Genomic DNA, 576,716 nt, shown 5'->3' on the forward strand with positions numbered 1-576,716 from the left:
GTTGTGAAACATGGGAGGGCAGGAAAAAAGAGGAACAGATGATAGAAAGAACAAAAGGACCCTGTTGAGGATTTAGATTTTGGAGGATTAGGATTTCAAATGTCTATTGTTATTAAAATGGTTCGACCCTTTTATTCTGAAGATGTGATATTGATTTCCAATATACTTGTTTTTTTACATCAGACTTGGACTCTTAATAGTACACTTAAACCGTTATGCTTTTTAAAGAACATACCCTGGTTTTATTTTACACCAAATATACTATTTATATTTTTCATTATTATTTACATTTTGTATTTAGAAAAAGAAATCCACAGTTTTATTTTATTTTTGCATGCAAAGTTTCCTATGGTTGTTTTAATATATATATATTATTTGCTAGTTACCATTTGCTTTGAAAAATGTATGTGCATGTTGAGCAAAAGCATTGGGAAAAGCTACATGGGTCCTAATCCCTATGAATAATGAATTAATCAGGCGGACAGAGATAGCAATAATTGCTGAGTGTGCACTAAATCCTGGCCATATGTCAATCCATGACACAAACTCAGCATACCATCACCATCAATAACGATGGAGCAGAAGGAAAAATCAAACTGCATTTAGAGCGTTGCAGGACTTTTTGCTTTGCTGTATTCTGCAGCTAATCTCTCCCATATTATTCAGCCAAGCTTTGACATGCAGATCATTACAGACTGATACAAAGAGAGAAACTTCACAGTTTATGCAGCCATGGCTTATGCTAATGCCTGATGCTCAATGTGTAGCTCATTGATCGCTCATGTAGCCTACCTCCCGGGGTGTTGAGGAGACATCTAGTCTTTACATAGAGGACTAGAAGAGACAACAGGCCAGAGATTAGTTATGCGCATAGGACAGAAGTTAGTGAGCAGTTACTCCTGACGAGTCTTAGCATGCCTCGGCTGCTGGGACATCTGTTACTACAGCTCCATCATTCACTGTCAAACACACACCCTTTCAAATGCCCATCCATCTTTTTTTGAGCAATATCGATTACAACCCAACTGAATATTGTCTGTTGAGTTGATAAGTGGGGATCATGAAACCTACATTCTGAAATTACAAAACAAATAAGAGTCTTTGTGATCCCCCAACTGTAAAGTCTAAAAGTTACTGATGAGGATGAATTGCTTCCGCCATAGAATAAAAAATAAAAAGGCAATTGTGACTTTTTTTATTCAGACTTTCTTCTCAGGATTTTGTGCATTTCTGAAACAAGGAAGTCAGAATTGCAAGAAATAAATGTGAGATACAAAACTCATAATTGTGAGGAGGAAAAGTCAAAATTGTTTTGAAGTCACAAGTACCTTAAATTTTTATTTTGCGGTGGATACTAGCTTCCATAATTTTGCATTCTTTCCTAATTTAATAGAGATTTTTATTGTGTATTATATTATTAGCATAACAGCTTGAGTGAAAATTCAGATTTTTTTTTTTTTTTTTTTTACTATATTTTACGTTTTAGCAAGACACCACAGGTGAGTAGGGTACAGATCCCACCAAACTTATCTAGGTGTTTAATCCCAGAGTATTAAATATGCACCAATTTGCATACATTTCTAGTGCAATGGATAAAGTCAGTTTCATTGTATTTTATTTATTTATGCACTGTGAGATACACAAGGTTTTCTACATAGATAAAGTGCAGCAAATAAATAAAGTATAATAAAGTAGACATTTAAATGTGTATTTTGGATGTTTTCTTTCCAGTAGTCTGAGAAAAGCTAAATAGTCTAAAATATTAAAAATGTCCAATGCATGAAAAACTGTTGTGACTGACAGCAACATCTTGAAGAACATCTTGTGCTTTGTTGGAAGCAAGAGCATCTGACCATCTGTACAAAGAGTCGCATTATCAATGTCAAATTAGCATTTTTGATTAGTGACCTTGAAACAGTGCAGAAATTATTTATTATTCAAAAATGATGTGATGTCAAACATATGGCATAGCTAGCTTTAGAGCATGGGTATGGGAAGGGCATGATGATAGCCATGCTAAATTTAGTTCTTTTTCCAAGGAACAGTTAAAAGGTATCCTGCATGTGAATGTGACTGTAAGTTGCTTTGAATATGTGTGCCTATATAATATATGTCATGTCCTACAGCAAGTTAAATGAAGGAATAGAGGACACCAGTCCTATAGGCCTCACTCATTAGTCAGCATGTTATAATCTAGGGAAGAAGTGAGACAGTTATGTAAGTCACAGAGGGAGCTGAACATGAGAAGAGCTTGTGAACACTGCTAGACATTATGACGCAATCCAATTAATGTCAATTATGGATTTTTTTTTTTTTTTTTACCAGATTGTAATTTGGTGTTATGTACAGGTATATTGTAATTTTAATCATTTACATTTTTGAGTAAGTCATGCAAACTTTCAGTATGAATGTTAATGTGTCAGGTTCGTTAAAAAAGAATGTCTGTAAGACTATATTGTTTAGGAAAAAAATTAAGGAATGATTTGAAGGGAACGCAAATGGTCAGCATGTACTGAAATATAAACATTTTCTCTCAAATTTATCAAAATGAAGTAAGCTTTGTATCTCAAGAAAGTGTTTTAAAGGGCAGCTTGGACTACTATAAATATCATTGTGTTCCACAAAATGATGACAGAAATGTGAACTGTTCCTTTCCATTTCTTTCCATTGAATGTAGCATGAGCAGTCTTGTGATTTTAAGAATCAGGTATTTGGAACAACACCAAGTTTACCATAGAGACAGCGGACAGTGAGACATTGTTCTTGAGAAGTCGCTTCGGATGCCTACGATGAATGGAGGTTGACTGGCATGTGTGGCGTCAGGTTGCGGGTCAGTTGTGGTCACCAACTGCTATAGGGGCATGTGTGCCAACTCTTTGCCCTACATGGCCAGGAGGAACGGATGTGCTTTGCAATGTTCTGCTGATACAGGACCTCTCTGGCATCTGCTGTGGCTTCGCAGTGTCGGTTGTACTCTGTGGTACTCTTTCTGAGTATAGTCTAAATTTGGAGGTACTATGGTGATGCCCTCTCTCATTCTCCCTCTCTCATTTCACTCTGCTTTAAATCGAATTCCCTCCCGCTGCATATTTCCTCTTGCTGCACCACTTTCCTCCACACAGTCTAGCTTTATGTCCCAAGTTCCTAGAAAACATACTGGTGTTAAGTTCAAGGAAGAGACTGAAAAACAGATCATCCCCTGTACGTTCCCCTCACGTGGGAGCCATGTGAGGCTCGGTTTTACTGCTTTGCTGGTCCTTTTGGTCACGATAGGACATCTGTACTGTTTGATATCTTTAATGACAAATGGTCAGGTTCTGTGGATAAACCTTGAAAGAATGTTATAATTGTCAGGGAATTAATGTGGGAATGGCTCCAGCCGGGGTGACCTTGGTTTGGACTGTCGGATTGGGACATAGTTTCAGGGCTTGCATTAGTACACTGTCAGATGGGGAGACTCGCTGCTAACAAAACAGATGTTTCTTATGGTGATGTGTGTGTGTGTGTGTGTGCATCTGTTTCGCATTCAAAACTGAGCTCCTTCTGTTCTTCTGATCGTCTTCTTACTGGATGGATGTGAGTGTGTGACATTTTGCATTCTAATTGTTTGCACAAGAAACCGCTCCTGCTGACGCTCATGTGTTTCCAAACAAATCAATGATTGATTGTGAGATCTGATTTATTTCTGTCAGATTCTGTGTTTATTTCATCTCTATTTTCCACATCATATTTGGCTGGGTGTGATGACTTGTGGTTGCTAAGACAATATTGTTCATATTTAGGGTAAATGATTTGATATATAAAACTTTGGTACGCAACTATTTTTCTACATGGTCAGGCTTTTAAATGTGCAATTTTGTGTTGTGGTCAATAAAATGGAAGAAAATAAATGATGTAACAAAAATGTTTATACTTTTTTAATAAGATCAATATTTTAACTATATTTGTAGTTATCCGCCTATATTATGGCTACACAACTAGCCATAATATCCAATTTGATTTTCCAAAAGCAATTTTCAAAATTGATAAATATATATATATATATATATTATTTTAAATTAATGTATATATTCACACACATTACCAGTCAAAACTTTTTAAACAGTATTTTTAATGTTTTTTTTTTTTTTTTTTTTTTTAAGAATTCTCTCCTGCACCAAGCCTGCATTTATTTTATCTAAAATACAAATATTTTTATTATTTAAAATAACAAATATTATAATATATTTGTAAATGTGATTTCAAATCTGATTTTTCAGCATCATTATTCCAGTCTTCAGTCACAAGATCCTTCGGAAATAATTCTAATATTCTAATTTGCTGCTCAAAAAAAATAAAATAAATAATAATAATAATAAATAATAAACATTTAATCAAATGCAGGCTTGGTGAGCTGATGAGACTTCTTTGTAAAAAAAACATTAAAAAATCTTACTGTTCAAATACTTTATGTATAATCTAATATTTTCAGAGTTTTCTTTTTTAATTTATTTTAAAAGCAACACTGTTACTTTAAAACAGCAAATTCACACTGATTTGTAGTTTTGCCTATACCTGTTCACTTTACATAACATCATTTTGAGTACAAAGACTCCAAGAGGAAGGAAAATGTCAATTCAAATATATATATATATAAAAAAAAATGAATTGCAAAAGTAACGTTCATAGCTGTTTTACTGACTGATTCCTCCCCACTTGAGGGGCCCAGTAAAGGCTAACTGTTGGTGGTATGTGGTCAGATCGACAGAGCATCAAAAGCAGAAGTGAAACCTGTCATGTGTACTCGGAGTGTAACAGTAAAGAGAGGCCACTTCTCTGACACAACCTCTTGTATAATTTTCTAAGGTTTAAATCTTATTGATAGCACTATATTAACATCTGAGATAAAATCAATCTGGGAACTCAAAATATTAAAAATTGGTTTTATAGTATATATATTAAGTTTATATAATAGTTAACATTAGCTATGAATAAAGAGCAATTTTACAGCATTTAGTAATCTTGGTTAATGTTCTGTCTACATACGAAAGCATGTTCAGTATAGTATTTTTGTCGTTTTGTAAATAACATTCACCAGGGAAAGCATGACCTGATGAAATGTCTACACCTTAAAAGCAAAGTAAGTGACTTTGGATTAAAAATAAATAAATAAATAAACATTTGTCAAATGCATAAATATAAATATAGAAATATAAACCAAGACAAATAAATAAATTGTTGATGTATTTAAACTTACAGAAATGTGCATGTCTATAACTATTTTTATATATATTTATGTTTATGTTCCATGAATTAATGCAATGGAAAACGGCAAAGAAAAATAGATATAAACCAACTAAATGACTAAAAACCAATTCTTGATTATTGTTACCTGCAGTTAATCATGCCTAAATGCATTAATTAATGGTGATGTATTTGAAATGTATAGTAAAGCGCATATTTGGATACAGTCTTATGGTAAAATTTATGACCATTTTTCTTCATGCATCAATGGTCTGAAAGAAAGTAAAAAGTACTTATACCCTGCTTTCTGACCCAGATGGTGACATGACTGACATACTCTTATTTCCTTAGTTTTCTGTAAGAAAGAAGGATGAAGGTAAGTCAGTAACAGTCTTACAGGAAGATGATTCTATCTGCTTCTGGTGAATTGGTCTTTTCCAGTGAGCTATCAGTTACAGTCTGTGACTCCAGATATGCCAGAGCATCATGTTCTCTTGTTCTCTAGGACCCCTGAGGAGCAGCATTTTCACAGTTCAGAACTGTTACTATCACCGATTTACAGGCAACCCCCCCCCCCCACACACACACACACACACCACGCGCTTCTAAGGAAAGTTGTGGCTGCTTGTGTTGCAACGCTTGATTGCCTGCAGAGAACAGTGTTAGGTGCTGTTTCTTGTTATCTTCTTTCTCTTCCTGCCCTTGCTGAAGATGACAATATTATCAGCGGGAACCGTAAAACCACAATATGCCATCTTAAACCCCACTTTCAACACCTTGTAACTGGGCTTGAAAAGCTTCTGCTCATCCGGAGTCAAGCTATCCTGAGGTAAAATTCACAAGATGCAAGAATAGCTGAAGTCGGAATGGCTTATAGGCTACCCTATTTCTGCCAAAAATATTATGAATAGTAGGCTATTCTACTCCCAATTCAGGATGCTATTTTAAAACCAGTAAAAATTTGCCACAAATAGGTCGAACTTGTTGTTAAAATTTATATATAAAAAAAGCATTTGCTAAGAAATGTAAATACTTTAGTTAGTGACACAATCAAGATGGATAGAGTTTCCAATCTTCTATCACTAAAAGCTATATAAACGGTCATATTTTAAATGCACTAACAAAAAGAAATAAAGCCAAAACATTGTCAATTAAAAAATGTTGCTTTTATACTGTGTCATTCTTTCATTCACAAAATCAAAAGTGTGCAGTTATCTGTCATCAATTGATGATTCATTTATTTGAGCTCACTACATTTCATGAGCATATTTTTTTAAAAAGTAAACATTTTTAATTTGTGAATTTTTTATTGACATACTCTTATGGGGAAGTTTGAATTCTAACCCTAAGGTTGTGGGTTCGAGTTTCGGGTCAGTAATACCACAACTGAGGTACCCTTGAGCAAGGCACCGAACCCCCAACTGCTCCCTGGGTGCCGCAGCATAAATGGCTGCCCACTGCTCTGGGTGTGTGTGTGTGTGTGTGTGTGTGTGTGTGTGTGTGTGTGTTCACTGCTGTGTGTGAGCACTTTGGATGTGTTAAATGCAGAGCATGAATTCTGAGTATGGGTCACCATACTCGGCTGAATGTCACTTCACTTAATTGATTATTAGAAGTTTCAAGCTGCCATCAAGAAGAAAATAAAATATAAGGGAAAGTAAACTTTGCTTGTTAACAAGATGACAGTGTGTGGACGTGGTCTTTGCAAACCTTATGCTTATCTTTGAATGTCTGTCTAGACAGGTTCTCTTTTATACAGTCTTGATAAGAGAAAAAATAAAACCTCATTGGAAGCGTGGCTTTAAAATTGCAACATTTGCATAAGCAGTGCTGATGAGGCAATCTACCAAACAATGGGATTCTTTGTTGAATGAACAAAAGCCATTTAAATTCCACATCTAAAACATGTAGCTGGACAACATATAGAAGCTGTTTTAGAGATGGCTAGTAGCAGTATGAATGAGTGATGTAAGACATTTAAACAGTCTTGGACTTTAAAATGCCTCCAATTGAGTTTAACAACCACATTACCACCACAAACCGGTCAAACGATAAGATTTCTCTAGAAGGTCTTTCCCAGACAAATCTGACATGACGGATTACAGTCTAAATTTAAACATTAATCAAATAAAATAAAAAAATTGTGTAATGTAGGTTGGGATGAGGTAGCAGACTGAATTAGTGTATAGATAACTGATATGGCTATGTTGCATCTCATGTGCATTAACTTAATACTAATTATACAATTACTGAGCACTGCTCTCGAGTCTTTGTCCATTGTGCAATATTCATGTCATGAAAAAAAAATTAAAAAGCAATCTGGCTCAAAGTGTGAAAGATACACTAAAGGCCTGGTTCATATACACAAGGTTAGCTCAGGGGCTGGCAGCTGAGAAGTGAACTGAGCAATGTCGTAATGCTGTACATGTGTTTGGAGTTCACTAGGTCTTGGTGCACTAACCTCATTCAGTGGCCTCTAGGTGGCAACATTTATAGGACATTCGAAAAAAAATCATTTTTTTCCATTTAAGCAGTTTGATTTACTTATGAGCTCATTTATCTAATGTGTTGTGTATTCTGAATTATCAATACATTCAAAGTCAATCAAAATTGCTGCATATAATTTTTCAACATATATTTTTGGGTAGGCCTTTATATATCTATTTATAGGCTACATAGCCTAATTTGATAATTTAATTAAATACTGCTTAAATGATCGTAGGTGTTTTGGAATGCCCTGAAAATCAAGTTACATTAGAATAGTCTGATAAATTAGTTTTTAAAAGTGCAAAACTCCTACATTGTCTCTTTAATACGACAATATGAAAACTGCATACATACGAATTATGTATAATAAATGCAGTTTAATCAAGTTTAAGAAGAAGTAGAGCATATCAAATTGTACAAATAACGTGTGAGAACTCTATTTTCCCTCTCGTTGTTGCATTCTGAGGTCAGCAGTTGTAAGGAATGCAGGATTCCGCCCATATGCTGAATTCACGGGAGACTCATAAATCATTCCCACCTGAGAAGAGGGGGTTACCCTGCACGTGTTGAGCCGGATGCGATTCTTTTGTTATGTAACCAACGCCTATATCTTCCTCACATGCCTTACAGTACCTCTAAAGTTAATATTTTTATCCTTTAAGTCGCGCGAGATCAGTTGTAATTGTGTATATAAGGAGTGTCTGTTTGAGAACAGTATGTCCTTGTTTACATACATTACCGGCCAAAACAGACCACAGCACAACGTGATCGCAGAATTCGTTCTCCTTTTTTTCTTTTTCTTTTTTTTTGTAGACACTATCGCTTTAGCAAACCAGAACCGGCATTTGTGAACACACCACACGTGTGTGTGAGTTACAACCCCCCTTCTTTTTCTTGGTATTGCACGGTTCATTGAGTACGAGCGCTCCGCGAGGACTCTAGATCCGTCCTATATTCCCTTCATTCCTCCACGGCTATTCAGTCGGTTTTCCGTCATGTTTTTTATTGCATATAAAGCTACAGACTATAATAAGACATAATTACAATAAGTGTTTTCATTCAACATTTGTCGAATTATATTTGGCGCGAGTTTTCTAAGCGGAGGAATTAAAAGGCAGTACATCGTATCCGTCGCCACACCCCCACACTATGTGAGTTTCTGTCGCGTGGCCACTGACATGCAGAAAAGAGGATCTGCGGTTTTTTCAACGTTCTTTAAAAATCATTTTATAAAGTTATTTTAGATTGCCAGACGGTTTCCATAGATTTTATTCGCCGTAGTGTTTGTGAAAAAAGGTAAGACTTTACTTCTTTTTTTTTTTTGTTCGTGCATGTGGTGTGTCTACCGGCTTCCTCCATATGATTTTGCTAGCGTTACGTGAACCTCTCGCTTACTTTTGCAGTGCATTCCTCGTGGAGAAATTAGTTAAAGCGTGTTGGAAAGTTGACTGTCTCAAACTTCAATTATTTTGTGCAATGTGTATATATCATAAACTGTATAAAACCCCGTATATATACACAAGTATCAGCTTAATTATTTTTAAATAATACAATTTTAACAGTTTGATAATTCCTGCAAATACGAACATTGATTTTTTTTTATGTCTGTTTTTTATCATGGCAAAACTTTGAAACTCGTGTGGGTAAAATCACTTTAATCAATCCCACAGGAATATAGAAAAGAAGCTTTTGAAGATATTAACGCTAGTAGTGTCGATGACATTGTCAGGCAAAATAGTTGCATGAACTGGAAATTCTTTATAACATAAACATGTTTTAGCTCGGTTTGGGTTATTAGCTTTCAAAAAGTAAAATGTAAGATTAAAAAAAAAAAAAAAAAGTGAGACATTTGGCGTGGAACAGAACAGAGCTCTCGTGCGGGACCTTTTCAGCTGTTCTGTGACATCACTGCACTGGTCGGACAGCCCCGCCCACCTGGGTGGAGCCACATAGTAAACATGAATAAAAAAAGAACGCGCGAGCCGAGCAACTTTATAATCGGCAGTGCATAAGGACAACACTTCGCAGGCCGTTTAGAAACGAGCCGCTTTTTACTCGCTAGCTGAAAGCAAGATTGGACTTGTACTTTTGGATGCACACGTTCTCTCATAATAAAGGATTCGTTTCTCGTGCGCTTTTCTGACAGGTTCCGCGAAGATGTTGCAGGCTTGCTCTCCATCGCACGATTGGTTCTGCGACTCCGAGCCGCTGCTGTTTGACGACGAGTTCTGCTCGAGTCTCATGAAGGACTTGCAGTCCATCCCCACGCCGCCCCAATCCCCTCCGATGAAAGCCGGGCTCGCAAAGAGGTTATCTACGGTGGATCAGTTGGAGTTAGTATCTGAACTTTTAATGGAGGACAGCGACTTTCTCCAACTGGACTGGAACTTTACCGGCAGCGCTACAGCAGCGGATTTGGATCCGCTCTCGGAGGACTGCCTGTGGCAAACAGACAAACCAAACGAGGATAAACTCTCAGCGGTGCTCTCCACGAGTCCCTTGCTCTCCAATATTGACACTGAGATTTTTGCCGAGATCGCCGGCTCTATGCTGGACTGCCACAGTGTGGCGCTCGCCTGTCAGGCTCTGGAGAGCGAGGACTTACCGCTGGACAGCCAGGAGCAGGTCGAGTCCACATCTGATTATGGCTCACTGTCCACTGTAGAAGAATCCTCCACAAGCGATTCTGGTAAGTCTTTTATTCGCATACATTTTTTTTTTTATGTTATGATGGGAAGTGTTTTTTCTTGTAACCAATTTAAACCATTTTAAGTGTGCTTTAACATACTTTCAACTGTTTGTGTTCCACAGAGGAGGAGATTGATGTTGTGACCGTCCGGCGGTCAAGCACGCTGACTCGCTCTCAACACCAGCAGCAGTTGGAGGACAGCAGGCGTGAGCAGCAGCGTGCTCTCAAGCGCTGTCACTTTGAAATCCAACAACAGCACAACTATGCCGCCCCAAGGCCCGCCTCTCCTCCGCCCCCTCCCTCCCCTTGTTCTGCACCCACTCTCAAACGCTCTCGAGGGTCTGGAGACTCCCACCGAAGCACGCAGAGTACGGGACGCTCTCGCAGTCTGGCCTCCCGACAGGGGGTGGACACTGAGGACGAAGAAGAGAGACGGAGGTCACACAATGTGATGGAGAGGCAAAGGCGCAACGAGTTAAAGAACTGCTTCCTTAGGCTGCGGGACAACGTCCCCGAACTGTCCAAAAACGACAAGGCGTCTAAGGTGGTAATTTTAAAGCGGGCTAAAGAAAGTATCAGAAATCTGGAAACAGAGAACCGTAGACTGATGCAGAAGACAGAGAAACTTCTAGAACGACAAGAACAGTTGAAAGCCAGACTGAAACGACTCAAGAGGTTGTGAAGGTCTGGGACTAAAAAAAAAAATAACACCGGTTTGGTAGCTAGATATTGGTTTAGGACCCTGCTGGTTTGAGGACTGTAACACTTGTGACTGACTGCAAAGACTTCAATGTCTCTGAGGAGATTCTGGATTTTTTCCCCGTCTGGAAACATGCATGGTCAATGCAAAAGAACGTTCTCAGTGTTGTGACTTTACATTGTGTAAAAGTCATTTAGTTCTTGAGTCTTAATATGAAGCAGTTTCATATACTGTATGTTGGATGTATAATCAGTTAAAAGCATTGTTTGCCTTGAAAAAGAAACCCTAGAAGATCCTCACACATTCTACCTTTTTGTTCTTGGCATACACTTGTAATATTTTGGGCTGGATCCAAAGGTTGTGAAAAATAAGGGGTTGAATGTAATTTGCAGATGATTACGTTTTTATAGACTAAAGTTTGCATTTGTTGATGTTCAGACTGGAAAGATAAACTATATTGGATTCATGTTCATGCATAGCTTTTATGGTTGAGGTCTGGAGTTTGGAGTGTATTCATACTAGAATCTCACTCTGTTTTGACTCCACGTGTCTTTACTCTGTCAGTTATTGTATGTTCCACATTTCTATGTTTATCTACCTCTATCAGGAAGAAACCTGGCTATTTTATTGCCTTCATAATGGCAACTGTATAGATTTTTTTTCATGTAAACACCACCTGTTAAATGTGTATGATAAATTATTTAGGCTTTTTCTTCTTGGTTTATTTGCAAGTAAAAAAAAAAAAGGTTCTGTTCATCTTCAACTGCACTTTGTTTTATAAAGTAATAAAGACTGAGCAAGATGACTTCTTGTTAGGATCTTTTTTTTTTTCACTGGGACCATGCAGAAAAAAGATTTCAAGGTGTGGTTTCTTCACAGGTGAAATTGCAGGCACACAGTTGCACAAGAATAAAATCTTTAAAGAAAAGCAGGAATGTCTGAGTGATGGAATGTGGGTCAAGGTGAGGGGGTGGCAGGGTTGACATTTGTTGAAAGTCTAAAGGCCCTGATTGCAGTGGGTCAATAAAACACTAAAGCGTAGGAGTTGCCACATTGAAACACTGAGCACAAACTTCTCAAATGGTCTACCGATATCAGCTTTTTGACAGCTGATGCTGATGCAATATCTTTGAAAGCAGGGGGGCAGATAGGCAATATAAAGCCAATAAAATTGAATTATTATTATTTAAGAAATTTGAAATAATTTGACAATGGATTAAAAAGCAAATGTGTAAAAAAACATACTTATACTTTAGATGGCAAAGTATTTCTCACATTTAAAAAGGAAGAAACCACTGTAACCAGGGCACTCAGTATTCTGGAAAGATTGCGTGCACTGGGAATCATATTTTCAAATAAAGCTAAGGGTAACACTCATTTTAGATACAGCACACATTAATATGACAGTGGGCAAATGCATAAAGCACTACATAATTTAAAATCATGAGTGATTGAAGCATTCAATTAACATGGACTGACTATCACACAGAGAACAAGCGATCATGCAGGATAACAATGCAAACATCACAGCTGGATTCTACTAAGTTTGCAAGGTTGTGAAATGAGATGTTAATTTGTCCTTCAAAGATTTGTTTAAATGATATAAATGGGTATTTGCTTAATGCTGGTGGCAAACGAGAAAGTATTATACTGTTTGCCTTTCTATTACGAATAATATAAAAGCATTTGTTATAATACTTTCTGTATACAACTATTCCTTTGTTTAACCGTTCTATCTGATTATTAGATATACTTCTATTTGTATTGGCAGACTCTCAGCGCTGTCAAAATAAAAGTCCTGCCTTGAACACATCTGCCAATTAGAGAAACTTAACTTAAATAATATAATACCGGCCTTGGCGATATATCGGTTGACCATTAATTAGAATGATTTCTGAAGTAATAAGTAATAATAATAATAATGTAGTAATGTTGAAAAATAAGCTTTGTCATGACAGAAATAGAAGTACATTTCAAATACATTTAAATTGATATAATACATCATTTGCACTTCTAGTGACCTTTATCGCTTCCCTCAGAAAAAGAAGCAAGTTGAGGCTGAGCACTGACGGTTTTGCAACATGTGTCAGAACGGGTTTTTAACCTCCATTGCTTACTCTGTTTTCATCTTTTGTGCTTAAACCTGTTGGGTCATGGATGCTTTGCAAAGAATTTAAGCAAAGTCTCCTGACAAACTGCATTGTGAATTTGTCATTCAGTCTAAGATGTAAATGTGCTGTCATCTACACAACTGGCCCCTGAACTGTTCTGAAGTTGTAGACGAAAGTGGACAAAGTGAGATCATTACGAAAAAGACGAGATCTGGAAAAAGAAACAGTTTCACATTTAAGTTTCAGTCATACACCTTGATAATTCTTAAGGGTCTGTGGCTGAAACAGATCACATTTCACATAAAAAATTAAAGTTTCAATAAGCAAATATGCATCAACCATTCGATTTAACACACAATGTTATAAATGCTAATATCAAAAGTTGCAACATCTGTAGGAGGGTTGAACACACACGTCAGTGCATGTTTAGCTTGTGTCCCGAGGCTGTTCAGTAGGAAGCAAGAAAACATCCTGACAAGGATTCCAGAGTGTTTCAAAGGCTCATCTTTAAACCAAAGCCCTCCAAGAACACAGGGAATCACCTCAGGTCTGATCCTAAATAAGAGAAAAAGATAAAGAGATGAATATCTATTTACTTTAGCGATCACACCCATCTTTCTTTGAAAACTGGTGCTTCTACCAATCCACTTAAATACATGACCAGAGGAATCATCTTTATCAATCTTGCCATATTGTGCCTTGTGTGAAAGTGATTTTATCATTGTTTGGGCTTTAGCCTGTTGGTCTGATGTGGATTGACACTGTTGGGTTTGCTTTCATCACACTAAAGTGTCTATGGCCATATGTTCCCTCGCAGGAAGGTGACAAGAGACGGGAGCCATGTCTGTGTTGGGACATTTCACTACCTTCCTGCTGTCATTAAGACATGAAAGCAGATTTTAGAGCTGAAACAGCCTCTTTAAAGAATATTGACCATAAAGGTCACAAAGACATTCATTCATTAATAATTAATTCCTAAGAGGTCAGCATCCTCCCAAAACATTAAAATGCAACCATTACGTCATGCAAAAGGACCTGGAAATGCCGAACTTGTATTACTTAAGGGCTGAAATGTGATTTATGAAAGTATTTTACATGCACAACCTACAAGGAGTTATTTCAGCAATGCACTTTCAGAATTATATAAGTGACACATAAATTCGATTTTCAGACATGAATGACCGCTGGCTGTTTTTGGAGAAATTACTTTTTGAGAGGTAGCAGTCACGGAAGCACACAAAACTGCCAAATAGCCAGTGAGATCCACACGCTACACTGACATGTGAGGCTTTTCGGAGTGGTAGACAAGGACAGGTGTGAGATCTGTTTGAGGCCGGGAGACATCCTCTGGGGTATAAGGAAGGGGACCGTCCTGGATGCATGTGTGGAGCTGGGAAAGTATTTTGAAAACAGGTTCAGATCAATGCATCTGTGTGTTCAGCGCATGATTTATGAAGACACACCACGCACCAACCAGAGGGCTAAAGTAAGTCAATTCCATAGCAACATCTTCCCGCCAGTAGAAAACAGCCCCCAAATGGAGTTTTTAATAGAGAGCGTCTTTAAGAGGCCATTTGGAAAAAAAAAAAAAAACATTAAGTTAAGGCTTGGGAATAATGGTAATGGTTTACTTATGTTTGGAATACACTACACAAACTTTGAACAGATTTTTGCCCTGATTTGCAGTCTGGATGATTCAATCCAGTCAGAGGGTATCAAACATGTTTGATATTTTGAGCCAATTATAAGAACATCTCCTAGCAACGAGGCACATATTTCTGCGTATTCTGAGTTTGTGGTATTTGGAATGACCTGAATGTCTGGTAACATGTGATCCTCAGGATTTTAGCATACAATGTCTCGTTTTTTCATCTGTAACAATTCATAAAGTTGGTGAATGTGTGATGCTCAGTGTTTTTAAATCTTTTTCAAATTTTAAAAGCTGTCTAATGCATTTCAACCTTTAAAAGAGCTCAGCCAAAAAATAAAATGATATCATCATATACCTACCTCCATGTTGTAAAAAAAATGATTTTCATTCTACAGAACATAAAATATGTTTTAAAGAATGTTTCTACTGAATTATGTTCATACAAAAAACGTCTTTCACCCTAATGAGACTTTTAATTAATAGAAATAAAAATTTGTCAAGTATATATATAAAATTTTTATTTTGTGTTACTGCAGAAGAAAGGTAGGTTTGGAATGTAATGCAAGCGAGTAAATCCTAACAATTTGAACCATTCCTTTAACTTAAGAAGTGCAGGGCAATATAACTTACATGAATGTAATATGAAATCAAAATTTACCCTGTTAATACACTTCATCGAGCATGATTCATTAGTTGCACGTCTTTACAATCTCATCAAAAAGTAATCAACTTTTCCATCTTCTCCCTTCCAACTGCCTGCCATAACAAACCACTTTTCACAATCAAATAAAAACCTTAAGGTCTCATTCAACATTTTTTTCCCCCACTGATTATCTTATTTCACTCTGAAACACACTATACATTGTGAAAGTACACTGGGATTTGAACACGGTTTCGTGTTGACTTTAACACATCTATGGTACTCGATGTCTTTGGACTTCAGTGGCCATCAGACAACTTTATGTTTTTCAAGAACTGATGTTGTTATTGCCATGTAAGCAGTTATAGATGTTGCAGATATGGACCATTCACTGAGTCTTTTACAGATCGAGTTTGTAGTCAAATGAGCATAATTTTAGCTTTAAGCACAGCCTAAAACACTTAATCTTATCAACTCAACTAAACCTCACTTTCACAACAATTAATGGTTTTAAGGAATTGACAGAAACTTCCCTGCAATTTCAAAACAAAGTGGCTTAATCTTAAACCCATTTTAAGTACATAATGAATTACACTCAACAAATCTCAGATCCATGTCCTTCTTTGCTTTGTTTTGGTGATGAAATAAAAAAAACATCGTTTTTGACATTTCACATAAATTTCTTTACAAACTGGTGCATAAGGATATACAGAACTAACTAACCAGCATATCTAAACTAGGTAATCATAAAGCAATTAAAATAGCCTTGACAAGATACTCTAAGTATCATATAAATGATTTTAACGCTGAAGCTAAATAGTTTGCAATCACTATTTATGACTTTCTTTACAATCAATATAGTAGAAAAAGAGACACTACACATCGATAACCTGCTTTTAAATGTCCTTGGAACTTTTGGTCAAAGATCTCTAATCCCAGAGAGAAGAGCATACGGGCGAACAGAGGTTTTAGGGTCACCCCCTAATGAAGCCTAATCCCCCAAAGGTTAAAGGTCACTGTGTATCCACTTTCCTGGGCATAAGAAGGTTCTTTCTTTTGTGGACGTTAAACCTCCTTTTTGTCTTGCCTTCAGAGCATAATGAGAGTCCAGTCACAGTGAAAGAAACACAGGGGTAATTAGGCGTAGAAGCCAACAGGGTTTCATTAAACATTAATGGAATTTATGTGGATTATTTCAAGTATGTCAAATTGTGTCAGAAAGATTATTTCACATAAAGGCTTTTAAACTGACAAAGGAATGATAAAAGCTTGGGGTGACATGTTAGCCGCTTTGCACAATATATTTCTTTTTATTTTCTAAGGGCGCCAAAATGCCGCTCGACTGGTTGGGTCACACGGGTATCACACACTCACATGCAAGCAAAGAAACACACGTTTTGAGAAACTGCTCTGTTTTAAAGCGAAAAGAATGTGAAGTGGGGTTCATGCTGCCTATCAAGAAAATGATGAATCATAAATCACAGGACCTTCCTAGAATCTTCCAAGAACTTCCATTGTTGAGGGAGCTGCCGGGCCCCTCTCCCTCCAGCATGAGGCCTTTCTTCAGGCCGTTTCCTTCGCCATGGGGGGGCTTCACCCCTGAGATCCTGTAGGTGTGCATGTCTGTCATCTCAAGAATGTCATGCAGCACATGTATGTACGCACGCAGAGAGATTAGGGCACACATAAAACCTTATATTAAGCATAAATCTGAAAACAGAAACAAAGTATTCAAGTGTATTCTTTGAGTGTATTGCCAAAGAAAAAACCTTAATGTAGTGTAAAAGTATGTAATGTAGTGTAGTGTATTTGTTTTACAATATTTTAAGGTATTTTTTTTTGTAACTAATGTGTGTGTGTGTGTAAACCTAAGTACATATTTTTTTTAACATTTATTAATATAGTTTAAATTAGTATAACATGAACTTGTATATATTTTAATATATTTGCAATCAAAATATATTGTTCAAAATATATCTTAAAAGTACATTTATTCAATATAATGTATATAAAAAATTCCACAACTGAAGATACAATACAAAATACAATTCTTTTATTTATTTATTATTTATATAATTGTTTTTCCCTGTGAGTTTTACTGAAAAAAAGCACTGATTTAGTATTCTACTCTATAATTATAGTATAAATAATAAAGGTTGTCTGCTCTAATGCCATCTATAATTTGTTTACAGAAAAAAAAGTGGTAGATCCTTCACTAAGTTTAGTTGCGTACACAGGCTTAAATATGAGGATTTATTGGCTAAATTCCTGCACACCTGCATTTTTTCTCTTCATTTCTCTGAATGAAACACATCTGTGGGCAAAACTGGCACAATGAGAGCTGAATATGAACATGATAAGATTGCAAACATGTGAGTTTTGTTTTATATTTATGAATTTGGAATTTAAAAAGAGGAAGTAATGTACAGATAAGAAAAGAGAAGTAATGAGAAGGTGTGACAGCGGGGGGGTGGGGGGATGGGGGGTGGAATGCTAGTTTGTAGCTGTGGTGATGTGTTTTGATGCTGTAGAAAGTCCAATGTTAAAAATAATGCAAAGCATCATGTATTTCTGCTCATTAACAAGGGAAGTTGTTACGGTACAAGCATGTTAGCATGTGCAAGTGTTGAAGAGATGAAGTTTTGCATCATTCTGTTGACACAAACACACCCAGTATATTTGTTCAAAGGTTGGTCATTCTTTAAGTGAAGTGACATTCAGCCAAGTATGGTGACCCATACTCAGAATTTGTGCTCTGCATTTAACCCATCCGAAATGCACACACACAGAGCAGTGAACACACACACACACACTGTGAGCACACACCCGGAGCAGTGGGCAGCCATTTATGCTGCGGCGCCCGGGGAGCAGTTGGGGGTTCAATGCCTTGCTCAAAGGCACCTAAGTCGTGGTATTGAAGGTGGAGAGAGCTGATCATGCACTACCGCCACCCACAATTCCGCTTGGTTGGAAGGGTTGTGACTAGAACTCACAACCCTTCGATTGGGAGTCCAACCCTCTAACCATTAGGCCACTACTTCCCCACAGAGTCAAAGTTTAAGAGTCAAAGTCCACATTTAGCCTGAACTATTAGCATGGTTTAAAGACATGTTGTTCCATCTCTCTTTCCAAATCATTAACAGGCCTCTCTCTATAAAAAATGGAATGGAAGAATATATATCTCACTGTATAGACATAATATTATTGTAATTTTTGTAAACTACATAGCAATATTTAGTTTCACTGTTTGCCTTTATATGACAATAAACACTCTATAGGATGCATTTGAATACAACATTATTGTCACTTTTCTTAACAGTTTCAATTTAGTGTCGTCAAGTTACCAAGATGTGAGAAAATATATGTATATATATTAATTTTACACAATTTTGTGTATAATGGCTTGAATATTGGCAGGTCGACAAGAAGGATGTATTAAACGTCACAGCTGATATTTTGGTTTACTTTGTCATGTTGTAAATGGAAAGTGAAATAAAGGGCATTGTGTTCAGAAATAGGCTATATTTATTTATTAATCAATTACTTGAAATGTACAAAATCTGCAGCCCCTAAGCAGGAAAAAATCTACATACACTGTAATTAAAACATCCATTAATTAACATACATAAAACATCATGCCTAATGCAAAAAAAAAAAAAAAAGAAAAAGAAAAGAAAAGAAAAGAAAAAAGAAAATTGTAAAAAAGAAAATTACAAGCAAGCTGCACTATAATAAATGCTAATACACCTAAAATAAATGAAATGTTAATGAATAATGATTAAAAAAGTTTTTCAACAATCACATTTTTGGCTCATCATTAGTCATATTTTTAGTCATAACTTAAATTAATCAAGGGTGGATTACTGTCTAATGTTATTTTGTAGTGTTTCCTAAATAGTGACAGCTCTTACAGAGAAGTCTGTGGCCCTATAGTGTACTTCACAATAATACCCTGTTAAATATAGTATGCATGTAGAATGTAGTCCATACTGCACTTACAACAACACACAGAAGAAACAATACAAATAGTATGCTGAACATAGCCTAGTCCAGCAGAAAAAGCTATTCCAAGTATAGTCGCTCCATCTGAGTGTGTGTTCTCTGGCCATCTCTGTCTAGCTAATAGCTCATGACAGCCTGAGGCCTCGCCCTGTCAGCTCCACCTGCAGGGGTCTGGCCCAACACCTCTTCAGGGTAATTGTTCTGCCCCTTCTCAGGCTTTAATCCCTTCCCCCAAGAATGCTACTGAGGGCCAAGGTGTGTGAGGGGGGGAGAGAAAGAGGAAGAGAGAAAGTGTGTGTGAGAGAATGCAAGAGCAGTTGCTGTTTCAAACTAATTATAACTGCATGTCAGTTCTCCACAGCAGCTCGGGGACACATCTACACTTTATCATGACACCAGCTGAAGAACTGCGAGAATGAACTATTACATAACACGAGTGTGTAGCATTTATATGTAAGATTTAAAACCTCTTTTACCAGATAAAAATGACAGTTAATGCACAAAGCTGATGTTCAGCAGTTCTTTTCAATACGCTCCATCCTCACAAAATTAGTTATAAAATTAAAATATTTCAAATATATATATTTTTTTATATAATGCCAATTTAATTTAACAGCATATTATAAGATAATTCCAAAGCATCAATAAAAAGAACGTAAATAAATAAAAGTGCTGTATTTTTTCTTTGATGATATGTGGTCTATAAGTTATTCTTGGCGTTTCAGTGTATGTAGCTGCTAGTTCATTTTTTACTAGATAAAACCAAAAAAATCCCAACCAAGTGTCTATATTCTTGTCACTAGATATGTGTCATGTTTCACTTTCATTATTAGTCTATAGTTTTTTTTTTCTAGCCCCATCAGGTTGCTTTATGATTAAACAAATAATTAAAATAAATATATAGAATAAAATAAACAAATATAGCTAAATATAAAATATAAATAATATACAGGTGCATCTCAATCAATTAGAATGTCGTGGGAAAAGTTAATTTATTTTAGTAATTTAGCTCAGATTGTGAAACTCTTGTATCAAATAAATTCAATGCACATAGACTGAAGTAGTTTAAGTTTTTCGTTCTTTTAATTGTGATGATTTTGGATCACATTTAACAAAAACACATTAGAACAAATTAGAATATGATGAGATGCCAATCAGTTAATCAAGACAAAACACCTGCAAAGGTTTCCTGAGCCTTCAAAATGGTCTCTCAGTTTAGTTCACTAGGATACACAATCCAGAAGACAATCATTGACCCCCTTCACAAGGAGGGTAAGCCACAAACATTCATTGCTAAAGAAGCTGGCTGTTACAGAGTGCTGTATCCAAGCATGTTAACAGAAAGTTGAGTGGAAGGAAAAAGTGTGGACGAAAAAAAATGCACAACTGTCAGAGAGAACCGAAGGCCTCATGAGGGCTGTCAAGCAAAATCGATGCAAGAATTTGATTGAACTCACAAGGAATGGACTGAGGCTGGAGTCAAGGCATCAAGATCCACCACACACAGACGTGTCAAGGAATTTGCTGAACCACAGACAACGTCAGAGGCGTCTTACCTGGGCTAAGGAGAAGAAGAACTGGACTGTTGCCCAGTCGTCCAAAGTCCACTATTCAGATGAGAGCAAGTTTTGTGTTTCATTTGGAAACCAAGGTCCTAGAGTCTGGAGGAAGGGTGGAGAAGCTCATAGCCCAAGTTGATTGAAATCCAGTGCTAAATTTCTACAGTCTGTGATGATTTGGGGTGCAATGTCATCTGCTGGTGTTGGTCCACTGTGTTTTTTGAAAACCAAAGTCACTGCACCCGTATACCAAGAAATTTTGGAGCACTTCATGCTTCTGTCTGCTGACCAGCTTTTTTAAGATGCTGATTTCATTTTCCAGCAGGATTTGGCACCTGTCCACACTGCCAAATGCACCAAAAGTTGGTTAAATGACGCACGTCCTGATTTTGCCAAGTTCGCAGTGTTCCTAGGTCAACATATTTTGTTGACCCTGGAACAACATTTTACTCCAAAAATATATTCTTAACCATATCCCTACACCTAAACCTAACCTTAACCATGAGTAATCCCTAAAATCAGAGGAAATGATAGATGAATGACACTGATGTACAAGCACCAAACACTGATTTTAAGCGTAAACTTCACAAAATCTAAAAACTGGTTCTTCAAATCTGATTGGTTAATCACAATGTTGTTCCAGGGTCAACAACGATGTTGTCCCAGGAACATGTCTCACTTGGTAAAATCAGGTTCTGCTTAAATGACCATGGTGTTAGTGTGCTTGACTGGCCAGTAAACTCACCAAGCCTGAACCCAATAGAGAATCTACGGAGTATTGTCTAGAGGAAAATGAGAAACAGAGACTAAACAATGCAGATGAGCTGAAGGCCACTGTAAAAGAAACCTGGGCTTCCATACCACCACAGCAGTGCCACAAACTGATCACCTCCATGCCACAGCGAATTGAGGCAGAAATTAAAGCAAAAGAAGCCCCTACCATTTATTGAATACATGTACAGTAAATTAACATACTTTCCAGAAGGCCAACAGTTCACTAAAAAAGTTTTTTTTTTATTGGTCTTATGAAGTATTCCAATTTGTTGAGATGTGAGCCAAAATCATCACAATTAAAAGAACCAAAGACTTAAATTACTTCAGAATTCATCAAGTTTCACAATTTGAGTTGAATTACTGAAATAAATGAAAGAAAAAATGAAATTAAATGAAACTGAGATGTACCTGTAGATATAGAAATTATGAAAAAAATTAAATTAAATAGAAAATATTAATATGTGGCTAAAAATAAACTAAACTAAATAATAAAATAAAATACAATTTAAATGCATTCAAGTGGACACTGTGTGACTGAACACAGGGGGTGGAGAAAAGCCTGCCAGATGGGAGGGTGTGATCCCAGACACGTGGAACACAGCCCAGGAAAATTCATAGAAGCACAGAGACATACTGTACATACTGTACATGAAGACACATGGAAAATAACCCCTCAGAGGCAGGAGGGATCAAAGTGTCCTCATCATACAAAGAATCACAACTGTGAGGCCAAACCAAAGTCTGAACATGTGTTTACTGTTGAATAACAGTCTGAATGTGAAAAAATCTTACATGCTTTATAGAAATAATTCATCTTAAACTGAAAATTGTCATACTTTACTCACCCTCACGCTGTATTACTTTTTATTCTGCAAGAGTTCACTGTAAGGAGTGCAAAAACAAAGGGAGAAAAAAAACCCCACAAAAAATGCATGTTTTGCATATTTCATTTTCGCACTTTGCTGTAACTATACATTCCCATACCTCTCATTAGGAAACTACATGGCTATATAATGAAGCTCTTATGTGACATTTTTAATTACCTCAAGGAAAAACTGCTTGCACAAGACACTCAGCCCTTGTTTGGTGAAATATCAGTATTCTCCAGCATGTGTGGTCTGTGGAAAACCAACAAGCCTGAAGATGGAAGCCTTGAGAAAAGCTCTGTGAAATCTGGGTGACCAAAAACGGCAGTTTGGATGAAAATAGTAACCTCTACTAACCAAGCCGAGTTACTCTGCAATCATAAAGTTATGGTTACAAAGCAGAAAAGTCCATTTACATCAGCCACACCATTGCAATGCACGTAGCAACACACATAATAGTAGTATAAAGAGCTTTTTTTGTATTTTCTGACATTTTTCTTCTACATATTATTCCAGGCCATTGCTATGCAATTGCTAAGGTGTTTTAATTTTCTTTTAGTGCATGGCTGCTCATCAGGGCAGAACTACCCATTTGTCTATATGACTCTCCCATCAGCACAAATCTTGTTTTTTTTAGCCGTTTTATTGCAGTGCAAAATGTTATATACTATTATATAAGTAATTGACATAAGTTTTATTATAATACTTGGGATTTGCTCAAATCAAACCTTAAGCATGTACAATAATAATACCGATACTTGTCTTGCATGAGTGAAGGAAAAGAACTAAGAGAGAACACATTTACACCCCAGTAAAGGCTCACTTTCAGTCTATCAGAAATGAGTCCTAAATTTGACCCGGGCCCCTCCTGGGTGGGTGTTTTTTAGTCAAAAACTTCCATTTTTGTCATGTGTGTCAGATGACGAGTCTTGTTTTTCTTAGGGGCTTCCCCTTTTATGAGTGTTGGTGTCTGACAGCTAATCTCTATCTTATGTATGATCCGACTGACACAGTAAGTGATCTATAACTGTGCTTCTGCGGAAGCACAGGAATCATAAGACACAACAGCATGATAAATGATCTTATTGAAAGTCTCAGAGGTTTACAGATTATTCATATTCAGACCAGATGTACTGGTGGTGGTTGATATTTTTAGTTAGATGTTCTTGTCATGCACAGTCAGACTTGGTTAGATGATTGAACTGATGGTAGATGAGAACACTCTCAGACATGCATGGGAAGATAAACTCTTCTGGTAAAAGGGTAGGAGCTTCACTTGGTTTACTTGATTACTCACAATCTTCTGCTTCCAGCAAAAGAATATAGAACATCAGTGTATAACGTCAGCGTCAGAGTATAAAACAGTGTGCTTTTCTCATAAAATACCCGTTAATACATCTTTATGTCAAGACTTCTGCTGATTAAATCAAACATCCCACACTTGAAACTTTGATCTATAAATGCAGCAACCTCATCCTGCATGTGAAATTTAAAGGAATAGTTCAATAAAAAAATTACAATTCTGCCGTCAATTACTCACCCTCACGTCATTCCAAACCCATAAGACCTTCGTTCATATTCAGAAAATTAAATTATGATTATGAATTATGAAGCTTTTTGACCCTGCATAGACATCAACGCAACTGAAACATGAAGAAATTGTTGAATAAAGTCATTCTTTTTCTTTTCATTGCACACAAAACCTTTTCTTGTAGCTTCATAGCATTACGGTTGAACCACTGATGTCACATGGACTATTTTATCAATATCCTTACTTCTCGGGGCCATAAAACATTTCAGTTGCATTACTGTCTATGCGGGGTCCAGAAGCTCTTGGATTTCATCAAAAAAATCTTAATTTGTACTCTGAGGATGAATGGGTTTGCAATGACATGAGAGGGAGTAATTAATGACAGAATTTTAATTTTTGGGTGAAATATCCCTTTAAATGGACAAAAGGCTAAGCGCAAACATTTCAGCTTAACATTTTATACTCTTCTTAGGCAACATCAAACAGTTCAAATAAATACAAAGAGTAATCTATTTAAAGAGAGAAGATGATACAGATAAAATACTGTAGGTTACAATCAGTGTTGGGTGTAACACGTTATTGAGTAACGTGTTATTGCAACTAAATTACTTATCCACTGAAAAAGTAAAGTAAGTGATTACAGTTACTTATAAAGTACTTGTGCAAAATACAGTAGATAAAATCTATACAGTTCTAAAATCAATATTGAATCTGAAGTCTATATTTACTGTTTAAAGATAGCATTGAATGCAGCGTCTTTAACCCTCTGCGCACCAGTGCATTCACTTTCAGTTTTTCCTGATCCACAAAAACACCTTAAATACTCAGATACAGATAAGACTAAAATCAATCGAATAACTGAATATTACAACAAAACATTGTGCTTTTGTAAAATAAACAAAACAAACAGGGTGCACTTTCTGCCGTCTAGGTCTCTGTGAGCAACTTTCTACACGTCACATGAGAAATGTGTCTATAGAAAGCTTGGGTCTACTTTTAAATGAACAAATTCAAATCGAAAACGAATATTTTCTGATTATGTAATCCAAATGAAACTAAAGCTACAGGTACAGTCTTTCCCGGATCTGAGCTTGAAGTGTCAACTTGTTAATGAACAAATTCAAATCGAAAACGAATATTCTCTGATTATGTAATCCATATGAACCTAAACCGAGACACATCTTTCCCGTGTCTGAAAGCTTGAAGTGTCTACTTTTAAATTGAATGAATTCAAATTGAAAACAAATATTCTCTGATTGTGTGATCTGTATGAAACTACAAGTTTCCCGTATCTGAGCTCATTATATGCAGTCATCTGCGCGCAAACACCCCCATCTAGATTAAAAAAAATTATCAAATAAATAAATAAATACAAATTCAAGATTCATCTCATTTTCATAATTTTTGAAAAAAGTCCTGCTATGAGGAGTTTACCTCAGAAGAACAGCGCGATCTGACGGCTTTATTCACCAGAGAAGATAATTTATGTAATTTATCTTACCTACATTAGTTAACGTGTATTTTTTACATGAACCTGTATAGATTTTACTAGTTGGGCTTTTCCTGAACATCTTGCCAAACTGAAATGTATTGTTTCACTTTTCTTAAGCTTTTTTATTGTTATCCAGATATGTTTGTTATTCAGAGTATTTCTATTGTTAATCAAAGGTGGTATTAAAAAGTATTACAATTGTTGTAAAGCTAAAAGGCTAAATTATTTGACTCAAATTGAAAGAATAAAGAGTTTAATTTCTACTAAGGTTTATAGGGATTTTAAGATGTAGCCTAATTAGGGATTTGAATTAATTAGTAATTAATACATTTTTGAAAGTAATTTAACCAACACTGGTTACAAATTTGATAATAAATACTAATGTAATATGTACAGCCAAACCTTACAGATTTGGATATGCATATATGGATATGTGCTATCTGTCTTTCAAAAATACTACTTGGTTTCATAAATGTATTATCTAATACAATAACATTCAGACATATAAATGTCTAAACATTACTAAGTTTAACAGCACAGCGAATGGCTCTTTTATTCATAATATAGCTCATATTCTTGAACTTCCTGTTTTCAGCCAGTGCAACAGAAGCCCACAAGGCCATTGAGATCTGATTTGATTTTGACCTTGAGCCAGCTGTAAATTGATGTCATTTCATTATTTTGGTACAGGATGTAAACATCTTAGAGGTTTCCTTAAACTACTGCTGTGCCAAATAATAATCCTATGCTGAAAATGGCCGCTATGAATCACATTTGATCAAACATATTCATGATTTCTCAGAATTCTTTAACTTTTTTAACACGTTCATGCATGAAATCAGTATACACTACAGGAATCTGTGATTTTATCTACAATTAAGGTAAATTAAATGTATAATCATTATCAACAGATTTATTCATCATTAACATTTCTTCACCTCTCTGCATACTAACAGTCAATGGAGTTGCATTGCAGTATATAGTTAATTTGCCAACATAATTATTTAAATCAGTGGTCTCATAATGCCTAAAGAACACACACAAACACACACACACGTATATATATAGTTCATCCCCTTTTCAGCCATTCAAGTACATGCACACTTTCTGTTCTGTTCATCTTTATATTGATTTCTGTTAAACCAGGACAAAAGTCTCAAAATGATATGATGTAACTGACTCTTGGGGCTCTACAAACCCTGATTTTTAACATGGGTAACAGGGTGGAAATTATGCAAATGAGAACAATGTGAACAGGAAACGTTTCTTTTTCATGTTAAACCCAGATGGGTAGCTCCCCCTGAGTTTCACATGCGTAAAGTGCTAACTCAAGTGCTGCAAAAGTACACGGTGAATACTTGCATATGACATTCACGTGAAATTTCCCTAAATAGCTAAAAAAATAAGTTTTTAAGTATGAAAAACCACAAATCTAAATCACTCCAAGAAGACACTTTTTACAAGAACATGCATATTAATCAGATCGATCAAGAGCACTATGTACAGTTCATGTACTTTGAACGCCATATAGTTTCTATAAAACAGCAAAAATCCTTTTAGAATATTAAAACGTTTATGAAATGAAGTTTGCATTGCTAACGCATCACTACAGTTTGCTAATGTTTTGCATGACACAACATCAAGACTCCAAATAAATGGCTAAAAGTTTTAGTTTGTGTGTGGCCTCTGTTCCATTACCTCTATGAGTGATGCATATTTCCACAGCACATGCCTCTCAATAGAAGGATTTCCCCTTGTTGTTTAAAGCTGCACACATGACTCACTGTTTCGCTAGCTCTCTTTCTCATTCCATCCCTCTCTCTCTCTCTCTCCGACCGAGGGGCTTTTCATTGTTTTGCCTGTGGAGAAACAAATAAATGGTGTGTTTCAAGAACAATATGAGTAAACTGCAAAGGTGCAAATGTCTCACTGCAGACAGGTGGTTCGACACACTTCAGTGGTCTCATATGTGTGATATTTCAACCCCCACACATCTTACTGCAAAGTTAGGTGACGTTTGAATAATGGGAATCATTTAAAAAACTTCCAGATGCATTACATCATGAAGCTTATGATTTCTCCATAATTTCTTAAGCATGAGATTCACCTGTTAAATCTTCATTCCAGTGGCAATTTCTCAATTTCTTCAGCTTGTTCTTACAAGTCAAGTCAAGTCACATTTATTGTCACATCACCAAAGCACATGTGCCTTGGTGAGTGAAATTCTTGGGAGCTTGCTCCAGAAATGGCAAAAACAATTAAAATGTAAACATACAGACTTCAACAGGTGAAAATGTGCAATATGCACATACATAGTCAGTCAGTACACACAGTGAATTATAGGGACCAAGAAGTCCTATTAAATACCGGGACAAAGTTCAGCCGTACATGATCATAGTACTCCGCAAAGCTTGGTTTACATTCCCTGGTGATGATATGCATGTGCGCGTATGGGTGCTTGTTTGGTCGCTGACGTATCACTATGATTTCAAGGCCAGATGAATTTCTGTGAAGAGGACAAATGAGAGATTGAATGGGTGCATGCATATGTGAAGTGAATTGGATTGATCAGGTCACCGCATGAATGCCAACTCGATAAAAGCGCAGGAATACAAAGATAGCAGTAAGTCTTGGCTCTGCATTATATGGAATCTGTTCTATTCCAGGGAGCTCTTTCTGAGAAGTTGGATTGCTCTGTATTCACCATGTGGCACACTGAACTCTACCATAGAGGTTAGGCAGAACAAGTCCTGATGTGACACCAGCACATTCTCTCTATATATGCGTTATAATTTGGTCAGATAAAAATATCTTGATGTCCAGATAATTCCTCGAATGCTGAGTGCTGAATTTCAAGCATGTTGCAGGAAATGCAGTTTTCAGGCAATAAATAACAACTCATTTGTCTAAATTCATGAATTGCATTTCTCTTACCCACCGGCAAATAGTTTAGTTTTTTTCCCCTTTCTCTTTTAAAGGTGCTGTAGGGAACTTTTGTAAAAAAAAAAAAATATTTTTTACATATTTTTTAAACCTGTCATTATGTCCTGACAGTAGAATATGAGACAGATAATCTGTGAAAAAATCAAGCTCCTCCGGCTCCTCAAAGTGGTCCTATTGCCATTTGCAGAAAGTCATGCGCTCCCGGTAAGAAACAACCAATCAGAGCTGCGCTCCGTAACTTTGTTTGTGTTCAAAATGTAGAAAAATGAACATAATAAGCGAGTACACCATGAATCCATTTTCCAAACCGTGTTTTTAGCTTGTCCTGAATCACTAGGGTGCACCTATAATAAGTGTTTATAATCTGACTATTTTAGATTGCTTCGGGGGTACCGCAGCGGAGTAACCCAGTACCTTTGTGATTCTTCATAGACATAAACAGAGAGAAGTAGTTCCGGCTACGATGTTCTTCCGCAAGACTCAAGCAGTTCTGTTTATTAACCGCTAGAGCGTCAAACGTTCCCTACCGCAGCTTTAAGCACAAGTTACACTAAATTTATTGAGATTTATGCTTAATATTATTAATAATAAGCCAACGGGATAAGAAAAATAGAGTTAATTCTATTTCTCATCTTTGATTTTCATGCAAATTTGCCTTGTTTTAATGGTGTTTAGTCCATTTTAGCGGAAAACAAGACAAAAGGTATTGATTAAATTTTTTTTTGTGTGAATTCACATATGGAAATTTAATTACTAATTTAACTTTAGTTAATTAATTTTCATAATGTCTGATTACACGAGTTAAATCAATTCAATTTTAATATTCAAAATATTTATTGTTATTTCTTCTGGCTTTTTTTTCCAGTTTAAATATTAAATGAAAATAATATATATATATATATATATATATATATATATATATATATATATATATATATATATATATATATATATATATATATATATATATATATATATATATATATTACATATATTATATTGCAAATCATAATCAAATCATCCTATGCTGTTTTAGAAACTGAAGTTTTGTCATACATTTCCTGTGTTAATAGTAAAATTTGCTGTAAACTCAATGTACTTCTGCAGTATGATGCATTTCTAAGTCAAATAAATATTAATTAATAGAAGACTTCATTGACTGGATCATAAAAAAAACTTTTAGCACTTGATTAAGACTTTTCTAAAACATTAAATAGTTATTTGGCTAATGGTTAACATTATGTGACATCAACCTCAAAAGGAGAGTCAATTGAGAGGCCGAGTGAGATTATGAAGATTTGGAATAATGTTCACCAATTAATTATTCACAGTAAGACCAGAAATGTATAGTAGATAGTGAAAGAGGTCAATTTAGATTTTATGTCGACTTCAGAGTTGAATGTGTGTGCTGTGTGTTTCTGGCATGTGTGTGAACTGTCAGAGGGAACATGTGTGTGGGAGATTTGTGGGAAAATGTCCTGTGACAGCAGCATGAAATGGGGTGAGTGACAGCGGACAGCTGAGGGATGTGAAACGAGACAAAAGGACATTATATATGTACTGGAGTGCATGAGTGTGTAAGAGGAGAGAAAGTGTGTGTGTGTGTGTGTGTTTGTGCTCAAGCATCTGTGTATCTGTCTGAGTCTGCAGTGGGGCAAACCATTACACATTCTTCAGACGCGGTTGTGTTTTGAGTGATTTATAGCTCGTCTGAATCAAAGTAAAAGGCATAATTAACAGAACATTCTCTACAGGATTTTTACATATGGAGATACAAATAATCACGTCTGTGGATGAAAACAGATCATTCACTTAATGACTGGCTACAAAAGACATCTTATTTACAGAACATCAAACTAAACTTTATACTATAAACCAGCTAGCCCTCATGAACCCATCTGAGCCCAACTCACTCTCATGTCACATTATACTATAGAACGTCTAGGCTGCTCTTTTCCATTAAATATAAGGGAGAGAAGCTGCTATATATATATATATAAAATAAAAAAATAAAAGGTTTTAGCAATGCCTAGAAGCACAGTGAAGTCTATTATTAAAAAGAGGAAGGTATTTACAACACAGACCCTCCCCGGATCAGGACGGTGCTCCAAACTGAATGAAAGAGCCCGGAGGAAACCGGTCAGAGAGGTGACCAAGAGGCCTACAGCAACTCTGAAGCAGCTGCAGGAATTTATGACAAAGAGTGGTCATTGTGTGCATGTGGCAACAATATCATAAATTCTCTACAAATGTAGCTTGTATGGAAGAGTTTAAGGGAAAAAGCTACTCCTCAAGAAAGGTCACATGCATTCATACTGACCTTTGACAAAACACAAAACGCACCTTGAAGATTTTGAGGTAGATGAGACTAAAATTTAATTATTTGGCCTCTACACCAAATGATATGTCTGGTGAAAATCCAATACAGATCACCATTCAAATAACAGCATTCCTCCAGTAAAGCATGGAGGTGGTCATATTCTGTTCCAGGGGTGTCTCTCTGCAGCAGGGACTGGAGCACTTGTCAGGATAGAATTGATGGGGCAAAATACAGTCTAATTCTCTAGGAAAATCTGCTGCCGTCTGCCAGAACGTTTTCAATGGGAAGAAGGTTTACCTTCCAAAACGGAGCACACAGTGGTTAAAGAAGTATAAGGTGTGAATGTCCTTGCATGACCTAGTCAAAGCCCAGACTTAAACCCAATTGCAAATCTGTGGAATGACTTGAAGACTGCAGTCCACTAACGTTCACCTGAACTCAAGCAGTTCTGCACAGAAGATCTGGCAAATATTGCAAAGTCTAGATGTTCAAAGTTAGTAGAGAGAAATCCCAACAGACTAAAGGCTGTAACTGAAGCAAAAGGTGGTTCATCAAAATACTGACACAGGGGTGGGATCCTTTTTCCAGCTCCGTGATTCCAACTCTTTAGTCTGTTGGGATTCTGCTTCTTGTTTGTTTGTTTTGTTTTTTTCTGACATGCTGGTGTTCCGTCTTTCACTTGGATGTTACAAGCTGCACTGAGTAAATACAGCTGGATAAAACAAAAACTGCGTCCATCTTCATTTCAGGCTGCAGGGCAACAAAATGTGATTATTTTAAAGGGGGTAATTATTTTCTAAACCCACTGCATGTGTGTGTGTGTGTGTGTGTGTGTGTGCAAATGAGCATCCAGGGTTTTCTTTTAGGATTCTCCATTTTAAAATAAAAACAGAAGTTTGGAAGGACGGGGATGGAATGAATGAATTATTTTTGGGTTAACAATAAGAGAGAACAAATGACGGTTTTCATATGACATGAGTTCAGCAAGATTCCAGCTCTTTTACAAACTCAAAAGGAATGATTCATCTTATGAGTCTAGATGTCATCGGTGTGGTCCTGAATCAGGGTTTACAAACAGTTTACTGATTATCAGCCGACTGCCAGCTGAGATACGTCAGGAATCTGAAGTTCCCTGAACCCTCTTTGTGCAGTATTGAGGATCCATTAGCACGTAACTGGACACTGTTCCTCGATTAGAGGCAGCAGATGCGGATGTCTTTACATGGCTATTAGCAGGAGGCGTAATCTCCACTCTCAACATTAAATTAAATTAAGAAGAGCTGAAAACTGCACAACTTGCAAACAGAGCAAGTTTCTTAAAAAACAACATATGTTATGTTTTAGACGTTGGTATAACTTCATAACTAACTATCCAGCATGACTTCCTTGGTCAACCAGGCTGATGGACAATGTTTGTTGACCAGCTTCACCAACTGGTGAAGAGCATAACCATGGTCAACTAGCCACTGTAGATCAGCACCAATCAAGCATGGGCCAGTATGGAAATTTCAATTGAGTAGTGCTAACCGTTTTAATTTAATTTTACATTTTAATTTCAATTTGAAGAGAACGACAGATACCATAAGAACGAAATTAAGCATTCCTAAAATGCAGCATGACAAGTTTATTAAAATTAATTGTAATAAATAAACTAAATAATTTAAATTAAATATAAATAAATAAACAGACAAACAAATAAAATTAAATAAACATTATAATAAATATGTGAAAAATACTATTATATTATTTAAAGTAATATTTATTCAGTAGTGGACAGTAGCAATACAAAATAGTTTTATGTAAATAAACTATTTTAATAAAGAACGAAAAAAGGACGAAATGAGCAGTTGGTCTCTTTGAGGATTTATTTCAACCTGATGACCAATATTAAACACTTTTTGACATAACCCAATTTAGTCACATTGATTTAAACATTAAATTATATATAAGACTTTAATATATATAGAAGTTACCTGATTAAACATTTTCACAGCATATCAGAGAAATGCTTAAATACTTGGTAATAAAAATAAACTATTTGGTAAAAAAAAAAAAAAAAAAAAAAAAACATACTACCACTCCTAAATTTAAAAATGAACCAGAGCAATCAGTTTATCTCTTTCCACTGACTGTATAATAGTAATAATAAAAAAATCCCCATCTGTACACAGCAGTGCATTTGCCACTTTCTAAGTTTTGACCTCCCCCTGTTGGAGAAGTGTATACTGGAGCACGTCTCTCAGGACTGGGGTCAGGAGGTGAGGAACTCCTTAAAGAACCAACCAAAGAGCAAAGACAAGGAGCCTCCTCTTCTGAAAGACCAAAGGAAAGGAGACGAGAGCCAGACAGATGCCCTATTTGAGGTCTGAACTCATTTCTAAAAAAAGAAAGTGCAACCTTTATCTAGTGTACCTAAAACACTATTTGTCCTTCTCAAACAAAAATAGTTTTGGGATGAAGTATCGCATGAATCAAAAGGCTTGAAGCTGGTGGCATCTTTCCTTATCTTTTAAACCCCCCTGAATTGGGTTTTTAGCAATATCTAAAGGTAAATGTTGTTGTTGCCCAATGTTTTCCTCTCTGTTTAAATGAGCATGAATGTGGTTTTGTTTGCGCAAGTATATATTCTAAACACATGAGGTAGGCTGTCATTTGAGGGTTTAAAAGCGTATGCATGTACAGTACTAAAATATCAGGTGAATTTGGTTAGAGCTGCAGTCTGGTTATCAACATCAACTCAAGGTTGGGTGGATGAATCATCAGAACCACAAAGAAAGTTCTCCATGTGGTTCATTCTTAGAATCCTTCAGAGCGTTTCACTTCAGAGAATCTGCATTGAGGTCAGACATTATTTTACCTTCAATAGAACAAATGAATCAATATTATTGTCAACAACACACAGATCAAACTCACATTCACATATCAGGATCATGACAAAAATAAATTACATTTTAAATAAAGATATTTAAAAACCATTATGGTTATTATTTATGGTTACAGAACTAGTAGAATAAAAAAAAAATTCTCTTTTTCAGTTTTTTTTTTTTTTTTTTTTAGTTTCAGATGAAGGTAAACTCTAATAAGGCTACTAGGCACTTCCTATTGTCTTTTGGGTGGTTGCTAAGGTATTCGGATGATTTTAAACATGTTGCTATGCATTTTAGTTGCTAGGGTGCTTTAAATGGATGCTAGGTGGTTGCTAAGGTATTATAAGCAATTTAAGAATGTTGCTGTGCTGTTTAGTTACTAGGGTGTATTGAATGGTTGCTAGGTGGATGCTAAGGTATTATGAGTGATTTAACGTTACTCTGCAGTTGCTATGAGGATTTGAGTGGTTGCTAAGGTATTATGTGTGATTTTAAGCATGTTTCACTGCCACAAATAAATTTTATGTCAACAATATGTAAGTGAAACTCTCATTACATCAATAAATTTTAGATAGAAGTTACATAAAGATATGAAATCCTATTTTGCATTAATAAAGGAAATTTAAAGACAGTTAAGCATTATTCACACAATTTCTCTTTATTTATTTATTTATCATTATAATTTTTTTTTTAATTTTCATTATTTTATATATATATATATATATATATATATATATATATATATATATATAAAATAATGAAAATTATAATGTAATATAATATAATATATATAAATGTATGTAGGTATATATATTAAAACAGTTATGTACAATTATTTTCAGAATTATGGTTACTAGAATTTGTTACTAGAAAAAAAAACAAGTAATAAGTTACATCAATATTTAAAGATTAACACTGTAGAAGTTTAGATCTCCATTTTATTTCATAAGCATGTTAATTGCACTTAACTTGAATTTCTGAGGAAACAATTTGACTGATTCCTCCCTCATCTGGTCCTTTTGTCCAGTCTATTAATACACAAGTAAAATCTATAGAAGAGATGTGATGAGAGCCTCTCAGTAAACAAGTTATGAAACAGTTCCAACATGCGTCTGTCATACCTGTCTCAAAATAACATGCTGTGGTTCAGACGTCGTCACTACAGAGGGAGGATCTGAGACACTATCAACCTTTGTGTGCAAGCAAGGTTTGGCCATTGAAACTGAATAACATTAACATTCCCAGATCTTAGCTTGTGTCACATTAAGTGTGCTTGAGCTGATGAACTGTCACCTTGTTCCCTGCGGAGAGAAGCTCCTGTCCAAACACAAACCTGTTACCGCAGCTCATCTGGACAAATGTTTGTCTGCGTCCCTCTCGGATGTCATTTCTCTTAACACTGTTGAGATAAACAGGAGAGAGAGTGAGAGTGATGGCGACAGAAGGGAAAGTCGAGCATGAGCGCTTCAGGAGTGACCCTTCAATGAAGCAGCTCTGATCACCATCACAGACACCATGAACACAATGACACACTGAACATTTACTGCATACACATGCAAAACTCACCAACATATGGAAGCCTGTTTCAGTCACAGAGCAAAAAATAAATAAAACTTTATTGCGACTTTTTATCTCACAATTCAGATTTTTTTTTATCTCGCAACTGCATTATATAAACTAGCAATTCTGAAAATAAATGCATGATAAGGACTTGATATTTAACTATAATTTAGAGTTATAAAGTCATGATTGTAAGATATGAACTCGCAATTTTTTTTCACAGAATTGCACTTTTCACAGTTGCGAGATTATGTCTCACAATTCTGAGAAAAGATTGTCAAAATTGCAAGATAGTAACTCACGAATTTCAGAATTGAAATATGAAAAGTCGCAATTATTAAAAATATTTTAATATCAGAGGTAGAAACTTGAGGCTATTTCAACATGAAGACAAAGATTTCCCCATCCAATCTTTTTTTCCCCCCTCGTCTCAAGAAATATCTTCGTCCACACGAAACCACAAAACAATGTATACATGCCAGACCAGTATGTGGCGCTGTAATTCTGCCACAGAGACACACTAAAAACGTAGAAGGCTTGGACTACACGCGGTATACAAATGAACATGGAACAATACTTTTTAAAATCTTTATTAACTAAAATTAATACAAAGACAATCGTTCAGTGTTGGTTCATATGTTTGTTGCTGTTAAGTGATGTAGCCGTGTCTGACTAGGGGTGAGACGTGGGCTGATGTAGTCATCGTTTCAGAAAATATATGAATTCGCTTTCTACATGAAGATGGAAGGGTGGCGTTTTCAGATTTATCCACTCTGGGTCCCAGTTTAAAAATATATAGTTTTCACTCTCCCAAAACGCCAGATCTGTGTGGACGAAATGCCTATACAATACAAAACGTATGCATATACAGCTAAAAGTGTCTCCTTGTGGACGGGGCCTGAGTTTCACATCAAATATAAATTCAATGGCTAATTGAATTGCTTATAATAATACCTTAGGTTTAAGTAAAGATACTATGACAAACACCATTAAACTCCCATATAAATGAAAATACCAGATTTTTTTTTTTTTTACTTCCTACCTGAACTTCCTGGACTCCAAGACCCTCGTCATGGTAACCGCACTGGAAACTTCCTCTCAGGCCTGTAGTGCAGTGGGAGAGCGGCCCACAATGGCAACACAAATAAACATCTCCGCATATAAGTGCGCGATTTCCTTTTAGCGTAGGCTTTTGCTGTAATACATAGACCTTTTGATTTTTGTTGCGTAGGTTCTCAGCCATAAACCACAGACCGATGCTCAATATATATTCATGTCTTGGCTTTTTCTTGTCAAGACTGTGCAGGAGGACAAATTGAGCTCCTGAAAGAAAGATGGAGACCATGTTATGAGTATGTACACCTACTTATTGTTCTTTTGTAAAATGCAGTATGATTAAAGGATGGTTGTAATGAGTCTTCACACCAAATGCCATTTTTAGAGAGGACTGCCATTTCTGTCTCATGCTTTATAACAGCTATTTGTGAATAGAGAGAGACACATGTAGCCAAGATGAAAGAGAGTTTCTGTGAATTGTGGGCTTATGTTATGTGCATTAAATATGGCAGAAAAAAATGTCTGTGCTAAAGAATTTCCCCCATTTAAACTTACAATCATTATGTAACTTTCTCACACAACTTTTAAAAGTGATCCACAGCATTTCTGCCGCTTTTACAGTGACTAATGCTGTAACAGGTAACCCACATTATACCTTGCCCTTATCAAGTAGTGCAGAGTAGGATGGGTGTCCTTTTTCAAGCCATTGTTCCTCCTACGGTTTCTTCACAACACTGTGTTTTCCCTATAAAGGCCGCTACACGGCAAAATGAAACAAAAGGTTAAACAGACAGCGTGAAAAAGCCATCTAGTCGATCTCAACATATTAAATGCAAAACAAAACCCATCTAATTATACAGTTTTCACTCACTTTAATGCAAAATACATCTTATATAGAAAAACAGCATTTTATTTGGACTTGCAGTGCATGCATTTAGACTTGAAATGGAGTTACATTAACATACACTATAGCCCAACATTAAAATTACATTTTGTCTCTAATATTTTTTTCTTCTGGTAGATTTGAGCTCTGAGTTTCCTGCTGTTTCATGTACATCTGCAGATAAAACTGATGAGTCTGTTCATCAGCTCTTTGCACAGAGCTGATAAACATAGTGTTGATCTACGCCAGAGAGAGGTCACATATAGTAAAACTAAATTCATCCAGAATTAACGTGTAACCGCAGAAGCCACATCAAAACAGGAAGTACTGACAGGAAGTGGGTGAAAAACACACGTATAAACACTGCTGCATATATATATACGGCTGTGTTTTGTTGCAATCATCTTTTAAAATCGAAGCTGTATAATACTACTTGTGTTGCAAAGTAAATCTGAGAAGCTTTGAGCCACATCCCACATCCTGATACACCTCTCCCTGCAGCATAACATGCTGTGAGCACAGTAGTTTTACACACTTTTTGTTCAGTATTACATTACACAGTAACTACACAGCAAAGAGTAGCGATTTATAACCTTCCTCAGACCATAACTCATCTTGAGAAGAAGTATGCTGCCATTTTCCTAAGTGCTCAATCTTATGATTTCATCATGTAGTTGCTATAATTGTAAAAAAAAAAAAAAAAAAATGCCTATCAACCATCCAGAACACTCTGCTAACTGCAACTGAGCAAAGACACCCTAAACACCCTAGGATTGTGGCATGGGCAAACCTGATCACCACCCCTTTTTTCTCAGAACATGTAGAAATCTTGTTGCAAATGATACACACAAATGGACAACACAATTACAAACGAAAACCGAAACACATATAAACAGTCCAGACTTCAATGTGAAATGGTATGATTACCACTCCAATCTGTAAACTCAATATTTTCATTTATTTATGATACAGCTCCATCAAGACTCTACCATCATGAAAGTAGGTCAATTTTCTTCCCCTTTGCCAACACATTTGTCCTTGCTGCTCCTTGTTTAAACAGAAGGGAGATTTTCAATGTGCTTTGGTTTTGTTCATTATGTTTACACATTGAGTCATATTAGTCACAGTTCTTTTCAACTTTATGAGTCACTATGGCGAAGGCATATGACTAGCGCTCAAGCGTTACAAGATACAAGGATCCTGTTCTGACCTCCCATTAGCCGGCTGTTGAGTGGGGGGGCTCGTCTCTCAGGGACTACACTTCACCTGTGGCACAGAGATCTCTGTTATTACTGAACGTCAACGCCTTAGCATTGGATATCTTTACCTATTGTGTATGAAAGTCCTTAGGTGCAAGAAATAACTATTTCCTCTTATTTCTCTATTGTTGCTCACATAGGGTGCCTGAACCTTTTCTATTTACCTTTTCTAATCATATTTTATACCCTGTGCTGTTGTTGTGAGAACAATGAGTCATCTACCTTCCAGACACTTGTTGTTTTCTGTTTTCCTATTTTATATTAGCCTCTTGTTAATGCTGCATTGTAAATGACTGTGTCATATTGCTCTATGCTTACATGATAGTGTTACAGATGCCTCTGGCCAGTCGGGATACAGATAACTAAAAACCTTTGTCCTTAACTGAATTTTTAAAGGAACAGTCATACGAAAATGTTACCAAAATTCCAATATTTTGGAATTGGCATAAAAATCGACACATTGGTTTATCAAGACAGTTTTAATGACAACTAGTTCCCCTAAATGCATCAGTTTGATTATGCAAAAGATCAAAAATAGGATTTGAAGGGGTAGACACATAGTAACACGAAGTAGTAATTAGTAACACTTTGCAAAACAGTTTTATAAGTTAACTTGAACTGTCATGAACAAAATGTCTCATTGTGCATTTCACGTTAAAAAACGGTAATAAGTAAAAATGCAGGTTTGAAAAATGATGACAAATCTGAATCTGATCATTAATCGGTGATGACAGAAGATACGAATCTGTTCAGTAATCAGTGTGTGTGTTTTGAAGCATGTGGCTGCTGGATTACTCAAGGAGTTGAGCTGCAGGTGGTTTCAACTGAGGTTTATAGAGTGAAAAACAAACACATGATGGGCTCGTGAACACCCCAGCAAGTGTAACCTGGGACACGTGAGAACATCACAGATCACAGACTGCCTTTACTGCCCCCCTGCGATTGTAAATGAGGCAATGACACATATTAAAAACACCAAATGACACTCAAAGAGAGAAACACTCAAACCCACACTCTCTCTCTCTCTCTCTCCTGCCAGCAAACTAAGGTGTGAACTGACAGAATTTGAGAGGAAACAGCTCAGAAATAATGGGTCTAAGTGTGTGTGCTGCTGTGGGTGTGTGTGAGAAAATCGTATTTGCCATGTACATAAAACAATAAACACCTGATAAACAGACCAGCTCTTGTCTTGTTCCTGATTTTGCAAGATTACGACTAGTGGCAAGACATTCAGTTCTGTTATTCCAAACGTGCATTACCCAACAGTCACAAAACAACAAACAGCTTTATCAGCAAGCACATCCTTCAAAGTTACTCAATCCAAAATCCATTCCCTCTAGAACTTAATTAACCTGTTTCAGACCAAACCCTAGTAGGCTGAATACAAGTTGGTACTGCTCACACCAATCAAACACACTCCCACACAGGCCTGAATTTTGCAAAGCGAAAAACAAAGCATCAAAGTTCTGTTCGTACATGTTTTGAATGCCTCCAAGCACAATTTTCCTGTCCTCTTTAATGTCTTTCTCACTTTTGTTTGATTTGGGGGTCTGAATGATTCATGGTTTCGGTGAGGATTTTGTGCATGCTGTACATTCAGATCCCATAAAAACATATAATGGAAGTGTAGTGTGATATCTTCTCAGGATATCTCCTTAAAAACATATGTAGGTGGAAGTTTGTTCTCATCTCTTACCTCCCTGGTTATAAAACAGACACGGTGCACTTATATATCTTTCCCCAGCTCCTATTTAACGGTAATCTGACCTTATACTTCAGCAACTTAATTATTATCATGGGTGGGCATTGCCTCTTATATTTAATGCTGCATTTCAATATTTATTTAATATTTAAGCTACTCTGTTCAGTTATTAAATTTCAGTGATTAAATCTGTCAAATACACATTCTATTTATTTGATATTTTAGTTCAGTTGCAAACTCTATGCAACTTAACATTTCATGTCATTAATAACATTTTGCTTCAATAACCAGATTTTACATTTAACATCAAATTGTTATTAAAAAATTGAATCAAAAGCATTCATCAGAATAATGTCCATACTATCACACACAAGTGTTATCAGTATTGGACCATTCTTTAGAGTTTTAAATATGTTTTGAACTTAATTCAGCATTATAATTCTGTGTTTAACTGTTTAAATATTTGTACTTGAATATGCACTAGGAGATTATTTGGTTTGTTGCGGTTATGTTTATGCTATGATGTCCAGTGGCTGATATGAAAGTAGTCTTGGACTTTTATATGCACATCTCTCATAGATGCAGCATAAAGCAAAGTAATGCATGTTTTCTTTATACCTGTAGTCAACAGTTTTATATTACGTTTTATTTTATGATTCAACGACATAATTCACAATGTAGGGCAAAGAGAAAAAGAACCTGTGATTTTGGAGAAAGAGAGACAGAAAAACTCACTCTCTCACTCATAGCATAAGTGAAAAAAAAATTAGGAGACATTGCTGCCGAGATTCGAATGGTTTAACTGAAAAATGAAGATTAGCGGTCACTTCCATCCTGTTAGCATTCAAAAGAAAATAATTCAGTTGCTTAAGGAATTAAATCATCATTCATGGCACCTCTGCAGAAAATGACACTCATTCAGTTCTGTAATTGCGCTTTAAGCTGTGATGTTGACTCATGAAACCACAAATGCTGCATTCATCCCAGCACCTCAAACTTCAACATGCACTCCACCTGAAAGTGTTTATCGGTTAAACCACTCATACTCAAATCTTTAGTCACCCCGGTCAGAATCTGTCACACTGTGATCACTGAGGTGTCATGATGCTTGCTCGATTATGGCTATTCTAAAGGAAAGTAATGTTTCTTTGTTAACTAGAGCTCTGTTCCAAAACCACATGAGATTCACAAGATTGAGTTTCCACAGAACAAGAGTGATGTCTACAACTATCATAGGATTCCATAAAAGACTAATGCTCTATATAGGAAAAAACATATACATCATACAAACTAGAGATGCAGAAGCAGTTTGACATAACATGTTTCTAAGCTATCAGATACTTTAATGATCATAAAATGCATAACACAATCAAATATTTGTAATGAATTTTTTTCCCCATAATGCAATCTGCATTTTCTGGTAAAATTACAATACTCTTAGATTTTAGCCTCAATGAAGAATCTTCCACAAAAGGTTGTTTGACAATCCAATCCATCAAAACTCAGTTTTTTGTTTTATCCAGTGCACACGTTCCATCGGTTTAGTGAGTTTACTCAAAAAAAAAAAAAAAAAAAAAAAAAAACCTTCTTTAGGTGTGCTTTTTAACTGATAAATATCAAGTCAAACACCACTTATGACTAATACTGTATACTATATTCAGTTATTAATTTGTTTCTATGTGTCCCACTGTGTTTACCAATGTTGCATTAAATATGATATTGTATTATCATAAAAAAAATAAAAAAGCACATAAAAGTACTAGAAATTACATTAAAATAATATATGTAAAAAATAAAAGCCAATTCAAATATAATAAAAAGTTGTAATTATAAAAAGGAGAAATTATAAATAAAGTGAAAGAGTTTTATAAATGATGATGTTTAAAACATTACAACCACACCTTGAGAAATGCAAATATTGCCCACCTTTACCACAGGATTCGCTCTCTCTCTCTCTCTCTCTCTCTCTCTCTCTCTCTCTATCTCTCCCTCTCTCTCTCTCTCTCTCTCTCTCTCAATTTTCTCTCTCACTCTCTCCCATTTGGAAAAAAATCATCATCTATTTTAACGCCCTCACATCTTTCCTATGGGAAAGAATGTGCTCATTTAAGTTCTACCAAGGATATCAGTTAATTCAATTGAATGTAATCCAACTAAGTCATCTGTGCTTTGCTATTATCCAACATACAACTGGGTGAGGCGGCGGTTCATTTGTTTACCAAGGCCTAAGGGGTTAGTTATTTCATAACTGACATTAAATAACAGTAAGAGTAACCAAAGAATACACTGTGTGCAGAACATGATGGGGTTTGACATCTACAGGACGCTACTGGTAAAACAAGCCCGTACAGCTCAACACTGAATCACACATTCCTTGATCTGTGAGAATAAACTTTCACTTACTTTCTCACTTCCTGTACACCAAACCCCATCCTCGATTTCTATGTATCATCATCTAGAGTTATGCATTTAATTCAAAAAAGGCGCGGTAATATTTTGGCACACTATAGGATTAGTAAACAGGGCAAATCAGTGTCTCATAAATCTCATAAAATCACTAATGGGAGTGGAACATTTTGTGGGTGATCTACTGATAATGTGTCAATTATAGAACACAGACACAGTGAGATAATTTCTATAATGACCAGCGCAATCTACCAAATTGGAGGATTGCAAACAAGCAGAGCCGACAGTAATCAGGTGTGAAGACTACCAACAAAGGCTCCAAATGGCTTAAGCTTATTAAATAATGGTGCAGATATCAGTAAATTCACTATGGCAAACCTTAGTAATCTGCATTATTCATTTAAATACTCTCTTCCTATAATTTTTGCATCTGGAAGGGAAAATCCTATGAATGTATATTCAATCAAGTCAGTCACAAAAATAACTGTTTTCATAGCTAATGTTTCATGTGTCTGTAGTAAATCCTGTGGTAGTTTTGTAATGCCAAATGAGAGATTGTGCTTGTGCAAGCTGTAAGTAAATCTGGATTTACAAAAGATTTGCAGGTTTATTATGATCAAATAAATGCAGGCTTTGTAAGCATTAACAGATATCTAGCGCCATTGCACTTCAGGTGTCCTGAGTTCAAGGCCCGGCTCGTGGACCTTTCCCAATCCCACCACGCTCTCTCTGTATGAATAATTTGGCTATAGAATTTTTTAATATGTTATCATGTTATTGGCACACTGTTTTGGATATTACAGACTTCTCCATTCAGGCAAAGAGGAGCTGTACTTCCTTGACTACAAAACAGCACTCAAGGATGTAACCAAACCAAGATGACCCAAACTTTAACTCCAGTTCTTCAACTCCAGTTTAGTGGCATGAAGAATTGTTTACTTAAGCAAAACAATGGAAGCTGTCATATTAAGACTGATATGGATGTAATTAATATCCAGGACATTCAAAGCACTTACTCAGCACTGTTGACATATGATTGTTTGCATACTCGCTAAACCACATACATTGGACATGTGTAGAAAAACAAGTACTGCAGGACCACTACATTAACCACTACAGAAGACTTTTGCTGATATTCTTAATGTTAATTGAAACTAAAACTTTTTTCAGCAATTGAAATAAAGCAGAAAAATAAAGTAAATATAAAAATACTAGCATGCAAAACTAATGTGTGTGTGTGTGTGTGTGTTTACATAAGACTGACAAATAAAAATGACTAAAACTTAAAATGAATAAATAAATACATAAATAAATGAAAACAACAGTATAAACGTAATACTAAAATAAAACGGCTTGATACTATATCAAACTAAAAATACAAAAATATAAAAATATGCATGCTTTTTTTATCCATATTGCTAATTATTAATTCTAAAGACTACTATGAGCTCTTTTGAATTGAGCCAGTAACTACCTAAAATATCCAAGCAACCATTAAAGCCACTCGTTTATTTATTTATTTTTTGTAATACAGCATAGATCAAATCACATTTGATTTATGAACTTTATGATTAACCACACAACTAATGATTGATGGGACACCCCCATACTCTGTGAGAGAGGGAAGGTGTCAGTTTGGCGTCTCCAACAGAGCTCTGGACTTTGATGAAGCTGCCAACCAATCAACTACACAGGCCGCTCAGAATCGTCATCTGGCCTATGTTGCAACACTACTCAGAATAGCTTTGGTACACTGGGAAATATGTCCTCATACACATATGTAAAAGTGAGTGACTGAGAGACAGAGACACTCCATGTTTAGTGAACAAATCTCGAGTGAACCAACAGCATGTAATATACACCCAATGACCCACTTCTGCCACCATTTATCTTATCTGTAGAGTTAAATTACTCTGGAGTTAAAGAAACACCAGACAACATTCACTAGATCCCTATTCAGGTCTGATTGTGCCCAGTGTTTCAAGGGACATAAAAACATGTTTTTTTTTTTTTTTTGAAATAATTAAAATACTGTCATTTACTTATCCTCACGTGGCTTCCAAATCCATTTGACTTTTTTTTTTCTCTGCAAAACACAAAAGACAAATAAAATTATTAACTGAAGCTTTCAAGCTTCAAAAATGACATGAAAATAGCACAATATATTCTGAGCATTATAACAAAAATATAATTATGTTCATGAGAACTCATTTGAGACACAGCGATGGCTGATTTGCGAACAAATCTTTTGAGTTCAATCTTATCAGTTAATTGGTTCATCTAGTTAAAGCTGCAGTCGGTAACTTTTGACGCTCTAGCGGTTAATAAACAGAAATGCTTGCGTCTTGCGAGTACACCCTGAATCCATTTTCCAAACCGTGTTTTTAGCTTGTCCTGAATCATTAGGGTGCACCTATAATAAGTGTTTATATTCGGACTATTTTAGATTGCTTCGGGGGTACCGCGGCGGAGTAACCCAGTACCTTTGTGATTCTTCATAGACATAAACAGAAAGAAGTAGCTTCGGCTACAATGTCCTTCTGCAACACGCAAGCAGTTCTGTTTATTAACCGCTAGAGCGTCAACAGTTACCGACTGCAGCTTTAATACGCTCTAATTGATTCATTCTCAAATCAGACTGGTTCAGTTCTTGAGTTCAACTCACTGATTCAGTGATTCAGTACAGCAGTCAACAGCTCACTGGATGATTATCACCGAATAGTGATTTTAATTACGGTCAATTATGTTATGACTTCAGACGACTTGAAATATTGTGCCAGAGTCATATGAACTACTTTTTATTGAATTTGAAACCTCAATTCCTGTTCTTGTTCTTTAAATTATGACATCATTTTCATGTTTGGATGACCTAATCATCATATGATTCTATGAGAAAAAAAAAATTTAATCAAATTGGCCATAATAAATATGGCAGCGTTTTTTTTTTACCAGCTCTCTGACTAGATAACCGGTCGTTAAGGGCTAGAATGTGATTGTGAGTGATGTCATTGGCTAATATTTGGTATCTGCTGAACTGACCACCTCTCTCACATGTTGGCAAACGGTAGTGCTGTAATAGTAACTAACCAGCGTGTATTATTACAGCAGTAACCTCAGTGCATTACCCTTCCATTTAAGCTAGCGGTTATCACATGAGCAAACACTACCTGGTACTCTCTGTTTTTAACTCGGATTTGTTCTCATAAAGGTTCATTTTCAGCAAACAGCTCATGTCTCCAGCCGTGTCACTCTGACATTAGTGTGGCTGTCAATCTTGTTCTTTGTACATGACATTTCATTAAAACACGGTGCAAAGTCAGGGCAGAATGACCATTAAACATTGACCTAATGATCGTACTCTTATGTTTATTTGTTTTAGCATTGCATAGAAATAGGGGTAAAAACTGTATATTTTTATTTTAATGATACAGTCAATAAGACTTTTCTTTGGACTAAATTAATATGAATAATATTTCACAATATTACTGTTTTACAAAATTTTAAATCAAATAGATGGTAAGCAGTAGACTTTATTATACTACATTTTCATTATAGCAAGTAAAATTTACATAAACGCTTAAATTCACTACACGTTGAAAAAAGTGCATTCATTTTGTCACAAGGATTTTGGATAATCAATAACTGGCCAATTAATCAGCATGGTCGATCATATGAATCTCTCCCTAATTACAAAGAAATCCAAATGTAACATTCTTTGCTTTCAACTTCATAAAAAGAACAAAGAAACCTCATTTTCCACTGAGCTCTGACAGGAAGAGCTGTATTGAGGTCTAGCATTACAAAGTTGAAAGCAAAGAAAGAAACTGCATCAGCACAATGCTTTTTTGACAGTCTGAAATTCTTTAATAATGATCCCAGCTCTTTGCGAGATCGAAATGTAAACCCAAGCTCATGATTCAGGAAGGAAACCACTATGCTATGCTGCGGTAACACATGCAGAGGAGTAGGGTGTACAAAGTCTTTCAACCGCCCATAAAGTTTTCACTGCCTTTGCTTTAAATTCCTGTGTGAGAGTATGCTTGCGTGTGGCATACATGTTTGTGTGGAACGGCTGTGTGGCCTGCGAGCGACAGCTTTTCCATTCTTTCACCGAGTGAGGGAGGAGTGTGTGTCAGCGCGATTACAGACTACGCAGTATCCTTCCTCCACCTCGCTTCACATACTGTGGTTTTCACTAACTCTGTTCCATCACGACCCTTCGAGACAGGACTTAGACGAGCATGCACACACACGACAAACACATGTGTATTATGCGAATGCACACACACAGTGCACAGCAAGCGTCTTGAGTTCCCCGGTGAACAAGTACGCCTGTATACTTTTAAAAATAAAGTTTCTCACAGAGTTCCCATAGAAGATCTTTGGTTCCCCAAACAGCCTTTCAGTGAACCATTACGATTTACATGTTTTGAAAAACATCCAAAAGTTACTTTTCCAGGTGGTTTCTTACTAGCTCACTTTAGGGTCTCCTTAATATTTTGGGGCCGGATACACTAAACATTAAGAATAAAATTCCTCTTAACTGATATTTTCAAAAAGAAAAAAAGCTAATAATATTGGTGTAAAAAAAAAAATCATCATTAACGATACATTTAGAACTGAAGATAGATAGATAGAACTGCCATTCATTTAACCAGTTAAAGCTAAAATACTTTTCTTCTTAAGAGGATATTTCAAGAACTGCATTTAGGAACATTCTTTTGGCATTAATCTTAAGAAACTTTTAATCTTAATAAATTTCTTATGAAGACTTGAATCTGGCCCGTGGTCTCTGGATATGGCTCAACTTCCTTCAGTATCAGTTGAAGTGACTTTATCTCTCAGACAAAAAATGCAATACATTTAAAACACACACACACACACACACACTGCCCAACTATTTAGTGTTTAAAGAACAAAAGTCTCTAGGATTATGACTCAGTATGACAAGAATTATTCAGAGAGGAAGAAAAGTGAGTGAAAACTGAAGGTAAATGATTGGGACTGCAAAACCCTAAGAAGGATTGTGTCCAAACAACACAGATCGACTGCAGCACAAGTGACCCCAAATTTCATTATTCATCATGAAGACCCTGGTTTCTTAAAAATCAACCACAAAGAGCTTCACAAAGCCATCCAAGAAAGAGCTGCAACTGCTAAAACATTGCTAAAACATAAAACAATCACAGATACCAATGCTAAAATGTGAAAAAAAGAGCACCAAGATGAACTTCAACATGTGTCCTGGCCAGACAAATACATTTATTAGAATATCATCAAACCACTGCAGACAGTTTAGAGAGAAGGCAGAGAAACAGGTTATCTACTTCAACATCTCTGAAGCAACTGGCAGATGGTCCGATAAGACAACAGTCCACTGTACAGTAGACGCTGTATGAAGTTGTATTCATTTAAGAAGGTACAAAGCTGTAATTAAATTGGATTGAGATCTAGTGACTGTGAAGGCCAATTGAGTAAAGTGAATTCATTGTCATGTTCAAGAAACCAGTCTGAGATGATTTGAGCTTTGTGACATGGTGCATTATCCTGCTGGAAGTAGACATCAGAGGATGGGTACATTATAGTCATAAAGGGATGGACATGGTCAGCAACAATACTCAGGTAGGCTGTGGCGTTTAAACAATGCTCAGTTGGCACTAAGGGGTCCAAAGTGTGCCACGAAAATATCCCCCACACCATGACACCACCAGCAGCCTGAACCGTTGAGACAAAGCAGGAAGGATCCATGCTTTCATGTTCTTTACGCCAAATACTGACCCTACCATCTGAATGTTGCAGCAGAAATCCAGACTCATCAGACCAGGCAACGTTTTTCCAATCTTCTTTTGTCCAATTTTGTTGAGCCTGTGTGAATTGTAGCCTCTGTTTCCTGTTCTTAGCTGACAGGAGTGTCACGCGGTGTGGTCTTCTGCTGCTGTAACCCATCTGCTTCAGGGTTCGATGTGTTGTGCGTTCAGAGATGGTATTCTGCATACATTGAAAGTAACGAGTGGTTATTTGAGTTACTGTTGCGTTTCCATCATCTCTAACCATTCTCTGGATTTTTTCCCTTTTTCGGACCATTCTCTGTAAACCCTATAGATAGTTGTGCATAAAAATCTCAGTAGATCAGCAGTTTTTGAAATACTCAGACCAGCCCGTCTGACACCAACAACCATTCCACATTCAAAGTCACTTAAATTCCCTTTCTTCACCATTCTGATGCTTAGTTTGAACTTCAGCAAGCCGACTTTACCACATCTAAATGCCTAAATGCATTGAGGTGCTGCCATGTGATTGGCTGATTAGCAATTGTGTTACCAAGCAATTGAACGGGTTTACCCAATAAAGTGGCCGGTGAGCGTGTGTGTGTGTGTATATATATATAAAAAAAATTGTGTCCAAAAAAATCCTCTGTTGTGTGGTGTCGATTATTTACGATTATTTAACTGATCCCAATTGAGACAGAGCATCGCCAAACTCAAATCATAAATATCTATGGGATATTTACGACTATTGTTCAGGCTGACATGATAGTCATGATAGCCTACCGGATTTTGCGTGCTTCTATAGCAGAAACCTGGCAGCCACAAACGTGCCATGAAAGCGGTAAACATCACCCATATTCTTTTAGGATTAGGATTATAAGGCTTAAAATCAGTTGAACTGTCTTCTTGTCTGTAGTCTCCCATGGTTTTAAAATCAGTTAAGATTTGAAAATCGTCAAGTGTGCAGCCAGCTTAAGGCTAAATTCACACTACAGGATTTTAAGCCCAATTTGCAAGTTAACGAGCTCGCCGACAGGTCAGGTTGTGATCGGGGGAAAATCAGCAATTGATCAGCAGATCAGAGTAAAAATTTTCATAGAGCAAGCAGCTTGCAGTGTTAATTTCTTCCAGACATTCATTTTCAAATATTAAACTCCTGTTTCACATGTTGTTTCGCATAATTCCCGTTCCAGTTCTCATGTGTTTTCATGACAAAACGTGTGTTATAGAGTCATAGGGTGACAAAGTTGTCGTCAGCTCATGTACAGTAGTGTGTAACCCCCAGTTGTGGATCATTTACATAGAGTCACGTAGTGTGAACAACACAACGACTTAAAGACAGACAATCAAGTCACGTAATCTGAACAGCACAGTTCTCTTTAGTTGTCATCTCGCCACCACCATTCGCACCACAAAGTCCTTATATGGGTGTCTCTGTAGGCCACGGTAATGACAACTGTTAGAAAGATTCAAACGTCTCAGCCACGTTGCATTACACTGTGAGAGAGAGAGAGAGGAAGAGAATGAAATAAATAATAAAAACGGGTTAGTTAGAGATACAGTTTTTTTCTAAAGACCGGTGACGTTACTTATGGGAAGAAAGAGGGTCTATAAAGGCAAATGTTTAAAGACACACCTGGGAGTTCACACGTGCACAGCACACAGCAAGAGCACGGTGGGAGTATTGACTGAGCTGTCTGTTATAAATGGGTGGGATCAAGCCGAGGATCTTGGAAAGGGGCTGTAAAGGCATCTTTCGATTTGCATTCGTAATGTGAGAAGGGGGAGGTGGGGTTTTCTGGGTAAACGTAAAGACTACTCGAGTTCTTCCATGGAAATGTGACACGTTGACTGTTGATAGTGCCAACGGTACCGCAGTTTGCTAAAGCTGATTGGTTTTGAAGATACAGCCAAAGCTGCAACCCCATTCATACTGTCTCGCGCCTGGATTTACTACATAGTGAGCGAGAGGCCCCCGCTGCCAGACTGAATGCAGCCTGTTTCTAAATCTCTAGTCTAAACACTTCTTCTGGAATTCAAAAGCACACACAGCTCTCAACTCAGTTAAGCTTTAGGCTGTAGCACACTCAATAAAAAAAATTCTTTTTAAGAAAAAGTTAAAGACAAAGTTGCAAACTAATCGTCTGACTGAATGTGCGGTAAACCACTGCTGATGAAACACTTAACTGTCCAACTTAGTTTTCAAACGGAAAGGAAGAAAAAGAACCCCCAGCACAATGCAGCCGGCACGCTTCCTCATTCTAAGCTCGCGCTTCTCGCTTTCTCAACTCTCCTCAGTCTTTCTGTGAGGAATGCATTTTGGAAGACTGCCAGTGTTTTTTGCATAGTGCGGGAACAGGCCCTCTCTTTGTCAGAACTCTATACCATTGTAGTATTCTCTGCCAGCTGCCACGCCGCGACCTGATTGGCTGTCGTTTCGCGCGCTTCCCCTTCTCTCACAGCCGAGCAGAAAAGAACAAAAGGTCAATGAGTCCACTACGCTGAGGGGAGGAACCTCATGTGATACTCCATCTCTCTCTCTCTCTTGCATGCTCACTAACACTTGTTCCAGAAGCATCTACAAATAAGCCTACTCTGTCTTACAAAAACATACAGGTTCAATTTGCTACCGTTTATGGAAAAGGAAATTTATAGAAATGTATTGAAAGAATGAGATAGATAGATAGATAGATAGATAGATAGATAGATAGATAGATAGATAGATAGATAGATAGATAACAATAGACTGACAGATACAACGGCAGATAGAAACGCAGAATGTAGGAACAACAAAATGATATAACAAAGCAAGAAAATAGGATGGAATGTTAGGACGGTATATAAAACAAAGAAACAAACGGATAGGTTGATGGATGGATGGATGGATGGATATAATAATAGAGTAACAAAAATAACAATTTATAGAACTGTAGATAGAATGATAGACAAGAATGATAGGTATGATAATGGAATGATAGGTATAACATTAGAAAGGTGGATAAAAGATAGATATATATTAAATAAGAAAAAAAGAATGACAGATAGATGGGTGTATGAATAGAATAATCAACTGACAGAAAGAATGATATATAGAACCGTAGACAGACAGATAGAACGATAGAATAACAAACAGACAGACAGACGGTTATTGGACTGACTGCCAGGTGAGAGCCAAAGGCAGACAGACAGACAGACAAACAGACAGGGGACTGACAGACAGACAGACAGGCACACAGACAGACAGACAAGACAGGCACACAGACAGACAGACAAGACAGACAGACAGACAGACAAACAGGCAGGTGACTGACAGACAGACAGACAGACAGACAGACAGGCACACAGACAGACAGACAAGACAGACAGACAGACAGACAGGCACACAGACAGACAGACAAGACAGGCACACAGACAGACAGACAAGACAGGCACACAGACAGACAGACAAGACAGACAGACAGACAGACAGACAGACAGGCAGGCAGGCACACAGACAGACAGACAGACAGGCAGGCAGGCACACAGACAGACAGGCACACAGACAGACAGACAAGACAGACAGACAGACAAGACAGACAGACAGACAGACAGGCAGACAGACAGACAGGCAGGCAGGCAGACAGGTAACTGTTAGGAGGAACGCCTGACCATCTATGAATGAGTTCTCAGTAAGATCAACTAGAGTTGAACTAACTAGAGCAGCACAGCTGGAGTTTCTACCTGTGTGGGAGTCTGGATTTTGGTATCGAGGAAACACAATAGGCTCCTGACTAACATTACAGGGGCCTCTAGTGGTTAAGTGGCACCATGACGAATGCATAACTATTATTTTACAGCAAATTCACTAACCGCCAGCATCGATTAAAGGACCTTTATTTTCCAGGCTTCATTGTGAAGATGTTGTTTGAAGTCTGAGAGGGAACATGTAACTCAAGGAGCACAGAGAGGTGGTGAGAGCTCCTGGGGATCTGCCAAACTTCATTACCTCAGCATGACACACACACACACACACATGCCCATGTGGCACTGACTAGCACCATCAGAGTGTGTGGCACTGTAACTGAACACACAGAATGGCTTCCTCATTCACGTGGCACAGAGTTGCAATGGGCACGGTTACCAAGGTTACCACAAGGCCAGCTGCGTTTTGGCGGGAAAATTCCCTCTGAAAAAAAAAAAGCTTTTGTGTAATTTAATATTCTTTATAATGAAAGGAGGCGAAGAGAAGATCTCATTTCAACTGTGAGGGGGAAGCAAACAGGGACGTTCTTTACTCTTCAGTGTTGTTTGTAATATTCACAAATTGTTTGTGATAAGCAAAGTTTTCTTTTTACCATGGTAATACTATGGTCTTCTGGACATACACATGATATTTTGGAAATGTATCATAATAGTACTATGATATTCATGTTAATAAAATGAACTACATTATATACTGTAAACCATGGTATATGTATTTCATTACCATGTACCATATGTATAATTTAAAATACTCTAGCGCTGTTATCTGATACCATCACTGTACAGTGATATAAAAACATAGTGGTATCAGATCGTAACACCATGGTACTTTGATGTATACTATATGCACTTGCAAAACAGTACCAAAACGTACATTGGAAATACCATGGTATTTTAGACATTTACAATTACAGTACTATGTTATTGTTGGACAAACCATAAGGTACAGTATATATATATACTACCACTGCACGATGGTATATATAAATATAAATAGGTATATATATTTTTTTTCAAGTGACAAATGAATGGTAATACTATTGAAAGTGAAAAGAGTGACGTGACATTCAGCCAAGTATGGTGACCCATACTCAGAATTCGTGCTCTGCATTTAACCCATCCGAAGTGCACACACACAGAGCAGTGAACACACACACACACGCTGTGAACACACACCCGAAACAGTGGGCAGCCATTTATGCTGCGGCGCCCGGGGAGCAGTTGGAGGTGCTTGCTCAAGGGAACCTAAGTCGTGGTATTGAAGGTGGAGAGAGAACTGCACATGCACTCCTCCACCTACAATTCCTGCCGGCCCGAGACTAGAACTCACAACCCTTCGATTGCAAATCCAACTCTCTAACCATTAGGCCACAACTTCCCTATTGTACTTTCAAATGGCATTTAAAATCATATATCATTATAAAGTACACCATAATGCTATTTTGTAAGCATGATAAGCTAAATATTTTGCAATGCAACTGTGTAAGAACAATCTTACAGAGAGTCATATTTGTCAATCTGCTAATTTAATTAAACATAATTTATGGTCACATTTTGTCACAATGAGAAACACATGAAATGTGTCACTCTTTCAGGCATTAACGCAACTTGAGGAATTGTTAACGCAGTTTTAGGAAGGGTGTAATAAAACACACACTATCGACAAACAGACAAACCGCCTTTTTCAACCTGGGATGAAGTCCAAGAGCTGTTAATTATATGACATCGCTTCCTAACAATGACTGCAGGACATTTAACCGATTCACACTTCAAACATAACTGGCTACATATTAACACGTTTATTGTACAGTAAGTATAATAGCCAAGTCATAGTTTGTGCTGAATAGGTTGGCAAAGAGTAAACTTACACAAGGCTCAAAGAGTTAGTTAATCTAATGGTTAGGGTCGTAAAATGCATTTCCTCCCCTTAGATGTGGATTGCAACAGATGCTTCAGGGGGTAAACTCTCATTCATACAGATAGAATGCTCAGATTATGAGTAAGGGATCTTTACAAAGACTTAAAGGGACAGTCTACCAAAAAAAAAAAAAAAAAAGAAAAAGAAAGAAAAGAAAAGAAAGATTTGTCATCATTTATGGACCCATTTGTCATTCCAAACCCATCCGTCTTTCTCCTGTGGAAAACAAATAAAGAAAATATGAAAGTTTGACTTTTCAGTGCAATTATAAATCAACTGGTGCTTAAACTTTCAAGTTTTGAAAAACCACCAAAGCATCATAAAACAGGTTAAGAAAGTTACATTTCGGTAACTCGAGTGATGTCAAACACTCAACAGCTTTCTAAAATCAAGTATGCATAACATGCTTGCATAACAATTTTTTTTTTTTAATTAATAAAGAAAAAAAGAATACTCTTATTCAGCAAGGATACATTGAAATGGATCAAATAAGACTGAAAAACATTATATTGTCACAAAAAAATAAATAAATCTATTTCAGATAAATGCTGTTCTTTTGAACTTTATATTAATAAAAAAAATCCTTATAAAATGGTTTCTGCAAAAATATTAAGCAGCTCAACCGGTTTTAACAACACTATGTAAAGGATTGTTACTTGCTTGTGGTAGGGGAAAATACAATCTGTTGTAAAAACCATCAGACGTGTACTTTCTAAAGCATAACCGAAGTGCGTGCAGTCATTTCTGAGATTGAATCACAAGTCGTTTGGTCTCCTCATCAGTCATGAGAAAGTGTTTTGTGCAGCAGACACTGGTGTGATGCTCGATCAGGAGGGAAGTGAGGGCAGCATCACATGCTGCATCAGAGATCATGGCCGTGACCAATCACAGATGCTGGCACAACTACAGAAGACACAACCAGACACAAGTTTATTAAGAACTTTAGCTCTGGCACAACTTAAAGGGATAGATGAGCCAAAAATGTAAATTCTTCTATTCGAGTTCATCTTGTTCTGTAGGAGATTCTATGTTCCATGGAAACAAAAGGGAGATGTTTTGAAGAATGCCCAAGCTGCTGTTTTACATATAGTGAAAGTGAATAGCTAATAAAATAAAAAGTACAATAAAAAGTAAAGCATAAGAGCAGCATGATTTTATATACTATTATCAATATTTTTAATTAGCTTTTTTCATTCCTATTTTAATTTGTGCTTTTTTTTTGACGTTCATTCATTTTTGTTAAATATTTCCTATTAATTGTATGATAACACTTTACTTAAGTTATACTTTAATAAGGTTTCAGATGTTAACATTGGTTAATTAGATTACATGAACTAACAATAAAAAGTACATATAAATAATTGTAATGTTAATTTCAACATTTACTATTACACAATTCAAATAAAAATGAAGTATAAATGGAACAGTAGTATTTTTCTATTAACTAAAGTTATTTTTATTAATTAATAAACACTGTAAAAAATTTACTGTTCATGCCAGTTAATGCATTAAGTAACGGGATCTCAATGCAAAGTGTGCCTCATTTTTATTTTAGTTTAAAGACTTATTTATTGTTTTTATTTTATTTTATGTTAAAACAACTTACAATATTGCATGGCTTCAGACTTTTTTATTTTTTATTTTAGGGTTCTTGACATTCCCTTGTCACTATATATTTTCTAAAACAAAGCAGCATGAACATTCATCAAAACACCTCCTTTTAAGTTCCACTGAAGAAAGCATATCATATGGGTTTGTAATGACATGAGGATGAATAAATGACAAAACCTTGAATCAGTCTACAGAGTCAACATTAATGAAAGTTATTGTTAATAGTTACAAAAGACATAAAAAAAAATCTGAGTGAATGTGTCATAGCCTGATCCTCTCATGGAGAAACCTGAACACAGTCCGAGGTCACAGACGCATGAATTCACTTAAACGTTGGGGGTGGGGGAAATCCAAGGGAAGGCGGGTGTTTTTAGTTTACTGTAAAACATACAAAATATACATGAAAAGATAAGGAAGTTTTATAACTGGAGTAAAGTTCAAGTCCAGGGCTGTTTGAGGCATGTGTGTGTGCATATGCTTTGTGGTTTTACTTTAGGAAGCTGTTGCCAGTGGATAATAACGTTACGGAAGTGAGTCAGTCTCAGTAATGGGATGAAATCTCTCTGACTCACTCTCCCTTTTAAACACACATGCTGGAGGACTCACCTCTTAACTCGTTTCAAATGGAGAAAGAATACAGGATTACATAAAGGGTCAACAGATGGGAGTAACAGCAACAACAACAACAAAAAGGACGAATTGACCTTGGTTACTTTTATCTTTAGTCAGGTGTGACTCATTTAACTGTGGTCAACGACCCTTCCTCTGCGGTCCAATGCAATCTATTAAAATATTAATGTTACCATGACATTACTATGGCACCAAAACATATTTTGATCGTCAAAAATGTCTGCATGTCAAAACATAAATTATTTGTGTCAAAAAACTACAGACCTTTTCTAATTACTAACTACCTGGAGAAAACCTTATTTTATTATTGAGATTATTATATTTGTTAAATTGTGCATTTCTTTTTCTTGACATTATGTGCCTTGGCAATATTGTAAGCACAACCAGGTCAATAAATTACTTTAAACTGAATAGATTTATTAAAAAAAAATTGTGATATAAAACGCATCCAACTAATATTATAGTTATGTATTAAAGTATATTTACATTGATATATACAGCGTATTATTCTTTGTAGGTCTCTGATTTAGTGCATTTTGGATATTTATAAGCGTGGTGTAACTTAAGTGTCTAAATTCACATTTGGGGGGGCACTGTAACTTTCCAACATTATGATATTAAATAAACACACTGGTGATTGTTCATCTCCATTTCCCTCTCATTCTAAAAGCGGACAGGACATGTCGGAAGAAAATAAATAGTTTTCACATGACCACTTACACTGGCTTCATGTTTACAGACCCCCTTCGCCACTTTAGATTGCCTCCCGGGAGAACAGACTCTCCTCCCGCTATTTTGGGCAGTGCCTGCTAAAAGCGGCGGCGTTCCTGGAAGTGATGACGGATGGAAGCTTTCGCGGCGGTTCGCGGCGCCACCTTGCGTTCACCGCCTGAACTGCTGAAGGTGAGTCAGCAACATGCTGCAATCACTCAGCAATAGCCTACAGAGCGGCATTCAGGTCAGATGAGATCACCGAATTACCGTGACCGCTAAAGTCACACGGCTTCGATAAAATGCTTAGTCACAGTGACACAGAAGCGTCTTGTGTGTGTGTGAGAGAGTGACGGATCTGTATCATCCAGGCCTCAGATTTACTAAAGGACCCGGACAAAACATGGACAACATCAGCAGCATTTTTAGTGCACAGAATTCAACAATTTCTCCTTATATATCTTAAATGTATAAATGAGTTGGCAGCATGAAATTCTTATCCTCGCAAAAATCTATTTTTTTAAATAAACAAAAGGTTTGATACAAACCAACACGATACAAAGGCTGAATAGATCAACTGAGATAAATGCACAAATTATTGTGTAAAATGAGTTTAGTACGCTGCACAAAATTATAAACACTTTTGTTTTTGCCCCCACTTTTCATGAGCTAACTTCAAAGATCTAAGACTTTTTCTATGTACACAAAAGGCCTATTTCTCTCAAACATTGTTCACATATCTGTGTAAATCTGTTTTAGTGAGCACTTCTCCTTTGCCGAGATAATCCATCCACTTCACAGGTGTGGCATATCAAGATGCTGATGATGCCTTAGGCTGGCCACAATAACAGGCCACTCTAAAATGTGCAGTTTTATCACAATGCACAATGCCACAGATGTCGCAAGTTTTAAGGGAGCGTGCACCCCAGACAGCAAGCAGTTTCGGCCCAGATTTGGCCCGCATGGATTTCACGCGGGCCAGATGTGGGCCGGTTCTGGATTGAAACTGCTTGCTGTCTGGGAATTGGCATGCTGACTGCAGGAATGTCCACCAGAGCTGTTGCCCGTGAATTGAATGTTTATTTCTCTACCATAAGCCATCTCCAAAGGCGTTTCAGAGAATTTGCCAGTACATCCAACTGGCCTCACAACCACAGACCATGTGTAACCACACCAGCCCAGGACCTCCACATCCAGCATCTTCACCTCCAAGATCATCTGAGATCAGCCACCCGGACAGCTGCTGCAACAGTCGGTTTGCATAACCAAAGAATTTCGGCCCAAACTGTCAGAAACCGTCTCAGGGAAGCTCATCTGCATGCTTGTCATCCTCATCGGGGTCTCGATCTGACTGCATTTTCTCATTGTAACCAACTTGAGTGGGCAAATGCTCACATTCGTTGGCATCAGGCACTTTGAAGAGGTGTTCTCTTCACAGATGAATCCCAGTTTTCACTGTACAGGGCAGATGGCAGGCCATGTGTATGCATTGTGTGGGTGAGCGGTTTGTTGATGTCAGCATTGTGGATCGAGTGGCCCATGGTGACGGTAGGGTTAGACATATGTTATGGACAACGAACACAAGTGCCTTTTATTGATGGCATTTTGAATGCACAGAGATACCATGGCGAGATCCTGAGGCGTATTGTTGTGCCCTTCATCAACGACCATCACTTCATTTTGCAGCATGATAATGCATGGCCCCATGATGCAAAGATCTGTACATAATTCCTGGAAACTGAAAACATCCTAGTTCTTGCATGGCCAGCATACTCACCGGACACCCATTGAGCATGTTTGGGATCAACGTATACGACAGTGTGTTCCAGTTCCTGCCAATATCCAGCAACTTCACACAGCCACTGAAGAGGAGTGGACCAACATTCCACAAGCCACAATCAACAACCTGATCAACTCTATGCGAAGGACATGTGTTGAATTGCGTGAAGCAAATACTGACTGGTTTTCAGACCCTCCAATACAGTAAAACTGAACATTTTAGAGTGGCCTTTTAATGTGGCATGCCTAAGGCACACCTGTGCAATAATCATCTTGAGGTGGGTGAATTATCTCGGCAAAGGAGAAGTGCTCACTAACACAGATTTAGACACAAACACAATATTTGAGAGAATAAGGCCTTTTGTGTACATAGAAAAAGTCTTAGATCTTTGAGTCTCATGACAAATGGGAGCAAAAACAAGTGTTGGGTTTATAATTTTGTTTGGATTTGTTCAGTAAATGAAGATTCAGCCTTTTATTTCTAAATCACATATTCCAAGTTGTTTGAGACTTCAGCATGACTTGCAGACGAGGACTGTAGTGGAAGATAATGATAACAACGATGAGATCTAAACATTGAGAGATGTTTAACACACACACACTCACAGCTCAGTCACCTCTGAATCCACACACACTTGACCTCAACACTGCAGCTTGTTCTGATTTCAAATCCAGCACTAATCAGTTCCTGTTCATTACAAGTCTTACCTCAACCTCACTCCACTGTAGGAGAGAAGTGTATCAGCTTGAGAGGAACCTAAAATAAAAACATAAAAAGACTGTTTTGTTGGAAAAGGATTTGGTAGTGACATTACTTTTTATATTAATACTCCTAGTGGTGTTGTTTGATAACTGATTGCTAATACTATTGCTCATTGTTTGTTGAGGAGAGATTGTTTGTGATAGTAATCTTCAAAGTTTTCAGAATCATACTTAATAAAAAAAAATGGTATCTGTAAGATTTTTAAATGTTTCTGAAAGAAGTCAGTTCTGCTCATTAAGACTGCATTTATTTGATCAAAAATGCAGAAAAAAAACATTAATATTGGGAACCCCGGCACCCATATTACCATCATTAAAATCACAAACCGCTTTCTTGTGGCTTATTGCTTTAATGACCACTAAAATCCCAGAAGAGACTGGTTCACAATGATTCAGTTTTCTTCACTTTAATTTGACATTCACCCCTTTCCACTGATGCTTACATGAAATGATCACATGAAATGGTATAGATACAAAATGCATTAAATCAAATGTGAGAATGCTAATAAAAAATATCAAAAACAAACAAAAAAATCTTGGGCATATTACATTCCACCTTCTGATCTTCCAAGTTTATTCCTGCCCTGAGCAGCAATAATAACAATGCAGATTAGTAGAGAAACACCTCGGTCAGCTCAAATTTCAGAGTAAACCGATATTCTTTTTCACTCTAGGAGCGCCGTACAGCAGCTGCAAGCTAAAGAGCCTGAGGAGCATTGTGTCAGCAGTGAACATCTCTGGTCACGTCCAAATTACAGAAGAGAGACAAAACAATTGAGCATTCAGATGAAGAGAAGGTCAAGAAATCCTAGACACGGCTCAGACAGGTGTGAAGTAACCCTAGATTGAGAATAACCTGAAAAGTATACAAAAAACAGGGCAGTAAAAAAAAGAAAAGAAAAAGAGAATGCAGTAAGATATAAAGAAATGACTTTTACAGCAGGAGGGAAAGTTCAAAGCGCACGTGACGGATGTGATTCATTATAAGATGTCAAAGAGAGTACAGGTGCAAGAGATTCTGTCAGACCGCAGAAGTGCTTATTTTAGGAGGTACTAAAAATGATGTTCTATTCAAAAAACCTTATATTAAACACATTCAAGGCATTGGTGATGCACTTCAAGCTTGAAAGCAAATGTCCAGCATTGGCTTTCAGTTAAAAAAGAAAAAAAAACAGAAAGAAGAAAGCTTTTATAACAAGATGTCAGTGATGTTAACTTCTCATTGCAATCTTTCTGGTAAAAAATTATACTGTGATCTAAAATCTCCAGATTTTAGGTCCAGATTTCCTGCGCTTGTTTGAAGGGCTGTACAATTTGGCCAAAAGTGTTATAATTACATCAATATGACAATAAAATATTAATTGTACTGTTTTTTTTTCTTCAGTGCAACTATACAATTGAATCAAATTAGCTCTTTTTCAAAACTGCAGGGCTTTTTCTTTTGTTGACAAAGGTCAACAAGACTGGGAAGATGGATGGTGCATGGTGTGTTTCCAAAAACAGGTTTATAAGCGTCCCAAACTTACAAGTTCATGTGGATCAGATGAGCAGATTTAGAGATACTGAAAACACTGGATCATGGCCTGCTCACGTGTAAAAGAACACAGTGCTGCACTTCACACTGAAACACACAGTGCCTATATATTCATTTAATTCAAATCAAAGCTATTGTGATTTGATAATATCACAAAGCCAAATCAGATCTCAGTTTTATTCTGCCTCCCTCCGCCCTAAGATGCACTTAACGTTTAAAAAAAAAAAAAAAAATCAAGGGTTTCAAAGTGAAAGTATATTCTAGCAACAGAATGAATTCATTCTATAAACCTAATGCAACCATTCACTTTCTTTTCAGGTAATAATAAATGAGTTTAAAGAAGTTTTTTTTTTTTTTTTTTTTTTAATTCAAAGACAAAAAGAAAATGCTCAAAGTCATGGGTCACAAATTTGAGGTTTTATGAAATAAGTCATTATAAATCTTCCAGGAGAGCATGTTTTATGTGTATCTACGGCTACAGCATCAAAGCTTTGGTAAACAAACAATTAAAAATGATTCAGAATCAAACAGGTTGAATAAATAAGCACAGTGATGCCTTCGTAAGCTCTCACAGTCAAAAGCAACACAGATAATATCCACTATTCTGGTCCTTCGTTCATCCACCCAATCACCTCGCTCCTTCCCTCCCTCCATTTCTCTCATTGGCTGCATTTGCATCCAGTCATTGGGTGGATTAAAGGCAGTGGTGCAGTTTTCTGTTACCCTAAACTGTACAAAAATAGACGCCTAGTGCTGCTTTATCTAATTTCAGAAAACAAAATGTATAATAATGCAACAGTCTTTCAATTAATTCTCTTATATATACAGAAGTTTTTGATCTCTAACCAGAAGGCTGAGTGCTTTATACTTGCGAATACAACATAAACAAATAACTTTAATATATCTTAAGCTCCAATGCTCAATCTAGATCTCTAAATACATATATATCCGTGTATACATGTAAAGCACACAGCCTGAAGAATTAACTTTAATTTATTTAGAGGCAACATTCGCACGACACTGCAATACGTTTGTTCTTCTAGCACAGAGTAATTTAATCAAACGTCTTTTCTTGTGACTCGCACGCTAGTCAACGGTTTTGCCTCCACTTAAAAACAAAACAAATAATATTTAAACCGCAACATTAAAGGGAATGACAAAAGTCACTAAACGAAAAGACGGAAAAGGCAACCGTAAAAAGTCAGATGAATTCAAAGCACAGGAAAACTAAAGCTGAGATCAGTTTAGATGGTCGGGGGTGATTAAAGGCGCCGAACGATCGTTGGTGATTGTGCGTCGTAGTCTGACTCTGCGGATCATACTCAACATGTCACCTCCGCTGCCTGGATCAGGAACGCCGTCGACATGATCCACGCCAGGCTCGGCCGAATTGATCTGCCCGCTTTCAGTGGGCATGCTAGAATTGTGAGCGGACATGTTCTGAATCTGCTGATTTTTATGTTGCTGTCGTTCGAGTTTCTGCTGGAGCTCTTTCTGATGTGTCTGTTGATATTGCGGCTCCTGCGGTTGGTTATATTGTTGTTGGTGATTGTACTGTTGTTGATTATATTGTTGTTGCAGCTGTTGTTGTTGTTGATGATGATGATATTGCCTCTGCTGCTGTTGGTGCAGTGCATACTGCTGTTGCTTGCTCATTTGATACAGCAGCTCTGTGCCGCCCACTGGTGGCTGCCCAGGAAACATGGAATAGTATGGAGGTGGCATTGCACTCAAACTCTGAGTGGATGTACAGAGATTATGTCTGGTGTGAACCAGATCAGAGCCAGGAACCCTGTTGCTCTGCATCCCTCCAGGAAGGCACATGGTCTCCTCACTGCCGCTCAGGCCGGCTGTAGAAACGGATGCCTTCAGTGGCACCTAAGAGCAGGAAGAAAGTGGCTTTCTTGGTTAATTTTATAAGAACATCAATAGAACACAATACAGGGATGTAGAAAAACACAACCTCTTTCTGTGAGCATGATACTGTTAAAACAAAAATTAAAAAAGCTAAGCAAATACATCCAAAATATTGTGAACAAACAAAAAAATTGTGCAATATCAAATTTGGAATTTCTTTCACAACTTGAAACAACGGAATTTCCTTAAGAATCAAATAAAGATTCCCATTTAAATTCATACAGGATTTGTTATTTTAGTCCTAATGGATCAGAGCCCTGTATTTAATTATTTTAATGCATACATATATTTAAATATTAATACTAATATACTGGATATATACTACAATTCAAAGGTTTGGTATCAGCAAGAAGATTATATATATATATATATATATCATGCTCACCAAGGCTGCACTGATTTGATCCAAAAATACAGTAAAAACAGTAATATTGTTGAAATGTATTTACATTAAAATTAAACATTTCTGATTATCATCAATGGTGGAAACAGTTGCTTACTATCTTTGTGGAAACTTTCTGAATAGAAAGCTCAAAATAACAGAATTCAAATAAAATAGAAATGTACTTTTGTAAAGTAATAAATGTCTTTAATGTTAACTTTGATAAATTTAATGCATCCTTGCTGCATAAAAATAAGAATACAATTTAAAACTACGGACCCAAACTTTTAAATTGTAAGTTTGTAAGCGTATTTAAATCCTGAAAGAAATTAATTTTGTATTCTACAGGGGCATTCATCCTATTTGTAGTTGTAAAAGATTTTTTAAGAATTATGTGTTTGAAAATAATACTGTATTGGAATTCTTTATGTAAATTCACAATCCTTCATGACTGGTTCCAAATAATGACCGATATTCCAGCAAGTCTAAGAATGTTCTGACTAGAGTCTGAGTAGATGAAGGACCTGTGGTGTGGAGATGGGGATAGGGACTCCTCCACTGATGGTCCCACGGCGGATGTTGGGCTTGCTGGAGGGTTTACGGCGGATGGTGGCCGTGTGGGGTCCTATAGGCTCCGGATCCATCAGCAGACTGACGGTAGACGCCGGCCTCTTGCTTTGAAACATTTTGCGGTAATTGAGACTCAAGTCACTGTTGCGAGGAATTGTGGAAGATTTATCAAATTCAGACTGGCTGTGGGTGTCCTCTCCTCCATGCAGCGAGATGTAGTCATAGTCTGAAAGAGAGAGAAACACAAAAAGAGAAGAGTCACACACTGTGTTAAGGTTAAATGATAGCACTTCTATATTATTTAAAAGGAGGAAAATAATGAAATTCAAGCAGAAATTACATATGCAGGGAATGAGAGTGGAAGAAAACACAACAGCTGTTCATCAGGTCTCAAAATTTGATGTCAGGGTTTAACAATAAAGATGGCCCAACATTGTGAGAATGTTTCGGACAGGACAGTGCATGGGTTTTTATACGTTGCAAAATCAGCTTGGCTTGTGTGATGTTTTTAACATTGTTGAAAGGCAGCATTATCTAGTTGTTCAAATTATAAATTACTTGTATTTCATGTATTTTAAATAGTTGGCATGTACATATAATGAAAATTAAAAATCTAAAACAAAATGATAAATAAGATATACATTTTTTTTCTTTTGAACTAATGGTCAAATGCAAACTGCAAAGCAAAAATTATACTAATTTAAGATGCATATACAATTTTACATTTTAAATTAAAATTAATCTAAACATTTTTATTTTAAATCATATTATTGTCTTATTCATATTATTAATTAATTGCACTAAATTGACAGCCTTAAAAAAATGACATGCATAAAGAAAATGATACTAGATTACCTCCTAGAACATGAATAAAACAGACAAAACAAAAGCTCTTTCTGAGTGTATCTTTTGGTTATACTCAGGGCAACATGAGAAGATGGACAACAGAGCAACGAGATGCCACCAGTTATATCTCATGTTTGCACACATTCGTATCTTACCCATACAGATAACACTCTTTCAACAAAGGCAAGCCTGCAATATGATATGGATTCCCAGAAATAAAGACATTTAATGTTGTTTATTATTGGTATATGATCACAATGAGAATAATTAAGTCTATGCAATGACAGTCAGAAACCTACCATATAGAGGAGGTTCTTTCTTTACCACTGTAAAAGAACAATAAAGTACATTTAACATGTATACAAAGGCCCAGAAACATGCACTTTGGACAGCAATCTAAGCCTGTGATTTGTGGAAACACATCAGATTTAGTCTAAAATTGGACCATAAAAAACATATGATGTGCACACAAACCACAAATCAGATTACCGTGTTGAGGGTATAAAAAAGGGGGTAAAAATGGAGAAAAAGAAATCTAGACTGAGCACTGTTTATAATCTCTCCAAGTTGTCTGCACTGAAGATTTAAAAGGAACATTTTAGAACAGAAAAAAAAAGTTCATGCATGTGAGTGTACATACACACATACTGACCATTCTGTGAGGGAATAGTGTCTTCTGAGCAGGATGGTGTAGTCGTCTGTGTGCTGTATCCGCTGGAGCAGTGGAGGGAATCACGGCTGGTCCGAGGAGCTTCTGAATTAAGCCCACCTCCAAGAGTAAGAGCCAGCTGCTCCCGGGCTGACTGTGGCTACAGACACCAATGAGAGCCAATCAGAGATCAGAAAATGAGGCTATCACAATGATTCCACTAGAATCAAGAAGTGTAAAAAAAAAAAAAAAGTCACTTTTTGCTTAGAAATCATTCCTGCATTTAAATGAGCATGCACCTTGCCCGAGGTGGACAGTGTCCTGGCTCTCTCCTCATGCCCGCTGTAAGCTTTGTGCAGTGGTGGCATGGAGGTCCCGTTCTCTGTGCCAGGAGAGTTCTGACCTTTCTCCTACACAAAAATATATTCTGTTACTCCACCTCAACTTAATAAGTCACCACCAACCAACCTATGACAAACTGTAGTTATAAGGTAATAAGGATTTAAAACCAACATGAAATTGTGTTTCACCAAAATAATGAAGGATTGTGAAGATGTGCACAGAAGAACTGCCCACAAGATGACCAGAAATATATATATATATATATATATATATATATATATATATATATATATATATATATATATATATATATATATATATATATAACAGTTTTGATTTCATGTTGACTTTAACGACAGTTTGGTAAGTGTAGAAAAGTTCAGATGGGCCTGTCAGAGCATGCAGGTTTTTAGTTGTAGATATGCAAACTGGTTAGTGTGTTTGTTTCAAGACATGGGACTGATATTATATTTAAAAACAGACACTAAAAGCAGAAAATTATTTAAAATCTTTCTCCCTGTGTATAATTATCAGAAGGCGTTCCTCTCACTGGCCTGCAGAGGCCGCTGTTTACCCTCACATAGACACAACCTCCACTCATGCACAATGACAAACACAGGAGAAAACCATCAGAGGTGAGTGTCCAGGAGTACATGCAACAGTAATGAATCCATCCACAGTCACACACAGCACTACACTGAGTCTATGCTCACAGTGCTCCTGTGCCGCAGGTGTTGGCCACGGTGGCCCGTGCGAGGGATTGTGGGAGAATTCCCCTCACTGAGAGAGCGAGCGCCTTCCTCCCCTCCGACCAAGAGGAGAGGACTGCATGAGCGCTGAGAGATGGAGGTGAGGGGCAGAGAGGAGTGGAACAAGAGAAAGATGAGATTAGATGAATCCAAACCCCCTTAGATCCCTAAACAAATGTCTTGGTTGAAAGTGAATGCTTTTGGGTATTCTATTCAGAAAATAGTAAAATGTCAACTATTAATCCGTCTTTTAAATTATGAGTGTCACATAATATAGCTACTAATGGTCAAACTGCTTTTTCATGCATGGCTGATTCTGACAGATACTTTTTATTTTTTTTCAACATGCATACTTTCTCCTTCACTGAGCCAAAAATCACTTCAGCAGTACAATACACCCAACTTAAAAGTGCTAAAAAATATACATCCCAAATCTTCCCTGTAAAACCCAAATCTATGCAAATGAATGAATTTAATTAGATTTGCTTAACTGACTATTTAAACAACATTTCAGAAAACTGGCAATATAACGTTTTAATGTCTTAATGTACTGTGATTAATGACCTGGGAATGTATGGTGATATCTGTGAATTACAAATGTCACCCTATTCACCAGTGGTATTTTACCATAATATTTCTTGTCGTCTCCACATTATGGTTAACTTGGCTAATACATCAGACTGATAAACTAGCATACTACACATAATCATAGCAAACTTGAATTTGGTGTTCTCACAGCATTAACCTATGTAACTTTTTTGTAAAACACAACTGTATAATTTTGTCAAATTTATAATTTATCATGCATTTTATATGTTACTATTTTAAGCATCGCAACAGTGATATACTACCTTCTTTGCAATACACTTACACTGGAATACCCAGACAAACTACATTAAATATTTGATATTATTTGCACTGAAGTACTGTCGAATTATGATTGTGTACTGACAATCAATCTGCTGATTTGATCTTGGGGTCCAAACACTGTTGGATTTTGAGGAGGTTTGGATTAGGCTTTGATTGTGTTCGCAGCTGGACGTGTTTCTTTGGGCTGAATGAGGCTGCATGTGTGTGTTCTGGCTGAAAAATTATTTAAACTGTTTGGGTTTCTTAAGGTTTCTAGGTACCTTTTGGACCCATTGTTTCGTGTTGTGGCGTGTGTATCCATGATACCTGTGTGGTGTCTGGTGCTCGCAGATGAAGCCCATCCACTGCACTGGAGATGGAGTCCAGAGATGGGACATGACGCACAGAGGCGTAGTTACTAAAAGAGAACATTTATACTGTTTATTTAAAATAACACGCAATTGTTTATTACATGTGCTCCTCTTTTTCCAATCATTTTCAAGGAAAAATTATATTATATATATATATATATATATATATATATATATATATATATATATATATATATATATATATATATATATATATATATATATATATATATATATATATATATATACATACATACACATAAGGCAGTGTGCAGTTAGCGGATCACTGTTTATTATATCTTACTGTACAAAGCTTAAAGGTTAACTCCAAGGTATTTTTTTTATTTTTATATAAAATTGCCCTAGCAACAAAAACACTACAATATAAATATAATAATCATCAGTTAGCTGGCAGTTCTTGCACCAAACACTTCTTCCTGACACTGAACTCACCTGCTGATGCTGCTCTTGCGTGATAACGTGTTGCTAGGAGACGCGGGTGGAGTCTGATATGTGTAGCTGTAGTCGGAGCCTTTCAGATCAAGAATAACCTGCATAAACAAAACCAGAGCAGGACGTCAGAGTGTGAGAACATGTACAGCTCTACAGATCAAAACAGACATTATGTGCCTGATTAGAGTCCATGCAGCACCTGTTCGCTAGCAGGAGGCAGTGTGTTGGGATCAGCCGTCAGATTGCCAAGATCTTCTAGAATTGTCTGCAAGTGGGTGACTTCACCAAGCATGCTAATCTCTTCGTCCTGACAATTAAAAAATAAAATAAAATAAAAACAACAACAATGGTGTGACTATATTTAAGAAGAATCAAATAAAAATACAGCAAATTTTCATGGCAATCAAGTACTTTTTAACTCAAATGCATTCTGATGTAATAATCTTCCTGTTTAATGAAAAACAGCATCAATTAAAGGCATTAAACCAAATACTCTCACAACATTCAGGTATTTTACAGTTCAAAATGCTCAAATATTACAAAAATGTTAATGTAATGTAAATTGCTGACAAAGTGTTGTGGTCTTAAGCCAAGCATTTTCTTTTTGCAAAAAATAGTGCCTTATCAGTGTCTGCTCAGACACTCACCAGGAACGGTTTGAGCATTGTGACGAATGAGCAGAATCTTCCTCTTTCCTCGATAAGTGCTCGACACACGGCTCTCTTCTCGGTCTCCTCTAAAACCGCGTAGCGTGTGTTGACGTCCTGAAGAGCGCTGTCTAGCTGCATCCGCACCTCACCTTTACCTATGCAAACACAATGACATTTCATGAAGCACTGACAGGATCGAAAAGACTTTGTAATAAAATAACTAAAATTATGAAAGCAAAAAAGCAAGACAGAAATATAAAACTTTATAATAATTGCAAAAGCTATGCAAAACATGATTATTGTTTGCAAAACAGCTCTGTGTTGCTAATATTTCAAGCAAGGAATAACTTTGCCTTGCAGTTTGATGCTAAAACTCATGTTGTTTGCAACCACCAGGAGGCAGTACAGTTGCTATAAACACTTAATACATCATGCAAATATTTGCTGCAATGCTAATAGCTGTTCTAAGAGCCTGGCTGTGCAGTTTTTCAGTGACCAGGCGTCATGATATATCTGGGGTCTCTGGTAATGGCACACAGGTGGACTGTATGGTGCGCATGTGTTCTTGTGTTGCATTTAAAGCCCAGCTGCCACTGAGATCCCCTCACATTCCATAGTAGCTACTAGTTACACTACTATATAGCAGTGGTCGACCAATACAGCTGTATTTAATGACTGACCTCAATATCTGGATTCTATAGTGCTAGGAATGATAGAAAATAAGACATAAGATAAACTGGATTCACTAAAACACTTTTAAAATTCACTGAAAAACATGAATTGGCAAACATAACGATATAATATATCAAAGTATTTACCATAGGAGCATAACAGTTTAATATGATATGATACATTTTTGTCTCCTGGTGCTTTAACTGTGCTGATGCAGTGCAATGGGAGATATGTGAGGTTAATCACATTTAGAGGTTTGTTTAGCTCATGCCAGCACACACCACGTGAGGAGCTTTGAACACATGACCTGGCCTTTTCATCTCTTAGCAGATGCATCATCCCCAACACAAATCATCTAAATGAACTGTTTCTTTCCTTTTTCAATCACATTAATGCATTTTTCGACTGTATGCTTGAGTGCATCAGGGCCAGGAAATAACTTATCCATTAGGGGAATTAATTTCACTTTAATGGTGGCAGCCGTCTATCTTAATAGTCCAGGTACATTTTTTTCTTCTTCATTTGGTAGCATTTCTGCCTGGCATGCATAATAGGGATGAGCAATACCTTTTATATTTAACCCAAATTTGATATTGTCAGATAACACATCACATAAATATCATGCAAATCGTCCCCATTGCTGACAATAACCTCAGGTGTCCTTCTGCACTCCAAGCTGGCATGCAAGACAGATGTACGCTTGCTTTCACCGGCATTACAAGTTTCTTCAGACATGTTAATGATGATAATAATGTACACTCACATTAAAGACTATAAATGATATGCTGGCGAGGTGAGATCTCATGACCTGATGAATACTATTTCATCTCAGTGAGCCACTAATTAGACACCTTTAAATTGTAAAAGGAAAAAAAAAAATTCACTGTGACAAATACGTCTGAGAAGGAGACGTTTCTACAATTTAAATTAACAATATTTTAGTTAAGAAAACCAAATCCTCACAATAAGGCTCATTAGCATTTAGAAAACACCTCTTGAGTCTAGATAACGTTTTAATTGAATAACAGAATCAGATCCACAAGCGTTGCACAAGCTCCATAGCACAGGAAATCTAAACAACCCCTGCGAATCCATTTAAGTGCTGCGTATGCATTTTTTGGGATTTAAGCAATCCTCAGTGTTGCGGAACTCAGTTAAGTCCTTTGACCTTCCAGGCAGAGATGTGACCCCTGGTGCTTGAGTGCATTGACCTTGTGCTGGATTGTGTGGCCGTATGTGTGTTTAGATGCTCTTAGACCATTACACCTTCAAACACAGTCTGAACTGAAGGCTAAAATGAACCTGGTTGGGTAGGACAACTTAGGGCGGGGGTTGTCTTCAGTTTAAAGGGCAAAGGTCAGTAGGTCTCTTGATAAATCCCACAGCCTGTCTGCAAGACAAATGGCTTAGGAAACATGCAGCTATATCTGAAATATGTTACAGGAACCTGTTTTTTGTTAACAGAATACAACCCAAGACAGAAATGTGAAAGAGTTATAATTAGTGTGGCCATACGTGCCATTTTTATGGGACACATCCTGGCCAGGACTTCTATATTGAGCTTTGCTTGACTGAAAAGTAGCTTGACCAATAACATGCAGCACTGAACAATCATGGTGTGTGAGAAGGTGGACTCTACAGATAACGGTCAAGGCAGTGCAAACATGCATACAGATTAGATGTGTTCATTCGACTTGAAGCAGCGTTGCGTAGATCGATGGGTGTTTGACATCAAAGTGCTGCGAGAGTGATTCGAGAGCCAAAACCTGGATATTTTAGGCAATATAGAACTCCTGGCCAGGACGTGTCCAGTAAAAATGGCACATATGGTCACCCTAGTGATAATCTAAAACCTATCCTCATAGCAACCCCTTAGAACACCTTAAGATCACCCTAGAAACAGCATAGCAACACCCTGGCAACCACCTAAAACACACTAGCAACACAAAGGAGTTTTTTTTATAAAGCAATGGGCCACTAGAGTAGCACTAGAGGGCACTTAGCATGTGTAAAGAGATGCTAAAATGCTAGTAATTAAATGTAGCATTTATATACATTTTTAATGAAATAAGAATTATGAATAATGAAAATAAGTTTTTGTCTGCTTATTCTATTAATTTTCCATTAGTTTAATTAATTTCCATTAATTTCTAGGTTAAAAAAGGAAAAATTAATGGATGCAAATGTACATGGAACATTATCAAAAATCTATGGGAAATTATGCATTTTATATAAAGCAGAATCAAGTGGAATGACCCATGCACATTTTAGAAAAGTAACACAGCTCTAGTGTTTTGTGCACTTGGGCCTTTTAAAAACAAAAACAAAAACAAACCTCATTTAAAAACAGAAAAGGGAGGTGATGGGAAAATAACCCATAGCCATTCAGACATAGGTGTGTACACCACAGAGACATTCCCTCAGGTCTAGAAATGCTGAGCGGTTGGAAGCTATGATGTCATGAGCAGACACCTCTCCATAAACACATGCAGGAGGCAAGTGTGCAGGTCTTCTGATGATGATGATGATGATTGTTAGCCTCCACCCAGTAGGCGGTACTACATTGCATCTGTGACTTAGGGCCCTCAAGGATTTCATTTATAAATAATGAGTGCATGAATTTACATGGACTGTGTGTCATGTAGCAAACTAGGTCTAAATAACGTGAATAAAATGAGAAAATTGATTATTAATGCATTAAATCTGAGATCAATTATAGTTAATTCAGACACCAATGAAAGAGCAGAATGTCCAGAGCTCTGGTTCCTCATTCCATCTCAAACACGGCATCAACGGCATTGGAATACTAATGTGCACGAGTTTTAATAATTCAGATCCAATGCTCTTTTTCTTCACAATCCCCACACAGATGGATCCAAGTCTTCTGAGCGGTCTGCCCCCTAGACCTCGGAGTAACACAAACGTAAGATATAAAGATGAATGTGCACTCCAAGACACATCATACAGTAGGTCTAGACGCCATATTTCCCTCTGAGAGTTGTGGCAGTAAATCAAACAGTGCTAGGATGGGGTTATGGGTGTGCTGTGGTGATACAAAAGCACTAGCCTCTGAATCACTTTTGCTAACACTTCATTCAGCCCCATCTTATGATTCAGACTGTGTCAGGCAAGGCCAGCTGCAGATGACTAACATCATAGTAAAGGACTCTCCTAGTAGGAGGTACTACAGATTAAAGTAATGATTGTTCAGGGTATTTTTCATGAAATTACCTCTTTTGCATGTGGTAAAAATTCCAAGTAAAAATGATCTTTGGCGAGTATATGAAACTAGGCTACTAGCTATTTGGAAATGTAAAATAATACAAAGTAGAAAATGCAAATATAGAACAACACCGATCGAATCAAAACATGGAGATACAAAAAGTCTCCCGGAGAATTACTAATGAATCTGATGTAAATATTCCCAAAGAAATATGTTCAGCCTAATTATACAGGTTTCACTTTGGTTAAGTTTTCAGATTCAGTAAGTTAGTAATAAACCACTGGTCACACTGCTCCTAAATTACAAGACGAGAAAGATCGTGCTGAAGCAGAAGAACAACCCTTCCATGTGAAAGGGAGTGTTTCCCAGTGTTGGGAAAGATGACACACCAATGGAAGGAAGGACGGGAGATCTCTTTCCTCTTTGAGAGTTTGTGTGGCCTTGAGATATGAGCTATTCTGGTCACAATGTTCTATCAAAAACTGCTCATTTCCTCAAATGCTAGTTTTCCCTCCTAAAAAAACCCTCCATCCAGTCCCTCCAGTGCCACATGATTCTTCAGAAATCATTCTAATATGCTGATGTAATGCTCAAGATCAATTTCTTACTATTATCAATGTTAAAAACAGAAGTGCTGCTTGATATTTTGGTGGAAACAGTGAAAATTATTTTTTCAGAATTCTTTGAGCAGAGTCTAAAAACAACATTTTATTTGAAATATCAATCTTTTTGTGACAATTTAAAGTTTTGCTGCTACTTCTGAACAATTTAATCCATCCTTATCGAATAAAAGGCTTTATTTCTTTAATCTCACTAATCCCAAACTTTGTATATAGAGCTATATTTATATCTCTGTCTTTATATATTAGAAAGGGGCTCCTCGGAAAGCAGATTATAATACTCAAGGATCTTTCGCACCAGAAAGACCGATCAGGGGTTTTATGTATGCGCATACAGAATATGCAAAAGTAATTTTTATAATATCCTCTGGAAATGTTGAGTAAGCATTTGCATGAGGGTGGATGCAGAATATAGAGCAGCGGGAGTGTTGACCCCTCAAACAGACCAGAGCAGAAGTGAAGAGTCAGTCTCTAACTGCTGCCCACACACACAGCTGAAGCAGACGACACCCACCATAATGACAGAACACATCTGCATATGCATTTATCTCTCTCGCCGCATCTATTCCATGTATTCTATTCATCACGTCTCTTCCTCCATCTTAAACTCGTTTCATGCCACATGCCAACAGTATTCAAATCTTATTTAAAGTCTTTGTTAACCATTTCATACAATAACCTTGAAGTCACATCTAAACCATTTCACACTAAAATCAAAAGTATTTATATTTTATAAAAAATAAAATAAATATTATCTATGCACTATTGTTTGCATTGCATTATTATTCTTTAATGAGAGTTACACGTACTCCCACCTCCCCAAATTCTCATTACCGTAACTCAGCATTTTTATTAATTAAAACCAAACCTATTAAAAATACTTCTCATTAATTGAAACAAAGCTGAAATTAAATACAAATATTAGATAAAAAAAAAAAAAAAATTTTTTACAGAAATTTGAATAAAATAAAACAAGAGTAGGTACTAAATCACTAACTAAATTAGAACTGAAATAAATAAATGAATAAAAGTTAAATATAAATATATTTAGAAAAAAAAGAAGAAAAAAAATCAACACGCATTAATTTGTTAAAACTAAAAACATTCATCAAAAATTTAAAAGTTGATTCAAAATATTAATAAATACTATGATACTATACAAGTGATCCAAAAATAACTTCACTCTTTATTTTTTTGGTATTTCTTGTATTTTTTGCAATACAATTTTTATTTTAAACAATATAAAAACTGTACAAAATCAATACTTACATGTTGTATAAATACAATTGGATTGTTGGATAACTGATATATAAAATATATAAATAATGAGAATTTGGGGATGAATTTTTATTATAAAAATAATGTCACAATGGATCTTAATTTTACCAACAAGCTTTATTGTCTTAATGCATTAATGCATGGTTAAATATGACCTAGACATGTTCTTTATAGGTGTTGTGAGATTCTCCCGAAAAGTGTATACGGTTCTGTTGGTAAAACTACTGCCTCATCATTCAGTTAATTTACTTGCTTAGATTTTGGCTAGATGTACTTTGTCAAGCTGTAAAAACAGAAGTTCAAGCGAACATTCAGTTAAGCACCTTATGACCAGGGGCAAGATGGCCGAGGTTAATGCCATGACAACACAGGGTGTGGTATAATGACAACACAGGGTGCGCCGCACACAGAAGTCATGGGTATGTCCTATTGTGTTTAGACAAAGACATCTGATGCTGTAATTTGAGAAAGAGTGTGTAACAAGACAACAGGACCTCATATGTTTCAGGATCTCAATAAAACACTATTTACCCAAGGTGTTCACCCTCAGTGACTTTCATTCAAAGATGTCTTATCTAAGCATCAAGAGCTTACCTTTTTTAACTTTCTTCTGCAGTTTAATCGTATCGGAAGATTTCTTCTTGATCTCTGCACGTGCTTTCTTGTATTCTAAAAACAAAAACAAAGGCAGGGAAAGAGGAACATTAGCCTCTTCAGTGGAAGCAAAAGCTAAATATGAATAAGTTCAGTGGTGATGTCAAATGAAACCTCAGACAGACATTTACTGGCAAACTGCAAGCTAACTGATTGAATGCCTAATCTTTTATATGATATAATGGATTGTTCTTATGAATAAATGATCCATTGTGAGCTGTAATATAACTGTCTGAGGGACTCCCACAGACTTAAGAGCCATTTAATAATTAACAGTGTGCAGCTAAGAGGACAGGTTTTCCGACAGTGATATTCTTAAAGGAGTGCTGATATACTTTTTCGTTTTTGCACTAAGGTCAACAAGTTTTTGTGCCTTTAACAATCATAACTTATGTAAACTATATGTAAACGGTTTCATAGTATAATAAACTCTTATCTCAAAGGATAAAGAAATACTGGATTCTATTACCATTTTAAATCACAATTTAATTGTTTGTGTACATTATTAATATATAGTGTCTGAACATGCTGTATGAAACAGCCTGGATATTCTTCTAGGTATTGTTTTTATTCTGCTTGCTTTACCAGCTTTTAATTTTTAGGTTAACTCTGCCTATAAATTCAAGTCACTTAGCTTGAAAAACCTCCTTTAAAGGATCAAAATGATACTTTACCTCCTTCTGTTACTTTGTGTTCTTTTTCCAACACAAAGATTAAATACTAAACCTGTTGAATTCTGATTATATCATGTAGGGAAGGAGGCTGATACCTTTGGCGTGATCTTTATCCAGCTGACTGGCAACCTTCTTCCACTCTTCAATTTTCAGTTCTAGAGGAGTGATCAAGTTATCCATGAGAGCCCTGCACACACACACACACACACACACACACACAGTTAATGCTTTGTATAATACATAATCTTTATTACCAATTCAACTAATGAGCTTATAAATAACAAAAGGGAATTAAATAGTCGTACGTGGTGAACAGTTTGAGCTTGTTCTCAATGCTTCTGTGTCTCATACACATCCTGGTCAAAGCCGATCCGATCTCTTTCGTCGCTCCTGGAGGGAAAAAAAGAGAATGGAAATTAATATCAGTGTCCTTAATCTCAAAATCTTCCATTGTGAGCTCCATCAGAAACTCTGAAATGCCAAGAGGAAAAACATGTTGCTCATGAGTCCTGAAAGAACGGTTTCATCACATTGTTCTCCTCTTCAGTCCTTTCTTTCCCCATCTTTCTCTAAAGTGGCTGAATGGGCTTCATTTTGTAACATGTCTCAGACAGCTTGCAACATAACTCATGTTATCTTTCACAGGAATGTGTGCTTCAAATGAAGCAACGCAGATTTCTCATTAATGAGGATTAAAGGAATCGTTTGCCCAAAAAGTCTAATGCAGGAGAGGCGAGGACGGGACACATACACACATAGCATTTCCTCTCTAAATACAAAAATTTATAGAATTATTTAAAGAATTGAAAAAGGAGGAATAGAACTGGGAACTGAAAAACAATGTTAAATTCTTCATTCTGTAAAGTTAACAAGTTATATATGACATAATAAACTACTGTTCAAAAGTTTCAGTAAGATTTTTTGTAAGAAATTCATATTTTTTACACACTGATCAAATCTGACAGTAAAGATAATCATAATATTACAAAAGAGTTGTATTTCAAATACATGCTTTTGAACTTTCTATTCATCAGAGAATCCTGAAGAAAAAAAAAAAGATGTTTAAAAAAAAAAAAAAAAACAGAGCGGTATAACTGATTTCAACATTGGTATTAAGAAACATTTATGAAGCACCAAATCAGTATATTAGAGTCTCTGATGGATCATGTGACACTGAAGACTGGAGAAATTATTCTGAAAATAATAATAATAATAATAATAATAAAAACAGGTCAATTACTTAGCTTCTGCATAATCACACTAATGCATCACTGCAGCAACACATTCATCAAGAGACCGCTCACACAGACAGCGTGACAGAGAAAGCAGCTCTTCCACAACCCCTCAAGCCCATGAGCTCATTATCACTGGTTACTACAGCAAGCTTGATGCACAAAACTAGATCACAGATTCAGTACAAAGCCATGTACTCAGGAAGCTTCTCACGTTTTATTTTCTTCATCTAGCTAAAATGAATTAATCATCCCAATACAGTGTGTTTGAAATGATTGCTATGAATTGTATTCATTATAACCCATTGACTCTTTTTCAAATGATAAGGTAAGGAAAACCATCAAAAACAATCACTCTCTCACTATCAGGAAAGGCAGCCCATTTTTAGGGCCCCACACACACAGCTGGACTTTGTTTGAATTTTTTCCAACCTAACATCAGCTGAGGAAAGAAAAACATAAGATGCTACATTTTGGGGCTAGAGAAGCACAGTTAAAAAAAGCTTTATTTAATCAATCACTTGGGGCCCTATCTTGCACCCAGCACAATTGACTTTGTACACCGACGCATGTGTCATTCCTATTTTGCACCCGCGCAAAACGCGCTTTTCCCTCCACAGAAGCACGTCGCTAAACTAGTGAATGAACTTGCACTCCCTGGGCGGTTCAGCGCAAAAAAGGAGGCGTGTTCCGGCGCAAACAATCCCTGGTGCTATTTTGCTGTTCCATTAAACAATTGCGCCACTGACCAGAAAAAACCTAGTCTAAAGTCAGTGGCGCGTTGCGCGTTGTTCATTATGCTATTTTAAGGGCGCATGCTTGACCATAATGTATAGCGTGCACAACGCGCATACACTTTGCTCATGTAATCTACACAGATGCAACAGTTATTTTTGCAAATCATAAATTGTTACACTAAAAAAATATTAACACATGAGATGACGGAAATCATTGTGGTGTGCCACGAAGATGTGAACAAAATAGGCATAAATCTAGCTTACAAATTATTCAGGCTAATTATTCTCCCATCCACATAAAACACAACTTCTCTGTCTTTCACTGCTCTTACAAGAACATCGGTCTCCTTGGCTTCTGGCGTGCGCCTGGTAAATACGCCATAATAATAGCAATCCATAATGGAGCTTGCGCACCTGCTTTTAAAGGGAATGTTGGATGATGCTCTGATTGGTTTATTTCACGATACGCCCAAACCACACCTATGAATAATGAAGCTGCTTCAGACCAACCCACTTTAGATTTGCGCCGAGCGCAAGAGCCATTTATCCCGCCGGGAAAATAGCAACAGCGCCGAGACCCGCCCACAAACTTACTTGCGCTTCGCGCTTTGACACTTGAGACTGGCTTACTAACAGCATCGATGATAAATTATTATCTAAATTCTGATTATAAAAGCTGATAAATTAGTTAGATTATGTATTACACTGCAATGATACATCCATTAACACGCCCACCCATAAACACATAAAAGGTCAAATTATCTGTTGAGTCAAAACTAATTATCTAAAGAAACTCTGAAATAATTTCTATTAACAATCTATTCTGTGAATCAGAGTGACTGAAATATTGAAATAAATTGTGTTAAGACTGTGCAAACAGTCACAATGCTGGCATTAAACCGTCTAATCAGATACGCTTTATACTGGACTGCTGCATGTAGCTGATGCAATATGCTAATTATGCACAGAACGGTTTCTCTTATTGGCTGAAGACCTGCCCTTCACACTCGCTTCTCTTTCAGTTTCATTCTTCCATTATCCTCTATTAGTCCTCTTCAAAATAAGCAAACATTTAAGTGAACCATTAAAGTGTAAAGCAACAATTCTGTCAGCATTCACATTGTCCCATCTTTAGGGAGAAAAGAGTCTCAGTCCACATTTCATTTACATTAACTTAATAATTTAATTCAATGTTAAAATACGATTTAACAGTAATATATTTCAATAATAATAATAATTATAATAAAATACTTTGTTATTTTCATTTAAAATATTTTACAACATTTTCAATTTCGGTATAATTGCTCCTCATTCCAGATTTGAAGAAATGCTCTCAACTGAATTTTCCCAAAAAACCTGATTTTCTGCACCAGTTATCATTTAGCTACATCTTACGTAAATATATATTATATAAAATCCAATAAAACAAAAATAAAGTGATGCATATTGCAAGTTAAAAGTCTAATGCTCTGATTCCAAATTTACCATTAAAATCCATTACTATCACTGAAGTTAATTCTATAATCCTCCTAACTGAAGTCGATTCTTAATACTGTTCTCTTTTTTCCATTGAAGTTCATCATGAAACTACATCTGTGTCACAGTACTTCCTGGTGAGTGTTCCCCAGGTCTCTAGCCGGGGGCAGTAAATGTGTACGCTCTAGAATCTGACTGTTCCTCCTGCAAGACTAGACATGTCATGTCATATGCACTTCACTGTTTTTTTTTATGCTGTTTGCGTGATGCTTGATCTTAAGAGCAGTGACTACTGTCACCAACTGGTCTCTGTTGAGGTTTTGAAGTCAAATGATTCGGGGAGGTGGGTCGACACACCCTGACGCCTCGGGCTGATGCTCAATAAGTCTCATTACTGCCAAGACATTTCACACGCAAGATCTCAACACGTTACCTGCTGGGGGGTTAAGACATTAAACTTTCAAATGTCTCTGGTGTCAATCAACAAATAAAGAGCTCTCAAACAATTCAAACGTTGTAAGAACAGTTCTCTAGCTCCATAATTACAGGTGTTTGAGTGTAAACCCCAGACAAACCAATGTAAAAACAGTCTGAAACTCATCTTTCCCTTCTTTAATTCCTCTTAAAAGTAACCGATCAAGCTGATTGCGTCATTCTGTGTATTCTTGTGACTTCACCACTGTGCCAATTTTCCAGCCACTTTAAAAATGCTTGGTGGAAACCACAATAGTTCGTTACTGTCGGAATCAGATTAATCTACTGTTAGTGGCTATGTACTCAAATTACTAAAAGCATATTACTTTTTAGACCAGTTAGGTTGGAGTTATCGCGGCCTAGCGATAAGCACACAAATTCATTAAGTGAGTTTTGTAGGTTCGAATCTAGCGCCAAAATGATGGAGATAAAAAGGTGGGTTCAACTGGAAGGTAGTTTGTGTTTTACCTGAAGAAAACAAGTAATTGTTAATAAAAAAGTTATTTATAAAACCGATACAATATTAAATAAAAATCTAGTCTCTCTGAAACCAGATTAAAACATTCAAGCACACTCACATCTGTGTGTCTAATACAAAAAGGTTCTTCACTGTTCTTGCCAATATGATGTATGATCACCATTAAGCCTCTTAATCACACAAAGACGGTCTTTATCACTGATGGAGAGACTGTATGTTACTGTCAGCACTCGAATACTTTCCACTCGCTTGTGTCGTTAGAAAAAGAGTCCATAACCCAACATAAAACCAAGCCTTTGCTCACAACCTCAGAGGAACAACACCTAGCTGGCATCCTCATCACCTTAAATGTTTGCTCAAGAGCCATAAACTTTTCCACGTTTTCCTCAATGGAAAAGCTTTCGCTTAGCCACAATTTAATTTCCCTGCACGTAAGCTGGTTGTATGAAGAGAGCTAAAGAGGAGAGAATGCTCATTGGAGCAGGATTCGCAGTGCTCCGTTTCGATCTCAGATTCTCTATTGAGGTTTTCTGACCGCAGGTTAGTCACAATATATTCATTCAGATTGAGAGAGAGGCCCGAAGAATGAAACCTTAGTTAACAAGCACTCACTGCTGTCTGTGATATGATGCTTAAAAGAGGCCATTCTGTGGACAAAGAAGTCCATTCACACAGATGCAGCACACCTTGATCACACTCGCACATACAAAATGACATGTGCTAGAGACAGGCTAAAGCTTTGTGACTTCGGTACAAAGTCAAAACTAAGATAAAACATAAGTGTTCAGAAGCATATTCGTTTTTCCTGTAATACCAAAAAAAAAAAAAAAAACATTGAAAGATGAATTATATATATATATATATATATATATATATATTTTTTTTTTAAGTACACTGAATAAAAGTATTACTTTCCATTTGTAAAAAATATGTATATTTTTTACATTAGGTACAGAGTAGGGTATTACAGACCAATAATGTGAGCATTGAGCTTGCGGACGTACTTAAACATTAAACCAGTTCAACCAAATTCATTTGAAGATCAATAGTTTTCAGGAAAAGGTTTTGCAAACCGTGCTTGTTCTCACAAACCAACCGCATGAGAATGTCGCACCTGAATTTCATCCAACTAAACTTTACTACTGGGAGAAGATTGTTTCAATAATAAAACATTTTGTGTCTCTCCTAAGGGTTCTCACAATGCAAAATTACAAAAATGTATTTCACTACACTGACATCAGCCAGAGGACAACACTCCCAGCTGGTTTCACACCAGAAAAATACTGAAAGAAATGTCCTTGAAAGACTGTTGAACCTTAATGACCCCAATTGAGGAAGTGAAACATTAAGAGTGTTTTAATTAAACAGGTTATGTAAGCAAATCTGATTAGCATTATTGCATGAATCCGTTAAGTACGTTTGACCATACATAATAGTGCACTTTTCTCAGCAGTTTGCATGAACTCTAATGTGAACATGACACCAAAAAAAAATAAAATAAAAAATACTGTAAACTTAGATATATTACAAAATCTTTATTAATATGAATTTTTATGCAAAATTATATATATATATATATATATATATATATATATATATATATATATATATATATATATATATATTAGTGCTGTCAATCGATTAAAAAAAATTAACTAATTAATCGCACAATTTTTTAAAATTAATCGCGATTAATCGCAATTAAAAGACTGAAACTTTTTGGATATGTAAATGTAAAATGTAAATAATTAATGTAAACTCAAGACAAAGAAACTATTTAAATTCAAAATATGATTGTTTATTGGAATTTTTGTTTAACTTGTAACAGATTTTCTCATGTAAACAACATACCTGCAATAAACCATCAATATCCTCCAAATTAACTGTTGGCTTGAAAGCCATATTTATTACAGAAATAAAAACACAGGCATGTAAGTACCATTTGAATTTCAAAACAATCAATGCCAATAAAAAACAAAAATGATTTCCATGTTGAATTCTAAGTGGACTGCAAAAAAAATTCCAAAGTATAGTCATTGCCAGTGCTTTAAGTGGGCCAGTATGCACCCATACTCAGTACTGCCACTTCCAAATATAGCTCTTGAGCTTACCGCCACCTCTCCGTGCGCCCAGAACGTGCTTGTAGCGTACCGGTACGCTCATTTGGACATCAGTTTTAATAGAGGTTTTAATCGTTTACCTGCACTGCCGATTTTCAGAGCGCCCTTCACAATGCAAGCTTCCTAATTCATCCCACCCAGAGCAGAAACTACATTACCCATTCACCCTTAAGTTATACAAGTGAATAGCGCATGTGTCGCTTTCCCACTGTTAAGTGTCAACAACTCAACGTGGCCGGAGAAGGTGTGTGAAACTCGTTGTGAGTTATACTAAAGCAAAATCTTGAGTATTTATTGTCTGATAAACATTAAAAACTGTCTGCGGAGGTTGAGTCGTCCTGCAGCCCCCGCTGGCTGTTCATTAGCTGCAGCATCTTTTTTCTAAGTTCTAAAAAAATACCATAGACGGCAAGGCACAAATTTAGATATTCATTTATCTAATTAATCTATAGCCTATGCACAAAGACAATATGATCTTTTTGTCCCCTTTTTGTTTTAAAGCTTGATGAAGAGAGAGAGCGCAAGTTGCTGCAGCTGCGAGGAGGACAGTGATGCACGCGTACAGGAGTGATTGACAGTTCGCGGCACTGTGTACAAAAAATACTCCGCTACACAATTATTTCGTTATTTTCATTTAAGCTTATTAACGTTAGCGTTATAGAAAGGTCTGATTTACGCACTGTTACAGTCATTGTTTTTTTTTTTTTTTTAAACAATGACATTTGAGTTCATGATTTTAATGTTGCTGTTTCTTGTGGCAGACTAAATGAAGAGTAATGTTTCTTGTGGCAGACTGAAGAGTAATCCGGCAGAGTTTTATACTGAAACTTTCCGTCTAAAAGTCCTTCCTTGGTCTTATCCATATTTCTTTGCACGTTGAACACACATAGGCCACAACTGGAAATAAAAAAAAAACTGCAACCGCGTTAATTGCGTTATTTTTTTTTAACGCATTAATTATTTCAAATTAATCGAATGCGTTAACGCGCTAATTTTGACAGCACTAATATATATATATATATATATATATATATATATATATATATATATATATATATATATATATATATATATATATATATATATATATATATATATATATATATACACATACATACATACATACATACATACATACATACACGCGCGCGCACACACACACACGTTTTTAAACTATAATTAAATACAAAAACAGCCTGCTTAAAGAACAGAGTTCATAGGACAATGCTTTATTTAGTTTTTCCATGACTTGGTGTGAACAAGTTTTAAAATGTCAAGAAAGGTTAACAAATTCTGGCAAACACTGAAATATTCCCTATAGGAATCAATTATCTTGTATAAACCACATCTCTCTGGTGCAGAAGGAAAATATTGCCATTCAGCACAATACCTTTATTTATAGTCAAAGAGAGAGAGAGAGAAAAAAAGGATATACAAGTTTTGCTTTAAAATCATATATTAGTAAGAAATTCAGATATAAATCACATTCAAGGATAAATTTCTCCCTATACTGCAAGATTTGATCAGCTCTGAGTTGAGAATCATGTGATGTCAGATGAAGGAGCAATACAAGGAAAAGCTCTTGTCTATATAAGGCAGCTTTGTCAATGAAGGCTGACCCTAACAGATCAGCTAGAGGCAATGTCAGCAGAATCGCCAGCCGTCCTACATGGACTTCAGGAAGGAGTGAACTGAAGGGCTGCCAATTCAGCTTCATTCAGGTCATGTGTGCCCTTCAGGGGATAATGAATTGCAAATGTCTTCACGAAAACATGTACATGCATCTGTGAGGGTGATAAAAAAAAGAAACACACACAAAAAAAGAAAAAAGAAACAGCAACCAAACTGTTCTACAGAATGTAATGTGTAATTTTTCAACCCCCAAAACCTGAAACAAAGCCCAAGTCAAACTATATTCCTAGCGACATCATACCATATAATTAATTTCAATGAAGTGTCGCCAAACTGTGACCGTGATGACTGCTTTCTGTGTTATGTTCAAATTCAAACCAAAAATAGTTAAAGGCCGAGACAGAGAGGTCACAGGTCATTTCACTGAGGGGGGGGCGTGCGTGTTTCCAAAGGAAACGGTCAAAGGCTTGTCTTCCTCACCAAGGTCGGGATACTCTCGTAAACCACGGTTTCCTCCCTAAGCTGACTTTAAATGATCTGTAACTGCATACCAAGGCGTCCTCAGTCCTTCCTGACCTTTAGGCATTGTCTGTATTATCATTCTTTAATTTATAGCACAATACGTGCACAAACTCATGCACACACAACAACGAGATTCATCAAACTACAGTGTGCTAGGACTGTGGAACATACCCTCTTACCTACAAAGGTTGTCATTCAACAAATCTGAAAATAACTAGAGTTGTCATAAATTGGGCAGGAGATTTTTAAACACATACCACCATATCAGTCAGCTGAGAGCTGCCTAGTGCCTTGAACTGAGTCAAACACTAAAAAAGAGCCCGGCTAAAGGTCGCTTTTGTTTTGGGAGCAAGGTCATGTTGTAGAAAGGCAGGCAGAGTCAAACTCATTGAACTTCATGTGGTGCCCATGTTTAATGGAAACCATATTGGGAAGAGATTATTTCAAGAATTTAGTATTTAGAACAGACATGAACAGAATGGACTTCAAGGACACTCAAATAAGAAAAGTCTTAATTAGCTTAATGCCAGCTAAGATGCCAATTATGATATTCTTCTCACTAAACTTTCCATTTCAAATAAATGCTATTCTTGTGAAGTGTAATTCATTAGGGCTGGACAATTAATCAAAAAATAATCAAAACCGAAATTCATAACCTCTTACCGACGTAATTTTCCCATGTTGTTCATTTCGGTTTTTTAATCCTGTTAACACTTCCCCCTTAAAGGAACACTCCACCGTTTTTTTAAATAGGGCTTATTCACATTATTTCCTACATTTAGATAGGTGGGCAAATGCATTTTTGTGTCAGTGCATGCATTGTTTTAGTTTGACTGGGTCGGCGTTAGCTTAGCTTAGCACAATGAATGGAATCCTTTGTTGCCAGCTAGCATGGCCTGAGTAAAAGTGATCAAAAAAAGAAAAAAAACCACCTAATTACTTCTTGTGGCCTGCGTATTCACAACGAGTACAAATAGCGATCCAGATTAACACTAGGCGATTTCCTAGGCAGATATTGGCTTGGGACTATATTATGGGGAAGCACAGGCGAAGCACTGCTGCTTAGGCGAAGCACTGCTACTTCGGCGCAGAGATATCACGCAACACATGAAATCCCACGACTTCCGTCAACATACCGGCGTGAATAGTAGCTGCCTGGCTATTTTCCTTACAGTACACGAATGGCGATGAACATGGCTGATTTTGAGAGAGACGAAGAGGGTGACTTCTCAGACAGTCAAGAACCAGAACCATACCTATTTGAACCAGAGTTTACAGAAGACGAGCTGCGTGCTTTGGAAATAGAACGACAGGAGGAGACTGCGGTCAAGCCAGCCGCACTTCAGAAAAACACCGTCAAGCCAGCCGCGAGTGAAATTTATATGCGCGTGTATTAGTTGCGATCGCTCAACAGCCTGAGGACGTGAGGATGAGAGCCAACATGAACTGGTGGTGTGAATGTGGGGGAATATGCCAATCTATAACCGACGGAAATAGAGTGTCTGTGCTGTAGAGAGTGGGACATGTTTTTGCCATTGATGACCAGGCTCAACACGTCAGATCAAGATGAGCGTGCCCGAAGTTGTGTCACATCTACAGAGAATTTCACGGCGCTGATCCATTCTGCAGTACTCGACTTTTTTTTCCGGTGTGACAAAGTGAACTGGAAAAAACGCCCCACGCCGAATGGACCAAATGGACAGCTGTCCACAGAGTAAGTGATTATTTTAATCATGACGCATGTATAGATCGACCCATATTATACCTGTATTCACATAGAGTTGATGTTTTCATGTGTTGCGTGATATCTCTGCGCCGAAGTAGCAGTTCTTTCTTCTGTGCTTCCCCATAATATAGTCCCAAGTCAATATCTGCCTAGGAAATCGCCTAGTGTTAATCTGGATCGCTATTTGTACTCGTTGTGAATACGCAGGCCACAAGAAGTAATTAGGTGGGTTTTTTTTATTTTTTTGATCACTTTTACTCAGGCCATGCTAGCTGGCAACAAAGGATTCCATTCATTGTGCTAAGCTAAGCTAACGCCGACCCAGTCAAACTAAAACAATGCATGCACTGACACAAAAATGCATTTGCCCACCTATCTAAATGTAGGAAATAATGTGAATAAGCCCTATTTCAAAAAACGGTGGAGTGTTCCTTTAAAAGCATACTAACGCGTGTGTAGCCACATGACTCTGTGCTCTCCAGTCAGTGGCATAAAAGAAAACCCGGAGCTGAACGCCGGTTCAACACATACTGATACCTTGCGTCTTCATTAAACTTTGTCAGTTGTATTTGTTTCATGGTTTGCACATTCAAGCGATTAGATGAACGTATGTGTATTCTTATATCGAGCTACCGTGTTAACGCAGCTGCACTGGGACATGAACACTCATATAAACAGTAGCTGTGAAGATCACGTGCACAGAGGAACGCAGAAACTAGTTGTCAGCGCTGTCCTGTGATTTATCCAAGGGGCAAGGAACTCGACCGGAAGCTGAAGTCGGGTGGGGGCTGCCATCTTTTAGCAGAACTTCACTTGCGTTAGCATTCCCATTGACTCCCATTCATTTTGGCGTCACTTTGACAGCGAATAACTTTACATCTGAGGCGTTTAAAGACTCTGTTTGTCCATTATTTATTTCTAAAGATACACGACAATGTATAAAGGGCTCCATTACCTTCTATGTTACATTATGGCCCCGTATAAATAGTTTTTGTAAAAAATAGGCTAACGATTGCGTCATAACCACTCGGCTCTCTGTCGCATTACCGTACAGACAGGAGGAGAAGCTCGCAGGCAATTAACTTAATATGGCGTACTGGCGTTACATTTTAAAATACTATACAAAATAATTAATCAGAATACTTACTCCTGCTCACTCACGACAAAGAACTCCCCGCTCAAGCTCGCCGTCTCTGCAAGATTAACGAAGGCAGTTTGCACGCACAGCTACTAGAAGATTTACATCTGTCAGACAGGTTGCTGACGTCGTCAAGCTTCGTTTGAGTCTGCGCGTCAGAAACGGAAGTGCTAAAAAACGCTAAAACTGGGCTTCATTTGTCTCAATTGAGTTCCAATGGGGTCGCTGTGTCCATTTCTTTTACTGTCTATGGATTTATCACTAAAGTAGCTTAGAATCTAAAAACTTATTATAGCATGTTTGTGTGCAGTGCACATGAAGCACAAGCGCGTGCATAGAGATCGGCGGTCGCGCTGCGGGTTCCCGATTTGTGTGGGTTCTCGGACTGTTCTGTGTATTTTAACTGTAGAAAAGGTTGTTCCGAGTCGAAACTACGATACAGAAAACTACATCAGTATATCATCATAAACACAGACGTTTTTGTCTTACGTGAATGTAAACAGATGAGAAAGAAAACACACATGTACAGTATTTTTGCTTAAAGAGACAACAGCCTAATAAACGCGCTGCCTGTCATTAATGTTAATCAAAGAACAAAAGAAAATCATTCACTGATCTTGACTGAATATATTTAAGAACTTTACTTGATTAATCTTTATTTTATTTATAAAAAGAAAACTATGCAGTGTTTTTAAACTTTTAATTTCAGTTTCTGTACCTGAAATTTAGTTTAGTTGTATTTATTATATTGCTAATTGATTTGTTTGTTCCTTTCTTATTACTGACCTATCCTATTTAACGCTTTAATATTTGAAATTTATATTAATCTAGTTGTTTTTGCTATGGTATTTTTTTTTTATCACAGGCAAAATTCCTCTTGCAGTGTTTTGTAGGCTGCTGATTTTTGCTCATGTTATTTAGCTGCAACAGAATGCTTTGTAAAATTGTTTGACTTAATTTTTTTTATATTGGATTTTTTTAATCAGATTTTTTACCTAGTAAGAAATGTTACGAACATAGATAAAATAACTGCTGATAGTCAATCATATTTACAGTACAAACCTTGTCATCTATCTATCTATCTATCTATCTATCTATCTATCTATCTATCTATCTATCTATCTATCTATCTATCTATCTAATTAATTTACACTACTTTAAATATTTCCATTTTCCTATTCTATAGTCAATGTATGCTGGCATTGTTACACGCACTAATCGTTAAGCAAAAAAATAAATTGCATCTAAAAGCTATGATAATATCCGCATCGTGTTCATTCTCCATTATTTCAAACTACATAAGCTTGCTTCTTGGCCAAATGATCTTATACATCGACTTGTGATTTTTTTTTTTTAAAGGCATGGACAGAAAGAGGATGTTCTCCACTGGATCACAGGGTTGGGTTTGTACCACTTGGTTCCCTTCTCCACGTGAGTCATGGGGGCCCACTTAGCCACAAGCCTCAAAACAAGATAAAAGCTGCAGGCAGATTGTGTTCCAAACGATCACTGGGTCATGCTAGGTTAAAAATGTCCACCACACATAGCCCTACAACGCAAATGTATTCTCCTGGTGAGACCTGACAGGCATCGCTGTGAAGTGTTATAGCGTAGGGTTCAGGGAACGGCACAAACAAGACACAAACCCAAGAGAAGTTCCTCTACAAGCAGATGATCTGTAGGCATAGATTGTGTAACATCTGGGTTTGGTTCAACACGTGTCTATAAAAACGAGAAGTGTACAAAAGTGGTCACCATGACAGTCTCTGTCCGTAGCCAACATGACCACTTCACACAATCCAAATCGATTTGCCACCACATATGCTACGATAAATTTCAGACAAAACCTCAAATTAACATAAGAAAAGAAAGCTTTGTAGCTCTATTGCATCTTTTTAGTGACAGCATGTGTTTAGCAAAAACAAGAATTTCAAAGATCTCACATTTTTCCGTCTAAACACAACCATACAAAGTCATCCCCATCCTTGCAACTGTACTCCCCGTCTGCCACTCTATTAGACAGTCCAAAATAAACTTCACTCTTTCCTTCGTTCCTTAAGCACTAGTTTAGCCAGTGCCCACTCATGCCGGTCCACATAAAAGCATCCAGTGTGTCTGTGTTACACAGTCCATCACTGTTCACACCTACTCACTCCACAGCACAGACTCCACATTCAACCCCTGCTCATGATTCAGAAGCCTGCGTTTTTATTGATATATTTATAAAAAGTTACAAAACGTGCTACGAAAAAGCTGTGGAATGAAAATGTCAGTTTTTTTTATGTCCCTGATGCATGACACTTTTTCCATGAAGCCATGACTCATAGTGTTCACAGTTTCTGCTTATCTGTAAGTTTCCGTCTCCTGCAGATAAACTTCTGCCTAACATCATCTAGTCCAAGTTGTAGCTTCTTCTGGCCAATAACTTCCCATTTAGACAGGAAGAAAATGCCTGATGGACATTAAATGAACAACCACAGTTTATGATGTTATGATGATGTTTGGGGGCAGGTAAATCTGAAACCAGCTATAATTTTGTTAACAAAAAATATATTTTTTTTACATGCCACACCATGATAGCTAGTAGCAGCCTAGACATTCTGTCTCCTAGAAACTGATCAAAACATAAGCACTCTGACTCCCAGAAAGTAAAAAAAAAACAGCCAATCAGACAGAAAACGGCAACTTTTACTGTCATTTTTTAGTGCAATTCAAGTAACAGTCTATTCAAGTAACAGCTCTGTTCATGATATAAACCTAAACCATTTATAAATCTGCATTTATTTTATCAAAAGTGAATGCAAAAACTTTTACAATTTTACAAAAGATCTGTATACATGCGGTTCTTTTAAACTTTCTTGAAAAAAATTATCAGTTTCCACAAAAATATGAAGCGGAACTGTTTTCAACATGTATAATAATCCGAAATTTTTCTTGAGTGCCAAATCAGCATATTTGAATGATTTCTGAAGGATCATGTGACACTGAAGACTGGAATGATGATGCTGAAAATAAATGAATAGGGAGAATAAATCCTAAGGATGTACATAGTGTTGGATTTCACACTCAAGTGTCATACTGTACTTCAACAAACTGTAAATGTTATTTGAATTCTTAAAACTCCAGAGGCAGTTTCACTTCAGATTAAACACTGGGTGTGCCAACCAATTATGTAATGTCTACCACTGTGGTAACTAGTCATGAGTTCCCTAAGAGACTAGAGAAAAACGTTTTTGTTCTTTTAAAAACCATCTGCTTCAAAAACGGCCCTAAGGGAACTCATCCACTGCATGTCACCAACCTTATGATTCACAAGGCAAGTTTTTGCAGGTCTTTTCAACAGAGAACGTACCATCACACACAGGGACTAAATAAATACGGTAGCATGGAAAATCACTGCTAAAGGTGAAGTCCATTATTCGTCCACGTCAGTGTGATTTATCAGTGAGAGTGAATCACAGGAAAGAACCATGTATGAAACACAAATTTAAATACTATACTTAAAGAGATAGCTCACTCAAACATAAATCCTTTACTGAAAAAATCCTTAAATCATTTACTGAATTGACTTTTCAGCTGATGGTTCGCAAAACCAGTCTGAATGATTTTACACAATTCACTGAATACACTATCCAGTCAAAATTGTGGAAAGCTCACTGCGGGGTTATCAGTAAAATTACTGAAGTCTTTTTTTTTTTTACACTGACTACCGGGTCAGTAAGATTTTTTTGAAAGAAGGCGGTTTTTACTGTATAAAACAATACAGTAATATTGTGAAACATCATTTCTGTTTAAATATATTATCAAATGTAATTCACTGCTGTTCCAGAGAAGCAAGCAAGCAAGCAATACAGGTTTGAATTGTCAATTTTCAGTTTTGGATGAACTCTCTCTTTAAAGGGCTCAGAAGAAAAGCTGGGAAGCCCTGCTTTAGACTTTTTGAGGTTTAGGACTTAATCTATATGGAACTAGTTTATAAAGAGTAAATAGGTCAGCAAGAAGTGAGAGGCTGTTATAATAATGCTGTATGGCATACATACATACATAGTCTCTACGTGGATGGGGCATTAGGACTTGCTCACCGTACACTCAGTCACTCTCAGCTGGGGCAGTGAGGGTCAGCTTTCTCAGTGGGTTAAATTCCCCACAAACAAATACAAAGCCTTCCTAGTGCACTTTGACCCTTCCTGTATCTAGAATGTTTGCAGTGGGGTCTTACGTTTGAGGGTCAGTAGGGGATCTAAACGCGCACACATATTTACAGACAACTGGGGCTGGTGAGGCCCCTTTGTGTAAGTGTGGCAGCTGTGAACCAGGCGCTGTCCCAAACAGGTGTGGGACCAAAACAGCACAGTGACGGTGCAATGGTGCTTTTGGTGACTCCAACTATACCTCCATATATTCATCAGTTCATCTGTTCTTCCCATTTCATCTTAATACAGCTGTCCATGGGTCTTTACACACATGGTATTCAAGAAGAGCAACTACCAAGATATTTGATTATTTCATCAGTAAGAACAAGAGCTAATGTTTAGTGCAAGAAATTGAAGAATTTACCTTGGAAGTGAACACTAGAATGTCCTGCTTTGAGATTTCTGTTCTATTCGCTAGGGCACAAGCTTGTGAGCAGCACATTTAGGCCACCAGCTGTCCTCTGAGGAGCTGCCTTAAATGTGCGGTCCAAGAAAAAGGATGGACGGAGAGAAAAACAAGGAAGTAGGGCGATTTCTTCCCTCATCTGTTATTGGTGAAAGGAATGAGGGTGGAAAAATGGAGGCGAAAATGCAAATCACAAACTGATGAAGAGCATACAAGGCAGTTTGGACCATAACCTCCAGTAAAACGCAACAGTGAACACAAAGAAATGCATCAATCAATGCAATCGGTGAATGAATGAGTGTTGGACAGATGAATGGATGGATTACAAAGATGGAGGATGGGGTAGTTATCTCATCCTGTCTTTAGCTGCTACATGGATTGTGCTTTGGGTTGAAAAAAAAGTGGAGAGACAAGGCTACGTTGGAGATCTGGTCTGGTCTGGTCTTCATCATTCATTAACATCATTGATCTTAGACTTGGATTGATTATGTCCAGTCACCTGTCATTACATTTCAAAATAAAGATCAATATGGTGACCAGGATATTGCACTAAAATATTTGCCCTCAGAATGCTGTGTATTGGTCCATATACACCTAATCCTAAATATCCAAAAACACGTACATACATAATATATGTATTAATAAATGTTAGGACATGTCTAACTGCCAAATAACTTTTCACAAGCAGCACATTACTGTAATTAAATCAAATTTGAATTACATTAAATAATTGTAGTTAGCATAAATTATACCCATCAGCATGTAGCTATAATTTAATTGTAAATGTAAATGAGTTCGTTAATTTACCACTGTAATTAAATGTGCTTTAATTGCATTTGAAATAAATATGCATTTAAATGAATTGCCTAGAAAAGTAGTTAACTTTTTTAACAGCAATTTTATCAAATGAAAGAAACCCAAAGCAGATGGTTTGGTTTTACAAAGCTGTCTTAGCTGCGATCAATAAGTCGATTGATCAGGTTTGGGGGATGTGGACGGATCAGCAGCTGATAGGACCGTCAACATAATCAATACTGAGACTCAAGTCAGGGGTCCTAGTGGAAATCAGATAACAGAGAGCAAGTAAGCATGTCAAACATGGAGACAGATCTATAATATAGGGCAGAAAAAAATTATTATCAGTTCAATTATTTCGAAGACTGCTTGTTTTTAAGCTACATTAAATATATTTGAAGTTACTGTTAACAAATTAGCATCAATGATCTTAAATTCTCACATCAGGGATAGACCATTCCTTTATTTTCTGCGAAAAAAAAAAAACCTCAACACAGTCAAGACCACCAAACAAAGTCCTTTCATGCAACCATTTCCATCAGAAGGCATGACACAGCAGGTCTGAATCATGACAGCTCTCTTGTGTTAAGGTTCAGCAGCACCACTGGCAGCTAAATCTTTAAACGCTCTTTCACTCCCTTTTTCTGGCATGTCAAGACCTCTTTTGTGTTTTGGGTAAATGAATTTCTCTTAGGCTATGAAAATATTTGCGTGTACAAATTGGGACGAAACGCAGAATAAGTTAATTCTACAGCTCTGTTCTAAAACCTAGTGAGCGGATATGCTGTCTACAGCCTACATAAATACCTTTCACATGACGTCATTGTTGTGGACTTCCTCACAAGATTCCAAGGTGGAAGTCTGACATCAATTGCTGTTCTACTGCATTTGTCCAAGTTGAAAACTGGAATTGGAAATTGGAATTGGAAATGCCATTTATTTATTTTTTCATAACGTCATTTAATGCAACTCACAACTGAACTAAGATATAACATTGTTTTGCTATTAGCCTATTCAGCTGTGGACTAGGACATTAGAAACAGATCCGGTTTCAGCTGCAAACAAAACAACTCACAAATGATTTACTATGGATGCAGTCTTTCTATGTCTAATTAGATCCAAGGCAAAAGAAGTATATCAACATAAGTATACAAGTCTAAAATGAAGCTTAAATAAAGAGGCTAAGATGGAAAAAGGGAAGTACACTTCCAATATTTATGCTACATCAATTAAATTCATTAAGTAGAATAAAAACAAAACAAAAAAACAACTCAAGACAGATTCAAAATGGCACATTGGCAGCAGTGTGCATGTTTATGTTATGCTAATCTCATTCAGAGTTCAGTGACATACGATCAAGGTAAAATTCTTAAACTATCAGCAAGATAAACAGTCAGGGGTAAATCACAGCGGCAGCACAAAGAACGCGGAGCGCAGACACACAGCAAAAAGACTTTAGAAAAGAACAGGTCACCTTAACAAGGAGTGGAACCATGTAACCCAGTACGGGCCATTATGAGATGGTCATGCCTTCCTCCAATTGTCTGAGCAGAGAACAATACATTGATGACCTTCTTTTGGCTCTGTGTGAATTTGGGTTAAACATTCGTTGCCTTGGGTGACAGGATTTTACAATGCTTATTTCAGGACATTAACCCTAAAGGTGAGACCTCATAGTGCAAACAAATAAATTACAAGTATAAACAAGTATACAAGTATAAATAGTATAAACAAGAAGATAATACACTACATATACAGCATAACAGGATAACCTGCATTTCTAGTTTTCCGTTTTGATTGCAAGAACGATAAGGAAAAGCTGATCTTGAAAGTGAAACACGGTTCCCTTAATCTCGCTCAAGAAGAATAAACAAAATAATACTACAAATGAGTTTGAAATTATAATATAGAAAGTGAAACTGCTTTAATCAAAATTCACATCTGGATGTATGATATGAACTTTTAATGTGTCTCATCAAACAAAATGTAAACATGTTTGTTTTCAACCAGAATTCCCAAACAAACCCCTATCTGCCATTGGTCACTTAAAAAGATAGCCCCGCCCCCAAAGGCATGCCATTGGTCCAGCCAACATTGCTGTGTTGGGTTGGCCGGAATGCTCTAACAAACAAAGCAATGTTTTGCTAACACTACATGGTTTACACTTTTCTGAGGGAGTCTTTCTAGAAATGCTTTACTGCACTTTAAACTGGCAGAAAGTGTTTTAACTCTGACAATTTTACACACACATCATCTTAAATATATTAGCTCAGGCAATACTTTTGAATCAATTTTTTTTTTTTTTTGCAGTATGCACTGTCAAATTCCAAAGCTTTCATGTGAATGTATTTCTCGATTTCATGTGAAGAAGTATCACCAGGAGAACTATCATTAGGAAGCTATAAAACACGCCGTCTTCACGCTTTTGTGTCATACGGCCCACATCTGCCTTCAAAAAGGAAAAGACATTTAGACAAGTCTTGAGGTGTTCCTAGTTAATGCTTCACATTTCTGATGAATAACCTTTCCTGTGAAATATGACTAGCCTGCTTTCCTCATTATCATCACGGGAGAGACAGACTGTTTGAGCGGTGAGACAGCAGAGAGAGAGACAAAGAAGGTAGATCTCATCTTACCTCGTGTTCCAGTTGCAATGTCTGCCACTTTCTGGAAAGCATCCAGGAATGAGCTAGTGACGATGATTGTTGTCCTGAACGACAGAAAGAGAAAGAGTTTATCTATAAGAAAAACCTACAAGCAAAGTGGTTTTGACTGGGTTCTTGCTAACAGTCGGTATATCACGACAAATATTTCCACTGACAGATTTTTGGAGCTTGCACCAGGTAGAGACGAATGAGCCAATTTTAACAGCACAGCAGTCCACAGTGCACAGTATCAGGATGTTTAAAATCAGCTGCAATTTTTTATTTTAGCAGTAATGAAATGGATAAATTACTGTCCAATTTTATTTCCAATGCCAATCCATTTGTATGAAAACTATGTTTGTAGCACTAAAACTGCATATACACGCTTGAAACTATCTATCTATCTATATATATTTATTTTATTTATACATCATTTTTAATCTATATCTGTATATATCTATATATATCTATATCTATATAGAAAGTATATTTGAGACAAAATATTATTTAAATGAATATGTATATATACTGTCACTACATCACTAGATAGTATTTAAATAACAGAAGTTTTTTAAATATTAATAGCAAAAATTACACAAGTTGCCACTGGGGTGTTATGAAAAAAATTAAACCTTAAAAAAAAAAAATAATAATTTGAAAGAGGCATTGAATTTTATAAATTGCACGCACTTAAATTGATGTAAAAAAAAAAAAAAAAAAAAAAAAACGAGAGAGAATGGTCTTGTTTAAAATTCCTAATCCAACTTGATTTGACATTCAACCAATGCACTTTAATTCCATTTTATATCTGAAAGCTTACATATACACTTGATCATTTGATTAGACATCTATAGCCTTCTCCCAGGTCAGACTATGGAAAACGGTCAAAGAAAAGAGCTCTGCTTGTTCAGCGGCTGGGACACGAGCACATACTGACAGGGTCAATGGTGCCATTGTAGGAATCCATTCAGAGCCTTCATTCTGAAGAGAGATCTCAGCTTATCAGAGAGAGCTCTGTGGTATCATCAGGTGATACAAACTACAAAGTACAGCCTTTCAGCAAATCTCCCACCTCCCCAGAGCGGCCCCCCAAGTCCTGCGAAAGCTTTTGTGCTTGATAGGTAGCCTCACAACAGTCATCTCTTTAAGAGCTACTCTGGCTCTAGGAACAGAGGTTGAAGTTAATGGTAGGGATACCCTGGAAAAACAAGTTACTTGGTTACTTTCTGTTTAAAGAGTATTATTAAACTGATGGTTCTGAATTCGGAATAAATTCAATCATTACAAAAAGACCAAACATTCTTAAGATATTTTAGTACCGGTATATCACTTTTTTTTTTTTTTTTTACTTTAAGCCCCAAGAAATGATAAGAATTATTTTGAATCCAGAAACTGTAACCCAGTTCATCTTAATAGGTGCATCAAAGGCATTGTATGCATGAATTCTTTTTAAAGTAACAAAACATGTTCGCCATTGACCTGCCTGTCTCATAAATGTAAAAAATTATTTTTTCATATGAAGTCAGTATGACTACACCTTAAATGCTGTAATTGTTGATAAGCTAGACATATGGTGAGATATACAGCAAAGGGTAAACATTACCCAACACTGTGTTTACAAAAACACTAGCAATGCCCAAAGTCATGAGGAACTTTTAAAAAGCAGACCATGATCAGCTCTTGGCAGACCAGACGGCGGAGCTGGCAGCGGTAATTGTGTGTGTGAGTGGAGTGTGTTTGATGTTTATCTGTAGGAATGGAGTGGACCTTTGGGAAGGTCATTAGCCTGTTTACTCTCCAAGGACAGAACAGAGAGGTCAGGCAGAGGGGATGCACTGTGAAAATGGAACCAACAGCTAACCTAAATGATCTTCTCTTCCTATTAGGGATGTCAAATTTCGATTATTTCCATGATCGATCGTCGTTTAAATTAACGATCAATTAATCGATTAATCGTTAACCATAATACTGCAAAATGCGTCTATTGTAGGCACGCAGTCAGCGGTATGACAGGATGTGCAAAAGCCACACACACACACACACAAAACGCTTTCTCACTTGAATTAAAGAGGTTTTAGTCTGAATAAAATGCTAGTAGCAGGATTATAAAATGAATAGATGCGATTATGATCATTTGATAAAATGAAGAGAGCGCGCCATACTTTTGAGGTCATTTTACTTTGTTGACAGTTTCCAATCCCGCACGGAGAACGCTGAACGCGCCTCTTGAAATGGTTTTGTGGTGCTCGTTGTTGTATTTTAAAGCACAATTGCAATGTTTTCAACTGACATTATTGTATAAAATTATCCGAAATGTGTAGCGCGTGTGACTGCGCTGCACATTAAGTGAACTACATCGGCGCTGCTGCACCAAAACACAGTTGCTCACATTAATTTGATCCTGCTGGATTCTGTCCTAGAAAATGTCAGATTTTTAAAAATCCGGCATACAGCGCATTAGATCGTGACAGTGCATGCGTGCAGACGAGGATGAGCGAGCGCGGCTTAGGCTAGATTTATTTGGAGGTTATTGCTCATGTCTCATTCGGCACAAATCGAAATGTTTCCATATTCGCAATGTATTTGAATGTTAAACTATTATTTTATAATGTAAACTAGGCTTGTACTTAACACGCATTCGCATATAGACGGAAAAGATGATCCTCTTCATATGAGCAAAAACGTCCTTGGCATCATATTTTGATAATGAACAGACTGCGATGTAAGTTTGAATCGCTAGAATATACGTGTGCAGCAGGCTCCGGGGCGATCGAAACAGCTGAGACATTTAAAAAAATATATATTTTCCGCAAAAGAGTTTACTTTCATTTGTGCACACTCACAATAAAAACAGAAGATTTGTGCTCTTGTAAAATAAAGCAAACAAACAGAATGCGTTGTCATCCTTTTTTTTTTTTTTTTTTTGTGAACTTATGGAGCGCCCACACTTCTGTTTTAAATCCGTTAATCTTAATTAGCCTATTTAAGTCGGATATATTTCGCATAGCCTATTTAAAAAAAAACAAAAAAACAAAAAAAAAAACATGAAAACAAATTGTTATTTTTATGTTGGGCCTATTACTTAGTAGGCTATAAATTTTCCTTAAAGCATCCCATTTTGTCCCAGGGCTTAGAACCTGTGCCCTAGTCAGGTCCATGCAGAAACTTGTGAACGATGCTCGGCGTCACCGTTTAGTGACAGCAGTGAATGCTCCAGGAAAGTGTCGGTAACAGCGCCTATTAATCGCTGTTTTGAATCCAGCAATTATTTATTTAGAAATGATAAGATCTGATTATGACAAGTGTGGTATAAAAGCTTTGTTTATTAGAGGAATAATAGGTTAACTGGAAAATGTTAGATCGCGACCATGCTTTTGGACCCCATAGTCTTCATTTACGCGGCTTTGTTCTGGTTTGCCGGTTGGTCACGAATTTCCACAAATTCAGTATATTTAGGCATTGTTTCTTTTCCTAAATCTTCATAGTCTAACCCTCTAATTTCCCAGGTTTATTTTATTATCTTTCGCTTTTAATAACTGTTTTCGCATCTCTTACTGTGGTAAACATGGGAAGGGAAATTAAAGATTTCATGAATTAAGAATTCGTTGGATTTATTAATTTGTTCCCTTATTTCACTTAAATCATGGGTTATTTAGGGAACAAAATTAATGAAACATGGACAATTGCCACATTAATAATTCGTAGGAATGAATTAACAAGTTGTAGGAATGAATAGACTACATGTCCTGTCACTGTGTCCCGCAGCCCTGCAAAGCGCACGATATAAAACAGTTATCTGATGAAATGATTAGTAACTACATTTCTATTGCATTAAATGTTGAAGAACTTTTATGTTGTTTCTATTTTAATGTACTTTAAAGTTTAAATCACATTAAAAGCTTAATTTGTACATTGTGAATGAATGATGATGCTTTTATATATCGTCACCGTCACTCACAGCCGCTCGCACGTGTTGAGTGCGCATGAGCCGCACGCAGCCCAACATTGAATCGGTTAACCGACCATCGATAGCCTTAATCGATTGCATCTCTTATCGACAATTAATCGATCATCGATTAATCGTTGACATCCCTACTTCCTATGATAAGTCTTTCTGTATTACGTTGATTTACCATTGGTCTGTGATGATTACGCATTCTTCGATTCCGCCTTCTTTGATATGGAAATGGATATTCGCTACAAGCATATCACTGCAAAGTATTTTGAACTTCTTTTTATCCCTAAGCACAAAATGAGAAACAACTTTGCCTTGAGTACAGTGGCATGCAAAAGTTTGGGAACACCTTGCAGAATCTGTGAAAATGTGTTTTTTGTTTTGTTTATTTCTTTACTACTGGCCCAGTACACAGGAACGTGGTTAATTTTAAAACCACAGCTGATTGGCCAACATGGATTTACAGTTGACAGTGCTTCTTGGCCTGCGTTTGCGATCTCATGTGAACATGTGGAATATATGCACCATCAAAATAAAAGTTTTGGCATCTGCCAAATAGAAAAACTTATCAGGCAATGCCGATAAAAGAATTAAAAAAATTGCAAATGTTGACCTATATATTGGTCAACCACTTATCTTGTTCAAATTATTATTATTATTATTATTATTATTTATTTTTATTTTTTAAGTATAAAGGCTTGCAAATGCCACATTCTGTTGAATTAAAGGCTGCATTTACACTGCAAGTCTTAAAAGGAACACTCCACTTTTTTTGAAAATAGAGTCATTTTCCAACTCCTTTAGAGTTAAAGTTTTACCATTTTCAAATCCATTAAGCCGATCTCCGGGTCCAGCGATATCACTTTTAGCTTAGCTAAGCACAGATCATTGAATCTGATAAGACCATTAGGATCTCACTCAAAAATGAAGGTAAAATTCATTAGTGAAACAAAGTAGCGCCAAGATGATAGTTATTGTAATGAATTCAAATGAATTAACAAGAAAGAGAGAGAGCGAGAGATAGAAAGAAAGAACAAAACCTGTTATCACCTCATTGCTGAGAAATTTAATGTAGCTTTTAGCTGTTGTATTTCTAAAATTGATGGGGCAGGGACTGAAAACCAACTCCTGAATAAAGTTTCCATATCAATAGATCTTTATGGGCAAATGTGTCGCCCTCGCATTGGGAGTTCTGGAGGGAATCAGATGTGTGTTTAGGCGTAGGTCAGTGTGGCGAGTGGGGCGGGGCCGAGAGACATGGGAACGAGAAGTGAGGCCAGGTGTAGTGATTGGAGATGAGCTACACCTGCGACCCACCACCAGTCTTGAGTCCCACGTAGGAGATGGAAGGATATAAAACTGGAGCGACGACCGTGAAGGATGAGAGAGGACCAGGCCTGGGATTTTAGTTTATGTTTTGCTTTTTATTTGCGTGCATCAGTCGTCCGTGAAGGGCTGATGCGCTGTTTTGTTTGTTTTGTGATTATTAAAGTTTCATTTTGATTGTGCGCCGGTTCCCGCCTCCTTCTTCCCGATGAATATGGAGATTATATTATTACAGTCAGATGTCCAGATATCGGATATGTATCTGATTTAAAACCACGTTTGGAAGTGGCTCAAATCCGGATTTTTGTGTTTACACTTGTGCAACTAATGACCATCTGTGTGAGATGAGTGTAAATGCAGTCTAAGACAGAACAACTCGTTGAATAAACTATACCATCTTATTTTAATTTGTGTCCATCTAAATTTGGCGCCTTTAGTAATTGTCTACATTTAAATTTTCCTACTTATTATTTCTTTATTATGAAGTGCCTTTCTTTCGTCATCACGGTCTCTTCACTGCATTCTTGCATCCTTTAAAAGACATTTCCCAAATGTTTCTTTATTAGCTCTCCTCTTACACTGGATGACAAATCATTCTAGAATGATGTAATAATCAAGCACTTCCTGCTTTCGAAACAAGATTATCATAATTACTCCCTATTCAGGGAAGCATGTAACGCAGGAGGCCTGCTCTTACCTTAACTGAGATTGCAGCTTAGCCCCTTTGGTGACAAAGTCCTCCCAGGCAGGATAACTCGCCTACAGAACAAACAATGAGAGAAGAAGAGAGGGTTAGTCAGGGCAAACCAGAGTAAATCATTATACTAGATTAATTACATAGCTAACAATTAAAAGAGATACAGAATGGATTGTTCATCTGAATGTCATGTAAACAAGGTACAACATTTCTAAACATTTAATCACAGTCACACAACAAGTTACCATTTCACTGAATCACAGAATGTCTTTTGGTTTTTCTGAGTAGTTTCCATCTCATTAGTGATCACAGTATGATTCAAATTTTTTTTTTTTTTGCTCCAATGCTTTTTTTTTTAAATCCAATCCAAATAAAGCTAATACTATTTGCAATAACAGGTATCAGTAACAGCTGATCCCACTTACAGAAAATCCCATAAAATGCTGACTGGTCTATTTTTACAGACAGGGTCCATATACTTTAGCCCTGTAGCCCTGTAGCCCCCCCCCCCCCCCCCCCAAAAAAAATATAATAAGAAAATTGTAATAATTATTATAAACTGAACCAGTGAAATGTTATCTGCCACATGATGTTTCAATTTTCTTGAAATTAATCCAATAATGAGGCAACTGAATAAGACAGGGTTAAAAAATGTGCAGAATCTAAATTACAGCTGATATTGTTACATGTCAGCCAAAGAATCACTGGTCTGATTAAATTATACATTTCAGTTATATAAATACAGTAACAAAATTATAAAATACAGTTATGTTATATATGCCCCTTCAAATACCTTTAATACTGATAGCTGCTTTCTTGCAATGAAACAAACTAGTTAAAACAAATAAATACATAAATACATTTTAACGCAGTGAAAAATAAACAGTGAAAAATAAACATTATTTTGGGATGGATTTTGTTCTTTAGGGTTAATACATTTCTGAAATAGGAACTACAGTCTGATTTGAATAAAATCTGCATAATTGTTTGCATTTCTCCCCACTACAGATGAAAAATATATCAAGTCTTCCAGTTAATTACTAAAAATACACCTACCTGGAAATGCTTTGTAAGGAGGCTATAAAACGTAATTGCTCTGACATGGTTTACAGTCTACTGACTTGCGGGTGTCAACCAGATCTCTCAGTTATTAAAGCACATGATCAGGGTAATGGCTCTTCCAGAACTAAATTTAAATGTGAGGTTATCATGCAAGACAAAAAGACTAGGCTATAACATTATAAAAGATTTCTTTTCTAATTCTTGAGAGTGCATGTAAGTACTCGATCGGATTGAACCTTGAAACTGAAAGGACTGCGCGTGTGCAATGCCACAGAAACAGTTTAATGACATATGAAGCGTGGAACGGGCGGTTCTTCATTTTGAATAAAGTGTTGTATAAAGTCATGTCCTGACATTATAAAACTCTCCTTTCACTGGAGCAGGACAACATCTGCCCAGTCCTAGTTTTGGATTCCCATGCACAGGAAACCTGTTTTAGGCATGTAGGAGGGGCATTTTTCATCTTTATATCTATTATTTAGTTTTACTTTCAACATTTAAAATATAAATAATCCCTTTTTAACCACTAATTAGTAAGTACATTAATCTTGGGTACATAGGTGATATACTTTCATATTGTTGGCGATAATAATAAGTAAAGATAAATTAAGGCATTTAAAATTGTAGCTAATCCTAAAACACTGCAAACAGTGCGCTAATGCTAACATGCAATACAAACTATTTATAATAATTTAGGTCTTGGTCAATGTCTTACACACTCAAAACATGATCAAAGTACTTTTAGTGTACAGTATGCGAATTGGGGCACAACCTAAACTTTACTAGCTCCTTTCGGTGGCAATAATTACAGCATGTGAGGTTATCACGAAGCATGCATCTCATGGGAAACTAGTGACCATGATTTGTACACACACCTCCAGGGCTTTCCTGGCTCTGTCAGAAACTTAAAAGGACGATCCACCCACAAGAACACTCCTACCAAATCTGTCCTGTGAACCATTTCCTTTTCAAACTGTCAGTTCATTCTCCCGCGTCTCTCAGAAGAGGACCACTCCTGTGACGTAACCCCCCAGAGCTTTGCTTTCAACTGCATGAAAGAAATATATTATCAGTTCCTGTCTTCGATCCTTCTCATCTTCGCCTGTTGCTGTGGTAAAGAGGTGGCGACAAAGAGCGGAGGACGAGGAGGAGGAAAGGCAGAAAACCTGTTAGTCAACTGTATCAAGTGACAAAACAGACACATGAAGCACATATAGTACACCAGGCAGAGGTGGCAATGATGATCAACCACTGAATTTCAAATATAAAAATGGCCAGATCAACATTCTGTCCAACGTTATATAACCAATCCAGGGGTTTTTCTGCATTGATCTTTTTTTTTTTGGCGGCTATGATGTAGAATACGTGCACTCGCGCACTCAAAGTCTTCAAACTACACGAGCGCGGTCTTGCTCTCGCTCTCTCTCTCCCTCGTGCATATTAACCAAAATCATTAGACACGATAGAAAAAGGGCAGAACGCCAAAGTTTCACGTGGAGCATTCAGAGATTTTTTTTTTTCTCCGTGACAGGCTGCTGGCTGTATTAGCTTAAAGCCCTCCAGTTGACATTGATTACTGTATTCTTTCAATTGCTCTAAACAAACATTCTGGGTGACCTTTTTTATTGAATGCTAGACATCAAGTTGTTGTTATTTTCATCTGAAAGAACTTTTTTCAGTAATCTAGGCTCTATGTGTTCAGTAAGCTTGTTTCAGTAAGCTATGTGTTTTCAAGGCTTCAAGGTTTTATTGAATGCTATCTCTATACAAGTGCAAAGTAATGCATTCTTAGTCAGTCTTTTATTTTGTAATTTTAAGAGCAATAAACATACATTTCAATGTTAAGGAAAGTCATGTTTTTTTTTTCATTTAGATATGTAAATCAACATGTATAAATTTTTAGTAGTCAATTAATGGGGAGATAATCAAAATCGAATTGGTCTGAAAAAATTAATCGTTAGATTAATCGATGCATCGAAAAAATAATCTCTAGATTAATCGTTTAAAAAATAATAGTTTATCCCAGTCCTAAATACAAAGAAACAAAAAACAAATAAATGGTGCTTTTCAGGTTTTTTTAGGTACAGAAATTGAATAAAGTGATCAAATGTAAAATAACATTGCATATGTGTGTGAATTTGTCCATCCAAGCACAAGACTTGAAAGAGAACTCAATATTCAGATAAACTCAATATCTTCAGGTCTCACCTGCGCACACGCGCTATCAGCACCCAGGTGAAGAAGGCATAAATGACTGGTCTTATTCGAGTATATGGCCCTCGCATTGAACAAAGTTTACAAAGAGTGACTGGTTTGTCCATTTTTTTTTCTCTCATCACTGATGTAATGTATTGGAAAGCCAGAATGCATATGCATAGATAGATGTTTTACATGTAACAACCCATATTCACGATGCTTTTTCAGATTTAAGTTGAACAGCGTAAAAGTAGGTGTATAATGGTATGGTATTTTTTTTTTTACAGAGAACACTTTATACCCCTCACAGGGTTTCCCATCCATTGATTTATTTGTGGCAACCCGCCGCAGTATCAAAACTGAAAAAAAAAAAAAAAATGGAGCGACATTTAATAGACAGAGCCATAGATCACTGACAAGCTACGCAATATCGCATTCATTATCCCAGATTTATCACCTTTGATAATCAATATTGCGTAGCTTGTTTTTACACAAGCTAGCGATTTAGCGGTAATCACGGAACCGGATTTACTGACTAGGTGCGCATGATCATATGGCTAAGTATATATCACCCAGCCCTAGGGAAACACATATATATACACATACACACACATATTTTGTTCAAAATCAAAACAGCACATTTTTCTATCCCTAATATAAGTAAGGAATAATTAACGATGGGCCATTTCATTATTAGTGACGGAATATAAGTGCCGGAACCCAATGACTTACAATTTCTGAATCACTAAGGACTATGGATTCAAGTTTTCACAAAAATGTCTCAGAAAAGTAAAGTTAGCTCAGAAGAAATTTCAGAGGAGAGAATATTTGCTTTGGAATGTTCTCATCTAAACAATGAAATGCAGACATTTTTAAGTGTTACTTAGTGTCCAATACTATGGCAGGCCACCTTACTCTTTTAACGTATTGTAATCAGCCACTGAAAAACCCAAATGGGTTAACCACTACTGAATATCATAAAGCACTCCGGAGTCATCAAGTCTCTCATTAGCACAAGCTTTGCATGTCTGTAAGAGGCACCTGTGCATGCACATGAGGGTGTGTCTGCTTTAGCTGGCAGAAAGGGTGTATACAGTATGTGTGTGTGTGTGTGTGTGTATTAGACGTACGAGCGTCCGGCCAGTCTTTAACAGGCTGTGTTTCAGAGGTGATTCGGAGGCAGGCCTGTGCACGGAACATGCCTTTTTTACACATGACAGACGGAGGGATTGTGGGATGGTGAAGAGGGGGAAGGGGACGTCCTGAAGCAGGAATGTGCACAGGCAGGCAGCTCCTCAGCTGTAGACTGGCGTCATCCCAAACAGGGAGGACAGAAATCATTACCTTTCTCCAATACATCAAGTGGCCTCAAGTAGCATGGCTGATGTCAAAGAAAAGCATGGAAGCCTTTTAATGATCGGTGTCCATTAGGACTAGATGCTGGACGCTTGAGGGGGAGGGATATGAAACTGCTGCAAATCAGTGGTTGCTATGACGTTATGGTTACTAAATATGGCTTAAGTCATTTCAGATGTTTTCTAAATCTAAAGGGTTTTTCACCTGTTTATCATGTACTGGGGAAAACATGAAGTGACAAATAACACTGCATATCTGAAGCATTTGAAACAAGATCAAGTGAAATTAGTTTACTATCTGCAATATGTCACTATTCAACACAATGCAAGGTTTTGTCCAGTGCATTAACTATGCTTATTTAGGCGACTTGCTATTTACATTAACTGAACTGTAAAAAAATATATAAATGCACACAATTAAAAAAAAAAAAATAAAAAAAAAAAAATAATAATAATAATAATAATAATAATCCAGATTTGGATTATAAAAATACAGATTTGACATGACCGGTTTGTTATTTCACTTATTTAATATTTGGAAAATATACAATTTTATAATTCATATTCTTTAAAATCTTGTTTCCAGATTCAAAGTTGTAGGAATATGCAATAAAATGCTATTTTTGTATAATGTATAATGCTATATCCTCCCTTTCTTATCTGTACTGTGATGAATAATATTCACAAATGCAATGAAAAACTATTTCATGCAGCACTTTCACCTATTTTCATTTCAGATGCCTCTTGTCCTAATGAAGTTATGAACCAATGAAGGCAAATTTCAACATACTTATCAATATACATTAACATACTATTGTATTTACCCTGATACAGTGTGTCAGTATCACGTTAAATACAATCACAGTAAATTAAATCTGTAGACAGTAAGGTAATCGGATGCCAGCGATCTAAAGTACATATTACAAACAGTGCAACAGAAGGGGAAAACTCTCAGGTTACCAGCTGCCCTTCCATTCCCTGTCTAGCTTATTGAAACCTTGTGAACCCTACCAAGACACATCTCTCAACCCGAGTCTGTGTATTATGATAGGAACCAATCTTTCACAGTATTTTTGCAGGTGAGGATGGAATTCTGTGTTACCCTTCTCTCCAAATAAATGGAGGTATCCAATGTTACCTACAAGCACACTGGTCCAGTAAAGATCACATTGTAAAAGGGCAAAGAAATCTTTGCATTGTTCCTTTATTCAAAAGGACAGGTCATCCAAAAACTAAAATTCTTTCTAAATTTAAAAGTTTTTCTATTCTTACTTATTTTAGGTCATTTAAGGTCATTCACTATAAGGAAAATGAGCCATATATTCTATTTTTATGGAATATGATACAAAGTAGGACATATTAAAACCACTGTTACTGCAAAAGTGAATTCAGAGCAAAAATATTTTACTCCTGCATGACAATTAAATCAAAGTTCCATAACCATGACAACCCTAACCATACAAGTATGAAACTACATTAGGATGTATTAATGATAACAGAATTGCCATTTTTGAGTCAACATTTCTGCAGAACACAAACCTGTTCTTTTGAAAGAACAGAGCTGCAACACAGCTAAGAAGCAGAATCACAGACCAGTCTGGATTCAAAGAAGAAAAAATTTCTCAATGTGTGAAAGGAAACATGAATTAATATGCATTCCAGAAAACACTTGATTTAATGCATAAATGCAGGGCTGTGTTATATCAAGATTGTTGATTGTTAATTAATTAAATGGCTCCACAATCTGCTTTTGAAGAAATACTGTAGTATCGTGCTACAGCGCACATTCAGTCTCCAGCAGTTATGGTGCCTCCATCTCAATACACTTATATACACAATACACAAAATGCATGCACATCAAATAACTCAGCAGCAGAGTTACACTCACAGGACACTCAGTCCTGCTTATTTAAGTAATAGCATTAAAGATTTGCACTTTGTATTGTTTGATTCAGAGCTTATGCTTCATTGCAAAGCACACTAAGGAAAGTAGATATCCCAATTAGAAAACAAATCTTTGAAACAAATCTTCTGACATAACCCCCACATGAGGGTGAGCAAATGATTTGGGGGATGACTTTTTTGGGGGATTAACTAAATCTTAAAAATCTAGACAATAATCTAAATATTCATAGAAATGACTTAACTTCTCTGATCCATGCACTTGGAAATCAGTGCACACTAAGGTCAGGGCTATTTATTGAGTTCTAACAGGGAAAAATGCAGCCTTTGGCCTGAAGCTGTTTTTCTGTGAATAATAACTTTACATGCACGCAAATTCACAAGTATGGTTGTGACTGTGATGGTTGTCTACTGCCACCAGGGATACTGCACGTGAAGTCATGCACTCTATAGCAAGCGTAATACAAAGTTTTGCACACAAGTGTAGATTGGCAGGTTTGAGCGCAGGAAAATACGATTTATTCATTCAGCAAATTAATTTTGTGTTGGGCAATGGACCTTGTTGGGAATGCACTGCTGGCTTGGCGGCGGAACAGTGAACCGTGTCTTCACTGGATGCAACACCGCCGTGTTGCAACAGGTTTTGTCTGTCTAGTGTCTACACAGGACATTTGAACTCTCTGTCAGTACCTCATAAATTTGACAAAGCAGTTTACTGTCTAGGATTTGTCATGTCAGGTCGTGCCACATCTAGTGTAGCATCACTGTTTATAATGAGTATTTTGTCGCGCTGCGCCGCTCGTGTCCGATAGACAGGCTGTATTTAACTTTCTTATTTAGGCTACTTTCTTGTTTAACTGTATTATTTCTTTGATATTTATTTTAGTTGACGAGTTAAATCGGGTGTGTTAGATGAGGCTAGGGGTGTCCCCGACTAAAGATTTTCATAGTCAAATTGGAATTTTCTAATTGGAAGTAACATAATTACTGATGTTAACACACAGGGAAAATGTGTACTGAACACCTTGCAGATATAAAAGGGGTAAATGTTTTATGTTTTGATGAACAGATAGCTAACACTTTTTTTTTTTTTTTACAATAGTGCTTTTATTATCACTAAACAGGTCATGTTTTTTCTTGGTTCATGTCAAATTAATTTTGATAAATAAGTCCGGAAAATACGGTAATAACTATGACTGGGGCTGTTATATACACACTCCTGCCTCCAATATGCTCCTTTGTCGGTCACGGATTATGAAAAGTGAAACATAAATCTATAGGGTTGGCCTTTTTGGTAACTAAGTTCAGTTCGATTTGGGGAACTGGTTCAAAAAGAACCGGTTACACTGAATGATTTGTTCACGAACCAGATATGAGAAACTGCTTTGATTTGAACTCTCTCTCACACAGACACGGAAGAGAAGACAATGCTGAATAAAATCGTAGTTTTCGCTATTTTTGAACCAAAATGTATTTTCGATGCTTCAAAATATTCTAACTGACCCTCTGATGTTACATGGACTACTTTGATGATGTTTTTCTTACCTTTCTGGACATGGACAGTATACCGTACACACAGTTTCAATGGAGGGACTGAGAGCTCTCGGGCTAAATCTAAAATATCTTAAACTGTGTTCCGAATATAAATGGAGTTCTAACTGGTTTGGAACCACATAAGGGTGAGTTATTAATGACATAATTATGATTTTTGGGTGAACTATCTCTTTAACTGACCACGACACTGCATGCACGTAGTTTATTTCGCGGTTTGATATGAAAGAATATGCAAAAAGGAAGCGAGCACCGTAGCTTTGTGCATACAACTGAAGAGCACGCACTGCGAACACAGGACAGTTTCCGCGCTCGCACCCCTCTTTATTTTACTAACTTACTGCAATTTGAACGTGACCCAGCTGACCTCACCAGAAAAAAACCACCATCTAGTGGATTGTCAAGAAATGTATTTTATTATTCTACCAAATAGTATACTAAAAAGATCGATACTTGGCGTCCGTGTATCAATATAGTATTGCAGCTGAAAATATCGCGATACTATACTGTATTGATTTCCCCCCACTCCTATATATATTAGGATTGTGCAATTAATTGCATGCACTGACAATTAGGCAATATCGCGTTCTTAATCACAGATTCATCGCTTTCTACGGCTCTGTGTAGTGAATGCTGCTCAATCTAAAAAAAGATGATAATTTACTTCTAATCATGGGACAGACTTTAATGACACAGCCCTAATATATATACAATCATATAGATAATTGATATTATTCTCATTTTAAAAGACCATTTTATGCCACTAAATATAAAATGAAAGATGAAACTTTTTTTTGTAGAAAAATGTTTTAAATTTGAACAAGCTCCTCAAGACTACACCATGTTATGTACAAGACGCTGCAAAAGACCGAGGTGAAAGTGGAATGTATAATACATGGTGACTAAAATTTTTAAGTAAATATGATGGGTCATCAAAAATTATTGAGGTCATGTACATATATGTTGGTCTATTACCACCACGGTGGTATAAATCTGCTACTGTCACAGCCTTATTCACAGGCACACACACGCACAAGCACACACACACACACACAGATGGAATAATGGGGATATCCTGCACACTTCCCCCTTCCTGTGAGTCAAATGGCCTATTTCCACATTTACATCACGCATACAAATGGATAGCTAAACATTGCCAAAAAACGGCTGGTCCATTCATTCACTCACGAGACTCAAGATTAAACCTCTGAATGAAATTCACCATCATAAAAGCAATTGTCAGAAAACATGCAGCAATCCACGTTACTAAAATAACATTGCCCAAAATGTATTTGAACAAATTAAGAAATTTATGCTGTTGCATATTCATGTTACTTACCATTTGTTAAAATTACAAATGACTTGCTTCTTGCGTCAGACCAAGGCTGCATCTCATTGCTAGTTTACTTGATCTTAGTGCTGCGTTCGACACCATAGATCATGACATACTCATAGATGGATTACAAAACTATACAGGTATTCAAGGGCAGGCTTTAAGATGGTTTAGATCCTACCTGTCCAATCACTACCACTTTGTTTATTTAAATGGGGAGTCATCTTAATTATTACCAGTAAAATATGGAGTGCCACAAGGATCTTTCCTAGATACTCTGCTATTTTCAATATACATGTTGCCCCTTGGTAATATTACTATAAAATATGGGATTAGTTAACACTTTTATGCTGATGATACTCAACTATATATCTCGATAAAATCAGATGAAACATCTAAATTATCTAAGCTTACAGAGTGTGTTAAAAATGTTACAGATTGGATGACCGATTATTTTCTCCTATTAAATTCAGATAAGACAGAGATATTACTTATTGAACCAAAAAACAGTAAACAGAATCTCTTGGATTATAATTTGCAACTAGATGGATGTACGGTTACTTCCTCTACAGTCAAAAATCTGGGTGTTACATTAGACAGCAACTTGTCTTTTGAAAATCATATCTCCCATGTTACAAAAACAGCATTCTTTCATCTTATAAACACTTCCAAGCTACGAAACATGTTATCTGTTTCTGATGCAGAAAAGCTAGTTCATGTGTTCATGACCTCTAGACTGGACTATTGTAATGCACTTCTAGGTGGTTGTCCTGCATCTTCAATAAACAAGCTACAGGTAGGCCAAAATGAAGTGGCTAGAGTCCTTACCAGGTCAAGAAAATATAATCATACTACTCGAATTTTACAGTCTCTGCATTGGCTACCTATTAAGTTCCATATAATTTACGAAATATTATTACTTACCTACAAGGCCCTTAATAGTTTAGCTTGCTACAACCCATCAAGCTCCCCAAAGTAACAAATCTCTGGACTTTTGGTACTACTAAGGATAGCAAAGTCCACTTAAGGAGGTAGAGCTTTTTCACATTTGGCTCCAAAACTCTGGAATAGCCTTCCTGATAATGTTCAGGATTCAGACACACTCTCTCCATTTAAATCTAGATTAAAGACACATCTCTTTGGCCAAGCATTCAAATAATGCATCTCATAATCTTGTACTGCAGTCATATCTGATCAACTGCACATAATTGTTCTTTAGCTTGCGTTAAACAAATAGATTTTACTTGGTTGGAAGTTGGAACCACAGCTATGCTTATTATGTCTCTATTTGTTTCTCTGTGTAACTAAGATTTAAACAAGCTTTAGTCAGGATCCAGAACACCTGAGAAGAGATGATGCCAATGCCAACCCCTCAGAGGACCAAAGATGATGCCCACCCTGAAACAAAATACAGAACTACCAAATTTTGCTAGAAGTTTGATTCCATCATGTTATAATTGCTGTTAATAGTGTTCATCATCTGTTTGATTACTTTATCTTTAATTGATTTTATTTAAATACATTTCTGCCATATGTACATTAACTGACAGTCACCAGAATGATCGCTGATCAGCTACTACTAAATACTACTTCAATGCTAAATCAGCTACTACTTAATTTTCTGAAAAGTTTCTTTGCAACGATTTGTATCGTGAAAAGCGCTACACAAACAAACTTGAATTGAATTGTTACTCTTTTTAAGTGTGACTTTTCATTATTATTATATTTTAATTACCATATTTTGCAGCGTGGCCAAAGTGTCCAAATACTTTTTGAGAATACTTGTAGGCACAACAAAAAGTAAAAAAATTATATCCAAAATGTTTTTCTGTGCATTTGAAACACAATAAGTCGCATAAAATGAGTAGTATGATGCATAAACAAACCCGACGTCATAATAGAAATCCTTTCAGGACAGAAAAACAAAAAACAATGCTCTGTTGAGTGCATGCCTGTAAACTGAGCCTAAACGTCCAGCTTTTAATACTATGAATAAAGCCACATATTGAGAGTCACATATTGAGCCATGCTTATGACAGGATGTGAAACGGTTATAATGGTGAACTACTCAAATGAGCAGTATTTGTAGAATATGCTTTGTTTATGGTACAGTGTTCAATGAAGTTACAGGCTCACCAACACTGGTGTTAGACAACGTGACATAACTTACCACCGCATGTGCGGAGACTGACAGTTGACAAACCAAACTAACACATTTTAGATAGACTGATCGATTTTGTAAACTAGACCGGGTAATAGCACAGCACTTTGATATATGCCATTGTACTGTATGACTATTATGCTCATATACCATCATTTCAACCTGGCTTATTTAAATGCATAACCATATTTAAATGACAAATTTGGCAAATGCCACAGTGCTGATGTGCAATTAAAACATGGTATATATGGTTCTGCCATGGTACCATCACTGCAACAGGGTATTATGGATAAACTATATTTTTGGACATTGTGACAGTGTATAGATCTGGCATTAACATGGAATATATATATATATATATATATATCACACACACACACACACCATGGTGCATGTCAAATTAACCATTTTAATAACATGCTAGTTTTATGTTAGTGTGACAGAAATCCCTTTGAAGTGTCTTTGAACAAGGAAGATGGATTAACCATATATTTTACTATATTACACATAAAGCTAAATGTATACAGCCTTTCTAAATAGTAAATGCACTCATATATCCGAGATGATCAGTCTACACAGATGTAAATGGTGATTGGATGGGGAAACACATCACAGGGCGGCTGGATTCACATCTATCAGCAGCCGGCCAACCACAGAACTGTTGCCAACCCTCCAGAACAGCTGGAAATTAACTTATTCTGAGCCTTTCTACAGAGCGAACCCACCCATGATGCTGGGGGGAATCAAAGCATTGGATGTGAGTTTTATTCAATCTGAGAGAGACTCACCTTCATGTCGTTCATGATGATTTGGAAGAGCCCTCCCAAAGCGCTGCACTCCTTCTCCATTCCCGCATCCATTTTACCACCCCAAAAACACACGCACAGCGGTGACACTTATCCTCCTTGTGAAAGCTCGCCTCGAAAACCACTGTCAATATCTGAAGGGTGCGGTACGAGGCTGTTTATAAAGGCTATCGTGTGAAATAGCCAAAAGAAGATAAATTAATGCAAAAATAGTGAGTGTTATTCCGCTGATTGGCTGCCCGGCGCAAGTAAACTAGTCCCGGCCACGCAACTTACTAAATCTCTGAAAATACAGCGCATCGCCACGATACAAGTGGATAAAAAAACTCAAATTTTTAATAATAAGTCGCCAGGTCGACGTGCCACGTAAGCACAGGTAAACCCACAGGAAAAACCGACCGTTGAAAATCTGCACCGAAGTACCTGGCTCGGCGTTTTCAAAAGCTTGGCTCTGCTGGATCGATAGTCGCGTTAGTTTAGAGCGCGACAACCGCCGTGTTTTTTATTCCTCATGGTTTCATTCAGTCGATCAAGACGCTGATATATCCTTTCTTGTTATTATTTTGAGTGGCTGCCGTTTGAAAAAGCTTTTCGGGTAAAATTAATACAGCAAACCCTGACTAAAGTTTCGAGTCCTGATAGATTCCACAGAGTCAGTGGTAAACATTTACTCCTGCCTCGCTCGCTCTCGCGCTTTCACCCGTTTGTGTGGATCGGCTGGCGACGAAGTCAAAAAGGGGCGGAGCATGAGTACTTCGGAAATGTTCGTGCTTTTCCGTTACTTTTATCATCAACATACTATATTTATATAAACATGCCCTCATAACAATTATTTAGAGACAATATGAAATATTTGTTCTTTTAAAAGCATTTAAGGCGAACAAGTAAAACTATTCTTAACCAATTATGTATAATTATAAAACCCATTTAAATCCATTTAGTGGATTAGTTATTACTAGGCTACAAGCTGTACACAGTTGCTAGACTCTCTCTTCTTAAGCCATTTAAAATGTAGTTTCCATAAAGATGAATCAGAACACACATAACTACATCATGTTATATCTATCTAGTCACAAGTGAGCTGGTTTTCATGGATATCATCTGTGAGTCAGCATTATTGTGATCTTGCTCAGCCTTGTGCTGTTATCTGACGTTAGTAAAGGAGTCCACCTCTCAGCTTAGGTCTCATAGCAACGCAGACATGATAAATTCAGCATCACGTCCTCTAGCGGCCACCTGTCTGTCTGTGAGAGAGAGCAGAGGTCACATTGTTCAGCAGTCTGCAAAGATGCAAAGAGCTTCCCACACAGCCTCGTGGGCCCACTCGTAGCACAAACATCCAGACTCACTGACACACACACGCTGCCATCTAGTGGCGAAAGTTTAGTAATGTTTTGCAATATATATGTGATTCAATACCAGCGTATAACAAAAAGTACGGTATATACAGTCTACTATTTTTACATCATTTTAATATTTATTTATATACATACAGTATTTTTCTTTCATATTACCACTTATTTAAAAAAGTAGTGAAGCAAGAGAAGAAAATGTTTTAAGAAATGTTGACTTTTTTTATTATTTTGAATACATATCTCGTTGTTTAACCAACATGCAGAACAAATATTGTTATCGTGTGGCCTTTTTTTATGGATGACATGTATATGTATGAAAAAATTATTAAACTAATTTCTAAAAGCTTTGCACTTTTTATGACCTTTTCTGACCAACACTCTTAAAACTGCCCAGTAAAAGTAGCAGCTCTAGACAGACACATGAAGGCACAGTTTTTTTTACAGTATTTTTCGGCAACCCATGTTAGATAAAATATATTTTTCTTTAAAAAAAAAGTACAAACTATTTGAACATTTATTTGAAAAAAATATTTTAATCGGAGGTGCCAGGGATTATAACATGCATGCAAATAATACAGCAGAATAAATTTTTAGATTAAAAAAAATAATAATAAAACTTTCATATCACACCGTTGAATCTAAAATCATTTTCATAAAGGATAATTTGCATTTAAATTTTACAAAGTTTACTCATTGCATCAAAAGGTCCTCGAGGCCATAAAATTGGCCCATGACGGTTAACACAGTAGCAAATAAGCTTATGTAGGATTAATCATTTATTCATTCAAATAATGCCGTGATCATTAGGTCTCATGCAATAATGCTAGCTTCAATCACGGGTGTGCAGAGGCCCTCTTGTGGTCAGATTTGTAAGTGCAGCCTGACCTCTCTGAGTCTGAGGTTTGACTCTGGTTAGTAACAGCAGCATGAAACAAGGATGTCTTTAAAGAGCTTTAAGAGCACTGATTCTAGACACTCAAGTCTGGTTTGCTGGTATAACCACTACAACTGCATGCTTTACTTGGGAAGGCAATGTACGGAAGACAAAAAGTTGAAATGGGGGGGTTAGGTCCACTATGATTTAGACATTCATTGAAGACAACAGTACGAGTGATGGTATAAAACATTGATACAACAGCATCATTTGCTCGGCAAAGATTAGTTTTGTGTTTTCCTTTCATTAAGGACATTTTAGATTTGAAAACAAGGAGATTACACATGTTAATATTTTGGCACAACAGAAATGATTGCTGTGAGAACAGGAGTAGTGTTTCAAGTGGGCAGCCATGGACAAATGAATCCCTGAAGTGTTAGAAGGGTTAAAGCACCCTTTGTCCATAAACTCCGATGAATGTTTAGATGCGGGTTAGTTAACCATTAACAGCAGAGATCTGTGTCAGTGCATTTGCACGTCTACATGTAAGCACTTGCAGTGGGAGGCCGGAACTGTTCAACAACTGGTTCCTCTGTGTCGGTCGGAGCAGAACCACTGAGAATATTACCCCATGTATGTGGCATTTCTGATGGATACTGGAAGTACCAGATAGCTAGATCTCAAAATTGCATTTTCACCCCTTTAAAGTCAATGTCTTTTCATGCTTCCAGTGTGCAGTTGGTCAGCTGAAAATTCAATGACCTTGTGCATTTCTCTTGACGTTTTTTTCTCTGTTTTTGGATGATGTCACACACTATTGCCAAAGCTCCGCCTTTCAGGAAACGCACAAAGTTCTCACCCACCAGTGGACCCATGGCATACATCCCTGGCTCCTTCACGCACTCATACGTGTATGGATCCACATCTAGTGGGTTCCGCCGACAACTGATTGGCTCTTCTGAGTCCAACCCCAGTGGGCGACCATGTTCTGGGAGGAATGACAGGTTGGGATGGGCACCAATCAAAACGAGTGCCATTGAGACTTGCAGCACTGTCTGTAGCCCTCTCTCATCCTCTAGCACACACTTGCCATCAGGTCTGAAAGCAGCTACATGATGCTTTGGGAAACTGAGGTAACCAGGGTAACAGGTACATGGGCTGGTGCCATCAGCAGGTGAAGAAAGAGGCTGGTTGGACAGATTAACCACCGTCTCACCCACTTTGTACTGCTGCTGGCTCATCATTTGGTGCACTTTGTGGTACTCAGGGTAGAGGAGCTTGGGCAGCTGGTTGAAGATGAGCGCCGGATCACTCACAGGTCGTCTAAAGGCATGATATACAGGTGTGTTCAAGTGGTGAGCTGCGAGAACGGCATCTGCTGCGGTCAACCCAGCACCAACCACAAGAAGCGGCTCTGAGGCACGGTCCAAACGGCCTGAGGAAATGGCGGCCTCCAGCTCCCAGAAGCTGTGGCAAACGAAGGGAAGGTTTTCACCATCCACGCCAAGACGGGCTGGGATGTCGTGGGTTCCTGTGGCAAGCACCACGTTCTCTGCATAGACTGAGAAAGGGACTTCGATTCCTTCACCACTACTTGCTCTTCTCTGGAGGCCTTGGATCTTCCAAACGGATCGGCCAGATTCAAGGGAAGCCCGAGACACCGAGGTCACGGTGGTGCCACAAGCAAAGCTCTTCTCCAGACCCATTTTAGACACATAGTGCTGATAGTACGACGCAATCTCTGCTGGTGTGGCCCGGTCATTGCGTAAATTTCTGCACACACAAACCAGTAAGTTAGATGATCTGTTTTGTGCATTCGTAACTTCATCAAATGTTTAAACTCATTGTGGCTCAAAACCATGTTATTTCCATTTTTAAGAGAAATTAAGATAATTATTGCTCACTTCGTTATACTCCTCACATTAGGTTTAGGAAAAGACAAAAGGTTTTTTTTTAAAGAAAGAATTTACACAGAGGAGCTTAAAAAGTCTCCTAATAGTTTCAGTTTAGTTCTAGAACTAACTTAAAGGAGGAATAATTTTTATCTCAAGATACCAAGAATTTTGTATCAAAATGAATATTGTATGAAAGATGAGCCCTTTGTTCTCTAGACTAATTTTATTTATTGTTTCGGTTTCATTTCTTTATACCTTCGTTTATCTCTCATCCAATCCTTCAGCTTCAAACCAGGAAGTTCCATCCAGTTAGCCAAGCTGAGTGTCAGCATTGAGCCCTCCATCGCCTGCAGGCATCAAGCATTAGAAACATCTTCACATCATGGTATAACATCTGCACAAGAATAACATCTGATCATCTGGTACAAAACTTCAGTAGAGGACAGTGTTGCAGTTGTTTTCAGGAATGCAACTAATAAATCACGAGTTCTTTCCCATCTATATTTTCTTCCCATAGGGCTGTACTTGCAGGGTTTCCCCATACAATGACTTATTTGAGGCGGTCTGCAACAATATCAACACTGACCGCCACAAATAGATTTTCCAAAATGCTTTAACTTAGTTGCACAAACATGAGCATTGCATGTTTCAAAATCAAAGCGCAGAATGGATGTTTTATATAAATGTATATATTTTTTGAAGGGAACCGACTGTCTTCAGAAAAGGTCTGATGCCATTTTCATTTCATCTTTCCAAGAATTCCTGATAGAGTAGCGTTCATGAGCATAGCGCCATTACCGGGGAAACCACTATTTCTGCCACTCTTAAAGCGCCTCCTGCTGGCATAGAATTAATTTAAACTTTCAATAAACCCTTCTTCTCTTTTAGATTTACATTATATACATATGCATGTCCCCCAGGGGAAGTTCCGCCACACATGGAGTGTAAGTCTGTGGGAAACAGAATTGTGTATTCAGGTGAACCTCATGAAACCTTTCTTGAAGACATTTCATATTTCACCCTATCAGGGGCGGAGCGGGGGGTGGCTAATGGGGCTTAAGCCAGAATGTTTTGTCAAAAGCCCTGAATCTTTTAGTTTTTTTTAAATAACTTCAACTTTGTTTCATTTCCTCTCAGTCTATCATACTGGAGCGGCTCTATTACTGTGCTTGGTGGTGGATGGTAATGCATAGCGCATCACTCGTGCAAATAATCTTTTTCATCGGCATTGTCATTAGGGGCTGGTGGGCTTTTTATTTAACTGGTGTCGTAGCGTGCTCACTGGCTAACCGGATGAAATTAACATTATGGGCATAACAAATTATTTTAAAAGGAACACTAACAGTAATCCTCACTGGCCAGAGAGAGATTCAAAAGCAATGTCAGTCGATTTCGGGGGTTACGTTTTCTCGTAAAACCGAAACACACAGCTTGTTTCAAATGCTAAGTTATCTCAGGGCATGTTTACAGCTAATCTCGGCACATTAGTGGGATAAGAAGAGAGATTAATTTAGAAATTTAGCTGGAGAACAACAAAATAGGTTGTAGGCTTTACTGGGTGATTTATTTTTTTTTTTTTTTAAGTAACTATTAACATTTATCCAGATAGTGTATAGATTTTTGGCATTCTATTATCTCAAACAGCCTGAAAAACAGTGTATTTAGCTGACGTAAATGGGGGAAAAACTCTCCCAGGGGGAGTATGGTTTGGGCTAAGCCCCGAATGTTTACATCGTCTGGCTCCGCCCCTGCACCCTATGATGAACAGAAGTAAAACGCTCATATGCATTAGTTATATGTTTTACTCACTGCTCTTTACCACATGACAGTAATAAGAATGAGACTTTGGAAAATGTCTCTGAAATATCAAGAATATTTAATTTATTTTTGGGATTTTGGAGTGAAACGAGACCTGTGCATGTATTTGTGACATTCACCCTTTTGAAATAATAATAATAATAATAATAACAACAACAGTAGAGTTAACCAGAAAAAGAGAACAATATGCATTAGATCAGAAGCCAGAAATATTTTAGGTGTGGTTACTTACATGCCAGGCCCCTCCAGGTGGTCCCTTTCCCAGTACAAGGTGGGGTGTGGCCCTTTCCGGCTCATGTCTCCATATCAGCGGGGAGGCACAATCCACCCCAAAGTCACCATCTGGAAGAAGGAGTGCATCAAAGAGCACAGCCACAGGGTTTGACGAACGGCCCTCTACACCCTCACACAGGTACTCCAGATCCTACATGCACATTTTAAAACAAAACTGGGTTTGTATTCTGTATTTGAACATGAGAATGTGTGTTCTTACATTCTGCCACTATTGTCATTGACAATATTCACTTAAAGGCCCCGATAAACTCACAGCGAAGTTCTTTTTCATTCTTCGTTGAATATGTAAATATGTGCTGCGCACTTTGCTCTCAGTAACAAAATAAACAACAAAACTGAGAGAACTGCAAGCATGTTTTTAAAGAAAGCATAAGATAAGCATCTGATCACAACAACATGGGTATGTATGCACGGCATCTGCTTAAAAGCAAGAAGCTTTACAGTATCAAACATGGAAAAAGTGCCTCATTTCATCAAAAGCACAACTTCATTTTCTACTACAAAGTGGATCTCCAGCATGTTCATGTTTTCTCCCGTGGAGATCTTACATGAATGGACTCAATAGACGAAATGAGCCAGAGAAGCGCTCTGCGTGAAGGAAGTCGGAGCCTCAGCGCACAACTACACATTACATAATCGCCACGGACCAGTGGTAGCACGAAGGTATTTTGCAGCCGGAGCAAGCTTTTTCTGGGAGTTCACTTTGGCAAGCCTTTTCGAACTCCCAAAACGAACAGAAAACTCACTTTTTTTTTTACCTGATTTTGTTTGAAATTATGACACGAGAGTTTGTGCTTCAACTTTAAGTATATTGAGGCTTTAATAGGTGTGGTAAATGTATATAGGGGGAGGATTATGTGTGTGCATTACCTGGTCAAACAAAGACAAATTACGGTTCTCTCTCAGCTTGTTAAGCAAAATTGGGTTGGGATGGAAGCCATCGGGGGAAAAGTAAGGTGTGTATCCCGACAACAAATAAGAGAGACAAATCCCAGATGGTCCATTACCTGAAACACAGCCATGTATGTGAATACTGGAAATGCTCTAGAATATCTTCCAATCAACTATTCATATCTCAGATGATTATTTATATATGAGCATTATCAAAGTAGCCAAAATAGTGAATAAATGCATGGAATGCTGGATGTGCAGAACATGAACATGCATGTGAATAACATGCATTCCAATTGTGTGCAGAGAGTTCTGAATGCACAGATTCCATTTAAACCTGGCCTTTAGTAAATACTTGACCTTGGCTACAATACAGTATTTTAAATTTCTTAGAAAAGTACAGCCTAAAATGATGACAATGAGAGACAAACAATAGAACATAAAAGGGTGATTTTACATGCATTATGCATGCAGAAGGTGTATTAACAACTGTGAGTGCTCATGGAAGATAGGGTGTCACATGTCACATGTTCTCAGTGAAGCACATATATAATGTCAACTCTTACCAACAATGACAACAGGCAGGATATCCTCTGAAAAGGCGTCTTTGTTGTGCAGCTCCATGGTGGGCTCACCTGTTACATGCAAAAAGAGAACAAATGGTGCATTAAAAAAAAAAAAAAAAACTTTAGACACAACCACAAAAACCCTCCCAAGATACACAATTACTAGATCTGCTTTCCACTTTCATATTCATGATTTATAATAGTGACTTATATTGACGTCTTCTATTAGATGACCCTATATAATCTGCATCATAGTAAGGCAAACTATAAGTTTCAGTCAGTATTATGAATTAACATGTATTATTACATAACAGAAGTTCAACGTAACCATGAGTTTGCAGAATTCTTTAAAGTGACAGCGCCCTTTTAAAGCAGCTCGCGCCAGAGTCTCAATCGCCGAGTCATTCTGAATAGTAACCGCACGGCGTGTCAGATGTCAAATACACCTATTAATACACAAACACACTTAAATATAAAGCTCTGCTTAATGTTTTATTTAAATATATACATGTGTAATGCACGTAACTGACTTTACAGACTTGAATGGAGTCCAGGGGGCGTGTGTCAGGGGTACGTGAGAGACGTTTTCTGTTCTGGATAAGAGACACATTTTTTTCTGGTTTATGAGACTGCGGTAAAAAAGGTCAGGTCCAAACTCACAAAAAAATAACTTAAACGATTCAATGTCATTCGAGTCCAATTTTAGAAACTGTTAGCGCGTCACTTTAAAGCTTGACTAGGACCTTACCAACGTGTGAATTACACAGCTAAAATGATCGGACTGCTCATATTTTCTCACTGAATTTAAAACACTTGCAACGGTTTTCTCCATTGACTGACAATAGCGATTTCTTTTTATTGACAAGTAGATTGCCGTGTCCCATCAATGAACTAATAAACCCTAGGCTTTCACGTGCGCCTGTCATCATATACTCACGCTCATGCACTTCCAAACGAGCAAAAAAATAAATCAAAAGTAGATGTTAGTAAGAATGACAGTCTTAGCCATTTACTTTCTTTATATGGGTAATGATGCAATGGAAGTGAATTGTGACTGAAGTCGTCAGTCCCAAACATTCTATAAATTACATTTCTTTCTTTCTTTCCCTTAGATTCTTTACTTTAAATGTTGATAATGAATTTCATAAGTGAAGCATTTGCTCTCCATAAAACTTTCCAGGGCAGTCGGCATGCGTTTCTGCCGTTGGTAAGATGCGCGAATCAGCCCGATCAGACACCCGACACTGCAGGTTATCTGAATGGCTTTTACTGAAGATGACACGAAAGCCGGTAACCGTCTGCTACGTAACCCAGATGCGTATATTTCAGTCGTGCTCTTTTTATAACTGTTAATGCGCTGTGCATTTTCCTGACATGACCAAGAGATTTCCATACCCTACAGACACGACACCACACCAAAAGAAGGAAACTAGAACAAAGATCTTTGGTTTAAATTATGCAAGAGGTGATATGAGTGCAAAATATGAAGCGATGAATCAGATCGTGATCGGTAACGATGTCAAGTTTTGTAATGTAACTTACATTGGCACAAGCCATCACGAATTTAATGTAGAAAAGGCACGTAACTTACCTGTAATGCAAATTACCAAGATCCGAGTAACTCGCAGTTCACGCAAAACAGCAAAGCCCTGACTTTTGATGTAGAGCGGCTTTGTTAATATCTTAAATCGAGAGTTACTGACGCAGCTTACAGTGTGCTTCTGTGAGGCTGTATAGCGAGATGCTGCACCTTTACAGCCTCACGACACTCGTGCGCTTAATGGATTTTATAACTATTCTTCACGGTGCTCCCATACGAACCAATCATAGAGCAAAGACGTGACGATTAGAATTATAATTGGCTGGGCGAGGGGTGACGTAAGAGCGTGTTCTAGCTTGTAGTTTTCCACTCGCTGACAGAGATCTCATATCTCTGATTGGCCTGATTCTATCTCTCGCTCCACATCAGCCAATCAGCAAACGCAGCAGCTTGAAGGGGTCGCTGCCATAGCATTACCATTACTACCATAGACAGTAAAAGAAAGATTACTACCGCAAACGGCTCAAAGAAAGTAATGTTTAAACTCAAAGCAATCTCCAATACAGAAAGTTAGAACATTTTTTGGCCCCATAAACAATTACTGTTAGCCTTTCTTTTAATAAAAATTTGAATTAAGGAAGATTATTTATTCACAAGACAAAACTAAATGTTTATACCATATAGAATATACTTCATGTCTGACAGCAATGAGAACTGCTAAAGTTTTGTGGATTTCATTTATATTCGTGGTTTGTGTATTTGTATGTGCATTTGGTTTGTATATTTGTCTAGCTATATCTGTATTTGTCAGTTTATTTTTTTTTCCCCTGAACATAATGTTTTTCATTTTGATAGCACTGGCTATTTTCTCCTTAAATTAATGGCAATATTCTAGATACAGTATGAAAAAAAAAAAGCAAACTGGGTAATAATGTTTACTTGGTCAGGTCAAGTGACTTACAGCTAGCAGACTTCCTGTTCTGACCCTCTTTTTTATGATTTATATTCCTTTATATTTTTACTGAACTTTGCAGATGCTGCTCAGTGTGCTTGTTGTAAAAGTTTAGATGTAAACCCTTTACATCAGGGGTGTCCAAACTCAGTCCTGGAGTGCCCTGTCCTGCAGAGTTTAGCTCCAACAATAATTAAACACAGCTGAATCAGCTAATCAAGGTCTTACCAGGCATACTAGAAGCTTCCAGGCAGGTGTGTTGAGACAAGTTGGAGCTAAACCCTCCTGGACCAAGTTTGGACACACCTGTTTTACATCAATCCTTATATTTTAATTACAATATAAAAACAGTAATAATAAGTGACTTGGTGACATGCTTACTAGGTCGGGTGATGCTTGACTTCTGTGTTGTTTTCTTTGACCCCCATCCTCCTCAAAATAGAAAGAAAGTTTCCATTGTTGGGAACTAATTACTTAAATCCTCATTCAAGGTCTTTTCTCATTGGTGTATTTGGGTTACATTTAGTAGAGTTATGAAAAGAGACATTTTAGTAAATAGTACATGGGAACAGTGCCTGCTTGGCAACTTCAGCATGTAACGAAGTAGAACAGCATGTCTAGAAATATGATCACACCTCAGAAAAGGGGAACCATGTTGCCTGTGGACTGGAATCATGAATTAAAATTGTTCATGAAGGACAAATGCAATATAGTATTCTGTGGCAATACCATGGTATTTTGATATGTACCATACACCATTATATTAACATATACTCCAAGGCATTTCAAAGAATGCTATAGAATTTCAATTGCAATGGGTCAAAATGGTATGTCACAAAACAACATAAAACTACATAAACTGGTCATTATTAATAACATCTGTATGTTCATAAACAATTATGTTTTATCTCTTTATTTGTACCTCCGTATATAGTGCATTATTTAATAACTCTGTTCTTTGTATTAGTTGTATTTCATCTTTAATGTGTATATCATGTATGTTTGTACTATGTCTGATACTTTCTTCTGCACGGGAAGCTCCTGTCACCAAGTCAAATTCCTTCTGTGTAAAAATATTTGTTAATAAAGCTTTTTCTGACTTCTGATTTCTTAAAAGAAAAAAAGATTTGTCAGCGAACCATGTATAAACTGTCTGTACAATGCAGTGGCAAAAATCATTGCAGAATTATTGACTGAGGCGTTGATAAGAGTTTTTTAGGGTTTGGAAGGACTTGATCTTGGCTATCTACCAAACATTTTACTAAAGAACATGGTGTCTTGGGAACATTGTGATACATTAATTAATAGGGCTGTGAATCTTTGGCAAGGCAGCGATTCAATTCGATTACGATTCATAGGTTTTCGATTCGATTCAAGAACGATTTTTGCAAATTTAGAACGATTCAATTCGATTATAACGATTCGATTCTGCATTCTTTAAGTGCATTCACGGGATTATTTAAATGCTTCTACTAAATTCTTTAAATGCTTAGTCAGGGGGCAAATTACAGTAGCATTTATGGTTAGAGAACCATAGGTTAGAAAAAAAAACAAAAACCTTTTGTCCATTGTTAAATGCTAGTTTAATGATGCGACATGGCATATAAAAATGTATGTAAGCCTTACATCTTCTTTTTTAATGACTTTTTATTAGCTGTAATAAATCAAATACACTGCTGGACAATAATCAATCATTTGTAATCAATATTTTTTCCTAATGACAATTTTATGATTGTTTTACTAGGCTACATTTAATTAGCAATTATTTAAATTTTCTGCACAGAATAAGGTAGAAAATATACTTTATAGTTTCAGTACTGTAATAAATGTCAATTAGCACTGCATCATTCAAAAATTGTTTGTGTTTTCTTTTTAGTTTCATCAGTTCATTCTGCTTTTATTCAGTTTAGCTGCAGATAGCCTGGCACGTCTATGAGAGCGAGATCGCTTCTCTTTCAGTGTGAAAACGTCTTCATCTCTATTTAACTTTTCCTCTACATCAGCGAATGATGTTGAGAGAAAACGCGCCAGATGTCTGTTTGCTAAAGAAACAAACGCCACTTTCATGCATCTGATTATCAGATAAATCTTGCACTCTTATTTCAAGGTCGTTGTTAATGCTGTGGTTAATTTTAAAAGTTTCCTTCGTATATTCGGTTCATCCGCATTGTTTAAAAACATTTATCATTCAGTGGATCTGTGCGTATGATTTAGACGATTCACGATTCACGATTCACGAACACTCTTCAAGGTCTCCATTAATTCGTGCGTGTAGTAATTTAATGTGTATACATTTTGAAAGCATTGAATCGCTATAGAAATCGCGATTCATTCGATTCTTAGCATTTTGAATCGATTGCTGTTCAAGATCGGGCGATTCACGATTCAAAAATCATGTTTCAAGATCGATGCATATGTGAATCGACAGGGTTTGTAATCGATGCATCGAAAAAACGAGTGAATCGTTACACCCCTATTAATTAAGGATTGTGAAGCCCCAGCTAGAAGGGGATATTCCCAGAACCTTATAACATTCTGTATAGGTTTGGTTAATGTTTTAAAGGAAACATTTCAATGTAATGTTTAAAGATTATTTAAAGGGTGTTTTTCCATTTCAAATAACGTTCTTATAAACTGTTAAATGTAAACATATATATCACATTTGAAATGTCATGATGAGTTAAAGCTAGAACATTTTAACTGCATCATTCTGAGGATGTTGATAAGGTAACATTATACAATATTCTTGCGAAAACATCGGCACACAATAACAAAAGAAGAGCATTTTCACAGTCACATTAGGAAAACTTTATAAGGATATCACAATCTCACATGACGGAATGTTTTTTATAGAACGCTCTCATAATGTGATGTGTTAAAAAAAAAAAGCTAGAACATTTTAACTGTTAACTAAATTAACAACTTGAATGTTATGTGTATCATTAAAGACAAATTACAGTATTTTTTTATACAGGAAAATTACTGATTTATATAGTATTTCTTCCTGTTTTCTTAAATTATGTATAATTATTTGTAGTTACAAAAATATTCTGTAATTAAATATGTTGGTCATTGTATTAAAGATTTATATCCAAACTAACATATGTTCTTTGTAATTTTAAAGCAAATATTTTTATATAGGTGTAATTTTACATTAAAACTGTGTTATTCTGTGCACAAATTTTGCAAACTGTTGTCGTTACATCAAACAATGCCAATCTGCTTTTAAGGAGTACAAAGCTGCACTGCTATCCAAGCTGAAACTTCCAGACCTTCGCCCACACATTATTGGATCCAAATTGCTGTACAAAGGAAATTGCGAATAGAGATGAGAAAACCACACATATTTTTAATAAGATCAAACTCCCCTAAAACCAACCAACTTTAACAAACACACTTATATGGAATACAACCATCTTGGTTATATATCAGTATTTTGTGTGTGAGATACATTTGGATACTAGAAAAGGGAATGTGGCGGGTTGAAGGGACTCCAATAACATGATATTTAGCCCAAGGAAACACAATTGGGTTAGTTTTGAGTAATGATTGGGTGGCTTTCCTTTGAAAACCTGGCAACCCTGCGTGTGATAGCCGCTTTCTGTACAACGTGCTTTGGATGTGTGCACTCAGAAAAAACTATATCAGACGTTCAAACTGAAATGGCTTTAAAAAACATGATTTCAGCGCAATATACAATAAAACAATTTCTTGCAAAGTATTTGAGGTATGAACTGTAAGGCACAGCCATATTCTGGTAAAGGGGGCGGGGAGCAGCAGCTCATTTGCATTTAAAGATAGAGACATGAAAAGAGTGTGAATCTTCCTATTAAAATAATTAAATAAAAAATTTTAAATTATTTAATAAATTATCTGTTGGGTATGTTGAGTTGAAACTTCACTGGCACATTCCAGGGACACCTGAGACTTATATTACATATTTTAAAAAGGGGCATAATAGGTGCCTTTTAAGATGTCTGTAGACTACACTACTACATATTATTATTAATCCAGAGATTAATCGTTTCAAATGTTGATATTTTAAAATAATTTTCAAATTTTAAATTGATACATTTTCCTATCTGTAGTGAGTGGGTTTAACACAAGCATTTTGTCATGTACCAAATGTTTCCTTTTAGCCCTTTCACACTATGACTCAACAAGTTTCCGGTTAGGCAAAATGTGGGGCCCTATTCAAAAGGCTTCTGAAAGCATTTCTCTTTAGTCTATCCAAGAGTCAGCAGCACTCACAAAGAGAACCAAGTCTGTGTTATCACAATGTGTCGCTTCATCAGCTCAAGAGCAGAAGAATGGCAACATGAAAATCTGATTCAACAGATCTGGTGCCGTTGTCATGGTAGCTCTAAAGTTATGTAAACGCTTATGCAACGTCATCCAGACAATCTGCACAGAAACCACTAGAATGAAAAAGAAGCAATTGTGGTGTTAGGCAAACTTGGGTTTGTTTACATAAAAGGTTCTATGTTCATATTTGTTAGCAGTATAATAACCTAACAGCAAACAATCACTTTTTACAGTTTAATGTATAGACATTCTATTATTTATATTAAATTTAACTGTAAAAAATGCTTTGTATTTTTTGTAGAAATTAACAATGACCAAGATTAATAAATGATGTGCAAATATTTCTCATGGTTTAGTTCAACCATGTTTTGAAGTATTACCTACAGTGGATTCCAGTGACAGAGAATTTCAACCATTTAAACGTCAAAGAAAGTTATCAAATATTAACTTGATTTATTACAATTGATAATTTGACAGTTTTATAGCTGAAGATCAATATTCAAATTAAAATAAACAAGATAAATATGGAAAATGAAAGAGATGAAAAACAATTTATGCAGAGTCATTCTGACTTTCACCTGGCTTGATTGATGTCTTTCAGTAATAACTTAAACAAAATTATTGTAATTTAAGGCAAATGCTAGGAAGCTAATAAATTAAAAAAGCAAAAAAAAAAAAAAAAAAGCAAATGTTTGATAAAAAAATATTAAATGTTGATTTTTTTTATAATTTTTACATTTTAACTTGATATATTTTCCTATCTGTAGTGAGTGGGTTTAACAAACATTTTGTCATGGACCAAATGTTCCATTTTAGCCCCTTCACACCCTATGACTTGTAGGACTTTAGGAATGAAGCAATTGACTGTCTTTATGAAGGGGTAATCATGAATCACTGATTCACTGGATTCGTTCAAAAACACACTTTCATTCTGTGCTTGCTTTTAGAGTTGCACAGCGAGGGAGTGGTTACTTTATATGGAACTAGTTTCGTTAATGAAAGAACAAAATCATGCAGTACTTGTTTACTGAACTGTATTAATCGAAATCACATTTGCAAATTCCTTATAGTGAATGGGGGCGCACAAAATGAGAGCGCGCGAGTATTCTCAAAACTCAAAGCACGTGCAAATTATACGTTCCGTCATCGCGTTATAAGCGCAGAGCCTGCGGGAATGAGTAAAAATGTTATTATTAATTATAATTGATTATTGCTTTGTGTTCTGTGCTAATAATCCGACTATGAGTAAAGCGAGCGGTGTTATACTGTCGGTTATGGCAGGGATCATTTTCGGTATGCCAGCACAACAACAACGCGCTAACTTACATGTTTCTTATACCTTCATTTTTTTCCCAGTTGACAGAAATCCGTCATAGACTCGCTGCAATTAACGGAAAGCCGTCGTAGCTAATGAGAACTTTAATCACTGCATTAATTAGCAAGAGCTCCAATTGACCTAAGTCAGTGACTACCCTTTAACGGCATATGAAGCTACATAAGTACAAAACGCTTTTGAATTGTCTGTAGCAGGGGAGCCTTAACTCGTTGCTGGAGGGCCGGTGTCCTGCAGAGTTTAGCTCCAACTTGCCTCAACACAGCTGCCTGGAAGTTTCTAGTATGATTAGTAAGAGCTAATTATAAGTTATTTTTTCAGGTGTGTCTAATTGGGGTTGGAGCTAAACTGTGCAGGACACAGCCCTCTAGGAGCAAGTTTGGGCACACCTATTCTATAGCATTTACAGGTGCTGGTCATATAATTAGAATATCATCAAAAAGTTGATTTCACTAATTACATTTAAAAAGTTAAACTTGTATATTACCATATATTCATTCATTACACACAGACTGATATATTTCAAATGAATATTTGATGATTATAACTGACAACTAAGGAAAATCCCAAATTCAGTATCTCAGAAAATTTGAATATTGTGAAAAGGTTCAATATTGAAGACACCTGGTGCCACACTCTAACCGGTTAATTAACTAAAAACACCTGCAAAGCATTTTAATGGTCTCTCAGTCTAGTTCTGTAAGCTACACAATCATGGGGAAGACTGCTGACCATTGACACCTTGCACAAGTAGGACAAGACACAAAAGGACATTGCAAAAGAGGCTGGCTGTTCACAGAACTCTGTGTCCAAGCACATTAATAGAGAGGCGGAGGGAAGGAAAAGATGTGGTAGAAGTGTACAAGCAATAGGGATAACCGCAGACTGGATAGGATTGTGAAACAAAACACATAAAAAAATGTGGGGGAGATTCACAAAGAGTGGACTGCAGCTGGAGTCAGTGCTTCAAGAACCACTACGCAAAGAACATTTGCAAGACATGGGTTTCAGCTGTCGCATTCCTTGTGTCACACCACTCTTGAACAACAGACAGCGTCAGAAGCGTCTCGCTTCAAAAAGGACTGGACTGCTGCTGAGTGGTCCAAAATTATGTTCTCTGATGAAAGTAAATTTAGCATTTCCTTTGGAAATCAGGGTCCCAGAGTCTGGAGGAAGAGAGGAGAGGCACACAATAAATGTTGCTTGAGGTCCTTGAGGTTCAGACCCAACAATGCAGAAGAGCTGAAGTCCACTATCAGAGCACCCTGGGATCTCATAACACCTGAGCAGTGCCACAGACTGATCGACTCCATGCCACGCCGCATCGCTGCAGTAATTCAGGCAAAAGGAGCCCCAACTAAGTACCGAGTGCTGTACATGCTCATACTTTTCATTTTCATACTTTTTAGTTGGCCAGGATTTCTAAAGATCCTTTGTATTAGTCTTCAGTAATATTCAAAATATTCAAGATACTGAATTTGGGATTTTCTTTAGTTGTCAGTTATAATCATCAAAATTAAAATAAATAAATCAGTCTGTGTGTAATGAATGAATATAATATACAAGTTTCACCTTCTGAATGGAATTTTCTTTAAAAGAGAACTTTAAACTTTACTAACAAGTATATTCATTACTTCACTCATCAAGTCATGATATCAGCAATGGTTTGTACATACTTGAACCGTAACAATTTTTGTTGACATGAGATTTTTCTTCTTGTTTCCCCATAAAAACACATGACAAGCTCAATTTAAATAGCACTTTCTCCTTAAAGAAAACCGATCATAAGACTGCTGTTGTACACTGAGCATAATGGGTTGATCTTTTATAAATAAAGAACCAACATGGTTTAGCAAAACAACATGACTGAGAAATAATCTTTATTGGCATTTTAAATCACCACATAATTTACAAATAATTTCAAAATCAGTGCTATGACATCTAAAATGGCCCAAACTTTCCTTTCAGGCTAAAAGAGGAAGCAGAGTAATGTGAAATAGAGGTCATGTAATGCGTAATACATCAGTGTGCACATTTCTGAACCGTTTAGGCATTTAAAATGAAAGAAAAAAAAATTCCTGAAAACACATTGAAGTTTTTCATATGCTAAGTTTCCCAAGAAAAAAGATTCCCTGCAGCTCCATCTCTGATGCAAGCAGGAGAGAAGCCCTTAATTGTGCCAACTACATACATATTCTCATTTAGCAGGCCATTCAAATGTTTCTTACTTGGTACTGAAAGACTTAAGTCTGTTGTTCATTCAAGGTAAACTGCAGAAGAGAAATTAATTTAAAAGAACAAAATTAATAATCACCATGAGGACTGAAAAAAAGAAAAGAATTGGTACTGGCTAGTACAACTGCTCAAAATGGTGAAAGTCAGTAGTTTCAGTCAAAATGCTGTATTAATCCACCACCACCAAAAAAAAAAAAAAAAAAGTTTTCTTAATCAGTCTGTTTTGTTGCCCAGTAACAATATCTAAACAGCGTCAAAAAACAACATACTTTTATTTTAAAACTGAAAAATATATACAACTTTAAAAGGGGTCATACGATGCTTTTTTAAAGATCATTATTTTGTTAATTTGGTTTAACAAAATATGTTGACATGCTTCAATGTTCAAAAACATCATTTTTCAAATACTGTATATTACTGTAGGCCCTCTGTGCCCCGTCTCTCTTAAACGCATCGTTTTCTACAAAGTCCCCCCTTCAAACAAGCACAGTCTGCTCTGATTGGCCAACTGACCCAGTACATTGTGACTGGCCAAACACCGCAAGCACTCTAGGGAAATGAACGCCCCTTTTGCATAATTGCAAGCTTCATCTTTCAAAATAAATGTAAATACAGTTAATAATGTTCTTAGTTTTACCAACAGTGCAAGCCCAAAAGAGGAACAGAGTTGCGTGACAGACACAGTGATGAAGCTCCTATGTGTTTGCAGTACACAAGTCATGGACGTGGCTCCTGTTTGACTGTCTCTCTCTCTCTCTCTCACAGACGCGATGCACAAAGTTACAAAACATACTTCCAGTAGCTGATTCAGAAGCACCAGCAAAGTCAGTCGTTGCAAAGTCAGAATTACCTCCTCTCCTAGGTTCACGAAACACTCATCCATAAAACGTAATGTTGTTCTTTTGTAAGTTATCTTAAAGATTCCTAAATGCATCTACTTACAGAAGGCCAAATAAAGTGTTTTTGCTTTCACCTAGATACACACAGCATCTCCCTGACATGACTGCAGTTACTGAAACCACGCCTTCTTTCTTTTTTGGGAGTTATTATGCAAATAGTTCCACAGTGATGTAGACATGTGGGGGTGTGTTTGAATGGGCTGTTTTAGGGGGCGTGGCAGAGTCTTAACTTTGATTAAGAATATCTCTTTGGATTTTTGAATTTAGTCTTTGCAACTTCACAGATCTTGTTCATGTACCAAGAACTTGTGACACTCCAAAGAGAAAGGAAAAATTTAAATCGCATCATATGACCCCTTCAAGTTAATTTTCTTACATTACTGATGTTTATTCTTATAAACAAAATAACGTAGTGAGAGAAGCAAACTAAACTGAATATTTATTTATTATTTTGTGAAAATATTTTTTGTTTTGTTTTTGGTTTAACTCAAGATCAGGAAAAAAAAGTGTTTCTTGGTTAATATACAATATGATATAAAATACTTTAATTTTCAACATCAGGTATAAGTTATGTCATTTCATGTGGAAATAAAATGGCAAGCAGCTGTTTGTAAACCTTCAGCATCTACATCTTTATGACTTCAGAGATGATTTCCACACACTAGACTTTGAAACAGCTGACCTCATAATCAAAGCCACCCGGACGTTTACGCCTTCCTACCTGACCAAAGAGTGGATTACTCAAAGTCTGGAAACAATACAAGCAATGGAATATTCCATCCTCTAAGAACTACAAAGGAAGGTCGAAGCACAAAAAGGAGGAGTTATACAGGTGTGCGGTCGATAGGTTCACATGCCCTGGTGGTGTTCGATCAAAAGCACAGATCAAAGTCAATCCAGGTTAATTTTTTTTTTAAGGGAATCATACAGAATATCAAACCCAATTAAAACCAAGGCCAATTTCAAACTAAATACAATTGCAGTGCAATTTGAATCCCTCATTTTTGTATGAACATAAACAAAACAAAACTGTTGTACAAAAAGTATCAAATCTAAATATTTAAGTAACTCTTATGCCTCTTGCATTATTAAAATGCAAAAATAATAAAAAATAAAATAACATTTTTTTTAGTCAAACCAAGGAAAGCATTCAGAGAGCGTTTGAATAAAACCACCTCTTCATGTCAGACTCTCTGATAAAATGTTCACAAAGGCGCAGAGGATTCTGTCACATTCACGTTATGCCCTCTGCTGACCATGGCTTCAAACTGCACCATCCAACCAAACAACCTCACTTTTTGAATAGACTTCAATAAAGAAAATAAATCCTTAGAAACAAAGAAAGATGAGCAAATTGAAAGTGAAAATAACTTTTGTACCCACCTCATTGGAGCCAAAACAGTAAAGTTCTGTATCACTCAGATACCTTCAGCCAGCCCCCATTATCAAAAAGTCTCGAACAAAACAGCTTTGGTCCAAGAGAGCGTGTCAACATTCAAACATGAGGTAAAATGCTCAAATGTGCAAAAGAAAGTAACAGGCTTTGAAAAAAAAAAGAAAGGAGAGGCAAATTGAGCTGAGAGAGAAAAAGATCCGGGGAAAAAGTGTAGTGTGGAAGTTATGAGAGTGTGAGGCAGTCGGTGAGATCTGGAAGACCTGTGACAGGAGGTCACTTTAACACTAGAGTGGCTTCAGTGCCGTCTTTCTTCTTCAGATAGAGGCCGTGGGTCAGGTGATGTTCTCGACGCAGGTAGGCGTAGAAATAATCGGACACCAGGAGGATCTGTGGTGGTGTGAAACAGCTTTGAAATTGACTTTGAATTTGAAAACACATAACACTAGGTTCATGTAATCTGTAAACTTCACAGTGCATTTTCACAGTACTTTTTGTTTACCTTAAAGAGCAAAACAGACACCATGCCAGCTTTATTTCCAGTTGTGTTTATGGCTTATCAAGATGAGAGAACCTTTACCTGTCCAAAGTTGAAGAGCAATGTGATGGCGTAGTAGAAATTAGAGTTGGCACTGCCAGCGTATATCCACAAATGCCAGAGTACAGGAAAGAGTGCGGCGCACGCCAGCAGCACACATGACACCAGAAAGATGTTTCTCAAAACTGAAATAGAGAAAAAAAGAAAGAAACGCATTTCTAGAATTCAATACTTGTTGTTGTTGTTGTGGTTAAGAAGCTTGATAGCAGACTTCAGCCTTATCTAGGTGCACAAATACAAACTGAGTGCATGTCTAAACAGGCTTCAACTGAATCTACGCTCAGAGAATTCAACTGGGAGATCGACATATTTCTTCACAAAGTTCTACAGAAGCTTAACCCCTTGCATTTGTATTTATTAAATCATTTGAAATCACAATACTGCTTTCGGTTGCCAAGTGCCATGCCTCAATTAACACATTTTACCATGTTTAATTTTGATTTTCCTATGAAATAACTTCTTTATATTTATAAAGGTGCTTTTGAAAAATGCTAAACATATCATAATATACTCCACATTTTATTCTCAGAGAAAAAAATTTGGGGTCAGTAAGATTATTTTTAAATGCTCCCTAAAACTCCCTAATGCTCACCAAGGCTGCACTTTACATCAAAATACAGTATATGTATATATATATATACAGTATTGTTCAAAATAATAGCAGTACAATGTGACTAACCAGAATAATCAAGGTTTTTCGTATATTTTTTTTATTGCTACGTGGCAAACAAGTTACCAGTAGGTTCAGTAGATTCTCAGAAAACAAACGAGACCCAGCATTCATGATATGCACGCTCTTAAGGCTGTGCAATTGGGCAATTAGTTGAATTAGTTGAAAGGGCTGTGTTCAAAAAAATAGCAGTGTCTACCTTTGACTGTACAAACTCAAAACTATTTTGTACAAACATTTTTTTTTTCTGGGATTTAGCAATCCTGTGAATCACTAAACTAATATTTAGTTGTATGACCACAGTTTTTTAAAACTGCTTGACATCTGTGTGGCATGGAGTCAACCAACTTGTGGCACCTCTCAGCTGTTATTCCACTCCATGATTCTTTAACAACATTCCACAATTCATTCACATTTCTTGGTTTTGCTTCAGAAACAGCATTTTTGATATCACCCCACAAGTTCTCAATTGGATTAAGGTCTGGAGATTGGGCTGGCCACTCCATAACATTAATTTTGTTGGTTTGGAACCAAGACTTTGCCCGTTTACTAGTGTGTTTTGGGTCATTGTCTTGTTGAAACAACCATTTCAAGGGCATGTCCTCTTCAGCATAGGGCAACATGACCTCTTCAAGTATTTTAACATATGCAAACTGATCCACTGGTCGTTCATTATTCTTGAACGACCCATTTTCCTCAGCTTTCAAATGCATGTTCAACAAGTGTTGGCTTCATCCTTAAATAGGGGCCACCTGATTCACACCTGTTTCTTCACAAAATTGATGACCTCAGTGATTGAATGCCACACTGCTATTTTTTTGAACACACCCCTTTCAACTAATTCAACTAATTGCCCAATTGCACAGCCTTAAGAGCGTGCATATCATGAATGCTGGGTCTCATTTGTTTTCTGAGAATCTACTGAACCTACTGGTAACTTGTTTGCCACTTAGCAATAAAAAAATATACGAAAAACCTTGATTATTCTGGTTAGTCACATTGTACTGCTATTATTTTGAACAATACTGTATATATATATATATAAATAAATGGTATAATTTGTAAGCACTTTTATAATACTAAAGAATCAAAAGTGAGTATTTAAAAATTATAAATCGAGGTTCTGTTGACTTTCTTTCAGCTTATATATGATGTGTACTCCTAAAAACTGATCAAATAAACTTTTAACATTTAAAATTGACTTATTTAATGAACACAATAAAAAAGTTAATCACACACAAAAAAAGAAAACGAACAAACAGCACAACTGATTATTATAATAACTAATATTCTTATATTTTAATATTTTTTTTTCAATAAAATTCTCTCTAGAATGAAACTGTCTCTTTACATACTATCAGCTGTTTCTGACAAGCAATAGTAAGTAGCAAATGGTTCATGGTTAAAAAAAAAAAACGAAACAAAAAAACACATTCTTTTGATATGCCTTACTCCATTTTTCTCTTTCAATATCAAATCTGTCAGCATATTTCAATGAAAACTGATACTCACATCTGTAAAGGTGACTCCAGGCCGGCAAAAATGCCATGTAGAGGGCGACATCTCCCACGGTAGGGTACGACTTGAAGATGGAGATGATGGCAATCTGCATGAAGATGAGGAACACTGGATGCTCCCTGTTTGATTGAATCGTTTACCCATAAGAGTGCTATACGTGCTAAATAAATACATCGCTCATCTTCAGGTATAATGCAGGACCTACTTGAGTTTGATAGAGAGCGGGATGGTGTAAAAAAAGACATTGATCTGAAAGACGCAGATGAAGAAGAGACGGAAATGCTCAAACATCTCTGCAAAGAAGTACCAGAAGAGTCCGATGTTTGGAGTCAGGTCAGGAACAGACAATCTGTGGAATACACAAACACAGTAAATCTTTGAATAATAAATACACATTTAAATAGAAGTGTGCGGCGTATGACTGCTGACTGACATGAATCCATAGACAGAAGGGATGAAGTCCCAGGAGCCCAGGAGGAAGAAAGAGAGTCCAGTGATCACCACAAGACTGCCTACATATATGAACGCATACTGAAGAGTGAAGAACCAGAAACTACTCCTCCTCAGGTTCACTGGGATATATAACCTCTGAAACAGACAGAAAGAGAGAGAGAGAAGCTTCATTTTGGCCATCAGAGCAACGGAGTCGGCATTAGTCTGAGATCAGACTCTCACCTGCAGGAAGAACAGGAGAGCAGGAGCAAACAGGGTCAGAGGATAGATGGACTGATATGTGGCCAAGGCCAACAATATCCCACTCAACAAGGCACTACCTGAAGAAACAAGAACACCACATATAGTAAGCCACATACATTATTTCACACTTCATATAATTAAAGAAATATATTATTATTACCAATGTTTAAAACAGTTGTGCAGATGAATATTTTTGAGGAAACTGATACACTTTTAACAGAATGACTTGATAACTAGTGATATTGGTTCATTGTTAACCAATAGACTTATCTAGATGACTAGAAAGTTCAAAAGAACATTCATGTGAAATAGCAATATTTGATATTTTGTCTTATTATCCATTATCTGTTTCACTACATACATCCTCAAAAGTATGTACTTTAACTTCACCAGCAAAGTCTTTTGAAACAAAGCACCACCTTTAAGTGTACTGAGAGAACACTCACCTTTTAATGTACAGAGAATGAAGAGCGCAATAATGGCATTGTTCAGCCCACAAGTTGACTTTGCCACACAAGACAGGATGGTGAAGGGATTTAACAGATAACTGGAAGACAATTAGACCAATCAAAACGTGTGCCTTACTTTTATGGCTGAAAAAAAGTGATAGCATAATGTAAAGCCTGATCCGGACTTACAACATGGCAACCTTGAGGGGGATGTAGAACATTTCCTTGGGAGAGCGGAGGAGCTCCAAACAGTCGGCGGGATACCGGTCTGATTCCAAGGCATACTTCTGTTTCCTAAACTACAAAGTACACAAAGATGCAAGATATGTTTAACTATAAAATTTTAAAAAAATATGTAATATCAGATAATACTAATATTAAAATACAATGAATTAAAGTGCCCCATTATGGATTTTTGAAAATTACTCTAAGCGAATGAAAACATCCTGCAAAGTTTTACATTTGGAAGTGCACCGTGTATAAAGTTATTGTCTCTCAAAAGAGAGAGAGTTGACTCTGAATCATTGAAACGAGTCGTTTTTAAAACAAATCCCAAGTCATTTCATGTTGATGTCAACATGAAACATTAGCATACTGCCCGACTACTAATTGGTCTTTTCGTGTTGGTCTGAATGAAAATACTAATTAATTATTTGCCATTAGATGCCGCTTTTGGAGCGATAAAATAACAGTTTACCCGGTAACGGTGTGCACAAAGCAGCACTGCGCTCACAAACGCTGCTTAATCAGGCATGATGAAATGAAAATGAGACCAATCAGACCAATCACCGCAGATTAGTGTCATGCAAAGGAGTGGTTAGGAAAAATTATTCGTTAAACAAATCGTTTGGGAGTCGTTGAGCAAGTAAATTAAAAATAAATGCATATTATGACAATAAAAGTTTTTTTTTTTTAACCTGCATGCATCTGTTGTTAGGACTCCCAAAACCAAAATATGAACCTTTCATTACCCATAATAGGGCCACTTTGAGACTCTAACTTATGAAACATACACAAATATCAGCAACAATACAAGCGATAACTTACCACATTCTTGTTATAAGTCTGAATTGACTGATAAAGAGCCACTGCTGTGATTCCATCTGCTATCTGGTGACAAACCATTATACGGGTAAATTTACATGCGTACAAGCAGTGAATTTTACAAAAACACAAACACACAGTAATAGTTATGAACTGTGATCTTAAGTCATAGCATACTGGAAAATTGCATGGATTTGCATAGATTTGGGTTCATCACTACCAACGGCCATTTCTGCAATGATGTAAGAAAACAGAAAGACAAAAAACTAAATCAGGACTTACCATAAAAACAATCTCGGCATAGTCGACCAGAAAATGAAAGAGGTAGATCATAAAAGGTGTCTGGAAGAAATAAAAAGAACAATTAAACACTGAAATCCAAGCATAGGCTTGAAAAGAAAATGAATCAAACAGAAACTTACTTCATGAAACACATCTCCTGAGTAAGGCGAGACCCCCAGATCCAACAAGGCAAGACCCTCTACAACTGTTTAATCCACAAATCAGTCATATTATGCATTTAATAAGCAATTAACTTGAGGACATTTCACCATTATATGCCCATCAAATACATAAGTAGTTACATAAGTGTATTCAGGGCAGTGAAGTGAACGATAGTGATAACAGGTCTGTAAGGGCTTTTCTATTGGAACAACGCCCAAAAAACACTTCACTTCAATGTCTATCAATATTTGCCAGATATTTGGCAATATTTGACTGTTTAAATATAACATAAATGATGGATATTGGATGATGGACGTAACACGGATTTGATGTGAAATCAAACTTAGGAGCAATCTGAAGTAATGCAATCAATTCAGTAAAAGACATAATGTAAATAGATATAAAGCTGGGCTGTGGAGATCAAAATCTGCGTATTTCATTGATGCTGTGTAACTTATTTGGGATCAGATATACAAGTAAACAATATGTTACAAACAATAAATGACTCAAAAATAAAGCATTAAAACATGATGTGCTGAAAATGTCTTCATTTGACAGCTCAGCAATGCTGCCATGCAAGAACATACCGTCAGTATACAGCATTTCCTTACAGAAAAAAAGCATTAACATACCTCGTTTCCACGCATTCAAAGGCGACACCACCTCGACCCTCTCTGAAATTAATTCTGCCAAACTGGATCGGAATAAAACGGCTCTTATTGTAACAGCCACTATCAGCAGGAGTGTTAAAGGCGCCGCCATTTTTGTCGCGAGGAAGAAGCTGTCAGCGCGATGCACGCTGGGAAACGAAGTTCACAGTCACCTTCCTGCTTAAAGATCCAAGGAATCACATACTGTCTTTTCTTCCCAATGACAATACAGCAAAACATTACTCATTCGCTGCTCTTACAAAATTTATTTTTAATGACCGCATCTCTTCTTTATACTGTTCTCCATTAGAGCCACAGTTTCTTTTTTTTTCTTTTCAGTGTCTTTTATTGTTGCTTTGGTATTATTTTAGCAAGTAAAATGTCAAAACTTCAATTGTGTTAATGTTCAAATAAGCTGCTAAGTTTAAGACTTTGTTACCTGACCTTTTCCAAGTGTTCCATCTAGACATATATTTAGTTTTGAATAATAGATTTTAATATCGCAATTATTATAAAGATCCTTTCAGAAACCATTCTAATATACTGTTTTGAAAACAGTTGTTATGCTTTTTTTCAGTTTTTTTTTTCGATGAATAAAAAGTAAAAAAAGCAGCATTAACATACCTCACATGATTCTTCAGAAATCATTCTAAAATTCTGATTTATTGTAAATGTTGGAAATATTGCTTAGTATTTTTCTGGAACCTGTATCTGATGAATAAAGTAGAAAAACATATTATATATATATATATATATATATATATATATTACCGTTATTTAATTAATTTAAATTAATTTAATTTGTAATTCATTTTAATTCATTTTTAAATGGTAATAATATTTTTCAATATGGCTGTTTCTTTTATGTATTTTTTTGTATAACACACTACTGTTCGTAAGGATGATCGTATATAAAGAGCAGCGATGACATTGGTTAGAAGAACATTTCCTCTTTCTACAGTAAGTCATGCAATTTCGACGTGAGGACGAATAACTACTATACAGGTCATTTTCGCTAAAATGTGGTGCAGGATTCAGAACCGACCACAAGATGGCAGTGGATGAACACTCAATCGCTTCTGTTCAACAAGGGCACTAGATGGTAAATTAGATTCTTTTATAAACTAAGTTTTCCAAATTAATTTTTGGTCTTTCTGAACATATCAAGGGACATGCTGACCCAGAATGAGCCCCACTATATAGACCAAGAAACATTTATGGAAACAATGTCACATTATGGGAGAACCATTGTCTGTAAAATATGCCGCATCAGCCAGTGAAGGCTAAATGGATCAGATGGGGAGAAAATGACTACATTACTGAGTGTGTGTCATAAACCAGAGGATCAGGTTATTTAAAGATGAGCTTGATGCACACAGGATCATGAGGGTCTCAGCGGGGGAAGCGGCAAAGTTCAAGGTCTGAACCAAGAGAGATGATGTTGGTAGAGCGGATTAAATCCTTTCCCTCCAGACACAGTCTAGCCCCTCTTTCTTGCTCTGGGCAGAGCTGGAACGGGCCGCTGAGTGGATAAAGATTATTAAGCAACCGTGTTGACTGACACTGGCTCACCCTTCTGAAGAGCGGCCAAAGCACCGGGCCACTGAAGCCAGGTAACAGCATGTGGAGAGAAGCTGAGCAGTGAGTCGGTGAGATGTGGATAGAGTGGGATTAGAAAAGAGAAAGTTCAGGATGAGAAAAGTGACCTTAGAAAGAGCAAGACACAAGGATGTGTGACTGAAATACATTTTTAATATAGCATGCTGAGCTTCGTGTTCTGGTGATACTGACTCCCAGAGTCCCAGAGACCCCAACTAATCTACAATTTTACTTTCAAATTTCTTTTAATGTTCCTCTGAACTAATCAAAACCCAGCAGACAGATAGTGAAGTTTTAGCCCTCTTTTGTATCATATTAATAGGCAGGCATGCGTTTTATCTTTATGTTTTTTTTTTTTTACCTAGAATATCAAATCTTGTTTCTTTTGGGCTTAAATTGAACATACTACAATGAACAGGAAAATTAATTTGCATTTACATATTATATTGGTTTCTTGTTGACCAATAGATGGCCCTGTTAAGAGAAACAGCATCTGCTGGTTAGATATGTTTTGGAGCATGGCTGCTGGTTTGAGCTGGTCCTCCTGCTCAGGATCAGCTTAAACCAGCTCAAATCAGCCACACTTACCTAACTAGCAGATGCAGTTTTTTCAACAAGGCTTAATCAGGTTAGATGCCATGTTGATTTGCATGGATCTTGTTTCACAACTCACAGCTTTCAAAACTATTTCTAAAATCTGGTCAGTAGAATGTGCAATGATAATTTGCCCTCCACGTTCAGGTTGAAAAGCCCCAGCAAAAGTGGATGTCAACTGCAAACTCTAATTTAAGTCTGGCTTCATTCAGGAATAAAACATCCCACTTTTCATGATCCAGCAGTTCCTGTGGGTAAAATCTACATTTCTTCCATTTCACGGAAAAATGTGTCACATTGTGGAAATCAAATAGACTGTGAATGGATTGCATGATGACTTATGCTATATAATTTCACAGGTTAAATGTGAGGTTTTTTTCAGCGATTCCTGTAGTCATATCATTAAGTTACTGACCCAAACTTTAGAATGTTTGCTGCAACTTTGAAAAGGATTCTTTGAAAGGATGAAAAGCGTTACACCAGAAGCAGAAGTCAGACAGTTATCAAAGGCTGCGCTCACCTTTCAAACCCCTGCCTGTGATGTTTTCTCCATTCTCCTGCCTTTAATTCAACAGGAGTCTCTTTCTGTTTGACTGAGGATAACTCATTCCATCCCACCTGAAACTCTGTGTATGTCTTTCCCTCTCAGAATCTCAAGTGTCTGGCTTGCTGAGCGTCTTAGTGTATAATAGTTTGTAAAAGTTCAGCAAATAAAAATTATGTGTGCACATAAATCAAGGTGAAAACAATCAAAAATAGTTGACTTCGAACATGGGATTTTTGTTGACAGAATTAATAATATCCAGAAGAACAAGGTAATAATGCAACAATGAACTTAAATGCACAAATCTCTTATATTTATCAAACATTTGGCCCATGACCAAAACTAAGTCATAATGTCACAACGACGTCATCAATTTAATGCAGATTAAATTTCTTATTATTATCACTGTTTTCGTACTAATCACAAACTTTTGGACTGAAAGTACTTCAGTATTACTCACATCACCACTACTGGCATTGTCTGTAACACTGGTCACTAAATCCCAGCTGTTCCTTTAATATTAGAGATCAGAGTCGGAGATAGATATCCTGGTGGACTGCCACAGGTGTTGCTGACAAACATCTCATATGGGAATCAGGGTTTTCCTTCAGCATTATGTTTACGTGCATCTCTTGCACTGGAAAAACATTATCAGTAGCTTCATTTTTCAGGGAAATCATCATCATGATCATCATTTACTCTGTAGTTCATATCCAGGACTATGGTTATCTTCAAAACACAAATTAAGATATTTTATAATGCAACCTGAATGTTTTTTTTGCCTTCAGTGACAGTCCATTATGTATGTAAAAAAAAACAACAACAACAATTCAGGTGAAATGTGGTAATATATATTGTAATCTAAGGAGTTTACAATGATTACCTTGCATTTTAATGTATTTTCAAATCTTTTATTTTCTTTTTTTCTTGGATGAATGTTCTGTTCTGAAATGTTATGCATGCCATTTTGGCTAATTTTCACTATTGACTGTTGTCAATCCTTCCTCAAATTTCTATGCAATGCTAAAAGTGGAAATTATGTTACTGAGTGTTGATGATTTCACTGGGATGTAATAAACGTTTTTAAATGTTTGACTCTCAAGAGTGTAAAAAACTTAATTTTCTTTCCAAAAAGTAATTCAGTGACATTGAACAGAGTAAAACCACATTCTGAAGGTGAAGATATTGCTTAAGATTTGTATTTATATTTATATTTGATTTTAAAATATGTAAAAATGTTAATTAATCCAAACCTATTTAGTTTTCATTTATGAAATAATCATGTTAAAATATTATACTGATATTTGATTGAAAGTGAATTTTTTGTTTCAGTTTACTAGAAAATAGATTTGGTCAAACTTTATTTTTCTTTACTTTTTCAGTTGAGAAAAAGTAAACCGATTCCTTGAAACAAGTTGAAGCAATTTTTATATTTTTTATAAAAAACTTTTTTATTCAATGATAATTTTTCAGTGTAGTAATATTTCTTCACAATATGTTACATCATTTTTGATATTATATTTTTATAAAATAAATGCAGCCTTGGTTAGCATGAGTGAGAAAAATAAAAAAAAAATATAGCTGTAGTAGCTCCACTATACTTTTGTAAGGTATATAAAATGCAGGTATGTGAATAAATATATTATTGTCAAGTCAAGTCAAGTCAAGTCATTGTTCCTGTAAATATTTTTACAGAATCTTAAATTTGATATATAGTTTTGTAAACCACAGGCTATAAATTGTATATATATATTTGATATATATATAGAGGGTCCTTATTCACTAAACACAGAGACACTGATGATTCACAGTTCCAGCGATATGCATGATTTCCGGGAAGCAATAATAGGTTGAAATTAGGAATATTTTACCATCATAGGCCAGCTATTCCATTCACTCAAGAAAAAAAAAAAAGGTACAAAAGCTGTCATCTTTCAAACACATTTAGATACTCATGTGTACATTTAAGATTCTAATATACCTTTGTTGTGCTAATATGCACCTGTTAGGGGTAAATATGGCACAAAGGTGTACAGCACTTTAACAATTTTTAGGTAGCATTTTGTTTTAATGGGACAGCCTTAGACTATTGAACTAGCTATGATGTGACTTGGTGTGGTTTATACAAATTATTATGAATAATAAATGCATTAATTGAACATTGATGTCTTTTATCATATTGCAATAATTCACACGAGACCATGTGTAAAATTAGTTTTCCTCAGTTTTGGGCCAAAGAACACCCCTACCCGTTGTAAAATCATTATAATGCATTGCGCAAGGGACTGATTGCTTTAATCAAATAATCTACGGCACTACGGCTGCCTCAGTCGCTCTATTCACAGGGAGTTTTCAGAAGGCACCGTGGCAGGACAGCACGGTTAATGTCTCCTGTTCATTTTTCTTCGTAATAGAACTGTCAGTGGGAGACACGTGGCAAAAAGAACTCACTCTGGTTCAATAGGAACAGAGTTTCTGCACGTCGTGGGGGAACAACGAGACACCCACTGGTTGGGGGGAAATGAAATTCACACCGCCTGCCAAGCACCGGGGCGATTCATCACCTCTAAACTGTTCTGCCGCGGCTGGTGTGGAATAATTCACCGCTGGGCGACAGGTCAGGCCACGACGGGAGTGATCGCACCTGCCCTCTGCTCCTGACCTGCGTCAAACACCCGAGAGACACACCACCGGGTGTTCCCTGTCTGGAGTGAAGCTATACTCGAATTAACCCTATTACAACTAAAGACCCATGACCCCAGTGATGAGATAGATACAGAGACAGATAACCTGTTAATGTTGAAACTTTTTATTAGAACACACAAAGAAAATAAATCATTATTACACATGACTGTTTTTTTTTTTTTACATACAAAAAACCAAAACCAAAGATATTACATGAAATTTTTTTTTATATGAAATAAATGTAAAATAAATACAATGTTTATGAGTTCCTGTGGCTTAGTGGTAGAGCCTCATGTCAACAGCGGAAAAGGTTGTGGGTTTGATTCCCAGGGAACAGACATACTGGTAATAAATTCAAATGTATACCCTGAATGCACTGTAAGAGGCTTTGGATAAAAGCATCTGCTAAATGCATAAATTTAATGTAAAAGGGGAGAACGTATATGAGAATACATATTTACGCATGAATGGTATAAACAATAATTTTTGACAGGAGGTAAAATGACTTTTCTCAGAACATCTCACTTTTTCCAGTTTCAGAAAAAAAAAAAAAAAAAAAAAACATGGTATCCAGTAGCCATTAAGAGATAGTTGGAGACTTGCTAGGTTTCAAGTGGAGCAAAAACAGCGCCCAGCTAATAAGGAGTTAAATGATAAAGTACCCAATTGTTTAAAATTAAGCTGGGATCAAATCTCTAATTATATCTCTATTAACTATTGTAAACTAAAAATGGAGACTGTGGGAAAAAACTTTATCTTTATTTTTTTTATATAATTTATTGTAAGTTCCAACTTTTAAAAAAGCATTCCCAAAAGACGGTAAAACAAAACTTTTGCGGTGGTTACGTGCCTGACCACGCAAAACTATGCCATACGGACACCACAATAATATCCACCAGACAATAACAAATAAGTCTTTTTATTAATAACAAAATTAGAGAGGTATCCTATAAAATTTTACACAAAATTTTAAGGAGTTGCTTGAAATTTTCAATTTGAGTATTGAATTTGTATTTGAATTCTGTAGCAATGACAAATAATTTCTTTTTTGTATTAATCCAAAATTTTGGTTGGATTTTCCTAATTTGATTTTTAGGTTGTTTGGAACATGTACACACATTTATCTGTATGATGCTGTATTTTTATTTTGATATATTTATTATTATTTTTTGTACAGGACAATGCTGATTCCAAAAGTATGATGTGCTTTTTTACACTTTTAATTTTACTTGGAAAATATCACATTCATGTGAAAAATTAGAGATTAAACAATATGGTAATACATTAGACAAAATTAAGAACAAAAAAGCAAGTAAGACCTGTGAAGCTTTTTGTTACTTTAAATTGTTGTAATTTTACCCCTGGCATGAATTGTTTGACTTTACATATTCTTATGAATGTGAATTTGTTTTTGTACTTGTTGCAAGTAGTAGGCTATATGCTTGTACAAATCTTTGTATAAGTTTTGGATAAAAAACTACAGAAAAGCAATAAAATAAAATAAAATAAAATATATGCCGGAAGTGCCACAATGGCACTACTTTTTTGTGGGGACACGTAAAAACCGGTTCCAAGATGTTAACACCTGCTTTACGGTACTGTACATCCACAAAACATAAATTAATATGGATATTATATCACTTGTGTTTTATTTAAGACGTTTTTCTGGTAGTTTAGTCGCTCCAGGTGAAATAGGGCAGTTTGGCTTGCACGAGGGAAACCATGACAGATGGCGACCAGAAAATTACTGACAGAAAGTTACTATTAAGTGTGACTTCAGTTGTTTGAGGTGAAATCTGGGGATCGGCACAGTTCTGGATCAATTATAGCTGCGTTCTGCAGAATGTTTGGGTGAGTTTGAATATTCATTTAAATACGTTTTAACTATGGTACTACTTTAGTGTAAAAATATAACATCTAAATTACAAAAAATTCAAACCCTCCCTTAAGAAAATGTCTTGATATCAAACTCATAATAAATTTAGACTTCTCAGCATCTTTTATTAACTTAACTGCATTATGGGTTGTATAACAATGGTGGGCATGATGGGTAATGTTCTGTACCCTTTCCTTTGTGTTATTCAATAAGTTTTTCTTCCCCCAAATGAATATCTGAAAGTAATAACACAAACATTTATAGCTTATTTACAAAGAGGCAGAAAAATACATTTCTGTGATTTGCAATCATTTGCCCACTGCAGTCATTTCTACATTCTGTGTGATTCCAGTATTTCATTTTTCCTGTATTTGCGTAACAGTTTCTTATTTCCTCAGTTTGATTTTTCTTCTTTTTGTTATACCAAAGAAAAGTAAACCATACAGGTTTTGGATTACATATGGGTGAGTAAATTACAATAGAATAAAAATTTTTGGGCGAATGTTTCCTTTAATTTACAGTCATATTTGATATGTTAAATCCTAAATCCTAAGAGCAGTGCAGTAAGTGAGTGTTTAAAGTTTCATATCTCCCCGCTGCACACAGCACCCTTGGTTTGTCTGTTCAGCCTCTTGTCTTGATGAATTCTCTCTCACATACACATCAATCAGCTGCCCCAACTATCACGTCTCAATCTCAGACAGACCGCTCTCTGGAACCTGATCAATCAGTCCCCCTCTGTGGGCCCTGCGCGCCCACGACAAGACAAGGTCTTGGCTGTCCCTTGAGGTGCCTGTCTGAAACCTGTCACGCATAAATAATGACAGGAACATCATTAGAGGCCTTATTTATAAGAACCGTGCCGGATAAATTCTCTTTATTGTGCTCTCTTTTATCCTCTATTAAACTTTATGCACAAGCTTCCGTGGAGCAGAACGAAATACTGAGGTTCGTTCAAGTGAAGGAGAGAAACTGAAGGTGGTTAAAGAGCAGTGCTTTGGCCTAAGGCCCAAAACATACTCTATGCAAGTACGTGAACGCAATCATTTCAAGTCGTCACGTAAGCTCAATTTCATGCATTGCTGTGTCCTGGACTGTGTCAGACTGCAATTTATAACGCAACTCAAATACGTACAGCGTTCTTAACGTTGCTGCAAGGGCCAATATAACGGACATTAACATAAACGGTTTCCTTCTGCAGCCAGTTTTCTTTTTCAGGTCATGACAGAGCAACATTTTGAAGAAAATCTTGCTGAGAAAGTTAGTTAAAGTTGATAAGTTATTATCTAACTGGCAGAATAACAACATCCGTTTTGATTTTACAGACATTAAGTAACTCTGTTTGTGTGTTTGCATTGTCGCAAAGAAATTAATTGTGTGCTGGAAATATGTGTTAGGCTTTAGTCATAAACACTAAAATCGAAAAATCCCTAAATTTATCTGAAGCCCTATTAGCATATACTTCTTCTAATGGAGGTTAATGTAATTCAGAGGCACTTAAAGGCGTATCACATGACTGAGTCCGCTAGTCGTCTAGTCCTTCACACTCCAGAATCCCAGTCTGCTGCTGATGTTATCTGTAATAACTGTATTGTTCTCACTGCGCTTATCACATTAATAATATTTGGCAAGTCTTCAAGGGGCATTCAGATACACTTCTAACGGTGGTTAATCTAACTCTGTGTTTGCCAAAACAAAACCTTGTCCTGGAGCAAATAATTCAATTATTAAATGTATGTATTATGTGCATGAGACGTTGGCACAATGAGTTTGAAGCTTGGGGAATTATTTATAACCAACTAGATTTGATAACAGTATGATTTCATTTCAGCTTCAACTTTTACATCAGCTTCTTTCCATCAACATCATTCCATCACTGAAACTAAATGGTGACATGAAAGCTGCTTTCAGCAATGACTGATTTATAATGATATGAGTTAATTATTTGGATTATCAGTTGCATTTATCTCTCTGTTTAATAAATTAATGCGAAGACCAAAAAAAAAAAAAAAAAAAAAAAAACAGTGCTCAGAGGTAAAGATGCAGAGAGATACAAAAAAGCAGGAAATACTGGCGAAGAGATCAGACAGTCAGTTTTAATTTTTTGGTTTGTTATTTTATGAATTTTAACCTTTTAAACTCTGAGCTGAACATTTCTCTGATGCTTTTAACAAAATTATCCACAGTCTAAACATAGGGCTGAACATTTCATGAAGGAAAAATAATAATATTATTCTTTTTTCTAAGAGAGAAACAAGCTTATTAAAAACGTATCCCTAAAGGTTAAGTGTATAATTTCTGTGCTGAGAACTAATGGTTGTTTAGGGGAAGTCGTGGCCTAGTGGTTAGAGAGTTTGACTCCTAATCCTAGGGTTGTGGGTTCAAGTCTTGGGCCTCTGTGTGTGTGCACTTTGGATGGGTTAAATGCAGAGCACGAATTCTGAGTATGGGTTACCATACTTGGCTGTATGTCACTTTCTTTTGTGTATGCGGGAAGAAGAAATCTGCTTTACGTGTTATGTGAACACACAGTCAAGACTCATCAGTATGCAGTTAAAGTTATCACTCCATATGCTGACCTTCCCCTCAAACTCGGAACTCTGAGCACAGATCTGTCTTAATATCCCAGAGCAGTGAAATATGTCCACAGAGACATTTCAGTTATTCTGAATTATACTAGAACCCTTCATTAATGTTGAAATTCAATGCAATGGGAAGAACTGTGAAAATTTAGATATAATTTAGTTAGCATTGATCCATGTTAAACAGATAATATAATAGGTGATTCTGTTAAGGTAGAATGATAGAACCTTTGCATTACTTTTTTACTTTAGCTTGTTGCATTACAGCGGGAAGTAGGGGTGCTGATGGTGCTGCAGCACCCCCTGGAGTGTAGTACACAAAACAAATGGGGAAGCGCTAATAAAAATAAATGAATGAACAATATGTAATAAAAGATAAATAAGTCACTTTATTAATTTCTATATTCAGTAAGTAATCTAAGCCTACAATGAGTTATGTTGAACTGAATTCACTGTAAACGTCGTTTCAACTTATTAAACTTATTAAACTGACTTAAAAGATATTTGTTGCTATGATTTTTGGATTATATTATATTCTGTAACATGTTTCTTCCATACCCAAATTAAGAATTGACAACAATTTTTATAGACAGCAGAGAAAGAGTGAGTGTGTCTACCTCAGCAGCAACAAATCTTGCATTCTCAAATCTGTATATAGTTCATTTTGACCTTTAACGTTATAGGCTTTTCTATTCTTGAAACAAAATTAATGCTTAAGGTTGATTCAATATTGCTCTTAATGAAACACACACAACAAAAAGTCGCTTTGGACAAACAAGAACAAAGACTGATGTACCCACGCTTTAACACAAATAAATGTAAGGTCTTTGTATTTTCCCTTACTTTAAATGAATGCTTATGGCTCATTATATATATATAAAAAAATAAATAAAAAATAAATGAAAAGAAAGAAAGAAAAAAAGAAACCTAGGCTATGCAATTAAAAATAGTCCAATGACAAATTCACCTATAGTAAACTTTGAACTTTTACTAACAAAATAAATAAGGATATTTTATCCGTGTTTAATACAAATAAATAGCCCATGGATTTCCCCTTAGGCTACCTTAAAACCTTTTATTTCTCAGCACCCATCCCAGCTTAAAATACATTCCCGCAGCTATGGCCGTTTTTTTTTCAATTCACAAATGTTCACATGTATGCTGCTGAACTAGTAATGAGATTTCAAGTAGGATTGGTTATGTTTTACTTTTGTAAGTGGTTGTTCAAATTTACACACTGGGCAGAGTTCATCAGTATGCTGTTAGTGACATTATAGTATACTGCACTTCTAAAGTGTTTTTTTTTCTCCATGCATAGCTCTGTTACTACATTACTGCTGTATGTGGATTAAAAATTGCCTCATGTTCGGCCTTACATAATTTCTTCCCCATCTTTTTTGTCTAAAGCCAGTTGTAAGTCATAATATTGGCCATGAACATATATTCTTAGAAGATTAAACAAATTAATTAATCTTCCCGCACCTTTGATGATTAATTGTCTCATTATTGAACATGATGACAATAATATGTATATGCTGTGGCTTGAGAGATGAAAGCAAAAACAGTTCAAGAGGGATTTTGTTTGGCTTTTTAACAGCGTGTCACCCATAATTAGAAAATAGCTATACAGACATGTTTGTGGACAATGGAAATCTCAGTAAAGGTTGGAAGAGGGAAGAGATGCATCCTCTGCACATCTCACTAATTAAAAACAGCTTGGTCCCCAGCTGATTGAGTAAGAGGAAGGAAAGAAAAGTGTTTCTTTATGTGGAAGATTCTTTGAAACCATGGTGAGAAATCAAAGGTTGACCTTCTCTGTCTGTTCAGTGCCGCTGCTGTAGAACTCCTGTGGCGAGTGGAACTCAATGCACCGTAGTGGGAATCAATATGATGGAAAGGTGGGATAACTTTAGTTCCTCTTCACTTGATGTGCGTGTCTTTTCCTTAGCAGTCTTTTATGTTTTGATTGCTAATGTCACTAGGTGATGTAGCTAATTTAAGTAATGTTATTACTCAGTGGTGTTTGCAGTTATGTTACTGCTAGTATCAACTGTCTTTGGCGTTTCTTCTAAAATGTATATTAAATAGTGCATAAAATTTATTAGTTGTAATAAGTTATGTTAATTTAATCATGTAATTTTATTGTGTATGCTGTTGTACGTGTATACAATTGTTTTCTATAACAAGTATTATATACAGTATAATGTAACCTGTCTCTCTAATAGATATATCCGCAATGGCCAGTGTAAAACTACTATTGGTAAGTCATTAGCCTAATTTATCCTGTATGATTTTGGTGTATCAGTGCCCATCTGCTAACCACATTTCAGCTCACACATATCCTATTTGGCCAGTGATTTCCCTGAGAAGAGATATGATTTATATGATTTCATCACCCCCCCCCCCCTCCATTTAGTTCTAATGGCCTTCGTTTAGAGGTGTGATGACATTATCCTTGGAGGTAATGCCTCCTCTGGGGCTCTTGATGTACTTTCGTCTTAGAATTAGTTGGCTAAGTCATTGTGACCCAAAAGAAGAGATGTTTTCTCTGACCATAAAATATCCCTGACTGTGAAGCAAATCTATGGATGTATTCATTTGTTTGTATAGCTGTGTCAAATAACCCATAGAAGTGTAGTTATAGTCTAAGAATGGATACAAAATGGTAAAATAGAACTGCTAAATATTCTAAATTATAGAATCACTCTGCTTTTACTGTCTAGAACACAAGAACAGGTCTTGTGTTAAAGGCTCTTCATACTGTGTATACAACAGGTGTATGGAGGGTTATCATATAAATTCCATTCAAAATATTTAAAACATTTCCTCAGATTTTGTTCTTTTAGGCAAATTGATTGAATGTCAGTAAGAGCAAACTGCACCTGAAATGAAACTACACCCTTGTGAAAATCTCTCATAGAATTTTTAATCATTGTCCGCCCACCCTAACAACCAAGGTTGACTTTGAGTAATGGAAAAATGTTCAGATGATTAAAGTAATATTCAGCTAAGGACTCTTTTCATTATTTTTAGTGCGCTTTTGAAATTACTTTTCTTGATTCCTGACTAACGGCTAAGAAATACACACAGGGCATTACCTTTAGTTCATTAATGATCTCAATTATTTGTAAATATTGATTTTAATAAATCTCTAATGATGAAAGTTTTTTTTTTTTTTTCTTGCGAGGCTATGCTTTAACACAGTAGCTTTATTTTCCATGCAGGTGTGCGGTGGGATTTGGAGATGTCATTCAGAAGATCTGCTTAAGACTGCTTTTCATTCATTCATTTATTCAAGTACTTGCTTCTTTTAAAAGCATATATATATATATATATATATATATATATATATATATATATATATATATATAATTATTTTTTTTTTAAGTACAATAAGTATAAAATATATGAAATGCATATTGTTTTTTTTTTTGTTTGTTTTTTTACAGTGTGTTAGATTTTGGATGAAGTCCGAGTAAAGGATGTGAATGGCATAAGCTATAATTAGATAGGTTTCCAAGCTCAGAATTCAATTTATGTGAAGAATTGCAAGAATTAGGCATTGTTTTAGGTAAATTCCTGAATGATATTTAGTGTAACATGTTTTATTATTTAGACACTGTTTTTGGTAACAAGTGGCCAATTAGGAAAGGTGTTTAGGGGAAAGCTATTTGAAAACTTAATTATTTTTATAATTTTTTTTGGTGATGTTAGTGGCATAGACATTTACATACAGTACACACTTCACCTTTAAAGTTTAAATGGAAAGACAAACTGACCACGAACTGTTTCAGCTTTTATAACAACGTGTTTAGGAACTTTTGATCGATTGCTTACAGTCAGCATTAAGTTGTTGTCGTTATTGTTTGTATTCATTTTTTAGTTTGCAGCAAATGGCCAATTTTTCTATGTTTGCCGATGCCGAAGTATGTTGTGTGGATGGGCCACAGGTCTTATTTTCCTGTCAGAATTGTGTTTACACCGACACTCGTTTACTGCTTAGTAGGAGGCAAATCAGTCAGGCTGAATTCACAGATAAGACGGTACTGTCATATAAACAGTGTTACATGAAAAGGTTCCATAAATCATGCATGACATTTCAATCTCTCCTCCCTTGTCACTTCAGCGGGTGACATTTCTGATGAGATGGAAAAACACTGAAATGCACCATGTGGTTAAAGGGATTAGCTTTGTCTCTGATTCAGAATCTCACACTCTCTCCATTTACCACTGCGGATGAACTTAAAAACGAAATCGAAATTAAAAACACCCTTCACCATCAATCTGTTGATGGATGGTAGACGTTTTGTGTGCCCCAACATCAGGCAGTTTCATTATGACTGAAAGAAGAGATGGCTCAATCAAACTAAAGTGTCTCAGACTGACATTTTTTTGCATACAGACTGTTTAAATATTTCATTAACCAAGGCCAAAATAATCATATTTTCCCCTCTGGTGCTGCATGCTGGTCATTAAGTCTAGCCGTAATCTAACTGTCAAGTATCTACCAGTTTATATTTCTAAAAGTAACATGTCATTTTTCATATCAGTCACAAAATCACACTTAATGATTTTTTTAAAACATTTTTTTTTTTTTGCATGCATGCAGTGGTCAGCATACTGTAACCATAAAATTCACACAAAAATGTATTTTTCTAAAACTTGTCAAGTTTATTGAAATATCATTCTGATCTGTTCTGCAGCTTTAGAGCAAAGGGTTACAAAGCATAACACTCAAGTTTCAGTTGAGAAAAAAATAAAAATAAAAATAAGATCTAGTAGGATTTGCAATCATAAGTTTGATTAGAAATCTATGGATTTTGGGGAATTTTGCTTGTTAGAAACTATAAAGCTTTCATGCAAACATGAAAAATTTTGTAAAAATTTGTAGCTTGAACTTTAATTATGTAACTGTTTTCTTGCCGTAATACAATGATGAATAGTGAATAAAATGAAATTAATTTACCATAACAAAAATTATGATTTTGATTAATAAAAAAATGAATTCACACTTTTCAGATAAATGATATAAATACACAAACTGGTGGTGAATTTATGTTGAAATGTGATATATTGCAAATGATTAAAAAACAAAAACAAATATCTCTCTCTCTATATATATATATCTAAATATGGGTGTTAATGTCCCTTGCAGAAACTAGTACCGTAGTCCTGCATGCAATCCTACATAACCTTCACAAGTCTCGACCAATCTCAACAAATTTGAAAGTCATTTTAGATGAATGACAAGCCTTACACGCTCATTTAGATGCAGTTCATGAGGTAAGTTGTCACATACCTCCACAATGAGTAATTGTTGGTTGCTTCTGTCCTTCATTTCAGCAGATGAAAATGTCTACCAGGTAGATATCAGTTGGACATTTCACACTGATCATGCTGTGCTGTGCAGTAATTCATATTCATATTCAGAGGCTGGGAATCTCCTTTAACTGAAGCACCTTTAGGGAGCACAACTAGTATTGTAGTGTTGTGCTATGAATACTTACACAGTTAAGAAGTGAACTTTACAATATAATGCCATAATGTGCCACATTGTTTAGTTTGATCATATATGGAGGATCCAAACAAGTGCATAACAGATTCTGGCTTCAGGACCCCATGAAATCAGAGTTTTGCTGGGTTGTGATGATTATTTAATTAATCTAGTTTTGGTCCAGATGTGTTTGTATTCCATGGAATTCAAATTTACATGACATCATATTTCATGTCTTAAGAAAATAACCATCATTTACATCAATATGCATTGAAAATCTTGTCGTCTTATGTAGCGTTCAAATGGAGGATGGCACCTTTTGAAGCATCACATCAAACATCATTGGCTGTATCACATTATATCTTCTGACAAACCTTTTACCTGCCAACATATTTGATTTGAGAGCTACAGAAGGGAAAGAATTTTAGTGAAAAATGTATTTTCGTGACATGACTAAAGTATAGCTTCAAATGATTTGGAGTATCAGTTGTAATGACTACTACTTTTTTGATACTTTAATGTATTTTGTGCTAGATACTGCTGACAATGGCAGAAATGTTAAGTCTTGCCGACTATGACCCTCCGTGAATATTGGATCTAACATTTCTGGCATTGTCGTTATGATCTAACAGCTGAGTTTTGTCCAGTGGAGCTAAAAAAACAACCGTAAATGGGTTTTAGACTAATCCTTTACACAAAAGAATAGGTTTTTCAATATGCCATTAAGAAATGCATCAAAAAGGACAGAAACTTGTGTTACCAGGTGATTTCGTAGTAATTTAGGTTTATTTTACAGCACTGGAAGAGAACTGAAAAGAGAAATGAACACGGGTGAAAATTATTGGAGATAACTAAACCGAACATGCTCCTGTGATAAAGCTTGATTGTTTCAAATGACTTATCTGTCCTATTCTCATATTTCTGACTGCATTAGGAGTCATTTCTTTGCTTCACAGGGCTAGTGTGCTTTCTTCTAATACAACAGTTCTCTGCCATAGAAACACAATGTGAAAAAATGTGTCTTGGGTTTGGGTTTTTATCCAAACTGTTATCTTCTATACCATATATGCAACATTTCTTCATATTCGATGTCCTTGTTCTTGTGTCTCCTTTTTCGTCCTCTTGCTTCGCCTGCAGATTGGTCTGTGAATGTTTCAGACTGGCCTTAAGTGACTTTTTGTCAGTACGTTTTATGAGTGATCGCGAATTAGCATCTGCTTAACACCATAAAACCACTTTACACCACCGGATCAATTAAAGCGAATTGGATAATTTGATTCATTAGGTTGTAACATCAAAGTGAACGACCGTCCTCTCTTCCCTTGAGAATTAGAAATGTGCGGCGTGTGCCATAAAAAGGAAAAATGTTTTGATTAGACTCACAGACTGCAGATAAATTGACTTATTGAACATTTTCTACTGGACATTTGCCAGGGAAACGTGGATTTCTGTCCTTCATTTGTCACTGAAGTCTAATTCAAGGAATTGGCTTAAGCCATCTTTCTTTTCTATTTGAATAAACTAAATGCTAGGCGATCAACTTCTCCATTCAAGGATTGCTCTGTGTCCTTGGAGCATTTACATAGGTTGTTTGTCTTTCACATGAAAAGCAGAGAGTGGGAGTTTATCTGCTTTGAATCCCACCTATTTCCATTCCCTCGTTCTCTCCTTTCATCCGAGCATCCTTTGCATCTCTATCATGCCAAGCATTAATCCTTGAGGAACACCAACAGTTTCGGTTATCTATTATTAATCCATCTCCATGGCAAAAAAATGTCAAGAAGAGGAGACATTCATTGGTCATTAAAAGATTATTCCTAAGTAGTACAATCATGTATTTGATAATTTATATATATATATATATATATATATATATATATATATATATATATATATATTTTTTTTTTTTTATTTTTTTTTTTTTTTTTAAGTATTTATGTTTAAATTCAGATCTGATTTCTAAGAATGTTACTCTGTGTACCACGGTCCACTTGAGCTGTATTAAATGATTCCCATATTCAAACACCATGCCATTTTCTTGGTAGAATCTTGTGACTTTTTTAGAACTTTTTTTTACAGCTGAAATATGTAAATATTTAGAACTGCTATAATATAAACATGTGACTTTCATATAAAGTCTTCTCAACTTTGAGTAGTGTTTTTGCTAGTGTATATGTTAACCGTGTCTTTCCAGACTAATCCGTCGTATCCTAGGAGCCTGCGTACACAACGCTACACCCTGTGCTGGTGTTTATCTGTGATGCATGTTCCCCTCAGCCATCCGTGGGAAAAACGAAATGAGTCTTCTGCCAGGGGGCCGAAATGCACAGGTAAAAGGAACTCCCAGCTGTTTCGGTTCAGCAGCAATTTTCATACTAATGCGGATGTGGCACAATCTAATCACTGATATGGACGTTAAAGAAACCGGTTTAATAAAGAACAGATATCTTAGAGCGAGCCAGCGAGGTGGTGGCTGACAGATGCGGTATGTCAAATAGACCCCACAGAGAAAATGTTTATAGAGCCATGTTTGAAAAATGAGAGCTGGATGAAGTTGGCGCAGTAGTGGGGGTTTATTTTGTGTTTTTATAGAGAGGAGACTGTGTGTGGGTAAGGTTGTAATGTTTTTGTGGAGGAAAACTATGACTAAATAGTGTTCACAGGAAAAAAAATGGATGGAGATTCAAATGGTTAAATGACTTGTGTGTGCTGTAATCAAAGTCTTCTGAAGCCTTTCAGTAGTTTTGTGTGAAGAACAGACTTAAATGTATGTCTTCAGCTCTGGCGTAGTCCTCAAATTTCCTTCAAATTATTTGCATTGTGCTCAGTCACAAGACATTTCATGTGCATTCATGATTGCCTTTATTTAACATCTGAAGAACACAGTTTAGATCCTAGATTTAGCGAACTCATCCACTAGATTCATCTCAGAACTAATTTAGCCCCCAATTATGAGCAATTACTGTATGTAACTTCTGTAGGGAATGCTCTCGAATGAGAATGCAGGTTTTATATTTAAATGCTAACTAAGATCCGTACTCTACCTGGAACTGAGTGACAGATGCCTTGATTAATATCCCCCTGGCTCAAGCCTGATAAGAACCTGTGCGTCTTGCTATCTGCCTCTGCCAGACCTGAGACAATCCATCAGACGGTCTTAAGAGAGTGAAGCATTCAGGGTTTGGTAAGGGATGTAAAGAAGCATTATCTCTAGCTAGCGGCTGCGTGCAGATAGAGGCTGTTGCTTGTGTGTGTATGTGTGGTGAATTATAGCACTTGTAGACCGGATTGGTCCCAGTGCTATTAACCTGAGAGCAGTGGGGTAAAGGTGAGTAAATCACTGTTCTATACCATGATAGCTCTCTAAAGCAGTTACTGACGAGCTACGGAAACCACCACTAGCATGACACTGTTGCTGTCTCCCTAAACAGCATGTGAGATAAGATAAAGAGCATCCCAAATATATGTGGAAAATAGTACTTTCTCGGGTGGACTTTGGAAGTGAGGAACTCTGCACGGCATTCTGCTAATGCTTCCCACAAATCCTGTGTGCAAAGGAAGAGGTGGTCAAACAGAAGTTCAAAGATGATCATTTAAATAATATAATTTTATGGTAATGGATTTAGCTTAATGCTAATTTGCAAATGCAAACTGTATGTGATAAGAGGGACAATTTAATGATGTGATTAGTATGTCTCAGTACTGACATACTGTTTCACTACATTAGGGATTTCAAACTTTTTTGACAGCCGGACCCACTTGACCTAAATTATGTACTTGAAGTACCCCCTGAGATTTTAAGTATATATTTCAATTATTTAATGGCACATTTGCATGTTTAACTTCAAAAACATGTATTTTTTAACCAGTTTTAAAGTTTTGGTAGTATTTACACAGCTATTGTTATTATTACTCGCAAATTCATATTACTGTAATTTACAATGTAACTACATTTTTTCCCTCACAATATTTTTTTTATACAGGATTTCCCAAAATGATCATTATTTTTATACATTTGAGATTTTACATTTACATCACATTTGTATAAACCTGTAACATTTCTTTGCAAAAACGTTTTAATTATTATTATTATTTTGTATTAATTTGTTAATGGTATTTACTCGCAGGTGCACACCATGTACACCAACTCACAAACCCCCTGCAATTCCCTCACAAACCACCAGGGGTTTGCGAACCCCACCTTGTTGTGAAAGTGTGAAAGTGAAAGTGACATGACATTCAGCCAAGTATGGTGACCCATACTCAGAATTTGTGCTCTGCATTTAACCCATCCGAAGTGCACACACACAGAGCAGTGAACACACACACACTGTGAGCACACACCCGGAGCAGTGGGCAGCCATTTATGCTGCGGCGCCCGGGGAGCAGTTGGGGTTCGATGCCTTGCTCAAGGGCACCTGAGTCGTGGTATTCAAGGTGGAGAGAGCACTGTACATGCACTCCCCCCACCCACAATTCCTGCCGGCCTGGGACTCGAACTCACAACCTTTCAATTGGGAGTCCGACTCACTAACCATTAGGCCACGACCACGACTTCCCACGACTTTTGGGAAACTCTGCACTACATCATCATCGACGAAGTTGAAGACACTACTGTTCAAACTTTGGAGTCAGTAAGATTTTTAAATGTTTTTGAAAGATTCTCTTCGGGGCCGTTCAAACAGAATGTAATTTTCCAATTCACTGCAGTACTTTTTGATTGATTTTTCAATATAAACATGCACTGGATGGACATATTTGACCATTGCGTTTTGTCTTTTGCAATGTCTTTGTGCATGACATGCTGCTTTAAAACAGTGCTCAAATTAAAAGAAGTTCAAAAAAATTTTTTAAATGTGTCGAGACCACACCAAAAATTAAAACGTCTTTATGGTTGCATTTAATTAATTTAATTCATCTTTTCCAAATAGAAGTATTAATATATTTCTTTCATCAAATAAAGAAAACAAAACAACAACAACAAAACCCTTACTGAGCCCAAACTTTCAAACGATAGTAAACCTTTGTTTAGTAATCCAAATGGGACACATTTCCAAATTTAAATCGAGCGCAGCGTCAGTTCAGTCAGGCCACAGAGGCAAGGCTGTGAACAGCTGATGCGGTCAGCTGTCAAATCATGCCAATCACCACTTCTCTCCTATTAGACATGGGACATATATATATATACGTGGCACTACTGCTTGGTAAGTATGCTCAACTGCTCGCAACCCTCCCTCCCTCCCCATTATAAGCATGAGCACATTACTGCGCACCTTCTGGCTGTCATATTCTCTGTTTCAGATCACTAAGGCTTCCAAAAATCTTAGCTGACATGGACCTCATTGCAGAGAGACACCCATCTTCATAACCAGGCTACAGGATAGACGTCCCACTGCCACATCTACATGATTATCACTGTTTGCTTTAAAGACTTTATTATAAGTCTTAATTATTATGTATTTCTAAATTCATGGTTCCGGGGGGTTAATGTTAAAGCTCTTGTATGTCCAGTTATTCTGGGAGCAAGAAACCCCATAAGGAACCATACCGCCAAAGATAAATTGTGTTCAACAAACTCAAGTAAACTTGCCAAAGTGGTTCCTGTCTGAACTCATATTAAGATGGAAATATGAGAAAACATTGGCTTAGGTGAAATGTTTATATGCAGTCTTTCAGTTCACCTGTCCAAAGTTCTTTTTGGGTTCTGGACTCAGAAAAAGCAGAAAATGTCAGGTTGATTGTTGACGGCATTTGTTGAAGGCAACTCTGTGAAGATCAGTTCATTCTGAACCTGACTGTCGTGGAGAATCTGTCTTGGCTGATGTTCTGAATCGTTAATTATGCAGTGTATTCAGCTGTGCTGAATGTGGCACAATGTTTGATGTGTATCTGGAGAGACAGGAACATAATTTATAGTAAATAACAGATGATTAATTTACATGGAATTTATTGGATCATTATGATATGAATGCTAACAAATCTGAAAATGATTTCTTCTCTGCACATAAAGTGTATAACACTTCACCCGGGTGAGGATTTTATGCTACATTATTAAAGTCTCATCAATCAAAAATTTGGAGAGCTAATTGCTCATAGTAAAATTTCCTTGTCATTCTTACAAATTGTTCTTATGTACTGTTTTACATTTTCTAAAGAAAATGTGAGCAAACTTGTCACAGCGATGCTGGTATCGTGAAAGTGGTTACCAACATGTTGCTAAATGTGATTGCTTAGGTATTCTGAAATATCCATATACAAGTTCAGTAACTTGTCGCCATAAACCAGTTCCTTCAACTATGAAGGATGTAAAAAAAATACTGTAGGCAGCTGTATAGTTCTCTTCTTTGCATCTGTTATCTGATTTCCTATTGGCTTAGAAGTGACATACATCTGTTGCTTGTCACGCTCCACCTCCTTGTTATGTTCAGATGATGTAGATATTGAGGGTTTTTAATGTAACCTGGCACTGATGTCAAAACAGCTTCCAGAATACAATCCAGGTGTCTGTTAGCCAACCACTCGAGCAATGACAACACCAGTGGAACACGCTGGAATATTCAGGTTCAACCTGGACACCTGAGGAGGGGAATGCTTGAGATAATCCTGAAGGGGGTTTACAATAAAAAAAATTAATCATACAAATATAAAGTTGCAATATATAAAATAAAAAATAACAATCAAAATTAACCACAAAAAGAAAAAAAAGTTTATCTGCATGTCATGAAACCATTAACCAATTAAACCATTAGAGAACTGTGAATATGTGAATGTGTTGCTATATTGTTAATATGTTTTTATTGTCCAGATTTTAAATAAATATTTAAAGTCTCTCATCTGGTAGAAGTTGTAATTACATCATTCTGCATTTCAAAGCATCTTTTGCTGTTGATGAAATTCAAATGTAGCCATGCTTTCAAGCTACATTATCATTTGCAAGCAACGTTAATATGTTCAAAATTGAATATTAACATATTATTGATATAATATACAAAACAATAATGTAATGTTTCATTATAATAGATTTTTCGCCAGTGCTTGCTCATTCATCCATTCGTTAATTTTTACTTAAAATTTGTTTAAATGTCTTTTGGTGTTTGTTCAAAGTTGCCTACAGTTTCCAAAAATGATGGCATGCGAGAAACACTGCTGTAGACATCACATTTCCCCTCGTAGCACTGCCAGCAATGATGCCAAGATGTTAGGCTATGCAACATAATCTGTTTCATTCTGTCTGTCATATTCATTGTAATCATTCTGACATTGTCTTTCATTCATTATAGCAGGAATGCTGGGAACTGACTCCTGCTCCCAGTGTCTAACTTTACGCAAGTCTGGCATCGGGCCTAGAAAGAAAACTGAGCCAAGAGACAAACACTCCCTTGTGTATCTTTCAGTGCCACAGACATTCAAGGACAGATGAGAACTTAATCTGAGCACATGCATTTACATTTCAAGCTTGTGACAGTTAATGTATATACTTTATATTTTTCACACTTGTGTAAATATTGTGTAGATTCTTCAAAAATGCCTTTAAGAATTCCATGGCCCAGTTTCATCTTTTACTTTTTACCCTTTTTTCCACCTTCTTTAATCTGGCCATCTTTCCCTACAACATCTGTAGGTCTTTATCAAATATTGACTTTTCACCAAACTTCTGCATTTCTCCACAGTTCATGTATAATATACAGTGCTTAATGAGGTCACTGTATTGCTTATTAGCCTCAGTGGTGGCTTCATTAGCTGTGGTTAATAAGGTGTAAAGGGTTCACACTGCTGGGCTGCAGCCAGCTGCCGCTTAAGCAATGCTCTGACAGAGAAGTGGCATGATGGGATTGCATGTCTAGAATGAGAGCATGATTTGGGGGTTAATGACACAATGTCCTTGTTGTTGGAGACAATGCAGACGCTCTTGCTGGAGGCTTGTGTCAATCTATTAAGCCTGTGCTGTAGAAAGAGACAGAGGAAATTAAGACCAATCAGCTGAAGAGATGTCAAGTATAAAAAATACTATTCAATAAGTGCATTCATGATTCTGATATTTCGAATAGTTTTTATATAGGAAATCCACTACTGATGAAATGTCATTTGTAAACTCCACACGAAACTGGTTTCTTTTAACCCACTGTTGTCTTGTTTCTTGAGCTCAGTGTCGTACGCTCTGTAAAAAAAAAAATAATTTAAAATATGATCATAATTTTAAATAGATCTTTCCTATTTGACTATATTTTACAATATAATTTATTGCTGTAATGCAAAGCAGATTTTTCAGCAGCCATTCACTCCAGTCTTGTTGCTTATTATTTTCAATGTTGAAAAAAAAGTTTTTGTGGAAACCATGATGCATATTTGAGGACGCTTTAATTAATAAAAAACTGAAATAACACTTGATATGTAAAAGTCTTAACTGTCACTTTTGATTAATTTCATACATTCTTTCTGAATAAAAGTATTAATTTCTGTCCAAAATTATAAATAAATAAATCATACTGACTCCAAAAATTTGGAACCTAGTGTAATTCTATAAAAATAGTATTGAAAGCTGAGCAAAGTATGCAATAATAAACATTTCAGGCAGGAGATGTTGTATACACATGATTTTACTTCTATAGGTTGTTTGATGCTTTTTCTAATTTTGTGTAAAATGTCCTTGTTCTTGGTAGTCCAATTAAATAAAAAAATGCTTAAAATGCAGATAGCACTTTCAGTTCTTTTGTCACACTGGAATTGGAAGGATATATTTAGCATATTGCATTGTGAGAAATAGTGTGGCACACAATGTACTCTGGTTATATATTGCACATTTTAGTCAAAATTAGTATGTTATCCAGGCATCAATGCAAAACATTTACATATGCACGTTATACTTGACCTTTTTCTGGAACAGCCCCACGAATACTGTTTCCTGATTCCTGTGGAGCCCTTCAAGGGCGCAAAAATGTCATTTGGAATTCGCTGACACTGACAGAGTGTTCTCTGCCAGCACTTCACAGCCAGAGTGAGTAGGTCTACTATACAAAACTGGCACACAAATATTTAGCATTTCAGCTGGTTTTAGATGGAAGTTATGGTCTTCGGTCATGGTAGTACTGATGCAGTAAGTACTAAAATTTCCAGATTGATAAGCTCAGCTTTGATCAGCCTCCCTTTTTTCAGGAAGTAAATAAGTAATATGTTTGCAGGGTAGTGGGTGGCCTGAGATAAATCCCTTTTCACCTCCTTAATTATTAACATTGCATTATTTTTCACCATAGGGGTCAATATCTCTCTAATGACACGCAATAATTTCAGGCTGAATTACAGCTTTAATCCTGTCCCTGCTGGCTTCATCTTTCAGCACACACACACAAACACACACACACACAATCATTTAGGATTCAGTTACATTTATCCCATTTAATTGGTCTATGTTATTCCCCTCGAGCAGAGCTTCAATGCAAGTTCTTTTGACTCTAGCGAATGTTCAAAAACATTCAAACATTTTTAGACTGTGATGACTTTACATCAATAACTCTTACACTTCCAATAAAAATGTATTTATGTTTTGTATTCATGTGTGAGAAGATGATGGCTCAGTGAAATGGTTTGGTAAATTATTAGACCATTTTTATGATAGCAATTACTTTTTATCTTATTATCTTAGTTTTTGGCTCTTTTTTTCTATCATTGGAACAGAACAGTGTAATGGGAACCAAAAAAGAAAGAAAAAAAGAGCACAAACCATACTTGGCTAAATGTCACTTCACTTTCATTTAAAAAAAAAAAAATCCTGATCCATATGTGATCATGGGTAAATTCTGCAGTACTATCAGAAAGTTGACATCTGCCCTGATATCTAACAGAAGTGTTGTCCTTTAAACACATACATAATTAAAATGGCTTGCAGCACAGAATACAATTGGCAAGGAAATCAAATAAAAGTTTCATCGATTTATATTTACAATAATATGTTTAAGTATCTATGATGCATTTTCTTCAGGACCAGGTTGAAAGATGAATACATCTATGCTAAAAAAGGCTATTATAATATTCCATTGTTAAAACGTTATTGAACTGTAGTGAATGCATTAACCCCAAATATGCATCATATGTCAGCTTATTTGTACAGTGCAAATATATATAGGGCTAATTAATTTGGATAGAACCCATATTATTCTGTCTTGGCAGGTTTTGATAAATTCATATTGAAATAATTAACTTTTCATTGGCATGTTGAAAAATCCCATCACAGATTGAGACAATGACTAAATTGGGGCCTTTTCAGGAGCAGAAGCATCTGCTTCTTTAATGAACACACACCCAACTCAAAAGCAGAGCTCAAATTAAAACCTGAGTAATTATGTCACCATGTGGACTCATCTCATAAATACGATAACTCTGAAATGACTTGAAGGCTGCTAGAGGTCTCTGATTGGGTTAATGGTGATTCTTTTGTCCTCCTCTTCATTGTGTTTTTAATTAAGGACAGGTGTTGATAATTATTTCTTATGATCCTAGGTTGCCCAGGAAGAAAATGACAGGTAAACAGAGGTCTCGCCCTCACCAAGCACTAATGAATGTATATTGTTGTCCTTTTGGCATAGTGGCACTGGGCACTATGTCGAATGTGTGCGCAGTGTGCATGTATTTGTGCATGCAAGTTTGGCACTAACAGCAGGTATCTGCTTTGCCAGCAGCCAGAGTCTCTTGGCACCATCACCTTTCGCAAAGCAAAGAAGCAAAATGAGCTTTCAGCTACAGAAAAGGACATTGTAGGCACACGCTTCATGTGCATCCACCAGCCAGTTCTTCATCCAAAAGCACCTTTCAGCTTGTTTTGCATGGCAAGAAATTGTGCTAGTTAGTGTTCTTAATTAGTATGTTTTGAGGTGTGTAATTTATTCCTTGCTAATGCAGATGTGAGTTTTAAACACAGCGGTCACATTTGGATGACTAGGAGGAACAATAGAAGGTTCTGGATAGGAATGATTTCATTCAGTGGTCACCAGGAAATCCCTCTGGATCCCCGAAGCTTCAGAGCTCTCCAAAGCCCTATGTACAGACAAAGAAAGCATATCCAGCTGCCACAGAGGAATCTAGCTATGCATCTGTCTGTCTCTCCGTCCATCCATCCATTATTCTTTCATTCCAGTTATCATCTTCCATCCATCCATTCTTCTACCTACATATGACAAAGCATCCATCCATATCTTTCTATCATCCATCCATTGTTCTACCGTTCTATTTTTTGTCCATCCATCCATCCATCCATCCATTGTTCTATCGTTCTATCTGTCCATCCATCATTTGTTCTACTATATCTGTCATTCTGTACATCCATCCATTCATCCCTTGTTCTGTCATTCTATTTCTGCCATTCAATCTATCGATCCTTTAATCCATTCTTTCATTCTATGTATCATTTCGTTTTCATTCCATCCATCCATCCATCCATCCATCCATCCATCCGATCCTGTCATTCCATCCTAACTACTCTGAACACATTAGCTATGTGGCAAGGGCACCACTATTTTTTTCTCTCCAAAATATATATAAAAATGTAGTTGTACTTGTTTTGAATTAATAAAGCCGAATGTATGAGTTTTCATCAGGCCACTCTGATATCGGAGTGTTTGTTTGTGCTGAATAATATATGTTGAAAATATCCCATATATTTGTGTTTACTGTGAGGGAACAGACTCATTTATCACTGTGAGCCAGTGTGTGTTTTCCTCACAAGCAAAGGCGACACTTCTCCAGCCAAACGGTGGCAATAAAAGAGAATTTTATTTGCATGAGGTGACAGTGCGATGGAAGGCATCAGCTATTATCTGTTATCATAAGAACACATAAAAACACCACAAACTCTCCTCTCACATTGCTCCCTCAGCTTTTCACAGTGCTGTTTTAGGGTTTTCCTGCTTTTGCAGTTCTCGTCCTTCATTGGAGAGTTCAGATATGCAAACTGAGCCCAGGGGGAGGCTATCTGTGCTTGACAGAGGGGTTAAGACGTGGAGCTGGGTTCATTTCGGGACTCTTTCAGAAGGGGGAGTTTGTCGCACCGCTTTGGAAAATAGCTTTTGTGAGATTATCGTTTGTGTGAACAGAGGGGAAAAACTTGACAAAAGAGATGGCTCTGTTTAAAGCCATCGCAAAGCTGGGAGGTTTTTTTTTGTGTGTGTGTGTTTGTTGACAGGATTTTATGTGTGTCGCTCACTCTGTATTTTACCTTTCCTTCTCTTTTCATTCAACCCTTTTCTCGTCTACACACAGTTTCACACAAACATACTTTTTTCCCCAGTGCTTTTTCCTGATTTCCCCGCTCAATCTCTTCAGGTCAAGCATGTGGCTCAGAGATATGTGTGCATTATCAGATGAAAGATGAGAAGAACCTGCAGAGAACCCCTCTGACTGAGACTGAAATCTCTGATTAAGCTTGAGTAAAGTTACCGAAATGGAGTTCCTGACAAAAAGACGTTCAGGAAGGGAATGTTCCCTGCTGGAGAATCCAGATAAAGCCATCTTAAATTGGTAGCTGCTCTTACAAGCCTTCTAGTTTTATTTATGGTCATTCACTGATCCAACTAGCCTAAAGCTGTTACAAAAACATGAGTTTTTGACCAGAATGTACATGAGAACAATGTTCCCAGTTGGAAAATCCACCTAAAACAACCTCACATTTTTATTTGGTTCAAGTTTTACTGTAGAATTCATACAAAATCAGCCTATATTATCTTGAAATCTGTCTTCTATTCAGCACCTTCGTTTTGGTTTTAACAGCTTGTCTGCTGTGGTGCTATGGATAGCGAACCATATCTATCCACCTTTTCCATAACCCAGGTTATGCATTCATATGAACTTGTGGAACACGTTGTGTCTTTATGCGCAATGCAGTACATTGGTTTACAAGCACTCCACTGCAATCTCTCTATCTGTGAGAATTCCTCTCTGTGAGCGGTTTTTGGAGTTGTATTCTCTCATGCTGCTCAAAGATATATATTTTTTTTGCCTGGAGTCAGGGTCTTTCACAGGATGGGAGCATATTGTCTCACTTTCCTGTCTCTTTCTGTCTGGAATCTAAGTTTAGATTTTGAGTTAATTACTTTATGTTGCTGGTGATTGTGACATATCGGGAATCCTTTTTCATTGATATTGTATTAACAGTATATAAATATTTCATCAAATATTTTGTTAAACTTTTGACAAAAGGTTCAAAAATTACATAGTCGTTTTCACATAATATAAAAATACAGCTGATAATTTTTTGTTTGTGGTATTTATTGTAAATGTTTAATGATTAAAAATGCATTGATGCCATACTTAAAACGTTTAAATGGTTAACTTTGTAGGCATATCAATATTGTCAAGTTTTTATATTTATGAAATACATTTAGTTCCTCAGGTCTTCACCCTGCACTTCCGTGTAGTTTCCATAGGGGGAGACAGAGCGTTTCTTAAGGTTCTCCCCCATTCCACTGGTCTTTGAGGTCTAGATCAATATTTACAGGTGATAATTCTACAAACGTGCATGATTTTGGGAATTTGAAAATGCAAACAGATTTTTGCCTAAGTTGTGGTTCTTTTCTTTGAACAGAACTTTCCTATCAGTCCAGAAGAGTTTAAGTTCTGTCTTCATAAAAAGCAATGAGAGCGTAGGTGTTTCCATATCTTGTTGAGTCAGGAGGCGGGTCATTCCTGTTCTTCAGTACTTAAAAAAAATAAATAAATGCATATTCTTGTATTCTTGCAATTTAAAGAACTATTCTATAACAAGGAACACCAGGCTTTCTGAAATAAGCTGTGGTCAAACTTTATTTATTATACCATGGTTATTTATAGAATGGTAGTTGGTTATTAATTGGTTGTTAATTCCAAGTTAGCCAATGTTCAGTGAGGGATGGACATTTATTTTTCTTCATGCTTCATTGCCGTTTAAATAATTAATTGGAACATTTTATAGTGAAACAAACTGGCTAATACTGCAAAACATTGCAGAATTAATATCTAATACTTACTGGTGTTCAGGGTTTTTTTTTTTTTTTACCAAAATAATCACTTCCTTAATGATGATGCCATTAGAAACGTGTTTTTGTTAGTAATTGTTAGATTAAAAGGATAGAATGTTATATTGAGGACAATAACAATTAACAATTAGATTACTAATTAAAACAATATTTGCAAGAAAATGTGATCTCTTTAAAACATTTGATTTACAGCAAATATTCTGGAAACACCTAGAATATTTAATAATAGTACATTTATAATGTATATAAAGTTATAAAAATATATCGAATATATATATATATATATATATATATATATATATATTTACATTTTGTATGTTTGTTTTACTTTTAACTTCATTGTAAGTTTGTGCATCACTCAGGGACATGGAACTAATCTGAAGTAGAAAAGTTTGCTGCCAGATCACTTAATTGTGATAGTCGTAATCCTAACTAAATTAATTATTATTATTATTTTTTTTTTTTAGTTTGAGTTGAGTAATATTTTACCAAGGATATAAATAAAGTATTAACATAGTATTATGTAGGATGTGTGTGTGTGTTTATAAAGTATATGCATTCATATGTGCTTCATTTTCCCTGTAGCAAACCTGTGCTGTGATGAGGGGTATAAACGCAGTGAAAACTTACAGATGGGGAACCAATTGCTCCCCCCAAGATATTTTGTAAACTGTATTTATGACAAAGAACAGCACAGATGCAGATATTATAACAATCTATCTCTGTTTCATGCTCTGCGCCAATGCTGTCTGCGGATTGAAAAAGAAACTCTGAAAGACAGGGAGAAGCTGATCGAAGTTGGTTTTCATATGAAATTTAAATGGGTCCTGTTATGCTCTTTTACAAAGTCTTGATTTTGTTTTGGGGGTGTACTAGAACATGCTCTCATGCATGGTGGTTTAAAAAACGCATAATTTTTCACATAATTTACATTACAGTACCTTTCTCCCTAGCCTGGAACAAATGGCTCGATTAATTCCGGGTTTGATGAAGACCAGCCTTCTGTATATCACTGGGTAATTATACTGTAGGACAATATAAATTGTCAATTTTAATAGTTATTTATGAATTATAAAACATCTACCTTGCCCCTCCACACCCCCCAAATATTCAAATTTCCATAGGCAAGAATTATTTTAATGATATTCTAATGGGCCGCTTTGTGACATCACAAATCCTGCGAAAAACGTGCCGTTCGTTGTAGTTCTTAAAAAAATAAATAAAATAAAAAATTATATATATATATATATATACATACACGAGATGTCTCCGTTTGGAGTGAACTTTGAGATTTGTAACTTTGAAGATCATCTTTTTTATGCCTAAACATACACACTACACAATGACTAAAATTCAAAAAGTGAAAAAGCATAATAGGACCCCTTTAAAAGGGAATGAGGCGTTCGCAAATTTGTGTAGTTTATCGAACTAATCGCAAAATATTAGGGGGGCTGAGTAATAATTTTAGGGAGGTTATAGCCCCCCTAAAAATGACCTAGTGGCTCCAAGTGCTGTATTAGAAGTATGACAGGGCTTTGGTATGAATCCCCTGCCATAAATCCCTCCAGTCGGAGAGAGAGAGGATGAGGGAGATTGAGAGAGTGAGAGATAGTATGTCAAGTGCCACGCTTTAGGGGACTTTAATTAGGATTTGTCAGATTGGAAAAGCTAATGCCTCTCCCTGACTCCGACATGGATCAGAACAACTAGAGTGGGGAGAGAAAGAGAGAATAAATACTCGAAAATCAAATAAACTGCGAAATAGTCAACCATCTCTCCGGAGAGCAAGGGGAGGTTACGCTCGCTTCACTGGAGTGGAGAAATGTGGCAATGAAGAGGCGTACTTAGCTTTTCCTCAAACATTCAGAGACTGAGGGGAGATTACCACACTCTGTAATGTTCTGTGAGGTTTATCACTCATCACCATAGATCATGACATACTCATAGATCGATTACAAAACTATACAGGTATTCAAGGGCAGGCTCTAAGATGGTTTAGATCCTACCTGTCCGATCGCTACCATTTTGTTTACTTAAATGGGGAGTCATCTCATTTATCATCAGTAAAATATGGAGTGCCACAAGGATCCGTCCTAGGTCCCCTTCTATTTTCAATATATATGTTGCCCCTTGGTAATATTATTAGAAAATACGGAATTAGCTTCCACTGTTATGCTGATGATACTCAGCTATATATCTCAACGAGACCAGATGAAACTTCCCAATTATCTAAGCTAACAGAGTGTGTTAAAAATGTAAAAGATTGGATGACACACAATTTTCTCCAATTAAATTCGGATAAGACAGAGATATTAATTATTGGACCAAAAAACACTACACAGAATCTTGTAGATTACAATCTGCAACTAGACGGATGTACGGTTACTTCCTCTACAGTCAGAAATCTGGGTGTTATATTAGACAGCAATTTGTCTTTTGAAAATCATATTTCCAATGTTACAAAAACTGCATTCTTCCATCTTAGAAACATTGCCAAGCTACGAAACATGTTATCTGTTTCTGATGCAGAAAAGCTAGTTCATGCATTCATGACCTCTAGACTGGACTATTGTAATGCACTTCTAGGTGGTTGTCCTGCTTCTTCAATAAACAAGCTACAGGTAGTCCAAAATGCAGCAGCTAGAGTCCTTACCAGGTCAAGAAAATATGATCATATTACCCCAATTTTACAGTCTCTGCACTGGCTACCTATTAAGTTCCGTATCAGTTACAAATTATCATTACTTACCTATAAGGCCCTAAATGGTTTAGCTCCAGCGTACCTAACTAGCCTTCTACCACGCTACAACCCATCACGCACCCTAAGGTCACAAAACGCTGGACTTTTGGTCGTTCCTAGGATAGCAAAGTCCACTAAAGGAGGTAGAGCTTTCTCACATTTGGCTCCCAAACTCTGGAATAGCCTTCCTGATAATGTTCGGGGTTCAGACACACTCTCTCTGTTTAAATCTAGATTAAAAACACATCTCTTTCGCCAAGCATTCGAATAATGTTTCTTTTTAATTGTGAGTGTAGTTGCATCTGTTCAAAGTTGCATTTTTATTCATTAGCTTGGGTTAAACTAATTTTACTTTGTTGGATCAGCAGCTATGCTAATGATGTCTGTATTTTGTTTCTATGTTTTTTACATTTACATTTACATCCCGTGGTAACTAGGATTTAAACAAGCTCCAGTCCAGTCCAGATCCAGAACACCTGAGAAGAGATGATGCTGACCCTCAGAGGACCCCAGATGATGCTAACCTTGAATCAACAAACAGAACTAACAATTATTGCTAAATGTGTGACTGAATCATATAATAACTTAATAATATTGATAGTTCGTCGTCTAGCTGACTACGTCTTGTATTATTATTATTATTTTTTCTAAAATCCTGTCAAATGTGCACAAACTACTAGCTACTACTAAATATTGTAGAAACATAATTTTCTGTAAAGTTGCTTTGTAACGATTTATTTTGTAAAAAGCGCTATACAAATAAACTTGAATTGAATTGAATTGAATTGAATTTGTATCTATTCAAAGTAGGTAGCCAGCAGGGGGTTAGAGACTGGCTCCATTAGAGCTACACTGAGAGAGAGGGTCCTCAGAGGAACCTAATCCAAGGTCGTTTTGAGGATTGCGTGGTTGTTACATCCAAATCCTCAAAATCCCTCTGCAGCAAGTTGGAGTCTCTCAATCCAAGCTGACCCCTTTAGGTGAGCTGGAAACTAACCTGGATTCAAAGTAATATTCTACATCTTTCTATACTTCGTGCTTTGCTCCAAAAACACCATGACTTAAGAAAATGTCTTACTCCGTTTGAAACAGTCTACCATCAAAGCAGCTTTTAGACTTGAAAATGTATTAATGTCTCAAGTGGTGTAAATCATTTTCTTCTTTGTTTTTGCACAATGACTTCAAATGGTGTTTTTTAATGTCAAATGTATGTGTATTTCTTTATACATAAGCTTATTTCTTTTGTGAAATACTTCACTTGAAAAGTGTGCTTGTGTTTTTTCCTGTAAAATAAATGTAATAAATTGCCAGTAATATATATATATATATATATATATAAAATATTAAGCAGTGAAAATGTTTTCAACATCGATAATAAGAAATCTTTCCTGCAGTACCCTTTCAAAATGTGCATTTTTGTAGTGTTTCCCATACACTGATTTATTTGTGGTGGCCTGCCACAATATAAAAACTGACCATCACAAATAGATTCTCCAAAAGGCTTTAACTTGAATAAACATGAGAGCAGAGCAGAGCAGAGCTGTAAATGTGATCCAGTGTGTGTGTGTGTGTGTGTGTGTGTGTGTGTGTGTATGTGTGTGAATACACACACACACACACACACTTCTCCTGGGGGAAGTGCCGCCACACAGAGTGTGAAGTGTTACTTCCATCCCAGTGACAGCTTCTGTTTACTGTAGCTTTAAGAACTCAAAAGCAAGCCTACATTTTTTTTTTTAATTACATTTTTTTAATTTATTACTTTAGCCTGCTTTATTCTGGAAATATAATGTGCATGTTTGTGTATCCATCCAGCACACCAGTTATAGAAATCACTAAGACTGACAGGAAGTCTTCAAAACATTGAGTTCAGCAGCTCTGCTTTGGTAATCTAGTGTGTCTCTTTATCACCTTTGGTCGACTTCCTGATGTGAGTGTGTGTTTGTTTGTGAAGTACAGTCGTCTATTTGCAAACAGACTCACAGACCTCCCACTGATGTGGCTGACACTTCACTAAGCGCAAAGACACACATATTTGCCAAAAACATCTCAAGAGCTGTACACACTGGAGCAATATAAACAACTGAGCAATGGAATAACAGTAAACACTCATATTATTTATTATTTTATCAAAATAAATGGAGCCGTTAACAAGTGTATAAAAGATTCAGAAGTCATTTTTTTTATTATTATCTATTTTCAGCTTTTTGCAATTTTATTGTATGGGATCAGCCAGAAAAGTTGTGCACAGTATTTCTACTCAAGACACAATACATATTTTAGAATTAGGATTAAAATGAATAAAGAATTTGTGTGTATATTCACATTACTGAAAGCAGTAAAGTAGCTCTACAGAATTTAATGGTAAAATTTAACTCGTCAATAACAGTATCACTGATGCAAAGTTCATCAGTTATGAAACAAATTAGATTCAGCTATAAATTTAATTAGAATTAGAAGTTTTCACCCCCCCCCCCCCTTTATAAGTACTATTCCATTCCCCCCCCATAGCTTGTCGTTTATTTTAAGAGTTGGACACCATTATCATTTGCATTTACAGCATTTGCATTTGATTTTAATGTGCATATTAATTCATTTTAAATGAAGCCTAGTTGGTTTAAGTACTTCAGTGGTGTGAAGTGTTTATTTTTTCTGGGGAGACTGAAAAGAAAAGTGATGAAGTTCAGTGTGTACTTGAAATAATGTCATTACATTCATATTACTAGCATTATTAGTGGGTCTTGCTAAGGTAAGCATCAGTATTATTTAGTAGATCTATTAAACTTAAAAGATTAAAAGTCCGACCCCATCTATGTTTTAGAAATGTGTGTAGAATTCCACCTCGAATCATAAGCAATCTGTCTTTCTGTTTTTCTTTATGGTCTTTCACTTTTCTTCTTTGTCTTTGGGTCTTTCTCCCTCACTTTATTATTCAGCTTTGCTCTTTGCTTTTTTTGTCCCCTCTTCTCATTCACGGATATGCTTCATTAGCTACAGGATCAAGGAAAGGGTTCAAACAAGAGAGAGTGTAACTTGAAAGACATTTTAAGAGAACAGACACTGTTTTTGCATTTCTGTGGTAATGTATAGTAAGCAAATTATCAGGGCAAATTGTGCAGAAAACTCCCACAATGCAATGCACTGAATTTGACAATCCATTTACAGTGATTTACAGTTTAACTGATATCTGTCACAATTTTTAAGCATGTTTTACTTAGGGTAAGTTTGCTGATTGTTAGGAAATAAATAAAGTGTATTATTTTTCTGTTACCTGTACCAAAATATCCCTGTTTATTTGTCAGTAAAATGCATCATTGGTGAACCTATGACAGCTCCAAGTCTTTTTTTGAAAACTGTTGCTTGTCCTTCCTTATTTTTGTACCCCTACTTTTAGATAGATCCCTACTGATTGAGTGGAGTACATTTTGGGAGTTGAAGTTCTCTTTTCTTTCCGGCAGTGTGATCAAATCAAGACATTTCTATAAAAGGTTGAGTTAAAAGTGCACAACATTTTTATTTCTAAAATAACAACCGAACAGTACTTGAATACTGAAATTAGTGGTGGGCCGTTGTCGGCGTTATCGTGCTGCGTTAACGCGAGACTCTTATCGGGCGATAAAAAAATGTCGCCGTTAATCTATTCTCAAAGTTGGGTTGGGAGCTGGGTCTATACTAAGCAAGCTATGATGACTTTCACTTTGATATTTTATATAACCGACTGGCTGAGCGCAGCCTAAACTGATGATCAGGACAGTTGACGGGCCACTGCTGTGCATCGTCACAAAAGCTTATCTTTTTCACATGTTATTAAGCCTTACCGCTTGTCGATTTAAACATTAAAGCATCCAAACACAAGACGCGGAAAAGCTGAACAGAGTAGTGCGTGCCGTGTTAGGTGCGCAAGAGAGAGAGAGAGAGAGAGAGAGCCGCGCACCACGGACAGCGACACTGAACCGAGCTCTCTTCTGCGAAGTTCTCCTCAAAGTCCCTCCTGCTCCTGAACGAGCAAATACAAATCGCAGTTTGAACAAACAAAAAGATGTGAAAGAGCCCAATTCAGTACTCGCAGTGTTCTGGGCTCATGCAGAGAAAGGCGTCTCAAAACACTTGAACATCGTATTTGATTATTTTTGCTCTTGTGCCGACAAATATACATACAAAATATGTCAAAATATCCACATTGGAAATTATGCTCGAAATAAATGGCAGTTATTTCTTAAGTGAAAGTAAACAGTTGAGGAAAAAAAAGGGATGTGTATTATATTGGATGTGTTCAGCTCTTAAAGTGACCGCGCCTACTTTAGCTGCTGGCTGCTGTAATGTTAATCCAAGAAAATGAAAATCACTCACTGCTCTTGACTGCATTACTTTGTAGTTTTAACAGTCAAACCAAAAATTATTCAGACACCAATTTTTTTATATATATAGCAAAACTTTAATAATGTGAGAAATGTTGAAGGTGTCTGAATAAATGTAGGTATGATTGTATAATTCATTTTTACATTGAAGGCTATCCAGTGCTATTTTACATTTAATTATTTGGTTTCTGTACCTTGACACCTACAAACTTGAAAAAAACGTAAACAGTGGTGCGAAACAGGCGTAAGGTTGTTTGCACCTTGTGCAATGGGGAATTAGTTTACAGATTTTTCAAGCACTTTGTGATGCATTTTGGAAACAGAAGATGAGCCCCTTTTCTAAGCTAGCTTGATAAACCCCTTCTCAAAGACTTACTGTTTGTCAATTTTATTTGGGTAACATATATTCTGAATGCCTCCGGCAGAATTCAAATGAGCCATTTTAATCTAGATTAATCTAGATTAATTTCAAGATCACATTAAAATTAATCTAGATTAAAAAATGTATCTATGCCCACCTCTAACTGAAATAAACATGCAACTCAAAGAAACTACTAAATGTTTTTATTTTTTATTGATATTTCTATTACCAATATAACAGACCATATATGGAAGGTCAGTTTACACATAGCTACAGTTAATGTGCAATATATCCTTAGATAAAATGTACATATTTTGTATACTGTAGAGTAGTGTGGTGGTATGCTATTTTGAATCTGCCAGGCTTCTGATGTGTGTGTGTGTATGTGTGTGTGTGTGTGTGTGTGTGTGTGTGTGTTTATGCAAGGGAGATCCATCTCTGATTAAATCATGTTCCAGCTATCACACCACCTGTTCAACACGTCCTGACTTGCACACACCTCATTACCCCCAATATGGCCAGTACATTGATTAATCACAAATGTTAATTGAAATATGGATCTAAAGCCTGCTAAATATAAATTATAACATTTAATCAGCATTAGTGGCAGTGTGGCACTGAAAACCGTCTCAGCATTGAGCATTCAGCATTTTTAATTAGTTTTTTTTTTCTCCAACAATGTCTAAACATTCTAAAACAAAATGCATTTAGTAAATTGAGATATCGAGATGTTTTTAGAAAATGTCTAATTTAATAAGTTTTTCTAACATTTGTGGCCAATTATTTTTAACCATATTTCTAACCAAATAAAATTACGAGGTTTGTGAAGAAGATGATTTGAAATAATGAATGCATAATCTCAAGAAAATGTGTCTTGATTTAAGGATTTTAATATTAAGAAATATTAAGAAAATTAGCATTATTTTGGGGGGCGTGAAGAAAAGAGAAAGTAATATTTTAGATTGAGGACTCATATTTTAGCAGAAAGCAATGGTTTGAATTTTACAACATCTTGATGGACTGGAGTGGTCTGAATTACTTGCAGATTATTGTAATGTATTTATCAGCTGTTTGGACTCTCATTCTGATGGCACCCATTCACTGCAGAGGATCCACTGATGAGCAAGTGCAATGCTAAATTTCTCCAAAACTGTTCTGATAAAGAAAAAACCCATCTTTATCATGGATGGCCTGAAGATGAGTCAATTTTTAGCAGTTTTTTGGGTGAACTATTACTTTAATATGTTGTCATGCAAAGATTATACACGCTTTAGGTCATGTACTTTAGATTGCATGTGGGTAAACATGGTTATGTGATTTGAGTTAGTGAGGGAGACGTACTGCTGTTTGAGATATTGGATGGTGAAATATTCATGGTGCTTCTCAGGGTTGTGAAACAGCTGGACAGCAGTGAAAACTAAAGCTAACATGAGAAAAATTATGAAAAGAAATAGAAAAGAGAATGTTTTATTAATGAAACTTCTCTCATCTGATGAAACACGTCACATACACAATTGGGTCTCCTGTTTTAATCACAAACACCCACTCTCGACGAGGATCGCCTTTCATAATAAGCCTTGGTTTATTGGAGTATCAGAATTGGGCAGAATAAATAACTGTATATGTGAGAAAACTCCCACAGACCTTAATTACAGAGGTAATGGAGCCAGAATTCCCATTTGTCTTGCTGTAATTCCAGAGCTGGAACCTGAGTGTATGTATCGTGAGAAAACCAAGATTTACAAGTACTCCTGATGGTCGAAGTGGAGATTTATTCGCTACCGCACACATACACACACTTACTCCGGACAATAAAAGTTTAATGCATCAGAGGCTGTAAGGCAAATGACCCTGTTGATTACAAGTGGGAGTGTGTCCACACACACACACACACGGAGTCAAGGGGAAATAGAAGTAAATAAAGAGCAGAATGAATAGCCTGAGGATATAAACAGAGTTCATATCGTGTACAATGCATAAAGTAATAACACACACAAACAGAATTTACTGATGATCTAGTTGAAATCAAACACCTTCAGCATATTTCCCAATGTCACTCTCCTTGTAATGAGATGCTTTGAAAGTCCATAGAGGAGATCCAAAGCACTGGGCAGCTTTCAAAATATTTGTTAAGGCACATAATGATAGATAAATTGATGCACAAAATTTTATTTAATTTTATCATATTATCCGTGTAGAATTAAACAACTGCTGTGAGTACTATTTCAATAAAGATGACATTATTATTTCCCCCCCATACTGCATCCAATTTTTCTTCACGAAACTAGGACGTCAATTATGAAAACCCTATGAAGTCTCATCAGCCACTGCTGAGAGGTGAAAATGCAGCTCACAGGTAAGACAAATTACAAATGGTGTCTCAGTTGTTTTTTTCTTGAGATTTAATTGAGAACAAATGGAGATTTTGAGTAAGTATATTACTTCTCATTTGTTTTTCGTAAGAAAACAATCCTCTAGAATTTTAGATCTCAAACATTTCTCATCCAAACACATAACTAATTTTCACGAAACATTCAGGACAACAAAGATTTTTAAAAGTCTCATGCTTATCAAGGATGTATTTATTTGATCCAAAATACAGAAAACAGTAATATCGTGAAATATTATTAAATATTATTCATATTTTAATATTAAAAAAAAAATGATTTATTCCTGTGATGCAAAGCTGAATTTTCTGCATCATTACTTCAGTCTTCAGTGTCACATGATCCTTCAGAAATCATTCTAATATGCTGATTTGCTTCTCATGAAACATTTCTAATTATTTGCCATTTAAAAGCAGGTTTAAATTCATATTTTCATTTCAGGTTTTTTATTAACATTTTGTTTCTTTCTTTAGAAGAAACACGAGAAAGTTGAAACTTACATGATGTATAACTGATAACTACTTAACACTTTCCTAATGAAAGAGCAACCTCTGAGCAGTTAGTGGTCTTTTGGGCAGACAGAGAAGAAAGAAGCAGATCAAAGAAATAAAATTAAATGAAGATAAACATTTCATTGTACAAAGCGTCTGAACATTACAAAACACAATTTATCGTCAGTTTCAGACATCCCTTTTGAAGCCAAATGCTTGCTGAGGCACGCCAGACATGGACACGGCCACGTCAAAGTCCCGACTGGCAAATCACTGGCTAACAGACTGTTTGAATCCCTTTATAAATGTGACAGACGCTGATGCTGCGGCTACAGTCAGACAGTTATCTCCAGACTGAAGGGGACCTTTTAAAATGTGACGGTTTTGAATCGCATCTGTCAAAACCTAAAGGACTAAATTAAGATTTCATCCCTGTTAAGCATCAAAGATGGCATTAACTTCTACTGAGCTTTATGCAACTCTAAAATACTGATTTAAAACCTCAACTAAGAAACGTATCAGATGCATTTCCATGGGCCATAAAACATATGTTTATGCATTCATATGTGATGTTTTATTTCATTATACAACTTCTCTTATTGATCTAAATGCAACCAAAACCGGATCGTCATTCAATCAACGTTTAAATGCTATGTCCTGTTCCAGTGTAAGTAGACCCTTTTATGTCACTAATACATGTTGGTAGTTTATGTTCTCTATTCATTGTTGCATGTTCTTCCTCAGAAATGCTTGTGTTTGTAATCTTACATTATTCAAAACTCGTTCCTCCTCTGAAACCACTTTACTTTTCAAGTGACGTTTTCTCTCGGATGTACTTCACAATCCTGAAGAAAAGATCTGTTGCTACTTTCATTATGCTGCAACCTTTGTAAGTCTAGAGTATATGCATGTGCAATGTGGATGCCAAATCCATGTTCCCTACATAGAATACATGCACCATGCAATAAAACCAATATTTATGATCAAAAGCAGCCCTCAAGTTTAAATGAATTTAGAAATATCCATCCATCTTCATGAACGGGGTTCATGTATTAAATATCCTCCATCAACCCCCATAGCACAGCGTTCCTCTTTAGCCTGTACAGGGATTAATTATTTTCATTCTCCATAATTTGGTCCCAACACCTGTGAGCAATGAGGACAACGAAGTCTATAATTACAGCACTCCATCATCCAAACAAGGTTTCCACCCTTAACTCTAACACGATGAAGTTGTGATAATGAAGGAGGCTGATGTGTGTCAAGAGAAATGTTGGAAGTTGATGGTGTACATTTGTAATCATTCTAATCATTCTTTTATTGATGGGTTTCACTTATTCGTTTTCTTTGCCATGTCTTGAGTTAGAGAGTTTTATAGTCGAGACACTGTCGGAGGACGCTCATGAAGATAAGCTAGATCTGAGACTTATTAGAATATTTCAGTGTAGATGGAATGGAGATCGAAATAAATTTATTGAAATAAATGTTTGGTTGTCATGTGAGCTTTATTATATTTCACTATGAGATTAACTCATTCAAAGCAGTCTATTTTCATTTCATGCTTCAGTTTGTCACAAATATAAACTTCCTTTAGCACTTCCCTTGCTTTTGGAGAAGGTGGCTTCATGTAAGGTACAAAAATCACAAAATGAGACTGTTTCCAGTAGACAAAAGTGAGATTCTGTACAGATTGGCCAAGATACCAAAGTCTGCGATCAGAGATCTCAAACATTTCTGATCAAATTCGTCCAAGACCAGATGATCCGAAATGCTGTCCACATTCATTTTATTGCTATATAAAATTTGTCTCATTTCTATCCATTCTGATTCATCCAAAGGACATTTGGAAAAGAAAAGGAAACTGGCAGTACTGTAATTCAGGGCTGTTGAACGATAGATAGACTGTGTTGTTTACATCTTCGTTGACTCTGACAAGTCTTACTGTGTTTGCCGCAAATGATTTGTGAGGTCGTCATCAATAATCCACTGCACAGCTGTCTTAAAACAAATCAGGGAACAATACACGGTCTAGAATTCAGACAGCAGTCTGCAACTTCAGACAAGCCTTTTCTCAAAGCACACAGAAAATATACTAAATCATGTTTATGCGCCTTTCTTTTGAGTTAAGTAAACACTGACAGGTGCAGCTGTTAGGATCACGGTGAAATGTCAGCAGTTAATGTTCTTTTGACCTTGATTTAATCTGAAAGGCATTCCTATTTCCAATAGTAAGGTAATGTACAGTATAAACAATAATGTTAATCTCAGTAGTGGTAATTAAATTTTTTTGGAATTATACTCCTAAAGGATATTTATATTTTCACTGTCATCTTAATATTCTTATGGATGTCAACATCTGCCATTCAGTAGTCCTATTTAATGTGCTCATTTCTTACAGGGCCTTCATACTGAAAGCGATTTACAGAAACAAAGCAGCAGCAGTAATTTGTTGTCAATTATTCAATTGATTTTATTCATCAGAAATCGACTGGGATCTGAAAATTGGACATTGGATAAGAAAAGAAAGTGGGTTTTATGATGGCATCAGAGGCTTGGCAAGTTTTTATATTTTGATTTTTGTTTGGAATAACATGCACTTTTCATCCACATCAGGACCAGAAATGTGCTTTTAAAAAGTAAATAGGAGCCATTTTGATGTGGACTTTAAAATAGTTCATCTAATATAAAAATAGTTTTTTTTATGGCTTTCACAAATTTGTTGCACATTGTAAATGCACCAATTGACTGATTGTTCATGTGCACTTTAAAGCTTCTTTCAAGCAGAAACAAAATGTTATCTCTCTGCTGCTAGAGAACACATGCTGGTCACATCTCTGTCAGTAAAGACAATTTAAATGCAACCTTTTTCAGAGAAGTGTCTCTTTAACAGCACGACACGTATAAACAGGCTAGCTGTCAGAAATCAACACTTCATCAGAAAAATGTAGTTTTGCCACGGGACACTTCATGAAGTAGTGCCCAACACAGACAAATGTCAGTCGATCAACCCCCAATGCATGTGCTGTGGTGCCCGCAAGAATCTGCTCAAATCCGTTAGGATGAGACAATCTATTTGCAGAAGTAATTAGCATACCAATTAAAAGTTATTACATTGATTCTCATTATGTATCAATTTTCCACTCTGTTCTCCCTCACTGCTGTTGAAACATCTAATGAAATAAATTAAATGTAATTGATAAAATAATTAGCCGTCATTTAATATGTCAATTATCAAAATGAGGAGACTCGTGGGGATTTTTCCTCTATATTAATTTTTCTCAGCACTAGGGGATTATATCAAAGCATGCACCAATTTTGAAAATCCAGCAACTCATGAAAAGAAAATAATCAGAGGATTATGTAACTGATATCCTGTGCTCAAATGTCTGGTGTAAAGTTGAGGACTTTTGAAAATGAAAAGTTGATCTCTGTGAGACATATTTTGCTTACTTTCTTTGATCATTTTTCCTCCAATAAGTATTGATCGCTAGTTTCATGGCTGAAGTGTTGCATGTTGGTGGGTTTGAGTGTTGCCTACCTTTGGGTTTGTACACAGGGAGCTCTCAGAGGATTTTCAGTGTAGTCTGGGCTCAGAGACGGCTTTTCGATTTGTCAGGTTTTATCTTGGTGGGGGGTGGGATTATTAATAATCAAACCTTAACCATGCATACATTTCAAATGCTTTATTTTGTTTCGTAATTAAATAAGATAGCTTTATTTTATGGATTATTTAGATATTTTCATTAATCTATTTTTAAATATAAAAAATGCATGTATTTGTTAGTATAAAAAATTAAGATTATTATTTTTTGAAATTTTTTTGCATACCATAGTATTCTCTTCTTTATACGTTTGCTTGTTTTATGCCACTTTTTATGCTCTGCACTCACTGTGTGACTTTCTCAACCCGATCTCACGGCAATTCGTACATTTTTCACAAAGTGGCTTATTCGTTCGAATTCGTACGACCACACTCGTACAAATTCATATGATTGTTGCCAAATCGTACGTATTTTACGAGTTGCACAATTTGTATGAATTTGTACGAATGACCTACACCTAACCCCGCCCCTAAACCTAACCGTCACTGGGGTTAAGACAAATCGTATAAAATCGTACGAGTGAGGTCGTACAAATTCGTACGAATAAACCACCTCGTAAAATACATACGAATTGGTCGTGAGATAGCGTTGGACTTTCTATGTGGAGGATGGCTTTCTACTTTCCCACAACATTTCTTTTTATCATTCTGCAAGCAATATGGGTATTTTACTTTTGAATATTCTCTGAATGTTTCCAACTTAAATGCTTTCATAAAAATGTTCTACGATTGATGCAGAAATATTATATTAAAGACAAGATAACTTTGTCTTTAATTCTGGTTCTACATTTGAAGTCATCTATGTTGCAGACTGTAGAATGAATGTCGCTATACAGAAATGTAATATTAATGTTCAGCCCACACACTGCTCTCTAATTAATGATGGTAAATGTGTCATAAAGGTCATAAAGGATATAGATAAACATTCAATAGTTGCTCATTTCACAGGATGTTCAGGAGGGAGATGTTTATAGTAATTACTTGTTGACCAGGGGAAACGTAGGCGTGTTTATTTGCCAATTCACACACACTCATGATTAGATCTGCCTGACATAAGATCCTCACAGAAAAACTGCAGTGCTGAGATCAAATTAGTACAAAATCTTTGAATGTCCATCTAAACAGTTATTTTCTCACTTCATAGAACTTTATTTGATAATTATTTACATTTTGTTTTCTGCAGTCTTTTTTTATTAGTCTAATGTAATACATATATACATTATTTTTTTTTAATAATGAAGGAAAACTGTAATAAAAAAAATTACTACACTGACGTTTTAGCCGATTGTATCACAGGTATAAAAATGTGAATGCAAAAATGTTTGATATGCCAGCATCTTTTTATTAAAAAATATTTTGTACAAAAATGAACTTAAGTTCTCACAACAAAAGACATGGGATTTGTGATGCTTAAAAAATTAACGGGACACCAATTTGTTCCATGTTAATGAAAAGTGCCTTTCTGTCTCTTATTTTCTCTTCTTTCCTTTCTGTCGTTCAACCTTCTTTTCTCTCCGTCACACTTTTTTTTCCTGTGGCATCAAGGGAACAATAGCAACCTTGAACTGTTGAATTCATTTAGTCAGACCGGCTGACTTCTTGTTCAGAAGAAATCATCCAAGACCAGCGTGTCTGTCTAGATTAAACGAGTGCTAGGGACGTTCTGAGATATTGAGGAGAGAGTGAAAGAGAGAGTAATTAAAGCTAATAAGTCAGAGGGGCCTTTCATTCGCCCAGGGTTACTAATGAAACCAGCTCTACCGACTGCTGTACCCGCTAGCTGGAGACCACATGAACTGCAGGTGGAAAGACAATTGAAGGAGAATGAAAGAGTTGAGCACAAAGGAGTCTGTTTATCTTGATGTAACCGAATGAATACTTAAATGGATCTTCATGATCTTAGTGAATGCCAGAGCCTTAGATGATGTAAATTAGCCTCACCGAGACTGTGCCATGTTGTTTGTGGAGGCTCTTTTTTTTTTTTTTTAATGTTGCTGTGAACCTTTTTGGTTTGTTAATGACTAGTCAGTGCGGGTCAAACTTCAAGCTTTGGTGATTTTCATACTGCTCCTCTTTATAGATATCATAATAACATTAATGAGAAGGTAACTAGACAACTCTTGTGTGGCGTACGCCAATTAAACTTCTTTGTCATATAATTTTTATGGCTGGTGATCTAACATGTTAATTAAGTGTGATTATGATTTATTGCTCGTAAATATGTTCTTTCCATCTACTAGCGTAACATAAGCTACAGAAAGAGTCACATATGCCATAATCTAACTTTTGTATCTCATTACAAATATTTAGCTTACTGTTTTTAAATGGCTTTTTAACGACATGTACAAATATGAACATTTACTAACATTACTTTTTTTTAACATTACTAAAATGAAATTTTCCTTAAAAAAAATGTGGATATTTTTTAATGCAGTCCAAAAAAGCTACTTGCACTCAGCACTTGGAATATCTTGATTTTAGACTGTGACTGTGCTGTTGATGAAACATATTTCAAGAATTCATCACTTTTCCATTCTTTTCAGTTCCACCCTTCCACCCCCTATTCTACCCACCCTTTCATTAAAATGACAGTAAACACCCCTCAAGTAAAATTCAGCCCCAGATTGCAGAGGGTGGCAGTTTGTGTGATTTGTGAAGTGTGAAACATCTCGCAACATTGATCGGCACTGATTGAAACTCTGTCTCTTTAACCATTCATTTGGCATTTATAATGGCCTGCGGTTTCCCAGCATCAAACACCAAATCTTCTCCGCCTCACTAGACTTTTACCATTTAGCCAAGCTGTAAATTCTATCATCACAATTTCATCATTATGTGTTGCACTAAGCCACAAAGCTATTACTGCTCGATTTGTACATCAAATAAGACTTTCTCATCTGCCACACTAAAGATATCTCATCGTTTTAATTGTCTTTATTCTTTTCTTCCCTAAAAGGTGAGAGTGACAGTTCTCAATCCAGTGAGGGATGAAGCACAGCTAAATCTATTTAGAGGACTGTGCATGATACAAGAATGAATCATTACAAATGAACAAAAGTTTGTGCTTTATGTAATGTATTTCAAAAGCAATTTTGGCACAAAGCCATGCATTCTGCGTAGAGTTTTCTGCCAGAGCCAGTGCTTTTAAAATATTCTTCCTTTTTCTAACAAAGGGGAAAAGGAAATGGTCAAATGATAGATGGACTTATATTAACTTGAATAAAGTTAAAAGGGCAAAATAAAGGGAGATTTTGTCGTGAATGGAATGCAGTTTTCTGAATACACAGAGATGGACCCAAGGACAAAAGTAGTCAGGGCATACCGTTCACAATGAGCGGCGCATGCTATACGGCTCGCTTTTACCAGAGAGCCAAGATGATTTATGAGCACGGCTCATGAATTTAGACACAGAGGCATAATATTTTCTACATTTCTGAGCTTGCCCAATGTTTATGACCCACAGGAAAATGTTATTGGTTAGAAGTTGCTCTTAAAAGCTTAAGAGGCATAATGGAGTTCTCAATCATGTCTCCTTAAATGTCTATAAGACAGTTGTTGACACACAATAAGAGAACAAGGCTTTAAAGTCCACATGAAATCAAAATTGACTGTATTTACCTTCGCTGATCCAGTCATTCCCAATGTACAAAATAATGTCATAGCCTACATTAATTTTTTTTTGTTTGTTTTATATGGAATTATAGAAGCAAAATGAATGACTTTGGACTTTAAAATGTTGACTTGATTCCGATTTTTTGTTTTCTTTCCAAGGTGAAGGTATTATATCCTGACTGTATGTGACCCCAGACCACAAAAGCAGTCATAAGTAGCACAGGTATATTTGCAGCAATACATTGAATGCGTCAAAATTATAGATTTAGGATATTAAGTAAATATCATGTTCCATGAAGATATTTCCTACCGTTAATATATCAAAAATGTACTATCATTAGTAATATGCATTGATGGGGACTTCATTTGGAAAATTGTAACGGTGATTTTCTCAATATTAATTTTTCTTAAAGAAATTACGGTTTTCACTGAGTGCGAAAAAGCGAAAGGAATGCGATGACACGCTGGAATAAAACAATAGATTTCTATGGATGCTTCCACATAGACCACATAGAACATTTGCGCACCGAAAATGCAATTTTATTTTTTTAACCAGTCCAATAAATTTTTGCAAAGCAAATAGACATGATTATGATGATTTATTTTCTGTATGTGTTTTTTATGCAGCTCATGGTATTTTTTACAGCAACAAAGCTTGTTTATGACAAATATTAGCAGTGTAGCATTAATAAACACAAAGAGTGCATGTGTCTGCTTATTAATCAAAATCAACTATAGATCAGAAGTTATTACAAGCACTCGATGATGGTTTAAAGTCGGTAAGCAAATTCATCAATAGTTAAATTTTCAAGCTTGAAGCTTGTATTTTATGTTCATCTTAATTTAATGCTGAATATTGCACAGCGGATGATGTTAAATCGATTTACGAGATACATATCTGAGGAAAAATGCATTGTTGGTTTGCGCCACCTACTGTGCAGGCGTGAATTAGCAGAAGGCATGAATCGTTTCGCTCAAAAGCACAGTTCGTTGGCGATTCGCCTCACTTTTTCGCATCGCGGTCAGTGTGGAAAGGCCTTAACACTTTCCATTTCTCAGGTCATCCCATCATTGGGCAGCTGAACTTCTCCTTGTTATCTCTCCTCAGAAACTAGCGATATGTTAATTACCCTTTGACTCCAGACCAAAAATCTCATTAATATAATTCCATTATCTGTCCCTGGTAATTCTCCACGAATGACCAGATTTTTGTAAGAGTTTTATCTGACATGGAGCTAGCTAATCCCTTTTACAACCCACCAATGCTAACTAAAAGAGAGAGGAGGAGGAAAAAGAACAGAAGCGCACATGCTTTCTGAGAGCCCACCTTATCTGTAGCATTTGATAACTGTCTCCCCTCTCATTTGAGACCCTCTGACCAGGCAATTGTTGAAGTAGGAAGTGTCAGTATTTGACAGCTAAACCTTGGCCAAAGGTTTTCTGTGATCGTGCCCTTTATCATACCTCAACATTAATCTTGGTTTTATCTGTCCACTGTACTATAAAGGCAATACAATGCCTTCTTTGGAAGAACTCCAGCAAAGATAACAGTGATATTTTGCTTTAAATGGTGATTAAAAGTCATGTTTTTTTCAGATGACCTTGACTTTTTTGTTTAGTCTTTTAGTGATGCAAAGCTTTTTGTAGGTGTGAACAAAAGCTGAAATAAAGTCTTCACAAGGCGAACAACCAGCCTTTATTTTTGATGGCCTCCAATGTGAATGTTCTTGTCAAATCATTAAAAGAAGCAGAGGCAACACTTTTAAATCTAAAGAATATTCTCATGTTTATTGCTTCATTTGTTTTTCCCCACAGGTCTCTTTCAATTTCCAAACCATAGTTGCAGCATATTTAGCATATTTTGTATAAAATTTATCTTTGCCATAACAGGTATAAATCACATTTTATATATATTAAAATATAAAATATTTATTTTAAAATAAATTGTAATATTTCATAATATTACTGTTTTTTCCCTATATTTTTTTATTTAAAAAATTGGAAGTACAAGAAGCATAAAAAAAAATATCCTAATGATTTGTAAAGCCAATCAATATACTAAACAAATGTTAACATTTGGCCTCATCGGATGGAGGTAGTTGCCATATTCTTCTGTGCTATTAGACTGCCTCCATCAGTCCCAGATGTCTGCTTCTTTTTTTCAGCTTATTCTCTCATTAAGGCTTGTTTGCCCTCTGCAATCGGGAGCTTGAGCTTATTGTTGGACATTAACAATTTAAAATGTTTTTGCTTTTTATCCTGCCAATTGCAATTACAGTCTTCCAGAGGCACCAACTAATGAGTTTCCTCTTTCATACTCCCAAGACTTACGGCTGAATAGATCATCCTTCCCTCTCTAAATTAAATATATAAATAATGGCCGACAAAGATTAACACAAAAGTTCTGCTCGAACATCTTAGTCCGCCTGAAGACTGCTGTTAGTGGAGATTGCTTTAAATGAGAATGCAGTGGAGTAGAAAGCCGTGCTCACGGGTTCTGTCCCACTGTTATTTCCATACATTTGAGGTGCTGGCCGGTTAAAAGAATAGGGGGTGTCGATAATTATCAGACCTTCAGTGTCGAGTTCTTTGTGAATGGAAGCAAGGAAATTGCTCGGTTCTCCTGGAGACTCTGAGCTTCTGTGTTGGTGGCGTTCATAATAATTGCTTCTGTGGGCTCTAAAAGTGATCTAAGCCCACTAACCATACAACACATCATTTGGAGCCATTTACACATTCAGACCCAGTTGTAATACACAAATAATCAATAACTTTTTTTTTTAAGATTTAAAAGCAGAATTGTGGAGCCTAGCATTTTTTAAAGCACTTTTGTTAAGATTTATGTATTATTTGAGCTTTAAAGCAGTTTAAGGCAGTGTTTTAGGCAGTTTCCCAACCCTGTTTCTCAAGTCACCCCAACACTAGACATGGCTCAGGGTATGTTTTCCCATCAGCAATGTAAAAAAGTACAAGTTTTTTTTTTTTTTTTTTTTGCGTTGTCAAAACGATCTCCATTCACACGGATGCCCCCCTCAGGGAGAGATCCTTTGTGCCTTTAAGAACTGGGTTGAAAAACACTGGTTTTAGAATTTAAAGTATTACATTGTCATGGCAATGTAGTTTTAAAATTGGAAATACTGTGAGTATTTATGTGATTTTTATCGATTGGCCCCAAATAACTTCCATTGTAAGGGATTCACTGTAACCCAGATTTTTGCTTTTTTGTAGAGAAAAGGGTGGACAAGTCAAAATTGATTGTGGCGGTAATCAACATTATGCTTGCTTATTGAGCTTAACTTGTACTGAAGCCGTAGTTTTCCATTAAAGCTTCTTTCTCAATTGACGGCTATTCAAAAGTAACTGTGCATTCTTTCGAAAGCTGAGTAGGGTTGTAGGTTTCTGAAAAAAATTGATGAGAAATGCTTGAGGTTATATTGAAATGTTTGGTTTTTGTTTGCAGACTTAGGTATTTTGGCACATTTTAGCACAGAATGTCTCTTCTGAATCTCTAGAGCAGACCAATATTTATTTCAATGAAATGTCAAAAGTAAAAAGAAGCACATTTGTGGGGATCCTCCACACTGTATACAATTACCACCAACGTTGCAAGAAGGAAGTTACCTCGCTAGAGATTAACGAGGATCGATCTGCAAACAGATTCTCATCTCAGAATCAATTAGCATCCCCTTTAGCGCTCCAAGAGAGGTTTTATAGCGATGGTTTTGTGCAGGATGCATTGAGAGCATCGATCAGACCTGCTGCACTTCAGACAATTAATGCTCTCCACACTTTGCTCTCTCCATCCCTCTTGTGTTCTGTGAAACTTGGTTTTCTCTAATTCATCTAGTGTAATTAAGGCAGAGGATAGTAAGTCAACAAACCTGAAGATCCACTAAAGAATGAGTGAGCGGCTTTCGCTGAAGAGAATGTGATTATATTTGGATGTCAGTAAATATAAGTGATATAAAACTCACAATTTTTCCACTGTGCTTTAAATCTGTCTATAGATTAAAAATATGATTAACTTAATTTTTTTTTATCCTTTTAACTGTCACCCCGTCCCGTATACGGGACGCCTACATTTACTTCTCTATATTACAATTAAATCTAATCTTGACAAACTATATATCATTGGAAAGGCCTTAGACTCCCAAATATATATTTTATCAATGTTTTTTGTTAAAAAGTATGTAGGAAAAGTAATAGATTAATTTATGACAAGAGTGCACCCTCAAAAATCCACATTATAACAGGAGTTTTGACCTTTGTTTTAAAAAGAAGACTTCCTCGTTGCCTTTTTCTCTATCACATTTTCGAAATTATCAGAAATTATTTATCAACTGAAAACTTAAAATCTTAAAAACCCATTTTAAAATCAGACATTGCATTACCATGTAAATGGTACATGAATATTATGTTCCAAAATGGTTTCATTATAAAGGGGGGTGAAATGCTATTTCATGCATACTGAGTTTTTTACACTGTTAAAGAATTGGATTCCTATGCTAAACATGGACAAAGTTTCAAAAATTAAGTTGTACGTTTGAAGGAGTACTTTTGTTCCAAAAAAACCTCTTCCGGTTTGTCACAAGTTTCGGAAAGTTTTTTTCGAGTATGGGTCTGTGTGATGTTAGATGGAGCCGGAAGAGCGCGCACTCCCGTATAGCAGAGCACTGAGAGCACAACAGACGTTCACTGATCAGAGCGAGAGACCGAATTGTCACAAAAGAAGTGTGTTTTTGGTTGCCAGGGCAAGACAACCCTGCACAGATTACCAAAAAAATAAAATAAAAAAACAAAACAACATTAAGGGACCAGTGGATGGAGTGTATTTTTACAGAGCATCAACGGAGTTGTGCAAGTGTTTTTGTTTGTTCCCTGCATTTCGAAGATGCTAGTTTTACAAACAAGGCCCAGTTTGACGCCGGATTTGCGTATTGTTTATTTCTTAAGGATAATGCAGTCCCAACGAAAAAGGGTCACGATCGTGTGTTGGAACCGCATGCGGTGAGTAAAACTGCTTCAAATATCTCTGTGTTATTAACTTAGCTATCGGCGCGTAAGCACATCAAGTAAACAACATGCGATGTTGGCATCAAACTGCACTTTCCGAATGTACACCTTTAAAAAAAAAAAAAAAGACGACATAAAGTGGAACTTAGTCATTTTCCAAAACCGCTAAGCAAATATATACAGTTTCAATACATACCACATAGAGACGTCCTGCTGTAATTGTTGCTGCTCCTGCTCTGGTTTGTTTTGGATTATGTTTTTTTCCTCACGGTAAAGTCACAGCTTCCAAACGCTCTCAACGCAAAAGCCTACTGGCGCTCGTTATTCTTTAGCTCCGCCCACTCGTCACGCCTCCAGGCGCTCGTGTTTTTCCGGGAAAAAAACGGTACAGACTATCTTTCTCTTATGAATATAATAAAACTAAACTTTTTTGGAGTTATGAAGGATGCAGTACTACTCTATAGGTACTCAAGATTAACAGGATATTGAGTGAAAACGAGCATTTCACCCCCCCTTTAATGAATACAAATTTAAGTTTGGATCGTGCACTATAAAGTCTATGTTAAAAAACGTGAGTGACAGTTGTTTATAATTATACTATACATACAAAATGTTACACAAAAGAAAGAAAGTCTTGCAGGTTTGGAACAGTTTTCATTTTTGGCAGAACTTTATTTAATTTAGGATAAACCATACTTCCTCTTTTTCCGTAAACATCGTATTGATAAATTGATAAATTGCCCAGATTGTCTAAGTTTTTACTTTCTTTCCCTATTGACGTGATCTCTACAGTCTTCCTCATACATTAAATGTACGTGCATTGTGCATTGCTTTGGCCATTCTCTCTAGATCCCGCCTTCTTGTCTGCCATGATTAGTCATTTATGTACAACGCTATTGTTCAAACTACTTTTCGGTCATTATCTTTATCAAGAACGATAACAATATGAGAATAAAGTCAAAACTCCTAGGCCAGGATATGTTTGGGAAAAAAGAATATGTATGACCTTTGTATGTTAATTACACTAATTTAACATGTCAAACAGACAGTCCATGCTATTGAAAGCCTGAACTGGTACAGCAGTTTAAACAGTAAAGCTGTTTTTCACATGAAAGCATGTTTGATGATTATATGTTGTATATAATATATCTCCACTGTTGGTTGTAATACTGGTGAGGTAAATCCACACCTTGCTGAAGAAGTGTTAGCAAACTCTTGAGCAGCAACAACAGTACTCTGCCAATGTTGTGTATGTTTGTTCATGTTTGCCTTTAAAATTGCCATGTTCTGCAAATGTCTACATACCTCACATGCATTATGCACGTGCAACACATAACCTTTTTTACGGAAAAAATAACTGTTGCATTTTCAAAAACTTGCACTTTGAAACTCGTTTTCAAAAATATGCGTTTTCATTCCTCAAAACGCCGTTGTGGTATAAACAAACAAACAAACAAGTTTTTGTCATGTAAACGGCCCCTGACTCTCTTTTTAGAAAGCTTGAAGCAGACTTTCTCAATCTCACAGTCTGCTGGAGCTGCTCATGACCTCCTGTTCTGTCTGGCACATTTCAAACACACATGCACACACTTGCTCACACACATGGGGCAGACTGACTCCCACAGAGCCATGAAGGTGCGCATGTATAGGGGGAAAAGCCAGCTGCATCAGACCTGAGCGATGTGGAATAGTGTGAGGTATAATGAGTAATACCGTGATGTACAGCTGCAGCTGTTATTGCAACTACTAGAATTAATTTATTAAACAATTTTGTTAAAATCATTTATTTATTTATCTCCAAGCCTTTATAATAATAGCCTTTATTTTCAGTTACAATTTTTGTAACTTTGTTGTGTGTTTTTGTCATTTGTATTAGTTTTTGTGTTGTCTGTGTTTTATAGTGTATTTGTTTATATATGTTTTGTTCATTTTATTTAATTTTTTAGTCATTTTAGAACATCAAGTTAACTAAATTAAAATGAGATATGTTTGTTTTATAAAAAAAGCCTGTAGGATTTTTCTCATCCATTTTATCTCATCTGCAAATCGAAAATCTTATTGCTTAGAAAAGTAATAAGACACACCTCCTTCTCAATAAACCACTTGATTCATGTCTGCAGCTCAAATAGATGGTTGCCTTTGCAAGCACCACTAATAAACCAACTGACCATATAAAAACATATAAACGCACAGAAGAAATATTAAGCTAAACACTCCATTCACTACTTCACTGACACATCTTTGGCACTTTCATTATTGCTCATTATTGACTGACATTTCAGCTTTTGTTTGATTAAACTGTAATGTCTGTATCATGTATCAGCACATTTGACATTTACCAAGAGACTGAGTGTGAGGTGAACAGTCATTTACTAAATGAGCTCTATCGCTCAGCTCAATGATATGAACGGCTGAAGAAAATAGATAGGGCCATTTCCTCCCTGATATCAGCTGCTTCTTATTCCTTTTTTTTTCTCAGGCAAACACCACATTATAGAGCTTATGTTTCAGTTGAATTATATAATATCTGTATGATCTGCTTCATGTGATTGTTTAGTGGAACTTCTTGTAATAATCATTAACTCACATACACAAAATAAATAAATGAATAAAAATAATACAACTGTTTGCATCAGTCTTTTTATAATTATGACGACTAATAATGCAACTGTTCAATCAACAAAGTACATTTAGTTAGAGGAACTTTATTTGTAGCATAAAAATTTTTTTAAGTAAAAAAAAAAACAAACAAACAAAAAAACAAGTAGTTCCAACAAATTGAGTGGTCTTATCTATTTCAGTTCAAGTCAACACCTAGCATGGCACATACTAAATATAGCTTATTTAGTATGTACATTTAATAAATAAGTAAGACATTGTCCCTATAGGATTAGCAAAGTCAAAATTGTTACAAACTTTTTTTATTGCATCAACTTTGTCTCAGATGAAAGGTTTTAGTTTATATTATATATTGTGTATTTATTATATATTTCTGATATTTTGATTGAAATATTGATATTTAGATACTTAGATTTCTTCCTGCACTTTCTCATACGCTTCCTAACAGAAATGTTTCTCTCTCACCTCCCCTTCATGATTTCTCTTGTCCGCTCTCTTCTCTGTCAGTGTCACTTTGTTTCATCCATGGCATGTCCTTTGTGAAGCCACTGTGCAAATTCATCTGACCACTGTGACATTTATCTCACTTAAAAACTCAGATTCACATGTCAGTTCGAGAGAAGTAGAGAGAGAGTTTTTCCGCAGTGCTCACATTTTAACAGATGGAACGCATTTATATTATTTGCACAGTGCTAATTATTTCAGACCAGTATGATTTGCTTAAAGGTTAACAAGATGGCACATTTCTACAACTGTTTTAACCAAGCAATCACATTTTGAAGTATAAAAATAATACTTCCTTAGTTTTGCTCTCTAATAAACCAGGCTTTTAATATTGTTGGCTCTGTGACTTATTATTTCATTACGCTATTGTAAGTCACTTTGGATAAAAGCATCTGCTCAGTGCATACGTGTAAATATTCCACATTATACACTAAATGAACACAAAGTAAAACTATTAATATATATATATATATATATATATATATATATATATATATATATATATATATATATATATTTTTTTTTTTTTTTATCTGCACAAATACACAATTCAGGGATGTATTATCATAACCTAATTAAATGCATGGTTGCAAGATAAAAATTATAATTTATTGATTTAGTTAAACCTGACAAGTTGCAAACATTCTTTTGATGAGTTCTTTTTCCACAATGTTTTGCATTACATCAACTTAAAGGGTTAATTCTTATTGTTCCAAACCATATAGTTGTCTTGCTACTGCTGAACACACACACACACACAGACAAATATATTTTGGAGAATATGTGTAACCAAACAGTTGCTGGTGTAATTTAAATGGACATTCCTGCATTAATTGATGTTTTTGTTTTAGTAACTTGATGAAACTGGTCAGTGGATTTTTAGTTCTCAACATGCTTTGTATAGGACTGATACCAGAAAGCCAGATTTATGATATGAATGTCACAAACTACTTTTTGAGTCAATATTTGAAGTTGATACATTGGAAAATAATAGTTTGATCTGACTCAGTAGATCAATGTGTTTATTTGAACTAGAAACATTTTTCTAGTAATGTGTAAATAAGAGAGACGTTGAATGCTTATTTAAAGTTTGATTAAAACCTGTTAGTGATCTGAAGGTGTCAGTGTTTACGAATATATTAAATGAAACGGGACATATTTTATCTTGAATAACTATGTATCATTATAAAGATCTAAGCTAGGGCTGCACGATGTGTTGTTTAAGCATCGATATCGCGATGTACAAATCTACGATAGTCACATCGCAGGATGTGCGATGTAGGCTGTCATGGTTGATCCGTTATTCATTAACTGTATGGGCCAAAGAGCGCGCGCGCGAGAGAGAGAGAGAGCGCGAGCGCGCGGCCGGCGACACACTAGATGCGTGGCGCAAGCGCCTCAGCTGCGTGGCGTGTCCGTTTTTAATTCGGCTCCCATGTTAACAGGTTAGAGCTTGCAGACTGCCTGCATGAGACGCGCGTCTCAGGTGCGGCTCAAGCCGCGCGGAAAACACGTGCATGCTAGAAATAGACCCGACGCCTATTTATATTGCACCTGTCACCGGCCTGAGAGAGAGAGCGCGCGCGCAAAGCGAGCCCCAGCCGCATGCTCAATGTCTTCAAACAACACGAGCGCTGTCTTGCTCTCTCTCCCTCGCGCATATTAATCAATTGAAACGATGGTGTCGATGCTTAAATCATTTAAAATGAGAATGTAAGTTTGCTCACCCCATTTTTGTTTGTAAGAATATTTTTTTATTTCATATCGCAATATATATCGCAGAAAAATAAAATATCACAATGTAAATTTTTCCCAATATCGTGCAGCCCTAATCTAAGCCTCAAGCATCGACGACAGATCGCTGTTTTTCAATGGAAAGATTATAAAGACTGTATTTGCTACATTTGTGTAAGCAGTACACATAAAAACAACAATGGAAACGCTGTACATACCAGATCGGTGGTAATAACGAGTCATAAACACATCCACAGCTGTAAATCCCGGTTTAGTTAGGAAGGTAAGGGTCCACTGAACTACATCTCATGAAGCATGTTTAGTCCAACGAAGCAATGACGTTGTAATATGGATCATAATTCCTTTGTTTACGTTTCATTTCTTCAGCTACAGAACTGTTTATGTCCGTTATGGAATAACTCAGGCTCAGAAACTGCGTCTTGGTAGTAAAAAAAAACGGCATGGTTTTGCAGCATACAGTGTCACAAACAAAATAAGACGATCCACCGGAAAAAAAAAAATTAATGAAAGATAGGCGAAAGATAGTTTATTTGAATTCTGGCGCTCCCTGATGACGAGCTCTGACGCACCTGTCAGCTGATGGAGGCGGAACTTATAGTGATCGCCTTTTTCTTTGTTTGTTTCATTTTTCAACAGTTTTTATATATGTGAGAGTGTTTTTTTGTGTTGAATGTGAATAATTCTGCATGGTTACATCTGTTTGAGTGCAAATCAGCCCAAATCAGCTCGCTATTCCTGTATGAACACGTCTATATGAACAGAGAGTGGATTATTTACTGTATGGCACATTTGTGTTATCTGTATAAGTGGCCATCAGCACTTATTTGCATCGTAATTCATTGTAAATGCAATTGTAATTCATCGTAATTCATTGTATTTTTTTTTTATTTTTCTTATTATTGTTATTTTTCTTCAATTATTCTTATTGTATTTTTCTAGTGCTCAAATAAATAACTTATATGATGTCTAAGTTTCTGTCTAGTGTTTTATAATTGAACAAAAAAACTATGCAGTGGCATGTTTACTGACTAAATAGTTTGTAGAAGCCTTCAATATTGTTGGTAAATATTTTTTTATATTTGGGGGGTGGGGGTGTAGACATAATCTCATAAAAATATTTGCAATTTTAAATAGAAACTCACGAGACACGTGACTTTCAACCCATTACTTTTCTAGATTGCTCTAGGACTCATTTCATATATTTTTAAATCAAATAACAAATATTTAATTGTGGTAAAAAAAAAAAAAAAATTCAAGGCACTTCAGTGTCTATAACTTAATATTTTTGAGCATTATCAAATCTGGTTGATAAAAAGTAAATCCCAAAGGGTCTTCTTTCCAAAGACACCAAAATTATGTTTGTAACACACTGAAGTAGGAAACTGTTACAATTCTAAGTTTGGTAGAGCACTTTCAGCTGTGAGTCCCATAATGGGGGGGTCAAGGAGTATTTGCAGTAGTGTACATCAAAATCAGGATATTCAGTTCTTCATTTGAATGTATATCACCAGCAAAATTATTACAAATATACTGTGAATATTCGAGTGTAGACGGCTCTAAATGTCCGTTATTAGTGAAAAGCCATGAGCTCTAAATCATCTTTAACTAGTCCTGTCCTTCCAGAGCTGACAGCTGAATTATACTAATAGGCCTTTGGTACTGTTTGATTTGCCACATGGGAAGAGCCTCCGGAGCTGCGATGTGTCATTGTTCATTCCCTCTCTCTCGATTTCTTTCCCAGATGTTACTCAACTCTCTTATCAGTTCTATTTTTCCTTCCTTCCAGGCTATTATTCCACTTTTAATTCTGTCTTCTTTGACTCTTCCTCTTTTACCTCATCACATTCCTTCACGCTGCTCTTGTCCTCATTCTTTTTCCTTTTGTTCCAACTAATAATCTTGGAGATGGTAATAAATCTCGACTAGACGGTGGAGACAGACGAGCAGTGACGTTGACAGATGGTGAGGAATTTACAGGATTACAGGTGGAGTCAGTTGATTGATTGGGTTTGGGTTGCACACGAGAAGAATAACTGTCGGAAGATGTGAGATGATGGGCTGATGTATTGCTCAGCCGAGCCTGATGAAGAGGGGAAAATGGACTTGGACAATGGTTTTACAAGCTGCCTTCTCACTCCCATTCACATCTGTGGCACCATGTCTTTGTGTACCTGGTGCTCTTCCAGAATTCAAAAAAGAACCCAATTATTCTTTGACGAGAACAAGCTGGCAATAGCAGTTCAATCATATACTGCTGTAGGACCTGTAGACCATAAACACACTGCAGCTAGATACAGTTGTCACTCCTCTCAACTGGTATGAGATACAAGAGCTAAAAAAAATCACAGAAACAGAGGTATGTTGACTCACAAATGCTGATTGTCTCGATCATTAGATGGAGTGCCCATGAACTTCAGTAGAGGGCACTCCACTCAGGACCATTCCACCCATCAACCACCAGATGTCACTTGGACACTAGCACCTCTCATACTGTTGCACCACACCCAAACTACATTCCCCATGAGTCACTGCATCACAATCACCTTGCCACACCTGCACCTTATTCATCAGCCAATTTCCTTGCCACACCTGCACCTCATTTACACACACATAAAAGCAGCACATTCACTCTCACTCACTGTGAAGTCTTGTTTAGCCTGTCTAGCATTTCTGGGTGGTTTCCTTTGTGTTTGTTTTTCCTGTGTCTGATCTTTGATTTTGTATTTTGACTCTGATTCTCTGCTGCCTCCCCTGATCTCTGCTTGGTTCTGTTTTCGATTCTGGTTACCCCTAACATACCTGACGCCATTCCTGATTTCTGCCTGTCTGACCATTCTTTGAATAAAGTTCTGCACATGGATCCGAATGCCTCTGACTCCTCGTTATAGAGATATTGTCTCTCTCCATCAAAAATTTTCCCTCAAGCCCAGCGGTTTCAGGATAATACATTTGCCAAAAACTGCAGAAAGCAGTTTATTCATGATTGCCAGATGATAATACATTATATATATATATATATATATACATATATTTCTTTTTTTTTGTGGTCCTGTATTAAGCTAATACTTGATGTCCAATGTAAAATTGAATTTATGAAGCTGAGAAAGACTGAGGTACCGGACTTTAGACATTCCACAGACTTAAATGTAAACTTACTGCTGTTTTACCGATAGCTTCAATCAGCTGTATTACAGGATCCAGGGATGTAATTATGGCTAAACATGCTAAAGGGGTTTTGGCTAGTGAGTCTGCATGTATTATTCAGTTCACACACCCTAAATCTGAACATTCCTTTAGTGTTTCATATGCACTATCTTCTGAAAATATTTGTAACAATGTCAGTAAATGAAGACAGTGGGCTTTCCTTTGATGTTTAACACATGGTAATTATATTGTATGATTGGATCTGGCATCTGAACCAAACTTTGAGGTTGAGGAGTACTGTTAATGAAGTACTTTCATTATGTCACATAAGCAATTAATCCTAAACTAGGAGCTCGTATTCAAAGATGTATTTGCTGTAGTTTTTCTTTGGCAGAGCAATAATTAAAAGCCATCAAGGGACTGACCCATTGACACCCACTAAACAGTTAATTTGAGCACAAATTAGCCATAATTCTACAACTGTTAACACTGTTATCTAATAGATGATGCTGAAGCATTGTTTACTGTACAATGTATTAAATAATCATATTCACTATTAAACCCCAGGAAGTTTTTAAACCAGGACAGGCCAAAGTATTATAAGATAGAAAAAAAATCAATCACAAATCAATATTAAGGCCATTTTTTATAAAAAGCCTGTAAAGACTTCTGCAGGCCAGAAAGGAAATGAACAGTGTGAACTGGACAGAAACCATGAGAATGAGCAACTGAATGTTAACTTGAGCAATGAATCACAGTGACTGAACTACACCCACAGCAAACTCATCCTCTTCAGCCAAGAGCTGCATGAAAGACTTCATTAACCTCATACACAAATAAGTGTTTATAAGTCGCAGGGTATATTTACAGAGGTTATATAGATTAGATGTTCGCAGTGGTGTTTGAAGACATTTGATAGGTGTGTACATGAATATTTTTTGTGGAAATCTCTTCTCAAACTCTCCTTTTTTGTTTTATTTATTTCCCTTGAGTGTATTATTCATCTCTCCATCACAATGCTGTATTTGTCGCTTTTTTCTTTTGATTGCTCCATTTGCACTTTGTCGAACTCTACAAACCTTTCGCATTCACAAGCACACTTGAATTCAGAGCGTGTTTGACTGACACATACTGAGTGGAGAAAATAAAAGCTCTCTGTTGAAATATATTGTAAAAATCTTCTACACATTGATGCATGGGTTGGTCTCAAACCGACAACCATTGATACTTCTATTGATTGCCTACAGAGTCATGTAATGTTTTGTAAGTAGATGTGATCTTTTCTACTTAGGAAAAGTGAATTCAAAAATCTAACTTTTTGTCCAAAGTTGTTCCAAACCCATATTATTATTTTTTCTCTCTTTGTAGAACACAGAAGGTGTTTTTAGATAATAGTGTATACTCTTGCAGTAAAATGAATGTTCTATTTTTGTAAGAATAAAAAGAACTAAATGAATCATTCAAAAGTGATTCACTAATGATGGATTCATTGGAGAATCACATCCCGCAATCTAAAATTACTTTTCACAGAATCTTTCTCAAGTTGTAAAATTGGGATTTTATGGACAAGAATTTCAGTAGTGATTGATTTGATTTGCAGCTCATCAGCATGTACGCCTTCAGACATTTTAGTTCAACGTTTTAAGGGTTAGAGCAAATTTTCCTTTCAGAAATGTCATTACTCTATTCAGTCTTACTCTCACTCACTAGATGTCTGTGATACAGTACATACTGGATTGTGTCCCAATATGAGCTCTGGTTTCTCAATTTGGACTCCAAGCCGATACTCCTAATTGAGTGCGACATGTTAACGAGTGCTCATCAGTTACGTCCTTACTTGGTCAGTCTGCTTAATAGAGCTTAGCTCACTGTGCTGGAAAAGTCATTGACTTTCCCCTTGACGACTGGCCAGATGAAGAGGTTTTCCTAGACTGTCCGTTAATGAGCAGACAGTAATTATCACAGCATCCTGAGTGAGTCAGATACGTCCATTCAGCCAAACTCATTCATTAGGCCTGACATTTCTCAGAATTGCATGCTTATATCCTGCAATTCTGACTTTATAACATGCATTTGCTTGTTATAAAGTCAGAAATGTGAGATATTAACAAGTAATTGTAAGAAAATCAGCCTTTGTAAGTATTTTTGCTTTATAATTCTTAATTGTAACTTAATATCTCACAATTCTGAGAAAAGAAGGCAGAATTGCGAGATGTAAACTATAAAATGCATGAAAAAAGGTAGAATGTTTAGATAAAAAGTTGCAATTATCTTTATTCAACAAAGTTCGTTTTACATGTTCCACCAAATATTGACAAATGTAAAGTGATCAAATATATTTCATATATGAAATACAATCATTTTGAACATTATATGTATCTTTTTATCATTTAAGTGTACAAAAAGTATGCTTTTATTATCATTCTTTAATAGAAATGCCACTCCCGCAACGTTCTTTTTGTATTTTATCTCAGATTTGACTTTTTAATAGGACAGCTTCACAGACAAATATGCAAAATGTCTGCTGCAAATGACAGTTTAAGCAGGACTCATGGGTAAATGTATCATTCTTTACATAACACACTTCAAACAGCTTATTCCTCATAAAAAGTGATCATCCCTTAAACTGCATTTCATATTTAAAACACATCACACACACAAAGTGTCTTTGTTCTAAAAAAAGGCCCCAATCCCTGATGTTATTTACTGTTTTCTGGCATTATAGTGACTAATCTTCTTCTCGAAAGCAGTATCCGGTCATTGTCTAACGATGTGCTAAAGAGGTTTTTAGTGGCTTTTCAGCGTCACAAAGGGGTTTTTAAGTACTTAAAAGGATAGTTAATCTTTTAAGTGTGTTTGACAAGTGCATTAGGGTCCCTTGGCCTGTGTTCTGCTCTTATTCACAGCCTTGCTGTCTGTTTTTTGGCATTCAGACCCACTGACCCAGAAAGCAAAGCCCTATTGTTTTTAAGCCTTCTCTATCTCACAATAGGGATGGTATTGCACAGGGAATAGGACTGCAGAGCCCTGATCTTTTATGTTTTTTAAACACAATGGTTGCTTTTAATGGATGATAGTGTTAAGTCATGCAAGTGCAATTTCAGTTCATTGGAAGGTGGATTCAACCATGAGAAGCTGAGAAAAACTTTGGAAAAAGTTACAGAGGATTGCATGTAAGCTGGATCCCAAACTTTTCATTACTGTATTCCATCAGCACAAACTCTGAGCTGCAAAATCATGCTTAACAACAGATTAAATGCCGTAGGTTATGTCTCAGACACACATTCACACTCATATCATTACACATTCGCGTGTTTGTTACTGTCAGGGCCACGATCGTAAATCTGGCAGTATGTCAGTTAGAGGTGGCTGGAAAATTAAGGATGTTATGGATGGGAAGCTCTTGTGCACTTACACACACTCACACACCCTTGAGATGGCAGTTGAGCGATTTTCAAAGAGTAGCAAAGCTGTCTGTCTCTCCTCTGTATGTCCTTGTCCATTTTGTTCCATCCTGCCGTCTGTCAAAAAGAGCCCTCCCATGGAGACTGACACACTCTCACAAGTATGAGATACACACACACACACACACACACACACACACACACACACACACACGCACGCACTCACGCACTCACGCACACACACACACACACACACACACACAGAACAATGTGTTTCACTCTCTTGCAATACTTTTTTTTTTGTTCTGATAGTTCTTTTTGAGTCATTATCAATAGAGTGCTAAAGTCTTACAAATGCAATAGGCCCCCTGTTTGTGATATGTATATTGCATACATTGGATACAGAACAGCTGTACGTTGTTTACAAATAGTATGAGTAGTATTGTGATATAACTCATAGTTTTGTGTTATGAACAGTATGGTAACCTACAACAATCTTTTTACATTACCAACAAACTCACTCTCTAAAAGAGCATGCTAATATCAACACATGCTACTTATTAACACCTCAAAATAATCTGGATCTATCAGTATGGAGCTGGAGACATGGTTGACTTTGATTGACTGCACATTTTCAAACATTTGTTACTGGTGAAGTGTGCATTGACGCTACCTGTTTTTTGATGGATTACGCCTTTCATTCATAGACTTGATGCAAGTTTTGTAACAAATTTGAATAAAATGCTGTTTTCAAAGAGTGTTGAATTTGCCAATTACTATACGACAGAAACAAAACAGATCACCTTATATGAGATTGCATTTCGAATATGCTTGGATATTTCGACTGATATATATAAATATATAACAAACAACATGAAGTTGAACTTTTCTGAATTGTATGATTCAGTGATTTTAAACAAATGGGTAGATTAAAGATTAAAAATGATTTAAATAATTAATAAAGATAGTCACTTGTTTTATTCTTGACTAAATCTGTTTGAACAAATCAGCTGATTAAATGGTTCAATGACTCACTTATAAAAACACTTTTATAACACTTTCCTAAATGAAGTTGTGCTTTGAATTAATCAGTTGAAAGAAAGATTCAGTCATAAGACTTGCGATCTTTCACCACCTACAGGGCAATTGATGTAACCTACAGCACAGAACGAGTAACTGGGAAAAGTAACTTGTTAAACTGTTTATGGAAATGACTCTTTGTGGCATGAACTGTTTGTGATCCAAATCTTATTTAAAGTTTTTTTTGCACACAATTACAGAAGGACATTATGTAGTTTTTTCGTTTATTGCAAAGTTGAACCACAGTTTGACATTTTAGAGCCACAAGAATTACCTGTAGGAGTAACAGAACATGACAATTTGGAGTGTCGTTTCGTCGCTCTTTTTGTTTAATCCTCATCTTCTTTTGCTCCTTCACAATGCTCTTTTTTTCAGGACTGTCTCTTCTGCTTCTCTCAGCACTTGTCCTCTGCTGGAGACAAACAGCACAACAAAAACCTTCTGCCTCCCGCTACTTCCCCTCTCATCTCATCATTTTCTCCCTCTCATCTTGGTATTTTGTCATGAGCTGCAGTCTGAATCAAATCCTCCAATTGCCCCATCTGCATCAGAAAGGAGGACTGAAGATGATCTGTGAAACAAAACCGTTTCGGATACAACAAGTGCTCAACATCTTGATCAAATATTTCTTTGTCCCTTGCTGAAGACATGTTTACCATCCAGAAAAATTAGGAAACTGTAAAATAGATTTGGACTTTTTCTATATTATATGTGAGTTGTACTTTTCTGTACAACTCACCAAATTGGATTACTTGGGTGTTGTTATCGGTTGCCAAGGTGTTGCTAGGGTGTTTTGTGTGGTTGCTGAGGTGTTCTGAGTGTTTTTTAAATGTGTACTGAGGTGCTACATGTTTCTACTGTATTTACTTGGGTCTTTGTGGTTGCCAAGCTGTTGCTTTGCAGTTACTGTGGTGTTCTGAGCAGTTTTAACATGTTACTTTGTAGTTGCTAAGACTTAAAAAAAACAGCAGGTTGCTATGCAGTTACTAGGGTGTAATCTGTGGTTGGCACGCTTTCCTTTGCTTTTAAATAGTTTGTAAATGCCTTTGCGCATTTTACTTTCACTTTTGAATTAGCTGCAATTCACTTTCTTTGCATTTGCCTTGTGTGTTTTTGGTGATTACTTACTGGCCCAGGTCAAAATCCATTCATATGGTGCTGAATTAAGTTAAATGTTGAAGTCATGTTTGAGTTTGTAGTTTATTCAAATCTCTAACACAAAGTATAAGCAATAAGAATAGCGCCGCTTGTCTTACAAAGCAGTCAAGGCCATTTCTTTAGCCTTTTTAAATGAGCAGTGTGATGCAGAATATATCATTCAAAGTTTCTTTGATGAGATAAATTAAATCTGCCAGGACCTTATCCATTGTGAGATTTCATGCAGCATCCTTATGCTACCAATCTTGAAGCTCGTAAAGAAATTGTGTTATTTCAGAGAAAAATGTTTAAAGAAAAACTTGCACATTGTTCAGTCAATGAAGTAATTATTTATGAGTTATTCGGGGTGAGAAATGTCATGCACTTCCCCACAAATTTGTTCATTGAGCAAATAATAAATTATTGAACGTGCAATTTTCTAGCCAGCTATATAAAGCAGTATGACATCTGAAGAACAATACAGAAACTTGGCGTAAAACATGATCATGTACCTTTTTTTTTTAATTAACTGGATTATTTGAAGGGGGAGACAGCAAGTCTTTTGATAATGTGACTTTGGGCACTCTGCACCTGTAGAGAAGTGACTCTTCAGTGACACTGTCCTCTGTAGACAACAACTTGCTGCAATATGACCTTCGGGCTCCTGAACACAATTTTATAGTAGTAATCATGAGCTAGAAGGGTGCTATCAAAAAGTTTTAACTTCACTTTGCAGGATTTGAGAGGCACACTTGAGCCTATATATTTTGTACTTTACGTCTCACAAGGATAACGACTGATTTTATTACGGCTACTTTTTTAAAGCGAATATCCTTGATGACATATGCAGCCTACAAATGTGAGCTCTGGAAGATGCAGTCTCCGAAATGAGACTCAGCTTATTTGTGTTATTTACACAGGTATTTATTGCTGCTTTTTTTCAGTGAACTCCGCAGGTTCATACTGAAAGAGGTTCTTAGATAACATCTAAACAGACAGCTTTAATATGAAACAAGTAGAATGCATAGAGGCAAGCAAAAATGCTCTGAAAAGTGTTTGGCCTGATGCCTCCCGACTCTTTGACTTTATCAGCAGCTCTAGCCTGTCTAGCTCCACTCGTCCACCATTCCCTCCTTTATCAGTCACTTCTTCTCAGGTGGTCAGATTCACCAGCAAACACATGATCTAACTACGCCACTGCTGCTCCTACTTCCTGACAGTGATAGAGCCCTGGGATGATCCATGAGCGATGGCTGGCCAAGGTGCAGAGAAATGGAAAAACAGCTGTAAAAGGAATACAAGTGCATCTAAAAAAAAAATTATATCATGGAAAAGTTATTTATTTTTTTGTAATTTAATTCAAATCAGCAAACATTCTAGAACATCCCATGCATTGCTAATCTGTTCTGATTGGATGTTAGTATGCTGCTAGAGTGTTCTAAATGGTTGCTAAGGTGTTACTATGTGGTTCTTAGAGGATTACTAGGTTGTTGCTAGGGTATTCTGGGTTGATGCTTGGACATCGTTATGTGGCTGATAATCAATGGATATTAGTGCATTGCTATGCAGTTTTATAGAAAGTTATGAGTGGTTGTTATGGTGTATCCAAGTAGCTGTTAGCATGAACACTTATCTTGAACATCGCTATACTTGGCTGATCTTATCTGAGTGGATATTATTATTTTGCTATGTGGTTGCTTAAGTGTTTTGAATGGTTGCTAGATTATTACTATGTGGTTTCCAGGGCATTGCTAGGTATTCTGGATGAAAGCTAAGACACCTGGGTCATGTGACTGATAAAGAGTGCTATGGTGTTGCTAGGTAGTTGCTTACTTATTCTGGTTAGATGCTAGGGCATTGCTACATGGTTGCTAATGTGTTCTGAGTTTATTTTAGTGTGTTGCTATGTAGTTGCTATAAAGTGTTTTGTATAATTTCTCTTGGATCTCTGGTGTGCATCCTTCCGTTTTGGAGTGTGTCCTGATTTTTAATAGTAATACTCACTTTAGCAAACGATCATAACTGAGACACAGGGAGAGCAGGAAAGAAGTGCTAATTACATTTTCCTCTCACTCGGGATGTCTGATAAAATTAAATGCAGCCGGCAACTGTCACCTGTAGGCTGATTTGTGGATGATTTCACAGACATGGTTTGATGCTTTACATCTGACAGACTACCGCCTCTGTAAAAACAATTCTACACTTAAACTCATAGCATGCCTGTTGTTTCTCAAATTTGAATGCCAGCCCCCTCAAATCTGCATTTTCATGCCTTATTTAACACAGCATGCTAACGAGAGGAATAACTCATCAAGAGGATTTGGAATGGCAGAAAGGAAGAAGGAAAAAGGCATTGGAATGATTCATGTTTCAGTCTGATTTGTGAAGGTCACTGAAAGTGTGAGGTGATTGTGTATGTAAAAAATCACCCTGGGAATTTCTCAACAGTTTCTTCTTGACATTAATGAAACTGAAGAGAGCCAAAGGAGACTCTCGTTTAACTCTTTCCCTGCCGGCATTTTTTTAAGTTGCCTGTCACCACCAGCATTTTTGATCATATTCAAAACATTTTGAACAAAAAGTTGAGAAAATTGCATTTTTGTCAAAGACTACATTCAGATTGGATACAGAATGATAATCAAAACATAGATGGAGTAGATTGCTTCCATCAACACCCCCAAAGCTTCAAAGTCTTAAACCACAAGTCGACATTTCATTCTGTAATGTTAGGCAGTTTTGATTTATATGCTGTTTGCTATTAAATGTTTGATGATCACATTATTTTACATATGCATCTGCTTACATATGTGATAATTTGTTTCTGCTGTTTCTTTACCATGTTTTGATCTGTTGATTCTGTACTCTTTTAGAATATGTGTAATAGCACCCCTACCATATAACATTGAAAACATGGAAAGCCAGAAAGTTTTGTCAAGATTAATAAATAACAAAAAGTCCTGTTTATGGCGGGAAAGAGTTAAGCAGATATTTCTCTTTCATAATCACTGACATTCACAATATGATGTAGTTTTTTTTGTAGAATTGTTACACACACACACACACACACACACACACACACACACATGCATGCATCTATATTTTGTCTGAATTTTTGACAGTGAGCTACGAACACAAACCCACAAGATGTCTTATTTATTTTTTGCTCTCTTACATGACCAATCAAAGAAGACAGGAAATTACCCTTCACCTAAAGCCACTTCTGTTTCGTACACAATACTATCTGTCCTGTGTTTCTTGTGATGGAGTGCTCTCTAAATACATGGGTGTCTTTGTGTAAAGCTGTCTGTCAGCCAGTGAGTGTTACACGTGTGTATGTGTTTGTGGGGGCTTCTGGATTGAAGCTCCTATCTCTGCTGTGCAGCTGTGAAGCAGGTAGTAGGGACACATCTACAGCCTGTAAATATATCACACACACACACACACACACACACAAGCATTGCCAAACCAGATTAACACCCAAATAAATCACCTTCAGAGATGTTCTGCTGAACATAAAGTAGAGGATCAGGCTAAAAAAAAACCTCTCCTACTGTCCTCAACATCTTGGTTCTCTTCTCTCGATAAGTTCAATTTGGTTACTATGGGATGATTTATTTTCATTAGCTAGTGTATAGGTATATTTTTAGATGTTTTGAGGGTTTTTGCAATCTCTTTAGAGCAACTAAAATTTAAGTGCTGTATTCAGTGGTTGTGATTTTAGTAGCCTTCCACATGTAAAAACTGTATTATCAGATCAGCTCCTTAACCCTTTAGTTCACTAGATTCCCACCATATGAACTAAAAATAAATAAATACAATTAAATAAATGAAAACGAGTCGATTTTTACAAAGCAAATCTTTCTAAAAAGCGAGGTATGCTCTGATTGGGCAGCTATTCAGTGCGTTGTGATTGGCTGAACGCATCAATCATGTGACGGAAATGTTGCCCCCTCATCATACTGTGATGCCGTGTCCTTGCGCGACGAGACAGAACAAATAAAACCCATTACAAATAAGGCATTTGTTGCATCCAGTGCGGACATAATTACTTATTATAATGACTTTTAATCTAATTTTACTCATTGCGTTGCGTATCATGCCATGTAAACATAAAACCATGTCTGCATTTGTGTTTGGAGAAACACTGCCCAAAACTTGCGTTTGAATCATCAGTGGTATAAAAAAATTTTATATGAAAAGGTACGTACAGGCTGTGAGTCAGAAGAGCCAGACTGTCCTTGCAAAGTTGGAATTGCCCCACTTTATAGAAACAACCTTTGTGCCACGGATGCATTGAAGGCTACTCTTCCAGGTTCAGGAAACAGTCCTCAGTACACATCTGAATATTTGGGTTGAACTGTTCTGGAACAGTGCTGTAAATACAACTTAACTGATTTTTACTTGTGTCATCTCTAGGAGGGCCAAACAAAGTTTCACAATGAAACACACAGCATCTCCACGACATGATGACAGCGGCAGCAACAATACTGCAGCGAGAATCAAAGTTACGCCTACTTTATCATTTTTTTTTTTTTACTTTTGCACAGTAATGTGTGTGTGTGTGTGTGTGTGTGTGTGTGTATATATATATATATATATATATATATATATATATATATATATATATATATATATATATATATATAAATACATACAGTACACACAGCCACACACACACCCACACATAGCATACATAGTTTTTCTCTCAATTTTCGATATCACTTTTCATTTTGTGAGTTTTATCTAATATCCCTTTAACTTATAAATAAATAAATAAAATAATGAGATCACCCACCAGGAAGTGACATCATTTTGAAATCAACAGCACAAACATTAATATTAGCAATGCATTTTTTTAAAATTCTCATTCCCAGAGTACGCAATATACAGTATAAGCTCTTTATTTATTCAAGTTACTGTAAACTCAGCTAAAATCAAGTTACAGTTAATAAACTATAAATGCCATAAAACAATCCCAAAGTCTCATAATAAAGTGGTTTTATTCATTCCACATCATGTGGGGGCTTTTGTGCTGTAAAGCAGCATGTTTGGCAAATGCGTTACTTATTTGCCAAGCTCATGGCACGCTCATATTTTCCCATTTATTGTTTTCCTTTACAAATCCGCATGAATTTAAAACCTGTGTAAATGCTGCAGCTTGTGTTTTCGAGTGAAGAAATGTTTCTGAGGAATTTCCAGCAGCAGTTCCTGATGTAATTACATTTTCTGCTTTTTTAATTGTAAAACTATGTATGACAGTTCAGTATTCTTGGCTAACATCTGTGTTGTACATGGCTTCAGTGTTTTAAAATGGCTTATTAGCAAATGTACTGTTACATTAAAACATCCACAGAGTCTTTGAAAGAAGCTATTTGTTACTGGGAACCAGAATATGATAAAACCTGTATATGTTTTATTATTTTAAACCTTTACATTACTGTCACCATAAAGGAACTACAACATTATGTGGGCAAAATCATATTTTTTCCCTTTTCATGACCATAGCTGTGTATTCAGACAAAGTAATTGTAAATGTTTTACTGCCAAAGGTTTTGGAGCATAAAGGTTTTCTAATGCTGATTTGCTAATGGAAGTATGCAACTCACATCCAACTTCTGGAATTCAGTAGCATGCTCTTGCTCCGTATTTTTCACTGTAATGGAGACCTAGAACATTACAGTTTAATTCAGGGTCACATAATTTTCAGACTCAAGCTTCATATGTCTAATTCAACTAATTACTGCACCAAAATTACATTTCAACCATGCACAACTGATCACTTGGCTCTCTTTGAGTAAAGAATTGTAATTTTCAACTCATTTTTATGGTCGAGAGGTTAGTTAGTGAATGTGCTGTGGCCAACTGATAAATTATGCTTTCCTAAATTAGATGTTTTAAAAATTGCTTTAGGAAAATAGGCTCTTATTTCATACCCGAGCACAGATGGTGTCAGACAGAATGAGAACTGGAAAATAAAACGACTCACAGTGGAATTAAATATGCCAGAGAGTGCTGGTATTTAGTAGCTGGTTTGATCACACTGTACATTACAAAATGCTGCACTTTTTTTTATTGAATATATGCACCTCTGCCAGACTATATACAGGTATTTTATATATACAGCATGAATTCGAAAATAGTCATTCTGTTTGGTGCAACAGTAGTTCAGCTTGAAATGCTATTGTAAAATAGTAAAAAAATACCATGGTATGAACATTAGACTGCAATCATATTTGAACATCAGTATATGAATACAAATCCGATTCCAAAAAAGTTGGGACACTGTTCAAATTGTGAGTAAAAAAGGAATGGAATAATTTACAAATCTCATAAACTTATTTTGAATATATTGAAATGTCATGCCAAATATTGGCTCATTTTGGATTTCATGAGAGCTACACATTCCACAAAACAGGTAGCAATAAGACGCTGAAAAAGTTAAATGTGCATATAAGGAACAGCTGGAGGACCAATTTGCAACATATTATGTCAATTGGCAACATGATTTGGTATAAAAAGTGTCTCTCAGAAGTCAAGAAGGGCAGAGGATCACCAATTCCCCTAATGCTTCGGCGAAAAATAGTGGAACAATATCAGAAAGGAGTTTCTCAGAGAAAAATTGCAAAGAGTTTGAAGTTATCATCATCTACAATGTATAATATCATTCAAAGATTGATATCTATATGTTGTATTCTGAATAAAATATTGAAAATTGAAATTTCAACATCATTGCATTCAGTTTTTATTCAAAATTTGTACAGTGTCCCAACTTTAATGGAATCAGGTTTGTACCATTTTTTTGTTTAGTTTTTTTCGGACAAGGTAGTATCTCAATCACGTACAGTAGTTCATTACTTTAATGTTATCATGAGTATCAGAAGTGCATAGTATTACCATGGTCCCAAGTCCCAAAAAAATGCAATTTTTTGGAGGGAGTGAAAGATATTCTACCTTTCAACAGATTGAGTGTGCTTCTAAATACAGCACGTTATTTTCAGATAAACTGCTTTTCTAGAAGCTTTTGATCATTTGAATGCAATAAGACGCTAGGCTCAGGTGAGGCTGTAGTGAGAAAAAAAATCAAACAAAAGGGAGAAATTTAACATAGATTGGTTACCACAAATTCCTTTTTGTTTGTAAATACAAATGCTGATATCACAGTATTAAAAAGGCATTGAGGTTTAACACGATTTGTGATTTAAAAATGAAATAAAGCCCAAGCAAGTGCTGCTTTATTGCAGAGAGGAAATTGTGCTCTCCTATCCCCTCGCAGTTCATTTGCAGTCATTCTGCACAAAATCAATTTTCAATTTCCTCCATGAGAAAGCACCTTGCTGCATGCGGCAACAGCTATACTGTTTGTGCTTCGTTAGCCTAGCCCTACATTGGTTTTTCTTTTCTTTCTTTCTTTTCTTTTCTTTTTTTTTAAAGATTGTGTACTTTAAGAGCAATTTTGAAATTTTTCAAAGCTAACGTTGCGTTACTTAAGTTAATGTCCACTGGGTGATGTTTCACATGGGTTCTGAATTTCCATTAGTTAGCTAATGTTTTAGCCTGGAGTGCAATATACTAGCATTTACTGCTAACTGTGTTTTGTGTCTTTAGTTGGGGTGTTTATTGAAAGTGAGAATCAATGACTGTGACAGGAATTGTTCTAATCTAATTTGACAGTGTAACATAAGCATGCAAATAAGCATGGTAAATAAGTAAGTAGTGACTTAGAAGTGACTTGCAGCATATTTATTAAATGTAGCAACTCAAAGAATCAGTTGAAAGTCATCATCTTAAAATGAAAGATAAAACTACTGTATCTATTAGCATTGCTGTTCATCTCAATGGCTCATATTTGATAAATGTCATGTGATGTCATGATCACAGTACAGTATGTGAAAATGCTTTACAGTGGACAATGTTTAAATATTTATTAAATTTTTATATAAAGCAAACAATGTATTTATTAATATAAATGTATTTATATATATTGTAAGTGGGAATATATATAGAATCATTTAAAAATACAGAAACAGAATTCATTCAGACACTACAGAAATAATGGGGTAAAAATCAAATAAAAAAAATAACAAACTTAAGGAATGTTCTGGTTTCAGTTCCACATTAATGCATTAATTATCTTTTCTATGTCTTCGCTCTTTATCTAAAGCACATTATATTCAAATTCACCCTCCCGATATTTGAAGAGCACAGTCAATTCAGTTAAAGCAAAGTGCCTTTGTTAGAGCCTCAAAAGCCACTGAATGCCTAAGTTTAATAATTCAATCTGATACATTTGTGGTTCAGTTGTACAATTAAACCCAGGTGATGTGCGCGGCTGAAGATCCCAGCCTTTGTGAGCATTTTCAAAAGGATCAGAGGATCAGTATAATGGGCTCTCGCTGACACAAGTCCTGTCAGATCTGACTTCTCAGCTCAGTATTAGCTCAGCCACACTGTTTCAAAGAGAAGCAGGACCTGGCATGTTTGATCAGTATGACCAGGAGCGAGGTCAGAGGATGTGAGGGACTTAAACCTTTAACAGCATGACTAAGCAGAAATTCAGAAAACATCCCTATTTTTACCTGTTTTACCTGTCATGCCTGTATTTTGACAGCAGCATATGGCTATTGTTGTACCATAATAATCTATTTAGTAAATACATGCATTAAAGATGACTGTCAATGAGGGAAAAGTATTTGGTCTGTGTTAAAAACAGACAGTTTTAATCATAGGTTTTCTATAAATAAATTTAGTAAATTTTTTGCATTGATAATTGCATGAAAATAATAGCATGTCATAACCATAAAATGGCATTAGATTTTTAGTCAACAAAAATAACATTTCAACTGATGAAAAATTTAGTGCAAAATTAAACCAAATGTTCAGACAATGTTTATATTCATAAAAAATATTTGAACATTTTTGCTTATAACCACAAACTTGCCTATATTAACCAGCCAAATCTTGACCACCCAATGGGCCATGTGTTGGCTTGTTAGCAATGGTCCAGTGGTTCCCTGCTGGTCGATTTATTCAAGGTCCTGTCATTTTATTATAAATTTGAATGCTTTGAAAACAGTTATGATACGTTTCATGCGTCTAAGAATTATTCAAACATTACGGTGTCACATAATCCTGTGATCAGACCCCCATCTCTGTTAGAAGTCCATTAATGAAGAAAAGCAAACAGTTAAACCATTTCACTTAAGAAATGGAACATAAACCTCACAAATACTCCTTTATCCAACTCAATCCCTAGGAGCCGGTGAGTTGAATAGTTTTCATGTTTCAAAATGCATTGTATAGCGCTTCCCAAACCCTTAATAACTGTGCAATCTTGCAAATTGCATCCAAAACGATTCTCTACGGATGGCGTTTCTTCTCGTAAATCCATTCAATCAGTGGAGCCTTTAGCTACTGTCTTTATAGAATACTAATGAAACTCAACTTAACATATAAATAAGAAACACAATGGCGACAAATCATAGGTGTTTGTCTATACATCAGCGCAGCACAACAACCCACTCACAGGTCTAGACGTTAGAAACAGCACACTGCGTGTTTTATTGCTGCATAATCACCTTCTTCTTCAGCTCTTACTGCTCGAACAGAGGTCGGTGCTTCGAAAGCTAATAAATATTTTGTTATGAAGCAAAAAGTTCAGGAACTTGGTAAAATAATCATTGGCATGCTGCAAAAAAAGTCAGTGATGCCTGTCTCATGAAAATACATGAATCCATCACAAGGATAAACTCGTCTTGTAGTGCCTTGGAGAATTGATGGTTTTACCTGCATAAATCCTGTCTGACATTCATAATTTATTATTTAAAACCTAGAATTTACAATTACAGCCTGTATAATGTTGTTTAAAATGTCTGCGTTCCTTCCTTAAAGCTGCTGAAATGAGGTAGATGTTAGCAGCCACCGGTATTTGGGAAAATATTTCAAATTCCAGCTTCCCAGGCTAGTCACTTTAGACCCAAAAAGCTATTGCAGCTATTTAAGGGAGATGAATTTAAACATGATTTCGTATGTGAAACAAAAGATGAGATATTTCGACATTAAGTCTTTTCTGTTGCTTTGTGTGAGGAACTGACTGAACTTTTCATTTTCCATCAATAATCTTCGCCGCAGTGAGCTGTTAACTCAAGAACTGCTGTGATTGGAATGAGTCAGTGAGTTAAACTCTGATTCAAATGAATCTTGTGGACTGCATCCACTGGTTAATTTAAAAGAACCAGCTGAAAAGAATTCTTCATTCACTGATCCTGTTTCAAATATGATATGGCTTCAGACAAGCTATAGCACGTAAGTCATATAAACTGCTCTTTATGGGGCTTTTAAGATTTTCTTTTGTCATTTTTGAACTTTTATCTCTCATTTTGTGTTCAACAGATGTTCAACAGATGTGCTGCAGGTTTTGGAATGGAATGAGCGTGAGTAAATGATTATTTTATTTTTTAGATAAACTATCATAAATGTAAATTTAACTGAATAAAAAATATGAAAAATGCCTTGCCTCAAATTAATCTCTTAATTGTTTATGAACTACTTGATTTACATCAACATATGATTCAGTGAATAATAGAATATGACAGATATGGGTAGCTCAGAGTGTGTTATATGGTAAATTAATATTTTTATCCATCAGTAATCTATTCATTTGATCAAAAGTGACTAAATACTTATAATGTTAAAAAGGATTTCAGTTTTAAATAAATGCTGTTCTTTTGAACTTCTCATTCATCAAAGTTCACATTCATGAGAAGTTCACATTCATCTGTTTTCAAAACCGATAAGATTTTTTTTTTTTTTTTTTTTTTAGCAAATCGGTATCAGAATTATTTCCGAAGGATCATGCGACACTGAAGACTGGATAAATGATGTTGAAAATTCATCTTTGCACACAGCAATGAATGACATTTTAACATGTATTCACATAGAAAACAGCTTTTCCTGCTTTTCTTCTCCTTTTTGTCTTCACTGCTCTGGTTATGCAGTCAATCTTTGCTGCTGCTCTTGCAGTTCCCTTCATATTTATAACTTTCACAATTTCACCCCTCCACATGGAAACCAATAACAAATTCAGCGGGAGAAGCCCATGATTCAATTCCCTTTAATATTTTCTTATTACCCGTAGCGCTGGGGTGTCAGTGCTTGGAGACGGGGCGGCGCTCGTTCCCTGACCTGGTTTGATGAAGTCACAAAGGACAGTGGGTGGGACGGCAACCTCGCTTACTCAACAACACTGTGATGAAACACGGCCTCTGAAAGCATCAGCGACAGGCAGATTTAAATGACATCAGAGCAGAGCGACACTCCTGCTCCGGCAGGACAGAAAGCTCGATGGACGCGCTGGTCATTTTTCAAGGGCAGTGATGTGTGATGAGGAGAAGAGGTGTGAGAAATAGCAGTGCTAAGAACACAGGAGGGGAGGATGCTCTGGAGAACAGACCCTCAGCTCGAGGTCATGTGCTGCCAGTGTTTGTCATATTGAACTATATACTTCAGACTCATAAAGAAGACTGCTTACCAAAGAATCAAATAGGTTTTGGCAAGTAAACATGCTACTAGCCAGTTTTAAAATAAGAGCTGGGAATACAAATTAATATGTGCTTTAAATGACTTTTTTAAATTCTATGTTCAAAGTAGTATTGTAGCATTGTATTGTTGTTGTTAACTAAAAGCTATATTAAAAAAAAATGTTTTCATAATTGAAATTAAATTAAATTAAAAATCAAATTAAATTAAATTAAAAAAGAAATTCTATCTTTGCAACTGAAAAAAGTAACATTAAGTACTAACATGACTAAAACTAAAAATGAAATAAAAATAAAGTAAAAAAAAAAAAGTAAGCTAAAATTAAAATGAAAACCTAAAATGAAAGCTAATTCAAAATATAAATTAAATACAATAATAGCATATAAATAAAAAAATACATAGTTATCTATGGCATGAGGGAATCAAATCAAAATCATAATATATATATACCGTATTTTTCGGACTATAAGTCGCACCCAAGTATAAGTCGCATCAGTCCAAAAATACGTCATGACAAGGAAAAAAACATTTAAGTCGCACTGGACTATAAGTCACATTTTTTTTAGAACCAAGAACCAAAACATTACCGTCTACAGCCGCGAGAGGGTGTTCTATGTTTTCAGTGTAGATTACAGGAGCACTGAGCAGCATAGAGCGCCCTCTCGCGGCTGTAGACGGTATTGTTTTCTCTTGGTTCATTTCTCTCAGTTCATGTTAAATTCATTTTCATAAATAAGTTGCATCTGACTATAAGTCGCAGGACCAGCCAAACTATGAAAAAAAGTGCGACTTATAGTCAGGAAAATAAGTTATATTGATTGTCCATCAATCAATGGATTAATTTGGAATTAGCGCCTTAGCTAGGGAGCAAAAGTTGTTAAAATGCATTTTTATTACATGGCTATGTATCAAATAAACAAACAAATGTCCATCAATTAAAACTAAGTTAAAATGGCCTCAATGTGTAAGAAGGATAATACTGTGGAGTGATATGAGAATCATGCTATAGAAGAAACCATTCAAATACAGAGTCTAACAAAATATTTACTCAATAAAAAATGCTAAATTCCATTTTGACCCCTTTTTAGGTTTCCGTAAAATCTTGTGTATGTAAAGAGCTGTAACTGGATCTTCTGTAAGACCTTTAGGACGACTCTTGCACCATACCATTCAATCTAGTCACTTTGCAAACAACACAAACATTTCATCACTGGTTTTTGGAGCGCCACAAAACAAGCCGTGTGTGTTTACACAATTAAATTAGCACGTCTGTCTTCGAGAGGCAATTACTTAGGGAATGGTAATGCCTGGTAAAATTGTTGCCTAATCATAGAAGATGCATCACGCCTCGCATCAGATGCTGACCTTCACAGTCGGCTTGCTCGACTTAAAACTAATCACAAAAGATTGCGTTCAAGGAAAATTGCTATCTTGTGGCACATGCAATTATCATGTTGCATAACCATTATCAGAGTGACCTTATTCAACGTGGTAAAAATGCTGCACTTGCTGGCTTTTACTGGAGGTGTGAAAAGCTGGCCGCAGCCACCATCTAATTGTGTGTATGCTTATGCAACGCAGCCCTTACACACCGGGCCAAAGACTGTATATCAGGAAAGCATGAACCTTGGACAATTTAGCAAAATTACATTGTGCTTTTTGTCATCTAACCCCTATGATTGGCCCTGTTGGGAGAATAGCAAATAATGGCAGAAATGTAGTGAGAAATGATACTATTAGAGGAAATCTGGGCCGAGCTGTTGAGAGTTATCTGTGCTGTCTGAGGAAGAGGGATTGGAGCTTGGCTTTGAATTGCCTGGACATGTGTGATTGGCAATCAGACCTGGTCCAGCTGTCTCTTTTGTTGTAATGTGTGTAATGTGGGTTCAAGCCGAGGTGGTATTGCCCAGAGGCTTCAGTAATATGATGATGATGATCATCATCATCATCATCATCTTTGTTCTGCAATGAGCTGGATACAAGAACATCGGACTTGCCACAGTGATTGTCTGAATTTAGAGCCAGTTTTACTTATCTACATCGTCTGTTCTGATGATCTTATCCAGTATTATCCAATGCTGGGGGAGTAAAAGTTTGGGTTATTAAAACTGTAATATTGTGAAATATTTTTTCATTGTTTTCTCTTACTGTAATGCAAAACTGACTTTTCAGTATCATTCCTCCTGTCTTCAGTGTCACATGATCCTTCGGAAATCATTCTAGTATGCTGATTAGCTTTTTTTTTTTTTTTTTTTTTTTTTATAAATATCAGTGTTTTATAAATATCAGTCAAATAGTTGTGCTGCTTCATATATTTGTGGGCACCATGATATTTTTCAAGATTCTTTGAAAAGAACAGCATTTATTTAAAGAAGATTTTTTTTTTTTGTTCAGCTCTGTGCTGTTTTTGAGCCATTTCTAACATCTTTTTTTCAGATTTTCAGTTTTTTTCTCTGTCACCTTCAGACTACTGGACATATCTCTCTTCCCCTCCTTTTTCCCATAAGGCCTCTCCATGCCCACCCTGTCCCAGTCCGTCACTCTCAGGAATCAATAGCATCTGACTTTCTGAGATGTCCCCCTCTCTCTCTGCCCTCCTCATGGCTCTGTGAGCACAGGGCTGTTTCTGAATCTGCTGGCTGACCTCCACTTGTATCAGAATCTGCCACCATCTGTAAGACCCGCAGCCTCTCAGTCCTACAGTCTTGTGCCGCCTACCTCTGAGCGTCTCCAAACAGCCTTGACTCTCTGCCAAGAACCTCCGCCAACACCAAAGCCTGACAGACAGGGGCTTCTACGTCTCTCTGACCACTTCCCCTGCTTTCAAGGTCGGAGAGAGGGGGGAAAATCTCTGTACTTGACCCAAATTACTCGCCATCTCGTGCCACTCGGCGTAATGTTGCCATTATGTGCCAAATGGGTAACCTTGACAAATGAAATGTGTAATTCCCAGTGGATGCATGCCTTCTTGTTGCGAGCCCAGATTTAGAATTGAATTTGAAATGATTGACATTAAGGGATTGGCAGATGATGGATTCCAAAGGGTCTTACAAATGATTCTGAACAGATTGCCTTTCATAAAGTGGTTTTACAGGACGCATAATGAATTTTACTCCGTCTGTTTAACTGTAATTCCTAATGTGTTTTCAAAGTGCTTTTCTAAAACTATTACCCTAAAGTATTCATTGTTGGGGTGTAACTCCTCCACATTGTTCTTAAGTTATGAACTCTAAATCATGAGCTAGAATATTCAAAGTAAGCAAGTCCCCAGAACACACTAGAAGTGTGGCAACCAGTAATTGCTATTCTGATTTTGGTTCACTGTACTAAATAACAGTCACAGATCTGATCATACTAACACGATCTTTGCCGGGGCATTTACTCCATTTAACTCAGCCTGGAGGTTTGTGTTAATGTCAACGCCATCAGTTCATCTTGCTGGATAAGGTTACAGTCTGAGCCAACCAGCCTGGCTCTTTTCTGATGCCTTCATGTCACGTCAGTAATATATATATATATATATATATATATATATATATATATATATATATATATATATATATATATATATATGTGCAAACAAATAAGCATCATTTAATTGTTTTTAGAAATTGAATTTTAAGGGAAGCTGATATTCCCATTCAGTCTTAAAGCAATCAGCACTCAGATTCAGATTAAAAGGTTCATTCAGTTGTGATCATTTGGTAGATTTTCTTCTTCTGTCAGTCCTGTTATCTATAATTAAAGCACCACAGTGCAATCCACCACAATTCCATGTGATTTTCTGAGAGACCAAAGCATCAATTTCTTGATGTTTCCCAGCCTCCCCAGTGGCTCATGCAGCAGTGCAGTCCAATCTTCTGACAACCTTGGGTGAGCTTCACTTTCACTGATACCGCTGGCAGCGGTTCTCCATAGGGTCCTCATATACACCACAGGTGTAAAACAAATAATGTTTATAAACAGTGTTAATAATTCATCAGGGCTGACCTGCCTCGCAATGGCCTTGCTGTGAGAGGGGGATTAATAATTTGTGGATATGAGAGAAAAGCCAGCCGGTGGACAGAACCGACTGACATACGCTATGAAGTGATCACTATGAGCACCGGACCACTACAACCTTCTAGTGATGGAGCGACCACCATTACAGCAGCACCCGTGGCTGTAGCGCTGCATTTTTAACTAACTAAGAAAACCTTGGAATAGGATTGTGTCTCTAAAGCATTTTAATTTAATTTAATTTATTTATTTACAATTCCAAAGAACACAATTTACAATGTCTAAAAGGAAAATTACTATAATAATTTTGTAATTTTATATATATATATATATATATATATATATATATATATATATATATATATATATATATATATATATATATATATATATATTAGGGCTGTCAATAGATTACATTTTTTAAATTGGATTAATTATAGCTTTTTTTGTGATTAATCATGATTAATTGCACACATATCATGGAATTAAACATACTCCATTTATAGGGTGACCATATGCTCTGTCAATATGGGACACGTCCCAGCCAGGATTCTAATAATGCCTAAAACATCCAGAGCAGTTTGACCAATAACATGCAGGTATTGTACAAAATCAACTAATCGTGGGGCTGTGTATGAGAAGGTGAGATCTAGAGGGAACGATCAAAGTGATGCAATATGTGCATGTGTTTGTTCGTTCGATTGACTTGAAGCGTCGCTGCACACAAATCGAAAAAAAAAAAAAAAACAAATAAAAAAAACAAAGTGCGCCACAATGCTTCAAGTCAAACGAACTAACAAACATGTGAAAGTGATTCGAAAGCATAAGGAGCCGTCTGCTCTGCTCTTTATAGCTCTCATGAATGTTACACAATGATCAGCCTGCACAGTGCAAATAGCCAAAACCTGGATATTCTAGGCAATATTAAAATCCTGGCTGGGACGGCGCATATGGTCACCCTATCCATTTATCTTGTTTAACACATTAATTTTCTCATCATTTGCTATATCCAGCAAAGTAAACCGAGAGGGTGATTCTCTCAAATTTTCTGCAAGCTTTTTTCAAGATAAAAGATGCTTGGAGACGCCAAAAGGACTACAATACAAATGATATAAGGAATCCATATAATTGATACATTTATGCAAACCAAAGCACATATTTAAAAAAATAAAATAAAATAATGATTTTTTTTTTCCCAAAACAAATAGCGTATTAAATGTGTACAGTAGAAAAGTTGAGTTACGATACCGAACAGGACCACATGGAGATGCCAAAAAATCTTAAACCAACTGCTTTGAGCTGACTGCATACACCTACTACACTACACGGATCCATTCAGAATGACTAAACACAGCAACAATTATTTTGGTCGTTTTCATAGCTTTTGATTCATAGCTGTTTTCAGACCAGTGTAGTTGTATATTTCGATCTGTTCCTTGCACATTTGTAACGTGAATTTTTGGGTGAACTATTGCTTTCATTTGAATCAAGATGTTCTTGTTTGTCTTGGTGCTGTGAAATTAGTGCACTTATTATAAGCACTAACGTTACAAGCTTTTCTTTTTCAAGAATAATCTTTTGCTTCTTCCTTTGAACAAGTAAAGCTTTTCCAGCACACGAAGGAGCATAATTTCTGTGTTGTGTGTGAAATAGTAAGAAGAGGTATTATGGTTAGTCCTACACAACAACACTTCACCTATTAGCACACACAACATGCTAACAACACAATGTTTGTTCAAGGATTGCATTTCTTTTTCGAAACTCACAGGGTTCAGAGATTCTTTTTTTCATTTCTGACAAAATTACTTTTTCAAGAAAAACAGCCTCTACTGAGCCTCATGGAAAATTGAGGACAATTACTTTGGTGTGAAAATGACCCATTCCTCTTATATTAACCATCTCTAATCTGAATACAACGGCTTTACACATTTTAGTAAGAAAAAGTTGTTATGTTTTTTTCTTTCATACATTTCTTTCATGCTCATATATAGTACTGTATATGATATCAAGGCCCACGGCGGCAAGTTGTTTCGGCAGTCTGGAGTGAATCTGTCTTTATACGAGTCTCTGCTGCAGTCTGGGTCTTGATTACTTAAAGAAGCACCTTCACCCTTCTGAGACTTCACTGTCTTTGATGTGGGTCCTGTCCAGGTGGGCATGAGGGCAAAGATGATAAACACAGTCTACTAAGAACACAGCCCATGTTACGCCCTTGTGTCTATCATAACTATTTATTTGTTTCCAAACATTTTTTGTAAAATCTTTGTTTTTGTTTTTTACTTCATTCATTATATGCAATATGCAAATTGTATAACCTGTAGTGTTACCTTCTGTCAATGTCATAATGCATTGTTTCCTCTCTTTGTTTAAAAATGTTGTGATTTATTTATTTATATATATTTTTTTGCAGTCCAACCCAGCTAATAAGGAACATACTCAGAAGTTTTGATACCATTCTGGCAAGGTTCTCAAAGTTAGGAACAAACATTCTTCCAGTTACATTAATAAAATGTTTGTTCCAAGTTATACTCTCAAAACATTCGCTTCAAAACATTTTTTTATACATTGTTCATGATTCTTTTTGTTTGTTGGAAATTCATCTAATTTTTATTTTTACTTTTTTTTTTTACTACTTGTTTCCAGGAAACATTCAGTTTACAAAATGATCAAATGGAACGCTCTCTCAAAGTTTCATATAAACAAGAAAAAAACAACAACTTTTTGAAACATTTTGAGAATGTGAGAATTAACGTTTTCTTAATTTAATGGGAATGATAATTCTTATCTGGGAATCAAATTAAATAAAGAGCTGTTAAAATTCCTGTTCGATATTGCACCGGGTTCATGCAAAACATTGGAATTGGAAGGTCGAGTGCCTTGCATTATGGGAAACAGCAACTCATGTGTGGTCAAAGATTTTAGATCTCAATTCCTGGAGGTTCGGAGTCCTGCAAAGTTTAGATTCAAGCCTAGTTAAACACACCTGATCCAACTCATCAAGTTCTTCAGGCTTATCTGAAAACTACATGGGATGTGTGTTAGTGACGGGTTGGAATAAAAGTTTGCAAAGCTCCGGAATTGAATTTGACACCCCTTCTTTAGATCTACAAAGATGTGCATTATTACTCATATTACTCATGGGAGAATGGGAGAAAGTCTAATGCGGATTATAATTCCTGCCTTCTAAATAAAAGATCCAATCACTATTTGTTAAAGTCATCGCGTCACTACAGCTGCTGTTAGAAGTCATTGTGTATGATGCCCAGTTTTGAAAAAAAAAATCTGTTCTGATTTTAAAAGTGTAGTGTTTTGGCTGGTCTAGTCTGAAAAAGCTGCTCTTTAAGAAACGTTGTCAGATTTCATTAGTGACGCCGAGTGAAACGACTTGCATTGAAGTGATGTGGTGCAGTACCACATTTCCAATGAAATGAATAAATGAAAGAAAATCTTGAAATGTTCAGGCACAATCAGAATGACCTCTTAACGGTTTAGTTTCCTCAGCGTCTGTAGGAGAGTAAAGTGGTGCAGATGTTCAGCTGTCATCAGCAGAGACAGTGATCGTAAGTCAAACCAGAAACAGAACTTCAGCGCTTCAGAAAAGTTGCTGTTCAACATTTTGGTCCCTTTATTAATGTCATCACAATTCCAAGCAACAGAACCACCATGGTCATGAAATCACCAGCTCTATATACCACTTTGCTAGACAAATAAATGATAAATAATAATTGAAATAAAGTAAAAATACGCATAGTGAAGTAAAACATAGCAGGCAGTGAATTCATGAAAAGTAAAAAAGGAGTAAGTGCCGTAACCTTGTGTGATGGCTGGTTTTTCAGTGAAACATTCATATATTCTTCTTAAAAATATGGTTCAGAAGTTCAGAAACGAATATCACAGTCAGATCACAGTTTTCGTGCAAAACTCTTGGATTTACAATTAAAATCACTAGCTTTTACCACACTGAAAAATGTAGACGCTGGTTTCAGAAAGCTTGAAGAGTGTGAAAAGCTTCTCAGCCAAATCCTGGTTTAGAAAAGAGTTGCCAGCTGTTTAATGGTCCAAATGCAGCTACGCATGGTTCATGATATACTTCCTGTCTGTGGTTTGGTGGCAGTCTTTCTATTTAATGTGAAATTGGCACTTCAAATCAAATGATGCAACAAGATTTACACATACATACATACAAATACTTGGGTGAATCTCACAAAGAAATGTCCAATATATACACTATGTATTTTTTATTAAGCACGTGAAGCTTATTTTTGAGTGTAGATTTTCAGAATCTTGAGATGATTGGTTGTTCTTTTTTTTTACACCTTACAACAGACTATTGACAATCAGGCAGTTAATTGTCTTAAAATATATTATTTTTTTTGATGCTAAATATAATTTCTCATTATACAGTAGTTATTTGTAAGATTCACCCTGGGAGGTAACATATAAAGTGCAAATGAAAACAAAAAATACTTCAGATGCATATTTAATCTTTAACATTCACTCCCTACAATCAAGAAACCAAAACCAAAACCAAAATGGCAACATCTATTTTTAGAAAGAACAAACACGAAAAGAAAAGACAGAAACAGCGATAGAACAAATATTACCCAAAACGTCCAACCTTTGAAAAATCTTTCCGTTGGTCTGTACGCGAGCGGCTCATGTGTATGAGAAAGCAGGCAGAGTGAAAACACACCAAAGAAAGGAACCACAAAAATCATCAGAATAACAAAAATATCCGTCCTCACGTTTCTCCGCAAATTCACTTAAGCTTTGTTTGGATTTTTTTGATTTTCTTTAAATCTGTACAGAGCTCAGGGAAAGTCTATTTGGTTATTCCCAGCTGGCATGTAAAAAGAAGCTTTTGTTTTCTCACCGTCGTTCTTTACATTGATGGGTAACATTCAAGGCGTATAGCTAAGAAGGAATAGGACTGTACAAGATCACTTCACGGTCCAGGATACACGCTCTGATGCTGGACATTGACAGAAGAAGAAAGAAATGGCAAATAACGTTTTGTTTTATTTATACAGTATTTTACAGCGAAGGCTTGAACTTTAGTTTTCATCACAGAAGCTCAGAGGAAAGACTGAACGATGAGTCTGTGATGAGATCAGATGCCATTCTGAGGAAGAAGAGAAGATTGCTTTGCATGTTTTTTTCCCCTTCTTCACTTTCGTACGTTCAGAAGGCATTCAAGCTCTCCAGAGCCACCTCGTAACAGAATTTGTACTGCTCCTAAACAAAAACAGAAGCAGTGGGAAAAATATATTAGCAGTTCAAAGGCAGACGCCGCTCAAGGGGGATTTTCCCTATAACCCCTGCGTTAATAATCCAATCCCATCATTATAAAGTCACTTTTATTAGAAGAAAAACATCTGCTTATGATAGAGGAACTAGATGTCATCTAGATGTCAGAGGGTGCCTATACAGTACATGGCCTGGGTGAATATGGTAATTCGTGTCATTTTTATAATGCTACTTTTAAAAAGTTTATTAGCATTGTTTATTATAATGGCATGCTCATAATAGCGATCACAAGCATAAATAGCTATGTCTAGCTGATGATTAAGAATGATCTAGAATCATTTTTTTTTTAAGATTTTTTTTTTTTTTATATATAAATCACTGCAATCAATCTCTTCTCAACCAACCTAGAACAGAGAGCCTTAGAGGAAATTAGTTAGCTTTAATCATTAGAAAATAAATCAATAATAATTAAGAATCTAATAAGAGAAATAAATTAATTAATTAATTCATGAATTCTGCACTCACAAATATAAATTTCTAGCTGCTAATATATATATATATATATATATATATATATATATATATATATATATATATATATATATATATATATATATATATATATATATATATACTGTCAGGGTGCGATTTGTGAAAAAACAAACAGAGGGGGGGGGGTGTTTTTAAACATTTTAATTCATAAAAATAAATAATGAGAATAGAACTATATGACGTCATGCGCTAATTAGCAAATGTATGACGTAAGTGCTGTTCCTCTCTGCGCTCACTGAACACAGCAGAAGCAGAGAGAGAGGCTTGCGCTGGGAAAGAGAGACCTCGTGCTCGTGCGGCAGCACCAGAGAGTCTCAGATCCTAAATATGATTGCCCAAAATGTCGCTAGATTTGTCGCTTGTTGCTTTTTTGGGAAAAAGGCGCTAAATCGAGCGACAAAGTGGCCAAGTTAGCAACTCCACTGCACAGCGGACCCGGCTTCAACCGTCTCGCAAGTGTTGATAGGCTATTACTCGTGAGGTGTAACCAATCAGATAGCGCCGTGGGCGGGACATTGAGCAAGTCTGCAGAGTGGTGAATACAGAGAATCTGCGCGGACTTAAAATAAAATTGAATTTAATCAAACCACTGATCCGTGATAAGTTCTGTGATCCGTCTTGCCACTAGTGTAGTAGCACTGATCACTTTTGAGGGGGGGATAAATTTATAAAATAAAAATAATTCAGCAGAGTCAGGGATACATTGACCAGAAAGGGGGAAATCCCACACCCCCCCACCGGCAAATTGCACCCTGTATACTGAATATGTTTGGAGTGGAATTAGGGGATAAGGGCAGGACAGATGTCTACTTGCACCTGCAGCAGTATCCTATTAGACACGAGACGTTCTCTCAGAACTGCCCAAAGTGCAGCTGTCCGTCTCAAAGGTTTGAAGTGACTGAATAATTAGACTCTGTTTCTGTCTCGGAGAGATGAGAAGCAGCAGAAATGATGGGAAGGCTCAAAGAACTGTGCTTGGAACCATCAAGACCACCAACAAACTACCTGAAGATAGCGATTATCTGAATATCTAACCACTCAACAGCCATTATCTGAAGAACTGAGAAAGATGAGGATGGGGTCATATGGTGGTAAACTAAAAATTAAATGTTCCCACTGGTTCCCCACTTGTAATTGGAACTAGTGTAGAGAAAGAAATGATACCATCTGCAAAAGACTCGCAGACAAGTGGCAACTCGTGTTAATGACTGTTATGTAAATAAAGCCCATTGGTTATATTAATTTATAAAAAGAAAAAGACCATTTAAAATTCCAGTTTTAAAATATATTTATTACAATATATTTGAAAATGTAATTTATACCTGTGATGGTAAAGCCGAATTTTTAATCATGATCTTTCAGAAATCCTTCTAATACTGTATGCTGATTTGCTACTCAACAAACAAATTATTGCTGTTTAATATACATATTTTTAGGATTCTTTAATGAATAAAAAGTTCAAATGAACATATTTAAATAGAAATCTTTTATAACATTATAAATGTCTTGTCTTGATCAATTTAATGCATGCTTGGCGAATCTAACTGACCCCAAACTTTTGAACGGTAGTGTAAAATGACACTAAACACGATACAAAAACACTTATTTATGTGAACATGCTAAAAAACAGATGAATACACCAAAACTGAACAACTGAAAACATTAACAGATATAGTGTTAGATTTGTGTATAGCTCACCATTGTCTCCACCATGTTGGCCTTGTTGTTCCTCAGCGTCTTTACCGTGTGGAACACGTCCACGATGTTCTGCTGTTGGATCATCTCACAGATGCTACAGATGGCACAGAACGTCCCGCTGCGTCCTCCACCAGTCCTGAAGAAACCAACGACAGTAAGGCATGAGAAACAAATCACACATCCCATAATGTCACAGATATGCAGAGCTAATATCCCAAAAAACACAGCTTGGCTTGTGCTACATTTCTGAAGATAGGCCTCATGACTCCAGCCTTACTGCTGAAGTGTGTCATCTCATTGTGATGTTAAAATAGCCTCTAATACCTTACTTTAATGTGCAGCCATTTTTAGTTTCATTTCCTTGAAAAACACAAACACTGATGCCACATTATGCACGGTTTAGAAGTAGTCTGAGGCTTGTATTTGAATCTGGATGTTTTCTTGAGCAGAGGATATTGCAGAAATGCTGATAAATCAAGTAACAGCCACTGATCACGGGTCAGTTTGACACCTGATTATCTGTACAATGACCTGACAAAATCAAGGAGATAATTGTCTTTCAAGTGATTCACTGTGACATTTTTCAATTATTTCTCTCGGGGAAACTGCTCTGCATTCAACAGCTGAACTTTTTTTGACAGTGATGATGGGAAAGTAATGAAGTTGTCAGATCTTTTGAATCTCTCTGGCTTTAATTTATGACGCTGATAAGATTGTCCTTGGCTCAAAGGCTGTGCGGTTTTATCCTGTAGCACTTTAAAAGCTGTTTTAATCTACGATTCTGTATCGACTGGTTCACAGTGCACACAGACTTGGATGAAAAGCTGTGAAATACACATCAAAATGGGCTTAATTAAACTCTTATTAGCTATACTAGACAGTCCTTTAAATATGTTCAGATTTGTAGCAAAATGGTGCTAAAGGAATAATTCATCAGAAAGTGAAAATTTGCTGAAAATATATTCCAACCCCTGTTGTCCTCTCACATCATAATCCACTGACATATTTGTTTAGAAATATTTTGGACTTTTTTCACTTATAAGTGGTACTTAATCTGTGCATATTTCTCTCCTGATTCAGACAAGACAACTTTTTTTTACTGGATGATGCATTATTATGGATAATTATGGATTTTTAACTCATTTGAAGTTAAAAACCTCTTAACAATTTATTTGTTTCTTACAAACTCACAGCTTTTGTCTTCACAAGACATTTATAATGGATTGGAGTTGGATTACTTGCAGATTATTGTGATGTTTTTATCAGATGTTAGACTCTCATTCTGACGACACCCATTCACTGCAGAGGATCCGTTGATGAACAAATGATGCAATGATAAATTTCTGTTCTGATGAAAATCAAACTCATTTACGTCTTGGATGGCCTGAAGGTGAGTTCATTTTTAGCAAATTTTCTTTTTTGGGTGAACTATTTCAGTACATACAGTGTCCATTTAAGATGTCATCAACAATTAATTCTATGTGACCCTGGACCACAAAACCAGTCATAAGGGTAAATTTATCGAAATTGAGATTTATACATCATCTGAAAGCTGAATAAATAAACCTTCTATTGATGTACTGCTCATCACAGGGTTTCGTCAAGCCAGACTCATTCATACATTAACATGTTTATGTGTATCAGCTTTGTGTTGTGATGGAGCTGGGGTTGTGGAGGTCACACTCACAGACAGTGGACCACTGTGCGTCCATCTCCTCCATCATACTGCTCCTGCCACTTGGCCAGTCGTCTGACCAGCTGCAGAATGGAGCGTTTGGACAGCGGCGTGTCTCTGTACGCTGGCCAACCAATAAACTGGAAATGCTGGACCAGACGGTAGCCGTCTTGAGGCTGGAAGCAGAACAAGAGATGTTTTGAGAACATTTATCTAGAAAACATTTACGTTCACTCATGTTTTACAATGTGACAAAATAAGAATGCAAGTCAAATTCAATATCTCAATATTAACTAAAACATTTCTCAAAATCTTCCAAGAACAAATGATCTGAGCTGCTATTCACATTTATCTGACAACTCAAATAAAAACAAAGGGGGTTTTGAAGCTTGCAAATAAAAATGATTACCGGAGTACGATTCACAAGAAAATACCATTATACTGTCTTTCTATATTAATATTATATTACATACAGTCCATGGCCAAAAATATTGGCACCCTTGGTAAATATGATCAAAGAAGGCTGTGAAAATACATCTACATTGTTAATCCCTTTTATCTTTTTTTTTTTAATTCACAAAAATGCATCCTTTAATTTGATAATAAATATTTAAAATGGGGGGAAATATCATTATGAAATAAATGTTTTTCTTTAATACACATTGGCAGCGATTAACAGCAACCTTTTATTCAATACTTTTTGAAACCCCCATTTGCCAGTTCAACAGCTCTGAGTTTTCTGCTATAATGCCTGATGAGGTTAGAGAACACCTGACAAGAGATCAGACAACATTCCTTCATCCAGAATCCCTCCAGACCCTTTAGATTCCCAGCTTCTCCTCTTCAGGTCAGAGGACTGGAATGGCTATAGCAGAAGCTTGGTTTTGAGCTCATTGACCAATTTCTGTGTTGTTTTTGAGGTTTATGTTTGGATTATTGTACAGTTGGAAGATCCTAACATGGTCCATTATAAGATTTCTAACAAGAGTCAGTGACTTACTGATTTTTCATCTGTTGGTATTTAATAGAATCCATGATGCCATGTATCTAAACAAGATGTCCAGGGACCTCCAGCAGAAATATAGGCCCATGACATCAAAAATACAGCTGTATATTTCATTGTACACATGGGGTACTTTTTATCTCTGTGTTCACCAAACCCATCTTGAGTGTTTGCTTCTAAAAGCTAATTTTTTTGTTTCATCTGACCATAGAAGCCAGTGCCATTTGAAGTTCCAGTTGTGTCTGATAACTGAATATGCTTTAGTTTGTTTTTGGATGAGCTAGGAGAATTTTTCTTGAAACCCTCCCAAACAACATGTGGTGATGTAGGTGCTGTTTGAAAATTTATTTAAGGTTTTCTGAACCTGAGACTCAACTATTTTCTGCAGTTCTCCAGCTGTGATCACTTTATTTACTCATAAGAATTTCTAGTGGTGCCCATAATTGTGTCCAACAAGTATTTGAGAAAAACCTTTATTTCATAATGATATTTCCCACCATTTTAAATTCTTATTATCTAATGAAAAGATACATTTGTGATTTTTTTTTTTTTTAAATAAAAGATCAAAAGGATTAACAATGCAGATTAATTTTCACAGTCTTCTTTGATCACATTTACCAAGGGTGTCGATATTTTTGGCCATGACTGTATGTGTAAGTTGCAGTTTGTGTAATAAATGGTGAAATTAAAACATTTTTGAGTAAAAAGGGTTTCTAGACCAATTTTTTTGTGTACTGGATAACAGACAGCTATTGACGAAAATGAAAATTATTGTAACTATTTTGTCTCTATGTATATTATATATTATATATATATATTTATAAAACATTCACAGTACCTGATTTTTGCAGTGACAATGAAAAGCCAGAAATAAATCAGACAGAAGTCAAAGCAAACAGAGACGTTAGCTGGAGACTTAGACCGGATCAGCTAAATGAGAGTCATATTACACACAATTTGCCATCGACGGAGCCATTTCATGGCAAATTTGTGATGCTGTGGCACTTATTTATTTTGTGCCGCTATGCTGCGCTTGCACTGATTAGCTCCCTGGTAAACCTTGCCTGTCACCAGTGGTTAAAGAGAAAGAGGGGGAAGAAAAGAGAAGGGAAGCAGGAGGAGGCGGGATGAGTCTTCTGAAACATTTTGACACTTGAAACAGGTTTAGCTTCAGTAACGACTGCTAATGTGCACGAACAGAAAGCTCAAGCTAACTCACATGGAAAAGAAGAATAACTGCACAAAACCCATCCATGGCTTATATCAGGTGTAGCAGGATGGTGGTCAAATATTTATGCACATGTGTCTGGCAGAACGAATCCCGTTCAGAGATGCATGCGATGTGCTGAGTGTTGAAATCATGTGGATTGAGAGGGATTATAGAGTTGTGGTCTCTTCTGAGCTAAACATAATTTCTCACTTCACTAACTCAGAACTCACTAATCTCAGCTGCTGTTGATTTATTGTCACATTAGGAGTCAAATCAAGTGAATTTTTGCTTCTAAAAAGCAGTTTTAATTTAGCGAGTCACTGTAAGGATGGATTGACACAGAGCACAAAGTACATCAGGATGTACTTATTTGGCTCATCTGTTTAGGTTCATCATCAGGGCACCTGTTTGAAAACCATCAATATTTTTTCACTTCAATAAGTTGAAGGTGGGAAAGAAACACTACAGATTCAAGTTTTGAACTACAGTTTTTTTTTGTTTTGCTTGTAACAGCACACATTTGACAAGAATCATTTGAGCAGCTGTTGCTATGGAATCTCCTCAGGTGAGCGTGACCTGTTCACAATCATCTATTTAGCAGCAAGTAAAAATACACACTAACTTTTAAACTTATCTTCTGTTTTGTGACTGAAATGTAACTTGTAATTTTTTTTTACTGGGTTCATTTGTATCACAGCTTTTGCAAAAAGTATTTAGCAGATCAACTGTTTTTAATGATGATAATAAATAATGCTTCTTAAGAATCAAATCATGATTTCTGAAGGATCATTTGACACTGAAGACTGTAACATCAGCTGAAAATTCAGTTGTTTCATTACAGGAATAAATTACATTTTAAAACATATTCAAAGAGAAACTAGTTATTTTTGAAATTGTAATAATATTTCACAATATTATGGTTCACTGTGTTTTTGATCAAATAAATGCAGCCTCCGTGACCGTTAGTAACTTGATTATATAAAACCATTAAAAGAAAAAAACTTTTACAAATCTTTTAACAGTAGTGTGTGTATATGTATATATAATATATATAGTATATATATATATATATATATATATATATATATATATATATATATATATATATATATATATATATATATATAAAATTTGCACCCTGGTCTTCGGACAAAAAAGCGCAGACCTGGTTGGAGTCTGAGTATCATAAAAGGATGAGATGACACAGTGAGAAGTGAATCAATGAACACATCTCTGCCTCAGTCACTCAACAGTGTCATAAAGAGGATCTAAAACTATTCCCTTTCCGTGTCTACTGACCCCACTTACCCGTGCCATGTTGCAGATCCTAAAAATGCGATTGATAATGTCCTCGTCAATGTCAGCGGAGATGAATTCAGCCTGAATGGGGCCGTAGCAGCAGGAGCCCTTTTCTGGCCAGTACTGCATGCAGAGCTGCAGCGAGGGAGAGAATTACAGCGAATCAGTACACTGAACAGAAGTTCACATCCAGACAACGTGACTCAATAATGTTCTTTGAAATCTAAAGAGTGCAGGAGAACATGGAAATAACTCAATAATTCTAAAGTCCACTAATCTGAACTCAAATTGCAGTGTGCCAAAGAAATCTGTTCCAATGATCCCTTACTTACTCACTCAAAATTAAATGAGCCACATTATGATGAATCAGATTTCCCTTGATCTTCTGAGATAAAAGATAAAAATATACTGTAACTTTCAGAACTATAATCTTCCTCCCAAGTGAAAAAAATAAAAGATGAAACGTCTCATTTATAACTTTTCTGAAAAATAAGGTTATGTTATGAAAAACTTTACATAATATATATATATAACTTATATATAACAGTGTTAATTTCGTTGACTAAATATTTTCGTCATTATTTTCGTCACGAATATATTTTTGCGGATGAAAACGAAACGAAAACTAAAAAAGAAGGCACTGATGGAGACTAAAACTATGACTAAATTGATTGACATTATCGTCAACGAATAAAGGACGAGACGAAAATAGACTGTGACGAAAATCAAATCAACAGACGGGAGAGATGCGAGGAATGAACAAAAGAACCGGCAAAACGGAACAGGCAGATTGCATGAGAGAAGAGAACCAATCCGAGCCTGACTTATTGAGACGTGAAGGTTTTCAGTTTTTAAATGAGCTCCCGGGAAGACGGCATTCGAAGAGGTGATGTCTAAAAGAGCGACAAAATGTCCACAGCTCACTTCACGTTTGACGACGAACAAAACAAAACAAAGTGTAAAGCACGCGGAGCGCTCATTCGTGGCAAGAACACAACCAATTTGAAAAGACATTTACAGACGAGCCACCTGGACTTTTTCTCAAATGTAATTTCACAACGATGTTCTTTTGTTTATTGAGCTAAGCAAAACTGGAAAACTGCAGTGCTTAAATGTTGTAGCATTAAATATTACGAACTGAAAAGTACTGTAAAATAGCCCCTTCTTCAAGTTAGATGCTAATACGTAATATTATTATACATACATTTGATTAATACTAATTTTTAGTATATTTTATAATGTTCTACTTGTTGACAATATCACAAATATTTCTATATTAGTCATGTGAAACGTGAATGTTCAAATCCTATCATTATACATACTAATCTAGCAATATTGTAGTATTTAAAACATACAATATTGCTAGACAAATGAATACCTTATAAAATCTTGTTACTTTTTTTATCCACCCAACTTATTAAATATTTACTTTAAATGTATGCACTTATTGTTCAGCTCAGCTGTAAGCTTTAAGGTCCTGGACCTAACTTTATTTTTCTTTTATTGATGGTCAATTGGCAGCTAGTTATTGTTTACATTATCATGATAGTGTTTGTTGCTGCATAAAAGCTTTTGAATCGAAATAAAGACACAGTTAGGTTGAAATAAAGTTGAATTTGTGTTTTATATATTTTGGTTAAGTTTGTTTCCTATACCAGCTGTAAAAAATTGTCTAGTAAGTCTGTTATTGATTTTAGTCTTATTTTAGTCGACTAAAATACCAAGCAATTTTAGTCGACTAAAATAAGACTAAAATTAAAACAAATCAGATGACTAAAACTTGACTAAAACTAAAAAGAATTATAGTCAAAAGACTAATACTAAAACTAAATTAAAATTTCGTGTCAAAATTAACACTGATATATAATATAAGTTATATTTCATATATACACTACCATCCAAAAGTTTGGGGGTTGTACTATTTTATGCTCAATGAAGCTAAATTTATTTGATAAAAAATATAGTAAATGCAGCAATATTGTAAAATATTACAGTTAATGTGGCTGTTTTATAATTGAATATATTTTGAAAGGCAATTTATTATTATTGACAAAGCTGAATTTTCAGTATCATTCCTCCAGTCTTTAGTGTCACATGATCCTTCAGAAATCATTCTTATATGCTGATTTGCTGTTCAAAAACATTTCTTCTTATTGCCAATGTTGAAAATGGTTGTGCCACTAAATATTTTCATAGAATCCTTTTTTTAATTTTGTTAAATTATTTAATGAATAGAAGGTTCAAAAGAACAGCATTTATTTTATCAGTTTATTTGATTAATCACTTTTGATCAATTTGATGTGTTTGCTGAATAAATGCATTCATTTCTGTAAAAAAATAATAATAATAGCAGACCCCAAACTTTTGAATGGTAGCATATACTACTCAAATCCCATCTCCCAACATCCAATTGCAATAGATAACAAATGGAGGTGAGGGTCAAGGACTTCACATACCTGTGCAGCATCCATTTCATTCAGCATCACAATAGTGGAGCAGTTGTAGTCGAACACTAGCCTCCAGAAGTCAGCCACAGTGTTGGGCAGAGGGTGCTGCGTTACGATGAACGCCGCCGGCTGTTTGTGGCTCTAGGACAATCAATAAGAGAACAAGTTAACTCTTCCTCCCAGCACTGAAGAAGTCCCTGAACCCAACACATCCCAACGTGCCTCCCATGAGTAAAGACCGAAACTAAACCGAGACCTGCAGAGGGACAGGAAACACAGGGACTGAGTGATAACCTTGCAAAGAGATCCATTGACAAGGACTGCAGAGGTTTCGTTTGAGACAAATACACACACTCTGCTAGCATGGGTCGGCCATTCATTTCATTTGGCTACTTATCCTCTTTTTTCATCTTGTTGTTCTTTATCTGAGGTGCGTGTCTTCTGTCATGATTATGCTTTTTGGATGCTGCGTGAAGATGCTGGTTTACGGTACGAGTGTGATTATGATCTATGTGTGGAGATTACAGAGATGTGATCTCATCTTGTACTCTGTTAAATTGGCTTGTTTATATGAGATTGTTACTGTGTGATCTCCAGGCCGTCCTCAGGGATTTATCAGAGTGCACTATGGGAAGCGCTGTGATATAATGTTTTGAGTTATTTACTATATAAAAAAATACTTAAAGTTTTAGAACTCAAAAAAAATAAATAAACTACAGCAAAACGGTAACCGCAAGCAATTTATTTGAGGTTTTTGTGAGTGCTCTTTTTATAGTTTACATTTTTTTCTGTTTAATCCTAAGCATTGGAAAAAGGATGTACATAAATTAATATCTAAATTCTGACTAAAATAAGTAAATTATAGTTACAAATGTTGTTTGGGTGTATAATAAGTGGGAAAAATGTATATATGACCCCTTTAAAGTTCAATGCAAGACTGAAAACATAATGCAACTATACTAGATTTTTACATTGAACATAGTTGGCCAGGTAACCTCTAACAACAGCAATCAATCTTACGTCCATCAGTGCTGCATTGATGTAATTGCTGGACTCGCCATCAACAGAAATGAGGAAAGGCAGGCAGCGGTCCACCGCGAGGACGTCCATGCTGCGGTTCTTATCGTGGTTACGCGGGAGCAGACCTACGCTGCAGTCCTCCGGACGGACACGCGGTGTCACTATATTCAGAGTCTGAAGAAGAAGACAAGGACTGTAACATACACCTTTAAAACATAGAAAAACATTAGGGGTAACACTTTAGTATAGGGTCCAATTCTCACTAATAACTAGTTGCTTATTAACATATTGGCTGTTTATTAGTGCTTATAAAGTACATATAATGCATGACATCCATAATCCTACCCAATACCCTAAACTTAACAACTACCTTATAAACTATTAATAAGCAGCAGATAAGGGGTTAATTGAGGCAAAAGTCATAGTTAATGGTTAGTAAATAGTGAGAATTGGACCTTAAAATAAAGTGTGACCACATTAGGCTGCTTTTGGTCTTTCTTAGGGAAAAATTGTGTCTTTATAAAAACCAATTCCGCTCGCACTGCTGGACCAACCACAAGCAATGCAAATATTTTAGCAAACTGAAGGTCAGTCATTACTTATGTATTAGACAGACTGAAGAACAGAGACGTTGAGGGAGAGAGAGACAGACAGTGAAAAAAAGCTTACAACAGAGAAAGATGCAGCGCTAGATAGAAAGATAAACGAAAGATCTTGGAGGAAAGAAGGAAAGAAACATATTCATCATATCTTATGAAACACCTCACAGATCTAAAAGCTTTGCTTCGCCCTCAGACGGTAGTGGCTCACTCATTTCACAGGGAACACAAAACATAAAGGCACCAAAAAAAATAGCTCAGCTCTGGGCTTTATGGGGCTTAGCAGTTAGCCGATGGCTTGTAAAGAAACGCTATGAGTGAGGGTGTCTCATCGTTAAGTTAAATCAGTTAAGGACGCTGCAGCACTTTGCTGATTGACTTATTCAAATGCGCTTCGAATTTCGAAGTAATCATGACGAAATCGCACCAGAGAGCTTGATGAAGTTGTTAGAAATAGCTGTAAGGCCTTCAGCCATAATAGAAGACTACCAATCGAAAGCCAAAACCTTGGAGGATTCTTTAAATTAGGCCTTTACGTGGGCTGCTTCTGTTGCTCGCGCATTACAGTTTAAAGAGCCGCATTACGCTTAAAAAATGTATGTTCCTGACCTAAAGACTCTCTTTACTATCTCATTTGCTCTTCCTAGACTGTAATGAGATTGAATGATGAGCAAATAGAGGCTGATAAACTGAGAAATCTAATTTTTGTAGTTTCACAGATTGTGCTCAAAGTCTGAAATCAAATCTCACTATGAACTCGAACATATCTCTTATACTAAATACTAAATGATCTGAGGTGTGCTATCCACAATAATGTTTTAGGTCTTTACTTTTACTGCTTGTCTCATTTGTGTCTCCTGGGTTGTGAAAGAGCAATTTCCATCTGGACATATTAATTCACTTATTGTTTTACTGTGCAAAGTGTTAACTGTTGTACTGATGGTATAGTAACATTTAAGAAGCAATCTACTTATGAAAGACCAATCCATTCGTGTAAACTGCTCACCTGAAACTCATCTTTGATCTGGCTGGAGTTGGTCTGAGGGTCCAGTCTGCTGATGTTGTAGTAGATGGCTCTGAATTCACACACTGGGATAGCCGTGTTCCCACACAAACATGCTTCCAGTATGGCATCATGCACAAACACATACTGCTCCTGCAGAGAGAGAGAGACATATATATCAACTCTTACTAAATTTTTTTTACCAGTTTACCACAACATATCAGTGAAAAGCATATATGAAAGCACCTTGTTTAAAATAATGCATGAATCAAATAAATGCAGAATTGGTGTGCATCAGACACTTGAATGGTAGTTTTTAATACCTGTATGTGTGTGTCTTCTAAAAAACTGTGATTTTTTTTTTTTCAGTGAACAGTTTTATATTTAAATGCAATTATCTATTTAATTATAATTAATCCATACTAAAGTCACTTTTTCTTCTGCTGATTCAAAATATTCTGACAGCTGGTAGCTTGTAAGGCCACGTGAGAAAACCTCTCTTTGGCATTTTAGCGCATTTATTAATAATAAAAAACAATAATCAGAGCTCTTAATTAATTAAGGGTTTGATTTAAAATTTGACATCTTCTAACCAGCCAATCTACATAAATCATGATCATCCAAACACATCCGTTTAAAAAGCCTGAGCTCGAGCTGAGAGTGATCGCCGCACAGCATCATAGCAAATCACCGGGGAAATATGGAGCCGATGCTCCCACAAATGTTAGCATGAGAGCGGTGCATGGACATTGAGATAAAGCACAGTTTGCTGATGGCGAAATGACTTCAGCCTCAGGGATGTTTTACATGGATTACAGCGTTGCAGCTTCTGATGCCAAAATCCTGCGGTGACAGCAACGTCCCCCAAAACGGTTCCAACTGCGGCCTTAAAAATGGTATTAAGGGGGCACTCGAAGCACCATCCCCATCCTGCACCTAATATTAAACTCCTTCTTAAACCCTGGCCACAAATATGGGCTGGAATTATCCATATTTTTACCCAACAATGCCTCCGGCTTAAAGCTGTAAATGTAGCCCTTTGATCCACACTAAGCTAAAGTCAAGCTGGGCTGACCTCTCGTACCTATTACTCCATAACCTGGTGAGCACTTCTGCGTAGGGCTGAGGACAAAAGACCAGGAAAAAGCCTTTTAAAAGATTAATTGCTGTGTGTTGTATCTGTGGAGGATTAGCTTTGAACGGAGCTGAAGGCTGACACAAATTGCCTCCCAGAAGCCATTATCACCACCACTGTGTTTAGTGTTAGTCTTTTAAAAGCATGCTTTCCTCATCGCAAAAAACATAGAATCGAATAAAATGGCATGTTGACTTGATATAGTGTGTTATTAAGTGAGCATGACTACTACTACTAATTATTATTAATATTTAAACAACAACAATAATTTATTATTATAAATGATAATAGAAAAAAATCATCATTGTACTAAATAATTCAGAACAATGGGTTTTCACATCAAATGCTTGAATGATTTTCAAAAAAAAAGAAAAACATTTTTATCCACCACGAGGGGGCATGACTTGGAATTCCAACATCCAGCTAATTCTGGGAAGGGGATCTGCCCGTCAGGAGATTAATGTAGGGAAGAGAAAGGTTATCTAAGTTTTAAGATTTAAACAGATGGCTTCAATATCATCTTCACAGATTGAAGGGTTTAGTAAAAGGCTATGTGAGTGAGGTTCTGAGGTTGTGATTGAGAAGTATGTAAACTAGTGAAAGGGTTAGTAAACGACTGTGTGTGTGAAAGAGTGAATCATTGAATATAAGGATGATTGAGGAAAGGAGTGAGTAAATAGGCTGTGCATATTCTGGCTGCCTGAATGAAGCTGAACAGACAGTAAGGTGCATTCTCACCTCCGTCTGGACCATGTTGACTCTCTGTGAGCGCAGCTCTCTGATGCAGTTGAAGATGTCCACCACTCCTTCACTCTCGGCCATGTCCAACATAATGTCCACTGCAATGAAGCAGCCTGTTCTTCCAGCACCAGCACTGCGGAGATTACACAAGAACAGGCTTATGCTTAGGCTTTTGAACGCATGATCTATCTATCTATATTACACAACACATTCATAAGACTGAGATTTCTGCTAAGAATCAAATGTTAGGTGTTACGAAAACAGGGTTCTGGCTGACCAAGATGCTTGTGTGTGTGAGAGAGCATTTGGACAGAAGATGTGCCACCAGTCACTCTAAAACAACACACACACACACACACACACAGGGCAACTCCATGGTGTCACAGATTGGCCGTCACTCACGGTGATTAATGGTAAGAGTGGTAAACAACTGACAAATAGAAAGCAAGGGACGGAGAGGGATGAGGCAGGGAGGATGTCCTTTACACCTCACATCCTCAGTCATTCATTCATTCACTATTATCATCATCCCCAAATCACCATACGTTATAAGCATACTGTATTCGAACTGATATTCATTGTAATTAATCGTCAAATTTCTAAGACTTCTAAATTACATCTACATTATCAAAACTTTTCAGAAAAAAAAGAAAAAAAAAAGAAATAGTTGTAGACATTCTGCTACATCCCTTCCGTCATCTTAATTGTCAGTTTATATTTTTTCGCAAGTAAAATGCCTTTAAGTATAATGGTGAAAATGTCTCTCTTCAGGTCATGGTTTGAAATATTGTGAAATAAAAATACAGATTTTTATAAAGCAAACATAAGAAAATATTTTATATTGTTAGTAATATTTTAAGATAAACATTTAATGGCCTGAAGCTACACTCATTAATGTACAGTACTGCATTAAAATATATGTTTTGTCACCAATAATATAAACTACAGAGATGTAATCATAAAACTACAGATATTTCTATGCATTTTATGTAAGTAGTCTGCTATACTAATATAAAGATCTCACTGTTTTACATTGTACATTTATTTTTAGACTTTTTCTGGTTTCAATACAATGTTCTTACTATCATTTAATATGTCAGGTTTTACAGGATTAACATATGCAACATAGTTTTTAATCAAACTGCTGAAAAATACACAGTAAAAGACCTAAAAAATTACAACAGAGCTTCATAAATAAACCATATTACTCAGATGTTATATCATAAAGTAAACTTTTGTATACTACAGTTAAATATGGTACGTCAGTTTGTGTTGTGTCAGGTTTGACTAATATCCTATTACTGACATTAACCCTGCGAGCAGCAAGGACATTCTGCTAAAACTCCTTCTGTGTCACATGGAAGGAACATTTGGAATGTTCTGAAAAACTACTGCTTGAATCCAAATCTTAAACTCTGCACTAGGAGGACTTGACACTTGGGCTAATCCGCTCTGAAAGTCTCTTTGTCACATCTGCTGCGTCTCTGGGATTGCAGGGCCGACTGCAAATTTACTCTGCCATTTCACAGTCTCCTGCTGTCACCTTTCATTCTCAAACCTTCTTCCCACACGGCCCCCAATTACTCCCCACAACTGTGAGAGCGAGTCTGTCGGTGTCCATCTGTGAGCATGACGTGGGCATGTTGTGGACAGATTCATTGGTGAATGTCTATTCATGTGCCGAAGCGTCCTACGTTAGTGTGAGAATGTGAGTGCTCGTGAATATGTGTGAAAATCAGCTTCTCTTCTACCTCCCTTGGTTCTTTAACTTGATACATGAGAAGTTAGTTCTGCTGCCAGCAAGTGTTCATCTGGACTGACAAATGTTTGAGATAACATAAAAATGTTTAAATACATTTAACGAAATCAATGCATTCACCTAATTTCACATTAAAACTGTTTCAATTCACTTAAATCGCAAATACTTAAACGGATAATAAAACAGTAGCTGATTCAGAAGCGCCAGATTGTCGTAGCAATGTCAGAATTACCTCCTCTCCTAGGTTCACGAAACACTCATCCATAAAATGCGTTACTGTTCTGTTGTAACTTGTAAGTAATCTTAAAGATTCCTAAATGCATATACTTTGGTAACGCCAAATAAAGTGTTTTTACTTTTGCCTTGATACACACGGAATCTCCCTGACATGGCTGCTTCAACACTAACTGTGATTTACTGAAACCACGGCTTCTTTCTTTGCATGAACATTTGGGCAGTATTACGCAAATATTTCCGCAGTGATGTAGAAATGTGGGGGCGTGTTTAAATGAGGTGTTTTAGCGGGGTGTTGTAGAGTCTTAACTTTGATTAGGAATATCTCTTTGGATTTGAGACTTTAGTCTTTGCAACTTTACAGATCTTCTACAAGCACCAAGAGCTTGTAACACTCCAAAGAGAAAGGAAAAATTGTAATCACATCATATGACCCCTTTAAATTCTAATTAATCAACAGACCTCTCACGGTAGATTAATAATCAAACCATGAATCCAACTTCAAACCAGAACTTTTGAATTGATAAATATATGTAAGGAGACTGAGAAAGGGACATAATGAAGTAAATGCAAGAGATGTTTAGATAAGAGCGCACCTGCAGTGTACCACGATGGGTCCTGCGTCTGGAGGATTGAGGAACTTGACCTGGCGGATGAAGCCCAGCAGGCCTGTGGCGTAGCAGGGAACACCGTGATCAGGCCAGCTGGTGAAATGGAACTGCCGGATTTCTCGAATTTCATGGTGACCCTTCTGCAAACAGGAGCATGTGTTAAACTTAATATCAACAGGTGTCATCATCTGAGGGTAAGAGACAGGTGATCATGGTAAAAGATGGCTAGAATTACAAGACCCAATAAATGCATGTCAATAACAATTGATACCATGTGTTTTTTAATTATTATTATATATATACACATATATATATATATATATATATATATATATATATATATATATATATATATATATATATACATACATTTTTTTTTTGTGAGTGTATAGAGTTTAAATGCCATGATTCCATGGGAACAACATTATGGACAGCAAAACAACTTTCAGAACTTTGTGATCTTCCCTAAAATTAGTGCAGAAAATATGATGAAATGTCAGTCAGGGCCTTATGGTCAGTGTCTGAACCACTGCACAACTACACGCATGGTTCGATCTGTGTGAGTCTTGAAGCTTTTCAGACACCGTGTTGTGTTATAGTACATTCCCCCATTACTTCCTTACTAACACTTAATGCTCTGATAAGCTTTTAATTATAATTTGGGATTGAGAGCGCCATAATCCGTGCCTGGAGGTGCTGATACCACCAAGTGAGGACCTGTATAGACGTTTAATGCAGCTTGTGTGTGTGTGTCTGGAGAGTGTGTGTGTGTGTGTAACTAAGCTGCTATAGATAGCGGAAAAAAACTCTCTGATGTCCAGCAATTGAAATCCATGAATGCAATCCATACCTAGACACATAAGGACACTCAAAAATGGTCTTAAAGGAAAATGCCACTGTTTTTCCATATTCCACTATGTTCTTCCCTCAAATTAGACAAGTTGAAATGTACCTCTCCCATCTCAGTGCGTGCACTCAATCACTGTAGTGCACAGTGCCACTATGCTAGCGTTTAGCTTAGCACCATTCATTCCTTAGGATCCAAACAGCGATGAATTCAGAAGCTACCAAACACTTCCGTGTTTTTTCCCTATTTAAAGATGGTTAAATTAATAGTCACACAAGTAAGTATGGGGACACAAAACATACTTTTATTTTCCTAAGTGGATAAAAATATGACTATAATGTATGGCAGAGGAGCACTCAGGAGTGATGATATTACTGTTTCGAGGTCGAAGTGCTGCAAAGTGCTCTTCCGCCATACATTATAGTTATCATTTTTTATCCACTTAGAAAATGGCCACTGTTTATTTTGTGTGACCATATTTACTTGTGTAACTACTCATGTAACCGTCTTTAAATAGGGAAAACATGGGAAGTGTTTGGTGGCCCATCCCTGTTTGGATCCTAAGGAATGAATGATGCTAAGCTAAATGCTAGCATAATGGCGCCACACGCTACAGTGATTGAGTGCATGCACTGAGACAGGAGAGGTATGTTTCAACTCATCTAAGTTGAGGAAAGAACATAGTGAAATATGGAAAAACGGTGGCGTTTTCCTTTAAGGAAGAGTTTACCAATCCATCTAAAGCTGAATATTAATAATACCTTTCTTAACATTTGAAATCTAGAATACTGCAGTATGTGGGATTTGTGTCACAGACCTCTCCAAGAGGAACATGTAAATATATAAATACATTTTTTTTCAATTAAAGAAAATTGGAAGGGTGTCCTTAATTGTGGCACGATGCAAAAACAAACAAACAAACAAACAAATACCCTTAAATGGTCCTTAAATTTGGGTTAATTTCCTAATGTAAATATAATTTAGAAAATATAATATATACATAACATACTAATATATAAATATACAATTTATATTAAATAATTAAAAAAACAAATGTGTTTGTTTGTTTGTTTTGGGGATGAAATGTGTCCCAGACATGTTTTCATTAAATTTCAGAAGATTTTTCCTTTTCTCTGGAGAAATATCTGAGAATCAGGAGACTTAAGTAAAAGACCCTGTTTGATATCCATTTGATCTCATTGCTGTCTAAGAGAAACCAGAAAACATCTCTAGTCATTTTCTGCTCCCACTCATTATGAAGCACAACTATGGGCTGAGAGGAGCATGTACCCTAACAACTCTCTTTCAGAGTTGAGGTTTGAAAGCGTTTGAAAGGCAGCAGCCTCGTGAGACAGATGGATTGAGTGATTTAAGAAAGTTGCTGATGACATGCTGTTCCATACACATTCTCCCCCTCAAAAACGTCTCACAAACACTAATTTCTCCCACTTTCAGAGCTTTCCTACATCTGTTCCGTTTGGATTACAACACTCAACAACAAAACTCTACCCGCTCCTGAGAGCTTTTTTTGCCATTTGCTTTTGTTGCAAAATATTGTCTGTTGGTTTACGTTAAGATCTCATAAAGTTTGTTTGTTAGAACATTGTGGTTGTGTTTTTTAAATTTATGCATGATCTGACATCAAGCTGTTCATGTATGCTAACAACAATAAAAGTGATTGAGTGAGAGATGCATTATGGGCTTTAACACAAGCTGATGGTTCGTATGGTAAGGATGAACATGAGACTGAACAGAGAGATGCATGCAGAGAATGCTAAAAAGTTTATTTTTAATGTACTTGAGAAACTGTTAAACTATATATATATATATATATATATATATATATAACTCGTTTTAAAATAATATATTTTTTTAAATACTTGCATATGTAGTATATATACAGTATGTGTGTATGCACATATTTAAGGGTAAATTTGTCAAAATTGAGATTTATACATTATGACAAATAAATAATCTTTCCATTGATGTATGGTTTGTTATGGACAATATTTGGCTGAAATACAACTTTTTGAAAATCTGGACTCTGAGGGTGCAAATAAATACAAATATTTAGAAAATCACCTTTAAAGTTGTCCAAATAAAGACCTCAGCAATGCATATTACTAATCAAACATTAAGTTTTGATATAGTTACAGTTTTTGATATATTTACAGATGGAAATGTACAAAAAATCTTCATGGAACATGATCTTTATTTAATATCCTAATGATTTTTGGCATAAAAGAAAAATCATTCATTTTGACCCATACAATGTATTTTTGTCTGTTTAGATCGACTTTAGACTGGTTTTGTGCTCCAGGGTCACATATATGTATTATACGTATTTATATTTTTTCCTAATTTATGAAATGATTTTATTGTTAGTTGTTTTTATTATTAACATTATTTTTTATTTTCAATAAATACTCTTAAATCATTTATAAAACATTCATTATTACATGGCTCTGTGGAATTCTTGATTCTGATTGGTCAGTCACAAACGCAGCTACTGCTATTTTGCCACGATTGTTTAGTACACTGTAGTGGATTAGGAGATATAACTAACAAACTGGCAAGATTTTAAAACATTTTCATCTTAAATCAATACTTTTTATTGCCTCTATTATTTATGTGGTGAAATGTCATATAATAAGTGGTTTGACTGCACTCTTTCCCTTAAATATCTGTCTAGTATGAACTTGCCGTTTGCTAGCAACTCTTTTCTTTGCGGAAGCTTTGCGTTTAAATATTTCAACTCAAATCAATATTTTGTGTCTAATTATTTACTTATGTGGCAAGTAGCCATGTAATAATTGAGATAATGTACATCCAGCCGGTTGTTATCACATAATAACCCCCTTCGGGGTCATACAAGACCCCAGCTGGCTGGATATACATGATCTCTTACATTACATATAGGCATATTACATGGAATTTTAGCATGTACACTGATACAAGGAAACTTAGAACTCTCAAGCAATGAGACATTTCACATGAGTGTAGATGGAGGATGGGGATTTACCTTCTGAACAGTAAAAGTCCTGATCACATATTCTGCAAGAGGCTCCGTTTCAATCAGTGTCACTTTAATGTCTCCATACAGCTCGGTCTCATCAGGCCAATACCGGACACATTTCACCTTAATGGACACATAGGAACCCACACACACACATTATTACACAACATCTGCATCTTAATTTCTCTGGGTATTACTCTATTTTACAGCAAGGTCTAAGTCAAATTGGCATTTGCAGAAACTGTATTATTAAACAAGTCCCTGATGGCATTTTGAAAACACAGAGAGCTGTAATTGGCCACCTGTCAGACAGGATGCTATCTCTGAATGAACAACCCCTGTGGTCCGAATTCACTGGAGCCAATCAGTGAACACCTCTCAATTATACTCAACGTGACATCAAACTGCTCTCGCTGGAGATATTGTGAAGGACCTGTGCACATTAGGCTCCATTTTAGGATGTCCTCCAAAATGCTTGAATCACTTGTTTAAAGTTTCCCTTGTATATAAAGCAATACTTATACTTTTTTTTCCATTTGCATTTATTTGGTGGGTCAATCTCATGAGTTCTTGGCATATTTTGTGAGAAGTGGTTTAGACTCTTAAAAATAAAGGTTAAAAGAGTTTTCACAGATATGCCATAGAAGAATGCTTTTTTTTTTTTTAAAGCAAAATGAAATGTGTTCTTCACACTATTTTTTTTTTTGTAGTGTGAAGAACATTTTAATAATTTAAATAAACTTTTTCCACTATAAAGAACCATGGATGATAAGGGTTCTTCATTGAACCATAGATGCCAATAAGGAACCTACATGTTTTAAGAGTTTACAGAGCATCTAAGATTTGGGAATGGAACCAACAACTTTGACTGTGCTTGCTATTTTCTATTCTTTGAGATGTGGAAACTAATTGCACATTTGCATGGATTTCTTGTTAGATGTTACTTCCAACGCCCACCTCACAGATTTATATGTGCGCTCCATTTAACCGGGAGAGCATAGTTAAATGTGTAGCAATTGGAGGAGTGCTTCGTAAATAACATTCTTAATCCGGTGATATTTATTAAGGAAAGAGATAATTACAAGAACCCTACCCTGCCCACTTCCACCAGGTTGGTTACCATGACGATACTGGCAGAATTCTCTTGCCAAATCATCCTCCAGAAATCCCTCACAGTTTCCTGCATGGGCCCTACAGGAGAGGAGGAGGTACACATTTAGAAGATCACGCAACACTCACAAAACAACTAGAAATAAGATGCAATGTTTGCTTATGGATTCACAGACAGTCCCTGAGGGAGAGAGCATCGCAGACCACACTAGTATATCATGGGTTATTCTTTCTTTTGAAGATGGATGAACAGTGCAGGTTAAAAAACCTAAAGTACTTAGTATTGTTTTGCAAGTTTACAGTATATTTTGATTCATTATTTGTTTGGTTTTGCACTAATAGTAATATTGCATTATTATAAATATTATGGGCATATTATGGGAAAATGCAAGGGGAAAGAAACGTTGGCTTGTTTAAAATGTAGATAAGTTTCTTCATCAGAGCAGATTTGGAAAGATTTAGCTCACCAATGGATCCTCTGCAGTGAATGGGTGCCGTCAGAATGAGAGTCCAAACAGCTGGTACAAACTTCACAATGATCCACAAGTAATTGTGGATTATAATGTTCTGATGAAGAAATAAACTCATCTACACCTTGGATGGCCTGAGGGTGTATAAATATTCAGCAAATGTTCATTTTGAACTCTTCCTTTAAACTGTTCTTTATGGTGTGAGTTGGTTCTAGTAAAGGGTAAATCCATGTTTGAACATCCACATTTTTACTCAAATCGTTCAATCCTAAAAACATATATCCCCCCTCCCACAGTAAAGCTATACATAAACTAGCAAACAACACTAACAACTGGACAACAACAACAGCTAAATAGATTGAGATGAAGGGGGTGACATCTTTTAAAATATGAAATATTAATACCAATTTCTACTATTTCTAGCAGAGCTATGGTGATATTTTGCAGTGCTTGCTTTACATAAAAACAAACAGGATCTCAAATAGGGTGACATTCAACTTAATTTGCAAACATTTTACCCTAATACAACCAATAAATCTAAAAAAAACAACCTCATTTATAAATCAGAAGCGTATGAAGTGCAAAATGAATTCACAACATGATAAAACTGTATGCTCAAACAATGTGACTCAGCATATCTGACAGATGCATGTCGGAAACTAGAAAAGCTACTGTACACTTGTACTGTAACTACTTTTAGCTAACAATCAAAAGCCAACATATAGTCTAATTAATTATGCTTTATATTTTGGATATGATGTGTAGAATGTGTTCAGGTCAGAAGACGACTTCTGGTTTTTCTGATGCTGTGCATTTGTTATGTGTTTTGTTAATTACCTTGTGTGGCTATGTAGTGCCTTGGTCTGTGGTAGCCCTGGGAAACAGAATGAAAAAGGAGGATGAAAATTATTCAAATGAAAAAAATGTTATACCTGCACAAACAGCATGCAACAATTAACTTGCTTAAAGTAAACTTAGTTTGAATCCAATTCACTCAATGAGACATTGTAATTTCACCTTTCTCTCGTATTTTAACCACTGTGAAACAAATTGGTGACCAGTGTAGCCTTGCTCATGTCAGGCTTTAAAGCACCGCTGTGGTTTATGAACGGAGCTGGTAATTGTTTTATTATCAGAAATGAGATTGGGTGGCCTGATTATAGCTGCTGCGGGGAGAAAAGCCTTGCGCTGAAGCATACCCACGCGTGTTTACGTCTCGTTTTGTAATGATCACAATCATATTGACTGTGTCATTATGGTGTTTAGATCAAGTTAGTGGATTTGGAGCAGCCAAGGAAGCACTTTCATTTGAGCTCTCGCTCGCTGTGGACATGGAGCATTTGCTAGAGTAATTTGCAGAAATCCCCTGTATCCTTCATTCATTATAAGCAAGGCTCTCAGGAGCGTATCACATAAATATTGCATTAAACTAAGCCCTTCTTTGACAGCAAAGAGTGAAGTTTTAAGGTGGTTACACAATACACAGAATTTAAAGGTTAACACTTTATTTTAAGGACCAATTCTCACCATTAACTAGTTTGCTTATTAGCATGCATATTACTACCATATTGGCTGTTTATTAGCACTTATAAAGCACATATTACTGCCTTATTCTGTATGACCATATTTTAGATCATTTTAATGAATGATATTTTTCATAATAAAATAATAATGAGTTAATAAATATCATATTAACAAAGTATAATCCTTTATATACACATTTAAATGAACATATTTGAATTTCTTAAAAAGAAATAAAGATATGTATGTATATATAATGTGTCATACTCACGTCTATATAGTTGGCGTTTATGTAGTCAGAGTGGGGGTCTCCCTCCAGCAGCTGCAGTCGGACACGAGTGTGATCGTCTGTGGGGTCAAATATTCACAGAAGAGCCGGTCTAAAGTTAAACATACACTTTAAAGGGGAGCTATATATGCATGAGCTGGCCAGGAAACAATGGCACTGTATTGTACTGTACTGTGTGCATGTCATTTTCCCAAGCAAGAGTTTTGTGTGGGAAATACATTTGGACAGAGAAAAATCACAAACTCTACAAACATTTCTGCTAATTTGCAGTTGTAAAACCTCAACATAACTTTCTGCATGAGGAAGACAATTACAATTTTTTTTTCATCTATAATGATGAGAAACAGTTCTTAAAAAAGTACTTGTTTCTAAGCAACTCAAGTCTGGGTGCTCCAAGTTCAGCATTGCACTCTAGGAATTGACAATAAGAATCCAACCATTTTCCCATCCAACAAAGTGGATAAACAGTTGGCCAATGATGTAATTGATGTAATTTCTCCAGAACCACCAATCTTCATCTCTCTTCGCTATAAACACTTCACTATAAACACTTTTAGCTTGGGTACCGAGTCTTTCCTCCCTTGAAAGGTAAAGCTGCATGTCTTGGCAATTATGACAACACTTCTGGAAAAGTGGAAGAAGGTGGAAACGGAAAGAGAGGAGGGGTAGAGGAAAGGTCTGACACTAGCTCCGCAAACCCGTGTGGCGTTCTGCTTTGATCACATGGAGAATGCAAATGTGCAGTTGAGGCATGTCGACTCCAAGCTAGCGGATGTTCTCTGATGGCAGGCAGCTCCGCAGAATCCCTCCTGATTTCTCTCCGTCATTTGTTCCGAGGAGAAGTGAGTCCGTGTCTTGAGTTGCAAGTGGGTCGTGAAGGTTGTTTACTTTTGGACAGCCCCTCCTTTCTGTCCAAACCTGCAGTGTTTCTTATTCTGTCTGCTCAAAATTCACCAGCTTATGTTTTTTAACTTCAGACTTTATTTGCTGCTCCTCTCTTGCTCACCTCACAAACATCAGCTGTCTTTCACCAGTGCTTTGGTCTGTCTGCTGACCTCTCTGCTCCCTAAATGGGAATATGCGCGAGTGAAGCAGAACAGAGGGAAATAGAGGGATGCTGAGAGAGAGCGAGAGAGAGACGGGGCTAATTAGACGCCACTGAGTCAGTTGTCATAACAGCAAGCGCTCGGCAGGGATCTCCTCCACAGTGAGGGGCCAGACACAAAGCTCTAATTGGGAGAGAACGACCAGACTACAGAAGAGTGCCGTGATGCATTGGTACAGCAGTTCTGAGTCAGCCTGTAAAACTATCCAGATGTCTGGGTGACCTGTTTAGACACGTATGACAAACGTTACAGTGACATGATGATGAGTAGGGTTTGCCTCAAAGTTGTGTTAATTCTGCACAGTATGCGGAACAGACATGAGTTGGTGATTCCTCATGTCCTGCAGTTAAATGAGCATAGGTGTGCCATTACGTTTCTAAGTGGTTAGGGTTACTTTTCAATGCTTAGACTGTTTTCTACTGGGGACATGATTCATATTGAGCTGCTTTTTTGACTTGGGCCAGTAAGCAACCACCCAGAACACTTCACCAATCTAGCCCTAGAAATCACCTAAGCAAACATTTAGCAACGCCATAGCAACCACCCAGAACATCCAAGTAAATCTCAGCAATGTCCTTGCAACCACCTACAACACTATAACAACCACATAGTAATATCCTAGAAATCCCCCAGAACACCCTGGAAATGTCACTGCAACATCCTCAGCAACCACAAAGAACACCACAGCAACCCCAAATCAACACACACAACCACCCAGAGCACAGCATCAGGTGCACCGCAACACCCTAGCAACCCCATATCAATGTCCACAACTCAGAACACCCTAGCAACTGCATAGAATCACCCTAGCAACACCCATATCAACACCCACCACCCAGAACTTCCTATCAGCTGCATAATAACACCCTAGAAACCCCATATCAACACCAACACCCCAAAACACAGTAACTGCATAGCAACACCCTGGCTAGCATATCAACGACCACAACTCAGAACATCCTAGCAACTGCATTGCTACACCCTAGAAACCATCCAGAACAATCTAGTAACCCCATAACAACATCCAAGCAACCCTCCAGAACACCCTTGAAACCACATTAGTACACATCCAGAACAATATATATATTGATATTGATAACCAGCATGACTGCAGCTTTTTAACGAAAAGATTCCAATATATTTTACATTATTCAAATGAAATCAAGCACTGAAACATTTTAAGAAGTGTGTGAAATGGAAAAACAAATATGTTGAAAATGAATGAATGACAAAGAAATAAATTCAGTTATATAGAAGAAGCATCTGCAAACAAATTCTGCACAAGCTTTTCTCCAAACTAACTTTCCCTTTCTGAGCCATTTTTGCAATGACTTTCAAGGTCACTAAGATATTTCAGTGCCATGAAATTCAATAATTTTCAAACTCATCACAGTTTCCAAATACTTTCTAATTATGCAATCATTAAACGACAACAACAACAACGGTTAAAACAAACAAATAAACAAACAAAAAACAACACATGCAGCTTTAGGCTAAAATCTCTGGCATAGTGGATCTCAGGTGCACTGATAACATTAAAAATCCTCTATCGTTTTGTATCTTATCCTAAAAGTAAATACCAAAAAGAACAACTTGGTACTTTTGTCTGTTTAACAGTACTGCCTTCAAATTGTCAGCAGTCTATTAATCAGCGCTCTCAAGCTTTTGTCCTCGCCGCTGCTCTTCTATATAACCTCAGTGTGTTGTCAGCTTGCCCCAGTGCATTATACACCTGAACAGCCTATTAAATCCCTGCTTGGCAGAAAAGAGGTTCCAGTGTCAAATGGGCCGAGTACTGTCGCACACACCTCATGGCGTGAGAGCAATGCACTCTAATCCAGTTTAATCCATTTCCATCCGCTCTGGGATAAGACGCTTTGCTCATGAAGTCTACCTGAGAGGGCTTTAGAAAGAAGCAGAAGTGTTTATGCGAACGCATGAGCTTTGAGAGCTTGGTGTCAGGACAAGTGTCATCCTAATCTGAAAAGGATTCATTTCGGAGGGTTGATTTGCACCAACGGCAATAAAAAGGATCTATTTGTCAACATATGCAAGGATTCTTATTAAATAAATGAACTTCCATCTGTTATACGCAACATTTTGTAAGGAAGTGATCCTATTAGTTTATATAATTAGATAAAGGATACAAACATCACTCTCTCAATTCGTTTTTTATAACCAGTAATGGGATTTAATGGAGGTCAAATGCATGGAGACTTTTGCTGGCCTTTTGCACTTTTTGAATGTTTTTATTTAGAAGTCTCACGGAAACTTTTGACTTCACCAGTCAAAAGTGGAATTTCAATATAAACATTTCTCATCAAAATGAAAACGTTGATTCTCGAATAAAGCATGACAGCTTTTCTGAGCTATGAAAGAGCAACCTCGAAATATTGATGATGTCTAAATCGACTAATCATTTTAATGTAAATGAGGTATGAATATGACTGTGTTTACTCTTGGTTAAGAGCATTAATCGATGACGATAAACAAACAAAAGCGAGAGTGTAATACACTACACAGCTCATGTGAATGCTAATACTCCAGCTTTGGTCAATACATCAGAGGAGAATTTTTTTCGCAAAGACTTCAAGGCAAACTGAGGATTCTGGCAGCACTACGTGAAGGGAATAAATGTCAGAATTTGAGGAACTCAGAGAGAAGAAATGAGAAGGTGTCTTCATCCAGACACACATATCCATGCATTCAGAGCACTTAAAAGACCAAGACACACTTTCCTTTGTGTTTGGACTAATGAAAATGAACAACCTGGATATTTAGTATTCAGAAGGTGCCTTACCCTGCATATTTTAACCTCAGATCCACAAAGGCATTGATACTAACAGGTTAAAATGAGTGACAGTTTGGATAATGGGCCAATGTGTGTTGGCTATCCATTGGGGGTTTCATCCCTTTTCATGGGATGGTTGCGTGATGTTGGTGCTCGTTACATGAATTGCATCATATGAGAATTTTATGAATTTAGTTGAAATTGCCATGCACTACAAGTAAATTAAATAAATTAAATTAAAGTAGAGCTAATAAATAAAGTGACAACAAAAATAACACAAAATATATATTTTGAAGAACTTTGGGGTCCAAACAACATTGAACCCAATTTACTGTAACACTAAAACTTTTTATATCTTTTTTAGGACATATCATACAGATTTTGAACAATATGAAAGTGAGTAAATGACGACAGAACTTTCATTTTTGGGAGAACTATGCCTTTTACTATCCCACCTCATGATATCTAAGGTAACACTGAATGTATCAGCCGAGGACAAGGCAATCCCAGAATGCATTTTGACAAACTTAAAAAAACTAAACAAAAGCTCTATATACAGTATGTACATAGGATGATTTGAGATTTGAGATTCATCAAATTCCTGTAAAAATACTATAATTTTAGGCAGGCACTCAAAGTCCTCTTTTACCAATCCATTAAAAACCTTCTGCTCTTTTTCTTTCTGTTGAGTTCTCTGTAATGTCATTGTCCTCTGCTTTGGGATAAAACCCATAGGTATGCTGTGACTCATCTGTTCCTTCTCAGACCTGCTGCCAAAGCATTTCCTGCAATCTCAGTCCAAACAGAGCACGCATCCGTCAAACAGCCTGTGCCAAATCATAGTATGCTTGCTATGTGCACATACCTCCCTCCCAAGCATAATTGACGAAATATACTAATGAGGAATCATCTGGAAAAGATACAAAAATCTTAGCGTACACAGAGAAGCAGAAATTGGTTTCGATGGCGAGCAGGAGTAAATACGAGCCTTCTTCCTACTCCCCCACCCTCGTTCTCTGATATGTAAATGTTTGCCAATAACAGTTTATTTTGGGTGTAGAGTCTCGTGAATTATAGATGACCATATGGGCTTGAATGGCTGACACTGGCTGTTTAAACACTGAAGAGATGAGCGAGACCAGACAGATGTCTCTAATTGAAATGGCTTTCCTCATCTCCTATAAATTGTCAATGTTAATCAAGGGATGCATGGCCAATTTTGTTTGTGGGTTAATTTTTTTCTTGGCTCAGTTTGTAAGACATCGCTCCAATTTAGGGTGGTTAAACTATCATTCACATAATGAAATGCTTCACAAAACAATGCCCTCCTTTGACTGGTCGACTAGAGATTTTTCAGTTACTTAAAAACCCATTATCCAAGTCCAAATGCAATGCATTTGGTTATATTAAATTTAGCCATGAGTTAAAGCTATATATATATATATATATATATATATATATATATATATATATATATATATATATATATATATATATATATATATATATATTAGTGCTGTCAATCGATTAAAAAAAATTAACTAATTAATCGCACAAATTTTTAAAATTAATCACGATTAATCGCGATTAATCGCAATTAAAAGACTGAAACTTTTTGGATATGTAAATGTAAAATGTAAATAATTAATGTAAACTCAAGACAAAGAAACTATTTAAATTCAAAATATGATTGTTTATTGGAATTTTTGTTTAACTTGTAACACAGATTTTCTCATGTAAACAACATACCTGCAATAAACCATCAATATCCTCCAAATTAACTGTTGGCTTGAAAGCCATATTTATTACAGAAATAAAAACACAGGCATGTAAGTACCATTTGAATTTCAAAACAATCAATGCCAATAAAAAACAAAAATGATTTCCATGTTGAATTCTAAGTGGACTGCAAAAAAATTCCAAAGTATAGTCATTGCCAGTGCTTTAAGTGGGCCAGTACACACCGGTACTCAGTACAGCCACTTCCAAATATAGCTCTTGAGCGTACCGCCACCTCTCCGTGCGCCCAGAACGTGCTTGTAGCGTACCGGTACGCTCATTTGGACATCTGTTTTAATAGAGGTTTTAATCTTTTACCTGCACTGCCGATTTTCAGAGCGCCCTTCACAATGCAAGCTTCCTAATTCATCCCACCCAGAGCAGAAACTACATTACCCATTCACCCTTAAGTTATACAAGTGAATAGTGCATGTGTCGCTTTTCCCACTGTTAAGTGTCAACAACTCAACGTGGCCGGAGAAGGTGTGTGAAACGCGTTGTGAGTTATACTAAAGCAAAATCTTGAGTATTTATTGTATGATAAACATTAAAAACTGTCTGCGGAGGTTGAGTCGTCCTGCAGCCCCCGCTGGCTGTTCATTGGCTGCAGCATCTTTTTTCTAAGTTCTAAAAAAATACCATAGACGGCAGGGCACAAATTTAGATATTCATTTATCTAATTAATCTATAGCCTATGCACAAAGACAATATGATATTTTTGTCCCCTTTTTGTTTTAAAGCTTGATGAAGAAAGAGAGCGCAAGTTGCTGCAGCTGAGGAGGACAGTGATGCACGCGTACAGGGGTGATTGACAGTTCGCGGCACTGTGTACAAAAAATACTCCGCTACACAATTATTTCGTTATTTTCGTTTAAGCTTATTAACGTTAGCGTTACAGAAAGGTCTGATTTACGCACTGTTACAGTCATTTTTTTTTTTTTTTTTTAAACAATGACATTTGAGTTCATGATTTTAATGTTGCTGTTTCTTGTGGCAGACTAAATGAAGAGTAATGTTTCTTGTGGCAGACTGAAGAGTAATACTGAAACTTTCCGTCTAAAAGTCCTTCCTTGGTCTTATCCATATTTCATTGCACGTTGAACACACATGGCCACAACTGGAAATAAAAAAACTGCAACCGCGTTAATTGCGTTATTTTTTTTTAACGCGTTAAATATTTCAAATTAATCGAATGCGTTAACGCGCTAATTTTGACAGCACTAACATATATATATATATATATATATATATATATATATATATATATATATATATATATATATATATATATATATATATAAACATTCTATATATATATATATATATATATACATATATATATATATATATATATATATGTATATATATATATATATATATATATATATATATATATGTATATATATATATATGTATATATATATATATGTATATATATATATATATGTATATGTATGTATATGTATATATATATATGTATATATATGTATATATATATATATATATATATATATATATATATATATATATATATATATATATATATATATAGGAGTTTTTGCAGTGCTCTTCTAGAAAACATAAGAATGTTTAGGTGCTTTTAAGCAGTCATCTAACTAAAAACTAAATGCTACACATAACTACAGGCTAATGTCACAGTTACAAGCAAGGTACCTTCCTAGGGACCTGGTGTTAAATAAAGCAGACATCTCCTTTATCTCCATTTTTCACATTTTTTCACATAAAATGATCCTTTGTACTGATGAACAGCCTGATGGACAGTTTTCATTGGCAACCTGTATAATTAAATGGGTTTAACTAATAGCAAATTCATCATAATACCCGCTGGCTGTGAGCGACTGACAGGTTATTTCATTTGGCCCAATGTTTCATCTCATTTTAAGAGCACCATGACAGAGACAACTAAATCTTGTAGAAGAAATATAATGTCAACAACCAGATATCATTTAATGGCGCTATATTTGCAAAATAATTACCAAAGTCTATCATGGTACTACTCTGGCAATAGCATCATGTTTTGACATCTTCAAAAGTATTCTTTGAAATATCTTGGTGTACCATGTATACATGGTACTTCCATGGTATATGAACATGGTGAAACAGGATTATGTTAAACTATGGTACTTAAAAATATACCGAAATTCAAGTTCCATGGTATTTACATGTACCAATGTAGTTAAAAGGTAGTTTTTGGTACTTTTTTTAATGAAGTGGTCGGTACTGTGCACTTCTGTGAATTTTTGATGTGGTCTTACCTTAAACTTGTAAATACAAAGAATATGCTAAGGTATGTCGAATGTATCATGATGTTACCATCTGATAACTCGCCGTAGTAGAGTACTTCCACAGTACTTTTTAATCATAATGAAAATTACAGCCATTGGTGAGGCTGAGGTGTGAGGTGCAGTTATCAAGGTGAAAGAAACCCAGAATTTGATTTAGGAATTTTGTTAAATACTATTTAGGATTCTTTGTTGTTTCAGTACTCACAAGCGATGATGTTGCCGTAGCGATTCTTGTTGCGGTTTTCTTCCTTCTTGGCAGTTTCCCATGGTGCCGTTTGTCCCTCGGCCAGACCCTGGAATCAAATCAAGAATATTTCAACATGTTCATCCATTACAGAGACTGCTTTCACACATATGCATATCATTTCTGATAGCTAACATACAAGTCAAACTTTTCACACTTTTCAGAAATAACAGGCCAAGTTAGGTGCCTCTTGTCCCTTGATATCACTGAAAGACTTGTGTGTGTGTGTGTGTGTGTGTGTGTGTGTGTGTGTGTGTGTGGAAGGGTCTGGTAATTGTAGACTTAATCTTTAGCCTTGGGTCAAAGACAAGACTCTGAAATGTCAAACAAGAGCACTGAATGGTGGCCACTTAAAGCAGCAGTGCAATCTTCATCCTGTCCAGCACACACAAGACAAGCCATTTACTGTGAGAGATCTAAAGAAACAGTGGTCTGCATTAAAGAAAGACTTCATGGACAAAGTGATTCAAAACAAGCACATTTTAAAGATGAATTGGAGGGGGGATGGTCTATCTTTAAAAGACGTCTCTATGAAAGATCAACCATAGAAAATCGAGTTCATTCACAGACCTCATAATATGTGTATTCTCTATTTGTTTTATTTTTTCCACTCTCAGGAAAAATTTAAGCGGAATTCAAATTCATGTTAGAACATCCAAAAGATCACCAGAAAATTCATTAGATTTTCACAATGTAGTGTTATTGACATGAGCTTGCACACCGTCAGTCAAATAATTAATTATAAATTCAGTATTAGTTTGTAAAATTAAATGGGTTTAACTCAAACCAAATGACAGGCTACTTCATTCGGCCACTGTTTCATCTAACTTTAACAGTGATCTTTTAGGAAAATATAATGTCAGTAACTATATATCTCATAATGAATGGCATCTATAGTATGAATTGTATTCCATCCATCCATCCATGTATTGCTTTTTGGTACTTCTATTAATGCAGCAGCATACTGTATAAGTAAGTAATTAAATAAATGATGAGTACTTAATCTAAAAATACTATCACATAATGAACTGTGATGTTATATGAACAAAAGTAGAAAACAAATAAAACAAAAATAAGATAAGTTAGTAGTGTTAATGAAAACTATGAACCTTTTTATTTTCATCAAACAAAGGAGACAAAAGTGTTATTGTGGACTGCTCTACATGCCTCTACTAGGCGAGCTTAAATGAGTGGCCAGATATCAAAAGATCAACTCCCCGAAATCAAAGCTTCACTGTTATAAGGATACATTCTCTGCCCGGTATTTTGGCAGAATCTGGCAACCATTCGCACACACTCACTCCTCATTGCAGAAGATATGAAATGAAACACCAACAAACAAGCTGGAGTTTAGCGATCTACATGAAAGTCTTCCTTCAGGCGGTCTGTGTGTCATGAGATCTTGACTGTATAGTTTGTGATTGTGTTTGCTGAATAAACGCACTTACTCAACTGCTGTTGTTTTAATAGAGAAATAGGTTATTGCTATTGTCATTTGGAATTAGTGGAATAACTTGGAATTTCACTGTTATAATATTTTTCCTTTATTTTAGCAGTTTTCATAATGTAGACAGAGTGATTGCATAAGTCTTTGGTATTAATTTAAATAATAAAAAGCCTATAATAAATCAGTACACTAGATATTGTAAAACACACAATGCATTTTTCACATGGCAACAATCATTATGATTATAATTTTGAGCAAAAATTATTTTGATCAGTTTAACCATTTTATACATTTGAGTAAGACTAAGATTAAATGAAAAATGGCTGCCAAATATTTAATTAATACTGCTGTAAGGTTAATTAATAAGAATTTTATTTCTAAAATGTCAAGTTTTCATTGACTAAAACTAGACTAAAATGTTGAGTCGACTTTAGTCGACTAAAACTAAACAGGATAAGGTTGACTAAATATGATAAAATCCAACATGGACATGTAACACGGGACTAAGACTAAATAGCCAACAAAATTAACATTAGAAGTTAGAAAAATAAAAATTATTATAAAAAATGTTTTCCATCATGCGTCACTAAATAGATTGTTTTTCAACTAATTGACTGTTCTGGATGGTTAAATCGCTCAGCATCCGACGAGGTCATTAAAGTAGAAGAACTGTTTTTCTCTCCCATGTCTGTACGATGGATCCCATCTGGAACTAGTGAAGCATAGAAGCCTGAACATACGGACTGTATCATCTCTACTGTACTGTTCCTTCATGTGCATTAAACATGATCAGGCACCTGTGAAAATCGAAACCTTTCAAAGCCTCATTTTTTTTAAATGCTCTTTCATGTGTGAATTAAATCTGATCTGGCAACCCTTCCAATAAATCAGTCACATTCATGGCTAGGGATCCTGGAATCTGGCAACTCTGCCCATGTTCTCATTATAATCACAGTATAGTCAGGGTAACAGAGTCAGTTATAGAAAACCTCTCTGTCTGCTTGACAGAATGTGATGCTAAAACTGTTTGAAGGCTTCTTAATGATACATTTTGAGACATCCGGAGGGAATCGCTGCACGAAAAGCTTTAAACTCCTGTCTTCTGGCAGTGAGCTAAACTTATTTTTCATTTGTTCTGTATCGGATTCCTCATCCACCCTCCAAAAATGTCTTCACTGGAGCCTCTCTCATCTTCTGATCTTCTGTTTTCGATATTATTAATACTTTATAGAAGTGATGAGAAGACAGTGAAGGCGTGTTTACTGTGTGTGTGTGTGTGGACACGAAGACAGCAGACACGCTTTAAGACGTCTTCCTACCCCACACTTCCAAACATTTCATAATGCTCTTCAGCAGCTACACTTTCTACTCTTCATCTTTTTTGTTATTTTGTTATCTAATGCAATGACATTCACACATTAAGTGTTGACTTAAGTGTCCAAATACTTTATGGGGCCACTGTAACCTTCTCCATATTTATACGTACCGTGAACTTCTCGTTGTTTCTTCTCTCTCTAATGTGAGCACAGATGCAGAATCACACATCTGGCAGGCTGAAATTAATGATGCGATTGTGCTGACATACACACACAGGTGGCCGTCATCAGCTTTTACCAACATGATCAGATCTGCATCACTCCCTGTCCATCATATCTCATCCCTCTCCTTTCCTTCTCTCTCAACTCTATTTGTTAGTTCCACTTTACATATCGCATAAAATTAAAGATGCAAGATATACTGTACTAATGCACTAAAACTGAATATTCTTAAGTGAGAAATATTAAATTGTTTATTCTGAAGTATTTGCATTTATTTGACAATTTAAATAATATTTTCAAGAGTAATTATTTTACATTGCTTAACAGCATAAATCTCTGAATTGTGAAAATAAATTAAATTACTAACTAAATTAAAGTAAACAATTAAAAAGTATGAACACTGTATAAACTGTGCAAACTGTGAAATAAGATAGATTCAATTAGTTCAAATGTATGAGATTTAACAAAAATCATTATAATTAATATATATATATATATATATATATATATATATATATATATATATATATATATATATATATATATATATATATATATATATATATATATATATATATATATATAATTATAGCCACTTAGCTTATTACATATTCAATTAAATAAAAATAATAAATAAAAATATATTGAATTAAATATTTAGATTTTATTTAATTTAATTAAAAATAGCAACATATTAACTTACATTCAATTAAAATATTAAAATAAATCAGTCAGATTGTCTACTGATGCTCAAGTCCAAATATGAAGCATTTTATGAGTGGATTTTAATTTGCTAGCCAATTAGCATATTTTGAAAGGGTTAAAAAGCAAAGTTAAATTATTGGGTACGAGTAACATTAAAATCTCATTTGCAGTAAAAACCACCTCCAAATTCACAGTAAAACATGCATTATGGGAACGCAGTATTTGCTCCTAATGTGCTTTCGCTCATATCAGCTAGTCACAAGCCAGTAAGCAAACACTCCATTCAACTCAGTGTAAATGTATTGAGTTTCTACTCCTTCACTGCATATTAGGAAAAATGACTTATTTTCGGAGGCAAGGATAGAGATGAGCTGATGCAAAAAGCTGCCAACTTCATTTGCAGGCAAACTTGTGAGGCAAATCTGGGTAGAACAGAGAGGCGATAACAAAAAGGCGTTATAAAAATGTCTGCCTTGATGAATGACCCTTTAAACATGGAGGCACAGGGTCTGGTGCTATCAGACTTCCTATGACAGGCAGGAGCTGCCAGCAATACATCTATCTCATGCTTAATTCTACATTTCAGACGGCCTAAAGCAGCCAGTAAAGCTAAGTTAGTCCTATTGCAACACTAAAATTAACTGAAAATTGAACTAAAATTAACCTATTATAACACTTCAAATGATCAGTTAATAGTTAGGACAAACCTCTGTAACATCTAGATCTCCTTCAAGGTTGGACATGCATTATCCTATTTCTGGCATTCACAAATGAAATTGTGAATAAATAAATTGGACAGAATAGACACTAAACAACATGCAGATCAATTTGTTATTTTGTATCTCCGAATAATAAATCAGATGAATGACGGACAGAGTCATTCTTTATGAATGAGAGTCTCTTCTTTAAAAGTGCAGTCGTTTCCCTTTTAAAGATGCCTTCAATCTAGATGATTGAAAATTTGGATACAGAGAGTGTCCCTTCCTTTCTAATTCACTGATGTCTCTTGTTGCCAGAGCCATCCATCAAGACTGTGTCTGAATACACAATAAAGTGCCAAATATGATTCATACTTATACTCAAGCAAAGTTCTCTGCTGACTGTTCATACAGTACTCTCCTTTAATAGCCTACCTGAGAGTATTCCTACATCAGTGAGCAAAGAGTTCAGAATAAGTGATTCCAGACCAGATTTCATATTAGAATTCTAAACAAAATGTTTAAGAACATGCCATCACAGCTTTGCTGCCATTTTACAAATAATCTCAAAGTATAATAATACTACAGTAGTTACTACAACAAACTATTTCTCTCATCTGGGAGAAAAAATATTTGAAATAGTAATTTTTCATAAAAATTCTGATTTCTCAAATTAAAAGAAAAAACTTTACGGGGCATATTTTAACGATCTAAATGCAAAGTGTAAAGCGCACGGCGCAGGTGCACTCAGGGTGCATCCACTTTTTTACGATGGAAAAACGGTTGACGTGCCTGGGTGCATGGTCTAAACGGGTTGTCCCTATTCTCTTAATGTGCATACACACACACACACACACAATACAGAAAAAAAAACTAAATACAAAAAGATTACCAAGGTAGTTATTTATTTTTTTTTTTTAAGAATAGAATTAGAATAGTGATTGCTAAAGTTAGAGGGTCAAATGAAGATGAAAGAGATTGATTCTTGAAGATGGCTAAGGACTCAGCTGCTCGGATTGAGTTGGGCAGGTCATTCCACCAGAAGGGAACATTTAATTTAAAAGTCTATTAAAAGCTATTAAAGTGTGGTTTCTGAGATGCCCTTTGCCAGTAGGGTTGATAGGAGGATCTGGTGGTTAACCGTGTCAAAAGCAGCGGACAGATCAAGCAGGATAAGTACTGAAGATTTGGATTCCGCTCTTGCCAGTCTTAGAGCTTCAACAACTGAGAGCAAGGCCGTCTCAGTTGAATGTCCAATTCTGAAGCCAGATTGGTTGCTGTCAAGGAGGTTGTTGTGTGTGAGAAATGTAGAGACTTGGTTGAACACAGCTCGTTCAAGTGTTTTTGCAATGAAAGGAAGAAGGAAAACTGGTCTGTAGTTCTCTAAAAGAGATGGGTTGAGGGTGGGTTTCTTAAGTAGTGGAGTTATACGAGCATGTCTAAATGATGAGGGGAAAACACCGGTGTGGAGGGATGTGTTGATGATGTGAATGAGTGCAGATACAAATGCAAGAGAAATGGCTTGAAAGAGATGAGATGGAATAGGATCAAGCAGGCAAGTAGTAGGGTGATTAGAAAGGATGAGTTTGGAGACTTCTGCATGTATATATATATATATATATATATATATATATATATATATATATTTAGCCTTCAAAAAAAAAACCTATCCATTGTAATCCTGTAATTTTTTATATTTGGCAAGTTTGTGTTCTGCTGTGCGTCCCTGTGTTAAATAAGCAGCATGGACACTCTTTAAATAACAAAAAATTAAATAAAAATTGCACCGGACTTTAGACCAGGTTGGTCTATGGCACAGTCTATTTTCAGCTCCTTAAAATAGCAATGCGCCAGCAATGTGCCTGAACACACCTGTTTCTTAGACCAGCATGCCCATGGGTGCACAAATGAGCGCAAATGCATTTGCTAATTAAACAACGTGGCGCTGGATGGGAAAATGCGAATGGCGACGGACTGAAACTAGCAAACACACTAGCGCTGCACCTTGTGTCTTTTTGGTCTTTTGATCACACAAAAATAAAAATAACTGAGCATCAAATCAGCATATTAGAATGATTTGTGAAGGATCATGTGTCACTGAAGACTGAAGTAATAATGCTGAAAATTCATCTTTGACAACAGTTACATTCTAAAATATACCAAAATAGAAAACAGTTATTTTATGTTATATAAAAATCTCCTTTCAATGCATGTTTCATCAAATTAATGCTGGCTTGGTGAGCATAAGATATTTCTTTTGGAAACATCAAAAAGTCTTAGTTATTTCCATACTTCTGGCTGGAAGATTATAAAGTGTAGCTCAGTATCTTATTTTATGGTACTTTTTAATGCTTTAAAGCTTCAGTCCACATTCATTTTAATTGCAAGGACAAGTGCGGCCAGTACATTCTTTAATAATACATCAAGCTTGCGTTTCCCAGAAAAAAAAAAGTTGGATTGGAATGACATAAGGGTGCGTAAATGGTGACAGAATTGTCATTTTTGGATGGCGAACTATCCTTTTAATGAAAACAAATCACAAAGTGAAGCTGGAACTGCTACATGGCAGCTCAATCAAAGCCACTATTTGTAGGAAATATATTTAGAAGAAAAATAAATGACCTTATCAAAAGTTTATTGCATATCTTTCTATTGTTGGCAGCATCTTTCCTCTAGCGCTATTCAAACAAAATAACAAAGCCTCAACGATGTCAATTTGTGCTTTCCCAATCGTAAAACGGTCCCTATTACAAAATCTGTACCTTAAAAACAGAGAAAAATAAGACCACACACACACACACACACACACACACACACACACGCACACACACATACACACACACACACAGATACAAATGTGTCTTTAATTTCAAACGACAAAGAAAACCATCATACAGATGCAATTTCAATGTTGGTGACCTTAAGTGAAAAGAAGTTCTATTAAAGCGAGTTTCTATTAAAGTATTATTAAATTATTATTAGAGCAGATCATGTTTGGAGACTGCAGAGATAACCCGAGGTTAGCATACTTATTAAAAATCTTGAGTATGACTTACTATTGACTCAAAGGTCTTTGAATATACCTACTAATAAAGGTTTAGACAGTGAAAGATAATTGGTTTTATTATCATGGGGGCTTGGTCTTTTGTGGTCCACTGTGTTGGCAGATTTTTCAAGAAGCGCTTCTTATCTCACACGACCTTTTCTGTACAAAATGCCAGCATGTCATCGAGACACTGACCTGCTTCCTTTAATAATCACAGAGGCACTTCAATTAGTTATTCAAATGTGTTTAAGAAATAAAACAATATGAAAAAAGACAGGGCACTAGCAAAATCACTCATTATCGAGTGATTAACAAACAACAAAAAAACGTTTGACATTTTAATAACCCTCTCAATAAAACCGTTTTAAGATTCATTCCACATCATTCTTGGGCTTATTGTGCATGCAGAGGCAAAAGCAAATTTCATAGCTGCACGGCTGTGGTAATTACTGCAGATAGACTTGATCTTACTTCAAATTTAGTAAACTAAAAAGCAAGCAAAATATATTTGAGAGCTATAGCAGAGAGAAAGACTTTCAGGAAAGTATCACATAAAGATGGCTTCACTCTTTAAATGTAGCAAACAGCTCAGCATCAATATTCTTTTTTCTACTCTGTTCATAGAAGAAAGTTCTGTTCTTATTTTTTCTTGATGTCAGTCCCTCAAGCTCAAGACTTCTTACCTCATACTCCTCTTTAAAGCCATAACCCTGCCCACACTTCATCTGGGTGATGTGTTGGAGCAAGTCTGCCACTCTGATGGCCGGTTGGAACTGGCCGGCCTGGTAGGACATCTCCACCGACTCACAGCCTCCATATGGGTACGTCTGGATGGTCATCGAGGGCTGGGACATCTCACTGTGGCTGCCATCTGTGGAGGAACAATTCACAATCCTTGAGTACCATCACAATTTTCAATTGCCAGCTGGAAGGTTGCTGGTTTGATACCAAACAAGGCAAGCAAGGCACCAACCCTGGATTGCACTTTCCTATATTTATGACATAAAAGTAATTGAAAAAAAACTCTACCAGTCCTGGTTATTTTATGTTATGAAACAAAATCCATCACTCTATAACATAAAGGTACCATTGGGCAGCATTTACAGTTTACCTAGAAAAGGCATAATTCATTTCTACATCCTGTTGGATTCACAATCTCCCATGTATGTTACAATCTATCAATGTAAAAGCCTCAGGCAAAAATGGAAACACTAGAAGATTTTGAAATTTTAATCAATAATTTACAACATAGGTTTAACTGCTATAATGAAAAGTGCATATCTGTTTCAGACCATCTAAAGATTACACTGGATTCTTCTAAATTTTCCCCACTGCTAGTGATATTATAAAGCTTTCAATTACAAACCTAGACAAAGCTAATTTTTTTATATTAATAATAATAATAAATAAATAAAAATAAAAGTGTAAATACACATTTTAAATGTGATACAAATTTAATGACCACCTCAACTCTCTAATATATAATACTAGTCAAAAGTTTAGAATAATTAAGATTGTAAATGTTGAGAGAATATTTTCTATAGTGTATATGATCTACTGTACCATTTAAAACATTTTTTGCACATTTAAAATGCTCACCAGGGCTGCATTTATATATTTATATAAAAATGCAATATTGTGTAATTTTATTGCAGTTTAAAATAACTGCTTTATATTTTTATATATTTAAAAAAGTTTTTCATTCCTGTGATGCAAAGCTTGATTTTTTGGAGTATGCTAGCATAAAGATGAGCTCAAAGCAAACAGACGAGGACTAAAATACACTTCATTTTGCATTTATGGGAACTAGCCAATTGCATCACACAGATCCTACATAATCTGTAAAACCATTCAAAAAATGACAAAGAAAATGCAAATATTAGCAGTCTAGGATATCATGTTGTTCTCAAAAAAGCACAGCTTTGTTTACTGTGCACTAATACCTCTCAATCAAGACCAAACCCCTGAAAGCTCGGCTAAGACCTCGACTACTGAGAGCTATCTGAGTGTCATTCAATCACAGCTCAGAGCAGACTTCACTTATGCATAACAATATACTGAGATGCAGACAGTGCGTCCTTGCAAACTCTCTTTTATTAGAATAAGACTGGGAAGCAGTTTATTGATGTTAACGAGCTTTTTAAATAGAGGAATGGAGGAAGCAAATGACAGAGAATTTTTAATATGGTCTGCTTTAACCGGCTAAAGCATCATTCAGAATAACAGAGTGATGGAAAATTACTTGACAAATTATTAATATGGCTATTTGCATCTTAATTGCCCTGAAAATTCATTATACACAAAAAATGTAAAATCCATACCAAACATCACGCTTTCGACATAGCAAAATACAAGTAATTAGGACCGTAGTATTTTTAGTGCCAGTAGGAAAAAGCGGCAAAAATGTATTACGAAGAAAACAATTATGCCAGAATCGTAGCCTCAGGACACAAAAAGTAACTAGCAGAGAGATGCTAAGACTGCTCAGTGAATCTGAACTGGTTCACAATCAGCACACAAAACATCATTCGGATCTGACTGAACTGTGAGCTTTGATATTTGTTTAGGAATTAAAACAATTTGCCTATATTTTGCATATAATTTGCTGCTTATTAGGCAGCAAACAGTTACGGTTCCCATTGACTTCCATTATATGGACAAAAATACAGTGGAGGTCAATGCTATATTACCATCATTCTTCAAAATAACTTCTTTTATGTTGCACATAAGTAAGTAATACAAATTTCATTTTTGGGTGAACTATTCAATTTACTTTTTTTTTTTTTTTTTTTTTTTTTTTACCAATATTTACATTTCAAGTCAACAATTCAAGACAAGAGCCAACGAAAAGCTTAACATTTTAAGCTTGACAGTTAGACATAAACTGCATAAACTGCGTGAATAAATAAATGCATATGTGCATTCATAAAATGATAACAAATATTCACAAAACCTTTACAAATTTAGTTCTAAAACAAACTATTGTTCACAAAGTAAAAATATTTGAAAATTACAGGTCATAATATTCATATTGGTCAATGCAAATGTATGGTGGAAAAATATGTTATTGACTTAGGCGCCAACATATAAACACTAAAAGAGAAAAAAAGAGTAGTATGAGATTCTAAGGTCTCTCAATTTACTGCCCCTCCTTTTGCCTTTCTCCTTCCCTCTATCTATCATTTTTTAAATTAATTAATAATTCATGTGTTTTTGTCTCAGCAGCATTGAGTCAATCTCAAAGTGGTGGCCCAGTGGGTGTATTATGTTGTTAAAACCACGCGTCTGGCACATCCAAGCCTGAGAAAGATCGAAGAACTCCTGCTCTAGATATGAAAGGTCAACTGCACATTTAAGGTGACTTCATATATGTAGATTATGGATAATTATTTAGGTTTAGTAATTTTGAATCTTCAGGATGATGAGTTCCGACAGTTATGAGTTAAAAAAAGAGAGTACAGTTCATAAATAAATTATACTGAATCATTATTAGATTTTACTGTGAGGTCCTTTGGGATAAAAACACCTAAAGATGATGGGGAACATAAATCATGCCTCCCTCGATCAAAGATGAAGTGTGTATTTTCTGTACAAAACAGTAAAATAATTAAATTGTCTGAAGAATGTTTATTCATTAATAATGTTATTACAGTAATAAAACAAAAACACATTTAAATGTGGAAATGTGATTAATTGTTTTATGATGTTTATGCTTTACATCTTCATATTTATATTCCTATAAAAATGCATGAAATAATATGGATCAATAATAATACTTTGCATACTTTTTTAATTATTAGTTAGCTAGATGTGACTCACACAGGGCAAAAATGCATTTTTATACAAAACTCTCTACCATGTCTAAATCATTTTCTAATATATTGCACATTTTCAAATTCTAATCATATCTTCTAACACAATGTTCTCTCTGCATTCCTCACAGGTGCAAAAAAAATAGGTTTTTGATATGATAAAGTAACATTAATACTGTTTAAAATGAACGCTATAAAAAAATAAATAAATAAAAATACAGTGACAGTTTGAAACATGAAGGTTCTTTTGCTAAGAACCTGAGGAGAACTGACTTCACCCCCCCCCCCATTAAAATATTAAACAAGGATCATCATTTTGAGAGATGTAAAAATACACAGCATGTCCTGCAACAGCACAACTCCAATGCATGTATTGGCCTATATTACCGTTCTAAAATTCCTGTCACATTGACTGAAAGAGAGAAAGACAGACATTGGCTATGCCAAGTGACTATTCTTCTTTCGGATAAAATTGTCTAATTTTGGTCCTGTTCTGTCCCTTAATGGCCTCTTCATTTGAGCATTAACTTTTTGTTGACATTGCATTATATGCATTCAGAGTATTAGAGCTAAAATCACATTAAAGCTCAATTATCAGCATGCACAGTTATATTATGATAAAGTGATATTGCCATTAACAATAATTACCTGACAAGTCACAACAAAACACAGGTGACTAAATAATGATGTTGTAAATGACTTTCAAATGTCATATGTGAATGGGTCTCTTATGGCTGAGGGTATATGGAGGAAAATAAACGTGAACTATAAACCTCTTAAATAATATGTGTATACTGTATGTAGAAAGCGCTGTCAAGGTAAAGTTACTTGAATTATTAGCAAAGTATAATAAGTGTTAGCACTGGCATTGTCGCAATATATAAAACATTCAATAAGATGCTTCTCTATGTCAAACTTTTTGTCCTTGGCTACAAATTTGAAAAAGTAATCTGCAAGTAGACTCTTTAAATATATACACTATAATTCAAAAGTTTCAATACTTTTATTCAGTAAGGATGCATTCAAATGATCAAAAATGATAGTGGAGCGTTTATAATGTTAAAAACGTTCTATCATGGTTTTCACAAACATTCAATTCAATTAAACAGAAAATGTTTTCAACATTGATAAGAAATGTTGGAGTAATGGCAGCTGATAATTCAGCTTTGCATCACAGGAATAAAATGCATTTGAAAATATATTCAAATAGTAAGCTATTTCAAATTGTAGTAATATGTCAACATGTCAACAATCTTATTTACGTCTATTTTTTTGTTCCTGTAAGTCTCCTAAGCTATGAAAGATCGATCTTTGAGTAATATCATTCCTCTGAATGCCATTATCAGAGTTAAGCTGGTGTCGCCAGGCGTCTTTCAGCTAACCAGCAGAATCACAGACATCCCTCAGTGGGTTATCCATTTCCAGCCTCTAAAACTATTGTTTCTCCATGAAACCAAACCCTTCTCTCTCTCTCTCTCTCTCTCTCTCTCTCTCTCTCTCTCTCTCTCTCTCTCCATTCCTTTCTCTGTTCCTCCATTCTGTTTTTTTTTTCATTTCCATCGATCCTAAAGATATCTACACTCCTCTACAACATCTAAATCTTTCACTCTTTATCTGCTCTAAAACACTGCATGCACCCTATTTTCTCTACCATTATCCTCTCTTTTTCTTACACAATGTTCTCTCTCCCAGGTGCAAAACCTAGACTACTCATCAGTAACCTTGATGATCATCTCTGCGTGGATTACAGGAGAAATGATTTTAAGAAACACGTCTCCCAGTTCCTGTATGTGATTACAAAGGCTTTCTTTCTGCACCGTGATCGATAGCCTGTAAATGAACTGGAAGCCCCATATAATAGGCAGGTTTATAAATGATTAGGGGCTGCCAGTCTTTCTCAACCTCGTAATCTCAGAGACATCGTTTCGGCAGGGAGCATCTCCAGAACAGAAATATGACCGCCCTCACTGGGAGCGAGAGATGGGGTCTGTAAAAAAGAATGAAAAGACCTTTTTCTTCATTTAATGCCTCATTCTTTTATCTGTACAGGTGGCTTTATTTATCTTCTCTCCATCTCACTATCTTAACCCTCGACTCGATTTCACCTTTTCAATTCTTCTTAAAACAATCAGTACTTATTGCAGTGCTTGCTAGGCTCTAGAATCAATTCAACCTTTGTTTTGTAGATCATTTCAATCTTAAGTGTATTCTCCATTCTTTTCTCTAAAATTGTTTACTTTTAAAGCAATTTAACATTTAAGCGAAATGGTCTTATTACCCTGACATAATGAAAAAGCAGGCCAATATATGAGTTCAAACAATAAAATCACCAGAGAAAGTTACTTCCTAAGCAAATCCTTATGTTTTTCAACTAAATTACAAACACTTTATGTGGAACAACATGCTCTGAAGAATTGTGCACAATAAAACTTAGAGAAATCAAATTCATTTTGATTTTTCATGTGGTCCAGGGCTTTTACAATCTTACAAAAAATTATATTTCAAATATATGCTGTTTTTTTTTTTGTTTAAAAAAAAAAAAAAAAAAAAAAACCTTGTCTCATGGTTTCCAAAAAAATTCTAAGCAGCAGAACTGTTTTCAACGTTGATAACAATCAGAAAAGTTTCTTGACCAGCAACTCAGCATATCTGAATGATACTGAAGGTTCATGTGATACAGACAATTTAGCATTGCAATACAAGAATAAATTACATTTTAAAATATAATCAAATAGAAAACTGTTATTTTAAATTGTAATTATATTTTACAAAAAGTTACTGTATTTTAGGTCAACCTTGTGGAGCAAAAGATGAACCGCTATATTATTGAGGTATGAATTGTTCAAACAGTGTATTTATGCATTTACTCACTTGCTTTCCTGTAAAGTGTGACTGACGCACTGCAGCAGAGAGAATTTACATCTAATTCCTGCTTGCAAAAAGTCATTCCCGCATTTTTTTTAACTCTACAGTCATGAAAATAGACATGTGCCATTCTGTGTATGGTGCTTTGGAAATTATTCAGAATTTTCAAAATCCCACTTGTATTCTTTTCTTCTGATCCATTCCTTTCTTCCTCCTTCCCAATCCTCTATTAACTCCCTCTCACTGCAATTCATCTTTTATCCTCCATCACCTTCTACTGCACTCCCTTAATCTCAGATTTTCTTCTAGTATTTTTCCGTTCATCCCTGGACTTGGGATCAGAATGGGTCAGTTTGGCATGAATGTGAATGTATGACTGTGGCATGTTTGACATCCAGTTTACACATATCTCACAGTCCACATTGTCTTGGTTCAGTTGATAAAACACCTGATTCAAATCCCCTAGTGCTTGATGTTTTTTTTTTTCTCATTTTGCTCTCCCTCTCTCTTCCTTTAATACACTGCCTGTGTGCTCATTTTCTCTTTTCTCCATCTCCAAGCCGTCTCCACCTTCATAACCTCTGTAAATACGTTTGCTCTCAGTGGTCTATTGGCGTTGAGTGTGTATGTGTATAGGGGGAGTCGTGGTCTTCGCTGCTGAGTGTAGCTTAAAGCGAGAGTTTTCAAACTCCTACTAGAAGCTGTCAGGATCAGAGGTGCGTGTTTAGAGACCCCTGCATCTGAACCTTTTAGAGTGAACCTTTGAAAGGAGCTTTTGGACTGAATAAGCCCCGAGCCCACCGAGATATCTATCAGAAATCCCTTTTCAAAAGCTGACTGTAAAGAACGCTTTCAATATCTCCTGAAGAACGAGTAAAGGATGAAGCTTTGCGTGACCAGGAAAAACTTGAAAGTGTCAGCAGTGGAGCTGAAGTACTCTAGTTCACTCTAGCTGCTAAAGGGAGTGTGTTTTCATCCAAAGAACGCCAGCCAGTGAAGGTAATGACAAACATGTCAAAATAATCTGCAAACTCTTACTGTAAATTTGGGACACTGATGAAATCCAATTACTATTTGATCTTTTGCAAGTATTTCTTAAAGGTTTCACTGAAGATGAATAACTGGAAATTATAAATAATAGTGAGAAATAATGATAAATTGAAACACAAGAAAGAAAGAAAGACAAGTGAAAAAGAAATTAAAGGAATAAATGAACTTTAGAGGTAGGAAGAAAAACTGAACTAACAAATGAAAGATTAAATGAAAGAAAGGAAGTAAATCAAATCAACAAACAACAAAAGACAGGAAGATGAACAAACAATCAAAAGAAAGAATGAGATGATAAAATGGATGGAGAGAAGGAAGAAACAAGGTAAAGACAGAATGGAAGGATGGAGAAGTCTTCATTATGAGCTATTGCCATTGGCTGTGAAATTGTCAATCTGCCTTTAAAAATACATGAGGGAGTGTGAGTAAGTGAGTGATGTGACATTCAGCCAAGTATGGTGACCCATACTCATAGAATTTGTGCTCTGCATTTAATCCAAAGTGAACTCACACAAAAACCGTGAACACACACCCGGAGCAGTGGGCAGCCATTTATGCTGCGGCCCCCAGGGAGCAGTTGGGGGTTCGATGCCTTGCTCAAGGGCACCCAAGTCATGGTATTGCCAGCCTGAGACTCAAACCCACAACCCTAAGGTTAGGAGTCATACTCTCTAACCACTAGGCCACAACTTCCCTCGTCATGGGAAGGAGTGTGTGTGTGTCACACACCAATCTGCCAAATCTGAAAATTAGCATTCCGATGAACGATCTGATTCAAATCACTTTCCACACATTGGGATATAAACGTAGACTTTGTTTGAACTGACAGAGGGCTTTCATTCCTCTAATCTGTCTCAGTGTGGGACGGAGACATCAGTGTGAGGAGAACACCACCGACTCCTCACTTAAACCACATTCAGCTGCCACTAAATTACAAGCTGCAGTTAATTTGATCGGACTTGGACGAAAGTCTCGGGCACCCGCTTTTGACTTCAACGATCAATGTTATGATCTTTCATCATCTGAACCCATTCTTTATGACTCTTGAATGAAACTATATGCTTAATAGTGATTCACCTGTGAGTATTCATTTTGTCATCTTCATTATACATTTACATTAAAATACACAGAAGACACTGTTTAACATAATCGATGTGTGTAGAACTGAACAGTGTGATTTAGAGTCAGCAGAGGAGGAAAAGTGTCTTACCTATGGATGCTGTGGCAGGGACCGGCTCCTTAGAAACTGCAATTAAAAACAATAAAACTTGACATAAGTGCCACACAACTTTTGCTGTAGAGTATTGTTCTGATATTTTTAAGGGTTAATAAAGCGGTTGTTATTGTAAACTAAAAATATTACAAATTGTTTATTTAAATAAAGCTGAAATTAAATTAAATAATATAACTTCATTTAAAGAAATAAGTACTATAATTACTTAATAAATACATTAATATTATAAAATAATAAATTACTGAAATAATACATTTAAGCTACATAGAAATGAAAATGCAAATCTAAATATTTTGAAATACGATATATATATATATATATATATATATATATATATATATATATATATATATATATATATGTGTGTGTGTGTGTGTGGGTGTGTGTGTGTGTGTGTATATGTATGTGTTACACTGTTGAAGTTCAGAAAAAAAATAATTCTGTCATTTAATTACCCTCATGTTATTCTAAACCTAATTGTTTTTCTTTCATGTAACAAAAAAAGAATATAATGGTTCTATCAAAGCTTCGAAAAGGATGCAAAACACTATCAAAATGTATATCATATATGACTGCATTATATTCCAAATCTTCATGAGTTGATACAATGTCCAGTTCATGAATCAATCATTCTTTTGAGCTAGATATTTTCAGTTAATCGGTTGATCCATTTCACAAAACCAGTCTGAATGAATCGTTTGCAGACTAATTCAGTTTTTGAGTTTTATTTTATTTTTTTAATTTTTTTAAAATATGAAATATATGAAATAAGAGTACTGCATTATTACTGGCTACTGAAAAGCATCATCAAATCAAAAAGTAAGTTGTAGGAAATGTTCAGAGCTTTGTGAGGTTCAAGTTCTGTGATTGGCTTGCTGATACATTATACAGTTCAAATCTTTTGGTTACCAGTCCAGGAATTGTTCTACATGGACCAATTCAAAATAGGAAGCCACACACCTGAGTAGTAGGAGTTGAGGAGGGTTTTACTCTGGAGGGCTTTACCCGGGATGGAGAAGGAGCATGGAGAAGAGGCGGCTGGGAAAGACAGAGAGAAGGGCACTTAGTACTTACACACGCTGCACATGTCTATAAAACACCACATCATGTCCAGATTAATAGCTGTGTCATATTGTGACAGAATCACAGTGGCAACAGAACAAATGGTTTTTAGGTCTCTTTCCAGGAAGGAGGCTGATATTGCACTAATCAGCTGCATCTTTCTGCAGTCAACAAGACCTTTAAATGTCATGGACTATTTTGAACATATACACATGAATATCCTAACTCAGAATAAACAGTGGATTTCTAAACAATAAAAAATGTAGACTGAAAAAAAAAGTTTACAAACAATTGCAAAGAAACAGCAAGTAACGCATTGATTTAAAATGACATTTTGAAGTAGAAAAACTTAAATAATAAAATATATTCCAATAATCATTGTTTTATTTACACCTATGAAAAATATATAGATATTCTTACAGTGACTCCCACTACAAGTGAATGAAAGTCACAAAACACACTCCTAGAGCTTCACTCACTCCAGTAACCTTCTTTTACTCTTCTCAGCTGAAGCCCATATCACTTTTACGTTCCATTTTAGTCACCTATCACTCCAGATCTCCCTTTACACAAATCCCCATGTGTCACATGTGCCGGCGCATATGCATTTACTCACATAAGGATCTCTACAGAATGTGTTTTGGAAGCAAAAGCTCACGGGCCAGCAGGGTGAGATCGAGAGCATTGAAGAGTGGAAGGTTGAGGCAGGTGTCTTTGTGTTCATTTAAATGGTAATGCAGCTAAAATGCTGAGTGTGTAGGCTGGGATCACTATGATCTCTATTTCACACATCTTCTGCTGCATCGTCTTCAAAAAGCCCAGATGGAAAAATATATATATAAATAATAATAATGATGTGTGATTGTAACTGTGGAGCCAGTGAGAGGGAGGACTGGATATAAAATGAGAAAAATAAAATTACAATATATGAGATATTAAGGCCTGCAATAATTTGGTGCCCACAGAAAAGGCTTCAGAAATTGGAAGGCATGTCATTTACAAAGTTCAACACATACTACACTCCAAAGATTTTCCTCCTACAATCAGTGTAAAACTGTGAAGAAAAGCAGTAGATTCCTGGGCCAAAAAAATTGTAAATCCAGCACATGCACTGCTTTTCAAGCCATATATATATATATATATATATATATATATATATATATATATATATATATATATATATATATATATATATATATTATCAAACTAGTTTTTTATTTAAACATTTAAGAATTGTACATTATTTTAATATTCTTTCATTTTAAGAAAGTTATATTATATTTTAAGACAAAACAGTGATTAAGAAAAATATTTTTAAATAATACAGTCAGAAACAAATAATGATTTTTGCAATTCCAACACAGATATTACCCACAGCATGTTTAAAGTTTTAGATGAAAGTGTATGGTCTCTCATAGTGTATTACTAGGCTTTTTTTTTAAATGTATTTATTTTTATAAAGAACTGCTCACAAACAGCAGTTATGAGCTGGACTGAGTTCTAGATTGTTTCTGTTCCAACACACGTCTATAATAAAGAGGCTGTACTTGTTCAGTAATAGTGACTCTCAGATCATTAGATACATAACAGATACAACAACAGCCTCCAATTACTCTGAGCCTGTAATGATCCGAAATAAACATTCAAATGAACTGCATTTGCACATCCACTGACCAATGACATTCAAAAGAACTGAGAAACACTAAACATGCAGAACACATTGCCAATCAGTGTTGATTTTAAAGGAAATAAATGTGATCATTATGCATAATGACATTCTCTCTCTCTGTGCATCTTGCTCTTATACTCCGTTGCCCCCTCTTCTTCCAGCTCCATTCAAATTACTCTGTACACAAAGGCCACAGTGACATTTTGTGCAGAAAGCAACTCAGAAAGACCCATCCTAATTACAGCCCTTTCACAGCATGCCAGAGCCCACTTAAAACTGAGAATGAAAGAGAGAGAAGGAAAAAACGCCTAGTCCAAATGCCACTTGCTATTCTTCTCCAGCACCTCTTAAAACAGCACGTCAATAGCAAAGTCTCTTGATATGTAGAACGCTTTGGTCCATGCTATTAAGTTACAAAATAGCTCTCTATGGTGGGCGACGTTCAGATGTGTGATGGGCAGGTGTGAGACAGAGGCGTCCCGTCATTTGGTTTCCTGATGGACGCTTAGTGAAAACAATCAAGGAGAATGGTGAGTTGTGTTAAAATGATAGATTGTTGACCGCTTTTGACCCCTTTTAGGGCTTGCTGAGCTCATCAGTGTGATGGTGGGACATGCAGGAGGTTTGCGTGATTACAATAATGAGTCTTGAGATTGGCTCACACACACTGCGGCTACTCCAGAAGATCCTGGTATTTGGGGAACGTGGTGATTATATGACCTGTGGACTTTGACTTTTGAGACTGGTGGAAAAGAGCAAGAAGTTCTCTAAAGAGAACCTGTGAAAAAGGTCTGATCGAACAGGAAGTTAATACTCTATCTTTCAACAAATCATCTGATGCCCATTCATGTTTATTCTGAGCTATAGTTAGTAGTAGGTGGTTGGTTCATGTGCCACTTAAACTAATTAGCCTTTAGTAGTCTGTCACGCCACATTAAAGAGTGTCAACACACCTTTATTATTTTAATTTCACGATTAAATTGACAGAATTGGAAAGCTGAGATCTTCAGAAATAAACAAACCGTACTGAGATTATTGGACGGGAGGCATGATACAAATAATGTTCAGTAAAGATTGTGCACGTATGACAAATATTGCTGTATTGTATTCCAGCTCAATAGTTTCAATGCATTGCTAATTGGTTCATTTGTTTGTTAATCTATCCATTTATTCATCCAAGTATTAATTTATTCATTCATTACATTTTTCATTTAATCATTTATTTACATGTGCAATATTTCACTCATGTATTAATTAACTTAAATGTGTTTATTTATTAACTGATTTGAACTTTTTGTTCATTCATTCATCCATTCATTCATTCATTCATGCATTCTTTATGTGAAATTCGCTTTTCTTTAATTTGCTAATTTTTTGTAAATTAATTAATTGATTCATTCTTTCATTTGTGTCTTCATTCATTCTTTCATTATTCAGTGGTTAATGCCAATGCCCTTCTCTAACCCATACTGTTATTAGAGCACAGACACATTCAAAACAAACAGAGATTCTACAAAAAAACAGGGCAGACCAGTAATGTCACAGCACAATATTTGCTGAACTCACAGAATCCGTTGAGGTCCTGGTTGCTGGTGGAGAACGGATCGTCCTTGTGTAACGTGCTGACTTTTCCAGTGCTTTTATCTGCTGTGCCTACAGGCCCCATCTCTCTCTGCGTGCTGCTGTTGGCCGTTTCCTTCTGTTTTTTAGCTAGTTTCCTTCAAATCCATCCACAACAGGACACAATTATACATAAGATCAAAATAAGATACTTCAGTGTCATTGCAATGCTCTTGGCTAGTGCAAACTGTTAAACTAATGTCTAAACAGGTGAAAGAAATCACTTTTTTTTTTTGGATTAAACAAAGGCTATTAAAATCAGTTATCAGCTTCATTACTGCTAGACTTGCTGGTTTTAGTTTAGACATTTATGTATTGCATAAACGGAACAGTATAGGAGTATAATAATAACAATATACATCACTTAACCAAAGCACTGTCACAACACTGCTGTAAACTGACATATAAGATATACAAGACAAACACACACGGACAGACACTGGGCACATGGAGGACAAGACGTGAGCCATCGTTCTATTCCAATGGCATTGATTGAAATATTTATGTAACATAATCTAAAATATATATTCTGCAGTGATATATGCCCACAAGTGATAGAGAACAAAAATCACAAACCTACTCAAATCAAGAGAGAGAAACTCAAAACCTTGCCATGCAGAACAAAGCTAATTGAACACTACAAGTCTATTGATCAGGAAAAAGTTGTACATAAACACATTGACTTGTAGATAATGCAAACAAATACGTTAATGATATATTTATATATCGTAACGCTTTCTCATAAAGGGTCAGTATAGAATTGTTGAAATGAGCAGCGCACATATGGATGACAGCTATAATGTTTCATAACTACAGATGTATATCACTATGAATGTATTTGATCCTAATTAAAATTGTGATATGTTGAATAAGTGACCTAGCAGTTCTTACTTTGACACATTGAGCTGTGAAGTTGAAAAATGTGGTTTGCAACATTTCCTGTTCTCATTCCACCGATCAAAAAAACAAATAATCTTCAGCAGTCTTTATAAAGGCAGCAGACTTCACTTCTGCAGGTCTTTGATTTGTCTTGCTGTTCATAAGCTGAGGTCTCCCCACACTTGCAGAACTCCAAGGAAGATATTACTGTCAGCAATGGATTGGAGTCATCCAATAAAAAGACTCTGATTCTCCAGGTCCCACAGAACACCATTTGACCTCAATATGTGCTTGCTTCTCTTACGGGGACGAGCTGATATTAACTCTTTGTTTTCTTATTTTCTCTGCTGGGAATTTGAAAAAAAAAATATAAATAAACCCTAATAAAGATTCAGCTTCCTCAAAAACCAGGGCAACCTTTAAAATTGGGGCCATTTTAGCTAGGTTGGGAAATAAATTCAGTAACATTGGTCTTTGGTGAATGAGGATCAAAAGAGGACGGAAAGTGTTCAGAAGCAGGTCTTAACACCAAGAAGCAATAAGAGAGGGCTCACGACTTTCCAATTAAGCAGCAAAGTATCAATGTGATGGCTATAAAGTGTTGAGATTTCATTGTAGAAACTGCAATGCACAAACTCTATACCAAAACCTAGTGTGCTCCCTGCCTATTCAACAACCCATTGGCTCATCCCACAGTGTATGCTGAAGGTCACAGTATTTTGTAATACAACAGCCATCAGACAATAAAACCCACTGATTGCTGCATTAATGTGTCTCGTTTCAAGTGTCAAATTCTGGACATATTGCAAGTGGCATAAACTATAGATAATCCTTAATGAATGTCAGCGCAGCACTTCATTAAAAGTGGAGGCTATAATATAGTTACTGTAGATCACCATAAACAGTATTTATAGCACCAAATTTTGTTAATGTTTTTTTGTAAAAGAGAAAGAGAGAGAGGGGGAACAATAAGGGGATAGCTGTAAAATCTGGCTTGATTCATCATTCATGCATAAAATTCACCAAATGTTCTTTAATAAGCATATCACACTTGGTTGAGCTAAAACTTGAATGGAGGATATAATACAAAGACATATGCATTTCTGACAGCAGAACATGCAAAGTCAAGGCAGCGTGACTTGTATTAGTAAGCTTGTAGAAGATTTCAAAATATCCTCTATATTAACCACTATTGTTCACTTGTAGGGCATGGTGTTAGCCAGGACAAGGTCATGGGTTTGATTCCCAGGGAATACGTTGTTACTTTTATATTGATGTGTTTGAATGCACTTAAGTCACTTTGGATAAAAGCATCTGCCAAACTTGTAAATGCATGCACACACAAATCGGTGGAGTAGACATGGTGATGCATCAGGAATAAACATTACTATAACCATATACACTGAAATTTTTTTTCAAAATAATTTTTTCACATTTTAGAGTGGCCTGTTATTGTGGCCAGCCTAAGGCACACCTGTGTAATAATCATGCTGTCTAATCAGCATCTTGGTATGCCACACTTGTGAGGTGGATGAATCATCTCGCAAAGGAGAAGTGCTCACTGACAAAGATTTAGACAGAACTGTGAACAATATTTGAGAGAAATAGGCCTTGTGTGTACATGGAAAAAGTCTTAGATCTTTGAATTCAGCTCATGAAAAAAGGGGGCAAAAACAAAAGTGTTGTATTTAAAATTTTGTTCAGTGTATATGGTGATGGTAATGTCTATTCCTTATGCATCACAATGTCTACTCCATAACTTGGTGTGTGCATGCATTTACAAGTTTGGAAGATTCTTTTATCCAGAGTGACTTAAGTGCATTCAAACACGTCAATATAAATTTAACATCGTATTCCCTGGGAATCAAACCCATGACCTTGTCCTCGCTAACGCCATGTCCTAAAAGTTAACTTTGTGCATACAAGCAACTGAACAATAGTGAATAATATAAAGGATATTTAGAAATCTTGAAAGGTGCTAAGGCAAGCATAATGTCTTACTATCTTCTCAGATGCATGTACTGTTGCATGCAAAAGTACAAGCAGTGCTTAAAAATAACATTTTGCCACATCTGCCAAAGCCTGATGACTTGAGTAAATTTAGTGGCCATACTTTAAATATTTTCCAGCCATAAAACTTTTGTTATTAGTATTATTAATAATAATTATTTTCTTCTTTTTTATATTTAAGTTTTTTTTTTTTTTTGCTTTCAAAAGTTTAACTATAGAGCTTTTAGTTTGGCAGAAAACTGCAGGGGATTTAAAATTTTTTTTTTTTTATTAAATGCATCCCTTTAATTGACAACAGACATGTACAGTACTGTAAATGATGCTCATTACAAATTTGGGAAAATATTTGGGTCCTGTTATATTTTCAAATGCACGTTATAAGCAACTGAAACTCACAGCACTTGCAGAGATTGGGTTTGTGTGGAGCCGCATGTATTGTGAACCGAGCCTCTCTAAGTTATCATGAGCTGCTTATGGGAAAAGTTCACAACACAGCACATAAGATTATAAATTTATATAATAACAGTACAGTCTTTGCAATTTGATGATCACACCAAACCATACCACGTTCTGAGGCATGGTTAGAATTAATAAAAACACTTACCGGCAAAGTGGTGAGTAACACGGTTTGATACACTTGCCAAAAAATATTTTTACTCGCATTTGGTACTTGGAGAGTGTTAATTTGCACAAAATTACAAACCGGAAGTTTTTATTATTATTTTATTATTATATGATTTATGGGAAGTCAAAATCTCTTTCCTATCTGGCTTTTTTTTTAAAGTTTGTAAGTGCAAGGACAAAAGTGAAGATGCACATTGATCGCTTTACTAACTCTGAAAATGCATGCTGATACATAACCCTGCTGAATATGAGAACGACTCTGTCTCTGGATTTGGGGAATATATTGGCGTCATGGTTAGCTTTAGCTTGTAGCTGTCTGTCTAGGCCCTCTCAGATGATATCCTTTTGAAGGAGCTCCTCCTGGCTGTGTTCTTTCTTTCATCTATATTTCAGGAGCAGGGAGAGAGTGGTGAGAATGCACATAGTAGTCTGACTGTGAATCTGAGCTTTTAAATCCTTTAATGCATGAGGTAAACATCCTGCAGCAAGGCTCTGTTGAACACAGAGCAAATGAAAGAATCCTGTGCAGTAAATGCTGAGGCAGGCATAACCGTAAAGGTAACGCCGAATAGTGTAATGGAAAAGTAATAAAAAGTAGAGGTGGAGTCCACAGACCAAAGAGATTTGACCTGAACTAGCATGAAGTCAATAATAATTAGATAACAGTGGAGAAACATCAATTTATGTGCACATGAGTGCAATTTATAACTGGGACTACTTATGTTTCGAAGCAATCTGAAAAACTTGTAGGTATATAGTGCATAAGATGGTTTATGGGTCAAAATTGACTGTTTTGCAAGAAAATGGAAGTTCTGCGATGTTAAAACATTGGAGCAAAGTGTGATATATAATACTGACTCAAGAGTTAATTTCAAATGTAACTTGTCTTCAATTAAAAAAGCTTACAATTTAAAAAAGCTTTGTCTGACATGGCAAAGTTGGATCTGGTACGAATACTAATTGTCACTTAACTTTAACTTGATTTTCATTTATTTTGTTCTCTCACTTTTTTCTTATAATGAACTAAGGAGGTTTTACTATTTCTCAGGGATTGTTAAAAGTACTTAGTAAAAGCTATTAGTAAATGATGAACAAAAAAAAGGATGGTTGGTTATGTTCTGTATTTAATGCTACTTACAGGTAATAAGAGTAGGAATATGCATTTCTTCTGGAGCAGCAAGATAAGAACAAAACAAAAACAACAACAAAAAAATGTTACAGAATTTAAACATTTAATATATATATTTAATATGAACATAAAAAAGTTAATATAAAATGTAAACAATATTATAAAAAGCAAATTAATGTACAGTCATTAGATATGGGAATACAAAAATACCACAATTAAAATAATAATAAAAAACAATAATATAAACCAAAATAAAAAAGGAACCAAAAAAAGGATAAACACATTGATTAGTGATCAGTATTGTAAATAAAGAGATGCATAATGATAAAAAAATAGTAAAACTTGCCACTGTTACATGCTGTTTTATTTAGACAAGAATATGCAATGCAGCTTCATGTAGCTATGCTATAGATTTCTGTTGCCTGAGACTGTAAGTTTAGGTTTGCAAATGGCCTTTGCATCAGTAATAGTAACAGTAAATCTGTAAAAATGATAATTTGATAATAAATGAAATGTATGAAACTGCACATCTGGCTCCCCTTCAAGTGAAAAAAAAAGTGTGAAAGAGAACAAAAAAAAGGAGTAGTTTACTGGTGGGAGTGTGTGTTTGGACAGCTAAAGAGATGAACAGGAAAGGTGGGTGTTTCACAGACATGTTGTAGCTCTGTTCTCTGTTAAGAGCTCAACAGAGACAGAAAGAGAAAGGAGGAGGACAAGAGACACCAAAAGCAGTTGGCGAACACATCACGCATTTGCTACTCCGAAATGAGGCCTTGTCATCAGCGTGTCTCAGTGTTGAAGTCTCTGTGGACCGGTTCCTTCCAGGTAAAGACATACGGCAAGCTAGGACAGCGATAGCAGCCTGATACGATAATAAAGACCAGATGGTGTCTGCTAATGGTGATTCGATTAACTGTAATACTGGTGATGATATGCAAGCGAAGTTGTCAGTTAGTGACTTTGTGGCCGTCTGCTTCCTGACTGCGCTCACTGCTTTTCATCGCTCTTCGGAAACATATCTTCCATGAGGTGCATGCTTCGTTTTTTACAATATACAAATGAAAAATTTTGCCATTTTAGTCAAACCATATAAATCAATCAATAAAGAATATAAATTAAATAAGTTGGAAATTAATATTAACATTTTATTATATTATATATATATATATATATATATATATATATATATATATATATATATATATATATATATATATATATATATATATATATATATATATATATATATATATATAGTGCAAACCTTTACACTGAATTAAAACAATAAATATACTGTATATATAAAAAAGTAATCATGTTTCGACCTGTGTTGTTGCATTTCATGCTAACAATATAGAAATATCTCTCCAAATTTCCCACCATGTATGAAGCTGCTAAAGAAACCATATACAGTATTAATAACCAGAGTTATTAACATGTTTGTACACTACAAATAATCTTCAAAACCTGCCACTTTGCAAAAACCTTTCCAATAATACAAAGCCGAATATCCATGCATCAGCCTGTCAGAGTTACTCTTTGGCACACAGAGATGACAAAATTCTCACTTTGTGTATCATAAAAACAAGCTATAGCACCCAAACTGCACGCTTTATCGCTAAAGCAGCGCCAAAGTAAATATATTTAATGACCCTGTGACTTCTCTGTAGGCAATAAAAACACAGTTTGGATATGGGCCGTTATGGAAAATGTGTTTTGCAATGGGCTGACGGTGCTAAAACAGATGCAGACGGCTGATGCGTTAAGCGGCATGCATATGCAGCGGGGGCATCCATCTTTGGCCATTTCATCTCAATGGCCCTTTAAAATGGCCTGCTGACATTGTTCTGATGATATTAATAAAAGAGAGCGAAGTGAAGAGCACCACGGCGGGTGAAGGTGGCCATAAATATTAATAGAGTAGAACTGTGAGAAGCTCGCAGCATAAGTGGCCTCTTTATTATGTTGTGGTCTCTCCCGTGATTTATCATCATTCCTGAATCGAGACGCATTTCTGGTGTGAGGAGAAAGTGTGATACACACAGTGATGTTATATGCCTGTACTGCCACTTTACACTAGAGAAAGACGGGGTAAGAGAAAGTGTTCAGAACTTGACAAAAGATTGGTTTGTTTAACAAAGTGCCAAAGACTTCATACATCTTCATTTCAGCTAATGACTGTGAACGAGACAGCGTGGATTATTAGATCATAAAATCGATCATTTATCCATTCAGGCTTGAATGCACACGCACAATTGGCTGACAGGCATGTAGAAGTGTGCACACATGGATAGATTCACACGTCTAATCAGGACATGCCAAAGATTTCTACTGCATTTATATAAAACTAATTATGACTAACCCAAAATTTAGCTCAAAATAATTTATTTATATATATATATATATATATATATATATATATATATATATATATATATATATATATATATATATATATATATATATATATATATATATATACAGTAATCGTTAATTATTTTTATTTCTAAGGATGTCAGATTAAGCTATTCACACATACACATACAAACTGTTACTACCATTAACATAATTATTTCAGATGGCAATACCATGGTACTTTGCTAGTGTATATACTACAGTAATTGATGCTCACATACAAGAATAACTACAAGAATATAATAGAACTATCATGGTACATGTGCAAAAACATGGTTTTACCTTTGTAAATGTCAAAAACAAAATTATTGTCGTAATATGTGCCTGAATATAGTAATAATTTATGTCTGTATCTGCATGGCACTTCAAGATACTTTAAGTAATACAATGGTAACACATAACTGATTTTATTATATAGAAATACAATAATACTTTCTTATGAACCATTCTACTAAATCATCTCTCTCTCTCTCTCTCTCTCTCTCTCTCTCAATGTATTATTCTATAACATTGCCCTCCTATAGCAATCATCTATTATTTATGTCAAATAGCTTTAAGTCTCGGTCTGTCATCGATCGAAACCATGAGCTACACTGCCGTGTGTTGAGTGCAGGGCCATACATCTCTTGGTGTGTGTGCATATGTGTGTAAGTTAGTGTGTGTTTAATGGTCTGGGACTGAGTAGTGTCCACGATCAACTCCCTCATCACTTTATCGTAATGCTGACTGAGGGAGAAATTTACCAAAGCTGTGCTGCCTACGCATATGATTACACACTGAATCATCACATCTGTCTATTATCAGCAGGGCTAATCGGAAGCCACTATATTTCACATAATACACCTGGACCTCATGACATCTCTGAAAAGTCAAATCTACTTCCATCTTTTAGGATTTTATGCAAATAAAGGATCCCAAAATTAGGAAAGTTTATTTTTAACAGATCATTTCAGCATGGACTGTTTTATGAATCTGTCACAAAGAGTCTGCCACATAATTGTTATCCAGAACATGGAAAAAAAAAAGGAACTACGTTATAAACTGACCACAAAATAAACTAAACTTAACTAAATACAATGAAATTAAAAAGTTAATCACCCCTTTAAAGATGAACAAGAATTCCAAACAAGTCAGTGCTTCCACATTAGTACCTTGAATACATCACAGAAATTGCTATTAAAAGCAGCCGATGCATGTCAGTTCATGGAATATTGCTATGAATATTTCAGCACTGTTATGTTTAAGGATTTCAAAGAGACCTTTTTAAACATAGGTTTATGGTTCTACAACATTCTATTTAACAGCCTGAAAAGAAAACCTACAACACATTTCTAGTTCTATATTCTGAAGAGCTACTTTACAGCCTATACAATTCTGATGCGAAAACGTACCATAAACCATAAATCGTTTACCTGTTACTGATGCCCTCTCTAATCAAAGCCAAACGACCTTAAGCACTGACTTTATAATGTGTTCTCAGTAATGCTGCAGTTGTGTGGATTTGGTAAGATTACAGAAAAGACCTGGCAACCTCAGAGCTTTAAGCTAAATCCTCAATCCAGTTGTTTGTGTAGGTGTCTTGGCGTGGGTGTAATCACCCTTTGCCTTCATGAACATAGCATATTAGCTTAACAGCGCAGTGCAGCACACGAGGCAGGGTTGAGACAGTATTAAAGAGGAATAATTACCAGCTAGTCCGGATTGCAGTATAAAGTGTCATTTGAAGCCACTCTCCGAGCGAATCAAGTGCCCTTTTCACTGTAATTGCTGCACCATGGGACATATGCTAATGCTATTTATGAGAGGGTGATCTAACAGGCAACAAATAAACTTATTTTAATATGGTAATGTAGTGACATTAGAACCACCCTTAAATTTCCCAGCACAGATCACTGCAGATTTCTCTAACATTTAACGGTGACAATGCACAACAACAAGCAATTAAAAATAAAAAAGAGTGAGAATGCAAGACAAAAAGCACATTAAACACAGGCCACACTTAAAGCGAGCAAAAGTGTAATACTTTCACAATTAACACCAATAACCACTATTGCTCTGTTCCAAAACCTAGTAAACTGTCTTCAGAGACAGCATTTTAAGGCATCACAGACGCTCATCAGATGCTGCCTTGTAAGCTTCCTTGCTTTCAACCTATCCTTGATGTATCTATCTCATCAAATTTTGTCTTGTCAAAATTTGTCTAACGTCAATTCCAGTTTTTTTTTTTTATGTTTACTGTTTTTCACTCATCTCATTATGCATTTAGGGGTTGCAATACAATGATTTTTAATATTCGCTATTATTCATCTTGCATTGGAAATGTAATTTATTTTTTTACCAAGCTCGTGATGTATTTTGGGATTGCATTGAATGTATACTGCCATAATGACTTTGAAATTAACGTCAGCATACATTAGCACACTACCATTATCATGGTGTATAATTTAATATTCATATACATTTTCAATTGTATACATTTGATATATTTTGATGCTAATAATAATCAAGATTTTTTTTCACATTGTTAATTTTATCGCCTTTTATCATGAAAATCATGATACATTCAAAACAATCCTAAACTTGATAATGCAATAAAAATCTCAATGCTTTAATTTTACTCAACATTGTGCTATTTTTAGGCTTATTAGATTATTGCAAGGTAAATTCTCCTAAAATAAGTTATGACTCACATGTTGTGAGCTATGAGTTTATATACGAGTTCTGCATATGTACAACACTCCAAATCAGTCCATTCTTTAAGACAGCAGGTGGCTAAGAAGGCAGTAGGCAGCAAGGCAGCTCATCAGGTTTGGGAAAAGAGCTTTATTTAATCACTAATGCAAACAAATCAAGATGATAGTTTTCGTGCATGTGCCAAAATGTGACAAAAACCAAATAAATGTGTAAAAGTGTATAACATGACACAAATGGGATCAAATAAAAGTAAATGGTGTTTTGATGGGCTCAGGATGCGCACTGTGGCTAGAATTAAACATACAATACCCCACACTTAGAGTTCTCCAGGTGTGGATTTCTCTAGCAGACGTAGCCCAGAGGAGGAGAAATAAAAGACAGGGTATGAGTCTAGAGGTTAAGTAACACTCTCTCTCTCTCCCACACACACACACACACACACACACACACACAAACATCACCTTTTCATACTTCACAGCATATAATATCATTAGCATCTGAGGGTTTCCTGTGTGGTAGACCAAACTGTGAGTGTATACAGTGCGCTGCATGCAACTCATTGAGTTTTGACTCTAGCTGAAATGGAGAAGCTTGAGTGAGCGGGTGAGATGGAAATGTTATATTGTCCCATGCCTCACATAGAAACGTCTCAGAACATTAAACATCTGTCTACATTTTGAGCCGCATTATTTATCTTAAAAATACACCATAGTCAGTATACAGTACATCTGACATTACCATGTGAGGTTAGTTTTGAACTGTCAAGAACATGAAGGGAAAAATTTTTAATTGTCATGAAACAATCTCACAATAGTGAAAAAAAAAAAAAAGCCCCAAAATGACATTTTTGTTTAAATACTTAAATTTTGGGTTTAAATGTGACCCATACATGCTCTTGACAGCTTTTCTGAGACAAAACACAAGTTTTATGAAAAATAAGTCTTGTTGTATATTACAGGCAGCATACAGAAATGTGAAACAACACATTAGACTTTACTCATGTTCATTTCAGGTCGAGTACAGTATGTTTAGTTATCCAAAGCGAACAGCACCAGAGACAAATCTCCTGTGATTCAATGCTAGCAGAAGGCCAAAATTCCACTTTTATCCATTATTAATTACAATCTATCTTAGGCTTGGTCAAAGATGCCTGAGGGGACATTTACTACCAAGAAGAAAAACATCAATTTGCCATTAGACTCAGCCTGTCCACTCCATTCATCCTTGTATTATTAGTTTAAAAATGAAGTCCATCTCTCCTGCCTTTAAAAAAACATGCTTTACACAAGCTCTGAGAGATAAAAAAGCATAGTTTATGAGGTTGCAAGCATTTCTGATGTCACAGAAATAATTCATGGTGACCAAAAGACATCTAAAATGCTGCAATTCATCATCGCCTGACTTTAGTTCTGGTGTTAGTGGCTTAAATATGAATGATCAAAAGAAGTCGAGGGATAAGCAATTTTATCTTTTCTTGTGAACACAGAATGTGTTCGTGTGAAACTAGAGTGCAGACATCTACAATCATCACAAATTGAATTCCTGAGTCCTCTGAGACTTAAAATGTTCAATTCTAGTGCCCTATAGTGTCTGTTCGAAACCTTATTGAGCTGCTTCCCTAAACAGCTGAATATTTCCTCAAAATTCAACATAATATATACTTAAAAACTGAAGATTTTCCCTGCCTGTATGCAATGATATGGCTGACCTTTCAAATAGAAAACTGGACATGGACAACACTGTGGTAGTCACAAATTAAACAAATTTTACAGTGCCATTAGAGATTGAAGTGAGAATTGTAATTCTAATAAAATTCTAATTCAACTACTACATTTAATTAAGGTGGATAACAGGATGGAAAATTGCAATTTGAATGAAATACAATAAATATTATTTATTTCTTCAATTATTTTATTATTTATTACATTTATAAAACATAACAAATTTTAACCACAAAAGCTTTTTATTTAAATAAAATAAAAATTATTTAATTATGTTGTTTTGACAAAACATTTTTTGAAAGATTTAGATTTTTTTTAATGCCTTAAATTAATTTTGAAGGTTTATAAGCCTTAGAATAGACAAACGATATAGAACAATAGATACAATGAACAACAGATAGAATGATAAAACAACAAAACCATGGCAAATTCAATTCAAATTCACATTGAAAAGTTAAATCTGAATTTTACACAACATTGCACAAAATAGTCTTTTACTAGTACAGAAAGATACAACTACTTTTAAAAGGTACTAAAAATATTTTATCCAATATGTGCATGCAGTATGTATTTTTGTGTTTCTTAGTTTGGATTTGCTAACTCAGCATCACATAAACAAACTCTAAATGACTGTCTTAAAAAGTAGCTGCCTTTATGATAGCAGACAGAGAAGCAGCTCAGGTTTTCAAACCAACCACAGTCTGAGCTATTTGTGTGAATCCAGACTTGAGGAACTCTTGTATTTGCATACGTATAACTTCTGCTGCTATGACTCCTAAACATAAAAGCACAAGCTATTATTGTAATATTCGAGCCTCAAGTTTCTGCCTTATGAATAACAGAACAGCATTTCCTTCAACGACTGTGGAAGATGAAAACCTACTAAAGCCGTTCATGGCTAACCTTTTGATTCCCGCTCTTTTAATAGCAAGGATCTATCATTAAGTTTCAGTGACACATTAACAATGATGCTGTCAAGCTCTCCTTTGCAATCCATGGTAATTAGAGCTTATTGATTTAGCTGGTGGTTTTAACCACTATTGTAATGCGCCCGGTTATCACCTATGCCCTTGTGAACAATAAAACGTGTTAAAAAACAAGTGAAAAACTCCTAGCTTTCGGTTAATATAATATCATTTAGACATGATCAACTTCATCAGCTATCTTAGGAATGCAGCGTGAGTGCAAACTCTAACTATGCAATGAAAAAACAAGAATAGCATTTCACAGCAGTGTGGTTCTAGTGTGATTATAGTTATTCACTAATGTCCTTCTAATGTTACACAATTTTCAAATTAGTAAATGTTTTTTAAGGAATTTCAATCAGTTCTTAAAGTAGTTTTTTTAATGTTAAAATACTTTCTGCTGTCATGGTTTAATATACAGAGATTGCATATAAAAAAACAACAACATAACACACACACATTGAAAATGATTGCATCCCCTGATGGTATATTTAATTTTAGCACTTAAATGAATTATGCAAATGAAGCAATTGTGCAATGACATTACTAGGACTTACAACATCAGTATTTACACTTACATTGGCTCTTTGAATTGCAGAAAGTGTGCTTCACTACAGCACGTGTCTGGATATGTGCCAAGCTATAATGCTCTTCTCCATTATTTGATGAATTACTGCTGTCATGACCACTAGAAAATCTACATAAACATTTTATAATAAAATTCTGTTTAGCTCCAGGTTTTCTGTGGTCAATAAAATCACGTTAATTAAATAGGCCCCAATGCTTGTGAAGCACTTCTGCATTCAACAGAAAGCAGTTGTACTTGGCAAGAAAAAAAAACAACACCAACTTGTGACTGACTTTCTCAAACTAATATATGATATGAATAGCATACTGTATTTAGTATGGCCATTGGTCCATATAACACCCAGAACAATAATATATTATTAATAATTAAATTCAATAATGTAAAAACAGAAGTTCATTATTAAATACCTATAAGGCCAATATAATTATATATATTATAATTTATTCAATTTAATAATGTAAAATGAGACATGCATAAACCTATTTCATAAAATAGTTCTCGGTAAAATAAACAGAAATAATTTATTATAAACTATCTGTAAGGCTCATTAAATGGCAATATAAATAATTCAATTTAATAATGGAAAATGAGACATGCATAAACATTTGATTAAAATTCACTGAAATTCTTTACAAATATTTTTTATATGTATATGGCCAATAAAATGCCAATATATTATAAATAGTTTCATATTGCAAAATCAGGCATAATTAAAAAATATTAAATTAAATTATCTTATTTCACACATTTAGTAAAAATTCAATAAAATATTTTTTGAAAAAAAGAAAAAAAAAACAGGGAATTAAATAGCCTATCTATATAGTTAGATAAGACTGCAGATAGATTTTGTAACTGACACAAGGGAACTACCACTTACACAAGTACAGAAATGATGTCTGATATATTGTTCTTTCATCCTCATCCCATCTACCACAAACTTTAGTGTGGACTTCAATTTAAGGGGTTCAAGCCTTAAATAGCAGGTCAGACAAACACATGCCTAGACTAAATAAACTGATCCACAGACAGAGACTAGAGCAAAGACCTACGAGGCAGGAGAGCGGGGTGTGTGAGTGTCTTGTGCGGCAGGGACGGCAGAGACACGATGGGAAGAGGTGGGCTCTTTTAAGACACAATGACATGAGGGGGTGTGTTGGGGGGTGGACAGTAAAGTTGGTGAGAGGAAGTGATGTAATGAAAGAAAGCCAGTGTGCATGTTTCACTAGAAGACATAAGCAATGCTAACTATTACCATCAAATTCCGCCTTGGCTACTGTACATTCAAATATGAGCAACTCCAAATATAGTACAGACCGAAAGTTAGAACACATCTTCTCATTCAAAGAGTTTTCTTTATTTTCATGACTATGAAAATTGTAGAGTCACACTGAAGGCATCAAGGGCTATTTGAGCAAGAAGGAGAGTGATGGGGTGCTGCTCCAGATGACCTGGCCTCCACAGTCACCGGACCTGAACCCAATCCAGATGGTTTAGGGGTGAGCTGGACCACAGACAGAAGGCAAAAGGGCCAACAAGTGCTAAGCATCTCTCGGGGAACTCCTTCAAGACTGTTGGAAGACCATTTCAGGTGACTACCTCTTGAAGCTCATCAAGAGAATGCCAAGAGTGTGCAAAGCAGTAATCAAAGCAAAAGGTGGCTACTTTGAAGAACCTAGAATATGACATATTTTCAGTTGTTTCACACTTTTTTGTTATGTATATAATTCCATATATAATTCCACATGTGTTAATTCATAGTTTTAATGCCTTCCGTGTGAATCTACAATTTTCATAGTCATGAAAATAAAGAAAACTCTTTGAATGAGAAGGTGTGTCCAAACTTTTGGTCTGCCTATTGTTCACTGTAAAATTGATCTAAAAGTGTGTGTGCTTGTGTAAGCAGTACCTGCGTTTGAAGGTGAGAAGAACGCCCAGGAGAATGATGACAAACATGAGGATTCCCGCAATGACGCCTGCCATCTTTACAGTGCTGTCCACCTGTTTTTCAGGCTCTATGTCATTGGAATTCTGGGTAGATGCACCTTTAAAGCAACAAGTACATCACAAAGAAGAGAAAGGGCCTTTAACTAAGACAACAGCTGTCGAGAAACACTCTACAATGTCACACACACAAAACAAACAAACACAAAAATCAACTGAAAACACAAACAGGAAGCACATCTCACGTTCACACACTTTCATACAGTATGTACAACCAGTCCATAGACAGAAAACGAAATGTATTCCATAGCACACACGCAATCAATATCAAATTAATTAAATGCATTTAAATTCAGACAAAACAAATGCACAAGTGACACTGATCGTTACTGTGTGGCGGGTTTATGGCAAAGGGGAATAGTTTATTGAATGGTATTAATTAACAGGCAACAGACAAAAAAAAGGAGCTTTTTCAAAAACTGGATCACTGTGGTGAAAACATTTTAGGGCCTTTTGATTCTGGGTTAGAGAATGCAAAAAAAAATTAATAAATACAATTCAACGCAAGAAATGCAGGCATGAAATATGGATAGAAGAAACAAAAAGAGAATGAAGGCAGAGGAGGAGGGTTGAGATTCATGCAGATGTATGTGTGTCTGTTTGCATACTCGCATGCACGGCACCTTGCAGGACGTTTTGTTGACAATATATTGTTATTGTAATATCTGTATAAATCTGTACAACCATGCATGAATTTGAGAAAATACTGTTCAGATTAGCGTGGCTCCACACCGAACGGCTCATCTACTTTCATCAGGCATGTAATTGTACTGTGAAATTGCCATTATTGCTATGAAAGACATTAGCTGTTCGCTGTTGCCGTATTTATCTGTTGAAAAGATCATAATCATCTTTACATTTTATTCTCAAAGCCTGAACTATTACATTAACGACTATATTTCACCATATTATAATGTACAGTACATCAATCTTAATATGAAGAAAAAGGTTGCATAGACTTCAGAAAACATATAGATATAAATAAATGGTAGCATGTAATCCCTGTGCTGAATGATTATGTTATGTCATGAACAATCATGTTGTTTTATTTACCTCCACTTTTCCTTTAAGAGTATTTTTTTAACCTGCCAGTGTGACATCTTTAACAATCACCTGCATATTAACACATTGATCTCTCTATGTGGGTGGTCTGCTTTCATGAAAGCTCAATAATTTGATTTAGTATTTCCCTCAAACCGCACAGTTCTCTTTAAAGCATGAGCAGATTAAACATTCAACATTAAACGTTTATATATATTTCTGGAACTGTATGTTGTAGATCTAAACCTTCACAAAAAAAGCTGTATTTTTGTCTTGTTTTTCAGTACTAAAAATGTCTGTAAATATATGTAAATATAAATATAGATATTTAAAAAATATATGAACTTTAAAAACATTAACAACTTTTGTTTCTTTTGACCTTTGAAAAGAACACTGAGCCAATCTCTGCTAACCTTGCTAGTCTTTGGAATGTTTTCCTGCCAAACACATTTTGGCTCCATCTACAGCTGTCAGAAGGTGAATGTGATGGTCTATGCGGATGGACTGTGTGTTCTCCTTTGACTCTATCAAGATAGTAACTGAACTCCATGTCCTCCCATCTGATCTGATCTGACTGGGTTCAACAGTTCATAATTCACACACACACAGACACTCACACACACTTACTCCATGATGGGGTTCTTTTAGTCTATTTTCTGATATCATTCTTCCAGCGAGCACTATCTTCACGATAATACATCAATATTAATCTTGACCAACTAATTGACTCATTTTACTGATCCTTCAGGACACCAAATCTCTTCTCATTGAGCTATATATTTACCAGAAGAATTTTTAAAGTGCATTTAAAATTTACTGGTAAAAATGATAAATGTATATCTGTGTCTAATAAAATGCCCTCTAGAAAGAAAATGTCCCATCTGACCAGCAATAGCAAGCAGTAAAACATGGTTTTGGTGATCTGTCTTTAAGACTATGGTGACTATGAATATTCACAAAACACCCTTAAAAATATCAAGGGAAGAACATTTAACAACCATAGAACCTTTCCAATCCACAAAGCTTCTTTATAGTTAAAAAAGGTTCCTTAGATTATATAATTTTTTCACACTAAGAAAATAATGGATCTTTTACAAACTGTTAACTAAAATGTTCTACGAAGAAACAAAAATGCTGCTGCTGCAGAAAAAAAAAATCTTTTGGAACATTTTTTTTTTTTAAATGCACGCTTCACAAAAAAAAAAAAAGTTTTCAAGGTTTTCCAAGGTGAAGTATGAAATTTCTGAAAAACTAGCATCTTCAAACTAAATAGTGAGAGATTATGTTTTCCAACACATTGCCACAATGTATAATATGGCAAATACAATACAGAAACTACAGCTTTAATAGTTTTTAAGTGGTTAAAAAGTGATTCTAAGTTTAACATTTTGACAATAATATGGGTTTAAATGACTCACACTTTTATGAATCATAAGGATCTTAGCAATCAAAGAGCAGTGCTCCTTCAAGATCTGTGCTATTTTTTTTTTCACCATAAAATATTATGTAAAATATTGAAAAATAATCTGCCCTTGATTAGAAGTACTATACACTTCGCCCACGAGCCCTGCTTGTATGCCCAATAAAATATGCAAGTATGCAAATCCTTTTATTTTGAGGGGGTAAAATTGAGTATCAAAGAGGAATTATTATTAAAGCCCATCATATTAAGAATGAATCTATACCATATACAGGGGGCATTAGAGTGGGTGAGTTCTGCCATTTTAATTGCTGGCATTTTGCAATACTTTTCAGTTCTGTTAGCATGTGAAAAGGTGCTTTTGTATTACTTTATTTAAAGCAGATCTGTAGGCAGAGGGATTATGCAAGGTTTATGGGGGTGCATATCGCTGCTGACATCTCTATTGCCATTGTTTGGCAGTCGACAGGATTACAGACACATCTAACAGGATTATAATCTCAGATGGACTGGGATTGAGACCAGGCAGTCACGTGAGCAACCCATGATGTTAAATACCAAATACTTAGAGGATAATGGGTGGGATTGTAAATACATTTAGTTTAAAATCCCTTTTGTTTCTAATTCACAAGTGTATTTGGGTTTATATGTAAGCATGGTCTTGAGCATTTTGCTAAATTCCAGATGGGAGCTTTGAGAAACAAAGGTATTTGTGTAAACTGACAATTGATTTCAAGCTCAAAGTGAACATGCATAATTCATGATGCCTTTAGTTTGTTTATTTTGCTTGTTGTTGGAACTGCTGGGATAGTACAGCAAACACAGCTAGGTTTTTTTATTTTTTATTTTTTTACATAGTGAATATTACTGGCCTCAAAATGTGTCTGGAAAAGCCACACCTAAAAATATCTGAATTTTTTACTGCATAGAATGAAAATATCCAAGTTACACCTGCAATTAAATAATGTTATTTATTAATGTATTTTTTTTAAGTATGATATAAAAGTTCATTTAAAACTCAACTAACTTCTTTACTATAAACACAACTTGCTTTAATATGCTAACTAGTGCAATGACATTCATGCATATTAAAGTTTCAAGTGTCTAATTACTTTTGGGGGTCACTGTACACTCAAATTAAACTCTAAAAATATAATTATGAGCCTTGCATGTCAAAATATGTATTTAAAAAATAAATTGACGAGAGCTTTAGTCTGCATAATTCAGACGATTAGCCACTGTAATGGTTCACTAGCTGACTAAAAGTAAGCTATCTCCTTTGCAATGCAGATATCCAGTTAGACCCTATAGAAAAAATGTAAGATATTTTAATGCAAACAATTTGTAATTTCAGTCAGGGCAATTCGTATCATATATAACTTTAGAGTGAAATGGAAAAGCTTACACCTGTGTGTGTGTGCACATGTGTCAGAGCTTGACATCTGATTTGAACAGCAAAATCCTTCAATATACAAAATTAACATTAGGAATAAATGAAGAATAATATGAACACATAATGCAAATATAACAAATATATCAGCTAAATATACTAAATACTTCCTAACATGAACACATTGTATTTGCACAGGAATACATGTCTAGCTAGAATAGTAAATACAGACAAACATACACATGCTGGCAAACGCACTCACATGTGCACGCACTCACGCACACACACGCACGCACACCCACACGCACACACACACACAAGTGTAGGCTGGCAGGGTCAGTGTGTATGACTGGGGTCATGTTAGGTGAAGTGGTCACTTGCACATGTAAGGGGAGGAGTGTTGGAGGTAAGGCAACATATTTCACATTTTGCTCAGAAACTTATTAAGCTCAACAGTAAAAAAAAATATTTATATATATATATATATATATATATATATATATATATATATATATATATTAGGGGTGTAACGATACGCGTATTCGTATTGAACCGTTCGGTACGACGCTTTCGGTTCGGTACGCGGTACGCATTATGTACCGAACGGTTCGTTGGACTAATTAATTATATTTGAAAAAGAAATATAATGATATGCGTTCAACAAGGTAGCCCAATAACCCAAACGACGTAACAGGCAACGCCCCTGACACTCCCGAAGAAGAAAAAAACAGCAACTTATATGTTTATGTTAGGCTCAGTCAGGCGCTCGCTCACTCAGCACGCGCTGAAGGCTCGTTGCAAAATGGCCAATGCGTTTAACAGACTAGAAATACAGGATCCTCCAATAACCAACAGGTCTGGTGTTTGGGTGCACTTTGGATTCCCTTTAAGCTATAATGGTGATGGCAAGAGAGTGGTGGATAAAAAAAACAACGGTATGTCGCATCATATCGTCAACTCATTTACGCTGACATCACCTTATTGTGTCAGTATCTGGGAAAAGACGAAAAAAAGGAGAAACATGCACGCAACAAACTATCCCTGCAGCATTTAGACACCGGTATTATAGCTTACAGGGAATCCAAAGTGCACCCAAACACCAGACCTGTTGGTTATTTTAGGATCTTATATTTCTGGTCTGTTAAATGCATTAGACATTTTGCAACGAGCCTTCAGCGCGTGCTGAGTGAGCGAGCGCCTTAGGGGCCGTTCACATATCGTGCCTAAAAACGCATGGAAAACGCTAAGCGCGTCTTTCTCCTCCTTTCCAAAGCGCTCGGGCAGAAGCGCTCGGGCAGAAGCGCTCATGAGGCGTCTGTCTTTGCTAAGCAACAATGACGTGCTCTCTCCATGAGACGCGGAAATTTCAGCGAAGGATAAATGGATTTGCAGCTCTAAAAATCGCTTGCAGTAGCTCTGCTACTAAATTTATTTCAAAATTGCAATCCATATACAACTATGATCAGCTGTTCCTTCATCTTGGCTGAGTTTTCAATGTTGTTACGGGAAAGGATGAAGCTGATTGGTTAGTTCTTGTCACATGACCCGCGGTGCGCTTGCGGCATTCTGAAAAGTTGAGATGTTTTTACATTTTGCTATATCTAAAACGTACCGAACCGAACCGAACCGTGACATCAGTGTATCGTATCGAACCGAACCGTGAATTTTGTGAACCGTTACACCCCTAATATATATATATATATATATATATATATATATATATATATATATATATATTTAAATAATGTTCTGAGTGAAACAAAAATAGATTACTTTAGTCCAGAACAATATCAGGGCTGGGTTATAGAGATAAAGTTAAATAAAAAAATAATAATTAAATGTATCAATAATTCATTCAGTATATAATGTGTATCATCATATATAACATTTTCATAAATAAGATGTACGTAAGGATTGTTTTGAATTAACAAAAGATCATTTAAATTTCTATGTGATTAATCATTTCTAAGTAGGCAATTTTTTAAATTGATATTTATTATGGATTCAGTTTTTCAGAGCATAACAAGGTCATGAGCAAAACTATCATAGAGAAGGGATATCTGTTGTTTTTAAACATGAAATATTAATAATACGATCATTTAAAACATGAGCAGCACTGTACATTCACTGGGTCCCAAATTACAATAGTGTCAATGGAGTCAATGAGAACCAGCTAGACTTTTTAGTGAACCAGACATGCAAAAAATGCATTTAGATGCCGTTGGAGAGAAGCAAAATAAAGAAAAAAAAAGTCAAATAAAAAAAATAAAAAAGTAGAGCAGGAAACAACAGCAGAAGAAATGTGGAAGGGTGGAAAGAAGAAAGAAGAAAGAAAAGTTTGACTATGGAATAATATTCACCTTCACTGGGAATGACAAGTATGTAGGGCGTGGTATTTTGTCCCCTACCTATTACCACTAACACAAGGTTTACGTTCCAGGCCGGCATGCATGAGAGAAAAGAAGGAAAGAAAAAATAGTCTAAAGAATTATGCTTTCAACTCAATCATCTGAGCTTCCTTTGAGTGAGTAACATTTGGCTGGAAAGGAAACTGAAATGTCTAGGATACAACAGGTAGGCTATTTCACACGGGAACATTCATATTACTCCAGAATCATCTAGTGGAACTGACAGAGTAAGCATTAGAGTTATAGAAAACTTTGTAAATAGATTTTTTCATATGAATGCAAATATTTTACCAGTTGAGGCCTTATGTGGCTTTGAAAAATTTCGCCAATTGTATGAAAATGGGAAAAAATACAGGGGGGAATGCACCAAGACTGAATTGCATCTGCTGTTGTTTATTTACATTTGCATTGTTTTATCAACCGGTTCAATAAAGGAATTATGCAAATTAGGCAATTATGCTAATGAGACTACACAATTTGTGCTGAATTCTGAATTGCGTGTTACAGTTCCCCAGCTTGCGTGCCAGTTCTGAGTGCCAGGAGGAGGAGGATGCAGCATACTTCTGCAATTTTGACATTCTAAACTGATCTAATATACTACAGCTGTATCACTGCAATCCAAACACCTGAGAGGAATAGTTCACCCAAAATTTGCTGAAAATATATTAACCCATGGACCATCCAAGATGTATTCAAGATGTTTTGTCATACAAACAGATTTGGATAATTGTCCTTGCAAAGGGAAAAGCTGTGTGTTTGTAAAAAAAAGGTGTTTGCATTTAGGTGTTTGCATCCATCAATACGAAAGTAATATTATGGACAGAGGAAGCAACTATTTGATGCTAAAATCATATTCACGATGGATTTGTTTCTTACAAACATGCAGCTTTTTGCTTCACAATATTTTAATTGATGGACTAGAGTGGTGTGGATTATTGTGAGGTTTTTCTTAACTCTTTAGACTCTCATTCACTGCAGATGATCCATTCCTACATTTCTCCAAATCTGTTCCAACAAACAAAGTCATCTATATCTGGTGTTAAAATTGTCATTTTTGACGAACTACTCCTTTAATCAGTTATTTAAAAAAGAGAAAGTGCACTCCTTGATCACTAGAAAACGCAGGCAAACATAAGTTAATTTTTCAGCACATAGCACTGGGTTTCATGAACAAGGCACATCTAATGCACATAAGGAGACGTGTTTGCTGTCATATGAATGGCAATTACTTGATTTAAGGACAGTGCAGAACTATACCATTCTTATTAAACTAGTGGTGAGTGAATAAGTGGCAGAGTTTCTGCTTGAACACTGTGTGCAAAATTCACGCAACCATTTAGTGAATTCACCCCATAATTTGAATCTATTAAAAACATCCACTTTAAAAAGGCAAGGAAAGGCTGAATCTCTCCTATGTCTGTATCCAGGGCATCACAAAGTATAAAGCATGTCCTTCTAAAGCAGAAACACAAAAGTAATTGGTTTTTACAATCATAATAAGAACCCAACTCAGGATGGATCTATCTGGGATATGAAAGGAAAACAGGCTATGACTAAAAAAAACGAAACAAAAAATGGCTGACATGGAGCAAAATAAAATGAGTTCAGCAAAACAAACAGGTGTGTGCAGAAGCATTATTATTGAATAAGATGGAGAAAAAGCCAAAAGAAATGAGAGAAAACTGGAAAAGAGAGAATTGGGGGAAAAAAGGATTCTGTAGCGCTGCAAAGCTGTAGTGTCTCTTTATCTGTGATGTCCATTAAATAATAGAAAGTCTCTTGAGATTGCTCTGGTCTTGGAAATGATTATGTAAAAGGGTCTTTTTACGGAGAGAAGGGGAAATGAAATGGAGCAAAAGAAACTGAACAGAATTGTTGGCCAGAGGCAGATAACCATGCAGGTAAAATAAAATGGGATTTCAGATTCCTCAATGAAACCGGGAGCACTAATATCAGTCTGATGCAACTGAGCTTTGTCTGAATGTACAATTAAATGAAAAGGCTTCGTCCATTTTTTTTTTCTTTTTCATTATGTTTAGTGGGTTCCACTATAAAATCAAAGGTCTATTAAGAATACAGAGAAAATAACATGTCTGCTATTACATCAGCTTAATTCTAACCAAAACATTATTTCACTGAATTTGATTGAGTGTGTTGGGTAACAGGGATTTCTATTAGACAGAACTATCCAAACATCAACCCAGCCAAAGATCTTTTCCAAAGCAAGTCTCATCTGAACATACAAAGGAACAAGCAAATAAATAAACAAATAAATCAATAGTAATTAATACTAAAATGTTTCATTCATACAAGCTAAAAATAAGTGAAAAAATTCTCATACCTTTGGAAGCCAGTCGCACACAGTTGATTTTGGTTTCCTGGAAGAGAAGAGGAAAGATTGTGTTTTAATTAAACGTCAAAATGACACTGTATTGGGGAACATGGTTTTTGTCAAGCTACAGTGATCTTAGTAATTGCAACACAATGAAGTTCGGGTTATTTTCATCATGAGGTGCATGACATGAAGACACAGTTAATTATATAACAACATTTCTAATGATAGTGAAGGATTCACAAATGCTGGGAGAAGCTTAAATTATAGTTCAGTTTTCCCATGCATGTAAAGTCACCACAGCCAAGTTAAGTAAAGAAATTTAAGGTCATTAATGTGGTACAATTATAAAACATATGACCTGATTTGATCCTTTAAAGAAATACTTCTGATGGCATAACCCACGAAGCCATGTTAATTTAAAGCATTTTTTTTATATTCTATTCTATTCTATTCTATTCTATTCTATTCTATTCTATTCATGGCTGCCTTTGGAATGCCAGTTATGATGATAAAAATCTCACTTGCTTCCTCCGAATGGCACATGTGGCATGACAGGTGTTAATTAGTCCACAGATTTTGGTGTGAAGTCTGCATGGAAGTTTAGAGCTCTGAGACAGGAAGCCAGACACTACCATGTGTTTCTGTGAGCGTGTTTACAAGAGCCACTTGATTTGATTAGATTAGATTAGATTATTAGTATTTTATGAAGTTATATTGTATAGCAGCTGTATTATACATCTGAAAAGAGAGACAGAAGTACATGTTGTAATCTCAGCATTGCCACAGGAGGGTCTATACCAAATATTTTCTTCTGCACTAATTTTTCTCTTTTAAGTAAACTAATACTGTCACGGTAGAGCAACTGTTTAATGCTTTTATTTATATATAAACACATACATAGAGGCATCACGTATAGTAAACACAGAACCTCAAATGTGTTCTCTATTTATGTGTTGATCATTGCTTAGACCTAAATTGATCCTGTTGTTATCATTTAAAGCAATAATATTTCTTCACAAGACGGATAATATAGAATAATTTTACAACACCTGGACTTTAAACGAAGTGACAGAAAGTATCTTCAATATCTTAATTGGTGTTTTGACGATTAATTAGGTCTCGTGGGTTTGGAACAACATGACAGTGTAAACACGATAACATAATTTTCATTTTGGGTGGACTATCCCTTTAAGTTGCACTTGCAGTGGGCTGTCTGAGCATTCATATGTGTGTATGTGCACATGCCCAGAGTGTGCCTCTATGCTAATAAGTGCACTACAATTTGCATTAGACAAAATCATCTGCTAAATGACAGCCTACTACTAAATAAAACCCGCAAATGTTCTCAAACACACTGCACAATTTTTGCTATATTTTAGTACGACTCAACAACACTTTGTGGTTTTCTGCATAAATCATTCAAATTGATCTGTCAACTGATTCTTTACAGGTTCAGAATGTTGCTACCCAGAGTTAAAGCACAGACTAAATTAAACCCAGACCATGGCAAATACTTCTTTTTTGGTATTTTTGTGTTAGTAGATGTCATTATAAAAGTAATGTTTTGGAATAAAAGTTGATGATACAGCTAGTATGTACTTGACAAAATGTGGTCTTGCAGTTGTTATGGTATTCTGGGTGGTTGCTAGGTGGTTATGCACTGGCCAAAGTCAAAAGACCCGTATTCTGACCCCTTTATATGGCTCCAGCCACTCCTTCAGTGTAAGTCTATGGGATGCATCAACTAGATCAAACTAGGTCAACTGGTACTGGGATCACTTCACATAACCCCCAATGTACTTGTTACATCAAAAGAGGAATGGCATCTACGCTAATATTAGCCTGTTTCATTCTTATTCTGTGATCATCGTAGCCAACCAGATTCAGTCCATATCCAGATCAGGTGGATCAACACCTAGAGATGATGTCTACAACTCCTCAATGTCAGTGGAGACCATGTCAACTAGATGAGCCCTAGAGTAGATTTCCTGTGAAGACCTTGTCAACTAGACATACATCGGCACAAGAAAATGGGATCCAGACGAGTCCTCTGCTCAATCTGAATTGTTGCAGCCTGGAATTATACACACCATGCTCGTTTTGTCTGGCCAGAGGAGAACTGGTCCCTCAACCGAAAGGTTTTTTTTTTTCTCCATTTCTGTTGCCACTTTTGCCTTTGTCTTGTTTAGTTTGGGACACTTAATTTCTGACAATATTGAAACAATTTGAAGAGAACTAAATTGGATGATGTCACTGAATCAACAATGAACTGAAAAACTGACTGTTTACTATTGTCTTCCAACATTATTGACATACTATTTTCCTGTTTAACACTAAAGCTGCTTAGACAATTATTTATTTATTTTTTTTATGTATAAAGCAGTATATAAATAAAGATGACTTGATTTGACTTGACTTAAATGACTTACCCTAACAACAGTAATGAAACTTTTCTTTGCAAACACTATGAAAAAATCTATCAGGCAGTCTCTCTCCTAGCATTTATTATATACTTCACTATGCCTATCAGTGGCACTCTTCAAAAATTTTAAAAATCCCTTTGGCAACACTTCATTGCACATATCAATTTGGCTCACGGGAATCAAAACCATTATGAGTTGCTCAAATGCATCAAGTACTGATGAACACAAACACAACAATGCCCTTAAACTCACACTGTTGACACTGAAAAATGAACTGTCAATGCTGTGGAAGGGGAGGTTTGTCCCATCTGATTGCGGCACTGAAGCAGGGGGTGGACTAACACAGTGAGATGGAAAGGGGTTCATATGTGAACGGACTATCTGTCTGTCATAGACTGCTATCGGACATGCAGTGTCAAACACTCCTGGCCACTGTAAAAGTGGCTGAAAATAATAGTGATCGAGTTTTATGAGGACTTTCCATCCAGATTAATAAAGGGAGGCATATAAACAAGCTACAAAAAAGGAAGGAAAGTCTAAAAGAGGCTAGTAGTTAAAAACTATCACAGTTTAATTTTGATTATTTTTTTCAGTACTTTTTGTAATAGAAAAGGGTAAGAGGAAGAGGGTGAGGGCCGGTACTTCATTTCTGAGTGCAGTCGGAGCTCTGGGACTTGGGGAATGGGATAATAGAAGGGGATCCTTGGCTGATGGGAAACATTCCTACAAGAAGTGACAGCTGAGCTATACTGTCTGCCCCTCCAGTCAAATAATTCTCTGACAGACTGTCAAAGGCTTTTTAAGATGACCGGGTAATAGCGGAAAGAGAAAGACTGAGAAAGATGGAGAAAGAGTTTTGAAAAAGAAAAAAAATCTTTACAGATCAGGGAAGACTGCAAGGCCTTTATCTAAACATTTACTTAATTATCCTGACATACTGCAAAATTACCACTAGCAGATTGCATATCAGTACTGGATTTCTACATTTTACAAGGAAAACACAAGTGGTGCTGGTGTGTGCAGTGATGGTAAAGAGCTATGGCTCGTTGTCAGGGTGTTGTGAGGCAGTTACTAAGGTATTCTGAGTTGTTACCATGCCGTTGCTGTTTTGGATAGGATGTTCTATAACAAACAAAATAAATAAAAAAGGCTGTTGTTGAGAAATGGAAAGAGTGGGACATGCATGACAGTTCTTAAAGAAAGGGAAAGCAAAACACAGCTCTCTTATGACAAATGCCTAATGGTTAGCCAGAGAAGTTAAAGAATATGGATTTCATGTCACTGTTCAGCTTTTTCCCATGCCTGCTAGAGTTAATCCATATGTCAGCAAATTTGCAGTCAATATGTTTTCTAGTTGGTCACTCACTCAATTCTGAAGCTTGTTATGGATTAGTTAGCCATTACAGCAGTTATCTTGACACGCCTGCAGCAATACTTGCCCTATGACAACAGCGACTGCAACCTAGGAACACTATTATCTAACTAATAACTAGGTCAAAATGTGAACACATTGATTTCTGTCAAAGTTTGGGCTTCTAGAAGAAACACGTAAACACATATATGCTACAGACATGATTCATGATGAAACTGGGCAGCTTGATATCTAAAACGGAGTTACTCGTTTTCCATAGAAACCACCTAGCAACCACCCAGAATGCCTTAGCAACCACCTAGTAACTACCAAACCTCCCTATCAACCCTTGGGAAACACCTAGTAATCACCCTAAACTCCTTGGTAGCCACTTTGCATTACTATAGCAAAAATCTTAGTAGTCACCTAGTGACCACCCAGAACCAAAGCAAACACCCCAAACTCCATAGCAACCTCCCAGAATTCCCTAGCAACTCCTTACTGCCCATCCAAAACTCCCTAGCAAAAACCCACAACTCACTACCAACCCCCTAACAACACCACAGCAACACTCAAACCATTAGCTCCAAATCTTGGAACCCATATGTCAGAAAGACATTTGACTCCTTTGACATGGGCCATTAAGCAGCTACCTAGCAACTACCCAGGAAGCCCTAATGACCACATAGCAACACCCTGGCAACCACCAAGGACTCCCAATCCCTAACAACACCATTCCAACAACACATCAACACTCAAACCATTAGCAACCATAATTTCGGACCAGAATGTCAGTGAGCAACACCCTGGCAACCACCCAGAACACCCTAGAAACCGCATAGCAACATCCTAGCAACCACCAAACACCCTCTGGAGGTGAGGTCAAGAAAAGTATCACTTTGTGTTTCTCTTAGAAGAAAGCATAAATGTAGTTGCTTTCTTTCTATTTCTAAAAAAAAAAAAAAAAAAAGATTTATTAGTCATAATCAGCTTCTGCATGTCGTACAAACAGGCTGATCGAAAACCTCATTTCCTAGGAGACAAAAAAAGAGACGAACAAATTTAAGCTGAGTTCACCCAGTTTCTACAGCGTTTTAAACAGATTGTGAAGTGGATGCTTATAATTAGGAATTATGAACACAGGTATGAATGATTACAACAACCTCTTGAGGCAATCATCTACACATTAGGGGCTCAGGAGGAAAACGCTCCTGTGAGAATGAATAAAAGAAACGTGCAGCACAAAATAACAAAAGAAAAGTGGTATCAGCCAGTCATCTGGAGGTATTTGAGACAGCGGCGCTACTATTTCAGGAGATGCTGCTTTCGAGAGTAACACCTCCAGTCTGGTGAAGTATTAGCAGGAGATTTAGGCAAAAGAAACTAAAAAACAAAACAGAAAACAAAGACACAAGCTGCTTTTGCTGTCTATAGTGTTTTCATTCATACAGAGGACTCTGTTTTTCATAAAGAGCAAAAGCAAGCATGACAGATGACTGCAGCGTTAGGTGTAAATGAAGAAAGAAATGGCAAGAGATTCTCAAAAACAGTGTGAAAGTAGTGCGAGACGCTTCAAAAACACTCCCTACCACAGTGAGAGAAATATTTTGTCTCAGACCAAGAGCATCAATGCTATCAAATGCTGATGAACTGCACATAACAAAAGGAGGAGGGTTACACACTAATTAACCCAAGATTAAGTTTATTCCCATTTCATTCATGCAAATAGGAAGCAATTAATCATATTCATGACTATATGAATAATGCTTTAATTATTTCATTGCACTGACCAAATGGAAACTCAGCATTGTTTGAATGAACCAAGGCACACAGTTTGCACACAGGAAATTGCACATTATTATTATTTTTTATTTTTTTTATCAAGTTGTCCAATAGTAGCTTCCACACTCCAACAAATAGTGAATTCACCTTTTACACGTTGTCACTTTTAAATGCAAGCTGCTTTCCTCTAGAGTGTTTGTTCTTATTAGAGCTGCACGTCAGAGGAAACAATGTGCCACAAACTTGTCCTTTTACCTGCTACACATCAAAAACATGCTTTGTGGGTTTCATTTTGTTAAAAGCTGCATGCGTCTGTTTCAATTTCTGTCTATTGTGGGTTCCGCCACTTAAACGAGTGAGTGCCTCTTCACAACTCCGTATCCCTCTTTCAGAACAAAAGATGCCTGCAGTGGCAATTACTTGCTCTTTTAGCCCTAGCGTCTTCGGCCCTGTTCACAAGCACACCAGAGGGACAAAAGCGAGCAGAGGAATCCTAATTTAGTTTAGAGCAGTTAGAGACCACTATATCCTTGACTGTCCCTCTTTCTCTCTCTCACAAAAATGATGTGATAAAGTTTATCAAAAGTGACCTGGTGCAATTTTCAGTGCCAGGAGTAACTCTGTGGGCAGCTGTGCTCTGAGATGCTGTTGTTTATGGACTGCTACTACACGGAGAGAGATCAAGAAACAGCAGTAGTTCTGTCTTTAAAGGTAATGTGTCATTTTTGCTATGTCAACAGAAGATGGGCTCTTTTCGGGAGATTCACCAATGACTGGCTTTAAAAGTATTTTAACACCCCCAAAATGACACACTTCATCTGAAAAGGCCTTTAAAAGTCATGCTGACATTTCAACTCCATTGAGAGTGATAATGATGACTAGCAAATTTAATGTGGACTACAGTTCCCTGCTCATACTGACATTATGGAGCAAAGGTAATTCATTAGAGAGAATGGCATTGCACAATGTTTTTAGTTTCTGGTTTTGTTTAATAACTTTTACAGTGGCACCTACAAATACTCGGATGCTTGAGTGAGTCTTATATATCTGTAAAGGTTTATTAAATAATACAAACTAAAACAAACTTGAAATATACACTTATTTACTCTTGGTGTGATAATTTGTTATGCAGTGAAATCACATATTTAAGTGTCACTTGAACGTCCAAATACTCTTCGTAGCAACTGTATAAAGCATGGATATTGTTTTGTATTTTTCATGCATAAATATCATTACAAAACCGCACATAATGCGTCAAATCAATTCATGATTCTACTAATGACAAATGCTACATGAAGCCGGTTTGAATAGCTATCAGTATGATGGGTAATCTCTGCACTGACTTTCATTGTGCATTTCTTTGTTACCTTGCACCGTGGAAATGAAATATTTTTACACAGAGCGCTCCTCGAACACACTTGGAACAAGGTAAGTTGAAAACAAATCTGAACTACCAACCTAAATCCATATTTTATGCATGAATCTCCAATCAAATTATCTGGGTCACAGTCTGAGGTTGTTTTCGAGTGCTTTTCTCCAGCCGCCTGAGACTGAGAGATTGAATTGAATCAAATCCAATCACATAGGGAACCACATACTTCAAAACGCACAGCAATGCAGCAGGCCCAAATGGAGCCTTTGCTGAGCGTATTATGCCTGCTGAAACGCTAATGTGTGAATATATATCTAAATATGCATTAATATAAACCCATTTCTAAGACTGTCTTGTAATTTTGGATGGTACAGAGCAAAGGTTATGTTCTGTGTACTATTGGACTTATCGACGTACAGCTTTATGCTTTGAAACGTGATATCAGTTTTTTTTTCTCTACATTGATAAGACTTCTAATTCTTGTTTAAGGTTGAATCTCACAAAATACTTATACTGGTTATTATTCTGGATCGTATTATGTTTAACTATTTTATAATAAATAATACAGTTATATATTAGGATAAAAAAATAATAATAATGATAGTATATGCCAACAGTGTGATTTTGCTTTATATTTTTTGACATGCACTTGCATTTTGTTTTTGGATGGTCATGCTTCATAGCATTTGTTAGTATAAAACAAAGTATTTTGGTGGGTTATTTTTACATGATGATAATTGGGGGAAAATATGTTGGTCATGAAGTTAAAAAGTTGTTTCTGTGCAAAATATCATTTTAATTTTTTTTTTTTTTCAGTTTGATTTTGGGGTGAAATATGACCCAGCCAGGTTTTGGGAGATTTAAGTGTCGATCCTTAAGTGTCAACCGTTAGCAAGAACATTAAATTGGTATATGAAATAAACAGTAAATGAAATACTCACCCCATTGGCTTTGCTCAAGGCCTGAAAGTAAATGCTGTAGCTTTTGGCTGGTGACAATGGTGCGTTCCAGTAGCCATTATAAGTCTTGTTGTCTCCTATAGTAAAGGGCTGTACTACAGCAAGGCTCACAGGGGGGAGTTCAGCCGCAAAATAGTGAGGTGAATTCAAGATAGAGGCATTTCTGAAGCTAACAGGAATGGAGAAACACTCCAGCACATCAGTGGCTCGGCGAACTTTCTGCTTTCGTTCCTCTTGAACCACCACTTGATAAGCACTAGAGAGAAAAAAAAAAGATTAATTAGTGTGCTAAATATCAAAAACAGCGTACCCAATATGTCATTATTGTAGTTCTCGGATGAAGAAGCTAAATTCCAATATTTTTTTTTTTTAAGTTGACATAAAACAATCATTTTGATTTAGTTGTCAATTTTTATATACACATGAGCACATGCTTTAGCATTAGCCGCTTATGCTGCAGCTTCATGATTTGAGAAATATCTTCAGCTAGCGATGGCACATTCAAAAAAAGAGAGAGGGAGCGGTGCCCGAGGCAATTTAACGAGCCATTAAAACCATCAAGAACATCTCTTCCTGTAGCTTTCTAAGAATCACAGAAGGCCCTGTCAGCCACCAAAAACTCTCTAACGCTAACAACTAGCTGCTAAACATCTCTATTAAACTCTTTTCTTGGAATAAAAAAACCTTTTTAAACCTGCATGAGACCCAGAAATACTCCCCCTCTTGAGAGAAAACTACGAGGAAAGCGATGCGGTAGCGAGCCAGCAGAGGGAAATCTCTACTACAGTAATTAGGTGGTGGATTTGTGCGAATAGGGCTTTTTGAAAGTGCTCATCATGGGGAAGGACTGGAGAGGGGCATGTGTGTGTTTCAGTACACGGTGAATAGATAAGGACATCTTTTGAGCTCCCTGTGCTAATAGTACTTGTTTGCAATTATGTGGTCTTACGCCAAGAACATACTTCCCAATTATGTGCAATTAGGGAAATGTATGTTTCGCCGAAAAGACGAGGCAAATTATCCAAGCCTCTAATCTGGCATCTTTCATAAAGGATAATTTCCCATGACCAAAGAGGGCTGCCTGCTCTTCTCTTTCAAACACACTGGATCTCCATTTCAAACTAATGGCTTTAAGTGCACACTGGATGTTGTGTGTCTGCTGTAACCCTGGTCGAAAGCTGCTGTAATTATAAACAATTTTCAGTTGCTAATTTTTCATAAAGACGCATATTGATTGCCAGGATGGTATGCATTATAGAGCAAACTAACAATGGAAAAACATTTTTCCACTTGTTTAAAAAAACATGTATCAGTTTTGCAGGTTTATGTTTACCCTTAAATATATTCAATATAAATATGCAAAAATGAATAACAATTGCATAATATGATAAAATATAATTGTTTAAATCTTATGTTATCATATGTTGTCTTGCCAAATGCTAATACTAGGGTTATTATTGTTAATTAAAACTCAAATTAAAACCATTAAAAAACATGTTCATTTAACTTTTTTTAAGCTAGTTAACATTTCTCACTTCAACGCAACTTTATGTGGAATATAAATAATACTAAAACTGAAAATGTATATTTAATATAAGTATATATATATATATATATATATATATATATATATATATATATATATATATATATAAATATATATATATATATATAAACATTAATAAAAAAACAAAACAAGAAAAACTAACAAAATGAAAATAAAAATTAAAAACTGATTTAAAATATGAATGAAACTTCAATTCTTATAATATATTAGAATATGTCTCAATGAAACTAAAATAACACTGGCAAATACAACTCAGAACAGTCCATGCAACTTCATAATTGTCATAATTACTGATGGGCTCCCATTTCACATCAACTCTGCTGTTCTTCCAAGTCAGTGCCGACTTGCAATTTCGAGAATTTGCCAAAATCTGTTGCACATTCACAGACTGAATTTCCACACAGAGAAGAGCTCTGTTTGAGTGCCAAAACACAGCCAAATGGACCAGGATCCCCTCAAAGGCTTAGCATACAAATGATGCTTATTTGAATGACTGCATTTAAAAACCCTCAGGACCCCGAGTGAATCAACAGTAATGCACTTCTTCATTCAGACGATGCACTAGACCCCTCTTGGATGACTAAAGGGAGGGATCATGCGTAATTTGGTGTTTTCTTGGCTTTTAATGTGGTTCACATCTGTCTGCAGATTAAAAAGTTTTTCAAACAGACAGTTTTCAAGCATCAAAACAATAAAAGTTTAGTTTTTTCCCCCACTGTACATTAGAATGTGTCCTGTTTAATTAGATTTTTTTTTTCTGAGCATAAATGTATGACTATAATACATTTTTACTATGATTTACTGAAGACAACTACAGTTTAAAGTAAAAATAGTTCATATAAAAAAAAAAAAAATCTTGTCAGGCGTATTTAGAACTAGAATCATTATATGGCATTAATAAGACTCTATTTAAGGATAACAGGGCTATAGGTTTTACCCATTTGTCAGAAAGAAGCTTTTAAAAAATAATAATATTTAGTATGATCACTTATTATTTTACTTATTTTAATAAGTACAGGGCATATTACAGGTGAAGTACATGGTTTTATTCTTACAGAAACATATCTGTTAAGATAAATGACAATGGAACATTATTTCACCCATATTTTGACATTTTATTTTCATAACAGTTATTTGAAACAGTAAAGCAGACACTTTACTTGCTTTCTGTATGTATATAAAATCACTTTTGTAAATGTATTTTGATGTGGACACCAAAATGGGACATCTCTTCTTTCAAACAGGTATTAAGCAGACTGTCTACTAATAACTGATAGTTGATATGTATTTGCAAAGTTACTTATACTGTAGCTACTAGAATGTCTGAAGTTGACTATGGAATAAAGTGTTTTTTTTTTTTTTTTAAACAATCAGCAGGTGAACAAGTACTTAAATCTTTACAGTTGATGTTGAGGTCCAGTATATAATAACAGCCAATTAGGATTTTAAAGTCCCTTATTACATCTGTCCTCTCTGTATTCTCCCTTGAATAAAAGTGTCAAAAGAGCACACTTGACAAGTACTTTCCTAGATATAATGTCCCAAATGCAAACATTCTCAACATCAATCACATTTATGTATATGAGAGACGCTTTTATTCTAGGTGCTTGCATAACAAAGTGCACATTTCTTATTTTTTTTCAGTTCTCCAGTGTAAAACAAATAAGCAAAAGACTTTAAACAGGCCAGTGGCATGAGATGACTGCTCACCTGACAGGAGCCCCACGTGATTGGGCAGGTTTTAGGAGGACGGTGATTGTCGTGTCCGTCTCATTGAGAGGAGACTCTGTCTCATATTCAGGCATGGATGGAGCTGCAGACACATAGATTCATGTTAAAGGACACCCACTATCAGAATATAAATAAAGCACGTACTGTATAGCATAGCAGATCAAGTGGATGTCTAAAAAGCTTTGCACTGTTTATCGATTTAAGTAACATATGCATGAATTAATTGCATTTGCAAGAATAAAATTACCAATATTTTTATGCATTCTATTAAATCTTTGAAATGAAAGTGCATTAATGTAGACATTTCTTGCATGTTTTACAAACTGAGGGAGATGTCAAAATTGTTGCAGCAATGAGCTGATTTTTTGCGTGTATTGAACTTGGAACTCAGCTGCCTTTCAAATACACAAAAACATGTTTTAATATTATGCATAATTAATATTCATGTATTTGCAAAAAACACATTTCACAGTATTTACTCCTACGAGAAAGCAGACAGTTTTGAAGCCTGACTCAAAACGATCATCACTATGTAATCACAGTGTAAATGTCAATCTCTCATTACAATGTTTAGATTCAGTGAACAATACGGTTTTAATAAATGGTGTCTGGCGTGCTCCACAAATGCCACGTCATTATGAAACGGAACGAACTGACAGCCGCAGGCCACAGAAATGGGGTTGAACTTGTGAAGGATGTTGTTTACCATTCATGTTCTCATTATTTTGTGCACTTTACATTAACTGTATTCCAACAATATTTATGCCAATAACACAACTTGCTAATGAGATTTTTGCTCCAGCAAAGCTTCTTTAAGACACAAAAATGTCAAAATGACAAAACTAATTATGCAAATTCTAGAAATGCAAGTGGTAATCAGGTAAGCAATCAAATTAAGCTTATTTAACCCTGTCAGTTCATGTTCCCAGACATCATTTCATACATTATCATCAGTCTGTCCAATATCTATATCTATAAAGAACAAATGTCTGTCATACTGACTCAATTAAACAGGAACTTGAGGGCCTGTTTTACTATAATTGTGTATAATTCTCATTACATTTTTGGAAAATATCCAACAACCTTTGCTGAACCCTTAGCTGAAACCATGCCGTTCCTTTACCTGCAATTTTGGTGGCGATACGGGTGGTCACGGGTGGGCCGAAGCCTTTGTTTGTGCTGGCTTTCAGAGTAAAGTAGTATGTGGTGCCAGGATACAACCCTACGAAGAGATGATGGGTCTCATTTGGGAGTTTGAAAACCTGGCCACGTTGTGTTGTCAAATCTGCGCTGGGGTCCAGGGAACCAAGAGCCTTATAGGTGATCTAATGAAAGAGAAACGGCCGATAGATTTTTACAATGATAACTCCACAGTTATACCATAGTTTATTTGTCATCCCAAATACAGAAAAAAAATTAAAGGAAAGTTTTATTGAATGTTCATGTCTTTTACATACAATAAAAGCACATATTGAAATAAAAAATGCTCTGCAGTTTTGTTTCACTGACAAACCTGTCTTCCCTTATGAAGACTGCATACATTTTCAATGATTGGCAACTTATATATATAGGCCAGTGCTTTCATTTAATCTCATTGTTTCACTGTTCATTCATTGAAAGGAGAAAGTCATACAGGTTTGGAACAACATAAGTGTGAGCCAATAACATTTCATTTTGTTGTGAATTGTTCCTTTAAACATTCTTTTTCTTAATAACATCAACCTTTTGAAGCAGCAAAAGCAATTTGGTGCTGAACATTTTTGTTTTACTGGATCTCTTTTAGTTATTTTGGCATTTCTGCATTCAGATGTTCTCCAAATATTTGAGATAATTTCAGTGACTAGAAATGCAAAACCCACTTATATCAAGAATTCAATGAATAAGAAGCACATTCAGTGCACTGTGCTGTAAATACAAGCTGCTTATTAAAACACATTTACGAGGCTTTTGGATCTGCTTCGAATATGTACATTTTAGAAAACAACTTCCAGCAAACAATTAACACACCCAGAAACATTTACTAAACCTTCCATCTCTTAGAGAAGACTGATGGATATTGATGGCCGCAGTGTATGGGGGTAATCAAAACATTTTAGCCCTGACGTTTCACACTTCATAACCCCATTCCACAATTCAAATCAAATCAAATAAATTGACAGCTGGGTGCCTAGCAGGCCCGCTGCCTAAAAGCTTTTCATGCGTGCATAGTGGAGTGATTCAGAATGCCCTCTAAACACTCTCACACACAAACACACACACACACACATCCGTGACTGTCCACTGACCACAGGCAACAAAATAAGCAGGAGAAGCAAATCTGCATTCAAACCAAATATCACTCCAGAAAATCCACATACATACATGGGAGACGTGCAGATGCAATGATGAAACTTTTCAGATGTCAAAATATAACTTACAGTAATTTTCAAATGTTCTTATGTTCATCTAAAGGTAACATAAAATACTATATACAGTATACTTAAAGGGACAGTGCAACCAAAATCAAAATGTAAAATGTAATTTTCAGCATAATTACTCCATTCTTCAGTGTAACGTGATCCTTGATTGATTTTTTCATTGTCTTTTTTTGTAACTATAAATGTATTTCCTGTCACTTCTGATTAATTTAATGCATCCTTGCTGAATAAAAGTAAAAAAAAAAAAAAAAAAAAAAAAAAAACTTACTGACCCCAAACGTTTAAACAGTTGTGTACTGTATATTGATTACCGTGTAACTGTTGGAAGAAGCACCTTGGAAAACCTGTCTTTATGTTCCACAGAAGAAAAAGTTATACAGGTTTGGAGCAACACGAAGAGGAGTACAGTAAATAATGACAGAATTATCCAATTTAGGTCAACTATCGCTTTAAGACACTACTGCCTCATACACACTCTAATACTGGCTCACACACACTGGGGCAACTCTTATGGCGGTATGAATGTTTAGAGTTTTTTTTTTAAATAATATGTCAAAGAAAAACAATCCTGCATGTGATATCTTATACAGGACAAGGACATGCAGTAACACTGTCTGAATATACATAAGTTTTCCTTAGACTTTCATACATGTTGTTTTATTTCATGTCAAAGGATTGTTTAAACTGTACTAACACATTTTTATGTTTTCCAGCAGCCTAGTTTTGATTTAATATGCTATCATATTTATGATTTCATGTTGGGTCAGTAAATCACACAGCACCGCTGAAGTGTGGCAGAGCAGCCTGGTGTAATATACTGCCATGTATAGTGTGCATGTTATGGATTATAAATCAGTCGCAATAGTGAGTTATAGCGTGAATTTTACTTTTACAGCTGACAATGTACTGTACATGCTGACTGAAATGTTTAAACCCTCTTCAGCCACTGGTTGGACAAAGAGGTATTTCTGCTTCAACTCATGTCATAAGTTGAGCCAGAAGTTTAAGCATGAAAGAAATTCACCTTTAACATGTATTTTTTTTCTTAAATCCAGTTTAAGAGTTGCATAGCTACCAGTTTGACAGTTACTATTAAAATTAATAGGTTTTATTATAAATGAAAGGGCATAAGAAATTGATGACAGGCCTTTTATTAAAGGGGCTTTTAAAATATCATCTATTGCCTTTAGTGTAGCTCCTCTGTACATGTGTGCCCTTGTTCGGTGTTAACATACTCAGCCAACAGCAGGTCGCATTGAACATATCTCATAAAACACTGATTCATTACAGCCCTATGAAACCGAAAACGTGAGGTGGCTGAAGGGTATTGTTCCTGTAATATACAGACAGATGGATAATTCGACTGTAAGCTGCTCTCAAGATGTTATGATACAGGTCTGAGGTTGAGTCTAGCTCAATATTCTTATTTTATTAAAAAAAATTGTGATTAAATGAACAAAAAATAACAACAAAAACAACACAACAGCTCAAAGGCCAGCGTTGAGATCAATAGTCCTCCAATTACTCTGTCGTAACTTAAATGTCCCGATGAGGGAAAACACAAGGGATGATCAATCCTGTAGAAGACTGAAAGTATGAAATGAAGAGGTGAGGATGGAGGGCTCTATCGCTTACTCTCGTCTGTCCTCCCTCTCTCTTTTCAGACTGTTGTCAGGGGAGACAGGAAGTGTTGGCCAGGGGGCATGTGATGCCACGCGACAGGCTGCTAAAAGTGGCCTAATGCACTACTGAATGCACTCTGGCTCTCTGTTAAAAGAGCCGCTTGAGTTTAATTGACCACAGCTGATTTGAAAAGGGTTCATTTCCCAGTTTAGTTTGGCAGCGGAGATGGGAATGCAAAGAAAACTGCCCCGTTTGTAGGAGATATTGGATTTATGGCTACTTCGTTTTAGCAATGAATAAGAGAGAGAGAGAGAGAGAGAGAGAGCGAGAGAGAGAGAGAGAGAGAGAGAGAGAGAGCGAGAGAGAGCGAGAGAGAGAGAGAGAGAGAGAGAGAGAGAGAGAGAGATGCTGTTCCAAAACATAGTGAGCTGCTTTTTGAGGCATCACAAGTTTTCTATCGTCCTCTTGCATTATCTACACACATTTTATTCTCCCTGTTTAACACTGTAAAGCTGCCTTGACACACTCTGTATTGTATTAAATGGTAAATAAATAAAGGTGAATTGATTTGACTCTGATGTGGTTTTGGGGGCCAGGAGAAGTTTTGACATTTGTGCTTTTTTCAGTATCTTAAAATCATAATTCAGCACATACTGTGCTACAATAAAATGTAAGCAACATGAATGTTCATTCTTTGTTTCTGAGAAAACAACGTTTATGCATTTTTTGTGAAAATATAATTTTTTTTTTAAGACAGTAAAATACTTCCACAAAACATGCAGAACATTTGAAGAGTTTGATTCCAAAACTCAATAAAACAATGTTGATTAATTTGAGTAAAAATGTTTTTTTCTTTACCAAGAAAGTGGCAAGATGAAAACCATTATTTTCCATTTCAAACTTTCACATAACATCTTTAGGTTATAATAACATAATAAAAATTCAAATCCAGGTTTTGATTTTTTTTAAGATTTATTAAAAAGTCGTATTATTTTTCCCCAAAATGCAATAAATCTGTGATATTTTATTGTTCTCAAAATGGAATAAATCCATTCAATCAATATGAAAGTTATTTTTCATATTGAAACTGATAACATAGTAACTTGATCCCCATATGACAGCCTCTGAACTTGGTCAATACTAATCTTAAATTCAGGCACTGCACTAAAAATACATTCCACAGTCATCGCTTCCAAAATTAATTCAACAGGTCATCTTGTTAATGCTATAAATTAATTACAGCAGTAAAATAAAATTTTATCATGAACATGAACAACATCACATTAGACCACAGAAATTCCAAAATGACATTTCACTTACATTCAACTTCCACTTTTACTGGTAGTATTAATCACAGAATCGGCTTTACTGACGAGATGTGCTTGGCAATCACATGCGATTTATTGTGCAGCTCTTGTTTGTTGATCACAAAGTACAAAGTAGATGAGGAAAACTAGGATGCCAGGTTTATTCAAAGCACTCCCATTACTGTCTGTGACTGAGTGTGTGGAATGGTGCACTTTGATTGGTTGAGAGGATATATCACATTCTGCAAACAAGGGAGACTGGTGTTTGTTACGGTTTGAAAAAAAAAAAGTCACAATTTGTGTAAAATTAGAAATTGACTATTCAATAACAACCAGATACAATACTGATTTTAGTGGAAACTCAAAAAAAAAAAATAAATAAATAAAAAAAGTATTAATTTATCACGTTTTGGAACCAAATTCTTTATTTGTTCACAAGAAAAAGATGAGGTAGACTAAAGTTTTTGCTATAAAATGACGTGAAAAGCATCCTGCTTACTCATTTACAGAAAAAAAAATATTGATTTAACTTTTGATCAAAACATGTTTTGTATTAGAAAGGTCATATGTAGGTAAAGAGAATAATATATTCCATTCTCCACACTTATGCATTCATAAAACTAAATAAAATAAACCAGAAAAAACAAGAAAATACAGCACTATATAAATACAAAAAAACAAACAAAAAAAACAGACTCATATAATGATCAAGCACTTCCTACTTAGACATTGCCCACCACCACCATCTAAATATATATATATATATATATATATATATTTTTTTTTTTTTTTATGGAGAGTAAATCTGAAAATATTGATAAAATACAGGCAACTTATTAAAGTAATGTCACATCATTCTCTGCCGTACGGCATAAGAGAGAATAAAGATAGTGGAAAATGTCTATAGACTATAGAAATGTCACCCCCCCCCCCCCAAACATAAAAACATTACTTTACAGATATGACACAATAAGCTCATGGAAAATTTGCTTACTTCCTACTTAAATTCTTAATATCATTTAAAGATGGCATAAACCTCACCAATTTTGTCAAATCTAGTGACTAACTCACTGCATCAACCCTGTACCTTGTTAACAACTTACTTCTGACTACTAGCAATGATTCACTAATGTCTGCTGTTTGGGACTAAATAAGGGTACTTGAAGTTCACCGTCTCATCAAATAACAAACGGAAAATAAAAACTGCACTCTCGACATTAACCCAGATTTAGACCTCCCTCCAGCTGTCTCTAGACCAGACGTGCAGGATCATGAGCCCATTAACTGGGTTTAGCTGCTCTAGAGAGATAGGGGTTACTGGTTCTCTCAACTCGAGTGCTTGCAACTCAAGCACTTATTGATGGAAATGAAAACAACACCATGAGGGAGGTGTACAGGTTTTTCTCCATCCCATAAGGGCAGAACAGGCTGTTTATCTTCGTTAGAGGTGAAACCTTCCCCACTACATCAGCACACAGAACGACAGCTCCTTACTTACACTTTTTCTCTCATTTAGAAAGAGAGAGAGAGATTTTACTTACAAAAAAAGTATGGTGTTACCATAATACATCAATGCCAAATTATTATACCTGGATACATTGAATTACTACACTACACTGATAATTATAATTTAATTTATATACTATAGTATTTACACTTGGTTTAAAAAGTGAAAAAAAAAAAAGTATTGTATGCTAACATAAAAACCAACACCATAGTCATTTAACCATGGCAGGTGCCAAATCCTGCTGGAAAATGAAATCAGCATCTTAAAAAAGCTGGTCAGCAGAAGGAAGCATGAAGTGCTCCAAAATTTCTTGGTAAATGGGTGCAGTGATTTGGTTTACAAAAAACACAATGGACCAACACCAGCAGATGACATTGCACACCAAATCATCACAGACTGTAGAAACTCAACACTGGACTTCAATCAACTTGGGCTATGAGCTTCTCCATCCTTCCTCCAGACTCTAGGACCTTGGTTTCCAAATGAAATACAAAACTTGCTCTCATTTGAAAAGAGGACTTTGGACCACTGGGCAACAGTCCAGTTCTTCTTCTCCTTAGCCCAGGTAAGACACCTCTGATGTTGTATGTGGTTCAGCAAATTTCTTGACACGTCTGTGTGTGGTGGCTCTTGATGCCTTGACTCCAGGCTCAGTCCATTCCTTGTGAAGTTCACTCAAATTCTTGCATCGATTTTGCTTGACAATCTTCATAAGGCTGTGGTTCTCTCGTTTGGTTGTGCATCTTTTTTTTTTCTCCACACGTTTTACTTCCACTCAACATGCTTGGATACAGCACTCTGTGAACATCCAGCTTCTTTGGCAATGAATGTTTGTGGCTTACCCTCCTTGAGAAGGGTGTAAATGATTGTCTTCTGGACAACTGTCAGATCAGCAGTCTTCCCCGTGATTGTGTAGCCTAGTGAACTAAACTGAAAGACCATTTTGAAGGCTCAGGAAACCTTTTCAGGTGTTTTGAGCTGAGTAGCTGATTGGCATGTCACCATATTCTAATTTGGTGAGATGGTGGGCTTTTGTTAAATGTGAGCCAAATCATCACAATTAAAAGAACCAAAGACTTAAACTACTTCAGTCTGTGTGCATTGAATAGAAAGTTAAAAACAGCATTTATTTGAAATAGAAATACTTTGGAACATAATAAATGTATTTTCTGTCACTTGTAATGCATCCTTGCTGAATAACAGTATTAATTCCTAAAATCAAAAAAAAATTTACAAGGAAAAAATTACCATGGCATCATGCCCCTTACAAAAAAAATGCATGGCACATTGATGGTATTGATGGTACAGAAATGAATGTACCATAGCGTTATATCTGTTTTTATATGGTACTCGAAGGTATTTTCAAGAGTACCTTTGTGCCATCATGGAAGATCACAGTATCATGGAACATTTTGGTACATTTTTGTTAGTGTATTATAACCAAAAAAAAAAAAAACTAAGCAATAATAATCTACAAAAGTGCAGAGAGAAAAAAATAAAATAAAAATCAAACCTGGTATAATAGTATGGTACATTTTTGTTGCAAAAAAAAAAAAAAAAATATTGACAAATGGCTAAACTAAAATGTCAATTTAATTTCATAGTGTTTAAATATAAATAATAGCATCCATACAGAGTGTCAATTTCCCTGTCCATCACTCTTCCAAATAAAAACCACAAGACAGGTTCTCTCTGTAATCAAAGTGGGTGGTTTGTTTCCTTGATACTCCAGACAGGAAGCTGTCAGAAACGGTGTACGAGACACAGCGGAGGGGTGGAAGACATCACGTCATCGCAAACTCACAACATGTCACGCAAATTAAACAAAACAAAGATCAAGGACCAAACAGCCGCGTGTGCAGAAGTGTTCTGCTGTTTACTCATTCTCTTTTGCATGGAGATAAAGACACATAAACAAACAGGAGGACAAAAGACACCATCGCTTTACACGTCTCACTGTTGATTAATCTCCTTATTGTTGAGGATCTTCCCGTCTTACTTTCCCTGCCCTTTCATACGCACACTCTTATTTTGTCAGTAAAGCAATTAATTTCTGAAAGGCTTTGATGGTTTGATAATAGGAGGCTGTTGTGCAGTGAAATGAAATGAATGACTTTTTATTTGATAAAAAGTATGGATTTTAATGCAGGACACATCTCAGGTATTCAGAAACTGATCTGAAACCCACTGTGATGTGTATGTGTCATATATGGCAGGCTGCTGAGCTGTTCTTATAAGTGTAGATCAATGGACCACCCAGTACTTTTTTACATACATTAAACATTATACAGTACGTAGGGTGGCCTAGTGGCTGGTAACCAAAGGCTTACTGGTTCATTTCTAAAAGGGTTAAGCCATAAGAAATCATCTATTTATCCTTGTTCCAGGCACTTAACCACAAGTCACTCTACAGACAAGACTCTAAAGACAACTTTTCTGTCAAGACTACACTGTCTATATCAATTTATAATTAGAATTTGTTACGCAAATCGATATTGGATATTTCTGATATGCAGGTAAAATAACATGCATGGCAATAAAAGCATTGCATACTGTATATGCAACACGGTATGTGATAATACACACATAGAATATAACATTTAAAGAAATGCTTAAACTATTAATGTTATCATATACAGTATATTGCAAATAACTTTACAAATAACACTATGAAAAAAAAATGTTATTATGAAAAATATATACAAATTAATGTTATGATTGCAGTTTGTTGCAATCATATTTTATTTCCATTAGTCTCCAAGTCCAAACTTTCCTAAAGCTTTGAATCAAGAAACTTGCTTTTGTGACCCTTCCATTGCATTCACCTCCGCACCTTCCTTTCTTCTGATTCCGAGCTCTTTGTCCTAAGTCTAATTTGTCTGAATCACTAAAAGCGAGGAGAGGAGGCATACGACTGCTCAGATCTCCCGGATAATTCTATTGGACGCTTCTAATTAAATCAATGAGGGCTATTATAGCAATTATCTGGCAAAATGGGACTGCATTGTGTCCGCTCGATACATTTAGCAAATTCTGTCAATCTTCTTATCATCAGGATGGCACACGCTGTAAACCTATTTTAGTGATGTACCTGGATATGCAGAATGTCTTGCACCTGGCTTGTCTTCCTCATCAAATCAAAGAGAAAGTGAGGCTCTTTTGTAGCTCCATCCCACTCAAAAAGACACATTGAAGCTAAATCTGGATGTAATTTGTTTTTTGTCATGCCGTGACTTAATTTCCTCATTTGTAATGCGGATATACTATGCATTGACTAATAAATAATTAATTAGCAAGAGATCCGGGCTGTCAAACAACATTTCCTGTGACAGAAAATCACTTATTTTTGTGTATCCTGACACCTAATTTTATCACATAAATTTATTTTGATATATAGTTTTGAGACACATGAGACATCTTAAGGATGTTTGAATACGTGTTTTAAAAAAATACATTTTTGCAATGCAGGTACTGTTAAAAGCCATGACTTTTGTTTTGATTTAAGCATTTTAAGGCCTTAATGTATGGAAGGGCAACGTAAGTCCTTTTTAAGACCTACAGAAACCCTGACAACACTATTTTTAATGTACATAATAAATACATAATATATATGTATATAAATATGTAATATATATATATATTTAGTATTTCCTCACCTCATAGAGTGTAATGACTCCATTAGTTTCATTCGGGGCCTTCCACTGCATGAAGATCTTCTCCTCGTATGGGCCTGTCTGGATGGACTCCATAGGAATGGGGCCAGGAACTAGTATAGAAACACAAACACACAGCCATTTATAGAAACTCAAAAAACACACAAATGAAGATATTTAGTCAACATCTATAATTCAAATACCGTACCGCTGCATTAATTACTTGACATAAAATGTGATTGTTTTGAGAAGAGAGGTGACGTAGGGTGACAGAAATGGCTTGTGTTGCTGGGTAGAAGGTAAAGCAAGGCGAGCAAAGATTGGCTGACTAAAGAAGCAAAACTATGTCAGACACACCTCAGCCGCAATGTTCGAAGTGTGAATTGTAACAGCTTTTTTACCCTTCGGTATCGAGAGGTGTTAACAAGTGCTACAAGTTCCACTGCGCATATGCGTGTGTCTATTTGCATATTTGTTTGCACACATCCCCTCTGGCACACATTGCAAGTTTTCCAAATATACTCTTCCTAGAACATCATTAACACCCTAAAAACCTGTTTTCAAGATGCCATTATCCATACACAACTTCATCTTTCTCTCATATGCCAGCATGGCATTTTCAGGGATGCTATGACCTGACGATTTCATAAATTAGCATGTAATGTGCTAATTTGGCCCGGTTTGACAATTAGCCCATAGAGTATGTTAACTTCAGGCAAGTTGTCTTTCATTTCTCAATCTTGGTTAGTGTCTCTGACTTGACTGTTAGCAATGACACAATAATGAGTCAGACTGTTCCTGACAGTGTGTAAAGAGAGCAAATGAGTTAGCTAAAAGGATGTTTAGTCCAACTTAGCAGGCCTGGCGATGCTGTTTGCTTTGCACTAAGTTGCGGCTAATTGGGAGGGCAGATTAAAGAGATGAGAGTGGCAGGGCGAGGAAGAGGAAGCTCGGGCACAAACAGATTAGCTTGTGGCCGTCTTGAACGGTGAAGAAAAGAATAACAACATATACCGTTCATGCAGCATTTCATTAACACAGAAACAACCCACAAACCTAATCTATGAGCTATTTCATTGAGGAAAAGCTAATCTAGCTGTATTTTTCATCTCATTTATTTAGCAAAAGAAAATGTTTATTTTACCCCACTGAACAGATTTAATCTAATATTGTTCTTTCTTTTTATTTATTTTGCATGCAACTGGCTCATCATCAAAAGGTTGAGAGGTTGAGATATTTGCTTTCATTCATTATTAAAAGCTGAATAGTGTTTAGCCTCAGTTCTTCAATGGGAAAAGATTTAAGATGATTTAATAACTTAAAATACAAACACTTTCACGGTGTCCTGGGATTAAGAGGATTCCTATATAAAGCACACACATGATTTCTAGTCAGTGTCCACTCAATTATGACAAGAACTTTAATTTTGTTTTAATTAAGCACACTGCTTTGCTTTGCTTTGCTTTATCTTATTTTATTTGGACGATTATTCAAATATGTCTATGCATATAATACTGTGTTTGTAAGTTCATTTATACTGGCATACATTACGCTATAACATAAATTATGATTTGTGCAATAATAACATTAATCTTCCAAAGTTTCAACATTACTGAACAACAATTTATTGTGCACATGAGTTTCAGTTAAATACTGATTCCCTTAGAATGTACAATGGTTTGCTTTGTTAGCAGAAATAATTTTTCTGAACTAATCTATGAGAACAACTGCACCAAACTTTATGTTGTAAGAGAAAAAAGATATGAATATAATCTAAATTAGAGTGAATACAGATCATTTGCCATTGGCACACCTGTATTTTGGAAATCTCACTTATAATATGCTGAAAAGTTGCCTTTTCCTCACTGAACAGAGTTCATCTCATTTCATTCTTTCAGATTATTTCTGAAGCATAATTAGTTCATCTTTAAAAGGTAGCGAGTTATTTGCCCTTATTTGCTATTAAAAGCTGAATAGTCATTGGCATTTATTCTTCAATGGGAAAATAAATGAGCTAATCAAAGAAAAGATGGATAACGCTCTCTTCCCCAAGGTGCTGATGTCAGATATTGTACTGCAAAGTGAGACCAGTTAAATCATAAAAATTCTTCAAATTGCTTGATTGGGCATTAGCCAACAAGCACATTAAATCATGATTTCAATGAAATATAATTAGCTTCTGTCCACCGTCCGCTATCTTTTCCACTATATAAGCGTACATGTTTGAGAAATGTTGCTTTACTAATCCAGCTGATTAGCTTCTCGTTTGGAGACTATGAATGATATTTCATTAAGTTTGAGATGGAGGAAACATTTTTTGCCCTTTATGCTTGCCCCTCTCAGATACAAATAACTTTTAATAGGTAGCGTAAATATTTTAGATTGAGAGAATTGATTATTTTCGTCTCACGAACAACATATTTACTCAGTTGCTGTTTACTTACAAGCAGGTTTCCGTAAGTACAGGGTCGTGTTGTTGTCAACCTAATAAGGTAAAAAACGGTCTGCCGTCCTGATGTTAATTTCATCCTCCGCAATTATGCCCATATAAGGTTACACACACAGAGAAATTTGCTTCCCTATTGATATGTTGCAGCTGTCCATCAATTTGCTAACACAAAGGACAGCAATTATAGGTTTTCATATGCAAAAAACGAAAAACATCAGTGCAGCAGACAAGAGCAGATACTGAATAACTAAAAGAGTTCTATCCATATCAAAACAGACTCATCAGAACATGAAAATGAAAAAGATAATGAGATGAGCTTGAATTATACGCTATAATCTAATAATCTAAGGCCTGACAATAGGCTTTATTTTCACTCGGTTTTATTGCTCAGCATTAAAAACAAGCTGGGAGAAATTAATTGTAAACGGAGACTGAGCGCTTCCCTCTGGGAAATTTTCGAATTAAGCGCCGCTTGCAAACCTTCTCTCCATTTGAAAAACACTGTGTCTTTATACAGACTGTGAAGGTTTAACATGCACTACGTTGGGATTTCCTTTTAACTGCAACACATCAATGGAACGGATGGATTAAAGGAGGACGGCTTTCATCATCTTTGTTTCATATTTGTTGTTTTTCTTCGGGAAGAGCAGAGCGGTACTAGTCTCTAACCAATTTCCTTTCCATTTACTTCTCAGAGTAGATCCGACTTCTGTACACAACTTTAGTGATTCTCAAATACACAAGACAATCGAATGTCTTACAATAAAAACACTTTGGCTGTGAGCATTAAAACTGCTGAGATATGAGAGGATGCATTATTAAGATAATAAAATACTTTCAAAATCGTTTACAAAAATATGACTTATGCAACAATGATTTTTATAGTTTCACTATTACTGAACAACAATTTAATGTGTACATTCGTTTTAATAAAAAATGGATTCCTTAAAAAGTACACTGCTTTCAGTTTCTAGCAGAATTAACTTTCCCAAAATATATCAACTGATAACAACTGCACCAAACTTTAAGTAGTACCACAAAATAAAATATACATAAGGAGGGAATAAAAAAGCATTAATTAAATGGTCAAAAGTGACCAATACATTTAAAGTGTTACAAAAGAATTCTATTTCAAATAAATGCTGTTCTTGTGAACTTTCTATTAATCAAAGATGTTATTCTTTTCTAACTTAATTCATTTTGTTCCTTTACAAATAAAATAAATTCCAAATGCACTAATGCAACTCCTCAATATGACAGAACATTACCATGGCTTCTCGGAAATCATCAAATAAAGAAATGGACATGCAATACGTGGAAATTATTTTATTTTCTTAAAAGAATGAGACCCTGGAGTGCTGTAAGAGGCATGAAATTACCACAGTAAAGGAAATTGATTGCTAGGCACAATAATTATACAGTTTAGTGGTCATTATAAAAATAATATCAAGTATTCTAGAGAGCCATGTTAACATTTGTTAATCTTTTTTTACTTTACTTTTTTTACTTCCTGGATAAGAGATATAATTGTGAGCACTATAAATACATCGATTGTCTTCTTCTTGAATTGAATTTCAAATTGTCTTTTTACTTGAAGGTTGTTCGAGGAACATTTTAAATAGAGGCAGTAGGAATCCCTCTTAGGCTATAAAAATTAAACCAAGAACAGAATTGACGGGCTTTTCTACACTGTTTATTTTTGACCACAGTGCAAAAGTAAGAGGTTTTAAATGACCACTACTGAATGGTATTTCCGAAATGAAATCACTGAATTTCCACTGCTTCCCATTGAAAAGCATTTGGCTGGAAAGAACACACACAAGTGCTCCGAGACAAAGACTTAAAAAACAAAACCAAAGGCCCTTCAGCTCTCAAGAACCAGAGGTAAGAGTCATTAATTAAAATGCTGGATAATTGAAATAATTGGCTGAGATCGTTGAACTATTCTCGTTTTCGTATTTGAGAATAAGGGCCATGCATGTTGCGAAACTAATTTGTCAAAATCTACAGCTGTCAACATATAATAGCGTCCCTGATGCTGAATATTGGCTATGAAAGGATGTTCTAACCTCTCATAGCCGTGTTTTGCTTCATTGTACAGAAACATTATCCTCCAATCTTTCTGTACATGTGCAATTCTTCCAGTGAAGGTTAGTAGTTATTACTTCTGTTCTTGTTTAATTCAAATGTGAGATTAAATGAATAAATAAATAAATAAATAAACAAGTATTTATGATTTCTGTACAAAGCTCCATTTGAAAAGTTCCTCAAACAACCTTCAAGTAAAAAGATATCAATTCAAGTAGAAGATAATCAAAGTATTTAAATGCTCACAATTATTACTCTTACTCAGGAAGTTTTTTAGAATATAACAATAGCTATTCAATTTCAAATATAGTTGTTTTGAGAGTTTTTCTTTCAGTATACAAATAGAAAAAAAATATTCAATACAACACTGGCTGTAAATGAAAACATACAGATAAATAGAGAAAAAGAGTGTACAGTGGAAAAAAAAGATTAACAAATGTTAACATGGTTCTCTGGAATCCTTGATTTCGATTGGATAATCAAATATCGTTTGTAAATTGACCACTAAACTGTATAATTACTGTGCCTAGAAATCCATTTCCTATACTGTGCTAGTTTTATGTCTCTTACAGCACTCCATGGTCTCATATTTTTTAGAAAATAAAATAATTTCCAGATATTACATGTCCATTTCTTTATTTGATCATTTATTGTTGAGTAAATATGGTAATGTTGTCACTCAGGTCTTCTATTATGTGAAGTGAACCACGAGGACCATGTAAACAAATTTGTGCATGTGTTATTTATTTTATTTGTACAGAAACAAAATGAATTACATTAGAAAAAAATACTAAATTGCTCATCTGTGAACTCAAGTTTGACACAGAAAATAACACATTTGTTTGCAGAACATAAAATACTCATATTATTTATATTACTCATTCATTTTAATGTACAGTCTTATTGCATTTTATTATTATTAACTTATTTTTCTTCAATTTAACTTCTTACTTTTATTGTATTGATGTAACTTATGATTACTATTTTTTATGTTTTTTTTTTTTTTTTTTTTTATAAAGCACTATGAATTACCACTGTGTATGAAATGTGTTATATAAATATAATTTGCTTTGCCTTACTATGAATTTTTCTAACAGTTACAGAAAAGAATATAAGAGTGAAATCATGTTCTGGTGAATGAATGATCTATTGGATTTAGTTTGGCATCTTGTGTTGCCCATCTGCTAAAGGATGATGGGTTTCAGAAATGAAGTCATCAGTAATGTGATTACTGTTCAGACACAGTAATTAGTTAAGTAATCTCATTATAAGAAGGAGAAGCCAGGGTGCAAACTATGGAGGGGTTTGGAGTAGGAATGAACGTTACAAGATCCAACAAAAAAAGAAAAGAAAAGAAAAACATATCAGACCAATGAGTGCTGGATCGACAAATCCTAACTTTGAGGGGTCTGCCGGCCTTAATTAAAGCTAATAAAAATGAAAGGTTTCACAACTTACAACATCTATCCCATTTCACCATCTCAATCCCACTCACCGTCTTCCTCCGTCTGCTTGACGATCTCCTCGCTCTCCTTGCTGCCCTCAGGGTTGGCCAGCACCAGCCGTAGTCTGACCGTCACGAAAGGTCTGAGTCCCCTCAGAGTATAATGAGAGGAGGTCGGTATCAGCTCCTCAGAGGCAAACTCCTGCTGGTTGAACACATACTGGTACTGTACGGTCAGGTTGAAACTGTGGCAGCGTGTAACTGCATATCCAAAGGTCTCCCACTGCAGGGTCAGCTGACGGGCGCGAATGTCCACCACATTCACGTTCTGGGGACCGTTGACTGGATCTGGGGGAGAATCAGAAAGAAAAGGAAGGTCAGAGATAAATATGATGGGACATTTCATTACATTGTCAATTTGTCATGAGTCAGATTAGAAACAATTATCAAAAGAGATATTTCTTTCTTTCATAAAAAAAATATATGTACACTGTTCTTCTGTTCACCAAGGCTGCATTTATTTGAAAACAAATATATGAAACAGTAATAATAATATAAAAGGAACTGTAATATTGTGAAACATCATTCTAAATTAAAATAACTGATTTTTATTTTAATCTATTAAAAAATATATATTTTAATTCCTGTGATGCAAAGCTGAATTTTTAACATCATTACGCCAGTCTTCAGTGTCACATGCAGACATGGGGACTTGTGACTTGGTGACTTGGACTCGAGTCGACTCGAGTCGCTATTTTTAGGACTTGAGACTTGACTCAGACTTGGAAGTTAAAGACTCGGGACTTGACTTGACTTGAGACAAGATGACTTGAATGACTTGAGTGTTAATCACATCATGTTTTCAGTTTGAATATAAAATATATAAATTATTTTTTTTTAAATAAAGTTGATTACTCAGCTGGAGCGCAGGCTGAGAATAGCGTCGTGACTGGATCAGGACACTATCATCAGTCATGTCCTCTCTACCTTACACACACCACGCCCACTTAAATCAGATATCACATCACATCAACATGTCAGCCTGAGAGGTACCGAGGGTCATCGCTTTTGTCTTCAATAGTACGCGCCTAAAAACGCGTGGAAAACGCTAGTCGCGCCGCTTTCTCCTTCTTTCCAAAGCGCTCGGACAGAAGTGCTCCTGGGGCATCTGTCGTTGCTAAGCATCCATGACACGCTCTCTGTCAATGAAGACGCGGAAATTTCAGCAAAGGATGAATGGATTTGCAGCACTAAAAATCGCTCGCAGTAGCTCTGCTACTAAATTCGTTTCAAAATGGCAATCCATATACAGCTATGAACAGCTGTTCCTTCATCTTAGCTGAGCTTTCAACGTTGATACGGGAAAGGATGAAGCTGATTGGTTAGTTATTGTCACATGACCTGCGGTGCGCTTGCGACATTCTGAGAAGTTTAGATGTTTTTAACTCGATACGGTGCGACGCGCGCGCGTTGCTTCCATTACGCGCGCCTACATTGGAACTAATGTAGCTGCCGCGATTACCCTATATATATATATATATAGACTCAAAAACAAAATATATATAGTACAGAATATAAATATGACGTATTTTAAGTTGTTTCATACTTTTTTGTTATGTACAGTACAGACCAAAAGTTGTAGAGTCACACTGAAGGCATCAAGGGCTATTTGAGCAAGAAGGAGAGTGATGGGGTGCTGCGCCAGATGACCTGGCCTCCACAGTCACCGGACCTGAACCCAATCCAGATGGTTTAGGGGTGAGCTGGACCGCAGATAGAAGGCAAAAGGGCCAACAAGTGCTAAGCATCTCTCGGAGAACTCCTTCAAGACTGTTGGAAGACCATTTCAGGTGACTAGCTCTTGAAGCTCATCAAGAGAATGCCGAGTGTGTGCAAAGCAGTAATCAAAGCTAAAGGTGGCTACTTTGAAGAACCAAGAATATTACATATTTTTGGTTGTTTCACACTTTTTTGTTATGTATATAATTCCATATATAATTCCACGTGTTAATTCATAGTTTTGATGCCTTCAGTGTGAATCTACAATTTTCAAGGTGTGTCCAAACTTTTGGTCTGTACTGTACATAACAAAAAAGTATGAAACAACTGAAAATACGTCATATTTATATTCTATACTCTGAGAGAGAGAGAGAGAGAGAGAGTGTGTGTGTGTGTGTGTGTGAGAGAGAGAGAGAGAGAGAGTGAGAGAGAAGAAATGTAACAGTTTAATGTTGTATGTAAACTGTGTTTGAGAGAGAGAGAGAGAGAGAGAGGTGTTCAGAGAGGAGTCTGTTGGATGTTTAGCTGTTATTTGTTTTATGGACTCAATGTTGAAAATGTAAAACATTTCAAACACTGTTGGCAGAAGTGAAAAATAAATAATTTTAGGAAGTTACAATTTTGTTTGATTCCATTATGTATTTTACTGAACATGAGTATTTACAATGCAAATCCAAATTATTTTAATTTACTGACAGTTACTTATATCTTGTCTTTTAACTTTATTAATATCAGATTCTGCAGGTAAAATAACAATATTAAGGTGACTTGACTTGGACTTGACTTGACATAGCTTGTGACTTGACTTGACTTGACTTGCCCAAGAAAAAAATACTTGGGACTTACTTGAGACTTGAAGGTTAAGACTTGAGACTTACTTGAGACTTGCACATGTGTGACTTGGTCCCATCTCTGGTCACATGATCCTTCAGAAATCATACTGATTCACAGCTCAGGTTTTTATTATTGTTCATGTTGAAAACAGTTGTGCTGCTTATTAGTTTTGTGAAAAACGTGATGCATTGTTTTTTTTTTTCTGGATTCTTTGATGAATAAAAAATGTACAATATAAAGATTCCACCACTGATTTTGGTCAATTTAATCATTCCTTGCTGAATAAAACTGACCCCAGACTTTTGAATTGAATATATTTAAAAATGTCAAAGCAATCTTAACTCATAAAATATTACATGTGTAGAGGTGGAACCTCTGGATTGTTCTGATAGACCTTGGAAAACTGGTGACTCCGGTTAGAGAGTAAAGGGCTCAGAGAGTAACATCCAAGAAAGCTTTAATGAGTTGGGTTTTACAATCCACATTGGTGAACATTAAGGTATACAATACAGGCAAAAGGCATTGGAGTCTGTATCTGCATGTATGTGTGGTCTGAAATAAAGAAATTGTGGAAATTAGTTATAAAGAATATTATAGTCTTTCCATTAACTTACTTAAAATGCTAAACACTTCCATTCTGAACAGATGCAGATAAACAATCATCAATGGTCTTAAATTTACTGACAAATTCACAACCATGATAGCACAGCATATCAAAACGATCTCAAAATAGCTAACAGATCAAGATTTATATGTAAAAATAACAACAACACATTGCAGCATGTGTCTGTGATACTAGCATGTTAGCTTCCCAACACAGATCAACAAATAACCGAATATTGTGCAAATATACGCTTACAAGATTAGTGTATCATCAACACAATAACAGCAACATTATTAACATTCATGTTTCCGCTAGAGAATGCAACATAAACTTACTTTTCTGCATGAACGCACACAACTTTAAAGTTCGGTTGCTCACCGTGACCCAGCACTTGTAGTGTATATGCTCAGTGTCTTAAAGGGAAGGTATCAGTGTATAGGTATCAGTAAAATGGAACATATGCACCCTCTAGTGGTAAAAGATGTAACTGAAACTAAAGGAAAATACTTTTCTACATTGCCGCCCCCAAATTTAGTATTTAATTTGTAATTAGTTAGGAAAGTCTCCGTGTTGGTTACTGTTTCCATCCTCATCCTCCCACGATGGCAACTTAACTAACCGGGCAACAGGCCGTAGATAAGTGCGCCCTTTCACTTGCACTTCTGCAGTACGTATGCGATTATCTACTCCTGCAAATGTTTTAGCCACTCTGCCAATAGGCCACAAAGCTCGGGGCAACTGTGGATCAACTATCATAACGATCTGTCCAGTACTCAGATTGGCAGTGTCCTTTTGCCATTTCTGGCGGGGCTGAAGGCTTGGTAAGTAATGCCGGATAAAGTTTACCCAGAAGTGATCAGCTAGAATTTGGCTGTGTCGCCATCGTCTTTTCCCTAACAAATCACTAAAGGAGTAGATTGCTTGTGGGAGTGAGGCATCTCGACGACCCATCAGTAACAGATTCGGTGTAACAGGGTCTGGGTCGGCAACATCTGATGAAACGTAGCCGAGTGGCTTAGAGTTGAGAATTCCCTCAACCTCTACCAGCACTGTACGCAAGAGTGCTTCAGTCACTGTTTTATTGCCCAAGACTACCTGAAGAGCACTTTTCACTGACCGTATCTCTCGCTCCCAGGTTCCTCCAAAGTGTGGAGCCTGTGGGGGATTAAACTGGAAAGCAATTTCCTGGCTGGCTAGATGCTCCTTAAGTGGACCTTGTAACAATGTGAAGGCTTCCTGGAGTTCAGTGGCTCCTCCTCTGAAATTTGTGCCATTATCAGCCAGTATCTCATATGGCTTACCACGACGTGATACAAATCTTCTTAATGCCATCAGGAAGGCATCCGTGTCCATGTTCTCCAAAAGATCAAGATGTATGCAACTTGTTGTCATACATTTGAATATGATACCCCAGCGCTTCTCTGTGCGTCTGCCTATCTTAATAGTGAAAGGGCCAAAACAGTCTATACCAGTAGACCAGAACGGTGGTTTGTACAGTCTTAGCCGTGCAGGGGGCAAGTCTGCCATTTTTGGAATTACAGGACTTGCTCTCCATTTTTGACAAGTCTCACAATTGTACTGGTGTTTCTTGATGGATTCTCTGCCACGCAGGATCCAGTACTTGCGTCTGATCTCACCTAAGACTCGTTCTGGACCTGGATGCAGAAGCTGGTTGTCATATTCTTTGATTAAGAGCATTGTAATCTGATGTTTAGGCTCTAATATTATGGGATGTATTGTGTCTGGATCTAGGCCCTCAGCTCGGCGGAGTCGTCCCCCGACTCTAATTAAGCCAAGTGTCTGATCATACTCGGCGGAAAGTGAAGCAAGACGACTCTGGGCCGATATGGATTTACCTTTAGTCAGCGCAGCAACCTCTTCTGGGAAGCTGTCCCTCTGAGCTTGTCTTAGTAGGTGTAGTTCAGCTGCTATGGTATCTGCTGCAGTCATGATAGCAGCCGCCCCGTGAAGGGACTGGTGAGTAGCCTTCAACAATTCCTTCCAACTCTTAATATTGGAGATGTCAGACTGAGACTTGACGAGACATGCATTTCCACAGAATAATAGTTTTTTCAGCTCATCATGGTCGTCAGGAGCTGCGAATTCAGGCAGTGATGGCCAAGAGCTAGGATGTTGATGGAGGAACTGTGGACCTTGACTCCAGCGCTGAGATTTGCTTAACTCTAACAAAGTCTTCCCCCTAGTCAGGTCATCCGCTGGGTTATCGGTGGTGTTGACATATCGCCAATTTGACTCCAAAGTCATGTCCTGGATTTCAGCGATGCGTGTCCCTACGAAGACTTTGTAGCGACAGGATTCTGATCTCAGCCAGCTTAAGACTGTCGTTGAATCAGTCCATAGGATAATATCACTTGCAGGAATCGACAGCTCTTTACTGAGCAACTTTGCCAGCTGCGCTCCTGTGAGAGCTGCACAAAGCTCCAAACGGGGCATTGATATCTGTTTGCGGGGAGCCACTCTGGACCTTGCCATCACAAATGCTACATGGATCTGATTTTGCTTATCTTGAGTGTGAAGGTAAGCGACCGATCCGTATGCCCGTTCAGAGGCATCACAGAAAATATGGATGGTCTTCTGTGTGCCCACTGTATCAGCGCATGGTGGTATGTATGCTCTTGGTATCTCAACAGTGTGCAAGTTGGCCAGTTCAGCTTCCCAGGCTTGCCACTGTACTAATAGACTTTCTGGGTGGATGAGGTCATCCCAACCAATCTTGAGCTTCCAGAGATCTTGAACCAGTATTTTTGCTTTGGTTGTAAAGGGTATAAGATACCCAAGTGGGTCATACTGTGTGGCCAGTACTTTATACACATTTCGTAATGTGGGTTCAGAGTAGTCAACAGGACGATGTTGATATCCAAGGTGGTCAGTGAGACAATTCCAACGAAGACCTTAAGCTGGCTCTTGTGGGTCTAAACTATGCTCAGAAAGCCACAATTCCGTACTGGCTGCTCTGGCTTCAACTGGAAGGTGCTGTACTACAGCAGGTACATTACTGGCCCACTGGCGGATTTCAAACCCACCAGAAGACAAATGCTCACGCATCCTGTCGATAAGGTAACGGGCCTTCTCTGGGGAATCAAGACTCTGCAAACAGTTATCAACATAGAATGCCTGTTCTACAGACCTTTGCACATCTTCATAGCCTTCACTATTGTCTTTCACATGTCTTTGTAGTGCATATGTGGCACAACAAGGACTGCAGGTAGTCCCAAATGGGAGAACCTGCCATTCAAAGACACTTGGCTCTTCATCCCTCTTCATGTCCCTCCAGAGGAAACGTAATAATGAGCGATCCTCTGGCAAAAGTCTGATCTGGTGGAACATTGCTTTGATGTCTCCACTGATGGCCACTATGTGCTCACGGAACCGGAGTAAAACAGCAAGAAGGGAAGGACCCAGGATGGGACCAGGAATAAGTTGATCATTCAGCGCTTGTCCATTGTACCGATATGAGCAATTGAAAACAAGCCTTGCTTTGTTATTGTGGAGGACTAAGTGATGAGGGAGGTACCATGTCTCAGCAGAGGAATCTACAATCTCAGGTGTCAATCTCTTTACATAGCCTGCAGTTTCCAGCTTCTGAATCTCTTGACAATAGGTCATGGCTTGTTCTGTGTCATTTACGATTTTTCGCTCTGTACTTCGAAGCAGTGAAAGGCAAGCGGATTTAGGTGCTTTCAGACAAGGACTGTCCTTGCGTCTAAGGAGTGGTGTAGCATATCTCATTATGCCATTTATATTCAACCTAACAGTGCGCTTCTCAAGCAATTCAAGTGCTTGCTGATCAAACTTGGATCGGGTAGCTGCTTTCTCACTGATATAAGGCAAAGTGTCAATTTGCCACAGTTTCTCCACATGCGCTTGAAGATCAAAGTTGGTGGGTCCAACTGCAGTAAAAAAAACACTGCTGCTCATCCGAAGGAAGATGAATCACACTGGCAGGACCTTGGAGTGTCCAACCAAGGGAAGTGCATATTGCCACCGGTCCCCCCGAAGGGCCAACTCGAACAGGCTGAGTAGGGATAAGCAAATGTGGAAAGTCAGAGCCAATGAGTAGCACAGGCCGCACTTTGTCAATTGCTGGGATTGGCAGTCCCTGTAGGTGCCTGTACTTCTTCACCAGTACTCTCACTGGGTAACTATGCTCGGAAAGACCCAGGTCATCAGCAGTGAATGCATGATTAATCTTGTATCTATGTTTCGGGTTGTCAGCTGGGGAAATTTCGAAAGACACAGATGCCCCTTTCAGGTGAACAACCTCATGCCGTACGGTTTTTAGAGAAAGTGTTTCTGGTTCTTTCTGTAGCTGGAGATAATGTACAGCAGTAGAAAGGAGGATAGTCCGCTCAGAACCATCGTCCAGCAAAGCATATGCCTCAAGTGAGTGTTCGGCATTATGCAAAAGTACTTTGACCACCTTTAACATGACCTGTTGAGGACGGTTAGGACGGTCAAGATAAATGGTGTTTGGAGAGGCACTAACCATAAGGATCTTGTTGGGTTCTTCTATGTTCACATCATGTAGCACTGTAAGATGCTGCTTTTGACATATTTTACAGGGTTTCTTGAGGGTACAAGCCTCAGGTTTGTGATTACGTCCACAGCGGTAACAGCTTTTGCCTTTAAGCCACTCTGCGATCTGGGTAGTTGTCAGTGACTTGAATTTTGAACACAAACTGAGATAGTGCTCTCGTGTGTCACAGTACGGACAATAAGGTTTAAACTTGTCTCTCGGCTTTGGTGGGAAGGTACAGTGAGACGGAGAGGTAAGGGGTGTTTTATCTGGACTACTACTGGTGTTGTAGTATACAGATGATGACTGACTCTGACTTCTCTTCCCTTTCCTGTGAGGATTCATCTGCTCTTGAAACATGTCAACAGCTCGGCTGGAGATGCGCTTTGCCTGTGATTTTAGCTGGAGCCATGCTGATAGGTCCAGAAGAGTGTATGTTTTGTCTGTTCCAGTTATAAGTATACCACGACTTAGACAATGTTCAACAAACCCATCACGGTAACTGGCAGGCAGTTTGGCTAAAAGTCTGTCTACGTGTGAGCCACATTTCAGTTCATAACCATTCTCACCTTCCAAAGAACGAAGCATGCCCACAAGACCATGTACTGAGAGCGCAAAGTCATCAAATGCCTCAGCATCTCCTACTCTGACTGGTGGAGAGTTCAATATAGCTCCAAGTTCACTCTGTACAAGCTGACGGGGTTGCCCATATTTGTCTTGGAGGGCTTGCAATGCCCTAGTGTAAGGGGTGGGGTCATGCATGTAGGCTTGTGCTAATTTGTAGGCACTTGGTAGCTTTAGTCTGTCTAGCAGCACTTGATATTTGAACTGCTCTGTAAGATGAGCATGGCCACCCAGGAGACTATCTAGTGCCATTTTGAGTAGGGCAAAGTCAGACTCCTTACCACGATCAAATTTAGGCAGAGCTGGTTTGGGTATACCATATGAGCTGGCAATCAACATGTCCATCATATTTACCGGGGTTTGTGGCTGTGAATGTGGCTGTACACACGGGACAGTGGGCGCTAATAATGGCTGTGGGCTAAACTGTAGTTGCCTAACAGGCTGTTGAAACTGACCTGTTGGAGGATGAGGTTGAGTGTCTGCTGGAACTAAAAAGGTAGGTTGTTGGGCATAACTGGTCCGTGCTGAATCTTGAGACATATTTGGTTTAACTGAAAATGTAAGGTTGGCACCTGACTGACCTAGACTATAAGTTTGTCTCTCAAAAGACAAGGATGGCTGCACCGTTGTAGGAGGGTAAACATCTGCAGTCTGCAATTTTACCACTTGGGGTAACACGTTTGGCAATGCTACAGGATAGATAGGAGAAGGAACAACTGTTAAGGGTTCTGCATGTAATGATTTGGATGTACAGAGAGATGTGATGTGCTCAGGAACAGAATGTGAAGTTGTGTACTTAGTAGTTACAGGATCACTCTGATGTATGTGAGGTGTAGAGTGCTGTGTATTATCAGATAACTGATGTGGTGTGTGGTGAGCAACCTCTACCTTCTGTGAACAAAGTTTATCAGTCTGTACCTGCCCTGAGTCAAGTTCACGTCTGGTTTGTGGAACCGTTGCTGCATTTTCAGTCTCTGATTCTTGAAGAAGTGATGCAATGAGACGTGCTTCCTCCAGCTCCATCTCCTTCTGCTTAATGCGGCGCTGCCTTTCGAGCTGTTTGGTGATCAGTTCTTTGGTCTTATGTGCTGCACGAGCCTCTTCATCTAAGTGGCGACTTCTCCTTTGCTGCTCTCTGAGTAAATCTTCTTTCTCAAATAGTGCTAGGCGTGCTTGTTGATCCAGAAACTCGCACTGCTCTTCAGCTTTGCTCTCCTCCACCATCTGTCTCTGCATCTCCGCAAGCTCCATACTCTTCAGTTTCTCCTCTACAATAGCTGCCTGTATCTCTGTCAGTTGTGAAGCTGTGGTCCGGCTGGATCTGACACTTCTGCTGGACTTTGTTCTGGATTGGCTGTGACGTGAACTCGCAGATGAAGGTGCTGAAGGTGTTCTGCAAGGCACAGGCTCTTCGTCTGATCGTGCAGTGGGAATGGTAGCCACTGGCGTCATACTACTTGCATCTGCACTGGAATCTGGAATGTGGCTTGGTTCATACCCAACATCATAATCACTTAAGTAGGCTGGTGGATGTCTCTCCCGCTTAGTACGAGGCCGCACAACTGGGCTGCTTATCTCATTCTCTGACTGCATGTTGTCTTCAAGGTTACTACCATCCGGCTCGAAGGACCATTTGTAGAGGTGGAACCTCTGGATTGTTCTGATAGACCTTGGAAAACTGGTGACTCCGGTTAGAGAGTAAAGGGCTCAGAGAGTAACATCCAAGAAAGCTTTAATGAGTTGGGTTTTACAATCCACATTGGTGAACATTAAGGTATACAATACAGGCAAAAGGCATTGGAGTCTGTATCTGCATGTATGTGTGGTCTGAAATAAAGAAATTGTGGAAATTAGTTATAAAGAATATTATAGTCTTTCCATTAACTTACTTAAAATGCTAAACACTTCCATTCTGAACAGATGCAGATAAACAATCATCAATGGTCTTAAATTTACTGACAAATTCACAACCATGATAGCACAGCATATCAAAACGATCTCAAAATAGCTAACAGATCAAGATTTATATGTAAAAATAACAACAACACATTGCAGCATGTGTCTGTGATACTAGCATGTTAGCTTCCCAACACAGATCAACAAATAACCGAATATTGTGCAAATATACGCTTACAAGATTAGTGTATCATCAACACAATAACAGCAACATTATTAACATTCATGTTTCCGCTAGAGAATGCAACATAAACTTACTTTTCTGCATGAACGCACACAACTTTAAAGTTCGGTTGCTCACCGTGACCCAGCACTTGTAGTGTATATGCTCAGTGTCTTAAAGGGAAGGTATCAGTGTATAGGTATCAGTAAAATGGAACATATGCACCCTCTAGTGGTAAAAGATGTAACTGAAACTAAAGGAAAAGACTTTTCTACAACATGGTTCTGTGAAATACTCGATTCTGACTGTTCAATTGTTGCTTTCTGCAGTAAAATATTTCTATACAATTATTATTACAATAAAAAAAATTTAACTAATATTTTTTTTAAATAAAAAAAAAAAAAAATTCAATAATGATTGTCTCACTATAAACAGTGCATTATTACTTACAGCATTAAGCATCCCTTATATTTCAGCATTATATTTGGACATCCTGCTCTCTAGATGGCGCCGATCCTTTTTTTACCAGATCACCACTTTTGTAAATCACAATTGCAAAAAAATTCAATAAATAAACAAACTACAACCAAGCATTACAACTATCCTCTCTTGTATATGAAATCCTAGAACAATATCGAACAGTGAAACAAACAGTATCAGAGACTTGCCAGTGGATCCAGTGGGGTTGTTGGACACAGTCTCTCACACTAATTCCTCTAGATTAGACGAAAACCATAAAAGAGGCAGTCAACTGGTTCTTGACTTTGGCCTTGGGTGAATCTTGAGGGGGCCGCATGTGAAAGGGAGTTTTAACGTCTTAAGATAGTTTACATCATGGCAGCTCTCTTAGGGCACTTTCATTCTCAAAGTTCTGAGAGTTTCTGGATGCAGAGAAATTTGAGCATTGTGAGAACTGTGTCACGTTTAGGACAGACATAAGTGTTTTTCAGCTTCAATGGTTCAGGGAATTTTAGACTTAAAAAGTTTGAAGCATTGCTTATTCTACTGCATTCTGTTGAAGATCAAGCAAACCAGACAGATTGATAGGAAACTCAAAAAAAGAAAAAAGATCCATAACTGCTTTATTTTATGTACCTAAACGTAAACTTGAAGCCAAAGCCTCATTTCAGGTTCTCTGCAGAAGATTTCCACTGATGCTAAACTCTCAGTTGAGCAAACAAATAAAAATAAATAAATAACAACAAATGACTCGAAACTCCAAATCCTTTGCTCCTCTAGGCCAGGTTATAGCTAATCTATGTTGCATCCCATGTACTGTAAATGTGTCATCTAAGCAGATTTAAGAGTGTGCATCCTACTGCACATGGTTAAGCCTCACGAGAATAGCTACAAAAGTAGAGACATCAGATCAAGCAATGTGTTGTCTTTCGGCCACTGAGGGTCCATGTTCAACATGAAGTCCCCTGCTAAGGGAAGGTGTTGAACGGGTAGGGGATTTGGCTGTTGGACAGTTACAGGGTAACAGTAGCATCATTAATCTGACAGAAAGAGGTGAATATGTTAGAGCATTAGCAACACGCTAATGCACGGCCATGAGGTATGCGTGGTGCCATAGGTAGGCTTTTGGAGCCTGGATGAGGCTCTGGTGTAGTTCAGCAAGGGAAAATGCTGATGAATGGCGAGCGTACAGGGTCATTAATCGCAGACGTTGGGGAGAATTACATAAGAGGAATCAATCTTCAGTACTGCTGCTGTGCTGCTTTGGCGCAATCTCTTCAGACCCATATGCCCCGCAACATTTATCACTCCTCCACCATCCCTCTTGCTCTCTCCGGAATGACAGGGGAAACTGCAAGCAATAAACTTATCAATAGGTGTCCACCATACCCAGCTGCGTGGGTTTTTTAAACTGAGATATTCAGATGAGGATAAGACAGAGGCAGGGAATGAACAGCATGAACAAAATGTGTCTCATTCGCCATAATGAAATTGTATCATTTATTGGCCAAAAGTCATCCTGCTTTCTAGATATCAGCATCAAGCATTGAAAATGATTTTTTTTTTTAATAAAAGCATTTTAACAAGTCATCTGCTGTACAGAACAAATGGAAAACAATATTTAAAAAAATACAGCTAAAAATAAAACAAAGGCAATAAATAAAAATTTATAAAATTGGTAAAATGAATGAATAAATAAAAAATATATATAATAGAAAATATTTAATAATAAAATAAAATACACTAAAAGATCAAATAAAATAAAATAAACAAGAACAATAAAATAAACCTTCCATCCAATGGTGATTTGTAGGGCAAAGTGGCTCCAAAGGCTATATGAAAACATGACAAAACTTCAAAACCATCTCCATCCAATCAAATAAATAAGAGTGTAGATGGACACACAATACTATATGGTCGCAAAGTAGTGTTACATAAAATGCCTTAAAATGCTTTCTAGCAAGGCAGCTCAAAGGTTTTGAAACGAAGACATTACAAAAAAGAAAGTGTTCACAGTGCATAACACAATTAAAGAATATTGGACATGGACAGGAAGTTTGCATTGTGTGCCATGCATTTGTAATATTTGATATCCAAAGTCTCCTGAAGACTCAAGTCACCCCATGCAGTGACACAACTCAAATCAATTAGATTAACGCTGGGAACAGATGTTGGGTCGTTTCTCTCCAGAGTGTTTTTTAATGACTTTTTTTTTTTGCTGCAGTAAACAATACTTAGCATTTAACTCTGGATGTAACTTTAAAACTTCTCCTTTTAATTGGGTGACGCACATCAAATTTATATCGTTGTACTGTGCACAGCATGAAGCAAGAGTTTGTGTATCATGCTGGGACTTGACATTTGTGTCGGGTTTCATTCCCAGCTAAGGAATATCTCACGGCTGCAGCAGTCACAAACACTGAGGACAAATGACATCATGTGGAAGTTCCTCACACATACTGGCTCAGCATAAGCAGTTTTTACCATCACTGCAACACTCAGCAAAGCAAAGTTCTGCTATACTTTGCAACTGCATTTTAGCCAAGGGCATGCTAAAGGGTCAAGCGTCACTGTATGGCAAAGTTGAACGTTTTAAAGAGGAAAACTTGATTTTTATAAGGATACTGAGAAGGATGTTTCATTAAAGTGCTGAGTTGCAGTTACACTTGTTAAAAGTACATTCAGTGTGTGGACAGAGAAAAGGGAGGGAATTTAAAGTTCTAAAGTCATAGTTCACCCAAAACTCAGATTTTGCCATTTTTTAAATCACACATTTGTGTTCTACAGAAGAAAGAAAGACAGGCGGGTGGAATGAGAACAGGGTGAGTAAATGATTTCATCACTTTTATGTGAACTATTCCTTCGAGCAGCAGCAGCTGGCAACATCAGCAAGAGTTTCAAAAGGCAACAAAATACATTTGGTTGTGATTTCACACTGATGACCTTAAGGGAAAACTAGTGAAAGAGGAAGGGGAAGAGGGAAAATGGAGAAAGAGAGATACTCAGCAGATCAAAAGGAACATACTCTCTGTGAGGCCCACACTGCTCTGTCTGCTCGTCCCTTAGTAGTACACAAGAACCTCCAACAGCCACACATGCCACTATACAGTCTATTCTATAGCGCTTGGCATCCACCTTAATGAATTAACCCTTGAATACATCCTTTAATGCTCTCTCCCATTTCTACCTAACTTACCTAAAAATAAGAGCACTGTGGTAGCTTATGGATATTTACTATGGTCATTCTCAATTCAGGTTTTTAATAAGAAATGAATACCTTTATTCAGAAAGTGATAGTAAAAACATACAGTGTTATTAAAGATTTCTATTTCAAATAAATAATGTTCTTTTGAGCTATATATATATATATATATATATATATATATATATAGGTCCTGGTATACATCATGAAGTCACGTTTTATATTAAAATCTCAAGGTATGATCATCAGGTACTATGGTACTTGAATATATACCACAACAGTATGTATATTTCAAGAGTTCTCTCCTGATTATCTTTGTCCTTTACTTCTCCCTCTGTATGAATGAAACAAACAATCTCTTCAAATGCCTCCAAACCACTGTGTCTGAATGACTGAAATGACTTTGTCAAGAAAACTATTTACTGACAGACAGGAAGATGCTGAATACAAAGAGAGAATGCTGAAGTTCTGAGAAAATGCTCAATCTGCCTTAACTGAGAGATGTTGAGAACAGCGGTAGGTCTGAAAGGGAAGCAGTCTTTGAATTGGCAAAAAAAAATATTAATTTATTATGTTTTGTTGGTTCATTTATTTATTTTTTATTTTTTTAAATACAAAGGACAGAGACAAGATGACAGTATGAGGTAAGGTGATGTTCTTGGTTGTTCTCAGGTTTCCTCATTGCTATGGGAACCAATGATAAATTTGGTTTGGTCACTTTTTACACAATACCTCGAATGACCCAAATTGATATTACTGCAATCTGACCAGAGGACAGAATTGTGGCCTGTAATAATGTTTTATTTGCAATATGGACATTTTGTAATTGACTCTACTACAAATAAATAAATAAATAATAAATAAATAAACAAAAAAATAAATAGAATAATAATTTAATTGTAGAAACTTATATGTGACCCTGGAACACAAAACCTGTCTTATTTATTGGTTATATATTAAGCTTTCCATTGATGTATGGTTTATTAGGATCTGACAATATTTGGCTGAGATACAATAATTTGAAAATCTGGAATCTGACAGTGCAAAAAAAAAAAAAAAAAAAAACAAGCAAAAAAATTCTAAATACTGAAAAAATAACCTTTGAAGTTGTCTAAATGAATTCTTAGCAATGCATATTACTTATCAAAAATTAAGTTATATATATTTACTGTAGGAAATTTACAAAATATATTCATTGCACATGATCTTTACTTAATATCCTAATGATTTTTGGCATAAAAGTAAAATCGGTAATTTTTACCCATACAATGTTTTTCGTCTCTTGCTAAAAATATAACCCAGTGGCTATATATATATATATATATATATATATATATATATATATATATATATATATATATATATATATATATATGTGTGTGTGTATATATATATATATATATATATATATATATATGTATATATATATATATATATATACACACACACACACACACACACACACACATATATATATATATATATATATATAAATTTTGTTTTATGATATACATTATATAATTTTTTTATACTAAAAGGACTTTTAAGTACATTTTAAAAAGCACAAATTATTTTAGATTTTAAATTGATAATAAAACTTTAAATTGATGCAACAACTATAAAGTCATAATGAACAGTGCAAAAATAGTATTATTATTATTATTATTATTATTATATTTTACTATCAGTATAAATATTTACTTTGTATATCTGAAAATGTTCTATTCAGATGTTCAGTATCATTTCCCACAACTGCCTTAAAGCACAAAACTTTTTTTTAAAGCCATTTTAACATTCATCCACTGGTACTTGATGATCATAAATGAGTTGAAAAATGGAGCAGAGAGATGCTTACTTCATTGTTTCAAAATAAACAACAGAAGAAAAAAAAAACAATACACACAGAGGAGTTATAAAACAAAAAGCCATTAGACACCCTCACACAATCCATTCCCAAAATATGACTCCAAGTCTGTCTTGTTATTGTTTAGCCTTCAACTGGCACCGGACAGGGAAAAAAGCAATCACCCTTCCTTCTTCCCTAGTCAATCATAAGCTCCAGGATTCCAATCATTTAAACCTTTCAAGAGCAAAACAGTGTGAACTGCCTCACTCTCCACTTCCTGCCGTAATGACTTCACGCAATGAGGATCATGATGTATCAAACGGCGGGCGGCGAGGAGGAGAGCAGATCGGTGGGAGTTGGGATAAGAGTTGAAGGAAAAAGTGCTTATATTCATGAACTCCACAGGAGGTTTCGGGACATTACGGAAAGAATGGGAGTGCATGCAAGCAATCTGTTGTAGAAGGGGCCGATGACAATTGTGAAAAGACTTGGACAGCTTTTGAATTGGAAAAGGTTGGAGCAGACATCAAAAAGGATGCACAAGAGGTGTGAATGGATTTTAACTAACATTTAGAAAAAAAGTCTAATTCTACAGCCCAAGAAATAATACAATCACAATCAATGCAATTCTGCATGAACGTGATTATCATATACAAAAACTGAGCTTTGTCTCCTCACAAAGGTAATTGTTTCTGTTTTTTGTTGAGGGTTAAAATGCTGTTCTTGGCTTCATGAAAAGCCTGAAAATGAGCAGCTGAAATTACTGCAAGAAAACTGTAATAGCAGATAATAATGACTAGCTATTTAAAAGAAAATACATATATCAACCCACTATGTTGTAAAGATAAAAATAAATCCAGAAAATAACATTATTAAACCCATTTTCATGCATATTCAGTGTCACACTATTTAATTCCTCGATAATGATTGTTTTCTCTATAAAGCAGACAGACATTATAATTTGCAATAAAATATTAATGCATGTTTCTGTGCTTAATCCACTAATATATGCTTGCTGTATGGCAAGAATAATTTACATTGATGCTTTATGGTTCATTTAACTGCATTAAATTTGCATATCAATTTATGACACAACTTGTTCTATTTCTATAGAAAGTAGCATGTGTTTTGTTCTTAGTATGCAAATTTTCATGCATCGTTGACCTATGATTTTAGCACAGTTGTGTATTATACTGTATCCCAGAATGCACTGCGCTCAACTTGACCTTCCATTTCTAGTGTGCAACCTGAACACTAAACTAGTTTGATTGGACTAGGGATGGGTCAAGATAGTCAACTAGTTGATTAGTAAGGTCAAGTAGTTTATCTACATTTTCTCGTCGAAAATGAATGGTAAAAGCCTCTCAGAAAAGTTGCATTTTTAAAATCATTTTCTTAAAAGCACCATCCATACACATTCAGATGGATGTATTTGTCTGTCGCAATATGATGGTATTTAATTCGGGAAAGGTTGCAATATTGCTATTCCCCTTCTATCGAGAGAGAGAAAGATCTTTCTGTCCCAGATGACCTCGACTGGAAAAGGCCAAGGAGCACATTGCTATGTGTGAATTATGAATTCTCTCTGAGATGCCCGAGTCTCCAAGGAGCCAAATGCCTCAGTAGACAGTAGATCTGTTTTATTAACTCAAAGCTTTTTGAATGTGAGAAAGAGAAATATAAATCAGTTGTAAAAAATGATTGCATCATTATAGCAGTTTCTTTGTTTCAATTCACTCTTATCAAAATCTCTGAAAAAACACAGGGTTTTCAGAGTTGCAGCTCAATTTTCTGTATGATGCGTTCATAAAATGTTATTTCATGAATTCTGAGTCCCTTACACTGTTAAAAGAGCCAAAATGTCAAGAAACAAGCTGGACTTATGACAGAGTATGTCTGTGCAAGATACATTCCTGGTTCAAATAGGTTTTGAAAAGTTTTCGAATTCGTTGTATGGGCACTTCTCCCGGAAGAGTGCACAAACCCAACAACCAAAGCGAGAGCAAGAGCAGCCCATAAACTTGCTTCATTCAGGTTACGGAAGTCCTCAGCATATGGCAGCACTGAACAGGAATTGCTCAAGAAGAATGTTTTCAAAGAAATGTATTTGTGGTTGTGAGGGAAAGATAACCTGGTTCAGTTTCCCAAACAACAAAAAATTCCCAAGCATTAAGGGAACAGTGGATGCAGACAAATGTTTTATAAACAAGGCCCAGTTCTGATGTGAATCAGTCTGAAACACTTGAGTGCAATTTACAGCTTTAGAGAAGAAATTATTTATTCTATATAAACTGAAATAGTGGACAATATGACAGAAATATAACCAAATTAATCGGAATCAGCTTTAATTGTAACCAAGATCAGAATCAGAATTTAATTGAACCAACTGAACTGAATCAAACTGAACTTAATTAAAGCAAACTGAAATAATTTAGGTCAGATCAAAATCTTGTATATCAGAATTGATTTTAATTTGAGAAATCCAGATCTAAACTCAACCCAAAGATGGACATCTGAAGTGTGTTTAAACAGTTTACAGTGCGTAGAGCATTTATAATCACATTATGCAACATTTGACAAGCCAACAACAAACGGTAATTTCATTTTCACTGCATTCCATTTATACCTGTCTGCTGTGGAGGAAACTTTGTCATTTCTTTGTTTCCCTCTCTACTCTGTCTCTGTGTCATTTTTGGACACACTTTAATGGTTGTGCCCAGCGTCGTGTATTTCGGAGGTGTTTCTGGAAGCTTGAATGAGGGCGGCAGCTCCACCTGTCAGCCTTCTCTGGTCAGCATGCTATCTGCAGCCATGCTTGTCAAGACAGGGTGACAGCTCCAAAGGGAGCTAAAGAAGAGGGCTGTGCTTGCTTTTTCCTTCCAAATCTATTTCTCAACATTATTTTCCTGCTCTCCATTCAAATGGACCAGCCATTCCACCCAAAACAAGCCCCCCATCTACCATCTCTCTCAGTCATTTGAAGAACTAACTCTCTAAACCCTGAAACAGATCTGGTGATCTTTAAATGAAAGGTCGGTTCAGGCAACAACAAGCACATTAACAAAATGCACCATTAAAAAGAAAAAGAACACCAACCAATATGTTGTATGAAACATTGTCCTCCGTGAATATATTTCACTTTCCTAGACAAAAAAAAAAAAAAAAAAAAAAACGACAAAATCTGACAGCACAGTAAAACTCTCCACTTCCAGCCCCCCACGCTGCTCTGCATTCATCCGTGTCTCTCTTTTAAGTCTCCTTCCAGTTCTTTCATCAAACTGAGATCATTACGTTTAAGACAGGTTGCCTGGAAACAATTCCCAGAAGACTTGACGATTAAATCATTGTTACTCTTTTAATGTGCAGTAGTGAGCATACCACCCAGAGACTGCCTGGCCTGGTTATTAATGATTCCTCGTTTTTTGCATGCTGGGAATGTGACATTGTCATTGGCAGCTTATGTACCTGGTCGCTAATGGCTCATTTTAGAATGTGGCGCACAAAAACCCACAGTGCATCTGGCTGACGGGTCCAAATATAGTCATGCAGAGAGGAAAGGAGGTACAGTGGGAGATAGATATAGAGAAAGAAGACTAAACATTTGGATTAAAAGGTGCAAACCAGATTAACCCTTAACAGCCTACTGACAGCCAATGTGTGGGATTTGACAGTTGATGTAACTGAATAAAAATGACATCTGATGGAGTTACTGAAAGTTCATATTCTTTAAGTTCTACTGGTGTTGATAAGGTTAGCATCACACACACACACACACACACACACACATATATGTATATGTATATGTATATGTATATGTATATAGATATATTACTTTTGTTAATTTAGCTAATTAGCCACTGGGAAATCAGAAGAATTTGACACATAAAAGTTAATGTTTAATTTTGCAAAGCATTCAAATGTAATTTTCAAGACTTTGCGGTAGCAACACTGCTTTGGGCCAAAGGGACACTGACTCTTATTGTTGAGTATGACTTATTGACTGGAGTAATGGCTGCTGAATATTCAGCTTTGCCAGTTACATTTTTTAATTTTATTTAAAAAAATCAGTTATTTAAAATTGTAATTATACTTTACAATATTACTGTTTTACATGAATTTTTGATCAAATAAATGCAGCCTTGGGTAACATCTGAGGCTTCTTTCAAAAACACCGACAAATCATACTGACCTCAAACATTTAAAAAATAGTAGATGTGATATTGCTTATCCGACACTAGAGACCTAAATTTCCACACTTATTTCAGAAGACAAATGCTGCAAACAAGCTCTTTTTAAAGTAACTGATAATGACCCTATTACTGAAAGCCTTCATCTGACAATCAAAGCTGCATTATTCATGGTCGAGTAATTAATGTCACCTCTCTTCCAGTTTTTCTTTTTTTTCTTTTTATTCTTCTATGTTTGAGAGCCCATCAGAATGGAAAGATGCCCTAAGGCCAGGCCTACAAGAAAACATGACTTCAGTCTCAAAAAACATCTGGCTGTCAGTGAGGCAAACGTGAACGTGGCATTGTAAGGCTGAATCACAGTGGGACACAACCTAGAGCTAAACCACAAATCTGTTTCTCCTGTAGATAAGGGCCTCCTTCAGGTCCATTGGGGGCTATTTTTGGTATCAGAACTCATAATCATGAGAAGTTCATTAAACGTCACCCAAAGCCAAATGCAGCCTCCATATGTTGGTGCCCAGTGGGCGCTACTCTCCCAATAAGCAAACTGCCTCGTCTTCCCTCTATAAAACATTGAAATTAATTAAGGAAAAGCACATTTTGCCCTCATCTCTATCACTGAAACAGTGCAGCATTTCCAAATGATTGGGAATTCTCCATTTATTTCCTTCTCTCTGAAAGAGAAGCCTAATTTGAATTCCTAGCGTTTTATTTTAACATGCAGTACAAAAACAACAAAAGTTGGACAGCTACTATGGGTGGAAATCATTCTATTCAAACAGCAGTGCAACTAGGAGAAAAACTACATCACAGATCATTTTTATTGTGGTTTCTTGCTCTCTTTTTGATGTATTTACAATAAACCATTTTATATTTGCCCCTTGTAGTAAAGATATTGATTTATTCATTGTTAATGTTTGATTTATGACCACAGATGCCAGTTAAATCCAATCTGTTAGAAATCAACAAATGTGGTAATCCACATTCCCCATGATCCCGAGAGATTGCTGTGATTTCATTTTGAACTATTCTATGTTAATATATGGAGGCAGGTTATGAATAAAATAATTATTTGATGTAGATTGGAATCTGCTGAGGATGCGATTGGGTCGTTTTTGTTGAACAAAAGCAAAATTCATATTTATGCTGGATGTTTTTCTTCTCCTCCCTCTGTTTCTCACCCGGCAAAGTCTTTGTTCAGATCAAAACAAATTCATCATAACATTCATTCAACAGTCACTTCAAAATTAATCTTTGAATAATGTCACCTGATATTACCGAGCACCAACTCTTACCAGAAACCTCTAAAGCAAAAGAATAAAGCAAATAATAAGCAACAAACAATACATCTGATATATCTGCTACTCAGGGCAAGAGTTACTGATATTTGAAATAAATTAGGATTTTCCTGAAGAACTGTTCCAGGATCAACAAAGTCATCGATTACCACAAAAAAATAAAATAAAAAAGAAATCCCTCAGTATCCCTCAGTTAGTAAAAACAAACAAAAAAACACAGTAACTGGAGCAGGATAAATCTGCAGTAATTGGAGCAGGATAAATACACAACTACTACACTACTTTTAAAATTATCTGATTAATAAAAAAAAAAAAAAATAATATTTGTGTTTTTTGAAAGAAGTCTCTCCATCTCACCAAGGCTGCACCAATATGATAAAAAACAGTAATATTGTGAGATATTATTACAATTTAAAATAACTCTTTTCTATTTCAATATATTTTCAAATGTAATTTAATCATGTTATTAAAGCTGAATGTTCAGCATCATTACTCCAGTCTCACACGATCCTTCAGAAATCATTCTAATATGCTGATTAACTGCTCAAGAACTTATTTTCAATGTTGTGAAAACCGTGGTATGCTTTCCATGCCATAAACTGGATTTATTTCAAATATACATTTTTCATAATATTATCAATCTCGTTACTGTCACTTTTGATAAATTTTATCTATCCTTGCTGTACAAAATTAATTTATAAAAAAACTAAAAATATATATATATATATATTGTATACACACACACACACACACACACACACACACACACATATATATATATATATATATATATATATATATAGCAACTTTTATCTCACAATTCTGAGAAATAAATAAAGTCATAATTCTGTTTTTTTCACAATTGTGAGTTTATTTCTCGCAGTCCTGACTTTCTTTTTTTCTCGCAATTCTGCGAAAAATAGTCAGAATTGTTAGATAAAAAGTCACAGTAACCCTGTTTTATTTTGTTATTAGGAGCAGAAACAGGCTTGCACAGAAATGACACTAATGTGATAACATCATTAAATCTTAAAATATCTAACCTTGTTTGTGCAAGTTACTTCCAATATTTCAACTCTTCTCATGAACATGTAAAGCCAAAAAACTTTCAATTGATATGTGCAAGCATAACATTGTTTACATGGAGAAAAAAAAAATTACAGAAATTGTCAATTTATCCAAGTGATTTAGTCAGCTTTACAACTCAAACAACCCATTGTTGGAAGAGTTAATATATGTGCTTTAACAAAAATATATTCTGTAATATTGGCTGCCATTGTAAGTGCATTACTGTACAGTAGATTCGTTTTCGCTTTACTTACAAAGCCACGTCACGACAATTCTCTGAGCTAATCGTCTATGGCATGTTACATGATGCTGTCAACAGAGCTTAGGTTGGTTTGAACCCATAACGTTCCTTTAAGTACAAGTCTTTTAGGAGCTCAATCCCTTCAGTCACTTTCAGTCAGAAAGCCAAGTTTGATGAGCGATCGTGATGACAGAGCGAGAGGGGAACTACTGCAGCTAATGTAAAATACAGAATGCCAACTGTATTAGAATTCAGAGAACATCTCCCAGAGGGCAATCTGAGGGTGTGATCAACCATCAAAAACTTGAGCAGACATGCAGTGTATTCTGATGTTGCTTAGGGGGGCGGGCAGACTCTGTGTTTGGCAAATGGGGTGTGATGGGCCCTCAAACATGGCACAAAACGTATTTACAGCTCCTGCTGGAAAACCGAGCACCCAAATCTAAAGTACACAACCTTGTACTGTATTACTGAATTTTTTCTCGTCTTCTGAGAGCATATGATAGCTTTGTGAAGAACGGACAGAATTGTAAATTTTTCACATCTTGAAGCGACATACTGTACTTGAACGTAATCTGAATGTGATTTAAATTTGGGTGAACAACTTAATTTAATAAACAGTTTATTGCACATTGTTGGTTTTGACCCAAATGAGACCCAAATGAGACCCAAATATTTGATATATATTATAGTGCAAGAGCCACAAGTTTCTCTCTCTTTCTTTCCATAGTTGTCTATTACCATCCTCTCTCTCTCTCTGCCCCCTGTGCATTATTCACCATCTCTGCACCAAGACCGCCTGGCGTGCTGGGAAAGACAATATAAGTGTGTCTATGTTCCTGCTCTGTTCTGATACAGAAATCTCCTCTCCTCCACTTTTCTCTCCTGTCTCATTACCATCGCTTACTAAAAAGAGATTCACTTTATGAAAGCTAGATTCATAAAATACACTATAAAAAATAAACTACAGTGATCAGCGAAATAAAGACAACATACTTCATAAAGGTAAGGTGATAATAATTATTAGAAAATATCATTATTACGTCAAAAAGGCAGCCCTGCTCCAAAATGCATGCCATTGGCTGAGCCAGAAACAACACACTCTTCAGACAGTTAACCAACAAAGGTCTCACATTAAGTTATCTATGAATATTAAACTGTGATTTTAAACTTGAACATATTGCATCACTGCCCCTCAACAAAAAAGAGAGTCAACTTTCGGGCCCTATTTTAACGATCTAAATGCAAAGTGTTAAGCTCACGGCGCAGGTGCACTCAGGGCGTGTCCACTTTTGCTATTTTAATGATGGAAAAACAGTTGGATGACTATCCATTATGACATGTAGGCAATTTTATATTTAATTAGAATAAAAAAAATTCTTATGCATTGCAATCGTTTAATTTTTTATATTTGGCTTGTTTGTGTGCTGTTGTGCGTACGCTCATTGCAGACCCGCCTATACTAACACGATCTTTAAATAACAAAGAAAAAACTTTAGAGAAAAGACTTTAGACCAGGTTTGAGTTGGTCTATGGCGCAGTCTATTTTCAGCTCTTTGAAATAGCAATGCGCCTGAACACACCTCTTTTTTAGACTAGCACGCCCATAGGTGAACAAATGAGCGCAAATGCATTTGCTAATTAAACGACGTGGTGTTTGGGAATGGGAAAATTAAACTGAACTGAAACTGAAACTAGCAAACACCTTGCGTCGCATTTCACCGGGTGTATGATAGGGCCCTTCATTATGATTCATTAGGATTATATCACTGGATGGTACCACTCACATTTACTCACATAACTGAATTTTATTCAAAATTTGAAAAATCCATTACAAAACCCTCTCACTGATAATGATAAGGCCACGTTCTCCATTACTGAGCAAACAACTGTTTTCTCTCAGGTAAGACAATAGTGCCCAGACATGTATGTCATCTGCTGCTGCGCTGACGTCTAATGATTCATGACTAAAGTCCTTTTGAGACTGTAATTGTTTTACATGAGAACATGAGGTTATTTCAGTATCTACAGGAGATGATTTCATTGCTGTCTGAATTGAAAATGTCTTTTTTTTTTTCCCATTATGGAAATGCAGTTGCATTACGCCCGGGAAAGGGGTGTTCTTAGCCAAAAATAACCTACTATTCTTTGATTTAATTCCCATATGAATTGACATCTTTGAGTTTAAAAGGAGAAAATGACCAAAACTTTGTTTTGAAAATCATCTTTGACTACCGATAAGTGCCATAGGGCTACTGTTTGAAACTTAGCATGGTAATGAGAATTTGGATATTTGGCACAACGTCTGCTCTTTCAGTAGTATTTAAATAAAATTCAACACAGGCTAACTGGAAAACCATGCCTCTAACAAAATTTTTGTCCAAAACTACTGACTGCAGTTTACTGTACATTTGAAATGAATATTATTGTGTCAGTAAAACACCATCTAATTTTGTTCCTTTTAATACAAATACTCAATAAATTAGAATGTCGTGGAAAAGTTCACTTATTTCAGTAATTCAACTCAAATTGTGAAACCTGTGTATTAAATAAATTCAATGCACACAGACTGAAGTAGTTTAAGTCTTTGTTTCTTTTAATTGTGATGATTTTGGCTCACATTTAACAAAACCCCGCCAATATTCTAATCTCAAAAAATTAGAATATTGTGACATGCCAATCAGCTAATCAACTCAAAACAGGCTTCAAAATGGTCGGTTCACTAGGCTACACAATCATGGGGAAGACTACTGATCTGACAGTTGTCCAGAAGACAATCATTGACACTGTTCACAAGGAGGTTAAGCCACAAACATGCATTGCCAAAGAAGCTGGCTGTTACAGAGTGCTGTATCCAAGCATGTTAACAGAAAGTTGAGTGGAAGAAAAAAGAGGCACAACCAAACGAGAGAACAGCAGCCTTAGGATATATGTGTGTGTGTGTGTGTGTGTGTGTGTATCATTAAATGATGAACTGCAAAGTGGCAGTATCTCAGAACATATTCCTTCATTATGTTAGGATATAAGCCAGAAGGAACATTAGGCCCTCTAACTCAGAAATATGTTGGTAATTAACTCGAAAAGCAGCTGTGTTTTAAAATGTCATAAATTTTACAAAAAAAAATCCCAAAGGCCAAGGCAAATCAATCAGTTTCTTTATGATAGGCTTTATCTCAAGGTTTCAGGCTAGAGAGGAGACAGTAATTGACCTTAGCCTTGTGCGGGTGTGAGGACGTCCTGCTTTTCCATGAAAACTGTCTACAGGTAAAGTAAATTTGCTTTAAGATCTCAGTGTAGAATTTATAGCGGAGGATGAAAAGATGAGATATTGCCAGTGAGCTTCTTCTTTTTTTTTTCTCTCTCTTTTTTTTTTTTTTTAATTGCTGCATTAAATATTAAGAACACCACAGTCACTTCAATGGATATTCAGCAATTAAGAACACACACATTATCACCTCCATCTTTCTGCCCTGCAGAGGAGGAAGATTTATCATGAGCGATGTGGAAATATATTCAAATAAATCCACTTTGCTGGAGAGTCAAGCAGAGGACTAAACTCTATCCATCATGTTTGCTAGATGGAAGCAAAGAGAAAGAATGGCTCAGAGATCTCCACACCTGAATATGTCTGTGCATCAGAGGGTGATGGAGCAGGACAAAAACAGAACGGCCGATGGGAAGATGCAGTGCATTGTTAAGAACCCAGGTGTGGAAGGAGGGAAAAAGGGAAATAAGACTTAATTAATTACAAATGTATTAATGAATAAACAAAAGAAAGACAGCATGAAAGAAAGAAAAAAAGAAAGAAAGAACAATATTATTTATCTTTCCATATGAATCCTGGTAACAAGCCCATGAAACTGCAGACATTTCCTGAAGGATTGCAGCAGTGCTGTGGATGAGAGGCTGGACTGCAGGAAAGTTATTATAATAGATCTCAACTGTCAACTGCATTTCCATCCTATTCATAACTTCCCCCACACAAACGGTATTAATATTACAGATTGAGTATCAGCTGGATATTGGGTGCCTTTCTTTGTTCAGCATTGCTTGATCATAACTTTCACTAATAAGTCATTAATAAACATTATACAATGCTTAATGGATCATTAGTTAATTTACATTCAAAGAGTTAGAAATGTGAGATTATGTGCTTGTTAATGTTTGCTTATAACATTATTATGATTATTTAACATTGATAATGTTCAAACAAATCATTATTTCACTCAAGTCAAAATGCTTACAAATGTTATTGAACTTTCATATGATCAAGCAATTATTGAAAATCTAGAAATGATTTGAACAAAAGTTATAAAATGATTAAAAGCTTGTGTTAACTGACAACACTTCTGCTGCTACTGAGGTCTGATACGGTTAAGGTTAGGGACAGGTTTGGTGACATGGGTAGGTTTAAAGGTTGGTTAAAGGGTCAACAGTGTACGGGGTCAATCTGATAAGGAAAAACGGTTCAATCCGTTTATATTATATTGTTTTGATAAATTAACAAGTATTTTCTATAATAAAAAAATAAAATAAAATAATAATAATAAAAAAAAATTTAAAAAAAAAAAAAAAAAAAAAATATATATATATATATATATATATATATATATATATATATATATATATATATATATATATATAGTTTCTGCAAAAAAAAAAAAAAAAATAAACAAGCAAACAAACAGTAACTTTCACCAACTTTTATGAGTAAACATTAAAAAAAAAACATTATTAATGCTAGGGTTTCTGAGGGTTAACTCTCATTAAAATAAAATTCTCTTGCATATGTCAGAGTTTGACACCCTGCATGGACTCATGGGTAATAATAACTGAAGCATGTCCAATACCAGAACAAGAGCCCTGAAGAGTGTGTGTCCATCCTTGGTCATGACCCAGTGACTTTCCTGCAGCACACAACACACACACACTTCCTCAAGGAGACCTCACCTGACCAGCACCTCCACACCTGTCTGGACTAATCAGTGCTGTGTGACAGATACACACTGCTGTGTGTGTGCGCATGCATGTGTGACAGATAGACAGTGCCGTCACTTCATAAACACATGTTCTTTACGACACGCTTCACCTCTCTCCAATCCCTCTCTCTGTCCTGTCCTCTCACTCCCAAAATGCCCCCCTTGCTGTGATGCGATGAAAGCTGACAGTGGATTTCACATTGATCTCCACACACAAGCGTGGATCACAAGGCTTTGATGGGTGCCGTAATCAGCCTTATTGCGTTCTTTGACCTCTCTCACTCCTGTTTCCCCTAAATCTCTCCTACTGTATCAGTAATTTTACACAGTTTGGATCTTTGATAAAGCCTTAGACATTTTTGTTGTACATAAATGCCAATTGGACCCTTATAGACCAAAAGTGGTAGAACTCATTGGGCTCCAGGTAAGAGCTAGAATAGTGTGAGTTGACACCTGGCTTCCAGCTCATTAGGTGGGCTGCAGCTTGAAGGGAAGCATGTCAACTGTGACAACTTCGATGGTTTTGTTCCTTTACAGTGTATGAAGTTTAAATACAAAAACGAATATATATATATTTGTAGGTTTTGTGCAATGTAAAGTGTAGATATTGTAATAACATACACAGAGGAAAATGAAAGGGATGCATGCACAACAAAACTCGCTGATATGATGCAGGGGCTTGTCAGGTCATTACTATGTGACTGCTACGTTGTTCTGGAATTTATTGTTACATGCATACACTGAATACTTACTTCAAATACCTGCACTAAGTATTGTTTACATGTAATAGCGTCCTTGTGTTTTGGAATAAATATTGAAACAGAAATGCAGGATGTATGTGTGTGTGTTTCTGTACTTGTACAATGACACCCCCCAGTCTGCATGTGTATTTTAAAGAGGACACCCTTCTGTGTGACTGTATAAGCATACCAATAGAGCTCCTGTGCTGCGGAGTGGAGGAGAAAAATTGAATTGGAAGGACAAGAAAGATCAGTGCTGTCGGCTGGAAGAAACTTCATTGGATCAGAAATGTGGGTATATATGTGTGTACAGTATATATTTGACAGATGTCTACCTGTGGTGAGCTGGCATGAACGCACTGATTATGTAAAACAGCCTCACCTGGACAAGTAAAAATGTGAAGCAAGTGCATACACACAACTTATCTGCAGCCAAATACTCTTGAACAAAAAAAGAAAAGAAAAAGGATGGCAAATATTTCTGTCATCAAACACCTTCACCTAAGCTCTCCTTCACTACACCGCATGATTTGTTGCTTTTATACAACCACAAGATCATTGCACATCTCACCAGAATAAAGATATTTAATGGTCAAACTGTCCCAATTAAATTTATCCTTCAAACTTTTTTCAAAACTGTCAAAAAACATTTCAAACAAAACAAGTTTATCTTGACAAACTTCGCTTCCCTATAAAAAAATGCCAGCTATATGAAATCATGCTTGCAACCTCAATTCAAATGCAATTCAAATTTAGAAAATGAACTTGAAAATGAAAGGGAATCTAGGGAAGGTCATTTTTAATTCAATTCTTACACAACTTTGCACAACACAACTCTTGTAGTGATATGTCTTTGTCATCAGTTACTATATGTGAACATGCATGCATCCTGAATGAAAACTTCTGAGGAAGTAAGGAGAAGTAAAAGAGAATGAGGGCATGTCAGAGGAGATACAGAAGAGCCCCCCTGGATCTACCCCGCTGTGTCATCAGTGACAATCCAACTCCTTCATCAAATAACCCTCACCTGGAGCGCACGCACACTCACACACACACACGCACACACACACTGACTCACTTCACCTGGATCACAGTCTTCCCTACTACCTAGGGCTCTCTCGTCTGCTCCCGTCATCTCATTAACTATCACTTTATCAGATCAAGAGTGTCTCCGTCTATCTGAGTGCCGCTCCACATGCCGCTCTACTACGATCATAATTACCCCTGAAAATTGTTCCCACCTATAGTCTGTCTTCTCTCCTGCTCTTTACCATCATTATGTGGTGGAAATGTAACAATCTCAATTATCATTACAACTAAAACCTTCACCCCCTCAAAAATCATATCAAATCATCCCAATCTCTCCCTATTTCTCCTCAGGAAATGTGACAATAACACACTCTCATTTTGACTCTTTCAGATATCTGCACTGACTGTTAAGAGTACTAAAGTGCTGTGTATACACACTATCCCCTTTTCCTGTTGTCATAATTTTCAGCATCATTACTCCAGTGTTCAGTGTCACATGATACTTCAAAAATGCTCAAGAAAAAATTCATTGTTTTTTAACTCCTCAAAGTAACTTCTAATTGTACATACTGAAACTTACCAGCACATTTGGTTCGCGTGATGAGGGCTGGTCCCGGTGGTCCAGTGCCACCCTCCCCAGGTCGGGTCAGAAGAACCTTAATCTCATACTCCACATCTGGATCCAAATGCCAGAGCTTGTATGTTGGTGCATCCACAACATGCACCTCGGCCCAGTTTCCAGTGGTGGTGCGGTAATCCACCTCTTTTAGCATGATGGGGCCATCACCGATGATGGAATTGGCATTTGGTTTTATCCACAAGTAGGTGGCACCAACTGCAAGAAGCTCAGGTGGAGCGATGGGTGTGGGAGGTGCTGAAGAAGAAGAAAGAAAGAAGGGGATTGTTTATTATCTACAATCTTTATTGATCACCTCACTTTTTTCATATTTCTTTCTTTTGCATTTCACTTAACACTAGTGGAACAAAACAAGAGCAAGAGTTGTACATTAGATGTACAATCAGTATTTTTTTATGGATATTTCTGTTTATTCTGCATCAATAGCATGTGTGACTAATATGCCCCTGCCCCTTTGAGGTCCGTTGCTAAAAACCTTCCGGTGCCTAATTAGTGAACTAAGTTATGTTTTGTGCTAATACTGTCAAAGCACACAAGGTTTATGTATAGACTCAGTTGGATATGTCTAAAATGAAAGTAAGCACCTGAAATAAACAGATGCATGTGTGTATATAAGATGCATGCAGGTCTTAATGGGAAAGTAGGCTACATGCTGCCGACTGTAATTAAAGGAACAGTTAAATTCCATTAAATTAAATTCAAGTTTATTTGTATAGTGCTCACATGTTGTCCCAAACCTATATTAATCTCTTTCTCGTGTAACCAAACAGTTGCTGGTCCACATTGACTTTGATAGTAGGAAAAAAAATATATTATGGATGTCACTGTGGACCAGCAACTGTTTGGTTTTCCACCTTCTTCAAAATAGCATTTATGTTTAGCAGAAGAAGAAAACTCATTCGGGTTTAAAACAACTTTTGAGTGAGTTCAGTACATGAAGAAAAAAAATAAAACACTATTTTAAATTTTTGGGTGAATTATTCCTTTAATGTTAATAAAACACCAAACACACAGAAAAAAAAAATCACTCAATACTCTTGACTGAAAAACTTTAATACAGTTCCTCTAATAGGAATCGATGTATACAGTTTTATTTTTATATTTGTTCATACATTTTTTTTAATGCTCCTGCTAAATATACCTATAGCACCTGAAAATAAAACACTTTATTTTATTTGTATAATATCTGTTTTTGTAATGTGTATCATTGTTATAATATTTTAATAACAAAAATAAAATAATAACAAAGAATTTTATCTTCACCCATGCACTCTTTCCTAAATATCCACCATAGTTTTTCATATTTTGTTTCCTTTTATAATTGGGAAATTAGTTTGGATGTGATGTTCAAACAGCTTGCAAAATAGAAAAACCAACATGACAAAGAATCGTGATAAAATCATGATATTTAAAAAATAAAAATGATTTAAATATTTTTTTTTTGATATTGCCTACCCCTAACAAAAACCGTACAGACTCCAAACCCCCACCCCCGGTCCGCTATTGTGCCCTTGTAACGGCATTTCGCCCCTACCCCTCGGGAGGTCTGTGCACGCCACTGCAGCCATCATTTGACATTTGCTTTTGTAGTGCAAAATGGTGAGAGGAAAATGAAGGCTGGAATTACAGTGAAGCATGCGGCTGAAGCGTTGGAGCTCATTAAGGGATATCAGACAGACTTGCTTGGCCGGCAGAATTGTTAGAATAAATGGATTGAAACGTTTTCTGGAATCCCAGTTGAGAAGGTGGGCTATAGCTTTTTCCCTTAACACTTAGCTAAGGTCTCTTCCTCTCCCTCTCTCTCTCCATTGCTTCTACCCACTCACATTAAATCCACAGGAGACAGCTTATGGCTTGCACTGCATTAACTTCCTGTCTCTGCCTGTCTCTTCCTTCTTTGTTTCACAGCCATTGAGCACCTCAGATTTACCCTCAAACATGTGAAAGGTAAACAATATTTCTTTTTTCTTCTTTTCTTCCCTTCTTCATGCGTTCATTGTTTCCTCCTTTCCTTCTGCTGCCTACTTCCTCTCTCCCATTTTGTCCATTTCTCTTCCTTTACATTTCTTTTTTTACTCCTGTTTTCTTCCTTTTATCTTTTCTTCCTTTTTACCTTGATCCTTTCTCTTCCTTTCTTCCTTACTCCCTACCTTACTTCCATACTTCCTTTGTTCTTTCTTCCTTTTTCTTCCCTCCTTCCTTCCTTCCTTCCTCCCTCCCCACCTCCCTTTCTTCTACAGGATTATAACAGAAAATAATACAGAGAACCCTAGCAACCACAATGTTATGCCCTGGCAACCAATCAGAAGACCTTAGAAACTAATTGGCCAAGCCAACAAAACATTTTCTTTATAAAATGTAAGAATTCGACTTTTCAACATTAAACATTTAAGAATTCAACCTCCTTGTTTCCCCAAGGAGAATTTTTATCTTCCTAATGTAAATATTAATTCTAATTCTTTTTCTTTCTTTCTTTCTTTCTCTTTCTTTCTCTTTCTTTCTTTCTTTCTTTCTTTCTTTCTATTTCTTTCTTTCTTTCTTTCTTTCTTTCTTTCCTTCCTTCCTTCCTTCTTAGTTCCCACCTTCAATCTTCTAATCGTCTTTTGGCACACTTTCTCAGCAGGAGGTGGGGCAGAGACTAATCCAGGGTTAGAGGTGAGTAGCGGTGCATGAAGAGTTCATCCGAGCATGGAAGAGCCACCCAGGTCCACTCTAATGAGAGGCTGGTGTCTCTACTGTGCCATGTAATCAACTGAGCCAGATTACCAAAGCTCATTTACCCACAGCTGATAACCACTGACTCCCTCAGCTGCCCGGAAAGGATACGCTATAGCTTGGAAAAGAGAGTTTAAACGTTACCCTTCAACCTCCGAAGCTTAAGAGCATTTAGTGCTTGAAATGAAAATAAAGGTGGGAGCAAATAAAAACGATAACAGAAAGGGAGGAATAATAAAATGTCAACAAAGATTATCAGAGGAAAAAAGACAGGAAATATAGGTAAAACAAAAGGGGGTAAAAAAAAAAAAAAAATAAATAAATTTAGTTTCTTTAAAACTTATAGTTTCTATAATAATCAGTTTTTTTTATTTTTGTTTTATTTAAGTACCTCATTTAAAGTCTATTGGATATTTTTCACCTTTATTCAGCTTAGAAAATGAATATATGTGACCCTGGAAAACAAAACCAGTCTTTAATGTGTATTTTTCAAAATTTGAGATTTACACATCATATGATGTATGGAAGGACAGTATTGGGCTGAGATACAACTATTTGTAATTTGCAATCCGAGGGTGCAACAAAAAAAAAAAATCTAAAAACTCAGAAAATCGACCTTTAAAGTTGTGCAAATGAATTCTTAGCAATGCAAAACAAAAATTAAGTTGTGATATATTTATGGTAGGAAATTTTTAAAATATCTTAATGGAACATGATCTTTACTTAATATCCTAATGATTTTTGCACAAAAGAAAAATCAGTAATTTTGACCTGCACAATGTTTATATACCCCAGTGACTTGAGACATGTTTTGTGGTCCAGGGTCACGTATGTGTAATATTTAAGCATAGGGGTTTAAATCCCTCACCATAAACATGACCAATAATTTGCCATAGTAAACCCCAGTAATAATGACCGCAAAACAATCTTCAGTACTTTAGTGTGAAATTAGATATTGCCTATGGATAATGTCTTATTTATCATATGAATGGACTCCAGCGTGTTGTTCATCAAGGTAGCTGCCACATCCAAATTGTAATTTTGAAGTAGTCCCTTTGTTCAAACCATTAATACACTTCCATCGTTTAATGCATTTTCAGCTATCTTTATGTCAGCACATTGTCCTAGCGTGGGCATTTATGGTCCTGCAGTTGATAAACTCAATGATTAGTGGAGTGTATTTGGATTGAGCATTTATGATTGCAGCTGGATGCAAATGAGGGTTGGAAGCTGCTAATGACTGGCTGAATCTTGGTGATTGCTGCATGATGATTGGCTGAATGTTATTGTACTCTGGACGATTTACAAACTATTTTGAGCTTTCAGCCTTAATGTGGTTGTTGATAGCAAAGTGGTTTGTTGCCACATCACTAAAGAAATCGACAAATGTTCTTTATAAGAAAGTTAAAACATCTGATGTCTATACATTACTCTGTAGTCTCATTAAGGTCATGTATTGCTTAGGATGACAAAAAAAAAAAAGAAACTGTGGTATCATGACAAACAGCAACTAATAACTGAAAGTTCAAAAAGATAGGTGAGATAGTGACTGTATATAAATATGCTGGCAGAACAAAAACAAATATAAGAATGACACAAAGGCTATAGCTCATCTTAGCTCCTTCTCAAGTTCTCTAGTTCTTATATCAGTATATTCTCTCAAAAAGATTAAATGAGAATGAATAAGGAAATATGCTAGGCTCAGACAGGCTAGACACAACCTCACAGTGTCACACAGTATGGATACAGATAACAAAAGTAGCATTAACCGTTCACCAGGGGTCCCTTTCAGTCCAGGAAACTCATTTCCTACAGACATAAGAGACTTCCTGAACACACTGTTTACTATTTCAGGTGTAGAAGAGCACAATCCTAAATACTCTCTCTCATCTTTTCTTATCAAATTCTCTTGATAACAAAGATCATTCCCATTTCCACTGATACTTTGCCATACGTTCAGGAATATTAGTCCCTGTGCATGTGTATGTGTGTCCTTGTGGCCAAGCGCCCCTGTAATTTTAGCCTTTATCACCTGGTGTCCACAGGGAGGTTTTAAAAACAGCTGGATTTGTGAGAAATCTCCAGAAATCCCACCCTGCTATCTGATCAAAGCCCACCGGGTTTGTCTGATAGCAGAGCTGGAGGAGAGAGAGATGAGCACCACCGTCAAATGGGAATTTGTAGCTGTGAAACAACAATAATTGCAATCTGCTTCCTTGTGTGTCGGAACAACCAATTCAACAGAAATTGAGAAAGGGATATAGAGTGAATATATGAGAAAGTTTGATTTAATCTAGAGCCAGAGAGTTTTTTTAATAGCCACAATTCAACTGATGCATACACATTTGTGCTTCCGTACACTGCTCAAAAGTTTGGGGTTTCTCTTATGTTATGTATATCAGAAATACAGTAAAAACAATGCAATTCTATATGACTGTTTTCCATTTAAAATGATGATATATTGATGATATATTATTCCAGCTGTATAAACGTTAAACCTCAAATTGGCTTCTTCACTTGAAGCATTTACAAATCAGATGAATTTAGAATTTTTCAGATGAACAATGTCTACAATGTTACACAACCGGAAAAACATTAATAACATAAAAAAAAAAAAAAAAAAAAAAAACGTATGGAGCAACATCCTCACATTTTCATTCTGTTTAAGAATTGCATCACATTATGCCAAAAATCACTCAAGCACTTTCAAACAATTGCAAAGCTCTCCATAGGACTGGCAAGCTCTCTGCACACCTATTCATCAGACTACAGCAGCACCCACAAATCTCCTACATCCTCCATACTGGCACCCTCATGGGAAACGGTTCGGAGTGACTCACACAGTTGTTTGAACTCATTCGCTTTATTGTTTGGATCAAACCTCGGAGGAAAGGCTCAAGGGAACCAGATGAGAGATGCCAGGAGAGATGCAGTCTGTGGCTTTGACCTGACCCTTGTCCCTTGATGCAGTATCTCTTTGGAGGTTTGATTCCCTTTGTCAGGGCGAGGAACTACAATTCCTGCTTTTTCTTCTCTCCATCTAAAGACAAATTCCCCTTCTATCAGTGTTAGAAATGTTTCCATTGGATGCCCTCACAGAATGCTTTAATCAAAGCATTGTATTGAGCACTGTTGAAGAGCAGGGAACAAGAGAAATATAGAGGAGGAACGCTGTAAACATACAAGCACAGCAAGAACAGCATGAGAGGAGCGAAGGCTCTTCAAACCCTCTTTCAGAAGAAGCACATTCAGGTCTGGACAAATAAAAGCAATGCACGGGGAACGGACGACAACAGAGGGAGACAGTGAAAATAAGGAAGGAGGTGTTTCTCGCTAGACTGAATTCATAAACCCAGCGCTGTTCAAAGACGCCATGCTGAGGACACCTGTGCATACAAATTCTAAATTCTGCTCCAAAAACAACTCTGGACTCAAGGAGACGTAAAACACACACACTCACAAATCTCTATTCCAAAATCTATTGAGCTGCCTTACTGTATACTGCCTACACAGGCCACATCCTAACTTGAGCCTCATAAGGTCAGAAATGCAGACCAGAAATATAAATCTGACTGTAGGAGATGCAGTTCACATTAATGTTTACTATATAATACAACACAAACTTGTGTGTTTGATAGCTATAAGCCTTTGCGTTCATGCATTTGCATAAAAGTGTTAATTTCCTCAATGAAGACAATGACAAAAAATATTAATTAACAAAACATTTTTTTGAGATGTTGACGAGCTAAAACTAATATCTGATGATACAAACTATGAACAAATTTTTGCCACGTCTTCGTTAACAAGACCAGACAGGACTAGAATGTTATTTGTGGACTACCAGACATTCAAAATACATCCTATAGGCTACTGTCTTGTCCATCAAAATGTGCATCCCTGTCATTGGATTGCAACTGGTTAAGGGGCGATTGCATATCTAGTCTCAGGATAGACTACAAAAATGCAAACTAGCGAGCTGAAACAATGTCCTCAGCACCCGAAGGGGTAGGGATAAGGTGGCCAGATGTCCTGTTTTTCTCGGGAGACACAATCATTGTCGATTAACTTAAAGTTAGACGGAATCTCACAGATAGAAGTGCTCTCTCTAGCGTACGCTCCACTTCTTCAGTTCTAATATACAACGCTTGATCAGTTATCAGTGCTCAAATACACACACACAGCAGTCCAAATGTCTATCGTGTAGAGTATCTATTATAATTATAAATTATATATAATAAATTAACATCTTTCATTTTTATAAGTTCCATTTTCACTACTGTTAAAGGTATAGTTCACCCAAAATTTAAAAGTGTTGTCATTTATTCAAGTTTTTCCTAATTTAGTCCTTAATTCAAATTTCTCATAAGCTTAATTGATTTGTTCTAAAGAGAGAAAAATTAATGACTATTTTTGTTTGAAGTCTAGATATAATATAGCTACCACAATAAATGTTTGTTACTGCAGTTTGACTAAAAGTAATGACTAAAAGTTGACAAAAATGCAATTACTTTTCATCGACTTAAACTATGCTCAATAGTACTACAGCAGCACCCACAAATCTCCTACATCCTCCATACTGGCACCCTTATGGGAAATGTTTCTGAGTGACTCACACAGTTGTTTCAACTCATTCGCTTTATTGTTTGGATAAACCGCGGAGGAAAGGCTCAAGGGAACCAGATGAGAGATTCCCTACCAAAAAAATGCTTGTACATTTTTTAATAAACTCATATGACTAAAAGGTGACTGAGACTAAGTATTTTCATCTCAAGATAACGACTAAGACTAAATCAAAAAAGCCTGTCAAAATTAACACTGTAGCATAGTTTATGTTTGGCCTCAGTGACCAAAACTTTTGTGGAAATTGTGAAAACTTTACTCACAATTGACCTTGATCAGCATTATGCTAAGATAAAGTCAAATCAAAAGTACCGTATTTTTCGGACTATAAGTCGCACCTGAGTATAAGTCGCATCAGTCCAAAAATACGTCATGACGAGGAAAAAAACATATATAAGTCGCACTGGACTATAAGTCGCATTTATTTAGACCCAAGCACCAAGAGAAAACATTATCGTCTCCAGCCGCGAGAGGGCGCTCTATGTCTTCAGTGTAGACTACAGGAGCACTGAGCAGTATAGAGCGCCCTCTCGCGGCTGTAGACGATAATGTTTACTCTTGGTTCATGACTTTTAGTTCATTTCTCTTGGTTCATGTCAAGTTAATTTTGATAAAAAAGTCGCACCTGACTATAAGTCGCAGGACCAGCCAAACTATGAAAAAAAGTGCGACTTATAGTCCGGAAAATACAGTATTTATATATTTTCAGAATACACATTATTTCAAGGCAGCTTTACAGAAAATGATGATGTTAATATTTATTATATATTCATGTCTTATAGTTGCATTTTGCAGATCTGGACAATAATATATTTTACAACAATACAAGCAATCAAGCAGTTGAGATTTGCTATATAACATATATCGCCCAATGTGAGTATACTGTATGTATGCAAATAAATTTGGACACTCATATATCCAACTTTAGAGATAATATAGTTACACGTATTGTGTACTCTATGTATGCTGATAAAGTTATAATATAATACATATCCAAATGTATATATTGAGCTGTGCAATAATAGTTTACATTTATACTGCAAAGATTTTAACAATCACACAGATGAGATCTGATACAGCATTTAATATATATATTGTTTTACGTGAGTGAACTACAGCATAAAGTGGAATGTACTATATATTTAATGTACTATATATCCAACTCAAAAAATGCATTACTCTAAACATACTGGGAATTAAGTATCCTTTTTGCAAGTATACTTATAATCAACATTTTCCAGACTTGAACACGATGTAGAATTAATTTTTCCCACTGAGTTTGCCACAATGTATGGGTTGCATTTGTTTTTGTTTTTTGTTGTTGTTGTTTTTGTCTTGAAGTTGAAACAGGCAGATCTTTTTTTCCTTTTTTTTTTTTTTCAAGTAAAAAAACAACAACAAAAAAGACATAACTTACATTCAGCCGCCATATTGAGTCTTGTGACTTTTCCCACATATTTTTCTACAAGTGGTCTGTGTCATCTCCTTTATACTCCTCTACAGCCGGCAGTCTGTAGCTCACCTGCAATGCCTAATAATGCTGCTAGGTAGGTAGCTCACTAGGTTTTGGAAACAGAACTACTCTATTCCTATGAGATGGAGATTCTGTGAAAAAGCTATGTATTTCAATGCATATATGCGGCATATACTTTGAAGTGCCTGGAACTTGGAGAGCAGTGCATCAAGAGGCTATGGAACACAAACTAAATAAATAAATATTCACACAGACAAATAAAGTGGCTGCGCGTGTTTGAAGTGCTAACTCCTCGGCTCCTGCTTATCTGGGCTGTAGTATTACTGCACTCTAATCCATCTCTGTACTGAAGGCCGCTCGCAGGCTGTCTACGGACACGCACACACACACACACACACACAGATTTCCAAAATCCTTCACTAATGCTTCTCTCTGTCTGAGTGTAGATAACACAGTGCTTTCTGCATCACCATCATACACACAAACACCTCTGGCAAAAAAAAAACACACACACAGACCAGTGATGTTGTCAGACATTTAGGTCCATGTTAAAACTCCACACACACAAGTTGCAAACTCACTGTTTTTCTGTCCAATATCCTGAAACCACACACAAGCGCTGTTCCAAAACCTTGGGAGCAGACTACTTAGACAGCTGACTTTAAGGCAACAAACAAAGAATCTATTAAAATATCATCCAGGCATATTCATAATTGTGCATTATTTATTATATGTATAAATATAAGAAATACGATCAAATAAAATGGCAACTGCTTTTGCACTGGGATTCAAAAATACATCTTATAAAAGTACAGGTACAGGACAATAAACAGAATTTAGAATTGAATTGAGAAAAATTCTGCATTCTACTGCATTCTTTTACAGTAGGTTAATATTCCATGCATGCCCTTCATCAACTACACAAACATCATACCAAACAGAGACTAAAGAGAATCGATCCAGATTACAGCTGTCACCTGTCATTAGCACCTCTACCTGAGGCCATCCCTCTGTCTATGAATCCATCAACACTATATTATTCTCTTTCATTCACTCTCACATGAAAGGTCCAGCGCTGACCAGCAGCATATCAATAAGGTCGTACTGGACACACTCATTTGCTATTATTCTGCTGATGTGAGTCTGTGGGGAGAGTGTGGTGTGGATGAAGGGCCCCGGGGGGCCTCCTGTCTTGTCAGAGGCAGAGAGGGGTTTCATGAACCAGGGGGATGCAACGACCTGCATGCTAACTAGACTAGCACACTGCCTCTGGCACACAGGCCCGGGATTCACTGAGAGATAGTGAAGATTCAAGAAGAGTTCATATCTATATTAGAATACTGAATTCAGTGTGGCTTCAAGATATATTAAAACATATGGTAATTGTATTTATTTTAAATCTATGACGAAAATAGGACCATACAAGCTGAATATATACAAACATATATATATACAAACATATATATGTGTGTGTGTGTGTGTGTGTGTGTGTACAGTATGTATGTATGCAATGGCACAGCACACATCAGTAATCATGATATATATCTCTTTTGTGGAATTTCACAAGAGATCTCAACAACATCTCAGACTGCGTTTATATTTGCCAAGATACCAAAGTCTGCGATCAAAAGTCAAAAGAGTTCTCAGTATGAGCTCAAACATTGGTCCCGCTTTATATTAAGTGGCCTTAACTTATATGTACTTACATCAAAAAATAAGTATTGCAAAACACTTTTGCTGCTGTTAAGGTGGGATATGGGTAATGCAGGGACAGATTTGGTGGTATGGGTTGGTTTAAGGGTGGGTAAAAGTGTAAAAGTACCAGAACAAAAATGTATCCTAAAGTTTAAAAAAATGTAGTGAAATGTAGAAAATGCCAAGTGAATCAGGCTCAATTAGCTGCAGAATTTTTATTTTTGCACTTAAGGTTAGAAGTTTAGAACAAACTAACCAGATTGTTTGAGGAATTTCTCTATTGCCTTCCAAGTACTGTAATAAAACATAATTGTGAACTCATTAAAACTCCTGAGCTATGAAAGAGCAACCTGTGAGCAATAAAATGTTACTGTGGCTGAGAAAGCAATCAAAAAAGGAGACGCATGCATGCATAAGGGAAACATATTTACAAAGCAAATCCTGCAAGAGCCAAAGCAAACAAGAATAAAAAAGAGACATTTAAATTACAAATAATTTCTTCACGGTCACCAGCAGGAAGGAAGTACCCTCACATTACAATTACTAGCAACTCTCTGTCTGTCTTTCTCTCTGTCTCTCTCTCCATGCCATCAGCCGGTGGTTATTAATGACCCCTGCAGCCCTCTATGAGCACCCCATTTATAAAACTCACCGTTTTAATCTCTCAGTGTGTGTTTCTCCCCCGCGCTCCCTCAGCCTGCAAACACACTCATACATTCATTGGCTGACACCTTTCTGGATTGAGGATGCAATGGCCAGTACTTACAGTTCAGGCAAAACTGAGCACACTTACTCATATTTACACACCATCCCTCTCTCTTTTTTCTTGTTGTTTGACTGGTTATACAACTCATCCACAATAGTCTTTTATGATGTTTACCTCCTTTTTGGAGCTTGACCAACATGCACATTGAAAAGAGTGTTGTAAAAAAAATTTAGTTTGGGAAAAATTTAGAAAATACTTAAATATTGCTCAGTTTAAAAGTTTGGGGTCAGTAAAATTATAAGAAAAGTTAAATAAAGTTATATTTTTTTCAACAAGTTTTAAACTGCTGAAAAGTAACTTGTCAAATATAAAAGACAAAACAAAACAATGGTATTCTTTTGAACTTTCTATTAATAAATAAAAACACATTTAAAAGTTACTGTTTCCGTGAAAATATTAAATTGTTAAATATTTCAACATTCATAACAGTTTTTTTTTTCTTGAGCAGTAAATGAGCATATTAGATTGATTTATGAAGGAGCATGTGACACTGAAGACTGGAATAATGGGTGCTGAAAATTCAGCACCTTTTTTCTAATGAGGTAAGAACAAGAAAAATGAGAAACACTGCCAATGGGGTATGAGAAATATACTTAATTGTACATAATTTTACTCCTCCAGTAAATTTATCTTGCATTAAGGATGTTAAGGCCAAAAACTGATTAAGAAAATAATGTTTTCTGCAGCTCCACTTAGTCTGCATTTCTTCAGTTAAACAGGGTCAAGCTTTTGGCCTGTTCAGCTCAGCTCCTGTTAAAAGTTACACCTCCAGCAAGTTCTCTTTATTAATTGTCAGTGTCTGGCTGGAACTACGCCACTCATGCCACACACGCTGCCCCCACCTCCTCCCCCTGGACTGAGTCCCTGGCAACGCATGCATTAATTAATGCATATTTCATTTAACATGTCTGTGCTGTGCGGCATATTGGCTTGCACTCCATTCATTTCCCCAGGGAAATGATGTTATACATCACCCCTCTGTTGGCTTACCTAATCATGCACATACACAGATGCATCCACACACCTCTGAATTCCCAGGATGACACTGGACCCTCTGAGCACCTGAGGCACTCACGGCTTGAGGGATATTGCCCCAGTACGCACCACCATCCTCCCAGGACATGCTCAGCAAAGCCAGATGGCACTGATTGCTGGCAAAGATTGGCCATTACTTTACAAGAAAATCTGATTGGATGAGTCACTGATAATGATAATACTCTAAATCAATCCACAAATTCACAGATAATAAACTACTGCATATTTCTTAGTCAAAATCTGTTTATCATAATTTTATACAATTAATAATCATAGTTATTCAATGAACATAGCTGCCTTATACCATATGTTGCAACCATTTCATAATAAACCATGAGTTAGAATGGTTTTACCATTTACACTGTGAATACATACAATGTCAATATATTGACAAATCATTTTTTATGTATGACTCCAGAGAAATACAGAAATCTCTATGTAGGTTCACAAAATATTTATATGATAGACTGATTTAAGCATATTTCTAATAAATATAGATTTATTATAATATGCTTAACAGTGACTTAGTTTGACGTTGAAAATTTGATATTGCACTTGCAGCACTTATCAGCCTTAATTCAAACTTTAAAAATTGTGTGCTACAAATACACTTGACGTATAGATAAAGGGGTGACACTGACTTTGAATTTTGTGAAAAGCCAGTTTAACAACTTCATTTTGTCATGAATAAGGGGATGTAAAACTTTCAAAAATTTGTAGCGTTGCATTTCCCGTCCTGGGCAGCAACACTAGATATGATCTTATAGTTCATTTACACATTATTGGTCATTAATAACATGTGGAATTCCAGCAGAATACCTCATAAATCACCACTTGAAATGGCAGATAACAGCCTTGACAATAGAGTACCTGCATGCCTCACACTGTACCACAGGATTATGATGAATTTACTTGCGGTGCAGATGCTCAATAAATACAGCTTCATGATGACAATGATAAGAGACTATGTCCATATCCTTAAAATTATAAAAAATTGAACACTATATTCAAACATTTGGAGTTAGTACGTCTCCTATGCTCTCAAAGGTTGCAGATGTTTGTTTAAAATGCAGTAACAACAACAATATTGTTAAATATTATACTACTTTAAAATAGCTGTTTTCTATTTGACTATATTTTAAAACATAATTTATTCCTGTGACACAAAGCTGAATTTTCAGCATCATTACTCCAGTCTTCACATGATTCTTCAGGAATCTAATATGCTGGTTTGCTGCTCAAGAAACATTTCTTATTATTATTCATGTTTAAAACAGTGCTGCTTAATATTTTTGTAGAAACCCGTGAAGCAGTGTTTTTCAGGATTCAATGATGAATAGAAAGTTTAAAAAGAACATGCATTTACTGTCACTTTTGATAACATTTGTGCATCCTTGCTAAATAAAAGCATTAATTTATTTTCACATTTTTGAACAGTAGTCTATATTCATATAATAAAAGTTACATCACATATGCAATATAAAGCAAATATATTTAAATTATGAAGAGTATGTAACTATTTAAGGCTTTAACAAACAATCAAGTGATGCTTGTGAAGTTTTACCTGGTTCTGGGTTTCTAAAGTTTCCCCAAATGATACTGGGACAACCAGGTCTTTTAGAGCAAATACAGGACTTGAAACTGTCCCGCAGTGCTTGCTCTAGCAGCAAAAGCAATGCTAAATCATCTGCAAAGAGAAGCTTTAGATCTGCCGTCATGCACCATCATGCAACTCAAGTGGTTCCAACAGTAATGCAGGTTTGTCAGGCCTTAAACTTACTTTTACTGTCTGAGTCAAAGATTCAGTTCTGTTTGAATGATTATAGATTATAGATTATAGAACAATGACAGAAGGGGTCCAAGAAGTGTTTGAGAAACCTACTTGAAAACATTATTTCTGCAATTTCACCAGTGGCACAGCAATAACATTATTGCCCAGTCTACCTTAAAAATAATTTATTTTAGTCATCTCATTATAATTCATAGATATTCAAACATTTTTACATTTGAATAGACACCAATACATACAATATGGATGGCTTTTTAATACAGAAATACAATATCCTCTGTTTAGGTTCAGAGAATATTAAACGGATAAGCTAATTTTAGCATATTTCTAATAAATTAGATTTATTAAATATGCTTAACAGTGCTGAAATGTTATTTTAATACAGTTAGCACTCACATAAACCTAATATGACATTGAAACTTAAAAAAAATCATATCAGTCCGAATATTACATTTGCAATTACATTTATTCATTTAACAGACGCTTTTATCCAAAGCGACTTAAAAATGAGGACAGTGGAAGCAATCAAAATATATATATATATATATATATATATATATATAAATCAATGCCTTGAATTTTATGCGAGCAGCTACTGGTAGCCAGTGTGTGGCGAGTGGGGCGGGGCCGAGAGGCGTGGGAACGAGGAGTGAGGCCAGGTGTAGTGATTGGAGATGAGCTACACCTGCGCCCCACCGCCAGTATCGAGTCCCACGTAGGAGATGGAAGGATATAAAACTGGAGTGACGACCGTGAAGGACGAGAGAGGACCAGGCCTGGGATATTATTTTATGTTTTGGCTTTTATTTGTGCGCGTCAGTCGCCGTGAGGGGCTGACGCGCTGTTTTGTTTATTTTGAATATTAAAGTGTTTTGATTGTGCGCCGGTTCCCGCCTCCTTCTTCCCGATGTATGTGGAGTTGCATATCGTTACAGTGGTGCCGAAGCCCGGGAGAAGGAGGGACGCGCTGCTGAAGATCCCTCGCCGCTGTGGTGAATCCGCGGTGCCCCTCGAGCAGGCGAGGTATGTGCCGCCAGGGACGCTCGAGGCGGTGGGCTGGAGCGAGTTGCCGGGGACGGGCGAGCTCGCTGCCGACCGCCCACGATATGGAGGGGCGGCTGCCGTCCGTGAGGGAGCGGAGGAGACGGCGCCGTTCGCTAGGGGGCCGGAGCCTGCCGCCTCCGTGACGGAATCCGGAGGGGCAGGGAACGGGGGACTCCTGCCGCTGCCCAAAATCGGAGGAGCCATCGCCGTCCACCGGGCGGCGGAGGAGTGTCGTGCCGTCCGCCGAGGGCCGTCCAGTGCCACCGCCGGGCACCGCGGAGGAGATCACCCAGCCGGTGGAGGGCCGAGCAGCAGTGCGTCTGGGAACCGGATTTTTTTTTTTTTTTTTTTTTCCCTCTCTCGTCCCTGTCGCTCCTCCTTCCATCTCCTTTTCTCTCGCCTTGTCTGTCCTACCCCCAGGTTCCCGCAGGTCCCCGTGAGCGGTCCCCCCCGGAGGGAAGGGGGGGGGGGGAGTAGAGCGCAGTCTCGGGAGTACCCCCCGGCCTGCGAGGGGCGATGGGGGTATGTGGCGAGTGGGGCGGGGCCGAGAGGCGTGGGAACGAGGAGTGAGGCCAGGTGTAGTGATTGGAGATGAGCTACACCTGCGCCCCACCGCCAGTATCGAGTCCCACGTAGGAGATGGAAGGATATAAAACTGGAGTGACGACCGTGAAGGACGAGAGAGGACCAGGCCTGGGATATTATTTTATGTGTTTGCTTTTTATTTGTGCGCACCAGTCGGCCGTGAGGGGCTGGTGCGCCGTTTTGTATTTATTTTAAATATTAAAATTATGTTTTGATTGTGCGCCGGTTCCCGCCTCCTTCTTCCCGATGTATGTGGATTGTTACACAGTGCAAATTGGTGAACAATGAGGTGTGACGTGTATCCTTTTTTCTCATTAAAAATGTATCGTGCTGCCGCTCTCTGGATTAATTGTAAAGGTTTGATAGAACTGGCTGGAAGACATGCCAAGAGAGCATTGCAATAGTCCAGCCTGGACAGAACAAGAGCTTGAACAAGGAGTTGTGCAGGATGTTCCGAAAGAAAAGGTCTGATCTTCTTGATGTTGAATAAAGCAAATCTGCAGGATCGGACAGTTTTAGCAATGTGGTCTGAGAAAATCAGCTGATTATCAATCATAACTCCAAGGCTTCTGGCTGTTTTTGAAGGAGTTATGGTTGATGTGCCTAACTTGATGGTGAAATTGTGATGAAACGATGATTTTGCTGGAACCACAGTTCAAGCAGTTCTGTCTTGGCAAGATTGAGTTGAAGGTGATGGTCCATCATCCAGGAAGAAATGTCTGTTAGACAAGCTGAGATGCAAGCAGCTATCGTCGGATCATCAGGATTGAATGAAAGGTAGAGTTGAGTCTCATCAGCATAGCAGTGGTATGAAAAGCCATGTTTCTGAATGACAGAACCTAATGATGCCATGTAGACAGAGAAGAGAAGTGGTCCAAGAACTGAGCCCTGGGGCACCCCAGTAGTTAGATGTTGTGACTTGGACACCTCACCTGTCCAAGATACTTTGAAGGACCTATCTGGTATTAAAACACTCTACATAGAAATAAAGAGGGGATGTTGAATTATTTGTCAAACGATGTTCTAGTACTTTGTAAAAAGCCAATTTACCTAATCCATTGCTATCTGAAATGAATAATAACAGCTCCTAATAAAGACTAAGGACAATTAATGATGTCTCTGTAGTGATTAAAGGGCTTAATCAGGTCTTTTTCCAAAAGCAGCGGTGAGAAACTGTTAGATGTTCGTTAATTCTCTTTTGTTTTACTTCCAAATGTCATATGGACAGATAAGCTTGAATTGCAAACGAAGCTTATCAGGGGTAAAGAGCACCACTAAAGGTGTTTTTGGCCATGCTAAGTCACACATGGCACAGCTCCAGCCAAACAGATGCTTGCGTTTCTCTCAAGTCCAGTGACCACACGCTAACAAGGCTTGCAGAAAGGAAATAAAGATTTCTGTTATTTCTGCTTAAGTGGGACAATGTCTGTGTAGTGAAGCCGAGGCTCTACCCCATTATCTTAAGAAACAGAGAAGAATCAAGGCTCCTGTACTAGTCGTTAGCAATGCTAGCTGAAATAATGAACACTCTGTTGGTAACAATTTAGGAGGAATCCTGCTGCTGACAGCTGATGCCGGTTATAAGTGCTGTATTTTGGGTTTGCTTTGTGTGTGTGTTTTTGTGTGTTTGTGTGTGTGTGTGTGTGTGTGTGTGTGTGTGTGTGTGCGTGGGCATGTTTTTGTGACATATCAGGACACAACTCTGTAAAATGACATGGGCATGACACAGGTATTACAAGGAGAGGGTGACTTATGAGGACATAACCCATGTCCCCATTTTTCAAAACGCTTATAAATCATACAGAATGAGATTTTTTGAGAAAGTAAAAATGCACAAAGTTTCCTTTGAGGGTTAGGTTTAGGGGTAGGGTTGGTGAATGGTGATAGAATATACAGTTTCTACAGTATAAAAACCATTACGCCTATGGGATGTCCCCACTTTTCACAAAAACAAACATATGTGTGTGTGTGTGTGTGTGTGTGTGTGTGTGTGTGTGTGTGTGTGTATGTGTGTTTTGGCGAGCATCTCTCAATGTGCAAACATAAAATTAAAGTAAACTTTCTGGTTTGAGGAAGATGGCTGTTGTAAAAGATACTGCTTGTCATGTAAAGCCCCTTTCACACTGCCATTCCGGCAAATACAGGGGTAAAGCGTTCCTGTAATTGTTTCCTGGTCGCTAGATTTGGCACTTTCACACTGCCAGTGATGACCCGGTATATGTGCGTGCTTTCACACACAACCCTTGAAGATCCCGTAACGACACGTGACATCAGCGCGTGACGTGTAATGTACGAGTCGACAACGCTTAGCACATTATACTTTCACTGAAGCAAGCAAACGATCTCGGCGTAAGCGCGGAAAGTGAGGAACTAACTGATCTCTGCTTCATTACAGTTTGCACATATGTTTTCGTCGCGAATGTTGATCTTCCTTCAAAACAGCCGGTAAAAGAGTCGCGCGATAACGCACGTCATCACTTCGATACGGAATTAGATCTGGCTTTTGTTCACACAGCGCTCGTTCCGGATCGATTACCGCATTGTTACTAGGTCCCCGACCCGGGTACAATTCGGTAATCAATTCCGGGAAGTGGTTGCTTTCACACAGAAGGCGACCAGGCATGTTACGGGAATATTGCGGGTCCGACGTGCAGTGTGAAAGGGGCTTAATAGAATTGGATTGAATGAATAGGTTGTAATAAATTCTTTATTGGCCAAGTATCAGCCAGACTGATTAAAAAAGAGCTTATCAAATACGACATGTAAGGGCCAAAAGCAATTAGATTATCATTACAAATTCACAATCATATTTTAGTTCCTTGAAAATGCAGTGGCATAAAAGTTTGCAGGTGTCCATACGCACCTTTAACGCTGAGTTCAGCATAGTTTGAAACTCCAGATCCTCCATCAGTAAGAATGACGCAGCGGTAACGGCTGGTGCTGCGCTGTGACGTGTCCATTACGCTAACGGTGGCAGAGAAGCGCCGGTGGTTCACCACTCGGGTCACCATGAGAGATGTGTCTTTACCATTCCATTGCTGAAAAACAGAAACATAATCATCCATCCAACACTGTCTAACTGATTATATGCAAAAATATTTTTTTTTTTCATTTCTTTGTTTAACAAAGGGCAAAATAGTGCCACATGAAGACAGAGGCACAAGCTCTTTATGCACACTTTACACAATGAGAAGTGGTATTATGTCTGCATGTCTCAGAGATGTAGCACAGGGTAGATGGAGGCTTATAGTCTCCAGCCAAGGGAAAAATTTATTTTATCCAAGACTTGATGGACACAGACACTGGATTAGAATTCCTGCTGACAAAAATATCCAACAAGTTATTAAGTTTCCTCAAGCAATGTGTCTCAGGACAAAGGTTCAAAACCTCCCAATGCAAATGAATTGAATATTACATGCACACACATAATAGAGATGCTCAGAATTAACAACATTTTGAGCATGTACACAAAAAAAAGTGAAATGACTGTGTCATTTATTAACATTTTTATTTTGGTCTTATTGGAAATCTTGGTTTCCAGTTTAAACTACTTTTGTTCTATTAATAAATCCCCAATAAAAAAATAAAAATAAAATAAAACAAAACATGGATATTTCAGAAAAAAATCTCAATAAATAAAAAAAGTCTTTCAAACTTTTATTTATTTATTGTAAGTAAACTGAATTAAACATTGATTAACAAAATATTTTAGTTTTTTGGTATTTTTATTTTTACTCTTGAGATTTAAAATCTTTTTTGCAAGCGGGTCCTGGCCAAAACTGGCAGCACATAGTAAAAAATAAATTAAATAAATAAATAAATATCACACACAAAAAATAATGTTATTAAAAATATATATGTTGCCGTCCCTTTATGTGAGATTATATGTGAACACAAAGTACGTGTGTGTGAGGTTGTGTACTGACTCACCTGGAGCCAGAGTTTGTCATTTTGTGACCATTTGCCTCCAGCAGTACACTGGAAGGTGGCATTCTGTCCCACGTTCACCTCGACATTCTGCAGCCGCAGAAAATGTGGTGTCTTGCCTACCAAACAAAACACATATATCTTCAAAAAATCATAAAACAGCACTGCTCTAAGACACGTGCTGGTGGTCAGCTATGGAGTGGCCCAAAAAGCCTTACAAGTTTATCCAAGTGGATGACAAAGTGTAAATTTTGACTGGTATATTGTTTTATTATTTCAAACCTAACAAGTATGTTTTAGCGAAATATTTACCTTATGAAGTGCACTTGTGTTAACATTTCTACAAAATATAAAAATAAATATTTTATAGTATCTATTGACATGAAATTCTAATTTGGTAAGTGCTCCTTTCACTTGTTGTATTTCGTGATGGTGAAAATAGTTTCTGTCTGGTTTTCGGAGTGTACGTTTAGAATCACCATCTGATATCAAAAAAATGAATGGAGCTCATATTCATTACTATTTCCAATAAACATTCTCTCATTTGCGTGTACAGGTGCAAAGAGGTTTACAGGTGCATTTGTCAGAAGCGTAACTCTTGCACTAGCTGAACTCTTGATCCTCAGTACAGCAGTCTCCACCCACTCTCTCTGCCAGATTTATTATCTGTGCATGCATTTCTGCACAAAAGCAATATCAATCTTTTATAATTAAAGTCACTGAAAATATAGATAATTTTTTTTACATATCTGCTATAACATGAAACTGTTCCGATTTAATGAAGGAATCTTAAAATTACCCACTATTATTATTATTATGACTAGTAAAAAAAAAAAAAAAAAAGAGTCATGATAAGATGCTTCCATGATCTATGCTTGTGTTCCTTTAACTCAGTTCTTATTAAATTTTTATTAAAAATTCTGGTTATGTAGAATGGTATACTAGCCTACTGCATACGGTGCAATATACACTGTTTGCTGTTTTGCAAACACTAAATGTAAAGCTATGTGTCATGCAATTATAACCAATGCCAGTTATTGAGATTAATGACTTTTCTTTTAATAAAAGCATATGCTAAATGATTACATGTAAATGGCACACGCTTCATCAACGCTGCTGGCTTTACTTTAGTGACACAGAGAGATTTAGGACAATTGAAGTCAAAGGCTAAAGTTCTCCTGTCACAACAAGAATGATGGGGGTCTGAAGTCTGAGCACTCAGCTCTGCAGTCTGTCTCCCTCTATCTCTCATCCTCAGCACAGACCTGCTTGTTTGCTGGCCTCTTCCATCTCTGTTCAACCCTCGATCCACATGAAGTGCTTTTCACAGTAGTTGACAGACTGAACTCCTGCAGCGTAGCCAAGACTGCAAAAGTAAGCAGGCGCCGTGTGTATGTGTGTGTGCGCGTGTGTTTACTCACGGCAAGGGTGGGCCAAAACGTGCAGCTCATCCACGGCGATGAACCCAGGATGCCCTTGTACAGACACAGCCTCAAAAATAACCTAAACCAGAGAAGAGGGGAGAGGAAATCAAGCGTTTAAATCAAGACAGCTTGTTTCAGACTGAGTCTATTTATTTCAAGCATGAAAATATTCAAAGTACTAATTCAACAGGAGAGATCTTTACCTGTAAATCATAAGCCCCAAATCATTTTCAAGCACTTACGGCACAGTTAAAAATATTTGAATGTCCATGCATATTGCATTTATTTTGAAGAAAGACAGCACAAGAAAACTTTTGAAGCCATAATAATCTGATAATCTGCACTGAAACTCTGAGAACACAAATTCGAACACACACATATGGGACTGGCATGTTTTGCATGGCATACTGTACATGCCATGTGGTGAGGACATGTGTGGTCTGAACAATGCCCTCTCTCTCAGGGCTGCCAAGGACTGGCACTTAAAAAGCCAAAACCTGGACACAGGAGTCCCTTGCTTCCAAAAAGGCCTCACTGTGACCAGTCAAGACACTCGATCTACTCAACCAGACTCACCATGTTTTTCAGGATGAGACTGTGGAGACTAAAGGTGTGTGTTTGCACAAACCACAACCACAGAATGTCACGTTTCAGATCAGATATGTTGTGGAAGCTGCTTTCAGTGGCTTAAGCTTTTTAGATCAATTCTCAATCCTAGAAAAGACCAATGTAAATATCCTGCCACACAGGTTTGAGCAAATGATAACCATTTTAAATGAGCAGACCTTTTACATCCTCATTTTATCATCCTTGCCTCTACTCAAGGACATTGCTGCATTCATAATTTATTCACAACATTTTGGGTGACACGAATGATCTCTAAAACTGTCAGGACATGGCAAAATAACTTCTTTTAAAAAAATGTACCATCACAAACTCAAAAAGAGTCAGATTTGCCCTTTTTAATTTTTATTTTGAATATCATAAAACTTTACCATTTAAACACTGTCACACTGAAATGGCACCCTACTATTTCAAATGTAACACGGCAGGAAACAAGTCAGTTAACCCAAAGATTCGTTTTAGTCAAATTGGCCATTATCTGCAAATCTGTTGCTCTAATCAAACTCACGGTGGGATATTTTTCAGTATAGTTTATGATCCCACTGGCAACAATTAATGGTAGATATTAGTTTTCGATATTTAACTGGTAATTTATTACGTTCAATTCAACAAGAGAAGCAAATGATTTTAAAAACGTTAAATTGCATTCTGTGAGCACAGACTGGGAACAAGCACCTAGAGAGTGTGATTGTCAAAGTCTTAATTCAAAATCTAAATAAAACCACTAAAAAAGAAAGAAATATAAACATTTGAAAACGAATTTTAATATTTAATATTTATAATATGTGATAAATAATAATAATTAATACATTTATATTATTACACACTTTTTGGTTATATACACTTGCACGTTTTAATGATGTTCCCCACAAGCACAAATACACACACAAATACACACACACACACACACACAAACACACACACACAAGCTTTGATATTGCCTGCTGGTCAAATAGATGCCCTCAGCAAATACTGCCTTCAGCAAATATTGGTCTGCTGTTTGCCAAGAGAAGTTCAGTATTCCCAGCACAGGCTAAACATTTGCTCTTCCCATTAGTTAATTCAATTACATGGCTAATCTTATGAGGGTATTTCACTCCACAGACTGACCGGTGAATCAACAGACAGAATGAAGAGGAGCACAAGAGGCAGAGAGAGACAGAGAGGAGATCTGGGTGTGAAGAATCAGAAGAGAGAAAACGAAGGAGGGAGCGAGAGTGAGAGGTAATAAGCAAAAAGACAGATCTAAAATTAACAACTAAAGCTTATTCACCAGGGCCATTTGTGGGTGAGATTAGGGGACAGTGATCGCAGTGGTAATTGAGTAGAGAGCAATCTACTGCCACTTTCTGCAGTTCAATTGGTGCCATTCACCACAAATATATTGCAGAAAATAAACTTCTGTCTATTTCAGTGGCCAAGTGGACAACATTTTCAGCACTTCTCTAGCTGCTGGTCATTTGTTTGCTAAGTGGCTCATCCTGCAAAAAAAAAAAAAAAAACCTACCTGATCATGGTTGTCATCATTTGCTCCACAGACTCCCATTGTAAGTGAGCAACTGCTCTACCTGACCAAATGTAGGTACCTTGAGCAGGACACCTAACCCAAGCTGCTCCCGACGAGCTGGATGGCGTCTTGCATGGCTGACACCACCACCGTTGGTGAGTGAATGGGTGAATGTGAGGCAACTTGTAAAGCACTTTGGATGGCCATGGGTCTGTTGAAAGTGCTATATAAATGCAGTCCATTTACCGTTTTATTAGCATCATGCTTACCTGGTAGGAGTTGGGCCAAAAGGTGCTGATGGCGAGTTCGGCCTTCACCCAGCCTTCAGTGACGGGTGCTGAGGCATTCCAGATGGGATTCCCCTGTGGTCCACCATCCACTTTTATGTAGACATTAAGGGTTCCGGGGCTCGTCCCATCCCGGCTAGACAGGGAGTAGTGGAAGTCTATGCAGTGGGTGTCGTTCTCTTTTAGCGTGGGCAGGAGCAGGTGGGCCTTCTGACCTGATGCACGACCCGAAGCATTCACCATCATGAAGGAACCTAGAAGAGGAAAACATCCCTTACAATAGGTCAAACAATCACCTGGAATCTTAACTTCACTTTATGAGAAAGAAATCGAAGTAATACAACATACAGAAATGTATATAGTAAATAATGAATAGAATAGAATAGAATAGAATAGAATAGAATAGAATTCCGTTTATCACTTTCGCTCACACAACATTACGGTACTCATCAGCTATCATTCCTTTCAGTGATGTCCTTCTTGACAAATAAAACACACACACACAAACACACACACACTATATATGTATGTATACATGACCAATTAGGGTAAAAATTTAGAATAGGGAACACTTATTCACTATAAAAGAGATAGTTTGATCCTGCCAGTTATCTCTTAAATGGACCATTGACACTATCTACAATCTCAATTAGGAGATGTCAATGGTTCACTTGAGAGATAGGTGGTAGTAATGCACTTATAAGTCTGGATCCACTGTAAAGCAAGAAGAGGACCACGCATCAGGTGCCTGCTGTTGAGAAGAACACGCTCAGGCCATAGTGTTTAATTTGGTTTTGTTTGTGTATGTTTTTAAACTCCCAAAGCCATCCACTTACATTATAAGACTGCAATGGTTTGAGTTCAAAATCTTGGTTTGTGTTCTACTGAAGAAACAAAGTCACTTACATCTTGCCCTGATGCCCTGGCGGTAAGCAGATAAACATAACATTTTATGTGAATTATCCCTTTAAGTATGACTTTTCCCTCAATACATTCCTAATTTGCTGCCTATTAATATAGTAAGTAAGTTAGTTGTTAAGGTTAGGTATTGGGTAGGATTGGGGATGTAGAACATGGTCATGCAGAATAAGGCATTAATATGTGCTTAATTACTACTAATAAATGGCTAATATTCTAGTACCGCTAATATGCATGCTAATAAGCAACTAGTTAAAAGACCCTAAAATAAAATGTTTCCCAAATTGGTTAAATATAATATGTTGAAATGATTTATATAAAATTTATATAAAAAAGAATGCATTTTCCAAATAAAAATATATAATATAAAAATAATATATGTTCAAGAAGGGAATATTTGCACACAGCAATATGTGCTATTGACTGAGTGTATGGAGGTAACAAATCAGATGATTATGGAGAGATTTATAGACAAGCAGTAACATTTTTAAATCAATCTTATATTTGACTGGCAGCTAATGCAATTAAATCAAAACTGGTGTGATAGACTCATGTTAGCACAAAGAAGCTGAGCCGCTGCATTCTGAACCAACTGCAGACAAGTAACACATGACTGAGGAACACTGATATACAATGAGTTGCAGTAATCCAATAAAAACATGCATAACCATTTCAAACTTCTTTAGAGACAAAAATGGCTTTACCTTCAACAGACGGTGAAGATAAAATGAATAAATAGGTAATGAACAGAATGTTTTGATGTTCTTAATGTTTGGTATCTTATACTCTTTTCCCACACTGAAGGCTACATTTTCATCTTCCACATCATGTTAATGGCCTTTAGTGTCTTTGTAAGCAGAATTCATCACATAACTGAGTAACTGAGTAACTGCCTGCTATAAAACCACACTGAAACTGTAAGTGCTGAGGCACTATTTATGAAATGATTCTGCGGACAGCTTTACATCAATTTTACTCCAATTTTATGAGACAATATGCAGTCTTACAGCCTTATGAGTAGTTTTGTACAAGTCACTACCAACAATGGAACTGCATTAGAAAGAAGAAAGAGGGCTTCAGAGAATACAAAAATCATGATTAACTTAAAAAAAAATAAAGTGACAATCATTTGCCACATTGAGGGGAAACCATTTACTTAGACTAAAGACCCAAAGGTGGATTTTATTATATTTGATTTTTTTGATAAATTACAGTAATTAATTCTGAGTTCTTTAAAAATGTTCACAAAACAGTTCTTCGCATTCATGTCAGGTAAAAGGTTTTAGCCTTAACAAAGGTGAAGCCTGGTTATCAGTCAAAACTATTCAATCGGGATTTAAAAGCAATTATAGCACTGGCCTGTTCTTGATTTGGTGTCTGTGAGACCTTAGAATTATTTGACAGCCTGTGTGTATATACAGGTCCTTTCACTAGGGACTATTCTGAGCTGTGACATGCAAAAAAAAGGGAGTATATCTACTATAATATATGTTGCTTGCAGTGGTGGACGAAGTACACAAATCAAGTACTTGAGTAAAAGTACAGATACGTATAGTAAAATATTACTCCAGTAAAAGTAAAAGTACTCCTTTTTCAATCTTACTCAAGTGAAAGTACAAAAGTACTCAATTTTTTATGTACTTAAGTACAAAAGTACTGAAAGATAGATGTTTGCAATTTTATATAGGCTACTTAATTTAATGTTATATTAGCACATATTTTTTTATAATCCTACTGCTCAAAATACCTGGGATTTTTTCCAAAATAACCACTATATGGAGTCAAGATATATTTTTGTTGTTGATATGGACTACGCTGATGAGAGTAATGTTCACTGTGAAGCTTACACTGTGATGTACCTGAGAGAAAACAGAGTTGACCATCTGTTTTTCACCAATAAGAACAAAGTAATTTAAAGTTTGTTTTACAGAACATCAAAGTTACAGTACAGACCAAAAGTTTGGACACACCTTCTCATTGAAAGAGTTTTCTTTATTTTCATGACTATGAAGATTGTCGAGTCACACTGAAGGCATCAAGGGCTATTTGACCAAGAAGGAGAGTGATGGGGTGCTGCGCCAGATGACCTGGCCTCCACAGTCACCGGACCTGAACCCAATCGAGATGGTTTAGGGGTGAGCTAAGGGCCAACAAGTGCTAAGCATCTCTCGGGGGAACTCCTTCAAGACTGTTGGAAGACCATTTCAGGTGACTACCTCTTGAAGCTCATCAAGAGAATGCCAAGAGTGTGCAAAGCAGTAATCAAAGCAAAAGGTGACTACTTTGAAGAACCTAGAATATGACATATTTTCAGTTGTTTCAAGCTTTTTTGTTATTAATATAATTCCATATATAATTCCACATGTGTTAATTCATAGTTTTGATGCCTTCAGTGTGAATCTACAATTTTCTTAGTCATAAAAATAAAGAAAACTCTTTGAATGAGAAGGTGTGTCCAAACTTTTGGTCTGTACTGTAACTTTATATATGACATGATAATAAGGCCTGAAGTTAGGAAGAACATTATGGAAAATATAATTATATTTTCATAATGATTTTTTCCTTCTCAGACCTTGTCTATGGTTTAAAAACTACCCTGGCCAAACGGGGTGCATCTCTTCCCAGTTTAATAATTACTGTAGTTACCATGTTCTGAACATCACATCCTTTCTTTTCTACCCAGATGTAATCTCTCTCTCTCTCTCTCTCTCTCTCTCTCTCTCTCTCTCTCTCTCTCTCTATATATATATATATATATATATATATATATAGGTGGTTGAATAAAAATATTTGGACATTATTTAAAAAAATTACCTCAACTTAGCACCAACAAGCTTGTTAGCTAGACAGTTTTCATCAGCTAACAATATTTACTTATTTTCAGTACGGTTATGAATAAACATTCATGTCTGTCTACTCGTCTAGGACATTTTAATAAAACTGTTAACATTATGGCAGCGGGGAATTTGAACGTGCATGAGTTATTGTATTTAATCTGTGTTATTTAAAGTTGTTGTTGTTTTTTTTTTTTTTTACCTAATATTGATGTGTCTGCACTCGAGCATTTCAGTGGGCTTAAATAGATCACTCTTTACAACGGATTTAGTTCCCAAACAACTGAAAATTCTGACCTTACTTTTAGCAACATAGACGCACGCGCGCTCACAAGATCTCCCGGTTCTTACTTCTGGAGACTCGCACTAAACGGTTCATTTGAATCAGTGAGTGGTCGACTCCAGAACAGCTGCAATCGGATCATTCTAATTCCTAAACGAATCATTTGGTGCGATTCACGATCCGATTTAAAAGTTTATTTTGAAAAGACTCAGTTCGTTCATGATGAATCAGACACCGCTTCTGCGTCTCGGAGCACGTGATATATTATAGGGAGTAACGATATGTTTTATGAAATGTAGTGAAGTAAAAAGTACGATTTTATGCTTCGGAATGTAGTGAAGTAAAAGTAAAAGTTACTCAAAATAAAATTACTCAAGTAAAGTACAGATACTTGAAAAATGTACTTAAGTACAGTAACGAAGTAAAGCTACTCCGTTACTGTCCACCACTGGTTGCTTGCAAAAATGTTATTTCATCCGAACATCTAAATTGCCACCAATGCAGAACCAGCCTTTTTGGATCTGGATGGTGTACTTATGTCAAGCTATGTGAATATGTAAAGGGCTAAGTTAAAACATCACATACATGGGTCAAAATCAGTCCCAATTTTTCCCGACACCTTTCTGCCTGGTAGTGCTAAATCACCATGCATAATTTGCCAGATAGGCAGAGGAAGCCATTGCCATAACACCCCATTCATCACCAGTATTATCTAAGACATGACCACAAGACCCGAGAAGAACCTTGAGCCCTGGGATGAGGCCAATCAATTCTGCACACTGATCCAATCTAGCGAAGGCCCCCTAAACAGCGAGTTGGTAGTGAACTCGCCTGATTGCATTTCATATTCAACCCTCTCAGCCCACGTGCATTTTCCATCAGGTATTCTGAGCAGACATCTATATATTCCCCACCGTTGATGACTGCCAATATATATGGTCGGGCAAAATGAAGCCTTTGAACCGAGAGGTAATTTAGACCAAACCTACAAGCAGGCAATCAGCCCTACTACCAGGGTCAATACGAGTGTCCTCAATCACACCATCGCTGGCTTCACTGTCTTAAGCTGAGCTAATGTGAAATCAGATGTAATGGTTCTATGATAAATAATTCAACACATTTTATTCCAGGTGGACTGCTGGATGCACAAAACACTCTTGACAAATCAGCCTGCATGAGTATGACAACACTACAAACATGACTGTGACTGGCACAATCTTGCGGTGGGACTTTGCACAAGAATTTTAAATGGAAATGAATGTTTACATAATGAAGAATGCAATGCTGCCCCAGCTCTTGCTGGAGAACAGATTAAAAACACGTAGCCTCCAAACTGCTTCATTGATATTACCTGAGTTCAATTACCTCCTGGAGTCCCAATGCATTGGATGCACTTACATTTCATGTATTAATGAGTTCTGGGATGAATCAAAATATTATTAAAAGTTGAATATTTGGAGAAATTCCTAAGAATGATATACAACTTGTTATGCGCATTCTCAAGGGCAACACTATTTGGATGATAATTATTTTTTCCTGCAACTGTGGCTGCTGATAAACACAAATCAATGGCGATGAAGATTTCTCTCAATACTTACTGCCGAACGAAAAAGGCTTCTGGAGTAAAACGCAGCACTTGGCGCTCTCCTGTACTAAAATCGATAGCAATATGAGAGTTGTTCTCGGCTATCAGCAAGCGTGCCATCAACAAAACAGTCCTCACAGAATCACAGATACACAACTGGTGATTTAATGCTGTTCACATCAACCAATAACCAGTACATGGTTTTCGAGACCAACGTCAAGGCAGATCCATTACTGTTTTTCTAAGACAGCAGAACAGTCTGTAAAACATCTTCATAGGGGCAACATGAGGCAACCCGATAAGGTATCGCTTCAGTGCTGCTTGGTTGACAGCTGTCACCCCTGCGTTAATGTGAAGTGATGTTATGTGAATTCATTTATGTCTAAACGCCCTTGATTGGAAGATTTATCGGTTCAAACATCTGAGAAGCAGTTTTACAATTCAGTGCAATTTACATCAATCTTAGAGATGCCCAGCCCTTGTTCGGCGATTTCAACTCATTTTCTCAGAGAGGATTCTTTGGCATGTGGCTACAAAGTACGGAGAGGACTTGCCGGTGAAAGTCATTATTCCCTCGGAGTATTTCCACTGGGAGCTCTTTGCACTAAAAGTCACATTCCCCCCATCATAATATGATCCCCCACATGACAAATAGCAAAAATTCTTCTAGTTGTCACTTTAATATGCAATTATGGCAGGTCCCTGTACTTTGGGCCCTCTACTGCTCGGTCTGATAAAGTCACGGCATTCCTCATTTCTGCCGGGCAGTTTTATCCCATGAACACTAAAGCACTTATTTACCATTGGGCCAAGCAAGGGTTATAATCCGCAATGTACCGTGGAAAGGCTAATGCGTTGAGAGAGAAAACACAGAGAGGAATAAAGAGGAAGTGAGGAAAAAGCTTCAATAGGTGTGGAAGCCAGATCCCTTTGAGCATCCGTTAAAATATTCATATATATATATATATATATATATATATATATATATATATATATATATAAACTACTCTCAAAAATCAAAAGAGTCAGTATGACTAATGCTTTTATACAGCAAGGATGCATTAAATTTATAAAAATTTACAGTGAAGACATTTATAATGTAACAAAAGATTTCAAATAAATCCCATTCTTTTAACTTTTTAATTCTTTAACTTTCTATTCATTGTACATTACTGAAAAAATTTATTACGTTTCAACAAAAAAAGTTTCAAAATTAATACGAAATATTTTTTAAGCATCAAATCAAAATTCAAAAATTAATTCTTGAAGGATCATTTGACACTTAAGACTGGAGTAAATATGCTGAAAATTCAGCTTTGCATCACAGGACGAATTACATTTAAAATATTTCAAAATAGAGAATAGTTTATATTGCAATAATATTTTAAAGCATTAATGTTTTACAGTTATTTGGATCAAATAAATAAAACATTGGTGAGCATGGAAGACTTAAAAAAAACATTAAAAAAAAAACATACCATCCCTTAAATTTTATAATGTATTTATGATTATAATCAATTAATAATTTTGTTTCTAAACTGACACCTTCCAACAGCGTTTGTCTCTCTTGAGCTCACTGTGAGGGGAGGAATAGGAAAATACAGCTGAAAAGTCACATGATGGGACAAAATTGGCTTATTACCCAGTGAATGAGATAATTCCCATCTATCATGTTCACAACTGATACACAAATGACCTGAGAGGGAAATGGACAGACTAATTACTAAGTAAATAACTCAGCCACTCGGACATCACACTTTTAGTCACATTCAAATCTAAACAAAGCTGAAACGACTTGTGAAACAAAAAATGAGTCAATTTGTACAGATTTTTTCAGTTTGGTAAAATTAAAGGTGTACCTCCTTGCCAGCAACATTAATGACATTTGCAACGCTTAGAGACGATTTGTTGACTATTATTAATAATATCCAAACGACACTTAGTAACTAAATTTCTAAAAGATAGAAAAGATATGCTTTATACTGTATTTTTGTAGTGATTATATATAGCATATAAAATAAATAAGTAACAGAAACTTTGACTTAAATTTGGTTTAACCTGTTAACTGTCACTCACGTTTTTGAAGATAGACATGAATGTGCATGATACAAACCTAAATTTTTATAATTCATGACTGAAAACTTCACTTCACTTCATCTACAGCGATATCATTGACTTGATTGCAAATAAAAACAGACACTATTTCAACTGAACAGAGATGACATAACTGAATTCAATGATGAACTGCCTTTAACTATCATTTTGCATTATTGAGACACTGTTTTCCAAATGAATGTTGTTCAGTGCTTTGATGCAATGTATTTTGTTTAAAGCACTATATAAATAAAGGTGATTGATTGATTGATTGAAAACATTTTGTAACATGATTTTGATGTACCATTTACATGGTAATGCAATGTCTGATTTTAAAATGGGTTTTAAAGGATGAATTTTGAGATATTATGTTTTCAAGTGATATATAACTTCTGATGATTTCTAAAATGTGATAGAGAAAAAGGCAACGATGAAGTCTTTTTTTTAAACAAAGGTCAAAGCTCCTTTTGTAATGTAGATTTCTGAGGGTGCACTCTTGTCATAAATTCATCTATTACTTTTCCTACATAATGTTTAACAAAAAATATCGGTAAAATATATATTTGGGAGTCTTAGACCTTTCCAACGATATATAGTTTGTCAAGATTAGATTAGATTTGTAATATAGTATAGTCAACGTAGGCGTCCCGTATACGGGACGGGGTGACATTTAACAGGTTATATATATATTTTTTATCTTTAAGGGTAAACCTAACACCCTTTTCTTTAACCCAAAAACTGTGTAAACATCAAAAGCATCTGGAACATTATTTTACACAAAACAAACAAACAAATAGATAAATAAATAACACTTTGTTTCCTCATATCAGAAGTCCACTGTACAGCCCTGTTTCGGGAGAAATGGTGATGCGTCAGCTGCAATCATTTCGTTTGGAGCAGCTGCGAGCGAGAGAAGATGCACGCCTGATTCCCTCCTCCCAATGAAAGGCTGCAGATGGGCCATCCCTTCATAAACAAATACATATTCTTCAAAGGGGTCTCAAGAGTACAGTGTCCTGTGCTCCATTTGACACATTTAAGCACAGCAAATTCCCCATATCCCTTCTCACTTCATGGAGGCTGTATATGTGAAAGTGAGTGTAAAAGGAAAAGAATGGATGATTTTTATGGCAGAAAGACAGGATGGGAGACAGTTAGCTACTTCAGCCAGGCCCCATATGTTTGCTGCCCTGGATGTGTAATGGACCTTCAATATATGCCGCTATCTGTCTCCTCTCTGAAGCCCTGGTTATTACTTCTCACGCATGCACACCCATTTTCCATCTCAACCCGAGCAGAAACAGCTTTGCCCTGCTTGTCGCGCCAAATGATATGAGATTGGCGTAGAATCAACAAGACCCACCAGCTGTGTGCCGCAATTCGTCAGGGCCCTCTGAAATGGTGCCAGCCTTTACTAACAATTCACTTTTCCCATGAGCCCTTGGTGGGCCTTGTTGCAAACCCTCGAGCCTGTGATAATCTGATAAGTGGAAAATCAATAACTGAAGTGGGGACACCACCCTTGGCCACCTTAATGCAAATCAGTGAATCGGTTAATGTCAAATCCAATAAATACAACTTCATCTGTGGTTAAGGATTCCCGCTCACTCTCTGCTTCACTAGACTTCTATTTGCTGATTGGCTATAGAGGAACTGATGTTGATAGGAACTATTGAAATCAAGGGTAAATGCATATGTAAATAGGGAGCCCGCCAAGGTTTTTCTTTTTATTTATTTAATTAATTATTTATTTTAACAGAACAGACAGCTACTTGATCTAACACAATGAGGATGTGTTTTGCATAGTGGCATAGATAGATAGATAGATAGATAGATAGATAGATAGATAGATAGATAGATAGATAGATAGATAGATAGATAGATAGATAGATAGATAGATAGATAGATAGATAGATAAATAGAAGAAGAAATACAACAGGGAGAAAGATAAAGGAAGATGCAGAAGAGGCCAATAAAATACACATCTCTATGTCTGGAAAAGATTCATATTTTCTGCTAAACAGTCTGGATGACAGAATACGAAATAATGAATCTTAGTTAACAGACTGCAGATATGTGTATAAAAAGTGGAACCATCTAAAACAATAAAGGAACTGTCTAAAAGCAGAGATAGTCATTTTCTAAAGCAGAGAAAGCCAATTAAAACTCAAGCTCCATTTACCCTCAAGTAACAAGTAAATTTAGCTCTAGGTGAACAGATTTGTGTCAAATTAAGAGCTGTGTTGGGACAGAAGACCTGCTTGCTCCAAACTCACAGTCACCCAGCCCACGTCCAGGTTCATGACAGGAACAGGTGGCCGAGAAGAGGGGCACGACAGCGGCGCCCTGCTGGCCGTGTGCGCCGAGGTGAACTTGATGCTTATTGCACCTTGTCACACAGCCATAAATCCAGTATCTCTTCTCTTTTTTGCTGAAACCAGTCTTTCTCGTACATGGACCAGGTGTCCTTGAGTTCCATGTGTGGTACAACAAAGCTGGAGCACCACAACAGGAAATCTATGTTAGGAGTGGCCGATAAAAGATACAGAAAACTGCTAGAAATTGTGATCCTTGTAGAAAGTGACTTTTAGAACAATTGTCCAAAAACACCATTGAAATATTATAGTTTTAAACTTTCCAAGGTTCTGCCCTCTTAGTTATGGTAGTTAATGCTACAAAGCTTTCCTACTAGCACATTAACTAATCAAATTAAGTTAAAAATCTGAATCAGAAATCAGAGAGAGCATTATTGCCAGGTGTGTTTACACATACAAAGAATTTGTTTTGATGACAGAAGCTTCCACAGCACAAACAGAATGACAGTGCCGACTTCCCAAGCTTGTGCATCTTTAAACGCTTGAACAGCGCGGCTGCTTTGCCAACTACAATGTTCAGCAAAACATCTGAGTATTCAAAAACCACTAGAAGATTGTGTGGTGTGTACTCCAGAATGTTCAGCATTTCACCCCCAGTAAAACTTACTGTGTTTAAAAAACAACAGAAAGGAAAAACGTTAAAACAGCAGGAGAGCCATCTTGATGCGACAGAATAATTATAATTAAATAATTATTACACAAAATAATAACTGTTAAATGATATTTTATTGTATTTTTGTTCTACATTTTTACATCTAGTAATAATCGAGATTTAAATGAAGTAAATGAATTCAACTTTAAAGGGGGGGTGAAATGCTATTTCATGCATTCTGAGTTTTTTACACTGTTAAAGAGTTGGATTCCCATGCTAAACAAGTGTATTTTTGGTTGCCAGGGCAAGACAACCCTGCACAGATTACCAAAAGAGAAACAGCATTAAGGGACCAGTGGATGGAGTTTATTTTTACAGAGCATCAACGGAGTTGTGCAAGTGTTTTTGTTTGTTCCCTGCATTTCGAAGATGCTTGTTTTACAAACAAGACCCAGTTTGACGACGGATTTGCGTATCGTTTATTTCTTAAGGATGATGCAATCCCAACGAAAAATGGTCACGATTGTGTGTTGGAACCGCAGGCGGTGAGTAAAACTGCTTCAAATATCTCTGCCTTCTTGTTAGTGCGTCCGCCTCCCATGCCGAGACCCGGGTTCGAGCCCCGCTCGGAGCGAGTCGTTGCTGCTGCTGCTCTCGTTCAGTTTCAGCCTCGGGATCTGATTCTGGATCATAAATAAACGGCTGAATCTGACTGTTAGCCATGGTTTGTTTTGGTTGGTTTTGTCCTCACGGTAAAGTCACAGCTTCCAAACGCTCTCAACGCAAAAGCCTACTCGCGCTCGTGATTCTTTAGCTCCGCCCACAAATCACGCCTCCAGCAGGTCGTGTTTTTCCTGGAAAAATCGGTACAGACTATCTTTCTCTTATGAATATAATAAAACTAAAGACTTTTTGGAGTTGTGAAGGATGCAGTACTACTATATAGGTACTCAAGATTAACAGGATATTGAGTGAAAACGAGCATTTCACCCCCCCCCCCCCCCCCCCTTTAACAAAAACTTTGAATGTTGTTTTTATTGAAAGCTTTAAAAATGTTTGAAAGGCCTTATAGAAAGAATGACGGAACAATAGAGCGGTAGATAGAATGATAGAAAGGTAGACTGAACGAAATATAGATGACAGACATACTAATGGACGGACAGACAGATAGTTAGATAATTCAGATTTTTTTCAGATTTTTAACTATGTCCAAAAGTGAAAAAAGAATTGTATGCTCCAATATACATTGTCATCAAGCAATTGTGATAGAAATGTTTGCTTGAATAATCCACTGCTAATCACTGCTCTACATATCTTGACTCCCACAGAGATACGTGTTGCCAGTTTGGTAGAGATATCTTGGCTTCTGTTAACTGTTATGGTGGACAGAAGTCCGTAGCTGCTTAAGTAGTGTCTGTTACTGCTCCCTTGAGAGCAGTTGGACACTCTCGCCTGTGCTACTGCTGTAAAATATTTCCCGCTGAACTCTTCAACTCCATTGAGGGAAGTGTATTCCTTGAGAGCGAGCCACGAGCTATTTTGTAAGCCGGTTATTTGAGGTTGTCCGTATGCTTTCACACAGGGATGGCCGCTGAAAGCCAAACTGAGGCACTCAAATCCCACCGACAGACAAGACCTTCACGGGTAACAATCAGGATGGACCCATCTTGGGTCAAAATGAAAACAGAAGCTGTACTCGTAAAGTTAGAAATTAGATGTACCCAATACAACTCCACAGGGGTTTCTTGGGGAAAGTTCTGAAGGGCATCAGAGCAGCGGGAAGAAATGGAGGAGGAAGATCAGAGAGAATGACAAAGGACAAGGCAATACTGAAGAAGAGAGAGAGGAAGTATAGAATAAACCCAAGTTCGATGTCTGGATAAGGAAATGGCCAACTTCCTTCTTTCTAAGGAATATTATAGGTCATTTACATCTTAATGTTGTCTATAACAGTATCCTGTGACCATTTTTACTTTTCACCTTTTTTTTTTTTCTTTTTAACAAAGTCAGGGATGAGTCAAAAAAAAAATTGTGGTAATCAAACATTTATTATTTGTTATTTATTTATTTATTTAACTTTATAATGGTTCGCGGGCTAATCATTTGATGTAACTGGATCTTTTTGAACCAGTTCATCAAATCGAACATAATCGTTTTAAACGGTTTGCGCCTCCAATATGCATTAATCCACAAATGACTTGAGCTGTTAACATTTTTAACGTGGCTGACACTCCCTCTGAGACATCATAGGGTCAGTTAGAATATTTTGAAGCATCGAAAATACATTTTGGTCCAAAAATAGCAAAAACTATGACTTTATTCAGCATTGTCTTCTCTTCCGTGTCTCTTGTGAGAGAGTTAAAAACAAAGCAGTTTAGTGATATCCGGTTCGCGAACGAATAAAGATGTAACTGGATGTTTTTGAACCAGTTCACCAAATCGAACTGAATCGTTTTAAACTGTTTCCAATTCGCATTAATCCACAAATGACTCAAGCTATTAACTTTTTTAATGTGTCTGACACTCCCTCTGAGTTCAAACAAACCAATATCCCGGAGTAATTCATTTACTCAAACAGTACACTGACTGAACTGCTGTGAAGAGAGAACTGAAGATGAACATCAAGCCGAGCCAGATAATGAACAATAGGCTGACTCGTTCACGAGTCAAGAACCGTTTCTGTCAGACGCGTCCGATTCGTGAACCGAGGAGCTGATGATACTGCACATGTGTGATTCAGAGTGTCTGAACCGAACTGATTCTTTTGGTGATTGATTCTGAACTGATTCTGTGCTAGAGTTATGAGCGCGGGTAAACTGAAAGCTTGAATCAAGGGCAATCATCGACAATGATGCCATTAAGTCGAGTGCAAAAGAACTGGTGAACCGTTTCCTTCAATCGGTTTATTGAATCGAACTGTCCGAAAGAAGTACTGGTGATCCGAAAACTGATGCAACTGGTTCTTGACTCGAGAATGAGTCAGTCTATTGTTCATTATCTGGCTCGGCTGGTGTTCATCTTCAGTTCTCTCTTCACAGCAGTTCAGTCAGTGTACTGTTTGAGTACATGAATTACTCCGGGATATTGGTTTGTTTGAACTCAGAGACACATTAAAAAAGTTAACAGCTTGAGTCATTTGTGGATTAATGCGAATTGGAAACCGTTTAAAACGATTCAGTTCGATTTGGTGAACTGGTTCAAAAAGATCCAGTTACATCGTTATTCGTTCGCGAACTGGATATCACTACACTGCTTTGTTTTCAACTCTCTCACAAGAGACACGGAAGAGAAGACAATGCTGAATAAAGTCATAGTTTTTGCTATTTTTGGACCAAAATGTATTTTCGATGCTTCAAAATATTCTAACTGACCCTCTGATGTCACATGGACTACTTTGATGATGTTTTTCTTACCTTTCTGGAGATGGACAGTATATCGTACACACATCTTCAATGGAGGGACTAAGAGCTCTCGGACTAAATCTAAAATATCTTAAACTGTGTCCCGAAGATAAACGGAGGTCTCACGGGTTTGGAACAACATGAGGGTAAGTTATTAATGACATAATTTTGCTAATTGGGTTGAACTATCCCTTTAACCACTTCCGCTTCCATATAAATGTAAACTATGATATAAATTCATCAGCATGCATTGATTAATCCCATGTTGTAGAAAAAAAAAAAAAATTGTTCTTGTGCGACCAACTGAGAAAGTCAGTCGCAAAAGAGCAATCAGAGGGAAGAATTAGTCTTGAGCCCCGAATTGCCCAGCTCCCCCTGTCAATGATCTAACACCCCCTCAGCACCTGCATTCAAAATTCTCTGGCATCACCCCTGAATTTAAATTTCCTTTATTTTAAACATCTTTGATATCTATATACAAATTCTTTAAGTGAAAAGAAAGCTGATCTACAGTCTGTTGCAAAAAAGGACAAGCCAAGCTGAAACTCATACAATAGTGTATAAAAGTATAAATAAGAGCCAAAAAACAAAGGGTAAAGAAGATTCTCTTGCCTAAAGGGTGGCATCATGATTACTTAGTAGAGTGTATTCGTCAGTGAAAAGGAAGTACACTTGGCAGGAATCAGTGTGTAGGATAGGGGATAATGGCCTACAACTGGAACATTGCCCAGTGCTCTGTTTTGCTTCAGTAGTGGCATGGAGAGTATCACAAGCCTGGGGTTTACAGGACTTCAGTGCGCACACACACACACACACACACACACACACGCACACACACACAGACACACACACACACACACACACACACACACACACACACACACACACACACACACGCCACACACACACACACACACACACACACACACACTTCACACTCTTTAAAAGCCTCTCTGTCTCCCTCACACAAATACACATGTGTGTCCTTTATTAATGTCAACAGACACGCTCCGTGGTGTAAACACCAACAAAGCACTAGATTTTAGCTGGTTGCTGTGTGTTGGATGTGCCTGGGATCATCTAATAATGAGGTCACAGACAACAACACAATAAAAACTTCAGCTGAGAAACACTGGTATGGACAACTGAAAACAACAGCCCAAAAGATAATGTTAATGCTCAGAGGTTGCTCTTTCATGTCGCATGAGATTTTAAGATGTTTAAACATGGTCTGAGATGTTTCTTTTGGTCTGGCCATAATTTGACGGGATTTTTTTTTAATCCATATTGATGGATCATGTGAAACATCTGAGAAGCATCCATCCACTGATCCTGACTCTATCTTGAGAAACAGTTGAGATAGCAGGTAGATCTCATTTGAGATTCTTCTACTGGTATACGTTGCAGTACTATTCTACTAGGAAAAAATTTAAGAGCTTGTACAACAAAAAAAAAGAAAAGAAAAAAAAAAGAGTCTGTTTTTAAAATCAAAACATTTGTACAACTGAAAAAGATTGAGACAGAAGCAATATTTTGGTTATTTGCCATCACATTAGCTAATTTTAGATTGTGACAGAACAAATAGGACAAAAGGGGAAAAAAAGAAGCAGGCCCTTTCATACCAGAGGCTATCTATCATTAAAAACCCTACTGGGTATAAAAATATCCCCGAGCAACAAAACTGTCATTGGTCCTGTAGGCTTGTCATTTATCAAACTCTGGCCAATTGTTGTGAGGCCAGGAGGGAAAATGGGAATTCTGGGAGACATTTATCCTGTTTTGGGGCAGGATGCTGTTTTTATCTCTTTCTTTTTTTCTTCCTCTGGTTTGATGTTAGTGATTTATCTTCACAGGTATCTAGAGTGAGAATGGTAAACCCAAGGGAAAATACGACACCAGCTGAACTTACGCTATCCAATCTTTCAGTAGCTCTTGCACTTTCTAGCTTGTGAAAAGAACAATAGTAGAGGTTGAAGGCAATGACAGGAGTGTTACATTCAAAAGTTATGGGTTACATTATTGCGTTACTCCTTAAAGAGAGTACATAACTTCAGCTTCAGTAATTGATAATCAAGTTTCACTTGCAGGGCTGATTTGGTGTTAGGTGTACTTGAGTGTCCTACTACTACTTTATGAAAAAAAGAGACTGTATTTGCTCTAAGTACATTTACAACTTTTCATTTAGCAGATGCTTTTATCCATAACATTTGACAAATGAAGAAGATCACAAGCAATCTGTCATAAGTCAAAAATAATAGTACTAAAAAAATACACAAGATTTATGCTCTTCAGACATAATTAGATCTTGAACAGTGATGTAGTTCTCAGCAAACACGCGTTATTTTGTTCTTTCCTGACTCTTGAGGATGAGAACACTCATCTTCTCTCTTCTGCTCACATAAATACAAACACACGTATAATCAGTGATTAAATACAAGAGGAAAGGTGGCTGAATGCAATTGTTGTACATTATGGCTTGTTAAAAATCAAATGAATTACAGAAAGGCAGTTTTTTTAATAAAGCAATAAAAAAAATCATTTTTATTGATTAAAATAAAGCGGAATCAAATCAAATGTAAATATTAGATGATATATATATATATATATATATATATATATATATATATATATATATATATATATATATCAACTGCTTTTGATAGTGATATAAAAGGTTGAACACTAACAGTTTCTACAGTAAGAGTTTCTACTATATTTTTGATTCAAATAAATGCAGCCTTGGTGAGCATAAGAAACTTTCAAAAGCTCCAATAAATCCTACCGACCCCAAACCTTTGAATGGTGGTAAAAAAAAAATGGAAATAATGTAATCAATTATGTTTTCAAGGCTGCTAAAGACTATTTATGGTCAGAACATTTTTTTTCACCTTCCACCAGACGAATTCAATTCAAGAAGTAATGTTACTTATCTTGTTATTTCCAGCAGTTGATCTGAATACATAATATAACTTGAAATGTTACCCAACATTGGTCTAAAGAGTTGAGCATTACAATGGAAACCACAAATCGAAGGCACAATTTACTTTCTTTCTCTTGCACATTTCTGTATCTTTACTTTTGATTGATTTTTTAAATGTGGCTTATGATAAATTGCTTGTGATGTTCCTCATTTGTAAGTGGCTTTGGAAAAGAGTGTCTGCTGAATGACTAAATGTAAATGATTAATGTGTGTACAGTGGATACATGACGCCTGATTGGGAGATAGATTTCCTCCTGCCATCCATCTCGCTCCTGCCACTTCCATTCAAAACTCAAATCTCCAGGCTTGATGCTAAATTTCCACCATCTCATAATTAAAGGAGCTTTCAGGGGTCAATACAGGTGTCTTTATAGCTGAAGGGAAAATAGCGTCAGCCTGTCCAATTGTAATATTTAGTGTGCATTAGCCTGTCCAGGTGATCTCCATCAAACACATGCATGACTACACACAGATTCACTGTTATATACAAAACAACAAACAGAAGAAATTTAAGTCTAATATAACTCGTGTAAGACAGCATTCTATGTGTAGTTAACAATCCATAAGTGATCAAATCATGACCATAATTAGTTAAAGGCTCCAGCAGGCATCTCTCATGAAGAATGCACATAACCACGACTCTAATGACATTCTGTCAGGAAACTTGGAGGAACGGAGAGCGAGAGGTGGTGCAAGATACACTCACACATTGAGATAAATCACCTGTCTGACTTAAACAAATGCACACCCATAATAAATATCAATATTACAGATTCATGCTCTTCAGACATAATTAGATCCTGAACAGTGATGTAATTCTCAGCAAACACGCGTTATTTTGTTCTTTACTGACTCTTGAGGATGAGAACACTCATTTTTTCTCTTCTGCTCACATAATCAAAAACACACGTATAATCAGTGATTAAATACAGGAGGAAAGGTGGCTGAATGAACCGTAATCTCAACAACATCATAATGTGTTCAGTGGTACATTATGGCTTGTTAAAAATCAAATGAATAATAGAGAATAACTAAAGCTATTAAAAATCATTTTTATTAATTAAAATAAAGCTGGAATCAAATAAAATGTCAATATAAGATGAAAACCTAAACTAAAAAAAAAATTGATGAAAAATTTTGCTTTGGAAACTGATTTAAAGTTGACGTACTAAAATTACTAAAACAAAATATAAACAGAAGTTGTATTTAAGATATTAAAGCTATATTAAAGCTAAACAGAAATAATAATATAAAAATTATATATATGTAAAGCAAATTACGAAAGCAAATATCTAAACTAAAATTAAAAGAAAACTGGAAACATTAAAATAAAAGCAAAAAAAAAATATTCAAAATATTAAGAAATACTATGATAGAAAAATAAATGATACAAAAATAACACAACCTAGAGATTAACATCAATATAAAATGTCATTCACAACCTAATTCTGTAATGTATTTCAAAAGCAGGTGCTGTGGTGCTTTAGAAGTCACGTTTGGGTATAAAATGCTCATTTTTCACCATCCTGATAGATCAAATCAAGATATGTACTACTTTGTTTTTCTCTAGTTGAACATCTATTTTTATTTTACAGAATATTTTTATTTTTATTTTATAGAACTAAAATGTTTTGCAAATGCCATTTCATGTTGACATGATTTCCAGACCACTGTAAAGAGGAACAAGCAATAAAGACCATAAACAAAGATGTATTCTCTCCTCTTTTCAAACATCTTTGTCTCTCAGGTTAGCTAGACATACTCCCAGACTTATCCTTTTCAACACTTAGGAGATTTGAGGATTGAGCTGACAGGGGAAGTAAAAAAAAACAAACAAAAAAAAAAACAGGGACAGCCAGCCCTTAGCGAAAAGGTGTGGTGGTATTATAAAAAAAAAAAAACGCCTTTTCCACATGCCCTGGATTTGACATAGTGGAGATAGAAGTAATAAGCACTCACCCTCTCTCTCTCTCTCTCCATCACTATAACCAGAGCGGGAATGAGAAAGAGAAAAGAGATGAATTCGGTTGTATTTGTAAAAAAAGTAGGTCAAATGACACTTTATCTTTGATAGAGGGGAGGAAAGAGAATGGAAGTGATAGGGAGTACTGACAGACCACATGTGGCATGTGACCAATGAAGGCTTCTTGCAGTAGATGCACCGCACTTATTTCCTTTAAATAACCCACGAGAGCCTCAATTTGCTCAAATCAAAAGAAACTGAAAATAACAACTATTTCTAGATACATTTTTCTTGTGCACCACCAAAACAGTGTTACAGAGGATTTAGCAAAATCCTTGTTTATGCTCAGATTTTATCACAAAAAAACTCAACAAAACAAAAAACACATTTTTAATGCAGTATTCGAAGTAGCTGGAACAACAAAACAGAGATTTTAATGACAGCACTGTATGAACATTAGTTTGTGAAAATGCTGTTTACTCAATTAAGAACAAACATGTTGGTGGTAACCAAACCAGATGGATTGCAATAAAATAACATTAATCCAATAATTACGTTAAAAGCTGAGGTCTTCTTGTTAATCAGATTAAATCACATGAAATTCCACATGCAAAATACTTCAGAATTCAAGGTTAAACCTTCAAAGATAACAATGGCTTCACAGAGTCCGCCAAATCAATGTTAAAAAGTCACTAGAAATGTAGAAACAATTTTCATTCTAAAATTGTTAGTGAATTTCACTAATAATTAGAAAGAAACAGCCAGCAACACATTGAATTAAACATGTTTTTTTTTTTTTTTTTTAAGTAGAAAACTGGTAAAAGTGAGTTTTCCAACTTCTAGATTGGATTCTAAAAGGTGTTTTTTTTTTCTGCAGTGAAAAAGTAAGTGGTGGAACAAGTAATTGTATTATGGAGAGAAAAAAAAAACATGCAATATTACAGTACACCAAGACAGGCTAAAAACTGCAATGGGGCACATATATGAGCATTGGATGGTGAAATGTATTCTAGAGAAAAGTTCATTTAAGATCTGAGACATATGGAATGAGTCATTTTCTGCAAAATATCAAAGATGGCATCTCAGTCTTTCCCTGAAGGCTGCAAGCTTCCCAAACGCAGACATTACTGTGAAATGAGAATGATTCAAAGCACGCCGAGGCAGTTGACCTTAAGCTAACACAACAAATGTGCTTAACAGAGAGAGAGAGAAAGAGAGAGAGATAGAGGTAAAAAAAAAGATGGGGAGGGGGTGTGGGGCAGATGCATAATTGTCCCCAAGGTAGCAGCAAAAGTGAAATCTGTTGTTGATTTGGCAGAAGAAAAGGTCAGTGCTTTCAGAGGGTCTATTCAATATCGCCCATACACCCAAGCCTGGTGGTTTTGGACAGCCACTCTTGAATCAAGCTTTCAGATGAGCCTCCATTGTTCCCAGGGTTGGAGAGAAATGCTCCGTCAACAAAGGCCACGCCAGGGTCTGATGCAAGGAGGACAAAAAGAGCATTCACCCGGAACCACCATATTATATCTGCTGATAAGCAATGGTTACAGTCTAAATGCACACGTGAACCAACACACTGAGAAGAAGATAACAGGGCTGGCTAACAAAATGTTAATGCAGGACAAAGGCTTACGATAAATGATTTGTAGCAAGCCCTATAGAATGAGGATTGTGTTGTGATATACGAAGCTACTGCTGGGCTTTAGAAATAAGCCCACAAAGAACAGAGATCTAAGGGCAAAATAGATGCTCCTTTTAGCTGGAAACACTCTTTCTGTGCTTTGAACTCCTATAATGAAGTTGTAATACTATTGGCAAGACTTTCGGAGGGTGTCCCTTTCTCTGGCAAAACATCTGCCGAGTTTGATTGTTTTGTTTGGCCCTCCCAGCTTTCTGTACTACAAGCACAACTACACTAGTACACACTCGCACACACAATTTACACATAATAGGCACTTAAAAGCCTTGTGGCTGTCCTATAATGAATAGTCATTAAGCATTACGTTAGGAGGCAGTAAGCGAGACATAACAACAGGTGCAGAACACGAACAGCCTAATACTCTTAGCAATGATGAGATGAGATTGATGACCGTACATCAGTTGAATTCCATAATAATGTACCAATTTGGCTTTCAGCTAATTAATTACAAGAATTGATGGATTTTTGTCAAAAGTTGTTCATACACAAAGTACACAGTCCAGATGATCTCACAGATGTTCTAGCGAAATAACAACATCATATTTTACCCCAAATTTAAAAAGAATAACATTGAAATAAAAAAAAATTATAATTTAACTCTTTTTTTTTTTTTACATCGAAAAAAAATACTTTTTTAAGTCAGTTCAATTTCACATAATGCGGTAATGTAAAACTGGGAATTTCCCTTTTCAATTTTACATTAACGCAATGCATCCAGACAATTTTCATTACATTAGATACATGTAATCTTTATTGTTCTGAAAATATTTATTTCTTTTGATTTTCGGCATGAGTTATTTTATTAATCCTTTATTTTACCAGGATAGTTCCAATGAGACATAAAATCTCTTCTTCCAGGGAGTCCTGGGAGTTATGACCCAGACAGTTTGTACGTTTCAACTAGGACTGCGCCATTTGGGGGGAAAAAATATGTGTGTGTGTATATGACTAATAAAAATTATAATGATGATTATTATAAAAAAGAGAGAAATATACAATTAAACTATAAGATACAAAAAAAAGAGATTAAAATAGATGTGAAAATAAAGTCAATGTAATCTTACTTACTACAAATTACACAATTTGACCTCTTGTTACTTTCTTTAGATTTTTGGGGTTATATATGAAGCAGACACAATATCATCAAAGGTACTGTGTCTAAGGTACATATTGGCAGTTGCTAACTAACACTTCCTAAGACCACTGATAAGGCCTTTGCCGTATACCGGACCCAAACTTTGTTGGCGTAGAGACAGAGGTAACTACACTTCAGCTCAAGGATCAGTATAGATCTGCTGGGTTCAACTGTTGAGAGTCGAGGCTCTCTTGTGGTATTTAATTTCAGCTGTAAAGTGGCCCTCTTATCGCCCGGAGCTCTGCTGTCTGCTTCACAATCTGTAGAGAGAGACAAAAGAACATCTCTTCTCTCTCTCATTCTCTCTCTGTCTCTCGTTTTTATTCCCGCTCTCATTAAGTATGCCTCGCAGTGCCTCATATGTCACCCTGCATTTATTAAGTCTCCATCAAATTAATTATGCCCTTCTCTCTGCCAGCCCAATGTAATCTTTCTGGTCACATTATTTCAGATTAAACTATTCCAGTGAAGAAATGGCTCCCATGAATGAAATTTGGTGGAACATAAGGTGCATTGTCTCATAAAATCGTTTCAAACAGATGTAATGTGAAGAGAGTTAACTGATTTGGTGAGGAGTATTTACTGAATTGTGATAGTATGCTAATGAACATGAGGTGAAAAATCCTACACAAAAATCTGCAAAATCCTTTGCCCTATGCAAACTGTTTACATACGTATAGGGAGCGGTTGTACTGAATATTCATTTAAATTTATTTATTAATTTATCAGACGCTTTTATCCAAAGCGACTTACAAATGAGGACAGTGGAAGCAATCAAAAACAACAAAAAGAGCAATGAAATATAAGTGCTATAACAAGTCTCAGTTAGGTTAACACAGTAATAATAATAGTAATAGTGAATAGTAATAATATATACAGGACCAGCCAAACTATGAAAAAAAGTGTGACTTATAGTCCGTAAAATACGGTAATAACTTTGTAACTTTTTATAATTCAATAACATTGGCTACTTTTAAAAGTAACATTACACAGTATTTTGAATAGAAAAACTGAAACTGTCGATGGCAGATGTGTGTGATTCATCATCCACGTCTGCAAAACCCGAAAATTTAGCAAACCACTGTTTCGCTTAATTACAGTGCAGAATATTTTGATATAAAATATAAAATTTGATATAAAGTGTTTCCCCAATTTTCGACCAATGATTTCCTGTGACATCTCCAGTCATTTTATTTACAGGACAATTTCTAGATATGAACTAAATATGTGAGCATTAGTAGAAAAAATACACATCTATATTTATTATTGAAATCTCAATTACTTTTTGTGGCTTTTCTAGGCCTGGAAATCACACATTTAAAATATCCATGAAACACCTTTATATCTCTGACATGAACTTCCGTGTTGTCACATCTTTTGATTAATACATTTCCATGACTTTTCCAGTCATTTATAAAAAATAAAAAAAGGAATAGATTTAAAATACTGCATTTACAAAAAGAGCATAAATGGGAAATTCTTAAGTGACTACATAATTTCTGTTATTTTAGCACAATAATATACTGGATATATAGAATATATTAATATTATATTATGTTAATTTTCTAGGCCAACAAAACTTTTTTCACTGCAGGTTTTCAAATATTATCTTCTTTAAAGGGGTCATGAAATGAGAAACCAAATTTGCCTTGATCTTTTGGAATATAAGAGGTCTTTGTACCATTAAAACGTCCTGCAGGTTTCATAGCTTAAGATGTCCTCCCCATTATAAACGAGCCATTTATTTAATCAAGCTCTAAATACAGCTCTTTCTGGATCCATGGTAAGAAGTGACGTCACGGTGCGAAGTGACGTTCCAACCATTTGCATATGACCGCCTCCAGCACAAGACAACTACGCTCATTTCGTATCGTTGTCGAGCCGCGCGCCTCACAAGTGTTCAGTCGACGGACAGCGAGTGGGTCTGTGTACAGGAAAATGACAATGCCATGCAGATGTGCTGTTCCTGGCTGTGGACAAACAACATCTTTGAATACGCTGCCGAAAGATCCTGACGTCAGGGAAAATGTAGAATTTTCATTTAAGGGTATTTAGAATATTACTTTTAATCACTGGCTAATATAAACACATTTGTATAAGAGAATCTTCAAAATATGTTGCCTTTCTAGTAGGCCTACATGTAATAGAAGATTAAAAATGTTGCCTTATCAATGCTGCATCTTCAAATATGGCCTGTGCATGCATTTTTGTCCGTGGTACACCCTATCATTTCATTGAAATTAGGTAAATAATGTTAAACTGTTAGCATATTAAGCTATATAATAATTATGCAACAATAATCCTTTTTCAAGTGTCTCAGGTTACATTTTTTTTTATTAATTCAAAATAGTTTCACTTTCAATGTGGACACGGGCTGATCCAGTCTTCGTTGTTGTGGTGATGGTTCATTTTCCTCTGATTCCTCATCTGATTCCGGCTCAAACATATAAGGTTTTATCATTGCAAGAGCCATCGCTTCGAATGTATCAGCCGCTACTAAACAGTTACGCTCAATCTGCAAATGTTCCGTCAAATGTCGTTAGCCAATCATAACAGTGGCCGTTAACACTGAACTCTTAAAGGGGAAACAACCCAAAAACAGACTGTTTGAATCAAAGGATGAGAAACAGGGTGGGAAAATGTCATAAGTCACTACATTTTAAAAGTTTTTTTTTTTTTTTTAACTATAGTAATACTATAATTGCACCTAGGGGACCATAATAATAAAATAAAAAAAAACATGTCATGACCCCTTTAAATATGCTGCCCTATGTACACATAGATATTACATGTCTGCAGAACTCCCATACAAAATATTAGTTATTGATTAGCTAACTGTTACGTAACAAATAAAATTGTATTACATACTGATTAGTTAACACATTGTCCTTAGTAATTAACAGTAGTGAGTTAAGTGTTAATGAAAAATTACCGGTTAGTTCCTCAATAATTCCTTATTAGTTATGCAGTAAGTAAGAAACAGTATTCTAAAGTGTCTAAACCCAAACTCCTTCATCCTGACACAGAAATGATCCGAAACTTGAATTATCTGAGCACAGAGATAAAAGGATTACTAAACAGAGGAGATGAGAACATGAGTGATATGGGGACGATGAAAATTTTCACTTTGTGGAGCACTGTATGAGGGGAAAGACACTGCGTGTTTCTGACAGGCGATCACAGGGCCTTCAAGTCCGTAAGTCTGCAAATTCAACAACACAGAGACACATACGCATAAACGTTCAATGCTGCAATGGTTTTAAGCCACACAGAAACTAAAGCAAAGTGAATTTAGGCTCCCAAGCTTCAAGAAATTGAAGGGTGAACAGGTCAGTTCATTAAATCAAAATGTCCTAATTTTGATTTATTAAAGCAATCACATCATAAGGAATTAGGTTTTTGGTAATCCTAAAGGATAAAAGAGTTCACTTTCTATAACAACATATTGCAAGATGTTTAAAAAGTCTAAACCTAAAAGCAGAATCTAAACTGAACCTATTAAAACTAAACAGCAAAATCAACTCTAATTCAACTGTAAAATAAAACTGACATCAGAAACCCAAAGCATTAGCGTATATGACCATCCATCTTTCCATGCCACCACTAGTCACCTTAATTTATATCCCTTTATAGAATACAGATTCACAACTTCACAGTAATACAGAGGAAAAGAACAGAATCAATGATGCAAACGTCTTCAAATATGAGACACATTAAAATTCAGCTGTAAACCAGCTCTAATAAAGACAACAGCATCATAATTTAGCTCAAGTCAGTTTGGTGTTGAAAAACTGTGCAAAAAGTTAATTCCGAAACACTTGTTCAATTTAGCTATTAGTATAGCAATTAGCTATTAGCTAGTAGCTATTAGTAGAAGTAGAACTAGACTACAGAATACAATAGTGTAATTATTTAGTTTGATTCAGTGTCATTTTTCACTTCATTTTTCATCCAATGTCTATTAGGTGATCATAAAGCTATCCTATTTAAATCCTAAATCATGCTTAGATGAGGAGGGAGACGAGAACAAGCAACCAACCGAAGCAGGCATGGACAAAAAGCATTGTGTTTTCCCACCGAATGCTTTTGTCCTGTTAATCACAAGCTCCGATTCCTGACCTGACCTGAGCCGCCTGGCAGCATTCTATCCCACCGAGTGAGTGTGAGCGTGTGTGTGAGTCTGCAAGCGTGAATGCATCACTGGGAGTGTGTTCATCGAGGCATGTAAACCAGAGCTGAGACATGTAAGTCAGCAGAGGGGCCGATCGAGGCTTTAATGAAAGCAGCGTGTCAGCGGAAGGTGCGACGAATTCGAGAGACATGGGAGGGAGAAACAGAATAAGCGAGAGGGAAGATAGAGGTAGAGGGAGAAGGGAAAAGTGGAGGTCTCTTAGCAGTCGGGTCCCCAGTGTGAGAGCTTGATTCCAGCAGCTCGTGGCAGGAGACTCTTAGATGCTGGAGCTTTGCTTTATTCTAGGCTGGATATCAGTAAACAAGACTGATGTGTGTTGGGACAGGCTGCTAAACACACTTCTGCACTCTTCATCATCGTTTTCGTTCTGTCCTTTTCTGTTTATCACTCAATTTCTGTCTATTGTCTCTTTTGGTCTGTCAATCTTTCTAACTCATTCATGGCAGTATACGCTACTGGATACCCAACTTCCTTTATTCTCTATATCTGTCTCTTTGTAACATTGTAACATCACAGTCACTGTAGTTTAATGTTCAAAACCACCAACTCAGTTTTTTTCTAAATGAACAGATAAGCCTTTATTATCACTCTAAAAATGGCAGAATGTCACTAATGTCTTAAGGCCTGTTCACACCAAAGACTGTCTATAAAGATATTGAGATATAGTTCTAAAAATTAGTCCACATTACAGCTAAAATGATAAAGGCAAAGAAAAAGAATATCATTGGAAACACTTTCAGAATTTTATTTTAACAGCTGATGAACAGGCCAATCAGAATCAATCCTGCTATGAGAAGCTTGAGAATTTAAAGCAGCAGATGAGCATATGCCTGGAATAAACAGACGATATCGTCTGCTGATGTGGACTCTAATAAAGTTATATTTATAGTTATCTTTACAGTTATCGTTCTTGGAGTAAACTGGCCTTAACACAATGAAGCCTGTTATGCAAGCCTGTTGTGGGGAAGTCGTGGCCTAATGTTTAGAGAGTTTGACTCCTAACCCTATGGTTGTGGGTCTGAGTTTTTGGCCAGCAATACCACAACTGAGGTGCCGTGAACCCACAACCTCTCCCAGGGCGCCCGCAGCATAACTGGCTGCCCACTGCTCCGGGTGTGTGTTCGCGGATGGGTTAAATGCAGAGCATGAATTCTGAGTATGGGTCACCATACTTGGCTGTATGTCACGTCACTTTCACTCATACCATTACTTCCGGCTAAATTTTGCAAGTAGGGCTGCACGGTTTGGAGAAAAAAAATCTAACCGCATGTTTAAATAAAATTTTAAATGCAATAAAAAAAGCAATAATTATAATAATAATAACAATGTATCGTTATTAAATATACATATGGATATAAAAATATTACATATATTATATTATTGAAAATAAATAATAAATAATATATTTTAAAAATATTTTAAAAAATCTGTGCATTTATGAAAAATATTTATAGCCAAGCAAACTGAGGCACTGATGTCAGCTCTTTCTAATAAAACTTAGAAAATATAAATTTTAGTGAATCTGTTCACTTGGACATTTCATTGAGATGCACAAGTTAATTAAAACTGTAAATAATATAATAATATCAGTTATATAAATGAACACGGCACCCTCAGGCCATGCAAGATGTAAGTGTAGATCTCTCCAGTAAAAAGTCCATCCTCTATTGCCCTTTCGCATCAAAATTCACTAAAATAATGTTTAGAACTGTTTTGGACAGTTTTTGCTTGTAAACTATGCTTGATCTGTGCATATTTCTCTCCTGATTCAGATGATATGTATTATTTGCTGAGAAAAGCTAAATTATGAATTAAGGACTTGTATTTTAGCCGGAAGCAAGAGTTGTTTGATGAATCTGTTTCTTACAGACATCCAGCTTCACCAGGCATTAACTGAAGGACCGGAGTGATGTGGACTACTTGTGGATTGTTGTGATGTTTTTTCAGCTGTTTGGACTCTCATTCTGACGGCACCCATTTACTGCAGTAGATCTATTGATAAGCAAGCATTGATCTATTCTGATAAAGATTAGATAATCTTGAATGGCCTAAAGGCAAGTACATTTTAAACAAATGTTAATTTTTGGGTGAACTATTTCTTTCTGTTTAAGACAGTTCTATCTGGGTATTTTTAGATTTAGGGTGACTGGTTTGTTTTTTTGAAGGAAAAGCAAAGTATCTTTTTGAATGGCCTAGACTTTGAGTTCATAGCTTAGCGATTTGTTTGATTTATAAAACGTTTTGAAATCTTTATGGACTTAATGAACTCAAAGAGGCTGTTAATTTTCAGATTTGTTACACTGTCTTTGATGGACAGATGAAAGCTCTTGCTCTCCCTCTGTTTCTCATGTTTGATATTTGTCCTACTATTTTTCTCCTCTGATTGGCCGTAGCTGTCAACAAATCAGTGCCAATCCAAAGAGCTATCATTTAATCATGACCAATGATTTTGTGCATGCGTCCACTTGGGTGTCCAATGTCCCTGTGCATAGTGTGCACCTTTAGGAATGGTAATTGAGTTCTGAATTATAGGTTGCCAGGGCAGTATTGCATAAATGTGCATGTTACAGATGGTTGACGGGGATAAATGGCATTTCTAGTCTTTCATTTTCACGTTTTCATCTTTTTTTGTTCTTTTGGATGATTTGAGGGTCCTCGTGGGCAGCAGTGCTTGATTGTGTGTCTGATTTCTTTCCTCTAAGGTTAGAAAGTGGGGCAGAAAAGGTTGCACTTGAAATGAAATTGACAGGGAAGGAGCTTAAGGCAAGCACTTGCGTACAACCACTTACACATGCACTTAATCATATAGACACGTATAAAATCCAGTGTTGTGGGAAGCTTCAAGACAAGGTACTCATAATTTCAAGTAGTTAAACTGTAGTCATGTTACACTACAAGCTAATGAATTAATTTAATATTTTCTGCAATAAGACAAGAACAATGAGAATCCTTATTAAGCCGAAAGATTTGAACAGATTTTTTCACAAAATACCCCTAATATATCTAGAAAACACATTCATTTATATAACTGATATTATTATATTATTTACAGTTTTAATTAACTTGTGCATCTCAATGAAATGTCCAAGTGAACAGATTCACTAAAATTTATATTTTCTAAGTTTTATTAGAAAGAGCTGACATCAGTGCCTCAGTTTGCTTGGCTATAAATATTTTTCATAAATGCACAGATTTTTTAAAATATTTGTAAAATATATTATTTATTATTTATTTTCAATAATATAATATATGTTATATTTTTATATCCATATGTATATTTAATAACGATACATTGTTATTATTATTATAATTATTGCTTTTTTTTATTGCATTTAAAATTTTATTTAAACATGCGGTTAGATTTTTTTTCTCCAAACCGTGCAGCCCTACTTGCAAAATTTAGCCGGAAGTAATGGTATGAGTGAAAGTGACGTGACATACAGCCAAGTATGGTGACCCATACTCAGAATTCATGCTCTGCATTTAACCCATCCGCGAACACACACCCGGAGCAGTGGGCAGCCAGTTATGCTGCGGGCGCCCTGGGAGAGGTTGTGGGTTCACGGCACCTCAGTTGTGGTATTGCTGGCCAAAAACTCAGACCCACAACCATAGGGTTAGGAGTCAAACTCTCTAAACATTAGGCCAAATTTTCTTTTTTCGGTGAAATAATCCTTTGAAGGGATACCCACCCCAGATCCCCCCCCCCCCCCCCAAAAAAAAAAAAAACCTTTCAAAATAACTTGTGCATTTTACTACCCAAAATCAGATGTGTTTGGGAACAAGTTTGACTACCTAACAAAAAGTACGTGTACACATTCCCTCAATTAGCATTTTGAAGTGTGGCATCGGAGGGATGATGGGTCTTTTCTCCGAGTGCAATAAGAGTGTGTGCACCTGGCCACAACATCTCAGTCACAGATGTATTTTCCCTGGCAGAGCTCGTCTCTGAAGCCCACAGAGAGCAGCAGTAATGAGAGGGATGGATTGTATTGATGCTAGTGACCCGCGGTCCACAGAGGAATACAACGAAACAGTGGCGACTGACAGGCTTCATTACACATCCTGTAAGAACACATTTAGGTGCCCTCATCCCCACCTGAGTCTCCTTTCTCTCTCTAACTTCCACCTTTTCTTGCTCTGCCCATAGAGAAAATAAAACACAAATAAGACGTCCATATTAATACATGAGACTAAATGGACTCAATACATGGCCAATATCAACTAAAACGTTTACTGCACATCAACAACGGTCTCATTTGTGTCCATTTTTATTTATCCTAAATAATTTTAGGAACAATTTTCAGAGATGAAGTTATTACTGTAATAAAACTTAAATCAGAACCAAATTAATTCTGTTCTTAAATGTTATAAAAAATTATTAAAAATTAAATTATATTATATTATATTATATATAGTATCTCAAATCCATCATCAAAGAATGCTCTACATGCTCTACAATGGCAGCAATCTGAATAAAACTTATCACGCAAAGAAGCACACTTCAAAAAACCCTAACTGAGAACTCCATTAGGTCTCCTGAGCTATGAAAGAGCAACCTCTGAGCAATGCAATTCTCCTGTGGGTACATTCTTCAATTACTCCTTTTCATCAGGTCTTTTGCATCCTGGGTGTAATTCACTGAACACTGTATTAAGTGCCGCCTACAATCAGAGAGAAGAGGCTGATATCTGTGCGTTTCCACAGGGTTTAATGACAGAAGGATCATGCCGCAGCCCAATTTCCTCCCCTGATTAGACAATCAGATCCTGATGACATCAACATGCACAGATGGCGCTTCTTCAGCCGTTTATTTATTAATGAGTGCTTGTGTATTTTTATCAGATGGGGCCTGATGCTAGTACCCCCAATAGAGAAACATTACTAGACTTTGATGTTTTCAGCTGGATTTTGTTTGATGCTGTTGATGACCCCGTTTCCCTAAAACAGAGCATCTCAAATGGCTTTGCTCCAGGACCCAGATTTGACTTTGGACACCAAGTGACGACTCAACACTGTAATCTAATCAGGCATGATGCAATAAAGCATCATAAAGCCAATAAATCTGTTTTAAACAATATTAAAATTATTAATTAAATCAAGAATAGGAAGAAAGGCCAATATTCAAGCTCTTAAAGCAAAAAATATTTCTCTGAACCACAAAAGCTGTTAAAAACAATTGCCTTAAATAACCACCATCACCTTCTGAAAACCATCATCCAATTCTGGGAAAGGTGCTTTCACTACAGCAATCTAAAACTTCTTTAGTGCCTTGAAGGAGTACACCCTCCAAAATTGTCATTTATAAGGATGTAGCATCTTTCCAATGGAGTGTCTTGAAGCCGGAGTGCTTTGGTGTCACATGTAGTGTGTAGGGAGCAAAGAGGGTTAAATAAGCTGGCGGGGGGAGACACAGTTGTGTAGCTGACTCTATTGTCTTTAAGGGGGCTGTGAGACAGAGGTTGTTGAGCGCTGCAGGAGATGGCTGAGTGAGAGTGACAGCGAACTTGATTGCCATTTGTCTCACTGTGAACTACTGCCTCGCTTCCAAGATAGAAGGACAGAGAGAGAAAGAGACAGACTTCAAGACAGACGGGAGGCTAGAGTGCCTTTTCCATATAACAAAAGTCTAACAGAGAGAAGAATAAGGGGGGAAAATCATGAACAAATTGAGAGGCTGAGATATGACTGAAGGACATTGATCTTGAGAACTGCTGAAAGATAGCAGATGGAAAAGAAGCTGATCACCCAAAAATGAAAATGGCCTTATTTTCTCACCCTTGTACTGTTCCAAACCTTTATGTTTGTTTCTCCATTTGATACTTAAAGAAGAAATGCTGAATCATTTCCCCCCCCCATACAACATCAAATGACAATATCGGTCAATCTATAAAAGGAGAAAAACATACTATAAAACTACATTAAACTTTTTTTGGTCTGTTTCTCACAAATGGCTTTAGAAGACTTTGAACATATTCAAAAATCTTCATAAAGTGCAACAGTGTCTGCCCACTTTTTCAGCAGCCTTAGTTTCCAGTCATTTTTTCCATAGGGATTTTTAGTTGTTGTTGTTAAAGAGCTATAAGCCATGTGCCAATCTAAGCAGCTTGAGGTGAATCACATTACAAACCTTTTTTTTTTTTCTTTAATGAGAGAAAAAACTAATCCCATGAAGCTTTGCAAATTATCTAGTTGAATTAAAAATCACATACAAATATAAAGATAAGCTGTTCATTGTGTTTAGTGAAACTATATTTGGTGTTTATTGCAAAATATACAAGTATTATTCTCTGACTGGTGGAAATGACTTTGCAGAATCATGGGTAATTTAGTTTTTCCACCAGAAGTTCCATCATTAAACACAAGTTTAAATAATGCAGACTGATGGCTACAACACAAGCATACACTATATATTTGATTAACAACTTCGTAGCTCACAGCAGGTCTGTCTTAAAGGTTTATGAGATATTATTAATAAATCAATTACCCTTAGAAGAAAATAAATGAGATTTTTACTTCCAGAACCTGACTGTTGTACTCTACAGTGCACTTTAATGGTGTTTTATGTCCGTTTGGACACATGCTCCATGGGAAAAAAAATGACAGCACACAAGTATGGAATGACATTAATGACAGAATAAAAAAAAATTAGTGAACTATTCCTTTAAAAATTCCTCAACAGAAGGGAAAGAGAGAATGAAAACAGGAAAGAGTGAGTCATGGAGGTGTAATTCCGTACCTGTGGGAACGGCCGCGTCCATGGAGGGTCTCTCCCAGGTGTTGACTTGCTCCCAGGCGAAGCCATTAGTCCCCAACGCCACGCTGTAGCCGCAATTACTGTAGTGCTCTTCAAACGAACAGCTGCCTACAGAACACACGCGAGAGAGAAGAGGGGAAGATGGCATATGTCAACATGATTAAGCCACGGAGTGCCATCATTACTTCATCTTCACTAAAAACATGATTTTCCACCGCATTAAGCTTTATGCTAGCCGGGAGCTAAGGATTAGAAAGCCAGGATGAAATAGCACTAATTAAATATACTTGTTTTTACACTACTTCTTGTTTCGTAGCTTTGAGAGGGGGGTTATTTAAGCAGTAAGGTGCAAGAGCCCATGCTGTGCTGTGAATATAAACATGACTAAATGGCCATTACTATTTATGACGTTTAGTGACGTGACAATACAGCACAGCCTTGACTTAATGTTTTATGAAATAGTTACAAAATAATAAAATAAATCACAGATTTTTATTAAAATAATATAAATTATAAAGCAAATTTATAAAATACATAGTCTCTGAACATTTAAATTATAACGTTTTTATTCATAAATAATATTTATACATCAACTTAATTTTGACAGGTGCAGTATTTTCTGATTGAAATTACCAATGAAAAAAAAAAAAAGCAGTTCAGACATATTCTGATAATAGTTTATCATAAAAATATTTTGTGAAACTATCATGAAAAAATCTTTAAAGCTTATATTCTGCAAAAATTATTTATTATAATTTTAGTTTTGTTTTTGAGGCAAAATGTAATCTGAAATTAATTCTGAGATTGTTTTGTGCCTCTATAATAGCCGATGAATAAATAAATAAAATTCATATAAAATTCCTAAACTACTATTACTGGAATGCTTTATTTGACCAATCAGCACATTGCATATAACGATCCATTTTACACATATTTATTTATATTTCCCTTTTCCTTTCAGGCTATTTTCGTTCCTGAATCTTCACAGAGTGGGCTGAAGGTGTCAGACAGCCTTATTCGATTGGACGTTACTTTCTGTACCATCCAACACGGAAATCGCTTTGGTTTGTGTGCATGTTAAGAGCTCATATTCAACATGATGAAACTTCTGCCTGCAGGATACTTACATTTACATTTCTGCATATTTCAAGGACCAAATATTCATTGCCGTTTTAATTTGCCCCTACGTATTAAGCTACACAAGAGAATTAAAATGCAACAAAAATAATTAATTTGCCATGAGTGCCTCAAGGCGATGAATCCTACAATACCAGCAAGACTCGCAAACCACATCAAAGCTATTCTCAAAGAAATTGCACAACCACAAAAAAAACAATAATAGTCAAATATTCAGAATCTTCCAGAGGGAGCGATCAGATAGCCTCGTGATATGTTGAAGGAAATAATGAACCAGTCAAAGACGTGATTTTGTGGAAGACGTCTGCCCGCTGGGGTTCAGTAAGACAGCAGCAGAAGAAGAAATGAGGTCTCCAGTAGTTTATCGGTTCCTAATTGCCTTTGAAGTGTGCACACATTCATACTGCCACCCTGCTGGTCCCCGGCCTATGCTGGGAAAAGATGACGTTTTCATAATCGGATGAAAAAAAAAAAGTGTCAAACAATTAGCACAGCATTGGTTTTTGTTCTGAATTTTGGGTTTGTTGAGGGGTGTTTAGGGATTCATACACATTTGAATTCACAGAATAGCACTGCATCACTGATAGCATCTAAAGTTAAAAAGCCTTTTACATCAACTTTAGAGATCTACAAAGACTTTTGGAAACCTCTTTTAAAGTCTGTCACAAAGTTTGGGAGTTTACTCTAACAAGTGACAGAGTTAAAACTCAAACACAAATCCAAGGACCCGTAGGAGAAACTTTCACTGTAAAGATCTCTTGAAATGTCACATTTGTTTATAAAGGAAATTGAAATGGGTCTTACAGAAGTAAAATAATTTGCTATATTTGTATGGTGCACGAAAGCTCAAAAAGTATTCATTCAATTGTTTAGAATTCACAATATACTAATGACAAAATAGTTTACTGCATTAAAAATGTTAATGACATTAAACATTTAAGATTATATTATTAAAAACCCAATAAATTCCATGAACTCTATGTCCTATGAACCGCCACAGATTATTAAATCATTTATATCTAACATGGTTTACGTTTTATACTATCTGCTGTCAGCAGTGTCTATTCAAATAAATGAAAATGTATAAAAATGTGCTAGAACCACACTTCACATCCAAATACTTCACATAACACACACAAATATAAAACAGGCATTAGTTCTTCATTTCTCCTCTAATTAATATTGCCTACCAATTTGATCCATTATTGATAAGTTGCCCCACAGCAGACAAGCAGCAGTTTCCAGTCTCATCAGCGGTAGACATGGCAGAAGTACGAGCTCGACTCGTCCCTCACATCTGCTGCTCACTGGCATATGCCCTACCGCTGGCACGCTGTCAATACGATGTTTATCGCATCTAGCGATCGTGCAGCCCTATCAGGAAGAACTTGATGAACTTGGAGATGATGTCACAGAGCAGGAAAGGAAGAAGTGGGATTTGGGGTGGATGGGTAACATCTGCTAGATTAACAGAAGGGTATGTTTACACGCTGAAAAATAACTGGCGTGTACACAACCAGAGGTTTCACGGTCTTTAGTGCAACATGAACAAATACATCTTAGAATTGCCACTAATTTACTTTCAAAATATAATAAACAGACAGAAACAACAGAGTGACCGACAGAATGAGAGAATGATAGACCAACAGGCAAAAAGAAAGACAGAATGAGAGAATAATATAACAATAGACAGAACGATAGAATGATAAAACGACAAGCAGAACGATAGAATGATAGAGATGATAGAACAGACAGACAGATAGAATTCCATGAACTAACTACTGAAATGAGTGTATAGATTTCTTCCTTTAATGAGATATTAGTTAATAGATACTGATGTTACGTTCATGTTTGAGAGTTTAACTGTATTAGTCACAAGCATACGCTGACTTTCTTGGCCCTCACCAGCGGCATTTCCAGTCGAGAAAACAAATAGTTGGTTTGAAACTAAAGTGATTATGTCCACCCCACTGAGCAAAGATTACAGCTCAGATATCTTTTGTTAAAGTGCTGTTTAATATCTCTTCGTCTGTATATGGTTTACTTTCTGCTCCAAGCCACATTCAAATCCATCCACCACAGATACACATGACAAGTAGTGACACGTATAGAAAGAAAAACACTGTTTTAATGTCCTCAATATCACGTTCTATCCTGTTTGTCTTTTGTTAAATCCATAACTAACAAAAGGCAGCTCCTAATGACATCATCCTTCAGGAAAACTGTTTGCATTTAGATTCTTATTTCTAAGTTTCTATCCAGTTGTAGAAATACTACCTTAAAAATAAGCATATTCATTTTATAAAATGTCACAGAGTTCAAAATGTAATTCAGAACAAGATCCAAAAATTTTTCCGTCAATATTATTGATAGCAAGAGAGGGCTGCTGTTGTGATTATGGAGTTCATGGAGAAAACTAACCCCACTCCTCAGAAGCGGGTAGCTCCAATCAGATCAGACGAGAGCATGAACCAGGAACAAGCAAGCCAATTTAATCCATGAAACACACATACACACACACACTCATTTTAAAGGCAACCTTGCACGGCTTGTCGCTCTGAATTAAGTAAGAGCAATCTGACACGAACATACACTGAGAAAGGAAACTCCACATCACACGCTCACTTGTTTCCTGTCTCCAAACACCTTTTAGCACACAAACACGCACGGCCGCTCTCCAGCGAGTTTGTCACTCATTCAATGTAGCAGCTCCGTCAATCTGAGCTAATGCAACTTTTTCCACCTCGCCTGCCGCCTTTAACCTTGTCCGCTCGGGCCACAGAACTATTGTGTGTTGCAAATCTCTCCCATCCATCATATGTGCTACAAGTGCAGCCGTGCCTGCTGGACGGACACTGATTTCCTATTTTAAATTACAACAGAAGTATAAAGAGGTGCCAGTCCACCCACACTTGAGCAGATAAAATTTACCACCCTACCCGACGCCAGCTTTCTAATTGTTCCTAACTCATTCATACGTCCCCATATCAGCTGTACACAGCTCAGCGATTCCTTCATTTAGTACACACTGCACCCACACAAAGACAGCAGAACTCGGGTCCTCCAAGAACAGTTATCCAACAGACATTCACACTTCCTCCAGCGCGAGTGGGAAGTGTTGTGTCGCTCAAGTAGGTTTTCGCACCTTTAAAAACACTACTTGGATTATGGGGTTCGGTACCCTGCCCCGCTCCCATGGATCCACACGTTGCGCGACTCGCTAAAAATCACATTTTACACCTTAGATTGCAACACTCTGGAGTTAAATATCAGTGCTAGAAAAGCAGTTTTGACCGGACCTTCAATGCCAAACCACTTTCCCCCATAGACCTCGTGAATATACAACATGCTTTTGTCAAAAATACAATTCTCACCTTTTACAATACCCTGGAGTTCTGCTGACAAATGCTGTTTGTTCCTTTACAGTGCTTTAGTGATGTATAATTAATCAGAATTTATCAGTTGCCATACGTATGTTTTTTTTTTAAAAACTCGATTAGTGGTACTAGTTGACTAGCCTAACTTGAATAGCTTGTTCTGATCCGCTAAGCATAAGCCGAGATGAATATTATTATTCAGATATTATTCTCACTCTCCCACTGGGCTGAATAGGCCTGATTCTTTACCTCAAAGGCTCATGTTAAATCTCTTTCTCCAGGTTCCTCCGAAGAAAATGATCTATAATACAATATTTGACATACAGGGTCAGGATACCTTCTCTACAAAGAAGAGTGTGGTTGTAATGCACTCTTAAGGTGCAGTCACATTTACCTTTGTTTGCCAAATTTTTGTGCAGTCATTTCGGGTATTTTTGTATGAGGGCAAAAGACTTCCCTATGCAGACTTCACATCGGGTTCGGTTGGACATGTGAATAGGCTGCTTATAATAGGCATTTGCTGAAATTTTGCAAATGTGGCAACACTTTTAGACCGTTGCTCTGATTTTCAATGTGGTTACTACTGTGTTCTTGGTGTTTTTATACTGAACCAAGTTGCAATAGTATATCTGATTGAATAGGAAAATAATAGCACATGCAATTTGAGGTATCATTAAAGGAGCTATGTGGAGGTTTTTACTTAAAAAAATCTTTGAGATAGAGTTTTCATTTGTACATGTATGAGCCAACCATGATGTAAAAAAAAAGAATGACACCTCGACTGTCCACCACGGTTGACTCTATCAGCCTGTAGGCTCAATTGTGTGTGGAGGATTCGGGCCCGAATTGGCGCGAAAATTCACAAAATGTGACGTCATGCGCGTTCTCGTCTACTTGGGCTTGGGCACGCCAGCCATTATAGTAAGCAGCGGCAATAGTGTTTTCAGATGGACTCTGTGGATGGAAAGAAGAGACCAGCCTCCGGCAGCACAATTCAGACACCCACGGACACTCCTCGTAAGTTAAAGCATGCGCACTGAGAACGAGCATGAGACTGGCTGCAGTTCCTCTAACGGCCATTGGTGTCAGTAACGGTTAGAAATTTCAGAACCTACGCAATGCTCCTTTAATGTCTGAAGCATAAATGGTATGAGAAGGTGATGCTTGCCTATGAGAAAATGCCATTAATTAATGTTTCCTGCATAAATCCCTGTTACTTTTTTCTTGGTTATTTGCCTTTGTCAGACTTTACAGCTCACTTTTTCACCTCATTTTATGGAGTTTCCCCTGCAGACAGACAGAATCACAGTCTCAATACTGTATGTCCTTGCAAGTTCATTATTTTTTTCCCCTCCGCAGAGGCCAAGTGGAGGTTGGCAGCCGAAACAGCAGAATTCACACACAGGGAAGGTAGAGCCGCTTCAGGTAACTCCGAATACACCTCAGGAGACTCTCACTCTGATTAAAAATGACAAATGTAACAGTGCTGCACTTTAGCTCTTAAAATTTTGCCAATAAAAATTATTAGCTGCCCCAAACTGCATGTCCTGCAGTTTTTCTTCCCTTAAAAAAATGATTACTAGAGAAATGAAAGCTCTTTGGGGCAGTAAAACACGTCTGAGTGTGCAACTCTAAATAACTGTTTCTGCTGCTTTGGATGGGTTGTAAATAAAAATGTCCTCATGCTCTCTCGCTCGTCCCGAGGCAGACAATGAGAGAACATACATGCACACGACACCAAATATCCTCACAAACTTCAAATGTCATGTGTTATGATCATACTAAATATTCAGCATCTTCTACAAAATGACTAAAATCATGATTTGGTAGTGTAAATGTTATGAGTCTCAAATGTCAAATTTCACAATAAAATCAACATGAACACAATGAATTTTCAAGAATAGTCTATTTTAAGGTATTGCATTGTATAATTCATTTCATGACAATCAAGCACATTTTCCCCCACATTTTCCGTAATATACTTTCTGTAAATAATTACAATTTTCTTGTAATACAATTTTTCTGCTTACATGTACATTATGTCTTTTAATTTAACTTTATTTACAGTAAAACTTACTACAATTCTGTTTATTTAAATCAACATAAAACAAATACTACAATAAATATTTCAAAATGTTTAAATAATAGATCACTATATTTTTGCATTACAGTATGAAAGAATGAAAGAATTTATAAACATATGGAAGAAAAACATAATAGTCCTATAACCATCAAATAAAATAAACCATATTAAACATTTAATATATAAATATGTAATGATTATTACTATATTTTTTTTATATTCAATTTTATACAATTATTTATTTTTATTTTATTTTGTAGCGAAAATGTTTATGGCATGTTTCATAAGGTCAGCAACACACACTTTCCAGACAGCAGAAGAAGGTTTTTATTATGGAGTCGCTCACACAAACACACACCCTCATTCACACAGCAGCTTTAATATGTCAGTACATTGCCATCCATCTTTGTCTGTTTCTATCAAATCAACTGCCATAGCTGGCTTATATGCACGCACACACACACACACACACACACACACACACAAACACGCCAGAGGAATACACGCTTCAAAGAGCTGTTAAACTTCCCATTTAAGGGTTTTCATCCCTGGAGTTTTAGGGTATATGAGGTCATACTACACACACTCACATGCAAACACACTTTCCGACACCAGTGTTTTCAACTTTTCTTTGTCTTATGCATTTGAAGAAAGCCAAAGTATTTGCCGTTTGGTACTTGGACATGAATGATTCCTCAAACCATGAATCCTATCGGGGAGAAAATATCAGGTGAACAAAAATCCCACTGAATTGCACTGAATGTAAAAAATTTAAATAATGATAATACAATAAGGAATTGAGACATCATAATTACTATAATCAGATCAATAGGCTACATACAGGTATAATTAAAAAACAGCAACCATATACCAATACATCATACATTCCTGCTGTCAATCCATTTCTCTGTCTGTAGTAACCCTTAACCTTTTTCTAATAGCAGCTCTCTACGGACATCCCGACCTCAGAGCACTATCTACGGCAGTGCAACAGTGCTCTGAAACCCCTGCACTCTGTACAAACCATAACGGATCTCTATGTCTGAAAACCGCAAACATATAGTGAGTGTTTTCAGCACTGCGGTTTATTAGGTTTAACGTCATGCTGAAGCTTCAGGGTCATACATGCCTCTTGGGACATTTTCACCCAGGGAGATGCTAGTTATGTGTGAGACATGCTCGACAAAACAAAAACAAAACAAAAAACACTGAAGTGGCAGAGCAAAACTCTGAAAGACAGTGGAGACATGAAAATATTGAGAGCGTTTTAGGAGGAACACTAAAAGCATTGTCAAAGTGCACTTCAAAGTGCCCTTCTGCACAGGGTTTGAACTGAACACGCTCATTTGAAATGCTCCCGGGACCCAGGCTGTCAAAACCCGAGAGTGTGAAATACTAGAAAGGGTAAAAAAAAGTTGTGCTGAGTGAGAAATGAATGTCAGACATCTTCACCTGGATGACTGTTCTGAAGTAAAGCTCATAGCTTAATTGTGAAATTTGCAACAGGTTTTGCATTACAAGGTGTAATATGTTGCAGTTCATAGTGCAATAATTTAACCGTTCTTTCATGCTGAGGTGCAAAGATTAAGGTTCATCCAAAAAATATCTTTGTGCACCACATAAAAGCATTTTCCTTGAAAATCAAGCTTTGAATCAAGGCAGAAAAAGCACCATAAAATAGTCCATATGACTTATTTGCTATATTACTGGCATACAACCAGTTTTTGTGAATAAAACTGAAGTCATTTTTCAATGAAAATCTCCCCCTTCTTCAAATTTAGTTACAAAATTGTGCCTCAACATCATGGCAACATCAGCATCATCAATATTTGCCCACTGGTTTATGGTTGTGGTTGCCAGATGTCAATAATTTAAATCCCCCAATCTGATCTTTTCTTTTAAAGCAGGGGTGCCCAAACTTGTCGGTGTCCTGCAGAGTTTAGCACCAACTTGCCTCAACAAAGGTGTCCTGAAGCTAAACCAGCCCTCCAGGACCAAGTTTGGAAACCCCCGTTTTAAAGGGATACATATTCTGCCCAGTGGTTTGATTAGTGTTCCCAATCTGTCTTGGCACTTTCTCTATATTTCGGAAAAGGCTGATAACACTGGCAAACAAGCAAGTTGGAGTTTAGTGATCTTGACTGAGATATTCTAATCAAATATAAGTCCAAAACAACACATCTGTTTTCTTAGTCATGCAGTTCGCTATGATTAAATCTGCAAGCAAATCATGCAAGCTGACTCGCTCTTGCAATTATTGCAATTATCCTGAAATTTTGAAAAATTATATTCAATTAATTTGTGTTTCATAACAGTGGTTCTATTTTCTGAGCAATAAATTCGTGATTAACAGTTTAACGATTATCATGTAACCTAATATAAAGTAGGTAAATATAAACTGGTGATCAAAGAGATCCGTGTCTACCTGTACTTCAAAGGCTCTTAAATACCTCAAATAAAGTTGATTTATAGTAGGTTTATAAACAAGTAAATTAGAGTAAATGATTTGCATTTCAAATATAGAATAAAAAAGTAAATAACAATTTTATATGTACTATTAATAATAATAATAATAATAATAATAATAATAATGTAACTAATAAATAAATTATCAAGTATATAATAACATTTTTAATAATGAGTGATCTATTCCTTTAAATATCAGATAAAAAGCAGCAGATGCAACAGATATTTGACAGTCTAGAAGTTACATTGTCTAGCTAGCATCTACCTAGCTAAAAAACTGAATAAAACATTCATGCATGTGCATTTGATTGTCAATTTGACACTTATTTATGCAAATATGCAAGTAAAATGGAAACGCATTCTCATTTACTTCTTTAAAAGTTGTCGGTCAGTCTCAAGTGAGGTGTTAGCGAGAGTGGCTAATGAAAATCTTTCAGAGGGAAACAGACGCAGGAAATTAGCATAGAAAAACATATTTCAATTGCCAATCTAATTTAGCACCCAGTGGCCTCTGGTGGGAGTGGTGTGTGTGTATTAGTATTCTACAAGGCTATTTGTATGTGTGTGTGAGCTTGTGTTTACTCTTCTGTGGCTGTGGTTGTCAGTATTCTAGTCCAACGCCGCTTGCTCAAATCTCAGCCGTGTCAGGTCCTCTGCGCTGTGATTAAATTGTGTATCTGTGTGCGAGTGTGTGTATGCAATGGCTTTTATACAGATGTTAAAGCAATAATTAAACCCCTACATTAACAGTACTGTATAAACACCAAAGATAATAATGATAAATAGTTAACGTCAAATTGTTTTTGCGCGGATGCGTTTGGAAGAAACATCAGCACATTTCTGAGCTGGTCCTTGCTTGAGCATTGCAATATTTTTCAAGCTAAACTCCCACTCTTTTTTGTCTTTCTCTCACGCTCTCTCAGGTGCTCATTACAGGTCCATCTACTGCTCCGTGTGCCCCACAGGGATGCCCACTCAGCCCCCTTCTCTTCCTATCTTAGCCCCGCTCTCCCTTCTGTCAACTCCCTCCTTTCACCCTTATCGTAGCCTGCAGAGGGAGTCATGTGGTCCTGCGGTGAAAAGAGTAAGGCAGGAAAAGACCCAGAAATGAATTAAAGATGTATAGACTGATCTAAGAAATCGTGTGGATTCATTTACTAATCCTTGTGCTGCTTCAAACCTGTACTATTTGTTTTTATTCTTTGGAACAATGTTCACATTGCTTAATATTGAATTTGAAAGGCTACATTTATTTGATCAAAAAAAACAGTAAAAACAGAAATACTGTGAAATATTAATCCAATTTCAGACATTTTCTATTTGTATAAATTTAATTTACTTTTGTGATTCAAACCTGAATTTTCGGCAACATTACTCTAGTTTTCAGTGTGTCATGATGTTTCAGAAATCATTAAAATATACTAAATTTGATGCTTAAGAATCATTTCTATTATTATCAATGTTGAAGACAGCTTTGTTGCTTAATATTTTAGTTCTCAGGATTATTTGATAAATACAAAGTTGAAAAGAAGAGCATTTTTAACTTCTAAGAACAACAATAAAAAAATTAAAGAACACCTTTTGTGACATTATAAAATGTCTGTACTGTCACTTTTGTTCAATTTGATGCATCTTTGCCGAATAAAAGTATTAATTTCTTGATGTATATATGTGGATACATATAGTTTCACAAACTTTAAGTGTTTTATTTCAAGATGAACATCACTGAAAACTAGTCAATCAGATGTTGACTCAGGTACTGAATCAGTTTATTCAGTAAAGTATTCATCAAACAGGTCTGTTTGAATGATTTATTTAAATACCTGGTTCATAAGAGTCATTTGTAGCGAAACAAGCAGAACAGAAGCAGGTACACACAAAACTTCATGCAGCCTGTGAAGACAGCCTAATAGATTTTGATCCAGGCTGAAAGTAAAAAAGTGATTTAGATGATCTGTCCCTTTAAGGCCTGAAGAAAGATGCCAGTCAGACTGAAGCAAGAGCGTCAAAAAGAGAAGCTGAATTTATCAGAAAGATCTGCATGAAGCAAGGCTTCAATAACTTCAGTCCAAACTTGGAGGCATGAATTACTCAGAGACAGATGGGTGCGCGAAGGAGAGGAGAAGAGGACAGTCGGATGATAGAGAAGTGCTGGATGGAGTGATTAGTGAAACGAGAGCAGTAAGGCGTGCTGTCATCCTCACCACATCCCATAAGGCCGTTCTCCTCATCAGCATGGAGGAGCTCAGATGAAATTGAATTCATTTGGCCATCTCTCGCTCTCTCTTTCTCTCTGAGGTGGGAAAGCAATGATCCATGTAATTATTATATATTATGGGAGGATTGCCAGTCAAGCAAAGCATCTAATCTTACAGTACTCCACTGCCCCTTACACACACACAAACACACATTCTGAATGTCACTCTCTGGAATGATCTGCCACTGGATATTCTAAATGGACTGGGTCGCTGTCAAAGTCATGTATATATTAACTAGATAGATAGACTCTTCACCTGTCCTTCATTTACTGTCAGGTCCTGTGTGTGTGACCTTCAGAATATGACGTGCATGCAAAGGTTCATTATCATCTGGATCGGTGGCATGTGATGGCGAATTTTGCGCAGGGACCAGAAAACACACAGACACATACACACACACAAGGCTCCTTGCTCCTGTAACCTGTCATAAATATTTAGCAGACATTCTGATTTCTTGCCGTTTAGCCAAGCTCTGCTGATATGACATTTTATTACTTCACCCATATAAACTGAGACGCACACACCCAAACACACGGTTAGGTAAACAGTACTAGCACAACTTTAGGTCCACATGGAATTCTTTCGCACATTTTCAGTGCTGATAATGGAGGAAAACTGGAAACTGGAAACTGGAATTCTGGGGAATGGATTTAGATATGGAAAAATATGTTAAACAAAGTTAAGAATAAAACTTATTTCGGTAGATAAAGGCATCATCAAAATAAACAAACACGCATGGAGTTAAGGACGTGCGGAACTTTACTAATGACAGACATTGATTCAAAGTAATACAATTTTATTTACATTTATTTAAAAAAATTATACTTTCAAACTGAAAATGTTAATCATAATTTATGGGTAGGGATAAATCTACTGTATAATATAATATAATATAATATAATATAATATAATATAATATAATATAATATAAGAATTTCATATAAATATCATACAATAAAATATTTTTTTGAAGTGAAAAATAGTAGTAACACAATATATAGATTACATTATTTCTATTGAAACATTTTTAAACACATCCATTAGAGAACTTTCTGAGCAAAAACATTGCCTAGTGACATTTTATTTTAAATTAGAAAACAGTTATTTTAAATTATAATATTTCACAATATTTCTGTTTTGCTGAATTAATGAGCATAAGAGGATAGGATAAGGATAAACTTTATTTGTCCCTGAAGGGAAATTTGTCTTGAGCAAAGTGCTAAAGTGTTGTTCTGAAAAGACAATAATGATAAAAAAAATATATATATACAACAATGTATAACTCTATAACAATGTATAACAACATTTAACTGAGATGTAAAATGCATACAGTTCAAAACACAAAATGCTAATATGTTATATGAGCATTATTTTTTGTAGAGGCAGGAACAAATGAAAGCTTCAGTCTATTAGTTTTACACATTGGAATTTTTAGTCTCTTTCCCGATGGCAGTGTCAGTGCAGTACTCTTTCTTTTATTCACTCTTTTCAGCACTCCTACCTTCCTCACCACACAGAGCACCTGTTCAGACAGCAGATTTATCCAACCCACAGATTCATAATCTCAGCCAAATGCTGAAAACGAATCCAGAACCAATCCCGCTGATCTCTATGGAAATGGCTCCGCTCTATTAGCGCTTCACTTTAGTGAAATCATTGTGGGATGGTTTCTAGCTGGCTGTGGGCTGCTGCTGCTGGATTATACTCATTATTTGGGACACCATCAAATTTAAAAGATAAATTGGAAAATGGACAGACCCCTGACACTCTGACGGTCACTTTGACAGGCAGAGGAAGCCAGTAGCTGGGATGTGGGATGGAGATCATTAAGTGCACGCACATATGCAAACCCGATTCCAAAAAAGTTGGGACACTGTACAAATTGTGAGTAAAAAAGAAATGGAATATTTTACAAATCTCATAAACGTATATTTTATTCACAGTAGAATATAGATAACATATCAAATGCTCAAAGTGAAACATTTTGAAATGTCATGCCAAATATTGGCTCATTTTTGATTTTATGAGAGCTACACATTCCAAAAAAGTTGGGACAGATAGCAATAAGAGGCTGGAAAAGTTAAATGTACATTTAAGGAACAGCTGGAGGACCAATTTGCAACTTATTAGGTCAATTGGCAACAAGACTGGGCATAAAAAGAGCCTCTCAGAGTGGCAGTGTCTCTCAGAAGTCAAGAAGGGCAGAGGATCACCAATTCCCCCAATGCTGCAGTGAAAAATAGTGGCTATCAGAAAGGAGTTTCTCAGAGAAAAATTTGCAAAGAGTTTGAAGTCATCTACAGTGCATAATATCATCCAAAGATTCAGAGAATCTAGAGCAATCTCTGCGCGTAAGGTTCAAAGCCCAAAAAACCATAATGGATGCCCAAGATCTTCGGGACCTTAGACGGCACTGGATCACATACAGGAATGCTACTGTAATGGAAATCACAACATGGGCTCAGGAATACTTCAAGAAAACACTGTCGGTGAACACAATCCACCGTGCCATTTGCTGTTACAATGAACACTGAACAATGAACGTCTTAAAAATCGAAAATGATTTTTTCACAAAAGTGACAGCCTTAACAGTGTCCCAACGTTTTTGGAATCAGGTTTTTACACACACACACCTGGGTTCATCAAGCCCCAAGTGGAGAATAAAAGTGGACATGCTTTGCTTGGAGAGAGTGAAAGGGCACTAAGCCATTGCTATAGGCTGCAGACTTCCTATAAACACTTAGCAGTGGGTTTATGGGTTTGGACAGGTATGACACATGCACACATGCACACAGACAGATGATGCATGCTAAGCATTATTGCCTGCAAACAAAAACTTAATTGAGGTCACAAGCGTCCACGTCTATCTGAATGGCATCAGTCCATGAGGTGTACTGAATATGAAGTGCAAACCAAACCTAGACAGAGAATATACGCTTTCACCTTCAGTTGTAAATGACCTTGCGGTACTACGTGAGACCACTACGTGGTACTAGACTCGTTGCCAAACAAGCAATTCATTACATGGCAATTAGAAACCAAATTTATTAGCAGTTTAGATACGTACAGCTGTTAAGCAACTCGTCATCATGTGATTAGTACTTCATTCAAGTAAAATGCCAACTTAGCAACACAAAAACAAAACCTCATTCTCTAAATGCTGATAATGCCAAAAACACTAGTACACTGAAAAAACAAACTTTGAGGTATAGTAAAATATACTAGATTTACTGTCATAATTTTTACATTGTAATATTACAATTCATTGAGAACTAGAATTTCTAAGTAATTTTTTAAATAAATACACAATTAATTCATGTATAAAATGAACTGTATGGGAATAGTAAATTTTATTATATATTTTCTCATATTATTTAACTGTTTTAAAGTCATTGCACATAAATCTAAAAATACTGAGTAAATTTTAATGTAAAATCTTAGTACGTTCACATCCACGTGACCGAATCACATGTTGCCGCGTTTTGGATCCGAGACAGACGGTTGCGATTGCCACACGTGCGATTGGGATTGTCACAAGTGGATGCAAAGTTAATGTGTACGGTAAGTTATTGCCTTTTTGTAGTAATTTATGACAATGTATAGGTGCATGAGAATTTTAAAAGTCCGATTGACTTTGTTGTGTAACTCTGGTAACGTTAACTCGAGGTTACATTAACCTAGGCCTGCATTTTCCACTGCAGTCCGCGAAGCAGTAGTCTCATACAGAAGTCAGTTTAAAACCAGAGAAATTTGTGTCAGTCAGTAAATTTATGTTAAAACACGCCGATTCGAATTTTGCATTAGGAAAAGTTCAGACCTAATTTGCCACCCTCCTCATTTAACTGCGATCAGGTTACATTTAACCACAACTTTCAAAACATTACATGAAATAAATCGTGCTGAGTGACATGAAAAAAAAAATGTGTGAAAACGAATCAAACTATAAATTTCGTGACTACAGCAAGATTTGCCTTGAGATTATTGGACCAACCAAAATTGCCCTGAAGGCATAATTTTACAAGGAGCTGCGTTTTATTTCTGGATGAAAAGCACAATAACGTTCATACCTTCTACGGTTTACATTAATCTTTGTGGATTACACAAGCGTTTCTTCTCAGATACATTACAAATCTGAGAATAAAAATACTTTTTGAAGTACTTATTTTATTTAATTATTACAAACCTTTGGAATATTTTGATTGTTTCTATGTCTTGGAGCCTTATTTCTAATTTGTTTTAAATGTGTATTCATTTCCATACATTTAATGTGATTTTGAGCCGAAATTGTATTTGATCTTGTCTTATTTAATCAGATCTTTTTCTTAATTTTTCTTGCAGTTCTGCTCGCCCAAGTCTCTGATAATGTCTGCCAGCACTCGACTACGTGTTATCATTGATGAGACTACAGTTAATAAATTAACCTTTCCACATGGATTCCCTGGAACTGTAGATGAACTTTTGGCAGCTGCACAGGACTGTTTTCAACTCCAGGGAAATTTCACTGTTATGTATATGGACCAAGATTTTGATAATCAGTTCTTTACTCTTACATCAACAAACCTGTTAAAGGACAAAGACACAATCAAACTGGTTACAACAGAACCTTCTGTTATTCTATCGTTGACTCCTGTCAATGAAGCTGCTGATTCATCCCCTTCAGTGTCACTCAGTCAGTCTTTCCAGGATGACAGTTCCTCAGCTAGTTTGGACACCATTACTTTACAACAGCCTCTAGAGTATTGATCAGAAGGTTGGCCAACTACTTTTGTGATACCCAGCATTTCGTATAATGTTGAAATTATCCTTCAGAAAGCAAATGAGGATTTTAGAAGTGATGGAACACTTCTTAATAATCCAAGCATTACCTCTGGTGTGCTTGAGAAGCTTGCAGAAGAAATATTCCGCTACACTGCCTATCCCACTGGGCTTCAAATCGAGGTGGTTATAGAAGCTTTGCTGAAGAAACATCCTTGTCTGAGGGAGCCGGGTACCTCATTTTCAGGTATGTACGGGTGGCAACAGCGTCTTAAGTAAAAGATGGCCAATTATCGTTCTAAATTGAGAAAGCGTGAAGTACCTTGTCACGAGCTTGACATTAACGCCTTAAAACGTAAATTACCCGGTGAGCAAAATTCTGCAAAGAACTGCAAAAGACCAAAGAGAGCGGAAGTCAACTTCCTACCTCCACATCCAAATGGATAAAATGTTGATAGCCTTGAAATGGAGAGGCAGTAGCTTCTCGAAGAGGTAAAAAAAAGAACAACCATAAAGTGATAAAAGAAAAAATGGCAAAAACATTCTCCTATCGAAGGCTGGAGGTTGTGAGTGGTAGTCCAGCTGCTGAAGACTTCAAGGAGAGATGGCCTGCCTTATTTTGTGAAGCTGAGGTATGTAAATGTATTCCATTTATTAAGCCCTCTTGTTTGGCCAGAAACAATTTAAAAGTATTATTTAAATATCGATCTCTTGTCATTTCAGATAAAAGAAGAATTTAGGAGACTAACTACGATTTCCTTGGAACAGAGCTTCATGAACCGGCTTGACGCCTACACGCCAAAAATGATTACACTAATGAAGCTCAAGGGAGGTGTTGTGGGCACCAAGCTGAGGCCGTACATGGACATACTGAGTCAGGTGTGTTTGTTAAAAATTGTGCTTGTTCACTCTTTTGAGGAATGTGGTCTGTTTCTCACACACTACACACTCATACAGTATCATTCCTTACTCAATAGTCAGTTTTAATCACTTTTATTTATATTGTACTTTACACAGCACAGATGAGGTCTTAAATGATTGTAGAGGTCATTTATTAGGTCTTCTAAAGGCTGTCTGCAAAATATCATCAGCAGTCAAAAATTGGGCCTGGATCCAGACTTGATCAGACTGACTAGATCAGAAACCTTGGGTTAAACCTAAAGATAAGAGAGCGAAACAGTTAAAGGCAACTTTAAATGTTGGCACCAATCACCTTTAGATGTGTAAACACTGAAAACACTGTTTAAGTCTTAGATTTAAACCTAGTGATGTGAAATATCCAGACATATCTTAATTGCTACATAATGTGTAATATAGGTGAGTGTGCAAGTACAACATGTTCCTGAATCAACATCCTTGTTGATCCTGGAACAACATTCCAATCAACCAACAACATTCCAATCAACCAATCAGAATTGAGATATAACTTTTCAGGAAATATTTGTTTTAGCCTTACGATCAGGGTTAGATACTTCTACATCCTTGTAAATCAGGTATCATTTCCCACTGATTTTTAGGAATAAATTATGGGTAGGGTTAGGTTTAGGGGTAGAGATAGGGTTAAGTCTATATTTTTGGACATAATGTTGATCCAGGATCAACAAAAGATGTTGATCCAGGAACATGTATTACTTGGCAAAATCCCGGCGACCTGTAATATATGTAGTGTAGATATATTTAGCAGTTTAAACGACAAAGAATGGCAACAAAGTAAATTTTTTGAAAAAAAGCTTAACAGACTACAAAAGCAACCACCAGACAGACTCCATCTTTCCAGGCTTTTCTCTTGTAGTCTTCGTTCAAATCACTGCTCTTTGCATGTGTATGCCATTGTATTATCACTTGGTAGTTTGTTTTCTATGGATATTGGTTATGTGTTGAAAATAATTATCTATTCACAGAACCAAAACATTGAGATGAGGCGTGAAGCTGTTATCCGGAGCCTCATACTGTACCTTGGCGAGAAAGAAGAGGAACTGTTTGAAGATTGCCAGGTAAAGCATTTTTTGTTCAATGTCATGTTAAAAATGTTACAATTGTATTACCGTAACGTACACCAGGGGTGGGATATGCTCCTCGACAGCCTGTGTCCTGCTGAGATTAGATCCAACCTTAAAGGAACACTCCACTTTTTTTGGAAATAGGCTCATTCTCCAACTCCCCCAGAGTTAAACAGTTGAGTTTTCCCATTTTCAAATCCATTTAGGTCTGGCGCTAGCACTTTTAGCATAGCTTAGCATAGATCATTAAATCTGATTAAACCAGAAACATCTTGCTCAGAAATGACCAAAGAGTTTTGATATTTTTCCAATTTAAAACTTGACTCTTCTGAAGTTATATAGTTTACTTAGACCAGCGGAAAATGAAAAGCTGTGATTTTCAAGACCGATATGATTAGGAACTATACTCTCATTCCGGCGTAATAATCAAGGAACTGTTCAGCTGTAACGTGAACATAGCAGGTGCATTGATAAATGAAAGCACCTGTGGAAATAGTTCCCAGCTAGCAAGACACGCTCCCTGTGCAAGGAAGAGGGTCTGGCTGGTTTCAGGTCCTGCATGATATCACTGTACCTGCTGCGTTCATGTTACAGCTGAACAGTTCCTTGATTATTACGCCGGAATGAGAGTACAGATCCTAGTCATTTTGGCCTAGAAAATCTGAACTTTTCATTTTCCGCCGGTCTTAGTACACGATGTAACTACAGAAGAGTCACGTTTTAAATTGAGCGAGATGCTTCTGGTCTAATCGGATTCAATGATCTATATTAAGCTATGCTAAAAAGTGCTATCAACAGACCCAGAGGTCGGCTGATTGGATTCAAAAACGATAAGACTCAACTTTTTAACTCTGGAGGAGTTGGAGAATGCAAATCTCCAAAAAATGTGGAGTGTTTCTTTAATCAAATACAACTGATTCAGGAAATCAAGGTCTACTAGAGACTTCAAAGTATATTTGTTGGAGCTGGTTGTGGCTAAACTCTGCAGGACATTGACTCCAGAACCAGGGTTCACACCCCTTATTTACAGGTTAATCTTAAAGCAGAGGTGTCCAAATTCTGTTCTGGAGGGTCACTGTTGTGCAGAATTTAGCTCTAACTGGCCTCAACGCACTTGCCTAAAAGTTTCTAGTCCGTCTAGTAGAATATTAATGAGCAGAATTAGGCGTGTTTGATTTGGGTTGGAGACAAACTCTGCAGGCTTGACTCAGTTTAGCGTAATATATACTGTATTACTTTAGTGTAGCTTTTTCAGTAAAATTCAGTTTATTTAGTTTGTCTAAATTGTGCAGGAGGACAACCACAGTGACACAGCGCAACACACCCTCAAGATTCTGGTTGTTCATGGAGCTGATGGAAAGGATCCAGTGGATGTATCCATTATTCTTGAAGGCAAGGAGATATTGCCGGGATGCCAAAATACTGCTAAAGCTTGTGCCCTGCTTATGGGACTCATTTATGCCCTCAACCTTGCATACCCCAGAGCACTGCGTTACATTTTCGAGGTGTTTCAGAAACTTTTTCTAGAATTAGATGTTCTTAAGCTGTCTACAAAAGTACAAGCTTTTAAGTCGAAGTTGTTTTATTAAATGCTATTGACATTGCAAGTACTGCACATTTTTGGTTACCAGTACTCCCCAACTAAGTTTGAAATCTTCCAGGTTCTATTGGACTATTTGCACAGACATAATGTTTCTCTGATCACTTGTGTACATAATTAGCAGTTTTGCTTTTGAATTTAGTTTAACCATTGTGAACAGTGGTGGTAAGACACTTGCCTGTTTTCTGCTTTGTGCCAACTAAGGCATCTGGTCTTTTTTTCTTTATTGTCGTGTTTAGAGCACTAGTCAAGAGCGCCATGTTAGTTGTTTTAACGGCATTGTTTTAGACTTTTTTAAAAAAAATTACAGAATTCGTAAAGGCACTACTCATTATCAGTAGGATGCAGTCTCTTAAGAAATTAGTTTTGACATTATTTAGCAAAATTGCTTTATATAGAAATATTGACATCTTTAACTGTTAAACAAAATGTTTTTATGCATTTAATGTTGTAATGTTTAGAGCACAAGTACAGAGTGCTATGTTGAATGTTGAAACTGCACTGTTTGAGAGGATTGTTACTTTTATTGAAATAGTAAATGTTGTATCCATGCATTATATCCATGAGGTTTAAACCTCATCCCATGTTTTTGTATACCTCTTGGGGTTAAAACACTTTATGATCTTGACAAATTAAATTGTTTTCAGGACTCAAATCCCTAAGGAAACAGTTGTTATTTAAAAAAACTTAGGTTTTGCTTTATGTAACTTCAAAAGGTTACATTTTGACTGAGTCATTGTTTAATGTTGGAACAAAATAAATGTTTATTGCATCTATGCTGTGTGGTTTATTAAAATGCAGACAAAATTACTATATTTTTTAGTAATATTTAATTACATACTATTAATAAATTAATTGAAATATTAAATAAAACCTACCTTATAACAGTAAATAAAATTTACTTAATATTTTAAGCTCATCTGTGTGTTAGTATTTAAAAAAAATATATAGACTTTATCTAAATGCTTAGAATAAATATAAATCCTACATTAAATATAATTTAGTAATATTTACTTAATATTTTAACAAATGTCAAGTCAATTAATACATAGATTTTACTTGATTTTGGTAAGTGTATTTTACTTAAAATTGAAGCAGTAAATTTTACTTAAAAAGTGTTAGTGCAAATTGTTACGAGGATTTTATTAAGTAAATTCTACATGTTAGTTTTTTCAGTGTATGGGCTAAAAACAGAACAGCAAAGATGTAATTCACTAATGGCACTAAAGACATTTATAATGTTACAAAAGTAAAATATTAATCAACATGTCTGTTTTCAAAACTGATAATAATAAGAAATAATTATTTAGCACCAAATCAGCATATTTGAAATATTTCTGAAGAATGATTTGACATTAAAAGACGTAGAAAATTCAGCGTTGCATCAAAGAAATAAATTATATATTTTAATATATATTGAAATGCAAAACAATTATTTTAAATTGTAATAATATTTCACAATGTACTTTTTATTATATTTTTGATCAAATAAATGCTGCATTAGTGAGTATAAGAGACTTTTTTGAAATGATAGGGTTTATACACACATATGATGCACATGCATATACATATATATGTCTCTGTGTGTGTGTGTGTGCGTGTGTGTGAGTGTGTGTGTGTGTAAGTATAAGCATACAATCAAGTATTTAGCTAGTTAAGTAAATGTGTGTATGTGTGTGTGTGGGTGTGTGTGTGTGTGTATACATATGTATATATATATTCTCTGGACCCTGGAGCACAAAACCAGTCTTAAGTTGCTGGGGTATATTTTTAGCAATAGCCAAAAAGAAACAATCGGAAGATAAACTTTGAACTGTATTTCAAACCAACTACCTTAAAACTACTAAAAATGAAAAAAAAAAAAAATCTAGTTAAAATGTTCTTAATTGTGTCTCGCTGTGAGGAAGAGGAGCTGTAATACTTCCCTCCTTCAGATAAGATCTCCTTCAGATGATGGTTGTTCTAGGATAACAGTGCTGGGCATTTGTGAGTTATTTCACTCTTTTATATCTGTAAGGTGTCAGAAAGAAGAACTTTTTGAATAGTAGACTCAAAAAGGGTTTCTCGTAACTCCAGTGAATTTTAAGATGGAGCCATTCATCTTTCCTGTCATTTTTTTCTTGAACATCTGTGTCTTTTGGGCCAGTAGACCGTTTTTTTTTCCTTTGACGTGCTCGCAGAACCACATTTTATTCCCACTGCGGGTCTTTATGCTGTCCGTCTGCCAAGTAAGTGCACACACTTGCAGGTTTTCATATAGTTTTAAAAAAGTAGCCTACTACTTTAAGAGTAAAAAAAAATCATATCTCTTATAAAATGTGTCTAAATGCGTCGTAATTGTGCTGTGATTCTTATATGTTGAAACCTAATGCTTGGCCACTCCAGAGAAAGGCATTATGGGTGATTTAGTTTTCAGTTCAGCCTGCCTTTCTGAGATATATTACCCAAATGACTGCGGATGTCTGAGGTGTTCTTGAGATATAGGAGCTGACAGGGAAATATCTGTCCCATTTAAGGGTTGGCTTGTTGTGCATTAAACTGTATGGTTGGGATATCTGAAAATGTAGCTGAACATACAGCCTTCGACAGGCCTTCTTAAGATCCCTTGCTTGAGCAAACCGCTAGTTGATTGAAAAAATTGATGGGAATAAAATGGCACACACAAACACATAAACACACACTCTCAAACACACACACACACACACATTTACGTGGCTCTAGTATTTCATTTAATGCTAGTATAATGTCTGTGTTGGCCATTTTACATTTAACAATTGTGAATGTAGATAGAGTTCTTGCTTTTATTTTGGTGGAAATGTGCAGGTGACCTCAATGCTGGTTTTTGTTGACAACAGCAGATTTATAAATGAGTCTCATTACAAATACGTTGTACATATCACATTGTCGCATGCCTTGTAAAAATGCATTAAAATGTGACTGATCAACTGAGGAGCGCAGATTTTCCTTGCTCTTTGGATTTTGAACCCTGCTTAACAGCACGGCGAGTTTGTGCAGCGCTGTCAGAATACATGCAATGCGTGCGTGTATTAGAAAATATAACATTCTGCAGTTTATTTACTAATTGTTTAAGACCATTTCGAGATTTCAGTCATCATACTGTAAGCAGCAACAATCACCCCTTCCTCTTCTCATCGAAGACATGTGATGCAGTACTAAACTGTCTCTCGCTGTCAGTGCTTGTAATGATTTCTGCGTCTTTCTCCTACAGTTTTAAATACTTTCACACTGCTGTCATGTGTGTTGAATTAAAGAGCAAATTTGATCATGTCATATCATTCTTTGGTATAATTTGTTCAGTCTTTTCCCTTATTTGGCTATTATTTTGCTATTTTCAGCCGAATAATTTCAGTTGCCTAACATACAGTGCATCCCTAATTTTTATCACTAGTAGTTTGCTCAAAAGGTTTCTGCTCTAAAATTCCAATACAAATGAGTGAATTCGCCCGTTTTTCTCTCTTTTGTTCCTTTGCTTGGGTCTATAGAGCTGAAAGATTGACTGGCAGCTGAAGAAAGTAAGGAAACATTGGATCGGTTCAGTTCAGTTCATTTCATTGGCCCTTGTGACCTCAAAGTGCTGTCAGCAGTTTTAGGGTTCAGCATTGACAGACATACACACAGAAACACACACACACACGAACCCGCAGCTCAATCTGAACAAAACTACACCTCCAGGAAAGAGATATCCTTCGCTGTCTAGGCTGTGTCAAGCCAGTAAGATCTGCAAAAATGTATGTGTTTGACAGGAAGCACCTGCAATGCCTCTAATGGCCCAAGAACATGAAATTATTTCTGTCTCTCTCGCACTTTCATGTTTTACAGTTCATACTTTTAAACTAGCAAGCAGCCGTCCTTCACTTCAGCAAATGTTACTGAATGCAGTGAAGATGTACAACATCCAGTAATGTCAGTCAATCTGCTGAAATCACCCACTAGTCAACTTCAAAAAGACGAGAGCTGAATAAATAAGAATCATACACATACATGTGAAAAGAAATTATATTATCACTGTGATGTTTGCATTTCCTTCAAGTAAATAATGGGCTTTACTGCCCAGAGATCAAAGTTAATTTGTATGATCAGTTAAACAGGTGTCTTTCTTTCAACTTTATTTGACTATAAAGCAACAGAAATACGGCTTTTGTTGATTTGAAAAACACTTGCTTAGTATTCATTATCATTCATTATTATGGCAGAAAAGATTAAGAAAACAGTGATTCTTCAGTGTCGATTCTATTCAGTCTGGATTGATGGATGAACGGATGTACAGACGGATGGATGGAAGAAAGGAAAAAAGAAAGACTGTCCCTGAAGTAAGTTTTTGTTTGACACTGTGTGAAAGTTCCAGAAACAAACTCCAGCAGCCCTTGTTGTGTTGACAGCATTTAAAGATTCAGTGTTCAGTATCGAATTCTTTTTTACATGACAAAAGAAACACAACCTTAGGATCAGATTTCTGTGGTCTTCACTGGTCCCTGCTAGCATTAGACCAGGAGAAGTATCTCATTCCCCTGCGGATCGTAAAGAGGAAGCTTTTAAACACCAAACAAATTGTATATTCAAGGTCACACGCTTAATTTCTGGGTTCATTTGAGCTGCTGTGCTCCTCCAAACCTTGTCTACACCAGTAGCAGTGTGTGTGTGTGTCTGTGTGTGTGTATGTTGATCAGAGTTGTGATGCCTCATTAAGCAGTATGTTCTGGTAGGGGTGGGTGCAAGGCCTCGTCCTCCTGAATTCAGCAGTCACGTCCAGCTGTTTTTTTTCCAACCATTACCTCCTCCAGCATTAGACCTACACATTAACATACAAGAGCTTTTTATGACAAACCATTCCCCCATGTCAAGCATGTGTGTGGGTAAAGAATGGCCAGTAACGCAGCAAGACACTCCAATGCCACCCACTGTCTGATAGACGGCAGCGATTTGCTCCATTTGCACCTGTGAGCAGGTAATAAATGAGGAGGTTCGCAAAGAGCTTTTACCCACAAGGACAAAGACAGCAATTTCACCCCAAGAGAAGAGAAGCTGAGTATCCTTTGCACTACTACACACACATACACATTTGAACCAGCTGCGTTTCACCATATGGACATTAACGGCCTCAAAGTATATGTGTGGCAAAATGTGTGTGTAGCCACGGCCATTACACCTTACACGGCTGTTTTTAGGGTCCGTAAGACGCACCAACTGCCTTCTGCCAGTAACAAAGAAATAGAAAAAAAATATTTAAATAAACTTGCACTTGTGTATTAAATAATAATAATAATAATAATTAGCATTTATAGAGAAAATATATATTTAAATTTAACTAGTGAAATTCCCAAAAAATAATATATAAATGATAAATAAATATTACATATTAATGATAAATAAAAACATGCACATACATACAAAATAACATATGATACATATATATCTTGAGTGTGGTACACTGCATATGTGTGTTTTTATTTATTATTAATTGATAGGATTTGTGACAGACAATTTAATTAGTTATAAAAATTAATAAATTAATACAAATGTGGAATCTCACTTAAGGTTGAATACTCTGTTCAGTACACTTTTCATTTTTAGATATAATTCCTTAAACTATAGCATTCTTACAATAAACAGTCAATCATGTTCTTAAAAGGCATTAAAAGAACAGCTACATGCAGTAATTCCACAATCAAACAGCATTGAAATTTAGTTCATTAACTATAATAATGATATAACACCATTAACATCAACATATTAACAATTAGCATTCTAATTCTCAGAAGAAATGTGAATAAAATGCTGATGAAAATATCACAAACCAGTGAGCGCATTTGAAAGGTACTTCTTAAAGTGTGCTACAGATTGTATCTTCTTTGACCGCCAGTGTCACTCCTCTCTATTAGCATTCGTCTCCAACTAATTTAAATGCTAATGTATCCTAGCCTTTTCTCTGCGTGATAGAGCTAACAATCGACACTGGAGGCCTTTTTGTAGCTGAGCTACGAGGCAATTAGCCCAAATAGTATAACCATATACAGTGAGAGGAATAGAATATTAGAAAAGTGATCTGACCGCCCTGAGAGAAAACACAGGAAAAATGTGAAAAAGTGCTTGGGAGGGTGACCATGAGGAGTCAGAGAATAAGTTCACAGTTTTGTGGAATCCTATTTTACTCCTTGTGTTAAGAGAGAGGTCTAAGGTGAATTCTCAAATGGTTGTCAGAGTAGAGGAAAAGATAGACTCAAACATTTCTATTACCATATTTTTCAGACTATAAGTTGCACCTGAGTATAAGTCGCATCAGTCCAAAAATATGTCATGATGAGGAAAAAACATAAATAAGTCGCACTGGACTATAAGTCGCATTTATTTAGAACCAAGAACCAATAGAAAACATTACCGTCTACAGCCGTCTATGCTGCTCAGTGTAGACTATAGGAGCACTGAACAGCATAGAGCGCCCTCTCGTGGCTGTAGACAGTAATGTTTTCACTTGGTTCATTTCTCTTAGTTCATTTCTCTCAGTTCATGTCAAATTAATTTTGATAAATAACTCGCACATGACTAAGTCGCAGGACCAGCCAAACTATGAAAAAAAGGGTGACTTATAGTCCGATAAATACGGTATAAAGTCAAAGATAGAGGGCGAAAAAAGAGCCATTTCCTGTTTGAGATTTTATAGTGTAATCCAGTGCAGCTTCATCACGATTTTATCAAAGTCATTTACAGGGAACCCTTATTCATGGCATAGAGGAGTTTCCTTGGGATAGTAGTACATGATGGGATATTCAAATGAGGTACACAAACAGATCTACCATTATTTCTGAAGATAGAACAAACCATAGATAGATAGATAGATAGATAGATAGATAGTTTCATTTACTAAACACATTCTGAAGTGCGCGTGATGCTTCCAGTGATTTCAGCGTCTGCTGTCTCACTAAATGAGGATGTACAGTAAACACGTGAACAACATCTCCAGAAATGTTCTGACACTCACTTCATGAGCATTTGACCATTTGATTTGAGTAAAACTACCGTCATATCACATTCACACATGTAAAAGTATTCACGGCAACCCGTCAAAATAAAAGTCCTGTTTGATTTGAAGACATTGTGCCTATTACTATTTTTCAGTAGAATGTGCATAGCCTACTACTACTAAAATGAAACAAACATAATTTTTTAAGGAATAATCACACAAAATTTCTTCCATGTTTTAATTTTAATAGTAAATTGTTTGCCAAAAAAAATAAGTTTGCTTAATTTTCAATAATTAAAAGAAAAATGAAATGAATGTTTCATCCCTTCATTTGAGAACCAGAATATTTTAAATAAACAACGCAGAATTTCTGAGATAATTTTTTTAAAGAAATTAATTATTAAATAAGAAAAAAAATCATCAAATTAAGTTGTATGCATTCAAATAATTATACATGCTAAAACACACAATTTGGTAACAATAAAAATATGGTGAGAAAAAAATTATATATTTAATAAGGCCCTAAACATTAAAGCCCTAATTTTTTTTTCAACTTTTAATAAACTAATGTGAAAATGTATAAGTTTCATAATTTTAATTAATTATACATGATGTCTGATTAATAAAATTGAATTTAAATATTAAAAAGGAGATGATAAAAATTAATACTGAAAAAAATAGAATCCAGAAAAATGTAAACAGAAAAAACGGAATATGGAATAAAAATAAAAATAAAAATGGAAATTTAGGAAAAATTAAACATTTCATAGGGCCCTACATATAAACATGTTCCCGCATCCATGCAACTGTTTCAAAGCATTTCGGCATTTCAAAGAGAAATAACTCTCCTGTAATCATAGCCATCCTTTGCTCAGTTAGATTGGTGTATTAAATATTCAGAACTGGACAGACTGCATAAAAACCCAGAGAAAAATTATTCATAATGCAGGTAACACTCACACAGGGACCCGAGGATGAAAGGAAATGTCATTTGTCACTTGTCTTTGTTCATCTCTCACAGCCTTTTGGGCATCCAACCATTAAGGAAGCTTTATTAATTTATTTATTCATTAAAGTGCTCATAGTCTCACCGTGGTGGGCCGAAGGTGCAGCCTTACGTGTTATTTGCAGCTTGGGGGCCCAGAGAGACAAATCAGACAGACAGAGAGAGAGAGACTTAATGAGAACAAATAGGTTAAGAATGCAAATTGTCGTTCCCTCAACTGCACTCTGCCACCAGTCACATCTCCCTGCATATTACAGCTTCAGAGCACCCTGATGGAACCAACGTGTGTGTGTGTGTGTGTGGATGTCAGCGGGCTTCTCAAAGGCTTCTCCTGTGGTGTTACTCATTACTGAGCAGAGAAACTAGTGCTTGTGACTTTTACGCCAGATGATTTAAACACACACAAAAATGCACACATTCACATACACTTTCTGCTGATAGTCAAGAAGCAATTAAGCTCTTCTCAGCACTGCTTCCTAACTTGATATCCTCAGTATTACCTGAGCTTCTCATCACTGTGGGTCAAACACACACACACACACACACACACACAAACGTGTTTGTTTTTCTGTTATGGTAGGGATTTTCTACTGATGTCTATATTTGTTATACTGAGCTAATAATGATTTCTCCTTATCCTACTCTTAAACCCCACAGTGATCCTTTAAATAAATGAAATGTTAAAAATAAATAAAAATAAATTATATTAAAATATTCAAATGAACTTTAAATGAAAAAATATATAAATATATATATTTCAATGAACATATATTTTTTTAAAAATATATTTAAAATTACACAGTATGCACGGTTTAATTTTATTATTAATAATTAATGATTAAAAACAATAACAAACCTACATTAAGTACTTTATATTCTAGCAAAAAAAAAATAATTATAATTATACAAAATAATTATATTAATAATAGCAATTATTAAAATAAATGTAAAATAAAAAAAAATGACCAATGGTATGTAGAGGAGGCCTATTATCTCTATTAAAATGATGTGAGATGAGTTACATGCTGAGATTTAATATTTGGAGTTAGAAGTTTTTGTTTATAACACCAACTCTGAGCAATACCAACAGCACTAGTGCTCACCTTAGAAAGCACTTTTAGTGGCACAAACTACGTAGATACAAAGGACACACCAACCTTGCAGAAAGCAGAACAGCAGCACCGGATCCACACGCAGTGCAGGTTCAGGACAAACAACCGTAGGGTCAACTGTCCAGAGCATTCATCGCAACTCCACACACACACTCACATCAGCGTCCTTGAAAACACTTGAGCAGTGAAATGAAAAATAAAGTGGAAAAACAAAAGGCAGGTGATATACTTCCACAGCAGCTTGCTCTTTAGTGGTTCATCAGCTGGCATCAAGAACATCGGTACCCTGTGGCAAACAGGGCAAGGCTGGACCACTGAGGCAGAACGAAGGTTGTGTGTGTTTTTCAGAGCATAACAGAGGTCATGGGGTGCCAGGCTGAGCTTTGTAGGTTATGATCAGTGTCAGCATGTGTGTGTGGTGTATGTTTGTGTGTTTCCACACTCCAGGGGCCAGAGTTGATCGAGTAAAATGCTTCCAGGGCCAGCAGGGGGGATGGTAGCGTTCCATTAGGAGTTGAGTTGCGGGCACATTTGCCCTGATCTATCATTAGCCTGACAGGCAAGACTAATCAAGTCCCGCACATACAAATGAAGATCTCCCCCTGTGGACCTCTGAAGTCTCTGGGCACGAGAGTGTGTGTGCTGGCATGCATTTTACACCGTACTGCTGTTGCCTAATCTCACTGGTCAACTGCCTGACAACTAATGCTAGAAAGAACACATGCAGTCACACACAGAGAAGTCAAAGAATTTTTTTCATTAATAGCTTTCGTTAAAGCTGAAGCATGTCATTTCTGCTCCACTACCACACAGACTTCCCAAACATTCCCCAGCTGACATTGTTCTGCAAACAGGTAGTCCTGGCCTAAATTGACAACACTTCACAACACACAAGACCTAAAAATGTCTCTGCAAATTAGTGTGTAGTATGTGTATTAATAAATTAATATGATATTATTAATACAAAATTAGATTATTATGGTTATTATTATAATATTTCATATGTGTTGTGTATAGTAAATATTGTAAATTAGATTTATATGATACATATATAAAACTTATTCACAAGATTACAAAAGTAAGAGCAATTTTAAGTCACAAACTTTAAATTATTATAAGTTTAATGTATTTAATATTGCTGAATATGATGACTTCAGACTGAAATAATTGAGGCTGTTTTGTCAGCTTAAATGTATGTATTTGTTCCCTTTTTCTTTTCATCAGAAATACCTCCTGTTTATCTTGGATTTAAAATAAAACATTAAAAATACAATACAATTATAATTATAATATCTGTAAAGTTTTTTTTTTCCTTCAAATTTACATTTTCATTTATCGATACCAATGTTTTTTTGTTTTTTTTGTTTTTTTTTATACTTTCTTATTTGTTATGTTTCAGGGCAGGCCAGGACAAATTCTCCTTTTTTTCAATTTTATGGCAGTGGTTTCAAAAATACTGAAACCCCATCGTTCAATATGCTCGCAGACAGTAACTGTAAGTGTAAATGCAGCCTAGCATGCTCGGGCAGTGGGTTTTAGCTGTTAGACTGGCGCCGTGCGAATGCGTGACTCGCTGGCGTGCAACATGTCATTAGCGTACGAGATCCACTTTCCCTTGTCACACTCCCCGTGCACTGTTGACAGTCTGAGGCTGAAACCAGGCGACACTTCGAGTAAACTCCATTAATCTCCACGCCATTATGACACGCATCAAAAATAAAAGAAAATATTTACATAACGTCTGCCAAGGACCAATTACACACTGGTATGGGGGGAGGGGGAGAGCGGCATTAGCATAAAATTAGCATGAAACTTTAACTTGTTTTTAACAGGTGACATTTCGATGCAACTTGCACACTACAGGAGAAAAAAACGCAAGTTTATATGATGGTTTGTGTGTCATTCCAGATTTACACATCCTTTCCAATAAATTAAAGCAGTCTGTGATCAGGGACACTGGAAGGAAAGTGTAAGGACACATAAAACTCATCAGCTTGAATCGTGAATATTATTGGGGACGTGATATTTGCACAGTAATCCAATGAAAAAGTGCTAACCATAGTCAAACTGAGGCGTTTTACTTGGTTGTAGCCCAAAAAATCTAATTTGTGAATCCTTGCATTCCAGAATTCCATCATAACGCAATAAAAGTATCATGGACATTACAATAAACAAGCACAAAATCACTCTTTTCTTTACTACTAATCTCATCGCTGTCTAGGCAAAGCAACTGAGATATCGAAGATATCGAGATCTCTTTTTTCCCCCTTTATTGGTTAACTCTCTCTGTTTTTATGACAGACTGTCACTGCATTCACCAGCATGAACGAATAATATATTAAATATAATGGGTTATAGCTTTATGAAAGTCATTCAGCGATATTGCAATGTACAGCTGACACATCAAACACAGAACTAATAATAAAGCTCTGAGACTACGATACTGACTCTGCTCATAAAGAGAGGACATCCACACACACACACACACACACACACTGTGTCTGCAGAAATAGTGTCCTTGATACAATGTTACAATTGCATTAATGAAAATAGTGTGGGATCAAGCACACATACAAGGACAACAGACTTTTATAATGTCACTTTGTCATTTATGAGCTGCGACAAGGGACATACAATATAGGTTTTATTAAAGGTTTATATAAAATTCTGCCCAACACTACATTTCTGCAGAGAGGCACACTGTCCTGCATGCAAAACCTGTGCAAAATTCACCACTACACTGCTAGAGTGTAGTGATTTGCAGCCAGTGCGTTATATCATTGCTGAGATGTTCTGAATGGTTTCTAGTTTGTTGTTATGTGGTTGCCAGGGTGCTTTCAATGATGCAGGTTCAAAACTGGCTTTCCAACATCACTGAATCTGCAGTGACAAATAAAAAATGTGATGATATAAAAATGTGATGAAAAAAAAAAGACTTCTACGTGCCGACTCTTATGGGAATCACAATCAGTATAGTCTGAGTCATAAACAAATTACTCTTATGAACAAATCTTTCAAGTGAATCAAAAACAAATACTGCAGCCAGTATGGTCTGATACACCGAATCTCTTAAGCAAATCAAAAACATATTGCAAATCCAATGTAGTCTGAGTCACAAGAAATCTAAATCAAAAGTGAATCAAAAGCACATAGCTAGTGAAGTATAATTCATGAAGAAATTACTCTTATGCAGGGATATTATCATGAAACTATTAAAAACATTTTTGTTCATTGAAATAAAAGCTGAAATAAAATATAAATAATAGTTGTAAAAAAGAATAGTGTAAATAAGTAAAAAAAATATATATAGCGAATTAAAACAAAACAAAAAATGTAATAGTAATAGTAAAAACAACTAATACAATTGACGAAAGCACATAAAATAAAAAATATACGCCTAACTAAAATTTAAATTAAATCTGAAATCACACAAATAAAAATCTATTTTAAAATATTAGTAAAATGATACTAAAATATCGTTGCTCAATCAAATAGCCTCCCTAACACAGAAGTGAAGTGACATGACATTCAGCCAAGTTTAGTGACTCATACTCAGAATTCGTGCTCTGCATTTAACCCATCCAAAGTGCACACACAGAGAGGAGTGAACACACACACACACACACACACACTGTGAACAGACAGCCGGAGCAGTGGGCAGCTATTTTATGCTGCGGTGCCCGGGGAGCAGTCGGGGGTTCAGTGTCTTGCTCAAGGGCACCTAAGTCATGGTATTGCCTCCTGAGATCCAAATTCACAACCCTAGGGTTAAGAGTCAAACTCTCTGACCACTAGGCCACGACTTCCCCAGGTTTGAATCCGTCAGATAAATGTGGCCTTAGATAGCAAGCACCTCAAATAATGTAGGAAAGAATTATGCATATGTCACATAAAGGGTTTAAACAGATTGATGTTTTCCTCTTTACCACCCCTCCCCCTGCCCGCCTTCTCATTCATTTTATACCCTTTGCTTTTACATATAACATACAGTCCCACTGAAGGAGAGTTAGCCGTTATAGCAGCTGGAAGCCTGGCACACTAAAGCTTCATCAAATAAACCTCAGGTATGAAAAGACAATAATGATGATAAATCAACTAATGGCTGGGGGGTATCGACCAGACGCAGGTGCACATGAGGCCTGTGAAAGAAAGAGAAGAGATAGATGATACTGTGGACAGAGACAGAATGCAGGTCTGATGGGGGCAAATTAGGGCTAATGATATTTTATTTTTTCCCACCTGATTCTATTTGTCCATGATTCTATTTCACTGGACAGTATGAGTTACTCTTGGTCTCTAATAGACTGCACGGAGAGCTGAGAGCAATAGAGCACCATGCAAGAAATGTACAATCCAGGATATCAAGCTTTTCTAGGCATCTATAAACCAGACTGATCATTCCAAGGGCATCATTGATCCAACGGAGCAAAATATTTCAATATTAGTTAGCACTCTGGAAAGGGTTGGATTATTTTAATTAATTCTGGTTTTTAAACACCACTATCATCTTTCATTGGTTGGACTAATAGATAGTCAAACCCCAAACTCATACCCTTGGTTGAGCTAGAATGACTGTGTCAGACTGATCAACCTGTTTCATAGAAGCGTGCCAGTATAAGGGATTTTATTGTATTTTATTTTAGAACTTTTTATCAGAATAAGCATTTTTTTAGGGAAATCAATCTGCAGATTGCTTGCATATCTGATTATATATTTAGCGATAGTAGAAAGTATTTTTTTCTTGTGTTTATTTTTTTTTTTAATCTTTTCCAAACATTAAAACTGAAAATAAATCATATCTTCCCCTACTTTAACCTCTCCACAAACATAATTATTAAAATACACATTTACAAATAAACATTATATCCATTTCAAGAAAATGACAACAAGCATCGGTTATGCGCATTTATTATAAACTTGTTTGAACATGCAATATTACACATATATAGAAGTAGAAAGTATTTTAATAATTTCACTGTTAACTACAATTTTCTTTGTTTTTATTTTTTTTTTTTTTTCACAAATTGGATTATATTTTCTCTCACAAACACAAGTGCATTGCTACAATAACATGTTGCATGCAGTCTTAAAATAAAAAGCAGTTCATGTACATTAAAAATACAATAAAATAGTGAAATCTGTTTTGGAGATGTGTATTATTGCTAGCGAAAAATAGACATGTCTGTTATACTAAATTTACTCTAAATGAAACTTAACTATTAAAAACAAAGAGTCGTGGATAAATGGGTCAGCACATTAGCATGTTTGGTTTGACGAAACACAAAGGCATAATTTCTTGCTCACTACACTAAGCCAAAGAAAAGTCAAAACGCTGTCAGGATCCTGCCAATCAACACTACACAATCAAATATTGTATTTGGGGATTTGCAGGGAGCACTGAGTAGAGGGTGGAAACAGCAAAACACCAGCAGCATTCATCATAGTCTGCCATCTTCATGCTGATCAGGAAAATTAATAACAAAACAACCCCCTGCAAACACTTTCAAAACCATTTAAAATCACTTTCAAACATACTGCCAACTCTTTTTGACATTTTAAACTTTCACATATAACCTACGATATAAAATATGAATATAAAAGAGAAAAAGTTGAAAACTAGTGCACTTTGAAAGCTCAAAGACCCTGAGATATGGATCACTCCCATTAATAGCCACAACATGTTGGTTGCTTTTAGATTGTGAGCACTGATATACAGATATACAAGGTTTAACTCCAATATTTTAGCTACACCACAGCTTCAAAAATAAAATAGCTTTGCATAGCATATATATTCAGCTACACTCTAAAAAGGCAGCATATCGACAAGACACATTCAAAGAAAAACTCTTTTATGAAGCCTTAAAGAAGACCTTGTGTTTTGCAAAACTCACTAGAGTTGTTACCTTGTCCTTAAGGTTAAACATAACCCCAAATAGAGTCCAAACACTCAGAAAGATCTCATTTCAAACCCTGAGCAAACCTCCCAGATCAATGTCCCTGTATCCTTGAGTGAATCAATGAATTCCCAGAGCCATTTCCAGGTACTTGCATAAGGTCAATCTATTAGAGTAAAACCTTATATAAACCTATATATAGAAGATAGAGAAATGGAAAAAAACGTTTGGATTTCCAAGTTCAACTGAACAAGGACCAGTGTTCCACGTAATTCCACAAGGGGCCTAATGCTCTGTTATTTCAATAATGATTTAGGTCAAAAGTCATAATTTTAATACTTCCCATTAATGGCAAATGTTCTACACAAAGGAGCTCCTGTTGGGTTCGGGCATCTCGCTGTCATGTCTAAAGCGTAACTCATCCATCATTTTTACGATGGCTTTGGTTTTCACATAATTAATGACTGTCAACAGGACGTAAATGTGTGAAGATGAAAGAATGGGAAAACATTCAAATGAACACTGTCACTTTGAACAATGGTGAGCCGGAAAAGACGACTGCGTTCGCATTCGTGGGAGATGAAGTAGCCACCAGAAAATGAGAAATGCTGAGCATTTATCTTAAAGCACTGGCAAAATCGATGTATGAACATCAGAGTACACCTTGAAAACAACACAATACATCTGAAAGTCACACATTCTGCTGACATTTTTAATATTCATTTTAATATAATTATACAGATTCATGATTCAGTGATTATTCGGGGAGGCAGGGAATGACACAGGAGCAATGGATGTATAATATTTAATGAGGATTTGAGCTAAAGTGCACATAGTTTGATGTTCTGTGTTCCTCACAATACATTTCAAACACTACAAAAGAGTGTACACCACTGTCCTTTTCTCATTCTCTAACACATGGCTCTAGTGGATGACCTTTTCACATTGTCTAAATAATGCGCCAAGGCATGAATCCACTCCAGCAAATCGCCATTAACCACACCAATTAAAAGCATTTTAATCTTCCACTGGGGAACAATGCCTGCCTCTCAATAGCCAAAAGTATGTGTTGGATTTCTACCACAGCCCTTAAAGGTTAATGGTGTCTCTGGAGAAGGAAATGTAAGGAGAATGAAAGCATGTGAGGTCTTGTTACTCATCTCTCCCTTTCCTTTAACTTCTGACAGAACCCTGACATAAGAGCCGTCCAGTCCATTATGTATGGGTCACTTTGCTCTGCAAATATTTCTGCCCTTGCTATTTTCCTCATCAAGTCTTCTAAAACTTACTGCTTTGTTTATACAAGGAATTTAAGTCAACATGAACCAGCAGTCACAACTTCTGACATATATGACAATATGACATATTTCAGAGTGAAGTAGGTTATTATTAGGGCGATATTTAATGTGCATCTTGTCAGTAAAGCCAGTTCTGTAAACAGCAGTAAATCTCCATCACCTGTGTGCTTTCACATGAAGCAGCATTTACTACACAGAATCATTGTTCACTGACAAGCTGCGCAAAACCACGATCATATTTTGCGCATGTTTTGCGCAGCCTGTCAGTCAAAAATGGCTCTGTGTAGGAAATGCTGCTTCATGTGAAAGCGCATGTGACAAGATGCACATTTAATATCGCATGCGATTTATAGGGCAGCCCTAGTTATTATATTAGGAAAAAATATGCAGCAAATTGTGGCCATTTTGATAAATGATTAATAAGTTCTTGCAAATGTGATACCCGGAGGATTGAACAACAGGTGGATGAAAAAGCCAAGCAACAGCAGCTGTTTTTAGATACTGAGAAGCAGCATGAGTGAAACAATGACAGTATAACAAACCGCAGTACAAAATCACAGAACTTTCAGCATGTAGCAGGATCAGCTAATTAATTGTACTCCATCTCTACATTTGCCCACACATTTTCTTCTGTGGATCAGTTGCGTGGTGTGGGGCAAAATAAAGCAGACTATCAGGTTTCTAATGGCTAAGGAAGGGGATGGCTAAGGTTGTTTGAATTATTATTTTTTTATTTTTTTATTAGACTGACAGGATTTATTGTGTGTGCATACCAAAAGTGAAAGTCAGAAGTGAAAGTTATTTTTAATTTTAAGTTAAGTTGCACACTCATTCATGATGCTAGCACACAAAGTTTTTGTGACCTTTAGCACATTAAACTTAATGCAAACCCTAAGATCTCCATTAGTCAGAACTAAACTGAGAGACAAAGCCACGTTCAAAGTGATAATGAAGAAACAGCTGGATTTTGTATAATTACCACATAAAGAAATGAACAGCCGGACCAAGTCCTTCAACACCTTTCCAATGCCATTCAAATTAAGATTCGCTTACAACCACAAGCAATCTGCCTTCATAATAACAAATTTAATTATCAATTAATCAAATCTAAACTCTCATTCAAGACACTCTCCATCTCAATCCAGTTAGACTACATTTTTATTGATGGATTCGTTGATGGTAATTACTGTGCATGCGTGCGCACACACATCTGTGCAGGTTTCTTTGAGTTTGTTCCTCTCCATAAAGAGACCTGTAGAGTAAACACAAGGACAGGATATTTCTCAATGCTAGCCATATGATGTTTGCTCAGCTCTCCAAATCTGCACCATCTGAATCATTCTGCCAACACCTTCCTCTTTCTCTCTCTCTCTCTCTCATCCACCTCTTGAATAACCCTCTGGCAGAAAACCTAAGCCTCATCCTCTTTATCTCAACCCCTCCATCCCTCATTCTTTTTCTGAGGAACATCTATGCCAAATTCAATTCAATCCTGCTTACAAACAATGAGTTTCTGCTGTGAAGTTCGTACTTACAAGCTCAGAAGTCAAATGCAATGTAAATTTTTTCCAGTTTACCCTTACTGACAAACAAAGAAAGCAATACTGCAACAAAATAAAGAGCAAATGATGCTCATCAGATCTGTAATTGATGCATTATCTGTGCATTCATGCTGCTGTTAAGAATGATGGCAAATGTAGTTTGTTCACACAAGCCTGGCGCCTCATAAACAAACTAAATGACTAGTGGCAAGCTTTATTGCTGTTCTTCATCAGAAGTATAACACACAAAATGCATACAAACACCGCAGCATTAACAATAGGGCTAGGCGGGGCTAAAGCCCCGGGGCCCAAGCAAGGAGGGGGCCCGTGATTGGCTGTGGAGCAGATTGACTACTACTAGCCATCTAATTGCCAAAGCCTTACCATGCCCCCCACAAATTAGCCCTGTTTTTTAGTGGCGCTTTGCTGTGTATTCCATGCATTATCATGGAATCATAATCATTGATATTATTGTGACCTTTCGCACAGACCCGACTCCTTTAGTTACTGTGTGACAAGCCAGGCCGCTCTCACGAGTCACGCACGTCATGTTCTCACTCACGCAGTGAAAAATACATCGGGGGGCAAAGACTAACGTTACACTGAGTGATTACACAGAACCGTCCCGTATTTGACACATAAAAGTATTGAACTGATATGGAACGCACTTTGTTCCATATTTTTGAGAATCAATTAAGTGCAAATCCATGACAGACACACATAGCTTCTAATATATGTCATACTATGAACTAAGACATTTGTAGGCTATGGTAAGAAGAAAAAAAAAACAGACGGCGCAGTAGATAGGCCTACTTATTTCTCCCTGTTCGTCTATGATCAGCGTAGCTTTTTAACATCTTGGAACATCATCAGAGAATGACCTTTTAATTGGTCCTTTCAGTCATTGTGAGTCACGTATGACTACCGTATGACAAAAATGACAACCTCCGAGCAGTCGGTGAAAAAGAAAAGAGCACAAAAACATAGAATTAAATGGGAAAATGACCACCCGTGGTTGGAATTCGTGAGGGACAATGAATACAAAGCCAATTGTACCATATGACATCGCGTTTTTTCTGTCTGTCACGCTGGAGTGTATGATATTAAACAGCACGCATCAGGCGATAATCACAAGGAGGCACAGGAGGGAGCGATGTCAAGTTTCCTTGTCCGTCAGATGACTCTAGAGGCTGATATAATAGTAGGTTATGTAATCATGTGGATTATTAAAACTCAAATATATTTGATAAGAAAGTGATTATATTAAAAGAGATCGTACAGGTTTAGCCTAACCATCCATATACATCTCCCCAGTGTTCCTCCTTGCAGTGTTAATTTTGACACGAAATTTTAATTTAGTTTTAGTCTTAGTCTTTTGACTATAATCCTTTTAATTTTAGTCAAGTTTTAGTCATCTGATTTGTTTTAATTTTAGTCTTATTTTACTATTAAATTGCTTGGTATTTTAGTCGACTAAAATAAGACTAAAATCAATAACAGATTTACTAGACAATTTTTTACAGCTGGTATAGGAAACAAACTTAACCAAAATATATAAAACACAAATTCAACTTTATTTCAACACAACTGTGTCTTTATTTCGATTCAAAAGCTTTTATGCAGCAACAAACACTGTCATGATAATGTAAACAATAACTAGCTGCCAATTGACCATCAATAAAAGAAAAATAACGTTAGGTCCAGGACCTTAAAGCTTACAGCTGAGCTGAACAATAAGTGCATACATTTAAAGTAAATATTTAATAAGTTGGCAGCTAGGTGGATAAAAAAAAGTAACAAGATTTTATAAGGTATTCATTTGTCTAGCAATATTGTATGTTTTAAATACTACAATATTGCTAGATTTGTATGTATAATGATAGGATGTGAACATTCATGTTTCACATGACTAATATAGAAATATTTGTGATATTGTCAACAAGTAGAACATTATAAAATATACTAAACATTAGTATTAATCAAATGTATTTATCATGATATTACGTATTAGTATTGTGCTCTCATCTAACTTGAAGAAGGGGCTATACTTTTCAGTTCGTAATATTTAATGCTACAACATCTACGCACTGCACTATTCCAATTTTGCTTAGCTCAATAAACGAAAGAACATCGTTGTGAAATTACATTTAAGAAAATGTCCGGGTGGCTCGTCTGTAAATGTCTTTTCAAATTGGTTGTGTTCTTGCCACGAATGAGCGCTCCGCATGCTTTACAGTTTGTTTTGTTTTGTTCGTCGTCAAACGTGAAGTGAGCTGTGGACATTTTGTCGCTTTTTGAGACATCACCTCTTCGAATGCCGTCTTCCCGGGAGCTCATTTAAAAACTGAAAACCTTCGCTTCACGTCTCAATAAGTCAGGCTCGGATTGGTTCTCTTCTCTCATGCAGTCTGGCAGGCACGTGCACAGGTAGGGCTCAACCTGTGCAGAGCACATGCCCTTTTTGCCCTTACACTCCGAAGTGCCCTTTTTTTGGTGTTTTTTTTTTTTATTACATTTTTTTTATTTTTTTTATCAATGCTATAGGTTACCCTTCACATCTGTCTGTCTGTTTTACAAATATTTAGCAAATGAAAGTTCTTAAAACGCGCTTTTTCGTACTGGAACTTAAACAAAGCGACGAATGATCCTCGTCACCTACATAACATATATTTCTGAGAAATTTCTTCTTTGATTTATGATTGCTGATACACTTAATTTATTAACATTTAGGCTAATCATGTTATGGTATACTCTCCGATCGTCCTCACATGTATAAAATGCAGTAAAACATGGTTTTACTACAGTAATGTAGTAGTAACTAAAAAAAAACTACAGAAGATCACTGTGAAATCTTTATATTTTATTATGCAGAATGTAATTCATGATTCATTCCAAGGCTTCATTTATTTGATCCAAAATACAGCAAAAACAGTAATATTGTGTAATATTTTTACAATTTTAAATAACTGTTTTCTATTTGAATATATTTTAAAATTTTATTTATTTTTGTGATCAAAGCTGAATTTTCAGCATCATTACTCCAGTTCAGTACTCTTCAGTGTCACGTGATACTTCAGAAATTCTTTTCACTGCAACTGTACTTTTCACACTATTTTTATTTATTTTTTCATTGCTGGCTTATTTTAGGGAAAGTGTAGTGAATAAGAGACCTTCAAGAGACCAACATCCCTGGTCCACCACAGTATCAAATTTTTGCCAGGAAGGCGGATACATGTTGGATATGTTATAGTAACGGTATGGCTATAGTTTCTTATAATCTGGAATTGAGTTGGACATAATTATTTAAATGATATTTCAAAAAAGTTTGTCAAAAATACTTGACTCATTGCTCACCTTCCCCTCTTCTCAATGTCATTCATAATAATGTTAACCAAATAATACAAATTAGCTTATAAAACCAAACAGAATAGCTAAAAAAGAGAATATATATATAATAGATATAAAAAAGGGAGGGGGTGCCCTTTTTCAGTTTCAGCACATGCCCCTCAAAAGGTCTGTGCACGGCCCTGCAGTCTGGCCTGTTCCGTTGTGCCGGTTCTTTTGTTCATTCCTCGCATCTCTCCCGTCTGCTGATTTGATTTTCGTCACAGTCTATTTTCGTCTCGTCCTTTATTCGTTGACGATAATGTCAATCAATTTAGTCATAGTTTTAGTCTCCATCAGTGCCTTCTATTTTAGTTTTCGTTTCGTATTCGTCCGCAAAAATATATTCGTGACGAAAATAATGACGAAAATATTTAGTCAACGAAATTAACACTGCCTCCTTGTTATGTTCCTGTCTCCCGCTCCCTAATAATGTGTCAATCATTTCTGATGGGTTTGTTAAGGTATCTGGAGGAGGAAAAAAATTATTATTTAATTAATAATTGTTCCCTTTCGAAGGGAACTTCGACAATACGTCAACGATGCTATGGGGAACGCCTCGGGTGTGACAGGTGTCTGAAATCAAATATCAACTCACAGCAATCATGCTGACCGGCGACAGCCGTGAATCATCAGCTTGAATGATGAGCGTGCGACCTGGATATAAAAAGGGCGCCTTGAAACCATGACAATATCCTTTTTGTCTTCAGGGACTGTTTTGTCTGATTTAAACGTCTGCTTACAGCGAAGAAATGAAACGCACATCTAAGGCAAGTCCTAAAAGTTTTGTGAAATGTGCTGACCCGTGCCCAAGATATTTGTCGCCGGGTGACACTCACGAGATGTGTGTGTACTGTTTGGGTGAAGAGCACGCACAGGATGCTCTTGAGGGAGCATCCTGTGCAAATTGTGAGCGTTTTCCTATGAAAACGCTCCGGTCTCGTCGGGCTCTCTTCTCGAGGGAAGAGAGTTCAGCGTCTGGTCCTCGCGGATCGGGTCCCGCTCGTGCCGAGGCAGAGCGGCGACGCGCTTCATGGGGCTCCCAGATGGAGCTCGCTGACAGTCTCGAGGGGGGCGTTAACCTCTCGGACGCGTCATCGGCTGACGAGAGTGAGCTGCAGGTGGATGACGGAGACTTTTCTCCTACTTATACTGCAGCGAGTGCTCTTCAGGTCGGGCAAGAGATGGCTGAGGAGGATGATTTAGATCCTCAACCTCGTCAGCCATCCTGCCCCGTGTACGCAGAGCTGGTGGAAGTTATGGAGCGCGCCACTGACAAACTTCAGTTGCCATGGCGGCGCGCTCAGGGAGAGATCGTTCGCGGTCGTAAACCAGCCCTGGGGATGGGCCTTATGATGAGAACTATGTTCTGATGGCCCACCGTAGCAACTGGTTGATGTGAGCGCCTCTTTTAGGCATGTAAAAGTGGTGGACCCCAGATTCATTGAGAACTCTCTGGCGAGTCTTCACTCCGCACGCCGCAGGTGAACTTTTGGTTTGTAAAATTCTGTGTGTATAACTAACACTGATTGTATTTCTCTACAGACCCTGTTCCCTGTATAGACCTAGGGGGTCATTCTTAGAGGAGCAATTAAAGTATGGACTTTAGGGCCCTGAAGCCTCCCCCAGTTGGTGGCTAGAACGAATTAGGAAGAAGCTCAAAGAAGATTTGGCTTCTGTGCTGAGTATGTGATGGCCTTCCTGTCATAACATTTTATATGCGTGGTGGGCCACCGCTCATTTCTGTTTAGCCTCAGGGCTATTAGCCACCCAGAGGGTAGAGCAGTTGGTCTTCCTAAAAAAAAAAAAAAAAAAACTTTTTTGCTTTAGGTTTAGACTGACGCTGGCGCTTCAGATAGATCTTCAGATAGATGTCCTGCCTATCGGTTTGTGACATTGGTATCCTGAGTACTCGCTCCCCTGAGCTCTGTTGGGTTTCAGTAGGTTGAGTGTTTTCACGGCCTCTCAATCAAGTAGGCTGTGGCTCCTCCGAGCCCTCAGGTAGATCTATGCTTGTAGGTCGGCCCTCATCCGGGCCGCCTCTGTAGCTGGCCTAGGCTATGCTAGGGATGTTGGAGGCGTGTTGCTAAGTATAGCTGCCACATTCATTATGTGTTAGGCTTCCTCCCCTTGATTTCAGCCTCCTCCCTTAAATGGGAGTTGTTGGCCAAGGCCCGCCCCTTTCTCTGCATTCAGGGGTGATAGAGTTATGCAGGGTGGTAGCTGAGGTAGGATCAGTCTGGCAGGGTTAGGCCATCTTTCGCTCTGCAAAGTGAGAGTTTGTCAGACCCTGCCGAACAGAGATGTTTTTGGGCCTCTAGAGCTGGCTCCACTCAGCCCGTTGAGCTAATCGATCGACCGATGGGTTGAAGTGGGTTGGCTTGCAATTTAGCCCCCCCGCTCCCCTAGGCTGGGCGCAGGACAAATCCCTGTCACCCTTTGGAGCCACTTGCAGGCCTGCTCCCTGTCTAACATTGCAGGGGCATGTGGTTGTTACTCCCCCGCTAACTCAGGGTAGTTTTGAGTAGTCCATTCTCAGCTCTGTATGTATCTACCTCACACCACGATGGCTCCGGTTGAGCAGGGAGTTCTAAACTACATTTCATTCCGGTTTTCGAACTCCGCTCCCTTTGAAGCTAGAGCATTGCCATGGGCTGACGCCTATGCATTTAGTAGGAAGGCCCCTAATGGGGCCTCCACTAGGCAGAATGGCGTATGTTGTACTCCCCTGCTATAAGGGTATTGCTATTTGCTGAGTACACTGCCTCTGGCAATGTGATTAGGTACCAGGATGCAGTAGCAACAGATTTCTGCCACGAAGGCTGCACAGTTGGGTAGTAAGCCCCAGCAGGCCTCCTTGACGGAATAGCCCCCAATTGGGCTCCTAGGCCAGCTCACCTTCGGTGGTTGGCCCTGGTAGTTCGGGCAGAAGGCTCACTGCTGATTAGTAGGCCTTAACAGGCCTCCTCTGAGGTGGGTCGCAACATTGTGGAACATACACTTGGACAAAACTATAGGAAAAGTTTTTAATAGTATGGTTCCAGCAGTGTTCGGTAAAGTAGCAGAATAGACTCGCTATCAGCTAGCAGGCTCGACCAGGCCTCCCTGTTAGGCGAGTCCCCAGCAGCAGTTACATCCAGCTGATTAAACTGTTTCAGGTAGTAGGCCTCTTCAGGCCTCCCTGAAGGTGGGCTCCCACATTTTGTGGTGGTCAGGTAGTAGGCTTTACTAGGCCTCCCTGAGGGTTTAATCCCACATACTGTGGTTACTAGGTGTCAGGCCCCACAGGCCTCCCTGGAGTTAAATTCCCGCTTCTTTGAACTGTCAGGTAGTAGGCCTCATAAGGCCTCCCTGAAGGCAAAGCCCCAAAGACAGTCAACTGGACTGCCAGTCTGGCTCACTATCAGCTATGGTTTTCAGGTAGTAGGCCTCTCCAGGCCTCCCTGAAAGTAAGCTTTCCTGCACTGTGTTTATCAGGTAGTAGGCCTCACTAGGCCTCCCTGAAGTTGAGCTCCCACATACTGTGGTTGTCAGGTAGTAGGCCTCACCAGGCCTCCCTGGAGTTGAGTTCCAAATGACTTTCAGTTTCCACTTAAGGTGGTTATCTGGTAACAGGTAGTAGGCCTCTCTAGGCCTCTCTGTAGGTGAACTCCCACATATTGTGGTTATCAGATAGCAGGCTTCACCAGGCCTCTCTGAAGGTGAGCTCCCACATACTGTGAGCTCCCACATACTGTGGTTGTCAGGTAGTAGGCTTCTCCAGGTCTCCCTGGGAGTAGTTTCACGGTGATGCTGGGTTTCGTAAGCTAGTGGCCACTTACTTTCAGTTTAGCAGTCCTTATCAGGCAGCTACCGGAGGTGAGTTTGCGCCCTGGCTCGGCTCAAGTTTTTATTCTCTGCTACGGGTTCCCTCCTGGAACCTTTTTATTCCTGCTACAGCCTGGTTGCCTACCAGGTAGATCTTATGCTCCCCTCACTGAGGGTCAATGTGAGTATGTGGTCTCCTGAGTCTGGTCAGTCGGTCGTAGGCCTCTCATGAGGCCTCCCAGTTAGATCAGTCCTTAGGCCCTCACAGGCCTCCTCATTGTTTTTTGAAACACAAACACTGGGTAGATCCGTGGATCGAGTAGAGAAACTCCCCTCGCTGGCAAGGGTTGTAAAGCACTATGCTGAGTCATACTCTCCAGGATATCCCGTCTCTGAGATCCGGGCCGAGTGGTTCACTGCCTGCTCCGCAGTTCCTCGGGCTGGATGCCTTCCTAAAGGCAAGTGTCCAGAGGCTCTGTCTTCGGACAGACAGGAAGTGGCCAGTCTGTAGTGTCTTATGTAGTGACACCAGGTCAGGCCTGCCTGGTGGCATTTCAGGTGGCACATTCCCCTGAATAGTGACTGGCTGGGGTTCCCTCGGGTTCCCTAGCCACATTCCCTAGAAGGGACCCCTTCTAAGAAGTTGAAGTTGTGGTCCTAGGCCCTTGAGCAGGCCCAGGTAGACCTTTCACTAAACTATGTTTATGGAGGTTTTCTGTGGTATCATATAGCTTGGGCTATGACCGTAGGGAGTGCTGTCACTGACAGCCCTGTGTGACCTGAGGGTGAGTGGTTCTAGCGTTCATTGAATTGTTGGTTCTGACAGTTGTCACTGCCATTGGGCATGCACTCCCTTTAGCATGGCGGCGTGGGTATTTCGTTCCCCATAGCGTCATTGACGTATTGTCGAATTTCCCTTTGAAAGGGAACGTCTCAGGTTACAAATGTAACCTTGGTTCCCTGAGAACAGGGAACGAGACAATACGTCTCCCAGCCATGCCTCAGGGTCTGCCTGCCAAACAGTCCCTTCAGACGAAAGGATATTGTCATGGTTTCAAGGCGCCCTTTTTATATCCAGGTCGCACGCTCATCATTCAAGCTGATGATTCACGGCTGTCGCCGGTCAGCATGATTGCTGTGAGTTGATATTTGATTTCAGACACCTGTCACACCTGAGGCGTTCCCCATAGCGTCGTTGACGTATTGTCTCGTTCCCTGTTCTCAGGGAACCAAGGTTACATTTGTAACCTGAGACGTTTTTTTATGTATTATTGTTTTGCACTGGAAAGAAAGTTAACTATAATTTAAGTATAATTATATAAAGATATTTGCAGTACACTTCCTTAAAATACTGTCTAATTAAATTAAAAATATATATTTTTTTGCACTGGAAAGAACATTCTAGAAGTCTAATTCTATTGAATAAGTTTGCACAAGGCTACAGAAAACTGTTGTGTTTATTTTTCTTCAAATGCAGTCAAAGCCGATGAGTTTTGAATGTTATTTTTGTATTTAAGTTAAAATTAAAACGTATTAAAAACTAAACAAATCCATGGTTCATTGTTAGCATAATTATCATGATAGCCTTTATATTTCACATCTAAGTGGTTCAGTCTTGTATATTGATTAGACCTACTTTGCTATTCTATAAATATATAGGCCTTATAAGTTGTAATAAGTATAATATGCTATAATGTATGAAATATATTTATCTTAATTTGTCAATTAGTTTCCACAATATTCACCAGTATTCACCAGAAGTCATCATTTCAGGGGTTATTTTTCAAAATTGTCTTCCATGACATTTGTGTCAAAAAGTGGTGGGGCGGGCCCTGCAGTAACGCATAGCCCCGGGGCCCAGTGAGCTCTTAATGTGGCCCTGCATTCAAAAGCTATGTTATTAAAATAAAAAAAATTAAATTACAACTTATTATAACCAATAACAATCTCATTCTGCTGTTGTTATTTAATTGACACACTGTAAACACAGATGCAAAACAGAAATGAATGACTTCATCATGTCATCCAGCATATAAAAACCAATCATGACTTGAATGTAGCATTACAGCCCCGCTAGAAATGCAACAACATACTTTGTCTCCATTGGTTACATAAACACATTTAGAAAACAAATTGGTCCTGTCCTGAATGCTGGTCAATATAACACAAAAAAATATATAAGAATTCTAAAAACCCAATATGTGACAAAAAGTAATTAAATTTAAATTAATTTAATTAAAGGAATAGGAAGGATGGTAATACATTTGCTTAATAAAATAATACTTTAATAAAAATGTTTTACTTTTATTAGCAAAAAACAAACAATCAAGGCCTTACAGAATTGTAAATGTATACATTGCATATACCTGTGTATATATCCACAGTACAGCACAGAATCATGTACTTAATTAATTGCATAATAATTGTTAATAAAGACAGTTCCAGCTCTGAAATCTAATTTTAAGACCCATCTGAAGCCAAAATAAGCCTGTCTGTAACAGGACATCACTTACTGCACCAGGTTTTTTTTTTTTTTTTTTTTTTTTTTAAGCTCAATGACTAATAATATGGTGAAAGAATTGTAATTGTAATTACAATGATTATTATTATTAATATTAACAATAACCTTTCTATGATGCATACTGCGTCTAATGAAACCCCTTAAATATAGTACAATCATAAAGCATCTTTTGTTTTCTTTCCAGTGTCTCTCTTCCTCTCATCTTTTATGCTTTGGTCTAAATGGGAACCTCTTAGCATGCTTTCTTTGAGACATTTCCAGCGTGAATAGAAATCCATCCCCTGCTTGTGTGCTCAGGACAGAGAGGTGTAAGGTGTCACATTCAAATGAGTCCCTCGCTGTTTTTGTCAAAAGCTCTTTATTGCTCTCTTGATTCTGAGAGTGTTGTGATGACAGCGCTGAACGGAGACTGACAGTGATTTGATGGGGCATCAAATGAGCCTGTCTCTTTAATGATGCTGTAATTGAGCCTTACATGCTACAGCAACAAAACAGCTCGTTCTCCAGCCCACAAAGAGGTGAATAAAAAGAACGACAGGCCAGATAGTTAATTCCTTCCAGAAATATTTTAAACAAGTGCTGGAATTTATTAAATGTTGAGAAGTTGTAAAGTGGTTCATATTTCAAAACACCACATATCAGAGAATATTTCACATTGTGTCCTAATGCACAATAAAACACGATTCTCTCTCTCTCTCATTTTAATATATATCTTTAGCTGTAGTAGTTCTGTGGTACTTTTTTGTTGGGATTTTCTTTTTCCTCATTACAGTTTTCTCTCTCTTCCTGTCTTCCTCTATCTTTGACATTGTCTCTTTTTTTCTCCCACAGGAGCAGTGTCTCTTTCGACCCCTCTCTCTTTCTTTCTCCTCTTAAACTCTCATGAATCTTTCACAGAGAATTTCTGTAAGTCCGTCCATGCACACACAGTAGAAAAATTATATTACTTTTTATCACACATTAAATCCCCTGACACCCTGGACTTCAGAGAGGGCCCTTCTGCCCGTCCAGAATGAATATGACCCTGCTGGAGAGTGCTGACTGAAGGTGAAGGGATATTTCTGCGCTGGAGTTATGGATCAAAGAAAAGTGGAAGATCTCATGTTCTCTCTTAGCATAAGACTAGATCAGAATCACATTCTTAATTAATTTAATGTCAGTGACATAACATGAAACCTATCCAAGAAAAAGATGCATGTCAAATAAGAGAGAAAATAAAATACATTTAATATTAGGTAGGATGGAATCTCATTGTATCCATCTGGAATGAATTAAAGATGAATGTTAAAGTAAAGAAAATAAAAAAAGTATCTATATGACAGTTGGTTGAGAAAAGAGGGTTTGTTGACCAGCAAAAAAATTGTATATTATAATAATAATATAATAATAATAATAATAATAACTTGCACTGATGAATCATTCACATCAGACTAGGAACATGCTTTATAAATAATTGGGGTTAGTTTTGATGTCATGTTGAAAGTTGAATTAAAATTAAGAGGATTTGGTGAAAAGCTGAAAAGGAACGTTGTTTCCGATGCTGAACAAGTTACAATATTATTTTGATGAAATATTACACGGACAAACCAATAAACATTCACAGCTGTGCAGTAAGTGTACAAAAATGCTAATTTTTTTATTTCTTGGAATAAACAACTATGTTTTTATTAGTGTTTATTGCTGTTGTTGACTTATTATACACTTATAAATTATAATTGAGCATTATCACGCATTATATTTAAGTTATATTTAAGATCACATTATATTTAAGATAAAAAAAAAAGATATAAAGACTATAGTTTTATTTGATTAGCAAAATTGATACAATTTCTGTAGGCTATCAGGTGATCTGAAAATCACTGTTAGACCTGCCTGAAATGCCCCATTTCCATTTCCATTGCTATTATCTAAGACTTTTTATTTAGTTTGTTTGTTTTTTTCATGGCTGGTAAAATATATATATATATATATATATATATATATATATATATATATATATATATATATATATATATATATATATATATATATATATATATATATATATATATATATATATATATATTTCTGGCCGGATAAATTTCCTTAAGTCACCGGCCATTGGCAGATCTGGCAAAAAGTTTTAGCCCCTGCTTTCACTGTACAAGAAATCAACTTTGTTTTCAACAAAAAATGCCTTTTACAGGGGAATATGTGGTTTGAGCAACATTAAAAAGATGAAGAGGGCAAACTTTCCCTTTTTTAGGTAAACTACCCCTTTACATACTGACTAGCCTTAAAGCTGCGGTAGGGAACTTTTGACGCTCTAGCGGTTAATAAACAGAACTGCTTGCGTCTTGCGGAAGAACATCGTAGCCGGAACTACTTCTCTCTGTTTATGTCTATGAAGAATCACAAAGGTACTGTGTTACTCCGCCGCAGTACCCCCGAAGCAATCTAAAATAGTCCGAATATAAACACTTATTATAGGTGCACCCTAATGATTCAGGACAAGCTAAAAACACGGTTTGGAAAATGGATTCATGGTGTACTCGCTTATTATATACATTTTTCTACATTTTGAACACAAACAAAGTTACGGACCGCAGCTCTGATTGGTTGTTTCTTACCGGGAGCGATGGAGTTTCTGCAAATGGCAGTAGGACCACTGGGAGGAGCCAGAGGAGCTTGATTTTTTCACAGATTATCTGTCTCATATTCTACTGTCAGGACATAATGACAGGTTTAACAAATATGTAAAAAATATATATTTACAAAAGTTACCTACTGCAGCTTTAAATGTGGCTCCAAATAACTCCTCAGATATTAAACATGGCTGCTCCAGAGGTTTTCGCTCTCTGTACAGTACGAGGAGGAGACGTCTCATTTATAGTGGACCTGGCCCGCACTCCAGTATTGAGCTGTCATTTAGTCAGCCAAATAGAATAAGTGGGGAGGATTAGACCAGCACTGTCATGCAGATAACACCTCTGACAGTCTTCCTTTCGCTCTCGCTCTCACTCGAATACTAAACAGGCAACTGATTGACAGCTTGTCAGAGGCCAAGAGTGGAGCACTGAAACCTGGAAAACCAAGAGCAGGGCGATAACAAGCAGGTCAGAGAAAACAATTACGGCCCTGGCGCTTTCTAATGGACACACGGGAAATAATCATGTTCCTGTGTGTGTGTGTGTGTGTGTGTGTGTGTGTGTAATCCATTATGTTCCGACAGCCCTTGCAAAGTCATTTGTTGGTCCTGTCAGGTGTCTAATTTTTTCATCCACTTCAAGTGTTGTTTTTCCCCTTTTCCCTTCTCGATATTTTCTGTCTAACTCTCAGTTGCGGCTCTCAGTGTTTCATTTCTCCCTGATTTCTTGCATTGTTATTCCACCCCCTCAAACAGGCTCTCCATCTCGGTCTAGAGCGCCAATCACAACAAAAGAGGAAGCTGTCACAGTAAGGCAACTCGTTTTGTTTCCATATAAGTTGCGACGGAGTGAGGCTTTCAGACTCACCTGCTCATTTAGCCCTACGAGCCTCAGCAAGAATTCTGTCATCCTATATGTGGCGGTTACTTTCAATTAAGTTTAAAAGTCTTGTTCGTTCCTTTTGAGTTTCGTTGGCCATTCATTCCCACTTTCTCAACAGTTTTTATCACTTTTTACTCTTCTTTGTCTAGGAGAGAAATATATATAATGTATGTAAATTGTAAATATATTCATTTAACCTTAGCATCACTCAAAGTTCACTTTATATTGTGGTTTTAATATAAAACTATTTAAGTATACATTTGTTTTACATTTAAATATAATATTTACATTTCTATCTGAATAACAAAATTTGCAATAAAAAAAAAAAAGTTAGTGGTCACAGACTGAAAACGGTTTATGACCATTGATCTAACTTGAGGGTTGCATAAGGACAATTCATTTTATGTAAACATTTTTAATTATAATAATATAATTGCATATGGATTCATAACCATATATACAATTAATTCAAAGCTGCATGGGTTAAATGCATAAAAAATAAGTGATTGCAATACGTATATAATGCATAAGTGTATAATAAGTCAACAACAGCAAGAAACACTAATGGAAACACAGTCTGACCTTCAGAAAGACTTATCGCAGGAAAATATGAAATATTAGAAAAGAAACGACAGTAGGAAAAAAAGTAGTATATATGAATTCCTAAATGCCTCATGTGCAAGGATATTAGAATTAATCTAGGAGCCCAAAACACACACACAAACACACACACACACACACACACACACACACTGAATGAACTGGATTAACCAGTAGCCTGGCAGTTTCTGGATTAGCTATTAGTCTGGCAGTGTGCGGATGATAAGAGACTTCACTGAGCTGCAAATGAGTAGCTGTCAGAGAGCGGGAGAGAGAGAGAGAGACAAATCCACAGCTCCCTCAGGGTATATGATCTCTCATCAGTTTTAATTAATCATTCTTATTAATAATATGCGTCTCCTCGCAACCTCAATGAAATTAAAACTTCTGCCAGGCAAATAAATTAAAAAAAAGATGTGTCTGAGTTAGATAAACTAAACTGGCCTTGCAATAAATTTTCATGCTGCTGCTAAAACAGACGTGGCCTGGGGATAATTTACATGGGTGGGCCGCCCTACTGCCAGGCTCCAGTGAATAGACTTATGCTATATCACAGGAACATAGAGGGCCCTCATCATCACAGGACCCCAGAACCATTACGTTAGTTTGTTTTGTTTTGTTTTTGGTACAACTGAATTATTTATTTTGTCCAGTAAACCTTTTTTGTCAACAAAGTCAAACAGCCTAAAAAATGCAAAACTAGATTATAGAAAGAAAGCACCATTCTCAAGCAAGCTTATGTTATCATTAACAAAAAGAGTGGCAAGAAGCACAATGGTAATGATATTCTTTGGAGTACATTTAAATATAGTGGTAATACCATGGAACTTAAATATAGTTTAAAAAATAATTAATAAATAAACAAATAAATAAATATATATAGATACACACACACACACATAACAACTCAAACGTTTGACACTTTTCTATTTTCTTGTTTCTCATGATCTTAAAAAACATGTTGGTAGGCTTCTGCTTAAATGCCTGAAATTACTTTTCAAGAAAAAATATAATTAAATTTTTTTAGACATATTTTATATATTATTTTAGATTTTTTATTTTATTTTTATTCATTTTTTATGAAAATGTTGGACCAGTGTGTGAAGACAAAGCAGTCAACAAGTGTCCAACACACACAGGAATTCTTCATTAGTGTTAAATATGAATTATAAGATTTAAATAACACCACTTTACTACAATAAATAACACTACAATATTGTATTGATTGATTAAATGCCAAATGGAAATCTTTTAGTGAGATAACTGCCTCTTTTAAATCAATTATAGCACACTCATCCGCTTCGCCCATACAGACATACTGCACCAGTTGTGCACTCAAATAGCTTATAAATGAAGTAAACATCAATAAAGTGTAAGAGATGTCCATCAATATGTGGAATAAATGTGATGGCCCTGAGGGTCTCAGGGGGCAATAATGGAATTAGACAGTAATAACATGGTACTAAATGACCACCATACTCACATCCCATAGAATATAAAAGCTACATCAAAGAATACTACAGCACCAGCACAGAACCACATCCAAAAAAAGATGTACTTTTTTGTTGGTGTCTTTTTATGTTGATAGCCTTGCTTTCATTTCCTCAGACTGGTGAATAAAGATAGGCCTTTACTTGTCAAGCTGTTCACTGAAGCACAGAGAAAGTCTTGTTGGCCCTGCCAAAATTACAAGCAAAGACAGAATGGAGCACAAATTATCCTCGCAACAAGAGCCAGGCTACAGACGTGACACTAAAAGCAATTTTAAAACACTGGTCTGGGGGCTTATTAGATGAACATGTTAAGCCATGAAAGATATAACAGAAGCACATCGTGTTTGCTCAACAGGTCAGCGGTCAAACAAACAAAGCCAACACACATTTCTGTACATCCTGTGAAATTTTCCTGGATTTATTAGTCAAGCCCCAGGAGTGAATTAGTGAATTCTATACTAATATGTGTCCATTGTGGTAGTCTGTTGATTAACTTATTGTCTGAGTGTTAGTCTTTAACACACAGACCTCAAGGCAAAAGCTGAAATGCACACACAACACTTATTAAACAATGCATGGGTGATAATTAATAAACTTAATCAACCTAATTAATAAAGAGTATAATTAAACTACTGGTTAAAATCATTCTTGCCTCGTTTTGTAATCATTTATTGTAAATAAAGTGAACAAACCATTGTTATATCAACACCTTTGTTTCCCTACATCAAATTTTTCTTAATGTCTCTGTAAATTCTATGAGATTCAACTCAGTTTCAGTAATTGGTACTTAAATTCAAATGTGAACAAGTATAAGAAACTTATCACCATAAGTTGTCACTTTGGCAAATTTAAGGTATTGATTTAATGTACAAGACCTTTTCTTCTATAAATTTTTGGTTTCATTTAAACATTAAAACAGCTATTTGAAAATATAACTTACTTTTATTATTTTATTACCTTTCAAGTCAAATAAACTAGACGATTCGGTCTTATATAATTTCTTCCAAACAGATGTGAAAACTTGTTTAGTTCTTTTCAGAAATTCTCCCTATAAATTAACTATATAATAATTGTCATAATGTAGCTCTTCTGTATTGTATTTGAACACAGCGGGTTATTTACGACAAGGAAATATACTTTTCAAAAAAATATGTATCATATTCAAAAGAAAAGAAACAGATAAATATATTCTGTTCTAGGACAAAATCTCAACAACCCACGATACAACAAATGACGCTGTGGTTCATGGTTTGGATGTGGCCAGAGCGCCACCCTCCGGTGGAGAGATGAACTGCAGGTGGCCGATTCGCTCACATGATAAGAGACTATTCTAAGATCTGATCACCGTGTTCAACAGTTCCCCAAACCGACCGTTGGCAAACGCAAAAATATATAATTAATTATCCCAGTCACAAAGAACCAACAGCTATTTTAATTATGAGCGTACTATGTATGTAGGATATTAATGATTGAGTAAACTTTTCTTGTCTGTCATTTATAAATGTAACGTTACATATAATAGTCTATAATTATAGTCTATAATACCCTTCAAATATAGTCATTTTTAAATAGATAAAATGTATGATATGATATGGGTTATGATATGATATGATATGATATAATATAATATAATATAATATAATATAATATAATATAATATAATGATACTTTAAATCTTTCTTGTGGCTCCACAAGAAAAAAACTGAGGTAAATAACGATACAGATCCGTCATTAAAAGGTATGATTCGACTATAAAATGTCACAAACGATAAATAAAGCAACAGCAGATCTTCTGGAATTTATTTTCATCTAAGAATAACGTTATAACAACAAGTTAACGTTACATCTTCCGTCAGAACATCGTCATTGATGAACAAGATACAATTATTAAAGTTTCATCCCGTCTTGGGTTACGGCATTCAAAGCTCGCCAACCTCCGCAAAGTGGCTAAAAAGATGCAGAACAGAACGCAAACTTGCCTGGAAAGAACTCTCCAAATGTGAGTTGTAGATGAAAAGCGAGCAGCAGAACGGCGAAGTAGTTCCTTTGGTCCATTCTCGCGGTCACTGCTTCACATAGTCACTGTCCGCCCGTGCGCGAGAGAGCTGACGGTTTCCCGGCATCGGTGATGTAGCGCGCGCGCGACTCGAGCCGCCAGTCGACAGCTGTCTGATTGTTGGCTTTCTGTAGTGCTACGACAGGGTGTGTGGGGAGGAGAGAGGGTGCGAATGAATGAAAAGAGGGTTCCAATATCCCCCAGGTCCTTAGACCTGCCTGCCAGCCCGTTCTGACACGAACTACACGTGAAATGAAGGTTTGCGTGCGGCAGCGCGCGCTGAAGAAGCTCTCTATGGTGCGCACTTGCGCCGTTACTAAAGTAATTCTACACCCCTGAGCAATGAGTGAGACAGGTTCCAGACCACTCTAGTTTCATTGTTTTCCACGGTGTTACATGCAGCTCAGAGGTCCCAAATGTATTTGAACACTTAAACATATATAAATACGGTGGGATTACATAACAAAATATAAAACCAAATATTTCAAATGTAGCACAAGAACATTCATCATGCTGAATATTTCACAAACATCAGTTTTAACTGTCAAAACAAAAGATAGATTGCAAAACCCTTATACATAAATTATATGGAAACGTTCTAGTCGCCAAAACTTAGTGAAACATACCCATAATTAAGGGCATTAACTACATCTGATTAAAAGTGATAATAAATTAGATAAGGTTGTGTCCAAAAACCTAGTGTGCTGCTTAATCAGGCAAAATTTGGGGGTATTATTGGCCCGCAAAAGTTGTGATCCTGTCTATGATGGCCAAAAGTCTACAATAATAAGATGCCCAAAAATACACAAAGAACTATGCACCAGTGATTTTGTATTCAGACGGACGGACAGACGGACAGACGGACAGACGGACAGACAGACAGACAGACTGATAGATAGATAGATAGATAGGTAGATAGGTAGATAGGTAGATAGATAGATAGATAGATAGATAGATAGATAGATAGATAGATAGATAGATAGATAGATAGATAGATAGATAGATAGAACGACAGGACAGACAGACAGATATGTGAGCAAGATAACGTAAGATCTAGTTAAAGAATGCTTATGGTCAACTCCATGGTTCATTTATAAGATAAAAACACTCTCTGAGTGGGCAGATTTCAGTTACAGTGTTTTATGGTTAGGTCTAATTTATGAATTCATTATTTAGGGATGTGGAAATCAATGCCTCATTAACACAGAAAGGTGCCCTTTCATCCTTCATACCAACCCACTCTAGCATGAGCCTTCACTCCACTATCAATCTCCTATGCTCATCCCATCATATAGATTTCAGCTGGGTAAAGGCAAAAAAAAAAAAAAAAGCAGGTTTATTCGACAATGTATTTGGAGTCTTCTTAATAGTGCTTATTAAAGTGCCAATAAAACAGAAACATTTTTATAACAGATCTTTTCTTATATACAAGTAAAGTATATATGGTGCAATTTCATTTCCTGCCAAAATGTATGGCAAATATATCTATCAAATATATGCTTAATGGAAAAGTTCATTTATTTCAGTAATTCAACTCAAATTGTGAAACTTGTGTATTAAATAAATTCAGTGCACACTGAAGTAGTTTAAGTCTTTGGTTCTTTTTATTGTGATGATTTTGGCTCAAATTTAACAAAAACCCACCAATTCACTGCCATCTCAACAAATAAGAAAGACCAATTAAAAAAAAAAAAACATTTTTAGTGAATTGTTGGCCTTCTGGAAAGTGTCCATTTACTCTACATGTTAATTTACACTACTCTACTTGGTAAACGGGTGCAGTGATTTTGGTTCTCAAAAAAAAAAAAAAACACAATGGACCAACACCAGCAGATGACATTGCACCCCAAATCATCACAGACTGTGGAAACTCAATACTGGACTTCAATCAACTTGGGCTATGAGCTTCTCCACCCTTCCTCCAGACTCTAGGACCTTGGTTTCCAAATGAAATACAAAACTTGCTCTCATCTGAAAAGAGGACTTTGGACCACTGGGCAACAGTCCAGTTCTTCTTCACCTGAGCCCAGGTAAGACACCTCTGATGTTGTCTGTGGTTCAGCAAATTCCTTGACACGTCTGTGTGTGGTGGATCTTGATGCCTTGACTCCAGCCTCAGTCCATTCCTTGAATTGATTTTCCTTGACAACCCTCATAAGGCTGTGGTTCTCTCGGTTGGTTGTGTATTTTTTTCTTCCACACTTTTTTTCCTTCCACTCAACTTTCTGTTAACATGCTTGGATACAGCACTTCGTGAACAGCCAGCTTCTTTGGCAATGAATGTTTGTGGCTTACCCTCCTTGTGAAGGGTGTCAATGATTGTCTTCTGGACAATTGTCAGATCAGAAGCCTTCCCCATGATTGTGTATAATAGTGAACCAAACTGAGAGACCATTTTGAAGGCTCAGGAAACCTTTGCAGGTGTTTTGAGTTGATTAGCTGATTGGCATGTCATCATATTCTAATTTGGTGAGATAGTGAATTGCTGGGTTTTTGTTAAATGTGAGCCAAAATCATCACAATTAAGTAAGAGTTCTTCAATCTGTGTGCATTGAATTTATTTAAGTGAGTTTCACAATCTGAGTTGAATTACTGAAATAAATGAACTTTTCCACGAAATTCTAATTTATTGGAAAGCAGCTGTTTTACAATTAAATGTATTATAAAAATGGCCAAAAATATTTTGATTAAGTTTTAGTTATGCATAAAACAATTATATTTTGAAATATATAGCATCCTCCTAGCACTGCAGTCAACACTACTCATAATGCCTTAGTAACCACACAATTACGCCCTGCCAACCACACAAAAACACTTAAGCAAGTTCTGCATGGACAACACCACTAACATTTCCTTAAAAAAAACTTTACATGCAAATATTGTAGCAGCTTGAATTATCATAAAACATGAAGAATGCTAGACCTAGAAAACAGCCTAACTCTAGCCAAAATATAATCACAGCTAATGACAATCACTGTGGGTGTGCGAGTAGCTGTGATAGTAGTAAAAGAGAGCACATTTCAAATGTACGTCCTCATAACTTCAGATCAACATGTACCCCCCACGGCCCCAGTCAGTCTCTCCCTATCTCATAACTCTGCAAGACAGCGTTAACTTATTTCCATGTTAACTTTGTTTACTTGTAACTCCATGTTAACAAGTTTTACAATGTGAGGACAAGAGTCAACCATGTGTAGTTTTCCCCCTTCCTCAGAATGCACACAGACACAGCATGATATGCCTTTTCATCTGCTCTTCTCAGCTCTCAAAACAGCTTAGCAGGGAAAAATAAAATGGAGCCATTTCAAAAGCTAAATGACTATGTGAAACTCTTATATTGCGTATGTTACTGCAATAATGCTTGATAAAATATATATAAGTATCATATACTTTTTATGCTTGTCCTTCTTTCTCCATTCTGTAACTCCATTCTGTCACCGATGGAGTTTTGGTTCCTTGCTGCTGTCGCCTGTGGCTTGCTCAGTTGGGGACACTTCATTTCCAGCGATTTCGTTAACTTGATTGCACTGATACTATTTAAACTGAACTGAACTGGATGATGACATCATTGAATTCAAAGATGAACTGCCTTTTTGCTTTATTGACACACTATTTTCCTTTTTAATGCTGTTCAGTTGATTTTTTACAATCTGTATTGTTAAAAGCACTACATGAATAAAGGTGACTTGACTTGTGCTTGACACATATACACTCACTGGCCACTTTGTTAGGGACACCTTGCTAGAACTTTGCCTTCAGAACTGCCTTAATTCATTGCGGCATAGATTCAACAAGGTGTTGGAAACATTCCTCAGAGATTTTGGTCCATATTGACATGATAGCATCAAGCAGTTGCTGCAAATGTGTCGGCTGCACATCCATGATGCAAATCTCCAATTCCACCACATCCTAAATCTGCTCTACTGGATTGAGATCTGGTGACTGTGAAGGCCATTTGAGTTAAGTGAACTCATTGGCATGTTCAAGAAACCAGTCTGAGATGATTTGAGCTTTGTGACATGGTGCATTATCCTGCTGGAAGTAGCCATCAGAGGATGGATACACTATAGTCATAAAGGGATGGACATGGTCAGCAACAATACTCAGGTAGGCTGTGGCGTTTAAACAATGCTCAATTGGCACTAAGGGGCCCAAAGTGTGCCACGAAAATATCCCCCACAGCATTACACCCCCAGCAGCCTGAACCGTTGAGACAAGGCAGGAAGGATCCATGCTTTCATGTTCTTTACGCCAAATACTGACCCTACCATCTGAATGTTGCAGCAGAAATCCAGACTCATCAGACCAGGCAACGTTTTTCCAATCTTCTTTTGTCCAATTTTGTTGAGCCTGTGTGAATTGTAGCCTCTGTTTCCTGTTCTTAGCTGACAGGAGTGTCACGAGGTGTGGTCTTCTGCTGCTGTAACCCATCTGCTTCAGGGTTCGATGTGTTGTGCGTTCAGAGATGGTATTCTGCATACATTGATAGTAACGAGGGGTTATTTGAGTTACTGTTGCCTTTCTATCATCTCTAACCAGTCTGCCCATTCTCCTCTGTATGTATGTATGTACTAATATATATATATATATATATATATATATATATATATATATATATATATATATATATATATATATATATATATATATATATTAAACTTAAAGGCAAAAGCAGAACTAGTGTCAGCAGCAGAGTTAATAAACACAGTAGGTGGCTGTGGATTGAAAAGCTCCATACTGTAGGTGCAAATCATTCTGTTGCTGCGAGAGGTAGGAAGCTGTCCCCCCCACACACCTGCCAATAGTTACAGCCACCAGGAGGCCTTGCTACAGCATGGATGTGTGTGTGATATGTACTCTGTGCCTTAAGGTTTCAACCATCTACCACGCTCATCCCAGTCATCGGAAAGGTCAAATATAACTTTTATAAACTTTATAAATTTTCCACCATCAAATGCATGCAATGTGCCATCCACACTTCTTTTATTCTACATGCATGGAACATCTCTCGGTTAGTCAATAGATTTAATTGGCCGGCTCAAAGCCTGCTGGGTCAAGTTAGACGATTTATGAGACATAAAAATAAAGTGTGAGCTAATGATATTTCTTTGGGTGGTATTGGAAAGCAGTAAAAATGGTAAGGTAGGGAATTAGCAACTGTATTTTTATGAGTTAAAAAAAAGAAGAGTTTTCTATAATTACCGGAGAGATGGACTGGTTAAGGATTCAATATGTCTCTGCTAAACTAGAGGGCAAGAAAGATTTTTGTGTGGCCATGCATTATGTATAAATATTAGTTCTCAACTTATTGATTAAACTGCATGTCTGGAATCTTCAACAACCTCCAAATGCAAATCATAAAGTTATAGATAATACCATAGAATGTTCCTTCAAGTGATTAATGTGATTTTTATAACCAAGTAACCGTATTTTGCACACAATTAGAGTTTCATCAAGTATGGGCACATTTATGATTAAAAATAACAGTTTTCATCTTTTACTTTTTGTTAAAAGGCTCATTCAAACTTTTCTAAAAGATTTTTAATTTATTGTTTTACTCTTGTCCGAAGCATATTAAGCTATTAAATATTTAATATAAAACACTTAAATAGTTTAAGACATAAAAATATACAATATATATTATTTAATATAATAGAAGATGTAACTAAATCAATAGAAATGTTTATTACATTTGAGCTTAAACCCCAATCATGAACGAGCTACAAAACTTCAGATTCAATTAACCAACTCCTCTGGCGTCAAGCTAAACAAACACCTTCACAAACAACTCTTATTGTGAATGAGGTTTAATCAAGCCAACTTTTGTATAATGAAGCTCTGTAACACTGACTTTAATCGATTTCACAGCCGTGAAACTTCGGATAGCTCATCCTGTTTGCCTAGCCTCGGGATATCAGCTCCTCTGTTCCAGGGTAGATACCGCTGTGTAACTTCACATGGACCCATCGCTCCTTCCCATGACTTCTCTTTCAATTAAAACAGCTCAAACAACATCTCTCCCCGCGGAGCCGTTTAATGAGATGACTAATGTGTGTAATATCAGCTTCACCTCAGTGCTGGAGAAGTGCATCTCTGGGCTTTTAATACCAACGCATGTGTGCTCAAGAGACTTGGGACCCCATGCTGTTTGCAAAAAGCACAAGCTCCTGGGAACAAGACCTCTTGAGGAAATGAAGCGACTTTCCTCTGAGCTCATCTGATCGCATCTCAAGGATGCAGACAATGACCTGAAGACCTCATTGTTAGTTCAAAGTGTTTAGTGGGGTAAGTGGTGGAGAAGGGAAGTGTAAAGTAAAACTTGAGAGTAGACGGAAGCATCACTCATCTAAAGAACTGCATGGATCAATTTTGATGCACTACCTTGGACATAATTTAATGATTGCATGATCAATAGTCATAATCTCATGTGTTTAGCACATTAAGAGGCTATAATTTGGAAAAAAGCACCAAAGGGCCCAGACGTAGACTGGCCTGAAAAGAGTCTGAAAACACACTGGGAACTTAGACACACAATATTCTTTGTAAGTGCACATGGCAGATAATATATTTTTGATTCAATCACATAGTGGCTGAATATGGCCAATTACGGATGATTTGATGAGCTCTTCCCAAAAGGCCAAGATTAGATTTCAATTTTACAACGAAAATGGATAAATTAAATAAAAGGAGACATATCAAGGTAATGGAAAGGAAAAAAAAAAAAAAAAGTTAAAGGGATAGTTCACTAAAAAGGAAAATGTAATTTTTACCCACCTAACCTGTAGGACTTTCTTCTGAGGAACACAAAGGTGTACAAACAACATTGGACACCATTGATCTTCATTGCATGGACCAAAATACAGAGACATTATTAAAAGCATCTTCTTTTCAGTTTTACAATGAATGAAGGACAGAATTTCCATTTCTGGGTGAACTATGCCTTTAAGACCTAAACCAAGGAATATATTCACATAATTTATAAGGTGAGTTGTACTAGCAGCACCAAATTATCAATGCTTTTCAAACTGTTTTGCTGCTGTACCTTTAAGACAACCTCCAAATCTTGCATACAAATGATCACAATTACCCATCCAATAAAAATCTATCAATTATTAATCAAAAACATATTTAGAACAATAAGAAGAAAATAGGTGGAAAATGCATTGTGTATTTTATTTTTTTTTCCTTTTGTCATATTAAGTGTCTGGATTTCAGCAGTCACTGTCGTGGGAATTAAGATTTTAACTATATGAATAATTCATGTGTCAAAGCACATTTAAAAATATTCATCTGTGCAGTTGAAGCTTCTAACAGTGCATGGGATGTTTGCTATATCTTGAGTCTGTGTGTATATGCTCTCAAGTTCACAAACATAATTTGTGAACTTGTATAATTTCAGGTAAATATTTGCCAGATGATGCCAACTCTCTGAACAATGTTAAAATGATTGCCTGTCAACTATTATAACTCGCATGAATACCATTTTCTGGAAATTCATACAAATACAATAGCCTCTTTTCACCTGCACTCATGGAGAATAGGACAAACAATTAAATAATCTTGCCAATCAGGCTTTGGACGTCAAACCTCATACAAAGGAGCTGAGAGTTAATTTGCATTCTGAATGGAGTGTTAAATCTCACATTGTCCATGTCACAAAGACGGCTTTCTTCCATCACAGAAGTCAAATCTTTCCTTGAATGCATTTTATAGTTAACTCGTGCCTCTACGTTTTGAAATTATCTAATTTAAAAAAGAACATAAAATCTAAATTGATGTTTTGTGGCTTTTAGTCAATGTCTGCTATGATTTAAGCTCATCTATATGCTAGTGTACACATTTCAAATTTAAATTGTGCTTTTTCCATACCATCTTGCACTTTTAATATTATAGATTTAAGAAATAGAAGGTACATTTTGTCTGAATTGTACCACTTCACAACCCATACAGGTTATGTATGTATAATGAACACATATATGTTTTGCATTCATCTCTCTTATAGAGCGCCATGACGCACCATAGCCAACGCACACAGAAAACACAGCATTTGTCCGCATTTCATCCCGAACAATACGTTGAAACCTTCAGGGAGACAAAGAAAGAGAAGTACACAAGTGTAATATAAGAGGACATGAAAAATAAATAGTATTTTTATATGATTTTACAGCCCTCCACATCAGTTTTATAAAAGTGGTGCAATGGGATGCTATGAGAGGCTTCTCTAGTAAAAGGTATTGGGAGTGCAGAGTTATAATTTTCTTTCTCCGGCCGCTCAACATTGATCTGTGCTAGTGAAATCATCTCTGGGCTGTTATTAAATCATCATAGCACAGCGGTACACCACACACACACACACACACACACACACACACACAGAGAGAGAGAGAGAGAGAGAGAGAGATCTTAATAAACAAAGACAAACAACAATTTCTTAATTTTTTACGTTATTGCACCAGTAGAAAATAATTTCATTTTTATATCTGAAGTCACATATTTAAAGCATGCAGTCTGTTAATCATAATACATAAATCATTATTATTACATTTTGATAAATATTTGTGACATGCATTTATCATATGATGTTTTTTTTGTCTCTTCTGCTCACCAAGGGTGCATTTATTTATTCAAAAATGCACTAAAAACTGAAATTTTCTGAAACAGTATTACAATTAAAAAAAAAAAAAAAATTATATATATATATATATATATATATATATATATATATATATATATATATATATATATATATATATCTCTTTTCTTTTTTTTTTTAAATATGTATTAAAATGTCATTTATGGCAAAACTGAAATTTCAACAGCTATTACTCAAATCTTCAGTAATATTTTCTTGTGGTAATCCTGATACATATTTGTCAGGATTCTATGATAAATGATTCTATGAAAGTTAAAATATATATATATATTTATTTGAAACTGAAAACATTTGTAGCATTAGTCATTTGTATATATGCTGAATTTTAAATAAAAAATGAAAAGACTTACTGACCCCAAACTTTTGAATATTAGCCTAATGCATGTAAAATATATTAGATTTTCTTAAATATAAATGTAATATAGTAATAATTATATATATAATGTGATGTATCATCTGTTATGACAAATAATTGTTTTGAAAGCCCAATATCCAATGACTTTTTTCACAATCCAAACATTGGAATACACACCAACTGGGGACTAAATGGAGGTCCCCATGTGTACAATAGCTTATAAATAATACAGAATTAGTTTTGTTTTTTTTTTTTAGAAATGCAGAAAGTTTAGGTGTAGCACAATAGAAAATACAGTTTGTACAGTATAAAAACCATTATGTCTATGTAGAGTCCCCACAAGGATAGTGAACCAGACGCGTGTGTCTGTGTACGTGTTTTTTGCACTTTGCACACAGGACGGTCTGACACTACATTTAGACGATACACAAGGAGCTTGCGAAGGCAGCGGCCTTTGCTAATCCAATGCTAATACTAATCTCCTGACTGAGAAATACCCGCTCACACCTCTCGCTATGACTTCTGCGCAACGAGATACGACTCCCGTTGCCTACAGAGGAGAGACGTCAAACTGTGTGACTGAAAGAAAGATGAGAGAAAGCTTGAGAAAAGATATAAATCCCTCCTGAAAAAAAAAAAAAAATCCTACTTTGACAGTCAGGCCTCTAAGAACAGTTCGGCTCAGGGTGTTTTCACCGTGAAACTTTGGAGAGATGGATCTGGAGATGAAAGGTGAATACCGAGATGCAGCATTTTGTAGCTGAGAAAACATGTTTTTCCACGGAAGCAATCACAACGAGGATTTACAAGATTTTCTCCTTCTTTGATCTTTACCATTATCAATAATAGGGCACATAAATGGCAACCTTGATTCAGAATTTCATCATGTCGAGGGGTCAAGCAAGGATAGTCCAGTGGAAAGGACACTCCAGGGCTTTTGGAGCTGACAGAATCCTGGCCTTGAAAATCCCCCTCTTAGTCCTTGCTCCCTGTGAAAAGTCTCTTCATCATTAAATAAGAGCCAATGACACACACATGACCAGTCACCTCTGTGGCTAAGCCGATAATGGATTAGCTGATTATCCCATCTGAGCTGTGCCGAGCTTAGACGACTTCACAGTTCGTCAACATCCAGGCAGGTCAAGTCATCATAAAGGACTGATAATGACAAAAGACAAAACACTGGCACTGGCTAGCTAGCTTTAGATAAAGATTAGGGTAGTCGATGGTCTTAAATAATTAAATGGGAGCAATCTATAAAATTTCCTTTAAAAATCAAGTGACATTTTTGATGCATCTGATGTCAGCATGAAATCAAAAAGGACCCGGTTTACTTAATACATGTTCTTTCTCCTAGTACTCACATTATGCTACAGGAATGACCCATATGTTAGCATCATCCTCGTTCCCCGGAAAAAAAAAAACATCTTGGATTACTGCTCAAAACAAGCTTTGTGACTAACAAATAATTATGATTCTTGCACATTTTATTCTTCATAATAAACTTTACAAATGAACACAACTTACATATTTTGTATTTTTAAGCAAAATACAATGGCCAAAAGTAAAAAAGCTAACATTATAGGCTATAAACGGACTACACCAAAGATTGCACGACTTCAACACTGCTATCAAGCTTCAGACATCACTTTAAGTCTTCAAAAAACATTTTCCCTCAAATTTGAAGTAGAATAGTTTGCAAAAGTGCAATTATATACAAGATAATCAGACAGATAATCACTTTTCAAAAACTACAACGAACGACTCGTTTGACTACAACGCATATTTTCCGAGATACAATTTCTGTAATTTTTTTTTACACAAACCCCTTTTAGTATTTCCTTTCATTTTGAATACCCCTACAATAAATTACACTCATTTAATCTCACTTCAAAAGCTTTAGCAGCAAAAATATACAAATAGACACAGTACATTTTAAATAGTTGAGGAGTGAGAACAAACTAGCTATATATCACCATTGTTCATAGCAGTGCAGCTGTTCCTCCACATGTTTTCTGCCAGTGCCAGTCCCCAAGGGAAGAACCTTAACATGGGCTTGCTCTCTGTTCATCCCGCTTGCTACCCCCTGGCAGTACAGAGACAACTGGGCACGTTAAAGCCAGAACGAGCAAACAGAACATTATCTCGGATCCCCGGATCACAGAGGAGCACAAAAGCCTCCGGAGCAGCAGGGAAGAGATGACAGTCTGTGGCCAGGAGGCAGGAGCGAGCCGTCACTCACTGCTGCTTCTTAGCACCGTATGCTAATGCTTTATGGCCTATCTCTGCATGATTCTGTCTCTGCTTAATCTGTATATAGTTTAGCATTAAGATCTCTTAGTGTTTGTTTCGTATTTCGGTTCTGGTTTGTACCTGTACATTGCGATGTGGTTTTGTTAGACCCCACTTTGAAAGAGAAAAAAATGGCTCATCCATCATAATATCAATGGCATTAGTATTGTTGACAAATGTTGGCACTTAGTAATGTTGAATAATGAAAAATGTTTCCATTATTTATTAATTTAGCAAATGCTTTTGTTAAAAATTAGGGAAAACACAAGCAATTAAACATACTGTAAACGAGTCAACAGTGTTAAAGAGTGAAGTTACTTTCAGAACATAAACCACATAATATAATTTAACTAATTTTAATTCATTTTAATTAAACTAAATTTTATTTTATGTGTATTTCATACACACACACACACGCACATTATAGTTAAAATATAAAATTAGATCTAAAAGTAAATGTTTACTATGACTTTGAAGCAATTTAAAAGTTTGTGCTGAATAAAAGCTTTTTTTTTTTTTTTAAGTGAGAATTTTTATTATTATTATTGTCCCTTATAATACTGGTAGTGTATGTTATAAACAATTTATATTTTGAATAAATACTGTTCTTTTTAACTTTTTATTAATCAAAGAATGCTTTTTATTCATCAAAGTTCAGAAAAAAAGAAAAGAAAAAGAAAAGAGAATATGCATATATGTATGTATATATGTATATATGTATATATATATGTATATATGTATATATATATGTATATATATATATGTATATATATATATATATATATATATATATATATATATATATATATATATATATATATATATATATATATATATATATATATATTTTTGTATATAATAAATTTATCGTATTACAGTCTACTCTTTATGCATGATGTGTGCCAGTGGTTAAACCTTCTTTTCTCTCTCCTTCCTCTCACTGATACGTCAGTGAAATAAACTCATTGCTGCACCAGCTCTGCAGTAGTCCTGACATCAAGGGAATCGCTGTCAACTAAAACTAAATATATTGACAAATGAGAACAGAACTTCCTCCTTCCCCAGATAGAAATCTCTATCTCTTTCAATGGAATGAAACGCACATTCCATTTGAACCAAATTGAAGCTTCTCTCCATCATAAGACGCAGTATATTTGCAAACAGTCCTGGCTAGAGGTGCATGAGAGAGAGACAATATCAGTCCTGGGGATTCATGCATAAAACTATGAACAGATTTGCAAAAACAAAGTGCAAATTCACTGCGATGAAACTGCTAGTCCAATATAATTAAAATTAGAGGATGCCTTAATGAATATTTGATAGTGTCTTTGTAAAATGCAAGATCAATAACACCGATTTGTTTCCCTATTTCTTTATTGCACTCATAAGTTAGATTAGTCTTTCTCAATCGCAACTAATTTAAGGACTAAAAACAAAAGATACTGCTCTTCAATATTTTTTTAATAATAGCTAATAGAACTGATACTTAGAATATTGGATATAGTCTGATTTTGTTTCAGACGTCCTGTTCATTTGGGTTGTGCAATATAGCGCAATAAAATAACTTTTTACTGTTTTTAAGAAGCATTCACTCCAGGAAACAAAGACAGACCTAATCGCAAACGTATCATGAGCACTTTAAAGTGAGCACAAACAATCTGGACCTCAAGGTGAACCAAATGAAGGAAACTCAAGAACAAAAGTTCCCTGCAGACACACACACACACACAGACAAACACACAGACACACACAGACAGACAGACAGACAGACAGACAGACAGACAGACAGACACAGACACAGACACAGACAGACACACACACACACAGACAGACACACAGACACACACACACAGACAGACAGACAGACAGACAGACAGACAGACAGACAGACACAGACACAGACACAGACAGACACACACACACACAGACAGACACAGACAGACACACACACACACACACACACACACACACACACACACACACAGACTATAATGCCTTAACTGGCCATCCAAAATTCCTGAGAGACGCATCAGAAAGGTATACAAACATACAATCATAGACCAAGATGCAAAAGACCCAATCAAATATGCAAATCCTGTAAACAATCCAAAGCATCACAATAAACCAAGAACAGAAAAAGATCCAACTTACCAGGAGAATCTAAGCAGAATTCTGAAACTTCAACAAACCTGACACAACTCATGTAATGTTTGATCTGAGTTACAAACAAATACAACTGAAAAAATACCCACGTGATCAAAGGAGTCCTGGAGACCAGTCGGCTGTCTGGAGAAGGACCTCTGGTGGTGGGCAGCTGGAATAACACGTCTCACTTTAGCAATAAAGTCAAAGGTCAATCTTTTTAATAGTCATTGAAAGCATCTCAGTTATCACAATATGGCATGTTGGTTATAATTTCCCCAGGACAAAAACAATTGCTTTATGTAGACTGCTGTGTCAGCTTTTACCACATGAAGCCAGAGAGAGTTCAAAACTCTTAAGCCATTAAACTTATGTTCATCAGACAACTTTCTGGAATACTTGATTGATTTTAAGGCAACTTATTTTCTCCATAACAGTCTAGTTTTATGCCTTTTATCAATTACTCTGTGCTCTCTTCTCACGTAATAAAATAACATCCACTCAATATTTAATGTTTTTTTGTTTGTTTGTTTTATAATAAGAATCAGCTAATGGTACATTATCTTTTACATGATGATACAGACGATGATGTTTAGACTTAGGCACAAGTATCACTTCCACTATTTTCCTTTCTTTCCACCACTCATGATTCTTTCCAAGTATCATGCAATATGAGTCTTGAAAAATGTTAGACGCTTCAGTCCCACAGACAAATTCATCACAGATAGTTTTGTATATATTCCGTTAAAGACTAATAAATTGATTATACTGAAGAACAAACGAAAGAGATATAATTGATCTATAAAGAGTCACAGATCTAATAGTATCCGTGCTGTAGTTGCAAAGGGTGTCTATGCATTCACCTGAAGTCTCGGTGATGCAACTATAACGAATGTTTCCCTGTCAAAATAAGGAACAGTGTGTCTAGACCTGCCTGTTTAATCAGAATCTAGAGTCAGATTTATTTTACAGTACGTGTTTTCAGTTTGGGCTTGGATAAGTTTAAAACAAACTAACTGCCATCAAAGCAGAGCTTTAACTAACAGCATCTCAACTTCACATAAATACTTTAATATAAAAGTGCACTAATTTTGTTAATCATGCAGTCCATGCAACTTAAAGAGACAGTTCCCAAATAATATGAACAAGTGTGATATGAGGCTTCCAGACCTCTAACATCTAAACATGGTGAGATCCAGAGAGACACAGATCATGAGAAACATTCATTTTAAGATATTTTTAAGCTTGAAGAGAAGTTAGTGAATATTCTAGTACTGCAAAACTCACATATATGCAATAAACATTCCACATTCAACTTTGTATGAAATCAGTATCTTATTAATATTTTGAATGTTAAAGTTTTTATAAAATGTTTTGCTTTTAATTCAGTCTTTAGCAAATTGGTTGTCTGCTTTCGTCATTTTTATTATTTTTTTTATTTTACTATTCAGTTGTCATTTATCTCCCCCACCCCCCCCCCCATTAGTATGCATCAACTTACAATTATTTCAGTTTCATTTAGTTAATATATTTTATTTAAATAAATTGAAAAATATATATACAGTACAGACCAAAAGTTTTGACTCACCTTCTCATTCAAAGAGTTTTCTTTATTTTCATAACTATGAAAATTGTAGATTCACACTGAAGGCATCAAAACTATGAATTAACACGTGTGGAATTATATACATAACAAAAAAAGTGTGAAAATGTGTCATATTCTAGGTTCTTCAAAGTAGCCACCTTTAGCTTTGATTACTGCTTTGCACACTCTTGGCTTTCTCTTGATGAGCTTCAAGAGGTAGTCACCTGAAATGGTCTTCAACAGTCTTGAAGGAGTTCCCCGAGAGATGCTTAGCACTTGTTGGCCCTTTTGCCTTCTGTCTGCGGTCCAGCTCACCCCTAAACCATCTGGATTGGGTTCAGGTCCGGTGACTGTGGAGGCCAGGTCATCTGGCGCAGCACCCCATCACTCTCCTTCTTGCTCAAATAGCCCTTGATGCCTTCAGTGTGACTCTACAATTTTCATAGTCATGAAAATAAAGGAAACTCTTTGAATGAGAAGGTGTGTCCAAACTTTTGGTCTGTACTATATATATTTATATATTAGTTAGAATAATCTCTTTGTAAAAGCAGCATGTGTCCTTTAATACCAATGTGACCCATTAAAAAAAAAAAAAAAAACGGATAATGTCCTGTCCTGGAGGAACATTACCTTTTCCATAAATTTTCCGGCAAACTGTTCTATATTACAAAGGTGCAGTGGGATGGATTTTATGGACTTTTCTTTTTCACATTGCATAGCCAATAGTCTCAGCCTCAGATGTCCCACGGACCGTTGGCTAAATGTCTGATGCATATGGGACCTAAAGGTGGAAACACTTCAGGAGTGTCGAAGTCGTCATCAGAGACATGAGACGTGTGTGTCGTGTTCTTTAACATTTGGCCTGGAAACAAAGATTCTGTGACACCAAACCCCCTCACGAAAGAAGAAAGCTGTCATGTTTAAAACTGTGATGATGATGAGCACTTATCAGGAACAGCTTAACACTGGATTTCCAGAAGTAATGAAATATTTAAAGTTTGCGGAATAGAATCTGTAAAGTACGTATGAGAGTTTTACACACAGGTCTGTTATTGTGGCACATTTCGACATTGCGTCAGCGCTGCTCAATGCATTGATTTCTATAAAGTGAAGTATCAGCTTTGGTTTATCTCCAGTGGTTTATCCCAGGGTTTACTCACACGTCACATCTCCGCCCTTGTGCCATGGCTCCTGACTGGAAGAGAAGAGGAGTCGTTTTGAAGTTTTTGATCAAGGGCAATTGAATTAAAAAAGAAAAGAAAATCAGTGCACGGATAAATTATTTATAATAAACTCTGCAGTATTCATCTTAAAATGATCCTCTATCTTCTGCACGGGGAGTACAATGGATTAGAAAAAGGAAAATGGATTGGAAATCTTCCAAATGTAGGAGACAGATTCTGTGTGGGATTGTCAAACTTGTTCTAAATACAGAGATGGCTTTTCACGAGGTAAAGCTTTACCTGTACAGGTGACAGGGCTTGTCAACCGCTTCCTGTGACAGCATGAGAGGACAGAAGAAAAAAACAAAAAATAAATTAGTCCTCGTTATAATGGAACACCCCACCACACGTGTCACTACCTCCGTGTGTCGAGGCGCAGGACACAATGGTGTGACAGGGGGGTCTCGTATATTTCAAAGTTGTTTACACTCATTGTTGCTCAGCTCTCTCGCGCGCGACGGTTCGCGTGACAGACAGTTGACTCTCAGGCCCGCGCATGCCGGTTATATTTGGGCTCTTGAATGTCACAACGAAATTATGCGGATATCATCTCTACGTGTACAGTCAGAAAAAGCCGAAGGATAAGCATAGCCCGTGTGCTGCCTTTAACCGACGACTCGCCCAGATCTGCAGGAAACAAGCGGATCAAGCGTCCTTCAAGTGTGCCCGTGTCCGGTTTATCCGAACAGCTCAACGGAAAGACATTAAGTCGCGTCGGAATACAAACCGAGAGATGGGAAGAGATCCAGAGGCCGAGGTGCAGGCAGAATGATGATGCGTAAGTAGCCAGTGGTTATCACCGTTTCCACAAAAAAAAAAAAAAAAAATGTTAATATTACTTTTGAACTGTTTTCAACCTTGATATCACATGAATAAATTAAAATATAATTTGATAAAATATAATTTTTACATGTATTATTTATAATTATTTTTAACACATACATTGAATAATGTTAATAGATACAACATAATTCATAAAATAAAGTGTTTAAAAATATTATTAGATGCGGTAAAACGTATTTACTGTTAGGCCATGACGAGAAAAATTTAGGACAAAATATTTTAAAATCCATAAAAATTCAAACTATGTAGCAAACACAAATTTCTTATTAATTCTTAAGTAAAATGCATATGAATCTTTCAGCTAACCAGGCATTGATTATGCATTCCCACAATGTAAGCGTTTACTTTCAAGTGTTTGCCTGGGAATTTCCTTTAAACGAGGCATAAATTCACAATAACTCCACAAAGCTGAAATCACTCTGAGTACAGAAGCCTATGAATGTATTTTTCTAAAAGAATATCAACGAGATTTGGGTTTAACTGTGCAGAACATCCAGAGTCTACCCTGACTCGAAAGGATCTGAAGAGTCTCAGTGTTTTCATTTCGACTGCAGCACTTGGTAACAGTCATCTCTCTGAGTCCGAGGTCGACATTTCACCCAGGAGGGAAGTGTTAAGTGTAGTCCCACTCAGCAAGACCCTGAGAGCAGCTGCTTCACAGAAAATCATGCCCATTATGTGTGACATTTCTCATCAGCCTCTCACTTAAAAACCACAGGAGAACTCTTGTGAGGTTCTTATATATTTATTCCAGTTATTTATTAATTACTTTCTGCTTTCACAGGGGTGTCACTTCATAGAACATTTGGCTTTATCAAAAAAAGCCCCTTGGATATGCTGTGTTTTATGAAGCCCTGACAAATACTTTAAGGATACAATATGTGCTTTCTGCTGCAGACGTAATGCTTCCAACAGACTTTCAATTGTAAAAGTTCAATAAAACTTATCTGTGAATGCCATTTGTGGCATTTCATTGATTACCACAGACAAATGTCATCTCATCTGTTAAAGGAAAAAGTCTACAGCATATTTACAATTTATGTATATTATGGAGTGAATAAACCGGTGCACTCTTACAAATAAAGCTTCCAAAGGGCTTTTAACAGTGATTCCAGAAAACTATTTTCGGGTTCCCCAAGAACATTTCAGTGAACAGTTATTAAAAGAACCTCTTTTTTTCATAGTGTAAAGGACAATTTAAAAATCTAAAGAACCTTTTTCCTTTTGTGCAATGCAAAGGTTCCATGGATGCAAAAAGTTCTTCAAGGAACCACAGATGCTGATAAATAAACTTTTTTTGGGCACAAAAGGATGAAATATGCAGCTCATATTTTAGTTTTTAAAGTACTTACATTAATTCTTTAAACATATATACTGTATATACTACTGGTAATGCATTACTGACCAACTGTAGCTTGTTTTTACAAATTTAAGGACAATTCAGAATGATTAGCTCCATTCCTATAACCCAAACAGTAGAGCGAGCATCAACAACGGAGATCATCGGTTCAATTCTTCGCATTAACTTGATAAAATGTGCATTTTTATTAAATGCATGATTAAATGCAATATAAGTTGCTTTGAATAAAAGCATCTGCTCCAAATACATTTTATTTAATGTATATTTGTTTATATAATCAACAGCATGTTATAGATATAAGCTCTATATTTTGATTTATCCAAAACATTCCTTATAATTGGAAACCCAGTTTTTTTTTTTTTTTTTTTTTTACCTTCATGTTCAGATCTATACACTTTCATCACAAAAGATGATCAATCAACAAGGAAGAAAGTGAAAACCCCAGCCAATTTGGCATCACACATTATTTTAAAACAAAAACACTGAACAAAAAACACATCTGTCGTATAAATAATGTCTTCATGTGAGAAGTAATAGCAGGACGGAGACTGGGAACAACAGAGATGGAAGTGGAAATACAAGAGAAAGAGAGTGATAAACAGAAAAGAACACTAAAGGATAAAAAAAAACTATATAGCTGGAACTTTTGGAGCTATAGCATAACCCATAGAATGGAAATTCTGTCATTATTTACACGTTATTCCAAACCTGTATGCTTTTTTTTATTTTCTGTGAAACACCGATGTAGACATTTTGGAAGAACTGTTTCACAGCTCTTGCCACACACTGACAGTTCACAGTGATCCGGGGCTGTCAAGCTCAGAAAAGGCCTTTTTAGAGTTTGACAGACATAAGGGAACACAAAATATTCCAAAGGACTTGTGTGCTTTTGGTCCCTTTTAAAGCTTGACAGAAGTTGGAAGAGCGGTTTACAGAACAAATAACAGCATAAGGGTTCAGAACAACAGATTTGTCTTTTTTTTTTTTTTGTATTCAGATGAACTGTTCCTTTAAACGCAAAATAACTGCAGAGGGTTGTGAGATAATGTAAAGCCAATATTTATTAAACAAATTAAATAAGATACCTTAAAAAAAAAAAAAAAAAAAAAAAAAAAAATATATATATATATATATGTTATTTGTTTACCTGCATGCACTGTGACCACTAACTGACATCACAGAACTGTGAACAAACAATCTTAAAATAAATTAAAATCTCAAGAAAATATTTTAGTTCAAAGGGGGTTCGACTGACAAAAGAGTTTGGGAATCCCCTGCTTTAAACAATTCTTTGAAAAGACTTTTGCTTTTGATTTAGTATTTTGAATACTACATTTCTGACTCCTCGCTGGTTTTCATTAATTTAATGAAAAATAATAGTAACAGACATAGTCCACATCAGAAGTGTAACTTCTTCATTGACATAAACAGAGAGAAGTAGTTCTGGCTACGATGTTCTTCCGCAAGACGCAAGCAGTTCTGTTTATTAACCGCTAGAGCGTCAAAAGTTACCAACTGCAGCTTTAAATAAACTAATGAACCATTTATAATAAAGACCAGTAACATTTAGTTGAGAAAATGGAGACAATTTTGCTAAATATTGCCTCAAAGACAACTGCTAAATTGCAATAAAAATGAAATCTGTCTTGCACATGTCTAATGATGACAGCAGGAAATATGAAGTAACCACCTTGCCATCTTCTGGTCAAAATATGTAATAAGATTCACAAGGAATATGAGGTGCGCAGACAAATACACACAAATAGTTTCCACAGTTCAGCTGAGAACATCTACATTTGCAAGTTTTCACATCTTGAAAGACTCCTCTTTAGCATGCCGTCATGGATCCTTGGCCATCTTGTGTTTCAGATAGTTGATTTTGAGTGAATAGTACTCTTCCTGAAGCTGTAAGACTCTTTCCTGTCTGCGTAGCACAGACATCTCCAGATCGCTCTTTCCTGCTGATTGGGTAGGCGGGGGGGAAACAGTCTCTGCGGTGTTTGATTGGCTGTCGTTTCCACGGTTAACAGGTACAATCTCAGCTGGAATAACATATTTCTCTTCCTCCTCCTCCTCTTCTTCTTCTTCTTCATGTGAGATTGCACTTTCATTCTCAGTTTCAGCTCTGTGAAAGGGCAGAGTTGTTAATTTAGCAAAAACGGAGATTGGCAAATATATTCCATTTAAATGAACTTCCCTTTCATGACTTATTACACTTGAACGATCAAATACACACAAAATGATGTCAAAATACCCATCTTAGGGGGTATTCACATAAAGTCAGTTATGTCTTAAGTGTACAGGATTTCTGCATTAGGTCTTAAAGTGACAGGTACCTATAAAATACCTGCTACTATGTTTTTAATGTTAATCAAAAAAGACAAATTGTAGTAGCTTTAATAAGAATCAATGTTTATTTAATTCACACTGTAAATGTTCACATGAGATTTTTCAGTTTCTTACTTGAATGCTACTGTTAAATAGATGTAAAATCTATTGTGTATTTCACATGTACCTTTCTTATGTAGTATTTCTCTGTTATTTGCATCTTTGTTCTTATTCTTAAAAACAAAGTAAAATGAAAATATCTACAGCATATCATGATATAATGTATATCATTATCAAGAAATTACAAAGAATGAATAAAATACAATAACTGCATACATATCTGGGATTACATGGGGGTGAGAAAATAATAATCATTTTCTTATGTTTGAATCCATTCTTCAAAATCACAATTTCCCCCGAAAAATCATCAAAACATAAAAATATAAAACAAAATGTCCACAATGTTCATGTTACTATTACTTATTCAATATTATTACGGCTAATTAAATAAATCTGAAATAAAATATTAGTAATAAATAAAATTTGGCACGTTGTCCTGGCAACTAACTGCACTAAAAAAATTTAAAGCACTAAAAGCAACAGGAAATAAAAACAAAAACAAAAATGACAAAGCAAATAAACAAATTACCATGAAAACTTATTTTAAATAAAATTAGCCTGATAACTGTCACTCACGTTTTTGAAGATAAGACTTGAATGTGCATGATACAAACCTACATTTTTATCATTCATGACTGAAAACATTTTGTAACTTGATTTTGATGTGCCATTTACATGGTAATGCAATGTCTGATTTTAAAATGGGTTTTAAAGGATGAATTTTGAGATTTTATGTTTTCAAGTGATATATAACATCTGATGATTTCTAAAATGTGATAGAGAAAAAGGCAACGAGGAAGTCTTTTTTTTAAACAAAGGTCAAAACTCCTTTTGAAATGTAGATTTCTGAGGGTGCACTCGTCATAAATTGATCTATTACTTTTCCTACATAATTTTTAACAAAAAAAAAAATTGGTATAATATATATTTGGGAGTCTTAGACCTTTCCAACGATATATAGTTTGTCAAGATTCGATTAAATTTGATTGTAATATAGTATAGTCAACGTAGGCGTCCCGTATACGGGACATTTAACAGGTTAAACCTAATTTAAAATCTATTATGTTTTTAATAATATAAAACAAAAATAACTTTTGACGTAATGATTGGAGTGGAACTAGGAAACAAAGGGGTCATCAGAGGTCTGTGCTCACCCTGGAGAGTCGTACGGTGGCATGTAGCTAGTGCTTGGAAAACTAGAGTGTACTTGGTTGTGAAGAGCATATCTGTGGTAAGATGGATGTGAAGGCAGAGATGGGCGGTGTATGAACTCCTTTAAGAGGTTCCCTTGAAACTCCATCATCTCCTTCCACATGGCCATCAGACTCGTCCGGTCCTCCTTCTGTTCCTCTCTGGCTTCCCTTCGCAATCGTTCCTCGTACTCCCTCTGGTTTTGCATGTGGAGAGGTTCTTGAGCTCTCACAGAGTCGGTAACGGAACATTTTTTGGCCTTCTTCCTCACAGGTTGAGCGACCACTTAAATATATATAAACACATTATAGTCAGTCATGCACATAATCATTCATGTTCAGGTAGGGATTCACAAATTAGAATTTTTTTTTTTTGGTTAGTCTAACCACTTTGACCTAAAATTACCAAAATGAATATTTCAAAACACATTTAATGGTCACATGACAGGCAGATAAATTTTTTTTGTTGTTGTAACTTTTTGTTAACATTTTAACAAAACAATTCTAAGTGTTTTACTTATTTTTTTTACTTAAGTATCTGTATGATTAATCACTAGTTTTATCAACTCATGAACACCAGTTTAGGAAACCTCGAGTTAAAGCAACATTTGCCCCATTTTAACCCACAAAGCAGAAAACAAAATCAGTGATGTCTGATTTGCAAATAAATGATTTTGAATCAGGGCCCGGCTCCCCAAAACGTTCTTATCGCTAAGTAGTTCTTAACCTATTCCTTAACCTCTCTCTTAACCTTGTGGTACGATTCCCGACACGTTCGTACGCTAAGTATATCTTCTGTAAGTCACACTTTCGTAAGGTTGGTCTGGACCATTCGTAAGCTTTCTCTTAGGGTTGTTTGAGCTCAAGACGCTACTGTACAGCAGTCTTTAGAATTCAGCGCAGCGAAGTACAAGTCAAACTATGGTATGATGACAATGTTGTGGCTCAACAATGATTTTATGTTAACATTTTGCCTGACGTGGCTATATTAAAAAAAAATTCGCCTCCCAAGACAGCTCATTATATAGCTGCTGGACCTTCTCAGACCTGCGCTTGCCAGGCAAACGTGGCGGAATTTTGCTTTAAGCCCTGAAGCCCAGCGCAAGGTTTTTTTTTTTTCTTTCTTTTTCCTTTCTTTTTCCTTTTTTTTTTTTTTTTTTTTTTGGTACAGATAGCTTCATCGAGGTCGTAGGAGAGGGCTACGGCCTAATCAAGACCTCTGTGTGGAGGTGCGTCCACACTGTCACCAATGCCCTTCTGCGCCATGCCGGGGATTACATCCTGGTGGATGACACACTCATCCCTATCGCCAATCCATCAGTGATTGATCAGACATACATATCGCGAAAGGATACGCGGCTATAAACGTGCAGGTTATAGTGGACCATAGGGGTGTGATATCTGACCTCATGGCAAGGTCCAGCAAAACTTCAACTTCCTCTGACGAGAGGCTTGGTGCCCTTTTTTACGTTGCTTCCCCAGCATATTTTGTATCTAACTCTCTCTCTCTCTCTGTACATTGTAGATAGGTTGCTTTTTATTAAAAACATAAACCAATTGCAATCAATACCGCATTAAACATAAGTAACTGCAACTGCTTGCCACTCAATTATGATTGTAAAGTACCTTACCATTAATATAAAAGTGTATTATATAATTTTTATAAGTCGTTAAACCCATGTCAAGAAGCGGCACAAGCGGCACAACGGGATAAGGAGGGTGGATGATTACCCGGTTAGTCTAACCGTCACAACATATGGTTTGAACATATTTCTGACCATTTGATAATTAAATTTATAGTCTATATTCTACTGATAACTTAAAATATGTTAAAATAAATGTTACTATAATAATTTGAGGAATGTTTCATTTGCATAGAACGTGTTGTCTTTCTTAACGCTGTATTGCACCTTCGCGTGAAGTGGAAAATCGATTCATGAGCAATCGATGCAAACTAATTCAGCACCCTCACTTTGGACAGCGCTCTTGTAACGTCGGACGTACGAGGCAGCGTGCTAAGAGCTTCCTAAGGGACACTTCGGGGAACACACTTAGGAACTTAAACAACTTTGGTAAGATATATCTTTCGAGGTCTTCTTAGCACGCTAAGAGTGAGCGTTATCGGGAAACCGGGCCCAGATCTTTTAATTATTCAAATAAATTTTAAACACATTACTCATGGATTAAAACAAGTAAATGAGGTAATATGACAAAAAGTAGCATACTAAATACGGTTTACATTAGTAACAAACTACATACAAACCATTTTAAGACAAAAATGCACACTATGTGTATACTAAGTATGCAGTAGTAAGTATAAACTGATATTGTATTTGAAACAGCCTCCCCTTTACTTATCATTAGTTGTAAATCAAACACAATGATAAAATTAACATGAAAAGTAGTCCATTTTACATCAATGCATTTACAGTGTTTGACATGTTTATTATTGCACACACACACTATTTGTTTGAATAGTTTATCATTGCTATATTTGTATTACGCGAAATGCAGCACATATAGCGCGCAGCATCTATCGCTCGTGAAATCATGTGACCATATGATAAAGTAGCACATCGTTTCATTTGACACTACATTATTCGATGGCATCAACACACCGTCTGTCATGTCATCCGTCTCCTCGTCGTGACTGACAGACACCTCCTCGATGTCTGTGGATCTGCGCTCATTCCGCGCGTCGTCGATGGACGTACTCTGCGGCTCTTCGAGCTTCACGTTTCTATTAAGTGTTAAAGCGTCTGCGGGGCGGTTGCTGCCCCAGATGGACTTGCAGAGGTCATAATAATTCCAGTACACTCTGCCGTGGCCGTTGTTTTTGTGATGCTCGTGTATTTTCAGGAACTTCTGCTTGAGTGTTTTCAGTTTGGTGGTGACCTGCCGCTTGGTTCTGTGGATCCCTTGCGCGCGGAGAAGCCTTGATATTTCAGCGTAAATAAGAGAGTCGCGAACCGTTCCGCTGATTTGTCTATTAATGTCTTCGTCCTGTCGGATGTACAGCAGCGCCCTCGTCTCGGTGTCCGTCCAGTTTCTTTCTACTGACATTTCTTCATACATTTCGCAGCGTGACAATCTTGGGAAATCACGTAGGGAGTTCATTTAGACACAACATCAGTTGATTCCATAGGTTGATTCACGACTCGCGCGTCACGTAGGCCTGCAAGTACATGACGTATGTGCGTCAGTCGTTTCGAACTTTGTGATTGGCTCAGACTCACTGGCAACGGCAGCCCTCTAGCGTCATGCGTCCGACACTGTTTTTATCATGGTTTTTATACAGTCTATGGTCCAAGTGTGTTGCTAAGAGAAACGTCTGTTTGGAACTACTAGGTTGGTGAAACAGAACAAACAGACAATAGTACAATAGCAAACGTGCCTTTATTACGTTTATATAAGTACTATTTTATACTACCGGCCTCCGCTATGGAGTTAGAAATGTGTCTTTATTACATGCGAGAAAATAAAAGATCTGAGAGAAAAAAAAAAGTTTGAGAGAAAAAGTTATCACACTGATAGCAAAAAAACATTTCATGAGAGAAAAAGTTTTCATGACAATAGCAAAAAATAATAATATTTGAGACTAAAAAAAGTTTTGAGAGAAAGTATTTTCTCATAGAACATAAAAAAATATAAATTTGAAATTTGTAAAATTATTTCTGAGAAAAAAAATCTCTCTCAAAATACTTTGAAAAAAAACTCTCAAATATATATTTTTTGCTATCAGTGTGAAAATATTTTCTCAAAAAAAAAAAGTGTTTCTCTCGAAATGCTTTTCTTTGCTCTTGATGCAATTTCTTGCTCTCGTGTCAGGATTTTGCTTTCACTGTGAGAATTGTGTCATGGGCGGGGCCACGTTCCTATTGGCCAGTCGGGTGAGCATCGTCTTGTCTTGGGAGTCGAACTGATTCATAACACCATTGTTCGGTTCACCTGCATAGATGCCGCCTCTGCTTTATGGCTAGTTAAGTTGAGCACAGACACTCCAATGTTTGGGTAAGATGATGACACACAGCTGGCTGAGCAGGTTCAGTATCACTGAAGATTAAACATTAAAAATAGCACTCATATTCATGAATGAATGTGTATTATATTATTTGCTTGCTAATAGCTAGTAAAGCTAACCAGCCATCATGCTAGAGAAACTTAGAAACTAGCTCACTACTCACTAAATAAGGCGTGAAACTATCTAAATCAAAACATTAATTTGGCATTTGATTTAAACATAATATAAACCAGGTGAGTTTGCAAGTTTACCTAGCATGATGGCTGGTTAGCTTTACTAGCGATTAGCAAGCAAATAATATAATACACATTCATTCATGAATATGAGTGCTATTTTTTAATGTTTAATCTTCAGTGATACTGAACTTGCTCAGCCAGCTGTGTCAACTTTCTCAGCCAGCTGGGAAGTCGTGGCCTAATGGTTAGAGAGTTGGACTCCCAATCGAAGGGTTGTGAGTTCTAGTCTCGGGCCAGACGGAATTGTGAGTGGCGGTAGTGCCAGGGCCGTTTGAAGGAATTTGGGGGCCCCAAGCAAAATGGACATAGAGGCCCCCCGACAAGCCCCCCCCCCCCCCCCCCCACACACACACACGCAAAGGCTACAGGAACCACAGCATAGCCATACAGTTTAAGTTCACTGGCACTTTATATAAATTAAAAAAAAGTTTACAGTGCAAATACTGCTTGAAAAAATAGTTTGGTGGGAATTCAATAGTGATTTGCACTGTTTTTTTTTCTTCTAATAATATGACAGCACAAACTTAGTTTAAACTCTGGGCTGTGCAGGAAATCAGCTATAATTATAGAGCTTTTGGTACCTTGTGCTTTATAGAGGAAAAATCAGCACTGAGAAGTGATGCATCTGTTGATGTTGAGGATGAAGTTGATGGTGTAGCTGGGAAATCTGAAATTACCTGTTGAAGTACGTTTTACCATTTCACTGTTAGCATATTGAAAGAGGTCACTATTAACAGCTCAGGGGTGCGTTAAATGAACAACTAAGTTTCCTTTTTTAGATTTTTTTTTTTAAATGCATAAAATGCAATGCATACATAAAAAAAAAACATTTAATTATTAATAATTGTTTCTCTGTCTGTACTTGTACTTTGAACAATGACAATAAAGTTGACAGATGAATTTAGTGCATTAAAGTGCCATTCAGGTGGGTTTTTAAATAAAGCATTTTCTGAGATGCACATTAAACACCAAACATTAATTTATCTTTTAATTATTGAAAATTAAGCAAAAATTAATTTTGTTAAGAGCAGTTCTGTAGATGTTGTTCATGTGTTCACATCCTTATTTAGTGAGACATCAGACGCGAGACTGAAATCACCGAGAGCGTCACGCGCGCTTCAGTGCGTTTTCAAGGAAGACGCGCTTCTGCTCCTTTCATTAACAGAGACACGCAAAACATGCAGGATTCATATTTAAACAGACTGTTCCTGCTTAATATTTACAGATATTAGTCCGTATCGTGGTTTGATGTAAGCGCAATGACCTATTTTTAATTCATTCATTCAAAATTTGGCAAATTACGTGTCATTCTGCGTTAAACTGTAAATTCCGTTTTTATGACTGGATTCCGCGATTCTTGCAATCGAAACACGCCACGACGTTCTCTTTATGTTTGCCTGAGCCCTCAAATCAAAACACTGCTGACTCCTTGCAGTCTGCGATTTCTGATCTGCGTTCTCCTTATCCCGTTAAAAAAAAAACATATTACAGTAACCATATTCCTTCCGTTCGAAAAAAAAAAAGCAGAGATCACTTGACTTGGTTGGCCTGCTGCTGTCAGCGACAACTGAGAGGGGCCCCCTTGAGGGGGATCCCGATAACAGTGTCATTACATGTTACTGCATTGACGATCAAAGGGGCGCTCACACAGTGTCGTTGCATTTTATTCTTAACCAGTCGTTGTCTTGGGGCCCCAGGTCAGCTCGGGGCCCCAAGCTATTGCTTGGTTTGCCTGCCTTGTTGCGACGGGCCTGGGTAGTGCATGAACAGCTCTCTCTCCACCTTCAATACCACGACTTAGGTGCCCTTGAGCAAGGCATCGAACCCCCAACTGCTCCCCGGGCGCCGCAGCATAAATGGCTGCCCACTGCTCCGGGTGTGTGCTCACAGTGTGTGTGTGTGTGTGTGTTCACTGCTCTGTGTGTGTGCATTTCGGATGGGTTAAATGCAGAGCACAAATTCTGAGTATGGGTCACCATACTTGGCTGAATGGCACTTCACTTCACTTCACTTCATCAAGAATCCTCAGTCATTTCAGAAGCAGAACACTAATGTAAATGTGTTTAAATGGTATTACGTTGAGATATCTTTGGACGGTGCGACCATGGTATTTATGTAACGTTACTATGGTAGTATGCTGGTATTCCTACCAGGTTACCATATTTGCATACCATGTACTTGAGAGAATACCAGAGTGAATGCCGTACCTGTTGCCTCTTAGGGACTTGTAAATAAAGATTGACTAATTAGTAGTAGTTATTTTGACTATATATCTGCAGTAACACACGGATGAGTTGGAGGCAAGGCAAGGCAGAGCAGGAGGCGTCGGTTGTTCCTGTCATAAGGTTCTCGTCTGAATGTGAATTAGTGGAACCTCGAGAGTGTAAGTGTTCCAGATGGAGCTGAAGTTCTAAAGCGCTTCTGCCGCCGTCTCTTCGTCCATATTGAGCTCCTGACAAAGCGCCTCGAGACTCCTCCGAACCGAACCATCGTCTGATTTAACGGACTCCGAATCCGTTTAATCTCCACGCATTGCTGGAATCAGTTCAAATCAACAGAAAAGTGTTTTACGTGAAACACGGAATCGACCCGGTGCACCGCTGACCTCCTGATGCTATCCCACAATGCCGAGACTTACGAATGGCGCGAAAACGAGCTCCTCTCAGCCAATGGGAGAAGAGGAGTAGATGGCGTCATTACAACAACAAAGACGATAGCGTGGAGGATTTAAACCACCCTCACTATATATATATCTATATCTGGTATTATTTGACATGTTTATCTTGTATACTTAATACATAACTACATGTAACGTTATTATTACTAATTATCTTTACACGTAATTACATGCAATTATACAATTAAATTTAAACGCTTCACTGATGCCTTACTTTCAAATACTTTTATTTATTTATATATATAGATATATATATTAATTCATAAACTATATAATGTTTTGCAAAAGTTTGTTCTTATTTGCTCAAACTAAATGCTACAAATATTTAAAAACCTTCACAATTGTCTGGCAGAAAACTAATTGATCAACAAAGAATTATTGACTTGACAGTTCAAAGTAACCTTTTATTGCACAATAAAAGATCACAAACCATGGTTTGAATTATATGATTGGTCCACATCCGTGTACAGGAGAACTGGAACAAAAAAAAAAAAAACAAACAAAGAAAATATCCCCCCCCCCCAAAAAAAAATAATAATAATAACACCCATGACTCTCAGCACTGCTGCAGATTTCATACCAAGAGTATAAGCTCACTTTTTGTCGAGTGATCATCCCAATAGAGTGCACTTGCTTCAATGTAACTACAAACTTAAAGTACTTCCTTGTAATGAACACTGACCATTAGATCAAATAAAGTCAACGTTATTCTACAAGATCTAGAGGAACAGAACCTCCAACACAAGCGCAGTTTTGCTTTTATTCTGTCTGGCTACATAGCTGTTATAAGAAACACTCCATAGAAGCATGACTTGCATTCACTTTGAAATATGGAACGTTGCTCTGCCTCAGACATGGTGACTGGTCTTTTAGCAGGTCCTGACATGCAAACACTGACAATAACATATTCAATGGTGAGTCTGATCAAAATGACACTGGCACATGGTACCACAAATTTACCAATTCTCATTTCCCATCGGAAATGAACTACGCAAAGCTACTACAATCATCTTCTTTTGATCAATCCATCAAAAAACATGGAGGAAGGGGCCAATGGGAAGGCTTTTTTTTTCTTTCAAGAGTATCTGGGAGCAACTATCCAGAGATGTGTTTATACACACAAATTGAGTCAACATTACCATTTTCAGAACAGTTCACCTTTTATGGAAAGTAAAATAGATCAGTGTAGACATCCCATATAGGAAAAGATCCAAAACCTGGAGACATCAATTTTATGTACATGTTGCAATTGCACAGAGACAATGCGGAGACAGTAAAACAATAAATACAGGTAGAATTTTAAATTGATCAGGCTTCTGGATGAAAAACCAAACTGTTTCAGCTAGCAGAAAGATAAAAGCAATGTTACTAGGACACAGAATTTAATATATATTCACTGATGAGCCCAGATATTGCGCCAGGGAGACTTTCTATTCAAATAACTTGATTAAACTGGAGTGTTTTTAAGTTTCCAATAACAGTGTTGTGTTTTCAAACTGTACATTTCCAACAAACAGTACATTTATAAAATCAATACACTTACAACCAGCAACGCAGCATTCTCAGTCTAACAGTCTGAACTCTCCAGATGTACATATACTGGCTGTTATTCTCCTGAAATGTTGAAGGCCTTTAATGGAGTTACGAACTGATCAAAACGTCAAAAGTAAGGATAGCATAATCATCCAGATGTCTAGATGAGGTCTGTGGGTTTTTGTTCACCAGATGTTACTCAGAAAGCAGTGTAAGGACAATAGAGAAAGATCTGAGGTAAGCTTTCAGACTAACAACGAAACAGTTTTGAAAGTTAAGACTTTGTGCTTTGCAATACTGTTTTGGATGAGAGTGGAAACGGATTACGTTATTTCAAAGGTTTTATGATTTGAAGTTTTACACAAAAAAAAAAAAAAATCTACAAGGCCAGTATCTGTACAACTAGATTTGAACTAGTATGACTGAGACTGCTTCCCAAAACGTTGACACTGTACACAAGTACTTTGATATATATTTTCCAACATAAAGATGTAACAAACATCCATATATAAACCGCTAAATAAGGCATTGCAAAGTGAACACAATAAAATAGATGCGATGAGAATGGGGAAATGTCCTATTTGGTGAATTTGGCAAAGTAAAAAGAAATAAGAGCATAATAAATTACATCTTGGTGTCACAAATAGTGTGACAAGGCAACAACATTATGTTTTGTTGAAGGTGAACATGATTTTTTGTTGTTGTTGTTTAGACAAGAAATTTACAGTACAGGTTTACATAGGTCAAAATGTACAGGAAGTGACGTGCAAGTGTGCGCATGCATCCACACGAACACACACAAACAAACAAGACGGAACACAATTACAGGTAAACATTCACCAAAAAGACTGTGCAAAAATGTTTTCACATAAAAAAAAAAAAAAGATGAAAAGGTGGAAAATGAATACTCCCACAAAAGAGAGACCCTGTTGAGACTGGGGGAGAAAACAAGTTAAATTATCTGGTTATCAACTGGTGTAAATTATTTCAAATAAAAGAAACACTAGTGCTGATTATTTTAAACACCCTCCCAATATGAGACATACTGGCAAGGGAAAAAAATAACATTGTGTGCTTGTAAACAATAGTAACGGCAATAAACAGCTAGATAGATTTTCATGTCTTACTCTACAGTATTTTTTAAATGCACCATAGAAAATAAGAGCAATGTAACCCATGAGGAGAACGAGTCAGTCTGACATCTTTCTTTCAACCCCATCAACCAAAGGGCTTTAGTCAAGGCAAAAAAAAAAAAAAATGGTGATTTGCAAAGATATTTTTGTCTTATTTTGGGTGAAGGAATATTTCACCCAAAACTCAACTCTCTGGCATAATTTACTCACCCTCAAACTTGTATGACTTGCTTTACTTCAGTGGAACACGAAAGGATACGTTTTAAAGAATGTTTATGCTGCTCTTCCCCACATAACAAATCCACAATGACCATGGGATTTCAAACTTTGGTTTTCAAAGATTATTTTGCAGAAAATAGTCGTATGGAGTGGTTTCATGGCCATTTATGAAGCTTGATAGCCACTTCTTAATGGGAGCATGCCGCTTTTGTGCTCCACGGAAGAATGTCAAACATGTTTGAATGACATAAGTCTCACAATGTTCCACCACCTGTTTTGCATCAGACTTGTATTATAAGCCCCTGCACCAATACTATTTAGAACAGAGTCTCATCTACAGCACTAAACCTTTGCCATTGAATATGCAGCACCTCTAAGTGTATATATAGCCATCTCTATAAATGATTAGTAGTATTCCAAGGGGGCATCTTACCAAAGCAAACATGTGGAAATGACATCAAAAACAATATGACAAACAAAACAAAAGATAAATCAATCTCAGGATTGTTCTTTGCCATCAATTTCAAGCCTTGCTCTATTTGAGTTTCCATTGCACTCACCATTGTTGCACTCATGCCACCTATAGCTTTGTTAAGGATTTAGGTTAAAATCTTCACTAAAATGAATACATAGCAGCAAGCAACTAAGAACAAAATACTGTGGTCCATCGAGACTGTATCAGATGCAGCTCTGCTGGTAATCTACCAATGGGACGAGTGTTTTTTTTTTTTTTTTTACATTACTCTGAGAAATGTTTCAAAACATGAACCTAGGTCTTATGCAACTATAAGAGCGTGATCTGAAACATGATTATGAAGTGAGACTGCTGTAAGTTTTTTTGCACAATTCCAACATCCTACCGCTTTCTGAGAATCTGTGAAAGATGCTAGTTAATAACACCTTATGAAAAGGGAAAAACGCTGGGGTCATTAAGAGCGTTCTCCGTCAATAGACAGAAACGTTTGAGTAGCCGTTCTCATTATGCAAAAGGAACAAGCTAACAACAATGATGATGTTGTCCCTTTTTCAGGATTGAAGTCCTCCGAGTGTTTGCATGCTTCAAGTGTCACACACCCAGAAGGAAGAGTAGATGTCAGTGAAATTACAAGGGCAGGTCTATAAACAATACGTTGATAATCAAAGTTCTATACACAAACTTTTACCGACACGACACACATAAAAGTACTGCGGCCAAAATGTGAGGATGCATTCTAGGCTTCACTGTCACACGAGCCTTGAGCACTTGGCTCAGGTTCCTCTCCCATCTCATTTTTGTCTTTTTCCTCAGTTCTTCTATCCTCAGAAGGATCTTTGACCTGAGCTAAATCTACATCAGGTCTGCCTTCTTCCATTTCGCCCTCTTGGCTCTTTTGTTCGGGTGTCTGTTTGTCTTTAAACTCCTTCAGTTCCACACCATCTATATGCACACCAACACTGCTGCTTCCCTCCTCTGGTCCTTCCTCCCTAACCTTCTTCCTCTTCCTCTTGGGGCTGCCCGTGCTGTCTGCTACAGTCATGGCGGGCAGTGCCATTATACTGCCCGGTGGCAAGAACATGTGAGGATACAACAGACTATGTGACATTCCTGGGATCAGAAAAGGGTTAAAGGTCAAATGGCTACCGGTGCTTGTGATGCTGCTACTACTACTGCTAGTGGCCGCAGCTGTAGACACTGAAGCAGAAACTTTCTTCTCTTCCCCTTGTTTTATGTCCTCCCTATTCCCATTCTCCATGCTCATCGGAGAGCTTGCGTTATCATGCTGAAGTGCAGAATCCAAACTATCCGCCGGATTGGAGGTTGAGGTTATAGTTGCAGAGTTTGTAAGAGTCACGCTCGCTGTAGTGGAGGATGCAGTTGCAGTGGACGTTGCAGTGGACAGTGGTTGATTCATCATTCCACTCATGTGAGCGCTGTACATGGACGGCTGCACGGCCGCCATGCCGTGAAGCATCATGGGCAGCATGCTGAGTCCATTCTTGGCGTCTTCTCCTGATGGTAGAGCAGTGGCAAAACCGTGAGGAAAGCCCATGATTCCAGTTAGCGAGATGCCAGGGACATTGCGGAGATTGGGTAAGCTAACCAGATCCATGCTGCCAATGAGCCCACCGTTCATGAAGAGCGGACCCATGCCAGCAGGGAGCTCGGGGGCTTTGGGCATCTCGCTGCGGGGTCGTCTGCCTCTCCTATGTGGACCGGGATAGCGACACACAGGTTCAGAGAGGATGCGTGTGAATTTGACCTCCGGCAGAAAACCCTGGAATAATGGGATTATGAAAAGTTAGTGTTGGTTTACAAGGAAAAATTTCATTCAGGATCTAGAAAGTCAAAGACTTATTAATAATGTACAGGATAAAAATGGCACATATGGTGTGTATATATATATATATATATATATATATATATATATATATATATATATATATATATATATATATATATATATATACATACATACACACACACACACACACACACACACACACACAGTAGTTTCATTCAAAATCATCAATTATTTCAAAACTATACGAAATTATTTTTTTCTGATTGGTTAGGTTCAGTACAAATGTGCACAATACATGATATATAAATTAATTTCATTCAAAATCATACATTATCCCAACTCACTAAAATACTGGATTCTGATTCCAGTGGAATGGATTTCAGTGAAACCTTATATTTTAAATTATAAAATAATACATTAATAAACAAACAACAGAATTTGATTTGATTCATTGGTTATTCTTTAATACTTTGACCCTAGACATTATTTGATTAATTCGAAATAAATTTATAACTGTATTGAAACCTATTTTTGTCTAAGTGCCCTCTTTATGTTGTGACTTTGAGCCGGGTCGTAACAATTATAAACTATCATAGACTATTATAGAAATCCTATGGGGGATTTTTATGTAGATACCCTTCACACAGAACTGTGAAATGGTTGACGTAAAAAATTCAACTGCTATTTATTTAGCAGATGCTTCTTTCTGTCCAAATCAGACTATAAAGAGGGTCATCACCAGCTCAAGGAATTAAGCAACATTGTGATCTTATTACATTTCCGTATTTCTTCCACTCTGAACCAATACATTTTAGTCAACATTTAAATGACGAACCTTGACAATTAGCTTATGTTCAGTTTACTACATATTCACAGGTGGCTTCACTGGAAAAGTCTCTCCTCTGCTTCCTGCAGTTTCCAGCCTCTTTCTAGACAGAATGTATATGACTCACCGAGTGCTTCACCACATCTGCCCAATCAGGAGCCACATAGTATTCAGAGTTTGCATCCAGCCACCGGGAGAGCTCTTTAATGGCTGGAGCCATAGCACCTCCAAGCTGCAACCAGAAGAATTGTGGCATTAAAATGAAATGAAACAAACAAAAAAGGATTATAGGAGTATCTATGCATGTTTTAGTTACCCTGCGGCCTGTGTTTCTGTGCACTACTGGGACTCTCTCCTCCCCAGTCAGTGAGTTGACATTGAGCTTGGTTGGGTCTTTGCAGCGATGCCTTCTCTGCTTCGGGCGCTCCAAGAAACTGTGCAACATGCTTGCATTCTGAGACTAAAAAAAGACTTGGGTTAAAGTTATCTATTAAATATCAATTATATTATTTAAAGACTTATATAAGCTGTATACAACAAAAAATTACATTTAGGATCATTCAAATATCCTTCTAGACAGAAAAAAAAAAGTGTTATCAGCCTTGCTACTTTTTTTTTTTAAAGCACCTTAAAGGTACACACAAATAAAAACATAATACCATTAAAGTAAACATGAAATTACATTCACATACACATCTGTTTTACTGGTAATGTGACGTACTTTTGAAGTAAAACAGGGAATTTAAAATGTAAGACACAAATATGATCTTTAAACTTGATCTAATAGGAACTTCATAGATGTTATAATACTCAAACAAAAATGTCACAGAAATATTATTACCGGAAAAGCAGAAAGCTCCATGTTGTAGTTGGGGTTTTGTCTTAGCCATTCGATTAGGCCTTTATTGGCTGTTTCCCTGTCCAAGCTCACATTTGTGGCCTCCGAGGCTGGAGGAGGAGCTGGAGAGGATGCTGGAGGGTGAGGAGAATGTGTAGTCGGGGTGGCTGTAGGGCCTTCTGACTGGGAGGATGTGGAGGACACAACAGGGTGGCTGATACTCTCTGACCCGCTCTGTGGAGTACACAAAGATAAACAAAACACTTGCCAGTTATATTGATTTATTTATATATTTTATTCATTTAGTTATTTTAGTGCCATATCAGCATCATAATCAAAGGCTATTTTCATGGCAATATCCAAGTTTGAAATAAAAGCTTTCGAAATAAGCTTCTTCCAACATCGCAAAAGATGAAAATAAGATCATAATAATATTTAAAATAATTTCCTGGTAGATCTTTTTAGAAACATCAAATTAGTTTGAAAAAAGTAAAATAAAAAAAGTACCCCATTGCACTTTTAATGAAGACTTTAATCTTTGATGGTGCTTTTTTTTTCTTTTAGCTTGGCGGGATAAATCATCATAAGCTTTTCTTTGTACAGAAAAGAAGAGTAGATTTGCCAAGCATCTCCTTTTATGTATCACAAAAAAATGCTAGAATGGCATGGTGCCATTTTCATTTTTGGACGTCCTATTGTATCCACTGCATTGATCTGCGTTTCCACAAACCTGCTTTTCAGGCAAGTCCACGCTTCGTCCCTTTATAAAGCTGAGATCAGGAGTCTCAATATTTCTTCTCCGTCCTCTCCTCCGTCTCAACATTGAATCATCACGACGAAGACCGCCGTTGACAATCTGCCCCGTGACTGGGTGAATCAGGCCAGCCTGCAAAATGCCAGCCATATCCAATCCCAGTGAGCCTTGTATGGAGCCTATCCCAGTTATTTTATGAGGCACTGACTGGACAGTGTGGCTCATCTGACCAGTTGGCCCACTGTCTCCTCCAACTGTTAGCTCTGTTGGTTTGGAGAGGTCAATAGCGGCATCCTGCCAGCCATTAAGGAGGAGAGCATTAGCACGATGAGGCAAGCCAACCTGGATCTTTTCTCCAAGATGGCTTGGTTTGGCAAGGACTTCTGCCTCAAATTCAAAACTACGTCTTGGACGTTTGAGCTCTGAAAGAAATGCTGGGGCCACTAACCGCTCCTGTTGGGACAAGATAAAAAAATAATAATAATAAAAAAAGAGGATATCTCCATGTTTCAGTTAATGAAATCTAAAAAGTTTTTCAACCAATTTTTGCAACAAACCAAAGAAGTAAAATTCATATTAAGCAAGTAATTAGCATGGTTTTACCAAAACTCCAGCATTGATCAGTTTAACTGTTTGAATGATATCAAATGCTGCAAAATAAACAAACGCAATCATGATATTTATTAGGTGTTTGATGATATTTACATTTATGAGATGGAATAAAACAATCAACTGCAATCATTTTTGGTCAAAGGGACCACAATTTATGCACTGATATTCCCTGATATTTCCAGGTTTTTTCCATTCATATAATTTATTTCCAGCTTTTTAAGTATTTGTAGACACCTTGAAAAACCTACCTTTGCTAAGTGTGGTACTGCGTGTGGGAGGTTAAAGTTAAGGCTCTGAGAAATAGGCATTCTGGTAGACAGAAACCCTGCCCTCTGGTGGGCACTGCTGGGCACACAGGTGTTAGCCAATGAGGTGGGAGACTCGTACTGCTGACTAGAGGAAGGCCACTTCCCCTTTAAGATAGTGTGGCAGATACTGTCAATACGGTTGATGATCACTCTGTCCTGTAGGGAGCAAAAAGACAAGGGTTTAACTGCAGAAACGAGTGATTGGTATATATCTAGTGGTATGCTGTGGGCTGACACCAGCCTTACTTATTTCATTTTAAGAGAAGACTTTCACATTTTAAGCAGAATATACAAAATACAGTACCTTAGGCCACTCTGAGAAGGAGAAGAGAGCTTTCTCTTGTAGAAGCTGAGCAATGGTTGGTTCCCTTATTTCATGGACACTGTCTACCATCTCACACATGGGCAATGCAAAGCGTGGTCCATCAACATCTCCCAGTAGTGCTAAAAATACAAAGAAAAAAATTTTTATTTAACAATTATTATTCAAAGCATGCTGGGAGAGACCAAAACCTTATGACTTCCATTGGGTTTTATGAACACAGTGAGAAACAATCATTTATCATTATGTAATTTGTCTAAGTTTTATTATAGTAAAAATATTAAGTGATTCCATCAAGCAAATCTGACTAATGTTTGCCAACAATTAGAAATAAGTGATGACAAACCATTGAATTAATGTACACTTAATGTGGTAATGCGGCCAACAAGATCAATAAATATCAATAATTCAATAGTCAGGAGTCAGTTATTCTGCTTATATAAATTGTCTTTTTCTTCTAAAATAGGTTTCAAACTCAATAGACCTGGAACTACTACATACAAGTAACGGAATCAGAAACAAAACACAAAATGTAGAAAGGTAAAGTCTACAGTCAAAGTACCTGGCGCCTTTGCACCTTCATCATTTATCTTTTCCTTTACTTCCAAAACCTCAGTCTGCTCAAGGTGAGGGGTCTGTGTAGTGCTATCTGGCTCAGGCTTCACATCTGACACCACTGGATCCATGAGGAGCTCTTGTTTTGGGACTCCTTCAAGGCTCAGGGATTCAGAGGTGTCAGGTAAGGTAGTAGGAGATGACGGGAGTGAAGGTGGAATAGGGTAGTCTGTTGGGAGATTAGTGTTAGTTATATTGCACTCTCCTATTAGCTCTGGTGGTTCTTTGCAGGGTTCTTCCACCAACTGCTGTTCTGTTGTGTCTTGCTGAAACCCATCACAAGGTTCCTGCAGGGTCTCGTCACAAGTCAAATCGTAAGACTCCTCTAAAGGCACTTTTTGTGGCTCTGTTAGAGGCTTTTTGTAAAGTTCATTCAAGGCCACTTCACAAGGATCTTTAAAATCCCCATTGGAATCGTCAAATGGCACCTTGTAGTCCCCTTTCTGGGATTCCTCGAGACAATTTTCTCTTGGAGATGCTATTGAAGGAATCTCATCTTGAGTATCCATTGTCATTGGGCTGTCTGGGGAAAGATCTTGAAACCCTAAGCTTTCAGCTCCTTCTTCTGGACTGGGAACACCATGTGTGATGTTAGAATCACTAAGCCTATCTTCTTGCTCCTCACTAATGGGATCTGTCTGGTCAAGACTCACATCCGGGAGTCCAAGAGGTGGTGGTGGTGAAACATATTCTGGAAGACTGGCTGATAGATCTGTCTGATCCACAGAAGTCTCTCCAACATTGAGGTCTTTGAACAACATGAAGCTCGGTGCCAGTGGTTCAACAGGGTTGCTTTGCGAGTCCGAACTTGGCATGCTCAAACAGTCGGTGAGCGTTTCATCACCCTCACGTCCATCTTCTGGTTGAGGAGCATCGAGAAAGCTGGGTTCCAAAGTTTGCGCTCCCAAGATGGGATCAGTCTCGTTGAACATGTCAGAGGCTTCAGCATGGTCCGAGCTTTCCCATGGAGCTTGAAGTTCATCTAGTTCCATAGAAGGAGCCATTAAGCCAGTCTCCTCCGAAGACCCTTGCTCTCCCACCAGAACATCGCTGCGAAGTTTCCCAGCTATGGAGTCTGCCATGTCTCCTTGAGACCCATTTAGCTCCCCTTGGACCCCATATGAATTTAGCATATTCTGTCCACCAGTTGCAGAATTGAATGGGAATCCATTGAAGGCCTCTTTACCAGACTTGATATGTAGTGTGTCTGATGTCAAGCCTTCATGTTGTAAAGACCCCAACTCTAGAGAGTCATCCAATGGAGGGCAATCCAAAAATCCTTCCCTGTTTCCTGCACCTATTTCTAGGGAATTCCCAGACTCTGATGCCACCACTTCTGTGGGCTGGCGATGCCCATGAGTATTGACGAGTTGTGTTGGTGTGTGGTGTGAAGGTGTGGGGTGATACTCTGGAGGTTGTGGGGACTGACAATGCCCAAGGTTGGCATCATACAAGCAGCAATGGTGGTGGGGCAAGCCCGGGACAGGATATCTGTGGTTTTCTTTATGAACATAGTTCCGGTGGGCCTCCAGGAAGGATAATTGGGGGTCATTGAGGATGTAGAAGTCTGTTCGACTCAAGCCATGCTTAGCAACCCCAATGAGAAGATCACGGTCATGTTTGCCACACTCCCACCAGACAGGCAAGTACAGACTAGGGCGACAAAGCAGCAGTCGTGCCTCCAGGAGCAGGTGGCGCAATACTTGCTCACGGACCTTTCTCAAAAGCTCGATACGATATAATGTTCGGGCAGCTCGCTCTTCTGTAATGGGCTCCACAAACAGTGATGTATCCACATTACCTAAATGAGACAAGAAGTTGTGTAAAAATTATGACAGATCTAACTTCTATTATTATTAGCTTCACCAAACTATCAACTCAAATATCCATTTTACCTTCATCTTTTCTGGGCGGCAGTCTACATGCGGTTCGACACATTGAAACAAAGCTGTGGAAATATCTCTCCAAGCTTTCGTCCGTCTTTCTCTCTAATCGAGCAAGGGCACGGAACTGACTCCAGTCAAAGGTCTTCTTCTCTGGGTCATACACTACTCCAAACGACGACACGGTGCGATAGAAGTCAGCCTGCTCTCGACGTGTCCACCTGTGTTAAAGGAGATACATTTACTCAATAAAAATTCAATTTCCCTCAAAAATTTAATTAAATAATTTTCAGCACACACGATTACCCATTATTACCCAATGCAGAATCAAAATACCATTCTTCCAATGTTCATCATGACCTGCAGTGTTTCAATGTTAATACAATCCTCAGGGATTTTATGCTAGTCAATAATTCTATTTAGTTTTTAGCCATTGTTTTTGTCTTTTTTTTCATGCTGCTCTAATGTTTTGTTAACTTTTTGATGTTCTTCATCCTCATAACACTTAGTGTTTATGATTTTTTCAACACGACTTGAAGGCAGCAAGAGTATTAAAATGTTACCCAAAGGAGCTGGTTTACAACTGTAAACAATAAAACCACTGTAACATCACTCACCTTCGTTGCCACTCCAAAAAGAGCGGATCAGGTTCAGTAGTGCAGTGCCTAAACTCTCCTATTTGCCAAGCCACAGGTGCAATTCCCTCGTGTAAGAGGAAATCATGACGAAGCGGCTCACGGCGTGTATAACGCTGATAGGCAGTAATGAGGCGCCGGAGTCGTGCTGTAAGAGCCGAGCCTGCTGGCCACTGTATCCGTCCCTGCTCCATCACTTCTGCAACAAGGTCTGCTGCGAGAGATCCTATAAAACCCCCTTCAAAAGAAATGCTACTTTAGACGACACCTAAAGTTCATATTAAGGGGTGGTCACCTTTGGATTTGTGTCATATTTATAAGGATGCCAATGCAACAGAGAGCAATATGACAAATTTCAAATAGATTTATTTCACCTACATATAAAGTTCAAGTTTATGGAACTCTAAAAAAACATAAAAATACAGATGGTTGGAAAATTTTCTCAATTTATCCAGCATTGGCAGGCAGTGTTGGGGAAAGTTACTATTAAAAGTAATGCTTTAAAATATTGCGTTACTTTTTAATTATCAGCAGGAGTTGACTGTTTTTAATATAAGAAGGTCTATTTATAGCAAATGTAAAAACTCTTCACACCAAAAAGTGTAATGAATAAACCTCAGGCTGAAGGAAAAGTACATTTGTGTCTGAACTGTAGAACACAGGAGAAGGTTCAACACTCTTCAGTAATAATAAAAAAAAAAAAAAACAATGAAGCACAACTGTTAGTTTATCTAAAGTCATTTTTGCTTATTCGTATGGTTGAACTGGATCGTCAAAGGTCAGCAGCAAAGACATAGTTAATAAAATGGGATTAGATCCATTTGTGTTTTTTTATTATATATATTTATAATTATTGCAGGTTTGCATCATATTCTGAGTTTCCATTTCACAGTTTTGATTCATTTTGTTGAATACTAAATTTTTTTGCGGTGGGATGAATTAATGCACATTCACATTTAGTCTAGAACTACAATAACATGTTCACACATCGCACACAACGCCTCTGTACTTCTGATTTTTCCCAATATGGGGGAGGAGACTTGTCAGTAATTAAATGGGAAAACAAAGTAATTGGCATTACTTCTTGGAAAAAGTAACTCAGATATTTTCTTGTAAATGAAAAAAGTAATGCTTTATTTTACTAGTTATTGAAAAAAATTAATCTGATTACGTAACTCGCATTACTTGTAATGCGTTACCCCCAACACTGTTGGCAGGTATGAAAAAAGTTAATTTGGCACCCAACAACTTTACAAACAATTAATGGTTCAACAGTACTGGCAAATGAGTAAATAGAAAAGGAAGTTTTCAATACCTGTCATTGTATTATCATTTTTCCCTGTTTCCTCTGACATGGGTTCCTCCTTTGTAAAAGAAAACTTTACTTTAATGAACAGTCTGAGCATTTGGTTAACGCACTTAGCAAAATTCATTCGACGTCACATTCCTTTGACTTCTTCTTATTACCTTGATCTCTACTTTCTCTTCTAATTCCTCAGACTTAATATCGTTCTCCTCTTTGATTTCATCACTCTTGCTGATACTGCAAAAGAAGAAGCATGTTTATGGTTGTAAGCACCAAGAGGCACGACAACCGTTATATCTCTGCTACTCATTTAAAAGCATATTACCTATCAGGTGCATCTAAAGCAGTTTCTGCTCCACTTTGCTCTACCGTCAATGCAGTGACATCAGGCATACCCACTCGCTCCAGGAAACACAGAGCAGGGTCTGCACGCATGGCATTATACCGCTCATACCCTGCATGGGACACACAAAGTAGTTAATGCACATGGTGAAGAAAGAGCAAGTCAACATGAACCCTGTGACCATCTAAATCATACAAAAAGATCCTGTAATTGCATTCAAATGTATCACATCTCTGCTAAAAAGTAAAACATACACTGCATAAGCATCATAAAACTGGGTGTAACGGTTGCACCCATTCTTTGATGTCTCACCATGTTTGTGAACTCCAATAAGCAGCGATTTATCCGCTTCAGCATCCCACCATATTGTAGGGATCTCAATGTAGTCAATATCAGGCAGGGTTACCTCCAGTTTACTGCAGAAAACACACAGATGCGTGCATATTAAGCCACTCTACACTGAATTAATGAGGTATGCATGGGTTAAGAGAGACTGTGTGTCATCTAGTACCTGGCTGGGATCCCTTCAAGAGCCTGATTCGCAGCCTCCCCCAGCACTTCCACCTTCAGATAGTATAGCATCCGCACCCTCAGTAGCACCCTGTTTATGACAAGATACATGATGATCACACATTTAAAACCCTTTAATCATGATGTCATCACAACACATACATCATTATATGAAAATTAAATAATGACAAATATAATTTCATGACCGACAGAAAACATGAAAAATGTAACTATGCCCCCTGATTGAAGTACTTCCTATTTATATAATATGATCATGGTGCAAAACGTACTTTTTCGACAATTTAAATGTAACCCATGTTACACAATATTCAGAAGTCTTACTTGTTGCAGTGTTGTTTGAGGTGTTTCTTGTAGCTGTCATCCTGAAGCACAACCTCTGGGTTACAGTGGACCAGCCAGTCTGCATTCTTCAGCTCTGGGGGACTCAACTGGTTCTTCAGCTTCTTGCCTTTACGACCCCGAGGCACAGGAGCAGACAGACCTGGACAGGTAAAATGCATTTGATGACATATTTCTAGTCATTTTGCAACAATGATGTGAAGAACAGTCATTGAATTCTATTTAAATAGACAAAGAAAAAAGAAATAGGGACGTCAATGATTAATCGATCTTCAATTAAAAGTAATTAATCATTTTGTTTAAATAAATTGACTGTCAATCAATTTCAATCGATTTTGCAGTTCATTCGAACAGTGAAAGCAATTTGATGCAACATATTCAAAGTTTAAGAAAGAATGTTGAGTATATTTTTAATATATTTATATGGACATAAAAATGATTAATTGTTATGAATAATGATTGGTAAATTGAACATTAAATGCTGTCACTAAAATCTAAAAATTTAAACAGAATTAAACCGATGATCAATTTAATTATTAACTAAACTATCAAATTTACATTTAATATATATTAAAAAAAAATCAGTAAAATCAATAAAATAATTTAATTTGTTTAAAATTTCTATTTTATTTTTTTATTTGAAAATGCAATCAAAAACCCATTAAAAAAAAACCTGCAGAAGCATGGAGCACGGATACTTATTAATCGACTCATTTACCATATTACTTCAATGACAATAGATCCTGAATAACCTCATCTCAAAAAGAATGAATTAATTGATTTAAAAAAAAAAAAAAAAGAACTGAGGTTGTGAAAAACATTTTGTATAACCTGAGTGGTTTTGTAGTGCTTGATTGTGTCCGTCTTTAGTAGGTGTGATCAGATCCCAAATGAAGCTCTTAATTTTGTCGTCTCCCTTATAATGGCGAACACAGTACACCAGAAGTGCCCTGCACAGCACCTCCATGTCTCGCTCCGACAGGTGCCATTTAAAACGCCCATGATTGAGAATATCCTTCCAGCGACCCCACCTGCACACACAGAAAACATTTCATCCATCTGAGATGCATTACCTGCATATGGTCTAATTTATGGCTCCAATTTTTATACATTCAGATTGAGCTGCATATGCAATGGCAGAAAGCGGTCTTAGATGACTTCCTTTAGTTTTTGTCTTGTTCAAAAACAGTCACCTTATTAACAGCCTGTTGTAGGGCGACAGAAGGTGACCCAGAAGGAATGAGTGGGCAGCCAAAAACAAATTAAGCACTGACCCGAAAATGAGAAGGTTTTTCTCCACTCTGAAGCACTCCGCTCGGAGGTAGCGTCTGTTGCGATCACTGAGACGTCTTGTGCGACAGGGTCGTTCTTCAGAGTCACTGTCCAGTTCAGAGAACTCCATCAGTTCATCATCCTCAAATGAGTTATAGTGACGCGTCTGCTTCCTTACGCGAGGGGTGTCTATCACCAGACTCTCCTGGAAGACACAGATTAGTCAGAAAATGCTGTCTTCTCAATATTTTACCTCTTTAAAATGTCACGAATATGCAAACTGACTAAAACACGCACATTCAAGCAACCCATCTGCTTTGACTCTGCTGCTATTCAAATAAGCTCTAGTCTCTCTCTATTCTAGGAGTTGATTCTCTTGCATTACACTACCCGAGTCACAGGAAGCTCATATATGCAAAGCTTTGGCTTTTAAACTTAATCATGAGATTTTTACCTTTTCTGCTTTAGAGTCAATTTCCAGTTCAGCAATCTTGGCCCACTTCTGCCAGAAGTTTGGATCATCCAGAGAGATGTCTGTACGGTTCCCCGAAGACACAAAGCTAGCCTGGAATTGGTAAATAATAAAGGATTATGAACACTATCAAGACTTGTGTTATACTGATATAACTCTTATTCAGCTTTTTCATTCACATGACTTTTCTACTCATCTGCCATATTTATGACCAACAGGATTGAACACAAAAATATGAACAGAGATACCAAGAAAAAACAAACAAACAAAAAACACTGGCAATTGTTTTTTTTTTTTTTTTTTTTTTTTGCAAATCTCAAGTGGACACAAAGGTTTGATGTCAGTAAAATTGTTTTTGAAAGAATTTAATACTTTTATTTAGCAAGGATGTATTACTTTGATCAAAAGTGACGTTTAACGATTATAACTTCTTATACATTAAAGAATCCTGGTCAAATGTATCTCTGTTTCCACAAAAAATGAAGCAGCACGACTGTTTTCAACATTGGTATTAACAAGAAATGTTTCATTAGCATCATCATGTTCGAATGATTTCTGAAGGATCATGCGCCGCTGAAGACTGGAAATTCAGCTTTGCTTCACAGGAATAAGTTACATCTCAAAATACATTCATATACAAAACAGTACTTTTAAATTGTAGTAATATTACACAATATTACAGTTTTTACTGTATTTTTGATCAAATACATGCCGCCTTGGTAAGCCTCAGAGACTACTTTCAAAAACATTTTAAAAATCGTATAGGTCCCAGACATTAAATGGTAGTGTATGTCGAGAAGTCTACCTTGGCAAAAGTTGATCCCTTCCCCTCAGACTGGATTGTGATGGTCTGTGTGCGTCGCTGCAGGATCTGATCAATATCCTCTTCGCAAAATTTAGAGCCCTCATCTTCCTCATCCATAAGTGCACCGTACGCTCCCTTCCTGAGAAGATCTTCCACCTCCAACTTAGAGAGCTGCTGAACCTGAAAGAGGAAGTCAAATTAAATAGAGAATACTGTCCTGATCTTTTTTTTTTTTTTTTTTTTTTTTTTTATGCTCCACAGGTTTGGATTGGCATGTAGGAGTTGACAGAGTTCATCTTTTGGGGTGAACTATGCCTTATAAACTAAGAACTATGAACGAAAACCAACAAGTTTTAGATATGCTATTCCACTTTAGGCAGATACATTTTCTCAATTCATCAATAGAAGATAAAGTTAAAAGTTGTGGATCCCTCACCCCATTGAGACTGCCCTTGCGGTTGATGTCCTGCAGAACAGCCTTGTCCAATCCCAGTTTCAGACTGGCCTTGTCAAACATCTCCCTCTCATATGAGTTTCGTGTAATAAGGCGATATACTTTCACTGCTTTGCTTTGACCGATCCGGTGGCAGCGAGCTTGAGCCTGTGGAATTCAAAGCATGTTCACAACAAATTTAATATTTATGGATATTTGAAAAGCTTGTGTGCATACACACACACACACACACACACACACATATATATATATATATATAGAATGGAAATGGCTACTGGAGGAGAGTCACTGATACTGTACAAAAAAAGATCTATGTCTTCACCTGCAAGTCGTTCTGCGGGTTCCAGTCAGAGTCAAATATAATACAGGTGTCAGCGGCGGTGAGGTTGATGCCCAGACCTCCTGCTCGTGTACAGAGGAGGAACACGAAGCGGTCAGAGTCTACCTTACTAAAGCGATCGATGGCGGCCTGCCGTAGATTCCCTCGAACTCTCCCATCAATACGCTCGTATGTATACCTACAAGTGTTATACAAAGACATTTCCTTTTCATATCTATACCTTTTATGCACGAAAACTACCATTCCCACTCTTTCTCCACCATAGCTCTCATATCATTGTTTACAGTTTCAGCCATGCATTTTGAAATATTTTGATGAATAAAAAAGTTTGGGGTCGGGACGATGTTTCTGAAAAAATAATTATGCGCACCAAGGATGCATTTATTTTATCAACATTACAGTAAAATAAAAAATTATACTGTGAAATATTATTAAATCCAAAATAATGATTTTCTAATGTAATAAAATTTAATTTACTCCTCCTGGGTTGCCAAAGCTGCTCAAGAAGCATTTTTTTAAATCAATGCTGAAAACTGCTTTAGAAATCTTTTGTAACAATGACTTTATGGTCAATTTGGACCACTTTATTGCATCCTTGCTGAATAAAAATGTATAAATCATTTCTCTCTCTATATATATATATATATATATTGGACATGAGAATAACTAGATTTGTATTTTCATTAAAGGAATTTTTATGACTTTTTTTTTTTTTTAAGTGGTTTTCAGTAATGTGGGATCCCTGAAAAAAAGCAACAAGTGAAGTAAACTAAGTTCTGACTATTTCCTCATTCACTTACAGTTTCAAAAACAGCTGAAATTTTTTTTTTTTTTTATAGAAGTATGACTAATGTCACTGAATAATAAACAGCTGTCTCACCGCCTCTGAATGAGGTAGTCCTCCAGTATATCCAGGCACCGGACCATCTGGGAAAACACCAGCACTTTATGTCCTCCGGCCAGCAGTTTGGGCAGCAACTTGTCAATAAGCACTAGTTTACCAGCAGCCTGGATCATAGCCTGCAGCTGAAAATCTGCAGCATCAGAACTGTAGGTTTTCTTAAAGCTCTCAAGGATCTTTTCTTCAGCACCTGACAGAAGGAAGATGGGACACTATGTCAGCGCTATAAATTAGAGGTGTGACTACTGAACTGCTTCCAAGATATTTCATATTCACACTCGATCTGAACACCAGATGTCACCTGTAATGAGGTACGGGTGATTGCAGCACTTGCGAAGCTCCATCATTGTGTTGATGAGGTTGGGCATGTTGTGCTGGTTTGCTCCCTTGGCAAGAAAGGCAAAGTTTTTCTCCAGAATGGCGCGGTAGTATTTCTTCTGAATATTAGTGAGCTCCACTTCAATGATTGTCTCCTGTTTAGGAGCCAGATTTTTCTCCACGTCATCCTTCAGTCTCCTCAGCATCATGGGCTTCAGAATGGCTTGCAGTTTCTTTACCTGTGGATATGTTGAGGTTTCTCAGGTTAAAGCTTGCCACATAATCATTCAATAATAATCAGGCCATATGGCTTAATATTGAGTCCTAAAACCTGGAAACAAGTGAGCATTTTCCACTTCCATCTTTCCAAATTCAAAGGTTTTTGGTTAAATGCCTAAAATAAGTTCTGGGATTAACACAAGTTTATTGGCATTATCCACAACATTTTACTAAGGATGTTGCCTACTTTAATCAAGGTGGAGCAGACAATTGGAGGTGAAGGTGTGTAGATGTTTATCTAGTCAATAACATAAGATAACAAACTTCCAATCAAGCTCTCACCTGCTCTTCTGTCTTCAGGTCTCCAAACTCCTCCAGGAAAGTGCTCTCAGAAGGGAACTGTGAGGGTTCCAGAAAGTTAAGCAGACTGAAGAGTTCCTCAACAGAGTTCTGCAAAGGGGTTCCTGTGAGAAGGACTTTATGTTCCTTAAGAGAGAAGACGCATAGAAACATTATATATCTATGTACATTTTAAGCTGAACATTTTCTCACCCATCTGGACTCCGACATAAGGGCACATTTGTATACTGTGGATCAAAAAAAGTATTCGGACAGTAAGTCTCACTTAAAAATAAATGCATTATATATAAAATATCAAAACACGTCATTTACTTACAAATTTAAATACAGTGAAAACCCAATTTATATACTTTCTGGATGTCATACACTACTGCAAAGTGGCTAAAGCGTCCAAATACTTTTTAAACCACTGTATATCAAAATGCATCTGTGAAAACCTAATAAGCTGCGAAAGATTTTGTTGGATAAAATGGCACTGCGTCAAATGTAGTTCAGTTTGCACACACCGGCCATGGCTGCAGTAATATGTAATGTGAGAGAGATGAGATCACTCGCTCTGTGCGCATGTAAATGCAGTGAAGCAGAACTAGGCAGATAAATTAGGTGTGTACATAAGAGATAGCACTGAAGTTTAGCTCACAGATGGCTTCACTTCTCCTTTTCTGCATTTAGACCTGAACTCTTTGAATCATTTGTAGAGCAGTCGATATTCTAAAATGACACATGACGCTTACATCCCATGCCAAAAACGTCTGTGTATGTTTCATGATCTAAAAATGAGCAAAAAAATAAATTACCAGGTTCATGAGTTTGAGTCCCTCCAGAAGTTTACAGTTGCGGTTTTTTAGCCGATGGGCCTCGTCGATCACCACACAGCGCCAGTTGATCTTCTTCAGCTCTGGGCAGTCAGCCATTATCATTTCAAATGTAGTGATGATGCCATGAAACTTAAACTGGCCAGACACAGTGTTTCCCTGAAGGAGCAAGAGAAAGACTGATTGTATACACTGTAATAAAAATGATAAAGTTATGCATACCACATCCCCTCACTGTAGTAAAATAGGTGTAAAGCAAGGTTAGATATTAACCACAGTTTGGGTAAAAACACCACCAAAATGATATGAATATGCTAGATATTTATTATTAAAATGTGCCACGCACTACTGTTCAAAGGTTTGGGGTCAGTAAGACTTTTTAATGTTTCTTGTACTCACTGATGCTGCATTTATTTAATAAAAAATACTGTAAAACCAGTAATATTGTTAAATATTTTTACAATTTAAGATAACTATTTTCTATTTTTTAAATGTAACTTATTCCTGTGATCAAATTACTCAAGTTTCCTTCATAAATCATTCTAATATGCTGATTCGCTGCTCAGCAAACATTTCGTATTATAATTAATGTTGAAACAGTTCTATAATATTTTAGTGGAAACTGTTTTTTTTTTTTGTAGGATTTTTGGTCTTTATTTGAAACAGAAATTATTTGTAACATTATAAATGTCTTGTAAATTAACAATTTAATGCATCCTTGCTGTATATAAGTATCAATTTCTCAAAAGGTAATATTATGCTATTATTAAGACTTGTGATGGGTTTAATGACTATACGACTCATCCAATCACATTTTAAAATCCCCAAAATCTTTTATATGAAGATTTGTTTAATACTAATTGTCAGCACATAATACACAGACACAAACAAATAGCAATAAAAGTATAAAGAAATGGCTCAGCTTGCCCCACCTGTTCATCTCGGTGGTACATCTCGTACTGCAGGATCATCTGCCGACTGATCTGGCTGCCGTGATAGACGATGGCGTTCATTTCAGTCCATGTGCGGAACTCTCTCTCCCAGTTGGTGATGGTGGAGAGCGGGGCGATGATGAGGAAGGGTCCTCTCAGACCCATGAGGTAAATCTCATAGAGAAACGTGATGGACTGGATGGTCTTCCCCAGCCCCATCTCATCAGCCAGAATACAGTTTTTCCTACATAAAGAGAAACATGTTCAGGTGTCGAGGAGTTAATTAACCATCTTAGATTTGATGCAGTTCTGGGCATCTTTTTGCTGTATGAAACTGTGATCGTTATCACTATACATATTATTTTCTTAGATAGTTATCAGGCTTTTTATTGGATAACATTATGGAATTAATTAAAAAAAAATTAAGATCATTAGAATTGCATTTGCTTTTAGCTCGAGCTTTTAATTATTATAAAGTTAATTACATGCTGATATATTAATGTTATAATATGCTATACATTTATTAATATTAGTTTTTGTTATAATAATGTTTTTCAAGTTTGGTCATTTATAAAAATTATTATTATAAGCGCAGACAAAAATCCCACAAGATTAAAAGACAATTCAGACACTATATTGTGTCAGAAAACTAGATCACACTAAAATAAGAGTCCTTTCAGGATATTAAATGTGACCTGAATTAATCAATAAAATAAATAGATTAATCATTATTTACATGAAGTCCTAGCACTTTTTATTTTACAAAATGTCAAGTAAAAAAAAAGTAATTTTATTTATTAATATTAACCTTGGTTTTTATCTTAAATAGTTATCTGATACCTTAAAATAGGATCATGATGTTTCGCTGATATTAAAAGTTTGTTTCACCTGTTGTACCAGTTGAAAAGGAGCCAGTTCATCCCCTCTAACTGGTATTCTCGCAGCTGGTTCCCATTCCTGTACTCTCTGGTCTTCTCCAGCTTTTGCCACTGTTCAGGCAGAGGCCTTTCCTGTGTTAAGATAAGAGAAATGCCACCTCTTCTCCAAGTCTGAGATAGATGCTAAAAATGTTTTGGACTGGACTGTACGTGAAAACCTGCAGCTGAACCATGCAATCTTTTGCATTCAAGGACTTACCACATGCTTGATTTCTGGAATTTCCTTCAGTTCTTCAAACTCTCTGATTTTCACAGGGTCAACATCTTCCTGAAGCTCCCAAGTGCTCTCCTCATATGACAAAGAGCACCATTTCACCAGGTAGTGTGTAACTTCCTGTTAACATGCAAACAAGCCAAACATCAAAAGACTTGGCACCACTAGTACATATATATTTATATATATAAATATAAGCTTTGTTTTTTAAGATAGAGCGCCTCACCTCTCCTGTTTCTGTATCTGTGGTGATAGCGATCTCTAAAACCCGATCAACTTCAATATAATCTGGATTAAACAGGTCTTCATCCAGCTGAGGAGAAACACAACTTCATTTTAAACAGATTTAGGCAAATAACACATATGTAGAAAGTCTATGACAACAGCATTGATTTAAAGATGAGGTACTTGAAAAGAAAAGAGTTTTCAGCATGCATCTTAGTTTTTACATCCTCGTGTGTCTGCTGCATTTTTCCTGGTTATAACTTTAAATGAACCACAAATAAATAGCAGCATGTTTTGGCAGACGCACCTCTGTGAAAATGTGCTTCATTTGCGCTTGCTTGTTTCTGAAACGCTTGATTTTTTGGCTAATGCGTGGGTCCTTCTCCAGTTCCTCCAAGGTCGCCCATTTACAGTGCAGATAGGAGCTGGCAACGAGAAAAATAAAAAAATAACCTCTCATAGTTTACAATGTGCAATGACAACACAGTGTGCTTTACCTTTTAGCTAGCATGCATGCGTTTAATTTAAAACTATATTTTGTTTTCAATATGTCTTGTTTATCCATCCCTCTCACCACTGTAATACAATTTTTAGGTTTGTATAATTCAATTATAATACTATTAATAACATATGTGAAGAACATACACGTCACAGTAAACCTACATAAAAAAAAAAAAAAAAAAAATACTTAATACATTTTTATGATCCCACAAGGCAAATTTTTTCAAAGTCTTTAAGCAATATTTTTTTTATCCCTTTTGTTTTTGAGGTTAAATGTGACCCAGTAAATTGTTCCTATTTGCAATACTGTAATTTCCAGATTTAAACCAGAAGATCTTGCTGTAAATCAAACCATTGTTGATCCAGCAAATTATTCCATGAGGCAGGGTGTATTACCACTCTAGCAGACGGATAATTTAATGCACAAATGATTTTGAGGTATGCCTTGCACAATAAATGTGAGTAACTTGTTTGGTCTGACAGTTTGACAAGATTAGTGTTTGAGAGTCTGAGAGCACAAAAAGGCAACAGCAGTTTGAGTCGCATGAGTACACTTACAAATTTCTGTACTTGACGTAAAACTCCTCCATCTCTTCTGGTGGTTCGTCAGGGGATGTCTACATGAAAAAGATTTATATTTAGGCAGATGTTTCTTGCACCCCAGTGTAAAGTGTATTCAGCGTTCTGGACTTTTTGTATCGTGGTGTAAATCAAGGCCATATGTGACCCTGGACCACAAAACCAGTCTTAAGTGTCAATTTTTCAGAATTCAGATTTATATTTATCATCTGAAAGCTGAATATATATATGTATAAGCTTTCCATTGATGTATGGTTTATTAGGATAGGACAATATTTGGACGAGATAACTACTTGAAAATCTGAAGGTGCTTTTTTTTTTTTAATTTTTCCAAATTAATTCTTAGCAATACATATTACTAATCAAAAATTAAGTTTTGATATATTTATAGTAGGAAATGTACAAAATATCTTCATGGAACATGATCTTTACTTAATATCCTAATGATTTTGGCATAAACGAAAAATCATAATTTTGACCCATGCAATATTTTTTTTTGCTATTGCTAAAAATATACCCCAGCGACTTAAGACTGGTTTTGTGCTCCAGGGTCACATATAATAAATAGTTCCTTATTTTTGTGTTAACTTGAAAAATGATTGCAGACCTGGATGTAGTAATCCATCATTTGTAAGTTTAACGCAATTTGACCCCGTTACCTCTTTCTTGACCGTTCGCACTGAGAGTATTTTCTCAATGATATTAGCCTCATCTTCAGGGGGTTCCTGGGAAGAAAGAAGGTGGGAATGTTTCTAGTGTGTAGGGCAGGGCTGTGGTGTGGCATGATGGCAGATGTTGTCACTGTTACCTCAGCCTGCCAGGCGAGGGTGGAGGAAGACATGGCAGCAATTCGGCCCGGGCCCAACACGGCGATGGTCTCCCCGTCATCATCCACGACCTTGAAATCAAGATCTTCGTTATACTTCCGTCGCTTCACTTGACGCCCTGATCGCCTCTTCTGCACACACACAGAGAGAGAGAGAGAGAGAGATGTATTTACACATTATTGTCATATTTTAAAGAAAACAATTACCAAAAACATTTAAATGAATTAACAACAAAAATCCATTCCCAATTAATTGAATTATAGGAAAATGTGTTTGTGAAAAAAATACTGCAACCCATTTAATGTTAACAATCATAACACAACATAACGTGACAATCCAAAAGCAATTGCAAATCTTGTACAAATAAAAGTAGAAGGAGAGGCGGGTTGCACTTGCATCATTCAGAGTGTAAACTGTGAGAGATCATGATTTCATTGGAGTTTTGGCAGGTTACATGCGCAACACAGAGAAAGTGAAAAAGTAGACTTAGTCATTATTATTGCTATTTAAATATGACAGGCTCATAACTCGTAAGACTTGGGAAGTACAGTTGAAAATGGACTTTGCTCTTCCTTCCTTTGCTCTTTGTTTTTGCTAAAGTGAAAATGCAAGTAGAAATGCACGATTTGCAATTGCGATTGGATTATGTCACTATTTACGCATCCACATATGGAAAATGCAATTGAAAATACATTTTGCAATTCCTTTCGAAAATAGTCCAGAATATCCTTCCACAGAAAAGATCACGTTTCAAAATTCCAGATTATTATATTTTAAGAGAATGGAAATAAACATTAAACTAAATGTAAAAATAGCAGGAAAATTACATTAAAATTAACTATACAATATCAACCAAAAAAAGAAAAAAGACAGCAGCGGTTGATAACTGATATGGAAGCAATATTGTGCTTTCCTAGTTTTCGTTGTAATTGATAACATGCAACTGTTACTTGTATAAAACCAGGAAAATAATTCTAGGAAAGTTCTATTAATCCTAGCATAACTTTGAACATGATCTTTAAGATTTCGCATTTGTATAAATACAGATGAAGATTAACTGTTCTGCTCAGGAGAAACCCAAATGCCGGACGTACATTGGTTCTGGAGAACTTACAGTGTTATCAATAGGGTCGATGCTTTCCTCACCGCCAGTGGCGAGCGTGCTGAGAGAGGTTGTGTCATCACTTTCCACCATCTCAAGTACAGCATCACTTTTCCTCTTTCCCTTCTTCTTCTTCTCCGGAGGCATGGCACTCTGCTCTCTGCATAACACAGCAACAAAACACTCTGAAAATCCATCTTACATCCACAGCTTTGCACAAGTTGACAGATCTTAACACCAACCACCCAATGACTTGTTCGACTGACAAATCTCAGGTCATATAATGGTACAAAACACTAACATCTGCAGAGCAGTTTTTAAGTGGACAAGTAGCGCAACGGTTTTGATGGATTGCAGAACTTGAATAAAATGTTATTTAAATTATTTACTTTGGGAGAAACAAGTAGTCAAAGGAAGTTTAAAAAAGTGAATGCATCTAATTACAAAGGATGATTGGCATAAACTCTGTGTTCATAAGTATATTTTTAAGTGCCATCATTGTGGCAAAATATTATTTAATGCAACACTGGAGAAAATTACATATTTGAGTTCCTTATGAATGACTGTATTAAATGTATTTTGACTTCTCCAAATATGCTAGAAAAATAGCCAAAAGGTCAACAGCCCTACACATGGTTGCAGGTTTCATTTTTGACCTTGGTTTCAAGTTGGAAATACATAATTACCTACATTCACCTTGTAACACTAACAATCGCTGCATCACATTTCACCCAATCAACATATGAAAAGATCTTTGATTGAGCTGAGCAAGAACAGTGCTGAGACAATACACACAAAATTGTCACATGTAAAGGATGCGTTTTACTGAAATGAGACATGATTTTTGCTCTCCAAGACATCTCTTAGTAAACTAGGCTCCAAGTGTGCCACATATGTCTTGCCATAAAGCACATATACAGCAGCACTACACTGTCAAAATAGCACAAAAATACTGAGTGAACATTATATTTAACGAAATTATTCAGCAAGGACACATTCAATTGCAAATCAAAACAGTGAATGCTATATTTTTAACTTAAAATATATATTTTTAACTTAAGACACCTAACCCCAGCTGCTCCCGACGAACTGGATGGCGCTTTGCATGGCTGACACCGCCGTCGGTGTGTGAATGAGTGTGTGAATGGGTTAATGTGAGGCAACTTGTAAAGCGCTTTGGATGGCCATGTGGTCTGTTGAAAGCGCCATATAAATGCAGTCCATTTACCATTTATATTCTTAACTTCATATTCATCAAAGACAGCATGGTTCCCAAAAAAATATCAAGCAACTGTTTTCAGCATTGATAATACGAAGAAATATTGCTTGAGAAGCAAATTCGCATATTAGAATGATTAATGAAGGATCATGTGCCACAGAGCCTGGAGGAATGATGCTGCATATTATTTTCATTTTAAGTCATTTTAAATTGTAATATTTCACAAGATTACTATTTTTTTTATCAAATAAAAGCAGCCTTGGTAAGCATAAAACACATCTTAACGGTAGTGTTTGTACATTTAAAGGAATTTTACAAAATATTCTGTTATTAACTCACTTTGGCTTCCTCCCTCTTTTGGAGGGCAGATGTGTTGCAGTGTTCTTGGCCTGTATTTTCACTTTCACATCTTGACCTTTCCTAACTTTTTTGACCTCTTTTTGGGCTTTTGGCTCCCTCTTCTTATGATCCTTTTGTTCCTTCGCCACCTTTGTCTTTCTCGGAAGAAGCTCCTTCCCTTCCTTTTGCTCCCTTCTCTTTGGTTTAGCGTTGCTCTCTTCATCTTTTTGCCACTCTGCCTCTTTTTTGTCTTTTTTCCTTCGTTTCTTCTTCACCCTGGTCCCGCCCCCTCCATCATCCTCCTCACTGTTGATTGATAAAGGGCGGAGACTATGACTGCTGGCCGCAGGCCCTGCCTCCCGTAACCCAGAGTGCTTTGGGTGAGTCATGCAGTGATTGGGCGGCCCTCCGATGATCCGTAACTGTTCTTTGCCCAAGTGGCCGATGGGAAATGTAGTTTGTGCGTTTTGGTCAGAGGCATTTGCGGCAGCAGCTGATGGAGTGTGCTTTAGTCCATGGGTGGCAGACATCTGGAAAAACAAAAGAGTTTGATTAAAAACGTGCTCCTCTAATTAAACACTATTTGCGTTTTTTAAATCAGACAGATCTAAGACAGTTCATCATTCATAGTTAAACTAACCCAAACTACTGGAACTTTTTAAAACAGACATTTACCTTCTAAACTGTGTAGACTAACTAATCTAGCTCAGATTTGACCAGTTAAAACCATCATGAGTTTCTAGTTTGCTGGTTATCAAATTAAATTATGTTTTGGGCATTTTCATGCTGGCTTTGGCTGGATTAAACTCTCATAAGTATTATTATTCCATTACAATTTACACATACATAGATGTGTGTGTAAATATATATTTATTTATGAAGTACAAAGCTTAAAATGGACTTTAAAAAAAGGGAGAGAGATCCGAGTCCACTTTCAAGGCCAAGGAGAGTGTGAATGCAAAATTAAATGGGTTCCTTTTCACTCTAGTTAACTTTGTAATCCATTTACAACTCTTTTAAAAAACACTCAAGTCTTTCAATTCCCTAAGCAGGGCAATGCATGTAATACAGACATTGTTAAGGCACAAAGATAATGAGCTTTATTATGTATTCAATCCTTGTTCACGCTCACTTCATCTGTAACCTTATTTACATGTGCCCATTCATAAATAAGACATGGAAAAATCTCTTCAATCAAGTGAAACCACAAGATGACCAAGTGATGAGACATTAAAGGGCAGATTAAATACAAATGTTCTCCTCCTTCAAAAGGAAAACACATGGATGAAGTAAACAGAATTTAGTGCCATATGTGAGCTTTGTGTTTCTGGTTCACATTTAGCTTTATACCTCTTATTCCACAAAGCACGTTTATTTTTAACTGCGCCTAGCGTTTAAGTACACATGTGGAACAGCGTGCGCATGTGCAGGCAGACACAGGCACACACACACACACACACACACACACACACACACACTCCCCAACAGAGCATGCGACTGCAGGCAGGTATGGGGATAATGTCAATGAATCACATGCTTTCCAAAGCAAACGGGCTGGAATCAGGGCCGTCGTCATGGCAACAAGCTCGGGACCAAGCTGTGGGAAGCGGGAACGTAAACACAGTCTCCGTGGTAACCCTTTCCTTTCTGGGGTCTGAAAAGCATCAACCTCATTGTTCTTGAAGGTAATATTTGTGATATCTGCATCGGGGGGGGAAACTACTTTTTGTACTTAACTTCACTGTACAGTAACAGGAAGAGTAAATGACAACTTCCTGCAACTGCCCTTTTCAATTTGCCCTTACATTTACCTTTTGTTTCCAATGGTTTCTCTATGCATCACGTGCATCTGCAAGCAAACCCGTACATTTAAAAGCATGGAAGCGTGCATACACACAAGCATGCGCAAAAACACTGCAGACTATTCCCATGCCGTGCTGCAGTATGCATGCTTGCCAGGCAAATCTGCCAACCACAAGCGCACACACGATGCCAGCTCCAAACCCGAACACACCTTGCTCAAACGTGTTTTATAAAACATGGACATATCACTCCTGCTAACATACATCCTCCTCTCCATCAATTGCAAGACAGCGGTGCACCTGCAATTCATTGTTTTGGTCCTTTAAACATCTGGAACTGTAAACCTCCCTAAACTAAGTCCATATCGTTTTAAAATGAATTGCATACTTTGATGGTCACAGGCAGATGAGTAGGACACCATCTATTCAATGAAAACAAAGAGATGTGTTCTTGTGTTCAAAACACCTAGACAGAGAAGAACAAAAGGCAGGGGTCTCAAGAAAAGTTGGACTATTTTCACTTGACAAGTTATCTACAACTTGTGGTGCTCTTGGCAGTAGGCTTATAAAAACAGCAAACAAACAATGCAAACCATCTGTATGTGTCTTTTAAAACATTAAAAAAACAAGAGTTTAAGAGCACACTATAAAATACTATACAACAACACACTGACTTAAAAAAAAGGGTAAAATAAGGGAGGAAAAGTCCTATTAGCTGACTAGTAGTTTGTTGGATGACTAGATGACTACAGTCAACCTATTACATTTACATTTGTTATTTTAGCAATCATTTTGGTCCAATGAATACAACAAAGTGATCGAAGCGAAGAAGGCAATAAAATGAGAAGTGATAAAAATACAACGTTTCAAATGTTATTTAGGAGTGCTGGCTAGAACAGGCAGGGAAATGAGAAAGCAGTAACATCAACAGGATTCAGTCAAGAGTTTTTTTGTGATCCATCTCTTTTACTCTTTTTTTAGAAATTAATAGCATCTTCATGAGGTGCAAATTGGGATGCTTTTAAACAAAATAAAAAAAAAAGATCACATGTACTTTGGACACTTAACTATCTCCTCCAACTCATCCATTTACTTATTTACACCACCGTACAAAAGTTTGGGGTTTGTAAGATTTTGTTTTTGAAAGAAGTCTCATATGCTCATCGAGGCTGCATTTACTTGATCAAAAATATATGAAAAACTATTAAATATTATCAGTTTAAAATAAGCGTTTTCTATTTTAATATATTGTAAAATGTAATTTATTCCTGTGATGCAAAGCTGAATTTTCAGCATCATTCCACCAGTCTTCAGCGTCACATGATCATTCAGAAATCATTCTAATATGCTGCTCCAGAAACATTTATTATTATTGTCAATGTTGAAAAGAGCTGTGCTTAATATTTTCATAGGAAAATTATAGAAATTTCTTTCTTCAAAAACAAATCTTACTGACCCCAAACTTTGAATATATGCACATACATAAAAGGGGTCATTTGATGTCGCTAAAAATAACATTATTTTGTATATTTTGTGTAATGAAATATTTATGCAGTTTAAGGTTCAAAAACACTTATTATTTTCCACATATTGTACATTGTTTCTCTTCTATGCCCCGCCTTTCTGAAACACATTGTTTTTTTAAACAAAGCTCATCATTCTGAAGAAGAAAGTGTGCTCTGATTGGCCAGCTATTTAGAGCCTTGTGATTGGATGAATGCTTCAAGCGTGTGATTAACATACTGTGATGTGTAACCCAGTCAGAACACCAGCATGGCAAGACAAAACCAATAAAACCAATTACAAACTAAGCATTTGTTGCATATAGTGGGGACATAATTATGGATGATAATGATTTATACTGTCTTTTTACGCGTTGTGTTGCACTGCGCCGCGTAAACATAAAAACATGTCTGCATTTGTGATCGGAGAAACGGCAAACAAGCGGTACTCTACACAGGTTCAAAACTTGTGTTTGAATCATCGGTGGCAAATCTTTTAATTATGTAAACGTACTAACAGCCTGTGAGTAAGAACATCCAGCATTCTAGTCTTCTCTCCCAGGATCAGGAAACAGTCCTCTATAAAATGTGCCGCACACATCTGAATATTTGGGTTGAACCATGTTGTAAATACAACTTAACCACTGATTTCTAGTTGTGTCCTCTTTTGGAAGGCCAAAGAAAGTATTTTTGCTTACGCTAACAAAACCGTATGTCTACAACATGGCGCTGGTGGCAACAGCGAGATTCAAAGTTATTAATTCTTTCTTTCCGTGAACATTTGGCCAGCGTTATTCAAATCTACCCACACAGTGATGTAGACATGTTGGGGCATGTTTAAATGAGGCATTTTCTTTTATAAAGAATCTCTCTTTGGGTTTGAGACTTTAGTCTTTGCAACTTTAAGGATCTTATTGATGCACGAACAGCTAATCACACTCCAAAGAGAAAGGAAGACTTGAAATCGCATTATATGACCCCTCTAATAAAATAGTTTGACTTAGTTTTACAAGCCTCCTTTGGCATGTTAAGATTTTATCAACTTACAGTGATTTTAAATTGCTCAAAATCAAATAACAGTTTAAGCTGGTGTGAATCCCTGCTGGTTTTTCAGAGAGGCCTGACAACGAAGCTCTCAGGGTGCTTAGGAAGTGCCCTTTGAATCACTGGTCTCGCAGCACAGGAAGGGAAAACTAAATCGGCCTAGTTTGATTTTGACACCACCAAAATTCAAATCCAAATGCAGATGAGATAATTTGAATGATAGTGGCATGAATCTACCAGAGTGTGAAAGCACTTCTTCATCCATTCTTAACTTTTAATGTCTCATTCTTTTTAAGTCATCAATAATCTGCTGGTGTCTCCAAAGTGCTGCCCTCTAAAATGCAGATCACAAAAACGTGGTCACACTGTTGAATCACATGAATCCCAATATACAAGAAAGGTTTATCTCATCCAAGTTTACTGCTTCACTGTAGCACTGACTCCTGACATAGAACCGTTCTTAACTTCAAGAAATCCCAGTGCATGCATGACATCAGACCAAAAGCCTCCCTGATCCGGCTGACAATCCCACAGATTCACAGAAGTGTCCTCGAGTGGTTTTCCACAGAAAGGTGAGAAATGCTGCACATTTCTTGAAACCAGGAAAGCATTACTACAACACACCATGTCTAATAGTGAATAGCGATAGTGATCGAGGGGGGAGCACAAGAGACAGGAGGAGTTTGAGTGATGGTGACATTGATTTATGTTCAGTCTAACTAGTGCATGATCACAACACTGGCTGGGATTTATTCACAATTCATAAATATCTCAACTGATTCTTTGTAATAATTACTATGATCTTAAAAGTGTGGAAACAGACACAGGATACAAACAGGATACATAGATGTACCTGATGCATGATAAAAGGGAGTTCATACAAATTTTTAAAATACTGTATTGTACTTTTTTGGTAATCTTTCCTAACGTCTTAATTATGGACTAACTAAAGTTTACCACACAGACGAATTCACATTAAGGCATATTTAAATACCGATTTCATTTTCCAATGCACTGAACTCTGCAGACTGAAGCATATTGCGGTAATGTTCAACTTTGACTTTGTTTTCCCCTAACGTTTCGAAGCACAGCCAATGATTGCAAGACAATTAGCATGATTAGGTGCATGTTGCCAGCCTGAAAATCAAAACAAGTTAGAAAAGAAATTGCATCGAGATGTACAAAAGCATATCACGCAAACTGCACAGTGAATATCTTTCTACACAATGCTACACCTCACACCTCCTTTACTAGTACTACTGTTGGATTTTATAGAAAACTGCTATGGAATTTCATTGTTTCCTAATCAAACATTAACAAAGCAAAACATTAAACAGAGTTAAACATAACCATCATCTCTACATCCTCATCTAGAAGTGTAAGGGGTGTATGGAGGTTAAGTCTTTTGTGCAGGTCCACACTGGTGATTTCCGCAGATTTCAAACACACATTATACACAAATCTCTCTTAGCTCTGTTTAACATACTTTATTTGTGTTTAATGAAATCCATGGATATGATTTTAAACACAGTAAATCATAGTAGCTAGTCTTGAAGATTTCAGAATTTATGCATCATGTTTTATATAACTTTTTCAGATCTTAGGAAAAAACACACAACTATACACAGATCTAGAAATAAAAAATTTGCTAATGTAACTTTATATCTTAATGTTGCATTAAATGAATTGTACTGCTAATATGCAGGACACAGAACTACATTTAGTGTAGGATTTGAGTCATTTCTGTAGAAATATCCATGACATATTTAACGTTCATCTGTAAAATAATGAAATATACATATCCAAAATGCTACCGAAAAACTGCGAACAACATTAAATGTTTAGGAGTTGCCAGAAAGTATTTAATATGAGTTTAGAATTCAGTTTATTCCATAAGACCTAGCTTTGCTAAGTGTTCCTCAGCTTTCCCGAGTGTTTTATCAGTTTTCTAAGAAGCTGAGTTGGAATTGTTTTACAAAGCTGTTAAATGTTTTTATAAATTAAAAACAATATTAACATGTGATTTTCCACTGAGATGTTGAAAAAAAGTGAAAGTGGAAGCAGTGACATTTGCCAAATATGGTGACCCATATTCAGAATTGGTGCTCTGCATTTAACCCATCCAAGTGCACACACACAGCAGTGAGAAGTGAACACACCGTTAACACACACACTCGGAGCAGTGGGCAGCTATATATCCAGTGCCTGGGGAGCAACTGGGGTTTAGTGCCTTGCTCAGGGGCACTTCAGTCATGGGTATTGAGGGTGGAAGAGAGCGCTGTTCATTCACTCCCTCCACCTACAACTCCTGCCAGCACCGAGACTCGAACCTGCAACCTTCGGGTTACAAGTACAACTCTAATCATTAGGCCACAGCTGCCCCTCAAAACACAAAGCATAAATTGCTAAATGCAGATATAAAAAGATATAAAAAATAAATAATAATAATAATCATACCATCCAGCAATGAATCCAGCTGGTCAGTGGAGATATTTTTAAGATGCACATTAACACCAGGTCTTGAGTGACCACATGTGACTAGATCACCCAAAACGCCTATAATAAATATATGCTAAAGCTGTAATATAAGTGGCACAGAAGGTGCACATTAATTGGACATGTAGCAGTAATGCATGCCAATGTCACCGTATTGCCAAAATTATCAATTTAAACTTCTTGCAACTTTGTGTGCAGAGTTTACGCTGGGTTTAAGTCATACCATGTAGGTGCTGCAGACAGCACATTAGTACAACATGCCAACAGATATTATACTCAAAATTTTAGCATTTACCAGTAGAACAGCAATCATTGCACCAGCCAGTGTTTGTCGGCAGTACCTACTCTTCTAGAGAGCATCTGACTCAGAGAAGGAGTAACTGAGGTGCTATGGCCAGTTTAGTCAAACAGATACTCCAAACAGATGTTCAGACCGTCATAATAAAAACTCTTGATTCTTCTTTAAATGGAAACTTCTGAATCTACCTCCAGAGATTTCAATGATATCTTCCTTTCAATGCTTTCCTTAAAAAAAAAAAAAAAAAAAAAAAAAATCACAGCTATATATTAGCTTAGGCTATGAAGAAATGATCTGCCTTGAATCATCAAATCAAAAATTCCCTAGTAATTTGAGTATCCAAGTTTATAAAATGGACCGTTATGACAAATAATTCTGATTGGATGAGCATCATTCAAAGGCATATAAAATGCAGATATGCGCACAAGTGCACATTCTATTATAACACGGCAAGCTGCTTAGCAACTATAAACATGCTGCAGCCAACAGAACCGTCTATTTAACAACACACCTTACCCATGCTACAAACACTAAAATCACACCAATGCAAGGCCTTTCATGACTTTCTCTTGAATTTAAGTCAAAAGTCATCAAAAGTTCAGACCGTTTTCTGATTCTAATAAAAAAAAAATAAAAAAAAATAAACAAACATTGATTTAAAAAGTAAAACTATGTGCAAACAAATGTCTTCTATTGAAAATACTATTCCACATGTGTCTCCTCTGGAGTTTCAGAAGAGATTTCAACACAACTCTCTAAATAAAAGTTCATATTTACCTGCAATCAAAATTGAAAAAAATTCATTATGAATTCAACATTTTGCTTCAATTTCTTCTGACCAGACAAGCTATGCTATCCACATTACTTTTATAGCTCTATATACTTACTATATGACAACAATTTGTAGGAGTAACGAAGTTGATATTGCAATACAACATATCTGAGCACTCAATTAAATCTACTGGACTGTGAAAAAAACAAAACAACCAAAACTGTATTTTGGGAGGAAATAAAACCAATTTACAATTACATTTTGAATGTTCAGCATCAGGGTAAGTTTATTTACCCAAGAAGCTTAGAAAACAAATACTGCAAACAACACTTTAAATAGTAAAGACAAAATGTAAGCTAAATAAGGTTAAGGATCTTTCTGAAGTACAGCTATAATGCAAGAACTAAAGCTTATGCTAATTTTGCAATAATAATGAAAGTGTGGGAGACGGTGAGAGAAACAGAGAGTGAGATAGAGGGAACTCTCACAGAGTGACTGACAAAAACACATGTGATACACCGACCTGCTTGTCCTTCTTTTGTATTTTCATTTTTTCTTGATCTTTCTGTCTGCCTCTGGAATACAGAGATACAAGGAACCATGAATATAGAAAGGATGCAATGCATAATTTTTTTTTTATAATAATAAGTAAATAGAAGCATTTAGAATGTGGTTCAATTCCAAATGCAAAACAAAATCTAAAAGGAAATTCTAACTAATATATCATTATTGCATTCTTGACTATTAAATAAATAAATACAAATGAATAAATAGTAGGGGGAAAATGCTGACAATATTAAGATATCACATCAATAAATAATATAAAACATATATATTCAACACTAGCTATACATTACAATTGTTCAAAGTCATTTTTTTTTTTTTTTTTTTTTTTGCTTTGGAGTAAAAATATAATTAATAATTAAGCTTTAACATAAAAAGCTTTAAACAATCACCACCCTTCACCAAGACATAAGATTATAAAAGCAAAATTTGTTTACTGCTTGACTTGAATTAATAACAGATTATGAGCACTTAAAGTTTTCTCAACTTTTGCAACCTATTTAATTGACTTCAATTTCTACTTGTCATGCAATTTATATTTTATATATATATATATATATATATATATATATATATATATATATATATATATAAATTAATTGTATAAAAAAGTAAAGCATAAAATTTTAATGCAACATCAATTGTGATATAAATCCATATGAATCCATACATTTCAAAAGGTTTACTTTAGAAACCCAATGACCCTTGATACCAACTAAACCATTCCTTGATTTAAAACAGGTGTCAATCTACCTGTGATGTCACTGAATTAAAAATGCATCCATTAAGTTGTCACAGTAATGCAACATTATTCATATCATAGACCAGGTGGGACCGCAAATACTTACTAACCTATTGCATGAAGTAATTCAGGTGGCAAACTACCGATTATGCATTATCACTGTATTAAACAAAAAAAACAAAAACAAAAAAAGGTGTTGACACTAATGCATCATCATTAGATATATAAATCCACATAAACACATTCATTTCAAAAGGGCTAAATTATTAACCAGCTGGGCCCCTTGATACTAACTAACCTATTACTGGAGTTAGGACAGATTCAATGTAGCACTGAGGCATTTTCATTGTTTCAAAAAAGAAAAAGCATACATTTACTACAGTAATGCTTTCGTATTAGTGACAAAAAAAAAATAAAAAATAACACGTTAATTTCAACAGGGATATAACACAAACCAGGAGTGGATGTAAAGCACATGAGTGCTGGAAGTTACATTGATCCTAGTACTTGATAGCAGGCATGGGATGCTGTGTGCCTCAACAGATGCCAAACTTGCCTCATAAAACACTCTTATAAAAAGCCTAACATCGTGTCCCATATATATTAGCCCATGTAGGGCGCTAGCCAGCGTGCTAACTGTAATGTCACGGCAACGGTGCTCTATATTTCAGGCGTTACACGCGTGAAGAGCCGCTCAAACTCCGCGGAGGAACCCTCAAACGCGACCTCACCTACCTGGACACACCGGCTCCGGACATCAGTTAGCATAAAAACCTACGCGTTCCTCTCTCCGCATTTATTTCCAAGGACACTAAACGCCATGACAGTTTAGAAAAATGCATAAAAAATTAGAGGGGGTGGGAGTCGGGGAAGGGAAAAAAAACTCAGAGCAATTTCTTTAATCCTAACGCACAAGAGCAGTTCATTCATGAGGGGATGTGAGAGTTGACGCGTCCGCGCGCCACCTACTCCATGCGGTTTTGCGCCCGACGCGTTAAAATTAAAAAGTTTAAAGATGTGCTTACCTAAAATGGCTACTGCGGCAGCCAAAATACAAACAGCTATTATTTGGTGAAGTTTAGCGCTGGCCGCCTGCAACAACAGCCTAACTTGCGTTTAGGCCCGTATTCTGCCGTTCGCCATTGGACGCGTCTGAGCGCAGCTGGGCCGCTGGAGGTTCCTATTGGCCAGCGAGCTGTCACGCAAGCGACGTTGCGCTAAGCTTGTCTGAGAGACACATATCGCCAGCGACCATTGTGTACTTTTAGCCTCTTGTGTGGCTGTGGATGTTTTCGCTGTAGTTCAAGAGTTTTTTTTCTATTTCAGTTCTTCACTGATGACCGAAAGCACGCGCTGGATTCATTCGCGTTTGTCGCGTTGCGTCCGGAGTGCAATAGATACGCTCTGGGGTTTTATGTTTCTTCTGTCCGCATCCACCAATCGTGATGCTTTTTACTCCATCATTACGGCGCCTGTGAGAGAAGAAAAAAAAAAGTAACATTCCACGTCCATATCCCGGATGTGAGAATAGCAGGGGTTATAATAAAGCGTGTGGGTGAAGCTGCATATGTCCTTGTGATGTTTTGGGTTTCCTGAAGCTGTTTTGTGTAATGCGAAGCTGTGTTTGACTTGTACAGAAATTAACGTTGTGGATAAAACAGTCTAGGATATGCCATTGCTGTAAATGGGGCGTACTTGTCTTGCACTAACCAAAAAGTACCGTGGTAATACCTTGATACCATTGTTTAGACATGACACCATGGTCAGTTGTCACAGAATTTAAGTACATGTACAGTAAATAGCAAGACTGGTACTTGCTTTGTAATAACGTGAAACACCGTGTACAAAACCCTGTTAGAACCACGATACTTCTCGATACCTTTTTGTAAGTGATGGTAAAACCATAGTATTTTATTTATTTAATTTATTTTCGAAGGAATAAGAAAAATGCCATGTTTACAATAAATATTTAACAAACAACAGTAGCTACAAACATTTATGTATTATCTATTTTAAACTAAATTTATTTAGAAACAAAATGTATCATGGTTTCTGCAAACATATTATGCATAACACTGAAGAAATGTTAATTGAGCAGCAAATCAGTATATTAGAATGATTTCTGAAGCATTGTGTGACACTGAAGACTGGAGTCATGATGCTGAAAATGCAGCTTTGTATCAGGAATATTTATATTTTAAATTGTATTCAAAAAGAAAATGTGTTTTAAATTCTAATGATATTTCTCAATGTTACTGTTTTTATTGTAATCTGATCAAATAAACTGGTAAGTAAAAGATACTTATATAGATTCATTTCTTACTGACACAAACGTTTGAACATAGTGTATATTTGTTTGCAGTTTTTGCATGTAATAGAACATTTTACCTTTAGTCTAGCCTCCTGAAGATTTACATGTCAAAAACACACCAGTACTAAAAATCACATGGATTATCTCTTAAAGTTGAGGGGATGTTAGAGTCAGTCCAGTAGTTGATGAGCATTAAACCTGGCACAAACGGATGCTGTCAGAATATAACGTTATTCCAGATAAATCCCCATTTCATAAACATCAACATGGAATTTAAATTTCTAAAGTTTGCAACTTTGTAAAACTTTCCAGAAGATGATGGAGTTTGGCATATTCCTCTAAAGGTTTTTTGGCAGTTGTTTTGGTCTGTAATAATGTTCTTGCTGGGGCTGAGTTACATGTGGACTGCTGAGCCAAATAACCTTATTTATAAAACTCTTCAGGAGCGCACTGTAAAGAGACCTTCGGTCTCAGTAGTTGTTAATTCATAATTAATAATATGATATTTTTTTTGTTGTTTTTTTACATGCAATTGATATTTTTATGGTTGGCAAATGCGAACTACAGAATGTGCATATATCACAACTAAGTGCATAATGCAACGGAGCACACTTTGTGAATACTGCATCACAATCTTGACCTCATAGTTTCTTCCTTGATATTATCACACTACAAAAATAATTATCAGACAATTTTTTTACACAAAAAATGCTAAAAAATAAAGGATTAACTGAATAAAAAGAATGTGAAGGAGTTCACATGATATTTTTAAACAATTATAGATAGCATACTGCATAAAACACAGCAGGCAATAGTCGAGGACAATCCATCTGAAGCATATAAGTGTCTCAAGTGTTCAGTCCGGCAGAAATAAAATGGCAGAATTTTATCTTTAAACAATACATTACCTCCTTTAAAGGAATCCTTCACTTCCACTGACAGATTAGCATAGATGTATGTTTGTAATATCAGGGGCAAATATAGGGAATGCCTCTGTTGAGTCTGTTTGTAAAGGGAGCTGTTGATTCATTGCTGCAGAGAGAGGATGTCCCCCTCGTGTGTTCACCTGCACACTGTGTCTCACTACACACTGATTGAGATTCCTCACAGCAGCTCATTTCCAAACCATCTGCTCCATCCCTGCACATGTGCTAAACTGACTTGAAGGGATGGAAAGAAAGAAAGAAAAAAAAGAAAGGAAGAAAGAACAATAAGTTACACTGAAAAAAATGGTATAGAAACAATATTTACATAGAAATTGCTTGTAAATGTCACAATTTATTACAAAGAAGCGACAAGAAACACATTGAAATAAATGTGAATTTTTTTAAGAAGAAAGATATCTTTTTTATATAGTTTTGTAAAATGTACTTAAATAATCCAATTGTTTAATTACAACTTAAAAACAACAACAATAATAATTTTACTCTGTTGTTTAATGTCCTCTGATCAGGTCTAGCAATAAAACCTTTTGTTGACTTTTAAAATTAACCCAAGCAAAATTTATATAACAATTAATATATGATAATTAATAGAACATAAATATTATTATTGATTGATATAATCATTATATTAATTACTATTGTTAATTTAAATGTTTAAATCATTCCTTGGTAGCCTGCTGTTTTGTCTATTTTTATTTTATTTTACTGACACACTTTTCTAGCAAAAATATGTGTTTGGTTTTATATTATGGAGTAATGTGTGTGTGTCAGTGTGTGTACCTGGAGAACTGACTTCATCCACTAAAAATCACCAAAACACCAGCTGACAAGAGTTAATGAAGAGAAAACATCCTGCAGCATTTGGGTGCAAAAGGATTCTTTTTTTTCTTTTTCTTTTTTTATGTGACTTAAAGGTCCAAAATACTTTTGGGGCTAATAAGCTCTGTTCATGTTTATATGCATATTTTTCCAGTGGTAAAGAGGTTGAGAATGTGAAGGTAAGAAGACATACATGAAGGAAATGATCAGGAGCACATTACAGATCCCTAAAGCTCTCTGCCTCTCCTTTTCTCCCCTTCTGCTCCTTCACTGGCTCTGAGCCCAGAGTGTCACTGGCAGTAGTTTAAGTAGTTCATTGCTTCAAGAATATTCAAACCATAAACACTCCTACAGTCCATCTAGCCATACTAACCACACTTTCTCTTTCTTTCTTTGTGCTCTCAAGTCTAAACCTCATATTCAACCACTTTAAAACAGCTGAAACCAGACACAGGTGTGATAGTGATGTAAAACCAGCAGGGGGCAGATGTGGCATAATTTTAGCAAGTGGAGTTAGTTGTAACATTTACTCCAGTGAATATTTCTCAAGGCAGGTTTTTAATGTCACTTTCTATGAACAATTTTTAAGGTCTTGAATGCTTAAAAAACTGAATATTTCCACCATTACTGTCTAGGGGGAGATATACAGCTAACTGAACTCAATTCCACCTTTTGTGACCTGCATAACAGCATGATTTCACACACACACACACACACACACACACACACACACACACACACACACACACACACAGACACAGACACAGACACAGACACAGACACACACACACATCTTAAAGTATAAAAGCCATTTTCCACAAAATTTTATGTATGAAATTATGTCTAGTCTGCCTTCTGCAAAAATATACATACATATGGTAAACATTCAAACAAATTTAAAAACAATTAACGAAAGAGCAACTTCTGTAAAAGAAAAAAAAGAAAATTAAACAGTGTTGCATCAAAAGTGACAAATATATCTGTTTCAAATAAATGCTGTTCTTCTGAACATTCTGTTCATCCAAGAATCTTAAAAAAAAAAACATATCACAGTTTATATAAAGTACAAAAATATAAATTAGCAAAAATATAAAGCAGCACATTTGTTTTCAACATTGTTAATAATATGAAATATTTCTGAAAATTCAGCTTTGCCATCATAGGAATAAATTACTTTTTAAAATATATTCAAAGAGAAATCAGTTAAGTTAAACTGTAATAATATTTCACAATATTACCGTTTTTACAGTATTTGTAAACAAATAAATGCAGCCTTGCATGAGCAGAAGATACTTCATTCACAACAAATTAACAACCCCAAACTTTTAAACGATGTTGTAAAGCATATGTGACAACTTGCCCCACCATCACTTTTATGACACTTGTATTACATACACTTTTTAAAGCATCATTTAAAAAATGTGATCTTGAACTTTAGTCTTGGAGGAGAATTCACAAAATGTACAACAAACTATTTGCCAGTATACAGACCTCATTGCCCCATAAAAAGGTATAAGTAAAGTATAGTTTAACTCAGATGAGCCATTGGGAGTCTTGGCCAAGTGTCTTACAAGCATATGCAGGATATTTAATGGACTTGTACAGTTTGCACAGAAACAGGTCCAAGTTTTTCAGTCATGCCACACTGCCAAATGTGCCGAGCAGCCAAGGAAATGTGGAAGAATTATGAATTTACAGTTTTGATGTGTTTCCTGCCTGGTGTGACTGAGGAGAGAAATGACAAGGGAATGTGTGGGAGACTCCAGTCAACAAAAATGGGAGGAGAAAAGGAGCTAGAGAGAAAGAGAGAGAGAGAGAAGTTAAAGCCGATGAGGAAACATTGTAAGACCGGCTCAGTACTGGATAGAAAAGAAAGCTAGTCAGATTCGAAACGTTCAGTCACTTTGCTTTTTGCTCTGTACAAACAGCTACTCAGAATCAGGTGTCATTTCTGGCTGCTGGAGGAACACACGCTATCAGGAGTCAACAGACATCTGCTGCTGCAACACACACACACACACACACACACACATGCACACCCCTGCAGAGATGAGCACGAATGTGCGTTCGCTTAGTTGTCAGACGTAACCCAGCTCTGAACCAGGTAGGACAAACTACTTTAACTACACATGTTTCTGCATGCAGTTTAAACTGCTTTGTTTTCACTCCTCAGCCAGAAAAAAACTGTTGTTTTCACTGAAAAGCCGAAAGATTAGTGTTTTTATGAAGAAAACAAAAAAGTAGACTGCTAAAATGTAATGATGCATATTTAATAACTAACTTACCTTACATATCATGTGTTCGGTGCTGGACTCTTTGGCCAACCAACGACAAACAGAGGGAAAGTCTGGGAAACCTGTTTGAAAACAATAACTTTGTGAACACATGGGCCTTGTTTATTTGCTTAAAGCATGCTCCTGGTGTGAACAATTTATCTAATTTATCTATGTCAGTGCCATGTCAGCTATCAAAAGACACCTGGATCAAGGCTGTCAGAATCTCCCATGCTGCCCTGCATCCCTGTTTTGCTAAATTAACCCCAAACAGACATCTTTGTGTATCAGCGGTCATCTGTGGCATTCAGACAGGGATGTGGTTCGCTGCACAAGTTCTCTGAAAGGAAAAAAACCTCAGGCTATGAGTTGGACACTCTTTTCTCTCAGTCTAGGGATGATGTTTGTTTTTGCAGCTGCTGGCACGCGTTCTTGGAAAATTGGAAAGTAATAATAGATTTTGAAGCTATTGGCAGAAAGAGAGAATGGATGAACAGTATTCAGGTGATTAGCCCTAGGAATAATATATATATATATATATATATATATATATATATATATATATATATATATATATATATATATATATATATATAAATATATATATATATATATATATATATATATATATATATATATATATATATATATATATATATATATATATTTATATATATATATATATATATGTATATATATATATATATATATATATACATATATACATATACACACACACTCAAACACACACACAAACAAACACACATTGATTGCTTCCATTGTCCTCTTTTGTAAGTCGCTTTGGATAAAAGCGCCTGCTAAAGTAACAGAACTAGCAAATATTGCTACAAGTGTGATTGCATTATATAATAATTGCTGGTAATAGTGATCATCGTCTGGTTGACTACATCTTGTATTAATTTTTCAGAAAATTTCTGTCATATGCACATCAGTCGCCACTGATAAGCTACTACTAAATAGAAACATCATTTTCTGTAAAGTTGCTTTGCAATGATTTGTATCATAAAAAGTGCTATACAAATACACTTGAATTGAATAGAATTAAATGACTAAATGTAAATATTATAAATCCATATGTTCAATTATGTAGATTATGACTTTTACAGTCTTTATTAACAAACAAAAACACAGAAATTGAGTTTACAGGAATGCATTTCAGGCATTAGATTTAGCCTCGTGTTAACCCACATCTCAATAGTTTCAAAACATTATGTATTTTAACATTTATTCTGGTGTGCAATGTCTTGCCCCATTGACTTCCATACAAAAATATTTCTGTAAACACATTTTTTGTTTGTTTTTATGAACTGAGTGAAGAGTCTGCACTGACAGTATGAGATGCTGATGATAGGACTTAACCTGCATTTAACCTGAAACACTGCTTTAAAGTCTTCTTTAAAAGCAATGAAAGAGGACGCAAGCATTTCCATAAAGAAAATTATGTTTAATGGAGCTCTTTGTCATGCTTTTATGCAAACCAGTGGTTATGGGGGAAAAAAAAACCCAGACAGGTTCCACTGTCTGTTCACAGAGAGGCTCCTCATGTTTTTCAATTTACACTCCTTCACAGTTCTGCTTAGCTCATCCCTTCATTCTCCTGACTTCCCTACCTCTATGACAATCGAGCCATTCCAAATTGCAGATTCTCTCTCTCTCTCTTTCAATCTCTTTTGTTTCTTGTTCTTGTCTCCCTTCGTTGGCTTCATTTCCTATTGAATGGATACAACACCCTAAGAAGGAATCTGGAAATCTAGAATTCCAGTTAAAAACACTAATTGCTTCATGTAAAGGCAAATAAGTTAACAGCATCAATGGCAGTGTTATACAGGATTGTCATGTTAAATTAAGAAACTTGTCAAAGATTTGAAGACATGCGATGCTCATGTTATAAATCAGAAAGTGAGGCAGGTTTGTAAATGGCCACCTTAAATATGGAAATAAGGCAAAAAAGATACATATTTTCATAAAGGCATTTTATTGAATATGAGATGTACACGTTATTTTCAGATAAAGTTATGACAAATACAAGATAAACTTTTTTTTTAGATACAATAATAATTATAATGATACATTAATTAAATAAAATATTAAATAATAATGACAATAATAAAAGGTACGCCTAATAGTATAATTTCCTTAACAATTCTACAAATAAAAAATAAGTATAATTTTATATGATTAATAATTATTTAAATTATGTCTAAAAAATTTAGCATTGGACTGGAAGAACCTAATTGTCTGCAGTTGATTAGTGTGTCTGTACGAATGTGTGTCCTCAGAGTAGCCATAGCTGATTCTTCAACATCTGTGTGAGTTGGTGGGGCTTTCCCAAGAAGTGATCGGAACTCAGAACTCATGTTGTCTTTGGTGTCGCCCATGAGAACTCTGCACACCCGTTTAATCTTATTTGAGCCATTAACATAAACCTACTAATTCATCAAATGCTTGGTAAATCCATGGCCTTCTTGTTCTGGAAACAGAAACTACACAGAGATTCCCGTTTCATTATACTGTACAAAACTCTTCCAGCCTGTTTATATATAACCATCTGTGTATACGCAATCATGTCTCCAACTATCTACACTTATGCACATAGACGACAACTCCAAAAGTCTGCTTCAGATAACACATGACCAGCCACAAAAACCACTAGTTACTATCCGTCTGAAACGGTTATCACTGACTTACCAGCTCAATCAGGAACTTAGTTGAAGTTTACCAAAAAATATAGAAATTCTGCAATGGTCTGCATGATCCTAGCCACTGAAAAAAAGAAAAGGGCTGCATATTTCACTCCATACATTGCCACATATGTGTTACATGCCATCAGTTGTGAGCCGTTTCCATTTCTGTTACATTAATGCTAAGCAGGAGAAGTGGAAGTTGACTCATTTTTCTACTATCAGATATGAAATGCAATTTCCAAATGTTTATATTACCTACAAAGGTACTGGAATGTGAGCAGATTACGTTGTTAAAAGGTGTGGACTGGGTACATGTGTGCGAGAGAAGAAAGAGGAACATTGTTTTCATAACATCTAGTCATAGTGGTACACCCCACATATCCAATACGCTCTCATCACCGATGAACTCACCCTTTTTTTTTCACTCCATTTCTGCAATGCTTTATTCGTTTACTAAAGAAAAACAAAGGGAGAGAAGTGTAGGAAGTGCAGAAAAAAGAGGGATTTGCACATCAAACATGCAGCCAAATGTACAATCGCTCTGGTGGAGGAACTTAAAGCAAGGTGGAGGTGGACACGTGCCAGAGCGGAAAGCCCCACGTTGTAAAAACACACCACCACAAGTAGTACAACCCACAAGAATGAAGGGATACTAAGTGTGAGGACTGACAGAGAGGTCATATAATGATAACAGAAGTCAAGAAGCTTCCAAAATTTCTTCAGTGGTCTTCTATAACATTTTTTTCACAAATCCAGGTCGGGTTTAGCTATGACATGTTTCCTACTCTTAGTCACAAATGGACACCAAATATATCCCTGACAGATAATCAATACATAAACATAAACCTGTCCCATGTAATTACACTTACACTGTTCATGGCCTGCTTTGCTGACTGGCCTCTCACACACTTAGCCCCATATGGCACACACAAACAGGATGTACAGCCCCCGTAAGCTCTGGGATCTATTAAAACTCGACTCGTACGCTGCCCGAGCAAATTAAATAAATAAATAAAATACAAGAAGCCTCAATTGAACCTTTTGATGGCATATCCCACTGTCTGCTTTGAAGACTTTCTTGCAATTTCAAGTGGCCACTGGTTTGCCGCCGAGATGCATGGTAGTCATTTGGATTTGTTTACATGCAAAAAACAGAGCTGAAAACATTAAACGCTCTAACTAACCACGCGATTCATTTCCTCTGATAATCACATAATTCATGAGATCTTAAAACAGTCATGCTGTTCTGCATTTGAGGAGAGACATTTTTGTCTGTGAATTGTATTTTGGGTGTCTCAAAACATGACAAAAACCACTGAAATGAAGCAGAAGATTTATATTTCACCCATCATAGAGTGTTGTGGGTGTTTAGGTAAGGTGGGTAATTACAGGCCTTAAAAATTGTACGTTTGAAGAAAAATTATTTTTAAGAAAAACACAAATAGATGAATTTTAGCTCTCTCCCTACAAGTTTTTTTCTTCTTCTTCACTCAACCCCAGCATATTTAATAATTTTACAAAAATGTAATGGCCCCCAGAATGTTTAGTTGTATGATTATCCAAACATGCAATATGTCAAAAGAAAGAACAGAGAGATGTTTGTGCATGTACTGAATGAGTTACCTTCAAATGTTTTCACAATTAAACCATGCTATTCAGGTAGCATAATAGTCCAGCGATGTAGTTTTACAAACTTTTACATACTCAGCCAGATTGTCTTCAAACTGTTGTTCTACAATGCCAGTAGTTGACCTGAAAGAGAAAACTAATCATAGAACAAGACAAAACATGCTCATTTTCTCTATGGCAGCCCTTGTGGAAAACACTATGAATCCTTACACAGAGTGTTATGGACTTAAGACTTACATGCAAATAGAAAGATTCAAATGTAACTAAAATCAAAATAATTTTCATTAAAAAGGGCATAAATAAATATATGTTTGATCTAGAATGAAAATCCATAATTTTAGAAAGCTATGAGTAAACGATGTGGCTATACAACATTGAACCCTTTTTGACCTGATGACAGTTCACAGAATAAACCATCCTGCCATAAACACTTCCACCTAAATCTGGTATACATCTGCTGTTTAATCCAAAACCTCATAAATGGTTTGGATTGGACAGCTGCTTTTCCATTCTTTTGCCTACATCATGCCATCCAAGAAAACCTTCAAGCCAAGGTTCAATCTTCACCAGAAACCAGCCAAAGAGGTGAAGGAGTTCAAAATGGTTTAGGTAGAATGAGTCAATGTCTCATAGAGAAACACTGGATGAAATGTTATCCCACATCCTCTGGTGACAAGCTACATTCTCACTGGCTCATAGCTTTTCATTTCACTATTTTTCTGAGCTGTTATAGTAACACAAAGAACTGTCTTCACATTACTGGCCAATTTCATGGCTGTTGCATCCTGCCAGATGGGCTCAGATACCAATTCCATGCTTTACTTCGGGTAGGTAACCAACTTCACAAAGCACATGGAAAAACCTCTGAATATTCTCAACTCTTGGATGCTAAATGTTACATAAGTACACCCATAAGATGTACTGTATCTATAAGGTTTATTGCCAACACATGAAAACCCTGTGCATGAAAAACCTAATCTTAAAAACTTGCAAACAAGCTAGAGGGATGTTTGCATGTAGCCAACCTCAGTGAACTACTATAGTATGAACTGCTATCACCAACTCTGGGCTTTTATTTTACTAGATTCACTTTGATGAGAAAAACAACCCCATAAATAACGCTAATCATGAGATATCCAATCATTCAGCATTACTATCATGAGAATCCAGGAACCTCTGGCATAGTGGAAATATGGGACAGAAATCAGGAACTGATTATTGAGAGACAAGGTCATGAATCATCATAGGACTGAAAGAAGGAAAAGGGGAAGATGCAACATCTGGCGAAAACATTCCACTCAACCACCAAACATCAGGAGTCTTTAATATAAAGATCATCTCCATTAGCCACAGACATGCAAAGCTTTGCCACATTTTGGGTCTAAGGAGGAATTATGAGCAGGTTTGTTGTAATAGTGAAACATGTGGTTTTAGGTTACCAAATTAACACAGGTTTACAACCTACCAACATTCTTACGCCCTCTCAACTGCCTTCAACTTAATGACTTTTAACATTTATGTGTGTGCATGTTAAAAGGGGTCAAAAACTACAGTGGAAAAAACTATTTACATCTGACCCCTCTGTGATTTATACAGCCTTTCAAGAGCATGCACACTTACTCACATATATCACACACAACACCATACTTCACTGAAGAGCCGAGGGGCCAAACGTCCCTCAGAAAACGTAAACAAAGCCATGTGAGCAGACATCCAAGCATTCTTTCACAAGCACATGTGTTTAGTGTCTTTACCCACTTCATGCTGATTTTACTGGTGTAAAAAAACAAAAACAACAAAAAAAGAAAACACTAGATAGAAATTACTGAGAACATATTGTTTACAAGGTGAAGAAAATATAAGATGAAAACATGTTGTTTACAGTATGGATTACAATGTTTTGTCCACACAAATGCCGTCTAGCTTGAGAAAGCCTGGAATTTGCACCTGCCTTCATATCAAAGTGAAGCCTTAGCTTTGCCAAGTTTGTGCCAGAAAACACAAGATATTAGCACTACAGCTGATTAGTGATACTATACCTGACCAGCAGAGGATAGAACAGAGTGAAAAGAAGTATGGTTAAAGAGAAGTTAAAACACCTATCAAAATAGAAATCGACTGAAATTGTTTTCACCTTTTTCTTCTGTTGCACTGCGTCCCAGTGTTCGTACTATCTGGCTCAAAATGGTTGTGGCTGCATAAGGTGTATAGGCATTGCTATGCAGTTGTTAAGGTGTTCTAAGTGTTATAGCGTGTTTGTTTGCAGCTGCTACGTTGTTGTGAGTAGTTGCTACAGTGTAGTTGATGGTTGCTAAGGTATTATGAGTGGTTCAGAAGGGTTTTATTATTATTTATTTTATTTTTTTTGTATGTGGTTGCTAGGCTGTTCTTAACCGTTACTGGGGTGTTTTGGTTAGCAACCGATGCATTGCTATGCAGTTCCTAAGCATTCAGATTTTAATACATTTCTATGCAGGGGTGGTTGCTAGGTGGTTATTTACCAGATCCATATGGCATTCTCTATGCTACTCTAAAGTATGGCTCAATGGAATGCACATCTACAGCATTTTTCCACTTGTTTTGTCATCTAAGGCTGATGATACACGGGGCAACTTTGAGCAATGTTGACATCACCAGACACAAGGCCCGCGATCGATCTAAAGTATAGAAATTTGTTACCCATTCTCAATGGGAAGTTGGCAAATACCTTCAGGCAGATCACTGTATTAACATCTCTTCTCAAACATCAGGACAATTTAAAGAAATGCTTATGTCTGTAGTGTTTACATCATTGTACATTTTATATTTAAGGGTCCCAAACCCCAATAGTTATAGTGATCTTTGTCTTAAGTCTGGTGATACACAGGGCAACTTTTTGAGCAATGTTGTCAGGCAACTTCGCCTAATGGCAACCAGGTAAGACAAAGGGCCCACGACCGATCTAAAGTATCCAAATATAAATTTGTTACCCATTCTCAATGGGACAGTGTGCAAGCAATGTTGCTAAAAAAAAGTTGCCTGGCAAAATTGCTCTAAAAGTTACCCCGTGTATCATAAACCTAAGACAAAGATCACTATAATTGTTGCTCGTACTTGGGGCACCACATACAATTCCCATTTCACATCAGCCCTGCTTTGTGGTTTGTGTTGGTATTGAGTAATAATATCTTAAGCAGCAGAATAAAAGTGATGATTTTTCAAAAGAAAGTATCATCTCAATATTCATGTTCTGAGTGCCGTCATCCGTGGCTTTGTTCCAGTATGGATTGATGGGGTGATGTGTTTGTTTGTGTGTGGGTGTGTATGAGCTCTGTGTGGTTTGCACTGAGGGGAGCAGGGTTCATTTACCGCTGAGACCCCCTGAGATCTCTTTCTTGAAGGTTATTTAAGAGTGAAATCTATGACTCAGACACTATTCAGTAGAGATTCAGTTCCAGATAACAGCAGAATCAGAAACCATGAGAAACAAAAGGCTGAACAAAAATTGTGCAATCAAGGATTTTTTTTACAAATCACTCTTACATATGGTAGAGTTCACATAAATGCACATAGAAATGCTTTTTGAATTTCTCAAATTAGAGAGATTTGGAAGTAGACTGGTATTTTTATTTATTGATTTTTGGGGGGTTTCGCAGTCATCATTACTACTACTGAGTCCCTGGGACCCTGTGAATTCAAGCAAAGGCCTGGCCCTGATTAAGCTACATACGGAAATGGTCTTGTCTGTAATGTTAGGTCTGTTTCTTGTTATGACTAAGTTCAATGCAATGTTCAATTTGATGAAACTTATTAAATTCTGTTAATGCACATTATATTGATGGTTGCAGCCTATTTATGCATAGACCATCAAGGTTGAATTCTCATCTGGGTCATAGGTTACGTACTGGCATGTTAACGGGTGTCATTAAAACCTCATTTCTATTTCAAACATTTATGAGAGAAGATGCTGAGGGACTTCAAAAGTTGCTGAGGCTCGAGTTTCATATGGGTTGTCGCACGTAAGGTGGTAGTTTCATGGTTAAGAATTTAGACTAATGATCTTAAAGGGATATTTTACCTAAAAATAAAAACTCTGTCGTCATTTATTCAACCTCATGTTGAGATATTTTGAAAAATGTTAGTTTTTTAATCCTTACAATGCGAGTCAATGGGGTCAACTGCTGTTTGGACTTTTTGGATCTGCAGAAGAAAGTCCTAAAGGTTTTGCTATTGTTGGCTATAGTTTTTGTGTTACATAAAAAAACTACAAAAAAAAAAAAAAAAAAAAAAAAAATTACCTGTAAAAATACAGCCGCTTTCATATCAAATTACATATGTACATATCCTGTTCCATCCTACAAAATCCATCCTACAAAAGACCTAATCAATGAACCTTCCCCCCTTCGAAGCCATCATTATCCCATGCTTTTCTTGATCCACAACTTTGTGTGCACTGGACTAGCTAACTATTCCCTTTGGAGTGAAATCCCATGAGTCCCCTGTACAAATGATCGATGACAATCAGACGGTTTCCAGGAAGATTCAAATACTTGACTGCTTAGTGTTATCATTAAGTGTTAATGAGTACCCCATGTTCATTTATCTCACATGGCTGCAAACATTCAAGCTCAATTTTTGTATTTTTGGAATGACAGCAGTCATACTCTGGCCCACTGTTCAAGCCAGTCTATCCACAATACCTCTACACCCTTCTGTTTTTCTTCCTCCTGCCAAAAAACTAAAGGAAAAAAGTTTTAGTATGGCAGTTTCTCATGCTAGACATGATGTTTGTGCAAATATTTTGATTGGCCAACCCTCAGAAAGTCTTACTGGGTGTCCCACTGAGAATGATGTGTGTGTATTTATAAAAAATAAATGCATATTCACTATGGGCTCAGAACTAGAGATGTAATTTGCAAATAATTAGATTATTATGCTTATCAAAGAAATGCACAGTATGACTTAAAATTCTTAAACAAAGAGTTCACCCAAAATGAAACATTGACATTATTTACTCACCAGCATGATGTTCTAAACTTGTATGACTTACGGGTTTGTCGATATGTGTGATGGTTGAACTATCCGTTTAACTGTTTGTGTAAATTTAATTAAAATGGTGTCATTATGTATTGTAAACATGTAAATCCAAACGTTTAGAATAATCTCTCTTCTATTCAGAACACACACATTGTGTCTGGTGTTTATATCCTTAAGATCGAGAATATATGCAATTTTATTTAATTTATTATCACTTAACTTTTGGGCTCTGCTCTCATAAAGCATGTTTATTTAGGCATATACATCAATGTAAGGCAATAATAATTGGCCGAAGCCAGTGCCAATAGGGAAGGACATTGAGCGAGGACACCCCGACCAGTTTTGGAAGTTCTGCCCACTTTTGGAGTTCACACCCCAGATCTCACAGTATAGAGTGAATGAGTGTTTTGAACAAACCGAACGAGCAAATGATTCAATGACTCACTCTTAGAAACACTTTTTTAGTTTCTAGAGGCGGCGGAAGTAGTATTCTAATGGTATTTTATGGGGTTGAACTGAAATTTCGGGGTAATTTCGGGTTTTCGGGCGAAAGAGAAAAAATGGCCGAAAATATATGGCGTACTGCACCGCCCGGCAGTGTTCAATCCTGCAGGTTTCACTCTTCCTGTTTGCAATAGCTCTACTGTATTTAACATGTAACATGGTGTAGTACAGCTGTACTGGGCAACACATGTAAAACAACGCTACCCTCTCATTCACTGATCTGCTCCCCGCTAATCTCTGCTCACATTGATATTCAATATAATTTTTTTTGTGTCATTTTCATGAAGTCTTTCAAAACTACTTTATATTATTAAATGAAATGATAATTATTACAAAGCGTTCAGGCTGTTTCAGTTTTCAGCCAAGTGCATATTGTGTGCAGAATTTTCATTTTAGTGCATCCCTAGTACTTTGTGTCCTAATTTTATCATCCAAAAATCTTAGACTAAAGATTTTAAGTGAATGCTACTGTAAGCAACATATGCAGAACATGTCACACATGACACACAGTAAACATTCAGTTTAGCAGAGTTTAAAGGTACTGTTATTTCACCTTTTTAAAGTTCATTGAAGTTGTGTTCCCACATCGTTAGCAAGTTTGGATGGCTAAATCTTAAATGACTGTCAACTGTTAAATGAATGAGTGTCACCTCCTGCTCATTTACTTCAAACCGTAAGACGCTACCAAATTTTACGCAAGGCCTCATGGGGCGATGGAAACTTGTGGATATCATACATATTGTTCAACAGTCACTTATCACCATCCACTTGGCTATCGATGCTATCACTCAAAAATCGAGGAACGGAGCTAAATGTTTTATTAATATAAAATGTAACATATTGCATTAATCTTTCTTATAATATATAAAAATAACCAGTCACTGGTATCTGAATATCTTTACGTTGATTAGGTAACCCATGGACATATAAAATATATGTATTTTGTGTCCATGAGGTAACCCAACCTTAACTGCTCTAATGAATCCAGTCAGGTTGATTCAAACTGTTACGAAGTTCATGAGTCTTTCTGAATGATTCAATGATTAATAGTTCGCTATATAGTTGATTTACATTTTCCTTACTTGTCAAAGTGATAGCAGCTGTCATAACACTGTTTCCATGGTTCTTACAAACATGGTTCTCTGAAACTTCCTGCCCATCTACCCCCCACAGTTCTTCATCTACCCCACAGATCTTTCTCTTCCCCTTGTAAGAAAAGGAACATGAGTTACAGTCCTGTAGAGACTGATAACCGCCTCTGCGTTTGCAATCAAGACATCTCAGTCTGTCTATTTCCTGTCCTCCGTCTCTCCTCTTCATCCTGCCTTCCTCTCACTTTCTCCGTTCTGTCTCTCTCTTGTGTTCCACATTCAACAAAAAAGTTTGCTTTAGCCAAACAGGTGCAAAAGCCATATGTGAATACTACAGCCAACAGCAGTGAGGTAAAACAGCATTTGGACACTTAAGTTACATTTAAAATCATCTGCACTCAGTTTTTTCTTTATTAAAACAAATTCCAGATGAATTTTACATTTTTCAGTTTAATCACAGTTTAATCCCAGTTAAAGTCTGCCCTTTTCACTGGGAGATCATATTATGGCAATTTGATTAAACATTACAAGGTCCAAAAACGGCACAATTGAAACATGCACAGATAAACTCTTCACAGTAATATCTATAACATGCATTAAGAAAATAGACTGGAGGATTTTCACTTCGTGACAACTTTAAGTGTCTTTATGGGGCCACTGTAGGCGTTTGGGGGCCTCTGTGTCTGAGAAATGTTCAAAAACTGTACAATAACCGAGGAGAGATGAATTATGGGATGAGCAGATATGGAACAGAGACATGAATATTTGTCATTGAGCAGAAAAGGGTTGCTGTCACTAAAGTTGTAGCCGCTCAATTGATAAATGAGAGCCAGAGGGTTCGTGAAGAGGGGCTTCATGTTCAGCAGATGTGAGTGTAACACATGTGCAGATGTGAAAAAAATGAGTCCTAATCTTTTTAGTTTTCAAGATGTTAACATGTTCTAAATGATTTTAATGCATTGTTCTGGCATTGTGATTGGTTGCCACTGCATTGCTATGCAGTTGATAACATGTAGGCTATGACTCGAACTAAAAGCAAATGTTTTTCTTGTGTTTGTGTATGTTGTAGGTGGAGGCGAGATGTCGGTAAAGCTAAAGTTTGATTGTCCGGCTGAAGGCGGCATGGTGCAGCGGAGCCGTTCCTTCACTGGAGTAAACACACTCGGAGGCCGGAGAAGGTAAGCAAGTATGGTTTGTGTTCGAGGGAAGATGATGTGTGTCAGATTGCATTATTTCCACTTTTATTAGGATAAATTTTCTGAAAGCAGGGGTCATGGAATCCCATGGAAAGCATGACTCTTGGTCGCTGGAATTTATGCCATGAGGACATCTCTGAGAGGTCTTGTTGCAAAATTGATGACAAAATAAAACATTTGGGAGCAGTCCAGATTATTCCTGCAATAAAGCCATTCATGGTGTTACTGTTAATGAAAAATAAAACTAGAAACTCTAAAAATAGTTTTTCAGTAATTGAAATAAAGCTGAAATAAAATAGAATATAAATATTAGCTTCTCTGTCCACATAATCTTACACGAAACCTGAGGTCTGATGATCAGAGACTTTTGGCTGTCCCCATATCCACCCAAAGAAAAGAGGAGACAGAGCCTTTGCGATTGTCAGGCCTAGGTTGTGGAACAGCCTTCCGCCTTACATCCGAACGGCGCAATCTCTAAATGTTTTTAAATCTTCTCTTAAAACCTACTTTTTTAGCTTTAATTCATTGTGATATCATGTTTTTTATTTATTTATTTATTTATTTATTTATTTATTTATTTATTTATTTATTTTTTAATCTTGTGTATTGTTCAGCACTTTGGTCAGCCCTGCTTGCTGTTTTCAAATGTGCTATATAAATAAATACAAACTTAAACTTGAACTTGATATTAGAGTGAAAACTTAAAAATCTAAAATAAGAACAGTATTAAAATTGCTAGAACTAAAACAGAAATGTAGATACATTTATATAGACATATTAACAATAAAACTGACAGAAGCACTATAATGAAAATATAAAGATAAAAATGAATTCAATGTATTAATAAATACTATCATAAATAATATTAAAATGACACTGGCAACAACATAAAAGCCCAGCTGGATAATTTCTATCTCTGGGATCTGACAACTTGTGATAATATTCAAGTACTATTTTATTGTTTAATGCATTCTGGGCATCTAAAGTCATTATCTTGCTTATTGCCATGACATTTTAAATAATTAATTGCATCTAGAACATTCCCAGATTTAGTAAAGTGAAACAAAGGGGTCCAAATGAGCTACCTACCTAAACAGCATTTTAATGCATCATAAATCAATCAGTATTGAAAAGTATGGATGAATTTCAAGTCATGTTATCTAATTAAAAATGATATAATTTTTTCTAATATGTATATTTATTATGTACTTTTATGTACGAGATACCTGAATATAACATTGTTAGCTTGAAGCAAGTTCTACTGTTGTTCCAAATCAGTCAATTAGGAAGCATAGGATGTGGCCTTAGCAGGGAGCTCACTAGGTTTTGGAACGGAGCTTAGTTTATAACTGATGTGGTTTATGGTTTCCTTTGATTGCTTATAGTTCAAATTCACCATTCCAATCAATCTGTAACACAAACAAGCATTGGTTATTATGTAATAGGAGTAATTATTTCAAGAACCAAAGGTCTTGAGAGGATGTGCAGTTCGGATTCGGGTACAAGCATCATCTAAGCAGAGTGACATCTTACATAACAAAGCTTCCTCTGTGTATGTGTGTGCGTGCATGTGTGCACATTTTTATTTTATTTGTCACAATAGCACTAAATTCCTGCAAGTCCAAGTAAAAGATTGAAAATAAATGATTGCAGACAAAGGCCAAAACAACTTCACAGGCATCTCCGCCTGCTTTCAATTTGTAAACTCTTTATTGTATGGCAAAAGCTTAACAAAACAGCCTAGATTTCAACCACTCTTTTGACTTTTAGTTTTGACTTGTTAGTTTATCGCTACGATTGTCAACACTGATTTCTGAAATCATTTTGAGGTTATCGTGCTTAGATTTTGTAACCTACTCTGTAAACTAAATCATAAATAAATTGGGATTTTTAGAAAATTTCACTTATTCTAAGTAGGTTCTTTTATGTAGCTAACAAAAAATATTTTCTTGGAAGATGAACAAGGTTGCATCAAAACAAAAACCTCTGAACATATTTAATAGATTCATCCAAATACATAAACGGTCTCTATTTGTTTTCCCAGTTTTGTAACCCATTTTGATGAACCTTTATTTGCAGTTGTGAGTAATCAAGTGAGCACTCTATATCAACAATTTTATCTATGTTTTTACAAAAAAAATATAAAAAATAATCCAGATTACTCATCTTGAGACTTTGTACAACCTTGTTGGTTAGTGACTAATTCGTGTTAAGCAAAAAAAAAAAAAAAAACATGAATTATGTTACATTCAGTTAAGTTGTTTTCAACTGGTAAATGCTTTTACATACTTTTACAATGCTTATACAACACTACAAGTATGTTAGAATGCAGAAGGCTGAGTTTAAAAAGACCGTGCTCTTTATTCCTGAGAAAATAGGCGTCATGTCTGAGGGATTTTTCAATTTACAGCAGAGATGTCAGTGATGGAGACAGGAAGGAATACACTGATGTGAGAGCCAGAGCTTGTGTTATTGGTGACCCCAGAGCAGCACTGAGGAATCTCTTCCCTAAGAGAACAGTTTATTTACATTGCAGAGTCATTGGGTTTGTTTTTACATTACATTACATTATTCATTTAGCTGACGCTTTTATCCAAAGCGACTTATACAATTGCTATATATGTCAGTTATGCTGTGTAAGCATACTCTGTCAGAACAAGGCAATATATAGATTATATTGTGTGTGTAACTAAAATAGAATATAAGTATTAAATTCAGAATATAAAAAAATACTACTGTTTAAAAGTATGGAATTGCTAAAACAAAGGTTGTTTTTAGAAAGAGACTGATGCTTCTGTTGAAGTATTTAATTTACAAAAAATAAATTCAAAAACATTATTAATGTTCAAATGATTGTTATAGTTGAAATAACTGCAATGCGCTCTTAAGATAGTTTTCAGCAGCCATTACAACAAGTGTTTTAGGAAAGCATTCTAATGTGGTAATTTTGTAATAGAGAAGCTGTATTTATTGTCCTGGCCTGCTAATCAATGAAATGTGGTAATTTCAATGCAATGTCAAAATGATTGTATACATTTGTGAAGTTCAATTTTGGGTTCAGAAAAGGCCAAAACTAACAGCTATTAATAGTAAAGTCTATATAAACATATTATTTGATTCTTTTAAGAGATGAAGATTGTTCTTGAGTGTGCTGTCATTTTTGATTAATTTTAAGTGTTGGAGTCTAAATGATTTTTTTATGTTTTCGAAAGAAGTGTTTTAAGCTCAACAAAAGGTTTAATTTGAACAAAAATACAGTAAAAAAAGTTACATTGTGAATTGTTAATATTTAACTGTATAACTGTTTTATAGTTGAATATATTATAATGTAATTTATTTATGACGTAAAGCTGAATTTTTTTAGCGTCATTACTCCAGTCTTAAATGCCACATGATCCTTCAGAAATCATATTTGATTTGATTCATGTTGATTTTTTTGTTCAAGAAACATTTCTTATTATTATCAAATATTTTATAATATTGTAAATATCTTTATTGTCACTTTTGATTTATTTAACATGTCATTGTTTAACAAAAGTATTAATTTCTTTAAATAAAATGATTTTAGGTCAAACTTTTACAATAGTATATATATATGTTTAATGATTAACTTTTTTATGTCTCTATTCCATCTCATCCCACAGACTTTCCTCTACTCGTAACTCTCTCCGCACAAAAGTCATAGCAGGGAAATCTCCCAGAATCCCTTCTTCGAGTCGGTTGGGGAGCAGCATCTGGGGGCAACAGCCTGATCAGGTGGACAGAATCTTCCAGGCTTTGAGGAAAGGGCTCAAGTATGTTCAGTCCTTGCAGTAGAGAAATGACTGGACTCCTGGAACCGCACACACTAGTCTTGTGAATGTTAATATCATCTCATCTCATACAGGGACTACTTGGAAAACCATCAAACAGAGCTGGACTTCCTGTCATCCCAGCAGAGAGACACAAAGAGAAACTCCAGACTGGTGAGATTTTTTATACTGAGGGGCCGTTTACATGACAACCTTTTCGGCCAAAAACGGGAAACTTTTTATGCGTTTTGACTGTTTGTATTCATGACAACAGTGTTTAGGGGACTGAAAACGCATATTTTTGAAAATGGGTTTCAAAGTGCAAGTTTTTGAAAACTCCACTGTTTTTGTTTCCATGAAAACACACAAAACGGGAATCTTTGAAAACGGTGATGTCATGCACGTGCATAATACGTGTTAGGTATGTAGAAATGTGCAGAACATGGCAATTTTGAAGGCAAGCGTAAACAAACATACACAACATTGGCGGAGTACATGGTTCTGTTGTTGCTGCTCAACAGTTTGCTAACACTTCTTCAGCAAGGTGTGGATTTACTTCACCAATATTACAACCAACAGTGGAGACGCATTATATACATATAATGGTCACTTCCCTACAGGTACTGTTTACTAATAAGGTGACAGTGCCAACTACTGGCCCGGCGTACGTAATACATAGTTTTTTGCCGTTTTCACAAATATTTGTTAATGTGAATCGTTTTGAAAACGTTGTTTTTGTATATGCAAAAAAATAAAAATAAATTTGAAACGCAAGGGAAAATCTTTTCAGTTTTCGACTACATTGTTGTTTTGTAATTGTAGCATGAGAATAACTTTGCACTCTAGTTATAATCCAGCTTTTTATTATTAAATTTTTACACTTGTTGTTCATTTAAAGTAAATAAATAACTACAAAAATCTATTCTTCATTCCTCAGGGTTTTTTTTATGACCTGGAAAAGGTAAGTGCTCAACATATGTTGATATTCAACCATTTGAGTGTGGTTCCCTTTACAAAAACATATTTTTGAGACTTTGACATTAGTATTTGTACCATATGGTTTATTAAAAATTGCAAAAAGTAAAGTAAAAGTAAAGTTACAAAAGTAAATGCTGTTTATATCCTGCTTGCCAACAACAGGAGATACGAGCCTTAGAGAGATACATACGGCGCCTTGAGTTTCACATTAGTAAGGTAACACAGCTTCAGAATACTTTCATTTGGTCATATATATGAACACTAGTCATATGTGCTAATAATAAACTTGCATCATGTGAATGTGGATGTCATCAGGTAGAAGAGCTGTATGAGTCCTATTGTATCCAGTGGCGGCTGCGCCAAGGAGCTTTGAACATGAAGAGAGCGTTCTCTCTGTCCCCGTCTTCACGACAGTCTAGAGAGAGTCTACTGGAGCTGAACCGCAACCACAGACACAGTCTGGAGGTAGAGTCTCTCTTGGACACCATACACACACAACAAACAATAAGTAAGTATTTTGTGAGGTTGTTTCCCCAAAGAGTTAAACACTGTGGCTTGATGGCTCTTTTAAAACATTCTGACAAGCCCAACACAACAACACATTGTAACCACACTTAGCACATGATTTCTAATCAGTGCACCAATAAAAATAACCTACTATGTAAATGCAAACATCTCAATTTAGAAATGTCTCTGTGTCACACTCATCTCTGCCTGCAGGATATGTGTGCAATGGAAGGAGAACTGGAAATCCTGCTGGGTGAGCTGCAAATCAAAATGAAAGGTACACATCACCTCACATATATATGCATTTGAGTTTCAGAGCGAAAATGATCTCCTAAACCTCCTTCTCCATCTCATTTTTTTCTCTCTTTATGAGGCAGGTTTGATCGGCTTTGCTCGGCTCTGTCCTGGAGATCAGTATGAGGTTAGGAGGTTTAACCCAACATCCTACTGTTGCTATATACTTAAAGGAATAAGATACCCCAAAATGAACCTTCTGTCATCATTTACTCACCCTCGTGCTGCTCCAAAACTGTATGACTTTCTGTCCTCTGAGAGTCATTTAGCAGAATGTTCATGCTGCTGCTTTCCAACGAAAGTGGATGAGGACAAACATTGATGGTCTCGTGAAATGACAAAAAGTACTGCCAAAGCCATACAGGTTTGGAACGACATGAATGAAGGATGACAGAACTATCTGTTTAATATGTAAAAGTAATAAAGACTTGAAGGCATTCGATCCCCAAATATCACTTTTAATCCAAGAATCACTGTTCTTTCATCACATGATACATGATGGTTCTTTTTTGTTAAAATATTAGGCAGAAATGACATTTCACCAGCTATTCAGATTACACTGTTAAGGCCAGGTTTCCAGTGACTTCATGCACAGAGGAATGCCGTCTCAGGAGCCATCAGCCGACTCATGCACGAGACCACACATTCACATGCAGTCACACCAAAAAGTATTTGGAAATTAAGACAAGGAATATGAACTTAATTTCATTCTATATGAAAATATATGCAAACATAAACTAAGAAGTTTCCTCAAAACTGTCTTTATTTTAATTTTTAACCCAAAGTGATTTTTAGTGGTTGTATGATCATAATTACTATAGAAGGTAATCAACCGGAATAATCATTTACTGCTGCAGTTCCTGCCACTGCATCATGTGTACCTGCCTTTTACCACTGAGTGGATCTGTAACTATAGACTTCGACAAGATATAAGGCAAACATATAAAAGCGAATTTTCGCAAATAGCAAGCAACTTTGCTTTGCCAATGTTCTAGATTTGACAGTTGAATAGTGAATAAACTTCACTAACAGTCACATAGCTAGAACATTGAGATTAGATGTTATGATGTTGTATTATTATTGTATAATATTGCCAGTAATTTATTTCATTATTTATATCTACATTGACAAATTTCACAAGATAAAATGTCACATTTCCAGCATTATTGAGCAATGGTGTGAATCACCCCTTTGAGCCACGTTGTTGGCGATTTTACTAACGAGTTTCACATGTGACTGGGTTGTATTGGCATTTTGGTTGACTACTTCAGCTATGGGTGTTTCCAAACATTGTCAACATATTTTATTCATTCTGAACTCCACATCTTTAGTTTTTTATTTAAAAATCTTTTTTTATGTTTTGCCTGTAAAATGTGCTTTTGCTGTATTCCTTCTATATGAATGAAACTTGGTTTGATGACACAGGAAATTTTTTTTTAAGAAAAGTATTTTGCTTAATTTTTAATGTTTATTTTATTTTTATTTTTTTATTTTTTATGGAGTTTAACAAAAGTGAGTCGTCCATAACTTCAGAGGTGTACATTGGATGATTTTTGTCTTTTAGTCCCAGCATATTCTGGAAAGTTCCAGAAAGCACTAGAATATTCCAGAATGTTACAGAAACTTCCAAATATCCAAATATCTTGGAAAAAACAAAACAAAACAAAAAAAAATCTTATCTGTTCTGAACCATAGTTTCATTATTAATGATGGAAGTTCTAAAATTTACCTGACCAAAATATCAATGCTACATGAAAAAAATAGTACAATAATCATTAGCACCACAAAATTAAAGAACCATAGAAAATGTAAGTGAAACGTTTTTTTTTTACATTGTGCAATACAATAAAAAACAGTTTTTTTTTTTATTTTTTTATTTTTTTTTTTGAATATTTGACAGTATTTCTGTTTATACTGTACAGCTGTGGTGCACTTAAGAGAAATTGGAAGAAAAAAAAATTACACTGTCCTCAAAATTTGAGCGGTGTAGTAAATGTCCAAAAGTCACTGGGGTCATTTTACACACATACACACACACACACACACACTGAACGTCTCGTTTCCTGTAGGTGTTGATCCGGCTGGGCCGACAGCGATGGAGAATCAGAGGGCGAATCCAGACTGATGACCAACAGCTGTGGGACGAAGAAGAAATGGTTTTCCTCCCTCACATCCATGGGAACTTTGAGATTAAGGTGAGCTCGTCCACCTGTGCTCATGCACACACCTGAGCAGATACCACTTCCTATCGAGGTGATCTGTGGGGGTTGCGATGACAGAAGATTCCAGGCCTTTTGTACTTTTATTGTTTGTTAGATCTAAATAGATTGTCATATGACACACTAAACCTCTCCCTCAAACCCCTGAGAGAGAACAGTAGAGTAGAGATGTTTAACAGACTTTCTGAAGCTTTTGGACCAGTGGAATAATGGTTATGAAAGGTTTGATTGTCTCAAATTGATTCCATCCCTGAAAATATAGACGTTGAGCCAAACTACTACAGATGAAAAAGATGAATGCTTGTTATCCTTTCTTAAACCCCTGTCACTCAGAATCAGTGTATCACCCGGAATGCCCTAGTAACTGCATAGCTAGTCTCAGCCTCAGACATCACACACATGGACCGTTGGCTAAACATCTGATAAATATGGGACACAAAAGTGGAAACACTTCAGCAGTGTCAAAGTCGTCATCGGATTGGTTGAATTCTGTGTGTGTGTGTCATGTTCTTTAACGTTATGTCCGGAAATTAATATGATGTGACGCCAAACCCCCTCACGAAAGAAGAAAGCCGTAGTGTTTACAACTGTGACGACATGCACTTATCAGGATCAACTAAACACCGGACTGTCAAAAGTATGCAAAATATTTAATTGTTTCAAAAACGTCCGAGAGTTTTACACACAGGTCTGATATTGTGGCGACATTTCCACGCCCCGAAACGTGACGTTGAACGAAACGAACAATGATTGGTTGTTTGACATGTCAGTCAAACGGCCCAATGGCCGGGCCTTGGCTAATGAAAGCTGCCATGAATTCCAGACCTTCAGCTATCAGTCTTAAGGTCCGGCTACGAGCGACTACTGCATAGCAAAGCAGCATTCTAGCAACCACCAAGAACAACCTAGCAACCACACAGCATCATTCTACATTCAACCATGCAAAAATACTATTTTTGTTATTGCCAGCAGTACAGTCCGTCCTGAGAGACCTTTGGCCCAGCATACATGATAAAACAGAAGGTTAAACAAATAATTTCCCTCAAAAACTCTAGTCAAGCCAACAACATCTGCCAAATCTGAAAGGTTTTCTGAAATGTCCTGCAGGTAACCGAGGTCAAGGGGTTGAGCTCTATTCTGGTCGGCATGGTGACATGCAGGAGTGCAGATTTTTTCACAGCACGACCGCAGATGATGGTTGTGGACATTACAGAACTGGGAACCATCAAGCTGCAGCTAGAGGTGGTTTGGAAGTAAGTGAACGTGTGGAGTTTACAAAGCTAAAAGAGCTGTCAAATACTTGAAAGTGCTTGGCAGGGCACTTTAAGACATTGTTGACTTTATTTAATGTCACTGAAACCAAACTTAACTTTTACACAAATCTTGTACACTCCTGTAAAAAACTTATGTTTTTTTTTTTTTTTTTTTTAATAATTGATACTTTTATAAACCAAGGATGCATTATTAAAGACTTTTACATTCATACTAACTACTTCATTTTTTAATAAATGTTGTTCATTTGAACTTTCTATTCATCAAAGAATCCCGAAAAAATTTATTATGGTTTCCACAAAAATATGAAGCAGCATAATTGTGTTCAATATCATTTGTGATTCTACAAATGAGGAACATTGAACTACAGTCTGAAAGTTTTGGGTTGGTTACATTTTTCTCAAATGGTTTTGAAAGAAGTCTCTCCTGCTCACTAAGGCTGCATTTGTTTAATCAAACATATAGTAAAATTGTGTAATATTGTGAAATATTATATGAATAGTTTTCTATGTTAATATATTTTTAAAATGTAATTTATTCCTGTGAATTTTCAGCATCCTTACTCCAATAATGTGTTAATAATAATAAAATGTTCCTTGTGCATCAAATCAGCATATTAGAATGATTTCTGAAGGATCAAGTGAAGTAAGGATGCTGAAAATTCACAGGAATAAATTACATTTTAAAAATATATTAACATAGAAAACTATTCATATAATATTTCACAATATTACACATTTTTACTGTATTTTTGATTAAACAAATGCAGCCTTAGTGAGCAGGAGAGACTTCTTTCAAAACCATTTGAGAAAAATTTAACCAACCCAAAACTTTTAGACTGTAGTTCAATGTTCCTCATTTGTAGAATCACAAATGATATTTGAGGGCTTCATAGGGAAAAAGTTTCAGCAACTAATAACTTCAGTAGGACTTCTGAAGAACTGGAATAGGGCGCAAATGTGGAATGCTTTTATGGTCCTAACATTTTTTTTTTTAGACATGACACTGATCTCATACAAAAACACATCCTCTGTAAGTGCAGCTCTGCTATTGGCTAACACACACCAGCTGACTGCAGAGAGATGGATGAATAGTTAATTTTTTTCTTCCCTTTCACACACATCGATCCAGTTACACTTCTCTTTACACAGACCAGGTGGAAAAGATTTTTCATAACCACTTTTTTACAGTGTCAGTAAATTAAACACATCTCACAGCATTGTTTAGCATCTCCACGCTCTGCTGTGACCGTGTGTGTGTGTGTGTGTGTGTGTGTTAGTTCACAACCGTCACCTCATTTCCTCTGGTTCTGCTTAGTCTCCAGCAGTGATGACAAACACACTGCCACTCCACACATCATGTGCAATAGGAACCTGAGTGAGGTTTATTCATGCCATCTCTCTCTTCTTTATTGAGTAAAACTATAAATGTGAGCAAGTATGTGTAAAATAAATACATGGTTTGAAAAAAAAAAAAAACAGAAAACCACGTGAATGCTGTTTCATGTTGACTTCAGATATTTAACAACAATCTTAAATTGTCATGCAAATGCAAATGCAATGCAGGAAAAAAAGACCAATCACAAGTTAGTTTGAATATTAGATTACAATGAAGGTTAGATTTTGCATTAAACAATTTGACAAAGTTATTGGGATTATTATTATTATTTATTAAATATTAATATATAACATAAGATAATAATTAAATAAAAACTATTTAAAAATCATTAGTTTCATATGCTCACCAAACTGCATTTATTGAAAAATAATAAAAAACAGTGAACCAGTAATTAATATAACTTCAATTTAAAATGTGTTTCCTATTTTAATATATTTTCAAATGTAATAAACTTCCTGTGATACAAAGCTGAATTTTCAGCATCATTACTCCAGTCTTTATTCAGTGTGACGTGATCTTTCAGAAATCATTCTAATATACTGATTTGCTGATCAAAAATATATATATTTTTTATTATAATCAAGGTTTAAAAAACTGTTTTTTCCCCTTTTTCCTTTCCTTTTTTCTTTTGTTTTGTTTTTGTTTTTCCTTTTGTTCCAGGATTCATTGATTAATTTATTTGAAGTAGATTTTTTTTTTTTTTTTTTGTAGCATTGTAAATGTATTTACTGTAACTTTTGATCAATTTATTGCATCCTTGCAAATTCCTTGCTGAATAAAACAAATTTCTTAAAACAACAAACATTTTTGTTTGGGATCACGAGTTTAAAAATATACCCTTATATTCTATAACTTGAGAGTCATTTTGAGCATTGGGTGGTAGTTTATTGTAATTTAAAGTATAAGTATAGGAGACTCAGGGACACTCAGAATTATGCTCCGGGTTATTTTTAAGGTTTAAGGGTGGGGTTATGTGTTGGGACTATGGTTATGTTGGGAAGTGATGTTACACCTACAATTGTGACAATATATGGGTGACTACTAGCTAGATCTGTAGTTATCTCTAAGCACAATAAATATTCCAGTTTAAATCCGAACATCATGTATATTTAATCCTTAGGCACTAGTCTTCTGCTTTATCTGTGTTTTTTCATAAAATTGTTATTTTGCACATGTAAGCAGACTGGTGTCAATTTTCCTTCACAGTTTCTTGTTCCTTCACTTTTTCTTCCTTTAGTCCATTTGATAGCTGTGAGGTGAAGCCTCTCACAGCGTCCACCAGCCGTCAGTCCATCTACAGCAGAAAGGGATCTTTATATAGCTGGACGCCTCCCAACACACCCAGTTTCACTGAGAAATACTTTCTAGTGAGTTTATAACCAACATCCACACAGAAGACTGTGACAAAAAAAACTGATTCAAGAAAATCATTCTGATGTCCTCATTATGACACACAATGTTGAAATGGTGCCTCACAAACCCAAACAAGATTTGTGCTGATGTCGGCAAGGTTTTCGAGTGTCTGGAGTCTGGTGTCATTGAGCAAAAAGAAATTAGCCACTTCACCTCATTCTTCTGTTGTTTTTCACCTGAAGAGCTTAAATGTCATTTAATGATGTCATCTGTCCTTTTATGTTGAAGTCGATGATGCGTCAGATACAGGATGCAGATGGCTCTTTATCCATTGGCTCACGTGAATCAAGGGGCGTGTCTTTACTCAGCTACCTGGCTGACTCCACCCAGGCACTCAGTCCTCCTGCCTATGAGAAGACAAGCGACCCACCAACCACACACCACCCTGTTCTAGACACTAAGTTACAGGATGACAATCTCTCAAAGACACCCACAGAAGATGTATGAAACTGATCCTACTAATATATATATATATATATATATATATATATATATATATATATATATATATATATATATATATATATTTAAAAACAAATTATATATATATATATATATATATATTTAAAAACAAATTATATATATATATATATATATATATATGCAAAAATATATAAATGGATAATAATAATACATCTATTTTTATATAAATTTATAATTAATAGCAATAACCACTTTTATAATAAAAATGAAAATAATATATATTCATTATTAATTTATTATGTATTTGTTTTGAGTGAAATGTTATTGTATTAATGTATTTTATGAAAACATTTGTAAATGCTTTTTACGCTTTTCTTTCTTTTCTTTTTTTTTTTACAATATACAGTTACAAAAAAAATCTTCAAAAATCAAATAGTTGGAATGTTTAATTCCTTTCCATTTATAACCCTAGGATGAGGAGAGTGTGGAATGGCCGTCAGAGACTGACACAGCTTCCCCCAGTCCCGCGGGCAGCAAGCGAGACTCCATATTCCTCTTCCACCGCTACAGCACGCCTGACATCCTCAAGCAAAATGGGGAGGTGACCCCCAGCACAGGAGAAGGAGACGCACAAGAGACGGCCCTGGATGAGGGCCCTGAAGAGGAGACCTCGTTCAAGCAGGGAACTGAAGACAGACTCCTGGTGAAGGACAGAAAAGTGGGCAGAGCACAGAAGAGAGCAGTGGCTAAGAGACTTAGTTCACTGCTAGAGGATCTGAGTACAGAGCTGGAGGATATGAGCAACACAGACACATTAAAGAAATTAGACCTGCAGATACACCAAATGAACCAGGTGTTGAAGGTGAGAGTCAGATTTCTTTCATTCAGTTTTGTGGGAAATTGGAACTGACCTGAAGATGTTTTCATGCGATTGCATATTTCCTGATGTTAGAAGGACCTTAACCCTTCACAGATGCCCTCGTCTCAGACACTAGCAGTAGAGGAAGAGGAAGTGCTGGGAAGTTTCGACTTCCTCTCTGCAGATTGTAATGAAGATGAAATATCAGATATGGGCAGCATCAGACTTGGGTACACTGGGTAAGCCAACAATTTTTTAGCTGGTGTGTCTGAGTCAATCACTTGAACAAATGTCAAAAAATAAAAAATCTATCTATCTATCTATCTATCTATCTATCTATCTATCTATCTATCTATCTATCTATCTATCTATCTATCTATCTATCTATCTATCTATCTATCTATCTATCTATCTATCTCTATCTATCTATCTGTATTTTTTTTCTCTTGAACTCAAAACTTATTTTCAAATGAAGTAGTGCTATAATCTCTTTAGTAGTGCTATAAACTTTTTTGGTTCTAAGGGTGGGAATGGTCCTTAAATATGCCATTCGGAAGATATTTAATTTAATTTTCTAGATTTGTTTGTTAGTTTGATTTTGTGGTGTAAACATCTTTTATGTGTTTTGGGGAGGTAAATAAGCCCATTAGTATAAAAGAAAGATTGTTGTATTTAGCTTTGATCTGATCATTTGAACTTATGAATGCAAGTGTGTACACGCAAAGTCACTCGATGTAACAAAAGGTAAGCTGTTGTGCTAATATATTACATGAAGGCTTAAAGTGCCATCTTGTGGATGAAGGGGAGGAATGCATGAAGTGTACACACATTTATTTGTCAGGTCAAGGTCAGATGCCTCTTCATATTATTATAATGTTTAGCTATCTGAGACATTCAAACAATACAAGATGTGGATATGAAATTACACAACATTTCTGGCATATAAAAATATAATTGTATAAGATGGTTAAAGTAAAAAATTCGAATAGTGATCATATTTATAGTATTCATTATTATAATAAAATAATTGAATTAAGATATATATATATATATATATATATATATAATTTTTTTTTTTTTTTCTCTCTCTCTCTCACTAGGATTGGTTCAGTCAACGAGAACAGCCTGAAAAGCATGCATCTGTTATCTCAGGATAATGCCTCAAAAGACCCGGCTGAAGGACTGGTCAGACACAGAGGAGATGGTGCAGTAAAGCCATCACTCAGCACAGGGGTCTACAGTCTGGATCAAGCTCTTGAAACCCACCTCAGTGTCTGCGCAGTGCTGCTGAGGGTGAGGAATCAGTCTAACCAAATCATCAGACTCTTATCAACATAATTGTTTCTTTGTGTCTGCATAAGTCCACATTCTGTCTTCTTCCAGGCTCTGAGATGTTCGGACTCTGATCTTGTACACAAAGACATCACGGAGGAGCTGTTGCGGCAAGTTGACATGCTGGAAAAAATCAGTGCTTTGTCACAGAAGATGATCGAGGAGATCTCAGTTACAGAGCGTAAGTACAGCGACATACCAGGCCTTGAATGAGTAAATAAACGACTGAAAAAAGTTTTTTCTCAGATATTAATAATTGAGATTTATAGATTTCCTGCAAACGCTAACTTTTGATATGACAGAGTTTATGATCAATTATAACAGATTTTCTTTCCCGTAGTGTTTAAGGGTATTGGGTAACACTAGAATATGCAGTTATGTTACTTTATACTGTCGACGATCACAGGCTCTTTCCCGTGTCAGTGTGAAGCGCTCTAGATGCATTAGTCATGTGTGTGGATGTGTGTCAGTGTTGGCCAGAGCTCCTAAGGGGATTGAAGTATTTTGGAAGGAGTGCTGCGAGAGTGACTTGTCTTTCTGCTGCTCAACGGATGGGTTTCTCAGGACACTGCGCAAACATTACATCCACAAAGTCAAAGCCAAACAGCCAGGCCAGGCTGATGAAGGTCAGCCGCTCTGTTCTGTTCCAATGCATCCTAAGAACTGAATCCACAAACTGATGAAATAATGCATCCGAGGCAGAATGGAATACAATAAAATAAAGGAATACATTTTAGAAGATATTTTATTATTATATATTTTTCTTCTTTGATGATTTCATTCACAAACTATTTAAATATTAATGAATTAATTTCTGCAGGACCTTTCTGTTTTATTCTGTTCTGTTCTACTCGTTGCTCAGAATTTATTTCCCTTGTATTCTATTCTATTCCATTCTATTTATCCAACAACAATACAGTCCATCCATTTGTAAATAAATATCTAATAATATCTTATTATGTATAGGATAGTGGTATATACTTTTATATTATAATTCACTGTAAGATGATTATTAATAGTAGCAGTAGCAGCGCATTTTTCTGAAGGATATTTCTATTATAGGCATTTCTGCTAAGAATTGGTGTCTCTTTAAAAATACTACTTAATTGGCTTTAAAATAATTGAACTATCTTTGTGTAATATAATATATGTTTATTATATTTGTCCTTTAGAAGTCAATGTTTGATTTTCAAACAACTAAAATACATTAGTTTGTAAATAAATCTCTAATAATATTTAATATATCAAATTTATAAAATAATGGAATTAAATGTTATATTTTACTATATGATTTATATTAATACTATTATGATTATACTGTATTTTTTACGGAAATATTTCTATTCTATGCATTGATTATTTAGAGTTATTTTCCCTTTGAAATAGTCTAGTAAGCTTTCCATGAAAAAGAAAGATCTATTCTATTCTTCAAAAAGCCTAAATTTGTAAAGAAATATTGCATATTTTTGCTGTCTAAAATAGTGTATGTATTTTATTCTTATTCTTCCTTCAGAATTTAATGAATAAACTAAAACCCAATAAAGTGCAAGAAATAAATCTCTTCTGTTCAGTGTTGCTTCAGAAATGTCAAGACTATATTCAGACTTTAAAAAATAATTGTTCTGTTGTTTGTAAAATAAAACAAATATATCTTGTGTTATGTGTTCTGTTGTTTTTCTTTTAGAAAGTAATTCTCGCACAACTGAAATAATTTACTAACTTGCAAAAGAAATAAAGGTTTGTGTTCTCTTTCTGATTCCTGATGGAGTCTTCTTTTGTCTGCAGTATTCAGTCAGTTGCTGCATCAGGTGCAGTGCAGCTGTATGATGGCGTCTGTGACTCCGTGCACCACAGACCGAGTGACTGTGTTTCAGCTCTTAGTCTACCTCAACAGATGGAGTATCTCTGACTTTGGGGAGCACATCTCTCTCCTCTCTAAAGAAGGTAACAGCTTCACAGTCTTCACAGACACAGCTCATTTTAGGATGCAATCGTCAGAGAAACTAGTCTGACATTGAGTAAATAGAGATGCTTTTGTCTTTATCGGTTCACTGTGAGTTTACTGCTTTCATCATCAGTCAATCACCCTCCCAATAGATCTCATTAAGAGACTTCCCTCTGTGTTTCTCCCTCGGATCGGTTTGCTGCAGTGTATCTGATAGCCAGTCTGGAGAGTCCCAAGAGGAGGCGAGCTCTGAAAAAGCTGAAAGGCAAGCGCATCTCTGAGCTGCAGCCGACGGGACGCACCCTCCAGCTCCTGGCCAAGCTACAGACAGACGCCAATCACAAGGTGGCTTCAGCGGCCACGTCCTGCCTCAGCAGGGCCTCGCGGTCCAAATCCTTCAGGGCAAAGGTAAAAAAGTTTTTATAAGGCCTAAGTTGCTATAAAAAAAACATCAAATGCTTCTCATACCAAACAATTAAAGGGAAAGTCCAACCATAATTCAGTCATTATTTAAAGGAATAGTTCACCCAAAAATAAAGATTTCCTGAAAATGTACTCACCCTCAGGCCATCCAAGATGTAGATGAGTTTGATTCTTCATCAGAACAGATTTGGAGGAATGTAGCATTGCATCACTTGCTCACCAGTGGATGCTCTGCAGTGAATGGGTGCCGTCAGAATGAGAGTCCAAACAGCTGATAAAAACATCACAATAATCCACAAGTAATCCACATCACTCCAGTCCATCAATTAATGCTGTGTGAAGCCAAAAGCTGCATGTTTGTAAGAAACGTATTAAACTATTGCTTCTGACAAAAATATCAGTCCATAACCTATAATAATGCTTAATCAAGTGAAAAAGTACATCTCCTGTTGTTCTCTCACATCAAAATCCACCAAAATATTTGGAGTATTTTTTTTTTATGTGTTAATGATAGATTTGTTCCTCGTGAACAGTCTTTCATTTAACAAAAGCATGGTTCGGTGTGGATTACCTGGATTATTGTGATGTTTTTATCCGCTCTTTGGACTCTCATTCCGACGGCACCCATTCACTGCAGAGGATCCACTGGTGAATATTTTGGTTGACCTGATGGTGAGTAAATTTTCTGCCCTTTTTTCAAATCAAATCAAAGGAAAATATTTTGTAGAATGTTGCTAACCAAGATTCCCATTTAAACCCCAGCCAGCTTCATTTTGTTTTCTAACATAATCAGATTCAAGCGTTTTAAGTGTGGCTTTAGTGAGCTGCGCTTTCTGTGTGTGATGTAGCTGTGTGGGTGTTTTACAGGCAGTGGTTCACTATACAGATCTGCTGAGAAACAGCAACACCCATGTTAAACATGAGGCCTGTCTGGCTCTGAAATGTCTGAAGGTAAGTTCTGTCATCAAACAACACATTGTTCAGTCAGAATGGGTTTATATGGACCTTTTACTGCTGTTGATGTTTATAGTGCAATCAAAAGTGACAGTAAAGACATAATCTTGCAAAGTTTTCCATTTTAAATAAATGCTGTTCCTTTCTATTCATCAATGAATTCAATGCTCAGTTTCCATAAAAATATGAAGCAGCACAACTGTTTTCAACATTAATAATAATCAGAAATGTGTCTTGAGCAGCAGATCAGTATTAGAATGATTTCTGAAGGATCATGTGACACTGAAGACTGAAGTAATGATGAAGCATGCAGAAATGAATTGAATTTAAAAAAAAAATATTCAGAAAGAAGTTATTTTAAATTGATAATATTTCAAAATATTGAGTGGTTTTGTGGTTTCTTAGGCCTCAGAGAGCTCAGAGCAGGTGGCTGAACTGTGGCGCTCCACAGATGAAGACCTGAGGAACGCTGCACGGGAGACTGTACTGTCCTTCGGTACGTGACCCTTAACCTCTGACTACTGCATCGGTGTCATGTGCTGTTTTGTCCCTATATGGGCTGCGTCTGTGTACAGTTCTTCTTGTAAAGTACAGAGGTGCCGGTCACAGCTGATTTAAATGAATTACTTTCTTAGGTAAGAGAGGTCACATGGCATTCCAGCGTATGGACCAGATCTATGAGCTCCAGGACGAGGTTTACAAGAACCTGGAAACAGAAATCACAATCTTATAGGAAGACCACAGACCCAATCTGCTACCTGATTGGATGATGCTGAGACTGGAAGTTTTTTGTTAAAAAATGTCATCTGTGTGTGTACACATATTAAAGTATTTAATATGCAGTTGTATTATTTTCTATTCTCTTTTATATAATTTTAAGTGACATATTTATGAATAAACTGTCTTCTATATTTCTTATGTATCAAAATGATTAAACGTGAAATATATTGACAATAAATTTAAATAAGAGAACTTTGACTTGTTCATCAAAATGATTAAAGCAACCCAAAATCAAATGATTCATTCACTCACAGCTCTAAATATTCACATCCTAAAATTTGGATTAGTTTATTAAAAAAAAAAACTTCTAAAGCATAAATCTTAATGGTCATTTCAACATTTAATAATACATTATTAAAATCAAAAGTTGTATGTGTTCACATTGAACGGACCTGAAATAACACGAACTAACAATTGAATTATGTATTTATGTTAAAACTAACAAAGATTAGTGTTGCAAAAAGGTGGAACATTTCCAGTAAATTTTGGAAACATTTTTTAACTGTGAATTAAATTTCCATCTATACTGTACATCTATAAAATGTAAAATAGTTACCCTATTTTATTATAAACTATATATTTCAATTTGATATTTGTCAGAACTTGATAAACCTGGTGAGACAACTTTAAAAACAACTGTTAATTATGAATAAAATGTTTGCCTAGTGAGCCGGTCTGTCTAGTGAAACCGCTTTCATGAGACTCACCCTGTTAATGAAAAGCACTACGGGTTGTTGTATTTGGTTAACCACCAATTCCCCCCAAAAAACTGCACGTTTATCTGGCACAGAATGGACCTGCAAGGAAAAAACGGTGTGTAAAATCATGTTTGATCCACACAGCTGTTCTGAAGTTGTTTATAGCATCACACTGTCAAACAGCAGATGATATTTCACATGTACAAACACAAAGCTGCTCGATTTTGATCATTAGAAACTTTATTGAATTAAAAGTGGAGACAGCATTTGAGCTAACTCAGCAATGCAGAAGCATGTCTTCAGCTCAATTTGCATGACAATTCATCTGCCGTCTATCCGCTTAACACTTGTACTCATACTGATTATTGACACATGAACAAAAACCCAAAATGGCAATATACACAAACGCACACATTATCATCTACCCCTTTGGAAAAATTCAGCATCCAGAAATGAAAGAATGTGCACCGAATACAACGAGAATGGATCCCATGCAAGCTTCAGACGCCCCTGCGAGAAGATTCAAATCGTGATTTGTTACGGGTTACAGAGGAGAGCGGGTGTAAACATGGGTTTAAAGAACCGAAACTTCCCAGTGGCTCTTGTATTCGCAGTCCGGGGTTGTCCATGTTAAAAACCGAGCCTAGGTGCCCACAATGTTGGGGTCGTGTGCTGAGTCCGGCAGTGGAGAATCATGGCAGTGGTACAGAAAGCAGTTTCCCCAGCAGCTGTAGCAGATGAGAAACAATG

General features: G+C 36.4%; 9 protein-coding genes and 1 long non-coding RNA gene across 24 annotated transcripts in view; 3 read left to right on the plus strand and 7 right to left on the minus strand.

The window, feature by feature from the left end:
* The first annotated feature begins 8,719 nt into the window (after window positions 1–8,719).
* Window positions 8,720–11,904, plus strand: LOC128015951 (transcriptional regulator Myc-2). The gene is made up of 3 exons (XM_052600211.1): window positions 8,720–9,006; window positions 9,857–10,399; window positions 10,522–11,904. The coding sequence occupies exons 2-3, from the start codon at window positions 9,868–9,870 to the stop codon at window positions 11,079–11,081; spliced, it is 1,092 nt and encodes a 363-aa protein (XP_052456171.1). The 5' UTR covers window positions 8,720–9,006; window positions 9,857–9,867; the 3' UTR covers window positions 11,082–11,904.
* A 45,010-nt stretch (window positions 11,905–56,914) lies between these two features.
* On the plus strand, window positions 56,915–61,019 carry LOC128015956 (uncharacterized). The gene is made up of 2 exons (XR_008184041.1): window positions 56,915–57,292; window positions 60,316–61,019. It is a non-coding gene; the product is annotated as an uncharacterized LOC128015956 (long non-coding RNA).
* Window positions 61,020–61,570: 551 nt separating this feature from the next.
* LOC128015953 (protein MTSS 2-like) lies at window positions 61,571–114,743 on the minus strand. 6 transcript variants are annotated; one of them, XM_052600221.1, is made up of 16 exons: window positions 113,975–114,702; window positions 101,627–101,688; window positions 95,640–95,713; window positions 76,380–76,464; window positions 76,170–76,261; window positions 75,341–75,415; window positions 68,951–69,108; window positions 68,503–68,610; window positions 68,304–68,401; window positions 67,807–67,897; window positions 66,595–66,717; window positions 65,839–65,949; window positions 65,543–65,693; window positions 65,190–65,216; window positions 63,999–64,270; window positions 61,571–63,053 (listed from the first exon to the last, which is right to left on the minus strand). In XM_052600221.1, the coding sequence occupies exons 1-16, from the start codon at window positions 114,044–114,046 to the stop codon at window positions 62,415–62,417; spliced, it is 2,238 nt and encodes a 745-aa protein (XP_052456181.1). In that variant the 5' UTR covers window positions 114,047–114,702; the 3' UTR covers window positions 61,571–62,414. The 6 variants fall into 6 exon arrangements, with proteins under 6 accessions (XP_052456181.1, XP_052456180.1, XP_052456184.1 ...); XM_052600220.1 differs by having other exon boundaries at window positions 65,543–65,699; window positions 113,975–114,701; XM_052600224.1 differs by lacking the exon at window positions 66,595–66,717 and having other exon boundaries at window positions 113,975–114,701.
* Window positions 114,744–115,860: 1,117 nt separating this feature from the next.
* On the minus strand, window positions 115,861–123,466 carry LOC128015954 (oxidative stress-induced growth inhibitor 1). Its single transcript, XM_052600227.1, has 6 exons — window positions 123,277–123,466; window positions 121,686–121,754; window positions 121,099–121,235; window positions 120,167–120,358; window positions 118,372–118,463; window positions 115,861–117,994 (listed from the first exon to the last, which is right to left on the minus strand). Exons 2-6 carry the CDS (start codon window positions 121,741–121,743, stop codon window positions 116,941–116,943), a joined length of 1,533 nt encoding a protein of 510 aa, XP_052456187.1. The 5' UTR covers window positions 121,744–121,754; window positions 123,277–123,466; the 3' UTR covers window positions 115,861–116,940.
* Window positions 123,467–131,678: 8,212 nt separating this feature from the next.
* On the minus strand, window positions 131,679–140,580 carry LOC128015955 (phosphatidylinositol glycan anchor biosynthesis class U protein-like). Its single transcript, XM_052600228.1, has 12 exons — window positions 140,394–140,580; window positions 139,740–139,804; window positions 139,600–139,659; window positions 139,321–139,383; window positions 138,463–138,572; window positions 138,271–138,371; window positions 137,804–137,901; window positions 137,562–137,716; window positions 137,334–137,477; window positions 137,123–137,247; window positions 134,923–135,065; window positions 131,679–134,732 (listed from the first exon to the last, which is right to left on the minus strand). Exons 1-12 carry the CDS (start codon window positions 140,521–140,523, stop codon window positions 134,619–134,621), a joined length of 1,308 nt encoding a protein of 435 aa, XP_052456188.1. The 5' UTR covers window positions 140,524–140,580; the 3' UTR covers window positions 131,679–134,618.
* An 84,546-nt stretch (window positions 140,581–225,126) lies between these two features.
* On the minus strand, window positions 225,127–472,856 carry LOC128015952 (receptor-type tyrosine-protein phosphatase T-like). 7 transcript variants are annotated; one of them, XM_052600219.1, is made up of 34 exons: window positions 472,556–472,856; window positions 417,743–417,864; window positions 384,935–385,206; window positions 382,532–382,613; window positions 381,114–381,229; window positions 380,047–380,221; window positions 361,404–361,697; window positions 331,326–331,622; window positions 325,297–325,406; window positions 315,910–316,111; window positions 314,766–314,868; window positions 311,471–311,744; window positions 303,608–303,644; window positions 301,219–301,275; window positions 294,913–295,048; window positions 284,632–284,661; window positions 279,927–280,078; window positions 276,590–276,667; window positions 275,606–275,641; window positions 267,355–267,542; window positions 259,199–259,286; window positions 250,994–251,070; window positions 250,039–250,075; window positions 248,715–248,812; window positions 247,628–247,744; window positions 243,744–243,898; window positions 241,152–241,287; window positions 239,282–239,431; window positions 237,677–237,850; window positions 236,666–236,797; window positions 234,219–234,344; window positions 230,710–230,873; window positions 229,023–229,158; window positions 225,127–226,760 (listed from the first exon to the last, which is right to left on the minus strand). In XM_052600219.1, the coding sequence occupies exons 1-34, from the start codon at window positions 472,633–472,635 to the stop codon at window positions 226,707–226,709; spliced, it is 4,485 nt and encodes a 1,494-aa protein (XP_052456179.1). In that variant the 5' UTR covers window positions 472,636–472,856; the 3' UTR covers window positions 225,127–226,706. The 7 variants fall into 7 exon arrangements, with proteins under 7 accessions (XP_052456179.1, XP_052456173.1, XP_052456174.1 ...); XM_052600213.1 differs by having other exon boundaries at window positions 250,994–251,079; XM_052600214.1 differs by lacking the exon at window positions 284,632–284,661 and adding an exon at window positions 290,041–290,073.
* Window positions 472,857–490,455: 17,599 nt separating this feature from the next.
* Window positions 490,456–497,979, minus strand: LOC128015957 (histone-lysine N-methyltransferase SETD1B-A). Its single transcript, XM_052600229.1, has 3 exons — window positions 497,346–497,979; window positions 494,692–495,013; window positions 490,456–493,214 (listed from the first exon to the last, which is right to left on the minus strand). The coding sequence occupies exons 1-3, from the start codon at window positions 497,842–497,844 to the stop codon at window positions 492,929–492,931; spliced, it is 1,107 nt and encodes a 368-aa protein (XP_052456189.1). The 5' UTR covers window positions 497,845–497,979; the 3' UTR covers window positions 490,456–492,928.
* Window positions 497,980–502,051: 4,072 nt separating this feature from the next.
* LOC128015958 (chromodomain-helicase-DNA-binding protein 6) lies at window positions 502,052–539,668 on the minus strand. 4 transcript variants are annotated; one of them, XM_052600232.1, is made up of 38 exons: window positions 539,218–539,648; window positions 537,410–537,461; window positions 528,973–529,502; window positions 527,427–527,574; window positions 526,294–526,443; window positions 526,145–526,210; window positions 525,465–525,523; window positions 524,713–524,830; window positions 524,407–524,493; window positions 524,166–524,300; window positions 523,917–524,038; window positions 523,029–523,272; window positions 522,079–522,255; window positions 521,264–521,407; window positions 520,686–520,941; window positions 520,364–520,574; window positions 519,466–519,661; window positions 519,126–519,290; window positions 518,690–518,869; window positions 517,867–517,977; window positions 517,415–517,617; window positions 516,972–517,171; window positions 516,123–516,282; window positions 515,782–515,871; window positions 515,583–515,686; window positions 515,253–515,382; window positions 515,089–515,164; window positions 514,937–514,985; window positions 513,604–513,859; window positions 512,999–513,207; window positions 511,051–512,904; window positions 510,471–510,610; window positions 510,107–510,322; window positions 509,223–509,699; window positions 508,496–508,726; window positions 507,971–508,114; window positions 507,782–507,886; window positions 502,052–506,801 (listed from the first exon to the last, which is right to left on the minus strand). In XM_052600232.1, the coding sequence occupies exons 2-38, from the start codon at window positions 537,434–537,436 to the stop codon at window positions 505,758–505,760; spliced, it is 8,814 nt and encodes a 2,937-aa protein (XP_052456192.1). In that variant the 5' UTR covers window positions 537,437–537,461; window positions 539,218–539,648; the 3' UTR covers window positions 502,052–505,757. The 4 variants fall into 4 exon arrangements, with proteins under 4 accessions (XP_052456192.1, XP_052456190.1, XP_052456191.1 ...); XM_052600230.1 differs by lacking the exon at window positions 539,218–539,648 and adding an exon at window positions 538,928–539,191; XM_052600231.1 differs by lacking the exon at window positions 539,218–539,648 and adding an exon at window positions 538,303–538,537.
* A 5,341-nt stretch (window positions 539,669–545,009) lies between these two features.
* On the plus strand, window positions 545,010–575,460 carry LOC128015960 (RIPOR family member 3). Its single transcript, XM_052600234.1, has 23 exons — window positions 545,010–545,043; window positions 556,554–556,662; window positions 560,325–560,474; window positions 560,567–560,645; window positions 561,409–561,432; window positions 561,612–561,665; window positions 561,765–561,914; window positions 562,170–562,233; window positions 562,334–562,377; window positions 564,320–564,445; window positions 565,577–565,722; window positions 568,377–568,506; window positions 568,781–568,993; window positions 569,448–569,837; window positions 569,928–570,073; window positions 570,935–571,127; window positions 571,218–571,347; window positions 571,637–571,792; window positions 572,952–573,110; window positions 573,317–573,519; window positions 574,402–574,485; window positions 574,894–574,984; window positions 575,124–575,460. Exons 1-23 carry the CDS (start codon window positions 545,025–545,027, stop codon window positions 575,219–575,221), a joined length of 2,958 nt encoding a protein of 985 aa, XP_052456194.1. The 5' UTR covers window positions 545,010–545,024; the 3' UTR covers window positions 575,222–575,460.
* A 728-nt stretch (window positions 575,461–576,188) lies between these two features.
* LOC128015961 (bladder cancer-associated protein) overlaps window positions 576,189–576,716 on the minus strand; it is a 2,186-nt gene continuing 1,658 nt past the window's right edge. Inside the window, exon 2 of the mRNA XM_052600235.1 lies at window positions 576,189–576,716. This exon is cut by the window's right edge and continues 276 nt beyond it. Within this exon, the coding sequence (XP_052456195.1) occupies window positions 576,610–576,716 (107 nt within the window). The 3' untranslated portion in view covers window positions 576,189–576,609.

Source organism: Carassius gibelio, chromosome A6 (assembly GCF_023724105.1).
Source record: "Carassius gibelio isolate Cgi1373 ecotype wild population from Czech Republic chromosome A6, carGib1.2-hapl.c, whole genome shotgun sequence".
Lineage (NCBI taxonomy): Eukaryota > Metazoa > Chordata > Actinopteri > Cypriniformes > Cyprinidae > Carassius > Carassius gibelio.

What these genes read in the sequence shown, in the direction of transcription:
- LOC128015951 (XM_052600211.1), top strand. Translation starts at nt 9,868, where the DNA reads ATGTTGCAGGCTTGCTCTCCATCGCACGATTGGTTCTGCGACTCCGAG. An exon ending in ATCCTCCACAAGCGATTCTG is followed by an intron (nt 10,400 to 10,521) that starts GTAAGTCTTTTA and finishes TGTGTTCCACAG; the next exon opens with AGGAGGAGATTGATGTTGTG.
- LOC128015958 (XM_052600230.1), bottom strand. Translation starts at nt 538,950, where the DNA reads ATGTCCGGAGCCGGTGTGTCCAG. An exon ending in ACCTGAAGACAGAAGAGCAG is followed by an intron (nt 520,942 to 521,263) that starts GTGAGAGCTTGA and finishes ACATATCCACAG; the next exon opens with GTAAAGAAACTGCAAGCCAT. An exon ending in GCTTTAGATGCACCTGATAG is followed by an intron (nt 515,165 to 515,252) that starts GTAATATGCTTT and finishes CTTCTTTTGCAG; the next exon opens with TATCAGCAAGAGTGATGAAA.
- LOC128015953 (XM_052600220.1), bottom strand. Translation starts at nt 114,046, where the DNA reads ATGGATGCGGGAATGGAGAAGGAGTGCAGCGCTTTGGGAGGGCTCTTC. An exon ending in CAATGCTCAAACCGTTCCTG is followed by an intron (nt 68,611 to 68,950) that starts GTGAGTGTCTGA and finishes TTTAATTGTCAG; the next exon opens with GACGAAGAGATTAGCATGCT. An exon ending in CACTGTCCACCTCGGGCAAG is followed by an intron (nt 65,700 to 65,838) that starts GTGCATGCTCAT and finishes TGGTGTCTGTAG; the next exon opens with CCACAGTCAGCCCGGGAGCA.
- LOC128015955 (XM_052600228.1), bottom strand. Translation starts at nt 140,523, where the DNA reads ATGGCGGCGCCTTTAACACTCCTGCTGATAGTGGCTGTTACAATAAGA. An exon ending in CCCCTCAAGGTTGCCATGTT is followed by an intron (nt 138,372 to 138,462) that starts GTAAGTCCGGAT and finishes ATTGTCTTCCAG; the next exon opens with TTATCTGTTAAATCCCTTCA. An exon ending in CTCTCCTGTTCTTCCTGCAG is followed by an intron (nt 137,717 to 137,803) that starts GTGAGAGTCTGA and finishes TGTCTGTTTCAG; the next exon opens with AGGTTATATATCCCAGTGAA.
- LOC128015954 (XM_052600227.1), bottom strand. Translation starts at nt 121,743, where the DNA reads ATGGAGCTGCACAACAAAGACGCCTTTTCAGAGGATATCCTGCCTGTT. An exon ending in CACCTGGAGGGGCCTGGCAT is followed by an intron (nt 118,464 to 120,166) that starts GTAAGTAACCAC and finishes TGATGCCTGCAG; the next exon opens with GCGATGGAGGGCTCAATGCT. An exon ending in TGGATGAGAGATAAACGAAG is followed by an intron (nt 117,995 to 118,371) that starts GTATAAAGAAAT and finishes TTGTGTGTGCAG; the next exon opens with AAATTTACGCAATGACCGGG.
- LOC128015960 (XM_052600234.1), top strand. An exon ending in TCACTGAGAAATACTTTCTA is followed by an intron (nt 568,507 to 568,780) that starts GTGAGTTTATAA and finishes TTTATGTTGAAG; the next exon opens with TCGATGATGCGTCAGATACA. An exon ending in TGGCTCTGAAATGTCTGAAG is followed by an intron (nt 574,486 to 574,893) that starts GTAAGTTCTGTC and finishes GTGGTTTCTTAG; the next exon opens with GCCTCAGAGAGCTCAGAGCA.
- LOC128015957 (XM_052600229.1), bottom strand. Translation starts at nt 497,844, where the DNA reads ATGAACTCCCTACGTGATTTCCCAAGATTGTCACGCTGCGAAATGTAT. An exon ending in GACGGATGACATGACAGACG is followed by an intron (nt 495,014 to 497,345) that starts GTGTGTTGATGC and finishes TATATATTTAAG; the next exon opens with TGGTCGCTCAACCTGTGAGG. An exon ending in CCACCGTACGACTCTCCAGG is followed by an intron (nt 493,215 to 494,691) that starts GTGAGCACAGAC and finishes GCCCTTTCACAG; the next exon opens with AGCTGAAACTGAGAATGAAA.
- LOC128015952 (XM_052600212.1), bottom strand. Translation starts at nt 472,635, where the DNA reads ATGGACCAAAGGAACTACTTCGCCGTTCTGCTGCTCGCTTTTCATCTA. An exon ending in CCCTGCCACAGCATCCATAG is followed by an intron (nt 267,543 to 275,605) that starts GTAAGACACTTT and finishes GTTCCTCCACAG; the next exon opens with ATGGCAGCCACAGTGAGATG. An exon ending in AGATCAAAGATGAGTTTCAG is followed by an intron (nt 237,851 to 239,281) that starts GTGAGCAGTTTA and finishes CTTCTTCTTCAG; the next exon opens with ACTCTGAATATAGTGACACC.